This window comes from Ammospiza caudacuta, chromosome 11, assembly GCF_027887145.1.
Source record: "Ammospiza caudacuta isolate bAmmCau1 chromosome 11, bAmmCau1.pri, whole genome shotgun sequence".
NCBI classification, from domain to species: Eukaryota; Metazoa; Chordata; class Aves; order Passeriformes; family Passerellidae; genus Ammospiza; species Ammospiza caudacuta.
Genome location: NC_080603.1, coordinates 2,586,655 through 3,163,370, shown reverse-complemented (window position 1 = coordinate 3,163,370; position 576,716 = coordinate 2,586,655). Strand labels below are relative to the sequence as shown.

Below are 576,716 nucleotides of genomic sequence, written 5' to 3'. Positions count from 1 at the left end.
TTAATCATGCCCTCTGCTCGTTCCTGCAGCAAGTCAGAACACAAACATTAGGTTATGCACTTAAAATCAGTTTTGCTTTGAATTCTAGGTAAAATATGGCACCCAATTCACTAATGTTCCCATGTGGGGATGTTGTAATACAGGATATTGTTTGGCACTTTGGGATGTTGTTTGGGGCAACTGTGAAGGATTTCTTGGTTTATTTTTATTCTATTTAGGACAGAAATATTTCCCAATATGTGCCCTCAAAAGTGACTGTGTGATTTTTAAGGTACTATTTTACGGCGTTGGAAGAAGAACTGGTTTGATCTCTGGTCTGATGGCCGCTTAATATTCTATGATGATCAAAGTCGCCGTGATCTGGAAGATAAAATCCACATGAGAATCCACTGCATCAACCTCAGAGTGGGGAACGAATGTCGAGGTAATAATGGAACCTTCAGGATTTGTGTATCCAGAGATTCTTCACAAGTTCACTGCCTGCCCAGCACACCACACACAGCACTGCTACAGATGTAAACGTGTCCAAAGTGTGTGCAACTTCACTGGTCTTGAATCCCCCATTTCCAAAAAAACTCAACCCCACCAACTCCTAAATTGCTTTGGAGATACCCAGGGTGTGGTATCACCATGTGATAGGTTAGGTTAGGGTTTGATACTTCCTGTTAAAACTCAGGGAGGACGGTGTTCCATGCATGCAGGAGGATGGGATGTTCCAGCAGGGCTGTGTGTCTGATGCAGAGCTTTCCTGGTGTAACCACAGTGCTGGGTGGACAGAGAGGCAGGGCTGGAAATGGGAAACCTCAGCAGGGCTGTGTGTCTGATGCAGAGCTTTCCTGGTGTAACCACAGTGCTGGGTGGATGGAGAGGCACAGCTGGAAATGGGAAACCTCAGCAGATGTTTTTCCTAAGTTCACTTCTGGCATTTGTTAGTGCTGACTTGGTGCTGACACAAGGGAAGGACACAAGTGCTGCACAGTACCATTGCTAAGTGTGGATTGGTTCTGCTGTGAGACACTTGCATTTTGTAGGGAAGGTGTTCAGAGCTGCTTACTTTCAGGACACTGAGGAGTAAGAACAGGTTATTTCCTTCTGGGGCTCTGATGCCATGGAAGGCAGCTACAACTGGCCCTAGTTTATTTTGTCCAGACTTGCTTAAACTGACTCCCTTCTTGTCCATGCGCTCCTGTAGTGCTGTTTATACTCATAACTCATGTCTGTTTCTCTCACTCAGATTTCCAGCCTCCAGAGGGGAAGCACAGAGACTGCTTACTGCAGATTGTTTGCCGTGATGGGAAGACAATCAACCTCTGTGCAGAGAGTGCAGATGACTGCCTGTAAGACAGCTAGAGAAAAATGCTTTTGCTACTTCTCCCTCTTTTATCCCTCTCCCTAGTTATTTTCCTCCCTTCTAACTTTCAGAGATATATTTTAAGAATGTTTTCAAGCAAATGAAAGCAGGTTTTCAGTGACAAAAACCCCAGTATCTCTCCTAGAAGTTTCTGGCTCATGCAAACTAACTGCAAGTTAAGTCACTGAAAACACTGAAGGGTGAGGAGGAGTAGAAGAATCTGATTAATATGATCAATGTCGCAGACATTTCTCCACAGAAATCCTTTCTTTCGGATTTCTGTGTCTTCGGGAGGCCAGAGGCCTCCGAAGACAAGGTAAACAATTATTATCAGCTGCTGGGGAATGCAACAGGGGCACCTATTTTGATTGGTGATTGGTTCATGTTTTATGTTTATAATTAAGGGCCAATCACCAGTGCAAGCCAGGGGACTGAGTCCTTGGCCACAGCTTTGTTGTGGATTCTTTTCTATCTCTTCCTAGCTAGCCTAGCTCCAGATATTACCGAGCCTGAGTGGGCGCGGCTGGTGAGAGAGAGACGGTGAATCTTGTTTCTTGAATCAGAAGGCTGAGCTTATTAATATATGATATAATACATTATAGTTATACTAATAGAATATGGAGAGAGATTTGCAGAGCAGCTAGGCTAGCTAGGAAGAGATAGAAAAGAATCTACAACAAAGCTGTGGCCAAGGACTCAGTCCCCTGGCTTGCACTGGTGATTGGCCCTTAATTATAAACATAAAACATGAACCAATCACCAATCAAAATAGGTGCCCCTGTTGCATTCCCCAGCAGCTGATAATAATTGTTTACCTTGTCTTCGGAGGCCTCTGGCCTCCAGAAGACACAGAAATCCAAAAGAAAGGATTTCTGTGGAGAAATGTCTGCGACAGATCAATACAAGACTTGTTAAACAGATTTTTTTAAACTTTTACCATTCTTCAAGAGCACGTGATGTGGCATTAGCCCAGGGACATCCCAGTAGCAATAGGAGGAATATTCCACTATTGTGAGCTCTCAGCTGAGCTGGGCTGTATAGAATTAGATAACTCATGTAGTCACTGTTTGGCAAGAAGTGTGTTCCATGGAGTGTGCTCCCAGCCCTGTGGCAGGGCAGGAGCTGGGTGAGGTGTTCCTGCCTCCTGGGAACAGCAGCAGCAGCAGCAAGGCCCCTGCTCTAACCAGCACAGATGAGCTGTTCTGCTGGGGTGCATCTCTTCCCATTGACTGCATGACTGCATGTTCCCTACCTGTTGTGCTTGCAGCAAGGACCTCCAAAACTGCATCCATTCCTCCTATTGTTCCTCCTTGTTCTTTCTCAGCTCTGCAAAGAAATTATTTCTTAGTCTTGGTGTGCATTTATTTGAGTGTCTCATCAGGCTTTGATGCATGCAGTACCTAAAACTCTGCTCCTGCAGTACCTCTAGTTGCTAACCTTGTTTGTTTGATTGACCTGAAAGAAAAAGGTGGCATTAATTTTTGTCAGTGTTCCACTAACCAATGGGTTTTTGTTTTTTTTTGCAGGGCATGGAAAATTGCTCTCCAGGATGCCAGAACAAACACAGTGAGTGTCCTACTAGACTTTATAGTGATGGAGAAGCAGCACATCAGTGTTCTGTGTGGTCCAGCAGTTGAGTTCTGAAATCATCTCCCATCCTTCTCTGCTAGAAAAGAACAGGGTCATGAGCACGATCATAAAGCTTGTGGGTGGGGAGAAGAATGATTCTCTGGATCACAAACACATCCTTGCACCCAAGTCCAGGCAAATACATACTGTGTGGAAAATAATTATTTTAAGAAATGATTTCTCTGGGTGGAAGTGAATGTTTGGAAAGCTGGTCTGTGGGCACTGAGGCTGTGGGCAGCAAGCAAATCTTCTGCAACCAGCAAAAATGAACTTTTCACTCCTAGTGTTTGTTGCCTCCCAGGTGGGTGCAGTGCTAAAGGAAGCTCACTACACAGCAGCTGTTTGTTAATATAGATCCATCCCACTGTGGATGCTTCTTGGCAGAGACATGGGGAAGAGTGAGATGCTTGGAGGGGACTGCAGGCATGCTGAGGAGGAGTGTATTATCTCAGCATTTTCTGCAATTTGTTTTTCCTTTAGACTGCCTTCCAGAGTACTCTGCAGCACTAGCTTTCCTTAGATGACTAGGCTGAACCAACCCAGGAGAAATGCTGTGTTTTGTAGAAACTTATCTCAGTTTCTGATGGGTCACATTAACATTGCCACTGTATTGGGGCATCTGTCAGATGCTGTAACTTAGATTTGTAGACACCCAAAGCAAACACTTGTCATGGCAAAAGTACCCCAGACGTGACTGCCTCTGACTGCAGCCATGCTACACTGCCTGTGGCCTTAAATGAGAAGTGAGGGATTTGTCCTCATGCAGAGGACACAACACTCATGGTCTGTCTGCTCTAGTTTTAGAGGATTTATCCCACTGGTGTGTGAGATGGTGGCTCCTGGTTTCAGAAAATGGGAGCTGCTGTTTTCATGCCTCTGACACTGCTGCCAGCCCTGATAGATGGCTCAGAACATGGCAGTGCTGACCTTGGTCAGCCAAGGCAGACCCCAAGGCTACTCAAAGTAGAGCAGGTAGCCCTCTACACAAGAAGATACATAAATTAACATCTTCCAAAGCTATTAAAGGTGTCCAATGAAGACTTGGGTTTGAGTCTGTAGGTGTGTGACACACGTTTCAAAAATTCCAAGCATCCAGCAGTGCCTCCTAATTTCCCTGGAGTAGTGGGGTGATCACCTTAGCTTTGAGAACTGCATCATTTGCAGGTGTTTGCAGCCCTGTGCATGGCTTGTACAGAGATTCCTGTGGCAGGGCAGAACACATTTACTGCTAAGATATGAGCAGATTTCTCAGGTGATGGAAATACCACTTCATATAGTATTTTAACAGTGTTTCAAACAGTCCTTAGAATCTTCACCATGAGTGTGACTTAGGATGTAACCATATTATGTCCTCAAATGCCATTTCATCAGTTCAAGAGATACAACATTTGCTGTTGATTTATTAAAATGTTCCCTTTGAATTAGAGAATGGCAACTGGCCTTTGCCTTGGAAAAGGGAAAAAGAGCATCACTGTAGATTTTGGATATTAGAGGCAAGTATACAAAGGTAGTGTAAGAAATCTTAATTGTCTTTGAGAATGTATTCTAAATGGACTGAAGTGTTACCACCTCTGCCTCAGGTACCACTTTTGGCTACTGCATTTGTTTCTTTTACCTGCGTCTGCAGAACTTGGTGATACAATAACTCTGGGGTGCCAGGAAGCAGCCAGCTTAGTTGTGAAGATTTCTTTATCTGAAGACAGAAAATGAACAGGAGGGTAATTTCTAAATCTGAGGCTCTGGAATGGTGGGAGGAGCCAGGGTGCTTGCATGTGCACATATGTGTGTCTGTGGCACACACACAGGGAAAAATTTGATGGCTCCTTTCTGTGGCTGCTCAGAAATTTGTATTCTCCCAGATCTAGTCTCCAGGTCCTTTCTTTCTGCAGCCTTTACAAGGAACTCACTGCTTTCTTAACATGCAGTGTGGCTAAAGGTTACTTTCTCTTTGGGGTCATTGAGTTTTAATCCTTAGACTGCTCTGTCTGTCTGTCTGTCTGTCTGTAGGAACAGGTGATAACTGCTCTCTGTCCTTGGTGTTTAGGGCTACGTGGGATCTGATGTGATGTATGATGAGACAGCCATTTCCTCAGCCCCTCCTCCCTACACAGCTTATGCCACACCATCACCTGAGGTAAGAGCTGTAGTCAGGAAGCATCAACAGGAGTGAGGCAGCAGGAGCAGCTTCCTTCAAGTACTCACAAAGTGCTGCATGGTACTCTCACACCCAGCTTGAAAGCTTTTACAGCAGCAGAGAGTAAGGCACTATCAGCCTATTGCTGCTCTTATTTGAGATGGATTTCCTTTGAAAAGGATGAGGCACATTTTGTTGGAAGGTGTATAAAAGGGTGGCTGCTCAGTGAACTTGAAAAATAAAGCTTCTGAGAGAGGGCAGAATTTATTTGGCTGATCTTCAAGTACAGTGGTCGTGCAGCTTCTAACATAAGGAGGTGCAACTACACTTTGATGTTGTGCAAGAGCTGGAAAGGTGTAAGATCAGGAGTTTTAGAAATGGGCTGTAGTGACTGGAGCTGCCACTTTTAACACATAAGGATTTTGTTGTGCTGAGATGTCACAGCAGCACAATAACTCTAGTTCCTGGATACACAGTTCTTTTGCAGTGAAGGAGCAGCTTTGGGATCAAACCAGGATATGCTGGGCAATTCTGGATGTGTTTAGTGATGTGCAGTAATATGTGAGGGGATAGTTTGGAGCACTATTGCTTGTTGCACTAGCTGCTCCAGCCTCTCACTCTTGTTAAAAACGAGTTGTGGTACTGGGAGCTTCCCCTGTGTAGCCTCTTCTTTTGGAGAAAATAAATTCTTCTAAAGCATACAGCTCTAGAACTTTTGTCTTTAATCTGACATTTGCTTGCAGTGTACTCTCTTGGAGGGCTGGCTGGAGTTTTTGGGATTGGCTGCTGCCTTCCTGGCACTTCTGAGCTCCCCAGAGAGCTGTTGTTGGCATGAGGGCAGAGAGGAGAAGCTGGCAGGGCTGCTGTGCCTCTGCCTGATGATCCAGGCCCTGCCTCTGCCATTGCCTGTTGAGGAAAGGAAGAGAGCAGATGCTGCTTAGGAGTGCCCTCTTTTTCAAGCAGCTGTTCTGAAACCATTCCAGGGAGTAGATTGGCTGTAGCAGGACAGCCTGGATACTTGAGTGAAAGAAATGAAGGCAAATTGAACAGTGTGCTTGAATGGATCCATAGCAGAGTGTCCCTGTGTAACAGCCCTTTTTAATTTCCCCAGGTTTATGGCTATGATCACTACAATGGTGTGTACCCCCCGGGCCCTCAGATCTTCTATGCCTCCAATGGACAAGCTTATGCTGTGCCCTATCAGTATCCATACCAAGGTAACCAGCACATCCTCACCTTCCCACAGAAGCCACTTGAGTCAATCCTTCTGGCTTTAGCTCTATTAATCACCATCCTTTACCAGCTACCACTCCTGTACACAGAGAAAGAAACCTGACCTGAAACTGGAACCCAATCCACTCATCACCCTTTCACAACAAAGGGACTGCAGTGAAATTGGCATTAAGGGATTTAATCTTCCCAATGTGATCTCTGCATAGTTACATTGCTTTATAAACTCGTTCTGAAGCCTACAGAACTCTAACTACAGCATGTTTCCTAAGGAAAGGTATAAGAGCCAGGAGAAGATGTAATTTTGTGATTCAATACTCCATATTGGGCATTGATGGAGCTTTTCATTCATCTGCTGCTCTTAAACCTAGTTTAATTATTTAAACACACGTTTCAAAGGTAAATCCACTCCCAGAACAAGGTTGTACCTGGTTCCATCCCTGTATGCTGGAATTGCTGTAAGGCAGCATTTCAGCCATGTGAAATCTCAGGTTTGTGTAGCTTTCAATCTCAAAAACAGGAAGCAGGAAGCAAAGAGTAAAATTGTAGGGTGTGCTTTTAATCAGTCACCTTAATTTAGTGTTAGTTTTGCACAAAGCCCCAGTCCTACAGAACTGTGGCTTTAGAGTTGTACGGTAATAAAAATGAGAGAACTAATTGTTCATGATCTGATTCTGCAAACAAGAATCTCTACTGAGAAATTTTTATTTCAGTTTTGAGGGAGATCTTGTTTTCCATTTGACATTTTTCAGATTATTTCACTTGCCTTTCCATTTTTTATTATAAGGGAGGTGCATCAGCCTTTAAAGCTTTTAAAGTTTTCTTCATAGAAGTTACTGAAGTCCTAAGATACAGAGGATACATATTCAAACACAGAGGAATGTGTGTTCTGTTGGTTCTGAAAAGCAGTAGCTTTTCAAAAACCCAAGAACTGTTTTTAAAAACTTCCAGCAGGCCAAACCCAAACAATGCAGCATCAAACTCCCCTGAGCAGTCTGCAAATGTGTTAAGAGGTTACTGGTTGGGCATAGTAACCAAGGTTCAATGTTTTCCTTCATCAGGGTCACTGCAACTAAACTTTGGGGTTCAGATTCACCACAGCACCTCTCTGGCCCCTGTACCTGCAGCTCTGCTGCTCCTACTCTGCAGTGACATAGTCCTGCTCAGGGGGGAGAGTCATGCATTGTTCAGAGTCAGTGAAAGCCTTTCCTGTTGTATTTAGTTGGATTACTTAAGAATCTGTTACAAAACACCATTGTGGGATTTTCAAGGATATTTACTCTCCCTGAAATGTCTGGGAGGGAAACCAGTACTGTTATGTTTGCTTTGCAGCTAGGAGCTGAATCAGAAAAGTGACAGGTGAAGCTGTTACAAGCCTGTTACAGAGCAGGGGTCAGTCAGTGGCTTCTTGAGTCCAAGGGTAATTTCTTGCTACTGGCCAATCTTCATCTGAACAGAAATGTAGCAGCTGTCACCACCCCACAGATCAATCCAGGATGTGAAGGCTGAATTGCAGTAGGCAGTAAATGTACATAACTGATGCACAGTTTCAGACAAACAACTGGCCTGAGACCTGCCAAAGATTTTTTCAGGGGGAGGGGATAAGGGGGAAGAACTAAACTATTTGCCTTAACTTCAAGGCTGAATCAATTTTCAGACCCATTTCTTACATTAAATCCATAAAGTGAATACAATTGCTTGCAGAACAATGTTCACTTTTACATTTGTGATGAGTTTTCCTCACAAATATTAAGCTGTTACAGGGCTAGAAGTGTTTCCAGGATTGCCCTTGGATTTAATTAATGTGGAGGCTGAATCCAAAGCAGAACTGTGTTCTACCTGTGCAGCTGACAAAATATTAGTATTCATTTGAAGGGAGAAGGTGAAAGAACAGCCTGTTTTGAAATTGCAGTGTATGATATTAAGATACACATTTCTTCTGCCCTCCTCCCAACAACCTTTTACTTCCTAGGGCCTTATGGGCAGCCCCCTGCAAACCACGTCATCATCCGAGAGCGTTACCGTGACAGCGATGGAGACCTGGCACTGGGCATGCTGGCTGGAGCAGCAACTGGAATGGCTCTGGGATCACTCTTCTGGGTCTTCTAGATTACCCTTTCCTTATCTCTGTAGTTCCAAACCCCTTTATTGTGTGCAATAATATATTGGCAATGTTGTTTACTGTTAAACTTTGAAAAATGCAATAGTTATTTTTCAGTAGTGACATCTTAATAACTGATTCTTAACTGTCTTAATGAGATTTTTAAGGCACCATTTAGTTAAGTGGTTGGAAATGGCATGTGCTGCTCTTGAATTCTGGTCTGATGTTCAGAATTATAAGGATCAATATGAGCACCAGTGTCATGTGGTAGCAGTCACCTGCTTTATGAACAGACTGTTATTGTAAACAGCATAGGAAAAAAGATTGTTTTTTGGGGGAAGGGTCTAAGATCTAATTCAAATAAGAGGTTAATGGGAGTCCTGCATTAGTGTACATATACTACTGGCTTTTAAACATTCCCTGGAAAAACACAGAGCTCAGCAGAGATTCCTTGGCATTACACAGTCTGCCATGCTTGAGGGGTTTTTTGTTTATTTTCAGACTTGCCTGCAGATGGTAGTGTGCTTTCTTAGGTGCAGCCCTGTACCTGCCTCTCACACCATCCAGGTGAAGCTGTCTCTGAGAATGTTTGAGCAAACCACTAGGAAGCAGCAGCACTCCTCAGTTATTTTATTCTCCCAGAAATGTGAATGACCAGAGGCAAGGAAGAGCAGTGTTTGCTGTTCTAGCTCTCTCTTTATGCTGGATGACTCTTGTGTGGTCAGATGGAAGATCTTCAGCTTTGCAGGTGTCTGCAGAGCAGCAGCCTCAGACACTGCAGCAGCTGCATTGGTAGGAGCCAGCTATTGTCTCTGCTCTTCACTGCCATGGCCCTGCAGAGGCCGCAGGAGGAGAAGGAATTGAGCAGCCCTTGCTCTGTTGTGCCTGCCAGCCCCTCTGCAGCAGGAGGGGAGAGACAAGCAACTGCAGCAGACCTTGCACACAGGCACTGTGATCAGCTGCCTTGCCAGGGCTAGGATAAGATGCCTGCCTCAGCCACCAAGGTTTGCTGAACTAGGTTTCTTATTTGCAACTAATTTTGAGCACAGCTGAGCCTGGGTTTGTTGTATGTGCAATTCTCCCTCACATTCAGCAGGTCTCCTCTTCCCTCCATGACTTGTTGAGAAAAACACTCCAAGGAACCTGTCTGGCTTTGCTTGTATGTGTGGTTTCTCTAGAGTGTGCTGTCCCCTGGAGTGCATCTGTTTTGTGTGTTACATGGCCTGTTCTAATCCATGCTGAGCTGTGCTTGGCAGAGAAAGAAAGCTCTGAAGAAATGCATGGGCTTTCTTGTTCAGGTAAATGAGGCAGAGTGCCTGAGTTGAGTTCTTATAGTAAGAGGACTTATTTTTATACTTCCACTCTTAGATTCCTGTATTTGCATACTGTTTAATGTTAAGTCTTACTTAATGCTTCCATTTAGAAGAAGGTTAATTTCCTTATGGTTCACAGGGTTTCATGTCAGGAAAGATGAAAATAGATGAGAACTTGCACCTATATAAATTTAGCTGAAGTCTCAATCTTCTCCATTCCATCCTAAAATTCTCTTGGCTCTTCCCTACTTATTTAAGCAATAGAGGTCCTGGACAAGTTTGGGTAGCAGCCAGGGGAAGCACTAGGCTTTCATGAGCCTTAGGACTAACTCAAGCAAGTGGAATCACTGGAGTTAACAGACAGATGTCATTGTGGCTGCTTTACCAAGAGTGGCCTAATCCAGGGAAGGTAAACTGCCTTCAGGAGGCTGGCTCTGAGCTGTGCACCAGTGTGCAACATGTCCTTTCACAGTTAACACAAGCTGCACGTGTTCAGCCAGTCAGGTGTATTGAAAGGACATTCTGGAAGTGCAAAAGAGGACTAAAGTGAGAGTTTCCTATTGCTAATTCAAACCAAAAGAAATTGCAGTACACTACTGAAGCTCTCTTAGAGACCTTGAGGTCAGAAAGGGATGGAATGTAAGTGGACAAACATGTCTGCCCTTTTAAAAAGCCCTTTAAGAGGTGAGTTTGATTACAGGTCTGTGCTGCTGTTTGGTTTGTGCTTTGCAATAGTGAGTTCTGCAGAATGCCTCCATCTCCTCTTTCTCTGTGATTCTTAACTTGTAAGGAGTAGGGGAGAATAAAACCACTGGGCATCATATGATTTTCTGAATTTCCTAATGACTGGGAAAGGATAACAAAGAGTGAATCAGCTGGTTTTTTGTTTCAGTTTGAGCTTTTTTTTTCAGAAAGACTGTTAGTCACAGCAGGGGAACATGTCTTTTGTGTTTTCAGGAGATAACTCTGTCTAGGTCCCTAGTTTCTTCCACTGAAGTATATAAAATAAAAATTGTTGATTGCAAAACATTCCTGGGTTGAAATTCAAAAGAAATTATATTTTTAAAAGTTCAATTTGAAGTAATTCTCCATTAAGAAAATAACCTTACACTTCTCAATGGAAAAACACACCTGAAATTGAAGCCAAAGATTGTAGTTTCAGCTTGGAAACAATAGGCTGCTTTTGTACAAAAATCATGAAGTATTTTCTATCTCAGAAGCACGGGCATTTAGAACCAGGAAAGCAAGTGTATGAACTTGTGCTAGAGCATGAAATCACGAGCACAGTTATCTCCTTGCAGGTGCTTGCAGCCTTTCTGATCTCACTGCAGAGACAGAAGTGGCAACATCCTGGTGCACAAAGCAGCAGCAGGGGGATTGCCACCTGAAGTCCCTGGTTGTTGAAGCTCAGACTTGCTTCCTAAAGACATGCCCGTGTCTCCTGTTGCTCAGGACAGAGCAGAGCTTTGGTTAAGATGCACAGGAATGTCTGGCTGGATGCACAGCTGTGACTCAATAGCCTTTCTCTGCACTTCATGTATCTGCTGTGAGCTGAAGGAGATGGGGCTTGGAGGGACAGCCATGCCAGGTTCTGCAGACCACTGATACCACAGCGATGGGAAGAGGCAGCAGGGGTGGCAAGAGAATTTTCCAAGCAGATTGAAATGATTGTTTCTGAATGGTGCTATTCATGACTATAATTCCAGTTATTTTTGCATAGTACTCAAGCACACATTCCTGCTTTGGGCCCAACACTTGAGCCCCCTAAAGCTCTGGGAGGTTCACAGGTACCACGGTGGCACTGTTTTTGTGCAGTGTACACTGCCAGGGAGGGATAAATCTGTTGTACAGCAGTGCCAGTCTGTTCAGAATTGAGGAGGTCATGAGTCCGTATGTTCATCTGGGACTTGGTACTTTTGGGCTCACAGTTATGGACAGCTGGACAGAGCCAGGCTTCCTGAGAGCGGGGTGGGAATGCTCAGCTCTCTGAGAAGTCTGACCACATTAAAGAGGTCAAGCAGGGTTATTCTTAGTTCCATGTGAGAACGTAGCTGTTGGCTCCTTTTGCATGAGTTTGAGGGAGAGCCAGTCTCTTCCAGTGAGTGGTAAAGGTTTATGGACTAGGCAGGAGGTGTGGGCAGAGTTTCTGTACAGAACAACTGCACTGACTGCCAGCAAAGACACACCTCCCCCAGTGCTGAAGCACGTTCTGAGCAGTGTCCAGATGGAGCTACCCTGCATGTCATCCAACCCTGGCTTACTTTGTTCTTCAGTGAAGATTCAGTGGGTGATGGAACCAGCTGTGCAAGTGGAGTGGCGGAGAAAATTCACACCCATGTTCTCAGATGTGTTTGTGCTTTTCCTCCTCAGCATAGGACTGTGTAAGTCATGGAGGGTAGCATGCAACAGGTTTCCCCTCCAGAACCTTTATGTTCTTGTGCCCTCCCTGTCTTTACTGCAGCTTTTACTGTATGTCCTCATTCTCATTATTAATTTATAGCAAAAGAACCATGGCAATAAAAGTCATATTTAGTGTAATTATTTTGTCTTGACATGTTTACTAGCCTTTATTCAACACCTCTCATTTAGTTGGAGTGCAGACAGCTCAGGCTGACATAGCTTGGGCATCTCAGTTACCATTTAATAAGCATGATGTAAGGTCTGGGAAATCAGCAAAGTAACTCCACACTAACACCACTATACCAAGATTAGAATTAAGACCTATTTCTTTCTAATGGAGTTGAAGGCTTTGACTCAGAAATGTTTAATCTTGGATATATGCAACACTGATCCAGATTTACCATTTGACATTGTGTTATCAACAGATTTGTACTGTTTAGTGTTAGACTAAGCTGCTTGGAGCACAGATGTTGCTCTGGGCAAAATGCTACTGGTTGCTGTATTGGTATTTCCTGCTTATGAATTGCTTCACAGCAGTTGGGTACAATCAATAACTTTGCTTTGACAAAGACACTAAATGACCACAGCTAGCTCTGCCTCCTAAAGGCAGACAAGCTTGCATGTTTGCAGGGAATTAAACTTCTAGTTTGAAGGAGCACAGCACATTTTGTAAAACAGTATCCCTGCTTTGTGCACATTTTGTTTTTACTGCTGAGGGGTGGTGGGTTTTTAGCCTCCAAACTGGGGAAGGAATGAAAACAAAACTGCTATTTCAACCCATCAGCTAATGCCAGAGTAGGCAGTGCTTTTCTCCACAGCACGCTATGTTGACTGTGCCTGTTGTGTCAGTCAGCAGTTCCATATGATGGATTTACTAGCACATCATGTATACCTAAACCTACCCACCCAAGCCCACTTGTACTGAAATTCTTTGCACCAGAACAAGTTAGGGAATTAACTGTGCAAGGCTTAGCTCCACACCTTCCTGAGCTTCCAACAGCTTAGAGAATGGGCTTTGCCTCTGCTCCTGCATTCCCTCTCCTCTCTGTGGTTGCAAAAAGCAACTTCCATAATTAACTTGGGTTGTGTTCCTAAAAGTACCTGCATTTGTCCCCCTCTCCTGTTGCAGTTCTATTGCACTGCACTGCAGTGAGCTCAGCGTTCCCTGAATTTCAGTGGAGCTGAGTGTCCCCCAACCCTGTGTGCTGTCAGCAGTCACTACCCACAAACCAGAGCTGGTCCCAGCTGGCTGGCACAGACTCAGCTGGTTTGGAGCCTCCCAGGTGCCACAGAGCATCTCACTGGGTTTCAGCATTTTTGAGGCATCTCTGAAAGACTCCAGGACTCACAGGGCACATAAAAACTCCAGTGTATCTGCATTAATAATTTCAAGTTTAAGAGCCATGTGATGATTTTTAAGGCGCAGGTTGGAAAAGTTTCAGACCAACAATGCTGGGCTTAACCTGACTCAAATCCCTAGCTGCTTATGGTGGATGCAATACTGATTCTACCCAATTCTCCATGTACTTTATGTACTAAGATTAGCCATGCATTTTGCAAAGTATGACAGGTAAAGTCAAAAACAGTGACCCCTGATAAGCCTCCTGATGTTTCTGGGGCCAGGTGCATGGGGGCTGAGGTGAGCTCACCCCAAGCAGCAGCTGCATCTCCTGCCATCCATCAGCTGTGCCCCTGGATGCTGCCAGCTGGGGAGGCCACAGCCACCTCCCAGGCTTGGAGGCCAGCAGAAAGTCCTGTACCTAACTGAGCCCACCCTTCCTGAGCTCATGGGTGACACCAGGCTGGTTGGGACTGTTGATCTGCTGGAGGGCAGGAAGGCTCTGCAGAGGGATCTGGACAGGTTAGATCCATGGACCGAGGCCAGCTGTATGAGGTTCAGTAAGGTGGGGTGCCAAGAATGAGGTTCAGTAAAGTGAAGTGCCAAGTTCTGCTCTTATCCCCTTACCAGCACTACAGGCTAGAGACAGAGAGGCTGGAGAGTGGCCCAGAGGAAAAGGCCCTGGGGTGCTGATCAATAGTGACTGAACATGAGCCCAGGTGTGCCCAGGTGTGCCCAAGAAGGCCAAAGGCACTTGGCCTGTGTCAGCAATGGTGTGGGCACGATTGTCTCCCTGTGCTCAGCAGTGATGAGGCCACACCTCATATGCTGTGTCCCATTCTGGGCCCCTGAATTCAGGAAGGACATTGAGGGGCTGGAACCACTCCAGAGAGGGGAATGGAGCTGGGGAAGGTGCTGGAGCACAAGTCCTGTGAGGAGCAGCTGAAGGAGCTGGGGGTGTTTATCCTGGAGAAATGGGGGCTCAGGTGGGACCTTATGGCTCTTTATGAGGTTGTGGCCAGATGGGGGCTGGCCCTGCTCTCAGGGAACAAGGGACAGGATGAGAGAACATCTCCTTAAGCTGTGCTGGAGGTTCAGACTGGACATTAGGAGGAATGTTTTCCCAGAAATGGTGATTAGCCATTGGAACGGGTTTCGCAGGGAGTGGCGGACGGCCGGTCCCGGGCTGTGTGAGGGCTGCCAGCCTCACAGGCGGCTCCGGCCGCGCTCCCCTCACGCGGCTCCGCCCGTAGATGGCGCCGCGGCCCCGGCGATGGCGGCGCTGGGCCCGGCGAGGCTCCGCAACGGGGACGGGCCCGGGCAGCGCAACGTGCGGGGCTGCGCAGCCTTCCCGAGCCGCCTGCTGATCAAAAGCAGTTTTTCATGGGAATGCTGAGGCACACGAGTGTAATGAAAGGCATTTCCATGCTCAAATCCCTAGCTGCTTCAGCTGAAGAGCTGTTGATGATGAAGTGACGGCGTTTTTATCGTGCTGGATGTGAAGGGGTATTTGGGCTGTCCTGCCTGTTCTGCCAGGCCAGCAGATGACAGCTCCGAGCTTTGGGCAGCCCCCAGGCTCGGAGCCGCCCAGAGCAGCCCCCAAACAGGAGCAGCCCCAAAAAAACAGGAGAACCCCCCACAAAAACCAGGAGCAGCCCCCCAGAACACAGGAGCAGCCCCCCAAAAAGCAGGAGCAGGCCCCAGACAAAGAGGAGCAGCCCCCAAAAAGGAGCATCCCCCAAACAAACAGTAGCAGCCCTCAAGCAAACAGGAGCAGCCCCCCCAAAAACAGGAGCAGCCCCACTAAAAACAGGAGCAGCCCTCAAGCAAACAGGAGCAGCCCCAAACAAACAGGAGCAGCCCTCAGACAAACAGAAGCAGCCCTCAAAGAAACAGGAGCAGCCCCAAACAAACAGGAGCAGTCCCCAAACAAGAGCAGCCCCAAACAGGAGCAGCCCCCAAACAGGAGCAGCCACCAGACAAACAGGAGCAGCCCCCCCCAAACAGGACAGCCCCCAAACAAACAGGAGCAGCCCCCAAAGAGATGCAGCCCCAGACAAACAGGATCAGCCCCAAACACACATCAGCAGCCCCATGGCTCTGGGCAGGTGCTGGCAGGATTGAGCAGCCTGGCAGGGGCTGCGGGCAGAGTGCAGGAGGTGAAGGAAAGCTGGTGATTGATAATCAGGGATCTGGCTTTTCCCTGCCTGTATTTAACATGGGAAGATGGACTAGGAGCCCTGGCCTGGGATTAGGATGCTCTGGGTCAGTTGTCCCAGCTCTGTCACAGGCTGTTTGTGTGATGTTGGGAAGAGCCACTTTATGTTGTCACATCTCACTTCTCACTTCCTCAAAAGAGAGACAGCGACGCAAAAGGAACAGACAAGTTCATGAAAAGCTGTAAAGCTGTTCCACTCTGTGCATGCACTGAGGACACAGCAATATCAGCCTGGGCTCACATTTTCAGAGGCCTTTGATATGATCATAAAGAACAGCAATTAACAATATTTAAATTAGAAACAGCCTAGAATACAGAGGGCAAGGGCTGGCAATTCAATAACAGTGCTGTGGTGGTGTTCACAGGGGTCCCAGGATGAGGGAAGAGACAAGAACGTCGACTCCATGTTTCAGAAGGCTTATTTATTATTTTCTTATATATATATATATATATATATTATATTAAAAGTAAATGATATATTAAAACAATACTAAAAGAATAGAAGAAAGGATTTCATCAGAAGGCTAACAAGCAAGAAGTGGAATGGAATGATAACAAGCTTGTGACTAAGAATCCGAGACAGCTGGACTGTGATTGACCATTAATTAGAAACAATCACATGAGACCAATCCCAGATGCACCTGTTGCATTCCACAGCAGCAGATAACCATTGTTTACATTTTGTTCCTGAGGCCTCCCAGCTTCTCAGGAGAAAAAACCTAAGGAGAGGATTTTTCATGAAACGTGTCTGTGACACATTGCCATGTTTCTTTACACACAGAATTTATGACATGAGAGCTGGAAGAAATTTCAACCCTTCCTGATCTAAAGCAGCCTCAGTTCCATCACTCTGCAGCACATGCAGGAAACTCAGAAGCCCAAGCCCCAGTATGGTCAGTGGTGCACAATCTCCCCCTGATGCAGGCAGACAGGGCCAGGAAGACTGAGCATTATTCCAAAGCAGGGAAGGAAAAGTAAAGAAACATAATTGTCCTTAGGTGGATATTTTTAAAAGGAAATGCTAAATTTCAATCCATGTTTCAAGCTCACTTTGTCTATCTAGATGGGAAAGATCAATTTAGAGAGTGCCTCCCTTCAATTCACAACAGCATAAGCAACATCAGCCTTTCACTTATGTTGGCATCCTTCAAACTGCTGCCAAGCACAGCAGATGGAGATGCAACTGTGTCGTTCACATCAGACCATGCATGACTCTGAGTACATTCATTGATTGTCTGGAACTTGAGTCTTTACAGTACTTTATGTGCTTTTGCAATGACTGGCTGACAAAGAAGGGAAAAGGGAGACACAGTTGTTCTTTAACTACCCTGAAAAATACTGAGGTCGCCATTTCACTACCAGAAATTTCTCTTGATGTGCAAGGTCACTATAATGCCATGGGATGGCACATGGCTTGTACTGAACCTGCATGTGCAGGCTGATAATGTAGGGCCTGAAGAAAACACATCAGGGAAAAAATGCCTCCCACCAGCATAGGACTGTTTGTCTGGATCTAGAACAAATCCTAGTCCTGATTTCTCAATCAGCTGCTCAGCAGCACAAACCACTTGCAATTTCTGTGTGCCTAAATGTGACTTAGCCATCTCACAGTCCCAATAAAGTTCCTGTTCCCAGGAGCATGACGTGTGTATGGTTTTTCCAGACTGGTTCTGGCGCTTTTTCCATCTTCCTCATTAAATCTAGGCAATCAATCTCAGATTTGGATGGCTGAAAAATAATCAGGAAAAGAGCCCTGGCTTCCTTATACTCCTCCATAACTTTTCTGAAATATGTTCAATCAACCCAGCATCACTTTTTTCCCCCCAAACTTTCTTGAAATATTATTCCCAAAGTTCACATCCTGCTGAGTTAAAGCAAAATTGTACATGTACAGACCAGAAGAATCCTCTTGAGTCAATCAATAGCTATATTTCTGACTGTTTTAAAACCAATTGTTTCAGATGTCACTATTCCAAACCAGGTTTTGTCCTGATCAATACCTCTGACAGCTGTTCAGATAACCTACCAGTGGAACTAATTGCTGATAAAGCTATGCACCCATGCTCAGTCAGGCTAAGATGTGTTTTCCTTATGTAATTGCAATAGAAAACCTCAGATTCAGCCCATGCATGCAAAGCACAGGTACTTTCTGTGAGAGGCATATTTGAGTTTAGCAGAAAAATCATACTTTGGTGCTTTCTTTGTCCTCACCACAAAAACAAAATCCAGAAATATTTCCATTATTTCAGCTCTGTCAGTGTGCTGAATGGTAGGCATGGAAATAACTGTATTGACTTGAGTGGTGTGTACTGTGCATCCTGAAATTCTTGTGTTGTTGGACAGGACAACAGTTTTCTAAAAACACAAAGCTCCCAAGAATACATAAGTAATTTGTGGGGGAAGTGGGGGGAACCCTTCAAAATGCTGGGTGTGTTAATAAGTGGTGCAAAAGAGGCCAAAATCTGCCCCAGTATAAATAAGCAGAGCACTAACGAACCCACATACCAGCCCACTCCCTGGTTTTACAGCTAATGAAGGCTCCCAAAGAGCCATTTGAAGTTAAGGAAATGTCTGTGCCATTAGCAAACCAGTCTGCTTTTCCCTTTGTCAGAATTATTACCAAATGCTTCAGAAGTGACCCAGTCCTGTGTTTTGCAGAGGCATCAATATCCTCCTGCATGCACAGAATCCCCCACAGATGTTGCAGCACACTACATCATATTTTAATGGCACAGGGGGAAAGGAGAAAGTTCAGAGCTGTGCTGGATTGTTACAGACACTGTGGGCAGGAGGGAGAGGTCTTGGTTATGATCATATTCCTGATGCCATAGGATTTTAGCTTTTATATTTTTCAAGTGTATAAGTTTAAAACTGTCTAAAACTGTTAACAGTCTTCACATTTGGGTCAGACAAAACAATCCCTCTAGGCCTGAAGCTCAAGGACACCCCACAGCCTCAGGCATCACAAGCACAAACAAAAGTGAATTGTAGGGAGCAAACTGGGGGTAAATGACTTCATTAGCTGAAGCTGTAATTGGAGAATTAAGCCTTGATACTAAATGGACCAAACTTACAATTGTCTGAAAAACTGGTTCCCATTGTCCAGCTTGGGTGTAGCCTCTGAGGCTTCTGACTGCCCAAGGTGAACCTGTCTGAGGCCCTTAATAAATCCCCACTTTATTCTCTGGATCTTGTCCGGCCTCTGCTCTAGGTGGCCACTCCAAGGCATCATCCCAGTAAACCTGAACAAATGAGAGATGGTGGAGCAATTCCAGGGAAGGGAAGTGTCCTGTCCCAGCACTGAAGCATCTGTGAGGTTCCAAATATTGCTTGTATCAGCACTTGCAAGAGCATTTTAGCTGAGATTTCACTGCAGATGAAAGCCTACTTTGTTTACTAAAACTGACCACATCAATATTCAGACCAGAGCAGATTAGTTTTTCTGTGGATAGTTCTCAAAGGACAGCTCTCATGAGGACCTTGCCTGCATTTCCAAGCAGGAGCCTTCACTCTTCTACTCAGAATTTACCACAAATATAGCAATTTCTTTCCTCTCCTCACACCCCAGAACTGGAAACACCACTTTTCAGTACAAAGTAGAAAAAGCTGAGACTTAAATGCACCTATGTGAAATAGCTGAGCACTTCAAGCTGCCAGGGACTACAGCACCTCAGAAGAGGGAGCATTTTAATCTTGCAGAGTCAGTATTAATGAGATTGTTATTTGTATGAAATAGCTCATTTCCCACCCTGAATAAAACAGAGGCAGTAGTAGCCCCAAGGCTTGGTGTTGCTCATTTCTGAGTCAGGTATGACAGAGGTGATCATGTTCAGGGAAACCAGATACTGTCCACAAGCTCTACAACTGGAGCTCAAGTGCCCTGACACATGCACCTTGCAGCCGTGGTTTTACAAAATGTATTAATTAATTTGAAACCTTTCTGCATCCCACTCTCTGCAGAGGTTCTCTTTATAGTGGAATTTTCTACCTGTCCTATATGAAAATGTAGGTAGTTGGGTTAATACTGCAGCAATTGCTGTGTCGGAAAGAAAACCTGTAATTCATGTAGATGATGATGATGATGATAATAATAATATAAATACTATATTCAATTAGCTGTCTATATCAAAAATCTGGTCCTATTTCTGTGACATCTGAGTCTTACACTGACATACCATGAGCAGCACTCCAAGGGCTTTACTTTGCACAGAAGTGACTGCATTGGTATGCTAGCAAGGTCTGCAAAACTGCAATTACATCAGCCTTTAAATCGAGAACAACGCTTTACATTAAGTGGTACCAATTACAGAGTAAGTACCTGATGCTAAGAAAAGTGACTGTTATATTTATGTGCTTATATAACTAACAGATTGAGCGAGCTCTTGCCCTTTGCTTATCTGTTGAGCTCTTATCATTTCAGGAAATGAGAATCTACCTCCACGGGTGATCTCATAAGCCAGGAAATGCAGATTTTAAAGTTAGATTGCTGATAGGCCTCTTGGAATAGGAGCAGAGTGGAGTTCTGTTGTTGTGCTAAAGACAGTGCTCAAACTACTGTGCCCTGGGCTGAACTCCTTTTCAAGGAATCTGAAGGGAATCTGAAGGGCCTCTGAAGGGAATCATGAAGGGCTGAGGTTGGAAGGCATCCCTGGAGATCATCTGGTCCAATGCCCTGCTCAAAGCAGGGTTAATTAAAGCACGTTCCTCAGGACTGTGGCCAGTCAGGTTTTGAGTATTTGAAGCTGGAGGCCCTATAACCTCTCTAGGCAATACTACTTCAGGATTTAATCATCCTCACAGTAAGAAAACTGTGTCTGTGTTTAAAGAGCTCCTAAAATCAGCAACACAAGCACCTGTGCCGTGCCACCACCCTGGAGAAGCCACCTGAGCTACTGTGTTGTGTCAATGACAGTGGCACTTGTCAGTGAGGGTGGCCTTTACCAGTGCAGCAGAATTACAGCCCCAGCACAGACTGAGCTGTTTGTAACCCTGGGCCTGTTTTACTTTGTGCACTGAATGAAAACAAACGGCTTCCAGAGACAAGAAATGCATTCTGGCAATATTTTAGACCAGTGGTAGCTCAGCAGAGCTATAAAGGCCTCCAGACTATACAGAGTTCTCAGATTTTAAGTACTGGTGGTCCACTCTCAAACCACCAGAGCTTCAACCCATCCCTCTTTCCAAAAGATACTGCAGGGGCTGGATTAGTCTCTTGCAGAAGGGATTGAAGCTGTACAGAATGTTGTAAAAGCTCTTTAAGTATAGCTGGGGGGTAGGGACCTTAAAATGCCACTCTGATTAACCCATACCAGCTCAGGGCCACTTTCCCAGGCCCTGCTCCATCACCAGAGTATGACAAGCAACAGCACCCACTCCCTCCCCTCAGCTCTGCTACAAGACAAATCTTGTTTGTTCTGCAGCTCTTTATGACCACTGGGTATATGACTTTGATACTGAGGTTTTAAATCCTTTTTTTCCTGAAGATTATTTGAAGCAGAAAGATGGTTCAAAGAAAGAGGAAACAGAAGCTTATGTGCCGTGTTGGTTGCATGCCAAGAGTTGGGATATTCCTCTGCAGAGGCCAGCCAGTGTTTGTGTTATTGTCAGCAAGTTTTCTGCAAATTGCTGTGCAACTGCTCCAAGTCACAAGGCACTGAAGCACCAGGACCAGCTCGGTGGTCAGGTCTGTGGCCATGGTTATGTCAATTCTTTGGAGATGATGGGCAGGCTTTCAAAACAGAGCAGGAGTCCTGCTCTACAAGTCCCTGCCTCTGTGTCTTAGGTTACAATGGAAGGTGTAACCAAAAGTCTGTATTTGTCACCATCCCCCTAAGCTGTTACAGCCAGGTGGGGCAGTCTCTTCCATGACTCATTGTCTCTTCCATGACTCATTCTTGATATCTCCCTCTGGGGGGATATCTTCTGTTAATGGGCTGTAAAATCTGACTGCATGACTGATAAAATTCCATCATCCCACTGTGAGATGCTCCGCCCAGGGGAAGGAACCAGGCGTTGCTACCTGGATATAATCAGAGGTTTGGAACACCACAGCCAGCCCTCACCTACTGCATTCCCAGGGAGCAAGAGCTACATAACCACCATTGGACCTTCAGAGGAACACCAGACCCTTCTACAGGATCAAGAGAACCACGTCTATCGCTCCAACAGGAGTGCAGCCACCATTGAATGGGGCTGCTGCCACCACCCTGACCAACAAGGTGCCGGGCTGTATCCTGATTCTGACAGTTTAAGTCAGTGTTTTCTGCCTTTATTTTAATTTTCCTATTAAACTGTACCACCTTGGAATCTCGCACTGGTTTGTTTTCAAACTAGTACACTCAGCTACAGCAGGGGTTGAGAGGATCCAGAAACCACCAGGAAAGTTCTGAATATCAGTGTGACACCCACAGATCACCTCCAGTGGCAGGGCATCCTGCAGGAGTGAGCTACCCCTGTTCTGGGAGGGCTGTGCTGGGTGCAGGAGGCATGATGATGACAGGAGATGAGTTGCAAAAGCTGCAGGTGTGCCACTGACACAGGAGGAGCCTCTGGAGCTGCAGAGGCAGGCCAGGCACACACAGGCAGTTTGTGCTGTCCTGGGGGGCTCCTGAGGAAGGGACACTGTTCTCATTGTAGCTGTGACTTCACTGGGCACAGCTTTTCCTCACAAACATGAGGGTTGTGTCAGGCTGTACAGTGATTTGTGTTGGGGTTTCAGTTTCCTGGACTGTGACATGCATCAAAGCCACAACCAGGCATCCTGGGGCCATCAGTCAGAGCACACGGAGTTTAAGATGAGAAATAAGGAGACGGGAAATATCCCTGATGGCCTGTAAAACCAAAATCAAAACAGAATAATAATGAGCCCAGAAGAGCAAGAACAAAAGGAGACTAGAAAACAGAAATCATCAGTGCTCTCAGAAACAAAAGCACCAGGGACAAAGGCAACCAGCCTGGTGTTGGTCTGTTTGGACAGTGGGCAAGGAAATGAGTCAGCCTCACAGCTCTGCATTTCACATGGCTGGGAAAAGCTTTCTTGGGCCCTTGGTAATGTCACTCAGCTTCTTCATGCAGGAAACAATCTAACCATCTCCCTCTCCTAGGTTTTTAATTCTTTTTCTTTGACTTTCCACACATGAAACTCATTAAAAATAAGAAAATATGAGGTTTGACTGTGGTGGGTGAAGGGAACAGCTAGAGTGCATGTGAAATAGCAGGTCTCCTCTGATCCAGAATGCTGCACCACAGGAGAGCAACATAATGGGAGCTACTAATGCAGTACTTTAATGATGAGAGCCCCCGTGCAACATCTGACTGTGTGGATATCCATGCTTTATATACTTTGGCAAGTCTTGCTTAAAATCCCACCTACAGGTGACACTGTGCTGATCCTTTGGTTATAGACTGGAAAAACACAAACCTCATTTGAAATGAAGGGAAGAAAATAGTTAGCAAAATCATTCTACACTGAAGGGGAAATCTGCTTTACTACTGGGTCCCAAATGACAGAAGAATTACTAGACCGGATAGCACTGTGGTAGGTGAGTAATGGTAGAGGTGCTGCTGTCCTGCAGTCACCTGATGCCCAAACTGCTGAGGATCTCAAAGAAGTCAGGATGCTCTGTCCCTAGAAGCCATGTCATTAATGCCAGTTTCAGAAAATAACTACAATCAAGAGATTCTCAAAAGACCAAATCATTTATCCTGTCAAGCAGAGGAACATGGCTGTATCACAAGATAACTAATATAACTAACATAACTAGTATAACCAATATACTTTTAAATTCTGTCTACAAGTCTAGAGGTCCATTTGCAACTGCTAGTTCAACAGTCCATTATAAACAAGCTCAGTGTGTTCAGGGCAACAGCAATGAGGCAGCAGTGTCCAAAGCTGGGGCAGGCAGACCAAAACCAAATCAATACCAGTTCAAACAGTAAAGCCAGAGGAGTGGGACCTGCCCTTTCCCCCCAGGGCTAGCCCATTCCTCATCCTAACAGGATATCAGGAGCAGCAGTGCTCACCCTCTACTCACTCCATCCAATGTGATGTGTGTTACAACACCAAGATTAACATAGAGCTTGCAATAGAAGGCAGTGTTTAGTTGTTTCCTTGTGCAAGAAACTCACTTATCCATTCCTGAGGCTGGCTGGTGGACTTGGCTGTTGTTAGCCTGAAGCTCAAGGCTGCAGATCCTGCATGGGTTAGCTGCAAACAAGATTCTACCAGGGCTACTGTAGGAAATGCAAAACAGCTTTGCACCAGAAGCCAGTGTGGGGAGACTGGATCCCCCTCAGTCTGTGCAGTGGGAAAGCCCTGACTGAGTGCTTGACTAAACTATTGCCTTTCATGAGCAGCAGACACTGCCATATGTTTTCCTGGAATGCTGGCCCAGAAAGCTGTGCTTCCTGGTGCCTCACTCAAAACACAGATTGGTGGATGCTGACATCCCTGCTGGGACCCAGTGGCTGCCTCTGTAGGAGGGATGATAGAGCAAAGCTATTTGGCTTATTTCCCTTGGAAGGGATTTTCTTGAACCTATTACCAGCAGGAATTTCAGCAATGACCCCTGTAAAGTGTATACACATGCATATGACTCATTTTAGCACGATCTATAGGATGAACCAGATTATCTTATTTTTATGCTTTGGTTGATAAGCAAGATGAAGATTTACATCCTCCATTACATTTGCCACATGAAGTTTAAATCACCATGCAGGACTGCGTGCAGACAAACAATAAGTGAAAACTCAAGCATGTCCAAAAAACAGCCCTGTATATTTAGCCCACGTTCTGACACTGCTCCCCTATGAAATAAGTGAAGATCATTCACAGGATCAGTTCTGCCAAACTGCACAGCAAACATTCTCAGCTTGCAGCAGCTCTCACTGTGAGCCAAGGCCAGCCTCATATTCCCTCAGAGGAGGGGAAGTTTGAGTGGGTCCAGCCTGGGTTTGGCAGGCTGCAGACCTTTCCCATAGTTCATACTGTGCTATTCACAGTTCATACTGTGCTTCTCTACTCCCAGAGAAGGCAAGTTAATAAAAGAAAACTTTCTTTATGATCATGGTTTTACTTTTAAAGGTTTTCAGGAAAGCTCTCAATGTCCATTATTTAGCTGCTTTAGAGGCTGCACTGCTGTTGCACAGCTGTCAGCAACAGAATATACTCCAAACCTGCTTTTAGTAATTCCAGTGTCAGTAGCAGCCCAAGGAAGAGTTGGTTCCTAGCCATGATTTGCAATACTCTGGCTTTTATTAGTGACCCTTTGGTGGTCTTACAGTCCCACACCTGTAAGGTGCCATCACCTCCACAGCAGAGTCTGAACTACCTCCATACCATATGGTAGAAATTTACTTTCTTCTTGCTGCCAGGAATTGTGGGGAGAAGTCATGTTACAAAAGAAGTTTTTTCATATATATGTATTTAGAGTAAATCAATACAAGCAATTTCTTCCATGATAATTCAATTCCTGAAAGCTCTTTATTAATCATGTTTCCAGAGCATGTGATTTTGCAATAAAGGCTTTTGCTAAGAATACTTTCCTAGTGAAAGGAAAAAAAAAGGGAACTGTAAAATAAAACAAGGAATACAACAAAACTTATCCAGGATTCAGACATTGATTCCTCCCCCTGCCCCTGCTTCCTCCTTTGAGCTGTGAGCTGTGAGGTAAGAACTTAGGAAAGGCTTTACAGCCAGGGAAGAAGTATCTTTTAGGGGAAAGAAAGAGGGAAAAAAACCTGGAAGGAGTTTTTTTTTTTGTTGGTTTTTTTTTTTTGTTTTTTTTTGTTTTTTTTTTTTTTTTTTTAAAGAAAACCTCAAAAACCCAAAAGAACTGCAAAGAGGAGTCAATTTGTCCAAAAGAAATGTAGTCCTAAGAGCTAAACTAGTATCTTGGAAATGATCCTTAGTTAACATCTGTCTTTTGCCCTTTGGTTTTTCTGCATTTTGGAAAAGATTTAAAAAAAAATGACTATGTTAACACTAGGAGACTGTTACTCTGGTATTTCCAGCACAAATGGAATAAAAAAGGCCCATGAAAGACACCTGATCTCAGAGCAGCACTGAGCTAAGGACTGCAATCCAGCAGAGCAGCCTGTTCAGCCAGGGGAAAACATTTCTTTATTTATACTTCTGAGGCCCTAGCAATTAAAGGTTGAATACAATGCAATTCCCACCTTGTGCTGCAGCACCTTCAGAGGGATTGGTGAGCACAGCAACCACATCTGCACCTTTGGGACAGAGCAGCTCTGCCCATTCCACAGGCAGCAGCAATAATTTTCATTTCAGAGCTGCAATGCTCTGGGAAGTGTGCACAGAACACCGATTTATTTGGATGTAACCCCAATGTTACATCCAAATAAATCAGCATTTAATAAATACTGATTTATATTTAACAAATACTGATTTATAGTTAATAAATAAATCAGCCTCCAGACTTGAGGCTCTTCCCAGCACCAGCTTTACACACCATAGAATGTGTTTTTACTTGGTTTGAGTACAAAGGGAGTTGGCCAATAGGAAGTTGTAGCTACTCTGACACCCAATAAACAGGTATCTACAGCAATACTTTCTCTGAAGTTTAAGGAAGGGTAAATAAGTGTTAAGAACAAGATTAGGAAAATACCACTTTAATCAATACATTGTGTTCAGTAAAGTTCATAGCTCATTAGCAATCCAATACCTCCCACTAAGCCATTTCCCAGCTTCCAAGTCTCAGCTGAGTTTTCCCAGCTTTCATTTAAAAAATAAAATCTTATTTTATATGGAACAATCCCATGATTTGCAGCTCTCCTTCTCCCTCATTGTGAGAGATTTCCAGTCAGTAACAGGCCCTGTTCCAGACACCCTTTCCTGTGTCAGATCAGCTCTATTGTACTCGAGGGCAAATATTTCTCTGAGCATTTCAAAGTTCAGCTGAATGGTGTCACCACACTGAAAGCTCACCAAATGCTCCCTCTCTATCTGAGCTTTATTACCCTTCCTGTAATTCTGCAGAGACTCCTTATTTGCTCAGGTTTACAGTGGGTCAGTGGGCTGAGGTTCGGGTGTGGTCAGTGCTACCTTAATAATACTTCAAATGACTGTCTCAAAAGACAATTTTCCATGCCCTAGCCTGGCATTGCAGTTATTTGGCATACAAAGAAGTTCTGGAGAGGCAGTTTTGACACTTTGCTAATATCTACCAACAGAAAATAATAATAAAATCCCCGTTTTACCGTGGCTCCTTGATGTGAAGGCCAGATTTCTGAACAATAATTTGCAATGTTCATTTACCTTCCTTTTAAATACAAAGCACCACAGCCATTGACTGCTGCTTGATGCCACACAGAGCCAAAAGTTCATCCTACTACAGAGCAGTAGCTTCCCAGGGAGCACTGACCACACATGGCACTTCTTCACCTCCACTCAGTGCAAATATCCTGCACGTTTTCAGAGCAGAAAAGCATTTCTCACATGAAAGAGGCTCGAATCTCTGTGTTAAAACACTTGGAAACACAAAAAGAGAAAGAAAAATTATCTTAGGAACCCATCCAGCAACCAAGGAATACAGTTTGAAAGTAATTCTTAAAACATGTTATTTTCCTCACTGATGAATTTCTAACTGAATCATACAAAAAGTCTCAAGAAACATAAGAGAAAGGGCACAAACACATCAGTAGACTTCAGGAGACATAGATGAAGGGGGGTTTAGCTTGGAGGAACTACTTTTATCAGAACAACTGGCAGAATAAGAACACACAGAGCCTTTCCTACTTTGAGTTGGGTGTGAGACAGCTTGGCCCTGCTGCTTCCTCTGTCCTTGGGTGGAATTTCCTGGTGTTCATATGCAAACCCCAGCAGTGCAGCATTAAATGGGAGGGGGGAGGCCAGGGCAGGCTCCTAAAACAATTCAGGAGCAGGGCCCCAGGGCTGTCAGCCCTGCTGGTTTGTTCCAGCTGAGTGCTCACTCCAGGCTGATGTCCATCTTCCTCTAGGAACAATCTCTTCCTCAAAGATCTGAGTGCAATTACCAAAATCAGCACTTCCCACAGCTTCCTTCTGGAACACGACAACAGCACTGGGAGATAATATGGAACACAGTGTGAAGAATTCCTCTGAATAAAAGCATTCCATCTGACAATGGAGGAGGCATAAAGACACCAATGCTATAATAAATGCAGTCATCAGCATGACTTCCTATGTGCTGCAAGGATTTTCCAGCACCCTGTCCAGAGAGTGGGGTCAAACATGCAGCAACCAAAGCAAGCTGACAGCCCTTAGCCTTTCCAGGCTGGAAATGTACAATTTCCTGGTAGCAATTGATGCCTTGGGATTTCTGCTTTTATATTTTTCATGTATTTATAATCCTGCAGTTCTTTAGTGTATAACTCCAAACTCCACACACAGTGTGAGCTGCTGCTTTCCCATTTTGTGCAGACACAACAATTCCTCTCCAGGCCTGGCAATCAAGGACACCTCACTGCCTCAGGCCTGAGAGATGGAAACAAAAGTTGGGCCAGCAAATTGGGGGTACATGGCTTCATTACCTGGAGCTGGAATTGACAGATTAACCCCCAATGTGCAAATGGCCCAAACTTATAGAAGTGTGCAAACCTGTGAGCCATGGTCCATTTTGGGTGTAGTGTCTGAGGGGCTTCATCTGCCCAAAATGTACCTGAAGGCCCTTCAATAAATAGAACTGCTTTTTATTCCCTATTTATTTTACTCCCTATAAAATTCCATATTTATTCCCTATAAAATTTATTCAGATTTTGTCTGGCCTCTGTTTTTAAGTAGCCCAGAAAGGTTTCACTGACAGCCAGGTGAAGGCAGTCAGAAAACCACAGTCTAATGAATGCCCTGCTCCCACCTGCTGGAGCCTCCTGCTCACTTCATCACCCACCTCTGCCTCAGGTGTGGAGCCCACAGCACACAGGGCACGGATCTGGATGTGTCCCCAGTGCTGAGGCACCTGTGACCCAGCTCAATTCCAGAATTCAGCTTCATGCTGTTCTCACTGCTGGCTACATCCTGAGCAGCCCCCCTCCCCTCAGACCCTGCTCTGCTCCCTCTCTGGGGGTGACAAAGGACTCTGGGCTGCCAGGGGCACAGCTGGATGCTGCCAGGGTGCAGTTGTTGGACACTGTGCCCTGAGGTTCAAGGCCTGAGCAAGGGAAGTGCTCAAACCAAGCAAAGCTGCTGGGCAGGAGCCAGCCACGAGGAAAGGAACTCCTCCCTGCAGTGGCAGCCAGAGGCACAGCTGAGGCTGGGGACAGTGTGGCATGAGCTCCATGGCCAAGGAGTGCCATCTCCAGAAGGGAAAGCTGGGACAGGTGTGCTGTAGCCATCATAAATACAATCACAGCAGCCCTGTGCTGTCCCGAACATGGGCTGGGCACTGAAAGTGGCACTTCTCATTTGGCACTGAGGGGGCTCTTTGCTGTCCTGCACTGGGGCACCAAGGCAGTGTCCAGGGGGTGACAGGGACCTGTTTGCTTGTTGCTTTTCTCTGTGGTGGTGTCCAGGGGTCCCAGGATGAAGGAAGAGATGAGAATGTGACTTCATTTTTCAGAAGGCTGATTTATTATTTTATGATATATATTATATTAAAATAAAATTATATACTAAAACTATACTAAAGAATAGAAGAAAGGATTTCATCAGAAGGCTAGCAAGGAGAGAAAAGGAATGATAACAAAAGCTCATGATTCTCAGAGAGTCTGAGACAGCTGGGCTGTGATTGGCCATTAATTAGAAACAACCAACATGGGCCAATCACAGATGCACCTGTTGCATCCCACAGCAGCAGATAATTATTGTTTTTCTTTTCCTCTGAGGCTTCTCAGCTTTTCAGGAGAAAAATCCTGGCAAAGGGATTTTTCAGAAAATATCATGGTGACAGTTTTCCCAGCTTTTATAGAGACAGGGTAATTGAGAGGTGTTTTAAAAGATTTTATTTCATTATCAGTGTCGATGAAGAGTGAGACATAAGAGATGTAAAACTCAACACCATTTTATCAGGAGCCAGCCCATTTCCTGGTTACAATCCCTTATAAATGCTTTTCAGCTTATTAGCTTTTGCCACACAATGCTACTGTTACTTACAACGCTAATCACTTATATTTTTACCCCACATAATTTTACTACAATACATCTTTCACAATTTTAATATTCTGAAATATTTAGTCTTCCTACAAAGCCGTATTTTAAAACTCATTAAAACTTATTTCTAGTTCAATCTCTCTGTCAACAATATCATCTCTATTCCATAACTTTCCTAAATCAACATAGCTTATCTCAGTATTTACACACAAATATACAAAACTTTGTAAACTTTCTATTAAATTTTAATAATTCTTTACAAATCCATTTCTCACATTTGCTGTCCTGCACCGTGGCACCAAGGTAGTGTCCAAGGGGTGACAGGGGCTGCTGTGCTGCCCTGCTGTGCACCTGGGAGACAAGTGCTGGCTGAAGTGTGGGTGAGGATGGGCAGAGAAAGCCCCAGTTTAAAGTCTGGCATAATAAATTGCCAACCCTCAGGTCAGGATTGCAGAGAAAGAGAGAATTGCATCTCTGATTGTGTCTGATTGGTTTGAAAGTTTCTCTCTGCACATGCTCTTCAAAATAAAGCATTTCTGAACAGGCCTTGTGTATTCTGGGGGTGAGGGGTGGAAGAGAGGAGGGAAACCAGGTGGAAGAGAAAAATGCCTCAGCTGACAATGACTGAGAGGGAGAGAATTGCACAGTAACATGCCATCCATCTACTGGGCAAGATTCATTATTCACAGCTCAGTCATCTGCTTCTAAATTTTAAATGTCATCTAAAGTGCTTTTTGAATTCATCAGTTTAAAAGATATTTACTAAGAAGCAAAACTGTGTTATTGCTCAGAGGCACTGGGGGCTGTGGGACGACAGGCAGTGTTGGGTGGTGGAGAGAGGAGCCAGCTAAGCTGGAAATCTCATCTGCCATCTGAGGTGGCCCTGCAGGCACAGGGCTGGCTGCCCCTGGCTCCATCCCACAAGGTGCTCATCCTTTCTGGAAGCTGTCTCACAGATTTTGTATAGGCAGGAGTGAAGAAGGACCATACACCTCGTTTGCTGCCTCTGCACCATCACAGCCAGAGCCAGCAGTGCCCCCAGGACACCCCACACACCCCCTGCCTCACAGGGCTATGGACTGGTGTGTGGTATTCACATGCCCTCTGAGCAGAGAGAAGCTGTGGGACAAGCAGAGGAGAAGGAAAACACAATTCTGATCTCGCTTGCTGTGCCTGTGTTGTGCCAAAGTAGAATGCAATGTGGAGATGCTTCACCCAAAGTGAGGATGCCTTGTTGCCTTGGCCCATCAGGGCCAGGTGTGTGTGTGGGACTGTCATGGGACAGTCACCAGAGAATGAGAGGTGAGTGCAGGGTGAGCAGCTGTGAGCAAGAGTGAATGCAGGGCAGATTCAGTTTAGATACAATGTACATAGTACAGTATAATACAGTAATTCATTGGCCTTTTATGATGGAGTCAGATGCATCATTCTCTCCCCCCTTCATCAGAGTCACCTTTGATTTACAATACTGATGTGCAGATTTTTACATCTGCAGGGCTCTCTTAGGCAATAATAAAATCTCAGCCACAGAATGTGGTTAGCAATTAGAAATCAGGCCTGAAAGAAGACATGGCACTGTTACCTACCCCCAAATGGTGAGGTCCCCCTTGCTGCCCCTCACACAAGCCTGGCACAGTGCCCTTGGCTACATCACTCCCACTCTAATGTCTTCTACTCTCACAGTCATTTCTTCACTAGCAGACCCGTGCCTGTCCTCAGGATATTCAAGTTATGCATTGTGTGGTAATAGCTTTGTAATGGTGTTCATCTATCACCCGTTTTAAATATCCTTGCTCTGCCCACTGACCCATCTCCAGTGGCTGCACTCCTCTACAAACAAACACTGCTGAGAAGTTTCAGAGGCACGCTTGGGAAGAAAAAGGAATGCAGGGAAAGAAGCAAAATGAAAACTTCCTGCCAGACCTTCACAGCCCATGCTCAGGGCCACATGGCTCAGGTGAAGTTTGATCTGACTCAGAGCTGAGATGCAATGCCTAGCTCAGAGAATAGCATCAGTTCTTTTGTGGGAATTACATTATTCCCTTCCTATGTCCATGGAGATTGTTAGATACAAAATATAGCAAGAAGCATTAAAGAAATCTGGGCATAGAGAACACCATGTTGGAGAATTGGAATTAGCATCCTAGGGATTTCTCCTCCATTTTGTCTGGCTTTCCTCTCTCTACTGAACCCATCTAAAACACACTGGCATAAAGATCCCCACAGACTTTGGATAACTCAAACCACCCAAAATATTCTGTGGTTGAGCTTAATTTCTTCCACTATCTACAGATGCAAAATTTTGGTTCTGCTTTGGCTCTGGGTCAGCATAAAAGATCCTTCCAATTTTACTTGAATCACTTCACTCATGGAATAATAGAATTATAAGGATTATAAAGCAAAAATCCTCAGCACTCCATGAGATCAAAGCAATATTGAAATATTAAACAACACTCACAGAAGATAGGTCAGGTATTATTATCCTCATTTTCCAGAGGAAAGATGGGAAGACATGACTTTAAAGCACAGACTTCTTCCCAGGAGGATTTATGTGAAGGAAGGAGGAATCATGTGCCCCAGGCCAGCTGGAGGAGTTCCTCCCTCCTGAATGCTGAGCTCAGAGCCTCAGCCCTGCCTGCTCCCTCCTCAGCTCCAGGGCACTGCTCCTCAGAGCTCCTCCTTCCCTGCCAGCTGCACATTCACCAGGGCTCCTGCTTGTGACAGACGAGTGATGCTGGCTCTCACAATTAAAAGGCAAATATGCTGTATATATGTTCAGAGAAGTTTTATAGACTTACAGGTGTGTTTTACCCCCTTGTGTTGTTCTCAGGGGTGCCCTGGGTTTGGGACATTTGGGAGGGTGGGATTGTTACTGTGGCAACATCCAATCAAGGTGTCAGGCAGTGACCTCCAGCACTGGACAGTGAAGAAGGAGTCAATGGACAGAACTTTGGGGGAGCTAAAGGGTTAAATGGTAAAACCTTCATTGTGTGGGTGAGCACAAGGTAGGGAAGATCCTCTGCTCCTGGCACTGTAATATTTTCTCTATTCAGTCTGCTGTTGTATTTTTGATAAGGTTTTAATAAAGCTTTTGCATTTTTGGAAGTGAGTAGCATTTCTCCCAAGTCTTTTTCAATAACAAGTGAAATATGAAATCTCAGCATCCCAAAGCCTGCAGTCCCTCTCCCACCCATTCCCCAGCACAAAGCTCTCCCAGCCCTGCCCAGCCCAGCTGAGCTCCGTGTGCCCCTTCCAGGAGCAGATGTGAGCACACACCTGCAGCTGCCAGTGCCACCAGGCAAAGGGGCCCCCAGGCCACACAGTGACCACAAACATGCCCCAGGGTGGGAGTTTGACAAGAAAGTCTCAAGTCTCTTTGACAAGAAAGTCTCTCAAGTTTGACAAGAAAGTCTCTCAAACTCTCTCTCTCAAGAGATATGTGTGCTTAGCAGAAAGATTTTTGAATGTAGAATCTGAAGAAGGAATAGAAATGAAAGCAAGTTTTGATATAGAAGAAAAGAATTGCTGAGCCAGCCTTACTGGATAACCAAGGAGGCAAAGGGTGTGTTAGTTAGAAGGGGTTTTATGGCTTAGAGAAAAGGATGAACCCACCCCAAACAAGATGTTTTTACCAAGCAAGAGGATCCCACAGGCAAACAAGCCTGCTGATGTGGCAAGTAGAAAAAAGGTCTTGGAATTTTCCACTGCAAGAAAACTGAAGAACAACTTGTAGCTTACACTGTAATGTACTAACTTTTAGTGCTTGGAGAACAGTAACATGAATATGGTAATTACAGTAGTTATGATAGGTTATCGATAATAGTTAAGGTATAGATTGGTTCTACTGTGTTAAGGTGCTCAGCAAAGAAAAGTCTACAATGCATTGTAACCAAAGAAAAGTCTATAATGCATTGTAACCAAACCCAAAGGGTCTCCAGGCCTGCCTGCAGCTGGAGCTGACAGCTGTGGGCACAGCTCTGTCACCCATGGCCCTGGGCTGCTGTGACACCTTTGTCACTGGTTTAATGAATTCTGTGTGCCCAGGGCACCTGCACAGGAGCCCCACGCTGCTGCTCAGGGGCCTCAGGTGATGCTGCTGAAGTAAACAAGTGATGATCACAAGGAGAAGCGAGGAAATAGAAGCTGGCCACAGTGCTGCACTGTGTTTACCTAAATAGCACTCTTGAGTAAACAAGTTCCAGGAACCAGAGAGCAAGGACTATCCAATTTTCTGCACTGAAGTGCACAAGATCATATGCATTAAGGAAGATAAAGAAATATAGCCGAAAGCCAAATACAGGTTACAGTGGCTGGAGATCATCTTCAGGAGATGAAATACTCCTTAAATGATGAAGACAATAATTCACAAGAATGAGACTCTCCAGTGAATTATGGGAGTTCTCTTCCAGTAAGTTAGAAGAAATGCAATTCTAAGATTTAAACACACTCATCCATCACTGATTGTGCTTAAATAGATTTATGGAGATATACATATTTTACCATTTTTTATATTTTTATATGTGTAACATTTTAGTTCACCTGTAGGTGATACTGGGTATGAAATGCACCAAAAACTTCCCTCCATCCCTCATGTATTTATAGGCATGGAGAACATTTTTAAGCTCAAGGACCACTAGAGCTGAAAAAACCATAAAACAAACTACAAAGGAAGTTTGAAATTATTGTGTTGCTTTGGTGATGAGAGAAAAGAAAGACACTGGCAGATTAACCTTGGAGCCCTACAAAAACTTTCTGTGATCAAATCCAAGCAGCAGTCTTTTGGAGAAGTTGGCACAATGGACTCCAATTGAGCAAGATGCCTGAAATCAAGTCCCTTTTTAGAAAAGCAGTATCATTTACTTCAGTGGTGAAAATTCACTTGCACAAAGTTACAAGGTCTTACTAAAGCACTTTATTGACTAATGCACTTCTTCTTACACTGGATAAATCCCTGGCCTTAACAGTTTGCTAATACAGATATAAATACACATCAGATGTCCAAATATTCAGTCTTTTGACCCAAATTAAGGGCACCTTCCTGTTTCTTCTAATATTTTCTCTTATTTGCTTTTTTATCTTATCCAGTGATTATATGTAATATTTAGTTTGCAAGGGAAAGGAAGGAAGGCAGCAAACCAAGGCTGGAATTAATGGCAGCCTGGCTCCCAGTGCACAGCCAGCTGTGTTGGCACCTGCACCTGCACAGGGAATAACCCACTGTGCTCCAGTGGCCAGAGATGGTGTTTCACAGGTGAGTGAGAATCTCAGAGCATGGATGTTTCTCTAATTTGAGGCTAGGGAATTGCTGGGGTCGAGAGCCCTTGTCAATGCACAGAAGGCTGCCACCTGACTTTGTGCTCCATTTGGCACCGGAGCTGTGTTCCCTATTTAGGCTACAACTCTGGATTTCACTGCAGCCACTCTAGCTGGCTGAGAAAAGAGGGACTGCTCTCCCTTCTCTCTGCTTTGGCAGCCTCCCTCAGCCCAGGGGCTGAAGTGTGTGGTGCATGATCCATCTCACTGAGCTCACAGAAACCTCACCAAAATTAAAATGGCATTTTCTCCCTGGGCAGGGCAGATGCAGAGCATGGAGTGGGAGGCTCAGACCCCTCTTCCCCCTCGCCTGCTGCAGCCTTCTTCACATCTGATCCACCCAACAAATGCCAAATGCCCCAAAGCACAGAGACCTTTGTCCAGAAGTCACGCTCCTGACACACAAATGTCAAATCTATCAGCCAGTTACAGAGCTCTGAGCACATATTTTAATATCTGAGTGCTTAAGTTCATAACCTTCATAAACTCCTTGGTGTTTCCTTTCCAGTGCAGGTGGTTTACACATGGACTCAATATGAACTCAGCCAGCTGTGGGACTGTGGGCTTGGGCTCACAGGCACTTTTACACCCACACAAACCCCTTAGAAAAAGCTGGCACATCTTCCAGTACCTCCCTCCACTCCTTCTCACCAGAGTTACCCCTAACCCATACAAACTCACAAGCAACTGCCCAAATGTGCCACCAGACACACCAAACCCCTGTATCCATCACTGCTTTCCACTGACAACCTGTATTGCTAGATGCATTCTCAGCTAGAGCTCACAATCACAAAAGGATTTGTTTAGCTGTATCTGTATTGATATTTATGGAGTTTGAGGCACATTCTAAACCAGACCAAATGTATTATTTTATTCTTTATTGAATAGTTACTGGTAATGCAAGTTGTCAGGAGAACACATTGCCAAAAAAATAAAAAAGCTCTCTTAATGTTAAATCAATGATTCATTTACTCACTTCATGATTAATTGCAAAGTATTTGGAACTCTAATGACTTTTGTGGATGCAATATCATTTAATCTAAAGGAAAAAAGATCCAATCTGCATGGCCATACTGATTTTTCTCCTATGTCAGTAAAACAAGGAACTATTTACCTCCACTGCTCCAGGTGCTAGGGAAAGCTGTCAGAATCAAGATGGAAGCCTGGATAGCTCAGTATGGGAAATTCAAAGCTGTTTTTCTTTTGGAAAGGTGGATCTGTGCCCTTGATGCTGTACAGGTTACCCCATGACCAAAACAATGGGCTGATTCACACCAGTGTGCTGGACAGAGCTGCAATCACAGATATTTAGCCAGGTAAAAAACAGATCACAATCCAGCATGTGCCCCCAATAGTTTGCAGACTGACATTGAGTTTAGCACCTTTTAAGCTCAGGCTTAAGCCTAAACTACAGCTGCTGTTGTCCTGCTGTGGATCCTCATTTCCAAGGGCAGGATCAGCCCCAAGCAAAGCACCAGTATGGCCAGATGTGAGCTTCCAGTGCCAGGGAGCCCTTCCAGATGCAGAGAGATTTCGGAAGAAAGCAGCAGGCCATGCTTTAGCTGTCCCCAGGAGCACTCTGACCCCAGCACTGCTCACCCCTCTCACTCTCTGTCCAGCACTGCTTTGCTTTGCTCCAGTGTGTGCTCCCTGTGAGGCCAGCAGGGCTGATCCCCTGGCAGCAGCCAGCTGTGGGATCACACAGCACCCCCATTCCTGCCCATACACAGAGACCCATGCACAGGATTGTTGAGGAATGCACCTGGCTCCCGCCTGGCATCATGTTATCATCAGTGCTATTAATGAAGAAATTTATCCTTGGGCTAAAAATCATTTATTGTTCAGATAAACATCAGTCTCAGAGGCTGTGAGGTTTATGAGATCAAGCTTTCAGCCACAGCTCAAAGTAGCCACAAGTTCTTTGTAACAAGGCAATATAGAACTTTCTGATCCAGTGGATGCCACAAAATTTATTTTGCTTTTCTAACCTATCACCTTTACTTAATTTTAATGCACTGTGGATACTTTCGTCCAATGGGTTTTTGTCATACAGACAAACAGATGCTTCTGTTATAGCTCCTAAACTCTTAGTTTAGAATTTACTCTAGTTTACTGCCACCATCATATTTTCTGAAAAATCTCTTTGCCCAGGATTTTCTCCTAGGAAGTTGAGAAGCCTCAGAGAAAAGGAAAACAATTCTGATCTCATTTGCTTCTCCTGTGTTGTGCTCATGTGGAATGTGTTTGGAGATTGTTTACCCACAGGTGATTGTTCCATTGGATTCTGCTGGGAGTTGTTTTCACTCTTTGGCCAATCAGGGCCAAGCTGTGTTGGGACTCTGGAAAGAGTCAGGAGTTTTCATTATTATCTTTTTAGCATTCAGTAAGTGTCCTTTCTGCATTCTTTAGTGTAGTTAGTATAGTATTCTTTAGTAAAATATAGTATTATAAAATAATAAATTAGCCTTCTGAGAATGTGGAGTCAGATGCATCATTCCTTCCTCTGTCTGGGAACCTCACAAATACAAGAGTTTACTCTATCCAATTACATTGCTATACTATGAAGTCTTCACCATCTTACCCAATTTAGATCCTAACTTACTTAAGGCATATTCTTACTTACAACTATAGAAACATATGTTTATTATTTTTTTGCTTAATGGCTGTGTACTTTATATTTACATCAATCCAAGCTTCCTCCAAGGCTGCAGATCAAACCCTTCAGTGTTTTATCGATTCCCACGGAATTGGAATGGCCGCCAGGGAAGTTTCCTTTACAGCATCCTCACTGCTCTGCTGAGCTGGTGAGGATTGCAGAGGCGAGTGAGGGCAGTGTGCCCGTGGCCCAGCATGGCTGCTGTGGGCAGTGTGGCAGTGCCAGGCCCTGGCAGCCCCACGTTCTGTCCCTGCTGCTCGCCCTGAGCTGCTGGCAGGGCCGGCAGCTCCTCACAGGCAAAGCCCTGGCCATGCTTCAAGGAGAAGAGGGGAAGTCAGGGACTTGAAGGGATGCATAAAGGACATTTAGACTGGCTTTTCATGCCAATTTAACCCTTAACATGTAATTGAGAAACTAATCCATTACAGAATTACAGAATCACAGAATGACCAGGCTGGAAGAGACCTTCAAGATCGCGGAGTCCAACCCAGCCCCAACAGCTCAACTCAGCCCTGGCACCCAGTGCCACATCCAGGCTGTGTTAAACACACCCAGGGATGGGGACTGCACCACCTCCCCGGGCAGCCATTCCAGAACTTTATCACTCTTTCTGTGAAAAACTTTTTCCCAATATCCAGCCTGTATTTCCCTTGGCACAGCCTGAGGCTGTGTGCTCTGGCTGTGTCAGTGCTGCTGCAGACAGAGCCCAGCCCCAGGTGAGCACAGGCACCTTTCAGGAGCTGTGCAGAGTGATGGGGGCAGCCCTGAGTCTTCTTTTCTGCAGGCTGAGCACCCCCAGCTCCCTCAGGGGTTCCTCATAGGGCTGCTGTTCCCAGCCCCTCTCCAGCCCCCTCTGGACACGCTTATTCATGTGCTGTCTGTCCTTCTGCAGTCTGATCACACCACCATGGATGGATCACACACAGAAAGCACCTATGGTGCTTCTCCCAGTTAGCAATGGTTTTATCTCCTGACAGGACCTGGGGTGGTCACAGCTGCTCGCCAGGGCAGAGCTCCATGGTGCTCACCAGCTGTGCATGTGCTCAGCAGCATTTCTGCAGGGAGGGCAGAGCTGGGGGGAGCTTGGAGATTGAGTCCCCTGTCCTGCTCTGGCAGCTGAAAACTTTCTGCCCATCCACCATTTATGTGGCACCACGTGTGTCCAAGAGGAGACCTTTGCTAATGTGACCAAACATGGAATAAAAATGTTGGTAAAAAAAAAGTAACACAGGACAAGAAAAGCTGCTTTCAGCAGCAAGGAGCTTGACTGCCTCAGTCCAGTGCCAACAAGAGTGGAGAGAGGACACCAAAACACCTGGCAAACAGCAAAGCTTGAGACTGGGACAAGAGCTCCAGCCTTGGGTAACACTCCCCTCACATTCAATATTTGGCTTTCTTCCTTCTGGGATTTCCCTCCTGTGTTTCCAGAATGTAAAGCCCTGCTGTGGTGCTGCCCACGGAGCCAAGCAGGGGGAGGCAGCATGCCCAGAGTGCAGGGAGGGAGCTGGAAGAGGGGATGGGGGAGGCTGGGGGCTCTCAGCTGGCCAGGATAGGTACAGCCCACAGCTTTCCTCAGAACTAAAGAACAGCTAAGCCAGATGAGAAACAGAGATCAGATCCATCTCTTGCACACAGAAATCCTGCACACCCATGCCTGTACATACTCCATGCCACTTTACTTCAGGCAGGGCCTGCTGGGACTGCCTGCCCAGCTCTAGCGATGGCTCAGGTTTCAACTTTTATATTTTTCAGATTCTGTGCTGCTTTAGTGTGTGGGTCTGAGCTTCACATGAGGGGATGGTGAGCTCTGTGCACAGAGCAGGGAGACAAAACAATTCCTGCTCCAGCTGGGCACCAAGGACAGCCATACAAATTTCAGGTCTAAGAGCATTAATAACAGTGGACTGAAGAGAGAAAAACAAGCAGGGTGGGACTGCCTGGGCTAAAGCTGGAATGGGACAATGAATTGCAAGGTGCAAATGGAGCAGAACTGATCACAGTGACAGACCCTGTGATCTCATGTCCATTTTGGGGCCATTTTTGTTCATCTTGGGTGCAGCCCTGGCTGGGCTCTTGTGCTGCCCAAGGTGGATCCATTGAGGCCTTTCAATAAATCCCTGCTTTATTCTTTAGCTCTGTCTGATCTCTGTTCTAGGTCAGCCTTCTCAAGGCATCTCCAGGGTGGATGCTGTCCATGAGCTGCAGCAAACACAGCTGGGGGAGGCTGGGGGAGGCTGCCACAGCCTGCACTGAGGTGTCAGACATCCTGCCCAGGGTACCTGAGCATAGGGGACCAGATTCCTCCCCAGGCTTGCGGCCTCCTGAAGCTCTGGGGCCTTCCAGGACACAGCTCAGAACTCTGCCTGCTGTGTTTAAACAGAGCAGTCCCCACACACATTGCAGATTGCTTCCAGGAAGGCATGAAATGAGCAATGTTCTGTTTATAAATAGCTCTGTCCCATGTTTGCCCACTGCCAGCCCAAGCTGGCAGGTGAGAGGAGCAGCGAGTGAGGACTTCATCTGCTGCTGGAGCCCTGAGCTTGGCACTGCACCCTCTGGCAGCGTGGTGCCAATTGCAAAAAGCAACTGAAAAAATGCCAGACATCTGTGCCCTCGCTGTGTGAACTAAAATGGAAAGGAACCAAATACTTTTCTTCACAGTGTGATTTATAAAAAGCCCCTGTGTGATCTAAACTGACACACAAAATGACTGTCTCCTATTGATTATTTTTAACCTAATTTAGCTGACACTAATTGTACTGGACCTCTATAATTGTGCACAGTACTTGGATAGAATTATCATCAGCTTCATGGGGCTGATGTTATGCCAATATCATATTTGACCCATGTTTCCAAGACAGGCATTCACTGAGTATCAGAATATAGTAGAATATAGGCATTTCCTTTTCTTGGGAGCTCATTTTTTCCTTTCCTTTCAGATCTCCTTCCACTTTTGATACACCACACACAACTGAAAGCATCACAGGTTCTCCTTGCCCACCTGGCAGGCAGCTCTTCCCCAGAGCAGAGATCCCATCAGCTTTGGTCAGCTTCTCCCACACTCAGGTTCTGCTTCAGGCAGCCTTGACCAAGCTCACCCCATCCCTTCTCCAGACACATAATAAGGGAAGAAAGTTTTCTTATGCCAGGAGGGTCAAAACACTGAATTTTTTGTTTGGGAGGGGCAGAATCTCTTACTCCTCATAGCAGGTTGACCACAGAGGTCTCAGTAACTTCTGGAATGTGGCACTGTGTGTCATTCACATTCCCTGAACATGATCCATTGGCCCAGGGTTTTTGTCCTGGGAAACTGCGAGGCCTCAGAGAAAAGGAAAACAATTCTGATCTCATTTGCTTCTCCTGTGTTGTGCTCATGTGGAATGTGTTTGGAGATTGTTTACCCACAGGTGATTGTTCCATTGGATTCTGCTGGGAGTTGTTTTCACTCTTTGGCCAATCAGGGCCAAGCTGTGTCAGGGCTCTGGAAAGAGTCAGGAGCTTTCATTATTGTCTTTTTAGCATTCAGTAAGTATCCTTCCTGTATTCTTTAGTATAGTTTAGTACAACATTCTTTAATACAATATAGTATCATAAAATAATAAATTACCCTTCTGATAAGATGGAGTCCTCCTCATCATTCTCTCCCCTTGTTGCGGTTGTCTGAATTTACAATGGCACTGAGGTCTCACGTGCCTCAGGATGGTACCACAAGTCAGGATAGTCAAACATAGCCCAAACATTTAGGGCTTAATGAAGCAGAGTTAAACTCCATCTGGCAAGCACCAGCAGGAGAGCAGAGCCCAGTGAGGCCAAGTGGAAAAGCAGCACTAAATAAATGATGGATGCACTGTGCTGGAGCTGAGGGGTACAGATGGTGGTCCCACGTTGGACTCCTCATTAGGAGCCATGCATTGCTCTGAAAGCATCAAATGCACAGGAACAGTGCTGCCCCTCTGCATATTTGTGCATTTCTAATTAGAAAGGATTATCTTATCTGCACCTGCTGTTTCCACAAATATTTTAGAGCTTAACTGTGGTGTTGTGAGGTCCCCAGGATGAGTTGAGAGATGAGAATTTGACTGCAAGTTTTCAGAAGGCTGATATATTAAATTAAAAGAAAAGATATACTAAAACTATATTAAAGAAAGAGAAAAGATACAGACAGGAGGCTAGATAAGAATGAATAATAAAAACCTGTGACTCCAGAGTCCTGACACAGCTGGACTGGGATTGGTCATTAAATGAAAACAATTCACATGCTGGGTAAACAATTCTCCAAATCACATTCCAGAGGAGCAAAACAGGGAGAAGCTGAGGCTTCTCATCTTGCCAGGAGAAGAAATCCCAGTGAGAGGACTTTTCAGAAAACATCACCTGACATGTGACATCTAACAAATGACACCTAACCTGTATCTGCACTATGGTGAAGTGGAATAATAAACACCAAGGGTTTGCTCTTACCCACAGAGCTGTGTAACCTCCACCACCTCTCCCAGCTGGTTCTCCCAGTTACCAGCACCTCCTCCTCTCCAGGTCCACTTCAAAGAGCTCAGTCTTCTCCTTCCCCCACCAGCCCAGAGTTTCCTGTTACAGCTGTGCTCAACAAGCTGGACTGCAATGGATCTTGAGGCCCTAAACTCAATTTCTTACACTGTGAAGTTAGCAAAATGGGGGGACTGTGAGGAAACACAGGAGGGAAAAGTCTCTATTTCAGTGATTCTTTCAGCCCTGTGTGCTGGGTGCCTTTCCATTCCAGTGTTTTAAATACATCTATCTGTTGCAGGCACCCAGGAATTGCCATTTACAGGCAATGCAGTGAGGGAAACCTGTGACTGCTGCTCAGAGTGAGCCTGGGGAAGCTTTACTTGGGCAGCTTGACCACTTCTCAGTGCCTGGCCTGCCATAGGAGAGCTCCTTTATTCAATATAACTCTGCACCACCAGCGTCTTTCTCTAGGATTCTTGCAAATAGGATCAGTTATATATTTAGAAAAAAAAAAACCAAAAAACACCCCCAAAAAACCCCAAAAACAAAACCAACAAAAAATCAAATCAAATCAAATCACACACACAGAGAAAAAAAAAACCAACCAAAAAACAATGAACGAAAATAAACCCCAAGCCTTTAAATTTACTTAATCTTAAAAATGTGAAGAAGTGAATCTTGTGCTGTGCCAGAACTTGGTGTGGGGGTCCTGAGCAAGGGCTTTGCTGCCCGTGGGCATCACTACCCAAGGGACTGACTGAGGCTCTCCAGGAGCTCTGGAATTCAAAGTCATCACCAGGAGTGACAGAATGTCCAGAAGGGCAGAGCCAGGAAGAGAGAGAGAGAGAGAGAGATGTCCTTTCCCCCATTTACTGTTAATTATTTATTTTCATTAGAGACTGATTTTTAGGACAGCATGTTATGCTTCACAAAACCCAGATTTTAATCCATTTTTTTTGCCATCAGAGCAGGAGATCACCTTGCCAGGGGCTGCAGGGTGAGCTGGGGAGGGGGCACTCACAAATACCCTGGGCTCCCACAAATAGCTGATAATGCACAGTTAATTGCTTGCTGCATTTAATAAACCTAAAATTCTGGATTAGAGGAGCAGTACTTATGCAAAAAGTATTATTAGCCCTCAGAAATCTGAAGTAAGCAACACATCCATGCACATACCCATCCATCTGAGCACTTCTGGACTACCTTAGCACGGTTTATAGGAGTTGTGTGTCTCCTCTTCAGGAGGTTATAGCCATAAAGGATCATTACAAGAAAAAAATAAACCACATCACATCACAAAATGCAGGTTCTCAAAATGCTGCATGAAACCTTGTCAGCCCCTCTGCAGTCTTGGATCAGAGGGGAAGAAGAAAAGCTCTAACAATGAGAGCCTGCCCAGTTCTCCTTTCTGGAAATAAAAGCTGCACTCACATTTTCTTTTAATCATATTTTCTTTTTGTTTGATATTAAAGGATAGATTATGATATAATTTCCATCCTCTGCAAAGCTGTGAAGAACCAATTCACTGACTGTGGAAACCAGCCTGTGAATATGGAATTATTTAATGAAAATGTGACAATCCTTTTGTAAGGACAACTCAGCTGATGCTCCTACACTCTGGTTGGTGGAAGCAATGCCTGCATTTGACTGCAAGAGTGATAGAAAGGAATTTTAAAGAGAGCAAATAAATTAAGTGATATTTATGTTAGTATTTGCTTAAGTCCTGAAGATGACTTACTCAGAATGTATTCACATAAATTTTTTGAGAAGGTAGCAAAGATTAATTGAAATATTAAATCAATTTTATGACTATAGGGAAGAATGCACTTCATCCCCATTTGTCACTGTATTCAATAAAGAACTACAGCTTAAGACTTTGATTTACAAATAGTGGAGCAAAAAACCCGAACACTAGAATACTTCTGGGTGTCTCTAAATTAAAGGATCTGTGTAAAAAAAAGAAGTAATTCTTATCTACTGCTCTTAGACTGGCATTGTATGATATATGTAGAAGCTGTAAATAATAAAAAGGACATACATAATGAGATTTTCAGGAACTTTCAGCCTCAGCCTGACTGTTCCCATCATACTTCCAGCACTAGCAGAGCTAAGTCATGCTCACCAAGTTTCTACAACTCACATTTAATTTTCCTGCAGCTCTCATGGTCTGTCCTGCTCATTTGCTGCCCTCTGGAATCCCCTGCCAGGCTGAGCCCTGGCTGCAGCTCTGTGTCCCCCTTTGTGTGCAGCTCCAGCCTCTGCAGGGAGTGAGGAATCATCTCCAGCATGGAAGGCAAGGCTCACACTGAACTCAGCCTTCACACAGATGGCAGAATGGTTCAAACAATAAACAATAAGCTGTGGGCACACTTGTGTTTTACTGCACTGTGTTCTGTATATCATCTATGTTGATGGTGTCTCGTGTCTCAGTGCCACCCTACAGAGCAATTTGGTGTGAAACCATTTCAAAAATTTTGGTGTGAAACCATTTCTGTTAACCTTCAGCCACTTTGGGGCCAACCTGTGACCCCAGTTTGGTTGCTTTTCCCCTGGGCCTTTCCCTCATCTTTCCCCATTTTGCTAAATGTGTATTTAGCTGCTTTATTTGAGCCTTGGTGCAATCCATGAGTTTTCCTGGCACATAACAAGATTTGGATTGCTATGGATCCCAGCACAGAAATAATGCATTCAACACCAGTGGCAAAAGCACATGAATCAAGGTCAGAGATAAAATCTACCTAATATTACAAATAGCTGTTAACTTTTATTAATTTGGATGCTCTTTAATAAAACACAGCTGTCCAGTGTGTCACTGACTGACCTCACATTCAGTGGAGTTGTTTAAGATGTACTGAACATACTGAAACACAGCCAGGGCTGAAACTTGTGATAAAACAATAAAGTTTCCCAAGACCAACACAGCACAAATGCCTTGGCAGAGAACGCTGAGCTTGAATCTGGATATTTTCCAGGTTTTCAGATGAAATAGAAGCACCCTGATACAGAAATTGATCTTACTTATCAAACACATATTTCCCTGCTCTTGTCACATTTTCCTAATAAATGTTTCTAATTCTGGCCCTGGTGGGCAATGTTCCTTTTGAAGGGTTTGGCAGAGCAATGGGTGCAGTTTTTCAAACCCCTCTGCTTGGTTTAAAGCACCTGGGCTGAGCTGACCTTGCCCCAGTGGGGCAGCCTGCAGCTGGGCTGGATCCACGCAGCTCCATGGGTTCCAGACTCTGTTACAGGAATGGACCTTGGTTGTATCCATGCACTAAGCTCTAAATGCCTGAATGAACTTTCCTGGCAGCACTGAGAAAGTCAGGGGAAATCTTGGGTTTCTGTGCTGGAATGGCTCCTGAGGTGTTAGAAAGTCTCTTTTTCCATCCCCGCAACCAAAGAAGTAAAGATTGCTCAGGTCTGATTTTCAAGGTTGTTTATTTCTCTTATCTGTTCCATTCTTTCTCTGACCTGCTGAGATCTGCCCAGCAGGTTGGGTTGTGGGACAGCCCCTGCCCTTGGGGTGGTGTTGGCTTTTTATACTAAGAGCTACGTGTACTTTATTTACAATAATTTTCCAATACCTATCACCCATGTTAGACAGTCTGTCTCTACCCCAAACCAGTCCAAAAGTGCCACCATCACAGCAGAAGATGGAGGCCAAGAAGAAGAAGAAGAGCAAGAAGGACAGGACATGCCCAGATTCCTCCATCTTGCCTCTTGAACCCACATTCTAAATCCCCAAAATTCCACTTTTTCAGCCTGTGACAAATTCACTATCATTCTACTCAAACTCTTGTGGCTTGTAAATCCTCGCACAAAGTTGGTGATTGTTTCCATGGGCTAAAATCAAAGGCACAGGTGTTTGTGACTCTGTGCCAAGGTCTCTGAGTCCCCTGCCAGGGTCTGGAATCACCCAGGGCAGACAGAGGAATGTCATGGGTCCTGACAGGGAAAAGTCTGTGGTGACAGAAGATTGCTTAATATCACTGCAAACCACTAGACCTAGAAATGCAGTTGAAACAAATAATTCCTGTATTTTGTCTGCCATGTCATGGTGTTATCTACTGCAGGTATGAATTAGGCTGGTGGAGCTGCGTGCTCTCAGAAGATGCTGCTGTTACAGACTGAGCAACTCCTGTGCCAGTGGCTCAATTGTATTTGTGGGGTGCCCCAATGAAGGCAGGAATGATGCAGCTGACTCCACGTTCTCAGAGGCTAATTTATTACTTTATGATACTATATTTTACTAAAGAATACTATACTAAACTATACTAAAGAATACAGAAAGGACACTTACAGAATGCTAAAAAGATAATAATGAAAGCTCCTGACTCTTTCCAGAGCCCTGACACAGCTTGGCCCTGATTGGCCAAAGAGTGAAAACAACTCCCAGCAGAATCCCATGGAACAATCACCTGTGGGTGAACAATCTCCAAACACATTCCACGTGAGCACAACACAGGAGAAGCAAATGAGATCAGAATTGTTTTCCTTTTCTCTGAGGCTTCTCAGCTTCCCAGGAGAAAATTCCTGGGTGAAGGGATCTTATCAGAGAATGTGAATGCCACAGGGCTCAGAGCTTAAACTCATATTTGTTAGCCAGGCTGTGCAGGCAAGTATTATAGATCAAAAACCCCTCTGCAGTGTCAGGAGCTGCCTAGCTGGCCATACACCAGTGATTTTTGCTGAAATGTGGGCTGGGGGGAGGTCTGCCCACCTGAGCAGGCAGCACATGGATTTTGGGCTTTCCTGGCAAGCCAGGAACAGAAGCTTTGGCCATGGTGATGACCAGCTCAGTCTGCAAGCCTGAGGACAGGTTTCCAAGGTTCTCAGTTGGCAATTTCAACACCCGGATGTTGAAGAGTTGATAATATAGGAGAGTATATTTATTTTAGATCTAATCTTCAGCCAGACATCCTGCCACAAACATCTTTCCTTCAGTCATGCACAGATCAGCTTTGAATGGGGGGCAGGCTGACAATTCCATGCACTTGGAAAAGATTCACATTTAATTTCTAGTTACCTGACTGCAAAGGGCCTCTGGCTGGCATTATTTTGCCATCAGAACTTAATGAGCAAACAGAGTTTTGGTCAGTTGTTTTCTCATATCCCAATATATGAGTAGATTATGAGAGGAGAACAGAGAGGTCGCAGTGCTTGTTTCTGTCTTAGCTGGATGAACAGATTCTTAGAATCCTTTTTCTACCTGAGTATGCAGAACTGCAACATTTCATAGTCAATATTCTTCAGCAGACCTCAAGGACACCCCTTGAGTGATTACAAATTTTATATAAAACTGTGTAAACAAAACTATTGTAAAGTCTTGCTTATTTATGCAGCTCACCTGAACATGCAGGTGTAACATGCACATCACTTTGATAAGCTTTTCTATAAACAAAGGGCAACATGCTCAATTTCTGAATGAGCTTTTTGTACATGCCACTGCCTCAAGTCCTTATCACTCCTCATATTTACATATTTATATATTTATATACTTATATACTTATATCCTTCTACATTTTATATTTATATATTTATGTATTTATAAATACATACTTATATTATATTATATTATATTATATTATATTATATTATATTATATTATATTATATTAATATATTAAAAATTAAATATTTATTTATATATGATGGTCTCTTGCATGAGCTGCTGAGTCAATTACTCTTTGTTCAAGCAAGTGCTGTTGTGTTACCTTGGAGCTCTCAGGGAAAGACAGTAGCTTTTATTGCAGGGGATTGTTCTGAAAATCTGAACTCATCAATGGGCCTGGAGTTGAAAGCTTAATGCCTGAATGATTAATTCATAGATAAAATGTGTTCTAGGTGTTTTTATTAAGAAGGAAAAAAAATAGTTGATTAGGGTGAGAGGGCTTAAAACTCCCCTGACTGCATTTAGGTGCAGAACCCCAGTAGTTTCTGTTTCATGGCAATCTCTTTGGCAGAGATGGGGGCCAGTTGCCCCTGCTCTGTCCCAGATGCCTCCTCACACATCAGCTGCATGAGGAGCCACCCCAGCCCCAGCAGGAGCAGGCAGTTCTCTGGGACACTCTGCTCGCCCACAGGAGGGAAAAGACAACCTCAAATCTCTTCAATAAACACAAACAGCTGCCACTCTTCCTGCTGGTGCTCTGTGAGAAAGCTCCAGGTCTCACTCAGGAGAGAGACAGAGCACCATGACCTTGGTGTCCCTGGGCACAAACACAGCCAGAGGGCTGAGCTGCCCAGGGGAGCCCCACTGCGCCCCAGAACAGCTCCAAAGCATCCCAGAACAGCCCTACAGAACCCCAGAACAGCTCTCCTGGCTGTCCTGCTGTCCTGCCCTGCTCTGCCCAGCAGCCCCGTGGGGAGGGCAGGGCACAGGAGATGCCTCCAGGGCTGGGCAGCTCAGGGATATTTCTGATAGCAATGCTGATGCTCAGCTATTACAGAAATCCTGCTTCAAATCTCTTCTGTGCTCCTGCTCTCTGCACTGGCTGTGTAAATCTCTGTGAGGATCTAGTCTACATCTAAGATATTGGAAATCCTTGCTGATTATTCTCCCTTGAGATATTAAGGAAGGTTGAAGCAGACTTGAAAGTGACCATTAATCCTCAGGTTTGGGTTCCAACCCAGCAGTAATGCCACTGTGGTGTTCCTGCAGAACAATCCCCATTCATGCCAGCTGAGAATTCAGTTCAGGACTGTGGTGTTTGTGAGGGTCCCCAGGATGAGGTGAGAGATGAGAATCTGACTCCTTGTTATCAGAAGGTAATATAATATAATATAATATAATATAATATAATATAATATAATATAATATAATATAATATATAAATTATATATTATATATTATTCGTATATCATTATATATATATGATATACTATATCATATCATATTATAGCTATAATATAGCTATATTAAAACTATATTAAAGAGAAAGGATACATCAGGAGGCTTAACAAGAATAATAATAAAAACCCATGACTGACTCCTCAGAGTCTGACACAGCTGGCTGTGATTTGCCATTCAGAAAAAGCAATTCACATGGAACCAATCAAACATGCACCTGTTGGTGAACAATGTCCAAGCCACATTCCAAAGCAGCAAACACAGGAGCAGCAATCAGATAATTATTGTTTTCATTCCTCTCTGAGGCTTCTCAGCTTCCCAGGAGAAAAAACCTGGGCAAAGAGGATTTTTCAGAAAATATCATGGTGACACAGCGCAGCACAGATGTTTATGACACCAACAGAAACCTGTGGGGACACAGCCCACATGTAAACACACACAAGTTTTTTGGTCTTCATGCATCTACATGAAGCACTATTCTATGTTAACAGTATTTAAACTAAAAATGGAGTAGGAATTTTCACTGAGCAGGTCCAGCAGAGTTGGAAAAATGAAAATCTCTTCAGTGTCTTTGGCTTAAAGCAGCTCCAACTACATTTTAAAATAATAGCTTGAGATGTAATGCATGGAGAGTATGAGAAATGCTCCACTGTGAGGTGATCTATCAGAGGGAAACCTTGAATGAAAAGCAGGGAAAACAATAAATCCCCAGAATAAATATTGAAAGGAGAGAAAGAAGGAAAGAGATTTCATTTTATTACATCATTTGATGTCATGAGCATGAACTGGGGAAAAGATTTATTTATTTATGGTTCCCTGAGGGTCTGGTTCTGTAAACAGATGGAAGAAAGGCTGGAAAATCCAAATTCCAAACAGAAAAGGTCAAGGCACAACGGAGCTGTGTTTTCAGATACAGTGATACAGTGGCCACAGCTGACGCTTGACTCCTTATTAGGTTTGCAGTGGTTTATGGATGGGTTATGCAAATCCCCTGGAAATGCGCATGCAAGGGCTCAGGTTTGATGCAAAGTGCTCCCCTGGCCCAGTGGCACAGCTGCAGTTACACTGCAGGTCTGGCACCTGCATTGAAATCCTCGTGTTCAGTCACCTACAGTCCCTCAAGAGAGAGAAGAGTCCAGAATCTGGACTTTTGGATTTAAAGAAAAATATATCTGCTAATCCAACTGCTAATATAATATTATACACAATTCTGTTTCCAGAATTGGGATGCCAGAATGGATCTACCCCTCTTCTTTTAACTCACCCATATTAGCTTTTCAGTTCAGAAATCCACTGCAGCAAAATGTGATTTTGAAATGCAGACTTAGGTTTCCTTGGGTTTTCCCCAGAAGAGATGGGCACAAGGTGTGTTCAGGTAGAGCACCAGACTCTGCTCAGGGCACAGAGCTTTTACAGCTTTTTAAAGCTTTTACAGCTCCTGAATTTGTTGCAGCAGCACCTGGAGAGGCAATCAAGCACCACACACCCTGCTGCAGTGGAATTGTCTCTTCAACACCAGTGACACAGTGACTGCTTTGCCATTTTCCCAGCTTTGCTTTGTTTTTTCCCTGCTTTTAAGCCTGGTTGCCTGCATCTCCTCTGTTTAAATGCTAAATTCCTTTCAGGAATCTCCCAGTTGAGTAAAATGCTAAGCACAGCAGTGCCATGGTGTCAGCCAGCATTAGCCATGATCCTAAGTGGTAAAGAGTGAGCATTCACAGTGCTGGGTTAATGTGGTGTTTGTGAGGGTCCCCGGGAGGAGGTGAGAGATGAGAATCTGACTCCAAGTTCTCAGAAGGCTGATTTATTATTTTGGGATATATTATATTATATTATATTATATTATATTATATTATATTATATTATGATGCTATACTAAAGCTATACTAAAGAAAGAGAAGGATACAGACAGAAGGCTTAACAAGAATAATAAAAACTCCTGACTGACTCAGAGAGTCTGACACAGCTGGACTGTGATTGGCCATTAATTAAAAACAATTCACATGGAACCAATCAAACATTCACCTGTTGGTAAACAATGTCCAAGCCACATTCCAAAGCAGCAAACACAGGAGCAGCAATCAGATAATTATTGTTTTCATTCCTCTCTGAGGCTTCTCAGCTTCCCAGGAGAAAAATCTTGGCCAAAGAGGATTTTTCAGAAAATATCATGGTGACAGGTTAATCCATGGACACTGAACCATCCCATCAGTTTTGAGGATGCTGCATAATCAGAACATAAGTACAAGGGTGCATTAATTCAGTCTGCTGTGGGCATATCTGAAGTTTCACAGTCCAAATCAAAGAGAACCAAACCATAGTGAAAATGTTTATTAGCAGCTGTTTCCTCTGAGCCTCTGTACTGCTATTGTGAAGTGCTTCTATTAATAAAATAGATAATAAAGGACATATTGTACAAGAATATATAATGCCAATAGATAACACTTCCTTTTGTTAGATTTTTAGTTATCCTGGTGTCTCATATCAGAGGCTATATTTGGTCTCTTGGTGAGTTATTACTGAAGCTCATCTTGCAGAATATGCTGGAGTTTAAAAAACCTCTGCTCTCAGAGCTGCCTGTTGAATTTCTGCTATTATTTTTGTACAGAATGCTATGTTAGGGTCCCTCACTCTAATTACACAGCTAATAAAGCAGGCAGTTTCCAATGCTCTGGAAAAGGCTCCCAGGCAATCCATCACCTTCTGCTGGGCTGCCAGGGAGTAGCTGAGTGGGCTCTGCAGGATTGGGAGAGCAGCAGGATGGGGCAGCTGCTCCTCTGTGCAGAGGGAACAGAGCAGAGCACCTGGGAGCAGCCCCAGAAGCACAAAAATATTAAGATGTGTGTATGTAAACATGCTGGAGAAGAGAACATGGATGATGGAGCTTTGTCTGCTGCTCTCTCCTGCAATGAGTGATGGGAACACCAAAATGGTCACAAAATGGACACGAGGTCACGGGGTCTGTCACATTTATCAGTTCTGCTCCATTTGCATCTTGGAGTTCATTGTCCATTTCCAGCTTTAGCCCAGGCAGTCCCACCCTGCTTGTTTTTCTCTCTCCAGCCCACGGTGTTTGTGCTCTTGGGCCTGCACATCTTGGCTCCCAGCTCCCTGCCTGCTCTCACACTTTCAGGTGTTTTTTCAGCCCAAACCTCAACTGCTGGGGCTTCAGGAGATTCAAAGGCCTCCAGACTTGGAGAGCTGCTGCCAGCCTCGTTAAGCCTTATTTATTAGTAGAGAAGTATCCAAGGGCTTGATCCAAATGTGTTCAATGGAAGGCTCTCAATGTGGCTTTCAGCAACTGTGGCTCTCTGTACTAAAAATTGAATAGTAATAAAAGGAGGAAATGGCTTTTGCTATTACTACACCAGTCACATAGACACAGATCATCTTTCACAGTGCTGTCAGGCAAAGTCAAACTACTTCTCTGGGAGATTAGGGATTGATTAAAGTCCTTGCACTCAGGGATATATATCTGTATTAATCCTGGAATTATTTGTCAAACAACCGAGATCTCCACTCTGATTTGTGGAATATATTCTGAAAGTCAACACTCCAAATGAGTCAAGATTTTTGAAATTATTTTTATGTTTTTAAAGCAAATGCAGGAGCTGCTTCCTTGCCCTGAGAGCAAGCACTGCTATTTTTAACATGGTGCTCTTTTTCTGCTTTGAAATGTGTTGCTGATAGTAGAGAATGCAGCCGGGAAGCTGGAAGTGGGAGCTAATACACTCTCAGACAAGTCCATAAAGCAGGAGCCACTGCCTCAAACCATGAGGTTTGAGGTCTGGCAGGTTAGCCCTGACAGATGCTGCTGTCCAGCCAAGAAAGTCAGGGATGATGGTGAAGCCAGCACTAAATCCACTTCTCCAACTTCTCCCACTGCACTGAAACAGTTGATCTGTTTGGAGAGCCTTTTAAAATGCAGCTTTGGGTTGCATCAGAAGCACCAAAATTGGGCTTGCTGTGCCTGGAGTCTGGTATTCAGAAGGTGCTCCACACACCATTCCACAGACCCTGGGGATCGTGTGTGCCCTGGGCTCTGGAACAGGGACTGTTTGTGCCTTTTTGTCCTGGGCTGTAAGATCTGTGTGCATTCTATCCCCATCTGTCAGAGCTGGGGCAGTTCTCTGCTGTCCCTGGGGCAGTTTTTTCTTTCTCTCTCCCCCAGCCAACCCTCCCTGCAGGAGATCTCTGCTGTCCATGGCCACTGAGTGTCCCTGCAGGGCTGATCCAATGCCAGCATCCCATGGGGAGATGCTCCGCCCAGGGGAGGAGCCAAGCATTCCTACCTGGGCACAATCTGAGCCTGGCACAGCACAGCAGCCTTTGCCCCCTGCACTGCCAGAGGAGCAGCTTTCTGCTGCCCTGCATGGCCAGAGGGAGCCCAGGCCCATCTGCAGCAGCCCTGGAGCTGCAGAGGAAAACTCCCCCCTTGTGCAGGATCCCTGCTGCAGCAGAGCCACAGCTGGCACTGCAGGAGGGCTGAGCCCCCATGGCATGGGGCTGGGACACCTCCCTGGCACACAGGGGGCAGGGACTGCTCTGACTCTGGCAGCAGGGTTTTTTTTCTTAATGTTGTTTGTACTATTGCATTTGTATTTTTAGTTTTCCTAGTAAAGAACTGTTATTCTGTCCTGAATTGCCAAGCCAATTGTATCTATTTGCCATCTGTATGGCAGTTGTGTTCTGTTCATTGGGCAGTTTTCCTTATCTCTTCCACATCCACTCCTCCCTCCAGGCAGACATCTGCTGATAACAGCTATTGAATGTCCCTGCATGGCTGATAAGAACTACAGCATCCCACTGGGAGATGGGAGCCCAGAGGGAGGAGCCAAGCATTGCTACCTGGATATAATCTGGAGATTCTGGAACACCAGCACAGCTTCTGCACTGGATTCCCCAGAGGAACAGCAGCTGCCTCTCCTTCCACTGCATCTTCAGAGGAAGAATCCATCCTTCTCTACAGGATCCCTGCTCCAGCAGAACCACCCCTGACACTGCAGGAGGGCTGAGTCCCAGTTCCAATGGGACTGCCACCAACACCCTGACCCACAGGGTGTCAGGTTGGGTTCTGACTCTGTCAGCGTTGGTTTAGTTTACTGCATTGTTTATTCTATCTTTTTATTTTCTTCCCTAAGAAAGAACTGTTACTCCTGCTCCCTTTGTTATAGCCTGAGAGCTCCTTAATTTCAAATTTATAGCAATTGCAAGGGAGAGGGGGTTTACATTTTCCATTTCAGGGGAGGCCCCTGCCTTCCTTAGCAGGCACCTGTCTATTCAAACCAAGACATATTCCTATTCCCAAATCTTTGCCTGAGAGCTCTTTAATTTCAAGGTTATAATAATTCAGAGGGAAGGGGTTTACATTTTTCCATTTCAGGGGAAGCTCCTGCCTTCCTTAGCAGACACTGTTTGTTCAAACCAAGACACCTGTGCATTGCAGCAGGCAGTGAGGAGATGCAGGGGGTGCAGCTGGGCATCCCTGTGCCAGGGGCAGAGCCCCTCAGAAGGAAGCAGAGCTGGAAGGATGTGGAATCACTGCAGTACAGTACAGACCTCTGGAAGCCCTCCCTAATAACAGAGGTCAGATTTAATTTGGCCTCAGCCTCTATCTGAGATGAGATAAAGAACCACACTATGATTATTTTTCCCAACTTGCTGTGCCTGAGGGCAGTCATTCTCTCTCACATATAACAGAAAAATGTTCTGGATAAACTGGCTGCACTTCAGTAAATAAGTTGTGATACATGCTTTCATTTGAGAGATCCAAATTTTCTGGTTTAGCAACCCCTGGCAGAACAATCAATAACTCACACTCAGAGAGTGATGGGAAGAGGGAAACAATGAAGATAACAGACTGTAGCAGTGCATCAGCACCTGCAGGGGCTCTGCTAACTTGCTGGGATAAGGAATGTTCTGGCCTCTTACCATTGGAAAATCAGGGCCCATTGGCAAGGCAGGAGGCATTTGCAGGGAGTTTGACAGAGAAAATCAGCAGCACACAGCTCAGCACAGCTCTCAGTCTGGTCAGGAAAAACCCCAGATCTGGAGCACCAAGTAGTGATGGGGTTCAGCCTGACTCCAGCCCAATCCTGTGCAGGAGTGAAGACAGTGTGAGCCCTTCAGAAATGATAAATTACATCCCAGATGAGAACCACAGACCAGAAAGCCCCATCACAGGGGGAGCTGACTGGAAAAAAAAAAGAAAGGAAAGTTCACAGAGCTTTGTCATCAGCCACAACTGCCCAATTTCCCCCCAGGGTTTGCTCCTTGCTGGATGAATTCGGACAATTGTGTTTAATAAGCAGGGGAAGAAGGCTCCATAACAGCATCCCCAGCTGTTAGGTCTTCTCCAGGCTGTGGGACTGAGGCTGGGAGGGTTCAGGCTCTGCTTGGGGCTGGGGTTATACTGGAGAGACTGCCAGTGAAAAGGCCAGTCAGGGTGGTTTGTTTTTCATTTTGTCTCCTAAACCATAATTCAGAGTAAGTTTGAAAGCAGTTACTTTTAATATCTTTTCTACAATTCCACACTGGCTAATAGCCCACATAGCCTCCCAGCCAAATTCTGTGAGCTGCTGAGACCCTGCCACTCAAGCAGAAGTGATCTGGGGGCATAGACACAGAAGAATTGGTATTTATGATCTTGCCTTGAGGTTCACAGCAGGGCTGAACGTGGCCTACTGACTCAGACTGTACAACTGTAAACTAAAGGAGAGCCTGAGGAGCAATAATGAAAAAGCCAATTAGCTGATACACTAGGTAATGGACTCCCTGGAAATGACTGTTGGAATCAACTTTCCTTAAAAGAAAAAAAGAAATAAATCTGGGGCAAGCTGATGCCTTCTGAAGGCTGACCAAGAACAGAGACCAGACAGAGCTAAAGAATAAAGTAGGGATTTATTAAAAGGATTTCCTCAATGGCTCCACCTTGGGCAGCACAAGAGCCCAGCCAGGGCTGCACCCAAGATGAACCAAAATGGTCCCAAAATGCATGACAGGGCACGGGGTCTGTCACTGTGATCAGTTCTGCTCCATTTGCACCTTGCAGTTCATTGTCCCATTCCAGCTTTAGCCCAGGCAGTCCCACCCTGCTTGTTTTTCTCTCTCCAGCCCACGGTGTTTGTGCTCCTGGGCTGAGATTTGGATCATTTGTCCTTGGTGCCCAGCTGGAGCAGGAATTGTTTTGTCTCCCTGCTCTGTGCACAGAGCTCAGCATGCCCTGATATGAACCCAGACCCACACACTAAAGCAGCACAGAATCTGAAAAATAGAAAAGCTAAAACCTGAGGCATGAAAATCAGAAAGTTCCTAATTTCACCAGTTACAAAGTTTAAACAGTACATATGCAGAGTTTGCTATATAAGACTGTGACCAGCAGCCCTTATGTGAACAGGGGAGGCTGAGCCTGGCTGTGTTTGGGACAAGCCAGTGGAGACCCAACCTTGCCCTGGCCCTGCTCCATCCGTGCCTGCCCACAGGAGTTCTGGGCCTGAAGACATTTCTGTCTGGCTCAAAAGATGAGATCTTCAGGGGGCTTGGCTCCTGTGCATGAGCCACATTTAACCAGGCTGATTTCCCTGGAGTTACAGAATCCTGACAGAAAACAGTGGTTTAAATTGCTGACTTCTTGTTATTTACTCAGATTAGCTACATGGTTGTGTTATGCATCTTGTGCTTTCCAGAAGGGCTGATGGCTGCTACAGAAAACAAGGAATTTTCACAAGATGTTGATAAATTATTAAACCACCAGCAACTCTACTTGGTCTCAGGTTTAGAAGGCTTGAAAAATGTTTCCTTCCTGATCAGTTTAAACTGCAGCAATTGTTTTTAATGAAGTGGTACAACCAGAGGGCCAGAATTTCACTGAGCAGAAGGGGAATCATTCCAGCCCCTCTACACCAGGTGGAAAGCTGCCCTGTCAAGGCTAAGGCTCCTTGTCAGACAAACTTTTTTTTTAGCAAAGGCTTCTCGTGTTTATCCAAGGTGTTAGTTGCCATTGCAGGTTAAAACTGTTGTAAACTCCCTCAATTTGGAAAAATTAAGATGTGTGTATGTAAACATGCTGGGGAAGAGAACCTGGATGGTGGAGCTTTGTCTGCTGCTCCCCCCTGCCATGAGAGATGGGAACCCAGTGCAATTCCACAGCACCACAGTGTAATTCCACAGCTCCCTGGCCTGGTGCTGCTGCACAGAGCACACTGTACAGCCAGGGAAACATCCAAAGCCAAATCAGTTTAGCAGAAAACAGAACAAATCCTTTATTACCAACAGATAACAAGAATCCTATAGACTTGCCTTAGTACCTGTTTGTTCTGGGGGAACTCAAGCCCCAAGTTATGGATGATTCCTTAATTGTAAGGAATTAATTAAAAAATTAATTTAAAAATCGCAATACTTTTTCTTTAATTGCTTGTAAAATTCATGGATATTTTTAAGGAATATAATTTTTCAGACTGCTTTTGGACATTATTTTTACTAGGTGTTATTGTATCATTAGTGCCACCAAAAAACCAGAGGTGTCTTGAAAATGGGCTGGATTCCTCTGGCCAGCAGAAGGCATTCAAGACAAGCTGGACTGCAGAGGAGTTTTCTGCAGTACAGGAGCCTGCCTTCAGTCTCAGACTAATGAGTTTAACTAACAATCCAGTAACTAGATTGCCGGAAAAACATAAATAGTCCTATAATACAATAGCACCTAGGAAAAATAATGTCCAAAAGCAGTCTGAAAAATTATACTCCTTAACAATATCCATGAATTTTTACAAGCAATTAAAGAAAACGTATTGTAATTTTTTAATCATAAATCTTTACAATTAAGAAATCATCCCTAATTTGGGGCTTGAATTCCCCCAGAACAATCAGGCACTAAGCAAGTCTATAGGATTCTTGTTATCTGTTGGTGATAAAGGATTTGTTCTGTTTTCTGCTAAACTGATTTGGCTTTGGATGTTTCCCTGGCTTTACAGTGTGCTCTGTGCAGCAGCACCAGGCCAGGGAGCTGTGGAATTACACTGTGGTGCTGTGGAATTCCACTGGGTTCCCATCTCTCCTGGCAGGGGAGAGCAGCAGACAAAGCTCCACCATCCACGTTCTCTTCTCCAGCATGTTTACATACACACATCTTAATTTTTCCAAATTGAGGGAGTTGCAGGGTGTTTACAACAGTTTTAACATGCAATGGCAACTAACACCTTGGATAAACATGAGAAGCCTTTGCTAAAAAAGGTCCCCAACTATCCTGAGTGAGTTTATACTCTCACATGGTTGGTGTTGTTGAGATTTAAGAAATGGGAGTTTACTGTGCTGGGTGCTGGTATATGGACATGTGGAGCTTGAAGGCATTTTGCTGTGATTTGAAAGGTTATTCAAATCTTTGCTATTCATTGTGTAGCTGCATTTCTGTCCAAAATTGATGCAGTGAGGTGTCCCTGTCCTGTGTGTTAACCATCTGTATGCCACAGAGTGACTCTGTTCTACAAACTATGAACACACACGGGTCATCACAGAGGCAGGAGCCTTCTACACACACACCCTGACAAGTGTTCAGGACTTCTCCCCAGAGTTTGCAGATTGCACAGTGACTTTCCTGGAAATTGAGGGGAAGGATCTCGATGTGTGCCCCGCCAACAATTGCATGGTAAGGTATATTGAATCCTAAGTTTTATTATTTCTTCCCTAGCGGTAAAATTAATGGTACCTTTAACCCCATGCTCTAATACCTACTAGTAGTATATTTTTGTCTTTATTCCTGTGTAGTATCAGTTTGTTTTAAGTCTTATATCTGTTTATTTTGTGTCTATTAAATAAATAATTCATTCTCTAGCAGACTGAATCAGCCTTTGTTGAAGAACTTGTGAACCAGAGTGGGTTTTGGGGTGTTGGCCACCTCAATAAAGCTCCTGCCAGCTGCCAGAGGCTGGGCAAGGGGCAGGGACTTATCTCAACCCCCACATCCATTTGTAAAGGTGAGTCCCAGCTCACCATGCAGCTGGTGCCCCTCTGCCCAGCTGGCACCTGCAAGGGCAGCAAAACCCACCCCAGCCCTGCCCTGCCCTGGCCAGAGGGCACTTCTCTCACCAGGGGCTTTATTTGGGTGCAGGAGTTTTGAATCAGTTTCATTGCCATTCCCTCCCTGAGAAAGCCTTGGCTTCAAAGGAGAGATCCCTCTGCAGTGGGAAATGGCTCCAGGTGTCAGTGCTGGCCCTGGCTGTGCTGCAGGAGCCTGGCAAGGACAGCAGGACAGTGACCAGCTCCTTCCCCCAGCCTTGCTCACTCCCTGCCCACCTGCTGCTGATGAGGAGGTGGGTCTGAGGCCTGGGTCACCTGTTTCCAGCTGCAAGAACCGATCCAAATATGCAGGAATCTCCACATATGCAGGAATTTCCAAACATGCAGGAATTTCCAAACATGCAGGAATCTGTCACCAGTGAGGGGAAGACACTATCTGGACAGCTCTGCAAGGCACAGGAAACCTGATTCTGTGCAGCCTCCTTGCAAGTGTCTCAGTTATAATTGATATTTTATTGTTTGCTTTGCAGGCTTGCGTTTATCAATGACACTTTGCTACAGAAAACAGCTGGAAGGCTTCTACCTCCTTTTCCAAATCCTGGGGCAAACTGTGGTGATAAATGAGCCCTAAACCAGCATGATTTATAGCTCTGTAGCCTCAAGGTGCACTGCAGATCCTTTTGTACAAATTAGATCCTGCTTAAGTCTCCTTAAATTTTTCAGGGTGACCTCTCTTCTTCCCTGTCACAATTCTTGTTATGAATCACTGAAAGTCTACTTTCCTTTTAAAAATGTTATTTTAACTAAGGGTCATATATTTCCATTTATTTTCCCTTCAAGTTGCATTGGGCATCAACCACTGTCAGCTCAAGTGGACAGTCAGTGTCTGGTTAAGGAAAACATGGATTGTAAAGAGGAGAAGGCTGGTGCCCTTGTGGCAAGTGCACTTGCATTTGGGGTTCACTTGGGTTCATTTTGGTTCATCTTGGGTGCAGCCCTGGCTGGGCTCTTGTGCTGCCCAAGGTGGCTCTATTGAGGCCTTTTAATAAATCCCTGCTTTATTCTTTAGCTCTGTCTGGTCTCTGTTCTAGGTCAGCCTGCACAAGGCATCAGTCTGGTCCCAAAATGGTCCCAAAATGCACGAGCGCTCCCAGGGTCTCTCCCTTTGATCAGTTCTGCTCCATTTGCACCTTGCAGTTCATTGTCCCATTCCAGCTTTAGCCCAGGCAGTCCCACCCTGCTTGTTTTTCTCTCGGCAGCCCACGGTGTTTGTGCTCCTGGGCTGAGATTTGGATCATTTGTCCTTGGTGCCCAGCTGGAGCAGGAATTGTTTTGTCTCCCTGCTCTGTGCACAGAGCTCAGCATGCTCTCATATGAAGTTCAGACCCACACACTAAAGCAGCACAGAACCTGAAAAACATAAAAGCTAAAACCTAAGACATCACCAACATAGTAATTCTTTAGTCATAAACAACTGTACCCATAACCAGCAGTTCCACAGACTGTCCCAAGCCCTGAGTGGTGTTTGTTGGCTGCATTGTGCAGGTGGTACAGAGTATATCACAACATGTCCTGACAGCCTCCTCTACTTCCCTGGACCAAAATGTGCCCTCCACCCACATCCAGCTCTTTCTGTGGCCACCATTCTCAGGGGGTCTCTTCCCCAGGCTGAGGAACCTGAGCAGCTTCAGTCTGAATGGGTTTCTGCTCTGGGATTGCCCATCGTGAGTCTGCAGAAACCTTAGGGCTGTTAGGAAGTGCTAAATCTCTCAAAAGTGGAAAATGTGGGGCTACACCACAGACTCCCTGCTGAAATATTCCTGTAGGATTTTCCAGAAGAAAAGGTGGAAAGGGAGATGAAAGACTAGCAAGGTTTCTGAGCCTGCCAGTTCCCAGTTTCTGTGTGAGGCTGAGGATGGCAAATAGAAGTTTGGCTGATACCGTTTGAACAAATTCTGTGCATTTAATGCAAAGCTGGCTCTGCAACTCAGGACCTCTGACCATGGGAGGTGGAAAAAGAAGGTGATGAATGAAACAGCCCAGTGAAATCAGGAGCCACCTTGTCAGCAGGACTTGGAGACTCAGAATAAAGCTGAAGGATGCTGCAATGTTTGTTTTAAAGGAAGATCCACAAGTCTTGGCTGTTGTAAACCTAAAGGATGCTCAGTAATGTCAGGATTTGGCCCATGGGGAAAAAAGTGATGCTTTTAGATCTATCGAAAAATGCAGAGAATCTCAGTTAATGAAAACTAAAAATTCCATAGTGAGAAGCAAAACTGGGAGACTCTTAACTAGAAGAGCATATGGAGCACATGATGGGAACTACAGACTTTAGGAGGAACTCACCAGAGTTCTCATACATTTAAGATACACATGTAACACTCTGAAAACAGCTTTTGAGGTAGAGGGAAAAACTGTTGAAGAGTCATTGACCTTGATGTCCTTATCAAATTGTCCTAGCACTGTATGCTTTGTTTTTCTCACAAGGAGCGTTTGGTTTCTTTTGCATAAGCAAAGTTTATTACTGATGAGTAGCAGAAGTAAAGGGCTTATTCCGAATTTAAATCAAAGCAACCCCATTAGCAGGTGTTTAGCAGGACACTGGTGAGTTATGGGCAGCAGCAGTGCATGACTGTGCTGTGGCACTCCTGAAGAGAAGGTGCTGAACTGCAATACACCACTGCTATTAGAATAATAACGTTATCAGGAAAGATAGATGGGAAGCACTTGGATGCAGTGGCCAAATTTTCATCTAATTTCCACTGGGTACCCATGGTGCAAGTCATGATGAATGCTGCAGGCCCACATCTCCCCAGGGAAGATTCTGGCCCAGCTCTGCAGACAGCTCAGAAGAGTGAATCCTCTGAGAGGAGGAAGGGCATCCTTCTTTCCATGGTGCTGTTCCCATGTCCTTCTCAGGCTAGAAAGTAAAGAGACAAATAAATGATGAACCCTTTCAGTGGATAATAGCTGAAATAAATCATACAGTGTTCTAGGCCATAAATATACAATCAGGGAATTTTGAATATTTAGCATTTTTGCCAGCAGTCCGCAACACATCCTTATGACAGCATAAAATCTTCAACAGAGAGAGAGGAATGGGGTGTTTATAGAAGGATGAGAACAACATCCAAAAATTGCTGCTGCTGAGTCTTACTATGTGGCAAAAAGGCTTTAAAAAAAAATTATTATTATTATTACTACTACTACTACTACTACTACTACTACAACAGTATAAAATCTTCAACAGAAAGAGAAGAATGGGGTATTTATAGAAGGATAAGAACAACATCATCAACAATTGAATTTACCTATTTGGTTAATTAGTTACCTAGTTATTTGTTTTAGAAATAATACCATTTTGATGACTTGGATGACATGGAATGTTTGATGACTTGGAATTAGGGTGGCTTTTCTCCTGGCAGATTCCTGCCAGTGCCATGGTTGCTGGTTGTACAGTGACAGGCAGCTTTAGCCCCTTTGGGAGCTTGGAAGGATGTGCTGTGTCCAATGAGTTCCTGTTCTCTGGAGGGGGCTGAACTCCACCAGTGCCAAGTCAGGCTTTTTTGATAGTACCAAGTGGCTCCTGCAATCTGCCATCCAGAAGTGGGGAAGCTGAGTTTTGTTTGCCAGGGAAAAGGGCCGTGGTTTGTGTCTGGGGGCCTATGGCCGGGAGTGGCCGGCTGGCTCCTGAAAATATACGATACGCAGGATGGTTCCCAGACCCCAGGTGGCACCAGTGCCAAGTCGGGCTGGTTTGATAGTACCAAGTGGCTCCTGCAATCTGCCATCCAGAAGTGGGGCAGCTGAGTTTTGTTTGCCAGGGAAAAGGGCCGAGGTTTGTGTTTGGGGGCCTATGGTTGGGAGTGGCCGGCTGGCCCCTGAAAATCTGCAATACGCAGGATGGTTCCCAGACCCAAGGTGGCACCAGTGCCAAGTGAGGCTTTTTTGATAGTACCAAGTTTCTCCTGCAATCTGCCATCCAGAAGCGGGGCAGCTGAGTTTTGTTTGCCAGAGAAAAGGGCCGTGGTTTGTGTTTGGGGGCCTGTGGCTGGGAGTGGCCGGCTGGTTCCTTAAAATCCACGTTACGCAGGATGGTTCCCAGACCCAGGGTGATCTTGACCCTTCCCATTCCAGTTTTTTATTTTATGCTTTGTGTTCCAGTCCAAGCCAGTTTGCATCCAGATAGAAATTTCTAGAGATCCACAGCACATTGCGCAGTCCTTTTCCATTTAATTCTGCTGTAAAGAGAACACAGTGTGTGTGTGCCAAGTGTAGAGCTGCTCTCCAAAGCCAGCCCTTCCAACCTTGGACTTCACATCCTCTGTGTCCCTCCCCCCATGACACAAAGTCGTGCCTGCAGCCTCACAGAGCCTGCAGGGTTAAAATCTGGTGCACTGTGGTAAATGTTTGGCACCCAGCAGTGACTGCAGGGTGAGTTCTGCCTTAGCTCTGCCCTCCTGGAATAATGCACTGCCATGAAACCTTTCCTGAGATTAATGCCTCGACATGCACCTCAGGGAAGCAGCAGTCAGAATGCAAAAATACAAAGCAGGGAGAGCTCCAAGGTCTCCTTTTGTCTTAGGGTATTTCTGCAAAAAAAAAAAAAAAAAAAAAAAAAGAACTGTCAGAATGAATTTCTTGGGTAGTTACATGCACATCACATGGACATTCACTGCAGCCCAGTGCAATTTGGCATGAGTTAAATGTACCATTAAAGCAAAGCCTTAGCTAAAAAGCTCCTCAGTAACTCTCCACCCTTGAAAAGCATTTACCAAACCCATATTATGTTCTTGATTGCCTTCACTGTGTTTTCTGTGGTGTTTTTTTTTCTTTCAGCTGATTGGAATTCTGAGATATAACAAAACCTTCTTTGGAGTGTGACCTTGAGAGTCGAGCTCTTGTATGCTATAAATAATGGAAAATTAGCTATATAGGCTAAAACAGTGAAGAAAGTATTTTATATGATTTTCAAGGGCTGTAAGCCCAAGAAGAGCTGATGTCTATCAGAGTGTTATATAAATAGTCTTGTAATGAGGAAGAGCATATAAGATCCAAGATAGATTTCTGCTTTTTAATGAGATGGGAGAATATATTACTTCAGAATTTAAAGGCTATTTTTCTTTTTGAAATTCAGATCTGGCTTTATGAATATTTTATTTTAAAAATCCAGATGATGGTAATAAGTTTTCTAATGCTAAGACATTTCTCTTTAACATGTAAGTATATTGTTGACAAGCCTAATTTTTCCAGAAAAATCACTTTAAAGTTACTAATATACATTTTAAAACTAAATTTGATCTCAGCCCTTCCTCCAGTTTTTTCCAGTATTGAAGCTTTCTGCCACTGTGAGGAGTTACAGTAGAAATTAATAATAGCTCTAAAAGAATAATTGTTCCTCACGAGGATAACCTTGCACCAGACCTGTATTTTTGGAATAAGCTTGCATCTGACTTGGCACTGGAGTTTCTGCAAAGAGGAAACACTAATTCATTTAAAAGGTACCCTCAAATCTGTCCATGACTGAGATAACATTTTATTGCATTATCAAGTAAGTTTTGCACTGTAAACTTGCTAAAGCAGTGAGTTTCACTGCTTCATTGGAATTTCATTTCAAAAGGATTTCTCTGGTTAGAGCCTGATCAATAGCTGCATTTTGCAGAATGTGAAGATTTCCTTTTCATTTGGAAATAGGAGAAATTGCCTCAAGATTGATTTCAGCTGCAGTGGAAGGAGGATGTTGGAACGCAGAGGCACAGGATCAGCACCAGCCACTGTTTTGCCAGATGGAAGAAGAAGGAACACATTGAACATATTGAAGATATTTCCCCACTCCACTGATACGCTGTGGGCAGATCACTAAAAATGTTCTCAGCTGAGAGATGCACAGCTCAAAAATGATTGAGGACAGACTCAAGCACAGGGGCACACACATAATCAGCCATTTCTCAGGATGCTCTTCCCCAGGAAGCCAGACTCCAAATCCTGTGATTTTGCTAAAAGCTGGAACATCTTTTCAAAGCAAGTTAGAAATTCCAGCATTCTTTTCAATATGCTGCCTCACCAAGTGCCCACACAAAGTAAATGTGATTTTTTGTTTCAGGCCAAATATATCATAATGGATAATTTGCTTGGTCCCCTTTAGAAATGTCGATGTCTGAAGAGAAAAAGAATAATGAAAATTTATCTGAAAATAATTACCACTTTCCCTAAACAAATAGGAAAAACACCCAGGTGTTCTAATTACTGAGCTGCTATTTTCCAACTCTGGTTCTGGCCAGAGGCATCCTGGGATCAAAACTCAAACCCTATCCCCCATTCATCCACTGATTCATTATTTGCACTTGGAAAATTGCTTTTTTGTAAGCCTCTCTTTCCTCATCTAAGAAAGAGAGATGATGTGATAAATCCTTGTGCAAAGCCTTGTAGGTGCTGTTGATGAGTCTTGCTAAGGGACAAAAAGGCATTATTATTATTATTATTATTATTATTATTATTGTTATTCCCTTATAGTCTTATCTGCTTTTTCAGCCATTCACTAAAACACATGCCATTTTAGGCCATTTACCTACATTCTGGAGAAGCTATAGAGGTCCTCTCTTCAGAAATCTTGGATTTATATGATACAACAACACTGCTGCATTGCATATGAGCACCATCAACAATATGGGAGGGAAGATAAAAAACCCCTATATTTTAAGGTTTTCAGTGTTGCTAACTGGACAAATTGGAGGTATAAATTACATTCTGTATCCCTGAAAATCTTCCCAGAGGAAAATCCCGGATTTTGCCTGTCCCCCATGGAAGCAGGGTGTTTTCCTCTCTGCAGATGTGACACAGGCACTGTGCTCTCCTTCTCGGGGGTGTTTCAGTGCCCCTCAGGAAAATCAGCTTTGTGCCCATCCCTGCAGGGTTGTCTGGCCTCCCTTGCCATGACAGCCTTGCCTAAAGTCAACTCATTAATGCTTCTCATAGTGAAAAAGTGCTCAATAACCTCTGTTCCAAGTCTGCTGTTCTTTCATTTCCACTTGTGCTCCTGGTACTATCATCTGGTAGAAATTACCTACAACAAATTAAGAATTTATGTACTTGAGGAAAACATTGGCTGCAAGATCATTGGGGGAGGCATTTTCATGCCTTTTTGAATGGGGGCTTTTTCATTAAACTTTTTCATTTCACCTAAAGATTGAAAAATGTATGAAGCAGCTTCTCTGGGGAAGGAGAAATTTCTAACTCTTTAATAAGTGCTATTTATCAAAGACAGACAATGTGAACTGCCTGACAGACGTACAGTGCATGGTCTGGAAATCCTTGTGTATGAGCTGCCTCAAGGCTTGGATCCTCATTGCTCTGTGTGCTCTGTGTGTGTGCCACACTCACTGCCCACTGACACCCACTGGGGAGCTGCTCACTCACACAAACACTGCCAAAACCCTGCCCAAAGCAGCCACAGTGTCCCCATTCCATGAGGAGTGGCACTTCCATGAGGAGTGGCAATTCCATGAGCAGTGGCAATTCCATGACCAGTGGCACTTCCACGAGCCCATGGCAGAGGGGAAACCAATGGCACTCAGTGGAAGGACACCACGTGCCAGGTGACTATCGATGCCTTGGGATTTTGGCTTTTCTATTTTCATATATTTGTAATCCTGCTGTTCTTTAGTGTCTAACTCCAAACTCCACACACAGTGTGAGCTGCTGCTTTCCCATTTTGGGCGGACACAACAATTCCTCTCCAGGCCTGGCAATCAAGGGCACCTCACTGCCTCAGGCCCTGAGAGATGGAAACAAAAGTGAGTTGGGGGGAGCAAACTTGGGGTGCATGGCTTCATTACCTGAAGCTGGAATTGGAAGATGAACCCCCTATATGCAAATGGCCCAAACTTATAAAAGTGTGCAAACCTTTGAGCCATGGTCCATTTTTGGATGTAGCCCCTGGGGGCTTTATCTGCCCTAAATGTACCTGAAGGCCCTTCAATAAATAGAACTGCTTTTTATTCTCCTAATTTTGTCTGTCTCTGTTATTAGGTAGCCCCAAAAAGGCACCAGCATGACTAAAAATCACAAACATAAGCACACTGGATTGAGTCAATACTGGTTTTAAATCTAGTTTTCATTTAAATTTTCATTTCTACTGGCTTTGGAAATCTGTTTATATCACTACAGCAGGTCTATTCATGGAGCTGACTTACAGTAGAGGAATGTAACTTTTCAATATCTAGCCATGGTAAATATTTGTATAGCTCACTTATAATTAAATTGATCCATAAAAGTTTCATTATATTTTGAGAGTCAAGGTCTCACTGTAATGGAAAGCTCCTTCCATGACTATTACAGTCTAATCAGATTACTTATCTAATCCCTCTAATTTATCAAGTGCATCAGAATTGATCTGCACCATACAGGAGCTCTTAGTCATTTCTGAATTTTTTGGAGGGAGTTTTTCTGCCTGCTCTCCCCCAGTTCTTTATTTACTGAGACATGGAAAGAGCCCTGGCTCTGTGCAAATCTCTGAAACCCACTGAAAGGGACTGTGAGGCAGAATCACTCTTAAGCATCAGTGTCTTTCTAGACATTAAAGTTGGAAAATGGAACAATTATTTTTGCATTAGCTAGTCACACTGACAAATTCCCTCTGCACCCTCTCCCTGTCATGCCAAAATGAATCATCAGCATCTTATTAAGGTGCCCAGGCTATTCCATAACAGTAATAAAGTGTAAATGTATCCCAATTATTCATTTAATGACTTCATGAATATTCAGTATTAAGAGGCAGTAGCTGAGCACACTACAGTGGGTTATTAAGGACACATGCTGCATATCCCTTATTATTTCTGAGATGTCCTAAGGTTTATTTTACTCAGATCTGTCCAGTGTTCATAAATGATAATTCACTGAGACAGCACCAATTCTGTGACAGGCACCAATCCGTACAGTTTTAGGCTTCTCATTTACATATTCTTGGGAGAAGGTCTAATCTGATAATGAAACCAGATTTCAGGGAAAACCCAATTTCTGTTTAAGCAATGGATCATGGACCAGAACGACACGAAGTTGGATGTTCAGTGTTTTTCACCTGGATACCAAAGCAGCAGGTACCAAACACTTCCTTACACCCACAGGTGGTGCAGGGTCAAGGTTTGAAGAACGAGTTGGCACAAAAATGCTCAGAAATTAAGTTACCACAGAAAACTGCTGCCATGAAAGAGATGCTCCTCTTTAGGAATGCTTGTCAGTGCAGGTGTGCTCAGTGACTGCACACTGATGCATGTGCATGCATTGTTGTGAGCCTGCAGTGCTTGGCAGGGCACTTTGCCCTGTGCCTGGCTGTCCTTGAGAGCAAAACCTTCTCCAGATCTCCACCAGAACCTCTTAGGTCAACCCATTAATGCTTATCATAGTGAAAAAGTGCTTAATAACCTCTGTTCCAAGTCTGCTGTTCTTTCATTTCCACTTGTGCTCCTGCTACTATCATCTGGTAGAAATTATCTACAACAAACTAAGAATTCATGTGTTTGAGGAAAACCCCTCTATCAGTGATATTTTTGCCTGACGTCTGGGAGGAATGATGATGAGGACTCCATCTTATCAGAAAAGCTAATTAATTACTTTATTATACTATATTATTCTATATTATATTACACAGTGTTACATTACATCCAAACTGAATCTGCCAAGCACCCAACTGCCCAGGATCTCGTGGCTGCCAGCCCACAGTCCCCACACACACCTGGATTCAATTGGTCAGTGAATCACAACACTCACACCTGAATCCAATCACCAATTCCCTTCAGGTAAGCAATCTTCCTCAATGCATTCCACTTGTGATCAATAAGAGGCGCAGTAAATGAAATAAGAATTGTTTTTCCTTTCTCTGAGGTTCAGAGAATGTGAACCCCAGAAAATAGTTGGGAAGTTGTGCCTTGCTTCTCCCTGTGAAGGGAAATGTGGCTACAGCCCTGTGGCCAGAGATCCCTGGCAGTGTCAGGAGAGATTCGCCTCCGTGCACAAGGCTCACAGAGCAGGGCTGGACAGCCCTGATAAGCTCTCAGTCCCAAGGACACATTTCTGTTCAAAGAGCTGGCTAGTGCCCAGGGCAAATCCCAGGTAGGCGAGTGAGCAGCTGATCTCCTGACAGAAAATGGAATTGCCAGGCTGGGAGGAGACAGCGAGAGCAGATTTTGACAGAGCAGACCCCTTCTCTTCACGAAAGGGTCCACTGCTATTGTGGAAACCTGAACTCAATCCCAAAACTGCACAGAAAGAAATGGGAGCAGAGAGGACATGTCCTAGTGTGCTTGAAGGATAAGGATCAACCCCTGATGGATCTGAGTAAGGAGGAAACAGAGACAAGTGCTCACTCATAGCACCTGCATTGTTTAAAACACTAAAGGGAACAGCTTCATATGTTCTGCTCAGCCTGTGGCTTATTTTCTCCAAAACAACAAACTTGTGAACATGTGATCTGAAGGTAGGCTTAGGAAGGAAAGGAGCCAGTTTCTGCAAGTTTGGCTAGAGAGCCTGTTTGAACCTAAATTGAACCTAAAATGAAACCTGAAGGCTTCAAGAGCAAGAGTGCCTGTGCGTGGGCAAGTCCTGGAGAGCTGAAAAGCCCAGGGTCTCACAGGTGTAGCAAAGATCAGTTGTTTGCCACCAAACCAGCCACAGCACACAGAATGCAAAGATGAAGAAACATTTATAAGCTGATTTATGGTTATTTATTAGTTTGACTTTGTCAATCCTACAGATACACAAAAAGCAAAGCTTCTGTAATGCTGTAATGCTCCTTCCAAACACATAAGTTGTCATTCTATGAAATTGATGCTGGTTTTGGACGGGTTGTCCTTGGGTTTCTATTTTCTGGTTAACTGGAGAAAATGTTATTTTTACTAGGCATGCTCCCATGAGGATGCCTGAGAGTCTTTGAAAGCAAGGAGCAACAGGCTCTGGATGCATTGTTTGACTGCATTAGCTTTTATGAAATAATCTTGCAACTTGAGGCATGCCAAGGAAGACTTCAAAGAAAATATTTATTTTTAACTTAACTAAATCAGTGAAAAAGGCTTTCCCTACCCCAGCCACATATTCAAAGCACATAAAGTTCCATTTCTACTTTCCTTCTCTTCACGAGAAGTGATTTGCTTTGCTTTAGGCCTCTGTGTTGAGAATTGATCCCAACTAAAGAGTCCCTGCTATGCTCTGGGGGCAATCTAATTCCATCAAGGTTGCATTGACAAGGATTCCATAGTTCACCTCCTTATGCAGACCTCCTGGGGCTCTTTTGTTGAGGGGGGAAATTGTTAATTACACTGTAGGAATCATCACTGAAATGGGTTCACAATGAGAAACGAAAATTTTGGGCCATGCATTTGCAACATGGATGTTTTGTATCCAAAAATGGGGTTTGGTTTTCTAGGATTTATGTTGCACAGAGATCAATGACAGCTTTGGGATGTAAGGAAGCTGGAAAATATGCTGTAGGCATTTAGGTGCTTAACTGCCATTGTCTTGTTATGCAAATCCAGCTCTTAGGAGTGAATCATGCTACCTAAATTTAGCCATGTAAAAGCAAGCACTTAGTCTAAGTAGTTCTTCAGGTTTATGATATTGTCAGAGAAGGATAATTCAAGAATCTGATAGCTCTTCCTGTTGGAAGCATTAGAGTTCCAGTGAAGAAGACATTTTCATGTTAATTCTTTTCTATAAATTCATGAATAAATGTATGTGTGCATATATAGTTTTATATGTTTTAAGCACAAAATCTATGTTTTACTCTTCAGTTTTAATTAGAGATGTGCAAAAAAAAAAAAAAAGGCAGGATTAAAGCTTGAGAAAGTCATCTACTTGCTTGGATACCATGATATACTGGCATTCAAGAGGCTGCTCATTTCTAACAATCCTGTCCGTGACATCTTTCTCTTTTTAAATGATTATGAAGACTGAAAGATTCTGTTCTCTGAGGATGTGCTCTAGTTTTTGGTAGTTGGGATGTTTGTCATGAGCAAGCTTAAAAGTCAAAGGGTTTAGGTTTTACTGAAAATACTTCATGCTCCTATAAGCTTTCCCTGTAATTTATGTGCAAGTGGCTCCAAGCACACAGCTGAGGATGTCATCTGGGAATAGACTGAAATGTTATTTCTGGGATATTGCATCAATGGCTTGAGTCTTGACCTACGGGAAAAGGGATGAAGAAAGAGCATGATAAAAGCTATCACTGTGATCTGTTTGGAGACTCTGCGCCTACCAGAGAGATTTCTCCTCTTTCTATGCCATTGCAACCAAGTCCTATGTGCTGCCTGATATATTTGTGCACAACACCAAGCAACAGCATGAGGAGCATAATTCAAATGAAACATTTCCTAATTATTGTTCCATCCCAGTAATAAATATGTATGGCTGGCTTTTGTGCACACACAGATGCCCTGGGAAAAGGCTGGGATGCAGAAGTCACTAAATTTAGCCCTAAAAATTTACACAAATAGTTTTTCAACCTCATTGCAAACCACAGAAGTGCCTCAAATGAATCCTGTAGGAAATGATGGGGCAGAATTGTTCCAGCAGAACCTCCTGGACCCGGTGCTGATGATAAGAGCAGAGACACAGAATCCATTCTCCTATTTGGCTTCTGTTTGTCCCAGAAAGTTATGAATAGTTTAGATGTATTTATTACTGACCTGTTGTCTTAGGTTGGAAATTGGGGTGTATTTTATCCCCATCTGTCAGAGCTGGGGCAGTCCTCTTCTGCTCTTTGGGCAGTTTTTTCTTTCTCTCTCCCCCAGCCAACCCTCCCTGCAGGAGATCTCTGCTGTCCATGGCCACTGAGTGTCCCTGCAGGGCTGATCCAATGCCAGCATCCCATGGGGAGATGCTCCGCCCAGGGGAGGAGCCAAGCATTCCTGCCTGGATCCAATCTGAGCCTGGCACAGCACAGCAGCCTTTGCCCCCTGCATTGCCAGAGAAGCAGCTTTCTGCTGCCCTGCATGGCCAGAGGGAGCCCAGGCCCATCTGCAGCAGCCCTGGAGCTGCAGAGGAAAACTCCCCCCTTGTGCAGGATCCCTGCTGCAGCAGAGCCACAGCTGGCACTGCAGGAGGGCTGAGCCCCCATGGCATGGGGCTGGGACACCTCCCTGACACACAGGGGGCAGGGACTGCTCTGACTCTGGCAGTGTGTGGTTTTATTTTTGTTTGTACTATTGCATTTGTATTTTTAGTTTTCCTAGTAAAGAACTGTTATTCCTACTCCCATATCTGCCTGACAGCCCCTAATTTCAAAATTATAATAATTTGAAGGGAGGGGGTTTACATTTTCCATTTCAGGGAGGCTCCTGCCTTCCTTAAGCAGACCTCTCTGTTCAAACCAAGACAGCCTTGCAACATGAGAGGGTGCGTGCCACATAACCAGCCCTGCCTGGAGCCGATTCTCTGCACAGAAATTGCTGGGGAGAGGGGGCATCTGCTGGCACAGCCTCTGCCAAGGACAAGAGAAGGAGCTCTCAGCCTTACTGAGTGACAAAGCACTCTGGAATTAACAACCAAGGGAACTTAGCCATGAGAAGAAATCTAGTGCACATTAGTTAGCTCCCCAAAACTCAGTGGAAGTACTCTTGTATTTAATGGGAAACCAAATGAGTTCTTAGGCATTGTGCTGGTTTGAAGGAGTTTCTGGAACTACAATTCAGAGAAGCCTCTAATCTTTCTCAGAGCCTCTTTGCCACAAAATAAAGACAAGCTGCTCTTTGGATTTTCTCTTTTCCCCAGATTTTTTGCCTCTCATATCCATTCCATCACTGCTTGGCTGAGACCTCTGCTGCTGACCCAGAGGGTCTGGAGTTTGGGCAGAGAGTTGGTCTGAGAGCTCCTCCCTCCCACTGAGATCTGTCCCCAGGGGGTTTTTTGTCTCTAGCCTGGGGGAAAACCAGTCTGAATGGGATGGGCAGTTTTGTAAGAACTTATTTCACAAGATTATTTATCTCTCCTTCTGTCTCAGCAGAGCCCTGTGGCTCAACTTCCCCATGAGGAGCTGGAACAAACTATGGAGCACATGTCCTCTGCTGAGGGGCCTGGAACACAGCACAGGGATCAAGGAAATTCCCTCTCTCTAAGACACTCTGATGCTTGGAGGTGCAATATTGAGGCTGCACTACAGAGCTGGCAGAAGAAGAGTCCTACCCAACTAATGCCACAAAAAGATCCCATTTTCTAGGTGAACATGGAATGTTTTGTGTTTCTCCAGTTTTGCTTCCAATTGTGGAAAATGCTGCACTATTGAAAGGTTACACATAAAGGCAGAATGGAATTAATAGTCTTTATTCCCAGGCCAAGCACTGAATGAGCTCAGTGAACATGGATGCTTATAAAGGCAACAACATATGTGACAACAGCCTGAAACTTCAGAGCATTGGTGTTCAGGGGCCTGAGGCCCCAAAATGGCTGGCAGCCTGCTGGAATTCTGCGTTGCACACAATGCCTTCCGGACCCAAGGTGCCACCACTGGTATCTCAGGCTGGTTTGACAGTGCCAAGTGCCACCAGGAATCTGACACCAGGAACCTGGAATAGTGGATTTGTTTGCCAGGGAAAAGGTCCGACGTTGTTACGCAGGGGCCTGTGGGCTGGGGTGGTCGCTGGCTCCTGAAATTCTGCATTGTGCAGGATGTCTCCCAGACCCAAGCTGACGCTGTTGCAGACATCTTTTCATTAAAATCCTTTCATTAGGATTTTTCCTGCTGAAGCTGAGACGTTTCAGCAACAAAATGTAAACAATGGCTATCTGCTGCTGTGGAATGCAACAGGTGCATCTGTGATTGGTCTCATGTGGATGTTTGGATTTACTGACCACTCACAGCGGAGCTGGCTCTCGCTCTCTGCTGAGACACAGATCTTTGTTATCATTCTTTTCTATTCTATTCTTAGCTTAGCCTTCTGAGAAACCTTTTCCTTTCTATTTCCTTTTAGTATAGTTATAATGTAATATATATATATCATAAAATAATAAATCAAGCCTTCTGATCATGGAGTCAACATTTTCACCTCTCTGTCATCCTGAAAACCCCTGTGACCATGGTCACACTGACACCACCGGTATCTTGGGTTGCTTTTTTAGTGCCAAGTGGCTCCTGCAAACTGACACCAGGAACCTGGATTGGTGAGTTCTGTTTCTTGGGGACAAGGCCTGAACAATTGTTCAGGGGCCTGAGGCCCAAAATGGCCGGCTGCCTGCTGGAATTCCACATTGCACAGGATACCTCTGGGACCCCAGCCACCACCAGTGCCAACTGTGGCTGGTTTGGCAGTGCCAAGTGCCTGGTTGGATCCTGACAGAGCTGCAGGGATTTACCAGCTACCCTCACTGAGATCTGCTGATGAAAGAACACGTTGCTTCAAAGCAGGGCTTTTTAATCACTTTCACTATCTTCTGTGTGTTGGCTCCAAGGAACAGTGCAAGCCCTCCTCATAAATAACCCATGCAGGGCGGTTCAAAATACTGTAAATGAAAGATCTTTAGCTATACTAACACCCTTCAGTGCCACAGAACCCTGCCTGGAGCTCACCCAGGAGATTCAAGGTTCTTTGTATCACAACTCCTTATCAAACCTCAGCATTTCCCACTAACCACTTCAGGCAAATATCACCAAATTTAAAACTGGAGATGCTGTAAATGTGATGTGCTTCTCCATATCAGCTTTAGGACACATACTGTGGCCACATGGGTGTCAAGTTTTGGAAGATAGGTCATAGAAAATTAAACAAATCTAATTATTATATAGGGCTAGGAGCACTGTAGTGCACATGAAAGTACAACCCACCTCTGTCTGAGACTCGAGGCACCCAGGCAGGAGTTCCTCCAGGTATTACAGCAAGTTTCAAAAAAATCCATCATCACAAACAGTTTTAATTATTTCCAGCCAAATGCCTGTAACCTTGGCAAAAAACAATTATTGAGCAGGCTATTGATCTAGTCAGTAAATAAATACACTTATGTCATCAGTAAGCTAGAATCCTCCTGGGTATAAAACCAAAATCTTAAGGACGATTAGTTATCTGACATATGATTTTAATTAGAATTTATTGATTAAGGGTTTTTAAAAACAAATGGACTTTCTTGATAAAAGTCCTAGCACAGGATTTTCTGCAAAGTTAAATAATGTCTGACTTGCTTTATAACAATCTGTGACCCACATCCTAATTACTTTACTACAGAAATTTGCTTCTTATTTCAACAGAAGAATGCAGGCAGCATTCATCTAAACACCATGAAAGTTGAATGCAGAGGGAGAAGGCCTCAGCCACCAGAACCACAGAGGGAGTTGTTTTCAGTGCCTGGTTCTTGCCTGCTGACCAGGGGTGTTGTAGTCAGGTGAAAAAGAGTGAAAGGAAAGAGAAGAAAAGCACAAAAAGTTCTTAAATGCTCCTTCTTCCAACGAGCTGAACATGAGATCAACCATAACATCTCCTTGGACCTACCAGAGTTCAGTGCCTGCTTAAGGACTCTCCAGAAATCCCACCATTCCCAGGAGGTGAAGCTGAAGGTCCCAGGTTGTTCATGTCTGTGGGCTGAAGTCAGTCTGGGATTGATTTTCCATGCTCAAGGTCAGCCTGAACCCTTGAGCAAACTCATTTCAGCCCTGGTGTTGCTGTGGATGACAAAAACACCTCTGGGTCCTGCAGGTGGCAAAGACAACTGCCCATGGAGGAGAAGCTCCATCAGAAGAAGTTCAATTATATAATTTAATAATAATATATAATTATTATTAATAATACAATTATAACATCAGCATATTGATATATTAATATATCAGTATATAATATATAATATACAACAATATTTTAATAATAATGATAACAATGATAGTAACAATAATAACAATAAGATAAGAAAATATAACAGGAAAATAATAAAAATATAACAATAGTGATAATAATGATAATGATTATAATGATGATGATGATGATGATGATAATAATAATAATAATAATAATAATAATAATAATAATAATAATAATAATAGTTCCATTTTTTCCCATAAAATAATTGTTCAAATCAAAGTGCTATTCAGTGTAAACTATATGCGGTCACATTCCTCCTACTGTAAACTGTAACCACCACATTTATACAGCCAAGAACTGGGTCCTATTCACGAGCTGAGGCAATTTTCCACACCTCAGGTAAAAGCCACAGCATCCCTCCCCTGCTCTCCCTTCCCCACTCCTGAGCAGCACATAACATGACATAAAAACAGCTCTCCCCATCTCAGAAACAGATTGTTAATTTGTTAGTGTAACATTAAAGTTTTATCCCCTGAGGAGGAGATATTTTCTTTAAAAGTAACCATTTGTGTAATAATCTTTTATCCACCCCAGTCAGGAAGAATCAGCATTTCCTGAGATGCCTGTGGGGAGCCTCGTGACTCTGCCTTCCAGGTAAAACTAATCCTGTTTCTTTGTGTCACACAAAAAGCATATGAACACCCAAATCTCTCTGCAGCTCTATTAGAACCACTTAGTCCAGAAGATGTCATTGACATTTGATTTTTTTGAAGTATTTAAGGAAAGGGGAAAAAAAAAAAAAAAGAACAAAACTCCAAACTCCTCCAGAGGTCTCCTGATGCTTGAGTGACATAAATATTCACTAGACCATAGGAGACTGCAGTCTAGTTTGTTTAAATTCAATTATGTCATTGTCTGCAGCAGAATGACAGGGGACTAATAAAATGCAGGGCATACCTGGCTGAGGGAGCAGAGGAGCTGGCTGGCTCCCTGGCAGTGCTCTGAGCATGAAATGGGCTCTGTGAGGCTGAGTCCTTGCCTGATTACTGTGCCTTCACCAAGTGTAACCCCTCTAAATGTCTAAATGTCACCAGGAGAGAGTGAAAACTTCACTGCTGTCACTTTAATTTCCTTCCCACTGGGTAATTATAAATGAGACTGTAGGCTGGTTTATTGTCTTTTCCTCAGTTCAGCTGAAAGTGTGTGAACATTGCTGACAGGGGTGGCTCCATCCCCCTGCACGGGGGAGCAGAGATGTGGAGCAGCATCAGAGCAGGGCAGTGACCTCAGTGCAGCTCCAGAGAGGATCAGCCAGCTGGCTGAAAGCAGCAATGTCTCTTCAGTGTGAAGTCAAAACTGCCTTAAAGCCAGAAAAATTATTTTCTTTCAGAACAAACAAGAAGCTTTGGTCTCTCCCCCAGCAGAGAAAACCCAATAAATTTCACTTCCAAACCAATTTTTCAATTCTGAAAATGAAAGCACAACCCAAGACTTGTCTGAGACCTGATTTCTGGAGGCCAAAATCTGAGACAAGTCCAGCAGAAGAGCAGCTCCAATGCTTGATGGAAGTCATTCAGTCCGGGGGTGGGTTTGGGATTTCAGAGGCTTGGCCCAGCTGGGAGGGGACAGCCAGCACAGCCCTCCCTGGGGTCACAGAGCCCCCAGAGCACCAGCCCTGGCCCCAGGGGCCAGGCAGGGTGTGGGACCACCAAGGCTCTGTTCCAAGCTGCACAGCCCCCAAGAGATTCCCTGATGGGATGCACACCCAGGGAACTGTGGAGGAGGTTTCACAGTGACTTCTGTGAGCCAGAGAGGAGTTTGATAAAAGGATCCATGTTTAGCCCTGAAAGAATTCTCTACCAAGGTCACTGACATAGAAACCAAGAAAGAAAGAAGGATAAATAAGAGAAACCTGCAGCTGTCTGTTTCAATGAACACTTTGTCTCTCCTGACCAATGAGTAAAGTGTAAATGTCTGAGCTTTGTAAGAATGGATAAAAAGCATGCCTGCTAGAATAAAACCAGTTTGAAACCTTCTGAAAATGGAGTGTGTTGCTCTGCATTGTCTCTGTCTCAACTATGACACAGAAGAAGCCCAGTTTAGACAAACCTGTGCTTTCAAGTTCCAGCTCTGTTTTCATGGAACAGCTCCCATCTCTGGCCCTTCCCACTCCAACCTGCAGGCAGGAAGGGTGCCCCAAAGTCCCAGCAGTGACAATGGGACTCCAAAATAAACAATCTGAGTGCAGCAGTGGCAATTCCCAGCCTGGCCCAGAGCCTGCTGCCTTTCCAGAAGACCACAGTGATGGCTGGCAGCTGCATGGTTTAAAAATTACATTTACCCTGGTCATGTCAATAATAGCTCCTTAACTGCTAGCATCTGGTGTTTGGGTGCCTGGATGCTTTTCTCTCTAAAAGGTTTGCCCCTTTAAACAATTTATATCTGTTTGCTTCAGAGAGATAACAAACAGCAAATGATAATGCTGGGGAATGTTTGCTAATTACCCACACCAATGAAATACACCTTTGGATGGTGTTGCCTTCCAAACCAGTACACAAACCAGCAGCAAACTTATTTATTAGCTCTGAAAAAGAGCTGAGCATCAAAACACAATGATTATCCTATCCATTCCCCAGGGCTGGCTGCTGTGCAGGTGCTGAAAGATATTAAACACACCCCTGAACTAGAAATAGGAATGGGATTGGGAAGGAGTGACCCCAAACCCAGCCTTAACAGACTAAATTTAGCCCCAAAAATTTACACAAATAGTGTTTCAACCTCATAGCAAACCATAGCAGGTGCCTCAAATGTTTCCTGCAGGAAATGATGGGGCAGAATTGTTCCAGCAGAACTTCCTGGACTTGGTGCTGGTGACAAGAGCAGAGACACAGAATCCATTCTCCTATTTGGCTTCTGTTTGCCACAGAAAGTGATGAAAATTATGAAGTTATGATTATCTTGCAAAGAAAACCCAAATGGCATGTGACATCCCAGTTAAAAACCACTCAGCAGTGTGATTTTTGGTTCAACAAGTGGAGAGAAGATGAAGAGGCAAATGAGAGCCATGACAAAATGGAGAGAGGGGCAACAGCCCTGCAGGGGCTGAGACATCCCTGCAGTGATCCTGCTGCTGGGAGAGGAGGAGAAAACCAAACCTTGCTCTGCCTTAAGCTGCCTGTGAGGCTCCTGTCCTGCCTCCTGTCCTGGTGGGCATCCACAGGGTGCAGAGGGGACAACCCCTGCTCCCCCTGCAATCATCACCCTCAGCATCACCTACCCCAAAATGAAGCAGAATGGCGCAGGTGGTCACAGGGAATTGCATTTAAAGCAGAGAACAGGGAAAAAACCCCCAAAAACAAGCAAAATAAAAAAAAGATTTTTTCTTTTTACTTGTTTCTGAATTAAGAAGAGAATAGCTCTTTGATTATTACTAGTGCTAGGATTTCTATTCCAATGATTTCCCACAGCTCTGTTATGGGCAAGAGGCAGGAGATAGAAGAAGGAAAAGAAGATAATAATAATAATAATAATAATAACAAAAAAAGCCAGCACAGGCTGTTCTAGTAATTTCAAAGCACAAAGTAATCAGATGGCCATCTTTCTGAACAGGTGTGATTGGTGAGAGGAAACCAAATGTCTTTACTTTTCCTTTTTAAATGGTAGGATATAAAATTGTATCCTTTGTTGCATACAGGTGCTCCATCCCTCCTGCTTTAAATCACATATTTATGCTTCCTTCCAAATAGCTAAGGGACCAAGCCTTAAAATAAAAATCTGGACAGTCAGAGTGATTAATCCACAGGTTCCACAGGCTCTGGCACAGAACATTTGCATTACAAAAAGCTATAAAAAATAAAAATTTAGTTTTCTCTGAAGTATCAGAGCATCTTTATTGCAAACCTTTCTTTTTTCTCAGCAGTCTTTCTATAAGTTACACATCACCTTTACCACTTTCTCTCCCTGTTAAGTCTCTGGGTTGAACTAGAGGCTCAGACAGAGAGATTTTAATAGGAGTGAGACAGCAGGAAGACACCCATGCAACATCAAGAGGAAGTTTGATGCTGTGTGTAAATAATGAACTTTCTTTTCTTTTAGACAGCAGTAAAGAGAATATTACAGAATGTCTGTTCCCATTTTGAATGGGTAAATGTGAGGATTATGGACACCCATCCCTCCCTGCCCAGGGGAGAGCACAGCCTGTGCCCACGTGCTGTGGATAACATTTAAATCACAGCCCTATGTGAGCTGCAATTCTGTTCAGCCTTTGATTTTTAGATTTACAAGAACGTTGCCAAGTTATAATCAGGCAGTGTGACTGACAGCAGTGCTGGCATTGCCACAAAGGTGTGTTAATGTTCAATTTCCTGAGGAATGGGCTGGGTGGGGGGCACAAGGCTGGTCTGGTCTGTGCCTTCCCCAGTGGATTAACCCAGTGGCTGCAGCCCTGGGCTGTGAGGATGTGTCCCCAGCCCCCAAATGACAGGATTTTACAGAAGAGGTGGGACTAGGTGGGTAAATGATGTCTGAGGACAGAGATGTTCCTGCAGATGTCCCCACAGGAATGGGAGGTGACACAAACCCTCTGTGGCCCTGCTGCTCCCAAGCAGGGCTGATGGACACTGCACAGGCCCTGCAGGAATGTTCAGCCTCAGCTTTTCCCCCACTTTTTTGTTAAAGTACAAATTAAACACCAAACCCCACTTTGATGCTGGGTGAACTTTCCCTTTGTTTAATGATCTGTGAGTTTAACTGCTTGCTAACCAAGAGCAGCACTACTATTTAATTCTACAGCTGCCAACCAAGCTGGCCTTAATAACAACCTGCCATAGGCCTCTCCTCCCTCCCATCAGAGGCTGCTCCTTACCAAGAACACACTTCCATCAGGTTGACTAAAAACAACAGAGTTCAAGCCTGTTTTCTAAAAGCAGACATGAACTTGGAATATATGAAATTTCCGTCTGTCTGCTTTCACCTCCCTCACTTTGTGCATACTTCACATATTTCCTGCTGGCCTCTGGTGGTTGCACCACAGGTGGGAAGGACATGGAGTCCAGTCTATTCCTTAAAAATGGCACAGCCTGGTCAGAATTGCTTCTTGCCAAAGCCAAAGCTGAGTGCTCAGCCTGACCCCCACACACCCAGCCAGACTGTGCATTGAAGTTAATTAAATTCCACCACCACAAAAATCCAGAGTTAAGGTGTATTTCCGTCCCTCTCTGATGTTAACTTAATAGGAATGTGCTTCATTGCAAGAAATTGTGAAAAAAGGGTGAATTCTGAGCTCTGGTTTTCGATGTTACCCACGTTTTTAGTGTTATCAGAATGATTTAAAGAAACCCACAAGGTGCTAGCTGTGCCAACAGGTGCTATAAACACTGCACAAAAGATGTATTTTCAGAGCTGTTGGGAGGTTTGCCATCTTCTAATCAAACTGGTTCTTTATTCCTTTAGAAAAGTTCAGCTTTCCCTAACCTCAAATTACAAAATTGCTGCAGCAACCTGCAGAGGCTTTTAAAATAAAATTGTACATTTGGATAGAGAAGGAGGAGATAGAGGAGGGAACGATTTCCATGGGATAGCTTGGCCTTAAAAACGTATTGAATGTTTTGGTTAAGCCAGAATATTGTTCTTTTGTTGTAAAAAGAACAGGTAAAAGGGTGAAATTCTGGTTTTGTCAAGCTCAGTGAGCAGTTTGCCACCAGGACCTCCTGAAAACCTGAGATGCTACAGAATTGCTGAGTGGGTCAGGCTGGCAGGGACCACAGTGGGTCACCTGGTCCCACCTCCCTCTTTTAACACCTTCTCCAAAGATCTGCCTGCCAGCTGCTTGCAGCCATAATCCTGTCAGTGCACTTGGATAACAGCACAGCTCACTGAAGCCATCCAGCACATCCTTCTCTGCGCTGGATTAAACTCCTGAGGGAACCCTTGGAGTGTTAAAGCTCCTGAGGGACTGGCTCATGTGCAGTCAGAATCCTGCTTATTTTCAGGCTGTTACACATGGACAATAAACCTCTGTTTACCCCAATTTACCCCCTGTTCTGAGCTCAGCACCTGGTGCTCATAAGTGTCACCCTGTTCTTATAAATTCTTCTAAGCCTTCTGATGTTTACATTCTTGTAACAAACTTTCTCACACACTTTCTGTAAATAACTCATTGTTTTGCATTCTTTTCCGGAAGAGGAGAAATTTGATGGACTGTTGGTTTGTCCAGTGTCATTGGAGAGGTGGCACTGCCACCCTCCAATCCACTGTCACTTTGGGAAACCCATAAATGTTGGAGCCGGAAATTAAAGGTCCTTCTTTTTACTTTAAAGATTCCAATGTCTGTGTGGTTTTATTTGGTGTCCTATAGCGACAGAGGCACCACAGGTCAGAGGTGAAGCAGACACAGAACTTAATGTTACAACTGGCATTAAAAGTTTTTTGACCAATCACCCAAAACAAAAGCACATTGACAGGAGTTCTATCCAACCACTATAAGCACAGGTGCCTTTGGTTAAAGAGTGCTTGCTTATTTCAAATACAATACCTGCTTGTAAGCCTTAAAACACAATGCACAGAGCTCCATTATTAAGCTTAAAACTCCCTAATATCTCACTAGATAAACTTTTCTGTAGCTTAGGGAGTTATTCCAGACAAGCATTAATACACAGACCATTGTTCTATTTGTCCTTACTTCTCTACTTTATATATAATTTTTCTGCTGACCAATCTCATGGCTGCTGCTTAGCTCTAATCACAGTTCTGCTGTCTCTGAGGCCTGCCTTTTGCAGCTTTCCCAAAACCCTCTGATTTTATGGATTCCCACAATTCCTCCTCTTGGGTCACCTAAAAAGAAACCTTTGTAACTATGTAATTTATTAACTACTTTGCATTTTGTAGCTTTACTATAATTTTATAAATTCCCACACTTTGCAAGATCAGAGGTCTCATCAGCTCATGGTGTTCTCCCTTGTTTCACCACACAGTGTAATAAAGTCTCTTCTCACTGTTCTGTCTCTCAAGGTAGATGTCACTTCATTTAATCACATTTCAGACTCTTTTCCTATTCCCCTGGCTCCTTTTTATGGGTATAACTGCATCCACATGGGAGATGGTCCTGTGAAAATTACCACAGAAGAGAGCAACCTCTCCCCTTCCCTGCTGATCCATACTAGTCAAAAACTGGAAATAAAATCATTCCACACATAACTCAAATGTGGACTTCCCTCTGACTTTCACTTGAAATTGTAAAGCATTCAGGTATTTTTTGCTTGTTTTTGTCTAGAAAAAAAAAAATAAAAGGACAAGGGTGTCTTTTCACCCAGATGAGCATTCACTTCATAGATTACTTGAGTTCAAAATGAGATTTAAAATGGCTCTCAGTTGTATAACCTATATAAAATTCTCCCATCTTATTCTCAAAGAAGGGAAATATCCTGCTAGAGCAGTTTCACAATTTTATTCAAAAGACTCTAAAATACATTTTTCAGCTTTCCAGAAGTACATTTTGCTGCTGCTGCTTCTGCTTTCCAAGACTCAATGCAATTACTTGTTAATAAAATCATGGTTTAATATGTTGGCAGAGAAATTGATACCACTTCCATTCTCTGCCTTAAAACAAATGAAAAGTAGGAAGGAATTGAGCTGTCTCATTTCTGAAATGGGAAGCAGATATTTTTTAAAGTTCAGATCATTACCAAATGTAATATTCATATAACAAGTTTAACTGACCTTGTGCTATTACTTCTCTGGAGTTAACTTTGTGAGAAATGTATTACAAAACCTAACAAGAGGAATAATGCTTCAAATTCTCCTGCTCTGCTCACCAACCAAAGTGAAAAATATCTCTATGTCTAGTGAGTCATTATGCGTGCAAGCCCAGGGCACACAGGGAATATTCCTGTGTCTGCTCTGGGTGCCCTGACCCCCAGGGCAGCACTGACTCTGACCCTCATCCATGGAGAAAGTTTCCCACACTTCAAGACAGACTGGAACCCACAAAAGTGTGCAATAGATTACAGAGAGCAGTGCAGGTGCGTCACTGGGTGAGAAATTGAGGGTTTGGGGTTTTTAGTGTGTTGTGGATGGCAGCAAGATGGAGGGCACAGGGTGCTGTCCTGGGTTTCTTCTTCAGCTTCTTCTTCCTCCTTCTCCATGGGTTTGGGTGGCATTTTGTAATTGGGCAGAACAGTCTGCACTGTGGGCTCTGTGGGATCAGTTCTTGGGTTAAAAGGGAAAATAATTCAGGTGTCAGTTCTCAATTGGATAAATTAGTCTTAGGAGACCTTGTACCAAGAGATTGTTGGCCATTTTGTGCCTTCTAATGCAAAGCTGCTGAACTCACAGCAGTGAGGCTGTTTTACTGATAAGAAATAATAAACACCTGAGTGCAAACATGAATTACTGTCTCAAGTGCCTTCAATTCAGACCCAGAGAAACCAATAATTCTGGACCCAAGTTGTGTGGCAACAGGAAGCTCTGCCCACTGCAGGAATTCCCACTGTGGAATCAGAAACCTTGGACCACAGGAGCTGACTCCAGCTGGTGCCTTGGAGGGGCTCCTTAGAGCAGAGGCTGGACAAGATCCAGAGAATAAAGTGGGGATTTATTGAAGGCCTCCAACAGCCACACCTTGGGCTGTCACAGCCTCCCAGAGGCTGCACCCAAGCTGGACAATGGGCACCAGTTTTTCAGACAATTGTAAGTTTGGTCCATTCACATATCAGGGGTTAATTCTGCAATTACAGCTTCAGCTAATGAAGTTATTTACTCCACGTTTCCCCCTCAACTCACTTTGTTTATACTTTTTGGGGCCTGAGGCAATAAGGTGTCCTTGAATTTCATGCCTAGAGAGAAATTGTTTTGTCTGAATAAAACAGTAGCTGCCAGGCTATGGAGTTTAGAGTTCTTCACTAAAGCAGAACAGGATCTGAAAATACAAAAGTCAAATCCCAAGGCATCCCAGGCACTGCAGGCCCTGAAGCAACTGCCCTGTCCCTGTCCCTGTCCCCCAGCAGGGATGCTGAGGCTGTGCTCCAGCGCTGTGCACACCCTCTCATCTGCACTCCATGGGATTGGGCAGCAAACCAGCAGAAAGTCCCCTGTCCCCTGTGGCTCTCAGGGGACAGAGAGCCAGGGAAGCAGAGCCGGGCACTCTTCTTTTCTCACCCTTTCAGTCCCCAGTGCAGCAGGCCTAATGACCTGACAAAACCCAGTCCAGGCTGACCTGCGGCTGTTCAGTGCAGCCGCTCAACTGCAGTTATTCTTTATGCCATCAAACTGAGAAAAAGCTCTTCTCTTGGATGCAGCACCTGCCTTTCCCTTGGAATAAGGAGAGCTGAGTTCAGTTCCTGCTTCTGCTACAGGGAGAAGGAGGACACATGTGCCAGAATGTTCCTCAGACAGCTCCAGATTTGTGTCTTGCAGGGGGGAGACTTGAGGCTCTCCTCAGTTATGGGAGCACTGACACAGGGAAGGATAAAGAATGATTTTCCTAGTCCTGTGCTCCAGACTTGGGACAGTGCTATGGGATAGATATTTTTACATTTGAGTTCTTCTACTGAGTGCAACAGAGCCCACAGGTGACTGAAAATATAACCAGGGCAGAATGCCTGATGGCTTGGTGTCTGTTTGGAGTGAAATAACTTCAGATTCATAAGGGAGCTGAAGGGAGTGCCTGGATGAGGTACCACCTGAAACACCATTTCTGATCACCCCACCTGAGCAGTGACTTATTCCACCTGCAAGAGAGGTGGAGAAGGGCTCTCAGCATCCCAAGGGCTGGGGAGAGGTGAGCTGCTAGGAGAGTGTTGTTATAGCGACACTGAGCAATGAATCAAAGGCTTTTTTATTGCTCCATGTTCTCCTTTTTTATACAGTGTTACAGACCTCAAGTGTGGCTCCAATTGGTCAGTAGCTTTCTTGCCAATTACTCTAGTGGTTAATAAAAGGTATTTTTCTTGTCCAGCAAAACTCTGTACTCTTAAATACTTTACATGTTTTCTTCACTTGTTCTCATGGAATGGATTTAATGTTTCTGTAGGTGCTGGTTGTTTTTCACCTAGGAATAAATTATGTTAAGGAACTGCTCACACCAGGATTGTTCTCACATGGGAACTTGCAATGTGCTAGCTTTGCTTAGAAGAAATGAGAGGCCACTGATCTAACAGAGCAGGCTTGATTTTATGAGGCCTTTCTTTTATATTTTTTCTACCTTACTGCAACAGGAGAGTGTGTAAATAAACCTCCTGTAGCCTTGCAAAGGCACAGCTCAGCCTGCTGCCAGCAAATCCAAAGAGGCACTGGGAAAGAGAAGGCACAAGGGAAGGAGACGAATGTGGACTAAAGGACAACACTGGCAGAGAACAAATTCAAGCACCCACAGATTTTTCCTTGAACCACTTCCTTTGACATCACAGAGGGGAGAGAAGCTGGTGACAGCTTTGCCACTCGGGATGAATTCAGTTTTAAGGTGAGGCCAGAAAGGTTTCTGGATGGGGTTGGAGGGGATGGATGGCAGTGGGAGAGGGCTGGACACAGGGACCCAGAAGGTGCTCTGGGCCATGACTCAGAGAGTGCTCTTTCCCATTTCTGGGTCACCACTGCACAGGCTTGAGAGGTGCAGGCTCTGGGATGGGAGTTTTCTTGTTTCCTGCCCTACAGAGAGCCTGGCTGACATTAGATTTGGACCCAGATTTAAAGAAAATCTTTGAATCTAATACCTCCAGTACAATGCCTATTCTCAGACTTTTAAAATGGAGGAATAATTTGAAATTTTGATCCCTTTTTAAGGCCTTTACAGATCTGTAGAATAAAGAAATCAGAATCCTTATGTTTGCTTTCCATCAATTTTCCTAAAATCAGGGACAGAAATTATTCTTTTTCTGTCTTCACAGAATTGTCAGCCCTGTGGGACCATGACTACTTCCTGTTCAATCTACATAGTGGGACCCTGACCTCTCCTGGGTCTGTTATCTCCCACTGTTATTTCAGTATAAAGCAAATATATGTGTAGATATTTAACTATATATACCCTAATAACTATTTCCTTTCCACAGGCATTCCTCTCACAGGGGCAGAGGAAAAAAGTCAGAAAGAAAATTCAGATAAATGGCCATAGAGGGAACTAAAAGGGTTTTCCTCAGCATGGTGAGTCCCCTCATTGCCCTGCAGCTCATCTTCCTACCACATTAGCCTTCACTTAATCTCAGGAAGTAGTTTTATGACAGTCAAAAAAGAATTCTGGACGCTGCAGGTAAAATGTTTTGTCTCATCAATACTTATTTTTTTCTCCCAGTGAGTTCTACCAGGTTTGATTTTTAAAAATTTTTTTTTTTTTTTTTTTGCTTTACCTTGTAGGACCTCAATTATGAATGGCAGAGCTTAAATGAGGAATTGGAAAAACCTCTTGTTATTAAGCATTTCCAGGAAATAATTTATAAAATCCTGCAATGCTCCACATGGATGGTTCAGAAGAGAAATAATCAACCAACTCAGTAAATGTCAAGGGGAAGATTAGCCTTTACTTCTGATGAACACAATTCAGCAGCCACATCAAAAGGTGCCTATGCATGTGGAACTAAAAGGACTATATCCTGCTTTTCCTTTGACTTTCCTGTAGCTGCAAGTTTATCTCATTCACAGAACCAAACCCACCTTGATCTAAAAAGCTGAAACACCTTTGAAGCCCATTTAGCCCCTTGCTGAAGTTGATAGAAGAGTGTTTTGGCTGAGTGTTTCAGATAAGGAATTGCAAAAAGGGGAATTTTACTTTGATTTCCGTTTGGATTACAAGATTAGACCACCAACTTTGAAAAGCCATCCAGGAGGAGTCTGACTCTGAATGTCACTTACCTTGGTGGGGATATTTCTTGCTGTTCAGGAAGGTGAAGGGTGAAAGCAAAGCTTGGTGGCCTTAGATGTTCCACACAACTACAGACAGTGAGCAAACCCTGACAGTCAGAATGATCCATTCCTTGCCACTTGTGCAACCCCAGGGCACACAGGGAATATTCCTGTGTCTGTTCTGGGGTGCCCTGACCCCCAGGGCAGCTCTGACTCTGACCCTCATCCATGGAGAAAGTTTCCCACACTTCAAGACAGACTGGAACCCACAAAAGTGTGCAATAGATTACAGAGAGCAGTGCAGGTGCATCACTGGGTGAGAAATTGAGGGTTTGGGGTTTTTAGTGTGTTGTGGATGGCAGCAAGATGGAGGGCACAGGGTGCTGTCCTGGGTTTCTTCTTCAGCTTCTTCTTCCTTCTTCTCCATGGGTTTGGGTGGCATTTTGGAATTGGGCAGAAGAGTCTGCACTGTGGGCTCTGTGGGATCAGTTATTGGGTTAAAAGGGAAAATAATCCAGGTGTCAGCTCTTAATTGGACAGTTTAGTCTTAGGAGACCTTGTACCAAGAGATTGTTGGCCATTTTGTGCCTTCTAATGCAAAGCTGCTGAACTCACAGTAGTGAGGCTGTTTTACTGACAAGAAATAATAAACCTCTAAACAGGAACTACTGTCTCGAGCGCCTTCAGTCCAGACCCAGAGAAACCAAGAGCTGCTTTTTGACCAAAAGGAACCCACACCTCCCTTTTTGACAAGGGTTTGAGGAGCAGAAGTCCCCCAGAAGCTCCCCTGGAGTCCTGACTTGTTCAAGAGCAGAGCCTGGCAGGGCAGGGCTGAGCCAGGCAGGACCAACGGGGCTCTGGAGCCTGCACAGCTGGCCCTGGGCCACAGCAGCCAGTGCAGAGGCAGAGACAGCAAGAAGCAGGGCAGGCTGAGATGCCTTGGGATTTTAGCTTTTCTATTTTTCATCTATTTGTAATCCTGCAGTTCTTTAGTGTATAATCCAAACTCCACACACAGTGTGAGCTGCTGCTTTCCCATTTTGAGCAGACACAACAATTCCTCTCCAGGCCTGGCAATCAAGGACACCTCACTGCCTCAGGCCCTGAGAGATGGAAACACAAGTGAGTTGGGGGAGCAAACTTGGGGTGCATGGCTTCATTACCTGAAGCTGGAATTGGAAGATGAACCCCCAATATGCAAACGGTACAAACTTAAAAAAGTGTGCAAACCTGTGAGCCATGGTCCATTTTGGGTGTAACCCCTGGGTGGCTTTATCTGCCCTAAATGTACCTGAAGGCCCTTCAATAAATAGAACTGCTTTTTATTCCCTTAACTTTGGCCTCTGCTTTTAGGTAGCCCCAAGAGGCATCACTACCCTGGCATGCACTGACATGTGTGCTGTTGAAAATAAAACATCTCCTTTCTGGGCTGAAATACTTGATTTGCCATTTCTTTCAGAGATGATTTTTATGTACAGAGCAAGATTTAAAAAATACAGAGAATTTATTGGGAAAATACCAATCTATTTGAGTATAATTACACAATCTTACCTGGTGCCAGTGGGCTGATCTGCCAAGATGAGCATCAACAGAGCAGCAGCCTGGCATCCATGGTGGAAATTACCTCTGCTGTAGCAGAAAGGATTGGGTGATCTGGGAAAAAAAACAACAATTGTATAAGATTAAAATAATTTTGCTTCTTTTTCAAAAATAAAAGTATTTTTAAATACCAGTAAAATAATAATACAGCATTTTTTTTCTTTTTCTTTTTCTTTTATTTTTTTTTTGGCATGATGACACTGTTTCTGGCATTTACAGGAAGCAGAGATACAAGAAACAAATTTCTGTTTCCTGTTCATTTGTAAAACCAAAGGAAAGAAAAAATGCAATTATAAGATTGATAAACTACTTGAGAGATATTTCCATGGTAAACTCTTGAAAATCTTTTGTAGCACAGATATTTCAAGGCACTCAAATAGTACTGAGCTCTTTATTTGGCCTATAAACAGTGAGACAGTAATTTCACAATCTGTGAAATGCAGAAGCAAACAAAACCAAACTGTTTGTTGACCCAACAGAGAAATTGACTGTGAACATCACTGATTTTTGCCTCTTTATTCTGTCCTCAAGTGATCCAACACTGTCAGTGTGATCACTGTGATATGCGATCACTTATTGCCCAGCTGGTTTTTAGCAAAACATAAGGAAATGCACATTCCCCTGTCTGGGATAGCAGAAACCTGTGCAGGATTCTGGGGAACAGCAAAAGCGCAGTTTGTGGAGTAAATGAGCACAAATGGGCTCCACACACACAAAACACTCCCAGACAGCTCCAGGGACAGGGGAGCACATCCATGAGCACCTACAGCAGATCTACTGACACCAATTGCTATTTCATTTTTGAAGCATTCCTGACCTGTTGCAGTTTGATAAATGCCTCTCCCTCCAGATCCTCCACCAGGCTTGACCCCTGGGTGGGAAGATTGTTCCTTTTGGCAAATTAGACATGGTGTGTGCTAAGACACCCCCAGTTTTCCCAAGAACTGATTAACCTTTCTACTTACAGCCATTACTGGTTTTGGAACTGGCATTTTGAGCCCTGAAAAGTGAGGGCTGCTTTCCCCTGAAGGCTCCCATGAAATCTCCATTCCTTATTAGCATGAGGAACCATTTTCTCACAAGATAGAGGCTTATCAAAGAAGGGGTTTGTGCCCACAGCTCTCTTCACAGAGAGCAGCAGGCACAACTCTTTTCCAGGTTTTCTGGGGAAGGCAGTGAGAAGCTCAGAGAAGAAGAAAAACAATTCTTATCTCTATTCACTGCTCCTGTTGTTTTGCACATGTGGCGTGTGTTATGGAGATTGTGTACCCGAAGTGATTTGATTATTGGACACTGGTGAAGATCGTTTTGTTCCCTTGACCAGTTGGGTCAAAGCTCTGCCCTGACTGTCTCAGACAGTCATGGGGTTTGTTTTAGTGTATATATATATTCTTTATATTTTTATACATATTTTCTTTAGTATTATTAAGTATTCTTTAGTTTAGTATCTCTTTAGTATGTAATTTAGTATAGTATTAATGTAATATAGTATGGCTTAATAAAGCATTTGTTCAGCCCTCTGAATCATGGAGTCAGAGCACATTGTTCCCTACATTGGGGTCGCCCTGCATCATGCAGTTATTAGTTCTGATTAATTCCCCAGAACTATTTTTGTTTAAAGCAAGTCAGTCAAATGTAGAACTAACCCCTGACAGATTCTGAGGAGATTCACAATGCATGAAATTTAAATAGAGAAATTTTTCTTTGAAAAAAAATTCCCTTGAGCCAAGAGAGGTTGTTGTCAGGAACTGTAAATAATGCAGCAAAAAGTGGGAGAGCATTAGAGGGGGTGGATGGTCCTTGGCAGCTGTTCAATGGTGCTCCTCTGCTGCTGCACTCAGGGCTCACAGCTCTGATTCTGCTCCTGATGTGTCCCTGCCTCTGCTCTGCTGTGACTCAGCCCCTGAGCCCCTTACCCTGAGGCACAGCTAATTGGGATTCACTCACTGATGCCCAGAAAACGGGCTGAAAAATTAAATTTTGTAACAATATTCAGTCTCAGTGTGGAAGAACCTTTGATGTGAGGTTCCTCCTTTGCTGTCCTCTCTTTCCCCCTTTCAAAATGACAGCCACTGAGAAACAGAAGGGTAAGTGTCCTTTGGGACACCCAACTCTAAACATGATTAAATTAACTCTGGAATGAAGCATTTATTTTCTCTGGACTCTGTCTTTTAATTTATACCTTCACAACCCATTCTTAAAGCTTCTAGCCCCTGTGGTTTCTCACCCCAAATCTGATGAGCAGGAGCTGATGTTTTATTCTACATGTGCTGGCTGACCTGCAAGATGTGTGAGTGTTTTCCAGCTCAAGGCTTGCTTTGTTGGAAGAGTTTCCTCCCTGGGTTATAACCACATTTCTTGGATTTTTTAAAAAAATTCATCAGGAGGATGGCTGAAGCATGAGTTCTCTACCCCTGTTCATGAGGTCACAGCCTCCCTTCCCAGCTGGCAACAAACAGTCCCAGAGGGGAACAAACCTGTTTGGAAATGGTAGCAGGAGAGGGAATAGGAGCCTTTTTTAGTCATCACTTCTTTCCTCTGCTGCAAATTTCAGAGCTGATAAACAGGCCAGTAGCCCACCAAGATGAAGGAGCTTTCAGGCTGCCTGGGGTCCAGCAGTTGCTCAGTGGGTTTGGGTTTCTCTGGGGTCTGACATTTCTCAGTGGGTTTGGGTTTCTCTGGGCTCTGGCTGTTTCTCAGTGGCAGGAGCCTGTGCAGGTGGATCCACAGCAGGGGCATGGCCCAGTTTTGTAGGACATTGTCCCCACCACTGCTGTGCTGGAGGGGAGGAAGGTTTGGTGGTGTCAGTCACTTGCAGCTCTCTGATTGAACTTCCCCATGTCCATCCTGGGCCTCAAGCCCACCAATAATCAGTTCAGAACCTTCCTCCTGCCTCAGGACCTCTCCCTTCCTCTGGTGACCTTCACTAGAAGCTGCCTTGCAACAGGAAAGCTTCACCCATCTTGTCACCATGATATTTTCTGAAAAATCCCTGCACCAGGATTTCTTCTCCTGGGAAGCTGGGAAGCTTCAGCTTCTCCCTGTTTTGCTGCTCTGGAATGTGGTCTGGAGATTGTTTATCCAATCGTGTGAATTGTTTTTTTTTTTAATTAATGACCAATCATGGTCCAGCTGTGTCGGACTCTGAGGAGTCAGTCACCAGCTTTCATTATCATTCTTGTTTAGCCTTCTGATGTCTCCTTTTTCTCTTTCTTTAGTATAGTTTTAGCATAATATAATATAATATAATATAATATAATATAATATAATATAATATAATATAAGCCTGCTGAGAACTTGGAGTCAGATTCTCATCTCTCACCTTGTCCTGGGGACCTCACAAACAGCACACATCTCATCTCCTGAAATTACTCCCTGAGGCACCCATCAGAGCAGCTGCAGCAGAGCCCTGATTCAGAGCAGGGGAAGGGCTCTGAGAGGCACTAAGCAGGATGGCAAGGCAGGGCCAGGCTGCAGGGCCAGGCTGCAGCCTCTGTGCTCCCTCACAGCCTGCAGGAACCCTGGGCTCAGCTGTGATCCCCCTGGGGACCCACAGTGACACTGCCCCAAACACACCTCGGGGAGAGTTTAATGCTCCCAGCACAGCACACACCTGCTCCAACCTCTGTGGGTATTTGTGGGAAATGGAAAGGCAGAAACTTCCACAGACACTGAAGGGTTTGATCTGCAGCCTCGGAAGAAGCTTGGGTTGATGTAAAAATACATCATACAGATACTAAGCAGAAAAATCACAAACTTATATTTCTATAGTTGTAAGTAAGATAATGCCTTAAGTAAGTAAAATTGGTATTAATAAGATGGTGAAGGGTTTATAGTGTAGTGTGTATAGAGTAAGCTAAGAGTTTAAATGTTATAGTAAAACATGTTAGTTCTATTAGTATATATTAGTACATAGTAGTAATATAGTATCTATATATTAGTATATATAGTATATATATATATATATATATATATAGTAATACATAACAATTCATATTAGTATCACAAATAGTATTTGTGATAGGAGCCCATTGGATAAAAATATCCACAGTGCAGCAGAAGTGAGTAAAGGTGATAGGTTAGAAAAGAAAAATGAACTTTGTGCCAACTGTCCATTGCATGAGAAGGTTGTATATTGGCTTGTAACAAAGAACGTGTGGCCATTTTGAGCTGTGGCTGAGTGCTTGCTCTCTTAAACCTCACAGCCTCTGAGACTGATGTTTACCTGAGCAATAAATGGTTTTTAACCTGACTGTGGTTCCATCCCCTCAATTAAAGTGGAGATAATAATAATATTAAAACCCACAGTAGTTAATCCTTATTGCCAGAGGATTTTCCTATCAGCACTTTGGGGGTTTAGAAGGGACTCGGTGCCAAAATTCTTCAGGCTGCCTGAAGAGCAGGGTCAGTGTTTTCACCTGGCAGAGCACAGCTCAGAGTCAGAGCCAGGGGCAGTCCTAGAGCCCCGTGGCTTTGCAGGGCTGCCCCCTCCAGCCCTGTTCTGCTCCTGCTCCCACAGAAAAACCCAGCGGAACACGGGGGGTATTGGCAACAAGAGCTGCTTAGGACAGCAAGCTGATTTCCTTGTTAAAAACACAACTGGAGCTCACGATGCCTTAAAGGCCTGCCCCCAAAAAAGTGCCATTTCCCCCCCTCCATCTAATTTTAAAAAGGGAATTCCCATTTGCTACCAAAGTTCCTTTATATCACATAGAACCTGAGGAAATGGGGTGCTTCTGGGTAGCATCTGGTATTACCAAAAATGAAATCAGCCAAAGTGGGCACTGAATCTGCCACCAGGAGCAGAATGGAGGGAATGCAACAGAGTAAGGCAACAGAAAGGGAACATAATGAGGAATAGAGGTGATGAGTTTGAGAGTTTCAGTTTTTTGATGCAATCAAAAAGGAGGAGGCATGAGAGAAATCCCCTGAAAGGTGGTGGGATGACCTTTGGTAGCTGGTGAAAGATGCCAGCAGAGGGGAGGGAGTTGGGACAAGCAGGAGCTCCAGCTTTCAGCAATTCCAGCTTCAGAAAAGACATCAATAGAGAAAAAAGAGATGCAGCAGCTGCCTTGGCACCATATTTCCTTCTCACGATAGAAGAGCAGCCTTCATACTCATTAAACAAACTTATATTCATAAAAATATCATAAGCCTTTCAATTTTTATTTTGCCAGTTGTATTTTTAAATCATGAGATCAAGGATTTTTTTTTTCAATGGCAACAAAGAAAATTATTAAAGAAATATTTAAGGACTGTGAATTAACAACAGAAGACATTTGAAGAAGCTGGCTATGGAAAACAGTCAAATAGGAATCAGAACAGCCTTTCAGCTGAGTTCAGATTATAGCAAGCAATTTCTTACAGCTCCTTTTTGCTCAGCACACTCAAAGTCTGTGAATCAGGCATTTGCCAGCTCAGATCTGGGCTTTGCTCTGCAAAAGAGAGCACAAATTGCCAGCCCCACTTTCACAAGGAGTCTGGCAACTTGCCACAGTGCAGCAGTGTGAGAGCAGAATCACTCCTGGCATACTATAATATTTCAGCTTTTATCACCACTACAAAGGCTATGAGTTTAACTACCCTTTATCAGCAAACACCAGGGTTTGACACCAAGAATGGGACCTGAACAAACAGGCTTGGCCACTCTTATTTTTTGGTACTTTAATTCAAAACTATCCCACTAAATCCCACCCTAGAGGTGTCCCCCAGTTCTTTTGCCTAGTGTAAATATCAGCATGTTGTCCTAAATCACAGACAACTGCCTTTACATATTTTCATAAAATGTGCTTTAAAACCTAAATGCCACAAATTATATTTCTTTTGCTTCATTGCAAACTGATGTTCCATACTTAGAGCATTAGCTCCATTCTTAGCCTTATCTGTCTGAGCAACCTCAAAATTGCCCGTGTGTGTCAGTCTGCTCTGTGCAATGCATTTTTGCTGGACACCTCTCTAGCCTTTTTGTCTGTTTGTAAAGCTCAGTATAGCTCATTAAAAGCACTGGCACCTGATGTTTACTTCAAACACAGTGAGGCAACATGAGGTTTGTTTAGAGGTCTGCAGGAACTGGATTAAAGAGCCTTCCCCTCCCTTTCTCTTTTCCTTTCCTTTTTCCTTTCCCCTTTTCTTTCCTTTCCTTTCCTTTCCTTTCCTTTCCTTTCCTTTCCTTTCCTTTCCTTTCCTTCCTTTTCCTTTCCTTTCCTTTCCTTTCTCCTTTCCTTTCCTTCCTTTCCTTTCCTTTCCTTTCCTTTCCTTTCCTTTCCTTTCCTTTCCTTTCCTTTCCTTCCTTTCCTTTCCTTTCCTTTCCTTTTCCTTTCCTTTCCTTTCCTTTCCTTTCCTTTCCTTTCCTTTCCTTTCCTTTCCTTTCCTTTCCTTTCCACCTTGACTCAGTTCTGGAGATTCAATGTAAAAAAAGGAAGCCTTTTCTTTGCTACCTACAAATCTTGTGGTTTTGATCCCTAAGAAACTTTCCTGAACAAAGCCCTTGTGTGATTTGTTGGCCTCCTAGCACAATGCTGCCACTATGACATGAGGAACACAAAGTGAGACAGCAGAACAAGCTGTTGGTCTCTGCACTCCTGTGTGTCCCAGGCCCCAGTCTCCTTTCCCTTTTTAAATGTTATTTCTACCCACTGAGGACATGAGTTGCATTTCAGTTTGCTCATGCACTCTGGCCTGTTATTGTCATATTTTCTGGAAAAATCCCTTTGCCAGAATTTCTTCTCCTCGGAAGCTGAGAAGCCTTAGAGAAAAAAGAAAACAATATTATCTCATTTGCTTCTCCTGTGTTTTGCTGCTTTGGAATGTGGTTGGAGATTGTTTATCCAACAGGTGCATGTTTCATTGGTTTCATGTGAATTGTTTTTACTTAATGACCAACGACAGTCAGGCTGTGTCAGGACTCTGGAGAGAGTCATGAATTTTTCATTGGTATCTTGTTAAACCTGTTAGTATCCTTTCTCTATTCTTTAGTATAGTTTTAGTATAGCATTCTTTAAAATAATATAATATCATAAAACAATAAATTAGCCTTCTAAGAACATGGAGTCAGAGTCCTCATTTCCCTCCTGCCATGGGGGGCCCTGAAAATCCCACACTGGCCAGCTTGGGAGGCAGGGCAGCTGTAGCCTCAGAGCCACCTCAGGCACACTTTGTTCAGCAAGCATTGGCACTCTGCCCTCATCTCCCAAAATGAGCATAGACTCTGTGTTTTTTTCAAGGATGTGAAATTACAATAAACATAATGTGATGATGAGGGACGTGCCAACAGAGCCTTCTGGGCTGAAGCTGGACACTGAAAAATTAGGTGAATTAGAAGTTCATAAAGGAACATTAATGGAGACAATAGGGGGAAAAAAAGGGCATTTCATTTTCTCTGGCTTGCTGAGCCAGTTCTCTTCAGCAGAGTTTCTGTACCAGAGAGGTGTTTGGTACCAAAGTAATGTTTTAGGATTTTAGATTTTGTATTTTCCATATATTTGTAATCCTGCAGTTCTTTAGTGTATAATCCAAACTCCACACACAGTGTGAGCTGCTGCTTTCCCATTTTGGGCAGACACAACAATTCCTCTCCAGGCCTGGCAATCAAGGACACCTCACTGCCTCAGGCCCTGAGAGATGGAAACAAAAGTGAGTTGGGGGAGCAAACTTGGGGTACATGGCTTCATTACCTGAAGCTGGAATTGGAAGATAAACCAAATTGGAAGATGGATCAAACATATAAAAGTGTGAAAACCTGTGACCTGTGCTCCATTTTGGGTGTAGCCCCTGAGGGGGCTTCATCTGCCCTGAATGTACCTGAGGGCCCTTCAATAAATATAACTGCTTTTTATTGCCTTAATTCTGTCTGGCCTCTGTTTTTAGGTAGCCCATGAAGGCATCAGGAGTGCTGAGCACAGCACAGGCTCTTGGCCAGTGTGGCAGAGTGAAGGTGCCGGTCTGTGGTGTTTGTGAGGGTCCCCAGGATGAGGTGAGAGATGAGAATCTGACTTCAATTTCTCAGAAGGCTGATATATTATATTATATTACATTACATTACATTATATATCATATCATATTATATACTAAAACTATACTAAACTATAGAGAAAGGATACATCAGAAGGCTAGAAAAGAATGAATAATAAAAACTCATGACTGACTCAGAGTCTGACACAGCTGGCTGTGATTTGCCATTAAGAAAAAACAATTGACATGGAACCAATCAAACATTCACCTGTTGGTAAACAATGCCCAAGCCACATTCCAAAGCAGCAAACACAGGAGCAGCAATCAGATAATTATTGTTTTCATTCCTCTCTGAGGCTTCTCAGCTTCCCAGGACAAAATCCTGGGCAAAGAGGATTTTTAAGAAAATGTCATGGTGACAGGTGCCAGGGCTGCTGTGCCCCTGACACAGGGCAGCACCAGCAGCTGCACAGGCTCTGCAGCCCCTTTATAGCACTGCTTTCTCAAGAGTTACAACATGTGAGAAAGCAGAGATTTAACATGTCCAAAAAAGTTCTGACAGAATTTAGCTGAACGTCTCTAACTCTCTGAATCCACTAAAAAGCTGCTATAAAAGCCTTGTAACTCAGGGACAATGTACCATGAGCACAGTGGGTTTTCATGCAAATCCTTAAAACATTACATCTCAGTTTATGCATCATTACAGACAGCTTAAAAAGGTTTTACAGAAATATATTTCCATTTGGAAGTGCTAGTAGCTCTTCCAAATAAGATGAGATAGGAGAACTCTTGGCTGCTTTAGTATCATTTAGGGATGACATAAATGACACTGAACCATAAAGGGGTTTTTTGGGAAGTTAAATAGTTGGCATTAGCAGGATAGGGCAGAAATAGTCTTTATGGTAAGACCAGGCTTTTTTTACTTTATTTATTCAAAAGGAAGTTGTTGCTATTTCAGATTAGTCAAATCTATTTGCACTCTATGCAAAAAAATAGGAAAAACCTATGGGGAAAAAAAAAAGGAAAGGATTTTTTAAAAATATAAATATTGTACAGATTTCTAGGAGATGTCTGATCCAACAGCAGAGCAGGACAGTATTCAGGAGGTTTGACTATTCCTTCTCTCTGGTAATCCATTACCTGTGGTGTTTGTGAGGGTCCCCAGGACGAGGTGAGAGATGAGAATCTGACTCCAAGTTCTCAGAAGGCTGATTTATTATTCTATTCTATTCTATTCTATTCTATTCTATTCTATTCTATTCTATTCTATTCTATTCTATTCTATTCTATTCTATTCTATTCTATTCTGGGAAAGGAGACATCCAAAGGCTTCATAAGAATGAGTAATAAAAACCTGTGACTCCTCAGAGCCTTGACACAACTGGACCATGATTGGTCATTAAATTAAAACAATTCACATGCTGGGTAAAAAAAATCTCCAGATCACATTCCAAAGCAGCAAAACAGGGAGAAGCTGAGGCTTCCCAGGAGAAGAAATCCTGGTGCAGGGATTTTTCAGAAAATTGCATGGTGACACATTACCCACTCCAGACACGAGTGTTACTGGTTCTGCTCTCCCTCCCCAGCAAGGAAAAGCCTCTTTTTTTCATATAATCAACACAGTGGCCCAAGTGCTAATGAAGCTAATGAAGCCTTGGATATGACTGGGGGGATTAATTGTATTTTATTCCCCTCATCACTGCCACTAAAACACTTGTCCACTGTTGCTGGTTTGGAATATGCCTGGTTCACCACTTGCATTTAATTCTAATTGATTAATTCCATTAATTTTAATTCCATGGCTTCTGGAAAAAAAACCCCAACTGATGCAGAACTTTGGTCAACAGAGTTATGAATATACAAAGGTAGATGGCAAGACTGAAAGCCAGTCAGAATTTATCAAAATGGAAGGTGAAACAAAAAGTTCCCAGCAAAATGCTGCTGACATTTATATTAAAGGGGGGAACAAAGCCCAGATCTGACATTTAAATATAATTCCACCTGTTTAAAACCTAAACCACATTTTTTACAGGCAGTGGGAAAGCTTCAAGGCAGCTCCACTTGTCCATTTGTTAACTGTGCAGCCTTTCATCATAAAAGGTTTTACTTTTTCCACCTTTTCACATTCTTTAAAAGGGATATTGAACAGTGACTATGCAAAAGGCAAGGCAGCAAGAATTAAGTGAGTGGAAGAGATCTCAGCACAGGTAGCAGAGCATCACATTTGATTCTTTTCATGCCCATTTTAATAACATTTATCATGATGAACTCTTAAGCCATTATAGAGTATAAAACATGCAGTGCTGTGCTTTGCCATTTAACATATAATTTATCTCCTCATTGCTGTGACGAAGACATTATTACTTTTTGAAAATAACTTCTTATCAGGCAGGCTCAGCCACATACCACTGGTTTTATTTCAAAACTCTGCACAACAGTCATAATCAGCAACTGATGCCCCATTTTTTTTTTCCTTCACTACTAAGAAAAAGCCCCAGGGCACTAGTCAGAGTCACTGATCACCAAAGTTACCTGCAGGTGAAGGGTAGGGAAAGGAGATCTCACTTATCACAGACTTTCTTGCCAGGCTTTTTGGCTGTCCTCATCTGGTTAAATGCTGCACAGATCCACAGGGGGAAGTAGAAGGAACATTTCTTTAGGTCAGAAAGGCTGCTGCTCTGACAGACTGCATACCAGACAAAGAACTGCCCCTATCTGTATCAGACCTATCCATTTGTGCTCAAACCTCAGCTTATTGTCCAGGTGGATGTCTCATCTTGATCTGAAGTGACTGAGCCCTTATTTAATCTCTAAATAATTGACTAATTTCTCTCCCTGTGCAAATACTTTCATTTCTCTTTAATTTCCAGCCACTGGACTTTGCAGGGAGGGAACAAAGAGCCCTGGGTCAGAAATCTCCTGATGTGTACCTGCTGCTTTCTGCCTCCAAGCTCACCTTGGCAAGGGAACAAGGAATGATGTCCTTTAATGTCTCACTGAAAGGTTTGCTTGAAAGTCCTCTGCAGAGGATAGTGGAAGGTACTGCTTAACGTTCCTTAAACCACTGTAATCCCAAGATCTCTGTTTCTTGGTATTGCTTTTAGTGTGACTCGCCCAGGGGGAGCACCAAACATGGTCAGAAAAGCTCTGTACCTCAGCAGGTTCCAATCCACTTCCACAGGGGCAAGCAGTGCTGGCAGCAGGAAACAATCAGACCAGAAAATGAAAGATGAGCAGGAGTCAGAGCTCATCAGCTGCTTTGACTTGAAGCATTTTATGGGCATTTTGAGAGAAGTAAGAGCTGAAAAGCATTACAAACACAGCTTCAGAGTGCTGGTGTCATCATCATCATCATACTTGTTCATAGATTGCCAGATTGCTCCTTTACTAATTTTGATGATCACCTTTTCAACAAGTCCAGGCTGAATGACATGAGCTACACAAGCACACTGCCATGTCCTAAATCCAGGGGCAAGGGCTCAGGAGAGCACAGGTGGCCAGTTCAGCACTGGGCTCAGAGGCATTCCATAAAAACATCCTGTGCACATAAAAAATCAACAGAAAGCTGCAGTGTAAATGGGCACCATGCATTTCACATAATTTACCTGCCTGGCTGCAACTCTGAGCGTCTCAATCCATGATGGAAAGCTGGGAAGTGCCTTGAGGACAAGTAGCCAAAGCAGAGAAGATTAGGATAACTGGGGCTACACTGGACTGAACAGAATGGGGTTCCTCTCTGCATCCTCATGAAGTTTAAGATTTCAAAATAATGAGGAAGAGCTTTTTGATTTCAGCGACACTGATTTTAGCCCCAGGTAGTGTAAAAGCATATAGATTTTGATGACTCAAAGTAGACAATTTGTGAGATAAACTGAAAGGCATCACCTTGCTCTCTACAGATAATTTGATGAAACAGCTGAAAGGTCTCACTTCATACACCAGTTCTGGATTTGCAGCAGAGCTGAATTACAAGACCTCAAGAACTTCATGAATCTATTGGCTTACTCAGCCTGGGAACAGCTCCATAACCTTCTGGGGGTGCAAACTACATTTATTTCTCCTCCTACTTCACACACAACAGGCTCTAAGCACTCCCTGCTGTACCAGCTTTTAACCCCCACACCTGACAGATATTTAAGAAACACAAACTTCAGTTGTATTTCCTTCTATTGGCAACTAAGTGGTTGGGGAAAAGGTCTTCAGTATTAGCTTCCTTTTTGTTCCTTTTTGCACACTGGCTCTCACCCAAAGGTACTTGGGAAACTGTCCTGTTTGTCACAGAACAGTAACCCAGCACTTTGGGAGTCATAATGGATCATTTCATAGCTTTGGTGGATCAATAGCTGTAATTTTCATTAGTCCTTCCTGAACAAGCTTTCCTAGAGTGTGAGGTTTGAACTAAAACCCTTTGACTTTGTTCTGCTAACTATTAAATGATGAAGAAATGACAGAAATTACAAGAAAGCCATCAATACATTACCCTGTGTATGTACACAAATTATATAGAGCAGAGGAAGGGCTTCATTGATAAGAGGTGCTTGTGGGATTTGGTCTCTGCATGCCTGAAAAGAGAGGTCCCACCTTGTGCCTGTGGGGACCCAGCACTGTGGGTCCCACTCTGGAGGGACAGCCTGGCAGTCACAAATTCATGAGAGAAGGAGCGGAACTCTCCTTCCTGTGGATGTGAGTGATGTCCCGGTGTCAGAGGTGCAGTTATGCAAGAAATGAAGCATCAAAAGCTAAGGTGCAGGAAGGAGTAAAATGCTACTCTGTGCTGTGAACACATGCAAACACGCTTCTGACAAGGGTGATCTTTTCTCTAAAACAGTAACAACTGTGAAAAATTCCAGTATCTCAATCACAGGAAACATTTATAATGTCTGCATTTTTTTCATGGAAAGAGTGATGAAGTTCTGGAATGGCTGCCCAGGGAGGTGGTGGAGTCCCCATCCCTGGGTGTGTTTAACACAGCCTGGATGTGGCACTGGGTGCCTGGGTTCAGTTGAGCTGTTGGGGCTGGGTTGCAATCGATGATCTTAGAGATCTCTTCCAACCCAGTCATTCTGTGAATTCATGTGCAATTTTCCTCAATTAAAAAGAAAATTAAAGTACATGGAAATGACATGGAAATGAAACACTGGTGAGATTATAAATTACATTCTAATATGGTTGTTTATTCTCTTAACATGAGTTAGTCCTACTCTCAGGGGGCAGGTGGACCAGGCAAACGAAGTTATTCCATCCCTTTCTGAGCCAGTATTGAAGGTTTACTTGTAAGCATTTTCCTTGGCATCCTGTACTGATCCAGAAAACATCAATTTATGCCCACACTGTGCTGGTAAAACTTATCACCCATCTGCTGCCCCTACACAAAACCACCTTGATGCTAAAGGTAACCCAAAGCCTACAGATACAGCAAATATGGGAAAAAAAAAAAAAAAGTTAAGTAAAGGCATTTTCTTTCCAGACACGTCTGAAAGCACAGAAAATGGATCCTTCCCCAGCTGGAGCAGATTTCATCTCAAGCATTTGTTATCTGATAGAGCACTGTAATTGACAAATTATCATGGAATAATTTTTGCCACTAAATATATCTTTATAGATTTCTCAAGTCTTGCTGTGTTTCTAAGGGAAGTAATGCAATCTCTTAATATCTCAGCTATCCCTAAACAGAAGGCAGAAGCCCTTGATTAAGTAATTACTTATGTCAGTAGAAGAAATCATCAGCAAAATCATACCTTCCTTTGGTATGAAAGAAACAAAAACCCCCTGGAGAATAGATTTGTTGTACAAATGAAAAAAAAAACCTATTTATCATCCATTAATAATTCACCTTGACTGCTTGTGCAGAGGGGGAATGGCTTAGAGCCCCTGGCACAGAGAGGGCTCCCAAAGTGGGGAGAAAGCCCACAACAGATGGCACAGAACACACAGGCACACTGAGACCTCCCTGCTCCTCCTGTGGGAACAGGGGAGGTGTCCTTCCCTCCCTGCACAGAGTGACAATCCAGAAACTCTGCAGGACTGTGTGGTCGTGTTTCCCTAATTAACTTCTCCTGGGCCGGAAGGGAAGATGTGGTCTGGCCTCAGAATCTGTTACAAATGGATTCTCAGCAGGGTAACAAAGCCCTGGGAGGGCACTGATCAGTCAGCCCACACTCACAGACAGGGGGATCACTGAGTGCTTCCCTCTGCTAAGGAGTTCACCACCAAGTTTTGCATTTGCAGGGAATGGCTGCAGGAATTCCTGGCAGGAATGATGCAGCTGACTCCATGTTCTCAGAAGGCTAATTTATTATTTTATGATACTATATTATATTAAAAAATACTAAACTATACTAAAGAGTACAGAAAGGATTCTTACAGAAGGCTAAAAAGATGATAATGAAAACTCCTGACTCTCTCCAGAGTCCCAACACAGCTTGGCCCTGATTGGCCAAAAAGTGAAAACAACTCCCAGCAGAATGCAATGGAACAATCACCTGTGGGTGAACAATCTCCAAACACATTCCACATGAGCACAACACAGGAGAAGCAAATTAGATCAGAATTGTTTTCGTTTTCTCTGAGGCTTCCCAGCTTCCCAGGAGAAAAATCCTGGGTGGAGGAATTTTTCCAGAGACTGAATACTACATGAAGAAATGTAGCTAACCTTGGTGGTTTTCTCCATTTGCTCATGAATAGCCCAATAACCACATCTTAAAGGCTGAATCACTGTGAGAGCAATCTTGAGACCCACTAACATGAAAGGCAGTGTTGATGGGAGTGGGGTGAGAGAACAGCTCTGCAGCTGCTCCTCCTGTAAACACAGGGAGCAGGAAACCTGCTCATTTCCATCTAGGCCAGAAAGGATGCTCAGGGGATACAAACTCCACCAATTCCAAACCCAATCACATTGGTCGAGAATCCTTTTTGCTTTCAGAATGAATACTGCAGCAGTATCACATCACTTATGTAATGTCAGTTTTATTTCCAACCACTTCACATAATAAGTTGATAATTCATTGCATATTATTTTGACTCAGTTCATATGTTCCCACACTGTGAACATGCTGCAGAAGCAGATCTTCGCATTCCCCTCTGCATTGAGCTTTTCTTACTTAGACTTACATAGGCTGTGAGGAGGTTGCTTTCTAAATGCTCTTTCCAATGCAATTTCTAATTATCCAGCTCTTGGCCCTGCACATGGATAAAGAATTTGTGTTTTAACATGGCTACTCCTAAATAAAGCTGTGGTTTGTCCGAGATCAGCTGCATCTGATGATCTGTGCTTGTCAATGCTATTTGGTAGTCTCAGAACACCTGCTTAGTGTCAGGGTGAATACAGCTGAACAATGAAGGTTTATAAATTGGATTGTGTTCCTCACAGCATCATCCAGGAGAAAGTAATATAAAAATAGGCCAAGATGCTGATCTGAACCTCACTGTGTCCCTGAGGTTGCTGGGCTGTGTTCTCAAACTTGGCCTTACTACCATCACCATCTGGTGAGAGGGACAGACCTGACGCCTGCTCAGCCCTGAGCCAGCCTGCCCTGCCCCACAGCCAGCTGAGGAAACTCAGAGCCTCATCAGCTCTGTGGTCTGGGAAACTGTGGGGATACCAGTTGTTGGTTTCTCTGGGTCTGGATTGAAGGCGCTTGAGGCAGTAATTTGTGTTTGGACTCAGGTGTTGATCTCTTATCAGTAAAACAGTCTCACTACTGTGAGTTCAGCAGCTTTGCATTAGAAGGCACAAAATGGCCAGCCATCTCTTGGTACAAGGTCTCCTAAGACTAAACTATCCAATAAAGAACTGACACCTGGATTATTTTCCCTTTTAACCCAATAACTGATCCCACAGAGCCCACAGTGCAGACTCTTCTGCCCAATTCCAAAATGCCACCCAAACCCATGGAGAAGGAGGAAGAAGAAGCTGAAGAAGAAACCCAGGACAGCACCCTGTGCCCTCCATCTTGCTGCCATCCACAACACACTAAAAACCCCAAACCCTCAATTTCTCACCCAGTGACACACCTGCACTGCTCTCTGTAATCTGTTGCACACTTTTGTGGGTTCCAGTCTGTCTTGAAGTGTGGGAAACTTTCTCCATGGATGAGGGTCAGAGTCAGTGCTGCCCTGGGGGTCAGGGCACCCCAGAGCAGACACAGGAATATTCCCTGTGTGCCCTGGGTTTCCACAGGAAACTCTGCTGTTCCCCTTGACAAAGGAATCCCCAGTGAAGCAATAACTATCACCTGGAGGTGCCACAGTTGTAATTAAATGTTACTGACTCCATTTGACTTTAAAACTTTAGATTCTGTGAGTTTCCTTTTCCTTTTTGTCTGGACTAGCACTGCCCAGACGGATGGGCAGCCTTTTACAGAGGTCTCAGTGAGATGGTCAAGAGCACCTCGAGTTCTGCAAAGACCCCTGTTCCTACTGTATAGCAGGAAAGAAAGAGAGAGAACTGAAATTAGTGTTTGTCTAAATTCTGTACATGGGATATTTTCAGTATGGTTGTGAAATGGCTTTAGAATTGGTTTCAAAGGAACATAAAATGGCTTTGTAATTACAAAATAGATTTGAAATTATTGAAGTCAAGTACATGTTCTGAAAAGCATCCTAAAAACTTCTTGGCATTACAGAGCCTTAGATGTCTGTTTTATGTTCTATCTTGGGAGCAGATACAAATCTGGGGTTTTTTTCTAGACATTAATGTTTGCTATAAAGTGTAATGAGAAAATTAGCAGCACATAGCAGAGGAAGTATCATCATGCTCATAAAGAAACATTCTGAGCAGCAGCAGGCTCCCTTCCTGCTTCAAGAGCTGCTGGGCAGGGAGTGCCACAGCACCTGAGGAGGAGCAGGAGCATGGGAATGCAGCCTTAGGACTCAGGGAGGCCAAGAAGCCACCACAGAAGAGGCTGAGTTGGAAAGGACCCACGAGGATCACAGAGTTCCCCCCTGGCCCTGCACAGGACACCCCAGGTCACACCATGTGCCCAGGAGAACTGTCGAAAAAAGAATCATAAAAATAAATCAACAAGTTATTTGTGTCACCTAACTTGTGTGACCTGAGCAGCTCTCAGGTAGTGTTGATCCCTCCACTGACCCCAGAGGGGACATCCTCTTCTTCACCAAGCAGAGTTCAGTTTGATGTCTAAAGGTGATGGTAAAAGCTGTGCTGCTGTTGGAATGCATTCCCTTCCTCACTCCCCCCAAAGCTGCAGATGCACACCTTGGCTTCTCACTAATTAATTCCTGCCCTCATTTGGCCAATGAGTTCCTTTTTCCAGCTTAGGAAGAGTTTGCAATATCCATGCCTTGGTCATTTGAACCTAATTGCTTGGGACAGCTGATGGGAGAACTGGGGAAGCCCAAGCTGCAGGCCAGGAAATATTTCCTTCTGTTTCAGCAGAGAGCCCATTCATTGGATCTTGGTCTCAGTGATTTTGTTAGTCAGACTCTGGGGGGCACTAGGATCTCACGATGAGAGACCTGGGATAGAATGACTGCTGTTTCCCACATTGCATTTGCAGCTATTTGGATTCTGAATGTAAAATCAGGGCCAACAGTGATTAAGTTGCAGATGAGTCTCATCACGCTTCAGAATTCCCCTACTTCCAGTTCCACAAAGTCTCTTTGGACCTCTTCAGCTGGGAAACCAGCACAGACATCTCAGGAGAAAATTGCTTCTCTCCAGTTCTGACACTGAACATGCAGTGTGATTTTGTGACGTGTTGAATTCTTGAGAAGTGCTCCCCGGCCAGCTGGCACAGCAGGAGCAGGGACATGAGGAACTGAATCCCAGAGCTGCTCCCTCTGGATTGCTTTCCCCTTCCCCTGCCCTTCACAGCACATTGGTTTAGCTCTGGATCCCAAACCAACCCAGGAGCACAGGGAATGAGCAGGTTGCTGTTTTTCCCCCATGGCTCCTGCTCAGCAATGACTTCTCTTCCCTCAGAGGCACAGGGTGGGGTTCATGTTCCCTTAAATCCTCATCTTGCTCTTCTCCTTAATCATCTCAGCTTACAGGACAAGCAATATGCAAAACCTTGATTGCCTGCAATGAGAAATTTGCTGCTAAAGAGAAATTCAGAGGATAGGAGCAGAAAAAGCCTGATTTGAGGGGGGTGCAGGGAAGCCTTCAAGGATGTCTGGAACACCCACACAGTCATTTGCCCTGCTCACAACACTAAAAAGGAACCACTACCATGAAAAACAAACAAACAAACAAACAATAATAAGTAGATCCAATTGAAAAATCAATTTTTTAGCCTGCTACTTACATGGATTATGTGATACCATCTCCTCTCCCTGACTGTCTGATATGGTTACCCAAAACAGCAAGAATGGCAAACATTAAAATCAAACATGTGACTTGCAATTTAAGCAATAAAACTGTTTTCATGAAAATTCCTATTATGTAAGGCAAAAATATCCCAGAATTTATGGAATTTGTCTGTATATGGAGGATTTCAAATGACAATTGCCTGTTAGCAGTCTCAAGACCAAACAATTACAGTGAAATATGTTTAAATAAACCATCCTTATGGTTAAATGTATGGATTTTCAAAGAACACTGAAAACCTTGAAAATCTCTTCAAATTCATCACTGCAAATTATTCAGTCAGTTACAAATCCAGTCATCTGTGCTTGGGAGAGTAAAAAGCATGTAATTTATTTGTCCGACTCTCACAAAGTGTCCACCCATTCCTTTGAGATCTGTTTTCACCATGCTTTATGGGGACTGTTAGACAGCTCTACAAAAGCATTTTAACATCAAACTGAGCTTCCCAACATACACTGGGCAGAGACCAGAACTTCCAGGTGAAACCCCCAAGAGGGAATATTATGTGGCATCTTTGGTAATTGCAGTCCCTATTGTCTTTAATTTCCAGATTAAATGCAGAAGGAGGTGGGGAAAGAAAATCCTTTTTCACAGACTGGTATTGTCATCTGAGGATATTATCTAACCATAATTTATGCTTTAAAGCACTTCAGAAGGAACTGATATTTTTATAGATACCTGAACTCTTATGATCTGTAAAGCTGCCAGCTGTTAATACTCTGGAGAAATAGAAATTCAGTTATTTAAAACCACAAAGAAACAAACCAGAAATCCAACCTATGGAGCGTACAAAGAGAATTCTAATTTGATCTTTGTCTTTAATCCAAAGTCAGAAACTGCTCTGCTCAAAATGGGGTAAGTGGTAAAAAAAGGTAAAATGGGCAAGACTCAATTCGAACCCACTGAGAGGCTGAGAAAGCTGATGTGTATGTGAACCTCAGCTAAGTGCAGCCATGCCCAGTGCACAAATACCCACCTTCACAAGCCTTGGAACAATGTCTATCGTGGAAAGGATCCCCAGCCTGTTCAGTCACAGCTGGAGCACATCTGCACTGCCCCTGCCACCACTGAGAGCTCCAGTTGTTCAGTCTCTGCTTTTGATACACAAGAAGAGGCCAAGCTTTTCCTTGCTCCTCTCTAGAACTATTTTGGGTCCTATAATAAAGTCATAATAATCAAGAGCTGGGTTTTTGTGGCATTGACATTCTCTGAAATAATCCCCTCACCCAGGACTTTTCTCCCGGGAAGCTGAGAAGCTCCAGAGAAAAGGAAAACAATTCTGATCTCATTTGCTTCTCCTGTGCTGTGCTCATGTGGAATGTGTTTGGAGATTGTTCACCCACAGGTGATTGTTCCATTGCATTCTGCTGGGAGTTGTTTTCACTTTTTGGCCAATCAGGGCCAAGCTGTGTCAGGGCTCTGGAAAGAGTCAGGAGTTTTCATTATTATCTTTTTAGCATTCAGTAAGTATCCTTTCTGTATTCTTTAGTATAGTTTAGTATTCTTTAATATAATATAGTATAATAAAATAATAAATTAGCCTTCTGAGAGCATGGAGTCAGCTGCATCATTCCTGCCTTTGTTGAGACACTCTCTGTAAATACAATAGGTTTTGCTGCCCTCCACTCCCCTGGGCGGCCCAGCCCAGCACCAATTCTCGTGCCAACCAAAGGGATTTCTCAGCAGATGGGATGTGAGTCAAAATGGGGAAGGGGGACAGTGATCTGCCCACAGAGGGGATCCCACACTGCACCCCGTGGCTGTGGCTGCAGGAAGACTTTATTCCTTGACCTACTTTGCTTTGATGCTGTCCGGATATATCTGATTTTTCCAAGGCTTTGTCTTGAGATTTATCCATCCCTGCTGTCATTTTTGTGGGTGCAGCTGAAACTCAACTGCTCTTGAAAGAACAGCCCACTAAAGGAGCCCAAGCAAGCAAGCTCCTCTGCCTCTGGCCACCACACACCCACCCCATACCTGCTCCCCATTCTTCTGAGCCTTCCTGTTGTTTCTACCCCCAGGGATGATGCAAAAGCCAAGTACCACACCCATCTCAAAACCCCTCAGCTTAATGCCTCTTTTTTCTCTCAAGGATATGAAAATCCCACATTTCTCACACCCAAACAACATCACTCTTCAGTAAGCCCAAGCAGTAATTGCCATGAGAAACAACATTCTCCCAGCAGCTCCCACTCTCCATCCTGCACCCACAGCTCCTGGGTCAGTTTAGCAGGAAGCCTGACAGAAATGAAATTATCCTGCTTTCCCTGTCTAACCTCCTGCTATCCAAAGGCACCTCCCATGAGCCACACAGCTCAGCTCTGCTCCCCCTCACAGCAGTGAAAACAGCAAATCACAAACCTTGCCCTGGCTGCCCACTGATGCCTCACATTTCAGCTTTTATGTTTTTCAGATCCTGTGCTGCTTTAGTGTGTGGGTCTGGGTTCATATCAGGGGATGGTGAGCTCTGTGCACAGAGCAGGGAGACAAAACAATTCCTGCTCCAGCTGGGCACCAAGGACAAATGATCCAAATCTCAGACCCATGTAGCAGTGCTGTGAGGGCCCTGATGAAGGAGGAATGGTGAAGAAGACTCCATTGATATCAGAAGGCTAATTAATTACTTTATTATACCATATTATTGTATACATCTAAAACTGAACCTGCCTAGCACTCAACCCTGCACAAAACTGCTCTGAATCTCATGACTGTCACCCAACAGTCCCCCCACATACACCTGGCCCTGACAGGCCAAGGAAACAAAACATCATCACTGTGGGTAAACAATCTCCATATTGCATTCTGCTTTGGCGCAAACACAGGCACAGCAAATGATAAGAATTGTATTTTCTTTCTCTGATGTTCAGAGAATGTGAAACCCAGAAATAATCTTGGGAAGAACTGTGCCTTGCTTTTCTCTGTGAAGAGAAATGTGGGGCTGCGGCCCCAAGAGCACAAACACCGTGGGCTGGAGAGAGAAAAACAAGCAGGGTGGGAGTGCCTGGGCTAAAGCTGGGATGGGACAATGAACTGCAAGGTGCAAATGGAGCAGAACTGATCACAGTGACAGACCCCGTGCCCAGTTGTGCATTTTGGGACCATTTTGGTTCATCTTGGGTGCAGCCCTGGCTGGGCTCTTGTGCTGCCCAACGTGGATCCATGGAGGCCCTTTAATAAATCCCTGCTTTATTCTTTAGCTCTGTCCAGTCTCTGCTCTAGGTCAGCCTTCACAAGGCATCACCACTGAAGCAGCATCAGTTTGCTCACAACCACGAGGTATTTGAGACAAACTCTGCACCAGCAAACTGCACGCAGGTCCTGCAGGGTCCCATCTGGAGATTCCCTTCTCCCCACCTTCCCCTGCTCCAGCTACTGGAAAACAGCAGCCACAGCATTCCAGCTTTAATCATAGTTTTGTTCACTCTCCACAGAGCAGTAATAAAAAGTTCAACTGGAGGGGGGGAAGAAATACCACAACTAGTCATTCCCACCAGCCATACATCTGGCCCTTAATTACCCCATGGTATTTACATAATCAACAAAATATTCAACTTGTATGACTGATCATGCTGGAGTAGTGGAACGCATTAGCAAATAAATAGCAAAACACACAAATTTGTCAACAGATGGATTACAACCCAACGTAATTAAATGCAAAATAGTTCTGCTTTTAAAGCAATTGCTCATAAATTAGCCTGTCAGCAAATGTATGCAACTAATTGCATGAAAAAAAATTAGGCCATAAGACAATATTATCTGCACATAGTCTTTCCAAACAATGTAAAAATGATTGGGTACATTATTAATTGAAAAGAAGTCAAACTGCATTAGTTTAATTGCTCTTTTTTGTGCAAACCTATTAGAATAATTTATACCATATTTATTCCTCTTTACATTTGATGATAGGTATTTAACTCTTGTTTGTAGACTAGTAATGATGATTTTACCTTTTTCTCAGCTTCATAAAGGCAATAAGAATTCTGTTTGTCCATGTCAATGGTGAATTAAAAATGTGTCCCAGGAGGGTGTCAGGAGAATGGCAGCTCAAGCTGTCTTCAGAGATTCAGCCCTTTTTAAATCAACCAGAGGCTGCTACAGAAATCAAAGGTGGCAAGAAAAGCTTGTTTGCAGAGAGGAAAAACTGAAGAACTGTAAAACACATTCTAAAAAAGGTGAATCCATAATGACATTGACAGCTCTGAGCAAAGCCAATTCAGAGCTGGAAGCTTTCACATCCAGAGCCTGGCTCTGTGACATAATTAAAGGTTTAATCCCATGATTTTCAGCCCAGGATCTACCCAGGTTGGACCAGGATCCATGGGCTACTGATCATGAATCTGTGAAAGGTCATACAGAAAAACAAGCCTGTTCCCTATCAATTGTCTAATGAAGAAATGACATTTCAATTATTCTTACTTTTAACTCAATGACTAACCACCCGTGGCCTGCAATGGGGACTTTTTATCTAATTACACAATATTACTTAAACTCATGAAGAAGGTGAAGAAGAAGAACTACCTTCTGTTTCAAAAATTTTATCTTGCCTTATATATGTTTTTATATTTTGAAACTTTAAGTACAAACTCCAAGTTTTGTACTATGTGATATTACACAGTTCTATTCAAACTACACACTTTAATCTCAGTTCTGTCATTCCATTTTGGAAGTTTCCTCCACAGCCTCAGGTCGATGCAGTGCTCTCCTGGGGGTCAGTGCCTGGCAGCACAGAAAGACTGAAATTCTCAGCAGCCAGGGTTCCAACATTCCCTCACACTTTCTCTGCAGGAATTGTTATCTCTGTTCTCCCTATTTTCTCCCAAATGGCTGAGAATCCCTTGCAGCCCAAGGCTAACAGTCATGAACACAAAGATTGTGTTGATTTTAGGGAGCTTTGCTTAAGTTCTGTAACCAAGAAAGATCTGTACTGAGCTTAATTCAGGTTTAGTGCTGCTGCAGATGGGGAGGGCTTCTGCTGGCATCAGAGGAATGACCCCAAAAGGAAGATCACAATGTGATGCATTTCATGGACCTAATCAAAACACCTGCAATTTGAGCACAGGTGAAATGCTCATAATGAACTGCTCATTAACAGCTGGTGAACTAAGAATCATCCATGTAAATTATTCAGTGACTGATGAATACATTTGAGAAAAAAATTAAAAAAGCTATTTACTTTCCTTCAGCATATTTTCCCCTCTTTCCTCAACATGAGGTAAAGCTGACAGAGAAGTAGGAAGAAACAGGGTTGCATGGAGAAATTACCAGTTTGGAGACAGAAACGCATCTCTCCCAAAAAGTCACAAATGAACAAACTTGTCCGCTGAACCAAAATGGAAACACTGATGATCCAACAGCAATTCCCAGGCTGGACACTTTTCCCAAAGCAATGAATCCAAGGGGCTCCCAGAGGATTTTATTTATCAGTTTGCTCATGACCACGAGGTATTTGAGATAAACTCTGCACAGGCAAACTGCAAGCAGGCCCTGGGCACAAAGCACTGCAGGGTCTCATCTGGAGATTCCCTTCTCCCCACCTTCCCCTGCTCCAGCTGCTGGGAAACAGCAGCCACAGCATTCCAGCTTTAATCATAGTTTTGTTCATGTTTCATCATAAAACCATGATGGCACAGCCAGAGGAAATGGAGAATCTGCCTTCAAATTCAGCACCTTGCTCTCAACAGAGAATGAAGCCTTATTCATTAGGCTACAGAACACTCACAGCAGAGTTGATCATCTATTGTATTTGCAGGGTCCCTCGTGGCAGGGAGGAATGATGAATCTGATTCCATGTTCCCAGAAGGCTAATTTATTATTTTATGATACTATATTATATTAAAGAATACTATACTGAACTATACTAAAGAATACAGAAAGGATACTTACAGAATGCTAAAAAGATAATAATGAAAACTCCTGACTCTCTCCAGAGCCCCAACACAGCTTGGCCCTGATTGGCCAAAGAGTGAAAACAACTCCCAGCAGAATCCAATGGAACAATCACCTGTGGGTGAACAATCTCCAAACACATTCCACATGAGCACAACACAGGAGAAGCAAATGAGATCAGAATTGTTTTCCTTTTCTCTGAGGCTTCCCAGCTTCCCAGGAGAAAAACCCTGGATGAAGGGATTTTTCAGAGAATGTGACTGCCAGAATCATCTCTGATTGATGGCACAGCCAGTGTTGTGTTGTTGGATGAGAAAAGCAGAGGCAGACGGGAGGGTTTGGCTGTAACCTCCAGCACAGCCTCCTGGCACTGGCACCCTGTGCTCTACACACAGGTGTACATTCAATATTGTGGAGTGGAGGAGCTCCCTTAAGCCAGCCCAAGAGCCCTGAGAGCCCCAGCAGTGGGGTTTGTCTTCTTACAGCAGTGTTGTCACCTAAAAGGGCAGAACCACACCTTTCATCTTAATATCTCACCATGAGCAAAGAGAAAATTACCTGTTGGGTCAGTATTTGCAGGTAGCTTCAGAGCACCACAAGCAACATTTTGGGTTAGGAATGAGTCTTCCCAACCTCCAGAGAATAAAATTTGTTTCTTTTCCGAGTGCTTTAGCAGGTGAAGTCCAATGGAGCCTGGCATGGGTTGGCAATGAGAAAGTTTTTTGGCATACATTAAAATGCTGACATTTATGGATATTCCTCCAGAAGAAACTGATAAAATAATCCTGGGGGAAAGAGGCTTGGGTTGGTGATCTGGGAGTGTTCTCTGAGCTGTTCCTGTCCTGAAGGAAGGGGGCACACATGAAGAGGGAGGCTGTTGGTGTCTTTGCTGTGGGGTTTGGAACATGCCAACAAGGGACACTCAGTGGCCAAAGCTGTGGGAGTCACTGAATGTGGCTGCTGAAAATGCAGCTGCTGCTGTGCACAAGTGGGCACCACAGGACCCCTGAAAACACTTTTAAGTTTCCATATTCCCATCCAGAATCCAACAGAAGCAATTTTTGTGCTGCCTATAGCAAATCCAGGGAGATTTGGAGCTATTACAAAACCATTTGCAGCCCAGTCATAAAGAGTCTCAAATCCTGCTGCAGGTTTGTCATAAAAGCGAGGAAATTTCTCCCAAAATCAGCTTTGGACTTCCCAAAGCTGGGAAGTCCAAAGCTAATTTTGGACTGAAGGAAGTTCAGGGTCCAGATTGCCTCCTCCTACTCTGCAGATTTGGAAGATACAGCTTGACAATGATGGATCCAGATAATATTAATAAATACACAAGTACATTTAATCAGTCTTTGGTATTGCAAAGAATGTCTCTGCTTTTCCTACATTAAATTTCCAAAGTAGCTCTGGAAAGATACAAAATCAAGGCTATTAAGAATTCCTTGATTCAGACAATGCAGGGGAAATGGAGAAACAGAGCCAAATGAAAATTGAAAATAAGAGTAGCAAATATAAACTCTTCACTCCTGGGCTTGTAAGCTTAGAGCATTATTGTCAGCACAGGCTTCACCTTAAAAATCTTTATTTCACTCCACTGGAATGATTGCTTGCAGCTTTTCTAAAGTGAGTGCTTTGCTCCTGAGAAATTTACATTACATGAAGCTTGGGAACATGATCAGAAATTTAACTTGGCAACTCAGCTGCTCTTTCAACCTCCTCCAGACCTGCAGGGTTAGGAAGAGCAGAGGTGGACCTGGAGCAGTGTCCATCACCTCTGCCCTCTCACACCACAGGGTGCTGGCTACAGGGCCATCTGTGTGCTGTGCACTGGGGGAATTCCCCAGAAATGCTCTGAATTCACCCATAATGGCAATTCTAAGAGAAGGAAAAAATTGAAATGCATTGAAGGGAGGCTTCTGTGAGCACTTGCAGAAGCACATTGCCTTTCCAAAGCTTTTTGCCTGGGGCATATCCTGTTGTGAACTATTAAGGATTCCTCATGTCCTGAAGGAGGCACTGGGGAACTTCTCAGAAATCTCCCATTAGCTGTCACCATTATATTTTCTGAAAAATTCCTTTGCCAGGATTTCTTCTGCTGGGAAGTTGAGAAGCCTCAGAGAAAATATAAATAATAATTATCTAATTGCTTCTCCTGTATTTGCTGCTTTGGAATGTGGTCTGGACATTGTTTACCAACAGGTGAATGTTTGATTGGTTCCATGTGAATTGTTTTTACTTAATGACCAATCACAGTCCAGCTGTGTCAGACTCTGAGGCATCAGTCACGAGTTTTTATTATTCATTTTTGTTAAGCCTTCTGTCTGTATCCTTCTCTTTCTTTGGTATAGAATAATATAGTATGATACGATATAATATAATATAATATAATATAATATAATATAATAATAAATCAGCCTTCTGAGAACTTGGAGTCAGATTCTCATCCCTCACCTTGTCCTGGGGACCCTCACAAATGCCACAATTACCCACCCAGGTGTGCTGAGCAGAGGAATCTCATTGATCCTGAGTCTTCAGGAAGTCTTTGCAAAGCCAGAACAGAAAGGGGATTTTTATTTTTCCCTTTTCACATTAGATCCAACCAAATGGTTGGACAGAAGCACAAACTTGCTTCACAGCTGGCAACTTCCAATTACTCTGGAAATACCTCAGGATGCCTGTTGATGAGAGAGGCAGGAGCAGAGCTGCAGAGACACCAACACCTGCATCTGAGACAGAGGAATTGCACTGCATACAAGGTGTCTGCTGAGGCAAAGTTAGCCCCTACTTAGAGAATTTTAATGTACTCAGCAAGTGGAAGACAAAAGAACACTCAGTGTGGGACAGTGTTGAATTATTCCTGAATTGATAATCAACTTTTCCCCCCCACCAATTTCAAGCTTTGCTTCACAAGGCTCGCTAAACTTTAACAAGAAATGCCACAAAGCTGACAAGCATTTCCAGATGATGGGGAAAAGATGTGCTGGTAATTATTTGTATTCCTGCACAGCCCAGGAGCTGTGGTGGCAGGCTTGGAACACTTGGAGCTGTGTGCTGCACACAAAGGGCAGGGAAAGGCTCCTCCCTGGGTGCTCACAGAGAGGCAGCCAAGGAAGCAAGGAGAGAACACAGCAGTGGTGCTGGCAGCAGCCAGAAATTGCATTTACAGTGCGGCAAAGCAGGATTTAAACAGGGCATGGCAGAGAGGAGAATGGCACATCCTGTGGGAGGGCCCTTCCAGATGTGTGGGGCTGAGTGAGCACAGCTGCATCCCTGGCTGAGCCCAGGGACACTGCCCTGGCAGCAAGAGAGAAGGGAAAATGGGGACAGAAAAGGGAAAACGGGGCCATGGAGAGATAGGACAGAGCCTTTAAAGGTAAGGCAAGAAGTTAATGCTGGTGTGGTAGGGAAAAAAAAACACCCAAAAAACCACAAAACAAATGGGAGGAGCAGAAGAACACACAGAGAGATCCCACAGCTGGCAAAAGGCACTGGAGGAAGCACTTCAGACAGCTGAGTGCAGGAACCTCTGTGGATGCTGGAGAAACACAGGAACCTCTGTGAATACTAGAGGAAACAATGCTGTAGGAATTCAGGAGAAACCCTGATAAGTCAGAGCTGTAGTGAAAAGAAGCCTCACCAAAGTTGAGTATGAATCAGCTGTAGCATAGACATTAAAATTTAGAGAAAAGTTGGCCAGAGACAGTGTCCAAATAGTGGACACAAGTATGAGGGAGAATGCTGGGACTTCCCATGTCAGCTGCCACAGGAGAGACAGGAGAGTGCTTGTTTTATTCTTGGTGTGACACTTCCTTCTGTGCTTTAAGACATGTAATCTGGATGCATGCACTCAAAAAAAAAAAAATTCAAGATTTGCCAATGTGAGTGGATAAACCTGTCATTATTAAAATGAATCCATTAACTATGATGCTTTATAAACTCCAGATGATCTCTCTTCTATTATCCCATAAGGAGATTAAAATTTTTCATTGTTGCTTTTATGCAATTTCTTTGTAAAGGGAAATAGCTCAAGGTTAAATTGAAAAACCTTTTCCATGCAATAAAGAGGCCATATTAATTTTCCCTCATCTTAGAGAAAATATATGGCCTTGTGAGACACAAAGGCTCTAAGTGTGCCTTTTTCTAGGCTCCTAGCTGATCTGTTTAATAATGGAGCAGTGCGTTGGCCAGCCAGCTGCTTCACTGCACTGCTTTGGCAGGCAGGGAGGCTGCCCCTGTGCCTTCCAATCAGTGCAATTCAATCCAAACAGATAAAAGTTTGCAAAATATATTTTAAATCCCAGGAACAAGCAGTTAAGCCCTCTCTTGCAAATTAGGTGCTCAGTGACCCTGATCTCCCTTTGAATTTACTCCCTCCAAGAAAGGAAATAGAAAATAGGAACAATGTCCCATTCCTGGCAGCAGTTTGGAGTATGAATATTGTACATGGCAGAAAGTTACATTTTGGCCTGTTGTGCACAAACTCAGCATTGGATTTAAGCATAATACATGTGTTTACACACACACACACACACACACACACACACACACACACACACACACACACCCTGCCGCCTGATTTTACAGCTGCAATAGAAATCCTGACCTCTGCACGAGGTAACTGCTGGGCTGTACCCTGATCTGCACGCATGAACTCCAGGTTCTTCAATTATCACTTCCCAAGAGCCAACACAAGGCAGTGTTTCTCAGTGCTGGCACACTCTGCTGTGCAGCCAAGGTGCCATTTGTGCAATCTCAGCATTCTCTGCCTCCTGCTCTCTCAGCATGAGCCCAGCTCTCCTCTGCTGGTCCCTCCCTTCAGAGGCCGCAGCCAGTTCCACTCCCATTGCTGCAAGGCCCGAGCAAACTGATCAGTGTGGAAAAATATATATCTACAATCAGAGATCTGATTTTCATTTTTTGATCTCTATAATCAGGTTATTGATTTTCATGGCAGAAATGCTGGCCAGATATCAGCCTGGAGCACATGCAGCATGTGGGAATCCATAAAATCAGCAGGTTTTGGGAAAGCTGCAAAAGGCAGGCCTCAGAGACAGCAGAACTGTGATTGGAGCTAAGATTGGTCAGCGGAAAAATTAGGTAAGAAGTAGAAAAGTAAGGACAAATAGAACAATGGTCTGTGTATTAATGCTTGTCTAGAATAATTCCCTAAGCTACAGAAAAGTTTATCTAGTGAGATATTAGGAAGTTCTAAGCTTAATAATGGAGCTCTGTGCATTGTGTTTCAAGGCTTACAAGCAGGTATTGTATTTGAAATAAGCAAGCATTGTTTAACCAAAGGTACCTGTGCTTATAGTGGTTGGATAGAACTCCTGTCAATGTGCTTTTGCTTTGTGTGATTGGTCAAAAAACTTTTAAAGTAAATTGTAACATTAAGTTCTTTATGTGCTGCCTGGGATGTGAGCTGCTGGCATCTTCCCATTGTCATAACCATGGAATGAGGCTGATGCTGGAAAATCAAACAGCTCAAGGCACATTCCCAGCAGTCCTGTCCTGTTGGTGATTTGTACACAGCCCCTGGCCAGAGATACAGCACACCCTGGCTGGGCACACCCACAGCCCAGCAGACTCACCCCAGATCCCACTGTAAAACCCATCCTCCCACAGTGGGATGGATTCTTGGAAAAGCTGTTCCTGCCCACCATAGCTGGCACAGTTTTCTCATGGAACACTCACTGTATCCAGGGCAGTCATGGCCCGTGGCTCTCCCTGGGGACAAAGCTTCCCTGCTGCTTCCAGAGGGATCCCTGGAGTTTATTGTAAGAGCCTGAAAGAGGGATGCAGGACTCCAGGCAGCTCTCCAAATGCAGTTTATTCCATCCAAGGTGACACAGCAGCCCAGGGTTGTGGGTGACAGAGCTGTGCCCACAGCTGTCAGCTCCAGCTGCAGGCCTGCAGACCCTTTGGGTTTGGTTACAATGCATTGTAGACTTTTCTTTTGGTTACAATGCATTATAGACTTTTCTTTGCTGAGCATCTTAACACAGTAGAACCAATCTATACCTTAACTATTATCTATAACCTATCGTAACTACTGTAATTATCATATTCATGTTACTGTTCTCCAAGCACTAAAAGTTAGTACATTACAGTTTAAGCTAGAAGTTGTTATTCACTTTTCTTGCAGTGGAAAATTCTGAGAGCTTTTTTCTACTTGCACCATTGGCAGGCTTGTTTGCCTGTGCTGTCTTTGTGCTTGGTAAAAACATCTTCTTGTTTTGGGTGGGTTTATCCTTTGCTCTAAGCCATAAAACCCCTTCTAACTAACACACCCTTTGCCTCCTTGGTTATCCAGTAAGGCTGGCTCAGCAATTCTTTTCTTCTATATCAAAACTTGCCTCCATCTCTATTCCTTCTTCAGATTCTACATTCAAAAATCTTTCTGCTAAGCACACATATCTGTGAAACTTTCTTGTCAAACTTTCATCCTTCCCAACAGTTTATGCTGGAAGGCAGGTTTCCATTAACAGCCAAGGTAAGTGAACATCAGGAAATTATACAAAGCATCGCTTTTATGAGCTGAAAGATTTGTTACTTCCACCCACACAACTGAAGGCATTTTTTTAAGAAAGTGTTAAAATTCTTAAACCTTATTATTCACCTATCAAATGAAAGAATCCACTAGAAACTCCCCCTTTCCCCCAGCTCTTCTATGAACCTCCCTAGGTGCTTTTCAGAGGTTTCTGATGGATAGCTTTACAGCTAATTGTGTCTTCAAAGCCTCTTCTGATTCTAGAATCTGTTGGATTGTCAGAGCTGCAGCCAGGTGTGCTGGGGTCAGGAATGAGTGCCTGTCCCCAGGACTCTCAGTTCACAAAGTCTCCAGGCCAGGCAGACAGAGCAAGGATGGTCCAGCACCCCAGACCAGACATGTTCCACCTGGCCACCAGCTCCCAGGACCTCTGCTCTTGCGTTTGTCCTGATGCCTTAGGGCTTTAGCTTTTCTATTTTCCATGTATTTATAATCCTGCAGTTCTTTAGTGTATAACTCTAAACCCCCCACACAGTGTGAGCTGCTGCTTTCCCATTTTGGGCAGACACAACAATTCCTCTCCAGGCCTGGCAATCAAGGACACCTCATTGATTCAAGCCCCAAGAAATGTAAAATAAAATTAGTTGGGGGAGCAAACTTGGGGTGCATGGCTTCATTACCTGAAGCTGGAATTGGAAGATTAACCCCCAATATGCAAATGGCCCAAACGTATAAAAGTGTGCAAACCTGTGAGCCATGGTCCATTTTGGGTGTAGCCCCTGGGGGGTTTTGTCTGACCTGAATGTACCTGAAGGCCCTTCAATAAATAGAACTCTTTTTATTCCCTTAATTTTGTCTGGCCTCTGTTTATAGGTAGCCCAAAAAGGCAGCAGCCCTCTACCTGATGGGAGCAGGAAGGAGAAGGAGTAGATCAGGTTTTACAGGGCATGGTCACTCCTGATGGGGTGGAGGAACAGACCCAGCAGAACACAAGGGCAAAAATGAACATAAACAAAGCCCTTCCCAATTTTCCTCTCCATCTTTTTCTCCTCCCCATGACACTACTGTAGATTGTTTTAAAACAGGTTTGCCATTCATCCACACAACCACAAATAAACCACTCTTGCTCTGCTCACTTACTAGAAAGTGTTTCCTTCTAAAACACATAAAATCCCAGAACAAAACTGACGAGTGAAATAACACACTTATGTATCAAATAGTTTATAAACATCAGACTCTGAAAAATAAAACTGGTAAAGAGAAGGATTCTGATCCTTACCACAGGTCTCTGGGGGTGTTTTACTGAACTAGGTTTTTGTGAGAGTTTGTGATCTGAAGACAAAGCAGTTTGGGAGACATGAAAGAGTAACCTGCCGTCTGAACTAGTTGGAAAAAAAAATCAATAGGGAAAAATTAAGTTGAAAGACTTTGCATGAATTGCCAAATGTCATAAAAATATTCTTTTTCACCTACAGATTAAATAAATATGGGAATTTTCTGCCTAGATGTATCTTTCAAGAATTCTATCTCTTTCAAGACTTCTATCTCTTCTGCCCAGAAGATTTCAGGGTCCAGCTCCTCCTGCCTACAAATCAAAAAACTGCCCTGGAAGTAGCAGGAATGGAACTTGGGTCAGTCTGAAGAAAATAACCCATTTCTGCAACACAGACATGTCCTTTCCTCTCAGGAACACTCCCACAACTATTCCAGTGTCTGGGGCTTTTTTAATCCCAGACTTTTGTGACATCCTTCTGCAATTTCTTCTCACAGGTGAAGGAGGGCAGTGAAGCTGTGCCCAGCCTGGCAGCTTGGCTGAGCACACAGTTACACATTTGGTGCTTGATGCTTGCCTGCCACAAGTAAAATTAAGTCTTCAATCTTTTTTTCACAACTGGAAGGTGAAATCCCCAATCAATAATAATCCCAGTCTTCCTTGAGCTACGACCAAAGAGCATATGCCAAAATCTCTGCTCCTTATTTTTCTGCCTCTTCCCCATAGCAATCCTTCTAAAAATTCTATCTTGCAGTTCAAGCCTAAATTTCTCACTTTGAGACAATCCAAACCTCTAGGAGCCCTGTCTGACTGAAGGATTTATAGGAACTTTGATGTTTTTTAGCATCAATGCTCAGAGGCACTTTTTCAAAAAATTTATACAGATTCTGTCTCATCATGTATAAGCAACTGGGCATTAATAATCTAGCAGTAAAATGTGAGACATTTGCATAGTTTGAAAAATAATGAGGCTTGTATTTAAGATATCTGTCCCTCTGTAAGTTATTAGAGTACCAGGATACATGCACAAAAATCAATCTTAATTGTGCAGAACCAGCTTTCAGCTGGATTTAAGGATACATCATTCTAATTCATTGCTAGTAACAGACACAGCAAGTGACAAATACCCTGACCAAAAGCACATTTGATGTTCTGCTCCCAAGCTGTTATTTTTTTGGAATCAAACACACTCTTTTAATGAGACGCTCTGCATGTGGGATGTAAGAATGTCTGACCCTAACTCAGTGAAGGACTTGTTCCCAATCCAATTAATGTCTGTGCTTAAGAGTAACCTTGAACTTGGAGGGGATGCAGAATTCCCACTGACTTCAGCAGGCAGGAAAGCTGTGGCAAGATGAAGCAGAAGCATCCCAGAGCCCACAGAGCCTGGTAAGGGAAGCACAGCTCTGCATGAATATTGTATTTGTGGGGTCCCTCGTGGCAGGAGGGAATGATGCAGCTGACTCCATGTGCTCAGAAGGCTAATTTATTATTTTATGATGCTATATTATATTAAAGAATACTACACTAAACTATACTAAAGAATACAGAAAGGATACTTACAGAATGCTAAAAAGATAATAATGAAAACTCCTGACTCTTTCCAGAGTCCCAGCACAGCTTGGCCCTGATTGACCAAAGAGTGAAAACAACTCCCAGCAGAATCCAATGGAACAATCACCTGTGGGTGAACAATCTCCAAACACATTCCACATGAGCACAACACAGGAGAAGCAAATGAGATCAGAATTGTTTTCCTTTTCTCTGAGGCTTCCCAGCTTCCCAGGAGAAAAACCCTGGATGAAGGGGTTTTTCAGAAAATGTGACTGCCACACATGAATCTGCCTCAGATGCCTCCAGTGGGGCTCCATTTGCACCATGCTTTGCCCACTGATGCTGCAATTGTCTTTCTCTCCCCTTGGACACCAATGCCCCAAGTCCCCTCCTGGCCATTCACTTTTGAGGTCGCAATTCCTTTTCTAAGTGTGATTTCTGCAGGGGAGTTTTCACCCCACTTCCTTGTGATGCCATCTTGGTTTTTGCCTTTTTTTCTATGTTCTCTGTATTCTTTGCACATATATTTGGAGCTCTGTAGCCTATTAATTCCAGCTAGTTTTCCCAGTACTTTTGCCATTTCAGGAAGAGAAAACAAATTCCAGAGCTCCAAGCCCATGGGGTACAAGGCCCCTGCCCTAAATTGGTTCTTCCTGCAAAGCAAGGTTGAGAACAGCTCTTCAACATGGACATTTTCATGGACAAAATACAGTTATTACCAAGGAGGGCAGCTCCAGAGAAGGGTCTTGACCTGTAGGGGAATTACATCACCACTTGTCCTCCTAATCAGTGTTTTTTATGAATTATGCTAATTTCCTAAAACCTGTAAATATTGTATTCACCCTATGCGGGTGGACTTTTCTGGACATCCTTCCATAACTATCCCTTCAAATAAAGATCCACTTTTATATTTTTTTCTATTATTAAGTTTCTCTTGAGTTTCATTTCCAGGTTGAAAATGGCAACACTGCGACCCTGCCATGGGCCCTGGCAGTGGGCACCACTGCCCACATCTGCAAAAGGACAAAGGAAACCAAGCCTCACCCACTGCCAAATGTTCAGGACAGAACCACAGGCTCCAAAAAAAGCCTCAGAGTTGTAGCTGGTCCAACAACATCTCTGTTTCCTGAACATCCCAGTGCAGCCAGGTCTCTGGATGATGCTGCAAGGCAATTCCCCTACTTTTATTTCAGTTCAGACCACTGATCTGGGATGGAGTGGGAATTCCAGTGCTGTTACTACTCACCAATGAAAACAAGCTCTGACCTATTTTTTTCCACCGTTCTAGTTTGACAAGTAAGGAATTAATTCCAGGAAAAGACAGGAGTCTTTTTCTATTGGAGGAGCTGCTTCAGGTCCTGGAGAAAAATGTCAATTACTCAACATTTTCTACAGCTGCCTTTATCAAGTCCTCTCTTGTTTTTGTGGCACCAGCAACTTCACTGCCTAGAGAGCCTCAAGTCTAAAGCCAGGACTGGGAATTCCTCTGTGATAGCACAGGATCCTAAGGCAGACCACATAATACTAATACTCTAGAAAAAAAATCTATGTACTCAAAAAGGAAAGTACTCTCAGTTTTGAAAATGCAGTGAATTCCTGTTTCTAATTGACTAATAAAATAAAATGTTTCTGGTTGTTCTCAGGTTAAACATATGCATTAAGTTTCCTGTGGGACAGCTATATTTATTAAGTACAGCAGGTCACTAATAGATGAGATTACTTCATTGTCTGAGGTCCCAGGAATGTGGAATCCTCCCTGATTACTCTTAGCTCAGTCCTGTGAGGTCCTAAATAACTTTGACTTTCATTTCAGTAGTAGCCAAAAGTGTTTTGCCATTCTTAGGAATAAGCAGATGAAAGATCCTTCTCTAAATTAGCTGAAAAACAGTTTAATGCAAAATTTTACATTTGTTTTTAATAAGAAAAGTTAATTCCTTAAGTTAATTCCTTAACTCTGATATCTCCTTTGTGTTTAGCCCAAAGTGTTTTGACAAGGAGAGAACAGCCTTCAACATATGCTTAGAGCCAAGTGCATGCTTCAGTGAGCTACAAATGGAGCTCTTTAAGTTTGAAATAACACATTTTGCAAAGCTCTGCTCCAGAAAACACACTGCAAGGTTTAACACATAAATACTGCACAGATCACCAGTAGCTCTAACATTTCCCATACGCTCCTGTGCACATTTCATTCATTTCCTCTGCTATTGGTCATTTATATTGGGACACTCCTATCTCACAAAATCATGTGCAGAGACTTTTGTTTCCATCATCCCCTGTTTTTGGATTTAGCTGGTTGGGGGGGATATCAGAGACTCAAACTGGTAGATAATGAGAAGCTTCAAGATTATTAATTATTTTTAAATTAAGATCATAAGTTACAAAATCCATGAAAAGAGAGTTCCCTTTTGGAAGACACAAACACAGCTGGTTGCTCTTACCCTGACACAACACCCTATGGAGGACTATTTCTTGCTCTAAAAGATACAATCTTAAATGATTTACACTTTACTTGCTCCTGAAAAGACCTTTTGTATCTGTCTGAATACTTTCCTAGAAAGATCTGCCATTTTACCAATCTCTGCTTTGATGCTGAGATTAAGTGTATCAGCCTTCTTAGGCGAGCACTCAGGTTGATTTCTGAGCATTCTTAATGAAAACTCCTTTTCCTCTGTTCTCCTCATAGTTCATTAATTTTTTATTTTCAAGTCTGAGCCAAGGCTTTGCTGAAATGAGCAGGAGCAATAGTATTTGGAATTGCAGACATGGGTAAAGCCAGAGCCAGCTCACGCTTAACTTCTTTTCATTTTTAACACTCCTTGCCCTGCAGGTATAAAAAGGGAATTAAAGCCATAAGGCACTGCTTCAGATTTGTTCTCTTAATTAGCTCCTGCCATGGTGGATTAATTCCATCTGCAGTGTGTTGCCATCTCTGCAGAAGTTTATTGGTGTGGAATGGGGGATTAATGAGCAGAGTGGGTGCCTCAGCATCCCAGCTGTCTACTGGGCTGGCTGTAATGGGATCAGGGCAGATGGCACCAAGGCTCTCCCTGGGTCTCACTGAAGGTGAGGAATTCATTCCCATAAACCTGCCACATGCATTTACTCATCCACTGCAGAAAACAGAGTGCCAGGGCTGCACATCCAACTTAAAAACAGCGGCAGTGGATCTGATCCTCTCAAGGGACTCTTCCTTTTCTGAAGAAATGGGGAGGGGGGGTTTAGCCTTTGAATTTTATGATGAATTAGAGAGACTAACTGCATTTTCTCCTCTTGTAATTTAAGTAGAGTAACTAAATGTAAATACATTTAAAAATGGGAGTTGTGATTACTTCAAAGCTGAGAAAACTGCTGCTGGGACCCAGGCAGTTCAGCAGTGAGCTCTGCACTGGAGTCTTATCCCTAATGAATGAGTCTCTGGTGTAATGTCTGGGGCAACAGAGAATTTTAATTTAAATTTTAATTTTTAAAATGTTAAATTTAATTTTTTAATTTTAATTTTTTTTAAATTTAAAATTTAATATTTTTAATTTAAAATTTTAGTTTAAAACCCAAATACCTCCAGTAAATCCAGGGAACATCAGAAGCATGAAAGTGGTGAAGGACAAAGAAGTATCTTTAAATTTTAGTTATAGGTTGCACTTCCCCCCATGTTTTAAATGAAAAAATCTTTACTTCCTTCTAAATGTCTGTTCCTGTGAAACCTTCCCATGAAGTTATATCTGAACACATCACCTTTCTGTCTCAATACCTGCATTACTTCATTTTACATCCTGATTACTAAGACATAGACTGTTTCCAAGACAGCAGCAGTTATTCTCTTTAAAAACCAGAGGTGTGCACCTCTCTAGTTAGAGGTTCAATGACTACAACTATTATAGACTGTGTGTAAGTCCAAGAGTCTTCATTTATCCCATGGCCTTACCTATAAATGGAGATAATACAGCTTTTAGTGCCTGTTTTGTCTGTTTTAGACAGGCTGTTACTTGGGGCAGGTGCTGCCATCCTCATGTTCACTTAGTGTCTCATATGATGGAGTTCCCATCTCAGCTGATGCCTCTGTGCGTTATTAAAACACAAAGGATGTCAAACAGAAAAAGACATTTAAGTGCTCAGGTGCCATGGGAACAATGCAGGTGTGCAGGCATTTCTCTTCATCCTTACAAGCCTGCTGCTAAATATAAAAACGCTGTCTGTAGCTGTTCTATTACTAAACATGAACTGGAGGCACATCAGACACAGTCACAATGCTGGATAATGCATGTTGGGCACCTTCCACAAGAGCTGTCCTGAAATGGCAGCAGTAACTCTGATGCCTGGTTGCTAAAAGATAATAATAATTTGAAAATTATTATTATCATTATTACTATTATTATTATGCATAATCTATTATGTTTTCTGAATGCAAAATGCAGTTCCGTTCCACTCCTATGGTGTGGCATTCACATACTTTGAAAAAATCCCTTCACCCAGGATTTTTCTCCTGGGAAGCCTCAGAGGAAAGGAAAACAATTCTGATCTCATTTGCTTCTCCTGTGTTGTGCTCATGTGGAATGTGTTTGGAGATTGTTCACCCACAGGTGATTGTTCCATTGGATTCTGCTGGGAGTTGTTTTCACTCTTTGGTCAATCAGAGCCAAGCTGTGTCAGGACTCTTTCCAGAGTCAGGAGTTTTCATTATTATCATTTTAGCATTCTGTAAGTATCCTTTCTGTATTCTTTAGTATAGTGTAGTATTCTTTAATACAATATAGTATCATAAAATAATAAATTAGCCTTCTGAGCACATGGAGTCAGATTCATCATTCCTTCCTTTGTCAGGGCATCCCTGCAAATACAATACTATGGCTTCACTTCTTATTCCTTAATATCTCTTATTTGAGAACTTTCAGCATTATGTAAAAATCTTTCCTCTAGTACTACAGAAAAGAGGGAAGGAGAGAGGGAACCATGCATTCTGGAATCTTAAGATAAAAACACTTCAAAAGAAAGCTCTATGGTCCCATTACTCCACTGGATTTGTGAAAAAGAGCTGAAGAGACAAAGGAGAAGGAAGAGTTACTATTTCAAGGAGAGTGCCCTAATCTCAGGGGAAGTAGGATGAGCACAAAAAGAAGCAGCACTGGGTCAGAATGAGGACATGAGAAATCCTGGGAGGAAGGTCATTGAGCAAGGGAGACATGGCTGTGGATTTATTTGTGCCACCCAATGCTCTGAGGGAGGGGAGGACAGGAGGAGAAGTCCAGAAGGGTGCAGGGCAACAGCAGCTGAAGCTGCTCTGGCTCTGTGCAAAGCTGGCAGCTCTCCATGCATGGCACTGGGGCAAAAATTGTCACTGTACTCAACTCCAGCATCTCATGGAAGGTCACTCCATTGCCATGGCTTCTGCCCTGCCCCAGCACCCCAGGGGCTCCCAGCAGAGCCACCTTTTATAGGAGCCATTGTTGTAGTTGAGACAGAGACAATGAAAAGCAACACACTCCTTTTTCAGAAGGCTTCTAACTGGTTTTATTCTAGCATGCATGCTTTTTATACATTCTTACAAAACTCATAAGTTTACACTTGACTCATTGGTCAGGAGAGACAAACAAAGTGCTCATTGGAACAGGCAGTTGCAGGTGTCTCTTATTTATCCTTCTCTCTTTCTTGGTTTCTATGTCAGTGACCTTGGTAGAGAATTCTTTCAGGGCTAAACATGGATCCTCTTATCAAACTTCTCTCTGGCTCACAGACATGACTGTAAAACCTCTTCCACAAGCCCTGGGACATGGCTGGGGTGTCCCACTCTGCCTTAGGGACCTCAACAGCAAAGACCTTCCCTCAGGTGCAGCCTCCCAGCACTCCTGTGTCTCACAGTCCAGAGTGGCAGAGAAGGGGTTAAACAGAACACACGGCCCTCTGCACGGCTGCACTCAAAGCTCAGCAGGTAGGAACCCCTGCGGGGTTTTGGAGCAGGGCTCTGGGGTCTGTGCAGGCACAGAGTGACAGCAGATATTCCCATTTTCTGTCGGTGTCAGTAGTTGAGAAGGCCTCTCTGGGCTCTGGTCACATCTGTTTGGTGAGGTCCCTGTCACTCACACACAGGGACATCTCTGCTGGCCCTGTGGCTGACAGGCTCTCAGCTGGGGCTGCCCTGCTGCCAGCCAGGTACCAGACCCATTCCAGCACACAGGGATGTGCCTTCACACAGCCTCTTCTTCCACAGTCAGTCTGTGACAAAGGAGCAGCACTCAGCACAGCAACTCTGCTTTGCTGACAGTGGCCTCTGCCTTTCAAAGGGAAATCTCTCAGATTTTTCTCTTTTTTTTTTTTTTTGGACTTTTTCTGAGAAATTTCACTGGAGTGACGTAAAAAATACCCCAACTCTAAAAGATCCCACAGCCAATGTCAGCCCAACTTCTCTGTATGGACGGACATCCAAATTCAGACAGCCTTGCCCAAGACTTTGAGAAGGGTGAAAATCAGTCCCCAGGTGTCTTGTTCAACATACACATCCTGTCCAATTAGCAATCGGTCATAATTTCCTGGCACCAAATTATCACGTGGAAGCGTTAAGGGTAAAATCCTGCTGGCAGCCTAAACCTGGTCTGATTCCTGTGTGGCTCTCAGCACATTGTGTCCTGCAGCAAAGGTGTTCTTCATCCTGCTCCCACTCCTCCCCACCCCTTTCTGTTGAGTCTGAGCAATTATTTTGGGGCTCAGAGTGAGATCCCAGCCCACACATCCCTCCACAAGTGACTGAACTAATGGCACATTGGGTGAGGAATGAAAACTGGAAGAAACCTCTCATCAGCTTTGAGATGAGTTGAGAGCTTCTTCATACAGCCACACCCTGAAAATTTGTGTCATTTCATTATAGTGAAATTGAGACTTCCATCTTTGTACAGTGAGGTTTTGGGCTGGCTTCTTTTTAACATTTAATCCTTAACTGTAATAACACAGTGAATGAAAAGGAATAGTTTAAATCAAGTCCTGTCATTAAGGTGAAGAATAATGGTTCTCAAGTTGAAAGAGGTGAAATTCAATTTGGTGATTAAGAAAACTAACAGAAAAGTTTGATCAAGAACAGTCTCCCTAATGAGATAGCTGTAGCTAGTTAGTTAGAAAAAAAATGAAGTTGGCAGGAAGGAATCTGCAGTTCTTTGTAACCCTCTTCCATAAGGTTTTGAAAATCCAAGACTGATCTAAAGGTACATTACTTGTCCAATTTTATCCCCTACTCTCTCCCTTAATAAACAAGCTGTTTTAAAGATTAGACAAATTATTTACTCACTTCTAGTCTGCATCTATAACAAGATGTGATTACAGCTTTGGGGGAACCCAAGCCTTCTGCCTTGATCAATAGAGTTCAGAGCTTCTGGTCTGAAGCCTGTGTGAGTATCCCACTCCTCCAGGGAAATTCCAAGAGTTGCTTCAGTGCTTTAATTTATTTACTTTTACTTTATGAAAAAGCAGCCAAACACAACCAAAAGAAAAACCCCGGGCTACAGAACAATAAATTTGTTTGAATGTAATAATCTCTTTTTCACTCAGTTCTACAAATTACATGACACAAGCTCTGAAATAATAAATTGTTTGGCTTGCCATTGTGCATTAATCTTTGCTAGAAATCATAAACAAATTTTAAGTCATCAAGCATAGGTTTAATTAAAAATTTCCAACTCAGTACTATTTTACTAGTCTTTCCTAGCTTGGGTAGTAAACCATGGAGTTTTATATGAAGTAATTTTATCTTTTCCCTTTAAGAGGCTCATGTGAAGGGTAACTTCCTTGAAGCAATTGTGCTTTCCTATTTGTCAGTGTACTGCTTCAGCTGCCTTCTACCCATTAAGTTAAAACAGGAAAAGCTGGATTTGATCAGAGCTGGGAGAGGCAGAAGCAGGTAAAAGTATCCATTACTGCTTGAGGAATTATTTGAACTCTGTTTAGTTCAAATTTATGGTTTTCAGATCCATGGAGAGCCTGTTTCCAGTGGTCTTGCACAGACTCAAAGAGCAGCTGTGCCAATTGTCAGTGGGCCCAAAGCAATTTTTAGAGGTTCTAACAGAACAAGGTAATCCTCCAGTCTGAGCCGTACAAACCAAAATTCACTGAGGAAACTGGAGAGACTAACAGGCCTTGGATCAATTATTACATGATAATAATATCATTGTCACAATAAATGCTCGATGTCAAAGTTGCTCAATATCCTAAAGAAGGGTGAGGGCAGGGAAGGACAGACCTGACTCGCAGGAGCAGCCTGTTAAACACAAACCTGAAGTTCTGGAAAGCAAAATGCGCCAAGTATCTAGCACCAGAACTGGTTTGAAAATATGGATGGTTTCTCAAGCTAAGAAATTGTCTCTGGCAAAACCACATGAAAACATTTCTGCTTTATTCACCTTTATTCACCTATGTCTTGTGGCATTCACATTCTCTGGAAAAATCCCTTCACCCAGGATTTTTCTCCTGGGAAGCTGAGAAGCCTCAGATAAAAGGAAAACAATTCTGATCTCATTTGCTTCTCCTGTGTTGTGCTCATGTGGAATGTGTTTGGAGATTGTTCACCCACAGGTGATTGTCCCATTGGATTCTGCTGGGAGTTGTTTTCACTCTTTGGTCAATCAGGGCCAAGCTGTGTCAGGGCTCTGGAGAGAGTCAGGAGTTTTCATTATTATCTTTTTAGCATTCTGTAAGTATCCTTTCTGTATTCTTTAGTATAGCATAGCATTCTTTAATGCAATATAGTATAATAAAGTAATAAATTAGCCTTCTGAGAACATGGAGTCAGCTGCATCATTTCTCCCTGCCATGAGGGTCCATGCAAATACAATAATGTCTCTCATAACCAGCAGGGCTCATTTTGGTGCAACTTTTACCTTAGCTCAAGCTGTGCCTTCAGCACAGTGTCCCAATGAATTCAGTTTACTCAAAGGGAATTCTGCATTTGCTTTTGAAGGACTGCAACACCAATAGCTCAGTGAGTAGACAGAAAACAGGTAATCTTAAACTGGGCACAGCACAGTGCTCCCAGATGGAGTTCTTGCACATGTGTATTGGAGCAAGGCAACTCCTGTGGCAGGGAGAAATGACAAGGAGGACTCCATCTTTATTATACTCTATATTATCCTATACTATATTACACTATAATACATTACATCTAAACTGAATCTGCCAAGCACCCAGCTCAACTGCCCAGAATCTCGTGGCTGCCAGCCCACAGTCCCCACACACACCTGGATTCAATTGGTCAGTGAATCACAACACTCACACCAGAATCCAATCACCAATTCCCTTCAGGTAAACAATCTTCCTCAATGCATTCCACTTGTGAGCAACACAGGAGCAGTAAATGAGATAAGAATTGTTTTTCCTTTCTCTGAGGTTCAAAGAATGTGAATCCCAGAAATATTCCAGGGAAGTTGTGCCTTGCTTTTCTCTGTGAAGGGAAATGCAGCCATATAAATGCCCTTCTCTTGGGGCACTCCCCAGCTTGGAGGACAGGTTTTCCATCCAGCCTCTCTCAAGTTTTCCCACAGGACTGCCTCAGTTCCTTCCCCCTTGCTCTACACCCCTGTCCTGCCCAGCCCAGGTTGGGGCAGATCTTCTGCAACCTCCAAATAAAAATTCTTGAGGTTTGCAGACAAACTCAGGCACAGAAACAGGTTCTTCACAGGAGCCTTGCAGCAGCTGAGGCTTTGGCTGCTCTAAGTTTAGAGGCACAAGAACAGGAGCTGGCCAGCAGAAAGGGACACAAATCAAAATACGACTGTGATGGCCTTCTGAGAGTTGTGTTTTCTGTGCAGCTGACACTAGAATTTGGCCTTTTCTCTAGGTCCTTTGCTCCTAAAGGACTGTATTTACTTTTAAGGGGAATACAGTGATAACCACTGAAAAAGGATTTTTGTGAAAATTAGTTTTACTTGACTGGTATGTTAGAACACAATGGTTTGGGGTTGTGTTTGATTGACTTACAGGGCATAAAATACACAAATAATAAATTTTACCCGGAGAGAAAGAAATCCTCATCCTTCAGATCTGATGAGCAAAAAGATTTCCTTTCTCTTGCCCTCTTCCCTTCTGTGCTTTAGGTGAGAGAAATCCCAGCAGCCCCGTGGGAAGGCTGCATTTACATTTAAATAGGGATGTTCTCAGGTGAGTCTTCAGAGACAAACTGTAGCTTCTCATGGTCTCTAATGAGAGCGTTAATTTATATAGTTTCTGATGTGTAGCCCTGATAAAGGAACATCCATGAAATCACTTGTAAATGCAAGTTCTCAAAGCAGTCTTGTGGGACTACCCTAAAAAGGAAGAACTCTCCCCAGAGAATCAGTCAAGGCTGAGTGGCACTTTCCTGGGGCACTGCCAGGAACGGCCTTCCTTCTTCTTTACCTTCCTGGAATAGCAAACATCACTCTTCTCATTTATTCTCTTCCCTTTGTTGTGCTCCTCCCCACCCTTTCCCTTGTCCTCCTCCTTCCCATAAAATCAAGAGCTCAAAAACGGAAGACAAAGGCAACAAGGTTTATGACAGTTTTTCAAACACAGCCAAAAAAGTCATCTCCAGAGACATGTGGGTTCTAGTCACACCTGCAGTCTAATAACTGTCATCCTCAAGAGACAAGTGCTGTAATTGAGCAGCATTGAAATGCCAGTGCAACTTAATTATTTTTAATATATGCCTCCCTTCTCTAAACCAACATATCAAAATCATAAGCATTACGAGCAACACTCAATTTCCAAATGAGTCTTCTTTCAACTAAGAGTGCAAAAAGTCAGAGTTGTGTCTCTTGGGCATTTCTGAAATACCATTATGCTCAAATCAGGGTAAAAGCCAGCTGGGAAAAGTCCTCCTAATTTTAATTTTCTTTGTTTTTCTTTAGTTTTCAGTTGTAATTGCACTATATGAACCCACCTCCTATTTCTTGCTCACACTCTCCAAAAGGCAGCAGCAGCAGCACTTCACTCTATTGGCTAATTTTGCTCCTAAGAAAGCAGCAGCCAGCAGATCCCTGCTGCTGACCTTTGCAGAAGGGGCTGCCCCACCTCCCAGGCTCAGCCCACAGCACAACAGAAGCAATGAGAGTTTCCCTTTCCTGTGCTCCAGCCTTGCTCACTCACATGGAATATAATGTGCATTTAACCTGTGCTGCCAAAGTCCCTCTAACTCATACACAAGATTTCCTCAGGCCCTCAAGTCTTTGCTGCAGAGGGTCAAAGCTGTCTGACAGAAGCTGCTGCATTATTTTGGGCTCTCCCTTTGGCAAGCTCTGGTGTGAGATATAACAAAAAAATGCATGGGGATGTCCACTCTCAGATTAGCCTGCAATATTCTGCCCTGGAAGTGTCCATTTGCATATTTCATTAAAGCTGAACATAAGAAAATAGGAAATCAATTCACTCTGCAACATTTATGTTTAAGGAAAAAAAAGGCAGTTCCTTGATCAGCTGGGGTACAAAACAGTTAATTCAAAAAAATAAGGAGGAGAGAAAAAGAATTAATCCTTTAAAATTATAAAGGTTTTGTGTCATGCTTAATTTTAATCAAGTAATTCACGCCATCTAATTTTTTGATAAAATACACTTCAGCCTTTTTCTCTTTTCTTCCTCCCTGGACCTTCCCTGCCCTCCACGCCTGTGTGCATTTCCTCTCCCTGATCTGCAGAAATAAACTCAGTAAATGTGTACCAGCAACACAACAACCAGGAAAATCCTCCCTTGTCAGGCCACTGAGAGAGACAGGACTCCAGAGAGAGGCAGAGGGGCTAAAAGTAATCCTTGAAAAAAGCCAAAGGCCCAGCAGAAGTCAGAGTTGTAGTTGTTTGTTGAAGCCAGAGCACAGAGGTACAGGGTGCTGAAGTCTTTGAAGTCCCAGTATTGTTTTCACACTGCAGTTTTATACTGTCAGTTCCAGCTCTAGCAGTCACATCCACTGTGAGAAACAACTGCTCACTTTTTGAAATTTTATCAAGCTTTAATAAAAACTGCAACAAAAGGACTAAATAAGGAGAAATTGCAGTGCTGGGAGCTCTTGCGGCTACCAGCCACGTGCTCAAAGTGGATGCTCTGCCTTTTATACTTCTAGCTCCTCCTAAAGTCTTGTCAGGGACTCCTTCCTCGCTGTCCAGGGGTGGACATCACTTCCTTGCACCTTGTTTGGAGGTCAGCTGTTACCATAGTAACAAACCAACCCTCCCAAATGCCCTGAGTACCAAGGGCATCCCATGATAACCAGGCAAGGGGGAGGAGGACACATTACAGTAACACAACTGTACATCTACACAACTTCTCTTAACATACATCTAATGTTCACCCCTTGATTGTGAGAGCCAACCATCTCCTCACTCATCTGTAACATCCCCTAGTCACAGAACCATCCTATTGTTTATGTTACTTGTTTCAGGAAGATTAATCCACAAACACCAGAGGTTTACATCTGAAAAGGAGACAGAGGAGTCCTTTTACTTTATTCCAATAAAGGGAGAGGTCATGAGGCATCGCCTGGGATCTCTCAAATTTTTGGAGGACACAGCCTCCTTTTTATCCCAATTTCCCAGACACATTTCCCTTCTCTCTTTCCCCATTTCTGAGGTACTTGAGAGGTTCAGACTTCCCAGAACACCTGATCCCAAAGATTCCCCTCTAATGTATAACCCTTCCTTTTAATTTTTAATTCTTATGGAATTTAGGGGCTTTTCTTCCCCGTTGTTTCTTTCATCTTTCAATGTCTAATTTCATTTATCAGCAAGCCTAAAGTTTATTTGTAAAAGCAAATATCTTTTTCCATTCATCAATCAGTGGAATCCTTCCCATTGTTTCTTTTATCTCCCAGTGCTTGTTTTATCTACCAGCAGACCCACAGCTTGTTTGGAAAGACAAATCTGCCATTCCTCTCCCTTGGCAGCCTTACAAAACCACAGTTTCAAAACCTCTGGTGTGTGCATGTGCTGTGCTTTCTCAGTCTCATGTCTGTAGTCACTCATCTCACAGTCTGTACCCAACCAAGGCTGCAATATCCTGACCTGCTGTGGCCCCTGTTCCATCTCCCATTTGTTTTCCCACACTTCCTGAATAACTGGTGGTTTCAAACCCCTCAGGTCTCTGGCTGTCCCTGTAAAGTACTGGAATTGTGTGGAGGAGGTTTTACAGTGACTTCTGTGAGCCAGAGAGGAGTTTGAGAAGAGGATCCATGTTCACCCCGAAAGAATTTCCTACCATGGTCATTGACATAGAAACCAAGAAAGAGAGAAGAATAAATGAGAGAAACCTGTAACTGCCTGTTCCAATGAGCACTTCGTCTCTTGAGTAAAGTGTAAACTTATGAACTTTGTAAGAATGGATAAAAAGCATGCATGCTAGAACAAAACCAGTTTGAAGTCTTCTGAAAATGGAGTGTGTTGCTCTGCATTGTCTCTGTCTCAGCTATGACAGAACTGAGCATCATGGCACTCACCAGCCAAAAAAGCAAAAGTCACTGAGCAGTGACAGCAGAAGCCTGGGTGGAACAGGCCATGTGTGCAGCACAGAGCAGGCACAGGCTCCTCTCTGCAGGGCGTTCACTTCTGTGGGAGCAGGGATTGTGTCTCACTCACAGCATCAGCCCCACCAGCCCTTTCCTCTGTCACCTCTCAGCTCCTGGGCTGTCCTGCAGCAGCATTTCCCCGCTGTCTCACTAGCCTTATTACAGCCATCATCTCCAAATGCTGTGGGCCTGCCCTCACCCCTGCAGCCTCCCCTGACCTCTGGCAGGGTGCACAAGCCCCAGGTGATCTCAGCCTCCCACAGTGTGCGTTACTGCTGAGAGCAGCAGAGCAGCTCACACAAAAGGCACTGGCAGCTATAAACCCATTTAATGCAGCAGCAGCTGCAAATGGGCTTTTAATTCACACCAGCAAATGGTGTAAATACTAAAAGCAGAATATTAAAAGCACAAACATGCTGTTGAAGAGAGTAAGAGGCAAATTAAAGTCAGAGCAACACCAAATTCTGGGAAGGAAGCCAGTAAGGACAGAGAAGGAAGGAAATTCACTGCATCCTTTGTCATGAGAGGTGATGAAGTTAAAGCTTGTAGAAGAGCCAGGGATGATCCTTTCTTTTGGAAAAATACCTGCAGAGAAGCTCACTCCCATCCCAGCTTTCCATCCTCTCAACACACAAGTTTAACAACCTAAATCTAAATGCTTTAAAGATTGCTGTAACAAATCCAGGCTGGGGAGAGAGTGGATCCAGGGCAGCTCTGAGGGGGAGGATTTGGGGGTGTTGAGTGATGAGATGCTCACCATGGCAGCTCAAAATCCAGCTCTGCCCTGGGCTGCATCAAAAGTAGCAGCACCAGCAGATCCAGGGAAGCGGGAAGGATTTCAGGAAGGAAGGAAGGAAGTGGTGGAAGGAAGTGGCGGAAGGAAGGAAGGAAGTGGCGGAAGGAAGTGGCGGAAGGAAGTGGCGGAAGGAAGTGGCGGAAGGAAGTGGCGGAAGGAAGGAAGGAAGGAAGGAAGGAAGGAAGGAAGGAAGGAAGTGGCGGAAGGAAGGAAGGAAGTGGCGGAAGGAAGTGGCGGAAGGAAGTGGCGGAAGGAAGGAAGGAAGTGGCGGAAGGAAGTGGCGGAAGGAAGGAAGTGGTGGAAGGAAGGAAGGAAGGAAGGAAGGAAGGAAGGAAGGAAGGAAGGAAGGAAGGAAGGAAGGAAGGAAGGAAGGAAGGAAGGAAGGAAGGAAGGAAGGAAGGAAGGAAGTGGCGGAAGGAAGTGGCGGAAGGAAGTGGCGGAAGGAAGTGGCGGAAGGAAGGAAGGAAGGAAGGAAGGAAGGAAGGAAGGAAGGAAGGAAGGAAGGAAGGAAGGAAGGAAGTGGCGGAAGAAAGTGGCGGAAGTGGCGGAAGTGGTGGAAGGAAGGAAGTGGCGGAAGGAAGGAAGGGCGGGCTTTGCATGCAGACAGGCTGAGTCAGGGTGTTCAGGAGCAGAGAAAGCTTTGGGGAGACCTTAGGGTGCCTTCTGGTACCTAAAGGGAGCTGGGGAGGGACTTTTCAAACAGGCATGGAGCAACAGGAGAGTGAGAAAATGGCCTTAAACTGACAGAGGGCAAGGCTAGGTTAGATAATAAGACGAATTTCCTCCCTTTCAGAGTGGTGAGGTGTTGCAGTAAGGTAGAGAAATCATAAAAAAAGCCTCATAAAATCAAGCTTGCTCTCCTAAAATCAGTGTCCAGCCCTTTGCAAGTTCCCATACGAAAGCAATCCTGGTGTGAGCAGTTCATTAACATAACAATCTATTCCTGGGTAAAAAACAACTTGGACCTGTATAAACTGGTTTTACACCATTAGATAGAAAAATGAAAACTATCTTTTACAAACAACGTTTTCTGCACTGGGGGTTTGAGTGACCAGTCAATACAGGATAACAACTTGTTACAAATCAATAAAGTAATTGGCAAGAAAGCTACTGACTAATTAGAATCACACACAAGCTGTAAAAATACTGTATAAATATATAATATTAATATCGAAATATATGAACATTAATATATTAAAATACCATATGAATATAAAATACTAATATATACTGTGTATATATATTATACTGTATAAAATAAAATATATTAAAATATATATATTATACTGTATAAAATATATTATACTGTATAACTATATAATTAATATATAACTATATATTAATATATAATATACTATATAATAGATAATATTTTACACTGTAAAACTGTATAAAAAGGAGTTATGTGAATAAAGAATGGGTTTTTCCCACCATGAAGAAACTGGAGCCTGTGTGATTTATTCCCACAGTGAGGCCCTGGCACAGGTCCCCCCAGAGAAGCTGAAAATGTTCAAGGCCAAGCTGGACAGGCCTTTGAGCGGCCCTGACTAGTGGAAGAAACCATATAATGAGTGTTGCAGCTTTGCCAAAGGTAAACATTCTGGTGCTTGGTGCTAAAGTGTTTGTTTTGGTAAGTGCCATGAACTTCCCAAGCCCTGGACAAACCCCTGGATCTCACCCTGTGATGCAGCACAAGGCAAGGCAGGGCTGTCCCAAATCCCTGGTGTTCCTGTTGGGAAAGGTGTGCTCACAGGGAGTGCATCCCATTCCTCACTGTCCAGTTTCTCACAGCTGCATTTTTTGTCACACTAACAGCCTCCACAGTCTGAAGCTGCAACATTGCTTTAGGGAATTAGCTGCTGGTTTTGCTTTACATTAATAAATTAAATTTACTTTGAAACGTCAGTTTGCTTGTAAACCACAAAATGTAATTCTACTTTTGGTTTCTTTGAAAAATTATTTGGTTTTCCAGAGTCACATCATGGGATGTGCTCTAGCCATTGTTACCTTCAGCCTCCTCAGGAGATAATACTGCCAGGCTCAAGGCTGTTTCCACCTGGCAGCACAGCAGTGTTATTATTTCAGCCCTGCATGGCTTTGTGTATTTCAGAAATTCTATTCAGATAGCAAAATCCATGAAAAGAAAAACCACTGGGGCAGATACCAGCATTATCAGAGATGGTGAAGGTTCTTTGGGAGAAGGGAGAACACTGGGCTCTAGCAACTCTTACCCCTGCTAAGGCCAGGCGCAAAGAAAAACCTCAACTCTTTGTGAATGAGGCTCTGAAAAGGATTTGGGTTCAATTCCTTCCCCCAATATTTTACCAGTGTCAAAGGAAGGGGAATTCTAGGACTTGGATGGGAAGTTGTTATTTTTTGACTTTTTTTTAATCAAAACTTTTTGATGAAAAGCTGGCTCAGTTTTAACTTCTAGATTAAAAAGTAGACTAGCGCTCATAAATGCATAACCTGGAGTAGTTTACCCTATCAAGAAAGGAGAGCTCAGGTTTCACAGCTTAGATTTTCAGTGAAAAACCCAAACCCCCCCCAATATTACAGGGGACACACACCAGAAGAACATGCATTGTTAAGAAGCTATTAACAGCCAGTTTGTAGCCAGTTTTCTCAGTGGATTCTTAATTATAGAGAGACAAACCACACCAAGTAATCCAAGAGTTTGGATTTGTATCAAAAGGAATCCTGCATTAACCCTGAAGAAGGGAGAAAGGAAATGCCCAGCCCCAAAAGGCTCACTGCAGATCCACCCCTTCCAGCTTTGCTGATGAACCTTTTAAGACCAAAGAGAACCTCAGTAAAACCACGGATAAATCTAATTGGTTTTTAAGCATGTGAGCTGGCTAGGCTTTGCCCAGAGGTTGTTAATGAATAATTTGACCTGCTGGAAGCCAAAAGAGAGTTTATTGCTTAACCCTGTAACTACATTAATTGTAATTAAGTGGTAGCCTGGGAAAGTCTCTTCCCAGCAACCTGCTGAGGCAAAGCAGAAACTTAATGTTTAAACAGATAATAACCTTGTCATTACTTCTGCCTTGTGCTCAGAGTACAATTTTAAGCAGTACTCAAGGTATTTTGCCAGCTGATATTGGTTATTGGCACAGCACCATTGCAGTGCACAGCAGTGCATTCTGTGCTGCATTATTGTTTATTTATGCTGTGGAAGCACCTGGTGGCTCTCCTCAAGGTGAGACACTGTACTGTTGTAAATGGAGGGCCACCAAGGAAGAAAGGATGAGGAGGACTCCATGTTATCAGAAGGCTAATTTATTACTTTATGATACTATATTATATTGAAAGAATACTATTATGTTATAGTCATAATACTATTATATATACTTATTATATATACAATAATGTGATAATATATTTTATATTATTATAGACATTAATAGAATATATAGCTATAATTATATATTAATTATATATTATATAATATCATGATGTACATATAATATTATATTATAGAATTGTGTATGCAATAGTATTTTATATATATATATATATATATATATATATATATATATATATTAAAAATACCATTATACATTAAATATACTATAACATATATATTATATTAAATAATACTATACTATACTAAAGAATACAGAAAGGATACTTACAGAATGCTAAAAAATGAAAACTCCCGACTCTCTCCAGAGCCCTGACACAGCTTGGCCCTGATTGGCCAAAGAGTGAAAACAACTCCCAGCAGAATCCAATGGAACAATCACCTGTGGGTGAACAATCTCCAAACACATTCCACATGAGCACAACACAGGAGAAGCAAATGAGATCAGAATTGTTTTCCTTTTCTCTGAGTCTTCTCAGCTTCCCAGGAGAAAAACCCTGGGAGAAGGAATTTTTCAGAGGATGTGAATGCCACACTGCACAAATGCTCAGGTCTGGCAGGTGTGCAGTGTAAAACCCCCAGAGCAGGGGCAGGAGTGTCTCCCTAAGCCCCACAGAACATCCTGGGCAAGCACCCTCCAAGCACAGCTCTTGTTCCAGCCATCACATCCTGCTCTTGCCATGCTGAGCCACAGATACCCAGGTGGAGACACAAATTCCAGTTTCTGTTGTGGTTCCCTTATCAAAAAATCTCAATTTAGAGCACAGTAATCACCACAGGCACAAACAGCCTTTGCTTCCATGGCTTCTTGAAACATTTGAATTAGTTGCTATGACTTGTGAGGATTTGCCACAGAGCATTTCTCTGCTCCTCAAGGCAGGTGCTGGCCTTCACCTGACAAATTCAGCTCCTTGCCTGACCTGGCAGCAGGAATTACCAACCTCACCTCCTGTTAGGAACTAGGAACAGGAAGGAAAAACTGTTTAGTGTAAATTTAAGGTTTGTGCAGCACACTGCTTTTAGGGGTCACAGGGTACCAGATAAGCACTATCTTAAAATGAGCAGCAAGCCCCAGGGTTGCAAGGAGGAGTAGAAATGTGTCCAGACAGTTCACTGGAGTTTGTTTTTAAAATTGCATGCTCTGAGGCTGCCTGTAGCTTCTGGTTGTTTTACAGATGGGCCTTTGTGTCCCAGTCCTAAAAGGAAAAATAGAAATTACACACAGTTCTGGCCACACAGACAAAATTCAGGTATGACTTGGATCCTACTCTGCCACTTGGCATGATTCAGCAAAAACGATGCAGGTAATCAATTAATGCAAAAACAAACCAAACCCACACATCCAAAAACCAGATTATTCATTATTTATGGCTATGTGTGAGGACAATTCCCCAAGCCAGCAAAGCTGCACAGGTATAAACCAACACAAAGGAACAAATGTTTTGGCACAGAAACAATTCCAGTGTTCTTTGTGCCCATCTCTATTAATCACTGTATGCATAAATGGGCTCTGGCTCCCTGTCCTACACACAGCAGGGATGTCCACCTTCAGATTAAACTGCAATATTGTGCCCTGGAAGTGTCCATTGGCATAGCTCTTTAAAGCTGAACATAAACAAATAGGAAATCAATTCACTGTGCAACATTTCTGTTTAAGGAAAAAAAAAGGGCAGCTCGCTGATCAGCCAGGGGTACAAAAGAGTTAATTCAAAAAATAAGGAGGAGAGAAAAAGAACAATCCTTTAAGATTATAAAGGTTTTGTGTCATGCTTAATTTTAATCAATACATAAGGCTAGACAAGGATCATCCTCACAAAGGATGACATAAAAGGATTAGTGACTTCCATCCAGCACAAAACTGCTCAGAGACATGGGTATTACAGTGTGGAATTGTTCCTTCTCCAAATAAGATCTTAAAATTCAAAGGAGATGATAAAGAGAGACACAGGTAGAAAGGGGGTGGCTTTTATTTTTCCTATTTTTCTCAAGATGCAAAGTGAAAATGCAAGAGATTTAAGAACATTAGAGCTATAAGAAATCCCACAAAACTTGCAAGCCAGTTTCACTTGTTCAACATAAATAATTGCGTCATCCTTCATTCAGACAATTTCAAATATGTTTTGTTTTCCTTTCAGGCCTGAATTCTTAGAGTCTACTGCTCAAGTTTCCAACCAGTTTATGCCAGCTAGACTCTTTGAAATGAAAGCTGAGATTCATATCATCATACAGTTCTCTGGATAGGACTTGAAGGAAAAGGGATAAAAATACACCTGGTGTCCAACACACAGGCTGCACAGCAGTGAAGGAGTGAGCAGAGACAGACACTAACAAACTTTGCTAGCTCCTCTTTCATAATCTCTTTCCCTCTGTGGAAAGTGAAATCTCTTTCCTTATGCACAGCCACTTCCCCAGACTTTCTTGTGTGCTGTAATCACTTCTCTTGTTCCGATCTCTCATCTCCACATCTTCTTCCCTCTTCTTAGTTCTTTGATCCTCTCCATTCTCATTCCATCTTTCTGTTTCCCACCATCTCTGTTCCCAAGTTCCACCCCCAGACTCCAGCAGAAGGGTATAATTTCTCAGTTTCCTGTTCTGCTATTAGTTATGCCACTGGTGAATCACCCTAATTGCAAAGAGAAAAACGTGCTCCCCATCATTTGTGAATTTGGTTTACAAATCTGATGGAGTGCTAGGAACAAATATGTCACAGAATGAATGTGTAGAAATTAGCTAGCCACTGTGAACAGCACCAAGGCTGCTCATTCAGACAGAGGTAGGAAATTACAGGGTGAATATCCCAGTGTGGTGTTTCACAGTGCCACTCACAGCCAAAATGGGATCTGGTTAAGTGAAGCTGTCTGCTCTTGCATAAACGCAGATACAAAAGTCTCAACAGATCTGTGGGTGTTTAACAGAATAGCAAACACAACAAAAAGAACTGCTGTGTTCAGGTGAGGTGCTTGGCTAAAAAGAGCAGTTCTCCCATACCCCAACTCAGTTAAACAGCTGAGAAAAGCAACATGTTAGATGATAAATATGAATGGACATCAGACAGGAACGTGTCAAAGTCCCCAGTAAGTTGAATATGGTGGCAGGAGTGGTAAGAATGAATAAATAAGTAAGAATGGAAAGTAAGCATGGAAAGTAAGAATGGAAAGTAATTACGGTGGCAGATGTCAGCATCAGAGCCAGGAGTTCCACATCCCACTGAGCAATCTCCACTCACTCACTGGTAAAATCAGGAAAATGCCATTTGCTCTTCCTTCCAGGGATATTGTTAATGAATTAATTCTTAATTAAGTTTGCAAAATACAAATATCCTCAATTGAAAGAAACTGTACAAGTGAAATTATGGTTAGGAGAATAAGAACTCTAGCCTGGAGAAAACCTTTGGGTGTATTTTCTCATTAAGGCTAATGGAAATTAACAGCTTAATGCAAGCCAAGCTGAAAAGAAGATAATTTACATTTGCATCTTAACTACATTTGGTTCATTACTTATTTAGGATCACTGATGCATGTGGGAAGGTGAGTCTCAGGACTTCAAGCCATGGCTTTGAGTGGTCCTATAGGCACCAGTACATCCCAGTGAAATCTGGGCAGTTGCTGTGACAGTCCTCTCCTTTCAGCAGCATCCAGCAGCATGCAGAACCTTTGCCAAAGGTCACACCAACCCAGCAGAGAACATGGGACAGCCATCACAAGAGGCCAAAGACTCATCCAGAAAATAAACTTGTCCTGTTCAGAAAGGACAAAGGGACAGAGGCACACATGGCGCTTACTTTGAACTCCAGCCCAAAATTGCAATTCTGAGAGCTTCTGCTGCCCCCTGGCCATGTCCAGGTGTGCTGGAGACCCCAGCTTTCCCTGACACAGACAGAAGTTTCCTTCAGTTACATCCAGCTGCCTGTTCAGTGCTGGCAGACACAGAGCTGGCACCTCCTGCCTTATACCCCAGCCCTGGTGGGGAGGCTCTCCCCACACAGGGACACACAAAGCAGCTGTCCCAACACCCCTGAACAAAAGCAGGTTTTGCAGTTTGGAGAAGGCTTCCAAAATGGAACGACAGAACTGAGATTGTGGGTGTGGAGTTTGAATAAAAGTGTGTGATATCACAGAGTGGAAAACTTAGAGTTCAAGGGTTTAGAATATAATAATATATATAAAGAGCAAGATGGAGGTTTTAGGGAGGAGGCTGGTTCTTGCTCTCTCCATGGGTTTGGGTGGTTTTGTGTAATTGGATGAAAAAGTCCCCATTGCAGCCATGGGTGGTTGGTTATTGGGTGAAAATTAAAAATAATTTAGGTGTCATTTCTTAATTGGACAGTTTATCTTCAAAAGGCCTTGTAGAGAGAGAAACAGGGCTGCATTTTTAGTTTGTTAGAGTGAAGTGCTGTAGAACTCAGAGTTTGTGAGACTTTAACATAGATAAGAGTTAATAAACTCTTATCTATGTTAATAAATGTGAGTCTGAACAAGAAATTCCATCTCACACATTTAATCCTGACCTTGGCAGAAAAGAAGAACCCACAGGTGACCACACAGCAGCTCAAAGCCTGAACTCTTCATGCCAGTGTGAGCTCTGTATTTCACACATGAAGTTACTCCTACCCTTAGCCAGCTTGCTTTTGTCCCATTGTCAGGGGCATTCCCTGATTGCCACAGCAATCAGACACAGCTACACCAAGCAGAAGTGTAAAGGAAACCACCTTTACATTTAAAGATACTCATTTCCCCCATCTTGTGATGTTGCTTGTGTTCAGTAAGACAAGGGGCAGCAAAAAAAGGACAAAGTTTGCAGGAACATTGTGCTTAACACAAGGAACAAACCTGAAATTTCAAGGGAAGCCTCCAGAGATTCCCTGCCTCAAATCAGGCACTTTGAGAGAGTTACTTACTTAGTGAAAACATATGAACAGGATTAGGTTTTCAACCACTGAGAGGGGTTTTTATTTTTCCTTCTAAAATGCAGAAATTCAAAGCATATTTTTTGTTATATGTAGCACACTTTCCATTCTGTTTTAATTCCAAAGAATGAGGGGCCAAAATTGTGCACAAGAGGAATCATGGGAATTTAGAAGAATGTGTGCCCTCTTTGCTTAATGACATCTGAGGGTATTCAAGAGTTAATGTCTTCTGCATTTTCAATTATGATAACAGCAAAAGCTGCATGTCAGAGCAGCATATATATTTTACTGAGGTATAATTCCAGGAAAGTCACTTTTTTGTTAGAGTGATATACCACACCAATTTATGCCTTTACCCTTAATTAATCTGTCTAAGAAAGATGTCACCTGTTATGATGAATAAGATAATCACCAGATTTTGCAGACTATGACAGACTGATAATGGCAAAAAGAATTACTTGTGCTGCTTCACCCAAACACAGTCACCTGTCCTTTGCTAAGCAAATACACCTCAAGCAAGGTGTGCGTAAAGCTGTGGAACAGAGAACTGCCAAGCACAAAATTCTTCCATGAACTGTCTTCCAACCCTCCTGAGCCCCTTGCTGGGCACGAGCCCATGGAACCTGTCTTAGGTTGGAAATGTGAATGGGAATTCTATCCCCACCTGTCAGAGCTGGGGCAGTTCTCTGCTGTCCCTGGGGCAGTTTTTTCTTTCTCTCTCCCCCAGCCAACCCTCCCTGCAGGAGATCTCTGCTGTCCATGGCCACTGAGTGTCCCTGCAGGGCTGATCCAATGCCAGCATCCCATGGGGAGATGCTCCGCCCAGGGGAGGAGCCAAGCATTCCTGCCTGGATCCAATCTGAGCCTGGCACAGCACAGCAGCCTTTGCCCCCTGCACTGCCAGAGGAGCAGCTTTCTGCTGCCCTGCATGGCCAGAGGGAGCCCAGGCCCATCTGCAGCAGCCCTGGAGCTGCAGAGGAAAACTCCCCCCTTGTGCAGGATCCCTGCTGCAGCAGAGCCACAGCTGGCACTGCAGGAGGGCTGAGCCCCCATGGCATGGGGCTGGGACACCGCCCTGGCACACAGGGACCAGGGCATGGTCTGACTCTGGCATTGGTTTGTATTACTGCATATTTATTTTTATTTTCTTCCCTAATAAAGAACTGTAATTCCTGCTCCCATACCTTTGCCCCTTAATCTCAAAATTACAATAATTCCTAGGTAGGGGGTTTACATTTTCCATTTCAGGGGAGGCTCCTTTCTTCCTTAGCACACAACTGGCTTTTCAAACCAAGACAAAAGCATCCCTGCAGCATCCTGAGGGCCAGGTGGGCACCTCCAGGAGCAAACACTTCCCTGTGGCACACTGCCATTGATACACTACTTCTGGGCTTTGTCCTTCCCTCAGCACCCTCCTGCAGCAGCAAACAGCTGCACAGCTCTCAGCAGAGTGAAATATCATCTGTCATCACGCTGACCTTTCAGTGCCTGCCCTCCTTCTTGCATTAAATCATGCTCTGCAATTTTGGCCAGATTCTTTTGGGAAACATTTTTGTTTCTAAGCCAGTTCACGAGTTCACTTCCCACACTGGGACAGGGGCTCATATCCTGTGATGACACTGCTGTGAAAGAGAGGAAATTTTCAAACCTCTTTTTTTCTGTGCCCAAACAGGGGAAAACAGCTGTATTGTGCAAACTGATTTCATGGAGCCACACTGGCTCCTGCCACTTGGAAAGTTTGTCTCCTCTCCTTTCTGAGGAGCCCAAGTTTGCAGTATCCAGGTGAGGTTTCCTCCCTCTTGGTTAAATAAGCCAAAGCTCTGTTCAGACATCTCTCACTGCTTGCCTGTTGACACTGTTCTTCATCAGAAATGTGGTTTTAGGACCTGCTGTGCTACAGGTGGGAGAATGTACATTCAAATGGGTATTACCCACTGTCCTAATGCAGAAAATGTACTTGTCCACCATTATGATTTTTAACACTGTAAAGTCTAGGTATATTATGCTTAGAATTGGTCTCAAGGAAGTAATCTGGAGACAAGAAGAAATTTATCATATGAGATGATGGGTGTTGAAAGAGGATTATTTGTACAAAGCCATTCAGTTTGCACTCCATAACATAAAGAATTATGAACAAAGAAATGCCCAAAGGAAGTGCTACATAAATAAAAACTTAGTATTTGATACAGATTTACTTTACCAAGCTACAGATTCATTTTACGTGTTAAACCAACTCTTCTGCTATGTATTAAAGAAACACAACACAACAACCACACAAAGAACCCAAACCCCACAACTCTCCAAGGCCAAGGATAAGCCACCTTCCTACAATCACTCTCAAATCCAGAGCACAAGCTGATTTGGAGAGAATTCTCTCCTGAGGAATCTGCTTTATTGTAAGGGGCTGTCCAAAACCATCTCCTCCTGGACAGCACAGAGCAGAGGTGCTGCATGAGAAGGGACAATTACTTTGGACGTGGTGGGACTGTGCTGGTGGGCACAAGGCTGTTTGTTCTCCAAGACTGCTGCAAAAGGGTTTTCTCTTTGCCAAAAATACAAAAAAATTCAGAGCTAGAGAGATAGTCTGCAATAGCAAGTAGCATTTTAGAAAGAGAAGCACTGAAGGTCCAAAGAGGAAGAAGCCATCCCATTCCATAGAAGCACCTCAAAAATCAATCAAGAAAACACACTCCATTTCCCAAGCCAAAGAAATCACTCAAAAACACAGAGGGGAAAAAAAGAAATCTCAGACAGATTTTTCCTCCCTGGCTCATCACAAGTGGTGCGCTCACAAGGGGGGATGAGCGCAGCAGGGCAGGCACAGGGCAGCATCCTCTCATCCCAGGGCACGGCCCCACAGCCCTCAGCCTGCAGGGAGGACACAGGCTCTGGGTCAAGAAGCCAATTTAGCAGGACAAGGCCAGACTCAGCCAGGTGTGACCACAGACGAGGAGCTGGGCTGGGAGCTGGGCTTACCTGAGCCCCCAGAGACAGAGCCCAGCTCAGTGCCTGCTGCAGCTCTGCACACCTGGCCTTGATTGGGAGCAGCCAGAGCCCAGCCTGGGGAGCGGATTGTGGCTCCTCTCAAACATCCAGAGAGCCATGAAGAGAGCAGGGGGCCTGACACAGAGCTCACTGAGAAAAACAGAAGGGGACACACGCTGGGGGAAGTCCAACATATTTTATGAAAAATCCTTTCCTTAGGATTTCTCCTCCTGAGAAGCTGACAGGCCTCAGGAACAAAATGTAAACAATAATTATCTGCTGCTGCGGAATGCAACAGGTGCATCTGGGATTGGTCTCATGTGGTTGTTTCTAATTAATGGCCAATCACAGTCAGCTGTCTCAGACTCTGGGAGTCACAAGCTTTTGTTATCATTCCATTCCTTTCTATTCTTTGCTAGCCTTCTGATGAAATCCTTTCTTCTATTCTTTTAGTATAGTTTTAATATATAATTTTCTTTTAATATAATATATATAATAAAATAATAAATCAGCCTTCTGAAACACGGAGTCAAGATTCTCATCTCTTCCCTCGCCCTGTGAACACCACCGCACATGGTATCTGCTGAAAACACAGCATTTTACCTAATCAGTAGAGTTCTTCCTGTGCCTCTCTCCCCTGCCAGGACTCCAGAGCCCCTCACTGCCTCTGCACAGCAAACCCACCCCATCCTCAGCCTGTCTCCAGCAGCTGCTCCAGCTGGCAGGAGCCAGGGCAGCATCCAGGAAACAGCAGGTGGGACACATCCCAACCTCACTCTGGAGTTGGTCTGATTTCGTGTGAAGATTCTGCACAGGTTTTGTAAAGGATTCAGAAAAGGAGCAGATGTTAAAAAATGATCAGTTGTTAAGGGTCACACAGCTCATCATAGGTAACCATGTAACATTTTTTCTGATCATCTGATAATGGTCTGTAAACACACACTAGTCATGTTATAAAAATATTAGACATTTCTTCCTCGTTTATTAACTTATTATAAGTGGAAATCTTCCATAAAAGGGACTTTTTACTTATTCAGATCCGCAACCTTGATTTCCACTTTGCTTTTTTAACCACCACTTATTTTAATAAAAGGGACATTAACTATTTTGCTTCATTTCTTTTGCTCATTGAGGAGTGTTCAGCTACATCTTCCTTCCTGTGCAGCAGAGCAGAGCAGGACACAGCACAGCACATCAGGGATGGCACTGACTGAGGGAATTGTTCCTTCTCCCTCCTCTTTGCAGGGAGAAATCAGCTGCTCCCAGAGGTCTGTGTTGGAGACACCTGGAAAGGCAGGCAGGGGGCTGCAGGCAAGGGCAAGAATCTGCTGGAAAGGTAAAATGTCCTTGCAGGCTGCAAAATCTGCACTCTGCTGGGCTTTGGGAGCAGGGGGTGGCAGCTGAATGCCTCCAAGCGAGGAGAGGCACAGGGAGCAGCAGATCAGCATCAGCAATCCCCAGAGCTTCTGTATTTCCTACAGGGCTGGGCAGGCTGGAGCCTCTGCTGTGCCAGGAGAATGGGCAGGGAACACTCTCAGTATTCCTGGTGAAATATCCTCTTTCATCCTATTCACTTAATTTCTACCCTGCTAGCCTGGCACCTGATTAAACAACCTTTTCCCTGCTCAGCCAAGAGAGGGATGTCACACCACGGTGGCTTTCTTTGTCACCATTTACAGTAGGAGGACTGCTATAATAGGGCTCCTCTTCAGAGGCCCTGGATCTGACTGCTCCTGAGTGGAACTTTTGGGCAATAGTTCTTTCAGTCACTTTCATCCCAGCCTTTTTTCGTTCCCTCCCATCTACCTTTTAAAAATCCAATATTTCTGTGTGGCTGCCTTTGAACATTTCCTCCTAAGCACCTCAAACAAATCCAATGGTATAATGACCATTTTCTCTCAGATGAAGGCTCTATCTTTTGTCACTTAGTGTTCATTTCCAGCCACTGCAGCTTCTGATCTTATTGATTGCCTAAGAAAAAGCAGCAAGAAAACAGTCCTGAAATAACCACCAGAAGCATTCATCCTGCCCCAGTCATTCTGTATTTCTTAATCCCAGTCAATAGTGGGGCCATTAAGACCCTCCCATGACGACTGTCCTTGGCTCTTTATGAGCTGCAGAAACTCTGCCTGCCCTGCCCTGCTCTCACTTGTCATCCTGCAGCTCTGTTACAGCCTCTTCCTCATCTCTCCCCATCATTTTTATCCTTCTCCTGCAGTTCTGTTGGAGCAGCCAGGCCTGCTTTCCCTGCACACCCACTCCCAGGCTCACACACTGCTTTCACCCCTCCTTTTCCACAGGCGCTGGTTTGTGGCACTGGGAGTGCAGGATCCTTCCTGTGGGAAATGGATTTGTAGGGAATTCTCAAAGCCTGACAGAAGGCTCACACAGTGTGCTTCTGTGTGCAAACCTTGAGATGAGAAATGCTGACTTAGGAATGCCATGGCATGGGACAGACATTGCTGAGAGAGAAATGGAACCAGGAACAAATTTCAAAGGGTGGCCTTGCAAATAAGACTGGATATTTTAGAGAAATGAAACTATGAAAGATGCATTGTAGTGGGACTCATGAAGGGTAATTTTAGATTATTTGCCTTAAGGCATTTACAGCATGGCAAAAAGCTGATAGGCTAAAACACACCTATAATGTATTGTAATTAGGAAATAGTTGGCTTCTGATTGTGATAGCCTGAATTATAACATCTGTATTGTCTCACCCTTCATATGAGACTGAAAAAAAAACATTAGTCATTTCTTTCTCGTATATTGACTTCTTTAAAATGGAAATCCTCCATAAAAGGGACTTTTAACTTATTCAAACCAGCAACCTTGATTTAGCATTTTAGAAATAATTTAGATTAATTAAATGAATATTACTTTATAATAAAAGTTTTTAAAACACCTCTCAGTTGCCCCATCTGTGGGTCAGAAATTGGCTCAGTCCGACAGGCAGTGTGACCCCCGCACATGGGGTGTGTGTGCAGTGGGAAATGCAGCTGGGCTGGGTTGGTGTCCCCCAGTTCCAAGCACTGAAATCACGGCTGTGATCACAGCAAAGCCTTCAGCACTGGGAGAAGAAAAGGATTTCCACTGCTTCATCTTGCCATTGCTCCCATGATTAAACTTCTGTATGAAATGTGCAGCACTCAGAAGTTTAATCCTGCTCAGAAGGAAGGCTGGCACTTCCACACTGTGCTGGCTCTCACGCAGCACCTCAGGGACATGCTGGGACCTGTTCTCGTGTTTTATTGTTGTTGGTGTTTCTAATGAAGGGATGGGACTATTTTTGGGTTAAGAATGATTTATGGCTTAGATAAACATCTTTCTTAGTACTTGTGAGATTTTAAAGGAGTAAGCTTTTGTTATAGTTCAAGACTAGTCACAGGTTTTTTTGGTACAAGGTGATATATAACTTTCTAAATTAATAGATAACTTTCTAAATAGATAAATAAATTAATATATATTCAACATATAATTGAATATAATATATAATGTTAATATTACTATATAATAGTATTCTTAATATATTTCTAAATTAATAGTTGCTACAGGGTTTATTTTGTTTTCCTAATTTATCACTTTTGCTACACTGTGGATACTTTTGTCTAATAGGCTCTTAACTAATGTATCCACGTATGTTTTATTATAACTTCTAAACACTTAGCTTACTCTATGCAGCTACACTCTTACATTATAAACTCTTCACTATCTTATTAATACAGTTTTTCATTTATTCAAGTAATATTCTTACTTATAACTACAGAAATATAAGTTTATGATTTTTCTGTTTAATGTTTGTGGATTGTATTTTTACATCATTATTACATCAATATTACACCATTATTGTATTTTTACATTGTATTGATCTTAGCTTCTTCTAAGATTGTAGATTAAATCTCTTAGTGTTGTGGAAGTTTCTGGCTTTTTGGTTCTGTTTGGCCAGAGGGAACTCACCATGTTCTCAAGACGGATCAAGCCATTTATATCTGATACCTTTATGCCAATCAAACAATTTCCTTCTTTATATGGAAAAGAATCTCCACTGATATAATGGAGGCTGCATAAAGAGTAAATTGCTACTTCAGGCCATCAATTTTTGCCTCACTGACCAATTCCTGGAAAGGTTGCACTCCTTTTTCTTGTGTTCAAAGTACAACATAAGGAGAATACCAAACCTTCCCTTTGCTCTGTGTTTGCTCTTCATGAGAATGATGTATGTAAATTTGTGATTTTAGGTTAATAATTACAGTTCTTAATTATTTCCTAGTCTAGAAAATCAGACTTTATTTTCTTATCTTCAGAGATTTATTTGAAATTGCTTTAATAACGAAATCCACTTTTCATTTGCATTCTGTTTCTTCTGCACTCTCATTAGTGATTCATAATTTAGGAGTCAGGAGTGATTAATGGCTGCCTACACCTCAGAATGCTGTTAAGGAACAATGCTGTGATTCAGAAGGTTTGGAGGCTCCCATCTCACATGTTAACCTGCATGTGGGTTAACTAATGCAGGTTAGTTAACTAATCTGCTTCATCCAAACTCAGGAGGCACAAGGTCCAAAAACTCCACTGGTAATGAAGTTACTGGTGGAAATGACCAGCAAATATAATGAAAAAAAAAATAAAAAGAGCAGATAAGGTGTTTGGATTTAATGGTAAACTGACAGACAGCCCCTACAACTTTTGTCTTGTTTTTAGGTGTAGCTGAGCTTTTGTCTCTTTGCACAGATACAGACTGGAGGGGAGCAGGGGGTGCTGTCAGACACTGAGGACACACCTGGGGAGCTCCTCACCTGTCAGCCAGAGCAGCCCCACAGCCCAGCACCTGCAGCAGGCAGGAGCAGCCTCCCCAGCAGGATCTGAGATGCACAGAAATGAGCTTTGGTGGTTCTCCAAGTTATTCTGATGACGCCTTATCATCATCTGACCTTGGGATCAAATTATAACGCCCTGAAATGCAATTTCACCATGGAGCATCAGCACATTCAAGTCTGTGCTGCTGAGGAGTTGGTTCCCCCCAATGAATGCTGGGGGAACATTCTGCAAAACGAAATGCAGAAATGTTTCATCTCCTGCAAAAAGAAATGCAGAAATGTTTCACCCCCTGCAAAAAATAATGCATATACAGCTGAGTTTCTTGCAGCTGAAATGCAAGAAATTTCAGCATTTTTGCTGAAAATTTATTTTTCAGCAAATGAAATTAATTTTGCTGCAAAAATTCGGCAATGCTGCAAAAAGCCAAGCATGTTCAGCTTTTCCTGGGGGACTGCCCTACTGCTGCAAAACCAGCGGCAATCCCAAGCCCCCTGAACTTGTACAAGGGGGAGCTGTGCCTCTGAGTGATGAATCTTCTGATGTGACAAATCTGGTTTGATAAAACCTCCTGTTCTGACCAATCTGTGTGACAACACTGAGCGCTGAACCCACCTGGGCAGTCTGGGGGAGGTGAGAGTGGCCAGGCCTGGGTCTGATTTTGCTGCTTTTAATAAAGCTTTTTAATGAAGTACTTTAAATAAAGCTTGGCCCCGAGGAAGGAAGGGCTAGGTTATTTTATTTATTATACCCAGGCAGCCAAACACACTGCAGGTGTCAGGAGCTGCACTGCACACAGCTTTGGGATTCCACTTGTTTTGCTCCTCATTTCTACTGACTGTCATCCCAAGAAAACTTATCTCCTTATTTCCCCACACCAGCAGAAGCACTCTCCTCTCTCCATAATGCCCAGACTGTAAATAAACTTTGCATAAGCAAACAACAATCTCAGGAGTTTTCCAGAGACCCTTCCTGTTAAGAGGCTGCCCACATGGAGGATGGAAGAAGGCAGGACAGAGCTAAATCCAGCTGAAAATGAAATATGCACTGAAGAAGTTAACCTTGATTTGCAAAACACTGGTGGTGATGGCTGGTAAAAATTGGGAGCTGGTATTTTATCTTATTAAGGATTTGCAGAGCCAAGAAGGTTGGTAATGGCTGACAATACTGATCACAGTGGGAGTATTGCCTCACAGTAAGCAATGACTAAGCCCTTTGCTCAGGGGACATTTAATCAAGTTTTTATTAATTTAATAAGTTTAATTTATTTAATTTATTAATTTAATAGGTTTTTATTAATTTAATTTTCTGAAAATTAAGAAAAGGATTAATTTCTTATTTAGTTTTCTATTAGCTCCCATGGGAGTTGGCATTCCACTATTTTTACTGGAGTAGGGAATACATCTGTCCTCAAAATCTGCTGTTGTGTATTAATTGGTGACTTAAAGTGTCCCCATATCACCCCAAAAAAATGAAGAGAAATGATGTGTTGAAGGATTCCTTGGTGCCTCCTTAAAAGTGCAGCTGGGTGGGAGGTGACACCTTGATTAGCATCCCCTGAGGCACAGAGCTCCTCAGACACCCTGATGAGGATGAGCCAGGTTTGAGAGTCATCACTGTGAGAGGCACCCTGCCTCCTAATTCAAGTGGGTGAGGGGGATTCATGGAGATGATTGGCTCATTTACAGCATCTGCCTGTCCTCACTGCTCCCTCCCCAGCTCCTGGGGTGTTTGTGAGGGTCCCCAGGATGAGGTGAGAGATGAGAATCTGACTCCAAGTTCTCAGAAGGCTGATACATTATATTATATTATATTATATTATATTATATTATATTATATTATATTATATTATATTATATTATATTATATTATATTATATTATATTATATATCAATCATATCATATATCATATCATATCATTATGCTATACTAAAACTATACTAAAGAAAGAGAGAAAAGATACATCGGAAGACTTCACAAGAATGATAATGAAAGATTCATGACTCCTCAGAGTCTGACACAGCTGGCTGTGATTGGTCATTAATTAAAAACAATTCACACGGAACCAATCAAACATGCACCTGTTGGTGAACAATGTCCAAATCACATTCCAAAGCAGCAAACGCAGGAGCAGCAATCAGATAATTATTGTTTTCATTCCTCTCTGAGGCTTCTCAGCTTCCCAGGAGAAAATCCTGGGTAAAGAGGATTTCTCAGAAAATATCATGGTGACAATCTCCCATCAGCCAGGAAGCTCTGCTGCAATCTCTGAGATGTTCTCCTGCATAAGACAGGCCTTGGGTTTGCTCAGGCTTTGTCTGGACACTCCATACCTTGGACCACAGCAGGCAGCTTCAGTCTTCAGTGTGCCAGCAGTCTATTAAACGGATTTTTTTCTGGGTATTAGCTATCACTACTGCTAAATGAATACCAGTCATTTTTAACTTAAAAAAAATTAACATGTCCAGCTAAATCCACTGTGTCATTATCACTGCTTTTTATGAAGCGATGGGACCACTCTCAGGCTGAAAACTATTTATTGCTCAGGTAAACATCAGCCTCAGAGGCTGTGAGATCTGAGAGCAAGCACTCAGCCACAGCTCAAAGTGCCCACAAGTTCTTCCTTACAAGACAATATAGAACTTTCTCATCCAATAGACAGATGCCTAAAGTTTATTTGGCTTTTATAACCTATCACCTTTACTCACTTCTGCTGCACTGTGGATACTTTTATCCAAAGAGCTGCTGTCACATGTACACACAGATGCTTCTGTTACAACATCTAAACTTTCAGCTTACTCTGTGCAATTACACCACTACATTATAAACCCTTCACCATCTTATCAATGCAGTTTCTTACCTACTTAAAGCATATTCTTACTGACAACTGTAGAAACAGAAGTTTATGACTTTTCTGCTTAATGTCCGTGTATTTTATTTTCCCATCAATCCAAGCGTCCTTTAAGGCTGCCGATCAAACCCTCCTGTGTCTGTGGAGGTTTCTGTTTTTCTGTTTCCCACACCATTGAATTTGGGGTCATCTTCTACATTTACTGTATGAAGCTGAGTCTGTTAGCAGGACTGGATCCTCACCTGGCCACTCACAAAGGGACATCATGCTCCTTTCCCCTCTTGTTACTAAACCCCTCCATTTCCAGAGCCACACTCTGATGAAGGGATGATTTCCAGTCCCCTCAGCAATGTCTCAGCGCTGTGTCCCCATCCTGCCATCCCTGCCAGAGCAAAGCTCATGGCAGTTGCCCCTGGAACAGTGGGTGCAAATGCCACGCTGGTGGCAGGAGGTGGCACTGGGAGGTGTCCAGAGGGAAGTGAGGCATCCAGCACACCCAGAAGGAGCACTGGCATTCTCACCTGAGGACTTTTTGTTTCTTTTTTGTTAGGGCTGCGATTGAATGTGTGAGATGGAATTTCTTGTTTGGACTCAGATGTTTATTAGTTCTTATCTATGTCACAGTCTCACAAACCCTGAGTTCTGCAGCACTTCACTCTAACAAACTAAAATGGAGCCCCATCTCTCTCTCTTCAAAGCCTTTTAAGGATAAGCTGTCTAATTAAGAAATGACACCTAAATTATTTTCACTTTTAACCCAATAACTAATCACTCATGTGCTGCAATATGAATTTTTTATCCAATTACACAAAACAACCCAAACCCATGGAGAAGGTGAGGAAGGAGCCTCAGTCTTAAAATCTCCCTCTTGCTTTTATATCTATTATTATATTCTAAACCCTTAAACTCTAGTTTTTCCACCCTGTGATATCACACACTTCTATTCAAACTCCACACCCACAATCCCAGTTCTGCCATTCCATTTTGGAAGTTTTCTCCACAGCCCCAGGCCAATGCAGTGTTCTCCTGGGGGTCAGTGCCTGGCAGCACAGAAAGCCCAAAATTTTCAGTAAACAGGTTTCCAACAGGCACCCATTCAGCAGAGGGCCCCCATCTGTGGTTCCTCCCCCATCAGGCCAAGATTTTGGGTTTATCCCCAGTCCTGACTCTTCCTGGGGAAAGTCCTGAGGCTGTCACAGCATCTCCTGCCTGCACAGGCACACAGCCCACCGGGGGCTGGCTCTGGACGCTGTGCCTCCAGCCAAACAAGGAACTCGTGGGACTTGAACAGGAAAAAACCATTGTCTTAGAGTGGGAATCCCAAATATTAAGCAATTATATTCAAGTTTTAAATGTGGAGGGAAAGGAAAACAAACAGAATACCTTGGTTCACATTCAAACTGGTTGCTGCTTTGTTCCTAGGCAAAGAAATTAACATTTTGTCTCTTATCTCTTAAACCTGAAACAGTGATCTTGTCTTTTAATTATTTATAACTTCTGAGCTGCCATGACCATCTGCAGACTTTGTTCAGTGCCTTCAGGTTGTCTCTTGGGTCACTGAAAAAATATTGCAGGACCTCTGTACAAGCACACACCAGCATGGTAATGACTTAGCTGCTCTCAGAGTTCATCACCTATTAGCCAGAAATAAAACTTAATAGGAATGAAGGTCATCTTGTGTTGCTTCTCAAATATGCCAAGGTATCAAGAAAAAGTTGATTATACAAACTACTAATTTAATCAAGTAAGTCTGCAATACTATTAAAAAGCTGGTGTAAGAGGATGTGTTTTTCACAAGCCAATACCAAGCAGCAATTATTAAAGAACTTACATACTTTTAACCATTTATTACAAGAAAACTGTATTTGTCCGCCTTTTGTTTCGTCTAAGTCAGACATCAATTTTTCATTTACCTGAATTTTATTTACATGGATCAATCCATTCCTGCTTCATATTCTTAACAATAACTCCCCTTTCATGCCTTGAAACTCTCTCAGGGTTCTAGGAGTTTTGAAAAACAAAACCAACCAACCTAGCAAACAAAAAAAAACCATCAAGAAAACCCCAAAGAAACAAAAGCATCCCTCACACACACACAAAAAAACCCCAAAAAACCCAAACCTCCCTATAATATCAGTCTTTAGTCAGCTCTCTTACAACTACAGGGTGTGAATTAATCTACATCTGCCAAACTGAAGAAGTGGAATTTCTGTACCTGAGGTTTAACACACTCCTCATTGTGAGCAATGAAACCATCATGCTCACATGTGAAGAGGATACATCGTTTTGCCATTCCTTAACTGGGAGATAGAAATATCTGCTGAAAATTGCCTCTTCCATGATTTCCCTGGCAGGGTTCCCACTTCCTAGGAATGGACTGCTACAACTGCTACATATTTCTAGTTGTGCAAAGTGGATATTATATGATTGGCTCTTTGCAGATATTAAAAGGAAAAACTACATGTGTTATGTTGTATTAATTAGTAGTACTGTTTTTTTAAGTTTTTTTAAGTAGTGTGGAAAATACAGTTTTAGGTTATAACATAATGTTAAAATAGGAACTATGGGATGTAAGATATTTTTAACTAGCTCAAGAAAGCGATGAGATAATCAAGAAATTCTTCACACAGAGATAGCAGCAACAGGACACCTAAAGCCCCAAGAGAAGAATTATTGCCTCCTTATTGGAAAAGACCAAATTTCTTCCACCTCCTTCAAGATGTTGAAGAGCCAACAAGATTAAGGGGGGAAAGTTGACCATAACCAGAGAACACTCTTTGTTTGAAAAGAATTTATGCATCATGTATGAGACATATGAATATGCAACAGGTTAATCCTTTGTCAGTGTGTGTGCATTTTTTAGGAAAGCATCTGAACTTTGGTAATTCTTTGCTTTTTTATTGTCCTTTAGTGTCCTAACTCTGACTGTCCAAATTCTTATTGCTCTAATTTGTATTACTATTTTTATAACCATTTTATTACCATTAAACTTTTAAAATTTTAAAACAGGTGATTGGCATTTTTCACATTGTGGTTTAATACACCTTCCACTCTCCACCCCAGGTCTTACAATTTCTTGCTGAAGACAGATTTCAACTTCTATTACACCTTCTCTCCCTGAATCTCCGGTTAATGACTTACAACTCACCACCTTCCCCTTTCTTCTCTTTGTTATGCATCAGACATTTAAAACCTTTTTCCTTTCTAGCTGATTTCCAGCTCCCTAAATCAGGCTCCAGACTCCTCAGTGAGAGTGGCCCTCTTTCTCACTGGGATGTACCCTTATGTGCTCTGCAATTCTCCTTCAGCTTATAACCACTACACCTCAAAATCCTGTGTAATGCCATGAAACAGGCAACATTAAACCACACAGGGAATATCCTCTGGCTTTGTACTTGCAGATGAGAAATGAGATCCCACCAGAAACAGCATGTGAAAAAAGCCTCCTTTTACCATTGGCTTTTTACAAATATTAAAATGAATATTATATATGTTATGTTAGAAAGTTATGCTGTAATAATTTTCTTAAGTAGTGTGCTAAATATAGTGTTAGGTTATAACATCATGTTAAAATAGAAACTATGCCATGTGAGATACTTTTCTTAAAAGAGAGGAACGAGGTGCTCCCATGGAGACAGCAGCCACAGGACACCTGAATCTTTCAGAGAAAGAGAATTTATTGCTCCATTATCAGAAGAAATGAACTTCGTCCTGCCTTGCTGAGCCATGAAGATGCTGTCAGGATTCAGAGGAAGAAGCTGACACTGCCCAGACAGAATCTTGTGTTTGAATGGAATTTATGCATCATGGATCAGGTGTATGAATATGCAACGGGCTGTTGCTTTTAAGGGTTAATCCTCTGTTAACGTGGGTCCTTTTTCAAGCTTATTTTGCCCAGAAAAAGGTACCCAGACGTCCATAACTGTTTGTTTTTATTGTCTCATATTGTCCTAAATCTTAATTGTCCATTTTTAAAAAAAATCTAATTATATTGCTATTTTTATAACCATTTTATTACTGTTAAACTTTTAAAATTTTACAAACAAGTGATTTGCACGTTTCACATGGCAGTTTTGCAGTGCCCTGGGTTGTGGGAGTGTCTCCTGCTGGATGCCAGCCTTTCTCACTGGCACTGGGGGCTGGCAGGAGCCTCTAACAGCACGAGCAGCACTCAGCTGAATTCTGCCAGGAGTACACAACCTTTTTCACCACTGAAAGGACAGATGGCTGCTTGAGCAGCAGCCAGCCTGCTTTCCAGTGCCAGGGATGGGCTTAGCAGCCAGTAACCAGTGCTCCATCCCCTGCTCCCTCTGTTAGGACACGGATTCATCAGCATTCCTGATAATTTCGTTTGAGTTCTTGATGACTCATTAACAGGTAAGGGTACTTTCCATATTGAGCACCAATCCTCCTTCCCATTGAGAGCTTTCAAAAAAGGAAAGGCTCAGAGCCTCAGCAGCCAAAATCACCGGGGAGGGGGGAATGCGCTCTGTGTACCATTACTGCCTGTGCTGCTGGAGAGGAGGGAACCCAAGTCAGATATTAAACTTGAGCAGGGGAATTTGCACAAAGTCCAGAGGAGCCCAACTGAATTATGCAGGGTGCTCAAGTCACTCAGGCTCTCTGGAAAGTCTCCAGCCTATTGCAGAGTGAAGGAGCACAGCCTCTGCCCCCAAGGGGGAATGTGCACAGAAGGCAAATCCCACTGCAGAGTGGGCACAGGGCCTGCACAGCTACACCTGCTCCCAGTGCCAGTGTCCTGCAAACCCCTGAAAGGGGCTAATGGGGATTAACAGACTCTCCACAGGGATTAACAGACCCTCAACAGGGATTCCTCCTGGTTCCCCTGTGCTGGCCGTGCTCCTTAGGATGCAGACCAACTCTCCTCTCTGTGGACATCACTGATTTTGCCATCAGTTGAAGGTGGGAGAGGCAGATCTGTTTTGGCAGTTCCATTCTGGTGGTATTTCCATGCTGCAAATGGGCTGAGCAGATGTACAGGGGAGAGGGGCAGGAGCTCCCACAGTGATCCTGTGCTACCTCTGTCTTGGACAGCAGGGTTGGCTCATCCTCCTCACAGAACCAGGAATATCTGCTCAGCTCTCAAAGACAAGGCTGGTGGGTGAGGGATGGGTTGTTGGGCTGTTCCCAGTGGGGAAGTCTCATATCCAGTATCCTGCCTCCCATCCTGTGTTACCTTGCATGTTTTTATTCTGGTTATCTTTGGTTTCATGCCCTACAGTCAAATCTTTATACCTGTAATTGAAATGACCATGGGCAACAGAAATCTCCATCACAGCCCCTCCTAACAGTCCCTGCAGCCTCAGGGAAAGATTCACACAATAATCCAGGCTGGAAGAACCTTCTGCTTCAAAGCAGGGTCCACAAGGAGATCAGATCAGGTCACTCTCAGTGCTTTACTCAAACTGGGCTGGGGAGCCTTCAGAAATGGAGCTGGTACCCCCACCCCAGAGCACAGGTTCTGTGCCTGGCTGTCCCTGAGGGGGACAAGGCTCTCCCTAGAGCCAGTCAGACCCGCTCCTGACTGCACTGATGCCTGCTGTCTCTTGCTGCCATGCACAGCTGAGAGCTGAGTGTGTCTGAAGCTCAAAGGCTCAGTGTGACCGTGTTCACAGGGGTTCTTGGATGAGGGAAGAGACGAGGATCTGACTCCATGTTTCAGAAGGCTTGATTTATTATTTTATTATAAATATTACATTAAAACCATACTAAAAGAATAGAAGAAAAGGTTTTATCAGAAGGCTAGCTAAGAATAGAATCAGAAAGAATGAAAATAAAAGCTTCTCTCTCAGACAGAGTCTGAGCCAGCTGACTGTGATTGGCCATTAATTAGATACAACCACATGAGACCAATCACAGATGCACCTGTTGCATTCCACAGCAGCAGATAATCATTGTTTGCATTTTGTTCCTGAGGCCTCCCAGCTTCTCAGGAGGAAAAATCCTAAGGAAAGGATTTTCCATAAAAGATATCTGTGACAACTCAGAGTGGGATGTGGCGTGGAGGAGAGATGGCAGGAGCAGGACAGAAGAGTCAAGGATTCAAGATTATACAATATGGGATTTGCATTCTCTGAACCTGAGAGAAGCAGTGAGAGAAGCAGAGAAAAGAAAAAACAATTCTTATCTCAATTACTGCTCCTCTTGCTGTTCACAAGTGCAATACAATTGTGAAAAACGCCAATCACTTGTTTTTAAAAAGTTAAAAGTCTAATAGTAATAAAATGGTTATAAAAATAGTAATATAATTAGAGCAATAAAAACTTGGACAATTAGGATTTAGGACAATATAAGACAATAAAAACAAAGAGTTACAGATGTAGGAGCAGCAGGAGCCTGGAAAAGGACACACATTAACAGAGGATTAACCCTTAAAAACAATAACCTGTTGCATATTCATACACCTCATAAATGATGCATAAATTCCATTCAAACACAGGATTCTGTCTGGGCAGTGTCAACTTCATCCAGGACTGAACAAGGTGGGAAGAAGTTCATTTCTTCTGATAATGGAGCAATAAATTCTTTTTCTCTGAAAGATTTAGGTGTCCTGTGGCTGCTATCTCAGAATGCTACCTCATTCCTTTCTTTAAAAAATATCCCACATACACAGTTTCTATTTTAACATGATGTTATAACCTAAAACTATATTTGACACACTACTTAAAAGTTAATACACCATAACTTTCTAACATACCCCATATAATATTCATTTTAATATTTGTGAAAAGCCAATCAAAAAAATACACGTTTTTCACACATTGTTGAAGATTGTTTACCTGAAGGGGATTGGTAATTGGATTCTGGTGTATTTTGATTCACTGACCAATTGAATCCAGGTGTGTGTGTCAGGACTGTGGGCTGGCAGCCACGAGATCCTGGGCGGTTGAGTGCTTGGCAGATTCAATGTAATATAGTGTAATACAATATAAAATAATCAATATATAGACTTAAATATAATTGATTATATTTATAATATATAATAGATATTATAATCATTTTGATTATAGTTTGTATAATTAGATATAATTAAAACCAATTAATATAAAATACAGTATAATTAAGTAATTAATTAGCCTTCTGATATAGAGTCCTCCTCAACATTTCCTGCCTTCATTGGAGGTTTCCCTGTTTTTACCATAATGCAAATCCTCCGTCATGGCAAACCCTGCCCAGAGCACCTTTGCTTGCACTCAGAGCCTGCAGAGGTGCTGGGATCACTGCTCTTATGGCAGGGGAAATAGGCACAGCTCTGACAAAACCTGTCTCATAGGGGAAGCACAATCTCACCCTACAAGCTACCTGTTAAACCTACCTGCTTCTGTATTTACTCTGTCCACATTGACAAACACATTTTCACAGCTCCCTCTGAAGAGACGCGAATTTTGATCTCCACAGAAACACTAAGCACCATTTTTAGAGCTATTCCCACTGAGCATCACTGCCCTATAAATGCATTAGCACTACAGATTGCAACTGAGCAGCAGCCACTGGTGATACAAAGGGGTGACAGTGAAAGGGGCTGCTCTCTGCAGAGATGTCCCATTTTTGGGCCATCTGATTTTTTTTGTTTGTTTTTTAACTTCAAAATTCATCTGTCTGATTTTTCACTTCAGCTTGCACTTTATAATATTCTCCAAAAATTACTGTACACATTTATATATATTAAATGTACATATTTATTTATAATTCCATCCATTTATCCCCCCTAACTGGCTGGGAAGCAGTTGTACATGGCCTTTTAGTTAAACCAGGGATGGCTGCAACATGTAACATGACAAAGTGGTGGTGGACAGGCCATTTAAAGCCACATTTAACATTTTAGTTAGCCTTACCCCAAGTGGAAAGCGCTCACTTCAATTATTCACAGCAACGGCCAAACTGAAAGAGGAAGGAGAAAGCTAGGAAGGAAAAGAGGCTTTGTTCTGTAACTACAAAGACAGATTAAAGCATTATTTTTCAGTTGCAGCTGAGAGCCTGGGGGTACAGCTCCAGTGGGAGGAGATGCCCATGGCCTGAGATAACACCACCGGTGGGGAGGGAGCCACTGCCTCTCACCAATGTGCCTTTGGGAAAAACTTTAATCACACAAAGTCTGAAATTATGGTTTAATAGAGAGGAGCTCAAGGAACTTCAGAAACCTTGGAAAACCAGCACATGGCCTGGTGCTGCCGTGGCTGCCGCCGAAACATGGAATCTCCCCTTTCTGTCAGCCAAGGGAGAATTTCAAACCTCGTGTTCAGGATTTCAAACCTTGCGTTCAGAATTTCAAACCTCGTGTTCAGCCTTTCCTTGCCTGTCTCCACTGACTGAGAGCCGTGGTGGGGGTTGGAGCAGGTGGTCCCCAGAGGTCCCTTCCCACCCCAGAGGTTCCATGACTCTGTGTGTGTTTTTCTGTGCCATTTATTCCAGCACACAACTGCCCTGCTCGATGCTTGGTCCCAGATCTCCTCTGTTCTACCCCAGGACATTTTGTCCCTGGCACAGTCGAAGTGCAGGGCATTTATTTATCTTTTGTTTTCAGAGTCAATACATACCTGAAGATTAATGGTTTCCTTCAGTTTCACCTTTCTTGGACTTTCAAACCCCAAATGTGCCCTCATTCCTTTACAGCTTCTTTACATTGTTGGCTCTACCCAAAATTATTTGCATGGTCAGAGGCTGACCTGCAATAGAGGGAAAAGTTCCCTCTCAAACCATCCCATCACTGAGTTCAGCAGAGGCAAATGGTGTTTTCCCCTTCCTCCTGCTGAGCTACACAAATTTCAGAGAAATGAAAGAGGCTGACATATGTAGGCAATGGGAAATTACCCAAAAATTCATTTAGTGCTGTGTGTCACAGCACTTTTTAGACCTGCTGACCAAACAAACACCTCACCAGCAGTGAGGGTGAAATAGATCTGATGATGTGATTCATTGACATTACACTGGGTTTTGGGTCCAGAAATATATTCATCAAATGTCAGTTTATAAGGACAACATCCATCATGAAGATAACCCAGGCCATCTTCATGACCCCTTCCATAATTAGGTTCTCCTGTTTTGTCCCATTGGTGGAATTCTGTGGAATTGTGAGTATAATCTGTAATTAGTAAGATGCACAGCACACACCTGGGGTTTACTCTCCTAAACATTACCTAAGCTATGCCATAAATTTCATTACAGCAGAACAGCAAACATCAGACCTTGCAATGCTTGGGGAAAAAAAAAAGTTAAAGAAGAACAAACAAGATCTAAGAGAACAACACTCTGTAGATTATGAAAATGTGTTTGACTGAACAATCCCAGCTGAAAACTATCAACCACTGCCAACATGCCCAAACCAATTACTGATAAAGCTGCTCTGAAGCATGGATTAGTAAGAACTTGGAGAAACCATCTTGGCACGAAAGCTCTCCTCACTCTTTCTCTTTCAAAGCTTGCCAAGGAAATGAACCCATGGAGATGTAATTAAATGCAACATAAAAAAAACCTTCTAGGAGAAAAACAACCACCCGAACAAACAAGGAGCCATATTTAAATCCGTTTTGTCAAACTTTGTAAAAAGTCATTTTTCCTTCCTCTCTCCTCCAGGCTGGTCTGACAGATAAAAAATTAAAATTAGTGTAGTAATATCAGCAGTTTTTCAGACTTTTATTTCATTTCAGGTTCAAAAGACAAAAGGGTTCACAAGAGTTTCTGTACCAAAAGATCCTCATTTGCCAACTTGCATCCTTGATAAAAAGCTTCTCTGTAACAATTTCCATGCATTGAGAAGCACAGAAAATATAATTCTGCATTAGCAGGTGATGACAGAGAGGATCTTAAAACCTCTGGAGCTTAGAAATCCAGATGTTCCTCTGGCCAAATATAAGTGTAGTGGTTGTTCTCATAATATCTGCTAGGAATACACAACAGTATTTTAGGACATTTGGACTGATGCAAAGGTCTTTCAAAGGAGCAATATAGGATTTACTAGCTGTTGAAATCTTATGCAAATCATATCAGAGCAAAAGGAGAAGAGTAATCATAAAGTTTGGTGATCAGATTTTTTGTCTTTCTTACCTACAAATATAAACAGCTGTAGAAACAGCTACAAATCTGTGCAAAAAATTCAGGGGTGTTGTACCATTTAGCTGCTGGTTCTGAAAGATTTTTCTTTTGGGAGAACTATAATTGCATAGTCAAAATGGATCAATGTAATTATTTAATTGTGATTTTCAGCAAGGAGAGGGGGGGAGAGTAAAAGTTTCTGAGAAACAATTCCAGCTCCTTTTAATCTAAACATGCTGATTATGTGTGTTATGTATCAAAGGATATACCCCACTGAAAGTCTGTGCAACCCAGTGTCTTGACTAGTGGGAGCAAGTTGAGTCCATTAAAAGTATTCCAGAACTGAGGCTTTTCCCTTTACTGAGAAGGACAAACTCAACATATATTGTCATACTGCATTGAGCTTGCCTTGAAATGAGTGAAGCAAATTATCCCTTTCAGAATACACAGGAAAAATAGGAGTTGTGTGTGGCTGGGGTTGCAAAGATTACTGTCTGCAATATTTAGCTGGAACATTGCTCTAAACAGGTAGCAGATTTGTAAGGGCAAGAGGGAAGAGAGAGATGGACAACAAAAGTAAAAGTGTGGTTTCTACACCACCACAACAAGTTCAGTGTAAAGAAGGAGAAGGTCAAGTGAGAGGAAGAACAAATTTAGTACTTGTGATTCTAACTTTTTGTGAGTGCCTAATCTCTCACATCCTTGAATAGCACAACAGACATGCTGAAAAACACAACAAATGACTTAAAAGGCTGCCAGCAATCAGATCAATACAGGCAATCAGACTGTGATAGATGAGTAATGCCATGGTTGACTCTCACAATTAAAAGGCAAATATCATGTATAAATGTTAAGTTTTATAGACTTACAGTTTAGTTTGCATTGTTGCACTGCTTGCATTGTTATTAGGGGGTGCCCTGGGTTATAATTCTCTGAAAAACTGGTGCCCATTGTCCATCCTTGGTGTAGCTTCAGAGGGTTCTGACTGCCCAGGGTGTATCTGTTGAAGGTCTTTAATAAATACCCACTTTATTCTCTTAATTTTGTCTGGCCTGTGCTCCAGGCAGCCTCCCCAAGGCACCATTGGGAGCATCACCCAGAGCAGCACCGTGGATGTGAGCACAGATGGGTGCAGGCTGCACAGGAGGGGCAAAAGGCAAGGGAGTTTTTGTTCTCTGAGAAGTTCCCCTTCACCTACAGGGTTTTATTTTTCCTTTGTTCTCTAAGAAAACAGAAAGGTGAAACTCCACTGCTCGCACCAGCCCGCAGGTTGCTGCCTGAGTCCATCTGAAATGGGATGGCACTCTCTCACTACAGGCAGCTCAGTTCAAATTGTGTCACTGTGATTCTGGGGGGGTCTCTTCAGGCACAAACTGTCATTGTTTTCTGAATTTCCAGCCACAGAATCATTACCCAGAACTCTAAATGAATACTGATCCTTTAAAAAACCACATAATTATATTTGCCTTCTTCCCGTAAATATTTTGTAGCTAGAAATGCTTAAAGCTCTACAATGAATGCCCAAAATGTCACAGGCAAAACTAAATGCAATTGCTTTGTTCCAGTTTTAATACAGTGAATTAAAATAACATTAATTGCCTGCTCTCATTTCAAAACAGATTTGTGATATATCAGCATTAGAGTCAAGTTGACATTTCCCAGTAAATCACTTCTCCAGCTGAAAAATGTTTCAATGAGAATAAGATTTCCAAAGAAAGAAATTAATTTAGACTGTGTGTTGTGATTTGGATTTTTTTAAATGAAATTTAGAGTTCTGATAAAATTAACTTTTAAAATTCAATTTCAATATCTTGACTGAAGTTTACTGTTCATTTTAGATTCTTTTAATAACAGAAACATATTAGAAATCAAATTAAAAATGAATAGCTTTGATGAAAATGTATTAACTGTTCTGACCCCCTGCTATTTTAAATTGTTACTGCTTTAGAAGCCCCGTGAAGACAGAACGTAAAAATTGACATTTTGGCATTTTGTACAAAAAAGAGGCACATGCGGCTGCCGTTGAGGAGACAACATTAGGCAGATAACATTAGCTGAAAGTGGCAATGCTTTGGTCTTTCTTCTGCCAATACTTCAGACAGCTAATCAAATACTGAAATTTGAGGAAGTGCTTATGTGCTTTGTTGAGGAGAGTGATTTGAGCACATTCTGAAGGTTAATCATGTACTCCACATGCTTTACTCAATTTATTCTTGTGGGTCTGATCCAAAGCCCTTGAAGTCAGTGACATTTCTTTCTGACTGAATTTGTGTATCACACTTTAGAAGCAGAAGCTAATTTCTTTCTCTTCAAAACTCTTTTTCTCTGTAAATAATAATTAAAAACAGTCTAGAACAAGCTATTAGTTTAGTAAAAAAATATTAGCATAGTAATTATTATGTTTAAAAAGGAATACAAATCCCTCATATTTTTTATGGTAGGCATCGCTTGACTTTTTTAATTAAACTTATCTGCACACAGAATGTTCATGGAGTATAGGGAGCAATGGAGTCAAAATGATAAGTTATTGAATATAAAGTTTAATTAAAAAAAACCCAAACCACTGTTGACAAGTTTCGCAGATATTTTTGATTGGCAGAAAGCTCTCTGAATGTAGAACCTGAGAATGGAATAGAGATGGAAGCAAGTTTTGATATGGAAGAATAATAGATGTGTAAATTGAGGATTGCTGAACCAGTCTTAGAGGACAACTAAGAAAACAAAGTTATGTTGAGTTGGAAGGAGGTTTTATGACTTAGAGCAGAAGATAAGCTGATCACAAACAAAAGGATGTTTTTACCAAGCACAAAGACACCACAGGCAAATAATGTTGATGTGCAAGTAGAAAAAAAAGGTTTAATAATTTTCCACTACAAGAAAACTAAAATCAACTTCAAGCTTAAACTGTAACATATTTACTTTGTGATTGGATAGTAGTGACCTTAATATGGTAATTTTAGTAGTTATGAAAGGCTTTAGGTAATAGTAAAGGTATTGATTGGTTGCTATGTATTAAGATGCTCAGCAAACAAAAATATATAATGCATTGTAACCAGAATTAAAGGAACTTCAGATGCCTATAAGCTGTAGCTGGTAGCTACAGGACCCATGGCTGCTGTAATATCTCGTGTAGGATTCACATTCTCTGATCAAATCCCTTTGCCTAGGGGTTTTCTCCTGGGAATCTGGGAAGCCTCAGAGAAAAGGAAAACAATTCTGATCTCATTTGCTTCTCCTGTGTTGTGCTCATGTGGAATGTGTTTGGAGATTGTTTACCCACAGGTGATTGTTCCATTGGATTCTGCTGGGAGTTGTTTTCACTCTTTGGCCAATCAGGGCCAAGCTGTGTCGGGGCTCTGGAAAGAGTCAGGAGTTTTCATTATTATCTTTTTAGCCTTCCTGTATTCTTTAGTATAGTTTAGTATAGTATTCTTTAATATAATATAGTATTATAAAGTAGTAAATTAGCCTTCTGAGAACATGGAGTCAGATGCATCATTCCTTCCTGCCTTGGTTGCAACATTTCCCAGGAAATACAATAATCTTGGCTACAATAAACTGCATTTTGAAAAGCTGCCACGAGTCCCATATCTCTCCTCCCAGGCTCTTCCTATACTGAGTGTTTTCCACACTTCATGATGCCATAACAAAAGCCATTTTAATGCAATTCTGGTCTCCTGACTCCCTGTCTGGCCATTCCCCCACAGCCAGCCACGTGAGAAGAAGCTCCCAGCTGCCCTTGGAATATCCAGTACAGCCCAGTTTGAGAGGCTCTAGATAAAGGAGAAGCAGACCACAGGTTGTCTTATGTGTTCCTACCAGATTCTGCCTCAAAGGCAGATGAGCGGCCATCACAGCTGCATTCCAGTGAACTTGTGCTGAAAAAGAAAAATCATTTCAGCAGCAGAAAATCTGCTCCACAGATACTGGAGCAAAGTGTCTCCTGCCCAGACCAATGCTTAGAAGAAATAAAATTAATCTCTGAGTTTGCAGGGAATCACATTGCATATTACCAGAAAGATGTTCCTTGCTTAGATTTCATTCAAACACACCAGCTTAATTCTCATGATTTACAGAACTGCAGAAAACTCCCCAGATTTTTTCCACCCTTTTTAGCCCTCTGGTTTAAATATAACACAGTAAGTAAAGCTGACAAACTGGGAAGGCAATTTACTTTACTAATATTAAATCAAAGGAGAAAAAAACCCCATTTTTTGGTACTCTATAAGGAAAAAGAGAATCAGATTGTTTCTCTGTCTTAAATGCTAAGTGAAACCATCCCTTGCAGGTATAAAATATCAGTAAGATGAGTCTAAGTTTCTCATCTGCCTTTGGCAAAGCAGAATCACTGTCATTCCAAGGCATCCTGGCAGAAATAAAAAACTGCAAAGCACAAAGACATTATAGAAAAAGTCTAACATGTCAGAGTGTTTTACTGAGTAAGTAAAGTCCACAGAAGAAAATCTCTGCAAGGACAAAAGCAGCTGGTTGTGGGGAAGAAAACTCAATGAAGTTCTTAGGGAAGTTCCTGCTGCCTCCCCCATACAGGGCAGGACGAGCGGAGCCAAGGGTTGCCAGAACAAATCCCAGGATTCCATCAGGGCTTACTGTAAACTTCAAAGCAGCACAAGGCACCCAGGATACTCCCTGAGTCACTCCACAGCCACAACTTGGAAAGGTCATTCATTATCAGAGAATCAAACCCAGCACCATAAATTGCCTCTTGCCTTTTATCTGCTGAGTGAGATTTAGTTGTGACTAGACACAACATGACTTAACCATCAGATATGCCAAAGTGCCCTGAAGGCCTGGGGTGCATTGTACACTTGCTGTTGCCATGGAAATAATGATTCTGATTTAAGAAGTGATAGGCAGCAAGCTGTCAGGGCATCATTCCTCAGCCTCCCAGGGGAGCCCTGGCAGGGAATGCTGGGCTGGAATGCCTCCTTGCCATTCCTCTGAAATCTCCATCTCCAGGAAGACTTTGCTGATGCAGTTGTGACTCCACTGTTATGTTTTCTGATGCCTTTTGTACCATCATTCTGTGCAGTTTACTGTAGGATTTATTGACACTGATGGCTGCAAAATCAAATTTCTATTTGACACTTTATACAGCCTTTATACAAATTTCTATTAAATTTCTATTTCACTTTATACAAATTTCTATTTTTACACTTTATACACTTACACTTTATGTAAACCTTGGCCCAGGAGATGCAGCCATGGAATAGCTGTGCTTAGAACAGAGATGGTTCATTTCTGCTTTGAAGTGTAAAGGGTTGCTCAACAGTGACCTTATAGCCAGGACAAGACTCCACAGTTCAACCAAACAGAAACAGAGTGACTGTGCTGGGATTCTTCTGTTTGTCCTGTTTTCAGATGCTCATTTTTCATGGGCCAGGCTCCTACCTTGCTGCATTAAATGTGTCATTGTGACCATAAGGGCCTTGCCATGGTAAAAAAAAAATCAACTTCACCTTCTTTCAAAGCATTGCCCAACTGCATAGGAAGTTTTCCTTACTGTAAAGGCAGTACAAATTGTATGTAAATTCTCTTTGTGAACACACTGTTGCCCCTTCTTGAAAATCTTATTCATTATTTTTGTATTGTTTTGTCCTGGATCCTTGCCAGAATCACAGATTTCCCCCAGGTACTTCTACCATAAAACATTTCACCTCCTCCAAGGCTGAGGTACTGCTGACCACACTACAATGAGAGTAAAAATCTTCTCATTTGGAAAAAACAATCACTGACAGCCCAGAATCTGGGCTACACAGGGGCTGTTCTTCTTTCCCAAGCACATGGCAGGCTAAGGGGAAAACTTCAGGCCCCAGCAGCTGAAGATACAAAATCCTGTTATATCTCTAATAACAACATCACTTCCAACACATGAGAAAATGAGTGAACCACTAAGAATGGTTGTGAAAAATGCATATTTTATGACTGGCTTTTTGTAAATATTAAAATGATTATATGTGTTATGTTAGAAAGTTATGCTGTATTACTTTTCTTAAGTAGTGTGTTAAATATAGTTTTAGGTTATAACAACATGTTAAAATAGAAACTATGCTATGTAAGATACTTTTTAAAGAAAGGACTCAAAGCGAGATAGCAGCCACAGGACCTCTAAATCTTTCAGGGAAAGAGAATTTATTGCTCCATTATCAGAAGAAATTAACTTCTTCCCACCTTGTTCAGTCCTGGATGAAGTTGACACTGCCCAGACAGAATCCTGTGTTTGAAAGGAATTTATGCATCATGGATCAGGTGTATGAATATGCAACAGGTTATTGTTTTTAAGAGTTAATCCTCTGTTAACGTGGGTCCTTTTTCGGGCTCATGCTGCCCAGAAAAAGGTACCCAGACTGTCCATAACTGTTTGTTTTTATTGTCTCATATTGTCCTAATTCAAATTGTCCAAATTTTTATTACTCTAATTATATTACTATTTTTATAACCATTTAATTACTTTTAAACTTGTAAAATTTTACAAACAAGTGATTGGCATTTTTCACAATGGTTATGCTTTTCAGCCCATTTGATTTTTCTCTTTCACTGGACTCTATTTGTCAGTCCTGCTGATGCTGCTGTAGCTGAAACCCCATCAACACTTGCCAGCAATTCATTCTGTAACACCAGGCCAGATTCTCAACTGGCACAAATTCCCATTTCTGCTTCATTCTATTTTACAAAACATTGCTTTAACACCAGGGGAAAGGACAGACAGGCACAGAAGCATTTTCTGGGGCTCAGAACGTTGATCTGATGAGCAGGGCAGTGTCTGACACTGCAGTTTTCAGCGCCTTGCCCCCAGCGGCAAAGGCACCCAATGAGTCCTGGCTGCACCTTCCATCATCACCAGCTTCTGGTTTTCACTCTTTAGGATTTCAGCTTTTATATTTTCAGATCCTGTACTGCATCAGTGCATCACTGCAAACTCCACACAGAGCGTGAGTTACTGTCCTCACATTTTGGTCAGACAAAACAATCCCTCTGGGCCTGGGAACCAAGGACAGCCCACAGCCTCAGGACCCAGAAAGTACAAAAAAGTGAATTGTGAGGGAGCAAACTGGGGGTAAATGACTTCATTACCTGAAGCTGTAATTGGAGAATTAACCCCTGATATGTAAATGGACCAAACTTATAATTGTCTGAAAAACTGGTGCCCATTGTCCAGCTTGGATGTAGCCCCTGAGAGGCTGTGACAGCCCAAGGTGAACCTGTTTGAGGCCTTCAATAAATCCCCACTTTATTCTCTGGATCTTGTCCGGCCTCTGCTCTAGGGAGCCCCTCCAAGGCATCCTGGCCATGGGCTGTGAACCCTCACACTCCTCAGGGTCACACAAACCTCACTGCTGCAGGTATTTGATGGATGAGGAGCATGAGATTCTGTCTTTTAACCCATCATAGACAGCCATAAACTTCATTTTTGCTGATTGCATAGGATATAAATCTTGAAGTAAGAGAGTTTAAATCAGTACTTAAGAGTGGTATTAGGAAGAGGATAAAATGTACTGCCTAAAACTATAAAAGAATGAAGCACTAATTTTAATTTATAATATTTAAGACCATTCTTATTCTTTTCTCAGCCTGAAAAATATCGCATCATTTAGACTATTTTGAAAAAGAAGTTTGCAAGCTTTCTTATAAACAAATAAATGTAAGGTAAGCGCGATTTTGTTTTTTTTACTTTATAGTTATTTAATAATAAAATGCAATGCAATTACTTTGCTTAAATCAGTGACTCAGACGCTTCAGGTTACAAGAGAAAGATGAAGTAAAAATTCAGCACTGGCAATGTAGTCATTGGATTCTTTCCTGAAAGAACCTTTGCAGAATATCTGAGCATTTCAATTTGTCCTGCAAGTCCAAGGACTGTTATGTGTGATACACTGCTGTGAGTCTGTGGTGTCAATACCGCCGAGATGGTTTAGGAGTCAATATAAAATGTGTTTTAATTCTATGAACTCTGGCAGCCCACTGAATTATTTATACCATGTCATTTACTTACTACAATCGAGTTTGACACCTCCAGATTTAGTATCACACATAAACCTTCCTTTCTGAGACAATGCTAACTTCACAGCTTTGCAGCACTGCTAACAACTCCAGGTGCAATAAATTTACTTCACCTTTGGATCTGCAAAGCAGAAGGAGTTGATGCAGCCCCATGATATTGCATTTCCCACTTATTTCCTTTTTTTTCTTAGTTTACTGAAAATCATGTGCGCATTTTAGAAAAATGAAAGAATCTCAGTTGATAAAAGCCTGGTGGTGATTGCAACTTGCACCATTTCCTGATCTTCAGGAATATTTCTTTGTTCTGCTTTTCTCACCCAGCTGGTATGGGAGGCTCTGCTGTGGGCTGGTCTGGGTTGCAGCTGCTCACTGGATCCAGGAGATCTGGACAAAGTTCCAGCCCTGGCCTTGCTGGGTCACACTAGAAATTTTAATAATTTCTTTAGTGAGGGAAAGAGAGTGTGATGAATCTGTCACACAGCAGGTGAGAAAAAGGCCAGTGGAAGGAGTGATAATAAATAATGATATATAAAGCTCTGACTTTAATTCTGCTTGTACTCTCAGACATTGCACTAGGAAAAGAACACATCAACCATTACATTTCAGGCTCAGTCTAACACAGAATTGGAAAGAACATGTTAAAACAGAATGTCAGGCTGGCTGCTGCCTTGTTAAAAATGGTGTCTGCTGCTCTTGTACTAAAAATGGTTCCACTGTTATGGGTGAAGCAGCTCAGTATTTACAGCACTGCTGCAGCTTTAAAAAGCCCTCAGACATTCATTGTCTAGCAGGGCTGAATTGGTACCAGCAAACAGGTGGGCCTTTTGGAAATCTGGGCTCCAAGTACAATATAGCAAACCTAGACATGCTGAATTTAAACATATTTTGCTAAATTTAAACATATTTTTAAAGTGCAGTTCTGAAGTGCTTTTACACTCACGGAACAGTAGCACCAAGGAAGGCCATCAACCTTGGCTCTGTAAAATGCAAGCACCCCCATCACCATCATCCCTGAACTGTCTGCGTTACAAGGAACCCAAAAGCCCATCCAGTGCCACCCCTGCCATGGCAGGGACACTTTCCACTATCCCAGGGTGCTCCAAGCCCTGTCCAGCCTGGCCTCGGGCACTGCCAGGGATCCAGGGGCAGCCTCAGCTGCTCTGGGCACCTGTGCCACAGCCTCAACTCCCTCACAAGGAAGAATTTTTTCCTAATATGTAATAATTCTAAGTTTTTCCTAATATCTAATCTAAACCTACTCCTATTTCAAAGCCATTGTGCCTTGTACTGTCAGTGCATCCCCTCGAAGCCCCTCTCCAGCTCTCCGGTAGGCACCTACTGCCTTATCAGTTATCTTGCACTTGAACAACATCTAAGAAAGTATTTCAGAATTTCTGTAGAGGCAGGAAAAACAACCACTACAAATCCTGAATTAATTTTGCAGAGAGAACACACGGTTCAGAAATATCTCAGCTTAAAAGCTGTATCACGTGTAGTCGCATATGCTGGGTAATAATTAGAATACAATTAAATTGGGCACCAAGGAATCTCTGTAATTTTATTTATGATATTAACTTGGAGAATTTTTTCCCCCAGCTGTGTAAAAGACATTAAGGCTATTTATCATCCTGGTAGCAATATGGTAGTTTTCTACAGGGACATATGGAACTAAAGTGAGCTAGTATTTTCTAGATATGACTTTTAAAAATCAATCTATTCAGATTTGTTTTAATTTCTATCAAAATTTTTCAGCCATCAAATCCATCACTGCTTTCCTAAATGAGCTACAGATCTAAATTCACCCAGAGTGGGAAGCAGTATTTAATTCCCAAGAAGCACAGGTATCTAACAGTTCCAAGATCCAAACTGAGGATAAATACAAGGATGTTTCCCTGACTGCACTCACAGCCTTGAGTCATGAATTTCTGCTATGTTTCCTTCCTTTATCCACCTTATTTTTTTGAAATCAGGCTTTTGCCATTAGCTTTTTAATTTATCTTTTCTGTTTAAAACAAAGAAGAAATTTGTGTTATAGAGTTCTCTTGAAGACATTTTTCTGATCCCAGGTGGATAACACAGTGTGTTTATTGGAGTGACCCAAATAAGACTGAAGTATGCATGAAGATTACACTTTCAAGCCCAAACATTTGCAGGGATCTGCTACAAAACTGCTCCAAATTAACAGAAATATTTTCTCAGCAACAGGGGTTTGGCCTGAAGAATAGATATAAATTAATCAAGTTCAATTATAAACTAGTGACTAGAGGATAATTTTGGTGAATTAGAAACAACCTTATGTAATATTACGGCTCTTAATGTCTTTAGCTTCTTTGTAACTATGCCAAAATCAAGAATCCAATTTTTATGTAGGGTATCTTGAAGATTTAGAATTGAGTTAAAACTTAAAACTCCAACCAATCCAGACCTGCAGGTAACAGTGGCAGGTTGGTGCAGTGATACCCACACCAGCACGAGCTCTGCTGCTCAGCTGATCTGGAGAAAAGCTTTGCCCCTTTTTCTAACACCACAGGGGTTGAAAAAGCAGATTGTTCCACATCCCAGTGTGTAGGACAGCTGGTCAAAATTAGTTAAGTTCACACTTCCTTTAAAGATCATATGGATGAAAGAATGCATGTGTGTACACACAAGGGGAAGGGAAAGAGGTCTAATATTTAAATAAGCTCTCACTACACCTCTTAAGTCACATTTACTGCATTTCCCAGCTGCATGCAGCTTAAAGACAAAATTATTTTCAAGTCTGACAGGCTGTAGCTTTGTTGCTTCTTCCTCAAGCAGCTGCACCAAGATTTCACCACCCAAGCAGTCCACACTGGATTTCTACAAGGTTTAAGCAGTTTTGTTAAATATGTGGCATACATGTGAAACTGCACAAAATGATGTTATTATGTCACATTTCTTTCTGTGATGACTTAATCCTTTCATTTTTATTTACCCTGCCAATGTTTGCACTGTAAACCAGTAGAATGAAGCTGAAAGATGTGCCAAAAGAAAGGGAACTTAATAAACAAGGAACAAATGTGGATGTGCCTTTGAAGACAGAGATTGTGAGATGCTACTTGCAGTTGGGAAGGGAGAGCTGGACTAAAGACAGAAACAATACTTCTTAAACAAGACTGTGATTTTCAGCATCTGTACCAGATGCCCAGGTATATGGGTCTGCAGCATAAACATTTCTAAAAGTGAAGAGGTACCTGGTACAAATAAAAAAGGCACATGAAAAGCTGATACTCTTTTTTTGCACCCCACAGACTTGCAAAACCCACCACTGATTTTAGAAACTGAAGTACATACATAGATTTCTTACAAAGCAGTATTTTTAAGACAAACCTTTTTGGGACATGTAACTCTTGAAGCCAGAAACTTATGATGAAAACAATGTCAGACTCATAACAAAATCACTGTGATTGCTGAAGCTACAAGGAAAAAACAAATCTACATGCACAGCCATGTCTCAAATGGGCTGCTGGTACCTTGTCCTCGCTGGAGCTTCCCTTAGTATAGTTTTTAGTAGCAAATTAATAAACATTGAACTTGTATTGCAATTTCTTTACTGTTTCCAATACCAACATATGAACTGTCTCCTGGAGTCTGTGTTCTTTTCTCCAGGCTGTGGGAGATGTTTTTTGCTTCTTTACTGCAAAAGCTGTGAGAAATGTTTGGAGAAGTGCACAGGGTAAAGCAGGCTCCCTGTCCAGTTTGTCACTGGCATGGTTTCCTCTCCTGTGTGCTGTTTATTTCAGAAACATGGTTCAGCTCACTACCAGATTTTGCAATCTGAGACAGCTGAAAAGGTCAATTAGAAGAACACATCCTACAATCAAATTCCATTCCATAAAATCACTAATCACAAGCACATGAAAGAAGATAATGATTATTATAAATTGTGCATTCAGCTAGGCTTGTGGCTTTGCCAAAAGATCTGTGTAGGAAGAGCTGTAGAGGCGCCAGAAGGCAAAATATGCTTAGAGCAGGAATTCCTGCTTGCCCTTCCTGTTGGGCAGACCAGTGCTTGTTTGCCAAGGCAGGAAGCTCCAAAAACCCTGTCAGAGGGAATTCCTGCTCTGCTGGAGCCCTCAGTCCTGCATCACCCGCGTCTGCCTGGTGAGAGAACCTGCATCAGCTGAGTCCCTGCAATCCCAGCTTGAGGCCATTGAGTAGTTCTGGATATTCCAGGATATTCTTCCAAGGAGTATAACCACCTGCTTGAAGATTCCATTTTAGTACTGCTTCTTTTTTAAGCACTTACCTTAAAAACCCAGCACCTAAAATTCTTCCATCCAAAGGTTTTTGGATGGAAGCTAAAATCAAAACTTGTAATCTTTCAGACTTTTGTACCTGGAACTTCTTGATAGCTTGTCTGAGTTCAGTTCTATTTGTATTCATAAAATAAATTAAATGAAATAAAGCAACAGAAGGATAGAGAGTAAGACATTTTGGAAAGACCCAGAAATAGAAGAGAAGAAGACCCAGAGACAGAGGACAAGTCAGCCAAAACCAAAAAGGAATGGAAAGTTCAGAGCAAGGTGAGAGACTGCCCAAGCCAGCAGTGAGGGTCAGTACAGGGGCTCTACTCAGAAAAGCAGCTCTTTTAAAGCCAGAATATCAACAAGCAGAGGCAATTTATTTTTTCCTAAAAGTTAATTGCTGTAAGAAGGGTGAGTGGTCCCAAGGGCAGCCCCATCCTGGTATGGCATTCACATTCTCTGAAATAATCCCTTCACCCAGGGTTTTCTCCTGGGAAGCTGGGAAGCCTCAGAGAAAAGGAAAACAATTCTGATCTCATTTGCTTCTCCTGTGTTGTGCTCATGTGGAATGTGTTTGGAGATTGTTCACCCACAGGTGATTGTTCCATTGGATTCTGCTGGGAGTTGTTTTCACTCTTTGGCCAATCAGGGCCAAGCTGTGTCAGGGCTCTGGAAAGAGTCAGGAGTTTTCATTATCTTTTTAGCATTCTCTAAGTATCCTTTCTGTATTCTTTAGTACAGTATAGTTTTCTTTAATATAATGTAGTAATATAAAATAATGAATGAGCCTTCTGAGAACATGGAGTCAGCTGCATCATTCCTTCCTTTGTCAGGGCATTCCCAGCAAACACAATAGTCCTGGAAAGTGGATCCTGCCTTTGTGGGAGCCTTGGCAGATCCACAGGGAAAGATCTCTGGTAGATCAGACCACTCGGACAGAAATTAGAAGAGATTCTCTACATGAAAAACAGTCTCAGGTTACTCCAGCATTCATTTAATTGTCTTTCTTCCCAGTATCAAGTGTTTGGGGTATGAATTTCAGTGATTAAATTAATTAAAAGTCACATAATCAGAGAATAAGGTAATTTTTGCTGCATTTGCACTTTATAAATAGTTGGTAATTTGCTAAACTATGAAAACTGTTCAAAATGCTCCCTTACATTTTATTACCTCTTTATTCACCAAGAAACCACTCACATATTGAAATGAGAAACATAATGGTACAGTTAAAATAAGAATTATTATACAGCCTTATGAAATACATCCAACAAATTTTCAGAAGACACTCACCCATACAGAAACAAACCTTGCACACAAATCTCCATCTCACCAGCTCCAATCCATGCCAACAGATGAGCTTCCATTAAAAAGAAACATGTGGGCAACAGGGATGGAGCAGGAGTTTCCCAAGCAAAAAAAAACCAAACAAACCCCTTTAAGCTACAGTTGGAATATATGCAATATATCCTTATTCCAAAGCAAATTTCAGTAAAAGTAAAAGTTGGAGGCTGGAGAACCTTTTTGTAGATTCTTTTATGGCCCAAGTGCCAGCACAGAAGTACTAAGCAGTGTCTCCTCTCTACCTGGCCAAGTGCTGAAATAAAAGGTGTCCAGAAGAATCATTTTGTCACAAAAATCTCAGCAAAAATTGGAAATCTGTTTTCAGCCCATGTTTGCTGTGGAATTCCCATAGATGTTAAAGCTTAAAAATCTAAGAACCCTTTTCCTTTAAAAGCATCTTCACAGAACATTAATGATTTTTGCAGTTTAAAAGACTTATGTTTATTTGACAGCTGTTCAGCTTAGTAACTGATGTTATTAGACTATGCACAAAAAAACCAAAAAAAAAATAAAGAGTGCAAATTTTTCTTTTGGCACAGCCAGAGTTTATTGTATTGCAGTTCATCATTTACAGAGTTTGGAGGAAAATAAAGTATAATGTTCATTCAGGCAGTATCAAGAGATAAAAACTGAAGTTTCAGAATTACTAAGAAGAACTGAATCAGAGTCAGCAGGAACAATGTTTCTTCCCCAAAGACTTCCTAACAGTGCAATTGAATAGCCATTCAGGTGTGAATTTTATAGTTTCTGGCTATTAACTTGCTTTCTTCCATGCCTACACACTTCAAGGAGCAGAAAAGAAAGAAATATTACTGCAGCAAACTCCAGGGGTAAAAAGGAATGGGTCCTTTAAAGAGCATGGATGACAGAATGCATGTGTGTACACACAAGGGGAAGGGAAAGAGGTCTAATATTTAAATGTCAGCTTCCTCACTGCAAAGCTACAGGTTTTTATTTGTCTATTTGTTTCTATTACTAAATACTACTACTACTTAAATTGCTAAAAATATTAAACTTCCCTACTTCTGTATTAAAATGAGCATTCAGTGCAGCCCAACAGTCTTTAATGAGTAACTGGAATAGGTTACTCACAGGCAGCAATTTCCAGCATGTTTATATGTACTTAAATAAAATTAATAGAAAGAAGTGTAAAGTAAATAAAAAGTAGAGTGCATCAGAATACCCAGTTCACTGAAGCTTATCTTGGAGGAAGTGGTTTTGTCCCAGCTTTCTAGAGTGGAAAAACTCATTCAATGATATTTTCTCCCAGCTTCTCCTAACTGCTTTCCTTAAATATTTGTGGCTCTAGAAATTCTCCACCTCTTCAGAGGACATATCCATTCATCTTCCATACATTTTCCTCTCTGTTTGCATGCCAGCATATTAAAGCTGTTGATGACTTTCAAATTGAAAGCCAAACACAGCAGGAAGCAAGAGAAAATTAAGTTGAGTGAGCATCATATGCTGATTTTTGTTCTGCAGGAGAAGTTCAGCCCCAAACAGCCCAGCTAACCTGTCCTCAGCAGCACCTCTGGTTCTGGGTGGTCATGATCAATCACTGCTGAGCCATGAACAAGCCTTTATCTTCCAATTCCTTTAACTTCATTCTATATCCGATGAACTGCAAACAATTTATTATTTTCTTGTTCTTCAAACAACCAGTTTCTGTTAGGCTACCCCTTAGACTTTAAACATGACAAGTTCATTTGTTCTGTTCTCATTTCCTCATTTAGATTTATGAATTATTATCTTTCATAAATCAAATTAACTCTCTACCGAGTTCCTTTAAAAGCAGCCAGTAGTTCAGAAGAGCAGAGCATTAAGGGGTCAGATAATTGCATTTACTTCCAAAACACAATTTGCTGTCTTACGGGACAGTAAGATACACACTGAGTACATAGCAGAAGACTTTGGGACACCCAGACCACAAACTACAAAGGAAAACATCCCTGAGCTATCTTCCCTGAGCTTTGGTAAGAAAAGTTTTGTATTTTTGTGCCAGACCTCTGTTGCTGCTCCAGGATTCAGGCCTGCTCCCATCATTCCCATCTACAGAAAACAGCCTATTTCAGTGCTCAGCTCTGGTACTGAGGCAGAAACCCTGCAGATCAGTTTACCTCTGTATTCCCTGCAAATGGTAACCTGGAAATGACCAGCCAATTCTTCTGAGTGCCAGGAAAACAGCTTCAAGCACAAAAATGGCTCTATTTGCTCAGACAAACTGAATTTGGCAGCAGGCTGCCCTGCTGGTTCCTGTTGGGCTGCACTGTGCTCTTGTTTCAGTTTGTGTGGCACCTGGCCTTCCTTCCTATTTCTGCTCCCTCCGAGTCTACATGGAGAAAATACTTTATATGGCTACTGCTTAACAACCACAAAGGAAAATGAACAGTTTTGTCTGTCTTAACCCCACACTCCAATTTTTGGAAAAGCCCAGGTTCTGCCTATACACCTACACTTGGCTCTTTAAATAACTTTTCCCTAAAACATGCTGGGAATCGACTCCCTGGATGAATAGTAAAATATTTAATTTAATAAATTGAATGGTTAACTAGGAAATTATTGGGAAAACAGTTTTAAAACCATTCTTCTCTAATCAGAGATACAGAGATCTAATAAAAATCTATGGTTACCTCAGCTTGTATACCTTAAAAAATACTGTTGTCATCCAATATTACATAGTAGATATTACTATGTAATGTCTAATTGTCTTTTCTATAGCGGTGACTGAAGTTAATGTTTGCACCTTGACTCCCAGCTCCCCTTCTCTCCTGCCAAACAAGCAAACTGTGGGAAGTTCCCTCCCCAGCTGCACTGAGCTGGAAAGAGCCAGCCTAGGAAAAGGCTGAGATGACAGCAGGGCTCTGCAAAACAAAACCTGGGGTTAAAGCTGACATCTCCTGCCGAAGCAGGAGGCCAAGACCATAAATAGTTGACATCAGCGTCAATGGTTTTCCAGTGCCCTTTCCTGAACCTAGGAGAAACATTCTTGCCTCAAGCAAGCAGAGAGCCACGCCTTTCCTTTTGCTGTGACTGCATCTAATAACAGCTCTCTGGAGAGGACAACACTGCAATTATAACAGTGTTATAATTATAACATTAAACCATTATAACACTCCACTGTGTTGGAGTGGACTGCTGTGTCACTGTCATCTTTTCTGGAAAAATCCCTTTGCCGGCACTGTGCTCCTGGGAAGCTGAGAAGCCTCAGAGAAAAATGAAAGCAATATTATCTCATTTGCTTCTCCTGTGTTTTGCTGATTTGGGATGTGGTTTGGAGACTGTTTATCCAACAGGTGATTTTGTTTTGCCTTAATGACCAGTCATGGTCAGGCTGTGTCAGACTCTGAGGAGAAAATCAGGAGTTTTTCATTAGCATCTTGTTAAGCCTTCTGTCCATATCCTTTCTCTATTCTTTAGTATAGTTTTAGTATAGCATTCTTTAATATAATATAATAAAATAATAAATTAGCATTCTAAGAACATGGAGTCAGATTCATAATTTCCTTCCTGCCACGGGGGACCCTGAAAATACCACACTGCTGCTCTAGCACAATTCAGAGAATGTCTACAGCAGTGGCCATCAAAGGAAATCATCTCCAAAGGATGAGCACTTAGGGGCAAGGTGGTGTGGTAAAAGGAAAGGTCCAGAGAAAGAGCAAACTATGGCTGCACAGCGTGAATGGGACTGACACAGCTCTCATGCACTGCATGGTTCTTTGATGACTTTAAATTTTCACCAAAACATGGACAAAATCAATAAGGTTTTAGAAGATTTCAGGAAAAACATGTCCAAACCTTTCAGACACCTGTTTTGCTTCCTGCAGACCTGAATAGAGAAGAACTGCACAGCATTTCCAGCTTTAATACATGGCATGAATAACATAACAACAATCAAATGTGCATCAGAGAGATTTATGGCAAAGGAATACTTAAAACAGAGAGTTTGGCTGAGAAAATGCAAGCATGATTGGAAGAGAGGATTTAAAAAAAACATTCAGTTAGCTATTTCAGATAACTAACATACAACATTAACATCCAGCAAGGACTGCCAGTGAATCCAGAGAATCTGGAGCAAGTTTTCCACTTCAGAAAGGTCACTCTGACACCTGAAGCTACACATACAGGGCAGTCAGGAAAATGCACCATGCCAAAATTAAGTAAGAGTCCAAGATGTAGAATAAATGAGTGTACAGCTCCTAAAGCCTCCTGAGTAGGGAATTGTATAGTTTCCACAGAAAACAAACCTCCTGCAGCGGTAGTTCAAACAAGCAAAGATTTAAGAAGAAAACTCCCATCTCACAATGCTGGCATCCATCTCCCCATTTTGCAATCTTTGACATAGCCAGCACTAAGTTTTCTTCAGTGTTTTATGTGCAATGCCTATGGCCAACCCAGCTGCTTTATGAAACTGCTCTTCCTGTGGCATGACCTTGGGGGAAGACAGACCTGAGTCTGTTTGCAGACTCCAAGCCATGAATGTATCAGGGTTATACCCAGATATATCAGAGATATCCAGGGTTATACTCAGATATGAGAATTCCCAGGGGCTGTGCCAGGCACCCATGACAGAACAGATCCCCAGGGTGGTCTAAAGGCACTGGAGACTCAGAACAAGCTCATGTTGGGACATCGGTTTTGTGTCATTCTATTTTGCTCATTCCTGCTGGCTGCAAGATCCACATGTGGCTTTTAGAAGTCTCTCACATAATCTCGCCCATAATTCTCTGGACAATTAATTACCAGTGTCCTGGCAGATTGAGACAAAAGAAACTGCACTGAAGCCTCCCCATGCCATCACCGTAAGCAGAGGGAAATTTGAAATCAGTTTGCTTTTCTAGATGGAAAAATGTTGACTCTTTAACTTCTTTTCTGTCTCTGTCAAGGTCAGGATTGAAAGTGCTCAAGATGATATTTCATGTTCAGACTCAGATGTTTATGATTTCCTATCTATATCACAGTCTAACAAGCCATGAGTTCTGCAGTATTTCACTAAAAAGCTACAAAATGACCTCATATCTATCTCCTCAAGGACTTTTAAGGATAAACTATTCAATTGAGAAATGACAACTAAGTTATTTTTACTTTTAACCCAATAACCAACCACCCATGCCCTGCAATGTGGACTTTTTTATCCAATTACACAAAACCACCCAAACCCGTGGAGAAGAAGGTGAAGAACAAGGAGCAGCCTCAGCCGTAAAATCTCCATCCTGCCTTATACATATTACTATATTCTTATTACTAAGAATATAGGGTAATATCTTAAAGTTTTCCACCCTGTGATATCACACACTTCTATTCAAACTCCACACCCACAATCCCAGTTCTATCATTCCACTTTGGAAGTTTCTCCACAACCTCAGGTCAATGCAGTGTTCTCCTGGGAGTCAGTGCCTGGCAGCACAAAAAGCCCAAAATTCTCAGTAACCAGGGTTCCAACAGAAAAAGTAACTGCTTATTCCTATACTGCTTTTAATGCTGAAAACAGTCATCTGCTCTAATTGATGAAAGCAGAGAAATTGGCAATTTTAAGGCCTTGGCAGGCATTCTGTGACAAATGCTTATATCAAAACTCATTAGTGTTAGCATATAATCTATATGAATGGTCTTTGGCAATGATTAATTGGTGCAGGTTCTTTGGAAAGATGGAACTTTGCAAAGTACATTCAAAATATTCCCTGATGAATTTAAATATAGGTGCCCAGTAATCCAAAGCAGAAAGGGAAATCACATAAGAGAAAGGAATCACAGGAAATTGTCGTGGATAAATAAAGCAGGGCTCAGAAAGAGAAAGTCAATGCACAAAGTCTCCCCTTCCCTGCAGCTGGGACTGAGCACTCTGGGGTGTGCTTTGCCCTGCTTTCAGCTTCATTGCTCAGCTGAGAATGTGCTGGCCAAATTTCCCCACTGACATTAACAAATCTCTTCTTTGAGCAGAGGGAATAACTCTGAGCCCCCTTTAAGTACACAACTCCCAGAACAAAACAGAGCAAAATGAAAAAAAAAAACCAAAACCAAAAGACCCAATCCAAACCACCTCCAATGAGCACCAGAGCAGAAGTAACCTGATGAGGTCCAAAATCAGGACCTACCCAAGTTAGTAAATTGTAATGCCACATTCAAGATCAAAGCAGGGTTTCCTTTCTGGTGTGTTATTCATTAGTTGTAGTCCTCCTGAGGAGCAGAATTGATTTTTGAAAATAGGCCTAATAGACCTATTTTATTGGAAGTACATTTACTGAGCAGGTTTGGGGCTGCTTTGGGATCAGTTCCTGGAAGTACACATGTTATTGTAACAGCTTCTCAGTGCCTAGCTGCTAATGGGCTGGATGTTCTCCTGGGAAAGCATGTTGCATAATTATCTTAGAAAAGACAATGCAATGGAAATGTCATTTCAGCCTCCCCCACCCTCAGACTGCAACAGGGAATACGAATTTTCTACAATGACCCCACAGTGAATTTCCCATTTGTGAATTTCCACCCATGCCCCAAATCCATGTGTACTTTGGAATATACTTTTCTCCTTTTTTTAAGATGGCTGAAAAAATTGTATTTAGGAAAATATGACAGGCAGTGAAACTGTCTCCATGGCAAACAGTAATGCAACACTTTCCCAGTACTTCAGTTTGTAGCTTATTAGGTTGTTCCTGTCTTCAGGGATATATTCCAATATAATGATCCTAATCTCCCCACACTGGCTAATTCTCTCCAGGAAGAAGGGAGTTCTTACAATCATTGCCCTGAGAAAATGAGGAATAAGAGGGGGGACAGCAGGGAACAATTGAGCTCTATTCTTTTGCATTATTTTCTCTTCTGAAGTATCTCTTGAAAATCAGCCCAGCTGCCTAAACACTTTGGAATACATGTGTGCATTAAATGCACAGGAAAATCACTGCTGAAGGTGTCCAGAGCCACTTCTGAGCAAAGTGCCACAGGGGCAGGTGGAGGAGGATGACAGGGGGCTGTACCTGTGTGAGAGGGCTTCAAACACACAGAGATGCTTTGTTGGATGGAGAGAGCTCTGCCACGGGCCTGGGGCTGAAAATATGAAAATACACCCAATACCTGGCCTGGATGGTGGCCTGGCACTTGCTCACTCTGCTCTGGCAGTTTGTGTTGCACAGAACATAATGGGAAGGGTTACAGACCTCATCTGCTGTTCAGCCTCTCCCCGAAGCTCACAGCAAACTGCCTAATTACCTCTACAGGCAAACACACAAAAAACCCCCCAAACCCCGCCCCTCCCAAAACAAAACAAAAACCAAAACAAATTTAAAGAATGCTTCCACCTGCAAAGAACTATGTTCTGTCAGAAGGGGATTGTATAAAAATAGTGCTGGTGGGATTTAAAAGACAAATCCATAGCCAGAGGACAATGATAAATAGAATAATTCCATAAAAAGATTAGCGAGTAAATACAACAGTCAGAACTTGGTAATAGGATCAGCACAGGGCAGAACACAAAACCAAAATTAGTCAGCTGGGGGTGTGGGGGGGAGAGACAATGAGAGGAATTTCATCTATGAAAAGGTGATTGAGAAGGGAAGGGAAGGGAAGGGAAGGGAAGGGAAGGGAAGGGAAGGGAAGGGAAGGGAAGGGAAGGGAAGGGAAGGGAAGGGAAGGGAAGGGAAGGGAAGGGAAGGGAAGAAGGAAAGAAAGGAATAAACCCCCAAACCACTCATCAACAGTGTCCCACTCAATGATCCCTCTGGGATATTTGCTCAGCAGCTTTTCTTGGAAAGGAGTTTCTTCATCTCTTCATCATCACAGAATATCTTGGTCTGACTCTTTTTAAGGGTATCTGCAATATCTAGGGTATCTATTTTTAAGCTGCAATGGTCAGAGCTGTGTGACCCAAATTGTGCCAAAGACTGATGCTGTTGAGTCAGGGACAGAAAGACAGACTCCAGTCTTCAGGTGGATCAGAAGGCTCAAGAATAATCTTTATTAGCAAGAAGCTGTGAGCTTTATAGTCTCACTCACTAAGTAGGATCTGATTGGTCTCAAAGTAGAAACATCTCACATTTTTGGTGACTATGAACAGCACACTGGGGACAACCACAACTATAAACAATGGCTACAGAAAGAGAGATAATAATTGTTTCAATTCTTTTGTCTAGGATTCCCAGGCTCAGCCTGGGGGGAATTGTCTCTGTTCTTTCTTCATATGAACTGAGAATATCCACAAGAGACAAAAGTGTGTCCATTTCAACAGCAAAGGCCATGCTCAGGGGGAAGCACTGCCCAGCTGGGATCTCCTGGCATCTGCCAGCAGCGCACCCTCTGTCCTGGCACAAACCTGTCACAGACATCTTTTCATAAAAATCCTTTCTTTAGGATTTTTCTCCCTTCTGAGAAGCTGTGGCCTCAGCAACAAAATGTAAACAATGGCTATCTGCTGCTGTGGAATGCAACAGGTGCATCTGGGATTGGTCTCCTGTGGATGTTTGGATTTACTGACCACTCACGGCAGAGCTGGGTCTCACTCTCTGCTGATACACAGACCTTTGTTATTCATTCCTTTTCTATTCTTAGCTTAGCTAGCTTCTGAGAACTTTCCTTCTATTTCTTTTAGTATAGTCATAATGTAATATATATCATAAAATAATAAATCAAGCCTTCTGAACATGGATTCAACATTCTCGCCTCTCTCTTCATCCTGCAACCTTTGTGACCACTGTCATAGGAACCTGTAAGGGTTTCTCATGAAAACATTCAGAGAGCCCCTCCAGAGAACGGCCACTGCTCGAGCCTTGCAGTGAGGAGCAAAGAGCTCCTTCTCCTAGAACTGGGAAGGGATGGAAGGAAAGACTCCTTTCCCCCTTTTTCGGTGGCCTTTCCTTTTCCCTCCTGCTGCTTCCAGAAACAATTAATCACTGAAAACATGATGATTAAACATGATGCAGGAACAAGCTGACTCACAGCTGCTGCACCAGTGTGACACACAGGGTTTTGCACCATCACACCTCATCACCGAGGAGCTTCACAGACACATGGAAGGGATCTCTCACAGCTGAGATTCTCTCCCCGCTTTTAAATAATTGAGAAAAAATAGCAGTAATTCTAAACTGTCCCAATTTTTAACATGCCTAGATTTCAGTAAGATTTAAGTGGGAGAATGATGATATATCTGAGTTCTATTATATTTGAGAGTAATTTATTCTTAATTTCAGAGCCTGTTTTCAATTGATGCAGAAATTATTTCTTTAATGAAATCCTGATACTCTTGAGGAGATCTTGATACCCTTATGGGTCACTACCTTCAGAACTAAAAGGAGAGTCTTTATTCTTGATGTGGGAAAAAAGCCAAATTTCCCACAAATTACAGAGGCGGTTTTTGCTTTTCAATGTTTCAAGCAACACTTCAGCATTTAATGCTGTCACATAGAGGTGCCTAGGAGGGAAGTGGGTGTCAGAAAATCCTTTCCTACTGCTTTAGAGATTTCTTAGTTTAATTTCTCATTACCTTTCTCTGCTTTGATTGGCAATAAATGATCAGAATTCACAGAATTCACAGAATGACCAGGCTGGAAGAGACCTTCAGGATCACGGAGTCCAACCCAGCCCCAACAGCTCAACTCAGCCCTGGCCCCCAGTGCCACATCCAGGCTTTGTTAAACACACCCAGGGATGGGGACTGCACCACCTCCCTGGGCAGCCATTCCAGAACTTTATCACCCTTTCTGTAAAAACTTTTTCCCAACATCCAACCTATATTTCTCTTGGCACAGCTTGAGATTAAAATTAATAAAATTTAATTAATTAAAATTAATTTCCCCAAGCCAAGCCAGTTTTGCCCATGACAGTCCTCAGTGAGTGATCTTGATCTCTGCCTGCCCTTTTCTCAGCCCAGGTGCCTTTGGCTGCATTTTCTGCCCCTGTCCAGTGGAGGAGGGGAGCAATAGAGGGGCTCAGGTGGGCACCTGGCATCCAGGCAGGGGCAGCTCACCTGTCCTGTCCAAGGAGACCTGCTGGGGTGGGATACTGCACCTGCAGGTGGAAATCAGTGCATCCAGATTGTGGCTGTCCTGTCTTGACTGACACAAGAATGTGTGGCTCAAATGGACTTGATCCAGTGTGCAACCCCAGGGCACACAGGGAATATTCCTGTGTCTGCTCTGGGGTGCCCTGACCCCCAGGGCAGCTCTGACTCTGACCCTCATCCATGGAGAAAGTTTCCCACACTTCAAGACAGACTGGAACCCACAAAAGTGTGCAATAGATTAGAGAGAGCAATGCAGGTGTGTCACTGGGTGAGAAATTGAGGGTTTGGGGTTTTTAGTGTGTTGTGGATGGCAGCAGGATGGAGGGCACAGGGTGCTGTCCTGGGTTTCTTCTTCAGCTTCTTCTTCCTCCTTCTCCATGGGTTTGGGTGGCATTTTGGAATTGGGCAGAAGAGTCTGCACTGTGGGCTCTGTGGGATCAGTTATTGGGTTAAAAGGGAAAATAATCCAGGTGTCAGTTCTTAACTGGATAGTTTAGTCTTAGGAGACCTTGTACCAAGAGATTGTTGGCCATTTTGTGCCTTCTAATGCAAAGCTGCTGAACTCACAGCAGTGAGGCTGTTTTACTGATAAGGAATAATAAACACCTGAGTCCCAACATGAAACCACTGTCTGGAGTGCCTTCAGTCCAGACCCAGAGAAAGGTACAGCTGGGACCCCCACAATCCAGAACACAGCCCCTCATCATTTCTAAATCCCAACTAATGAATAACTGATGCCATATGAATCCTGCTGTGGTGTCTTGTAATGGATTGTTTGTGTTGTCTGAAATATGGTGGATGGGATTATCTGCCTGTTTCTTTCCTGAGTCTCTCACAAAAATGATGTTTCTCAAGAGGCTCTCTCAAATAGTCACATTTCCAATAATTCACAAAGAGGGTGAGGCTACAAGCTTTTTCCTCTCAAATGAGTTTCAGCGCACCCATGCTGCTCCATTGGATAAGAGTGGAAAGGATGCAGGAACAAATTCTGCTTGAGCTGATCCCCCTCCTCAGCTCACTGCAGCCAGGAGAAAGCAGAGAAAAAGTGAAATTTGCACCCTGTTGTAGCCTTCTCTCTGTCCTTCACTGTGGTACTTCACAGCCTCTGCTCTCCACGTGTCCTGCCAGAAAGTTCTGGAATTTGCTCCCAGTTAAAGGGAACAAGGCAGGAACCAGAAGCTTGTAGAAAACCACAGGAACATTTGGCATTTTCCATAGCCAGATGGTGGGGAGGGGAAATGTACCATGGAGTGGCAGCCAAACAACCACTTAAAACTGAGGAGAAGGATATTTCAAATGGAATGGCCCATGCTGCAGTGTAAGAATCATGGGAACAGTGCAAATTACCAAACACCCAGTGCAAACAGGTAAATAACTAATTAGTGCAATACAACACTGCAGGATGTCCCCCTTGCCACCAGAACCCCTCCTAGGTAAGCGACAGCCCAGGCCCAAAAAGCTTTTGTCCATCTGGTGATGGCAAAATGACTTTAAATGGCACCTAGAAACACTCTGTGATTATCGTGGAGAGTCAAATAGCAATGCAATTAACAAAAACCAGCGATCTGTGCTTCAGTGTCCTCGCTGGTGAATAATTTCAGTGTTTTCTGCAATATGGTTCAGGGAGTGCCCAAATACAAAGTGCTCAGGCCCAAAGTGGAGGGCAGGTTTCAGTGGTGAATACAACCCAAATCCAGCCCCAAACTGCAGCTGCAAACGGAAAGGGCTGTCTAGCACTGGTGAAAGGCTTTAATCTCTGATACAGATGATTAACATTCATTACTGTCTATGCATAACTGTGATATAAATGTTCAAAAAGCTAAAGCAAGCAAATAAATACCAATGTGGCCATAACAAAGGCACAAGATGCATTCCTGTTTATTTGGCCTTGGCACATTTCTGTACTGATTTTAGAATCATGGAAACATACTGATTTCGCAGGATGTTTGCACAATAGTCCCCTGCAGACTCTCCTGCCAGTCTCTGAAATTAGTAACAAGTCACTGATGCTAAATTTAGGAGCAAGGATTCATATTTCTGTGACATCTTCTGTCAAAAACCCAGAGAAAAGATGTATTTATAGCCATGTATTTCAGACATGTTCAAAATTTAAAACAAAACTGACAAAAAATGCAGACTAACAACAGAGAACACTAATCAGTCTTGAGTAGGGGACACAGAGGTACAAAGAAAGCCATCTTTATTTAGATATCAGTAGCCACACTGTGTTTCAGTCACAAGAATAGCTGAATCTAAGTATTTGTCCTCAGAACCTTTTTTTTACATTATATTCAGCTCCTATATATACATCATACATAATATATATTATAATATTATCATCTAATATATATTATAATATATATATATGTATGCATATATATATGTGTGTGTGTGTATAAAAATTAAATATAATAATATAAGTTATCCGACCTGATGCACTTTGGAGACCTCCCAGAAGACAAGGCCACACTATTTGTGACAGACTGACAGCACTGACCACGGGCACTCATTAGTTATTCCCACCCAAAAACTCTCCTGGAAAAGGAGACACGACTTTTTCCCACTGTGACCAGAGGGCAAAATCTGATACAGAATTGTGTGCTGCATTTGAAGGTTGGAGGAGAATAAATTTTTACCTATTCAGGTAAACTGTGTGAAAGGGAATTTGGGGAAAAGGGTTGCTGTGTGTAAACACCTATCTTCTATCACTTAAATATGGAGATTTCAGGAAGTACACATATTGTCAGAATTCCAAACAATCTGCTTCTAAAGTCTGGTCGTGAGTGGCAACAATTGATCCACAAGCAGCATTTGTATTTAAGATTATTTTCTTCACAAAATGACCAGGCTGCATGTTAGATCTGACTGTCTAATCTGAGAGTACATGCTTAAATATGTGATGATAAAATAATAAAATTATTGAAAACAATTCTGGGTTGCTGTCACAGACATCTTTTATGAAAATCCTCTCCTTAGGATTTTTCCTCCTGAGAAGCTGACAGGCCTCAGGAACAAAATGTAAACAATGATTATCTGCTGCTGTGGAATGCAACAGGTGCATCTGGGATTGGTCTCATGTGGTTGTTTCTAATTAATGGCCAATCACAGTCAGCTGGCTCAGACTCTCTGTCCCAGACACAAGCCTTTGTTATCATTCTTTCTTTTGCTATTCTTAGCTAGCCTTCTGATGAAATCCTTTCTTCTATTCTTTTAGTATAGTCTTAATGTAATATATATCATAAAATAATAAATCAGCATTCTGAAACATGGAGTCAGATCCTCGTCTCTTCCCTCATCCTCAGACCCCTGTGAACACGGTCACAGGTTGCACTTCTGAAGTTTTTGTTACTTCTGGTAATAAATCTCATTGTCCCTGCAGCATGCACGCATGACAATGAACACAGACTGTTCAGAGAGGTTTGCAGCCCTGAGCTCCCCCCTGCTCACCTCAGGTCCCCGATGTGCTGCCCATTTCCCAGGGGCTGCTGTGGCTGGGGGGGATCAGGGCAGAGCTGCCGGGCAGCGCCTGTGGATGGGCAGCAGTGAGCAGGGCTGAGCTGTGCTCCTCCAGGGCAGCGCTGGGAGCTCTCCTGCCTCTGCAATGCCCATCCCTGGCAGAGCCCCTCTGGCTCCCTCTGGCTGCCCTGCAGGGCTCCAGACCCTGGCAGGGGCTCAGAGACCTTGGCACAAAGCCCAAGATCCCTGTGCCTTTGATTTTAGCCCTTGGAAAAACGATTACCAACCTTATATGAGGATTCACAAGCCATGAAAGTTTAAGTAGAATGATAGTTTGTGACGAGACAGAAAAGTACAATTTTGAGTTTTTAGAATGGTGTTCAGAAGCCAAGATAGAGGGATCTGGATGTGCCTTGTCCTTCTTTCTTCTTCTTGGCCTCCACCTTCTGTGTGATGGTGGCACTTTTGGATTGGTTTAGAGTAGAAACAGACTGTCTAACATAGTTGATAGGTATTGGAAAATTGTAGATTACTAAACATGTAATTTTTAGTATAAAAAGCTAACATCACCTCAGGAACATGCAGTGTGCCACAAACCAACCTGCTGGACAGACCTCAGCAGGCCAGAGAAAGAATGTAATAGATAACAGAAAATAAACAACCTTGAAAAGCAGAACAGAAGAACCCTGACTCCTCCTTTGGTTGCCGGGCTGGGACAAAGAGACTCTGACACCTCTTGGGGTCATCCTGACCACAGAGACTCCTGACACAACACCCCTGTCCCCGGCCTGGGAGAGGGCAGCCTCAGCAGGAATACAGCCCTGGTTTGGGAACTGCTGTCCTTGGGGGCCTGGCACTTGCTGCTGGCACAGAGGGACCTGTGCTGGCTCTGAGGAGCCATTCCATGGCCATCTCTGTCCAACAATGGCCCCAGATTGCAAGGCAATGTGTCTTCCATTGCCATCTGTTAGAGGTGTAGCTGTCACTGTAGGACACGAAACAACACCAGCACACACTGCTGCTCTCAAGGTGAAGAAAAAAGGGGAGTTTATTTTCTGACTCCAACATTTATAGTTTTCCAAAAGTGACAGCGTATTGGAGGGTGACAGTGACACCTCTCCAATGACACTGGACAAACCAACAGCCCATCAAATTTATCCTCCTCCATAAAACAATGCAAAACAATGAGTTATTTACAGAGAGTGTGTGAGAAAGTTTGCTACAAGAATGTAAACATCAGAAGGCTTAGAAAATCTTAAAAAATCAGGGCAACATGGAGCCTAATAATAATAATAATAATAATAATAGTAATAATAATAAAAAATAATGAATAAATATAGCTAGTAAAGCTTTGTCCTGCTACCAGCCTGCTGCAGAAACACAAAGGATGCCTCAAACACAGGAACAGACACTCAGGGTCTGACCGTGGATTTACCTTCCTGCAAACTTTACTCTTCCGTAGGTAACAGTAAATTTTTACCTCTCCTTCTTTGAGAAAAGCTCCTTACAGAATGTTTATTTCCCTGCTGCACTCTCCAGGAATCAGCAGCTGAGGGATTTCCAGAAGCTGTATCCAGACCCTCAGGCTTCCTGTCACTGATGGGAGCTCTCATCCCTGAACCTGTCAGTTGTTTTTCTAAATCCACTTCCAGTCTCCTCTACAGCCTCTGGCAACATTCCAGAGCTGTTGCAATGCAATGTATGACAAAATTCCTCCTCCTAGCTTGTTTCAAACATGTTCATGTCCTTGCACCAGAGGCACTTTCTGACTTCTGAAAGGTAAGAAACTGTATCATGTCCCCACATCCCCTCTCCACAGCACTCATGACAATGGAGATGTTTCTTAGCTTCATCCTCTCACTCCTTCAGCTGTCTCTATTTGCAGCCTCTCCCAAAACAAACCCCATCCCTCATTTCTGACGCACTGCTCTGAGCTGAATCCACTGTTCCTAAACTTGTAATGCTGACCTTGTAGGAGAGACCAAGAATTGCAGTTCTTGGGTTCAAACCAACACCTCAACTTCTCTGAGCTCCCAATATCAAACCACTCCTGACAGCTGAAAGGAGAGAGCCCACCCTCACACTGACCAGCAGAGCAGCACTGACAAACATTTGGGGAGGGGGGGGGGGGAGGGGGATGAAAAAAAAAAGAAAAAAAAAAGAAAAAAAAAAAGAGAGAGAAGGGAAGATGTAGAATGGCTGTGCCACCTTGCTAGAGAATGACGTGATTTTAGAGGAGCTGGACTTCAATTCCACAGCCTATCATCAGTCTGTACCACTATAAAACATCCAAGACAAGATTAAACCAGCTCATTTTAGCAACCTGCAGAAGATCAGCTCCCCTGGAGGCACCAGTCCCTGTTCAGGTGAGAGGCAGTGGAAGGGTTGAGCTGTTGACAGCACTAATATGAAGTAGGATCACTTTCTCTTCTGCCAATAATTGTGTCCTTGGAAACCCTGTACCTGTGCAGCTCTATCTGTCACAGGGAACTCGCTGTGGGACCAGGGAGAGCTTCTGGGAATTACCTAGGAAAAGGAAGAAATGTGGTTTTTAGGAAATTTTTTTTTTTAACTTTCCTTCTAAGTTTGGCATGAGTTGTAGCAGCTGTTCCAAAATTAACCTGTGGTTTCTTTAACAGACTTCTTGCGAGGGCTGTAAGTTTCCAGCAAGGCAGGTTTGTAGGAGCAGTTTAGCAATGGAGTCCCTCATTCAAGCTCAGCATCTCTGTCCCTGATCCCCCTGTCAGGCAGAGCTTAGCCACACATGGGCATCTGACAGGAGAATGGAAAATATTCCAGCTCCATGATTCTGCAAATCATAGGCAGCTTCAGTGAGGAGGGAACTCACTGTGTGCCTGAATGGCACTTTTGGGACTGCACTTCAAGAGCATTGTTTGGGTGGGAACATGTGGTATTTTCTGGGGTCCCCTGTGGCAGGAAGGAATGAATCTGACTCCATGTTCTTAGAAGGCTTATTTATTGTTTTATGATATGATATGATATGGTGCTATCTAAACTACACTAAACTACACTAAAGAATATGGAAAGGATACTTACAGAAGGTTTAACAAGATACTAATTAAAAACTCGTGACTCTCGCCAGAGCCCTGACACAGCATGCTGTGATTGGTCATCAAGTAAAAACAATTCACATGAAACCAATTAAACAATCACCAGTTGGTAAACAATGTCCAAACCACATTCCAAAGCAGCAAAACACAGGAGAAGCAATCAGATAATTCTTGTTTTCATTTTCCTCTGAGGCTTCTCAGCTTCCCAAGAGAAGAAATCCCAGTGAAGGGATTTTTCAGAAAATATGATGGTGACAGGAACATACTTCGTGAGTACTAAGTGTCTGACACATTGCAGGTGTAAAAAATTAGGCACCAGTAATATTCAGTCTAGTTCAGACTGCAAGAAAAACATATTGTTTGCAGAGTGACTGAAAAGACAGAATTTTTACTGGCTTAAAAAATTAGGCCAGTGAGTTAAGCAAAAATATAGAAATGGAAAATGAAGTACAGAGTACAGTAATACTGGAGTGGTAAAGTAGTGACTCAATAGTAATGTAAAACCATAAAATGATTATTCAGATGTAATGGTAGAATTTTTCACATCACAATTCATTGCAGAAAAAGAACAAAAAGAAAAATTGCACCTGGCATCCTAGCTTGGGTTGCAGCACTGATTTAAACAGAAGGCTGTCATGGCTAGCTACAGTTTTATGGAAAACTGACCCAGAATTATTTCTCCAGGAGCAGGATTTTCAAAGGAAGTAACCAATGGCATCATACTCAACTGCAAGAGATCATTCCTCCCCACCAAAAACCACTCAAACAGACAACAACATCAGCTGGCTTGAGATGAATCCATAGTAAGAACCTGGTATATGAACACTGTCTGCATAAGTATACTACAGACTGCATGAAATTTGCATTAATGAATATAATTTTACAAATACAGTTAGATGTTCATATTTACCAGCGCAAATAGCTCAACAAAATTTGGGTGCCTCTGCAAAACAGCTATTTCCTTAAAACAGTGTTTGGAGTTTACATGTTCTTCTCAAACAAAACTTGTTTAACATAACAAGCCTGAACAGAACCCACCTGGAAGCCAACTACTCTTGATAGCATAAAAAAGAGAAACATTTAAATTAATGGTGAAGAGGCTAACTGAATATGGCACAGTAAGATTATGTTTTTAAAAGATCACTTTATAATGTTCAGGTTTCTTATTATGGTTACATCAGTTTCTGATTCTAGTCTCTTTTACTTGATTTTCTCTCCAAATTTATTGTTTTACTGATTTTACTGATTTATTGAGCAATAAACAGCTGTCAGGATATTGGGCTGAACCAAGGAATCCTAAAGTGTTTCCATCAAGGAGATTATAATCCCAGCTCTGGACAGGACACTCTGATTAAATGCCAGGGCAGAAATGGCTTTATTGTGTGAAAACATTTTTCTTAAAACAGCAGCTCTGACCCCTCCTGAAGTGGCCCAATACTATTATCTTTATCTTCCCCATTTTGCATTTAAAGCAGCACAGGCAGCATTTCCAATTTTTTCTGCAGTGCTCACAGGATCAACTGCTACATTTTTGGCACAAATATTTGGAAAAGCCTGTAACAGCACAGGAGAGACCAGCTGCTGCATCAACACCAGCTGATAACAGCAGCACCAAAGAATTCTGTGAATGTGGAGCAGATTTCTGTTTGTAAATATGGATTTACTCTCTCCATTTCAGCTTTGCACTGCTAGGGGCACACACATAATACACACACACACACATCTATATATCTATATCTATCTACACACTGAGAGAACTCTATGTGAATTATTATGCATATATATATATATAGATAGAAACTGAGAGAAATATAGTGCATGCGAATTGTTATACATATATATATATAGATAGAAATTGGGGGAAATATTATAGCTGTGCCTGCAGTAGTATAAGCATAAAAAAGCATGGCTGGATGAATGGCACATGTGCACTGTCCAGCTGACATTCAGGCCATCCTGCACAATTTGGAGACCCTAAAAGCATCCTGGTCCCTAGATGGTGCTATTCACTGCACTAACGAGGCAACCTCAGCTCCTTACTAGCACCTAGGGACAAAAACGGCTTCTTGGTTCAAAATTACAGAAGCTGAGTACATATATGAGTAATGCTCAATGTGGATGTTTGCCACGTGCCTTGAACCCTCAGCCGATGTAATCTCTGTGGGTTACAGGAACATAGAAACCAAGAACGAAAGAAGGGAAAATAAGAGAAACTTGCAACTGCCTATGCTAATAAGCAATTTGTTTGTCTCTCATGACCAATGAGTAAACTTAGGAGCTTTTAAAGAATGTCTAAAAAGCATGCATGCTAGAATAAAACCAGTTTGGAGCCTTCTGAAAATGGAGTGTTGCTCTGCATTGTCTCTGTCTCAACCATGACTGTCTCAGCTACAACACTGGAGGAACTTCCCCTGCCTCCACATGCAGCTGCCACACAGCATTCCCCATCCTTAGTGGGAAGGTGCATTACACACTGGTTTTATAAGTTTAAACCCCATTTTTACTGGTTTCACCCTGTCCTCTATCTACCAGGGCAGCAGTTTGGGCCAGGCATCGTGGCACAGCTCGGAGTTTGTGCCCAACACCACAACCCTGGCCAGAGGCTGCAGCACCAACAGAGTGAGGGGCAGCGCTGGCACCAGCTGGGGCATCTGTCCCACCAGGAATGGTCCCCTGTCACACTGCCCTGTCACACTGATGGGGGGGTCCCAGCTGTGCCTTTCTCTGGCTCTGCACTGAAGGCACTCAAGACAGTAGTTTCACATTGGGACTCGTGTGTTTATTATCTCTTATCAGTAAAACAGTCTCACTGCTGTGAGTTCAGCAGCTTTGCATTAGAAGGCACAAAATGGCCAACAATCTCTTGGTACAAGGTCTCCTAAGACTAAACTATCCAGTTAAGAACTGACACCTGGATTATTTTCCCTTTTAACCCAATAACTGATCCCACAGAGCCCACAGTGCAGACTCTTCTGCCCAATTCCAAAATGCCACCCAAACCCATGGAGAAGGAGGAAGAAGAAGCTGAAGAAGAAACCCAGGACAGCACCCTGTGCCCTCCATCTTGCTGCCATCCACAACACACTAAAAACCCCAAACCCTCAATTTCTCACCCAGTGACACACCTGCACTGCTCTCTGTAATCTATTGCACACTTTTGTGGGTTCCAGTCTGTCTTGAAGTGTGGGAAACTTTCTCCATGGATGAGGGTCAGAGTCAGAGCTGCCCTGGGGGTCAGGGCACCCAGAGCAGACACAGGAATATTCCCTGTGCCCTGGGGTTGCACACACTGCCCTGTCACCCTCAGCCCCAGAAGTGCAAGCTCTCTGCTCTCACCTTGCATCTTTCCCACCACATTTAGGTCAACACACTTTTACAGGTGGTGGAGGAAATGGCAGCCAAGGAGCTGAGCTATGTTACGAACTGGATTTCCTTCTGTCTGCTTCCAACTTCAGGTTTGGGCAACCCATAAAATCTCCCAGGGTGGGATTCATGTGATTTATGGGGGACATTTTGGCTCCTGTTCTTTCCCCATAAGGTGGAAGGTGCCTATGTCTAAATAACAAAGAAAAAAAGTTTTAAAGTTTTTCAGGCAGTGTAATATTGAATAAATAGATACATCTAAAAAAATTACGCATCTATTGTACTCTTTTTCTGATTCCCTGACTGTATAAAAGAGTAGCTATATCTGGCTGATTGCTTAGGCATTTGACTCTCATAAATGTAGTATTTGAGCATCTCATTTCTCAGCCTATGCTGTTGGTGTTTTTTAGGGCTTTTGAAAGTGACTAGATTGACAGCAGGGGCTCAGCACAGACAGATGAACTGCACATATCTCCTCCAATACACCTCACATCAGATGCTCCAGGCATGAGTTTCTTAAATAGAAAACAGCAACTGTGATGATCTGTCTACAAAACCTGATGTGCTGTTGTGGTAAACAATTGCCCTCCATGGCCCAGCTGCCAAGCTGGCAATCCTGTAACCATACAGAAATCCTTTAACCCACTGAACTTTCTAAAGGTGTTCACACACCTCTGTTCTGGACTTTGCTTAGCCATGTCACTTGTCTTTATGAGTTGGTGTTTCCGAACAACCCTGACTGATGTTTGGTCTCCTCCAGCCAGGTCTCATCAGCTCTTGGAGATTTGTATCACACCCAAGATAGCTCAGCTGCCTCAGATGGAATAAAATCAGCAGGATGGCTGCTGTGGCCATGTTGGAAACAGAAAAGTTTTAATAAAAGGCAAAATAACAAAGCCCTTTACAGAGAAAACCTGAGGCTCTTGCTCCTGGTAAAACACCCCCCAAATGTGATTAGTTTCTTTGTTCTCTTCTTTTTCTAGTGAATTGCTCAGGTGGGACTTTTTGGCTCCTGTCGAATTTGGTATCCTTAAGTCTGAGGTGAAGTCCCCCAGTCCTATGAGGTGTCTTTTTACCTAATTGACGAGAGAAACTTCTGAGCTTTGTTCCTTTTCAAGGAGACAAAGGATAATTTTGTCACTCCATCAACAGCAGTCACATTCCTACACCTGACATTTTGGAAACCTCCTGAAGGTTTGTCACTAAAGACACGAGCCCCTGCACTCCTTAAGCAGGTTTGAAAACCCCTGGGTAAAGTTATAAACTTGTCCCAAAATATAAAACTCTCGATGAGAGCTCTTTAAAAGTTTCTCAAATATAAAGAGTGCCAAATGTTAAGTGCAGAAAAATGCCAAGGAACTGAATTAGGTGAGAAAGAGAGGGAGAACCAACCTGGAAGAGAGGGGCTGGGATTATCTTTGCAGGGTAGGGAGTGTTTAATGGGAATTACACACACTTAGTGTGGAGGGAAGATCAGAAGACAGAGATGGCCATGCTCCCTGCAGCTCCCTGTTTGTGGAGGGATTTTGGGTGGAAGGACAGACAGAGGATAACAAAACAGCCATCACCCAGCTGGCACATCGGGCCACAATGATTAAAAATCCCCAAATGGACAGGCTTCCTTTCAATTTCAGGAGGAAATCAAAAGCAATCCCTGGCTCAGTGGCTAATCCCTAGCGCATTTCAATTTCCTGCCTTGGAGAGTCAGGGCATTAGGCTTCTTCAAAGGAGAATTTTAGCAGAAGGGAATGTGTTCTGTCCCAGCTTCTTCTTGACAATGGTGAAGCTTTTCTGGCTCTGTGCTGCAGATTTCAGCCCCTCTTCCCTCCAGAAAAACCCAAACCAAACATCCAATCCCCCAAGCAATGATGCCATTACTCTTTAGGAAACACCTTACCCTGAAAATTTCAGTCTCTTGATGTCCAAAGTTACAGACCAGGGGCAGTGGGACCTTTTCCCAGGAAGGGCCTGGCACCATCCCTGGACAGTGTTGTCACCTGTCCCAGAGTAGCCCCACCCTGAAGCTCCAGGATGCATTGTACATACAGACACACACATGCAACCTACAGCCACTCTTAGCCCTCCAAAAAAAATCAACAACAATAAGTTCTTTGCATGTTGAAGATACTTAATAATATGGTGGCCATTACAAATATCAATTAGACATTAATAGACACCAGTGAGGGAGTGTTTTAAAACATTCAGGTCACTGAGGAGCCTAAGTTTTAAATTGAATCAGGCTGCTTGAAAGGCCACTCCTACATCAGTCAGTCATTTAGCAAGTGGTACTGAAAACAAAAAAACTTCTCATTAAAAGAAGTAACTGGAATCCTTTTCAGTTTTATCTTTGAGAATTAGTTTAGATGTCATTCTCCCTGCCTTTTACTGAAATCCCAGACTTTACAGGAGTACTATGATAATTCCTTGCTAAGTGACATTGGAATTCCTCCATAATTGCACATTACATGCATCCACATTGATACAAGATAATTTGATGATAATTTCATTAGGTCTGTTGCTGCACTGAATACCAAATACAGAATGTGGGGCCAGAGATCATTTTCTTAATCAGAAGTATCAGACCCCTGGAACTTTCAGAGAATAGGGCTATTAAAATGTGAACAGTTCCTTTGAAATTTACTCTGCCATTTTCAAAACCAGATGTTCTTCTTGATCATTCCCTGCAAAGATTTCCAAAAATTCTACTCCTGATGGCTAACTGCAAATCAACTGGATATTAGCCTCAGAAACTCTTCCTACAACAGTTTCATTAGAATACACAGCTACATTTTAGCAGCACCTTCGATGAGATGGTTTAAAACTAATAAATCACAAATTTTATTATAATGCATGCACATTTCTCCCAACCAGCCTAAAACCACCTACTGTGATAGGGCAGAAAAACATCTGGTAGGACCTAAAAGCACTGGAAAAACTGCACAGAAAACTGTGTGTCTGATAATTTAACAGGTCAGCTTTAAAACCAGAGCTGAAAGTGGCACAATATCCACATACTCATCTCTTCAGGGAGATGGGAGAAGTCAGGAGGAGAATTTCCTATTGCCACAGGAGAGGGAGGGCTCCACTTCTGGTTTCTGGGTCTGCAGTAGGTTCTGGCAGCAGAAGAGGCATCAATGTACAAATGGCACCCAGCAGGAATTCTCCTCCAAGCAGGAACTCTCCAGCTGAAGAGGAGGGAGGATGAAAATCCAGCTGATGAAAAAATCCAAGGAGTTTTCTTTTATGAAGTGCCCCAAGACTCTAAAATCTGGCCCAATAATTCTCTAGGTCGCAGTAAGACATGATTCTGCCTCCCTGTTGCTTTTAGGCCATTATGTGTGTTGTTTAATATCATCTGCAGGGCAATAGTTCTTTCAAGTTTTGCTTCTGTCAAGCACTGCTTTTCCTCAGACATTCAGTAATTACAGCCTTTGAAAGCACTTCATCAAGAGTGATTTTTTATTGCTTGGCTTCCCCAGCAGTGGCAGAACTGAGCTCCCAGCGACCTTTGGGCTGATCCTTAGCATTCCAGCTTCCTCCAGCATGGGCACTTCTGCAAATGAGTCTTTGATTGTGCCTGTGCATAATATTTACTTTAAAGGAGAAAGCTTTGATACGGGTCCATAGCCACCAGTTTCCTGAGCCTCAAAAACAACTTGAACCCCAGTCTCCATGGTAACAGACACCACCAGTGAGCCCCAGCAAATCTTGGTTATTTTTGTGGAGAAGATGAACCGAGAAACCAGAAGGTTTCTGTGAAATCTCTCAGTACTGCCAGGGTTTTACTTCTTCTTTAATCCCCAGTTAATGGTGTGCACTAAAGGCTTCTACGTCTACAAAGAGTCATATATAAATAATATTTTCCTTCCTGTACTTTCTTTATAATGCCAGAAAGCCAACAGCAATCCCCTCAAATATTTTATCCCATTAGAAACTGATCAAGACACACATCTGACTCTACTCTGTATATTATAGATGGACTTCACAATGTAGAGTAAAAACCTCTGACTTGTTAGGCTCTATGGCAATTTGCTGTCCCACGAGCTCTTATTTCATGAAAATCATTCAGGAGAAAAATTTTGTCATGCGACAAAGTTTCCTCACGTGTGTCACAGACACCAAGGTTAGCCCATGAAAATGCCATGCAGATGTTTTTTGGTTTTTTAACTGATACTGACCCTCTCATGGCTGAACCAGTGAAGCAGTTGGAGTCTGGCCCCCACATTTTCCTGGGAAGCATTTCTACCACCCCAGCTTTCCAGCTGGAAAAGAAGCAGCATCAAGGCTCCAGGGTGGCTCTCATCACTTTGAGGAGCTGTAGTGCAAGGCCCAGCCTGATCAGGTTTCAGGTAGAGGTTTCTGCAATTCAAACCTTTTTTTTACTCAGCCACACAAAACTCTATAGCAGAATACACTACTGTTTCTTTTTTTTCCAATTTCTTTAGAGCCTTTAAAAATGCAGACACTTTCAGTGCTTTAGAAAACCCTGACTATAAATGAAAGTTTTACTTAGAAGAACATATGTTCCCATTTGCTTTTAACTGTATATACTATCAGTAACTGCAGGGTAAAATTTAATCAAGAATTATATTGCACAGTCTAAAATCTCAGCATCCAGCTCAGCCCCAGCTCAAATGCCAAACAGCCCCTGCAAGCCTTGAAGTCTTGTCCAGCCAGTGGCACATCAGCCATTCCTCCAGAATCATAAATACAGGGTACAGCTCTCTGTTTGCAGAATTTCCTGCTGGTTTTGAAGTACCTGTGTCTTTGAAAACACCTCAGTGTCCCTCAGACATTCAGTTCCCTCTCCCAGGCAGGGATCCTGCAGTACCACTCCTCTTTTGAGGCATCTCCCACAGCACAGGCTGTGGTCACACTGCCAAAGGCAGGAGGAGGCTCAGGATGAATTTACCCATCTGATGTTTGCCCCTGGGAAAAAATACACAATGATCCAAACTCTGCAAAACCATTCATTCCCCGTTTGAGAGCTCCGGCACAAGTTTCACAAAGGCTCTCAGGCTGTGCTACATAATTTATATGGTGTTACAGGTAGAATTCTCTGCAAAAAGTTCTTCCTGGCTTGAAATTTGTTCCTTAGGACCAAATCCTAAGGAAATAAACTCTAAATTGAGAGACACTGGGACTAACTACTGTGGGGGAGCTTTCCAGAGTGCCTGAAGCATTCAGAACTCAGAGATCTCTGAATAGTTATTTAGGAAAGAAAAATTAAAAAAAAAATAAAAGCAGGAGGAAAAAAAGAATGAAAAGAAGACAGAAATCCAGTGATTGGTTTAAAACTTGACTCACTTTGGAAAAAGCAGCAGAAACAAACAGGAACTTACAAACAAAGTTGAAGGACCAACAAGATTTAAGCAGCCTCTCCAATAATTTTCCTGTTGCATTCCTTTAGACTGTAAGTTCTCAAAAGGAAATCCCTTTCCTTACCACACATCTGTGCAGCCCTCAGCCCTGTATGGGCTCCATTCCCTTGGCAGTCACCAGCTTTGGGTGGAACACAATTAAACAATGACAGTCTTCAGCTTGAACTAATGGAAAGAAGCCAAAAATGAGATATTATGTTTGCGTTCTCACTTTCGGAAAACCACAGTTTTCTTCTGCTTCCATGTTAACAAGTAGGTTCTGTTATTTCTGACTTTCTTTTCAAAAAGTTGAAACTCAGCCACCAAGGGTATGAAAGATGCACTGATGAATGTCTCCCAGATTGGCAGCCAGAGAAGAAAAGATACAAAATACATTGCATAAATAAACACTTATTAAAAAAGCCTTCAGTTGGTAAATTGAAATGTTTGGGTAAGGGCTGTCATATCTGCCCCAAGTCCATCTCTGTGATAAGCAACACCAGTATTCCTGATTTGAATGCAGTTAATGATAATCCACAAGGTTTTTAATCTAAGTGTCTCATTCATCATTCCTAGGCTACCTGAAGGTGCAGTCAAAGCAGAGAAGAGATGCCATTAGAGCAGATGTGTTCTATATTGTCCTTTTAATCTACACTCAGCTCATTAACTTTGATTGGTGTCCTAGTGTGGGTCAGCTTCAAAACTATTAACATTGCAACCCTTTTCCTCACATGCACCAGGCCCATCACTCACGTTATGCTGCTTTTCATAAAGCAAAGATCGATGTCTCTGCACCTATTGTTTGTTTTTCAATCCCTCCCTTTCTTTTATTAAGCACACAGAAGGATTTGCCAAGGTCTGGCACAGGAAATAGAGAGGATCCTGCTGTGGTGACCACAAGAAAGAACAAGCATTTATTTCACCTGGTTTTAACAGGGAATTTTTGCTTGGACTTTCCAGAAATATCATAAGAGAAAAGCCACACTGAGAAGTCACCACTTGTTGGATGGACTCTGCTGAGCTGCTTGCAAAGGCCCCACTGCTTCTGAGTCCAGAAATCCTCCCCCACATGTATTTGGACTATCCAGACCACCCATTCTGCTGATTTCTCACAACATTTTTCAAACCATTCCGATACAACCCTTCATCTTCACCCAGTGAAACATGATTCAATCTGTGCCTGCCTGTCAGGTGAGGACTTCTACTGAGTTTCTTTGTGATGGACATTAAAAAATGAAAAATAGAAAGAAATATATAAATAAATAAAAGCTGTGATATTTAGAGACAAGCTGTGCTGCTGTGTTACTGCTACTGTTACTGTACCCAGTACCACAGAACCTTACTGATTTCTACTCGCTGACTTGGACAACTTGATTTTTGCCTTTGCTTTTCCTGTTGCCTTTATGCTTCTGGTATTTATTTCTATGTATTTATCACCTTTAGAGCTCAGACTTCCTTGCACTTTGTCTAATGCCAATGGACTAATTTTTCAGGAAAACACCAAAGCAACTTACCTGAAGAGCTCCTGTTTGTGCAAGCAACGAACAGAAATATGAATGAATGAGGGCCAGGAGCAACATGGTCCCAACTCCTTTGGATAATTAAGGGCCTTCTGTGCTTTTAATTGCATATATTCAGAAGTGGCTGCATGGGGAGCAGTTAAAGACACGTGCACTGTGGGACTGCAAGGGAACTCCTGTTACAAGTACTGAAAAACCTTCTGGGGGACAGTCAAGGCCAGCCAAGGTTAACCAAGGCACAGGATGTGCAGAGGTCACCAGGTGTGAGTGTTGGAGAGCTGTAGTAGGAGTCCTTGTAAAACATACATATTGTATAAGCGGCCTTGCCCTGATCCTAGTTGTTCTAAATGGGCTACAGCTGCGATGTCCTTAATTGGGCAGCAGCTGTGGCTAATGAGGATAACTAGGATAAAAGGGGGTGGTTGAGAGCCTTGGAGGAACCCTGATGAAGTAGCAGGAACAACACTGCTGAGAAGAACTGCTCATAAGGTATCGGACTCTAGAAATAATACAACAGCAAAATGAATACAATAAGTGGTGACCCCGATGTGATAGTTGGCTGAGATAAGACAGCCAAGAACTGTAGAAGAACATAGCCTTTGAGTCAAGGAGCTGTGACAGCCAAGAGCTGTAGAAGAACATTGCCTTTGAGCAAAGAGCTGTGTGTGTTGTACGAGGCCTTTGAGTCTTGGGGTAAAACGTGTATTGTGGGGAAACATATATATTGTATTTGAATCTCTGTGTTGTATTTGAATATCTGTTAGTAAAAGAAAAGGGGGGAATGTAGTAGGAGTTCTTGTAAAATATGTGTATTGTGTAAGTGGCTGTGCCCCAATCCTAGTTGCTCTAAATGAGCTACAGCTGTGATGTACTTAATTGGGCTGCAGCTGTAGCTAATGAAGATAATTGGGATAAAAGGGGCTGGGCTTTCTGGTCAGGGAGAGCCTTGGAGGAGCCCTGATGAAGCAGCAGGAACAACACTGCTGAGAAGAACTGCTCATAAGGTATGGGACTCTAGAAATAATATAACAGCAATATGAATACAATATATAACAGCAATATGAATACAATAGAGAGCTCTGCCTCACTGGATTCTCTCTCAAGTGTGCTCCCACCTCCATGCATAACACTCCCTCAAAGGCTGCAATTTGAACTGCTCAAAATAAAGCACCATTTTTTAACAACACCTTATTTCACGTCCCACTATGTTAAACAATCCCTCCTCATGGCTTGAGCCAAGAATTAGGGACACTAAAGCCAAACATACCCAGTGGCCAATTCTCAACCATATTCTGAGGTATAAATTTTTTTCAATGAAGGTTTTTAAGAAACACTTGGTCATTTAGAGACAGTACAGACCCAATGGCACTTACAAGCAAAGGACTCAGACACTTAGAGTCAGATAATTGCAGGTTCCAGAGGACTTGCAAGGATGTAAGCAGATGGCCATGTCTCAGTCTCCCCCTGGCTACTCCAGTTTTATTCATGCAAAGCTTCACCACACAATTAAAAACACAAATATGAGGTCTTCCACTTGCCAGGTATGCATTTCGCAAGGATAAAGTAAGGTCAATAAGAACAAAGAGATTTTGACAGAGATGACAGGGCAGGTTGAGTGTCTGCTGTGAAAGAAAAGTGACAAAAGCTCCCATATTTCTGGGCTGGGGGGACACACACAATCCTTATTCCCTGATCCTGACAGCACACAGAGGAAAATGGGTCAGGAGGCAGCACACCTTGACAACACCAGCTTCTAATGCCTCAAAGGAGATGGTTCTTCTTTGGTTCCCCTTTTACAGCAGCTGCTGTGCCAAAGACTGACTTCATAATTATCCTGCATGCATGGGTTTTTTCTCCTCTCTGACTACACACAGAAAACTGGCTGTTGATTAGAACTTTATTCAAGCGTCCCTTGGTATCCAGCTCATCTGAACCATGAGAAGGTAATTTAATTTTCACTCTTGTAGTCCCACAGGCTTCACTCTGGGGGACAATAGAAAAGGAAGCAGTCTGTGGGTCTCAGCTATTCTCCTTATTAGCTTAGTGACACAAAAGAAGAGATGAACTATCAATGAATGCTGCCTTTCCCGAGCCAATTCTCTTCAGTTTATGCCTTCTGTACACCCAGGAGACTACCTTCAATTTGTTAGGAGTTTCTCACGTTGAATATGTCACCTTGTAGTGCACAAGTAGCAGTAACACAGCAGAACAGCTTGTCTCTAAAATATCCCAGCCTTTCTTTATCCAACTTTTGGTCAAAGGGGTCATAAACCCCTGTTTTCACCAAAAGAAAAATAGCTCATTTAGTAGGGAGAGGGAGGGAAATGCCACCAAAACCAGACCTTATGAAATGCTAGAGTTAAACTCATTTTCCAGAGAGAGGACATGGCACAAAAAGCCCCAAATTCACACAGAAAACAGACAGCAAATGTCTCAGTTCACTAAACCACAGGAGGCAATGGTGAAATAGGGTAAGGGGCCCCAGCAATGAGGCTACAAAACTTCTGCTTTCATTTATGTCTCAAAGTGAGTGAAGCACATTTTATCTGTCAAGTCATTCAGCAAATGCACTCCTTGTGGATGTAAAAAGGAGAAGTGGCTTTGCTGCCTGCAGATTAAAAGTGGTGTTTGCTGAAAGAGAAGCTCAGAGTTGGGTAAACCAATCTCAGTGTCCATGTTTCCTGCTTCCTACATTTCAGTTCTGTACTTAAAACTTGGTTGTTTTCCGTTCTCAGTAAGTTGGAAAGATGTTTGTTTCAAACCACTGAGCTGAGCCTCTGAGACAATGTGGGGGTTTTGAAATGTTCTTACAGTCTGAGAAAGCTCTCTCAGAAAGGGATCAGGTCACTGCTAGATGATGCAAATTGTGTTAATGCTGCTCTGTAAAATTGCTGCAGTGCCTTCAGAAGGTGCATTTCTGTCAGTGATTGCAGGCACTGAACTCTGGTTTGGTGCTTTCTGGGTTTCAAGTGCTGACTGACAAGACCATGCAGGTAAATATTAATCAGCAGAAAGCAACTGCTGTTGAAGTGCTCTTGACTTAAGATGTAGATAACAACTGAGGAGACAAACCTGATGTTTACTGAAAATTAGAATTGTGCCTGTTTATAAAAGTGCCAGAGACAACTTCATAATAGCACTGCCTTGAAATGGAGCTTATATTTGTTTCATCTTTCAGAAGTCAGGTCAGGAACTTCAGGCAGCACATGGAGGGGAAGTATGAATAAAGACAATAAACTGAGATCTTCTAAAAGTACCTGCAGGATGACCTCATATAACTGCATTATGATTTTTAAGCCACACCTTCAAATGAAAGCTGCCCATCACTAATGAAATCAATGTTGTTATTTTGCTTCACCTTACCTCAAAATTTGTCCCTGCTTTGCAAAATAAACCATGACAAATTCACCAATCTGCATAATAACTGAATAATTAGCTAATTAGCATGAAAGCAGATATCCAGTGATATATGCCTAGATGTTAATCAGCAGCAGGCATTTCCTGATTCAAGTGACTGAAAGAAATCCCAATTTGATAAATAAAATAAAAGCAACTTTCTTTTCCCTTTCAAGAGACTGAACAGGAACAGATTTCAGAAAAAAAAATCAGCAGTGATTAACCTGAAATAAAATGCCTGTTCAAAAAGACCAGGTTAAACATGTGATGATGAGGAAGTTAATTTCCTGAAATTTATAGGTTCTTGTAAAACCTATAGATGCACATCATGAATTAGATTAACTTTATTTTAAAGTGATATTGTGCAGAACGAAGGAGCTGTAGTTCTTTAACACCTTTTGGGCTTGCTGCTTAGTGTTAAACAGGTTTTATGGGCAGAAAAAAGAGCCCACTAATTTAAAGTCTAGTCACTCACCTTGGCTTTGCTGACTGTTTAATGTAAAGTGTATTATTAACATTATTGAAAACATCAAATGACAAAGAAGTGGAGTCCCATGTTTTAATTTCCCTTTCTGGCTGTAAATGATGGCAGCTACCAGCTGGCTGCCTTCCCACAGGCTGCAATCCTCTGCTACTCATCCCTCCTCCCCCAGGAAGTGTACTGCCTAAATCCCCACTTTATCTCCTCCCCACGATGTTTGATGTTGTTTGTAAAACATGCAAAGCACAAATTCCAAATGAGACAGTCCCACCTAGCCCAACCACTCACCCTCTTTTCTGCAGGGACCACTATAGCAATATTTGTGAACTGCAGCACAGTTCTTTACAAATGTACACTTCAGGCATATTTTGTTCTGGTTTTCCTTGCTGAATCTTGCCCTGTACCCAGCTCCGATTCATTTATTGGGCACAAGATGCAAACCTTAGACAGCAGACCCCTGTAAAACCTTAATGAGATAACCCAGAATAGTGAAAGTTGGCAGCTTTTTTTGGATTATGTGTCACTTCTACTTATCCTCTTAGCTGACATGGTTTCTGTAAAGGTGTGACAGGCCAGAAATGAGCTCAGATTCCACGTGTCTGCACTGACATCTGAACAGCAGTGCCTGGCAGAACTGTGGTGCATTCCTGATAAAATCAGCTGACACTTCTGCTTCTGCTTTCAGTGAGATCCAGGTTTCATCCTACTGGTGGCTAAAGTGACTGAAGCTCTGGGAAGGTCCTGGGCTTAGCAAGTTGCTTTGATGTATGGTCACCACAGCAGCTCCTCAGCTGGGGCCAGAGGGATTAAGATTCTCTTTTCCCTTGGGGCAAATCTCAAGGTGCACCAAGGGAAATATAGGTTGGATATTGGGAAAAAGTTTTTCACAGAAAGAGTGATGAAGTTCTGGAATGTTCTGCCCAGGGAGGTGGTGCAGTCCCCATCCCTGGGTGTGTTTAACAAAGCCTGGATGTGGCACTGGGTGCCAGGGCTGAGTTGAGCTGTTGGGGCTGGGTTGGACTCGATGATGTTGAAGGTCTCTCCCAACCTGGTCATTCTGTGAATTCTGTGAATTTGAGAGGCATTTTAACCATGCACTGCTGTTCCTGTGAGCATGGGACAGCCCAAGCAGAGCCAAGAAAGCCTGCAGCCTAAAGCTCCCATCACACCTGCACTTAGAGCACATCCCCCCATTTTGCTGTGCCCAGGAGGATTACATATTTTTGTAAAGTTGGACCAGTGTAAAATTGATATCCTAAGAGGATTCCATATCCCTGTCATTTATGCAAAACCCCTTAAAGTCTGTTCTGCAATTCCCACACTGGAATGCATTTTGTGCTTGGCACCTTTTAAGCACAAACAAAGCCAAGCTTTGGGAATTTTTCAAGCTGGAAAGATGAGACAATGGGCAAGCAAGGAGAGAGCCAGCAAGAGGTAATGGCATTTGTCAAGCTCACCCAATCCCTCAGTGCAAATGTTGAAAGAGAACAGAAATTATGTCAGGCCCACCTGATTCTGATCTTCAGGCTAGCCCAGAGCCATTCAATATTCCAGTGGAGACAAAGTGCTGGGGAGAGCACTCCTTCCATTTCCTAACTTCAGGAATTTAAAAAGTATTACCCTTTATACATAAAATCCTGTAAGATAATTCTCCAAGGTTTAAAAAAAAATCCTATAAGAGGGAAAATTGCAAAGATCTATCACCGCAGCAAACCTTGTCAGATTAATGAGATACCCCTGTCTGTAATGCAGTCAGGGATTTCAGCTGGATCTCATTAATTGCCATTAAATGAAATCATCAGCTGCTCTCTACTGCAGACTGTATGGCAAGCCTGACAATGAATATATTCCCATTGAGGAAAGCAAATGACAATATAAGGACAGAATGGAGCAGAGTAATTTCCATTGCAAAAACTATTTCCCAGCCTGTGAAATCACCAACTCTGCACTAAACAAAGATGATTACCAAGTGCACTGTGTGCTCATTTATATTGGTCTTCCAGGAATTTTCACTGCATACAGATGTGTTAGCAAGAGATTTATGCTCTCTGAACATGACAGCAGCACAGACCCATATTTGGGATGATACTTGGGATAACATGGGTTAAGACCCATATTATTTTAGGATTATTTGTAATTTCATATTTACCTAGATACACCAAATATTAAGTGGAATTTTATGAAGAAAATTTTCAACATTTGGACAGGATATGCAATATTTGGCATCACAGTAAACTGCACATTAGAGATGTAATTTTGCAATAACACTGCTCACCTTTCCAGCCCACATACTTTGCATTCTCACTCAGCCTTTGGTGTGGCATTGGTGCTAACTGAAGGTACCGTGAAATTCTCAGTAGTGACAAATGAGGACAGCTTGTAACTAGAGGGAAAATCTGGGTCGAAACTGGGCCCAAGTCAAATGAGGGCCGTGGAGATTCTGTCTTAAGAACTTTCTTGACAGAAAGAAATCATCTTTCAAATCAGATGTGCCTTGTCTTTGCTGCTGATGGACTTTGGCACATGGCAGCTGACAGCAAGTCACATCAGCCCAGATCTCAGAACCTGAGTATCCAAAAGGAACCTGAGGCAGAGACTCCTGTGCTCCATCTACAATTCCCAAAGTCACATATAAAGTCCAGTCCAAGTCTGCTAGTAAAATACTTTGTACCCCAAATGTCAAATTGTACTTGTGTATCTTTTTAGAAACATTCAGATCTGATCAGATCCCACAGGCCAGATGTATCTCCATGCAGGTTCTAGAGACCCAGTGAATTTCTAACACAAATTACACTATCAGATTTGGTATAAATGTTGACACATACAAATTTTTTTATTTTAGTGAAAAGCAAGCAAAAAAAAAAAAAGTCTTAAAACTATTTATAAAATATGGGTTAGAGCAGTCACAGACACTTCCTATGCTTCCAAAGATTGGGAATTGAAGACAACTGTGCCTGGAGTAAAATGGAGATTCTCTGGACAAAGTGTACACCTGATTCTTCACCCTTGCTGGAAAATATGATTTTCTCACTTGAGCAACCTGCAGTTTCCAGGGATAGAGAATGGACTGAGGCTTGGAGCAGTTGAATGACTGCTAATGGAGACATCATCAATTCATTATTCTTTGATTAGCTGTGCACATTTTTAGAATCCTGCCATTTGTACCTAACACAAAAGAGAAAGAACCAATCTGCTTGAAGAGGAGATGCTTAGCATGTCCAGCTATCTGAAAACACACTGGACTTATCCTATTGATAATAGAAATATTTGATTTGGAAGGAATATATTATATATTCTATATATAGATATAGATATATAAAATAATATAATTGTAATAGTATATAGTAATATAATTTTGCTAACAACAATAACAACAAAACAACAACAAAACAATGAAATAATAATAATAATACCACCAATATGATAATAATAACAACAATAATAATAATATAGGAAGGAATATATACATACATATGACTCTCCAAAGCTCGTGAATGTAATGGAATCTGCTCCATCCACTGTGGGTTCTCTGAAGCACTCCCTTGCTCGACAATATTTCATTAGCACCAGTAAGGCAGCTCACCTAAGGGGAGCTCTGCTCATAAGCTTGCTATCTCTGCTGAGAGACAACTTCCCAACCATTTATGTAGCAATCCTGTTATTCCATGAAAAGCATACCTAGAGAAAACAGCATTGAAGGGATTCTAAGTCAGTGGTCTTTGGTAGGGTAAAATTTTCAACTGCTGAAAGATATGAAGAAACAACAAGGGCTTTGGTTTGCAGTTTACTATTCCATATTTCAGACTTGACAGTCTGGAGACATAAAAAGACAGAAAAGAAAGTAAATGTGAAAAGAAAGCTCAGAGAAAACTTAACTTTCACCTTTCTTTCAATGAGACTAACACCAAATAAGAAGGAAAGTTAAATACCCTTTTCCCAAAAGAAGAATCTGTATCTTGCTGCACTGGGAATGGAATAATTTAGGACATTAGGGATTGTTTGGCTTTAAGGCTTTCTGTGCTTTGTTGGTTTTCTCCTGTGTTGGTCTGCTGACAACACAGAACTCATTCCAAGCCCTTGTGACACAGTTGTTTGTTTGTTTTTATATCTTCTTTTCTGCCATTGTTCACTAACAGTCTCAGCATCAGCAGCACACATAAATAATGTTACAGACTTCCCATTCCCTTGAAATACATGAGCTGTGAGATTTCATATACAATATTTTCATTTAGCTGGTGGCATTCAGTACATCGGCTCCTATGTAAACACAAAGAAGCATTCCAAATACAATCAGAAACTATATTGTAAATGCAAAGCAAATGTAAGCGTCTTTAAGAGCAATTTGCTGCTCATCGTGCTGAGGGGCACCTGGACAGTCAGAATATGCAAGTCACAAAATCATGAGCTCTTCTTTTGGTCTATTTGGACTGTGAAATTCCTGATTTTAAATGAACATTTCTAAAAAATTTTAGGAATCAATGATGTGGACCAAATGCTTTTAACAAAAAGAAAAAATAAAGCCCCTTGTGATATTTGGTAGCTCATCAGAAAAGGTCAAGTGTTCCATGCAAATAAAAAAAATCTATAAACACACCTTCTGCCAGTCCCTAAGCTATTAAAATTTAAAGATAACGAAGCAGGGCAGGTTTTTGCCTTCCTTATCCATGTGCAATTTTGTTAAAACCTTTGTGTTGTCCTGGTTACTGCAACTGTGGGCTTCAATCTGGCTTCTTGCAGCTGTCCCCATTAAAATATTAAAAAAAACCCCATAAAATCCTGCCTGCTTTGATTTATAGCTTGTTCTAAGCTTAGTGAACTAAACTCATCAAGTCTACTATCAGCTGACAAATTCTAGAGGTCTCTTTTTATATTGTCTTTAAGCCCAAGTTAGAAGCTTCATTTTGCTTCAATAGTTGGATTTTCGGCCAGAAAATAATCCATGTACCATGGAGTTTTACACTTTGTAGTCAGTAGAGCTCAGCCTGCTCATCTTTGGCACCCAAACCCAGCTCACTTCACACACCTAAACCAGCAAAGGTTCTGTCCCACCACTGCACCTGACACGAGCCTGGGAAGGATGAGGTTAACTGTGAGCGCTGAGGCATAGGAATCTGAATGGTTTATTCAGAGAAATGAGCTGGTTTTACACACTTCTCAAGGCACAGGATCTCCTTTCATGGCAGTTCTCACTACGTGACCTCTCCCATGTTGCCATGTCACAACATGCTTTGTAAATGTCCTCCCATGGGGTGATCACACCGTGTCCAGGGCTCTGCAGCTCCTGGCAGGCTCCTCTCTGCAGGGCTCTGCCAAGGGACACCTCCTGCACAAAGGGCAGGCTGAGACAAGCTGCTCTGTGCTGCCATGTGCCTCTTTGTCCCTCCATGTGCTCCTCTGTGCCACCATGTGTTCCTTTGTGCCCCCATGTGCCCCTCTGTGCCACCTTGTGCCCTTCTGTGTCACCATGTGCTCCTCTGGGCCACCATGTGCCCCTCTGTGGTGCCATGTACTTCTTTGTGCCACCATGTGCTCCTTTGTGCCCCCATGTGCCCCTCTGTGCCACCTTGTGCCCTTCTGTGTCACCATGTGCTCCTCTGGGCCACCATGTGCTCCTTTGTCCCTCCATGTGCCTCTCTGTGCCACCATGTCCTCCCCTGTGCCACCATGTGCCCCTCTGTGCCACCTTGTGCCCTTCTGTGTCACCACGTGCTCCTCTGGGCCACCATGTGCTCCTTTGTCCCTCCATGTGCCTCTCTGTGCCACCATGTCCTCCCCTGTGCCACCATGTGCCCCTCTGTGCCACGCTGTCCCCGTCAGCCCCCCGTGGCACTGAGTGCCATCTGCAGCCATTCCCTGACCACCTGCAGGGCTGCTGGCTCCACTAGCTCCCTGGGCTCTAATGCCCCACAACAGTTCCCATGAAAGAATTTCTATGCCATGGTGTGGTAGCCCCATAATACATACTCTGCTGCAGATGTTCTCCTCCAGATTCTTCAGGAAGAGGAGAAGGCAGATTTGTGCTGCCTCATCCAGCCCCAGGGAGGGATGGAAGGATGCATGGCACAGGCTGAGGTGTCTCTCAGGCAGCTGGCACACTGTCCTCTCCCTCCAGCCGTGCTTCTCAGCTCATCCAACACCAACACCTCCCTAGGCCTGCATCCAAACCACTCTGGGGCTTTTATTTGTGTTCAAATGCAGGTGTTTGTCACTGCCATATTTTCTGAAAAATCCCTTGCCCAGGACTTTGCTCCTGGGAAGCTGAAAAGTTTCAGAGAAAAATAAAAGCAATAATTAAAACAATGATTATCTGATTTGCTTCTCCTGTGTTTTGCTGCTTTGGAATGTGGTTTGCACATTGTTTACCAACAGGTGAATGTTCATTGGTTTCATGTGAATAATTTTTACTTATTGGCCAATTACAGCCCAGCTGTGTTGGGGCTCTGGAGAGAGTCATGAGTTTTTCATTAGTATCTTTTAGCCTTCTGTCTGTATCCTTTCTGTATTCTTTAGTATAGTATTCTTTATTATAATATAGATCATAAAATAATAAATTAGCCTTCTGAGAACATGGAGTCAGATTCATTCGTTCCTTCCATCCTCAGGGATCCCAGAAAATCCCACAGGTGTTGGAGCCCAGAGCACACAGGGGGATAGCACTGCCCAGCCCCTCCACAAGGAAGGCACCTCCAGAGCTCCTCTGGACACTCAGCAAGGAACTCTGGGCTTGATGTGCAGCAGAAAAAAGGGATTTGATCAGCCTGAGCTGAGTCCATTGCACTGGCATTTCCATGTGCCATAGATACACAAAAAAACCCCTGTAAAATATATGTCAGTGACATTTGCAGTGTTCTGAAGTTTAAGTCACCAATTATTCAGCCAGTCCCTTGTTTATTGCCTCAATAACCCACCAAGGAAAGGTGAAAGGCTAACCAATGAAAATACTGAATAATAAAAAGGTTAAAGTGCCTCAAAAGTTTGTGGTTTTGCTACTGACTACACTGAGGATATAAGTGATGTTGTCTTGTTCTCATGACAATGACAAGAAAGCGGGACTTGTTCTTGTGCTAAAAACTCTACAGGAAATCAAGCGTTGCAAATTTAACTCTTTCTCTTTGCAGTCTGCAGGGTTTCCAAATGTCATAATCTATGTGAGAGGATTCAACAGTCCCTAATTACAATTCAGATGACAGATCTCCATATTGATTGCACTTCTCATAGATGTAGTTTTAATTTTGAACATGGGGTATCTGAATGCCATATTATCTATCCACTGTGAATAATGCATTCCCATTTGACTCTCTTTGATCATTCCACTTTTGTTTCAAAGCTGCCACAGAACAGCTGCTTAAGGTACAGAGCTCAAAAGACACTCTAAATCTAAATGATGGACACTTGATGAGGCACAAAGCCTGCACGATTGGCTCCCTGCAAGGACACACAATGCTCAGACTTCAGATTATTTATTATTATTATTATTATTATTATTATTATTACTACTACTACTACTACTACTACTACTATTAATCACGTAGGAAAGTATATTGAAAGTAATTATCTCAACTATTCCTTAGAAAAACAACCTTAGCGATCTTATCTGCTGAGGTTGTCCTGTGGAACTTTAAAGCAAATGAAACAAATGTAGTGAAGTTTTTGAAGATTTTTGATTCTATTCAGTTGTACTTCTTTCTGTCAAAGAAATCAGAAACAAAATAAGTTCTAATAAAAACATAAGATTGTTACTTACAGTTTAATCATTTCCATTAATTATCTATTTAAGATTAAATATTTAATGACTATTTCATTCATATTCCAAGAAGTAATATCATGTGCTCCTGGTACTAAAAATGGTAAAAACCTATAATCTCAGGCTTTGGTAATGTACTTGAAAGTCACTTAACAGTCAGACTACTCTAACTCTACACCATACCAATGTTAAAGGGATTACAGGTAATGAAAAGAATTAAAGAATTAATTTTTAGTGAGAAATCCTGCTAGGAAGTGAGAGCTGTAATGACAAACTGATGCTAATCAATGTATTTTATTCCATCTTAAAAGGTCAGCAGGTGAAAGACGAATGAAAAGATGTGAATAAAATTATGGGTAATTTTTCAAAGTACTTTCATTGTTAGTATGATAGGTCCAATTAAAGAGATTAATTAGAAAACCAAAATATTTTATCCTAAAATTTATTTTAGCCCTTCTTAATATTTAACAATAGAGAAGGAAATCCATGCACTAGGGAGCTGTGAGCTCATTGTAAAAGCAATGCATTCCCCAGGAGTGAGCAGCAGCTGAATGCATTGCCCCTAAGTGCTGCTGGAGGACCAGCAAGGGCACAGCAGAGATGTTTTTAAGCTACTATACAGCAGTGCTAGAACAACTACCAAAATATTGTGGTCACCCCTCATGCCCACATTTTCCAAAGAAATATTTTAAATATGTGAAAAGATTTCAGAGAAGAAAACTGCATTCAAAGGCTGGGTTAAAGTCTTTGGAGAGAAATGTGATTTTAAAAATATGTGAGATAGATCAGCTTAGGGGAGAAAAAAATCTGCTAGTGAAGAAATCTCTAATTTTGTCAAAGGTGGCATAACAAGAAACTCTAGAAGGAGGTCACGCCTGACAAATGCAAACTGCTTCAACAGTGAGGGTAATTCACTTGTAATAAAAGAAATAAAAATCTGGAAACCACTGCTTGATTCGTGTCTTCTCAGCAGGAGTCTGGAAGCTGGGCAGAGACAGATTATCCAGTGTCATCATGACTAGAAAATGTAATAAACAAAAAGCTTCTTCTGATGTTCAACTCCATGGAAGAGAAAATTCATCGAGTGAAGACAGGGGTTATACAAAGGATTTAATAATTGTAGGAACCACAGGATTTTGGAGAGCAAGTGTGGATTACACACAGCTGCAGCATGCTTTTAGAGCAGAGGCAAGCCTGTACATTTTCGTCTCAAACTGGTCTTGACTAAATTAACACAGTGCATGAAAGGAACAGTTTTTTCTCTATAAAACAGCTTCCAGATCCTGAAATTGCTCAAGCAGAGGAAAACATAGAATTAGGGAGTACAGCTAATATAACACATCCCCAAAGTCAGCCAGGCAGTCTCAGCTCCTGATGGGCACTGTCCTGCCCTTCCAGGGCAGTGTCAGTCAGTCCAGCTGTGTGAGACACCAAACAAGGCTGCAGGGGGAGAGGATGGAGCTTCTGCTTCACCTTTCCCCAGAACAGTGTTCACACGTGGGGAACCCCTGAGGGAGCTGGGGGTGCTCAGCCTGCAGAAAAGGAGACTCAGGGCTGCCCCCATCACTCTGCACAGCTCCTGAAAGGTGCCTGTGCTCACCTGGGGCTGGGCTCTGTCTGCAGCAGCACTGACACAGCCAGAGCACACAGCCTCAGGCTGTGCCAAGGGAAATACAGGCTGGATATCAGGGAAAAGCTTTTCACAGAAAGAGTGATAAAGTTCTGGAATGGCTGCCCAGGGAGGTGGTGCAGTCCCCATCCCTGGGTGTGTTTAACAAAGCCTGGATGTGGCACTGGGTGCCAGGGCTGAGTTGAGCTGTTGGGGCTGGGATGGACTCAATGATCTTGAAGGTCTCTCCCAACCTGGTCATTCTGTGAATTCTGTGGATTCTGTGAAGATGCTGCTATGTTGGGAGCCAGAAGAGATAACCCGACTTCAGCTTCTCAGCCCCCACAATAAAAGCCAGCTAGAGGGGGTCTACTGCTACATGTCTTGGTGTCTTTTTGGGCTACCTAAAAACAGAGACAGACAAAATTAAGGCAATAAAAAGCAGTTCTATTTATTGAAGGGTCTTCAGGTACATTTAGAGCAGAGAAAGCCCTCCAGGGGCTACAGCCAAAAATGAACGGGTCATGGGCTTTCACACTTTATAAGTTTGTACCATTTGCATATTGGGGGTTCATCTTCCAATTACAGCTTCAGGTAATGAAGCCATGTACCCCAAGTTTGCTTCCCCCAACTCACTTGTGTTTCCATCTCTCAGGGCCTGAGGCAGTGAGGTGTCCTTGATTGCCAGGCCTGGAGAGGAATTGTTGTGTCTGCCCAAAATGGGAAAGCAGCAGCTCACACTGTGTGTGGAGTTTGGAGTTAGACACTGAAGAACTGCATGGAGTGTCACTGTCCCTGCCATACAAAGCCCACCCCGTCCCAGAAATTTCAGGAGTTCAGGTCCAGCATTCAAGGGCTACTGAAAGGCTCATTTGCACCAGGTTTGACTGAAGTTACCCCTTTAAAACAGGCATATTTTATCTTCATAACATACAGGACCACAGCCTTACTACTAACTGCACTATTTTACTCAGCACTGAAATCCCTGGTTAATTAGAGATTTGGAAAGCAGATTTAAATTCTCAAACATTATAAAAAATCTGACATAGGCTCCAAAAATCAGTTAAATGTGTCTACGTTAAATGCTGCAGTATCTTTCAATATTGATGACATCATTATTTATACCAAGGCATACCTGCAGAAGGCTGAGAATTTAGGAACACTCCACAAAGCCCTCCATCAGTCTGTCAGAGGTCTGTAGCTGTCTCTCATGCTCTTCTTTACATAAAAAGTGACACATCCTGTAAGGCACCCACTCATCATGGCTGTGCCTGACAGGTGTCTCTGAGGAGCTGATGCAGGCAGGATCCAGGTATAAATTCCCAGGGCAGCAGCACTCCTGCTTTGTCCAGAGGCACAAAGCTGCATGAAAGGCATTAAATGCACGTGGCTGAACTAGAAGAGAAAAGCACAGGAATGATGCAGGCTTACAGTGTCTCAGGAGAAATGTTTCAAGGGTAAAATCACAAGTTTTCCTATCACCAGCACAGCACCTGCTGCTAAATGAGCATTTATTTTTGTGCCCAGTGGTTTGGGGTGTGGTGACTGTGCTGGATGGGCACTCAGCATCAGCGTGGTGAGCTGCTCACTATGGGGAGCTGTCCTGAGCTGTGCTGCACTGCATCACTTTAATCAGTGCCCTGCTGCTTTCTCAAGCATACTGAAGCACCAGCTCTAAGCTTTCCCTGAGCTCTTCCACTCAAGTTACACTGTGCACACAGCACAGGAACAGATATCCAGGTCCAGCTGGTGTGAGGGGAGTGAAGGTATCCCAGGCTCTCCCCAGCAACCCAGAGTGCTGAGTTCTGGATGCTGAGAATTTCAGACTTTCTGTGCTGCCAGACTCTGACACCAGGAGAGCACTGCATTTAACCTGAGACCTTGGGAAAAGCTTCCAAAATTGATTGATAACACTGGGATTACGGGTGTGTAGTTTGATTAGAAGTGTGTAATATCACAGGGTGGAAAACTTAGAGTTTAAAGTTTTAAAATACAGTTAGATATATAGAGCAAGATAGAAGTTTTAAAACCAAAACCCATCACCAGACCAGCAAACCTCAGCTGTAAAACCTCCTTGTTCTTCACTATCACTGAAATCACACAGCTGCAGCTACTGAGAATCCACTGCACAAGTGTCCAGGACAACTCTGGTGGAGACAAAACTCCTCAGGAAATGAAAACTTAAAATAAAAGATACAGCAGATTACACCATTAATTGGAAAACACTGTTTGTGATAGTAGTCTAATTGGTAAAGCTCTAGACTAAGCATCTGCTGGGTTTAATTTCCACTTCTGAAGCTAGTTTGTGTCTCTTAAAAAGGCACCTTAATGTGCAGCTACTGAAGTTTCACACACACATCCTGCTGAGCATGCAGAAACATAAAAAAGGAATTAATCTGACCTAATAGATTTGCAGGAAAGATTTACATGGTAACCCACCAAACCACAGTATTGGTCATCAGTTATTAGAAGTCTTTCTCTGCAGAACACCCAAGACTTTGGGTCCTACAGGGATAATCTGCTCCCCAGTGTTACAGGGCTTTTAACCCTCATGGAGTTCTGCTCACACAGAGCCCAAGGACAGAGCCCGGGCCCCACTCCTGCAATCAGCAGCCAGAGGAAAGCTCTTTAAACCTCTGCTCCTCCTCATCCCTCTTACTTGCCTGGACATAGAGGCTGGAGGCCTCTGAGGAAAGGTCTGTTCTGTAAGATTTTATCCTCCTAACTGCAGTGTCAGGTGCAAAACGTGCTCTTTAAACATAATTTATAAATATACTGTACTAACCTTTCACTTTATTCCTTGGTTTAACCTCAAAGCATAGCATTTCAGTGTGTATATTTGTGTATATTAACTTCAGGTCTCATTCACAAGGTAAACTTTCAACTTACTCTTTGCACAACCCAGCCAAAGGCAGACATGTTTTAGTGAGGGTAAATTGATGAATGACACAAGGTGAAAGGGCTGCTCATGAGCAGGGTCAGTGAAAAATTCACCTCTCAGTGACCCTAAAGTAAGAAAACAATTAATCTATACTTGTGCAAGGTGGACAGTTACTGCACTTGGAAAGCTTTTTGGACAGCACCTAGAGAGCTGATGGCAGGAGGCTGAATAAGGATGTCCTGAGCTGAAATCTGTGCCCAGCTCTGTGCCACGCTCTGGCACTGTGGGATGTCCCTTGGCTCTTGGTGGTCAGAGAAGAATGGATGCTGAAGAGAGAGCAAACAAACAAGAAATCCCATTCGTGTTGCACACCCAACATGTTGGAATTTCTTATTTTTAATATTCTGGACTGCAAACCAGAGTTGTAAGGCAAAAGCATACACTGGGGGGTGAAGTGTATCACGTGTTTTGCAATAAATGCATGGAACCAGTGCCAGCTTCCCATTAATGGACTGCCCCAAAATCCATGTAAAGCAGTGATTTGGAAAGGAAGCTCATTTTCTAAGTATTCTGGACCTGAAGGTTTTGAATTTTATTTTTGGAAGCTAGGTAGATGAGTTGGGTGTGAGCTTTCTCTATTTGTATTGCAAATTGATTTCTCACATATTAAATTTACTACTCTGTTGAAAAGTTGTTAAAAGCAACTGAAGGTAATGAATTCTCCAAGTAATTGCTACCATTGTTACCTATGACATAAAAGAGGGTTTTAAGTGTAATTAACAAGCAGATGTCAAGGCTTTGGGTACATCTGTAACACAACAGAACTGGGAGTGAGGCAGCCCTGGACCACCAAGCTGAGAGAATCAGCCACTGCAGTCACACACTAGAATTTATAACGGTACATGCCCTTGCTCTTACAAACCCCCAAAAATGGAAACATGAACCAGAAGCAATTTGTGTGGCTTTTACAGTGCTGTCAGAAAGCAAACAGTGCTGCACAGTCCCACTCCAGCTACAGCAATGTGAGGATTTCCCTCTCCAAAGACAGGAGTGGTAAGAACTGGGTACACTTTCTTTCACATCAAGATGTGCCTCCAGGGAAGTGTTATCAGAGTTTTATCAGTTTCAGAAGCCTCACCTGGCTGATCCCACCTAGGCATCAGTAAGATGAGTGTGTCAGGAAAAGAGAGAATGGCAAATGAGGATGGAGGCTCTCACTGCCTGCAGCTTTACCAGTGAAGATTCAAGATGTTAGAGGAGAATTTTCAAGAACATTCAAAGCCACAGCAGCTTTGGGAAAAGGTCAGGAAGACTACGCCAAGCAATGACTTCAGCAGAACTGGTGCTCTTGCACATCTGGCTTTCACTTTGAAAAGGGAATTTTCCCAGTGGCAATGATAAATGGAGTTTCAGGTTTGATATTTCTTTCCCAGCAAGTAATTGGGTCTTTCAATGAATACAAGGGACTGGCAAAAGAGATAGGTGTTTTTAAATGATTTTTCTCAAAATTCTTCTCTACCTGGAAGCAATGAACGCCCACCTGGCTACACACTGCACTCTACTTCTAAACCCTCAGCAAATAAAACCAGTGCCATGCTCCATGTTCACTGCATAAACCCCACTTTGAATAGAGCCAGGCTTGCTTGTGCAAAGAGTAAGAGCACAGAACAAAATCAAAAGCCTTCTCATGGCCCAGAAGATGAGGTTCAGAGTATAAAATATAAATATACATAAAAATATACATACATAATATATATTATAATATATAATATAGCAATTATACTATATATAATTAGTACACTACATGTATACTATATATACTATATTAATTATAGTATATAGTATAATTACTATAGTAATTATACTATATACTATAATGATACTCATTCATAATATATATGTATATTATATACAATATAGTATATAAATGTATAAAATTTATATTAAATAGAAATATATATTTTATATATTTATATATATGTATTTGTAAAATATATATTTCTATTTAAGATTAATTTAATATATTTATATAATATAGTGTGTATTATATATTCTTATTGATGAATATATATTCTTATTGATAAATATATAGGATACATAAATATATATTTTAAATATAGATTTTATAAATATAATATAAATTTATATTAAATAGAAATATAAAATATAAAATATAAAATTCTACTGGGAAAAAGGAAGAAGAGAGATTAGAGTAAGAAAATACTAAAATATAACGACACATTTATTGAATTATTTGTCCTCATACAATAAGAAAAGAAAGGAAGTGAAATAATACTGTAGATACCCAAAGTCCCCCTGTGCCCCACAGCATCCCAGCAAGGCCAGCACAAATAACGAGGCATATGCTGATCAATAAGATGCTCTCAGCCTGCTCATTTATGCATTAATGAAATGTGTGCAGCAATTCACTCAGCTGATAAAGGTTCCCACAGGGGACTGTGTCCAGGGGAAAACAAATTATCAAAATGAACGGGAGTGATTAGAGGAAGAAAAGAGCTGATGGAGAGCAGCGAGGGGAGCAGTCAGACCTGAGTGCCCCTCTCATCCCTGTGCATCCCCTGCCTCCCCACAGCTCACAGGGGAGAGAGAGCGGGGAAATGTCCCAACACAGAGCTCAGAGGGGAGAGAGAGCAGGGAAATGTCCCAACACAGAGCTCAGAGGGGAGAGAGAGCAGGGAAATGTCCCAACACAGAGCTGTCTGGACAGAGGAAAACAGCCTGGACTTCATCCAGCCTAACCCCTTTATTGTACCAGTGTGCTACACATGTGTGGTATTTGTGAGGTCCCCAGGACGAAGGAGGAATTGATGAATCTGACTCCATGTTCTTAGAAGGCTCATTTATTATGATAATATATTATAGTATGCTATACTAAAACTATACTAAAGAGTACAGAAAGGACACAGACAGAAATCTTAACAAGAATGATGATAAATAACTTGTGACTCCTCAGAGCCTTGACACAGCTGGCCGTGATTGGCCCTTAAGTAAAAACAATTCACATGCTGGGCAAACAATCTCCAAACCACATTCCAAAGCAGCCAAACAGAAGAAGCTGAGGCTTCTCAGCTTCCCAAGAGTAAAATCCTGGGCAAAGAGGATTTTTCAGAAAATATGACAGTGACACACATGGATACTTCTCTTAAACCCAAAAGAAACATTCCTACCAGTAGCTGCTGACACAGTGCCCACAGCCTGGCCCTGGCTTTAGAAAGCACATTTCCAGGGCACCTTTGGCATTAAGGCCACTTGGGAAGAAGTCAGGCTAGGTCAGTGGCTGATATCATTGTCCATGGCTTCTGCTAACAGCATCCAGTCAAACTCCTGTGTCACAATAGGATACAAAAGAAAACAACACACACGCTGGAACCTCCAAGGTAAAAGTGAAGGGAAGTTTATTCTTGACCTCAATATATATAAAAACTCAAATAGTGACAGTGGATTGGAGGATGACAGTGCCACCTCTCCAATGACACTAGTAAAACCAACAATCCATCAATTTTCTCCTCCTCCAAAAAAGAATGCAAAACAATCATGATTTACGTAAAAGTGCACGAGAAACTCCATTACAAGAATGTAAACATCAGAAGACTTAGAAGAACTTAAAAGAACGGGGCGACACTCCTGAGTGCAGAGAGTCACTGTGCAGAGCCCCAAGCTCACCCAGAACCAGCTGATGCCTCTTGGGGCTACCTAAAAACACAGGCCAGACAGAATCAAGGCAATAAAAAGCAGTTCTATTTATTGAAGGGCCTTCAGGTACATTTAGGGCAGACAAAGCCCCCCAGGGGTTACACCCAAAAATGGACCATGGCTCACAGGTTTGCACACTTTTGTAAGTTTGGTCCATTTGCATATTGGGGGTTCATCTTCCAATTCCAGCTCCAGGTAATGAAGCCATGTACCCCGAGTTTGCTCCCCCAACTCACTTTTGTTTCCATCTCTCAGGGCCTGAGGCAGTGAGGTGTCCTTGATTGCCAGGCCTGGAGAGGAATTGTTGTGTCTGCCCAAAATGGGAAAGCAGCAGCTCACACTGTGTGTGGAGTTTGGAGTTAGACACTAAAGAACAGCAGGATTACAAATACATGGAAAATAAAAGACAAAATCCCAAGGCACCACCAGCATCCCATCCCCAGAGCTCAGGAAGGGCAGCCCCACTCTGCTCCACATTCAGGGCTGCCCAGCTCAGTTTGCTTTTTGTTCTCAGCTCCTCAAAGAGACCCAAGCCCCAAACAAACATCTTACTGCCTCCTCCAGCTTCTGCAGAGAAAATGAGCCTTTGGAGCACTCAGAGGAGCAGAGGATTTTTCAATTAGCAGCACAATATCCTGAATTCATTATGGCACAAATACCTTTGTGCAGCACGTGAGGGAATCACGTTGCTGCTTGTGTAGGGTATGGATTTTTAATACAGTGATTTGGTACGGAGGAAGCTACAATTTGCTATTAGAGATGTCATGGCTTCTCACAAATGAGGTCAAGGTCAGGAATTCTGGTCACTGTCTACATTCCAGCTAGGTTTCTGCCTGTTTCAATTTACCCTGTCATTGCCTGTGACAATTGGGTAACTGTGCTGTGAAATACCATCATTTTACCAAAAAAACAACTGCTCCAGCACTGACTGGAATAATGACATACTGAAATAACCTGTAAAAACCTCATGGCAATGAGAAGCTCTTTAGAAGCAAATGACCTTATTATAACAGAACTTGAATATCAAGTTGGCCTAAACAGCAGTGTAAGGTACATATAAATCTTATGTAATGCAGAGTCAGTTCCAGCTGAGATCAGATATAACAAACCTGCTTGTGTAGGCTGTCCAAATTCATTGCACAGCAAAAAGGGAGAGAAGAGCAATTGTCACTCTGATTTTTTAAGTTTTTCTAAGCCTTCTGATGTTTACATTCTTGTATCAAACTTTCTCACACATTTTATGTAAATAACTTATTGTTTTGCATTCTTTTCTGGAAGAGGAGAAATTTGATGGACTGTTGGTTTGTCCAATGTCACTGGAGAGGTGGCACTGTCACCCTCCAATCCACGGTCACTTTGGGAAATGTATAAATGTCGGAGTCAAAAATTAAAAAATTCTCTTTTTTCCTTGGAAGAGCTGCGTGTCCACCTCGTGTTGTTTCATATCCCACAGTGACAAGCAATGTTCCTATCTCTTTGTGATGGAGCATTTCACAGCACCGTAGGTGTACATATTAATGGTGGAATTGTGGGGCCTGTTGTCCCTTTTAGAGAGCTGTGCTTAGAAACAAAGGGTATTAGATGGAGGGGGGGAGGATTCATTTCTAAGCTGCCTCATGAATGAGTTTTTGTGGCTTCCCAAAGGAGAGAAATGAATCTGAGGACAGAGGAAAGCAGAGCAGCTGAAGTTACCAGGAAGGCACTACTGGGAGCAGCAAAAGGGGAATTTGCTGCAGTTTCCCATCACTGAGTCCTCCCCAATTGACTGCAAGCTAAGGCAGCAGCTCCATTAGTGTTTTATAGAGTGCACAAATCAATGTGAAATTCCATATGCTTTGCTCAGACACCAGCACAAACATCTTTAGGGGTATTTATTCACATCTGCAGGGTGTAAGTAAGTGTACAGGGGGATGGGGGCCCCTCCTCTGCATCCATTTGCATGAAGTCAAACCAAATTGATGTGGTATTTGTCAGGGGAAGTAGGGGGATTCACAGAGCCATGCCACTGAACTTGTCAGCTGGGATATTTCATTCTGTTATTGGAAATCATTATTCTCACTCTCTAGAAATCTCCCTGTATTTTGAGTGGCTTGTGAAGCAAATGGAACTGCACCAGCAAAGCCATTCAGAATATAAAGTGTCACAGCAAAAATGCAATGTGTCTTGAGAATTAAACATTGGTATTGAGCTCCTTGCCAGGTTAATCACTGTTCTGCCAGTAGTTGTATTTCATCTTTCCAAACTCTGTTAACACAGGTACACCTTCCTTCAATAATCAGACATGGAGAACTCAATCTGTTTCAATGTTTCAGAAGGAAGCTCATGACTTCCATGACTCACAAATAACTTGTAGTGACCACAGAGGGGGAAATTCCCTTTGTTTCACTCTCCCTGTGCTGTCCAGTAGTGCCTGCCTGGTTATTTCAGCTGTTCTGGCTTCCACTCTGTTTATTTGAAATACTGCATTAGGATCAGGGGGATACACGGAGCCAGCAAAGATGGGCAGTGAAATGTGGCCAAACTCACAAAACAGCTGTGCACCTTTAGACAGAGACACGAGATGAAAACAAACCTACAAGTTCATACAGAGATGCCTACAACAGACATTTCCTAAAATCTTTTCAGTGCATTCCCATATGAACTCAGAAGATGGGTTCATGTCCTAGAACACATCTGCATTTCCATGAGCCCCACACTGACCTGCAGGGCTTGGACACCCACAGCAGAAGATTTTTCCTTTGTCTTGTCACAGGCAGCATCTGGGTCAGGCTCATGAGTGTTCACCATCCTACCCTGATGAAAGGTGCCGTTCATTAATTATTATTATTATTATTATTAATTATCATCATTCATTATTTTAATCACTGCTGCAAGCAGCACCAGTGCATCTAAAAATAAGCCCTTACACCCAGAAAAAAATTTAAAATTCTGTATTTCTCGTTCTTTTTTTAATAATGCTCAAGCTTGCTAACAATATGCTGCAGCACAATGGAAAAATGTAATTTTTAAAATAATGTAAAATCTAGCTGGTCTGTGGGAATAAGATAAGGTCTGTTTATCAACAGGAATAAAATGACTGAACTTGGAAATAAGATGGTGGGTATCCTTCATTCCAGGCTGCACAGATGCAATTAGCAACACAAAGAAGTTATTCAGCATTTCAAAAATCTTAGAGCACTGATGCATCTTACTAAAACTATCTGCAATGAAAGGCTCTGCCTCTGAATTCTATTAATTTTAAGCACAGAAAATTTAAAATTCACCTAAAGTGATGTACTCTAAACAAAGTTGATCTGTTTAAATGATGTATATATTCTTGGTACTTGCACACAAATATATATGCTTGTACTTCCCTGTGATAAGATTTCAGTCATTTTTATTTTCTATTAAATATCTATGTAATTGACACCAACATTTTTTATCTCATTTTGTTCAGCATGCACAGGCATTTATAGCTCTGTACAAATACCATCTGAAGTGAGAATACAAAATAAAGCCTTTTCTCTTAATGTGAAAATTTAAAAACTCTTTCTATAATTTATTTTCTCATTTCTTTTCTACCAGATTGTACTTGCATTTAGTATCACTTCAGCTGAAGTATAAAGTAAATTTCTCACCCAGAGACTCCATCTTCAGGAGAAATGTCTGTTTCCAGCCTTTGTATAGCCTATTTAACATTTTTCATATTAAATCTCTCCTAGATGAATCCAGTATATTGCTCAGCGGTTATTGAAATTTATGAACATGTTTAAGCTTTTTCATACTGCTGTTAACCATTATGATTGCCTCCTTTAAATCTCTCATTTTATAGCTATCACTTCAGCAGGCTGTGTTGGTGACATTCACGAATTTCTCAGATCACAGCCATGCCTGTATTTCACATTTTGGGGCAGAGTTTTGCTTCCTAAGCCATTCCTACACTCTCTGTTTAAACTCTGCTCTGAAATCCCAAAGTGCTGCAAGAACTGTGTGAAGAAAGGCAAATCTGCCACCAGGATACCTGCACTCACTTCCCACAAATCTGCATTATTTCCTGGCAAACTTGTGAATTCCTGACACACTCCCCTCACCAAACACACAATAAGAGCACAAAGAAGCAGATCATGTAGGAAAAACCAGAGAGGACTTGCCTGCTAGGTGAAAATGCCTCCCTTTCTCTCCCCATTGGGGTTTTTCTACAGCTGGAGCAAGTTAATTCAAATTGCAACAGAAAACAGAAGCTCAGGTGAAAATAATTCTGAAATCAAGTATGAAAATTCAGGCTTGCCCAAATATCAGGGCTGGAAGGAGAGGGCTGACCTTTCCAAAACACAAAATCCTCGTTCTGCCCTCAGTCATGCAGCCTGATGAAGGCACAAACCATCAAGGAACATGAATGCTTCTCCTCTCCCCATCTCCCCCATTCCTATGAGCTGTAGGGCTTCAGGGCAGCAGCCACCTCAGCACACAAAAATATTCTTGTAGCTAATCCTGCAGAGCAAACCCCTGGTCAGCATCTCTCTCTTTTACAGCTCAGGGTTCCCAGCAAGAAAACACAGAATTTCTATGCAAAAGCTACAGAGAAACCAGTAGTGATTGTTGGTGAATTTTATTTTATTTGTTCTGAATGCTAGAGCTGTTTTCCACCAGGGATGTACAGTGTTGATTCCTGCCTGAGGACTTGATTCAGACCTCAGGGCTTGAAGGTTCCTGGTCACTGTCATATTTTCTGAAAAATCCCTTTGCCCTTTACCAGGATTTCTTCTCCTGTGAAGCTGAGAAGCCTCAGAGAAAAAGGAAAACAGTAATTATCTGATTGCTTCTCCTGTGTTTGCTGCTTTGGAATGTGGCTTGGACATTGTTTACCAACAGGTGCATGTTTGATTGGTTCCATGGGAATTGTTTTAGTTTAATGACCAATCACAGTCCAGCCGTGTCAGACTCTGGAAGAGGTCACGACTTTTTTATTATCATTCTTGGTAACCTTCTGTCTGTATCCTTTCTCTATTCTTTAGTATAGCATTCTTTTACATAATAGTAACATAAAATAATAAATCAGCCTTCTTAGAACATGGAGTCTCCACCTTATCCTGGGGACCCTGCAAAAACCACAGCTCCTTATTTGCAGAGTAACACACAGTCCTGCTAAAATGCTAACAACTCTGAACACACTGGATTTAGGCATGATTCATAATCTTCCCAGCCTCACTACCCCTTACTTTAATGCTTAATTTTTCCTGGTTATAAACAGTGGTGAATCAGCACTCAAAGAAAAAATAAGCCTCAAATTTCTTTTTAAAAGTTAAATCACATACTAACAGGTCTGTCCCATTAATTGCTAATGATATTAAAACTGCACTATTTTTCATGAGAACATTTTCCATTTTTTCTTGTTATGTCACACGTACCTGGTAAAAACATTTGGTAGGCACTGATGTTTAATTAAAGCAAGTTTTAATAAGGTAATTTTTTCCAGAGATTCCTTGCAGGAGTGATTACAATTTGCTGCAGCTCATTTAACCATAGCTCAGCAGAAGGAAGCAGCAAAGACCCTGCAGTGAAAGGACAGAGTGCAGCTGCTCTGTTCTGCCCACACTTGGAAGGATGCTCATTTTGTTACCCTTTAAAGTGTATAATTTATTAAAGTGTTTTATTTATTTGCTTTAGGGGCAAATAAACCGGCAGAAGTATTTGCTGAGTTAGGAAGCACCAACATTTTCACTAGTTTCTGTTTTTCTAGATGTGGTCATGTGCTGAGTGACCCTTTCACAAAAGTAAATGATTTACTTAGATGTTAGAAGGTGCAGCTTTTGAGGAACCTTAACTGACTGTAGGACTTCTTCTTTAGGACTTCTCTTTGGCCTTAAAAAGGAAATAAAAAGGTCAGCAAGAGTAGAGAGGTGATATGCTATTTTTAGAAAGCTAGCACCTTGCTTCAACTTCCAGCAACAATCACAATGAAAGAACAAACTTAGTACAATTCCCTACTGTATTTATATCAAGTATGGGATAAGTTAAAGTTGTAATTGTTCTCACTGTTTTGAGAAGTCATCCATTTGGGCTGTTCCCCATGGAAACTGAGGACTGATAAAAATAAATGTGAAAAAAAAAAAAAAATGACCTCTTGGTAATCACTTAAAAAGTTTTCTAATTGTACTTAGTTATGAAAGATTGCTAAATACAATATGCAGACAGGCACTGGACCCTAAATTTACTTTAAATACATATTTAAATCAAACTTTTGCTTAAATAAATTGGTATATCAATGGCCATGGGCTCAATACACTCATTAGAGTAGTCAGATTTCTGAATAGAAAACTTCTTGTAGGAAACCTCTAACCTACTTGTCAGCTAGACAGGAGCTATAAACAACATTTGTGATTCTGCTTCAGAAGAATTTTATGTTTTGCAAGACCCTGGCCACCTCCACTTCCCAATCATCCAGTCCTCATACCCAGCACGAGATCATTGATTGCCAGTGGAGCCTTTCACAATTTTGACAGAAAGTTTCTTTTTGTTGGCAATCACAGATCACAAGGCAGTTCTAGTGTTCATGGGCTCCCCAGCACCATAAATGCCATCTGATTTATTTCTTCCTGTGGGAAATGGATTTGTAGGGAATTCTCAAAGCCTGACAGAAGGCTCACACAGTGTGCATCTGTGTGCAAACCTTGAGATGAGAAATGCTGACTTAAGAATGCCATGGAATAGGACAGACATTGCTGAGAGAGAAATGGAAACAGAAACAAACTTCAAAGGATGGCCTTGCAAATAAGACTGGATACTTTGGAGAAATAGAACTGTGAAAGATGCATTGAGGTAGCACCCACGAAGGGTAATTTTAGATAATTGACTTTAAGGCATTTACAGCATGGTGTGGCAGAAGCTGATAGGTCAAGAAGCCCTTCCAGTGTTTTGTAGTCAGGAAATAGTTGGCTTCTGATTGTGATGGTGTGAATTATAACATCTGTGTTTTCTCACCCTTCTCATGAGGCTGAAAATGGAATAAAAGTTTTTAAAACACCTCTCAGTTGCCCCATCTCTGGGTCAGAAAAGGGCTTAATCTGACATCTTCCCATATTGAATGATCCAGGGTATTTCACTGCCTTCTGGTGATAAAACAGAATCACAACATTTACACACAGGTAAAGACACATAAATTCTTCTCCTCTCCCCATCTACCCCATTATGAGCTTTAGGTCTTCAGGGCAGCAGCCACCTCAGCACACAAAAAATATTCTTGTAGCTAATCCTGCAGAGCAAACCCCTGGTCAGCATCTCTCTTTTTTCACAGCTCAGAGTTCCCAGCAAGAAAACACAGAATTTCTGTGCAAGGGATTGGGTTCAGTCAGGTGCTGCAGCACACTCCTAAATCTGCCAGGGGGATTTTGACAGCTTCAGAGGGCTTGCACTGCCACCAACAGATGCATCACAGCTCAGTGACACCTGTGTGACAGAGGAGGGGAACAGAGGGACTGACTAGTCCCAACAGCCATGGAGTGTGAGTGCTCCACCCCTGGGGACACACGTGGGTGCCAGGCCAGCGCAGCAGGGATGCCAGCCCATCTCCCATGGCCCCCATCCGAGCCAGCAGCCTGTGAGACGCATTCTGTTGTGGTGTTTGTGAGGGTCCCCAGCACGAGGGGAGAGATGAGAATTGACTCCAAGTTCTCAGAAGGCTGATATATTATATATATTATATATATTATATATATTATATATATTATATATATTATATATATTATATATATTATATATATTATATATATTATATTATATTATATTATATTATATTATATTATATTATATTATATTATATTATATTATTATAACTGTATCACATAATATCATGTTATGATATGATATGACATTACATTATATTATATTCTAAAGAGAAAGGAGACATCAGAAAGCTAGAAAGGAGTGAATAATAAAAACCTGTGACAGATTCAGCGAGTCTGACACAGCTGATGGTGATTGGTCATTAATTAAAAACAATTCACATGGAACCAATCAAACATGTACCTGTTGGTAAACAATGTCCAAGCCACATCCCAAAGCAGCAAACACAGGAGAAGCAATCAGATAATTATTGTTTTCTTTTTTCTCTGAGGCTTCTCAGCTTCCCAGGAGAAGAAATCCTGGTGAAGGGATTTTTCAGAAAATATGACAAGGACCTCCAGACCACATTCCAAGCAATCACATATTTATTGTTTACGTTTCTTTTCTGAGGCTTCTCAGCTTCTCAGGAGAGGAATCCTGGCGAAGGGATTTTTCAGAAAATATCATGGTGACAACATTCAGACTCGCCAAACAGACTCCTCTTGCTAAAGGACGCTGCTGATCCATCAGCCATGGAATGAACCCAGTAACTGTGTGAGAATTCTCACATGGTAAACAATGAAAATGGGGTTTATGTATAGTAATAATAACAGAAACACAAAAATCTGTTGAGTCTTTCCAGTTAAAAATAGCTTGTTTTACTAAACATCAGGAAAAGAAGGAGACTTACTTTACCATGTCAATCACAAGCCATAAGTTATTACATGCCTGTTTGATTTTCCAAGTTAGTATAATTACATGCTGTTGCTTCTAAATACAATTTAAGGGAAGGCAGGTATCAAAAAATACCCACACATTCTGATTCATTGGTATGCCATGCAGCCAAAAACTTGTAGAAGCAGTTAATGATACATGAATTATGTATGCTACAGCTCAATATAACATTTGGTGTGATTTAAACAGCATGAACTTTTAGTGAAAGTCATTTTGATTCTGTGATGTATTACACTTCCAAAACCCTTAGCAGGAGGTGGGAATTGAATGATGTTCTCTGAAAGCTTTTATTTGTTAAGCATACACAATGCAGCTGCAGCTAGATCCTAAATAATGGCAAGCAGCAAAATGCAAGACCTGATATGAAATTAGGTTGCTGCACAACTTGATTGTGAGGGTGTCAGTGGGGGAGTGGGAAGCAGGAGAGGGGAAGAAAAGAGACAGGAATCACCTTTCCCCTTTTTTCCTGGAGCAGCTGCACTTCCAGCCAGCCTGGCAATACTTTTTATTTCATCACTGATCACCCCAACATTTCCTCTGCAACACCACCCTGCTCTCAGAGCCATGGCCAGGCTGCCAGCTCAATACCAGAGCCAGAACCTCCAGGGGAAAAAGCCATCCAGGGGCTTACAAGGACTGAAAAAGGGATTTGCCTAAGTACATAACTCATTTTTAAAAATTTAAATGCAGGAAGAAGAGAAAATAAAATGCGGAGGATCATTATTTTTATGTTCACTTTAGGATGCTCAAGATTGTCTGGAAGTGATTTAAATACATCTGGACATGACAGCACCCATTTCTGATGCCCAAGGAAAGCTTTAAGCAATAATCCATTTCTCACATAAGTATCTTCAGCAATCCTTTGGAGGAAACTATTATTAAGATTTACAAAATGTGTCCATGGAGAAAGATGCTTCTTTACAAGCTCTATTACTGCAAACTGTGGGTTTATTGCTGTGATATTATAAAACAGCCTTTTCAGCACATATCCCAAAACAGGGACCCATTTTTTTTAAACTTTAAATGTTTTGAAGTACAGGAGTTTCTCTGTACTTCATTTTGTACGATCATATTTTGTAATTTCTTTTCAACAGCATTTAACATTGACCAATCTAAATTTAGATTGGTCTTTAATGTATTAAAGAGAAACTTGTCACTGACATGGCAGTAGGTACAGGAACAAATCATACTTTGAAGACCTTGCCTTGGAACTAGCAGTCAAGAACAAAAAAAAACAAATTCTGCCCCTGTTTTATGAGTGGGAATATAAGCAGTCTGCCTCAATATCATTTTAAAACCTTGCAATTTAGCAGAGAAAAAAGTGAGATCTCTTTCACGCCACTCACTAGCTTTGACAAATAATCTACCTCACTGTACAAAAGCTTATATTTGCTCATTAAATAGGATCATTGTTTTAGGGTTGAGTTTGAACATACAGAGGGGTTTTCTCACTAAATTAATCCCTCCTCCTGGAGACAGAAGCATAAATGTTATGATTTTCTTGCCAGATACCTATAAACTGCCACAAAGCACGATGGCAAACAATATCAGTTATCTCTCACACCAGCCCCTAACAAGGGCAGCCTCTTTTAATCCTGAAAATAAGCTAAAGTCAGGCAGCTCCTGTGGTTTTTGTGTGAGGGATAACATTGCTTCAGAATAACCTCCCAGGAGCTGACCACTGAGTGCAGTGTGATACAAACAACACCTACCATTATCTGTCTGCTAGAAACATGATTGCAGTCCTGAAAGACAGAATGGCACAGAACCTCACTCAATAAAATGAAGTGCAAAAAATAATTCAGGCCTAAGCTCCTCAGGCCTTTCCACTCCGGTGTGGAAAGGACACTTCTCTTATGCCTTAGGTACACACTCCAGAAAAATCTTCCAAGATTTTTTCCAGGCACACAAAGCATCAATTGAAGGATTAAAATGTGCATACAATTACTTGCTCTACACACAGGAAGAATTACAGAGAAGGTTTATAAAATCAAATCAATATGAGCACACGTAGATGTCAAAGAGAACCAGAGTGGCTGGTTGTACTGTTCAAAGAAAATGGAAATTCATCTGAGTGTGCTTATTCTCACCACACTGGGTAAAGGTTTCAGGCTCCATTTTGTGCAAATGCTTGAGGCATATTTGCAAGGAGTGGTAAAGGCATAAGAGCACCTGGTCTGGAGACACAATTATTTCCCATAGCAGAGTTTCTGTTTTGCCACAATCTAATCATCAGAATATCAAACCAGGGTGGCCCTCACCCAGCGAATAATGTGCCCTGACTCCATGATTTCAGAGGGCTGAACAAATGCTTTATTAAGCTATGTTATATGACACTAATACTACATTAAAACTATACCAAAGAGCTGCTATACTAAAGAGATACCGAAGAAAAACCCGTGACTGTCTGAGACAGTCTGGACACAGCTTTTTCCCAATTAGCCAATCAATCCAAACAATCATCAGCAGAATCCAATTAACAAATCATTCTTGGTAATCAATCTCCATAACACATTCCACATGTGCTAAACAATGGGAGCAGCAAGTAGAGATAAGAACTTTTTTCTCTTCTTCTCTCTGCCTTCCCTAGGAAAAATCCTGGGAGAGAGAACAATGTCTCTCTCTGTTCAGAGAATGTGAATGCCACATCAGAAGATAGAGCTTCTCAGATACAAAGCTCATACCTGCTTCCAGAAAGCAAAAACATACTCCTTCTGGAAGAACTTTCAACATTTCAAAAGCTTTCTGGTGCTGCATCCCCTGTGACACTGTTTATGGACTCTGAACTGAGGAAGCTTCTTCTGTTTCAATGATGAATCACTTCCTAAACTGAACTCATCCAAAGAGAATCAAAATTGTCATTGCTGATATGTTGGTCCTCTCTAAGAGAAAAACAGTATTTTTGGTTTTTTTAATTGAACAGAAATCCTCAATCCACTACAGACTGGTACACTCTACCTGCCGTTCTGAAGGAACATGCCAATTAGGCTCTTGGCTTGTTAAATTAATACACTTCTATTCTGATCATGGAGAGATGAAAAATAATGAAAGTTTCATAGGATGCAAAGGTGACAGTAATAAAATTGATTAGAAATTTCAATGTTTGCCAGGGTGATTCACACAGTGGATGCACCACATATGGAACTTGGAATCTTATTAGAACTGAACCTTGTTCACATTGGCCACACTTGTTCAAAAATTCACTCAAGTTTGTGTTAAAACCCCTGAATTTGAACAAATAGAGATCTCTAGATACATGTATAGTCATAGATATTTAGTCATTACTATATGTAATGACTTCAGCTTTTTCAGGGTAGCTCATTAAAATTAGCATGTTGAGTTAGAGACTCATCATCCTGAAAAACATCAGCCTTATGCTTAATTTTCGAGATCCTGCAATAAAAGGCAAATTAAGGGTGTGATTTTGAAAGGTGTCCTTGTACAGAAAGCATTTTTCTCTCCTGGAGGCAGTGGAGCAGAGGGCACAGACAGAGCAAGAGGAGGTGCTGGTAAGAGATGGGATCCTCCAGACTCTGCAGGGCAAAAATTCCAACCTGTATTCACAAAAGCAAAAGTCCAACACTGTTACCCTAAAAAGAGGAAAAAAATACTCCTTTTGTCCAAGTGTTGATGCTGTCAGTTCACTCCAGACTAGGATGGTGTCTGTCAAATACCCAACACACAGAAAAATTCACACACACAAAAAAAAGAACAGTACTGAGTATGGCACATTCCCAACCAGGCCTCATGAAATGATGGATTTTTTCTTTGTTTTGCTAAGTCACAGCATTCTAAACATAAAATGCTCAGTAACAGGACTTGAGATGCAGTAGAGGAAGAGGCCAAAATCATTAAAAAATAGAGACATCTCATCTGCAGCAGCATACAAATATAACTACTGCCATGGTGGGTTGTTAATGTGACAGCAATCACAACTAGGCAAGAAAAGAGAAAATTATTTTATTGATTTTCCTTCCTCCTAATACAAACCTTTTTTGCAAAAGCAGCTGCTTCAGAAAAAGAAAAGTAAAAGACACTTTCACTTGCTTTTAAAAAAGGAAAAATTGAAGTTTTGACATTTTTCCTCCTGCATTTTCTTCTTCTTTGTCTTAGTGCAATAAAAATTCAGTGGGAACTGTGTTTTCTTCCCATTCTCCTTCCCATTCTCCTCCTTCTGTCTCAGCTTTTCCATTTTCAAAGCTTTGCCAGCTTCAATAAGTTAGTGGCAGAAGGCAGAATTTCATTTCTCTTTTGTCCCTGACTTTTCCAAAGCTGGAGAAGTTTTGCAATGCATGTAGGAGTACAGGGAGAAAAAACTCTTGTCTGAATCCTTTGGTTTGTGTTTTGAAATTCTGTTTCCTTATTATTTATCTAAAACTGAAGTTAAGAAAGATCTGTTAACTCAAAAATTCACGTGTTGAGATTTGGGTGGAGGAGAAACATGATGGAAGCAGCAGAGCATTTGCTACAGTACAAAGCCAGGGAGAAACCTCACCCAAAGATCAGGAAAAGGTATTTTTTCTTGCTCCCATCCCGTCACCAGAGGTACAAATGAATATCACCTGTGCTGTTTGATGCATTGGCAACAGCCTGGAAGAGTTATTAGATGTGAGACAAGAGTCTGAAATGAGAGAGGATGGAAATTCCTGGAAGTCAGCCAGAGCTCTTCCTTCCCCGGCTTCCCCTATGGTCAGTGGGGAAAGACAGGTTTTGTTTTAAGGGTGGTCTCCACTCCCCCAGACATCTGCTTCTCTGTTTTAGCAGAGGATAAATCAGATTTTGAGGATGTCCCTTCTCTCACTGGAAATCAAAGGTGAAAACCTCAGTTGAGATTGTTGAAGTTACGCAGGATAAATCCCACCCAGGGTAAATCCAACCTACCCAGGGTGGCCAAATGAAGAGGACACAACATGGCAGAAGCCTCCCTGCCACTGACAGCCAAGTACTGCCTGCTGGAAATAAAAGCAAAGGCAACTGAGTTTTCCTATAGCTCCTTTCTGCATTTCCCTGCTGGCTGTTAATGGCAGTGCTTTCAGGCAGCATCTCTCCCCACTGGGAGATCATCTCAGGGGAAAGGATGGGGATGTGCTTCTTCCCAGGCTTCAGGAAAAAATGACTGCTAAAAAAAGCAGTTTATTGGATGTATTGGAAATATAAAGACAGTTGGAAAACTCTACTGAAAGCTTTGCTCTCCCTCTTTTCTCTCAACATTCCTTCCACATTGTCCTTCTCTATTTCATCCTTATAGCAGGCCAAAAACTGAAATAAACCCTGTAAGCCCTTAAATACATCTGCTTTTCTTTTTCTTTTTTTTTTTTTTTTTTCCTCTGAAAAAGAAGCGTTATCAGAATTAAATCCATCATTTTCAATGCTGTGGAACATAAAGAAAAAAAGACCAAAAAAACATCTTGCTCTTCCTGCCATTCAAAGCTGGGGCACAACCTGCATTTCAGAGCTGGTGGGTTTGGGCTGGGAGCAGCAGGAAAACGCACTCAAGGAGGAATTCACACACCTTTGTGCTGCCCAGGCCAGGAAAACACACTCAAGGAGGCATTCACACACCTTTGTGCTGCCCAGGCCACTGGAACTGCCCTTGGACTGCTGACCCAGAGCTGCCAAAGAGAGCAGCAGGTCACAGGAAAAGCAAGGATTGAAAGCTGGAGAGGCAAAGCCAGCAACTCTACAGGTGAACACTGCTCTCATGCTGTGCTGGGGCTGAATTATATGGAGAAAGCAGGCTACAAAGTGCCTGGAAAGTGAAAACAAACTCCTCATCCAATTCTAATGGGCTGCGTGTCTGTGCAGCAACATCTCAAAGCTTCTCACACAAAGTGCTCTCCAGAGCAAACAGAGTAATCCCAGAGCCCCTCGTGCTGCAATGCTGGCGTTAATCTGATGAGACCTGAAAACACTGCACCAAATAAAGGTCAGTGTGTCAATAAATGGAGTTTGAGGGGGACCCAGCCAGGTGTCCTGCTTGGTAGAGACTCTCCCAAAGCCAGGGTGGGGAGAGAACCCCTGTCCTGGCAGCCCTGGAGCAGCAGCAAGGCTCAGTCACAGCCAGGTCACCCGGCCTGGTGTCACCAGAGCTGCTCAGTGACCTCCTGCTGAACCTTCCCTTGGGGCTTCCAGGGCTTCCTACAGCTCTCCTCTGTCGCAGACGTCTTTTATGAAAAATCCTTTCCTTGGGATTTTTCCTCCTGAGAAGCTGGGAGGCCTCAGGAACAAAATGTAAACAATGGTTATCTGCTGCTGTGGAATGCAACAGGTGCATCTGGGATTGGGCTCATGTGGTTGTTTCTAATTAATGGCCAATCACAGCCAGCTGGCTCGGACAGCCGAGCCACAAACCTTTGTTATCATTCATTTCTATTCTATTCTTAGCCAGCCTTCTGATGAAATCCTTTCTTCTATTCTTTTAGTATAGTTTTAATGTAATATATATCATAAAATAATAAATCAGCATTCTGAAACATGGAGTCAGATCCTCATCTCTTCCCCATCCAAGAACCCCTGTGAACACGGTCACACTCCTCTAATAACCCATCTGGAAAACCCCAGTGTTTTGCCACTCCCTTTCTTTTCGTATTTACATGGAAAGGCAGACAGCATTATGGGAAGACTAAACACAAACTAGAGCAACATGCTGTGGGAAAGCATTGGGATTCTTCAAAATAATGCCAAAGAATTTGATAGGCCCTGTGTGTTTGGAAAAATGTTACACATCTCCCAAAAGAAAAGATTTTGCCTTCATAGTGACATGGACAGCACTGACCAGTGCTCCATAAAGGTGCAGGGAACTCATAAACTGTTCTGGAGGTGCCAGTATTTGTTCTGGGCTCTGGAGAAAAGCCAGATGTGCATCGCCCCCAGCCAGGGCGATGCCAGGAGTGGCACAGCTCCAGCCCAGGGAGGAGCCTGGCAGCCCCGCACCCATCAGCTCCTCTCCAGGAGGAGCCCAGACCTGCCCAGGGCTCCCAGGGACCCCTCAGCCCCTGCTGCAGGTCACAGCTGCTCAGAAAGAACAGATTTCTGCTTCCTTAAATACAAGTGAGCAACTGTGGCCCCTGCACTTTCAGCAGATGGGCAATTTATGACTCTCCCAAGCAAAGAACAGATAGCCTTTTCCCAAAATATCAGGGAAGTAACAGGCTGCGCAGAGAGTCTCTCATTTATTTGCTTCTTTACTATGAGCACTTTTTAAGCACAACTGCTGCAGAGCTGAGAAAAGAGGGCAAAGAGGAGCATTGTGGCATGTTGCAGCAATTAAATGCTACCAATAACTTTCCTCCTGTGATACACATCCAAAGCGTGGTCAGGCTTTTTTGGAAAGCAAGAAAGCAGCCTCCACTGGTAACAGCTAGCCATGTTTGTTAATGTCAGAAAATCTGCAAACCACAGTTGGTAAAGATTCATCCTTTATTCATATAAAAAGATGCCGACCTTAGATTTGCTGTTTAGGAGGGAAAAGAGAGAAACCTGAAAAAGCCATAAACGTTTTGTTCTCATCTAAACAGGCATAAGCAGCCTAAGCCTCAGATTATGCATCCTAATTAATCTTGAAGTAAATGCTCAAGAAACACAGGAACAAACAGCCTTTAGTGGAGACAAAGTGTTTTGTTTCCCTTTAGCCTTAGAAGAAGCAAGAGACTCTTCTCATTGCCCTCCATGCCCCCCAGTCCTGCCCTGTCCCCACAGCCTGGCAGCCCCACAGCTCAGCTGTCCCCTGCTGGAGCCCTGGATGCTGAGAATTCTAAATGTTCTGTGCTGACCCACAAGAGAACACCTGCATTTGAGCTGTGGCTGTGGAGAAGGTTTGCAAAATGGAATGATGGAACTGGGATTGTGGGTGTGGAGCTGGTTAGAAGTGGGTAATATCACAGGTGAAAAACTTAGAGTCTGGGATTTTAGAATATAGAAATAAATATGAAGCAAGATGGGGGTTTTAGGGTGGAGGCTGGTTGTTCTTTACCTTCTTCTTCTTTGGGTTTGGGTGGCATTTTGTAATTGGGCAGAACAGTCTGCACTGTGGGCTCTGTGGGATCAGTTATTGGGTTAAAAGGGAAAATAATCCAGGTGTCAGCTCTTAATTGGACAGTTTAGTCTTAGGAGACCTTGTAGCAAGAGATTGTTGGCCATTTTGTGCCTTCTAATGAAAAGCTGCTGAACTCATGGCTGTGAAGCTGTTTTACTGATAAGAAATAATAATAAACACCTGAGTCTGAACACGATCTACCATCTCAAGTGCCTTCAATGCACACCCAGAGACACTGATAGCCCCCCACATCTCAGGCTGTCCCCCACAGCCTCCCCTCAATGGGCACAGCAGCCCCACAGGAGCACAAATGGCTCGTGGGGATGGGACCAGCAAATCTGCTCGACTGCCCAAATTACCTCCAAATAGCTGGGGGGACAACACTTTTCAGCAATGACACACAGCACCTTTCTGTGCTGCTCAACAGCACCCCTAAAACCACTCCTTGGAGAGAACACCTGCAAAAATAGCTGTTCTGAACAGTGTTTGTGTGAAAGGGCTGCACCAGCTTCTTTCTTACAGGGAGCACCTTGTTTATAGCTTCATTTTTATTTCCCGTTTAAAGTATGAACATTATACTAAAAAGGCTATGCAAAGCCAGTTCACCAGAAAAGAAAAAAAAAGACACATTGATAATAATAACAATTTTGTTCCTGAAATTAGGTATTTTGTATGGATTTGCAGCATATTTCAGCAGTAACTGATGCTGGATTAGTTTTGCATTGCAGTAATTCTGGGTCACAGCAAGGATACACACAATGTAGACAACTCTCAGCTTGGATTCAAAAAACAAGATTAATATTCCCATCCCCACCCAGCCCAGGATAGGGCTTTACATTTCATGTTTTAATACCATGCCCTCTAAAAGTACAGACAGAGAGCATGGCTTTGTAGAAGCCTGGCAACAAGTTCTGATGATAATGAAAATTGCTCTGAGTTCAAGTTTATTTGGAAATTTGGGAAAGAAACATAGTTGCTACGAGAGTGGAAAATTTAGTATCTATGGAACAGGAGACTTGGCTGTGGGTCACAAGGGATTAACTGAAGTTTGCAAGGGTGGGAGGAATAAGAGAAAGAATTTTCTCATGGCTGAGGCAGCCCCTCTTATGCCAGAGCACACAGATTATAAAACACACACTGACTATAATATGTACACAGATTATAACATACACAGATTATAATACATACACAGATTTTACTATACAGACAGATTATAATACATAGACAAATTTTACTATACACACAGTTTATAAAACACAGAGATTATAATATACACACAGATTATAATATATACACATTATAAATAATATATACTGTACACAATAATAATATATAATATACACATTATAAAACACACACATTATAGTACAGACACAGATTATAACATACAAACAGATTGTAATACATACACAGATTTTACTATACACAGAGATTATAATACACACACAAATTATAATATAAAAACATTATAATACACACACAGAATATAACACACAGAGAGATTACAGTACAGACATAGATTATAATATACACACAGATTATAGTTGCTACTCCAAATTGCTGCAGACCAAGAGCAGAGTTTCCCCAGATTTCCCCCCGATGACCCTGCTCATCCCTGGGCATTCTGAGAGCCCCAATGCTCCCAGCTGCAGCTGGGTCACTGCACTGCAGGCTGGCAGCATCTGAGCTGCCACCACAAGCCAGGGCAGTGTCACATCTAATTAGACAAACAGAAATGAGCTGCCTTTGTTGTTTTTTTACTCAGTCTGAGTCCCAGCTCTTCATCTGGAGAGGGAGCATGGCCACCATCCTGTCCCCTCATGGCCACACTGAGGAGCAATTAGCATTCCTGAAACACTCATCTCAAAATGATGAGTACCACAGGAGAGCCCATGAGGAAATCAATACTTCTCTAATCAGAACAAGGTGTGAATAGCATGCAATAAATAAAGCAGAGCAGGAGCCATCTCACAGAGAGGTTTGAATGAAGGAAGACAGGCCATCCTCTGCATAGGGGCAGCATTTATAGGCAGGAGAGGCAATCAGATGAGGCAGGAAGCACACTTCAGCTCCTGCAAGGGCTGCCCTTTGCACCCCTGGCAATGTTTGTGCGTGGCTGGGACATTTCCTACAAATCCTGTAAAGCAGAGCTGGCAGCAGGATGGCCCAGCCCAGGCAGGACTCTCTGAATGGCACCAGCACTGCCGGGTTTCTGTCAGGGCTTCACTGCTAATGCCAAAGGCTGCAGAGAGCAAAACATTGCAGGAGCTTAAGAGCAGCTGGCAAAGGCTTGGTGTGCAAGGAAGAAAAGGATGTGGTCAGTGAGAGGGGTCCCAGCTTCTGCAGGAGCAGGAGCAGCCTCCAGGGACACCTGCTCTGGGATCAGGATTTGCTCTGGAGCCAGAGGAAGGGCAGGGGTGACAAACTGGGAGGCCACACAAGACTGGTGCCGTGGATTTGGGGCCCCATGGCAGCAGCAGTGTTTCACTGAAGCTCTCCCTGCTGAATGCAGAGCAGAACTGTCACCATGATATTTTATGAAAAATCCCTTTGCCAGGATTTTTTTTCCTGAGAAGCCTCAGAAAAGAAATATAAACAATATTATCTGATCATTTCTCCCTGTGTTCCTGCTTTAGAGTGTGGCAGGTGCATCTTTGATTGGTTCCATGTGAATTGTTTTTACTTAATAACCAATCCCAGTCCAGCTGTGTCAGACTCTCTGCTCAGTCATGGGTTTTTATTAGTCATTCCTTTCTAGCTTTATGATGTATCTTTTCTCTATAGTTTAGTATAGTTTTAGTATATTATTTCTTTTATATGATATCATAAAATAATAAATCATCCTTCTGAGAACTTGGAATCAGATTCTCACCTCTCACCTCATCCTGGGACCCACAACACAGAACCACAGATGCCAAGTGGAAGTTCAAGCCTGATGAAAGATATTTTCACTGAGAATTGGTTTTCAGTACACAAGCACACTCAGAGGCAGCCTGTTCTACTTGTGCTGTGCTGGCAATAAGAGCATTTTGAGAAGATTTATGTGCTTCTAACACTGGTTCCATGGGAGAGCACTGGCCAGGAGCTGCTGTTGATGTCCAGGCTCCCAGAACCCACTCGTTTTGCCAGGTCAGAACATTATTCCAAGTCTATAACTATGACACAGTTCAGCCGGAGTGTTGTGACAGTAGTAACTTCCTTCTGCAGATGCAAGCACTGCTCCAAGGGAAATGCTGAGGGTCTGCAGGCTTTTTAAAAATTATTTCTGATAATCTTAGAAAATAAACAGACACAGGAATGGAACAGCAGAGACACTCCAAGTTACCTCACAGTACACGCATTCTCTTGTTGCTGTTCCTGGTTTCCATTCAGGCCCAAAACCTGCATTTCGTGTTTGCTCAAAACCGGAATACTTGGCTGGTCACATGGTGATCATGTTAAACAAGCCTTGATTTGTTCTACCTTTGGGCTTAGTCTCTCCTGCATCCAAAGCCCAAAAATTACCCCTCCTCAAGCCCATGTGTCTTGTGTTACACATTAAAATCCATATGGAATTCACTAATTAGAAGCATATGCTCCATGGGCACACACAAAGCTAATTATGACACAGAACACATTTCAAAGCATGAAGCTTGAGAACAACCATCCTGGGGTGTGCTTTAAGGGTGTGCTACCTTTAAAAAAGCAAAGCAGGTTTTGAATATTTCTGGTGCAGAACAGGATTAATGCGTGTGCATCCCAGCAAACCCTGCTGCAGATGAGAACAGCATGTTCACAGTCTGAACCTAACCCCTACCACAGAGCAGGCTGAGGGGGAAAATGGGAGGAATAAAACCTCTTTATTTTAATTTTTTCTGCTTCTCAGGCTCCCTGTGTGTGTGTCTGGGCATTTCATAGGAACACTCTCAGAGCAGAAACAGAGAACAGCTTCCACATGTTCCAGGAAAGAGGGAAGAGAGTTACTGTCAGAACCCAGGACATTCCTCTGGCTTCCCTGGAGGACTCCAGACCCTGGCAGGGGGCTCAGAGACCTTGGCATGGAGTCAAGAACACCTGTGCCTTTGATTTTAGCCCATGGAAACAATTACCAACTCTCAGAATCCCTGCTGGTCAGAGTGACTCTGAGATATGTACAGGCTTCTTTTCCCAGCCTGGCAGTTGAAGGAGGAGTCAGGATTCCTTGTTCTCATTCTCAAGGTTGTTTATTGTTTCTTATCTAGAACATTCTTTCTCTGACCCACTGAGATCTGTCTGGCAGGTCAGACAGAGGCACAGTGCCCACCTCAGAGGTGGTGTTGTCTTTTTATACTAAAAACTACATTATTTACCATAACTTCCCAATACCAATCATCTACATTAGACAGTGAGCTTCTACTCTAAACCAATCTAAAAGTGCCAACATCACAGCAGAAGATGGAGGCCAAGAAGAAGAAGGAGAAAGGCTGAACATGCCCAGATTCCTCCATCTTGGGACCTGAACCCCCATTCTAAAAACCCCCAAAATCTACATTTTCACCCTGTGATAAATTCACTATCATTCTACTTAAAATCTTTGCACTTGTAATTCCTCATATAAAGGTGGTAATTTGCTCCATTGGTCAAAATCAAAGGCACAAGGGTCTTGGGCTCTGTGCCAGGGTCTCTGAGCCCCCTGGCCGGGTCTTGAGTCCTCCAGGGCAGTCAGAGGAATTTCTTGGGTTCTGACAATCAACTCTGTGTGAAGAGTTACAAGCCACAAGAGTTTGAGCAGAATGATAGTTAATTCTTCACAGGGTGAAAAAGTAGAATTTTGGGGATTTAGAATGTGGGTTCAAGAGGCAAGATGGAAGAATCGAGTGTGTCCTGTCCTTCTTCTTCTTGGCCTCCATCTTCTGCTGTGATGGTGGCACTTTTAGATTGGTTCAGAGTAGAGACACACTGTCTAACATAGGTGATAGGTACTGGGAAATTATTGTCAATAAAGTACATGTAGATTTTAGTATAAAAAAGCCAACACCACCCCAAGGGCAGTCTCTGCACCACAACCTGACCTGCTGGACAGATCTCAGCAGGTCAGAGAAAGAATGTTATAGATAAGAGAAAATAAACAACCTTGAAACCCAGAGCTGAGGAATCTCAACTTCTTCTTCAGTCACAGGGCTGGGAAAAAGACTTTCTGACACCTGGGGGTCATTCCAGCGCAGAAACCTGAGAAGTTGCATCTGCACAAGATGAAGTTCCTGATCTGTTAGAATCAGCTGTTGGACACTTCAGAGGTCTGTGAGGCTTTGGGGCTGTGTTCTTCCAGCACAATACAACACAGCACTGCTCTGCACAAAACTGGTGGCCTCCGAGTGGCCCAAGGAGTAACCAACCCCTGGGAACACTCTGTCTCTCCAAAAGATGAACGGCTGCACAGCTGGTTCTTAGACAAGCTGGTATTATCTTCACAGATGCTGATTTATGGAGAACAAAATAATTACATTTTGATTTAAAATCTGCAGTACTTCAGGTACTGCAATTCAAGGGGGATGTTTTGGGATGCTGCAGAGCTTGCACCATGGTATGGATTTGTGTGTGTTTGAGAATCAATTACTATTAGCAGAACAACAAGGGCCAAGTGCTGTTCAAGTGTATTTAACTTGAAACTTCTATTTGGGATATTATAAAGGAACTCATCTTCAGAGGACAAACCCTGTAATTCCTGAATTACTTTCCAGTATTTCCAATTTAGTGGCTTTCTGTTGTTGTGGGCTTTTTTGTGGTTTTTGGTTTATTAGTTTGTCTTTAACAAGGAAAAAACACAGAGCCTTGCCAAAAGTAAAAACAACAAAAAACACCCACCCCCCCAAAACAAACCAAACAAAAAAAAAACCACAAAAAAACTCCAACAAAAACAAAAAACCCCAAAAATAAAACAAAAAAACCCCCAAAACAATCAAAAAAACACCCTCACAGGAATGAAAGAATGACAATATACAATATTAGAAAACCAAATCTAATTATCTATTTTTTTCAAAGAAAATTCATGAAACGTGATGATGATTTTTCATCATCAAAAGGGTGAATTTCTTGATCCCCCTGAAGCATTTTAAAATTCTCTGATCTGTGCCTGTGGGCTGTTCCCACATCTACTCAGGCAAAGCTTTATTCATGATTGTGGAAGGGCACGTTCTGTTGGTTGAACATGACACTGAAGCTTGCAGGACCTGGATTCACCTCTCCAGGCTGCTAAAACTCCTGTAGGACACATTTTTTAATTCCTTTTAGGCTACACACTGGAGGAAAAGAAAGCAATATGTTTCTGGCTGAAGTGATCTCACATGAGATGCAGCAAAGTGCACTCAGATCTCTGGTGCTTTCCTGCCAGCCTGAGTCTGCAGCTCCAGCTCAGATTTCCTGATCTCACAACTAACAAGCCATGTTTTATGAAACCAAGGCTCCACTTAACATCTGAAAGTCAAGGCAGATTTGTTTTCATGCCTGGATAAACAATTCTGACCAAGTCACGTCAGGATCAAAGCCAGATCAATCTGTGGGCTGGGACAGTAACGAGACCAGTCTGTACCAGAACCAAAGTTCTTCTGGTACAATTCAATTTCTTTGTGCTGCTTTATAACTTAAAATTAGTCCAAAATAAAGCAGGTATGGCCAAAATAAAAGGAGCACTTCTCAACTTAACAGTGTTTTCTTTAGAGGTAATGTCACTGTGATATTTTCTGGAAAAATCCCTTTGCCAGGATTTCTTCTCCTAGGAAGCTGAGAAGCCTCAGAGAAAAAGGAAAACAATAATTATCTGATAGCTTCTCCTGTGTTTTGCTGCTTTGGAATGTGATTGGAGATTTTGTATCCAACATGTGAATTGTTTTTACTTAATGATCAATCATGGTCCAGCTGTGTTGGGACTCTGGAAGAGGTCACGAGTTTTTCTTTAATATCTTGTTAAGCCTTCTTCTTCTAAGAAGAGGAAGTCAGATTCATCACTTCCTTCTTGCCACGGGAGACCCTGAAAATACCCCCAGAGGTAACTCTGTGCGTCAGCAGCTGGAGGTTCACAAAGGCAGTGCTGGATGCAAAAGCCATTCTGCTTGAGGATAAATGAAATCTGCAGTGCCAACTAGCACTACAAAGGCAGGGCTCCACTAAGGGGGTATTTCTTACTACACAGCAGGGAACAAACTCTTCTTCCACTCATGACAACATCAATCCAAGGAGTGCTGTTTCTGGTATGTGCTCAGACAAAAGGACAGAGCAGCTGGAGCAATTGTATTCTCTGGTTTTTCTCTTGTCTACAGCTGCCACATTTTTATGCATCCTGATGGATGGGGGGCCAGGTGCTGCTATTTGCTGTGGCATTCACATTCTCTGAAAAATCCCTTCACCCAGGATTTTTCTCCTGGGAAGCTGGGAGGCCTCAGAGAAAAGGAAAACAATTCTGATCTCATTTGCTTCTCCTGTGTTGTGCTCATGTGGAATGTGTTTGGAGATTGTTTACCCACAGGTGATTGTTCCATTGGATTCTGCTGGGAGTTGTTTTCACTCTTTGGCCAATCAGGGCCAAGCTGTGTCAGGACGCTGGAAAGAGTCAGGAGTTTTCATTATTATCTTTTTAGCATTCAGTAAGTATCCTTTCTGTATTCTTTAGTATAGTATAGCATTCTTTAATATAATATCATATAATAAAGTAATAAATTAGCCTTCTGAGAACATGGAGTCAGAGGCATCATTCTTTCCTTTGTCAGTACATTTCCCTGCAAATACAATAATGTCCTGTTTCACTGTCACCTTAGGAGATCAGAGTGGCATCAGCAATCAGACTTAATCAGTTAACTTGGTCCTCCCACCATGTTAAATTTAAATTTAAAGTATTTCCTTAGACACCCTGCATCTTTGTTTTAACCAGAAATGTGTATTCCTCCCTTGGTTCTAACCCATCCTGGTTCTGGCTGGGATGGGAGTTAATTTTCTTCCTAGTAGTGGGCACCATGCTGTGTTTTGGATTTATTATGACAATAATGTTGATAAGACACTGATGGTTTTGGTTGTTGCTAAGCTGAGCTTGCCCTGAGTTAAGGATTTCTGTTCTCCATGATCTGCCTGGGAGAAAGTGCAGAAGGAGGGAGGGAGCATGACCAGGACACTGAGCTGAGCTGGCCAAAGGGAGATTCCATCTCACATTCCCAGGGATACACAAACTGGGAGGAGCTGGCCAGGAGGCACTGGGGATAGGCTGGGCATTGGCCAGCAGTTTTCCCTTACTCAGGTTTTATTCCTTTCTCTCTTTTTGTTGTCTCCCTTTTCATTACTATTATTATGACTATTTTAATTATTAAACTGCTCCTATCTCAACCCATGGGGTTTCTTCTTTCTTTTCCAGATTCCTTTCCCCATCCCACTGTAAACCACATCATAATCTTTATTTTTCTTCATGCCAGCCCTGCAGGAGCCAAAAAAGCAAATAAACACCTGCGAAAATACCTTTTTGCTGCTGCTACCCTTGGTGCCAATTCCTCCCTTCTTACCCTTCCACCAAGTGCCCAGCTGGCTCTCCCTCTCAGAGAGCAGCTCACAAGCTGTTTGACAGGGAGGTCATAACATGCAAGTCTGAATTTATGCAGTTCCTGTCCTGAAGGAAATTAAGGATTCCAAGCTGAGAGAAATCCTGCTTATCTCAAGGTGCTGTTCTGACAGCACAAAAAACATGCCCTAGCTGACATCCACTGCTTCAAATTGCCTCTAAAAGTTACAGGCATCTAAAAATAGCCAACTACCTAATCTTTGTGATGTTAACAATCCCCATCAGAAAGCAGTTCCTGAGCAATAGCTGTGCTCTGATGGTTTTACCTTCTCCCACCTCTATTCTGCCTGAAACAGCAGTGAGACAGCTCTCACCTTCATCTTGCCACAAATACAAGTACTGAAATTAATGCTCAGCTGTCCTGTGTACTTACAGGTAATGCTGGGTTACAAAATAGGCCACTGGAGATCCAACTCCCTTTGTCACTTCTGCCAAATGAGGAGGCAATCAGTCTCTGGGCTTCTTAAATGCCATCTGCCCTCCATGTGAAAACAGCTGTCCTAAAGCAGAGAACAACCCTGTGGATGTAACTAAGATCACCTTTCATATTCAGGACAGGGTCTACACCACAGTTAACTCAGAGCTCCAAGAGGCAGCTGTCAAGCTTTTCTTTTTCCAGTTTCTTGGTGCAAAAGAAGAGATACTCACATGAAAAAATTTAGAAATTGAAAATAATTTCAACATCGAGTCAGCCTTCCCCAGAAATGACCTGTTGAGTTCGTGAGGGTCCAGGACAAGGTGAGGGATGAGAATCTGACTCCATGTTCTCAGAGACTGATTTATTATTTATGATATTATATTAAAGAAGCTATACCAAAGAAAGAGAAGGATACAGACAGAAGGCTTAACAAGAATGATGAAAAATAATCCATGACTCCTCAGAGTCTGACACAGCTGGCCATGATTGGCCATTAAGTTAAAACAATTCACATGTTTGGATAAACAACCTCCAGACCACATTCCAGAGCAGCAAGACATGGAGAAGCTGAGGCTTCTCAGCTTCCCAGGAGAAAATCCTGAGTAAAGAGGATTTTTCAGAAAATATGACAGTGACAGGACCTGCTGTAGGACATGGGAATACAGAATATGGGAGAATAACTTTATGGCACTGCAGCATAAGCTATTCCACCATTTAATGGCCAGGTAGTGGTTTGACTGGAGGAACTTTCAAGTTTATTCTCTGCTTAGAATCACCTGCCCTGCAGCAAGCATCCATTACAAGTGCTGAGAATATCTCATGCTGTAAAAGATGAAGCACTCTATTCTGCTTGTATTGTGCCTTCTCTTTGCTGCACTATATCTCATTGCAAATTCCCTGAAAATCTATTCCGGTGTGATATTCTCAGGGCCCTTTATGGCACTACAGTGCTAGCTGCAAATGAAGCCATTCTTTTCTTTTCCTCCCCATCCCCAGCCACTTCAGTCCCAGGAGGAACAGTCTTCACATTTCTTGTCTGGGAGTTTCAACAAAAAATAATTCACTGCATGAATTATAACTCCGTGAAGCTTGGAGTGAATCCTAAGGGCAAAGTCTATCACCAGTAAATGACACATCTGAAAACCTGTCCCAGAAGGATTACAAACTACCCTGTGATTTTAATCACACCTCTGTATAAAAGTTACTTTTTAATTCCCTTTTTCTGCATAACTGATCTTTGCATTTTTATATTCATTCCTAAGGAAGCTTCCAGTGTTTCATTTGCAAAGCTGACAACCACTGCATGTCAAATTGAGAGCTGGCTGCTTTTTAGAATGCGCATGATTACACTTGTATTCCAGGATTTCCTTACTCTTTTATTGGCCCCTCTAATAATATTCTCTCCATACCTGTTCTTGCACTTACCACAGCAGCTAAGCATAGTTCCTGAATTATTGATGAATCACTTTCCATTATGAACATGCATGAAACATTTTTCTAGAAATTATCAGAATACTACAAATTAGTATTTTATACCAAATAGGGAAGATGTCTTGAGAGCGAAGTTACTGCATCAGCCAATTAACATTAGTGAGAGAGCTTAACACAAAAATCCACTGTATAAAACCTCCCACAGCAACACCTTTGCAATACACACATTTGTACTTAATGTCCTTAATACAATATCTAGACTTTGTGAAGAAGATTTCTGTTATGTTTACAGGGCAGCTTCAGCATTTCCCCTCTCCTCATCACCAGAAAAATATCTTCCAAGGAAAGAGACAAGTTTAATACTTCTTTCAAAATAGGGGTCATATTCAGTTTCTGCAAAATCTGCACACTAATGCACATGTGAGAATGGTGAGAATAAGACACCAGAAGAAGCAATATCATCCTCCACCAATGCAGATTAATGTTTTTTATTACACTTCTTTGCTCTTCTGGGCATTGAGAAAAATTTGCTTTTTTCTCTGCTCCATAAAATTGCTAAGAGAGACTAATTGAGCAAGCTTTCCTAAAAACAAAATGCCACCTATGATAAATTTGAAAGTAACAGCCCACTCTTAGGAGTATCTATTTTTACTTCAGTGTAAAAATACACACATATAATGGATCACTGACAAGCAAAAATTTCCTTATCATTAATGAGACGTTGGACAACTTAAAAAAAAATAAATGTAGCCTTAACTGTTCTATACATGGAGTTTCTTTTCCAAATTCTTTCACAAATGAAACCCAGTTAGCCAGATACCCTGGAATGAAATTAAAAAACCCAGAGAAACAGAACATGATCACTCCATTCTCCCTCCACTAAAGCCCCCTCACCTCACAACAATTAAAACAAATAGCTACAAAAAGCATATACAGGAGGAACAACTGAGTATGAAGCTAAAAGATGACAGAAACAGGTAAATGGTAATAGTTTTGGGAAAGCATTGCCTCTCCAAAGAGTATCTTCACACATCTCTCTAACCTCCACAGAGCACAGGCTAAGAACAGCAGCTAAGCACAAGCTATTGGTACAGATATTTCGTTCACAAGAGCTTCCTTTAAATAAAATCCTCCCTTTTCAATGAAATGAGCAACAATAGCACAACACTCAGAAGTACTTCTAACAGAAGAATGAACCAGCATTGGAACCTTAGGATGAATTTTTCATAAGCAGACCCAGATCCAGTTTTGACTGTGCAGCTCTCAGGACAGAGCTGTGAATATGATGGGATAAAAATAAAACCCTTTTCAGGCATCAAACTATCTTGACCTATTTGTTTCTGCAGACAGACGGAAAGAACACTCTAAAGAGTCCTCTGCAAACAGCTGGTGGTGTTTTGCATCTCTATTAAAGTTATAAAAAAAGGAGTCAAGGAATGTAACACTAAGAGAGAGAGAGCTGGTAAATCTGAAGGGAATCCAGTTTGAAGAAACAGTGAGTGTCACTGTCGTATTTTCTGAAAAATCCCTTTGCCCAGGATTTCTTCTTCTGGGAAGTTGAGAAGTCTCAGAGAAAAATGAAAACAATATTATCTCATTTGCTTCTCCTGTGTTTTGCTGCTTTGGAATGTGGTTGGAGATTGTTTATCCAACAGGTGGTTGTTTGATTGGTTTCTTGTCAATTGTTTTAACTTAATGACCAATCATGGTCAGACTGTGTCAGGACTCTGGAGAGTCATGAGTTTTCATTATTATCTGGCTAAACGTTCTGTAAGTATCCTTTCTCTATTCTTTAGTATAGTTCAGTATAGTATTCTTTAATATAATATAATACCATAAGATAATAAATTAGCCTTCTGAGAACAGGGAGTCAGATCCGTTCCTTCCTCCTCCAACAGGGGACCCCGAAAATACCACAAGTGAGTGGCACAGTAAGGAAAGCTCTGCAGTCTGAGTGCAAACGCGCTCATGTTGGCATGGAATTTCACAGAATTCACAGAATGACCAGGTTGGGAGAGACCTTCAAGATTGCGGAGTCCAACCCAGCCCCAACAGCTCAACTCAGCCCTGGCACCCAGTGCCACATCCAGTCTTTGTTAAACACACCCAGGGATGGGGACTGCACCACCTCCCTGGGCAGCCATTCCACAACTTTATCACTCTTTCAGTGAAAAGCTTTTCCCTGATATCCAACCTGTATTTCCCTTGGCACAGCCTGAGGCTGTGTGCTCTGGCTGTGTCAGTGCTGCTGCAGACAGAGCCCAGCCCCAGGTGAGCACAGGCACCTTTCAGGAGCTGTGCAGAGTGATGGGGGCAGCCCTGAGTCTCCTTTTCTGCAGGCTGAGCACCCCCAGCTCCCTCAGGGCTTCCTCTCAGGGTTTGTGCTCCCAGCCCCTCTCCAGCCTTGTTTCTCTGCCCCACTGGAGATCAGAGGGGCTCCATTCCCACAAACCCCTCAGTGTGGTTACAGCTCCAGCAGGACTAAATTGAGCTTTACAGAAAACAGGCAGGTGAAGGTGCTTTTTAAGATGCCAAAAATGAACTGACATCACAATTTGGAATGAGAGTCAATACCCAAATCAATTTTTATCTGACACAGTTTTAAATGTGCCAAGGAGAAAAATGGTGATTTTCTACGAGCCTCTACAGGAAAATTAAACAAATAAACAAACAAAACAAACCAAGAAAACAACAAAAAACCCCAAACCAAGCTGCCATTGAACTGTTTCATAGTGGGCCCAGCAGCCATTCTAACCAAGCCCCTGGCAGCTCTCAGGGCACCTGATTCCCATTCCCATACAGGGTCTGGAGTGTAAGGTCAGGCTGACACACAGAAAGCATCAGAGACCCAAATCTGCAATTTGTACCCTCCAAATAACACTTGTCTACACATAATTTGTATGTATAAGGGCAGATTTGCCACACACAGCTGCATCTAAACATTTTGCTTTTAGCCTGAGTGTTTTTCAGAAGTAAGGATGAGTAATGCCCAAGATGAGATGCTGGCATTTCAACGAAATATTGATTACCTATCACAGTGTTATTTCCAACTAATCAGAAGGTCAATTCTGATGCAGGAAAGAAGATTTGGAGACCCGTTTTGCCTCTGAATAATACATGGTGCATGATGACAGACCAGCACAGTAGTGGTATTAGTAACCACAGAAGGGTAAATGTCCAAGTTAAAATGAGTATATTTGGTCTTGTTTTTGAATATAGAAATATTAGAAAATCTAAAGTCTTCCCTAGTGTCTTGTGAAAGGAAAACTATTCCTAATATTTGTCTTATGGCATTAAAAATTAGTGTTTATTTCTCACCATTCTGGTTACATTAACCTCTCAAGTCCCTTAACAGTCTCAAGGATACTGATTTTTACAAATAAAATCAATCAGCAATATTTATTTCTTAGGCTAAGTAATGCACTGCTCCCACAGCATTCATTGGAGACATAAACCCTCACTGCATGTGCATTAAAAAAATCCCAGTTCATCCAAATCCTGAGTGCTCCCAGCAGCTACAGGTGATGGAGAAATATCTGCAATTATCCACCAGCACACTGAACCTCAACAGACTTCTGGACAAACACAAACAAAATGCACCCAGACTTTTATCCAGCTGGAAACCACCAATATTGAAGTCAAGCTATAACCTTTTATTAGCTCAGAGTCATCTTTGACTCACCAGACACAGACCCCAATTTGAGGTTCATTTCCTGATGATTCACAGGACGAGCAGTTTATCATCCATCTAGAGAAATAAAAAAAAAAAAGTTCATAGCATTTATATCCTTAATAATTCCAATTTTAGTGTTTCTGGTTGATGGGATGGAAAACAGGTATGGAACCTGTATGGTTCCATTTCAAAGCATCTCAGTAAATGAAAAATCAGAGGGCACTTCAAGTCACAAGTCTGGTGGTTCAAGTAGCCACCCACACAGCTTCCACTGTGCCCTGACTTTCAGTGTAGGAGAAGAAGCAGAGGCACAGAGGAGCAGCTTTACCTCAGTCTGTGAAACTCCATGTGAACAGCCCAGTTTCCCTGCTGGGGACAGCTCTGGAAGAAAGCAAAGATGCAAGGCAGCTTCCAGAACTCTGTTTCATCACCACTTCCAAACAGAACAAAGCAACAGGGATTATTTTAATTTATAATATAATTATAATTTATTATAATTTATTATAACTTATAATTTAATTTATATAATTTTAATTTATATATATAAATAATTTAATTATATTTTAATACGTACTATATATTATTTAATTTATAATTAATTATATTTACATTTAATTTATATATTTATGTTATTTATATGTAATTCTATATATAATATATTATATAATTAAGTAAATCTATATTTTATATATTAATTTATATTATTACGTTAATTAAAATAATTATTTTAATTTTATTTGATAATCTACTGCTATCAGCAGAATTTTGATAGGATCAGTACCTGTAAAATATTCTGTGGGTATGTCTGCTTACATGTCCATGCATTTGCATACATCCCTTCTGCACTTTCAGGACACTCAGCCTGGCTTTTCTGTAATTCCCAAGGATTTGGGCTAATTGCAGAAGAGTTCTGCAACATAAAGTACTATCTCTATAATTCTTCTTAGTCAAAATTTATCCTATCATATTGCATGGTATGAAGTTTTGTCACTGACATATTTTCTGAAAAATCCCTTTGCCAGGATTTCCTCTTTTGGGAAGCTGAGAAGCTTCAGCTTCTCCATGTTTTGCTCCTCTGGAATGTGATTTGGAGAAATGTTTACCCAGCATGTGAATTGTTTTTAATGAATGGCCAATCACAGCCAGCTGTGTCAGACTCTCTGGTCAGTCAGGAGGCTTTATTATTCATTCTTTTCTAGCTTTCTGATGTCTCCTTTCTCTTTCTTTAGTATAGTTTTAGTATATAATTTTCTTTTAATATAATATATATCATAAAATAATCAATCAGCCTTCTGAAACATAGAGTCAAGATTCCAGTCTCTTCCCTCATCCTGGGGACCTTCAAAGACCACCCAAAAGTTTCTCCTCTCATACTGCTCATGGATAATGGAGCCATCCTGACTGCCAGGGTAGCTCCAGCCACGTGTGCATCCAGCTACACCCACAGATGGGAGCTCTGTTCCTTGATCCATTTCTGTTTTCTCATCCACTGCACTTATGACAGGCATAAAAAGTGCAGGATGAAGTTTGGATGCTGGGAAGCTGAAGAAAAGCCAGGAATAAAAGCCTTTCAGGAGGCTGCAGCTCACCAGTGCTGCAATAGCTCAGAGGCCAAGCAGGAGCTGGACTTTACACCTAAGCCCTTGGTAGCACTTAAAAATCACATTTTTACATCTGAGGAGTCTGTTGTAAAGCATAAATGTTGTTTTCCTCTCTTGCTAATTGGCAGCCTGGCAACAGGAAGGTTTTTGTCTGGCCAAACCCTAAGGCACAATATTGTCCTAATGTATAAAGAGCAGAGAGTTATCCCAATGGGAAACAGTTTTACTACTTGAAATATTCACAGAGTCAATCTCAATCAGTCAGCTGAAAAGTGGACAATTACCAGAGAAAATTGAGTATATGAATCACCTGTATTTGAGGGTCTTCCTTACCATTTCATCCTAAAAAATGGAAGCTGAACAAAATATTCTTTAAAAAATCCTATTAAACCTGTGAGATTTTTGTGTAAACTGGGATCATCATTCTCACAAATGCAGGATAAATCCCTACAAGCATTTGTGGGTAACTGAGCACAGAGCTAAGCACAAGCACAGACATGATGGCAGGATTTGCATCTGAGTCTGAGGGATTTTCAAAAGCAGAGGTGCAGAGCAGGTGTCCAGATTCACTGGGTTTTGCTCAGCTGGACCCCAGAACTGTAGGGACACAAAGTCACAGCCTGCATCCATCCAGAGGAGCACAAATGAGCACAAATGTCACAGTGAAATAAATCTATGCACACTTTTAAACTGCCTCACTACCTTTTTACATAGTGCTTCCACTGCCTATTTTTATGCTAGATTAAGTTTTTTTTTCTTGGCATTTTGCATTACTATTTAATGAATTTAATCTCCTGTTCTGTTGCTCTAACTGGTAACATCCTGATGATTTTTTTTTTCCAAGTCTCCAGACCACCAAAGCATCTTCAAGATACAGAACAAATTTATTCTGCTTGGGCAGCAAAGGTTAAGAGACTCCCCATTGATCAGAAAGTTTCTTTTATTAATCACCAAAGGATCACCTGATTCAGCAGAGCTCTGTGGTGGCAACACTCAGCACCTTTCCACAGAAAGAAAGAAAGGCTGACAGTCTTGGAAAATTAGGCAAGGCTGATGAGCTCTCTTAAAGAAAAGGAACGTTTATGAATGGCTGCTACACAGCTGTGGCACCTCTACTTGAGAATAATGATGTGGGAAATCACTGCCTTTTTACTGACTCCTCATGACAATCCCATGGATTCAATGATTTTGATTCCACTTGAAAATACCTTACAGGGTCTCAGGTGGGTAAATGGTTCAACACAGAACATTTTCTAATAATAAAGTATCACTCTTCACTTAAAGATATTCTGGAGAAATTATTTTCTTTTTTTTTTTGTTGAACTCAAAACTCAAGGCCTAATTCTGGAAAATCTAAGGATATATTAAATAATTAGTACAGAATGCTGACATTGTGCAACAAATCCTCTGGTAACTTTTAGAAATAAGCTTTCACCAAGAAGGTATTTTTGTGGCTTTTTTTCAAAACCAGTTGCTTTAAAAAATGCCCAGCACATGTCTTGCCAAATGATAAATGAACACCAATAAAGGGAGGAAGAACTGACAGCCAAAACAAGCTGTGCTTTAGGGAAATTACCTGACTGGATACTTATTTTGATTTACCCCATCAGTTAGGCCCTCTGAATACTTTAAAAAATGCCTGTAAAAGGATTAAAGTCTGAATTTCTTATAAAAGACAGCCCTGCAACTGTGTGTAAATGACAGACACACAGATACGTTCTCCATCAGGAATTCCAGAGCTGGATGTAGAAAGAGAACACAAAATGTACACTTGTCATCACATTTTTGATATATCAATAAAAAAGCCCTAAATAACCTCTGCTATGAAATTAGAAGGAAATTATTTTCTATTTTCTGATAGATATTCTCTACTTCTGAAGGCATTCTGGAAAATGACTACAACGTGACAGCAGAAACCTTCCTGTGAAGCTGTGTGCTCCTCCCCATGGATTTAAAATCTCCACTGCTCTTCACACCATTTTACCAGGAAAAAATGGTGTGATCTTTCCATGCAAATGAATATTTGAATTTACTTCCCTTAAGCCTTTCCAGAGGTACACATAAGTTGCATTTATCCAATTCTGTACCTAAAACATCAGATATACTCACTAGTCAAAACTTGTTGTGAACAACTTCAAAACCTAAGAAGTGTTGGCTCATTTTACTTTAACCTCTAAGCTAAAGCTGAAAACAGAAGAAAAAATATCCTAGAAGATATTAAGCTTCCAAATGTCAGTAATTCAAAATTAATATATCGCATCTTCTCAATTTATAATTTAAAGTAAAATATTGTACTACTAAATGCCAGTCAAATTTTAAAACAATTCAGTCTGAAGATAAAGTCCCTTTGGTATGGAAAGGGATGCACAGAGATTTGGCTGAGCTGGGCACTTTTGCTACAGAACTCACTGATTTTTGGGTTCTTCTCCCCTGTTTTTCTGATGTTCCAGGCCAGGTGGAACCCTGGAACCACAGTGCAGGAGAGGCTTCACCCACAGCTTCTGCCAGCAGAGCAGCTCCATCCTCACTGTCCACTCATGTCCTGTCACCCCTGTGCTGTCCTGCCTTAGCATTTCTGCTTTTCTATTTTTCATATATTTGTAATCCTGCTGTTCTTTAGTGTCTAACTCTAAACTCCACACACAGTGTGAGCTGCTGCTTTCCCATTTTGGGCAGACACAACAATTCCCCTCCAGGCCTGGCAATCAAGGACACCTCACTGCCTCAGGCCCTGAGAGATGGAAACAAAAGTGAGTTGGGGAAGCAAACTTGGGGTACATGGCTTCATTGCCTGAAGCTGGAATTGGCAGATGAACCCCCAATATGCAAATGGCCCAAACTTATAAAAGTGTGAAAACGTGTGAGCCATGGTCCATTTTGGGTGAAGCCCCTGAGGGGCTTTGTCTGCCCTGAATGTACCTGAAGGCCCTTCAATAAATAGAACTGCTTTTTATTCCCTTAATTCTGTCTGACCTCTGTTTTTTTGTAGCCCAAAAATGCACCACACTGCCATATAGATAACAACCCCTTCCTTTGCCTTTTCTCCCCAAACCCAAATGCCCACCACACACCAGATGCTCTCTCCCATCCCATCCTCCACCTTCCCTTCTCTCCACCATCCAAGTCCCATTTTTGTTCTGCAGGGATGCTGTGGATGCCCCAGGGACAGAATCCCACATGGCCACAACACTAACACAAAATGAGTTGTGTCACTGAGGCCTCTCCCTTGGAGGGATTTGCAGCCATGAATCAACATTATTGCTCAGCTGGTCTAGGCTGAGAGAAGAGCTGAGACATGAAAATTATGTGGATACCTACAAGCATCCATTGGGATTTGGGCATGAATAATGATGGGCTCGGTACAATAAAATATATCCACAAATAAATTCAGAAGCACCAATTCAGAACAGCCAGCACCTGGCTCCACCTACACAGAATATTCCAGTTACTATTTTTTAATTCAACAGCAAATATTTGAATATAGATATAAATAAATTTATATTACAGATAGTTAAATAATATCATTAATAAATAATAAATAATATAGATATATTAATATAACCATAATTAATATTAGTATATATGATATTGTTATGTACTATCATAGTAATATAACTATAATAATGTAGTTATGTTATATATAGTTAAATAAATTTAACTGACTCACTATGCAGTGGGCTGATATTTTCAAGGGACCTGAAAAACTAAATTGTGCTCCTCACACAGAGGCTGAGAAGTTTTGACAAAAACCTGCCTCACTTTTAATACCACACTCACAGCAAGCCTCCTGCATTTCAAAACGAACAATTTCCAAAGCTCCATATTATCTGTGAGGCTTAGCATATTAACTGTGAGATCCTGAGATAAAAAAAAATGTGAAGCAAGTTTATTGTAAGGGGCCTGTCATGTTTTTGAAGTATATTTAGACCATTGTTGCTTGCACTTGAAAAATGAAATTATTAAAATATATATGTAATTTAATAGTTTTCAATTCACTTACAATATCAAGCACATTTTAAAATCTGTTAATGACTACTTAGTTGGCATGAATAATTTTCATTAAGCACAGAGAATTGAAAAACAAGGATAAATGTTGTTTACAAAACTGCTTTCCATGACATCATCTGTTTTGCTTGGCAGTGAAGAAAAAACATCTATTTATCCCCATGACCAATTCTTTGCCATTCTTAAACAATTGCAGACAACATTTTCCCTTTATCTTTCTGTTCAAGTCAAAGCATTTCATGGTTATTTTGAAGGGCACATGATGACTCACTTGATATTTGAAATAAAATATTATTTCTGAGTATCTCACGTGAATTCCAGCACCTCTGAGGGCCAGCAGTGAGGCACAGCAAGCAGAAACATCAGGAAATGCTCAATTCTGGCCTCTCACCATCCCATTCTCAGCCCAAAACCACATTCCCTGCCTGATGTGCTCCAGGCCATGGTGAATCTCTCCATCATGGCACCCAAAATCCCAAAGAATTGCAATTCATGTAAGGGAGCTGCACTCTAAATCTACAGACAGGGATTTGTAAAAAGCCTGACAGCAATGGGCACACTGAGCTGGAGGTTTTAGTTGTTTTAGCACAAAATTGCTCTTCCCTGTAACTGGGCTGTCACCATGATATTTATGAAAAATCCCTTTGTCGGGATTTTTCTCCTGAGAAGCTGAGAAGCCTCAGAAAAGAGAAGTAAACAATAATTATCTGATTGCTTGGAATGTGGTCTGGAGGTTGCTTACCAGCAGGTGAATGTTTGATTGGTTCCATGTGAATTGTTTTTTTATTAATGACCAATCCCAGTCCAGCTGTGTCAGACTCTCTGGTGAGTCACAAGTTTTTATTATTCATTCTTGTGAAGGCTTCTGATGTCTCCTTTCTCTTTCTCTAGTATAGTTTCAGCATAGCATTTTTTAATATAATATCATAAAATAATAAACCAGCCTTCTGAGAACTTGGAGTCAATTCCTCATCCTGGGGACCCACAACACAGCAACAATTGGTGACCACGCTGGGCTGAAGGAAATAAGAGTGAGCACACACAGGGAAGAGGTCTCTGCTTCTAAAACCTAAATCAAACCCTAAATCATTTCTAAATCAAGTGAGATGGAAGCTGGGATCCATTGCATAAGAAGTCTACACATTTGTGCTTAGATTTCTAATCATAACTTTATTATTAGATTAGGTGTGATTTTATTTCTTAAAATAAGGTATTAGTAGTGCAGGTTATTTAAAGTTAAACTAAACTCTTAAAAGAGCTAATAAGTGTGGCCAGTGATTTTAGTAGCCACCGATCCCTGATAGCCATGACAAAAACATGAAGCACATCTTTGCAGCCATGAGGGGAGGCAGAGCACACAAAACTGATGAATGAAAGTTTTCAACAGCTTTTGAGGATGGATCAGAGAGGCAGCTTGGCAAAAAGTGCACATACCACGCAGCACAAGTACCTATTTAGGATATTTAAAATGCCATCTGCCTTCAAATAAAGCAGATTCAAGTGAAGCTGAGCAGCACAGGATGTCTGTTCCAGCAAAAACTTAATTTAAAGCAGCAGTTTCCAAACCAGATTAGGGCAAAGCTCAGCTGTGCTTCTGCATGATCTAGAACCATGCAGAATTTTTAAGATACCTTAATTAAAAAGCCCTAAATAACTTCTGCTATAAAATTAGAAGGAAGTTTTCTATTTTATGATATAAAATTCTCTATTTTCAAAATTCTCTACTTTTTCTAGCTTTCAAAACGCAGGGACTGGGGATGAGTCAATCTAGAAATACAACAGGATGTCAAGGCAAATTTCTGGGATATTATTTTCTTTCTGGGATATCATTTTCCTTCTCCCAAGCAATGCAAGTAACAGTCCATAGGTTTAATTCAATGATACTCGAGATTCTCTGAATATTCAGTTTATTGGAGAATGAAGCTGTGACTGAACTTTATCAATTTACATCAGGAAAATTATACTTTCTCTAATAAGCCCAGGAAAATGTAGCTACAACCTTTTTAATTGCCAGAACAAACTCTCTGGGACTCTGCTGGTAAGTTGCTAGTAAGAAATTGCTGGGAAGGATGAAAGTTTGAAAAGAAAATCTCACAGATATGTGTGCTTGGCAGAAAGATTTTTGGATGTAGACTCTGAAGAAGGAATAGAGATGGAAGCAAGTTTTGATATAGAAGAAAAGAATTGCTGAGCCAGTCTCACTGGATAACCAAGGAGGCAAAGGGTGTGTTAGTTAGAAGGGGATTTTATGGCTTAGAGCAAAGGATAAACCCACCCCAAACAAGAAGATGTTTCTACCAAGCACAAAGACAGCACAGGCAAACAAGTCAGCAGATGTGCCAAGTAGAAAAAAGGTCTCAGAATTTTCCACTGCAAGAAAAGTGAATAACAACTTCTAGCTTAATGTACTAACTTTGAGTGACTGGAGAACAGTAACATGAATATGGTAATTATAGCAGTTATGACAGGCTATAGATAATAGTTAAGGTATAGATTGGTTCTGCTGTATGAAGATACTCACCAAAGAAAAGTCTACAATGCATTGTAACCAAACCCAAAGGGTCTCCAGGCCTGCAGCTGGAGCTGACAGCTGTGGGCACAGCTCTGTCACCCATGGCCCTGGGCTGCTGTGGCACCTTGGATAAAATAAACTGCATTTGGAGAGCTGCCTGGAGTCCTGCATCCCTCTTTCAGGCTCTTATAAGAAATGATCACTTTTAATACACGACCAGCCCCTTTCATCCCAGCCCAGCCTTTTGCAGCCCTGTCCTGCAGCAGCCTGTGCTCAGCACGGGGCCTGGGTGGTGCCCGACCAGAAAATTGAGGCTGGAAAGTTAAGCTGCAAAGTCACAAAGACAAAACCAGCTGGAGTGGGTGACTCCAAACTGTTCTGCTCTGCTTCCCCCTGTGAGAAGCCCTCTGTAAGCTCACAGTTTGCTAAACTTCCTAAATCATTCCCCTCATGCTTTTTAATCAGTTCTTCTCCACATTTGTAAATATTGCCCACAATTCCTTACAAGTGAAGAATACACACTTGCATATAATTAAGATCTAATCACTCAGAGACATAAACCAGGGCATAATTTCACTGGCATAGGCATTTCAACTGCAACAGGCAGCTCCAAGCAACCTTTGGGATCCCCTGCACTGATCTGTAGGCAAACATGGTCACCAAGGCTTGGCATCCAGAGCAGCAGAACAGATGGGAAACACACCCAGATTAAGTGATTGCAGGGAATACTGAGCTAAGAACTAAGCACAGATCTTGCAAGTCCCAGGTGCACATCTTTTCCACAAGATCATTTATTCTCTGTCAACGGAAACTTCTGTGTGAACCAAACCCAAAACATGGGAGACAGATATCAGCCTGTAACTCAGGTCCTGGATGATAAATAGGTGTGATTTTATTCCTAAAAATAAGATATTAATTACACAGGTTATTTAAAGATAAATCTAACTCTTAAAAGAGCTAAGAAAGCAATTACTGGGTTATAGAAAGAGCCCATTAAGTAATTGTACTGCAAAAACTGTGGTTGAACAACACCCACACAATTTCTCTCTGGAAAATTTTTCTACCCTTTTTTTCACCAGAATTTCCTGAAGTTTTGGAAAGTTGAAATTCAAGCTTCTACAGTATCCTTCTCATAAAATTGACATCTCTCTGTGTTTGCACCCAGATTCCAGGCAACCTTACTCAGTAAATTCAGGCCACCTAGATCTGCCATCTGATTCTGTGGTAAAAAACAGAAGGTGCTACAGGCCAGCCCATTGCTGGTCTTCCCTCCCACTCATCTGCATAAGATGATGAGCAGATTAACATGTTGATAAAAAGAATTTGATCTTGAGACTACTTAACAGGAATTTTTCATTTCTAACATCTCATTCATCTGCTGCAGAGCCTGGCTCTGCCACTCTCAACTCCTACTGAGTTGTTTTTTCTGTAGAACAATCCCATCTATTTCAGTGAGATTGTTTGCAGAATAAAAGATTACTCAGTGGGAGAAAGCCCAAAACACACCTGAACACATAAAGGTTCTCATATCTGTCAGAACATTTTTCAGCAATTCCTTCCTGTGGGTTTGGGAGCAATGTTCACCCAAGGCATGTGAACCACCAGGTAACAAATCATTCCCTGCTGTTCAGGACTAGACACATCTGCTCCCAGAAACAGAAGCACAGTGCCATTACAGAATAAGGCCAGCTCTTTAAACATTTTAAATTTGACTAATTCTTCCACTGAGGTCTTTCTTAAAGCCTTCTTTTCTACTAATGCCTTTCAACCATTAAAAAAAAGAGAATCTAATACAAGGAAAAATCTGTGGATTAATGTTAAGCCCTTTTTTCTGCTATTATGATTAAATCTTCCTTTTCCTCACATATTTTGCAGGCAGTCTTGCAATTTTTTTGCCTGTGCAGTCCTGTTTGAGAGCTTTTTAAATTCTTCCTGTGGCACAGAGCCAGGGCAGTAACAGCACACTGGGGGGAAACAACTGTCTCCTTCATCCACTCCCTGATGTATGTTTGTACACATTTATTGGTGCCATCAATGCTCTGTGCACTCCATCACTGCCTGTGCAGAGGGGCAATGGGGAGAGCAGCAGGACACGTGCAGTTTAGGAGATAAATTACATATATGCAGTAGTTTAAGTACTCCCCTCCCTTAAGATCCTCACTCTCAGCTTGGAGTGATAAGAATGTGTTGAACAATTGCTTTGGTTTCATAGCAGAGCTCAAATGATTTTACACTGTGCATCTACGGCCCCATAAAGTCTTCCTGAAGTTTTTACAATGTTTATATGAATATTTAACATTCAGCAATGGAACACTGTTTTACAACTTTCCTACCTGACTTAGTGCTTGCTGTTTTATTTTGGCTACTATATTGCTGGTAGTTCTTATTTGCATAAAGTTCCTTCACTAAAGAAATAAAGATGTATTTCAACTGAAACAGCATGAAGTAGGAATAATTTTTCTCTTTCTTCTGCCTTGTTTCCTTAAAAAATAATCTTGAATTGCTTGAAAACAGAAACAAAGAAAAAGACAAATTCCTGGTAAGACCAAGCCTTGTTAGAAGCACTTTAGGTAAACATCCTTCAGTGCTACCTTTCATATTGAAAGTTAAAGTAATTATCATGTAATGAATGCATGCAATATAATGAATTATTAGGTATCTAAACTGTTTCTTTAACTTTAGTGACAATTTTCTTCAACTAGGTTGCTAATAATGATCTGTGCAACACCATCCTTATCTGCTGCATCCAGATATCTCCTTGGCAAGGAAAAGGCAGCTACCAGACTTTCCTCTTCCTGAAGGGGCAGGATGTGGACAAAACTGATTTATCAACTTCCAATGGTTTGGACTGATGTAAGACCTCTATTAATGATAGAAATTAAATCCTTCCTAAGTTTAAGACTAATTGTTTGTAGTTTGGGGTTTGGTTTTATTTGAAATTTCTCCACATTTATCTATTTTACTGCACTCACCTTGACCTACTGTTTCCAATAGCATGGAAACCAAGCTTCAACTCACAGTGGCATAACCCCAACATACTGCATAAGCCCAATATGGAAATTTTGACATCTCCAGATAAAAAGAAATCCCCAAATCTGCAGGCTGTCATCCACAAACAGTCTGGTAACCACCACATGCAAAGGCAAACATGCTCTGCCAAGAGGGGTCTAAACTATTATCCCTCTAGCATTGTTGCAAGCAGGAATAACATTAAATGATTCTAAGTGGCTGGTTCTTGTGGTTCTTGGCTTCTTTTCTGCCTCTGTAAGGGTCAGGATTGAAGGATTCGAGATGGTATTTAGTGTTCAGACTCAGATGTTTATTATTTCTTATCAATGTTACAGTCTTAGATGTCTTGAGTTCTACAGCATTCTACTAACAAGCTACAAAATGGCTCACTACCTTTCTCTACAAGGCCTTTTAAGGATAAATTATCCAATTAAGAAATGACACCTAATTTATTTTCACTTTTAACCAAATAACTAATCACTCATGTGCTGCAATGTCAACTTTTTTATCAATTACACAAAACCACCCAAACCCATGGAGAAAAAGGTGAAGAACAAGGAGCAGCCTCTGCCCTAAAACCTCCATCTTGCTTAATATATACTACTGTATTCTAAACCCTTAAACTCTGAGTTTCCCACCCTGTCATACCACACACTTCTATTCAAACTCCACACCCACAATCCCAGTTCTGTCATTCCATTTTGGAAGTTTCTCCACGGCCTCAGGTCAATGCAGTGTTCTCTCTTGGGGGTCAGTGCCTGTCAGCACAGAAAGTTTAAAATTCTCAGCATCCAGGACTCCAACACTAATTCACCTCCACACAGCATCCATGGCCTGGGGTTAAGGAGAAGGAAGACACCTCCACCTTCCTCTCCTCCTCCCCGGCTTTCAGGACATCTGTGTCTGAGGGTGGATAGCTTCTCTGGAGTCAACAACTGACCTAAACATGGAAACAATTTACTTTCACATTCTTCTTGCAGAGGGTTTTCCCGAGTCTAAACATGTTTATTGAAACACAAGCTGGAAAGAAGCACCTCCCCCTCTATTCATTTGTGAATTCATGACAACTTTGGACCCCAATCCTGTCCCTTTCTCTCAGGTAAATGAGCTTTCCCCTCTTCCACCTGTACCACGGTGCCCCTTCCAGAGGCTGCTCTCATCCTGGGAGAGAATTTCTGTTCCATGAGCAGTGCTGAGTTTTTGGAGGGGCTGGCAGATAATAAATCCCATCCTCTCTTTGTTTACCAATAATTTGAAACATTTGAGTCTTCCCAACATCAAATATGCACCACAGAAAGAAGCATAAGGCAGAAACATGGGAAATATAAAACTGCTCTGCAATAATACTTTGAGGAGTGTATCTAAACCCACACACAGCTGTGTCTTGCTGGTGTAACACAAACTCACTTTTTCTCCCTGTTATTTCATCATTTACCTCAGATTAGAGAGGACCTTTCTGAGGGCAGCAATGAGGTGTTCCCAGACTCTCCAATCTCCTTCACCTTGTTTAAATGTCACCAGGTACAAAATCCCCAAGAAAGCTGAATCTGTACAGAAGATGGAGATGGGGAGCTCAGCTTAGCTGCATTACTCTTTTGTATTTTGGAAATGATTACTGGATTTGCTGGAACTGTTTACAGAAATGCTTAACTGTAAGCAAGTATTAAGGTATCTTGAGAAACTTCTAAATTCTAGCTGATCAGAAATCCAAATATTAATCTGCAAGCACAGAAACAATGCTGTGCAATTCAGTGGGTTTAATTTGAACCCAGGGATTTTGAAAGCATGAAAGACACTGCCAGGCAAGAGGATCAAGCACATCACTGTCCTAAGCCAGGGACATTTTTAATTTGCTGTAGCCAGGGATAGGGGAGAGGAAATCAACTTGATCAATGTACCAGGTGATGGAGAGCCCACCCTCCAGGCGTGTTCAGAATAACACATGCTGAACAGTCCCAAATTGCAGCTAAAGACCATCCAGAGCTTTTTGAAGGCAAAGTACAAGCAAAATACAGGTCATTCTAGTAATTGCTGCACGCATTAGGCGATTGGGTAGATAATGCTACTGAGAAACCTCCCTCCTCCTGCTCATAAATGGCAAGATAACCTGAAAAAAAAGAGGTTTGTCACTCTTGTAATATCAATTACACATGAAAAATAGATCCTTGCAACTACTTCTCCTTATGTAATGCATTATTAACACTGCTGGTTTGATCACTAACACTGTGGAGAAATAATTTAATAAGACTCATTGAAGCAAGGAAAAAAAAGAAGTCTATCTTACAAGCAGAAGTTAAAGGTTGCCACTGATTTGCTGCTCAAAATTTTTGAGAGGATGTCAAATGAGTTCTAGTTTTGGCACATGACTGCTATTGCTCTGCAGAACCCAGATACTGATATAAATTTAGCTCCAGGCACAGGTACTTAAAGATCCAGTAGGAGATTGTGATCATCATATAATACAAAATAAAGCTAAATTAAAAGCTGGCCCAATGCATTTTAATGTTGAAATGTAATGATAAAGCACCCATGGGATTTACCAAAGAGCTCCATAGGGAAAGTTCTGGAAGCAATCTGTGCAGTATTTATGAATTAGGACACTCAGCAGCTGATCACCAATGATCACTAAAGGTGTCCTAAAGCCAGCAGGAGCCTCTTGTCCTCCTGCCCTGCAGGAACTCACTCATGCACTGGAGCTCACACTGACAGCGACTAAAAGCAGCGACTTCTACAGCTGACAAAAAACAAAGGAGGCAGAGCAAAGTCAGAAAGGTTTGAAGCAGTGAAGCAGAGCACACTGCACCAGCCTGCTGTGGGGGCACTCCCAGCTGCTGGGAAATACCCAAAGAGCTCCAGTGTGAGTGCTGGGGAGAGGAGGAGGATGGTGTGCACAAGGTCAGCAGGAGGCACTGATGCCTCAGGTTTCAGCTTTTGTATTTTTCAGATTCTGTGCTGCTTTAGTGTGTGGGTCTGGGTTCATATCAGGGGATGGTGAGCTCTGTTCACAGAGCAGGGAGACAAAACAATTCCTGCTCCAGCTGGGCACCAAGGACAAATGATCCAAATCTCAGCCCAGGAGCACAAACACCGTGGGCTGGAGAGAGAAAAACAAGCAGGGTGGGACTGCCTGGGCTAAAGCTGGGATGGGACAATGAACTGCAAGGTGCAAATGGAGCAGAGCTGATCACAGTGACAGACCCAGTGCCCAGTTGTGCATTTTGTGACCATTTTGGTTCATTTTGGGTGCAGCCCTGGCTGGGCTCTTGTGCTGCCCAAGGTGGATCCATTGAAACCTTTTAATAAATCCCTGCTTTATTCTTTAGCTCTGTATGATCTGTGCTCTAGGTCAGCCTGCACAAGGCATCAGCACCACGCCAGCCCTGCCTGCTCTGGGATGGTTCAGCACTCCCACACAGGAGCACCACTCTGCCATTTCCCCACCTCTCAGCCTCTGGAGGACTCAGACATCAGTGGACACTCTTTGTTCTCCTACAGCACTCCCTGTCCTCATCCCCCTCCTCTCCACAGCCCAGCATTTCACAGATGTCTGCCCTGCTCTCCTCTCAGTCTGTCCATGAAGCAGAGGGACCCTGGCATTCCCCTCTCCCCCACCCAGGCTGGGTAACAGTGCTGAGCTGCTCTGCCTGCACTTCCCTGCTCCAAATCACCATGGCAGGAATTCTGGGCCCTCTCCTGTTGAAGCTGTGCATTCCAGGAGTGCATATTGCCTTCTCTACTCTTCCCACAAGTAACTCCTAACCTGCTATTCTCTTGCATGCTACCCAACCACTGAGATGACTGTTTAAGAATTACCCCAAATTTAAAAATCTCTTTCACAAGCAACAATGGCCGATTTAAAACCCATCAACGCATGCAGCTAGCCAGGACATAAGATGAAATTCCAGTTTTGAAAAGATGAAACTCCAGTTTTGAGTTTCATCTGGCATTGTATTTTTCCTTCATGGTGTTTTCTACAATTCTTGACATTCACAGCATCAGTGTCATTTCAACATTCTGGGATAACTCAGTAAATTTTCCAGGTCAGTTATGAGCATGGTGAATGCTGTAACTCTTAGTTCCACTAGTAATGAAATCTGGTCAGTAATAACTGTAACTCTCTGAAGGAGTTAACCTGTTTATTTACAATGGATATCTAGATGACATTATTCTATAAATTCTTATTTTGTAATAGCCTGGATGCTTTAGAAGCCTTCAGTGAAAAAGACTTTTTTCAAGCTTTTGGAAATACAAACACCACATCAAGAAGATCTTTTTTCTCAATGTGCTCTTTCAAAGAGCTCTAACAGAACAACAATACTTCATCTTCCTTTGCAAAGAGGTCGTGTTTTTTTTTTTTTTTCCACTGATATTATATTCATTCATAACCAGGATATGTTATCATCTTCACTATTCATAAAAATATCTATTGGCTTAATAGAAATTGCCAAAGGTGCACCTCTGAGAAAGGATACAATCTCTTCTATCACTGGAATATTGTGATGAAAGCTCTGTGGGAAGCACAGAGTGACTCTCCTATTTGCATAATCTAATAAACAGAGATTGTTCCTTGAAATAAAGTGAAATTTCTTAGAAAAGACAAAGTGTAATGAAGCAGGCTCTCTATACAGCACATGCAGATTTAGCAGTGCAATGAATGAAGTGCTTAGCTCTGAAGGGATGGAGCCCTGCCCAAGGTGCAGGTCACAGTCCCAGGTTTTACCAAGTCCTGTTGAGCTCACTTTGGGCTGGGCAGCAACACTCCCTCTCCAGGCCTTCATCTGCTGGATTTACACAGCCCCAGCTCTGTCAGATCAAAAACACACCTAATCCCAGTCTCAGAAGAATGCATCTAAACCACAGACTCATCATGCAGGAGAATGGCACTCAGCTCCCAGTCACTCGTCACACAACATGCCACCCTGCAGACCCAGGTACCAGATAAACCTGGGCCACAAGGGCTCATGAGCCCTTCCCAGGCACCATCAGTGTTCCCAGCACTTTGACACAGGTGAAATACATCACTGTTGGTGTTGCCATTTATCACAGAAACATTGTCATTTGCCCCCCTGCAAAGAGCTTCCCTGGTTGCCATTTATGCCCAATATCCTGCAGGAAATTCACAATTTAGTGCCTGCACTAGTGGTTCAGCCTAGCCCCCTTTAATCAATGGCTAAAGGAACAGAAGTGTTCCTGCTGATTATTACAGACATGCTTTTAAAGGGCTCACAATACTTCTCTTAAAAAAAAAAAATAAAAAAAATGTTCCAGCCATTTGTTCTTACTCATTTCCAAGAGCAGTCCTAAAATAGGATCTGAGTACGCGTAATTGTGTTCAGGACACTGGCAGGAGGAATGACAATAGTATGATAAAATTAACACACAGCTTAGATCAATCATGACTCAATTTTCTGAGCTGGTGTTCTCCATGTGCTGAGTAACAACTGACTTCATTAACCTAAAATGAACCTTTAGTAAAGCAACTATTTTACAGAGCTATTTTTTCAATCGGTGTTCCTGACACGTGCAGAGGGGGTGATTTTCAGATAACCCTTCCATTCTTCAGCTTCTGTTCCCTCCCAGTATTACCATATCCAAAAAGAACAAAGTGCTACAGAGGATTCTGCAGGATGTCCCTGTGTCTACCATGAAAAATACACCTAAATCCTTTTTTCATCAACTCTTCATGATAGTTAGTTCCCACCCCAGAGAAAGGATATGCAATACCCTCACTCCTCCAGTAATTACAGTCTCTATTTCCAGTATTAATATTTCTTACCCTGTTTGTAGCTTGTTTTTTGGGTTTTTTTTAACCAGGGACTGAAATACATAACATCAGCACAAAGATGATGTAATTAATGTTTTTCTTTCTGCTAAATCAAAGTTCAATCCGATGCTCCTTGAAAAGCAGCAGCTCTTTGCTTCTGTTTTTGATCTCCCTGCAAGAGAGTGACCACTACCAGATTCATTAAACACAGCTTGATGATTGCCCCCTGCTCAGGCTTTTTTAGCACTCTGCATCCACAGTGAGCTCAGGTTAATCCTGCCATTGCTCCCACTGTGCAAACAGCTCTGGCTGCTGGGAATGTGCTAATCAGGCTCCATAGGGCCCACCACACACCATAAACACAACAGCAGGATAATTTGACCAATTTGCTTTCCATCCCTGCTGTTCTCTTCCTCTTCTGTCCTCCAACTCCTGTTTCCATTTGAAACAAAATATTTTTTCTGGCAAGAATGGGTATATCTTAGGTAAAAAAACCCCAAATACTCAAAAACAATTCATTGCTAAGCATTCCCACATTTTAGAAACACCTGGTTTTGAAACTAGCCCCAGCCCAAAAGCACCAGTATCATGTTCCTCCTGTCTATTGAAGCACCAATATTTACAGGACTTTCCAAACCTCAGTGGCAGTGCTTGGCCTCCAGGCCTGTCATTTCCTGGCTCTGGTGATTTTTAGTTGGCACAGGCACACTCGGCTCCTTCACACCCCCGGCCATGCCTGTGCTGAGCACAGACTCAGCCTCTGAAGTCACCACAAACCCCTCAGTCAATCCCAGTCACTCAAGTTTCTGTCAGTGCTCACACTGTATGTGGCACATTCTCTTGTGGCATTCACATTCTCTGAAAAATCCCTTCACCCAGGGTTTTGCTCCTGGGAAGCTGGGAAGACTCAGAGAAAAGGAAAACAATTCTGATCTCATTTGCTTCTCCTGTGTTGTGCTCATGTGGAATGTGTTTGGAGATTGTTCACCCACAGGTGATTGTTCCATTGGATTCTGCTGGGAGTTGTTTTCACTCTTTGGCCAATCAGGGCCAAGCTGTGTCAGGGCTCTGGAAAGAGTCAGGAGTTTTCATTATTATCTTTTTAGCATTCTGTAAGTATCCTTTCTGTATTCTTTAGTATAGTTTAGTGTTGTTTAATATAATATAGTATTATAAAATAATAAATTCGCCTTCTGAGAACACCGAGTCAGACCCATCATTCCTGCCTTTGTTGGGACACTCCCAGCAAACACAATATTCTCTCTCTTTGATAATCATTGGGGGAAAAGGAAGTTAAAGGTTTACCTCAAAGCCAAACAAAATCTTTAAAGGACAGGATCCTATTCTCTCATAAGAGATGAAAAAAGGTTCCAAGTTATCCTTCCCCAAGCACAGGAGACCCTGGTCCTGCAAGCTCATTATAGCCTACAGGATGAGGAGGACATGAAAGCACACCTGTGTGGAATGGCACTCAGCCAGGCATGCCCAAAGTTCACCACCACAAGGAATTCTCTTTTCAAGCTGAAATGCATTAATGGACACAGGGGCAGTTTGGTTTATTTTGAATAACTCCCACATATGACTCCACTGGCGATCTACAGAGCAATACTTGCTTATTGTTAACAAGCATGTGGCAGGGCTTACTGAGAATTCCTCTACCCCAGCCCACAGATAACAATTTTCCCACCCAGAACAGGAGCTGTTAATGCAAAAAAGAACACTTTGTATTTCCTATCCTTTTTATGACATCAACAACCATTTGGGCATCTTCTGCTTTCGGTATTACACTTAACTGAATGCTTTCCTCAGACACACAAGTGGAAAACTGTGGGTTTATTTGTTTTTTCTCCTCGCTAAATGTTGAGTTTTTACTTTCTTGTGATAGGGATGTGAATTAAATGTGCAAGATAGTATTTCTTGTTTGGATTTAGATGTTTATTAATTTTTATTTATGTTATAGTCTCTCACTAAACTGTGAGTTCTACAGCACTTTACTAACAAACCACAAAATGGAGACATATTTTTCTTTCTATAAGGCTTTTTAAAGATAAGCTGCCTAATTAAGAAATGACACTTAAATTATTTTTATTTTTAACTTAATAATTGACTACTTGTGGCTTGTAATGAGGACTTTTTATCAAATTATACAATACTACTTAAACTTATGAAGAAGGTGAAGAAGCTCCTACCTTAAAACTTATTTTGTTACTATATTCTATATATTACTACATTCTAATATTCTATTTATTACTATATTCTAAAACTTCAAACTCAAAGTTTTCCACCCTGTGATATTACACACTTCTATACAAACTATACACTTATAATTTTAGTTCTACCATTCATTTTTGGAAGCTTTCTCTACAGTTTCAGTCAAAATCAGTGTTCTCTTGGGGGGTCAATGCCTGTCAGCACAGAAAGTCTAAAATTCTCAGGAACCAGGGCTCCAATACAAAACAACCCCAAGGTAGTTCCTTAAAATCATCACTGGATTTGCACAGCTTTAAATATTCCATACTCCCACCAAAGAACACAGGCCATCCATGTGTAAAGAAACTCACTAAGCACAGAGCATGATCAAATTCCCACAGTTTACAAGCATATGCTGATAGCTCTCCTACAGTTTGCCAAAAAAAAAAAGTGTTGAGACTGGTAGGGGAGGATTGACAGCAACATCTACAACAGCTACATCCACTGCCAGCATTTCAGTCAGTTTAGTAAGCACTTCAAAAGGTACAACTCTGTTGCACAAATAAATGAGTGACACATTTTCCCTGTAAAAGCTGAGGAGAGAAATGTCAAGACAGAAACACAAATATCTGACTTTTCAAAGGCTGTATGATTTTTAGCAAACTAAACCAAGGATGGATTACCCATTCTGCAAAGAAACATGATGACAGAGATGTTAGCAAGACATTTCAATTATTACAAAGAAGTGCAAGGGTGTTTAAGTTTCTTCCAGCCAGAAATCTGAAACCCCAATGAGCTTTTGTTAAGAACTTTGTTGATTTTCACTGCCTAAGTGAAAAAGGAGATAAAGACAGTTTTCTAGCAACCATGCTCATAAAATTACATACAGCCCTCCTTTATCAACTTCAAATGTACACAGGTAGGTGTTACATGCATAAAATGGAACAGATACAGATTTGTTTCAATAAATAGCATTATTAAGGGATTCAGGGTAAGATTTCAGAGTTCTTCAAAAGCACCAAGTTGGAAACATTCCCCCTCTTTGAAAAACCCCATACCTTGATAAATGGCAGTGTCTTCTAGCCTTGCTGATTCCTATCTCCTTCAGTGAGGACTGCAGCAACTAGGCAGTATGGAAACTAAAACCTTTCCCATGTTTTTTTCTTTTCTAGCTGAATATCATAGTATGGAATCCAAATACAATCCATCTCTGCTAGAAAAATGTAACTGGACTGCCAGCTCACTCCACAAATTAAAAGAGCCTTCTGAAAGGAATTTATTCAGGTCATTCCATCCCTGAGAAATTTGCCCTATTTAAGCAGAAAGTTAATTTATTAGGAATCAGAAATAAGCCTTGATTTGACTACATTTACTTTTCCTTATGTTACAAATCTGGAAGTGTCAAAAGCAAAGGCATTCATAGATAATGTGATGCTAAAGATGAACAATGTCTTTCTCACCACAGTGGGCCTGTTGCAACAGCCACCAGGCTCTGACCCCTCAGACAGAGCCTTGCTCCAACAGCAGAGCTCTCACTCTGATTCCTTAAATTCAGAAAGCTGAGCAAGTTTCACAATGTAGTGTATTAATAGCAAAAGCCTGCCAGCACAGCTGTGCCACAGCTAAAAGTGCAGAAGCTTTAAACTCCATTTCCTTAAATACAACACTCAAGATGCTCTGCTATAATTAATGGCCTCATCTGCTTACAAATGTGTCACAAGTATTTTTGCAACTAATCTCTCAAGTGCAAGGAAAATAGATGTTCTGCACACAGAGATACTCTGGTTGGTATCTTTGGGTCCAAATTCTCACTGTCCCTCCATCATTATCAGTGCAGCTTCAAGTGCCAGATCTGCCTGCTCACCTGTGCAATTTCTCTGTTGCAAATTTCCTCACCAGATGCTGCATAGTTACTGGGATGTAGATAAATTTAACAATAAGGGTGTTTTTATTAAACACCAACTAGGAATCTCCCCAAGGAAGAGGTAAGGTAAGGATGGATCAAAAATAAGCCAGGATCTCTTGAGAACAGACCCTGTGCCTGGGGTCTCTACACAGGACATAAGGCCACAGCATCAAATGAAGCCTGCACAGAGAAAAATCAGGTTTGACCAAGAGACAGGTTTGTTTCAGTTTATTCTGATTCCCACAGGAAAGACCCTGAAGACATGATGAGAGTGACAAGTAGCCCAGAGAACAGAGTCAGGACTGAGCTGTTGCTGGCTGCAGCTTCTCTCAGGGGACCAGCAGTTAGGGACAGAGCACTCAGGGACAGAGCAGGGGACATCCCAGGGCACCACACACCTGTGTGTGGCCTGAGCAGTCACTTGTCCCCTGATGCTGACACTTGCAGGGCAATTTTTTCAGCAATGTAACCCCTGTTCTCCTGTGATTCACACCTGATTCTGCTCTTGATAACCCCACTGTGCTGTCTGGCCCTTTCCTTTCTTGCAAGGCACATTATCCTGTATCCATGCTGCATTTCTGTCTGGGGTGTGATCTCCCCAGGGAAGGTTATGGACGAAAATGTAGCTTAGCAAACAAAGCTTTTGAAACACATGTTAAGAGAGTATTGGAGTTCAGAGGAACGCTAAGACATACCTAGAATATTCCTAATTCAACCTCTCAAATTGTTCTGTGGTCTTGCAAAATGTCCAAGCTACAATCTACTTCAAGCTAGGCCAAGAAGTCTGAAATCCTTACTGGATGGATATTCCATTAGCAAGAGATATCGGAAATGAACGGGAATCTTTCCTTGATAATTCCATGCATTTGTTCTGCAAGATTATCTTTGTTTCAGTAACTCCCCAGTTTAACTGCCTCACAGGAATAATTAAATACTTATTTTTAGCACGTTGAATCAAGGCCATTTGTCTAGCATTCTATATTACTGAACAAAAGCAAGTTAAAAAATTGTGAATATCTCATATTTTGCTCATCTGAGTTGCTGCTTTAGCAAAAAAACAAAAAACAAAAAAAAACCACCCCAAAAACAGCACAAAAACCAGGACAGTATACTGTCACTTTTATATTTTTTGGAAAAGTCTCCTTGCCCAGGATTATTCTCCTGGGAAGCTGAGAAGCCTCAGAGAAAAAAGAAAGCAATTCTTATCTCATTTGCTTCTCCTGTGTTTTGCTGCTTTGGAATGTGGTATGGACATTGTTTATCAAAAGGTTATTGGTTCCATGTGAATTGTTTTTACTTAATGACCAATCACCATCAGCTGTGTCAGACTCTGAGGAGAGAGTCACGAGTTTTTCATGAGCATCTTGTTAAGCCTTCTGTATTCTTTAGTATAGTTTTAGTATAGTATTCTTTATATAATATCATAAAATAATAAATTAGCCTTCTGTGAACATGGAGTCAGGTTCTCAATTCCTCCTCCATCTGGGGAACCCTGAAAATACCACAGCATGCATCCTCAAAAATTACCACAGATACACTTGAATTCCAGGCTGTGTTGTGAGCTACACACATGTTGTTTTGTAGAGACAAGCAGAGGTCCTGGATCTGTTGCAAGTGTTCTGTCACACACAGCAGCTCTGCAGGCTTCAGCCCCTGCCCGTGGTGTTACAATGTGCTGGCAGCAGGACACTGCAAACCCCTGACTCACCTTGTGGCAAAGGGGCCCTGCCCTCTGAGCTTGATCCCTGTGTGCTTCTCATAGGACAGATCTTCCCTCATGCTGCTGGTGCCTCAGGATTGCAGCTTTCATATTTTCAGATCCTGTGCTGCATCAGTGCATCACTGCAAACTCCACACAGAGTGTGAGTTACTGTCCTCACATTTTGGTCAGACAAAACAATCCCTCTGGGCCTGGGAACCAAGGGCAGCCCACAGCCTCAGGACCCAGAAAGTACAAACAAAAGTGAATTGTGAGGGAGCAAACTGGGGGTAAATGACTTCATTGGCTGAAGCTGTAATTGCAGAATTAAACCCTGATATGTGTTCAGACAAACTTACAATTGTCTGAAAAACTGGTGCCCATTGTCCAGCTTGGGTGCAGCCTCTGGGAGGCTGTGACTGCCCAAGGTGTGGCTGTTGGAGGCCTTCAATAAATCCCCACTTTATTCTCTGGATCTTGTCCGGCCTCTTCTCTAGGCAGCCCCTCCAAGGCATCATGGCCAACTGGAAAAGATAATTTTTGCTATACTGAGTAAAACATCTCTGACAAAGAAAGGTAGCACTTGGTATTATTTTGTGTGCACATATGCAAGCATGCAGTCAGGCCTGAGTAAGCACACTCATGGCTGAACATCCCAGAGAAAGCAGATGACCTGTTCAGGGGGGAGACATACAATCCCTAAGAGTGGAGAAATCATCCTCAAAAACTTCTCCTGGTGATCTCATTCTTGGAATGCTCCCTGGGGAGACCAAGTCAGGAGGTGAAATTCCATGTGCTATTTTCAGTAACTGTACAGCTAAATCAGCAGTTCTAGATCCAATTTCTTTGCATTCCTAGGTGTTTATAGAGACTTTGAGAAACTAATATTCACCTACAAAGAAAGCTCAAGGCAAACTTCCCAGCACAGGGACTGGACTTCAGGCTGGTCATGAAATGAGATTGACCCCTCCCTTCCCTCCTTGCCCAGTTCTCTTGTGTTACTTCCATCAGTGTAAGTTAATAAACACATTTTATATTTGTATGAAATACAATATGTAATTGCATACACACAAGTTTAGAACAACACCTCCTGCCCAAAATCCCAAACCAAACCCAGTCATGCCAAGCACACAGCTACACTTCCTTCCCTCAGTGTGGACATAGTCACAGAAATGAAACCAGCTGAGGGATGTTTATAATTACAAATCACATTACTTTATTTATGTAATTGCTCTGCCATAGCTGCAATTTTTACCTATAGCCACTTCAGAATGGGTTTTGTCATTGAAGTCAAACAGTGAAAAAGCTAGACTACAACACTGAAAAAAAAAAAACAACTTAAAAAACCAATTTAAAATTGCAAACTTGCTAACTGGAATCATAATCAGTGGAGTAATTAACACTTTAATTTCATAGAACCATAAAATGGTGTGGCTTGGAAAGAACCTTAAAGCCCATCCTGTTCCAACCCCCCTGCCATGGCAGGGACACCTCCCACTGTCCCAGGTGCTCCCAGCCCCAATGTCCAGCCTGGCCTTGGGCACTGCCAGGGATCCAGGGGCAGCCACAGCTGCTCTGGGCACCCTGTGCCAGGGCCTCAGCACCCCCAGATTATTTTTTTTTCCTTTATGTGGGAGAAGCCCATACAGTCTAACAAACTAAACCAGCAATTACAGTAATACTATTTCTGTTGAAAATTAAAGTTGTTTCCAACAGACTACAGGAACACAAGCAATAATTATAGAAACATACAGCTGAAGAAAAAATAGATTAAACCAAAATAGCATCAGGCAAGCATAAAACCTGCGATGCCTCAAGGAGCTGGAGCAGAGGCTGGAAGGAGTTCAGAGCAATAAAGTGCAGATTTATTGATATTTACTGAGGTGCCTTCAGAGGCCTCACCCTGGCAGTACCAGAGGCACAGTCCTGGCTCTGCCCTGGGGGCTCCAAGGTGGGAGCACAGGAGGGATTGGTCATGAGATCTCACATTTTTATAGGTTTTAGTCCATTTGCATGCAGGAGTTAACTGCCCAATCAACAGCTTCAATGATGAAATTTCACCCTCCTTCCTTGCCTGCCCACCCTCCTCTCTTCACATTGCTCATGCTTTGGGCCTGAAGTTTGAGGAGATTGTCCTTGAGTCCCCAGCTGGAATAGGATTGTTTTGTCTCCAGCACCCTGTGCAAAGATCCCAGTGACACTTAATATAAAACTAAGAGCTGCACACCAACACAGAACAGAAAAACTTAAAACCCAAGATATCTGCTGTAGAAGCAAAATCTTCAGATGGAGTCACACTTAGAGCAAGAGGCAAAGCAGAACCAGGGAGTGATCATGATTCAACCCTCAAATGATGTTTGAAATGTGATGGAAACAGTCTCCAGCTGGACACAGGGAAGCCCCAAGCTCCCAGCAGAGCTCTAAGCTGCTCTTTCCAGGGAGATGGAGGTGCTAAATCAGCAGCTCTGTGACACCCCAGCAGCATTCCTCACCCCAGCCCTGGAGAGCTGTGCCAATGCCAGACCCAAAGCTGGAAACAAACAAAAATATGCACACCTGCAGCCAGACAGAACCACAATTAGGGGTAACAAAGTGAAGAAAGAAATAGCACCTAACACGTGCAAAACACACATAAAATAATTTGGATATAACCCAGTGCTGTGGGTGGGTGAAGGAAGAGAAAGGTTTAACAGTATCTTGGCAAACAAATAAAACCCATACAGAATGTATCCTAGAGGGAGAATGAAAGAAAAACCAAGCAACACAAAATGAGTTTTTAGTCCTCCTGGCAAGGGATTCCAGCACTGCTATGGCTCTAGATGAGCCAGGGAAACACAGCACCCAGAAAAAGAGCCAGGGACAGGCAGGTGTGTGCATCACAGTTTTAACTGCAAGGTTACTTTTTCGGCAGCAGTTAGATCCACACTAACAATTTGACTCAAGATTTCACTTACAGTAACAAAATTCCTTGCTTTTACGTGGAAGGTGGGGATTTCTCTGGGCCCATAAGCAAGATTTTAAGTATTTGAGATAGAAACAGTGGAAGTCTTTGGTAGGAACACAGTAAAAGAACAAACCAAATCACTCCCTCTTTGCAACTATTGTGGAACTTCCACTATGAAGCCAGAGTTGCTCATAGCATTTGCTTCTTTGCAGAGGTGTCATTGAGAGCAACTGTGCTATCCTCTCTTGCCTCACGTTATCCTAAACCAATGTGGACAAATCTTTCCTAAGCTCCTTCCCATTTGTTAAGGGAAAATTAGAAAAATTTTCTTAGAAAGCAGGATGAATATATATAGCTTTGTCAAATGGAAAGATGGTAAAATATCAGTGAAGAATATAAACAATAAAGAAACTTAGGCTGGCCCAAAGGTACAGCAAGGAGGGAGAAAGGAGGATGGATAGCAAGCAAAGCTTTTCAATAAATGGAAAGCATTTGGCACTCTCAAGAAAACGGCTGTGATCTCTGTTCCTCGAGAGTTTTGAAATTAGACTCATTAAAAGAGAACCCTCTTGCATTGGCAGAGAAACAAATTACATGGTTTATCCTCTCCAGTCCTGACTTCTCTTCCTCTGAAGTATTGCATTGAGACGTTGAACTAATATAGTGTGTGTTCACTGAGGGCTGGAAATTTTCTGCTGTGCTGCTGCACTGCTTGCAGCTTCAACATAAATTCTACCTCTGCTGTAGTCACAGGCAGGAGAGCTGGGACCTGCTCCACACTGGCATGAGGAATTCCTGCACCATCCTGGCCCCTACACAGAGCGCTGTGCTGTCACCACTTGACTGGCCAGAGTTCAGCAGCCACGAGCTGTAAATTTACAGCTCAAGTTTAGACTTCAGGCATTTGCTTTAGTTTACCTGATGCCTCAGGTTCCAGCTTTTACATTTTTCAGATTCTGTGCTGCTTTAGTGTGTGGGTCTGGGTTCATGTTAGGGGATGGTGAGCTCTGTTCACAGAGCAGGGAGACAAAACAATTCCTGCTCCAGCTGGGCACCAAGGACAAATGATCCAAATCTCAGCCCAGGAGCACAAACCCCGTGGGCTGGAGAGAGAAAAACAAGCAGGGTGGGACTGCCTGGGCTAAAGCTGGAATGGGACAATGAACTGCAAGGTGCAAATGGAGCAGAACTGATCACAGTGACAGACCCCGTGCCTAGTTGTGCATTTTGGGACCATTTTGGTTCATCTTGGGTGCAGCCCTGGCTGGGCTCTTGTGCTGCCCAAGGTGGATCTATGGAGGCCTTTTAATAAATCCCTGCTTTATTCTTTAGCTCTGTCTGGTCTCTGTTCTAGAGAAGAGCCTTCACAAGGCATCATACTGTCACTGTCATATTTTCTGAAAAATCCCTTCAGCAGGATTTTTCTCCTGAGAAGACTCAGAAAAGAAATGTAAACAATAATTATCTGATTGCTTGGAATGTGGTTTGGAGGTTGCTTACCAACAGGTGAATGTTTCATTGGTTCCATGTGAATGGTTTTAACTTAATGACGAATCAAAGCCAGCTGTGTTGGGACTCTGATCAGTCATGGGCTTTTCATTATCATTCTTTTCTAGCCTTCTGATGTCTGCTTTCTCTTTCTTTGGTGTAGTTTTAGCATATAATTTTCTTTTAATATAATGCAGTATCATAAAATAATAAATCAACCTTCTGAGAACTTGGAGTCAATTCTCATCTCTCACTTCATCCTGGGAACCACAACAACACCACAACGATTAATAATCACATCATATTTGTGTAAATCTAATCCTTTTGCTACAGATTCAAGGTGTCCAAGGACTCATGCTCAGCAGAGACAGCAGCAACTGTTCCACTGACCAAAGTCCCAGTAAAAATGTCATTGCTCAGTTTCAGCAAGAGGTCTGTACAAATAAACTTAGATTTTTAAGCAGCAAAGAGCCTCACCAAGATGATCAAGTGGTTTATAGAACAGAAGTAAGTCCTGGACCTTTGCAGGGGTGGCACAGACCTATGTCCCTTTTGCCAGGGGTGAGGAATTAAGCAGTGGTGTAGAGTGCCAGCTTTATTCCCATCTGCCCAGCACAGCTGCCCCACTGGATGCTCCCCACCCCACCCAGTTACCTGTCAAACCCCAGAGCTGCCCCTGAAGGTTCCTGTGCCAGCCTGTTAGCATTCAGGAACACAATCACAGAATGATTATATGCAGGTGTTTTTATTAAAGAGCTCTGGGCATCAGGAGACACAGACCCAAACTTGACTCTGACAGTTTCAAGCCAAACATGTTTTATATTTTATCATTATATAACTTACATACTAATTATTAAACTTACATTGTTCTATTGTATAAATTGATTTCATCCAAGCATGGATTTCTCATGATCCTCCTCAAAACCCTAACATAGTTTCTCATGATTCTTTAAACAATAATTATATCTAATCATATCTAACAATTATAACATTTATCATATGCTGGTTACACAGGTGCAGTTTCACATGATCTAGCAAATACAAGGCCCAGCATTTCCCAGGGGCTACCTTTAACATTTTCCCAGGGCCTACTAAGCCTTTCTTTCTAGCTCCCCAAATTTTCTGTGATTTTAAAACCTTCTGCTCTCAAGCCCTGCTCACATTTAGCTCCAGCCCATGCCCATTGCTGCTGTGTGTTGTGCCAGCAGATTCAGCACTCCTAGAAAACCAGCTGGAATCACAGAGCTGGCTCCACTTTGATGCACTGGCATATTTCAGCATCCTCTCTTGTGTGTTCCTCAACCTCTCTGCCTGAGCCTGTGTGATAACAGATTTTCTGCAAAGTGTAATAGTCAGTGCCAGCTGAAATTAACCCTATTGTTCCATTATACAGCAGCTATAGCCATTCATCAGACAAGAAACTGTAATTTAAGTTTTCTCTACAGAAATCTTATCTCACAGACCATACACTGGCATTGGAGGAACATCATTAAGTAACCAAAAAAAAGAAGGTCCAAATTAAAATAAAATCATGAGCTACATTCTCTGCTTAAGTGATCATTAACTAAGTTATCATCTGCTAATTCATGCAGCTAATTCAGACCTCTCTGCTAAACATGTAAAATGGCACTTTGTTGGAGAAGGATAAAGGAGCACTGACATGGCAAAGAACTTCACAACTGAAAATGATTCAAAGCTCCTCAGAGTATCTCTTAACTGTAGTTTCCTCCTTTAATAGCTACAGGATCTGGTTTTGTTTAAGAACAAAAACAAGCATTTTTTGAGGAAATTTGAGGTAGCAGCTGAGATACATTAGGCCAAATTTAATAAGTCATAACAATTAAAGACTTTCATTCATTTGATAAATGGATACATTTCATCTTAATAAAAAAATTCCATTTTAATAAAATCCACTTTATTAATGGAAATTAATAAAATTCCATTTTAATAAAATCACATTTCTTTGGAATAAGTATAAGTCTTCATATTCTATATGCTTGGGAAAAAATATTGTAAAAATTGTGGCAGATGTATCAACCCAAAAGGTTAACACTAATGAATCTATTGAAAAGGCAGTTTAGCCCCATTTACTGCCACCATGACAAATATGACAGATCTACAAATGAGCACGTTGGATACCTAATGTTAACATCCATGTTCTGTCAGGTCCTCCTGTGGCTGATCAAAATGTAGCTCTGATTGCTGTGACTAATAAATAATCCAGGCTAATAAAACTGCTGTATCCTGTAATGATGACAGTGTGAACACTGTCTTAATTAAAACTGTTCCAGAGCCTCATCCATCAGGCAGTGACAAGCAGCCCTTCAAAAGGTTCACAGGAGGAGCAGACCCAGTGCCCAGCCAAAAACTTGCAGCGATGATCAGCAGCCCTCAGGAATGATCCCCTTTGCTTCATGGCATGTAGAAACATGGTCACAAATCTATCGCAAATTTTTGAGTGCAAAATGTGCTCAGATTTGGCCTCCAGTTGTCCACAGTGTGAGCTACAGTGCCACACTTGTTGGGATTAACACAGCAACCTTCCATGGTTATTTGGAAAGACAGAAAACAGTTACTGGGACACACAGCTTGTCACAGTGAGGGGAGACTCAGGACGCTCAATATGAGAATCAGCAAGCTTCGTTTATTGAAGAGAGCATCAGACATTTATGCACAACAAGTAATAAGCTCATACATATTCTGTAAGCCAAGCAGTCTATTGGTTATACTAAAATATCAGCTGTTCTTCATTCTTTAGGACTTATATCTCCTTTTTCTCACATCTCTCTCTCTCAATTACAGCATCTATCTGTTATCAGACCACAGCTATGCCCAAGGACACAGTGTCCTTGCAGCTGCTAGCTGGGTCTGGTATTTTTGCAATTCTTGGTTAGTTGTTTAGAGTATGTTTCCATGGCTTTTGTCAGGTAGCTATTCCTCCAACACAACTGGTATTTCAATTTGAGACTTTCAGCACTGGAAATGCAACTGTAAGGCTGTGTATGATCCTGCTTGCAGAGACATTGCACCCTGAGATGTCACTGACCCAGACCTGACACCTCAACACCCTAAAGCCCAATCCTGTTTCCACATGTGAAAGGGTCAGCCCTAGACCTGCTCTGTCAGCCACATAAATCCAGTGAAAACTACAGTATTCAGGCTTTGGAAGGTTTCTCAGAAAACAGAATGAATGGTACCAACAATCACCTCCTCCAGGTTCTATCCCAAATAAATGGATTCATGGCATCACAGAATAATGAGGTTGGAAGAGACCTCTAAGATCATCCAGTCCAACTATACCCTAACACCTCAACCAGACTATAGCACCCAGTCCATGTCCAAGTGTTTTATTAAACACATACAGAGATGGTGATTCTACCACCTCCCTGGGAAGAGCATTCCAGTACTTTATTATTCTCTCAGTGAATTTTTTTTCCCTAATATCCAGCCTATACCTTCCCTGACGTAGCTTGAGACTGTGTCCTCATTGTGCTGGAGTTTCTCATTTTGAGCTGGAAAAATCTCCCAACATATTAAGAAGTTAACTGTGAGGTCAAGGGAGAGTTTTCCATGCAATTGTTCTGAAATCTCAAGCTTACCTGCAGTGTTTTCCACCAATTCTAATGCTCTTGGAATGTTCACAGCTGAGACAGCCACGACACACAGAGTGTCACCATGCAATTCCAGAAGGATTTACGGAAAATAACACCTTATTAGTTCAGAGGGCTGCAAGGGGCCCTTCTTGTTCTTTAGCCCCACCTTTTATGCCCTGCTGTTGATGCCCTGCCCCTGTGTGCCCTCTGCTCCCTTTGGTGGTTGCTCAGTGCCCCTGGGCACTCCATGGCTCATTGCTGTCACTGCTGCTCACAGCTGTGCCCATTGAGGCTCTGCCCCATCCCAATCACCACAAACTGTGTGCCTACGCTGGAATTTAGTGAAAGTTTTATGTTGTTGGAATAGCAGTTACAAGAAAATGAACTGTCCCTTCTCAGTGTGGGATGTACCAACTAAACAGCAGCTCTTGTCCTCTATTTCTGTGCCAAGCACGATCCTTAAGTCACAATTCTTAACAGTGCAAATGCAGCAGCAGCAGCAAAGTTCAGGCACTGTTCACTTCAGGAAGAGCTGGAGGAGAGGAAAGGTGTCTCTCCCCCTTTCCTGGCCCTGCACAGGTGACTGGGTGTTGATCAGATCAGTGGCACCACTGCACTTAATTGGTAGTTTTGAAAGTACTGCTACTCCAGAGCTAATATTATGTATTCCTCCAGAATATTGAACAACATTTCAAACAACAAAATGACGAAAAGGGAGTCTCTACTTCTGCAATAGAGCACAGACTGCAGGAACTGTCAACATCTGAAGTTCTAAAACCCAGGTGTCGTGGTTTGCATGGTTTGATGCTGGTGCAATGCCAGTGCCCCCATATATAAAATATATTATACTCTCCCTGGTGTCTGCTGTGAGATGTGACCAGGAATAGAGCAAAGCAGGCTCCAGCTTAGGAATAAAGGAAAGAACTTTATTAACTTACAATTTGAAAAAAGGAACACACAGAAGTCAGAATGAAAACCTTCCAAAAACATTCCTCCTCCTCCTCCCCTCCAATTTCCAACACAACACAGTGAGACAAAACCTTGGATTCCCAATCCAGCTACCGCCCCTCAGATAATGATTGGTTTGACCACAAACTCCCAAAAAACTCACTTCCTTTTCAAACCAGGACACCAGGGTAGCATTTCCATGCACACCCAATGCACAGCACAAGCTCCTGAGCGTGAGGGCAATACAAAAACCAAAATTACTTCATTACCTGCTTGTCAAAGCCAGAAGCCAGGACAAAAAAATGGAGATTTGAAGACACAGGGACACTGACCTCAGCAGGAGGCTGAATGGCAGGAAGGCACCAAAACTGTGCAGAACTAAGGCTGGACAGGCAAACTGCTTCACTTTCATTATCATCCAAGGAGGAAAAGCAGAAAAAACAAAATGAAAAATTGTAGTGCACTCCAGCAGGGTAGTGAAGGTCAAACTCAGCAAGAGACAATGCATTCTAATGAATATTTTTCCCAACTCTTGGAAGATTAGATTCAACACATCTTTAAATCCCACCAATATATTAAACTGCTCCAAAAAAAGAATTTCTCAAACCTACAAACTATGGAAATAAGTTATTTTGTCCTGGCAGAGCTTCTCAAGTGCACATATCAAAAGAAGTCTTAGGACAGGTAGCTATAACCAGAAAAAAAAAATAGTTATCTCATGGAACAGGATCTGCAAGGAAACAGAGTTAACAGTCAATACTATTCCCAGAAGAAAAATAGATATTTCTAATTTGTGTTGACACATGAGTGCAAAATCACTGAAAATGACCAAACCTGCTGATTTAAAATCTAGCACAGCTGGGGGGATGGAACAGACCCCTGTGCCAGGGGATCAGAGCCCTCTGAAGCTCAGGTGGGTGAGGGCTTCCAGACATTTGTCCACTCCACGTGCTTGGGTTCAGAGCAGCACAGCTGCTCCCACTGTCCACTGTCCAAGGGCAGTGCAAGGCCAGCCCCAGGGCAAATCCAGAGAGCTACATGCACAAAAAATGAACAATAAAGAGCTAAAAGCAGTGTTGAGCAATGATGCAATACAGAAAAAGAAAAAAAAAAACCAAAAAAAAAAACCACCACCCCCTCACAAATAAAAACAAACAAAAACCCCAAACCAAACAAAAAACAACATAAGAACCAACCCCCTCCCCAAAAAAACACACCAAAAAAAAAACCACACAAAAAAAAAAAAACCAAAACAAAACAAAACAAGAAAAAACCACGAAAAACCCCCATAGCCCCAGAGACACAAAAATGAATTCCCATATTTTTACTCTTATTGCTTTGCTCCATCAGACATGGGGCAGAGGCAGGAATTCTGGGCAGGCAAGAGCTGTGATTAGGTCTCAGTCCTGGCCCTGGGACAGGTGTCCCCTGCACTGCTGGGACACAGATCCAGCTGCAAGGACACAAAACACCTGAGAATGGGAGGGCAAAGGGCTCAGGGCACTGAGACTGCCCCTTTTCCAATGTTCCTGAGGGAAACGTGCAGACTGAAGATCTTCCAGGCCTTAGGACACTGCAGGAGGCAAGGACTGAGTCTCAGATTGTGAAGTTATTTTATTAAGTCAATTAACATTCAAATAGTTCCTTTTTATTGCACTAGAACAGACAGGAATCTGGTGCAGGAAAATTCTCCTGTTTATTTCAGCTGCCAGTTTTCCCTCCTTGAATGCACTAAGGCATATTTTACCTTCAGATACCACAGTTAACAACACAGTGTAACTAAAGAAGAGAATTTCAAGAACTTGTGAAACCAACATTTCTACTCCTTAAACAAAACCTGAAAAAATTTCCAGATTATGCTCCAGTAAAATTGATGTCTTCCAAGGATAGGTCTAAGGGCATAAAGGATAAAGCATAAGAGGGCATAAAAATGATTAGTGGATGGGAACACACTGTGAGCACAAGATCTGATAATGCCACTCCCTAACAAAAAACCCCAAAACCTTTCAGTCACATGCAGTACACATAGTATTCCCAGCTGTTATCCTGCCTATAAAATATGCTGTCGGGCTTCCAAGCCACAGATTGTGAAGATGGACAGAAAGAAAAAGAAGGAAAGGGTGAGGTAACAATGCAAATGACCACAGTATATAGTTTATTTTATTTCTGTGTGACTATGCCCACAGAACTTGAACCTAGAGTGACTTGTGTAGACGAAACAGCACTCTGAAATTCCCAGGCACTCAGCTCTCTCCTTACCCCCTCACTACGCATATTCTGCCATTTCAGCTTTTAGTTATTTTAATCTTTTTGTAGTCTTTCAGCCTTTCCCACAATCTGCCTTCAGGGTGGGACCATGTTCAGAGCAGCTGTGAAATAAACTATTATTATTATTGAACTGTTTTAATCTCTTTCAATTTTTCCTCCTTCACTACAGCATAGCTCTTCAGCTGTTAGTTCTCCATTTAAAAGCAGGGAGCCACGTCAGATAATTAGAAAAAGGTTTACCTGAGGGCTTTCCTGGGTAATTTACAGCTTGACTAACCTATAAAAAATTATAGGGAAGTAAGGCTGTGGTACCTAAAAGTAATGGTTGTTTGTTCAGTTCAGCACTACTTAATTACTCTTCCTTTAGTTCAAAGCAAAAAGGAAATAATTTATTCTTCAAAACATTTCATGAGCTAATTTAAAATAATTGACTTTGAAAGAAACTGTGAGGACAAAAAAAGTGAAATCCTTAGTATATTAAAAAGCAATACTAACATTAAAAAACCAACCCTCTTCTGTTTTATAGACATAGGATAGTTTCCCCTCTAAGTAGGGTACAGGAGTCTACTAAGTACATGAGGTGAAAGAAAAATAAATGGCATTTTGGCTTAAAAATACTGATAGGTTTGTACTTAACATGTGGTTATTTGGGACAGCCATCCTCACAGGAACCCACTGTGTAATTACTGACAGCCATGAAGGGAGCCTCAAACTGATTCAAGATATCACATACTTCTACAAACATGTTTTTGAATGAATTTCAAACCTCAGAGATTTTAAAAACCTGAAAATATTTTAAATCTAAAAAGCACCTTTCCCCAATTAGCAACTAAAGTAATATATAATAAAGGAACTATATACTGGCATTTGCATTAAAAATCCATCTTTCTGTGCTGCAGCTCCTGAACGTTAAGAGGCCACACAGAGGAGAGGGTTTACAGTGAGATATTGAGCACTGCCCAGTTTCTGGTGCTCTTTTCCTCTTTTATTGTTGGCCAAGAGACACTGTTTGATACAGAATAAAACTGCAGCTGCACTGGAAACAGATGCACATACACACGTGTGCATGTGTATATATGTATGTATATAATTTATATCTCTCTATATATATTAAATTTACATATAGTAATATATTAATATATAAATATATAATAATATAATCGTTATTATAATTAAATTAATATTAAAATATCTTATTGGTATTAAAATATATTAATAAATTATATATAGTAAATTATATTATATTATCAACAATTCTATAATATGCTATTGAAAATGTTACATTATATTATTACATTTATATTAGTATTATATTACTAATTATTATATGATATGATATTATATGATATCATATAATATCGTATGATATTACATTATATTATAGTAACATAATACTATTATATTAATATAATTATATTAATATACTACTAATAATTATACAATAAGATTAATAGTATGTATTAATGTATATTAATATATATTATTTAATATATATTATACATACATTTTTAAAATATATATGTATATTTATACATATATATAATTGTATATATACATCAGCCTGGTGAGGTGAACTCAAAATGAAAATTTAAAATGTAAATTCAAAAGTAAGAAATTGGAATACAGGCTTCTTTGGCCCATAATAAAATTGTGATCATTTTATTGCAAAGAAATACATTCCATAAAGGCATTTGGTATCATTCCAGAGTGTTGTAAATGCTGCATCTGACCCCATATTCGCCATTCTACACAGCATCTCTGAGCTCAGACTGTGCAGAAAAGGGACAGTAATACAATATATAGCAAATGCAAGAGAAGTAGGTGCCCACCAGAAACAACATTTAGTTTTTAACTTGCAAGCTGTACTAATTCCACAGTCACTCTGGTTTTAAAACCTACTTTATGTCCCCAAAAGCAAAGCACTCATGGTTTATACTAGGGAAACAAAAATTCTGTTATTCAAGCTGAATTTTTGACTTGAGACACCATCTGGACAGAGATGCTCTGTCCAGACCTAATTTCCTAACAGATTAATTTTGCCCATTTGGCCAACATGCTTCTCCCTTTTCTTGCCATTTGAATAAGCTAGTTCACCCCAGAAACATTTTTTCGAAGTGAATTTCCAAGTGAAAATAATCTGCCCAGAGAATATTTGTGTGCTTTTCCAAAAGAGGCAGAAAAAAAATCTTCATAGCGCAGCTTTTGGATTCCCTGCTACAGCACAGAATGCAGAGTTTGCCAGCAGCCTACAGAAAGGTATTTACTGAATACAATGAGGAGAAGAAAAGAGAGCTACAAAGCTCATTGTTATTCCTCAGAGAGAAAGAGGATTAATTTAATTAATAGATTGCTGAGTTACCAGTTCACACCTGATGCCTCTTTCCTTCTCTGTGCAAGCCCAGGGCACACAGGGAATATTCCTGTGTCTGCTCTGGGTGCCCTGACCCCCAGGGCAGCTCTGACTCTGACCCTCATCCATGGAGAAAGTTTCCCACACTTCAAGACAGACTGGAACCCACAAAAGTGTGCAATAGATTACAGAGAGCAGTGCAGGTGCGTCACTGGGTGAGAAATCGAGGGTTTGGGGTTTTTAGTGTGTTGTGGATGGCAGCAAGATGGAGGGCACAGGGTGCTGTCCTGGGTTTCTTCTTCAGCTTCTTCTTCCTCCTTCTCCATGGGTTTGGGTGGCATTTTGGAATTGGGCAGAACAGTCTGCACTGTGGGCTCTGTGGGATCAGTTATTGGGTTAAAAGGGAAAATAATCCAGGTGTCAGCTCTTAACTGGATAGTTTAGTCTTAAAAGACCTTGTACCAAGAGATTGTTGGTCATTTTGTGCCTTCTAATGCAAATCTGCTGAACTCACAGCAGTGAGGCTGTTTTACTGATAAGAAATAATAAACACCTGAGTCCCAACATGAAACCACTGTCTGGAGTGCCTTCAATGCAAACCCAGAGAAACCCAAAACTGGGATTCCAACATTTCTCCAGCTCCTGTTCAGATGAAACACTGCTTCTGCCTCTTAATCTAGCTGCAATCTGTTTTTTGTTTGTGCTGGGGGGTTTTTTACAGGTCTTCTCTAGAGGTAATTTTTGCCTTCTCAGTGCAAATTCTGCAGTTGTGAAGAAGGAACAGAGTGTGGAGGGGACAGCAGCCAGCTTCAGACCATGGATCAGATCTGTACAGATGTTTTTTGGCTTTCTGTATTAAGAAACTTATGCAATGACTGTGCCCCCTCTGCCTCTTGAGTCTACCCTCTAGTTTTTCTGTATCTTTTTGAACAGCACCAGAGGAATTTAAGATTTCTTGGTTCCTGTGAGTTTTATCAGGAGTGAAAGACGGGGGGAAAAAAAGTCTGTAAGTGTTCAGCCTGGAAAAAACTTCCCAATGCACCTTCCATGAGACACCCAGAAAAAACACTTGAGCTGTGGAGGAAGCAGCATAAAAGGCATCAGAACCAGTAGCTGTCAAACCCGTGACACATCTTTAAGAAAAATGGTTTTCAGGTACTTCTGCAAGCACAAGAACATAATTTTTTCTCTCTTATTATAGCTCTTCCCAACTGCACATCACTTCAAAAGGATCTATAACACTTGCACATCTGAGCTATTTCCATGGAAGAATGGCATCTAAAAGATGCTGAAGTGATGATTTCACACAAATCTTGAACACAGGAACAGTGTGCAAGCACAGCAGAGTCACAAGCACCCTGCAGATATTCCTCAGACTTCTGCTCAAAAAACAACTGTAATTAGCAGAGATTTGTGAAAACAAGGGCACAGAACTGAAAAGGTTGAAGAAAAGGTTGAAGCCAGTCCCTCCCTTCACACTGGGGAAGACTGAAGCTGTCAGAATACATGAAAACTAAAACTGTTCAAATCCAGGAATCAGGAGCAATATTAAAAATAAATAAATGGGTCAAATAAATAAATATAAAATAATAAATAAAATGGTTAAATAAAAAATAAATAAATGGGTCAATGAGTCAAATTGACATGCTAATTTGAAGTTTCACCTCAAGACAAGCCTGAGGAACACGGCACATTGTGATGGCAGATCATATTTATTTTGGAACAGGTTTGGCCATCCTCCTACCCCTCTTGCACCAAGGGAAAGAAGGCAGTCAGTTAAATGCCAGGAAGCTCAGTCTGACCCAACCCTGATCTCCTGCCACTCCACAGCCTACCAAGGCAATCCTAACCATTGGGAATTAAACTGCTTTCTTGGCAGAAAGAAAACCTGACAAGTAGAGAGCTCATGGAAGTAAATTTATTTTCCCGTCCTACTCAGCAAACATGTTCCTGGTGATCAGAGGGGGAGTACATTGGTGCTTACAATCAGCTCCTGGAATGATCTCAGGCATTCCTGGGGATTATCAAGCTCCTGGATGTAAAACTATGGGTACATTTAGTCTGGTACTTGAGCAATTAACAGTTCCATTCATTACTGCTCTGAGTCAATGACCTTACACACATAATCAATGGCTAAACTGATAAATAGGAAGACTTCTTAAAAATCTATTTCTTGAGTGCTGGAACTAAATGTTTTGCTCTCGACGTCTGCAATTTATAATTTAGTGACAAGAACATTTGTTCCAGCTGTTCAGACCTATTTCACTCAGGAAAGAAGGGAGCATACTGTATTTCCAAAGCCAGACACTCCATTTGGATTGGGAACTGCTTGATTTATTTATCATATCAAGTTATTACCTAACTCAAAACAATCAGAAAGCATTTTTAATGTTCATTATTAGAACACTCATCATGGGAGCTATGAGGCTGGAGTTTGTCACCAACATATTTTCTGGAAAAATCCCCTTGCCCAGGATTCTTCTCCTGGGAAGCTGGGAAGCCTCAGACAAAAGGAAAACAATTCTGATCTCATTTATTTCTCCTGTGTTTTGCTGCTTTAGAATGTATTTGGAGATTGTTCACCAACAGGTGATTGTTTCATTGGTTTCATGTGAATTGTTTTGACTTAATGACCAATCAGGGCCAAGCTGTGTCGGGGCTCTGGAGAGAGTCAGGAGTTTTCATTATTATCTTTTTAGCCTTCTGTAAGTATTCTTTCTGTATTCTTTAGTATAGTTTAGTATTCTTTAATATAATGTAGTATCATAGAATAATATATTAGCCTTCTGAGAACATGGAGTCAGATTCATCATTCCTATGTTTGTCTGGGAATCCCACAAGTACAAGAGGAGTTCTTTAAACCTTCTGAAATAATAAAGTGCCAGAAAAGAAGTAAAACAAACTAGTAGCTTTGAATATCAGGGCATAATTTTTTCACATGGCTTAGTAAATTCCTGCATTTAATTGTCTTAGCATTCAGTTCACATGTTATTGAATCTGATCTTCCTGGGTCTATTAGCATTTCTAGTGTTTCTTATTTTCTTTTCCACTTACAGCTAGTGGGGACTACCTGCCTAGGTGTCCCAGCAGTTCTAGAGGTCAGGCACACAGCAGCACACTCATCTTCTGAATTCAGTAATCTCAACCCAGGTAAAGAGTAAGAACCTTCTTTAGCTATGTGAAATTAGCTTGAGGGGTTTGACAGAGACATTTGGCCTTAAGCCTTCAGTTTGTGTGGAAAGGTTACAAATCAACAGCAAGGTTGTTCCTGTTTGAGGAAGCCTACTGTCCTGTTCTGAAGAATCTGCAGGATATTTTAATGGCTATTGGGGCTTTGTCCCATTTCCATCCTCTCATCCTCCAGCTGTGCATGTGGGAGACAGGCTGAGCCCACTGCTTCACTGAGCATCTTTGCTCCCAGGGCTGTGAGGTGTTTTACATTCTGTCCTGGGAAAGACAGCTTGTTGCATTTGCATGTGGATGCCTGGAGGCCAGGAGAACCAACACCAAGTGTTTCAAATTGATTTGGGTACTTGATAAAGCTGGAAGGGTTCATGCCTGGTTGATGGTGCAGCATTGAATAGCCAGGGTTTGACCTGAATGGTCAAGTGTCCATCTCCTGGTGGTGAACAATTCAATTGGGAACACACTCAACTAATTGGTACTGCACTTGTGGAAATCTTAAATTCCACTTGACACGACATTTCTCAGTGTAACTTTGTAAGAAGATCAGTCCTGTGTCCTAACCAGAGACCACATCACCCACCTTACCTGAGAATCTTTAAGTGAAGGGAACATCAGTAAGGTACTGAAGATGTACAATACTTCAGCCATGTATCCTAAAAAAAATGAACTTGCATCTGCACTGCTGGCTGTGAGGCACTCAGAAATGGAAAACTTGTGAAGGTTTTCAGTATAAATAAAACTTACTGATTCCACAAAACACTGTCCCCTAAATCACTCTGAGAGTGAGATTCCCAACACTCCTGCCTTCAGATAGGCACCTTCCTAGCAACTTCCATGTGTGGACATGAACTCTCCACTACTCCCTTAACCTCTTTAGTCTCTATCCATACCATGCTCTTACATTTCATCTCTGAAAGTAACATGAAAAGACTCTTCAAAGAAAAATTGCAATGCTTTCTGAGATTTCTCTTCGCCTCTACAGTTGCATATAAAGGGTCAGTATGTTCTTTGTAATTTAGGCTTTTGTTGCTTGAAATGCAAAAGCACAGACTTTATCAAGAGGCTGGCCATGACCCAGCCTTAGCTGAGTTGTTTTAATATTGTAAAACATCTGGGACACTCTCACTTTTATCTTTTGGTTTCTGTAGTCTTTTAGAATTACTCACAACGTTTTGATTTTCACAATACTGCTGAAACTGGAACACAATCACTGCAAACCCAAACACGCTATTCCCGTTTCATTGCCTGGGGCTACAATTTCCTGCCTCTCTGCCTGTGCCCCAGTGAGAGGCAGCCTGGATCCCTGCCTTGGGCTCCAGCTGATGCTCAGCCTGGCTGTGGAGGTGCTGTGCAGACCTTCCCCACTGTCCCACACACACGCAGCAGCTCTTGTTGGAACCCAGGACATCCCTCTGGCTGCCCTGCAGGGCTCCAGCCCCTGGCAGGGGCTCAGAGACCTTGCATGAAGCCAAAGACACACCTGTGCTTTGATTTTGGCCCATGGAAACAATTACCAACTTTGTGTGAGGATTCACAAGCCACGAGAGTTTAAATAGAATGATAGTTAGTTTGTCATTCAATAGAATTCTAGGGTTTTTAGAATGGGGGTTCAGAAGCCAGGATGGAGGGATTTGGGTGAGCCTTTTCCTTCTTTCTTCTTCTTGGCCTCCATCTTCTGCTGTGATGGTGGCACTTTTGGATTTGGATTGGTTTAGAGTAGAAACAGAGTGTCTAACATAGGTGATAGGCATTGGGAAATTATTGTCAATAATGTACACACAGTTTTTAGTATAAAAAGATAACACCACCCGAAGGGTGGTCAGTGTGCCATGAACTGACCTGCTGGACAGACTTAGTGGGTCAGGAAAAAATGTTACAGATAACAGAAAATAAACAACCTTTAAAACCAGAGCCAAAGAATCCTGACTCCTTCTTCAATCTCAGGGCTGGGAAAAGAGACTTTCTAACACCTCGGGGTCATCTCAACCACAGAGACACCGACAACTCTGAGCTAATGACAAAACAAATTTACTGCAGGACTCTTAAAAAAACCAAGTTTCTTGGTCAGGATAAGCAGCTGTCAGCCCAACTGCCTGATTTCTGACTTGGAATAGCTCTAGAGAGGAGAGAGAGATCCTGATGGGAGGCCAGTGCTGCTGTGAACCCCTGCAGCAGTGGTTTCCCAAATTACCTCAAGCAAACATGAGGCAAGCACAGAGGAGGCAGAAGGGCCCACACAGCCCATGGTGCTGCCTCTGGCAGTGGCCAAACCAGGAGCTAGGAGGGCACGGAGGAACAGGTCACACAAATAGCAACACGTACCCTGAACCTCATGGCTTAATTTCATGTCCCCCTGGTCTTGTTCTGAATTAGAGACATCCAACTCTACCTACCCATTCCATGCCCCATGACTTCATAGCCTTTATTACCACTTTCCTCAAGAGTCTCTTTTGTATGCTGAAGGGCCTCAGCCTCACTGCTCATTTCTATTACAGGGCCCATCCCAAGATTTCAAAGAGCCTTGCTGTCTTCTCACTGCTTCATCCAGTTTTGGTGCATTTGGGACTGGATTGGCAGCAAAGGAACCACGACTGCATACAGTACTCAGGAGGCAGAAGTTCTGTGCATTGATATTAGCACATAAAGCAATTAATGCCTCCTCAAGTTGCTCTCTCTTGTTGTCCTAACAACTCCAAGATTTGAGATACCTGTTGGATCTTTCCTGAGCCCTGAGATGGCATTTCTGTCATGTTGGAACTCAGGCCACAGGGAATATTTTCCTGCCTGCCCTGAGGGGTCCTGACTCACAGGGAAGCACTGCCTTGAACCTTTGCCCATGGAGAGGGCTGCCAAGACTTTGGGATGGGTTGGAGTCCACAAGAGTGTGAAATACATAATACAGAATAGTGTAGTTTGTCACAGGGCGAGAAATTTTGGGGATTTTAGTATAGAGGTAGATAGGAGACAAGATGGTGGATCTTGGGTGTTGTCTGAGCTTCTTCTTCATCATGTACTCCATTTCTGCAGTGTTGGTGGCACAGGGTGAGTGGGTGAGGGAAGCACAGTGCAGGGGTTACATGGAGAGACAAGGGATGAGTTATTGGCAGAAAGGTTGAAATAAAGGATGTTTTAAGAGTTGATTGGATAAAACAACTTTAAAAGACTTTGAAACTGTACATCTTGGGACCATTTTTGCTGTACTTTCTTGTGCGCTAAGTCTGGTGCAGACAGCGTGCCGGACTTCTGATAAGATAACAACAAACAACAATTTGGAGACCAAAAAAAGTCCCGTGTGTCTCTCAATCCTGGTACAGAACTGTTAAAAAGAGGCTTTCCCCCATCAGGGGAGCCTCAGGGGCCCCGAGGGGCTGCACACTCCCACAACTCAAGTTCTTACCCAAGAAACAGCACAGAGCACACCCAGTTCTTCCCCACTCTGATTTCCTACTCCCCATGTCCAAAGGGATGTATCATTCTGCTTATCTACACAGTCAGTCTGTAATTCACTGCCCACTCACTCAGGGTCACTGGGTTCCTACAAAATGTTTTCATCATCATCAATAATTCAAAGCTCTTGAGGACAGCAGTGAACAACAAGTACTCAATTCTTCCCAAATCATTTGTGCATGTGCTGGCTACCATGGATCCTGGAACAGATGCATTTGCTATTTCATTAGAAAAGCTCTGACATTTTGCACAGACTGACTACTCATTACAAAAACCAGGCTGACTCTTGCCTGTGTAGCCTGTAATTCCATTCTCAGTCCACCACTGTATAGCAATTTCTTCTTGTGCACACGCCAAGGCCAGCAGCCTGTGCATTTCTGGAAAGCCATATCCCATTTGCCATCTTCCAGCCCTCAAGTACCAGAGTACTTCTATGGAACACCACAGTTAGTCTTGCTATCTTGTTCTTGAATTCTTGGGTTAGTAAATTACTTGGCAACTTCTATTAGATTCATAAATTCCTCTACCAATTTGTCAATTTGAAAGAGACTTCCTGATGAATTCTTTTTGAAGAAGTGCACCAGCGCAGGAAACTGCCATTTCTTCAGCACAGGAAACTGCCATTTCTTCACAATGAGCAACAGATGCAAAGAATTCGTTTGTCATTTCTGAGCATCTACCAGCCCTAGAGGTTTTTCTGGCAGGCTCCCTCATCCTGATGTTTTTGAAGATTTATTTTTTGCTAGTTTTGATATCTTTTCCAAATGCTCCCCTAACTCCTTTTCTCCAGTCTGCCTTGTTGCATTTCTACATTTAAGCTGTCATTTTTTTTAAAATCCTGTGTATTTTGCTCATTTAGATAAAGCTTTTGGCTTTTAGAGGACTCTCTCCTGCTTTCAACCATCATGCTGCTAATAAGCAATGACTCTTCCTTTCTGAAGTGTTTCTCAGTAGGTGGGAAACATTTGTTCTCTGCCTCCAGTATCACATCCCTGCAATCTGTAACTTCCAGCCTCCTGTCTAACAAGCTGGCATGAGCTATTTCCCCATCTCCACATACCTCTTCAACCGGAGCATGGCTGCAACAGATTATTTGGCTTCAGTTTCTCCTCCACAGACCCTGGAACTAATTAAACTATTTCTGCTTTTGGACTGATGCTCTGAACCAGGTTTGGGTATTATTAAGCACTAACAGGAACCCTTTTTGGTTAGAAAAGTAGAACTTAGGGCATTATGATGGGGCCAAAAGCGAGAAGAGTTTTCACATTGCAATAGGGCAGCTCCAAAGGTTGATGGCACAGACAGTGGCTCCCTGAAACTCCACAGGGCAGACTGTACATCCTGACTGCTGTGAGCATGGCAGGCTCAGCTCTGCACAAGCAGGGTGACCCATTAGTTAATTATGGTGACCCATTATTTAATTATGGTGACCCATATTCACCCATCAGGAAGGGTGGTTATATTGGAGGTAGAGGGGGTAGGCATCCAACACTTTGCTCACATAAAAAACCAGATAACTTTCCAGCCGCTGTATTACCGCGCCTGAGTGGGTCGCAGCTGGTGAGAGAGAGACGGTGAATCTTGTTTCTTGAATCAGAAGGCTGTATTTATTAAGATATTATATATAATGCATTATTACAATACTAAATAGAATATAGAGAGAGGTTTGCAGAGCAGCAAGGCTAGCTAAGAATAGATAGAAAGAATCTATAACAAAGTTGTGTTCAAGGACTCAGTCCCCTGGCTTGCACTGGTGATTGGCCCTTAATTATAAACATAGAACATGAACCAATCACCAATCAAAATAGGTGCCCCTGTTGCATTCCCCAGCAGCTGATAATAATTGTTTACCTTGTCTTCGGAGGCCTCTGGCCTCCAGAAGACACAGAAATCCAAAAGAAAGGATTTCTGTGGAGAAATGTCTGCGACACCACTGTTTCTGTAGATTTTTGTGTCATGTTAATTTGACTGAAGTTAACATAGCTGAGGCAATTTTGAAGATGCAAAAGTAAGTTTTTAAACCCGGCATGCAGAGCTAAGCTCACTTCCTTCACAGCCTGAGGCAATGCCACATCATGCAGCATAACAATGTCTGTAAGAGGAAGCCCAGGAATATGAGACTGTCCTGACTCTCAAGATGCAATTTCTATTTCTGTCTCTGCCACAAACTTGCTCTGTGACCTTGAGCAAGTCATCAGATCTCCCCGACTCACAGGAATATCTCTAAAAAGGGTACTGCAAAGCTTTAATATCTGCAGGTGATTATTACACACATAAATCCTCATTGTCGCTTTCATCACTATTTTCATCGCTTGCTGTTTCACTTTCATTCCACAGATGAAGCACAAAGCCCTGTGGAAATACACAAATTACTGTTTCAGAGGGAAAAACAGGGACTACATTTGCTGTGCCCCAGGTTCTGGCAGACAAGGGTGGCTCCTCCCAGGTCACTGTGAATGTTTGACACTCCACTGCAACCATCAGAGCACCTGAACCCACTGAGGACACAGCTCCTTGTGCTCACCACAATTCTGGGCCACATAAAATACGGAAGAGACTGGAGATGAAGGATACTGCAAAGCTTTGATATCCACAGAAGGATTCAAAACACCTGCTACTGTGAGGAGAGCACAGCTCAGGTAATAGGCATGGAGGAGATAATTGTGGCATGGCCAATCATGCCTGTTGGCCCCAATTAGCTACAGAGCACACAGCTTCTTGAGACAGCACCTTCCTACCTACTGTGCCAAACTCCTTCCTGCCGTCATTTCACTTTCTCAATTTAAATTCCAAATAGACTTTTTTTTTTTTTTTTAAATAATCTACATTTCTCAGAAATAATAACTAGCAGTTGTAACACTTTTGAGTTTATATTTTCCAGGTCACATTTATTTCATGCTAGCAAGCAGAGGACAAAGCAAAGGGAAGGCAGAGGATGCTCTGCTCAGGAAAGGATTCTGGGAGCTGCAAGTGAACTGCCTTACAAATAATAATGTGATAATGTAAGAAACAGCCCCAGCCATGGCTAATGTCAACATTACCTGCCTCACAAACAGCCAAGCACAAATTCTGCTTCTGGTTATTGAAGGGCTAAGCTGCTGATGCCAAGGCTTGTTGTACACAGCCTTAATTGCCCACAACATCCCTAGCCAGAGGGACCACTGAGAGAACTGGATATTTGAGATAGCTCAGCGACCAAAATACAAGCAGGAGCTCCATGCAGCATCATCAGCTGTTACAGTGAGAACAAAGATCAAAATCCCTGTGACCTCACGCTTCCTGCACTCATAAATCACTAATGAGAGGCAGCACACTGATCCCTGATGAGCTCAATCCCAGCTGGGGGAGGGGGGACAGAAGGACCAGAAGGAGACTTTGCCCACTCTGAAATTCTTGTGCAGAAATCTAACAGCATCTCTGTGGCCAGCAGTGCCAGAAACCGTTCTCCAGTCCTGTGTAGTACACAAAGGCTCACAGTGGAAAGAGATTCTGCCTTTGGTTGTCTTTCAAGGCTTCCCTGTCTGAACACAGATCATATTTTTACTTCCTCATTCACTGCTGTGATCTCCACCCTCTCTGTTTGCTGAGACTGAATAAATCAAAATGAAAGTTCACATTCCTAAGCCCCCAATATATTATAAATTCCCCATGCTGCTCAGCAGCCTGCTCTTCCAATCAGTGACTTTGCTGATCTCTCCTGACTCCACATATATGTAAGAAGATTAGAGGCAAATATAAAATAATCTTTAATAATAGATTTTGTATGGTAAGTAGGCATCTTTAAACATATTATAGGACTGAGAAAATATCGCTCTTCTACTACTCAAATATTTATGCACACAGAGCCCTGGAGTTCTGCCCTACTTTACCCCACACATTTCAGCAACATGCTTTTGTCAAATCTACTTATTTTGGCCATATTTACCCATACAGGCTCCACACACCTCCTCTGGCATTCATAACAAACCAAGCATTTCACACTGTAATGATGTAAGAAACAGCTCTAGCCGTGGCTAATGTCAACATTACCCGAGAGCCACCAGATGGTGCTGTTAAAGATGGTACATAAAGTCATTTCAAATGGATCATTCAATGAAAATTTAAAAAATAAGATTTTTTTAATGGTCTTAAAATTCCATGTTTATTAAACCAGCAAGACTCCTACTGTGACATTGTTTCTAGAAGGGAGAAAAGTCAGTGCTGAGGGCAAAAGAGCCTTTAAAAGCAGGAAATCTTCAGTTCAAGTCTGAGGAGTTAGACTGTGCCTCAGCTTTCATCCATCTGACCACAGAACAGAAATCACCACCAGCCTGAGACAGGCACTCCAAACAGCCTGGGCAGAGAAGGTGCAGCCTGCTCCGAGCCCCAGGGCAGGGCTGGCTGGCATCAGCATATTGATATTCACTGCCTTCAGCTCAGAGAACACGAAAACGTCCAGAGTGTGTTTGACCCTCTGCACTGGGAGCCCATGGCCCAGCTGTCCCTGGTGCTTTCCTTGCTCCTTTACAAACAGGAGCAAGGAGGTTCCAGACCTCATGTGCTCCTCCTGGATGGGAGCTTGAGGAACTCTGGGTCTCTGGAGATCAGGGGATGATGATAACAAGGATTTTAACAAAATCATTTCAGAGAATATATAGGCCAGTTCTTTTGCTTCTTTTTTTCTGCCAGGGTTGGGATTTAATGGGTGAGATGGAATTTCTCGTTGGGACTCACATGTTTATTAGTTTTTATCTATGTCACAGTCTCACAAACCCTGAGTTCTATGGCACTTCACTCTAACAAACTAAAAACGGAGCCCCATCTCTCTCTACAAGGCCTTTTAAGGACAAACTGTCCAATTAAGAAATGACACCTAAATTATTTTCACTTTTAACCCAATAACTAATCCCTTGTGCCCTGCAATGTGGAATTTCTATCCAGTTACACAAACCCACCCAAACCCATGAAGAAAAAGGTGGAGAATAAGGTGGAGCAGCCTCCACCCTAAAACCTCCATCTTGTCTTATATATATTACTGTATTCTAAACCCCTAAACTTTAAGTTTGCCACCCTGTGGTATCACACACTTCTATTCAAACTCCACAGCCACAATCCCAGTTCTGCCATTCCATTTTGGAAGCTTCTCCATGGCCTCAGGTCAATGCAGTGTTCTCTCGGGGGTCAGTGCCTGGCAGCACAGAAAGTCCGAAATTCTCAGCAGCCAGTGTTCCAACATCCATACATTACCCTGAATTGATTCCTGGAGCCCACATTCCTAACCTTCCAGGCATCTTCTCCCCTTCTTTTCACACACTCAGACCACTGAGGAGTGGTCAGTTCCCAAACCCCTCACTGAGGAGATATGGGCATGCCCCCTGCCCAGACTGCCCGCTGCTGCCCCATGGGATGCCAGCACCCTGCAGCACCACAGGGATATGAATCCACACTCAGGCAGGTGAATTCAGCAAATTGTAGAAGCAGGAGCCAAGGAAGGCTGGGAGTGGCCTCCATCCAGCAGCCCAGCTCTTCCCCCCTGAGCTGCACAGGGCAGGGATGGGGACAGACACTCAGAGTCTCCACTCTGAGGGATTTGGGTGCAGCTGCCAAGGGACCAGCACAATTCCAGGTACCCAAGATTCTTATATTTAATTCCTTTCGACAGCAGCTATGTAGATTTCTTCAGAACAGCAATTTAAGCACCTAAATTCCAGCCAGATTTCATGTCATTATTTCAGGTTGTGTTTTTGTCACTTCAGAATATAAAGCTCTATATTAAAATACATCATCTTCCAAAGCCTGGAATTTATTGTCCCTCACCCAGTTATTTCAAACTGACTAAATTTCTACCTTTTTGCCCCCTTTACTAACAAAATAACAGATGTGATTATTTCATGAAAAACAGCTAGGTCATCCCCTCTTGCACCAGCATTATCAAATGACTACAGGCCGAATCAGACAACTGCAAGCTGTGCATGTGAACAGAGCTATTAGCAACCCCTGTGCCAAGGAAACCTAAAGTGCATGGATACAAAATAAACACAAGATTGGGAAACTGCTTTTGCTAGATTTTAAAATTATGTAGGAGATGTAATGGTCTGGGTTTCCAAACAGATGACGTGAGATACAAAGTTATGCAGGAATTTAGCCACGAAACCAGCATTCATGGTGGTCATGAGGACTGGCCAGGCCAGGTCAGCCAGTGCACCAAGAACCCTGTGAGAGTTTGCTCTGAATCCCCTCTAATTTGTGATGGGAAGGTTTCCAGCAGCTCATGGCTGCGTGTTCAGGGGGTGTGTGCACTGTAACTCATGTTCTTCCCCAGCTGCAAGGCTCTACTGGCTGTGAGGTGTGATGTACTGGAATGGATTCCATCCCTGGCTATTAACAGTTCAATAATGGATCTGTGAATTAGCATTAAATTACAGGGAATCTTACTGAAGGGTTCTAATATTTACATTAATGCCTAATGAGTTCCCCATAATTAATATAATTGTAGTGAGCCACAGAAATTAATATTCAACCAATTATTTTAAAGAGCCATCCAATCTATGTTGAGATTTTTTGAAGACGCCTTCCCAATAACAAGTTTTTTAAAAGCACAGGTCCTAATGCTGCTGAAAGCTCTTCAGGGGTAAATTACATTGCAGGATCAAGGCCTAGGTCCTCCCTGGAACCTTAAAATAAATTAATTTACCCAATTTAAAAGCATTCTCATTATGTTTACTCCTAAAATATTGTAACATAAAGCAGAGAAGATGTGAAGTTCTATGCTCACCCTTAAGTATGACTGAGATAAACTCACCAGGGACAGGTGACACAGGTCCACAAACAGCTTCTAGTGGCAACTAAAAAGATCCCACCAGAAGCAGTAAAAAACACTGCTTGAAGCTCCAGACAGTTTTATTTTAAAAGGCAGGAAGATTTAAAAAAAAAAAAAAAACCAAAACCAGACAATAAAAACCCTAAACCAAACCAACAAAAAAACCCTAATTAACCAAATCTCAGAAAAAAACCGACACCTAAATCCAATCCAGAAAAGTAAGCAAACAAAAAAGCCCACAAAAAGTTGTTTTTACCTGAAGGAATCTGGAACATTTCTTCATGCTAATTTCTGTAAGCAGATCTTGGGGAGGTTCACAGACCTGGAGCCCCTTTGTGAGACAGGACACTGTACCTTGAGCAGCCATATTCCAACAGCAGCTTCAGGCCTTTCTCCCCATCTTTCCAAATATTTGGAGACAGCTGACTGGGTTTTCTACTGTTTCTCTAGAAGCTCCATCTTCAATCACAAGACAGACAACCTCCTTTACTCCCTTACTGCATTGTGTCCCTACCTGCACTGCTGTTCCATTTCCCATAGCCTACATGTCATGGTTTGATGCTGGCACAATGCCAGTGCCCCCATGAAAAATACACGCTCTTTGGTGTCTGCTGTGAGATGGGACCAGGAATAGAGCAAAGCAGGCTCCAGCTTAGGAAGAAAGAAAAAAACTTTATTAACCTACAACTATATATAAAGAGTAACACACACAGAACTCGGAATGAAAACCTTCCAAAGGACATTCCTCCTCTCCCCACCAAATTCCCAATACATCCACACCTCAGATCACCAACTCTCAGTCCATCACCACCCAATCAATTTTCAGTTCATCAAGGAGAGAGGAGTCCCTCTTGTGCCATAGGCTTCCCCAGGAAACACAGTTGAGACCTCGTGTGTTTCCTGTCACACGTGGCACCGCCCAGAGATCCTTTGCCATCGTGACATCTTCCTTCCATGCCCAGTGCTCTCACCACTGCGCATGGACCAGAGCTGCTTCTAGGGTTCCCCTTTTAAGGATGCTTTGTCCCATTCCAAAAAGAGCACAGTCTATCACTTTTGGGACAACTGTCCCCCCAAATTCACCCCCTGGGGCCAAGGGGGTCTCAAGAACAGAGATCTTTTCTTCCACTGAAGATTGAGGGCACCACCACCCTCCTCACCCGTCATCTCTGTTCATGCACTTTCTCACATAACATCACTGCACTCTTGGCTCCAAGTCATTGCCTGTCCCTAAATGCAGTCTCTGTGTCCCAGGAAAAATGGTTCTGTCCATGGCTATACAAGAGCAGCCAAAGGCCACTCCATCATCTTTTCTACTTAAGATTCTTCTCCACTTCTCTTGTGGCCCATTTCTCCTTATCTCATTTCTATCTCTCTTCTCATTCAACTCCAGGAGGATCAGCATTTGTAAGGTTTCCATCATCCAAGAAAAGGGCTAAAAATCTCAGTCTCTGCCTGTCCAGAGCTCCCATGGCTGCCTCTCACCACACCCTCTCCTTCTCGGCCGGCTGCGCTATCCAGGGCGGCACAGTCTCTCTCTCTCTCTGGGGTGGCTGCCCAATGTCTCTCAGTGCTCCTCCACCCTTCCATCCTGCAGGGGCCTTCACCTCCCCTCTCTGTCCAAGGCCCCGGCCTACCTCACCCAGCCCATGGCTTCCCCTGCCAGGCCCAGCCCGCAGCCGGCAGGGCAGCTCTGACCTCCTTCAGGGACAGAACCAAGAGAGCTTCCCTGAGAGTTCTCTGCTTTTAACCCCCTGAGCTGGGCAGGGCAGCTCTGACCTCCTTCAGGGACAGAACCAAGAGAGCTTCCCCTGAGAGTTCTCTGCTTTTAACCCCCTGAGCTGGGCAGGGCAGCTCTGACCTCCTTCATGGATGGAACCAAGAGAGCTTCCCCTGAGAGTTCTCTGCTTTTAACCCCCTGAGCTGGGCAGGGCAGCTCTGACCTCCTTCAGGGACAGAACCAAGAGAGCTTCCCTTGGGAGTTCTCTGCTTTTAACCCCCTGTGTTCTCAGAAGTGTATCCATGTCCTCAGGGGCCACACCAGGTGCCAATATTCAAATCTGAGCACCCATTGGTTTGACTGCAGCATCTCAAAAAACTCACTTCCTCTCAAACCAGGACACTACACTGGAAATTCTAAGACATAAATTTTCAGAGGAACTGAGAGCACAAAGATGAAAAGTTTACCAAAGCCAGTCTTATGAGTTAAAGGATAATTAATCTCACATCCTGAGCCATCTCTGCTGTGTCTTCTGACGTTGGACCCAGCTCTGCTCACACCACAGAGCAACTGAACATTTTGAATAGTGCTAGAGAAGGCCAGCAGAGAACCATCTCTCTTCGTCCCCACAAAACCCATTGAGAGCAAATAAAATTTGTCAGCAGCCCACCCAGGAGCACACTGCAGTTTGAGACAGCCTGCCCCATGGAAGAGCAGGCATAAAGGCAGCAGGAGAAGCTCTGAACTTCTCAGACACTTCCACCACATTGACCAAATGCTGCCCCTGTGGCACAAAGCTAAAAATGAACTTTGTGAGAGGCACCAACCTCCTAAAGCTGGACTGGGCTGCTCTCCCCTCCCACAGGCTCAGCACAGCTCTGCAGCACTGCTCACAAACACACTCCCAAGGGAAAAAAACCTTCAAAAACCTCCCCTTTTTAATCAGGGAAAGAAAAGCCTTTTTGGCTTCAAAGCCAAAGGGTCCTTTGCCACCCACTTCCCTTAAATCTGCAATCAAATACTTCCCTGCTGGAGGCAGAGAGTGCAGCAGGAGTTTGGGAAGTGTTTGTCAGAGAAAGGAGTGCCAAAAACATCTCCTGATATTGATTGTAATTTCTTTACATTATCACTTCCTCCCACCCCATAAAAGTGTCTTATTCCTCCCAGTTCTTCTCCATCAAACTGCTGGGATGGCAGTCTAGCTGGAAAGGAGAAATAGAGGAGAAAAGTAGCTGGAACATGTAGGGAACATGATCCTTCTCATCTTACCATGTCAAACAAATAGTTTTTACCTTTTATTTCTTGCCAATTTCCATTTACAAGCACAAAACCTAAATTAACCACCCTAAACTACTCAATGACCAGTTCTGTGTCAGCATTCTCTGCACATTTGATTTGCCTGCTGCAGCCAGAAATGTTAGATTATTCTGCTGCTATTGCTCTCTAAGACATTGAGCCCACACTTCGCCTTAATGATTTCCCAGGACTGAACAAGCTCCACAACACTTATCTGTCATCAAAACTGCTTCCGAAAGTCTTTTTGAGCATGTTCCTTCTCATCAGTGAGCATTTCTTTACTCTTGTGCTGTAAGACAAGTTGAATATGAGAAGAGGATTTTTTTATGTGCCTCTGTTATGATTTCTTCTGCTCAGGTGTGTACAAAAGACAGGCAAAGCATTCACAAAAAATAAAAATCCAGGAGATGCTTGCAAAAGTTGGTAATTTAAGACTTTGTTTCAACCCTGGTGTTTTAAAAATGGGTTTAACAGCATTCAAAACAGCAGTTAGGCTAATAAATCATTAAAAGCTCATAAAATAATGATAAAAATTGTTAGCATTAGAAGACCATAAAGTCATCCCACAGTTTACACTTGAGTGTAGCCACGGTCTGGAGGAGAAATTGGGCAGGAAATCCACTCTCTTGGGGCAGTGGCTGAGGTCAGAATTGTGGGTGGGTGGGTGAACAGGGACCTTGATTGTAAAAAGCCCCAAAAGCAGCTTGTTCTACCTCAGACAGGGTCCAAAACAAAGCAGTGGGCATGAGGTGCATTAGGGAATAAAAACTGGTATGAGCACAGGTGTACAGCTGTGACCCAACCACACAGCAGTAGTGCACCAGCTTACACCTCTAAATACAGGAACAAAATACACAAAATTTGCCCCAAAACCCCTGGCACACTGACCTGTCACCACATTTCTCTTTACAGAGAAAAGCAAGGCACAACTGCCCAAGGATTTTCTGGGATTTACATTCCCTGAACCTCAGAGAAAAAAAAAATACAATTCTTATCTCATTTACTGCCCCTGTGTTTGTGTTGTTCACAAGTGGAATGCGTTGAGGAAGATTGTTTAGCTGAAGGGAATTGGTGATTGGATTCAGGTGTGAGTGTTGTGATTCACTGACCAATTGAATCCAGGTGTGTGTGGGGACTGTGGGCTGGCAGCCACGAGATCCTGGGCAGTTGAGTTGGGTGCTTGTACAGATTCAGTTTGGATGTAATGTAATATAGTGTAATATAGTATACAATAATATAGAGTGTAATAAAGTAACTAATTAGCCTTCTGACAAGATGGAGTTCTCGTCATTTCTCCCAGACTTTGGGCAAAAATATCACTGATACTGAGCAGCAGAACTCCTGGCCATACTGAGGTCACAAGCACAAGTTTAGGTACAGCAAAAGTACCTAAGTACCTTCAATTAAAAGAAATCCCTTAAGCCCAAAGCTCTGTCAGTGTCTTTTAGCACTGACCAAGAACAAAGTCTCTGTGCTTTTTCTTCAGCACAAGCACACAGTTCGGCAAGCGCTGGGAATTACAGAAACAGCTTTACTCTCTCCAGCTCCAGTATCACTCATATTTAGAGTATGGAAGATAAATTTCTTTCTTTGTAAATTCATTAAGTTCCCCAGCAAATGTTCAACGTACTCTGCAGACTAAGTTTATAAAGGTATAAAGTAGAATTTCATCTTCATCAAGACAGGAACTTGCACAAAAACTGCAGGAAGCTAATTATCTTTTAGGACCTCTACCTCTGTCACATTTGATTTATGTCATCCAACAGTTGAAAATTACTAGGGAGATGGACAGACAGCAGAGAAGCATGGAACTGTTTCCATAGTGAAGTGCATTAAAAATAGAAAGAACGTGACACTGATGTTTCTTTCCAGATATTGCCAGAGGGATTCTTCAGGACACTGTATCCTGAAGCTCTAACTCCTAGTGAAATCTATTTAAAAAGCACTAGTAGGATCCTTCATAATTCTTATGCTGGAAAAATTAATTGGACCAAACTCCTCTGCATATTGAGGAGAGAGGAGAGGAGATGGGAAAAATCTCCCACTGGATGCTTGAAGATTTAATGTAGTTTAATATACAGCTGCAATACCATCTGTGAATGGTCCACATGCATGCATTGTTACGATACAGCTTGACTGTCAAACTGAAGTATTGGGCTGGCTGCAGTTTGCTTCTTACATATTTGATATCCTGGTGAAGGTAATACCTTCATATTCTGCTTTACTGCTACTTCACAAGACTTTATTAAAAGTTGGACAATAAAATATTGCCTAGAGAAAGACTATTCAGGAAAAGAAGTGTTAGAATGCTCGTTTTTGGGTTGCCAAGGGACTTCTGTGTACATTCACACCAATCTAATCCATCACTGTCTGTGAGAACAGAGGGCTGGATTTCCAGCTCCCACTTCTGCAAACAAGCAGAAAATGCCACTCACTGCAGCAGCTGTCTGTCCCCAGGGGCAGCAGCCCAAAATCAGCCTCCTCAGAGACCCCTCACACCCACAACAAGCACTGGGTCTGCAATGAGAGCAGCAAACACCCTCAGGGTGGCTGGGACAGCTCCACAGAGCAGCCTTTGTGGGGAAAGGGACTCTGTCCAGCTGAATGGAGCAGGGAGGAGCACACAAAAATGGGCACAGACCACTCTTGAGGGCCTGCACAGATTTTTTCCAAACAATTTGATCCAGCCATGCAGCAACAAAGGTGAAGTTGCTCTTTGCAATGCACTTTACAGAACCAGTATCAAATGCTTCTCAATGCTCCACTCTCTAAACCAGCCTGTAAAAAAATCTTAAATATTTAAAATCCTTTCCTTTCCCTACAAAGGCAGTAATTTTGTCTGTAAAAGTAAGACTGTTTGGCCCACGCCTGTTACTTAAAAGTATGAATTCCACTGCTTCTTTATTTGTGTGTAGGAGTTCAGAAAAAGATGAAATACCTTCATTAAAGGGTCCAGGCAGAAGAGCAGAGCCTCAGAAGACCCCTTTCACAGCAATCAACAGAAAAGCTCTTGGAATGATGAGCTCAGTGGGAGTAATAAGCAGAAACATGTCTATAAAAGGTCACTCTCTGCTTAAGTTTTAATCTTCTAATGTGAAAAATTTTGGTAAATGTGGGAGACATGATGGCCAATGCTAAGGCAGAGGCAATCATTTTAAGCTGCACTTTGTCTGAAGTGGGCTTTTGCTACTTTCAGTAAAGCAGCACTTTGTCTGGCTGGTTCACGAAGCATTGAACATACCAAATATTAGAATTGAAAGCAACAACATGTATTTTTAGCTTTAGTGAATATAGATAATAGGAGAAAGATGGCAATCTGCCTGCAACACCTCTGTTCTTTCAATCTCAGCTTCTTACAGCAAATAGCCTGCACTCATCCACTGACAAACAGGCACAGACAAGCTGTTCACTTCATTCAAGTCCTGAAGCACCATCTGAGTCACCAGGTATCATTAGCTGAAATTGTTTTATAAATAAAGGCCTTGTTGTAAGGAAATGCAGTGCAGAGAGCATACATTCCAGATCCTTTTTTAACTGCAATCCAGACTTTGTACCAAGTACCAGCCTAGTTACCTAGGTAGTTATCACTGAAGAGCTTGTGTGTTTTTCAGATGTTTTTCAGGTGTAGCCATAGCAGCACTTGCATCTTGGCCAGACTTTCTGCCTCTTGCCCAGACTTTCTGCCTCTTGCAACTTCCTGTCCCCAGGACTAGTGCCCACATCATTGTTGGCTTGGAAACAATCCCAGCCAAAAAAATGAACTGCCACCATGATATTTTCTGAAAAATCCCTTCACCAAGATTTCTTCTCCTGGCAAGATGAGAAGCCTCAGCTTCTCCCTGTTTTGCTGCTCTGGAATGTGGTCTGGAGATTATTTATCCAAACATGTGAATTGTTTTTAATTAATGACCAATCACAGCCAGCTGTGTCAGACTCTGAGGAGTCAATCACAAACTTTCATTATCGTTCTTGTGAAGCCTTCTGATGTATCCTTTCTTTCTTTAGTATAGTTTTAATATATCATTTCATATAATAAATATAATAAAATAAATGTAATAAATGTATGATATGATATGATATGATATGATATGATATATGAGATTATATGAGCTATGAGATATGGTATGAGATATGGTATGAGATAATGATAAATGAGCCTTCTGAGAACATGGAGTCAATTCCTCATCTCTCACCTCGTCCTGGGGACCTCACAACACCACCAGATGTACCAGCCAGCAGGGACTTGGGTTTTGGGAAATTTGGCACTTACCACCTTTCACAGTTACTACCATTGTTCACTAACACATCAGGGCTTTTCTCCAGCTCATTGAGGCAGAGTCAGTAAAGGGATGACACTGGCAACAACCCAATAGAAGCATCCCACTTGTGCTGAATGGATGCTGCTGCACAGACACAGATATGACTACTTGCTGAAATAATTATTTGATTGGTGTGGTTTGTGTTGAGTAATGCTTCTTTAGAGACTGAAACGTCTTGAACGGGATGGTCAGCTGCTGTCCAGGAACTGATGGGTGCCTCCACTGCAAATCTCCTTGCAAAGATGCCCTCAGGCAGATGAGATGAGGCTCCCTGAAGCATTCTGGAGAACTCTTACATCCCACTAGCACACCTACATGACTACTACAGCACAGGCACAATCCATATCCTCTCATTACCCTAAATTATGTACAAACCACCTCATACCTATCTTGACCATGAACAAAGACTGTTCTACAAGACCACTCCTACTGAGCAATTTTGTCTGAATATTTAAAGTTACCTCTGTACAGTTTGGTCAACATCTCTGTCTACAGCAGGTGCCAAAAGGGAAAAGAGCCTTGAAGAGCTCCTGGATTTTCTGCCCAGGAAGCTATCCCAGCATACAAGCAGCAGGTCCCAGGCTGTGCACAGCAGCAACCCACTGGGAGAGTCCCCAGGGCTGCCCCAAAGCCCTGCCTGCAGAGCTCCTGTGTGTGTGCTGCTCTGCCTGGGAGGTTGGTCAATCACTCTCTATGGACAGACCAGCACAGATTAGCACAGGTTAGCTCCAGAATTCCCAGGCCACCCAGGGCACCCACCATCATTGAGCATGCTGGTATCCCAAAAGGCACAACCCAGACATTCAGCTACATCAAAACTGCAGCAGGGTAAATTCCAGTTTTTCCCTTATCCCCCAGTTATATTCCACACATAACTCTCCAAAGGCTGTCACCACAGCATCCGCTCAGCTGCTTTAACAGCAGGCCCTTAGTCATCATTTTGATGGAGACCAAGATCCATTCCTAAGGCAGTCACATTGACCTCATGAGGCATCCTCCTGATCCCTGCCACTTGTGCATATGGAAATGGGAACTCAGGGGGCAGGAGTATGAAATTCAAATGGGTTTGAATTTCATAGCACTCAGGTTGAGTGGCTAGAGCAAGGTCAGGCACTCAGCTCCTCCTCCTCACTCTGACTCAAGCTGCCCAAAAATCTTTACAAATCCCTTTGTCTCTTCCCAAACCATCTAAGTGGTACACCAGAAAGCTAATGTGTTTTCTGAAAAAAGTAGGGTTTCTGAACCTCCTGTGGGAGTAATGAGCCTCTCCTTTTATGAAGGGACAAGTCAGCTGAAAGAAGCAATAAGAGAACCAATGCCATTTGCCAAGATGGATTGCTGTTATTTGAGCTGTCCATCCACACGTATTTGTCCTGAGTGTATTTTCAGTACTGGAAGCAATGTAGTTACAGATCACAGAACAGCCAAACTGTCAGAAAACATGGACTGACTTATCTTCATCAAAATAAATCACAGCAGGTTTTGGGACTCCCATAACTCAGAAGCCAAGAGTGACCTTGAGGGAGAAGTTGATTAAAAGTGTCACACCAAGCCCAGCGTTGTACTTTATGGTTAATGATGCCAGGTTGCAACTGAGACATGCTGCTGTGCTGCAGGGGAGTTTCAGAGCTGAGGTGTTCCTCCTAAATAACACCAGAGATTGGGAAATTCAGCAGTCTGACCTGCTGCCAGAGTCACAGCCCTTCAGATGAGTCTGGTAAACCAGTGCTGTGTTATGTGCCTCCAACAGGAATCGGAAGAAACCCAATGGGCAAGATTAAAAAGGAAACAAAACCCCACAAAAGTCCAGACCCCAATCCAGTTTGCTTTCTCCTCCATCAGTTTACTTGATCATGTACACCAGAAAACATACTGAACTGTGGGTCCTGAAGACCAAATTCTCACCTGGGGCAGACATCCATAGACATCCATGTAACTTTACCTTCAGCAGAGCAGCTCTGCATGTGCCCCAGGGTCAGCTCACAGGGGTTTTGTTTCCCTAGGGCCACACCTGTTTGTGAGGCTTTTGCTATGGGGAATACTGATAACTCATACATACAAAAAACCAAAACAAAACCAAAACAAAAACAAACAAACAAACAAAACAAAACGAAAAAAAAAACCCAAAAAGCACAGAGTTTCTGATTTTGTTGGCATGTTCTAAAAATTTTGCAGCAAGTGCTGCAAGTGTGTGATCCAAAAACAGGAGATGGAAAAATATATTTAATATTTCCTACAGTTTTGTTCCTAATGGTTTAGTGGCCATAAGAACAGTCCTTTCTCTAGTCCAGTGAGACTGCACAAAATCCAGGAATCCAGGATCTTTGGAGGCAAATGGTGAATGAGTCCTTGTCTCAGAAACGCAAGGATGACTAGATTCATCCCACCGAGGTAAGACATCCAATTTCAACCACAATTGCCTGCACTTCCAAAGCAGCCATTCAAATTTTTGGTGATTGTCCCTTCCCTCAAAGGCAAATACAATTTTTTTAGGCATTTCAGCTTATCATGGAGGAGAATGAATTAAGACTACAAACTCTAGCTGCCCTGCTGTGACATTACCCTGCTTCTGAAATATCTAAAATGTTCAGGGAAAAAGAAAAAAGTTAGGAAAAGAGAAAACAAAGAGACACTGGTCAGAGGGCAGAGTGACAGACACAACCTCCAGACCACTCTCTCTCTCAATTCAAACAGCAACAAGATCAAAACACTGCAATTAGCAATTCCTTGTATTTTGTTTACAAGCATTGAAGAAATATTATGTCACTACCTCAAAAAAGCACATAGGCCAGCTTTTGATGGCAGAGCGCAGAAATTTCTGGATCAGGACTTGTTTTAAAATAAAGTCTAAATTATAAATAAAAGATAAATCCAATATTTTAAATCAAAGGAGCAAAAGAAGCAGAGCTGGCCGCAGCACAGGCCTGATGCCCACCTGTGAGGCTCTGCAGGTCCCTGGGACAGGAGAGCAGCTGCTCCTCACACTGAGGGGGCCCTGAGCCCCACACTGAGCCTGGGGATGCCCAGTGGGGCTGCTTGGGGCAGGCAAAGCCTGACAGCTCAGTTACAGCCCTGGCAGCTCCTGTCTGGGCACATTCCATGAGGAAAATGGGAAACCCAAAAGCCAGGAAGGCAGCCAATGCAGGGAGCAGGCGGTGCCCAGGATCCCCCTGTCTGCCACTCTGATTGGAAAGGTGGGGCCAGAGGAGGAGCTGCCATTGGGTGTCCCTGGGAGAAATGCTGTTCACTTCCAAAACATGGAAAAGGTTTATTAAAGCCTTATCAAAAATACAACAGAAGATTGAATAGAGAAAATATTACAGCGCCAGAAGCAGAGGATTTTTTCCCTCTATGTGCTCACCCACACAATAGAGGTTTTACCTTTTAGCCCTTTAGCTCCCCCAAAGTTCTGTCCATTGACTCCTTCCCTGCCCAGTGGTGGAAATCACTTCCTTAAATCTTGACTGGAGATCAGGTGTTGCCACAGTAACAATCCCACTCTCCCAAATGTCCCAAACCCAGGGCACCCCTGAGAACAACACAAGAGGTGGGGAGTAAAACAAAACTGTAAGTCTATAAAACTTCTCTTAACATATCCATAAGATTTGCCTTTTAATTGTGAGGGTCAACCATCACATTACTCATCTGTCACATCCCCAGTCTGAGCTGTGCCCAAGGGATAAATAGGTAAAAAGCTTAATCCCAGCAGCTGAGCAGTGTGAGATCCTGATCCAGTCACATTCACTTAGGGAGAAAACTGGAAAATGCAGAACCTGGATCCTGTAAGGCAGTAAACCTGCAGAGACAGGTGCTCCAGTTCAGGGAGTTTAGCATACTCCCTGTCTGCTTGAGAAAACAAGGAATTCTGCAGCAGGAATTCACACAGCATGGCACAGCAGCTGGTGTGAACAGCAGGCAGCATCTTGGGGCACCATCCCCATCACCAACAGCACAGGAGTCTGCAACAGCTGCAGCATCCTTCCCAAATCTGAGCAAGAATGGAGGTAAGCTCACACCTCTGTGGTTAGAAAGTCCCTCTTGTCTATTTGAAAGATGTCTTCACACCTAACTAGTTGTCTATCCACGGCTCCAGCACCTGAAGCTCCCCTGATCAGGGTGAAAATGAAATTTGGATTTCAAACTGCTCTGCTAAACACATGAGAATCATCTGCCATTAGCTGCAGATAATTTAACACCCAGAGCCAGAACATCTAGTGCTGAAGGAACAGCAGTTAATAGGAATCTTCATCTTAGAGGGAAGTGAACAATGCTCAGGGTCTGCCAGCCCATGGAAGGGAAAGCTCCCTGTCTGTGCAAGGGAGGGAAAAAGATCATTCTTGAGTGCAAGTCCAGCAGGGCAAATGCCATGAATTACCTGCAGGGCTCAGTCTCATGCAGCACACTCTGTGGCAGGATAGCTACCCAGGCAAGAGAGGCACTGCCTTGGAGGTTAACTGCTCTTCCCAAAGGTACTCTGCTCATAAAAAGAAAAAAAAATCTTGCTAATGCATTAATCAGAGATAAAAGAAAGTCAGAGGTAACTTTAGTAGAGATGAATTTAACTCAGCTCCAGCAATTTGCATCAGTTAAATATGCAATTGATCCTGTTTACAGACTGCCATGTATCTGGCATTTTTAATGAATCATTTTCTGTTCCTTCCACCGAATTGCCCTAACTGTGCTAACAAAATTAGGAGAAGAGCCTAACCAAAGATAACTGAGTTATTCTGAAAGCAAAGCCAGCAGCCCCAGGTCCTGTGGCATGTGGCTGAGAGGGAGCAGGTGGCCCCAGGTGGCTGTGAGCCCCAGAGGCAGTGCCTGCCCACGTGCTGTGCCGCGGGGCTTGCCTGCACTCGGATGGAACGCTCTGTCTGCAAGCTGGCACCTCCACATTTGTTTTCAGAGCAATTAAAATCTACAGTAGATCAGAAAACTCCATTTTTATGGCAACCCCCAGCAAGATCAGACTTTACAGGCCGTACAGGATTTTGTCCTTTGGGATAAATCCCCGTTGTTTTTCATCCCATCTTTTGGATTTGTTTTTTCCCCCTTGCAAAAAGAGGTGTACAAATTAAGTACCACTACTCAGTTGCATCTAACAATCTGCTCCTGGCAGGGACAGGAGCTCTGGAGGTGTTATCATCTATTAGTGAAGGAGTTAATACCTGATTTTCAAGGCACAGATTGTCCTGTGAGCTGTGCTTGTGCAGCTAACCAGTTTCTGGTGAGCCACTGCCTCAGAGTGAACAATTCATTAATTGAAGATGAAGTTATTCAGAATTGAATACTGAAGTTGAATTCATTAATTAAGATGGAGTTAAGCCTTATCTAGGGCACAAAGATACACTGAGACAAATTAAAATATCATGTCTGTAAAGTTTACTGATCAATAATAAAATTCTTCATTTGGGAAAGAACTCAACTTCCAAATTAATCTGCATGACTTGTCAAATACTCTATGGCTCATTTTCTAGGCATTTTAGACATTTTTCTAGAATCCAGGGAAATGGTGTTTCAGTCTCCCCACAGATCTTGCCATTTTCCTGCAGCAGAACAATTTTTTGTAGTACTGCAGTATCTCATCCATATTTTCCACTACAATGTTTTAAAAAACCCAATGCCTTCCTGCTTGCAGGTTTATAGTTTACATCATTCCAACAGCCCTTTCCCTCTGGGATTCCTCTGCTGCAGGAAAAACTTTCCTTTTTACCCTTTGAAAACTCCAAAAGAACCAAGATAGGCAAACCCAGGCTGCTCTGTTTTATCAGATTCCTCAAAAGATACTTCTTTACAAACCTCCTGGGTGCTATACCCTGGTGCTAAACACCTCATCCCATTTCTTTCCAAAGACACTGCAAAAGTTATAGTTGGGCCACAGCTCTCAAGAGCCTTGGCAGCTTCCTGCCTTTCTCCCTGCCTTGCTACCCCTCTTTATTCCTCTTTTTCTACACCTGCCACCCCTGGATTTTTGTTATGCTCACCAATACTCTTAGGGAAAATTATAATTTTAGCTAACCATTTTAAACTGCTCTGTTGAGAGGCAGAGGTGTAACAAGAGCATCTTCCACTGTAACAGAAGGCATGGTCAAGCTCTAGAAATAGCTATAAGGGGGAAAAATCCAATTAATTTCTTGAAGGTCACTCTCCACCTCCCCTAAACCAGAAATATTTAAACATAAGTATTTACATAAAGAACACGAAAGTGTTATGCAAAACCAAAAGCAAAATTTGTTGACAACTGGGAAAAGCAACTTGGTTGTATTTGGAGCCTAACAAGGAGCAACTGAGGCAGGTTCTGTATCTTTACCCAGTCCCTCTGGCAAACAGGAAAATAAACATCTCTAACTCCATTCCATCAGAATATTAAGCATTTTCTTATGGTGCACCTCTATAAGAAAAGTGCTGTGCCAGTTAATTTTTTGTCAGAAGTCCCCTTGCTTTGCATCCAAGGGATGTTACAACACACCAGGCCTTCTTTCACACAGCTCAACCTTTTCCCTTTTCCTTAGAGCATCTGAAGCAGAGCTGAGTTCTGTTCCCCAGCAGGGTCTCCCCTCCACCACTGCTCCCCTCACAGCCCTGAATTTCCCTTTGCTCTGCCTACAAACTCCTGCCCTTATCTCGCTTCAGCCCTGGCCTCTCTCCCACTGTGCAAGAACTTTAATCCTAATGCCTCAGCCAGCAGTCCCTGCAGCTACAGCTCACACCCCGGGGCATATTCTGGGCAGGAAAAGCTCCCTGTCCCTCTGGCCAGCATTTCCAGGGTACCTCTGGCCCTCCTGGCCAGCCCTGAGGGGCACACAGGGCCCCTTTGATCCCTGATTCTGGGCCCCTAATTTTTACTGCAGTCACCCAATGACTGGCATCACAGAGTCACTGATCATTCCCTGCACAACTTTGGAGAACTGATAAGACTGAAATATTCCTCTGGCTCAGTAAAATGCTGGTATTAATGCCATGGTCCCTGCAGAGCACATCGTGGCCTCACACAGCAGGAGGCAGGGAGGCATTGCCTCTCCTAAGCCTGGCTGTGCACACACACAGGGTGCTAAGCATTTCAGTTTAAAAGATGCCCATCCCCTCCCACCTCCTCTGAAATCAGTTTGGGCTCTAGCAGAAAGCAGGGGCTAAGGGTGTTTTTATTTTTTCTATTACAAGGAGTCTTTAGGAAGTACTAGGAGCATTCACAGAAGAGGCAGAGAAAATCAGAGTGTTGGTGCCCTGCATTTCATAGAATCACAGAATGAATTAGGCTGGAAAAGACCTTTGAGATCATTGAATCCAACCTGTGACCTGTGTCTTGGTTTGAACAGACAGATGTCTGCTAAGGAAGGCAAGGGCCTCCCCTGAAATGAAGAATGTAAACCCCCCCTCCAAATTACTATAAATTTGAAATTAAGGGGCTCTCAAGCAAAAATATGGGAGCAGGAGTAACAGTTCTTTCTTAGGGAGGAAAATAAAAAGATAGAATAAACAATGCAGTAAACTAAACCAACACTGCCAGAGTCAGAACCCAACCTGACACCCTGTGGGTCAGGCTGTTGGCAGCAGTCCCATTGGAATTGTGGCTCAGCCCTCTTGCAGTGTCAGGAGTGGTTCTGCTGGAGCAGGGATCCTGTAGAAAGGTGCAGTCTCTTCCTCTGAAGATGCAGTGGAAGAGGCAGCTGCTGTTCCTCTGGGGAATCCAGTGGAGAAAGCCGTGCTGGTGTTCCAGAATCTCCAGATTATATCCAGGTAAGAATGCTTGGCTGGTATTCCAGAATCTCCAGATTATATCCAGGTAGGAATGCTTGGCTCCTCCCCCTGGGCTCACATCTCCCAATGGGATGCTGTAGTTCTTATCAGCCATGCAGGGACATTCAATAGCTGTTATCAGCAGGTGTCTCCCAGAGGGATGAGTGCGTGTGGAAGAAATAAGGCAAAAACTGCCCAATGAACAGAAGAAAACTGCCATACAGATGGCAAATAGATACAATTGGCTTGGCAATTCAGGACAGCCTGACACCACCTTGTCAGCCAGGCCAGTGCCACATCCAGGCTTTTCCTAAACACCTCCAGGGACAGTGACTCCACCACCTCCCTGTGATATTCCTGTACCACGTGAAAGCACAAAGAGCACAAAGATTCCCCCCTGTATTTCTGACCTTTCAGAAGGACATGGAACTTATGAACAGAATGTTTGGCCCCAGTCTGAACCTTCTATTCTGTATATATATGTGTGCGAAGTGTGTTCTTTCCTACTGGAGCTTCAGTAGCATCACAGATGGAGACAGTGCTCCTCAATTATGTTCACACAGAAACAGCAAGGGTGGACTTCCCGACTTGGGTAAAAAGAGGTGAAATCCGAGCACTTGAAAAGAATAAGCTCAAAGAATACAGTTGGCAAAGTCAAAGATCAGCAATATTACTAGCATTTTCTCTTAATTGTGCATTTAAGAGCATTTACTGGTATTTTCTCTTATATGCTTTTATTCTTATTCTATGGATCCAGGTCAAATAGCCATGTACTATCATTTTACCTGCTCTGAAGATGGAATTGCAACTGCTTTTAGAAATGGCTTTGAAAAGCAATTTAATCCTACTACAACACCCTTTAAACCCCTGCTTACATTTAATCACAGTGTTTTACAGAAGTTTCTTCAAAAAAGTTTCACTCTACCCTAACTGCACACTATTTTTTTAACACTGGTAACCAAATTTGCTTCTTACCTCAATGCTGGCAAAAAGACACCTGAATAGGTGGCCAGATTTCAAGAAGCACTGGAAACATAAAGCACCAAGGACTCAGTGCTTCTCCAATGCATGCTGCTCCGTGCCATCAGCCTCTTGGTAAAGGAGTCTGTACCAATTAAGAAGCAGATGTTCTTAGTTTAGAGAACTGACAAAAACTCATGTGTTTCAAGCAAGAAAATCCAGTATGACCTAAAGCAAGTCCAGCTTCTCCATTGCTCCAGTTCCTTTAGCATGTTACTTTTGTAAAACTGAAACTGGAGGCCCTAATTCCAGCAAAGCACTTTGTCATGAACTGAAGTTCCTCTAGAACTTCATTATATTAAAAGACTTCACTAAATCAGAGCCTCTGATGTTAATGATTTCTGCACCAGTGAAAGATGGACAAAATGGTTATTTTTCAGAGTCAGGCAGATATTTAAACATAGATCAACAGAAAAGCAGCCGTGCAGAGCAAGATCTCACACTAAAAAGCATTATCACTAGCCTGAAATCAATCTGACAACCTTTAAATCAGACTTCCACTGATCTGCAGACCATAAAGAAATACTCTTTCCTCCATTCAATTCATGTACAGCAATAAAAGACCAGCAGCCCAGAGATTTTACTTGGCCTGGTAGTCAACAACAGAGCTGAGGTCAAGCAGTGACACCAGTGTGTCTTCATTGCCTTTGACTGAAGTTCAATAAACTCGTGTAGACACAACTGCCAAAGGCAGGGATGCTGCTCCCGCTGTGGTGAAGGCAGAGCACTCAGGGAGATGAAAGGCAGCACCACCACAAACAATGAGCAGAGACAGAGCATCCATCAGTGCTGCCATCCTGCTGGGCTGCCTGAGCCCAGCACAGCCCAGGAGCTTCACACAGCAGAGTGCAGCAAGAGGCAACCTGCTCCTCTCCTGCCCTGCTCCATCCAGCTCACAGTTAAATTTAACTGAATGCTCAGAGGAAGCTTACTGTATTTGCTGGGAATGTCCCAACGAAGGCAGGAATGATGGATCTGACTCCATGTTCTCAGAAGTCTAATTTATTACTTTATGACACTATATTATATTAAAGAATACTATACTATAATAAAGAATACAGAAAGGACACTTACAGAATGCAAAAAGATAATAATGAAAACTCCTGACTCTTTCCAGAGCCCCGACTTAGCTTGGCCCTGATTGGCCAAAGAGCGAAAACAACTCCCAGCAGAATCCAATGGAACAATCACCTGTGGGTGAACAATCTCCAAACACATTCCACATGAGCACAACACAGGAGAAGCAAATGAGATCAGAATTGTTTTCCTTTTATCTGAGGCTTCCCAGCTTCCCAGGAGAAAAATCCTGGGCAGAGGGATTTTTTTAGGGAATGTGAATACCACAGAAGCTTAGGCATCTCAGACGCAGTTTTCTATAATTTAACTATGTGAAATGTGTGCTATTTGATCCATGCTGTTCATTGTGAGAGTCAGTTGCATAAAATAACTTGCTTGGGGATGAAACCTGGCCCTGTCCTCCAGCAATGCTACCTCTGTCCACACCCATGGACACCTTCTTAAGTCATGTTCAGAGCTGCTTTAAATAACAGAATAACGTCTACCAGGAAATCATGGAAGCCCTCATACAGCACAACTGGATTTGCCTATGGCAGACCCTCTGCAGGATCTCATTGCCAGACACTAACTAGCTTCCATGCAAAGGCAAGTAAAGCTGGAATTCAGAACAAGTTCTTGCTGGTTAAAATATTCAAAAGCTGTTCTTGACTTTTCCAGATCCAACCCTTGCCCCTGCAGCAAGGCCAGCCATCAGCAATTCCAGCATTAGCCAGCTTCATGTCTCCTGCAGAAAAGTCACAGTGCTGTGAGCAATTAACCACCAGTGTAAGTGGATTTATCCCAGGAAGGAGGAAGGACAGCTCAGCAGCATAATACAGACATGTCTGGATAATTAATAGCAACCAGTTAGTGGGGGAAGATAACTGTAAGCTATGGAGAACGTTGTAGTTGGGATTCATTTTTACTCTGCTAAGAGTAATGCTGGGGCAATAGATTTTATTTTATATCCAGTAGGAAAACCACTATGATTATTTACTGTAATTTCAAACACAAGCAAACAACTGCCACAGTGATATGTACCATCATCTGAGGAAAACTCATAATGTTTAATCAGCTGTTTGCTATAAAAGGACATTTGCCTGTTGGATTGCTTTTAATGGGCACTAACAGAATTAAAAAGGAACATATTCTGAAATGGAGAGAGCATTAGTTGTGCCATTAAAGTCGTTCTCTCTCATGCCTGAGATTTTGTGAATGCAGTCACATCTGATGTGCTTAAGGGCCCATCCCAATTTTTTTCCCTGTCAGTGGGAGACTTTGCTTCAAGGATACTGGATCAGATTGGAACTGGAGGAGCTTTTGATATTTTTTTTCCTTTGGAAGTTCAGCACGTGGTCACAGTTGGCCCTGTTGTAGGTGGCACCACACACTATTCCATCATTAATTGTCTGTATGTCTTCTATCCTTCACTTTTGGAGCTTTTCAATTTAAGAGCAATGCCAAAAATGTAAAGGGATACTTGCTCTCCCCAGCTTAAAATTTATGTACTTTTCATTTTAAAAAAGCCAGATTTAAATTAGACAAAAGTAAAATACCTTAAAATATTTTCAAGGGTTGATGTTGAATATTTTCAGACTTGTTAAAACATTGTGGGAAAGTTGGCAGATTTCTCTATGTCCAAAAAAGTGTGCAAGAGATGAAAGAACACTATTGCTAACATTCAAGAGAGGAACCAAACAAGGAAATGTTCAGACATAAGTAGGTGACCCCCCCTTTATTTGTTCTGATAGCTCATGCTCTGGCTCTCCTGACAACCCAAACTTATGCATTGACACACAAGTGGTTTAATGCCATTAAAAAAAATTTACGAAGTCTTCCATTCTTTTCTGTACCCACAAAAAAAAATCTCAGTGATAAACCAGAGTGGTGAATAGGCACACAAGTCTGATGGTGTGGGGTTTTACTCAGTCGTAACCTACTACATTATTCACAAAATCTATCTCGCTGAGTTATTATTTAAAAAAAGCCCCAAAGCCACAACCAAATTTAAACACACCAGAATTAGCGTGAACTGAACAGTACAAGGGCTCTGCAGCCCCTGGCCAAGACCCTGTCCTGCAGCTGCTCTCCCACCCTGGTTCAGCTGATTTCCTTTGCCTCCCTGCCTCAGCACAGTGGAAAAATGAGCATTCACTTCCTCTGAAAAGTTCTGGTTAGAAATGTACACTGAGCAAAGACAGATCACCTATTAGTGCCTGCTACAACAGAACTGCATGTGTCCCAAAACCACAATGAAAATTGACTTCCTATATGATTCACCCTCTTCTATGTCTCATTGCCCAAAACTGCATGTTTACCCATAAAAAATATCTGTGGGTTCCTAGAGAATTCTTGCAAAAGGATTTTTAAAGCATTACATATTCAGGTCCTTTATGTACAGTCCTTGCATATGTCTATAGCTATTTAATCCAATTGAAAAGCTGTCAATGCTTCCTGTGCTTGTAAGAATCTCTGCACTGGATCTTTGTTTCACTAGCCACATGTTATTAAAATACAAGCATTCTTGAGAAAAGTTCATCTGGGACTATCTTCACATGTATCTAACTATGAGTGGAAACAGCATTTCTTCCATTTATTGCCATGAGAGACTTCTTGTACTGCAGATTTCGCAGCGTGCAGGTTTATGTATTTCACATATGCAACCCCACATCTTCATTGCACTCACCCTTACATTACTCCAAGTTATATAAAGAAGAATCTAAGTAATATCAGAGCCCAAAGTAGAAAATTATTTCCTTATCTACAGTAATATATAGCTTAACTAACTTTATACAGCCTTTTGGCAGCAGCATATCTACTGAATTTGTATTTCAGTTCACATGCCACTTCCAAGGCTCCAATATTTCAGCACAATTACAAATTAATGAGATAGGTAGTCTCCATTGCAGAGATAGCAGCAATCTGTAAAAGGGTATTAAGAGAAGGAGTAATTTACTGGCTCATGAAGGTTCCAAGTGTGCAGTCACATTAGCATGACAGTGGGAGGTCAAGAGACTCATTAGCCAGCAGTTACAAGATATGCAACTCAGTATTTCACAGGGCAGGAGCTACATGCAACACACACTTCAGGAAGCACTTATGGGGTGCTCAATTTGGCATTGCCTTTGCCCCTGGCTCCCAACACACCCAGGGGCTGTGGGCACCCAGTGTGGGGGGTCACTGCTGTGTGCCCACCACAGGAAACCCCACCCAGATTTGTTTCTGCTGTGTCACCAAAAAATCCTGTCCAGTAACACTGGAGCAGCAGAGAGCAGGAAACCTGCAATGCTCTATCCCTGGGTGAGGGATGCACATCCCTGCTCCAGCACAGCACCCACCTCTCCCTGCTGCTGGGATGCCTTGAGAAGGCTGACCTGGGACAGAGGCAGGACAGAGCTACACAATAAAGCAGGGATTTATTCAAAGGTTCTCCTCAATGGATGCACCTTGGGCAGCACAAGAGCCCAGCCAGGGCTGCACCCAAGATGAACCAAAATGGCCCCAAAATGCACAACTGGGCACAGGGTCTGTCACTGTGATCAGTTCTGCTCCATTTGCACCTTGCAGTTCATTGTCCCATTCCAGCTTTAGCCCAGGCAGTCCCACCCTGCTTGTTTTTCTCTCTCCAGCCCACGGTGTTTGTGCTCCTGGGCTGAGATTTGGATCATTTGTCCTTGGTGCCCAGCTGGAGCAGGAATTGTTTTGTCTCCCTGCTCTGTGCACAGAGCTCACCATCCCCTGATATGAACCCAGACCCACACACTAAAGCAGCACAGAATCTGAAATATATAAAACCTAAAACCTGAGGCATCATTTCCCCCGGCACAGATGGGTTTTGTTAGTACCCAAGCTCAGGTTTGCAGCTTGAACAACAAAGGAAGCATGGCCTGGGTTTGAAATTTGGGAGTGGGAACAGAGGCAAGGGGAAACAGATGGTGGATGGAAAGAGGAAGAAATGTTTGTGGGGCTTGAGGTGAGATAGGCAGCAAGGCAGCACTACCAAATGCTTGCTCTCAAACTGAGGAGAAGGAGTGTGGAAAGCCTTCACCTTGGATTAAACACTAAATGTGTGACAAGGTGTAAAACTGAATAAATTACCAAAAATGAAGGTGTTACATGCTGATAAAATGAAGTGCCTGTCTCCACTGACCACAGTGGTACTCTGATGTTTGATACCCACTGAGATGGTTTCAGCTCAGTTTGAAGCCCCGTACTTTAAGGCAATAAAATCTGCAAACAATCTGAAGCTTCTCACTGCAATTAATTCATATGGGAGGAAAAAAGACTAAAATAACCTTGCAGAAGACAGTTGTTGCATGAAACCCCAATGCCAGTGATGCCTTGTGAGCTACCTAAAAACAGAGACAGATAAAATCAAGGGAATAAAAGACAGTTATATTTAATGAAGGGCCTTCTGGTACATTTAGGGCAGACAAAGCCCCACAGGGGCTACACCCAAAAGTGGACCATGGCTCACAGGTTTTCACACTTTTATAAGTTTGGTCCATTTGCATATTGGGGGCTCATCTTCCAATTACAGCTCCAGGTAATGAAGCCATGTACCCCAAGTTTGCTCCCCCAACTCACTTTTGTTTCCATCTCTGGGGCCTGAGGCAGTGAGGTGCCCTTGATTGCCAGGCCTGGAGAGGAATTGTTGTGTCTGCCCAAAATGGGAAAGCAGCAGCTCACACTGTGTGTGGAGTTTAGAGTTATACACCATAGAACTGCAGGATTACAAATACATGACAAATATAAAAGCTAAAATGCTAAGGTATCACCAACAGGGCAGCCAGGTGCTGTGTTTAAATTTGCATAAGGTTGGGCTGGTATTTCTTGTCTCCCACCCCTCCCTCTCTGGTCAGACACCCCACATTCCTTTGTCTATAGAACAAGGGATTAAAGCAGAGACATACACTTGTTTTTGTCTGAATCAAATATGTGGAATGCAATAATTGCCTCTGAATGTGCTGCATGACTGATATCAGCAAACACCTTTATTATTAATTAAATTTCTTTAAACTAACAGTATCAAAGCCTATTACATCAATTCTTATCACAACTGCAGCACTCCAAGACTTCAATGCTATTCCTAATTAAACACATGGGTACCTATATGAGAGGGAAATAACACAAGCTTGACTGTTTTCATAGATTTCAGATGTTCCTTAAATTTTACAAGAAGCCATCTCTCTTAAGCATTGGGTTATTTCTCATTAAGAGCAGATTTGAGTAGGTTTGTTTTTGTTTTTTTTTTTTTTTTTAATTAGAAACAGATATTGCCTTCCCTTAGAAGCATTTTGGCCTAATTTTGATCTTACCTAAAAATGGCAGTGCCAGACCAGCATAAAAATCAGAGTGAGAGCAGAATTGTGATCAAATCTGGAGTCAAACAAGCAGATCTTCAAAGGTTTCATACAGCTGATACCTGCATTATTCAGGCTTTTTATCAATTCCAGCTTCTGATGCTTCTTCCCCTTGGTCATGGTTTTTTGCACATAACACATCATTATGCTGTGGAGTTAATTGCCACAGGATGTTTGGAGGCCAGGAGCAAACACGGGTCAACAGAGAGATTACTAAATAGATTAACATAAACCAGATTCTTTGGGGAATTCTGTCAGGAGTTCAATGCCATCTCTAAGTCAAGGTCCTTTCACTGCAGGTCTGTTGTATTTGTGTTCCCCCCAAAGGAAGGCAGGAATGATGAATCTGGCTCCATATTCTCAGAAGGACAATTTATTACTGTATTATACGATATTATATTAAAGAATGTTATACTATACTAAAGAATACAGAAAGGATACTTAGAGAAGGCTAAAAAGATAATAATGAAAACTCCTGACTCTTTCCAGAGCCCCAACACAGCTTGGCCCTGATTGGCCAAAGAGTGAAAACAACTCCCAGCAGAATCCAATGGAACAATCACCTGTGGATAAACAATCTCCAAACACATTCCACATGAGCACAACACAGGAGAAGCAAATGAGATCAGAATTGTTTTCCTTTTCTCTGAGTCTTCCCAGCTTCCCAGGAGAAAAATCCTTGGCGAAGGGATTTTTCAGAGAATGTGAATGCCACACAGGTCAGTGGAAAAACCTGCATTTCCTTGTGGTCTGGCTCCTTCCACAGACAAATCTCAGCTCCTTCCTCCTGTGCAAGGACACTGTTTGATCAAGGACTGTGCTGCACAGCCCTCTGGTGTGGCCTCACACAGCTGCACCAGGTTCTTCACCTTTGTGAGGGATCCTGCTGCTTCTTCCTTTCATCAGTGTATGGGGCTGGAGGGACAGATATGCAACAGCTGTACTGTATAGGGACGACGTGTAAATGGTGGGGTGGGAAAACTAACCAGGGAAGTTATATTAAAAAAAAAAAAAAAAGGAAAAAGAAAGGGAAATACCTACACAGTAACAGTAAAAAGAAGTAATTCAGTTCTCTACTGAAATCCTAGTGAAAAATAGCTAAATAAAATGGAATTTAAAATAAAATGGAATAAAAGTCAATTTAAATTAGTCAATGGAAGGCAACATCCAGACCTAGGGCAAGCATTTCCTCTGAGCAAAACCCCCAAGTCTACATAGCTCAAATGCAGACCTTCCCTGATGTGAGGCATTTCATCAGACTGGAAATTGTAAAAATATCTTGACGCTACTGTTTCCAACCCCCTCTGTTTTGAGAGGAGAGCAAGTCTGTTGTCCATTTGGTTAAATGGCAAAGACAGCTGAGATTTCGTTCTGCTCCAGATCTCAGCACCATGGCACAAAGGACTCTGCCCTGGGGATAGAAGGTTTTTGACAACCAGCAAAAATGCCATAAACCTGGCTTCTACTGCACAGTGCCCACTGGGTCTGGAGCAGCTGCTTCATCTGCTCCTAAAAGCTTCATTCACACTGGCAGCACTGCACAACCTATGGTGTTTGAAAAGCCAAAGAAATAAAAACTATCTCTTATCAAGGCAGATGCTGCCCAAAAGGTTGGGAGCCTCCGCCAGAACAGCTGGCTTAGCATCCTGAATTAGAAAACAGCCTCTGCATAAAGAATTTTTAATGAACTGATCAGGCTCTAAAAGCATTCATGGCACATACCTCTCTCTTCTCATTCCGTTATAAAAGAGAAATATTCATCAATTCACATTTATAAACATAGCCTACAAATGTAACAAGCTTTAGTAAATTCAGCCTATAAGGATAAGGAGCATTTCACGCTCCCTTTGCAATGTGCAGCCCTTCACCATCACCCCTCTTGCTTCTCTTTCAGGCCAGCACTGGAGTTCAGTGTTTGAGGAGCCCTTTTACTGGTGTTCTTCACCAGTCCAGTGAATCCCCAAATCAGTAATTACTTGAAGCCAGCAGAACTGTGTCTAATTATTCCAAAGTAGTTGTATGTATTAACCTACATATTAGGATATTCATAAAACAAAAAGGAAACATGGACTCACCATCATTCCACAAGTACCCAGGTGACCATTTGTGAATATCAACAGGAAACACTTCTACTCTTTTTTGGTTTACATTTTCCTCTCTTCATTCTTCATTAGCAGTACAAGTTATGTTTTTTAATGACTGCAGTACTAACAATTAATAAATTACTCTTGTTATAAATAATCAAATTGGTAGCCAAATTTATGAAAAATTTAAGAAGAATTTATTAGATCAATAACAAAAATAGAAATTTTGAAAAAAAACCACAAACAAAATCACCCCAGCCAAGACAGCGTCAGCACCGGGTGCAGGCGCTGGGTGACCCTGGGGTTCCGGCTGGCAGAGAGACAGCGTTCTCCCAGAGGTTCACCAAGAGTGCTCCCAGCAGTCAGCTTATACACAGTTTATTCTGCCTGAGGCAGGGATGACCACATATTTCTTTGTGTCTCTTCACATGTAGAGTTGGATCCATACATGTGTAGATACAGACAAAGACGGGCTCAGGGACTCAGAGGAATGTCTGAGTACCCAGGCAGAAGATGTATTCACATTTAGTAGGGTGATGCCAGCTCCTGAGTACCACAGATTTAATCATGTCCAGGTGGAAGCCTTGTGAGCTTCTTTGAGACATTCCATTAATCATGTCCAGGAAGGTGCAGATGTTATCTTCCAGGTGCAGATTCCAGAGGAAATCCTCTCTGATGGCCCAGGACTGTCCCTGTATCCATACAGTAACAGATCTGGTAGTGTCTCAATGCTGTCCAGGAACTGGTTACAATGTGCATAACTCTGTCCCTGGCCAGAGTGGTCACAGACATAGTTCATGGCCCAGGACTGTCCCATTCATACGGTAACAGGTCTGATATTATCTTACCAATGTCCGAGAACTGGTTATAATGTGAATAGAGCTCTGTTCCCGGCCAGAGTGGCTACAGGCATAGTTTTGGATTTCATTAATATTTTATACTTACATATATCTATTTCTACAGCATGAATTATCTCTACCATATATAGCACTCCTATGTTACACACTGACCTGTGTATGCCCTCAGGTTCGTATCCCGCCAGCTCAATTGCTGCTTCCAGGTGAGATCCTGCCCCGAGCCTGAAAACAGCCAACACTAGAAATGAGCTTCCCCTGGCCTTTTGTTAGGAAAAATAACCCACAAACAGCAGAGGTTTATGTTCAAAAAGGAGACAGAGGAGTCCTTTCACTTTATTCCAATAAAGGGAGAGGCCATGGGGCATCCCCTGGGAACTCTCACATTTTTGGAGGATGCAGCCTTCTTTTTATCCCAATTTCCCAGACACATTTCCCTTCTCTCTTTCCCCATTTCTGAGGTACTTGAGAGGTTCAGACTTCCCAGAATGCCTGATACCAAAGATTTCCCTCTAATGTATAAACCTCCCTTTTAATTTTTAATTCTTATGGAATTTAGGGGCTTTTCTTTCCCATTGTTTCTTTCATCTTTCAATGTCTAATTTCATTTATCAGCAAACCTAAAGTTTATTTGTAAAAGCAAATATCTTTTTCCATTCATCAATCAGTGGAATCCTTCCCATTGTTTCTCTTATCTTCCAGTGCTGGTTTTATCAACTAGCAGACCCACAGCTTGTTTGGAAAGACAAATCCACTATTCCTCTCCCTTTGAACAGAGCCATGATGCAAACTTGGGGAAAAAAAATAATCTAAGTGACATAGACACTGCCATGTGGTGGATTTCTTATGTTTGTTTCCATTTGCTTCCAGGATTGCACCATAAAAACTGCATTTCCATGTTGAGCTTTCCCATGCAACTGGACTAGGAAGGGCTCTTTGGTGTCATCCTTACAGGTACAGACCCCAACCTTTGCCAGAATTTACTGAAGCATCAGCAGGGAGTGTTCACACCTCTACACAGTCACTTTGGATCCCTCCAACCTTTTGTTTAAAACAAGAAGTGACAAAATGGTCTTAATCAACCAAAATGGTCTTAATATGTGCACATATGATATCTACATACATACACAGCCACAAAAACCTGCACCCATCATAACCCAAACACATCCACCATGCCAGGAACACCAACACACAGAATAATTTTAAGGTTGTGTCTTAATAATCACCCAAATTAAGACAGTGATATAATAAGGCAGATCAATTTTAACTGCAATCCCTTCAGTTATATGTCACCATGATATTTTCTGAAAAATCCCTTCACCAGGATTTTTTCTCCTGGTAAGATGAGAAGCCTCAGCTTCTCCCTGTTTTGCTCCTCTAGAATGTGGTCCGGAAATTGTTTATCCAAACATGTGAATTGTTTTTAATTAATGACCAATCACCATCAGCTGTGTGAGACTCTGAGGAGTCAGCCATGAGTTTTTATTATTCATTCTTTTCTAGACTTCTGACGTATCCTTTCTCTATAGTTTAGTATGATTTTAGTATTTAAGTTCTTAGAATAGAATAGAATATCATATATCATATTGTAATAAATCAGCCTTCTGAGAACCTGAAGTCAGGTTCTCATCTCTCACCTCGTCTTGGGGACCACACAACACCACAGTTATAAGCTACTGATGGGTGGATTTCAAATACTTAGACATATAAAAACACAATTCCTGGCCAATGCAGGAGTCTCTTCCCCAGCCCTCACATCCTCTCTTTTTTCTCCTCCTCCCGTACTGACATGCACTCCTCTCTCTGACTTTGTCATCATGTCACCTAAACTTTCTTTCATCTTCTTTGTACCATGTTCCCCTTCGGGCACATCTTGAGAGAGGGATAGCTCTCAGCTATCTGGAAGGGATGCATGAAAAAAACCCTTTCTTAAGGGACTATGCCAAATTATCCCAAATTACACTACAAGGCTGTCCCTTTTACAATGTTCACAGAACCAGACCTGGAGCCTAGCAAATGAACTGAATATCCTTCTCCTGGAGAGAACACTCCTCCTAGAGGACTCCACTAGGTCCCTCTGCATTTATCCTAGAATCAGAACAGACAGATTGATGCTGGCCTGGGCTCCTCACCAAAATAAAGCCGAAGGTGACCTGCAGAAGAGCTCAGGCTTTGCATCCAACACACTTGGCTCACGTGGTGCTTTTGAAAGCCACTGGAATACAAATGGGCACAAAATCTCAGAGTGCTTCTGGCAAGCCCTAGTCACTCAGGGTGTTAAGTCCTGACCCTAAAGGCTGGCTGTGAAAAATGTGTATTTTATCATTGGCTTTTCACAAATATTCAAATGAATATTATATGTGTTGTGTGAGAAAGGTGGGCTGTATTAATTCCCTTAAGTACTGTGTTAAATATAGTTTTAGGTTATAACAAAATGTTAAAATAGAAACTATGCTATGTAGGATACTTTTTTCCTAAAGAAAGGACTCACACCAAGATAGCAGCCACAGGACACCTGAATCTTTCAGTGAAAGAGAATTTATTGCTCCATTATCAGAAGAAACTAATTTCTTCCTGCCTTGCTCAGTTAGGATGATGCTTTTAGGATTCAGAGTAAGAAGTTGACACTGACCATACAGAATTCTGTGTTTGACTGAAATTTATGAATCATGCATGAGGTGTATGAATATGCAACAGGCTACTGTTTTTAAGGGTTAATCCTCTGTTAACATGGGTCCTTTTTCTGGCTTGTGCTGCCCAGGAAAGGTACCCGGACTGTCCTTAACTCTTTGTTTTTATTGTCTCGTATTGTCCTAATTCAAATTGTCCAAATTATTCTTATTCTAATTATGTTACTATTTTTATAACCATTTTATTATTACTAAACTTTTAAAATTTTAAAAACAAGTGATTGGCGTTTTTCACACTGGCCAAATACCTCTGAGGTACAAATTGCTTTCTCACTCAGCTGTTGTCATCTGAAGGTTGAAAAAAGGACAGAGTGCTGAAGGACTCCCCTGTGATAAACCCCCTTTCTCCCTCATATTTATTCATCACTGCACCTGAAATGAGTAAATCGAATCTCAAACTGTGGCTGCACGCACATGAACATTTCAGCAGAGCAAAAAAGCCTTCTGCATGCCTTGATATTTTGTGCTATTTAGAGATTGCCAGGTATAGTAGGAGTCTAGTAAAATATCTGTATTGTATTTGAATATTTGTATGTAGGCCTTGCCCTGATAAGCTCCAGTTGTTCTTGATGGGCTGCAGCTGCGATGGCCTTAATTGGGCTGCAGCTGTAGCTAATGAAGATAACTGGGATAAAAGGGGGTGTGCTTGGCCAGTCAGGGAGAGCCTGGAAGGAGCCCTGACTAACAAGCAGAAGAAGTCTGTTCTGTGAAGAACTGTCCCCAAGAAATACCACCGAGAAGGTACGGGACTCTAGAAATATGAAATACAACAAGATAACAACCACTGGCGACCCCGACGTGATGAAAATATGCAGCCTGAGACCTGTGGAAGATACAAGAGCCAAGAGCTGTGGCAGCCTGAGAGCTGGGGAGGTTAAGACAGCCATGAGAAAGCTTCAAGGAGATATGGGACTTTAGAAATATAGTAACAACAGCCAGGTAAACCAGAACTCCCTGTCCTACCAGCCATGCAAGCACACAGAGATGCTGCCCCAGCCCTGGCAGGCAGCTGTGTCCAGGCAGCTCTCCTGCTGCACACAAAGCCTGCCCCTGCTGCAGCTCCCTCCACTCACAGACCTGTACGGGCTCGGGTTTATCGCATTTTTATGGAAATTCCCTTCAGTGCTCAATTTACCCTTATTTAAATGCTAATTTCAGTGAAGTGGTTTAACAAAGCAATTATGAAAAAAAGGCTCTAATCTTCCACTGACTGAGTAGGGAGAAACTCAGAATGTGGTAGACAGATTAACCATGTAAATGCAACATAAGTGATCTGTTTCCTACTTAATGCACTCGGTGATAAGCTATTTGGTTACAAAGGTGACAGTTCAGCCTCCTTTTCTAAATATATAACACCAAAGAATCAACATAACACTAACACCTCATGCAGGGTGTTGCATATAATTATTATCCTTAGCAATCTCTCTTGCTTTCTGTACTTAACGCTCACTCTTGTTTTGCTTCTTAATGTATGTTTATCCATTTTATTTGGAACTTCTGACTGTAAGATATAATCAGACACTTTAGAAGGCATTTTACCATAATTGTAGTTAGTCGAGTTAAGTGCCACGATTTGAAATGGTTTAATGCTAATCCCACCTCCCCCCTCTGCCAGAGCTGCAACTGCATTTGACAATGCTAAGCAGTTCAAGAGGTCTCCATCTGCCAGAATCAAAACCCACCAGTTCCACCAGCTCTCCAAAGCCTCTTTGGGTAGAAACCAGTCATGAATATCCTACCTGCAACAGGATATTTCTCAGAGAGAAGTGCAACATGGGAGTTTTAGGCCCTATATCCACTTCTTGGATAATCTACAGTGCCATTGAAATTTGCAGCATCTGTCTGCTCTTGAGAACAGGTAACATGGCTGACAGAAATCTCTGAGATAGTGTCAATAACTCCATCTTTTGCTTCTGAATCTGTGGAATTTTATTTAAGTTGAATACACAAAGGATTCAATGTCACTGTTGATTTATGAGTTTCAAATACCAAAGTACATTTTCTAAAGTTGAATCATTGCACTTCTTTTTCCTCCAGAAGTCTGTTACCTCTCTTTGAGAGCTTTCTCTCTGACTTTCTGTCATTGTTTCAATTTTTCCCAGTGCTTTCCTGGTTTCTCCCATCCCTTCCTGAGAGTGTTGCCTTAAGGTTGTACAATCTGTAGGGACAGGGCTGTGAGGGAGGAGGAAAAAGAAGCAAAGGCAGCTTCTCACCACAGACAGAATCCAAGGGCTGAAGAAGCAGGGAAGAGTCCATGACAAGCAGTCAGGAAAGACTTCTTGCTATAAAGTTAAGGCATTTGTCTTTTGGACTTATTTTTTCATCTGAAGAGAGTCCATTAGTAACAAAGAATAAAAGAAACTATAAGAGAGGATGTGTAATTTTCATGAAATCAGCATCACAAGAGCAAATCAACTGATGACAATTTCTAAAGCTCAGCCTGTCTTGTGCTAGTTGCTGCCCAGGGCACCGGGAGATACGTGCCTTGTGGTGTAGCTGTGCTGCACAGCTGAGAGATGCTGCAGCACAGAGAAGTGAGATCCTTGAGAAGCCAGGAAAATGACTCCTGGTTAAGCTGAAGCAAGCTCCATGTGTAACTGCAGGAGCTGTTTAACACTGGAGGGGCAGTGGGATGCAAGGAAAACAGCAGCATGCAAGGAGATACAAGCTTTTTTCCTTAGATAAAAGAATAATTCTTCACTGACCAGTGTAACTGGTTATCCTGTACTGCTGTCCAGCCATCACTTGAGTGGCACAGTCAAGAGGGAATAAATAAATTTCCATCACCCAGCCCATGCAAATAGCACAGCATTCAACTAAAATGCATCTTTCTTCCTTCTCTAAAATGGTGAGGAGCTTGGTGGGACTGTCCTGCTATAAAATACACAAGTGAGTGCAGCTCACTGGACCAGGAGGGTAACATCTGGGTAGGATAGGTGATGCACTGCAATTCCCAGAATACAGGGGAAAACTGCAACTCCATGATCCAGAACACTTCTTGTGCTGCCTAGGGTTTTATCTTAAGGAAAAAGATCTATGATGTAAAGTTCAGAGTCTGAAATATACTCAGTAATTCTGGTTACTGGGCATTTCTTAACAAGACTTGTAACTCCCTATCCCAGAATTCACCCGAGGTTTTAAACAAAAAAACAAACAACCCTTCTCTTCTGTAACAACAGAATGATGCAATGTGGGAAAGGAAGTGCATTTGAGAGAGAAAATGATAGCAATTCAGTGTGAACACAGCCACACATCTTTGACCAATATAACCTCACTTTGCTCTTTGCTGTCAACTCTTCTGGACTGGACTGGCTTTCAAAGCACAATGCAGTGAAAAACCAGAGCATGCCTGCAAACTAGCAAGAGCTTGGATCTCTAAAGCCAGAAGGGAATTTGCTGTGGTGTGAGAGAAACTTTGATTATTTCCATTCTCCTTACAGTCTAGTGCAACCTCCCAGAGATCATGGAGCCTGGACTTGTGCATTCCTTTGTGAGCATGGGTAAAGAATGAAGGAGAAGGGCAGGGAGGACAGAGCAGGTGAAGGATGAGCTGATGCCAAAAGACAGATTTTCTAGATTTAAAATTCCATATTTGAAATTGGAAATAGCCAGGGAAAGGGTTAGGGTCAGGGAAAGTGCTCATTTTCATTATGCTAAGGGTGAGCACTGGAGCTCCACCTCATCCTCAGAGAAGTGCCCTGCTCAGTGCTCAGGCCACAGCGGGGTTGAGATGTGAATATTCCAAATATCATCCCTAGCTAAAAAGCTCATGGATACTTACTCACCTGTAAACATTCATTTTGATAGTCACAGAATTCACAGAATCACTGGGTTGGAGGAGACCTTCAAGATCTTGGAGTCCAAGCCAGCCCCATCACCCCCAACTCACCCCTGGCACCCAGTGCCACATCCAGGCTTTGTTAAACACACCCAGGGATGGTGACTCCGTCACCTCCCTGGGCAGAACATTCCAGAACGTCATCACTCTTTCCATGAAAAACTTTTTCCTAACATCCAACCTGTATTTGCCTTGGTGCAGCTTGAGACTGTGACCTCTGGTCAGCAGTGCTCCTCAGAGATTACCCTCTATCACTGCTGCTGCCTGAGAGCACCAGAAATCCCCAAACCTCAGCAGTTCCAGCAAGCCCCAAAGGCACTGCCTGAGTTCCCCCTGCCCTGGGGTACAGCCCTGAGCACGGGGGCACTGTGCCAAAGATGAGCTACACCAAACAAATTCACACTGAGCAGAGCTGGCTGATGAGGAGAGTTCTTCGTTCTCTCAGCTAACACAGCCCAGCTGGAGGAAACCCTGCACCCCCACAAATGCAGCCAAAATTGTGAGTGTTCACAGCTGATCTCTTGTCTGCAGCATGCCACGAGCAGTGTATGGCCCTGGCAGGACCAGCAAGGACCACTTGGTAAATGTGTCCTGTTTGTGAGCTGGCAGCCACTGTCACTCACAGCCAGGAGAAGATTCCCTTATGGAACTTAATGCAAGCCTTGATCAGGAGATCACACTTGGGAATGAACCCAGAACATTCATTGCAGACTGCAAAATATGACAACGGAGCAAGTGGCCAGTACTGGCCTGGTCTTGACTAACACCTACTAATGAACTACCAGGTACCTGTTGGAAAACAACCAAACACCTGTCCTGGGTTGATAATAAGGGAGCATTTTATTTGCCATCTGTCAGAGGCGGGTCAGTTCTCTGCTGTCCACGGGGCAATTTTTTCTTTCTCTCTCCCACAGCCAACCCTCCCTGCAGGAGATCTCTGCTGTCCATGGCCACTGAGTGTCCCTGCAGGGCTGATCCAATCCCAGCATCCCATGGGGAGATGCTCCGCCCAGGGGAGGAGCCAAGCATTCCTGCCTGGATCCAATCTGAGCCTGGCACAGCACAGCAGCCTTTGCCCCCTGCACTGCCAGAGGAGCAGCTTTCTGCTGCCCTGCATGGCCAGAGGGAGCCCAGGCCCATCTGCAGCAGCCCTGGAGCTGCAGAGGAAAACTCCCCCCTTGTGCAGGATCCCTGCTGCAGCAGAGCCACAGCTGGCACTGCAGGAGGGCTGAGCCCCCCTGGCATGGGGCTGGGACACCTCCCTGGCACACAGGGGGCAGGGACTGCTCTCACTCTGGCAGCAGGGTTTTTTTTGTTTGTACTAGTGCCGCCGTATTTTTAGTTTTCTTAGTAAAGCACTAAGGGGCACTTTGCCTGAGAGCCCCTTAATTTCCAAATCATAATAATTCAGAGTGAGAGTGTTTACATTTTCCATTTCAAGGGAGGCTCCTACATTCCTTAGCAGACATCTGTCTGTTCAAACCAAGGCAACACCATTAGTGAAAAGTGGTCAAGAAAGAAAAGAGCAATGGCAGCAAGAGCTCACCCGGCTTTCCAGTGTATGCACAGAGGATGAGGATATTTATTGAAAAATAAAGATTTTCAATACCACTCACTTAAGGCAGGTAGGGAAGTGAACCAAAAGGCCAACATTTTCAATTCCTGGTCTCAGCTCAGATCCATTGTTCTTCATAAGTTGTTGCACACTAAATAGCAGGTTACAATTTTGGAGAGGGAACATTTAATTCTGATTTACCTCAAAAATCCATTTTTCTGGTGTTGATTTTCATAGATTTTAAAGCAATAAAATTTGACTGTTCCAACTGTAAGTTTGACCAGCGTCTTTCTCCTGCACAATTTTCATTAAAACAAGGCTGATATTTTTTTGTTTAAAGAGAACATGACAGTTACAGCTATCCCTCCCTGGGTTTTCATACATCAGAGGTTTCATTCAATATCTTGACCTTTTATAATCCTGCCCTTGATTTCAATAGTAATATCTAAACATAAGAAGCAGGAAAAGAGGAGCTGAATTAATACACAAACCATCAAATTCTAGAATACAAATCTTACTGAAATGCACAAGGCTTTCAATGAATCAGAACAAAAGTTTCACCAGAAATATAAGAAAAAACATGCTAAATTTTATCTGAGGGAAATAATACTAAATCACATGAAACTGAAATTCAGTCTTCCATCAAAGTGCCTTTTACAGAAAAAAAATTAATTGTTATTCACTTTATAATATAGTCAGTTTGCATTTGAGTTCTCAGTTCAGATCAGGTGACAGCAATTGTGCAAAACCAAAGCTGGTGAGCAGTTTTCTTGGGTTGGATGCACAATTCTCCCAGGTAAACAGTTCAGGTCCTGAAGTTCTTTAACAACCTGAGCAAAATTTCACTGACAAACACTGAAAGAGTATGCACACTCCAATGAAATGAGGTTTAATACTTTGGAGGGTAAATGAAAATAAAAGCTTGTTGAGGTGAGGCTGGTGGCAGGGACCTGTGTAAGGGGAGAGGTCTCAGAAAAGAAAAACTGAACTCCCAGCACTACAATATTCAGTCCTATTTGAATCAATGGTTACCCACAAAGAGATTTCACACAATACATGGAATAAATTTAAGTTAAAAATCCATATCCATTTGATTTAAACTAAGTACTTAGGGAGAGTAAAGCAGCCTCCCCTGACAGAATTTGTTTCATTAAGGTTTTCCTAAACTTTACACAGCACAGTAGGCACAGTAATTTTATTTCCTAATGAGTTAAAACAGCTTCTGATCTGGTAGAGTCACTTAATTATGATCAGAAGGGCAAGAAACTAAAATATACGTAAGTATGTTGGGCAATTCATGTCATTTCAGCATAATTATTCCACCTCAGGGTCAGCTCAAGTTGCTCCCACAAAAGTTAACTTCCTCTGAAGGGCTATTTGTCATGGATGCTTGATTTTTAATCACCTCATCAGATCAGCTGCTGCTCTGCCTGTCCCTGTGACCATTGGGAAGGTTTCAGGCCCCTTCCACCAAAGTCAGTTGTTAGCCAGCTCCATTCCAGCTGAGAGGCTGAAAACTTCCTAAAAAGCAAACACATTTAACAGTGTTTCAGCTCATGCAGCAGAGTACTTTCAAGTACTTGCAAAAAAAAGCCCCACCAAATAATACTAAAGAGCAAACACCCGTTTGATGTGACACCTAAATCCTTTGGCACTGAGAGATTTTGGCCCTGAGCTCTGCAGCTGCCAGCTGAGGACACCAATTCTGTTGTATTTTCCTACACTGTAAATCCCAGTAAGGCTCCTGGGCCAAGGAAATGCTGCAAGATAAATTCCCATCCAGATACCTCACAAGGGGCAGACTGATAAAAAAGCCTTTGGACAAGACTCCTGAAAGTGATTTTGCACATCCTGGGACATCCACCATTGGACTGTACTAGTTTCCAGTGGGAATTGGCTCACTGGGGACTGGACACTGACACCCTTAGGGCAGTGCCTGCATTCTCAAATGTTTTAAATGACCATATTTCTAACCCATTTCCAAACAGCAGGGCAGACAGAAACCTAAACCCCAGGGTCCTCTGTAGGCAGCCTGTCAAAACAGCCCAAAGCTCAAAGTGAGGGTGCTGCCTATGCTTGGAATTGCCCTGGATGGGCTGGAGTGTCACTGCAGAAACACTGCACTGAGGCACCACGTGGCAGTCACATTTTCTGAAAAATCCCTTTGCCCAGGATTTTTCTCCTGGGAAGCTGAGAAGACTCAGAGAGAAGGAAAACAATTCTGATCTCATTTGCTTCTCCTGTGTTGTGCTCATGTGGAATGTGTTTGGAGATTGTTCACCCACAGGTGATTGTTCCATTGGATTCTGCTGGGAGTTGTTTTCACTCTTTGGCCAATCAGGGCCAAGCTGTGTTGGGGCTCTGGAAAGAGTCAGGAGTTTCCATTAGTATCTTTTTAGCATTCAGTAAGTATCCTTTCTGTATTCTTTAGTATAGTATAGTATTCTTTAATATAATACAACATTATAAAGTAATAAATTGGCCTTCTGAGAATATGGAGTCAGGGTCCATGCAAATACAATAGTACCCAACCTCAGTAATATCATACAGCTGTATTTCAGCTTTCCAGGTAGATCATAATTTTTATTTACAGTATTTGTATGTAAGCTCTTCACACAACAAATAAATTTCAGCTTCCCATTATGTGCAGGACTACCTCTCAGTAGCTTTGGAAAAAAAAAAAAAAAAAAAAGAAGAAAACAGCCATTTGCCTGTGTCTTTCCAGGAACAAGGAAACATCTATCAAGCTTTGGCACAAACAATTCTTATTTCTATTTTATCTGTTTATTCTCCTAAAAGCATCACTGAAACAATTCACAAGATTCATAATCCTCAAGAAAAGCGATTTAAGCCCACATCTGCAGAAAAATATTAATTTATAGAAAACAGTAATCTACCTAAAACCTCCTTAGGAAAACAATTCTGCAAATTCATGTCATAAGAGTGTGCCTGAAAAGAACTGAAAAATGTATTATTCAGTTGTTTGTGCTCTGTAGGTGTAGAACTGCATGTGTAAAAGAAGAACACGGGCACAAAGCCAGCAGAAAACATTATTATAGGAACTGTCCCTCAGGGGCAAATCTCAAATAGAAAAATCATTCATAGGAAGGAGGAAGAAAATACAGCCCCAGGCGCTCAGGTACAGCCTGTGCTTTCACACTGCCCTGCCCTTACAGGCAAAGCACAGCAGAGGAGCCAAACACCAGCATCGTTCAGCAAGCCCAAGAGTGAACAACTGCCATGGAAACAAACCAAAAATAAACCATTTCAGGCCAAAGGCTGGAGGCAGCAGCCACTGGCCACAGCAGAGCCTCCCTTCAGCCTGATGCCACAGGCAAACACACAGAGAGGGCCACACAAAGGTAGAGAGGGCACAGAGGTGCCAGGGAAGAGCACAGGCACCATCCAGCACAAAGTGTTAGTTTTGTGCTGTATTTATCTTTATTTCTTCCTCTTTTCAGATTAACAGGTTGTAATTTATCTTGCATGCTTCTGCAGATAGTTTTCAAGAAGTTTTAGCACTGAAATAATTTAAAGCACTAATACTATACTATACGGACATAAAAACAGTCTTTAAATAATCTGTTAATGTTGAATTAAACTTCCTTTATGGTAAGAGGAAGTTAAATGACATGAATGAAACTACAGGAATTAGGCTAGTTAAGCCATGAACAGAAAAATGGAAGCTGACAGGATATCAAGGAACATCCAGGCCTCAATATGAAAGACTCCTGTGCTCCACCCATCACAAAAGGCTACTCAGGTTATTTCAAACCATTTTAATCTGGTCTTGTATAAAAATACTCTCCAACAGAAGAAAGAGAAAAGCACTGCTTTGGGCTGCCTTCTCCCTTTGCAGGCTGTCATTTTCCATACCTTGTAAAGTATTTTCTTTACCAATGATGCTCATGTCCTCCTCAGATCTTTGTCTCTAGAAATCCCTTTAACTGCCAAAGCTTTGCTTTAGTAAATTTTCGTTCTAGGAAATAAACCCCAAGTTTTTCTCTTAAAATGTTCCTAGAAAACCTGTTCAGGTATCTAGACTAGGATACCTTTTTGTCATTATAGGAATGACAGTTCACTGTTATCACCAAAGGGGTACTGGGGACAGCCAAAGGTGATACAGAGACTCCATCATCAGAGGGCAGGAAAAGACACTTTATTATTAGAAATCTACAGTTCTTATAGAAACAATGGTGGACCTAAGACCTGATTGGCCTTTAGGAATCTTCTCTCACACTAATGGTGAACTGTGAATAGCACACTCTGGAGAACCATATCTATAAACAGAAAGAGAGACAATAATTGTTTGACTCCTTTCCTCTGGGTTTCCCACAGCTTCCCAGGATTTTCCTGGGAGAAACATGTCTCTCTCTGTTCAGAGGATATGGGATTCCACACACTGTTCCCCACCTGTGCCTTTGAGCATTTCCTGAAATGCAGCATAAAGTCAATCTGCCCACATCTGGATATTCTACCAAGAGTCTTTGGGGTTAAAGAATGTTTTTCTCCATGCTTCCTGAACAGGACTTTCATACTTCCCATTGCTGTCATTACCCATTCACTGGGCAGTAGTACTGCTGCCCATATTTCCCTTTCTCTGTCCAAAAAGGGCATTGCAGCCACCTCTCTAATTAGATGCACACGCACTGAGCCATCCATCTCCCTTATTAACTTCACCAGTTATGGGCAGCAGGACTCTGCCCATCTCTGTCATTCATGAAGTGTCAACACATGAAACACAGACACAGGCATGAACTCTGGCAAATGCCTGCTTTCAGCCATCTTTCATAGCACTCTACTCTTTAATCTTTTATGTGATCATCTTTTCCATAATTACATCCATTATAATTATATCCGTCCTCCTACCCTCAACCCCTTGAACTGCAGCCTACAACATCTGTGAGGAAAATGACAAGTCTTTCAGGAAAAGAGAAGAAGACAAGGAGATTGTCAGGAAGCCTGGAATAGCACAAACATGCAGCCAGAATCAATGCACCAACATCCCACTCAGTATTAGCAAATCCCTTAAAGGTGAGGATTCCCCTCCAACCTGTGTCACTGGAAAGCTTCCTCTCATACTGCTGATTTTAGGAGCTTGTGTTTCCTCCTGCTTTCTCCCACTTCCTAGCACATTCAGACCTTGTGGTCTCTGCTGTTCTCTCAATACCAGAAATCCTTTCAGGGACAGAGTTTCCTCACCTAAAAATCATTAGCAGAGTCTCTGAAATTCAGACTGTTATAAATAAAAAAATCTGCCAATTTTTTTTTTGGAAAAAAAAAAGAGTTGCAAAACTCGTTAATCCAGTTGCTGCTAAAGTGATGTTCTACCAGTTTGTTATTGTAATCACTGGTCCTTGTAGTTAATTGCTCCTTTTGTATCAGTAAGGCCCTGCCTGGGGCTAAATTGTGCTTCTCCCCGGACAGTGAGGGGAGGGGACATGGGAGGGCATCAGAGAGAATGCAAAATAGCTTCGAGACCAGCATGCCACGGGAAGGAACCTCATCAAACTTACCTAAAAAGACCCCAAAAACAACAAGCCAATACAGAATTAAGAGATTAGAGTGATGTCTGGACGTGAGGAACAGAGTGCTGAGCCTGCAGAGATGCTGAGAACCTTTGTGGCCCATCACCCTGAGCAAAGACCTCATCTGGAACCAAGACCATGAGCATAGAGCCACTCAAAAGTAGGGGAAAGCAGGTGGCACCCTCGCTGAGCTCGTGAGGATGGGATCCCCAGCTCTGCCCTTTAGAGGACAAAGCTGCACATTCCTCCTCCTCCTCCAAGTCAGAGTCAGTCAGAGTCACCCTGGGAGCATTGGCGGAGAAGCTGTGGACCCGTCATGCTTCCCAACATTGAGCTGATCACTTTTAATAAAGGCATTAAAAGGAGAAAAAGTCTCCTGCCCTGTTTATTTCACAGACTAACCTCCAACTCAAATTAACTGCAACAGGTTCCTGTCCCAGCCCCACTGAAACCCAGATCAGTGTTCTTTGAGACAGACTTCTCTCAAACCTGGCTTTATGTGGCCACATTTTCCTTCACAGAGAAAAACAAGGCACAACTTCCCAAGGATATTTCTGGGAATTGCAGCGAGGAACCTCAGAGAAAGAAAAAACAATTCTTACTCAATTGCTGCTCCTCTTGCTGCTCACAAGTGGAATGCCTTGTGGAAGATCGTTTACCTGAAGGGAATTGGTGATTGGATTCTGGTGTGAGTGTTGTGATTCACTGACCAATTGAATCCAGGTGTGTGTGGGGACTGTGGGCTGGCAGCCACGAGATCCTGGGCAGTTGAGTTGGGTGCTTGGCAGATTCAGTTTGCATGTAATGTAATGTAATATAGAATAATATAGTAAAATAATTAGTGGAGTCAGATGCATCATTTTCTCCCTTCATCAGGGTTGCCCTGCTTTTACAATAGCTTTATTAATCTCGATTTGGCTATGGGATGCTATTTACACCCTGCAGTGTCTCAAACCCTGTTAAATCAGGGACAATGGATACAGCTGCTCTCCCACTGCTTCCACCAGGGAAGAGAAAAGAATCCTCCATGGGTCACTGGGCTCCCATCTCATCTCCTCTGAGAGGCTTGAGTCAGTGAGTGCCCTCTGCACCTTCCCAGTGACCCCCAACACTCCTCAAGCCCCTTCCCAGAGCCTTGGCTTTGGTGTGACACCCAAAACCTCTCTGCTGCCATCCTGATTTGCAAAGTTCTGTGCTGCAGTTGAGCTCTCTGGGCTTCTCTCCTGCCCAACTGCAGTCTATGCCTTTGCTTGCTTTGCTCACACAGGGGCCATAAATCACCACCCACCACAGGCTGCTCAGATCAGTCATAAGGCAGCTACATCACAAGGGCTAATTGGTCCAATTAGCTCTCCTCAGATGAGACCATTATCTGGAAAATCTTTGCTTGTTCTTATCTGTTTATGAGTTTGCAATGAACCAGCACATCTATTCCACAAAACAGTTTTTTTGTCCTTGCTGATTCTCTACTCCCAAAGCATCTAGAGCAACTTACATTAAAAGAATCTGCAGATTTTCCCATTTCTGTAGTTTTCCAGGAGCTGCCTCACAGTGAAATTTCACGGAATGGACCTTGACCTTGTTTATATTTAAACTGGAAACAGACACCAATTCCTAGCTTGTACTTTATACTAAAATAACTTACTCCATTAGGAAAGGAAAACTGTTCTTTTTATCTCAAATCTGGGATGTATCATGTGCTCAGCAACATGCCTGAAACTAAACAGAAATGACAGTGCTATAACTGTGCAACACACAGTTTTCTTTTTATCTCCAACCACAGAAATATTTCACTAGAGTCAATATGTGAAAACAACAATGTATGGCCAGAACCATCATTTATGATCGGAGCTGTGCATTATCCGAATAAAGAGCTCAAATGCTTGACTCCACTGATTGAATTCAACGTCCTCAAATCACATCTGGGCTGCCACAGCACCCTGGTACTCCTGTTGTGCCTCCCATCCCACCCTTGCCATGTGGCTGCAAGGGATATTTGGGCCTTCCATCAGTAATTTCATCCCTGTTCCAGCACACTGGTGCTTCACATGGGCAAGGCAATGGGAAATAATGTCACTGTCATCTTTTCTGGAAAAATCCCTTCACCAGGATTTCTTCTCCTGGGAAGCTGAGAAGCCTCAGAGAAAACTGAAAACAATAATTATCTGATTACTTCTCCTATGTTTTGCTGCTTTGGAATGTGGTTGGAGATTGTTTATCCAACATGTGAATTGTTTTCACCTAATGACCAATCACCACCCAGCTGTGTCTGGACTCTAGAGAGAGTCAGGAGGTTTTCATTAGTATCTTGTTAAACCTTCTGTAAGTATCCTTTCTCTATTCTTTAGCATAATTTTAGTATAGTACTCTTTAATATAATATCATAAAATAATAAATTAGCCTTCTAAGAACATGAAGTCAGATTCATTCTTTCCTGCCACAGGGGACCCCAGAAAATACCACAGAAATGACATGGCTGTCTGTGGCAAAGTCAAGTGCAATACAGAAGCCCCTTTTATCCTGCTGGGTACTTATGGGAGGCTTCAAAGGATGCTTTTAATTTCCTACCCAAGTTTTGTGGAAGACAACCTGAGACAGAGCCTTCCTGAAGGCTTGATGGCACTCCAGACCTGCACAAGGGCACCTCTGTGCCAGGAACCCAAAAAGACAATGAGGAAAGAGGGTTTACATGTGCAGGGTGAAGACACCAAGACTTCACCTGTGTTTTGATCCCATCTCTGATGCAAATATCAGGCCCACAGCAACGTTCTTGTATCTATTGCCACCAGGCACCATGAACTTCATTTGCTTTAGCGTCGGGTAGCTGCCCAGATCCATTTGAGTGCAAATGGAGACAGAGCAAGAGCTTCAGAAGCATTCCATATTCAGGGATACTCTTAGGATTACAAGAAGACACCCAGGGCTTCAGAAGAAAAGCTGTGGGACTTGGACTGAAGCAGAGCTGTAAAAACACATCACAAATCAACTCCGGGTCCCTAACTGGTCTCCTTCCCGAGCCAGTCTCATTCACATCCCTTCCTGAGATGGACAGGTATTGTATTTGCGGGGACTCTTGTGGCAAGAAGGAATGATGAGGAGGACTCCACATTCTCAGAAGGCTAATTTATTACTTTATGATACTATATTATATTGAAGAATATTATACTGAACTATACTAAAGAATAAAGAAAGGATACTTAGAGAATGCTAAAAAGATAATAATGAAAACTCCTGACTCTTTCCAGAGCCCCAACACAGCTTGGCCCTGATTGGCCAAAGAGTGAAAACAACTCACAGCAGAATCCAATGGAACAATCACCTGTGGGTGAACAATCTCCAAACACATTCCACATGTGAGCACAACACAGGAGAAGCAAATGAGATCAGAATTGTTTTCCTTTTCTCTGAGGCTTCCCAGCTTCCCAGGAGCAAAACCCTGGGTGAAGGGATTTTTCAGAGAATATGACTGCCACAGCCAGGGTCCAGTTGAAGCTCAACAGCCACACAACCAGAAACTTTTTCACCCACCAGACGAAGTCTCCCTCACCATAAGGCTTGAGATCTAAACACTGCAATTCCTTGACTTGGGTGCATGTACCTGCCAGTTTGGGAGGCAAAGCCTTGACTCAGAACTACCAGCTCCGCACATTCCACATTTTCAGATAAAACACTGCAAGCTTTCTGCCAGTTGCCACTTATATGGGCAAGGAGTTTCCCCCAAAAGCTCCCCAATCTCCTCTGTGCCCTCAGTGATGTCCTGTGTGCCCTCTGCCCACACCAAAGGGCAGGGGGAGGTCTCCATTGCCCTGCATATAAATGCCAGACAGCAGGGGCACCTCTGAGGCTCAGGCACCTGCACAGGGCAAACCCACCTCTCTTCTGGGTGGTACAAACCTTCTGATGCACACTGGAAAAATCCCTTCACCCAGGATTTTCTCCTGGGAAGCTGGGAAGCCTCAGAGAAAAGGAAAACAATTCTGATCTCATTTGCTTCTCCTGTGTTGTGCTCACATGTGGAATGTGTTTGGAGATTGTTCACCCACAGGTGATTGTTCCATTGGATTCTGCTGGGAGTTGTTTTCACTCTTTGGCCAATCAGGGCCAAGCTGTGTTGGGACTCTGGAAATAGTCAGGAGTTTTCATTATTATCTTTTTAGCATTCTGTAAGTATCCTTTCTGTATTCTTCAGTATAGTTTACTATTCTTCAATATAATATAGTATCATAAAGTAATAAATTTGCCTTCTGATAAGATGGAGTCCTCCTCATCATTCCTGCCTTTGTCAGTGGCCCTGCATTTACAAAAAAATCCCAGAGAGAAGAGAGGCAAAAATAAAGCAAGGAAACTGTTAGAATCCCCCAACAAACAGAACTAATTATTCCATGGAGAGCTTCCCAAGGATGTCAGCATGTACACTCAGAGGACAAGGCATTGATCAGTGGAAACGATCAAAAAGGAAGGAAAGTAAAGCTGTGCACTGGAAAGCCAGAAGGGATAAAGCCTGGGACAGCAAGCAAGCACTAACAACATGGCCTGAGGAAAAGCCAAAGAGGACAGCTTTTAAGTGAGCTTTCTTAAGTCCTGCTGTGCTCAGGGACACAGGCCTTTATAAATTCTACATAAATACATAGGACTGCATCAAAATCATGCTCAACTCACCAATTTCTCAACTTAAGTGGAACAACTGACAGAAAATGTCTCTCCCCAGACTTTTTTATTAGGTTCTGGAGTCAAGAGAGGCTACAATAATTGCAGCCTCATCAAGGAGATGATGTCTTGTGTTAGAAGACATGTTATTTGAGTCAGGATTGAAGGGACAATGCTTTTCTAGCAGCAGCTAGACATAGGAGGAATTGATTTTTCTCTTATTAAATAGAATTAATATTACTAATAATTATTATTAATAATCCTATTAAATATATTATAATTATTATAATAGTTATTTTTTCTCTTATAAAATACATTTCATCCTCTTTTGCTGTTAACAGATTGATACATGTTCTGGTCCTGCATTTGTAATAATCTGTAGTCTGACAGAGTCATGGGTGGGAGGGAGCCCTCTAAACTTAACCTGACTAGCAAATCTGGAAAAAGACATTAAACTGGGAACAGAACCTTTCTCATGCTTTTTGTTTAAAAAAAAAATGAAACTATTTGAAGATCCAGAGCCAAAAGTCTTTATTTTTAAATACACAGTTTAGATACCAACACTATAAAGAGGATGGGAGTGTAACTGTGAGCTCTGACCATTTTCAGAGCTTTCCCCACTTAAAAAAAAGGGAAAAGATTCACTTGGAATTTTGTTTAACTTTGAATAGAAGAATCTACACTATGCAAAACAGATACACCATACTCTGATGGATGGGGCACACACAGAGATGAGACAATCCATTTAGCAAGAGAATTGAAACAATAATAAATGCTGCTGAGTGGAAGGAGAGAACATCACACACCCATAAAGAACCTAAAAGAACTGCAGATACAGTGTTGAACTAAACTGACCACAGGGAACACCACAGCACTATTAACACTGCCTTGGTTTAGAGCTCACCAGCTGTGCCACCCTGGAAAAGCCTCTGATGGATGTGTTCTGTTTAGAGTGAGATTTTTGGTACTCCTGGTGCATTTGACCTTCCTCACCTAGCTGCTCTAGATAGCCTGGATTTTGTGATTTTTACTCAGGATAAATATTAATGAAGTACCCAAAAAGTAAAGCATTGGGCCCTTCCACTCATTCCGACCCCAGAGAAGCATTTCACTCTGCAAAAGTCATGCAGAGCAAAAAAAAAAAGAAAAGGCTGATTCATCTGCAATGCAGCTCACACCAGATTGCTTATACTTGCACTGTCACGCTCTGTGCTGGCACTGCTGACTTGCTGTTTGCTATTTTGGCTAATTATATAACTTTCAAAGGAAAGAACACTCTTTACAAAGCACTGAAAGAAGAGTGGGAGGCATTATATCAGTCTCCTACACATCTCACTGTGTGTAATGAACCTCCAAACTCTGAGATGTCTGAGGAGATGATATCTCCTCATGGCAAGGCTGAATCTGCCCCAGAATGTGAGATTTGCTTTCTGCCCTGTGTTGTTAGTGTCCAAATGAAAGCTAGCAAAGCAACACTACCTATTGGCAGGACTGAAAAGTCCACATTTTCAAACCGTCCAACATTATTAAGTGCATGAATAAAATCATTTGAGATAGAATCAAATTCCCTGCTGGCAGAAAGGCTATTCATAGGCAACTGGAGGGAACTGCACTGTAACTCCAGATTCATGCAGCTTCAAATTGTCTCATTTGAGATGTTTAGATAACAGAGCCCCCTGAGCTTTTCTATTCAGCTCAGCGTGCTGCAGAATGATGGCCAAAGGAAAACTCAACACACAGAGGATTGAGAGATGAATTTCTTCACAATGCAGGGGAAGATGGAAAATGCTGTAAGGTGGGAATGGCTTAGAATGGCTTGCCCTTGTCTTTACAGCTTGTGAGCAATCAGCAGGGCTGTTAGTATTCAATACTAAGTTTCATCAAAAGCACAAAGTATGATTAAGCCACTAAAAAAAGCTGGAGAGTATCCAGGGTTTAATTACCATCATATCAGAGTTTTAAATGCTGATGAGAGCAAGTGTCAAGCAAGAAGAATGGTGTGCAATACAGTACACCTTGGGGACTGCCTGTGCATGAGGCTGATGAGTGCCTGGCACACCAGCTATGAGAGGGAATTACAGAGGTTTAATATACTGAAGAGAAATGGAGCCATTAATTTACATGGATCCCACACAACAAGGCTAATAAAATAAGAATTTAACCCCAAAAAATCACTTGGATTAAGTATAACCAGGATACTTCCTTTCATTTGAAGGAAAATATCTGCCAGACACCTTTTAGTTAATGCTCCCCCAGTTACACTGGCACTTAGCTCTGCCTAATTGATCTAACCAAATCCCAGTCCACACGGTTTTCACATCCACATGTACAGAAAGAGTCTCTGGTCTGAAAGGGACTGAGAAGGACAGGACAGTGCAGGATGTGTGATCATCCTTGGTTTTGGTACATGGGGACAGCTGGGGATACAGTGCATGTCTTTGTCCAGATCATAGCTGGGCCTTGCTGTGGGCTCTGCCAAAAAATGTGTCTTTGTCCCAGGCACAAAGCCTTAAACTTTGCCTCTTCCTACACCTTGCAGGGACATCATATACAGGATGTCACAAACAAATACAATAAATATATATAGGTGTTCCTAAGAGCAAACCAAATATCTTTAACTGCAGATATTATCATAGACAATTCACAAGTTTAATGTTATACAACTCTTTATCATTTAAGTAATTTTGCTTAAAATATAATTGTCAAACTGTCACTGCCCATTCAAAGGGACATTGCTCAACACAGCAGTCAAACAGATAAGGCTTGGAAGATAATTTGGATTAATTTTTGGAAGAACATCATTACTTCAAACCTTCAGTCTGATATTATTTGTTTCACTCTCCACTGCCACAAGCCACTTAGGAATACTGCACACAACAGCCCAAAGCAAACAGACTTGATGGGGAAGAGGAATAAATTTCTTCAAGGTGTGCAGGATGCAGGATTGGCCATTCAAACAAGGGGCCCATAAATCTGCAGAACCAGAGGAGATTACTCTTGGATATTTCAATAGCAGTGCAGAAGTTGCAAACAGCACTTTCCTCCTGTGTGCATGAAATCATCCAAACCCCTGGAACACAGAATCCATATGGGAATAACTGCACCAGAGTGATTTGGGTCAGACACAGCTTCAAAATCTGATTTCTGTTTAACCAGCCCGAGTGTTTCCTGGAGGAAACTTTGCAATACCTCTGCAATATCCTCATCTAGAGTGACTCAGTGCCTGTCCCAAAGTGCCACTGTCACTCTGGTGATTTCTCACAGGAGGAGCACCCCTAGACCAGCATCTCTTCATGGCACAGCACCACAGACAAAAGGTGCCATGGATCAACACACCCTCCCTGCACAACTCCTGCCCTTCATCTCCCAGACTGGGTAAGGCCTCACCAGACACAAACACCAAACAGCACCAAGGATAAATAATTGCCAAAGATACAGAAAACTGAGCAGGAACCAGTTATTTTTTGCAGCAGGGACATCACCAGGAGTTCTCCAAAAGGACCAAACACCTCACATCACCAAACATCTACAGCCAGGGCCCTGAACTCCTCAGAGATCCTAAACCCTGCCCCCGGGGAAAATGTTTTATTCAACATTTCATCCAAATTTTACTTCCTCTAGATTGAACAACTGAGGAATTCTTCTGACTTTAAATGGGTCAGGGAAGTCAAGAGAGCTCCTGGCTCTCCCCATGGGCAGGGGGTTTAGCACAGCACCATTTATCTCTTGTCAAGGTGATTTATTTTCCTGCTGTGAAGTGCTGACACCAGTACTCATGGATGAAATGCAGGAAGGGATCCCATACTCCTCTTTAGCACCTTTGTAGAGGTATTTTTCATCTCCCATTCTCTATGCAGAGGAGCATAAGGAACATTTTGCCTCCTAATCCATGCTCTGCTGACACAGCATCTCCTGCCCTGCAAGCACCCCAGCAAAGCTGCTCCTTGTACCTGGGGCAGATAAATCACTTCCTATCACAGTGGTTAAAACCCCAAGAGCTGGACCCTTAAAACCCCAAAAGTTGGGCCCTTAAAACCCCAAGAGTTTGGCCCTTAAAACCCCAATCTCCTGTTCTGATGGCACAAATTTTGGTCATGTCTCTTCATACTTTAAAAGTGTCATTCTAGAATAGCTGAGAGCAGAGGAAAGAGGGAAACCCCTCATCTCAGTAGGTGCAGTTACTTCTCCCCTGTTAAGAAATAAATAAAAAGTATGAAGAGCTCCATGTTCATAGAAGAATGCTCACCAAAACCTCCCTAAAAGATGCTTCTTTTAGTGGAGTCAATTAAACACATCTCCTCCTTGTGTTTATTTAATACTTTCCCCTCTACCCCTTTCATTAGATCACAGAAAACTTCCCCCATCCTGTTTGCTTCTTCCTTTGGTACTGGTAACAGGACTCTCAGGACTCAGTTTCTCCTGTGTAATTTTTTATGGGCATGGCATGATTGTGCCTCCCCACCTGCCTTTTTTGGTAATTATAAAGGAGGAATATGTCATCCTTCTCTTCTGTGCACTGGTGATCCCCATCCAGGAATGTTCTCCTTCCCCATATGCCAGAAAGCCAGCAATTTGTCATGTCACAGTGCTCAGGGAATTCTTCCTCAGCTGCTAAGAAATTATCAGTCTGTTTTCATTTCCCTTGAGCCTTTAGGAAGAGATAACTTAAACTTTTAACTTCTGATTAATGTTGCTTCATTCAACAGAAGGTACAAAAACATGGAAAAAATAGTAAGTCCACAACAAAGGATAGGATTTATCAATTATTTAAAGTGTCCACACATGAAAGATTCCACACATGAAAGATTCAATGACAATATCATTTTGTCCCAATGGAATATCCTGTTATGAAAACACCAGAGATGTAAATTAAGTCTCTACCTGCTCCATGAAGTGATTTGATTTTGGTGAGCTTTTCACTCACCTGAAGTCATGCCTTCAAACATGATCTTGGCTGCCACAGGTTACAACTAATAGATCATCAAAGGCTGAGCTGTTTATTCTGAGCATCTGCTCACACGAGGGGAGCTCCTACCCCTGCCCCTCTCACACCTGCAGAAAGGTGTGCACATATTCCTTTTATTCAATGCAGCATTTGCAGAGGGCTTGGACCAAGTGTGGGTCAGAGGGGAGCAGCTCACTGGGATGACTCTCAGCTTCCAAGGCCAGGATTAGGTTTTAGGCTGTCTCAGGATTGCTCCAAGATTGAATTGTGAGTAAAAGATGAAAGCAAAGCCAACAAGTCACTGGAGAAGAGGATTTAAGGCAGGAATCCTAAAGAACTAAGAATAAAAGGTTTCTGACTCTCAGTTGTGATATGCAGCCTCTTAATCAAAACCACCCTGGTGCTTGAAGTGGAGATATGAATCCTGGAAAAATCAAGGAAACTAGGGACAAGTAAACTCAATGGCTCTCCAAGGCAAATAGATACAAAATAAAGAAATCATTTTGTGATAGACAAACAAATGTAGCATTTGGGAAAAAACAAATTTGGGGAAAAAACAAATATCCTTCATAGACGGCAGTCAAGCTTTGCAGTCTTACTGAAATTCCCTGAACAGGTCACTAAGAAAAGTGGAATTAAGTTCCTACAGTACACTTGGAATTTCCAAAAGCACTCAGCGAGGTCCATGTAGCAGCAGCTTTTAAGGAAATTAAGCAGCCATATATTCACAAACAAGGGTTTCACAAGGATAAATAATTGCCAAAGAGACAAAAAACTGAGCAGGAACCAGTTATTTTTTGCAGCAGGGAAATCACCAGGAGTTCTCCAAAAGCACAGAGACTGATATGTCCAGGTCCTTCAAAACTTTATAGAAGTTCTACAAAGGAAAATGAATAACAGTTTGCTCAAACTAAGTTGCTCCAGGTGGTAAATAAGACATCATCTTGCACAATTGTGGAATAACATTGCAGAGCAGACTTGACAGGGCTAGGAAAACTGACAGATGAAATTCAATGTAATAAATGTGAAATTCATGGTAATAAATGAAAAATTCACTGAATGCAGGTTATAGCCTTCCTCCAGCAAGCAGGATAAGATGACTCTAACTTTGGCTTAGTCTTCCTGTGAGAAATCAGAGTGGCATAAAACCCCAGAGCTGGGGTTGTCACCTTCCCCTAAAAGTCATCTTCCAGAAAAACTGACACTGCTGAATACTGGGAAACTGCTGGAAACAGCCCTTGGATACCCCTGTACTGCCAGAACCGGAGATCCACACTGCCTGTTGGACAACAGGCACAGAAGGACAGAAAATGGGCATGGCTCCTTCCTGCACTTCATCAGCAGTTTGGGAAGTGAGAACCATCTGGGGAACCAAACTTGGCTCAAGGGTTGGGTTCAAAGTCATGCTCAGGCACTTCAGGCAGGTCCAAAAGAATAGTTGTTGACTCAAATCTCAAGCTGTGCCAAGGGAAATACAGGTTGGATATTGGAAAAAAGTTTTTCATGGAAAGGGTGATAAAGTTGTGGAATGGCTGCCCAGGGAGGTGGTGCAGTCCCCATCCCTGGGTGTGTTTAACAAAGCCTGGATGTGGCACTGGGGGCCAGGGGTGAGTTGAGCTGTTGGGACTCCATGATCTTGAAGGCCTCTCCCAACCTGGTGGTTCTGTGATTCTGTGATGTTTGACTCACAACACACCATCTCCTCCTCAGGTGAGTAAAGAGCTGCAGGATTAAAATCTAGAGGAAAAACAGAACTCAGAAATTGGCCTGTCATTACCCCCGATTCTCCACATTAACTCTCCCAGCCCCCAAGGGTCAGTCCCCTCCCTGAGGCACAGTTGCTGCTTTCACACAGCCAAGCTCTGTGTGACTGACCAGAGTTTGACCCTGAATTACTCTTCCTCATTTGCAGTCTCAATTTCAAACACATGGCAAGCATCCACTTTTGCTTTTAATTAGTTGGTTTCTCACTTCTTGGAGGCCATTTGTGTGTTCTTCAACTGGAATACTGTGCATATCTGTGCCTCTGAGGGTGGCCTGGAATGAATTTTGGTGATATATTAGATCTAAGGCCTGCAAGAGAATAAGAGAGTTCCACATGTAGCAGTGCTTTCAGAGATAGAAATCTGCTGAGCAGAGTGCGCATGTGCATCTGATGGTACCTTCTCATGAAAAACTAATTTTTTCCTCCTTTCCATCACCTATGTAACTGCTACAATTAAAGCAAGAGAAGCGCAAGACTTCAGGAGGGCAGCTATGGTTGTTTGTGTTCAATTGCATCATCTCCCTGCTCTCAGCGCAGCCTGTGTGTGCTCATGGCACGGAAAGCTCCTCTGCAGGGGGAAGCAGGTTTCCTTGGCATCTGTCTGGCTGCCAGCCAGGCATGAGATGGAGCAGCCTTCCCCTGGAACTCGGTAAGAGCTGAAGTGCAAGTTTCTACAGACAGTTCATCAGTGGTAGAACTTCAGGAGAAACCCTGCTGCATGAGAATTTCCAGTGGGTTGAAAATGCACTTTGTAGGAGGAGCAGCCTGCTAAGGTGAATAATCCCTGACTGCCTACATCAGGATGTCAGGCAGCCTAGCTGGGATGCCGAGCTACCCTCAGGTCTTGCTCCTTCACCACAGAGGGATGAACTCTTTCAGGCTCCAAGGCTGGAGGCTCAGACTGAGCTGTCTGGGCCAGAGTTTGGTGCTGTGACACAGAAAGCCCCTGTTCCCATGGCCAGTCCTTGGGGTGGACAGGGCATGGTGGGGAGATGGGGGTTCAGAGAGCCCAAGGCTGCTTCTCACCAGCTTTTTCTTTTTCTCTATATTTGCCTTTTCCATTCTCTGAGCAAACATTGCTGATGATTCTTTTCACATTGGCCTTTGTTCCAGGGTGAGGATGGATGGAATGAGCTGCCCAGAAATGGATGTTCCATCTCAGGCTCCCCATTGTGTCTGACAACTGAGCCAGAGAGGAACCAAAGCTGAGGGGCATTCCAACAGAAAGGTACTTCAGCAATCCTTAGAGAACACCAGGACATAACAAGATTCCTACATCCCTTTAGACTCATACCAATACCAAACCCACACGTAGGGCTGTTAGTGGAGTTGCTAATCGCCAAATGAGCCAGTGCTGTAAGAAAATTCCAACATAAAACCCCCACCCAAACCACTGTACTTTATGTAAATGCATAATGGCCTATAATGGCCTTGAAGGCACCCTGTAAAGTGTCCCCCTTTTCCAGGATTAGAAAATAGCTCTCAGGACACCTTTGTCAAAGGTTTAGCCTTGAATTTCAAAGCCTTATTTTTTCCTTCCCTAGGAAATTACCCAGAGTAAATACATCAAATAAATATATAAATACACTGAGTTCAACAGCAGACCCTAAATTCAGATGCCTACAATGTGCACAAAGGCTCAGCCTCCGCAGTGTGTGCTCCTTACACCTGGATACACTGCTCCTCTGTATTTGAGGTCCAGACCAGGTGTGCCCCCTCAGCCAACACCTCTGCTCAGCTCTGCCCTCACCTTGCACAGCCCTGGGCTCTCCTCTCACAACTCGCTCATTTTGTGACCAACAACACTCCCACAAGAACTGTGGTATATTACAGCTAAGCCAGGCAATGGAATAAGACAGAGAAGGAAATGGACCTGGCATACCCAGGGAGAGTATTTAAACTAAAAATAATTAGACTTAAAGCATGTTGGCAGCCAGAGCTGTTGTAATTAAAATAAGGTTTATTTTGCCCATTAAGCAACCTGCTCTTTACTTTTATTGCAGGAAACCACCTACTCTGAACATTAATAAAGCCTTTCAGCTACTGGTCTGGCTGGAGACCAACATCCAGCCACTCTCCACGAGTACTGAGCACTTGGTTAAACATTTTTTAAATTCAGATTTGCTCAGACAGAGAACCTGAAGACAGACTGGGCATTATCATAGAAAGCAGGACCTCTAAACAAGTGTTTGATTCTGGAAACTTATAAGAAGCTGTGGCTGTACAATCCTGAATGCATTCCTTGGACAGTGCTGTTGCATACAGGAAATACCTAAAGAAAAACCACTCAATAATGCCAATAATCTTTTACAACCAGGAGGAGCTAGAGAAGACAACAAATTTTGACTTGAAATGCTTGCAAGACATCCAGATTCTGTGTGGCTCAGACATGCAGATCTGCTGACAGAAAGAACAGGTCTGGTTATGCAGTTCTGTTGTTCAGGTACCCACAACAAATAGCAAAATAAAGAAAAAAAGGAAAACCAAACCCAAAATGTATAAGTGTTATGTCAGGCTTATTTTGAAGCATTCAAAAATAAGCAGCCAAAAAGATGCTGTGCCCTTATTTCAGACAAAGTTGTCCATGTTTGTATCAGCACCGCGCAGCTACATCTCTAGAAACATCATCCAGAAACAGGTTTGCTTCCCAAGCCAGTTTTTAGGATGTCATTTCAGCAGTTAAACCACTGTTGTACGTTCTGTCCATTTCCCAAAGAGGGATGTGAGCAGGCCTGTGCCCTGTTTGTGATGGCTTTGGGACAGCTGGCACCAAAGGGTACGAGAGGAGCTCCAGGGGCAGGGGTTTCCCTCCAGGTTGTGCCTTCTGCTGCTCCTGTGTGCCCCTGGGACTCCTCACACCCAGAGCCCACCATCTGCCTTCCTCTGCAGCTCTGTGCCCAAATCCTCACCAAACATCTATTCAGAAAACTGTGTTTTTAGTGCTGTTTATTTTAGTTATAGTTATTGTAGTTGTTAGCATTGTTTTTGGACTAATCAAATGCATGGTTCTCAAGTTAATTTCAAGCTCATCTCCCCCTCCTGAGGTCTACCATTTGGAAGCCTTCAGTGCTCCAATGGATGACCTAGAAGCCTCAGTGGAAAACACTGACCATCCTGTAGAGGAAGAACCGATTTACCAACCATGGTTTGGCAATCATTCTGCACCACAAACACAGTCCTCTTCTTTTTAAACAAAACTAGGGGTAGATGTTGCAGTGTGTTATAATAGCCTGTTTTAAACTTCCGGCTCCCTTCCCAGGTGTGCCTATACCTCTCTCCCTTCCCCTTGGAAAAGCAGACACCCAGCCCTGCACCAGAGCTGCAGACCTGAGCAGCAATGGCACCAACCCCCCAAAGGCAGAGCTGGAGGCACTGGGCAGGCAGTTCAGGGTGCAGGACTATTACTGCGCCTGAGTGGGCGCAGCTGGTGAGAGAGAGACGGTGAATCTTGTTTCTTGAATCAGAAGGCTTGATTTATTAATATATGATATATTATTACTATACTAATAGAATATAGAGAGAGGTTTTGCAGAGCAGCTAGGTTTAGCTAAAAAGAGATAGAAAAGAATCCACAACAAAGTTGTGGCCAAGGACTCAGTCCCCTGGCTTGCACTGGTGATTGGCCCTTAATTATAAACATAGAAAATGAGCCAATCAAGGTGTTCCTGTTGCATTCCCCAGCAGCTGATAATAATTGTTTACCTTCTCTTCGGGGGCCTCTGGCCTCCCGAAGACGCAGAAATCTGAAAGAAAGGATTTCTGTGGAGAAATGTCTGCGACACAGGACTGCTGCAGGAAGGTGGAAATATTATAGAGAAACGCCTCCTAAAATCAGGCCTGCTCAGTTAAATGGATGGCTGGCCTTGTCAAGCTAGCACTCTGTAAGTTCCCATGTGAGAACGATCCTGGTGTGAACAGTTTGTTAACATAAAAATCCATTCCTGGGTGAAAAACTACCAGCACCTACAGAAACATGAAATCTATCCCATGAGAACCAGTGAAGAAAACATGTAAAGTATTTAAGAGTAGAGAGATTTGATGGACAAGTAAAATACCTTTTACTAACCAATAAAGTAATAAACAGGAAAGCTACTGACCAATTGGAGTCACACACAAGGTCTGTAACACTGTATAAAAAGGAGTGAATATGTGAATAAAGAATGGGCTTTCTCCACCATGAAGAAAATGGAGTCCTGTGAGATTTATCTCAATAGATGACTTCCCACCAGCCTTGGAAATGCAACTGCAAGGCTGTGTATGATCCTGCTTGCAGAGACATTGCACCCTGGGATGTCACTGACCCAGACCTGACACCTCAACACCCTAAAGCCCAATCCTGTTTCCACATGTGAAAGGGGCAGCCCTAGATCTGCTCTGTCAGCCATGTAAATCCAGTGAAAACCACAGTATTCAGGCTTTGGAAGGTTTCTCCAAAAACAGAATGAAAGGTACCAGGTTCTATGCCAAATACATGGATTCATGGCATCGTGCTGGAGTACCTCATTTTGAGCGGGAAAAATCTCCCAACATATTAAGGGGGAGGTCAAGGGAGAGTTTTCCATGCAGTTCTTCTGAAAGCTCAAGCTTACCTGCAGTGTTTTCCACCAATTCTCATGCTCTTGGAATGTCACAGTGGAGACAGTCAACACCACATCACTTCAGAGGGCTGCAAGGGGCCGTTTTTGTTCTGTAGCCCAGCATTTTACCCCCTCATGCTGACGCAGTGTGCCCTCTGCTCCCTTTGGGGGTTCTCAGTGCCCTGGGCACTCCATGGCTGTTGCCTTTAGCGGCGCTCACTGTCTGGCACAGCTGAGCCCATTGAGGCTCTGCCCGCCCCAATCGCTGCAAACCGCACCTGCACATCCCCACTGCTCACCCGGGGGTTGGCAGCCCTGGGGCTCTGCACCCCTCCCTGGCACCAGCCCTGCCTCCCCTGCTGCCCCCACACCCTGGCAGGGATGGGCACTGCGAAACCCACAAACCCTGAAGGGATCAAAACAGCCATATCTGCCTGAGCCTAGCAAACAGCATTCTGATTCACTTCCATCAGATAAGAATTGTGCCCTATAAACAACTTTTCAACACAGAGAAAGCAGTTTCTCTGAACACTGTGCAGTGCTACAGATAACTAACATAAAAAATGTCCTGCAACGCAGGCACTGAATAACAAAATAATCAGTTTTTCCACTCAGATGCTTTCTAATATTGCTTCTGCTATTTTTTCTTTTTTTTTTCTTTTTTTTTTTTTGGTGAGATGTGGTGTTCATAATAAATAATTTCAAGACTTAATGTTCACTGACTCCTTTGTCACCGGCAACTCTCGAACTGCCAAATGAAAAATATCTCATTTTTTGGTATTCTGTAGAAGGACCGTATATTTGTCAACAATTTTATAGCTCTTAGTAGTACTCCATGAATATCATCAGCATTGGATCCTCTCTCAAAGGCCTACTATATATAAAAAAAATAATTTAAGCAGCAAGTCTGATGATTCCCTTTTTCTCTTTATTACAGCAGCACTACTGTGCTGTTATCATTATGGCTCTGGCAGCATTTTTATTAGAAACTGCTACTCCAGGGGTTTATAACTCTGCAGTAAAAATTCACTCCAGAATGAAACTTGTCATGCAAGAGAGCTCTTATTTAAGCCCAAACATCAGAAAATTATATTTATACATTTTTTAAGTTATTTTAAAGCACATTCAATTGTTCAGACAATTGGACTACAACAATGGCTGGTAATTTGAGCCCCAGCACTGCAAAAAGAGCTTGCTGAATGTGACATTCAGAAATCATTTCCTAAAGCTTGTGGGCACGAAGCTAAAATCTATGCATGTCCCTTTATAAGGAGCGCCTTAAGACAGGCACTGTGTTATCAACAGCACTTAAATCTCTCACCAAGCTCAGTTTCTGTCTGCTCAGAGGTAAAGCCAATCCTTCATATCACTCTGGCTGTATCAAAACCAGCATTTAACACAGTTCCACACTGTTCAGGGTTCCAGAGCCCCTTGGGGACATCAGCACTCAGCCCTTAGTGCATTCCAGGGCAGGCTTCAGCAGGTGCCCAACTCTCAAACTCCTCTACAACTCCTAGCCAAAGAAATCCAAATCAGTATTTTCAGAGTGCTACAGAAAGCAGGGACAAATCTTCCATTGCCTTGAATCATTCCAGGCTTTCTTTCTTCTTTATAAAGAGGGAATGAAGGCAGCTAATTGCAAAAAATACAATGGGCTATACTTCTTTGAGTGCTCAAGTGGTCATATTATAATGATATAAATGCTTAAGGTATGACCAGCAATAAAATCCCACTGCCAGAGGCACCTGCAATACAGCAGGAGATGAGACAAGACCTGGGGTGATTTTTGGCTGTGCTATACAGAGATGTATCCTGGAGATTCAGTACTAAACATCCGTTCAATCCAAATTTTGGGGGTTCAAGGGTAATAGGAGAATTTGCCTCTTAAAAGGTGCCTGGTTCTGAAATGTGGTTAATGAAATTATTTCCCCTAGACCCTCCAGAAAAGAGTTTTGCTCTTTTCAAAAGCATCAATTAATAGAGTAACAAAATTTGTAAATTCATTCTCTTTATTGCTCATTAGACTAAATTCTGGCAATTTTAAGTGGAAGGGAGCTTTGAGCAAATGATCATTTTTTCAGAGCAATTCCTGATTTGCCTTTACAAGACTATTTCCTATGCAGCTGTAACCTACAGTAACTGTTGTCTGACAAGAGCCTTTTAACTGAAATTGCCCCATTACAGCTGTAATAAAATCAGATTAGAAGATTAAGGGGCTGACTTTATGGTTCATCCTTCACTCCCCCCTTTTTAGGTGAGATTTCTATCATTTACTGCACTTTGTAACACATTAAAATACTCAAAATCAGAGGTTTTCATGCTGGCTCCCACAGAATCAGGCAAAACCTCTGCAAGCAGCCAAGGTGAGCGAAGGAGCAGCCTTGCTGCCACAGAACAAAAAAGGCTCGGGGATAAAAATGCAGCACCCAGAACATGAAAGGCAGGAAGGCTGAAGGCAGCATTTATCTCAGGGAACGCTGATAAAGTGAAACATTCATTTTTAAAATTCAGGACAGCAAATAATTCAGGAGAAGGCTGAATTTCAACAGCTTTGCTAACACAACTAAAACACAGACTTGAAGGGCGGCATTTGAGAGCTCAGCGGGTTCCTTTGAGCCACATTCAGGGGGGAATCCAGAGCACTACTGGGATGGTCAGCAGCTGCATTTCTGGCTGAATTTCTAGGTCACTACATATAAGTTAAGTAATTTGCATTAATTTTATTGGCAATTGGATGGGCCTCCTGCCACAGGTTACAATTCTTGTGGCACCTCTGTTATTGCCTTGCAGTTTAGAATTTCAGTGGCTGGAACAAGGCTGCTCATGGGATGCTCAAGCAGATAATTAAAGCCCTCCCATTTCTTCTCAGGCCCAGCTTTGTGGCTTTCTGGTTTCAGCATTTATGCCAAACAAAGCCCTGATGTGGTTTCCTGACCTCTGGAGCACTTGGATGCAGAAGTAGATCAGAACACCTCTGCTGGGAGGATGGACAGTATTCCTGAGAGGCTGGAACAGCATTTGGAGGAGACCAAACATGTCCAGATAAAATAATGCAGCTCTTGAGTCACATGAAAACTTTAAAGAACAAAGCACTTCTCTCACAAAGAAGGTAAAGGCATGTTTTAGCTTTCAGGGTGTGCTCAAAACTCACTGGTATTGAATTAATTGCTGGATTTAACAGGATTGACTTCAGTATGTACTTCAATATTTTACAGAACTGGGAATTTTACAGATCTCATTTAACACAAAAAGGTTTTAGCAATGAGCCAGGTGCACAGTACTTATGATCTTCTGAAACTTTTACCTACTGATGGGGAATTAACAAAAATGAGCTTCAGATTACTACAAGCCTGAATCCCCTTTGACTTCTGCTGAAAATTCAACTCTTAATGAACTCACAGCTCCCCACTTTGATAATGATTTCCATAATTCAGAGTTTGGCAACTGGAAACATATTCTGGAGATCTTCTACATCCCCACAGCTCTGCAAAGCTTATTAATGCATGGGTGGTATCCTAACAGATGTTACAAAGAAGCACTGTCTTAAAACACTTTAAAAATCCAAACTGATTTGCTGCAAATGCTACAGATTAGAAACAAGTCTCAGAGAAACGTTCAAACCCACAGTTGTCCTCACTGAAACAATTGTCTCCTCAAAATTACCCAGACTAGGTGGTCTGCAGACAAACTGTCAAGTGCCTGACTATTTCTGCATGTTCTGGGGGATTTGCCTTTTAATCCATGAAGCAGCTCTGTGCTCTTAGGATGCTCAGGTGTAATGGTTGTTCCTGTCCTGTAAACTGAACAAACACTTTTCAGGTAACCAGTGGAAGTTTCCCTTCAGTAAATGCTTTTGATGCCTCAGGTTCAGCTTTTCTATTTTTCAGATTCTGTGCTGCTTTAGTGTGTGGGTCTGGGTTCCTATCAGGGGATGCTGAGCTCTGTGCACAGAGCAGGGAGACAAAACAATTCCTGCTCCAGCTGGGCACCAAGGACAAATGATCCAAATCTCAGCCCAGGAGCACAAACCCCGTGGGCTGGAGAGAGAAAAACAAGCAGGGTGGGACTGCCTGGGCTAAAGCTGGAATGGGACAATGAACTGCAAGGTGCAAATGGAGCAGAACTGATCACAGTGACAGACCCCGTGCCCAGTTGTGCATTTTGGGGCCATTTTGGTTCATCTTGGGTGCAGCCCTGGCTGGGCTCTTGTGCTGCCCAAGGTGGAGCCATTGAGGCCTTTTAACAAATCCCTGCTTTATTGTTTAGCTCTGTCTGGTCTCTGCTCTAGGTCAGCCTGCACAAGGCATCACTTTCACTGCATCACCTCAACCCCTGCCCATCCACAGCTGCTGTTGCTGCTTTGCCATTTCAGGTACCTTAAGACATTGCAATAAAAAGGAGAAAGCCGTGCCAGCTTGCCTCAGTCCCAGGATGGGTGGGCACTCACACCTCTCTGTAACTCTTCAGCAGCACACACTGGTTTCCACTGGCACTTTCACCCTGCAATGGCTGGGGCACTGCCAGCACTACCATTGCCTCTGGTTCAGGTATATATTCTGTGGTTCTGCCTCCACAAAGGAAAGGTTACCTGCTTTCTTTGCTCTAAGACAGTGATAGCAAAAAGTGAGCTAAAAAGAAATTCCAAAGGCAGTGTCATTAAATATCAGTGGTGTTGGCAATGCGCTCCTAAACATTCTATTCCTTCAGCCCTTCCTAACTCAGATTAGTGTTTTGGAAGAAAATAAAATGTAAATCAGGCAGCCAATACAGAGCAATTTGAACAGCCCCACAAAATGTTCTTGGCTGGAGCAGAGAGAAATCCCCCAGTGCTCAGCAGCCCTAAATCAGACAAAACTCCCTCTCACATCACTGGGAAGAGGGCCAGAGAAGGGTGAGCACTGAAATCCACTCCTGGGGTGGGTGATGTGCCAGAGGAGCTGTCAGTGATCTCCCTGGGCTCTGGATTGGACCCTGACTGTGGGCAAAGCTCTGCAGTTGCACACACCCAGCACCAGTTCCTCTCACAGCAAGCAGGGACAAGAAACCTGAGCTGAGCTGACAACGAGCCAAAGCCCCTCAGCTTCAGCCACAGCCCCTCCTGGGCTCCAGAGCTGTAGTCATTCAGAAAACCCATTTTCTTTACTCTGGCTACAGATTATTTCAGTTTTGGAAAGATGCTTCATGTTAATTTTTAGATATGAAACCTATATATATATATATATATATATATATATATATATATATATATATATATGTTTCATATCTAAAAATTAACATGAAGCATCTTTTTATATGTACATATAAGATACTTCATCTATATATATATAAAATTATATTTATGTAAATTTTATATATATATGTAAATTATATATATATATACACACTGTATTGTTAGCTACAATGTATAAAAATGGTTAAAGAAAACCTCTGATCATACCTAATATACAAAGCTATCCAATGACAAGCTTTTTTTTTGCCCTCAAAAAATATTAAAATTTTAAAAAATACATTTTAAAAATATCACCAATCAATTTTTTCCTACTTATTGGTAGAGCTAGCCACTCTATATGATTTTTTTAATGTTAGCAAATAGCTCACAAGGTAGTTTTATTTTAAGTATAGTTTTAAACACTGGTAGAGGCCCCAGCAGATCCTCACCTACATAATTTCCTGGTGCTTCCCTGTTATCAATTAGAAGCATTTTTCAAGTGCAGATGATAATTCTAAGTATTAGCATTTTATTAAAATTAAAATGTTGAAGTTATTTTTAAAACTGGGTGAAAACTGTCACTGACCAGTTATTTCACATCTTCCCAAACCACTGGAAATGTGGCCAAAATGGGCAAATATCTGCACAACAAAGGTAGGGAATCATCTTTGCATTTGCTTGCCCTACAACAACAGTGCTGGAATGCCTGCACATGTGTTGTCCTGTTCCAACACAATGTCACCGGCAGTGGCTCAAGGAGGACTTTGATCAAATATAAGTTAGAAATTCAAAATTCACAAGCTCAGCTCAGGTAAAACACCAGCTTTTTCCCATGACATTATTGTAATGTCAATTATTGTAATGTCAATTATTCGGTAAAACAGTAAATAATCACCTGTGTCAGTTTGGCTTTGTCTGACCCAAAGTGGATGGAGAGAGTTTGATGAAATTGGGATTGTGCCCTTTAGACCAGGCTGAGGCCACGTTGGGCAGCAAAATGTGAGTGGCTGAACTCTGCCTTTCTGGTAGGAAAGGAGGGGATTGTGACCCTCCTGCTCATCTGCCTTTGATTTCAGCCTGTCCTTACCCACTAGATATGGTGACAAAGAGAGGAGAATAAACAGAATCCTGACAGGAGTTGCAAGTAGAAAGGCCAAAATTCTCATACCAGGCCAGTTCCCACACTGAATGCTTAATTGTAATTGGATTTCCCTGAGATTGGGAGCTCCATGAATTTTATTACTATTTCTTATGGGGTAACAGATACAAAATCTGCTACACCAGGTATTGGGACGCTTATTTAGAATATAATATCTCATGATCAGTTTGAATGCACCATAGAAAGCCCCATATTAAGCACATATTCCTGCAGTCAGGTGCACAGTCAGTCTGTCCCTCCTCTTTCCTGCACATCTCTTGGAGTGATATGTCTATTGACAGTGTGCCCAGCACTCAGCCATCCCCACACAGGCACAGCAGCACCCCCAGTCCACACTTGGGATTTGGAGGGGAAGCACATTTGCTTTGTGTTTTATGTTTTCCAATTATTAATTTTTCCTAGCTGCTCTCTCTTTTTAGAATATCCCAAACAGTGTCAGGAAAATTCACTGCTCTCATAGTTCATGGTAACAAGCAGATGGAACAGCAGTGAGCTAAAACTTCAACATTAAAACTATGGAAAGAAATACATCTGTTATTATTTCTTGCTCCTATAAAAGATGAGGGGAATGGGAAGAATTTGGGGGATGAGAACCAGAGTCATATGGTATCTATCAAAATGCATATGGTTCCTCTCTTATCTTTGTCTCTACAGCACATAAATAAATGAAATTCTGCCCAGAACTGCTGCACATAAATAACTGTAGGATAACATTATTAGGCCAATTACTATGGCCAGTTAGAGACTAAAAGAAGATGACATTTTTCTTCTTCTGTCCCTCAGCTCTCCACTAATAATCCTGGCTCACATCCACCCTTTTTCAGCACAGTTACAGCCCCATACAAAATGCTGGGTGGTTTGTGCTACCACATCATCCTTCCCATATTGTATTTGCAGGGTGTCCCAACAAAGGCAGGAATGATGAATCTGACTCCATGTTCTCAGAAGGCTAATTTATTATTTTATGATACTATATTATATTAAAGAATACTATACTAACCTCTACTGAAGAATACAGAAAAGATACTTACAGAATGCTAAAAAGATAATAATGAAAACTCCTGACTCTCTCCAGAGCCCTGACAGAGCTTGGCCCTGATTGGCCAAAGAGTGAAAACAACTCCCAGCAGAATCCAATGGAACAATCACCTGTGGGTGAACAATCTCCAAACACATTCCACAAGAAGGAGTTTCCCTTCACTGGGTTTTTTTAAGTCAGTCTCCAAACTGCTTAGCAAGAGAGGAATTTATTGGAATCTTTCAGCTGGAGTGCTGATTTCAAGGTGCTCACCCTGCCACAAGGGCAGGTTTCTGGGATGAAAATCCTTCCATCTTTGCCCTGGTGGCAGTTCCAGGGAGCACTGATTATATCAGCTCATCTGTTGGTTGAGTAGAGTGAGACAAACAGAGAGCTCTGCTCCAAAACTGAGTTGTTTGCTGGATTTGCCAGGTTTCAACTAGTGTTCCCACAAGGATATGCTGGAATAAATTAAGAGGGAACTTCTGGAATAAATTAAATGTATTGTGTTTGAGGTTGGATGAGGGCAAAGAATACGGCTTAAGAGTTCAATAATCTTTTTCCTTTATCCCTGAAGGCTTGCTCCACTGTTGAGGATTCCTTGGAGGCCACTGAAAAATGTGCAAGAAAAATGTTCTTTAGAGTGGTGGTGGAGAATGAGAGGATCATGGACAGGAAAGCAAAGATCAGAAGTGGAATCTACTTTTTTAAACCTTGTAAATTCCCTGCAGTGGGATGGGATGTGCTCATTAACATGTGTCCTTGTGATGCTGAGTGGGTGATGGACTCTCAGGTTTCCTCTATCAGTTCCAATATACACTTTCTGTATACTGAGATTTCTTAGCAGCTCTTCCCTGACACTCTAGAATTTGGACATTTTTCTTTTAGTGACAGTATTTTTAGAGACTTGGTGGTTTTAGGGTGATTGGCTTTTGGTACAAATCAGGACTCAATTTTGAAACTTAGGTAATTGAGTTATTCTTAGTAACTAACTGAAAACTAAACCAAATTTTGGCTATGGAAGCAATTGCAAGAGGAGGGCAAAGGCATGGGCTGTAGAGCAAAGCAAGTGGTGAGTCCTGGTCCAGTAAAGGATTGCCCAGAGGTATGCAGAAATCCTTTGCACCATCCTGCACTCCTATCTAAGGACATTGGACTACATTTGAGGAAAAAATTGAGTTTACATTCAACTCATTTCCAACTTTGGGGAAAAGAAAGGAGGGATGTATTGAGATAATGTAATATTTTGTTATCCCTCTGATTTTGACATTTCCTAGAGCTGAGTGAAGTAAAGCACAAGGATGGTAAACGAATTCCTAACATTTCCAAAAGAAACTCAGTGCAGTGTAACTCAGTGTAGGAACCCAGACCCTCTCCCTGTTTTCCTTTTCTCTGAGGCTTCTCATCTTCCCAGGAGAGAAATCCTGGGCAAAGAGGATTTTTCAGAAAGTATGATGGTGACAAACATGCAGGAGATCTTTCACACATTCAGCATCAAAACCTCTCCTAATCCACTCACAGCAACTGTGCCCAGAGTGCCACAGCAGCTTCTACCAAAATATCACTGAGAAGGCACAAGGTCCCAAAAGTGCTTTTACCACCCTGGGTGTGAGACAGCAGTCAAGTGCTCTGCATCAGGAGCATCATTCCAACACGACACCTGAGGTTTATTTCATCAGCACTACAGAATATGGAGACAGTTCTCTACAAGCAGGCACACAGAGCTGTCATTTAATGCCACAAACTAAAAGCAAAATCAAAAGAAGATTATTTAGAAAATTTGAAGGGTTTAGACCCCCTCCCCAGTCTTTTAACCTGTTCTTAAGCCAAAGGCCTTAGTTTGAAACCAGCACTGAAAGCCCACCAGAAGCAAAGACCAATTTGTCCTGGGCTGATCAAAAGCAGCATGGGCAGCAGGGAGGGGGATCTAACTCTCCTCTGCTACCCCACCTTCACGAGATCCCACCTGGAATTCTGTCTCTGTGCTTCTAGGGAATATATTTTACAGGCAGCCCATCTCCCCTGAACGTGCTCCATCCGAGCTGGATGGTCAGGGCCCCGTCACACCTGAGGGACACCAGAAATGGGCGCACTCCAGATCTGCAACCAAGCCCCTGCCCAGGAGAGCACAGTGAGCTGTGAACCACCAACTGTGACCTCATTACCTGCTTTGGGGCAAATCTGGGAGAAAACAGGGCTAAACACACCAATGGGGATAGAATTCAGCATCCTGAAGTCACCCAGGACACCCAGTGAAAGAAATCCTTCAGTGGATGTCATTGGGATCAGGGGGCCTCAGGAAGAAAGCATCACCTAAACAAGCCCTACACAGCACTCCAGCAGACCTAGTAATGGGTAGCTTTGTCCAAACAAATGTTCCCAAGGAACTGGAAATATACTTATCTGCAGGAAAAACAGAAAAGGTCAAATTCAGAAAAACCTTGCACTCAGGCTTAATCATGAGACTGCAGCAGGTTTTCACTGAGGCCCTGGTGTTAGTGGAACTCAGGCAGAAAAGCAGTGTTCATCCTTGCAATTGGGATTATTAGGGTTTTGGAGGTAAAATGAGACAACAGGATTTTGCATAGAAAGCCACTGGTTTAGATCTCCTGATGAGAATTGCATTTTGTGTGTATAGGGCATCTTAGTTCAGATGCTCTGGTCAAGAAAATACTCTGTTTTTTTACAGACAATCTGCAGGGTTACCAAAGAGTTCTTTGACAAATAGATTTTTACTTATAAAGTAGTATGGAAAATATACAAAAGTGAGTGAAACCAGGAAAAGTCTGCAATTCCATGACAACACTTTTACAGTAATTCAAACTACAGCTGCAGTGATTAATATTTATGATCAGGTTGTCTTTCCCCTCCAAAACAGTCCATTTTGTAATAATTCTTGAAGACAATATGCAGATACCATATGGTCCCAGAACATCTGGAGCCCAAAGCCATCTTTGTCAGAAGCACAGAATGTCACTCTGAGATTGCCCAGGAGTTTCCATATGATCTGCTGCCTCAGGGACTGAAGGAGCAATAACAATAAAGGGAACTGTGAGTGTTGACTAATGTTTTCCAATGGATTGTGCACATTAGGAACAGCAATTAATGATTTGGTTTACAATGCTGCAGGGAATTACTGTCCAGCAAAATAATTAAATTTAAATTTCCAATAAAGTTTAAGTGTGCAGGCATTTCATGGAAGCACACAGCAGTGATTTGCCAGAGGAAAACAACACTGTTATTGCAGCCACATCCAGATAATCCACAGAAAAAGCCATATCAACCCTTAAGTGATTTGATTATACTCTCTTACTGTTCAAGAGTCCTCAAAGGCAAATTCAAAAGCAAATACACCTCACTAAAAGACCACAGGAGCAAAAACCCAGCACAGAGTTACAGAACTCACTTTTAGTCTTTAAAGGTACTGCTGCAGTCCTCTCCTCTAAATATACTCCGCAAAATATACTTGCAATTATCATTATTCTATTTTTTAAAATGCCTGTATCCCTTAGCACCTGGCACCATGAGAAATGAAAAATCAGACCCATGAAATAACCTATCTAAGAATTAGCTGCATTTGGCCAAACTTCCTTTGGCCATTTCTTCTATGAGTAAGAATATTTGGGAGCAGCAAGTAAAAAAATTCAGATTAGTACCTCCCTGTCTGCAGCCCTAATATCTGAACTTTCCCTCCTAAAAATGCTCACAAATATAATGCTGTACACTATGTCCTGCAGTCAATACATCCAAAGCCAGAGAGGAAATTCATTCTGTAGGAAAAAAAAACCCTCTGAAACAGAGCTTTTCTACTAAGGCAGAGCTAAGCTTTTCACACCAAGGGGATGTTGTAAAGTTCGGCTGTACACATGAAATGACATTTAAAATACCTTTCCAAGCACAAAACACAAGCACTTGAACTGAACATCTCAAACTTAATCTCGCCCATTTCTACTCCACATTCATGCTGCTTTTTTTTTTTCCAGTGTATTTATTTTGACCTGATCAGGAAAATCCTTTAATGAAGCTGTATAGAGACTGGGAAGGATAACTGGAAATATTTCCAAGGAAATCTAAATATGCTTTGATAATGTGTAAGAATATTATTGAAATGTGTTTATGCAAGCTTGGTTGAGTTATTGTTAATGGGTAAATATTAATTATTATTTTACAGAAAAATAATTTTAATGAATAGTTTTTATGAAAACTTTAAAACTTCTGCAGAAAATTGTTGAGCACCTTAAATGGGCTGACATTTATTAACAACAGAAGTGACATGCTCAGACTTGCTTTCTTCCAATAGTACACTGGAAGAAAGTCAACATATCTCTGAATAAAGTTGCCCTAGTGTCTCCAAAATCTGACAAAAATGCACTGATGGATTAAAACATCCTAAATATTTCTCACAGAATAATCACGGGGAGGTTATTCTTCCCAGCATGCCTCACCTGCAGCAAAAGAGCTTTCATCTTTTTTTTTTTTTTTTCCAGAAGAGTCCTCATCATCCTGCAATGCAAAGTCATTCCCATATTTCATGTGCTGCCTTTCCTGTCTCAGCAGTTTGCTCCGAGTGGATTCATCACACAACACTGCTTCAGGGACAGCTCTCTTGGCAGCTGGGCCTGCATGCCAAGAGGTACCACACACTCCTGCGGGGCCTCATCCTCCCAGTGGCCACCATCCCTCTGTCCAACAGCCCCAGGCAGAACATGGCCACGCTCCCCCGACCGGACACATCTGCCCCATGCCTAATACCACACCCAAATGAAAAAGGATGCATAATTAGGAAACCCTCCTGGCAAAAATTAAACTGGTTTGGCCTTGTCTGCTACGGCAAGCAGGATTGAGAAGGAAAGAGAATGACTGTGCCGTCCACAGTCCATCCCCTGGAGCAGGAATGCTTTCCATTGCCATAGTTAATTACTAATCACAGGAGGTGAAGTGAAATCAAGCAAACAAGTCATTAACTTCTGGCCTTTCTGAAAAATCAGTATGGAATTTTGTTGTGGTGTTGTGAGGGGGGGATCCCCAGGATGAGGTGAGAGACTTCAAATTGAAGTCTGTACATCCAAATCCTCAAATGGCTGATTATTATATTATATTATATTATATTATATTATATTACTATACTAAAGAAAAAGAAAGGAGACATCAGAAGGCTAGACAAGAATGAATAATAAAAACCTGTGACAGACCAGAGAGTCTGACACAGCTGGACTGGGATTGGTCATTAAGTAAAAACAATTCACATGGAACCAATCAAACATTCACCTGCTGGTAAGCAACCTCCAGACCACATTCCAAGCAGTCAGATAATTATTGTTTACATTTCTTTCCTGAGGCTTGTCAGGAGAAAAATCCTGGAGAAGGGATTTTTCAGAAAATATCATGAGAGTTTGATGCATAAATTTAACCGCAGGACCCAGGGTGAATTCACTTTACCTAAGTCCCTCATTGCAATGGCAGTGACTCACACCCTCCCCAGAGCAGCAGAAGTTGAGCTCCATCAACACACCCGAGCTGTGCATGTACCTGTGGCCTTCTTCACTCAACTCTCCAGTTCCTTCTGGGATGGACATCAAGGTACCCACCTGATCCCACACATTTTACAGCTCAAGTCCCACCAGGAGAGCAGAATCTACACCAACTTCAAATGCAGTGAAAGGCAATTTTCTCAGCTCTGTAGGACAACAGCTCTGACAGCAGTGACATGATGGGGGCTGTTGGTCTGTTTTACACCACAGAAACTCAGCCATGTGTGAGCAGGACATTACTATTGTATACAACACACACTTGGGAACAGAGATAAAGCATATTTTAATGTTTAATGGCACAAGGATGTTTAGTCAAAAACCCCTCAAAGGGCTATATTAATACAGCAATGTGCCAAAGGACCCTTAGTGGCCAAGTCCCTGTTATAAAATATCTGTGCTGCTGGAGCTGGGAGGGTAGGATGTGCCCCTCCTTGACTCTTGACAGAGAATGACTCATCACAAATCAAGAATTCCCTGGAGATCCCTGTTTTAGTGCCCAGAGGAAGTGTCTCTCCATGTTATCCCTTATATTTAATATCTTCTTCCCACACTGGCTTAGCAAACCAGAGAGCAGCAGCTTGCCCTGAGTGCAGCCAAGGGTTGAGCTTGGCTGCCTCATGTGAATCTTGCTGTGCCTATAAATCTGATGTCACAGGAGATGTGGTTCTGGGCACTTCCTGCAAACCACTGCAGAGGATCCTGTTCCTCATTTGTGTCAATGAATACTCGTGAACATTCATCAACAATTAAATAGTATGGAGCTAATCAAGCATTACTATCAGCAAATCATAGCAATTCCTATTTGTTTCAAAAATCTATGCTTTACAGAAGAATGGATATTTTTGTGCTTTATGTCTGCAACCAATATGCACATGAATTATTAATGTGCTATAAAATTAGTATATTTTGGGGGGGTTGGGGGGAAACGAGTTACCTAAGGCATTTTCATATAAATGACTGCAATTTAACTTTCAAAAAGCATTTCATTTTTCACCACTCTGCTCACTTCAAATTGAAGTCTGTACATTAGATTTGGCCAAGCATGTCACAGGAAACTTCACGCTTGTAAATGATTAACCCATGAAGACCCAGCATGGATTGAACACAGAAGCAGCAGCCGTGTAACACCAGGCAGTCAGCACTCACCCTCTGGAGTCCTTAACAAGTTTCTGCATGAGCAGCTCCAGAAAGCTGAAGCCCGTTCCCATGATGCTTGGATGCTCTGTTTAGCAGGAGCACATCACTGCTCTTCCACACCACTGCTCTAAGCTGTGCACCAGGAACAGCTCCCAGACAGCCCTGCCCACGAGCTGGCACCAGGGGAGGTGAGGGTGGCTGAGCTGGGCTGGCCACTGCAGCTCCCTCTCCTCTGTCACACTCAGCTCCAGCTGAACTGCATGGGGAGGCAAGGATTGATAGCCAAGAATCCTTACATTGTGGCATTCACATTCTCTGAGAAATTCTTTCACTCAGGGTTTTTCTCCTGGGAAGCTGAAAAGCAGCAAGAGAGGCCTCAGAGAAAAGGAAAACAATTCTGATCTCATTTGCTTCTCCTGTGTTGTGCTCATGTGGAAGGTGTTTGGAGATTGTTCACCCACAGGTGATTGTTCCATTGGATTCTGCTGGGAGTTGTTTTCACTCTTTGGCCAATCAGGGCCAAGCTGTGTCGGGGCTCTGGAAAGAGTCAGGAGTTTTCATTATTATCTTTTTAGCATTCATTAAGTATCCTTTCTGCATTCTTTAGTATAGTTTAGTATTCTTTAACATAATATAGTATCATAAAGCAATAAATTAACCTTCTGAGAACATAGAGTCAGATTCATCATTCCTGCCTTCGTCAGGGTTCTTTGATTACAACATTACATGCCTGAGATACTGTTGTAGGCAACGTTCTTCTCCCACTCCTCCTCATGTCCATCTGAGTTCAGCAATCCCATGACTCTCTCAGAAAGAGAAGTCTCATCTTCCCTCAAAAAAAGCCCCAAATCATCATCATAATAAAAGACGAGTGCATGTGTAATAAGAAGGCTTTTGCTAGACACCAGGTAAATTAATTCTTTTCCTCATCTTGTTTCTTTCCTTTGAAGGCTGAACTTGGTGTCTAATACACAACTATTAAATCCTGCTAAAATAAAGCAAGCACAAGAAAAAAAGCAAATTGTCAAATAAGGAATTGTGGATTTGTCTACAGAAAAGTAACGAAAATGGATTAAAGTAGTTGAAGGAAAATTCACACACTAACTTGCAGGTGAATGCTTTAATTCCAAATTGAATAAACCCAAAGTAAAATTCTGCCTGCAACAGCAGAAGGCGCTTGTTCAGCCTCAGAGATTCTTCCAGCAAATGGTTTGAAACAGAATATACAGCAGTGATCCAAACACCCCCACCTGACCCAGGACTTCCTGCAGATGCTTCTGCTCAGTTCCCACAAGAGGCTTCCTCATTTAGTGGTCTGTAATTCCTGAGGATGCCATTCCCAGGAGGTGAGATGTGATGTACATCTGGCCACAGCTGTGCCACATGGAAACCACCTCTTTGGAATCTTTAAAATGCTCCTCCTGTCAAAGAAACATGCAAAAAAAAAATTGGCAAGATTTTTTTTCAAGCAGGTTCCTGCCACTAGAATGAGCATTCAAGACATGGGAAGCCTTGTGGCTCCCACAGAGCATGTGGGTGGGGGAAGAAAGGGGAAAAAGAGGAAAGTTCATTTGCAAAGTTAGAAAGTTCATTGAAGGCAATTTAGTGATTAAAAAAGAAAATCACTAAATAAAACCTACACTTGAAGTGATGATTCTGTAATAACGGCAACATAAAAGTTTTATAGCCAGCTTCAGCTGCCAGAAGAGCTCCTACATTTTTACATCAATGTTCAGCAGATAACTCTTCTATCTATAGGGAAAGCTTTGTCCAGTTTAATTTTTAAACCAGTTCAGTGTATGTCTCTCACTGTGTTTCTTCCTCACCCTCTTGCTTCCAACACAGAACTACTGTGTTCAGACAAATGATCTTGCCCTCAAAACAAAATTATTGCTTCCAACAGCCTCTGCATAGGCTTTTAAAGCATTACAGCTCCTGATTCCTGAAGAAGAATGTATCATAAAGTCAGGCCATGAATTTGGAAGATTAAGCAAAGCCAAAGAAAATGTGGGTCTGTAATTTAAAAAATATGCAAAGCTAACAATCTCCACTCTGCTGATTTTTACACATTCTACAAATCAGGGAACGATAAAATGTGAGCTGCTTCTGCCTGAAGTTCACTGCCAAATACAAAAATGCACCAATGTGAACTGTGGTTAATTCCTCATTAGAAAAAGGGACCCTCAATGCAGTTGGGAGCATGCCAGCCAGCACCCTGTTTGTCCAGAAAATGAAGTACTCCCAAGTCAAAAGAACTAATTCCAGAGGATGAAGAAAACATTTTATCTGTTTTCATGCTCCTTTTTCTCCATGCAGTGAAAGAAGATTTTTCTTTTGCTGTTTGACCTTCACAGGCACAAAGCCAGGAATTGTTTTACAGGTATGCACAGCAGTCAGTCATAATTGTAGCAAAAAAGGAAAAAAATGCAACATGAGTTATCATAGGTGAAATATTTCAATTTTTTTCTAGGGGTAAAAAAATCAAAGGCAAGCTAGAGGACAATTCACTATTGCAATTCATCTTCTCAGGAAAAAGGAAAAAAGGAAAATCTGGCTTTGATGATTTTCTCTCCTGGGGCAACTGGGGACACCAGAGGAGTCATATTGGCATTTCCCCACAAAAGATAGTGGTTGTCTAATTTACTGCTGCACAGCACAGCCAAGCACAGAGCCAAAGCTGTCTGTGCTCCTGGCAAGAGGCTGGTGATCACTCATCTAATCCTCAAAGGGTGACAAATCTGTAGATTTCCACTTGAAAAGGCAACAAACTGTTCTGAAGAGTAACTGCTAAGTGATAGGTGTGGGAATACTTTGATTTCTGCAGGTGAGAAAAAGGGAAATCAAGCATTGTCGGAGTGAAATAACCTTGTGGCTCACCAGTAAACCAAGCCCCTGTCGGTGTGGAGGGCTGGAAGAGCTGCAACACCATCTGCTGAGGAGAGGCAAAGCCAGCCAGAAGGGGTGTGCTGAAAGCATCCACATCTCCCGGGGTCACGGAGGAGCCAAACGCTCCCTGCTTTGTGTGCTGAGCCATTTCCAACGCTTTGACGCTCCTAAAGGCTGCTGTCTTATCAACAAAGCTTCCTCCTTTGAATTGTCAGGCATGACCTTCTCAAGGGAACCCGCACTTCTGACTGCAAATCAGCGGTGCTGAGGAGCCAGGGGCATCTGTGCTGCTTTCCCACCCTGGGTGATCCAAAGCCAGGGGCTCTTGCTGTTTGCAGCATGGGTCTGGGAGAGCCCATGGTGGGTCAGTGACGCTCTTCCTTGTCACCCTTGAGTCAGGAATGGGTGAAAAGTGACACATAGACTCTGGGTCTCCAGAAGGCCAATAATCCAATTTATTAGAAACCCATTGCTTTTTATACACTATTGTTATAGATGGATAATGAGATGATTGGCTCTCACAATTAAAAGAAAACTATTGTGTATATTAATAAATGTGTATATATTAATATTGTGAATATTAATAAAAGCTTTAGTGATGTACAGTTATGTTATTGTAGTTTAGATGCCCTCTGCTCTCCCCACAGTTCCCTTTCCCCCTGCATTGTTGCCATCACACAGCCTGGGCTGTCTGGGACAGGTACAAAGAAGCTGCACAGGTGTCCCTTGCATGGGGCAGTGGGAATGGAAAAGCTTGGGGGTGCTCAGGGGGTGGGCAGGGCAACACCTGAGCTCCAATGCAGTGACAAGAAAGCAGTTTGCACTGATAAATGGCAAAGGAGAGCTGCCTGACAGACTCTGGGAGGGGCCAGGGCTGGCTGATGCAACCCCAGGGTACAAAACACTGAGCATCCATCTTGAAGGGAACTGGCCATTGGTGTGCATGAGGGGCAGCTCCCAGTGCTGCAGCTTTTTCCTTATGCAGTCCTTTGCTGTATTTTTGTTAAGGTTTAATAAACCCTTTTATATTTTCAAAATGAGCAGTTGTTTCTCACACTGGGAATGTTTATCTGGCTTTCTCTCTCTGACCAGGCTGTCTCAACCACACTTCCTCAAAGAAGGGAACTCCTCTTCCTGTCACCATGGGCAGGTGAGATGAGGTGCACACTCAGCAGGTGATTGCCCTCCTCCAGCCCTGAGCAAGGCTGCCGGGATCAGCAATGTGTGTGTGCAGAGGGCACCCAGCCAGCTCCTGCTGTGAGCAGGATGGTTCAATGGATGCATTACCAGTGTGAAGTTTTCCTTTGGGTGACATTCACCACGAGCATGGCATGCTTGGTCGCCCCCAGTGAGTTGGATTTAATTTCATTCAATTACTTCTCATTTTAATTGAATGCAGCAGGCTATGATCAGTAAAGGGAAGCGTTATCCTAACCGTTGATCACTAACTCATAAAGATGCCAGGCTTCTCCCAATAACACTGATGGGCTGCTTTGCCTGATTGTTTTTAATGTATGCTAAAAAATGGAAATTGAACTAAGCTCTTTCTCCATACCTTGCAATGGGCTGTTAGATGGCTTCCATTTGTATCACAGCATCACTCTATATCCAGATCTATTTGAAGATTGTGCAGCTGTGTGAGGAGTTTCCACAGAGAGACACAGGAGGAAAGGTGTGATACAACATTTCATAGCTCCATATAAGATCTTCATCCAGCAGTCTCTGTGTTTGAGTCAGAAACCAAAGCCTGATAGGATCTAGAGACCTCAGTATCAAATTGTCATTCTAGCAGGGGGTAAATGCAGTTACAGATAATTGCTATGAAATCAAAAAGCACAGTAGGCAGAGAAGCAAAGCAGTGAGTTGGTATGGTTCACTTCTGCCAACTCACACACAAAAAGAAAATAAAGGGTGATTTTATGCCAACTTTATATCCAGTCCAGGACAACATAATTTAGCATAAACTTTGTCAGAAGAAACACTATAAACTGCTTTGAATCACCCCACAGAAATATGATAATATACCCTAACCCTACACACAACTGCCACCACACAAATACAGTAAAAGCAGAATTATAGGTTCAGAAAAGCAAAACAAGGTGATCACTGCTAACTCTGCTGTGCAGGGATTAGCAGGCACAGGGCACAGGAGACTCAGGTTGCAATGAAGGTGCAGAGCAATATCCAAGACAGCTCCTAACCAGCTCCTTCTCCATCCCCAGGGCCACAGCAGGGAGGCTGATGGCCCATGGAGCTCAGTCCTACCCAGAGCTCCAGCAGAGCAAACCCCAGCAAGACAGACATGCTCTGAATCTTGCATTGCTGGAGGTTGGATTTCACATGCACCACCTCAGAGATCAGCCAAGTGTGTTTTCTCTCAGCTATCCTCTGAGGCTCTTCAACTTGTGTGTGGTTCAGAGAAAGCTTTCTGGTTAGCTTTTTTTTTGATTAGAAGAGTATTTACAAATACAGGACAGAAGCCACCTCTAAACAAAGTCAAAATTTTTCAGTAAGCACCAGATTTACCTTGGCAACAATACTTCCTATCCCTTTTTCCTCATTTGTTACAAATATCAGTTCATGGTATATACTGTAAATGGAAAGATTTGGAAAGAAGAAGATGAAATAAAATACCATCTTTTAAATATGCAATACTGAGTTTATAGCTCTTTTCCCTCTGGCATCTTGTCAGCATAAAATAAAAAGGCTCAGGAAATCTAAATGAGAAAAGCCTCACTCCCATACTTTATCAGTGAAGAATTTCCATGGCAATACTGCTTTGAAGCTAAATGGTTTTATTTATAGATGAAGCAGTTTTCATAGTTCATTTGCCTTTTCTCCAGATTACCATAACCATACATGATCAGTTGTTAAGATCTACAGATATTATCTGTGCAGTGCCAGCAGTTCACTTAATTATTTGAAATATGAAATGATAAATAAATTAAGTGCTCATGCAACTTGCCAGGCTCACACAGCAGGCTGCTGGGGATGCAGGGATACAGAGTGGGGTGTAATGGTACAGAATGAAAACTCCTATGGCCACTTTGCAGAAATATCTAATAACAACGTGGAGAGTGGCATGGATGGGGAGCAAAGGGAAGGCTTGGGTGTGGTGCAACAGCAGAAGGAACAGCAGGAGCAGGGGTAAAAAGGGTGTCAGGTGCTGACAGCAGGTCAGGATCCAACGCAACCCAGATAAGGACAATGCAGGATATTGAAACACAGACTAAACCCATGAAGAGACAGTGGTGGGAGACACAGAGTAGGGGGAGAGACAAGTCAACACCTAAATAAGAAAATAAATAAATCCTACCAATGGAGAGAAGAGAGGTACAATATACAAGAGGGATACAACTACTGTGGCCTCCTGAAGGACACAATCCAGGCACATTCAACACCAGCACATATTTAATTAACCTTAGGAAGGTTTCAGGGTGCATAATAAGAACTAGGGAGCCAGCATTGCTTGGTCCTCTTCTTTGTTTTGAGGAATCCACATGGGAAACCTGCCTTAGTGCCTGTGAATGCTGGCCTGTCCACATGCATCTTGGTGCTCATGAGTGAAATAGCATTTGTTTTAAAATAAAGTAATCTTCTTCCCTATTGATGATGATCATATTATTTCAACATTAATTGCTCCTCCTTTCCTTGGAAAATTATAAAAGATAGTTCCATCTTCTTCCCTCAACTTCGACATGGGGGAAGGCAGAAAAGAAGGAAGAACAGCCCACAAGTACTCCAAAACATTGAAAACAAAAGTAATAAAGGTGGGGAAATCTAGCAAGATATATGCTTTTGGTATTTATTTCCTGGTAGAACCACTGTCAGTTCCTCTAGTAAAGGCAGAGAACATGTAGTGTTTTATTTGCAGAAACCTGTGATTTAGCTCAAATATTTGAGTGCTGCCTGCAGCTTTTCATTCAAATTTTTTTTGCTTGTGCTCCTAATAGACATTCCCACACAGTTAATCTCTGAACAAGATAACTCTGTCACCAAAGCCGATGAAGTATTTTTTTTTTTTTTTTTTACTCAGGAACGCTATGCCCAAAGAAATGGAGAAGACACAAAGCTCCTGACCTCCACTGAGCTGGAGCCCAGGCTGGGCCACCCAGGAGAGGGAGAAGTGCAGCATACTCTGGCCTTGATTCCATAAAAGTCAGGACTTTGAACTATTGTATTTGCTGGGAATGTCTCGATGAAGGCAGGAATGACGAATGTGACTCCATGTTCTCAGAAGGCTTATTTATTGTTTTATAACACTATATTATATTAAAGAATACTATACTATACTATACTAGGGAATGCAGAAAGGATACTTACTGAATGCTAAAAGATAATAATGAAAACTCCTGACTCTTTCCAGAGTCCTGACACAGCTTGGCCCTGATTGGCCAAAGAGTGAAAACAACTCCCAGCAGAATCCAATGGAACAATCACCTGTGGGTGAACAATCTCCAAACACATTCCACATGAGCACAACACAGGAGAAGCAAATGAGATCAGAATTGTTTTCCTTTTCTCTGAGTCTTCTCAGCTTCCCAGGAGAAAAATCCTGGGCAAAGGGGTTTTTCAGAGAATGTGAATGTGACAGTCAAACCGTGCCAGCCAGAATGGAAAGGCAATTTTCACCAGGAATCTGTCCCCCAACCAGGAATAGCAGTAAGGACACAGCCTCACTGCCTGAGGCACAGATGCCACAGCCAGCACACAGGTGGGGGAAAGGCTGCTGCTGGTGGTTTCAATCAATTCCTCCCCCAGTGGCACTACACCTCAGGAAAGGGACCTTTACCTGCCTCTTGATGGACACAACAAACACAAGCACCTTTCCTACAGAGGGAATGCTCAGGGTATTGACAGCTGCTTTGTTTACCATGGTGAAAAAAATGTCCAAGAACTAAAAGGTGCTTTCAGTTTTACCAAAGAGCCCAGCACATACACCTAAAGATTAAATGAAAGCCATCAACTGCGTCATTCTTGCAATAATTTAATGCACACTACACGGCCATCCAAAAATCTCATGAAAACAACACATTCTCTTTAGCTCCAGTAACCATATTACTGGAAATAGATTTTGCACAATCCTCCTTCAAACAGCCATTTAAACCCCAGGCTTAAAGGAGATTATGCTGTTTGCTGATTTAAGCTGAAAGGGAAGCTTGTTCCAGTCATCTGGAGGCTCCAGAGGCAAAAGCTCATCTGCCAAATTCCCTCTTTATCCTACTACAATGTACAGCATCTAAATTGTGATGATAATCTTGAAGCAAAACGACTTTGCTTTCAAAGATAGTGTTAAAGTCAGTTTCTAAAGCTTTTCTGGCTTTCCTAGGGATTGTTTCAACTGTGGTCTAACGGTGATATGATGTTGCCTGATCTGCTTCATCTGTGAAAGCTGATTTACTTCAATATCCGTAAAGATAACCCTTGTGGAACCCTCCATCTTAGACCCAAAACACAGAGGCCAGTCAGCTTCTTACAGGTACAAGCTGCAAAAAGGGGAAAAATTTAAAGTCCAGTCTAATGAGGGGTTAGATAAATGCAGCATTTCTGTCCAGTCCTGCTGCCCACCCCTGACACTTCCCTGGTCACAGGCAGCCCCCCTCTTCCAGAGCAGGGGCTGCCCCAGCATGGATCCAGAGCTGGGGCCCCCAGCACAGCAAGGACAGGCTCCTTTGGAGCCAGCCCAGAGGAGGCACCAGCATGATCAGAGGGATGGAGCAACTCTGAGGAAAGGCTGGGAGACTTGGGATTGCTCAGTCTGGAGAGGAGACATTGGGTGACCTAAATGTGGCCTTGCAGTACCTGAAGGAGCTGACAAAAAACATGGAGAGAGTGTTTACAAGGACATGTCGTGATAGGGCAAGGGAGAATGTCTTCACATTGATGGAGAGAAGGTTTAGATTGGGTTTTAGCAAGAAATCCTTCCCTGGGAGGGTGCTGAGGCCCTGGCACAGGGTGCCCAGAGCAGCTGTGGCTGCCCCTGGATCCCTGGCAGTGCCCAAGGCCAGGGCTGGGAGCACCCTGGGATAGTGGAAGGTGTCCCTGCCATGGCAGGGGAGTGGAACAAGATGCTATTTAAGGTCCTTTCCAACTCCTGATTCCATGATTTTGGTACTTATTCAGGCCCTGTGGTACAGTTGCTGCCTTCACCCCAGAAAAGCTGAGGAAACAGCCACGCTCTTGTGTAGCAGCAGTGGCCAAGGCAGATGGAGCCATCCTGCTCATGCCTCCACAAACACCAGGCCAGTGACACAGGCCACAGGACTTCCTTTCTCCACCACACTCCATTAATTACACAGACCAATCCTTCTTCCTCCAAGCAAAGTATTTACACTCCTGAGGATAGCGGAGTCCAGGCCTCACAAAGGTTCTCCTCCTGCTCTTATCACAGCAAGGAAATGGGACAAATCCCATCCAAAACTTCAGGGTTAATGGGCACTGAGAGATGTTCATAGAGACTAAAGTAGGAACTACTGCCATTGTCCCTCACACCACTTCTTTACAAATCCCCCTGTTCTTTTTGCTATTTCATACTGAAAAATGAAATCCTACCAGTGGAGAGAAGGGGGGGCACAATACAAAATTAAAATGAAAAAGTCCACTTTGCTGAGTATTTCAGATACCCTATTCTCCTCAGCCACCACCCTACCAACTGTGGTCTCCAGTGACACACATTTTTTTTCCAGTTATCACAGTCAGGATACTTCCCTTTCCAGACTCTAACATATATTTTCCATTATTATTAACACTTGATGAAAAGGCAACAAGAATGCACTACATAAGAATTTAAAAGGCAATGCAGTGGAAAACTGTTAATGGTTAAATGCATCATTATGTCCAGTAACATTACACAATTAACAAACTTAATCATTTAACATTCTAGCAATGAAAACTTCCATTAAATGTGTAATTTTGTATATGAAATAATTATTCATTTATCAATAGGAGATGACTCTACTTCAGTTCAAAAGTAAAAAATACAATTAGATGCAGCAGGGCAGAACAAATTTCTGGTAGTAAGACAGACGTGCTGGAGCTGTGTGTGCAGCGATTCTGTGAGGCCTCACAGTGAAACTCATAATTCTCACAGGACAATGCCTCTAAATATCTCGGGTCATTAGCAAAATTACACAGCTAATGAAGGGCAAATTGATGGAGCTCTGGAACATTTTATAAGCCTGTAAGAACAGCTACTTGTTATACATCACCAAGAAATAATTGCAGCAGAGTCAATGGCGTGAACTCATTACGTTTGAACAATACGAGTCGGGCAGGCTGTTCCCCAAGGAGAATCCTCTCCAACCTCACGGCTGATACGCCCCAGGGAGGTGATCCCAGGGGGGGTGAGGAAGAGGATGCATTACAGGCCAGCTTTGGGCTAGCAATTCCCATCTCCCAGGGCAGGGAACTAGAGAAACCCAAGCTGCCTGACCTGGGGCAAGCCACGTCTGCAGCCTGTCAGGCAACTCCGCACAAATACTGAGCAAGGTCTCAGGAAATCAATCGTGTTCTTCTGAAAACATGCGGGGGAATAATGGGGGAATGACACCAATGCATTAACTGGAGATATTTGTGAGGCTGTGACACATCCCCCACCAGGTCAGCACTGGCAAGGCTGTCATAGCAAAGCTCCACGACCACTGTCACCATCATATTTTCTGAAAAATCCTCTTTGCCCAGGATTTTCTCCTGGGAAGCTGAGAAGCCTCAGAGAGGAATGAAAACAATTGTCTTATTGCTTCTCCTGTGTTTGCTGATTTGGAATGTGGCTTGGACATTGTTCACCAACAGGTGAATGTTTGATTGGTTCCATGTGAATTGTTTTTAATTAATGGCCAATCCCAGTCCATCTGTGTCAGACTCTGAATCAGTCATGAGCTTTTATTATTCATTCTTTTCTAGCTTTCTGATGTATCCTTTCTTTATAGTTTAGTATAGTTTTAGCAGAGCATTTCTTATATAATACATCATATCATATCAGCCTTCTGAGAACTTGGAGTCAGATTGTCATCTCTCACCTCGTCCTGGGGACCCTCACAAACAGCACAGATCATGCTGCAGGAAACTCAGATGTGGTGCCCACTGCATTGAAACACGACTGCAAGAGCAAACAGTCGTGAGCCAGAGGCATTCAGAAAAAGAGACTTCAGTAGAAGGAGTAGCACATCTTAAAGCAAATTAAAATTAGTTTTTCCAATACCAGGAACTGAGGGTTGCTGCTCTCAAATTGGTCCCAAAATGAGCGCTTTCAGTATCACATCACAGAGCTGCATACAAGCTGAAAGGACAAAGATGCTGAAGGCAGAACTGCCGTGAAAAGGCTTTCACAGTTTATATGGTTTTGCTGGACCACCCAAGCACCACCCTCAGTCTGCTTCACTACAGATAATTATAGGGGGCCTCAGATTTCCACACAGTTCTCACTGGCATGGGGCAATCACCACTGAAGTGGGAATTTTTATGATTTTAAACTCATTTAGGCACCTAAAAGAGCAGATCGCCACCTGACAGACTCCACTCTGAGCACATTGTAGAGACCTGTAAAAGCAGAGTTCAATGCCCTCATGCACTGCTTTGAATGCAAAACAAAAGCCAGAAACTTGAAAGAGGATCCATAAAATCTGAACCACTAAGATCCACCCAAAATGTATTTGGATTATAGATGTAGTGAAGAAGAAGCATAATTGCCAAATTCAAACTTTATACAGTATCAGGCTTTCTCATTACTCCAACATCCAAGCTCCATCGTTCCTATCCTTACAAATATCTGGTCAAGGCACCCTCACTAACAAAGAAAAATGTATTCTAAAGTATTTTTAAGTGACTTCTGCAAGTTTTTTTCACATGTGGCCCCTGCAAAAATATTCTCCCGAGTACCTGTTAAACCTATTGGTTCTCTCTTAAAAACATATGAGTTTTTACCATTTCCAAAAACCAAAGGCAGGAGCCACTGCAAGTAACAACACACTCTGGCAAACACAATTGTCTTAGGGACACTTAATGTTTTGCTCCTGAAGAAATACAGACTGTCAGGACAAACCATTAAAGTGATCATTAAAGCTGATCCAATTTTCCCCTGACTTTGAGATGCAGTAATGTTTCTGAATGGGAAAAAAGGAAAAAAATAATTAACTTATACCATTGAATCTAGTGGGATGTTGGAACAAATTGTTGGCTTGCACTCTCAGCTCCCAAACCCAATCCTTACAGACACTGGAAAAAGTATACTTCATGTTCAGTGCCTTGGGATAGTCCAGTGAAACTGCAGTAGGCTGTCAATAAAGTTGAAAAAAATCAGGTTAAATGAACAAATGTGGGTGTTCTCAGAGAGAAACAGAATGTTTCCCAGGCATCGTTCTGGGAAAACTGTGAAAAGCTCGGAGAAAAGAATATAAAAATTCTTATCTTAACTTTCTGCACCTGGTATTTTGAACAGTTGTTTTCTCATAAGATGTTTACCAAAGAGTGTCTTCTTAATTAGACAGTGATGTAAAATGTGTTAATTAAATGACCAGTCATGTCCACCTGGATCAGAACAGTGTATAAAAGGAGGCGTTCTAATAAATTCAGGGCCTTTTGTCTTCTGATAATCTTGGCATCTGTGTTGCCTTTCTATTCTATTCCTGACTCAACAGTGACAAAAATAGTCTTAAATTTTCAGCAAAAATAAGAACTTCTCATAGGACAAATATATAATGTAGCATGAATTTCAGATACAGCACTGCCCAGCTAGATTAGACCTAAAGGTTTCAGAGGCCTTGTTGGAATCCTCTGAAGAAAATGTAAGAAATTTCATCTGGAAGATGAGGAATCTTTTGCTTTCACTGAATCACATATATCTATTAAAATCCCAGGACTATAGCTTAACAGCCTTCTGGAAAAAATTAACACTACAATAGTGAGTGCATTCCACAATCCACATCAATGGCTGCTCTCCAGAGCTCCCAACTTCTACAAATCCCTGGGCAACAAGTTTCAGAGGCTAATTCAATACTGTGTTGTCTTTGCTAATTTCATTAAAGCTCCTTCTTGTGTTCATACCAAACTGCCACCTCCTGCTCGCAGCACTCCCAAATCTCATGCAGTTTTTAAACTTCAGACATTGCATAACTTCATCTTAGCCATCTAATGAACTGTAAAATGACTCCTTTAAAAAACAGCCCTTTGTGCCTAAGAAAAGACTCCATATAGGACAATAAAACAGGAACCATGGAAAATAATGATTCATTTTTCAGCTTCCAGGAACATTGCTGGTTTCCATGCAGCCCACAGAGGACTCATAGAGGCTGCTTTGCTGAATTCCTGACTGACTGCAGTCATATATATCACCCTGGGCAAAGGTGGACTCTGGCAGCATCACTGGATGCCTTTGCCTCACACACCATCATTTCCAGCTGCAACTTGCTGGGGTTTCTGCCAGCCCATCCCTGCACACTGTGCTGTGCATGATTAGCAGCAATGGAAAAGAATTTCCTTCATACACAATGACAAAGGGTTACAGAGAACGAGCCAATAATTTTCTTGCTGGGCCAGTATCAGTACATCTCAACTCAGTTTGGGCTCTCAGCATCCACGGAGAGTGCAACATCTACTGCTCATATGCTGTGCTAAGAAGGTCAATGCCTGGTGAGCAGGTTTTATGCTTTCTCTACAAAACATTGGAATTCCTAGTGCATTTCTCTTGGTCCCATTATGTGCTGACTGCTTTTGTTGCTCACATATATTATAGAACACAACAGATAGGTGTTAGCCAGAAGTCCATGAGCTGTTCCCAAGGTTTGCCATACTATCTATTGTATAGAGCACTCTGTCACCTTAGAGGATAGCTTGGTGAATGAAGGCATTACATGGAGCTATGTTTAGGCTCAGTCCTTGCATGTGGAAAGCTTTCCAAATTCCTGGAGAAACCAGAGCCGAAGCGACCACTCAAGTTATGAACCTGAACCAGGTTCTTTAAAAAGCCTGTACATTTCTGTCTATTCCTTTTTATGCTGTATCCATTTTATGTTTCCTACCACATGTTCTCTGACAGAGACAATTCACATGGTACAGCTTAGAACATCAGCCCTGAAGAAAGGAGTTCAGTGCCTGGTCTCTGTATAAAGGATGAAGGACATCAAGCTGCTCCAGGGGTAAATTTGGTTTTGACCAGGAAATGGTTTCTTTATCTCTGTCTCCACATATCACATTTGTTCAAATGAAGAGTCAGATTTTCATTGAGACTGAATTACAAATTGAAATTTGCTTTTTTATTAATAAGGGCAGTGCAAGATTAAGTTAAATTAGCTGGTTTGTTGAATATGTTGAATACTTATGCTATCCAATTAATTTTTTTTAGAAATATATTAAGAGAAGATCACAATCAAAGCTGAATTAATTTCAAAGATGAATGCCACTTTTTATGCATCGAGTATGAATCTATTAGTAGCTCCTGTGAAATCAATTGGGCTTCTTGTAAGGTACAGCAATACTTTGCAGAAGAGGGTAAAGGATAGCTGCATCCCTTGAAACTCACTACATACTTGTGAAGAGTATTTTGTGATGCCATAGAGTTAAGTTAAATTATTTACACAATTACTACGAGACCCTGTCACAGTCATATTTTCTGAAAAATCCCTTCACCAGGATCTCTTCTCCCGGGAAGCTGAGAAGCCTTAGAGAAAAAGGAAAAGAATAATTATCTGATTCACTTCTCCTGTGTTTTGCTGCTTTGGAATGTGGTTTGGACATTGTTTACCAACAGGTGGTTGATTGATTGGTTTCATGTGAATTGTTTTGACTTAATGACCAATCACGATCCAGCTGTGTCGAGCCTCTGGAGAGTCATGAGTTTTTCATTGTTATCTTTTAGCCTTCTGTAAGTATCCTTTCTCTATACTTTAGTGTAGTTTAGTATCATATCTTATCAGCCTTCCAAGAACATGGAGTCAGATTCATCTTTCCTCCCCACGACGGGGGACCCTGAAAATACCAGAAGATTCTCTGGGAGATTATTTAATCCCCTACCCACAGGATATTGAGGAACCTTCCAAATGTAAATATAAGAACCAGGCTCATCAATAAAAGCCCAACCCAACCACTGATTGTGCATGCTGTTTGTTACATACACTGATGTCTCAGCAGTGTTTCCTTTAGCCAGAGTGCAGCAGCTACTGCAAACACAATTAGCAAACTAAAATTTATTTCACTGTGCAATAAAAATCTCCCAAACCAGCTGACATGTGGGGGTCAGAAACAGCTCCCCAGAGTACCTCAGCTATAAGTGCTCCAAGGTCTCTGTTTCAGTACAGTTTCTCTGGCAAGTGTCCCTCCACCCCTGATGCGCCTTACAAGGTTAACAGCTTCTGTATTTTGCCTGGTCTTTTCAATCCCTGCAGCTGCCACCCCTAAAAAGAAGAAATAACAGGTGGAGCAGAATCCTGACCCAGTATAAATCCAAAGAAGTGAATTCAGAAAAGTTAAGAACAAGACTGGGAAGCACAAACCTCCTTCCTGGTGGAGGCTGTATTCCCTTTGCTGAAGGAACCCCAGCAGCACAGAAATGCCAAGGGCAGATGAGAAGCAGCTCCTACATTTCCAAATCTCTGCCCCTCCACACACAGCTCCCAGCACACAAGCAGAAGCAGCTGCCCTGCAGACTAGGCCTCCATGGTCATTATGAAAGCTCTGGCCCAACAAGATGAAACTCTTCTATTACCGCGCCTGAGTGGGCGCAGCTGGTGAGAGAGAGACGGTGAATCTTGTTTCTTGAATCAGAAGGCTTGATTTATTAAGATATGATATAATTCATTAGAGTTATACTAATAGAATATAGAGAGAGATTTGCAGAGCAGCTAGGCTAGCTAGGAAGACATAGAAAAAAAAATCCACAACAAGGCTGTGGCCAAGGACTCAGTCCCCTGGCTTGCACTGGTGATTGGCTCTTAATTATAAACATAAAACATGAACCAATCACCAATCAAAATAGGTGCCCCTGTTGCATTCCCCAGCAGCTGATAATAATTGTTTACCTTGTTTTCGGAGGCCTCTGGCCTCCCAAAGACACAGAAATCCGAAAGAAAGGATTTCTGTGGAGAAATGTCTGCGACACTCTTCCCTCATATATTTTTCACTATATCATGATCTTCAAAGGCATTTTAAAAACCTACCCAGAGCTCGCAGCAGCCGTCTGTAAAGAATGGTTGGAAAAACCCCAAAACTGCCACAAATACCAAAAAGAACAAAAGAATATAATGAGATGAAGTGACTCAGATCCCCAAGAGGTTTATTGCAAGGTTGCCAGTACAACTGGAAACCTCTGATTCAGGAAGGATATACCCATACACACATACCTCTGTATCAGAAGCTATTTTGACCTGAACATAGAAGGTGTATTCACTGCCTGAGCTTCCACCTCTCTCCTACCCATCCCTTCACAGGGAGAACACCTTTCACACAGGAGAACCAAGCTTTCAGAGGAAAAACCCAAACAAATAAACCCAGATCCACTGTCAAGGCCTGAAATCAAGCAGCAAGCCTCAATCCGTGCCCATTAGGAGAACTCTGGTTCCAGGGACTGTTTCCCTGGTTGGAGAACAAGGCAGACTGAGCACATAAAGGGTTATGCACAGCACACTCCCTCTGTGGACACAACCTGCAGACACAAGAGCCAGAGCAGGAACTGGGCTTTTGATAAAAATTGTATTATGGAAACCTAGAGAACAGAGCTGTTTCTTAGACAGTGAGCTATAAGAGGCAGTTTTTTCCAGTTCTGCCACAGAATACACATCTGGCTGTCTTGTACTGTGTACAGAAAATACCCTTCTATTTTAAAAATATCTTTATCTGGTCTATAAAAATCATCAAGGCATGATATGATCTAAAATGTGTCTGGGCATGTCACTCTCCTTCCTGTGCCCCAGGTAACCAGGTAACCTTGGAGCTTGGAATGCTTGCTATCACACAGTTATCCCCACTGGCAGGGCTCTGACTTGAGATAAGTACTCATAATGTGTTCTTCTGATGTACAGGCTGTTCTGAATGGTCAGCAGAATGCTGTGCTGATACACAGCTTTTCCACAATGGCACTAGGCATCAAAATGCTGGTGCAGGAAATGTGAGCACGAGTTCAATTTTAGAAAGCAGCTCTAAAAACAGTGCCTCCTTATACAACACGTCTGTCAATGAGTTCCAGAGTTATTTTTTTGACAAGGATAAACTGGGGGGCCTATCTTCTGCTCCTGTCAGTGCTGTGAAAAGCTTCGGGAGAGAGTCAAATGTCACCTTCTGCCAAACAGTTTGCAAATGTGTAGCTCTGTCACAGGAGATATTAAGGGAATCACCCGGGATATCACAACAACTTAGAAAGCCATCTGGGAGACAATTTAACTCCCTGAGATGTGGCAATAGCTTTCTGCAGAGTAGCTGTGCTGTCACCATGGGATAGTTGTGGTTCTTCCACAGGGGATGCAGCTTCTCTGCTGAAAACAAACCCCCAGATTCTGCCAGCCCCAGCCACACCTTGTCCTGCCCCCTGCCTGGGCTGCCTTGGCAGCTCAAATGCTGCTCCGTACAGCAGTGATCAGACCTGGACTCAGCAGCTTGTACCTTGCTGCATGTGAAAAATGCCTATTTTATGACTGGCTTTTTGCAAATATTAAAATGAATATTATATGTGTTGTGTTAGAAAGTTATGCTGTATTAATTCTCTTAAGTAGTGTGTTAGTTTTAGGTTAAAGCAAAATGTTGAAGTAGAAACTATGCTATGATACTTTTTTCCTAAAGAAAGGACTGGCAGTGAGATAGCAGCCACAGAACACCTAAATCTTTCAGGGAAAGAGAATTTATTGCTCCATTATCAGAAGAAATTAATTTCTTCCTGCCTTGCTCAGCCCTGAAGATGCTGTCAGGATTCAGAGGAAGAAGCTGACACTGACCAGACAGAATCCTGTGTTTGAATGGAATTTATGCATCATATATGAGGTGTATGAATATGCAACAGGCTACTGTTTTTAAGGGTTAATCCTCTGTTAACGTGGGGCCTTTTTCCACCTTATTTTGCCCAGAAAAGGTACCCAGACATCCAGAACTCTTTGTTTTTATTGTCTCATATTGTCCTAATCCTAATTGTCAAAAATTTTTATTACTTTATTATATTGCTATTTTTATAACCATTTTATTACTATTAAACTTTTAAAATGTTAAAAACAAGTGATTGGCGTTTTTCACACTGCAGGATCTCTGAGCTACAGCAGCAAGGAGCCCCTTTGGGAGCCTCTCTTGTGCAAGTCAGCCCTGTCAGAAAGGTGAGAAAAGTGAGAAAACATCCACCCAAGGCACACCACGAGGTGCAGCAGACAGGACTCAGCCAAAAATCTTGTGTTGTGATTATAGATTCAGGTGTTTTCCTCAGAATTGGTGTTCACTGTGGCATCACTGCAGTGTTTCCTCTCTGGAATTGATGAGGTTTTTACCTCATGACTTCAGTTCCGATGTTTGGGGAAGCAGAAACCATTTGGCTGATATTTTTAAATTATTTTGGTATCTGAAGAGTGTTTGTGTGAATCCACACAAATATATACACCTAATATATAGGAAAAGCAGCATTTGGATGGAGTACTAAGCATCTGTTGTGCTTCAAATTAAATTAGCAACTCAACATCTTAATAAAAAACAGCCAAGACTGTTCACAGGTAATGAGTATTTAATTTTATTTAAGGTGCACACTTGGGGGGTGTGTGAATCCAAAACACACTTGGAGTTTGCTAATTGTACACTACTCATACTGCATTAAAAATCAGTGATTTTGGTATTTCTCTGTACTGTGCACCATGACTTTGGCATTTCTGAGGTGTTAATTTTGGCAATTAGTGCTGGTTTTTTGATAATTTTTTTCTGTATTTGAACTGGCACGTAGGAGGAGTAAACAATCCCAACTATTTAAAACTACAGTTATGATTTGTTTTGTAAGATTGCATCAAAATCAGCTTAAACCTCCTTTGTGCCAACACTGGAACAGCAAGTAAGAAAATCATTTCAATTTTTAAAAAGTGACTATGAAGTATCTGCAAGTGACTTGTTTTGATTAATTGGTACCCCCTTGAGCTAACGGGACTTTATATTAATGGGACTTTATACTATTTTAGGGAAAAGATTTTTCCTTGACAGGTGTTATTGTAGTTGTAGTAGTGCGCTTGCTTTAGAAAATTGTCAGTTTTGTTGTTTTTCATGATCTCTGTAATATCCCAGCATAATTTAGTGTTAATCCACCTGGATTTTTTCTAATTTTCTTGCTCTGTAAGAAAAGACGGAGCAACTGGAAGGGTGATAAACACAGACGTGATGGGAGCTGGGAGCAGGAAGCTGGAGCAGGACAGGCAGAGCCCGTGGGGTTGATGGCTCCTCAGGGAGGTCCCTGGTGATAAAAATTCTGGAGGAGTGGAGCTGTGCAGCCCTTCAGAGGGACCTGGACAGGTGGGACAGATGGGCAGAGAGGAACCTTCGGAAATCCAACAAAGGCAAAAGCAGGTCCTGCACCTGGGAAGGAACAAGTAGGTGCAAATGAGACCATAGGAGGATAACAGAGGGATTTCATTGGATGTGGATTATATTGAAGAAGGAATGGGAGGGAGAGAGACAGAAATAGGAAAGAGGTCTCAGAGAGTAAAGAGATTTTGCTGGAAATAGATGATATGTACAGTTCTTCCTTGAATTCTGGGATTCAAGTGGATGTGTGGATGGATATTTTAATTTGATATAATTATTCTTCTTATTACTATTTTCCTTTCTTCACTTCTTACTATTCTTATTCTTTCCATTCCTCTTCTTTTTAGTTATGATTTCTCTTTCTTCTTCACCTTATTCTTATTCTTCTTATTTCTAGTTGGTTTTTTTTTAAATTCTTATTTACTACTACTATTATAATCTCTGCATCTTCCTCATAATATTCTTCTTATTTGTGTACTAATTATTCTTATTCACTTTTATGCCTATAGTCATTCTTATTCTTTTCTGTATTTTTCTATGTACTACTAATTTTTCTCCTTCCTATTTGTCTTCTTAGGCCTATTCTCATTTTCCTTATTCTCATTCAATTTATTATTTCTATTATCATCCTGTTCCTTTTTCTTATTCCTCTTCTTTGTTACTACTGTTTCTTCTTCATCATCATCATCATAATCTTTTTATTCTTCTTCTTCTTCTTATCCTTATTTGTATTTTTTTCATTGTTTGGATTTTTCAGGGTTTTTTTCTGTGAGGGGGGTTTTGTATACTGTTTTTCCTACTACTATTTCTTAAACTAAACTTCTATTTGTTTTGGAAGAATGCTGTGCATCACAGTCCTGCAGTCACATCCTTGGAGCAACATCTCCCTTCTGTGCCCATTCCTCACAGATATAATCCCAAAGGTCCTGCATGGAATCCTTTCAGCATGGGCAGAAATGATCCTTGATGAGAACAGGGGAGGATCAGAGTGAGTATTAGAAACGATGATTCCCTGACAGAAACCTCGGGCATTGGATGAAGTTGCCCAGGGAGGTAGTGGAGTCACCGTCTCTGAAATATTGAAGAGTTGTGCACAGGCTGCCAGTGGCACTGGGTGACCGTCAGGGTCTATTGCCACCTTGCTGACTGTGGGATTCGCTGCTGAGTGCCCTGCACACCGTGTGTGCCCCATGGGTGCTGTTTGGGGCTGGCCGCAGCGGTGCCTGTGGGTGCTGGGGAGATGCCCCTGGCAGTGCAGAGCAGCTGTCTCGGAGTCTCTGTGGTCGAGATGACCCCGAGGTGTCAGAAAGTCTCTTTTTCCCAGCCCCGCAATCAAAGAAGGAGTCAGGATTCTTTGGTTCTAGTTTTCAAGGCTGTTTATTCTTTGTTATCTATAACATTCTTATTCTGGCCTGCTGAGGTCTATCTAGCAGGGTGGCACACTGACCACCCCAGAGGCGGTGTAAACTTTTTAGTATAAAAACTCTCTCTACATTATTTACCATAACTTTCCAGTACCTATCACCTATGTTAGACAGTCTGTTCCAACTCTCAACAAATGCAAAAGTGCCACCATCACACAGAAGATGGAGGCTAAGAAGGACAAGGCATGCCCAAATCCCTCCATCTTGGCTTTTGAACTCCCGTTCTAAAAACCCTAAAATTATACATTTCCACCCTGTGACAAACTAACTATCATTCTACTTAAACTCTCATGCTTTGTAAATCTTCACACAAAGTTGGTAATTGTTTCCATGCATTAAAATCAAAGGCACAGGTGTCTTTGGCTCCATGCCAAGGTCTCTGAGCCCCTGTCAGGAGCTCAAGCCCTCCAGGGCAGCCAGAGAGACATCCTGTGTTCTGACATAGCCATGGCAGCCCAGGCTGTGGGGCCATGGCCAGGCCAAGGCCGCCCCTGTGACTCCCTGGGCCCTGTGCACGCTCCAGCCCAGCCGCCATCTGCAAGCCCCACACCAGCCACCATCTGCAGGCCTGGCCCAACCTCCATCTGCAGGCCCCACACCAGCCACCATCTGCAGGCCTGGCCCAGCCGCCATCTGCAGGTCCCACACCAGCCACCATCTGCAGGCCTGGCCCAACCTCCATCTGCAGGCCCCACACCAGCCACCATCTGCAGGCCTGAGTCAGCCACCATTGGCAGGCCTGAGTCAGCTGCCATCCGCAGGCCAGGCCCAGCTGCCATCTGCAGGCCCGAGTCAGCCACCATCTGCAGGCCTGAGTCAGCCACCATCTGCAGGTCCAAGTCCAGCTGCCATCTGCAGGGCCAGCCCAGCCGCCATCTGTAGGCCCGAGTCAGCCACCATCTGCAGGCCCAAGCCCAGCCACCATCTGCAGGCCCAAGTCCAGCTGCCATCTGCAGGGCCAGCCCAGCCACTATCTGCAGGCCCAAGTCAGCCACCATCTGCAGGCCCAAGCCCAGCCACCATCTGCAGGCCCAAGTCCAGCTGCCATCTGCAGGCTCAAGACCAGCCGCCATCTGCAGGCCCAAGTCCAGCTGCCATCTGCAGGGCCAGCCCAGCCACCATCTGCAGGCCCAAGTCAGCCACCATCTGCAGGCCAAAGTCCAGCTGCCATCTGCAGGGCCAGCCCAGCCGCCATCTGCAGGCCCGAGTCAGCCACCATCTTTAGGCGCCACACCAGCCACCATCTGCAGGCCTGGCCCAACCACCATCTGCAGGCCCCACACCAGCCACCATCTCCAGGCCTGGCCCAACCACCATCTGCAGGCCCCACACCAGCCACCATCTGCAGGCCTGGCCCAACCTCCATCTGCAGGCCCCACACCAGCCACCATCTGCAGGCCTGGCCCAGCCGCCATCTGCAGGCCCCACACCAGCCACCATCTGCAGGCCTGGCCCAGCTGCCCTCTGCAAGCCCCACACCAGCCACCATCTGCAGGCCTGAGTCAGCCACCATTGGCAGGCCTGAGTCAGCTGCCATTCGCAGGCCAGGCCCAGCTGCCATCTGCAGGCCCGAGTCAGCCACCATCTGCAGGCCTGAGTCAGCCACCATCTGCAGGTCCAAGTCCAGCTGCCATCTGCAGGGCCAGCCCAGCCGCCATCTGTAGGCCCGAGTCAGCCACCATCTGCAGGCCCAAGCCCAGCCACCATCTGCAGGCCCAAGTCCAGCTGCCATCTGCAGGGCCAGCCCAGCCACTATCTGCAGGCCCAAGTCAGCCACCATCTGCAGGCCCAAGCCCAGCCACCATCTGCAGGCCCAAGTCCAGCTGCCATCTGCAGGCTCAAGACCAGCCGCCATCTGCAGGCCCAAGTCCAGCTGCCATCTGCAGGGCCAGCCCAGCCACCATCTGCAGGCCCAAGTCAGCCACCATCTGCAGGCCAAAGTCCAGCTGCCATCTGCAGGGCCAGCTCAGCCGCCATCTGCAGGCCCGAGTCAGCCACCATCTTTAGGCCCCACACCAGCCACCATCTGCAGGCCCAAGCCTGGGCTACTCCTTAGCAGTAAATTCACTTATTGATTCACTTAACACCTATTCAGTGCATGACTCCCACCACATTACCACGCTTTTAGTTATTTGTTGCCAAGATATTGCAATTTTGTTAAAATGAAAAAGAAATAAAACCAACAGGAATTAGTTAAAAGCTACAACTGGCTTAGAAAGGGAATCTCACCAGACAATGGAGGTATCAGAAAGCATTTAGATGTTTTCAAGTAGGCTTTTATCCTTTTAACATTTACATCTTTCTGCATCTCATTGTTAATTCAGTAACTCACACTGTGAGGCTGCTGTTTACAATTGCAATTTATTTTATTAGCATATTAAATAAAGTTCTGAAATAAGCTTCTAAATTAGTTTCGATAGAGTAGTTTTTATGTTATCAATATATTTCAGCATATTCCATAGCACAAAATTTGCTTGCTATTTTGACTATTATCCCTAAGATAATTTGCAAAAGATACAGAGGTGTGATTTGATTAAACACATTCAAATGGCTAAGATTTATTTGCACTTTATTTCATTAAAGAAAATAGCTGTTAGATATCAATTACCATATCTACTACATGCTATTGTTTGATTCAGACAATCCTTTATCTAAAGCCATTTGCTTTCAGCATCAAAGCACAAATCCCACAGAGTAACTTAAATTCCAATCATAGCACAGATGAACTACAATGCTGTCCTTGCAGCTGTAAATTTGCAACATCCAGCAGAAATATAAAAGTAAAAAAACAATTACTCCTTCCTACAGAATGGGGAGTGCAACAGGTCTGCTGGGAGAGAACACAAGTTGGGAAATCCCTGAAAGAGCTGAATCAAATGGGTTCTGAAAGGTTTCCTCCTCTGTAAGAATTTACAGGCACCTCTGGGAACAACTTTTCTAGAGGTGGATCACCATTCAGGCATGCACAAACTCTTCATTTCTACAGTTACAGAGCAGCAGTGTATGGAGAGAAGGGAAACCTGCTTCTGAACTGGTATCCTGCCTCTACCCAAGGGTCTGGATAGAGGCAGTATAGCAGTTCAGAAGCAGGTCTCTGGAGAGTTAATTCAACCCCAAATCCTCACAAAAATCCCTGGTTTTTGTACTGTCACTCTCACAATAGGGCCCTTATTTCTACAGCTTTCTATCTCTATTCCTATTTACTTCACCTCCGACACAGGGAGCAAAACTATTTATGAACAAAGTGAGGATGTGCAGCTCCAGGCCTCTCTCACAAGTTCCATCAATAGTAGAAAACTGCGTTGATCTCTGAACAAAGCACTGCAGGGATATCAAGAGTTGTACTACAGAACAGACAGCCACAACACCCACAGCAGCTGCAATCAAATCCCACATGCCAGAATTCCCAGCTCAGTCTGCACACATCCAGCTGAAGAAGTGTCAGTAGGGCTGGCACAGACACTGAGCCCCCCTTGTCGTATACAATCATTAAATGGAAGGAGTTAAACCAGGGTTTGACCAGGCCAGGAGTCATGGCTGTTCCAGTAAGGCAGAAAAATTATAAAGAAAAGCTTTATAAAATCAGGCCTGCTCTGGCTGACCTGTCATTTCTTCTAAGTCAAGCTGGCCCTTTGCATGTTGCCATGTGAAAGCAATCCTGGTGTGAGCAGTTTGTTAACATAACAATCTATTCCTGGGTAAAAAACAACTCACACCTGTATAAATTTGTTTTACACTATTAGAAAGAAAAATGAAAACTATCTCTTACAAACAACTTTCCCTGCATGTACACACTGAGAGTTTGAGTGACCAATTAATACAGAATAACAACTTGTTACTGACCAATAAAGTAATTGGCAAGAAAACTACTGACCAATTGGAATCTCACATGAGGTCTGTAACACTATATAAAAAGGAGCTTTGTGAACAAAGAACGTCCTTTTTCCACCATGAAGAAACTGGAGTCCTGTGTGATTTATTCCCATGTGACCAGCTAGGTGCAATACACAGTTCAGGTGACCTGGCACCTGCTTGAAGGTCACTAGATTGTTTCAGCTGCTGCATGGCCAGAAGTGACAATAACAACATGCAGCTGGGAGGCAGCAGTACCTAGCAGGATGAGGGCTAAACTGGAGGCTTGCGCAGGAATGCTGGCTACTGACCCCGATTTTTCCAATGGAGGGAAGCTTTTAACAAGTCACTTCCTCTGGGCTAGAGACAAATAACTTCCAAGCTACTGCAGGAGGTCTTCACAGATCCTATGAGCTCTCCTTGCTATCTGTAATGTGTCATTTTGACCTCAACTCCTTCCCTCTGTGCATCTCAGTTATCTCCTCCCCATCATGGAAGAAACAGGACCAAGACAGCCTGTCCATACCACACCACTACTGATCCCCATTCCCACCCCAGGCAGAGATAAAGCCAAACCTTTTGGCCCTGCACTGACCCTCTCCAATGTGTGTGGTATTTTCGGGGTCCCCCGTGGCAGGAAGGAAATGATGAATCTGACTCCATGGTCTTAGAAGGCATATTATATTATATTATATTATATTATATTATATTATATTATATTATATTATATTATATTATATTATATTATATTATATTATATTATATTATATTATATTATATTATATTATATTATATTATGCTATTCTAAAGCTATACTAAAGAACAGAGAAAGGATACTTACAGAAAGCTTAACAAGAATGATAATGAAAACTCATGATCCTCGCCACAGTCTCAACACAGCTGGACCATGGTTGGTCATTAAGTAAAAACAATTCAAATGAATCCAATCAAACAATCACTTGTTGGATAAACAATCTCCAACCACATTCCAAAGCAGCAAAATAGGAGGAAAAAAAATGGAATGACATTATTTTCATTCTTCTCTGAGGCTTCTCAGCTTCCCAGAAGAAAAATCCTGGGCAAAGCGGATTTTTCAGAAAACATCACAGTGACACCTAATGAATACACTCTGACTGCACCTTTTTCTTGTTGCCCAATAATTTGCTAGAGTGGTTAAGATCCAGTAAAAATTTAGTGTCCAAAATTCCCATCAACATCAGCATGAGAAGGGACCCAGCCCACTGCTGGACCATCTTCTTGGTAAAACCTTAACATCACAAACCACATCAAACCTGACTCACACCCAGTGGCAATGCTGCCAACTCTAACCCAAATTATGATTATAAAATAATTCCCTCTATAGTAATTAATATGGTAGAACCGATGAGGGGGTGATCAAACCCCTCCTCTGCCCAGACTTAACCATCCCATGGAATAATGCACACAGTTTAGCAAAGAATCAGATTGAGCTGGTATTTTCACAGATAATTTCACAGCAATAAGAAAATCACATTGATTAGAGCCCTATACCATTTCCTAGACAATAATATTCACATTTGCTTAATACAAACTGTGCTACTTAATTGTCAGGGAGCATAATTTTATACAGCTAAACTGTAACAATCACAAGGCATCCACAGCATCCAGCAACCTGGCAGCACCTTCTGCTGCTCCCTGATGGTGGAAGCAGGGCCAGGTTACTCACACCATCTGCTGCAGAGGGGAGCCAGGCACTGGGGCCTGCTGGGTGAAAGCCCCATTAGACAGAGCATGTGCAATTTAGATAGAAGTAAACAAATTAAAAAATAATCAGAGTGCAAAATAGAAGTCAAGGGAAATCTTCCTTTCAAGTTCAAGATCTTTCAAGTCCCACAGAACAATCCCTGGGTTATTAACAAAGAATTATTTTTAGGTACTTGTGGTCATTTTTACTCTGCTAGGAATTGCCAATAATAGTTGCCAACACTGAGAAAACCAGCTTTGACTAGAGCTGACTGCGAATCCAGAACTGGTTTTGGTTTCACATCAGATTAAAACTAAAGTAAGAAGAAGAAGAAACCAAACAGCCTGAAGCCTTGGATTTTCAGTCAGACTGGATCCTCAGCTTGCACTATCATGCAGAGGACACCTAAATCAGCAGTTGCTCTCTCCATCTCTCCTGTTATCCCCATCTCTTCTCCCAAGCAACTCTCCTGTGAAGGTTAGCCCTGTGCCAGTTAGCCTTTCCCTAATGTCAGGAGCAAAGCACTTGTTTTCCATGGGGCCAGCAAGTCAAGCTTCACCATCTTCTGCAGCAACAAAATTCTATTGCTCTACATCAAAAAGTAAATTCACTCAGAGCCACTTTACCCCAGCTGGTGCTCAGAAAGGTTCATCTCCTACAGCCACAGCTCCAAAACAGGTTGGAGCTGTGCTTGCCCATGAACTGAACGGGAGCCTCTCCAGGAGCATCATCTGCTCATGCCCATGCAGCCTCTCTCAAGCCCTTCTAATCAGAACAAGATAACAGGCATTTTAATTTGGGCCTAAGAAACTTGGCTGCTGCCTTCATTTAGAGTCTCTAGCAAATATACCAATAGCACATATAATGCAACTTATTTGTTTGCCTGTCTTCCATGCCAGCTCTCAGCACAGAATTAATGTTTTGATGGAATAATAAACCTCTCGAAATCTGAGCTGATAATGGACAGTCACGTTAGATGCTTAAATTATAGCAGCATGAACAGCCTTGCAATAATCAACCCTGCAACTGCCAAAATGTTTTCATTGTTCATTAACTGGAACCTTTTTTGCATTGCTAATCCTAATGAGCTGCCATTCTCATTACCATTCCAAGCACTGTCTGTAGCACATCTCTAGATTTCTTTTCCACCCAAACATACAATCTTATTCAACTGGCAGCCTGTTAATGCATTAAAATCACAGAAATGGCTGCTTTAATGTAACTGTAATAAATCTACAGTGCAAGCACCTTGACGGGAAAGTTCAGTTCAGTCTTCAAGAACTTTTGCTCAAGTAGAAAAACAGAAGGTCTTTTATTGAAGAGACTATATAATAGAGTTTATGTTCCAAATCCAAAATTCATTGAAGTTAATGTGAATCTTTCCATTGATTGCTGTATACAGTGAACTGTTTTAACTCCCTCCCTTCCTCTTCTGCTCCTCCCCAAGCATGAAGAAGTGAATCCATGCCGAGATAGTGAATTTTCTTGCAGGGAACACAACTGATGTCTGTGTAGGAGAGGCTCAATACTCCAATGTACTGTGTTACCAATGCCTCTTCCTCTACTCTGATGCCACAGTGGCAGAGCTCAAAGAGCTCAAAGCATCCAGCAGTCCTTCTCAGTCCTCAAGACAGCTCCTTTCTTTGCTACATTTATTTAAATTTTGCACAAAGTTTACCCCGAACTCTGAAAAGTTGCAATTCACTGCTCCATCTGCACCTTGTTTGCAAGAAGGAGCAGCCCAGAGCCACTGGCCTACGTAGCATCCATTTTCTGTGGAGGAAAATATGCAGAAAGCATCTTCTGTAGCAGCAGGCCCCAGTTCCAGATGTAAGCAGCTTATTCATTGAGGGAGAGCAGAAAATCAAGACTGTCACTTCATACTCAGTTGAGCATATTAAAACAAAAAGTCAGCAACTTGTTAATGGTGGGCAGTTCACTCACATAACCATAGAGAGGTTTTTTGAAGGAAAAGCCAGATGTGGAGCCTGGTTTATTTTCAGTGTGACCCTCTTGTTTTTAAGTATAAGAGCCCCAAAACAGAGGATGTTAACAGAGTATTAGGCATCACCTTCAAGCAATTTCAGTCTTGAACCACTGTTTTGTTCCAGACAGTTGTTTCCTTCAGCTGGGAAGCAGGGAATAAATTTCTCTCCCCTTCTCAAAAGAGACCACATCTGCAGAGAATATCACATGTGAAGACACAGTATGAATTGTTCAGAGGGAGCATTTTCTAAGTTGCTCTTATGACAAAAAAATTCAACATTAAAAGAACTCCAAATGGATGTAAGAGCTCTGAGTTCCCAAAGAAGCTGAAGCAAACACATAGATATAACATTGCAGTTTCTCTTCTTCAATATAAATTCATAACCAACTAAATACTTATTCCACATTGACAAAGTATTTCCACACTGACAAAGTCTCAGAACACATTAATTAAAGAGGAGTTTTGTATTTGAAGACAGCTAAGCCGTCTTTCATGAAAGCCCACATAATTTAATTTATTCCATCTGATTACTTAAAGCAGCAAGAGATGTTTTACACAGGCACAGAGTAATTTCTAGTTCTTGTCCTTATTTCTCTCATCTCCATGGATCAACTAAAGTGTTTCTTTATGGTTTCCAATATAAAATTCTTGAAGCAATGTACACACTGAGTATCATACACTGCCTGGAGACACTGCCCCTGGAAAATCAAATAGCAGGCCCCAGAAGGGTGAAAGGCAGGGGTAGAATATAGCTTTTCAAAAAAAAAAAAACAAACCTGAAAAACATTCATTTTAGGCTGTGACACAAGCCACTAGCTTATGAAATAACTATTTTCAAGAAATGAGTGGCCTGAACTTGGAACCAAAATTTCAGTTACAAGAATTGTCACCTGAAAGCAGCTTAGGAAGAGCAACACTAGGGAATTCTTCCACACAGGCCACCTCCAACCTCTATGAATCTCTTGAGTACCAAGACTCAAAATAAATCTTTCTTAAAGAGAACTGTGCTTCTAAGTTGGATAAAGAGAAAATAATTCCCATATGTAAGTCAGTATTACAAAACCAGAAGTCTCACAGAAAGTCCCATAAAAACTCACCCCAAATTCTCACCAAAGCCCAGAGCGTTGTATCAGACATTTTGGCACTGAAACTAGCTCAAAATTCTAAAACCTCATCCACCTAATTTTAGTACTTCTCTAATATCATGGTATGAGGAAACAGCAGAAGATATTTTTCTAGAAAATTCTCTGTTGCTACCAAGGTTCAAAGGACTGCTGGTAACCCAGCCTCTTACACTTTTGAAACATCCCAGGCTTTGTGCCACAATTTTAAGTTCCTTAGCACAGACTTTAAAACCTTAAATCTAATGGATTTTCCCTCACCTCACTGTAAAACCTCAAAAAAGCAGCAAAGCTGGTTTTGAACTAGTCAGAAGGCAGACCCTTGAGACGAGGCTAAAACTTGCATCAAAGAGAATTTTCAAGCAGCCTCAAAAGCACATGCAGAGAGTGGTTTATATTCTCTTCCCCAGAGATCTTTTAGGTTAAACAGGCAAGACTAGGGTCTGACTTTGATTTGGCCAAGGCCAGACAGACATTAAACACAACTTTCAAGAATTAATGCTTATGAAATTCATTACTAGAATGTATGGAATTCTCCAAGGCCTCAAGATATTCAGAGTATGGTTGGATTTCATAGTAGCTTCCATGCAGGCACAACTAATTTTATTATGCAGACTTGATAACAAGTTTGTAACAGGACTAATATAATCTTGACAGAAGAATATTGCCAGAAGTACACTTAAAAATCTTAGACATAAATTCAAAATGGTGCCATATCCAGGCTGCACTACACTCCTGTAGTGTAGATTGAAATTTAAGTGAGGACATGTCCTGGGCTGTGAGATAAGCGTATATTCCATTGTCACTTGTCAGAGGCGGGCCAGTTCTCTGCTGTCCCTGGGGCAGTTTTTTCTTTCTCTCTCCCCCAGCCAACCCTCCCTGCAGGAGATCTCTGCTGTCCATGGCCACTGAGTGTCCCTGCAGGGCTGATCCAATGCCAGCATCCCATGGGGAGATGCTCCGCCCAGGGGAGGAGCCAAGCATTCCTGCCTGGATCCAATCTGAGCCTGGCACAGCACAGCAGCCTTTGCCCCCTGCATTGCCAGAGGAGCAGCTTTCTGCTGCCCTGCATGGCCAGAGGGAGCCCAGGCCCATCTGCAGCAGCCCTGGAGCTGCAGAGGAAAACTCCCCCCTTGTGCAGGATCCCTGCTGCAGCAGAGCCACAGCTGGCACTGCAGGAGGGCTGAGCCCCCATGGCATGGGGCTGGGACACCTCCCTGGCACACAGGGACCAGGGCATGGTCTAACTATGGGGTTTTATTGGGTTTTTTTTGTACTATTACTTTTATATTTTTAATTTTTCATAATAAAGCACTGTTATTCCTGCTCCCATATCATTGCCTGAGAGTCTTTTAATTTCAAAATTATAACAATTCAGAGGGAATGGGTTTACCTTTTCCATTTCAGAGGAGGCTCCTGCCTTCCTTAGCAGACACCTGTCTGTTCAAACCAAGACAAGACAAAACTCATCCTTAGCCATGCACTCATTGACAGTTGCCTCATAGAACGGCTTGGGACGGAAGGGACCTTAAAGATCACCTTGTTCCAGCTGCCTGCTGTGGCTGGCGTGAATCCCCTCCCCTGACCTGCTGGTCACACTTGTCTTGATGCAGCTCAGGATGACTTTGTGAGCTGCAGGCACACTCTGCTGCCTCATGTCCCGCTTGTCACCCACCAACACCCCCATGCCATTCTCCTCAGGGCTGTTCTCAGCCCATTCTCCACCCAGCTTGCAGACGTGAGTGGGAATGTGTTTAAAAATGTTGTCTTAACCCCTTCAAAGACTTGCTGGAAGTTAATATTGCAGCTGGAGTACTTCTGTACTAGGATTGCCCTGACCCAGGTGCACTTGGCCTTGTTGAACTTCATGAGGTTTGTACAGACAAACCTCTGCAGCCTGTCCAGGTTCCTCTGGATGCCATCTCTCCCCTCCACCATGTCTGCACCACACAGCTTTTCCTTTCTTTCCTTAAACCAGCTTCCTAAATGAAAACTCAAAGAACTAAGAATACCATGGGTGCAGAACAGAACATCTGTGGACATTTCATCTCTCCTGTCAAGGGTAGACAAAGCGTGACCACACTGCCACAAAAAAATCTGCTCAGTGAAGCAGATGGTTCCATCTCAGTGAAACTCAGCTGATTATAGGCTTGAATAAACCCTGTAATAACAGAGTTGTATGACAAGCTCAGGGTAGGCCAGGCAGAGACTACCTTGACCTTCCCTAACCAGAATCCAATAGGCAATTATCCATCCTTTTCTGCTCATCCAATGCAATCACTTAGGGAAGAGCTGGCACAAGCACTGATGAGATATCTCTTACAAAATTTGACCATCAAACTCCAGGAGAGCACCTACAGGCGAAGGAGGTAAAAATTACTCCAAATTGAAGCTGAGACAATGTGTTTGAAATAGCATTATACCACCAAAAAAAAAAAAAAATCATAGGTGTAAAGCCTTCTACTAGCTCCAAGATAAGTGATATGCCTGACAGACAAATGAGAGTTGAAAAGATTGCCTGAAGTGCAGCAGGCTGAGAAGGAAAAAATCAAAACCACTGTTTAACAGAAGTCAGACTGATCCTTGGGTGCTCCTGTGAAAGAAATCAGAGCACTTCATCACCATATTTCTCCCCTTCCCTTCCATGTGCCAGCTACAAGCTGCACTCAGAAAAAATACTTGGCAAGAGAATAGTTTTTAAAAGCAGTAATTTAAATTCCATATTAGAAGGCTATTTTTTTGTGTTTCACAATATGAAATTCCATACGTTAGAGTATAATGAACCCCAAGGTAACTAATGACTGTGGAACGCATCCTTTCTTGGACTTGACTTTGGCTCACATGGACACTAGTGAGCTGCACAGTGCTTCAGGAGGATCCATGGATAAAAGTTTTCCTGCCTGACTTCAGGTAAAGAGAAGAGCACCAAAAGGCACCAGCAGTGCTTTCCCTGCTTTCCCAGGAGAGAGGATCCAGGCAGTTTCTGCTGGAACTCTGCACTCTGGGTTTCCCCACGGGAAAGCATTCTGAGTTGTTAATGTGTGTTTCCATACAGCCCTTGGCATATTCCTTGTTTGTAAGAAACTGCTTGGAGCAACCTTTATATCCATTAAGACAACAGAGGCATTAATTTTCAACTCTTGTTCTTACCTACATCCCTTGAAAGAGAGTGGGAAATTCAATTTGTGTTACATATTTCTGTCTAAACCTGAAAAATCTGTAGATTACATTACACTCAAGTATCACCAGGTATTATGGGAATAAATCACACAGGACTCCGTTTTCTTCATGGTGGGAAAAAGCCATTCTTTATTCACATAACTCCTTTTATACAGTGTTACAGACCTCATGTGGGACTCCAATTGGTCAGGAGATTTCTTGACAATTACTTTATTGGTCGGTAACAAGTTTTTATTCTGTATTGATTGGTCACTCAAACTCTCAGAAAAGTTGTTTGTAAAGATAGTTTTCAATTTTCTATCTAATGGTGCAAAAACAAGTTTTACAGGTGCAAGTTGGTTTTTTACCTAGGAATAGATTGTTATGTTAATGAACTGCTCACACCAGGATTGCTTTGACATGGGAACTTGCAAATGCTGGCTTTGACAAGGGCAGGCAGTGATTCCAGGAGAGCAGGTCTGGTTCTATGAAGCCTCTCTCTGTGATTTCTCTACCTTACTGCAACAACCAGGAATGCTGCTTCCATATCAAGATACAGTTTTAGGTTGCCACAGAGCAAAGCCTGATGCTGGAGGAGCCACTCTCTAACCAGTCAGAAGCAGTACATGTAGCAATACTGTCAGTGTTTGTCCTAAGTTTCCCAGAGACTTTTCCAAGTAATTTCCTGTCAATAAGCCTGACATTAAAAAAACCCTTCCAAGCAATTAAATCCAGGTTTTGGATGGCCAGGTTTAAGCATGTAGCCAGTACAGGAAATGGACCCTTTCTGCACTTGAACCAGCTGTCAGAAGTGGGGAGCGTTCCAGGATGTGCAGTCCCAGACATCTGATTCAAACACCAACTTCACTGCTGTTAATCTGCTGTGTCTGGCTCTTGCAAGCAGGCTGCACTTGGCTTCCTCAGAAAAATGCTTCAACTCCCAACCATACTGGAAATCCAGCCATTTTCTATGGCATAGCAGCACTAGCAAAATTGGCAATTACACTAATGTCCTGTTCATTATACAAATATAGCCCCTAAGACCTGCAGTTGAAATGAGCATTTGGTTTCCCATGTGAAGTTGGTGAGCATATCATTAGACAATTTACTGCTATTGACAGATACTCTATGTATTAATCTTCTGCTAAAAACGCTGAAATACACACTGTAAAAATAAAGGAGAAATCCTGCCAGTTCTTGAAATAGGTGTTTCATCCACATTATTTAGACAATAATTCAGATCACAGTTGGAGAGTACACACTTATTTGTGAATTTAAACATACATTTCCCTTGTTATTTTATTCAGCAAAATGTTTTGTTATTGGAACATTAACAGAGGGAGAGAAAGAAAGAAAAAAGAAAAAATCAAATAAAATCAGGGCAGAGCATGTAATATGGGAATGCTTAAATGCAACACGTTATCAGCTTCTTTCTGACGTGTTTTGAGGCTTCTTTCTTAACAGTACTTTAATTAGAATGGGATAACCTCATTAAAAGGGTAAACTGGGGAGATGTGACTTTTTCTGAATATGAGAGCAATGTAAGTAAAACCTGCACACAGTTTTTTTTTAATAAAATTTATAAACTCTCCTATCCCATACATGGAATTTCAAAGAAGAAACACAGTAAAACACAATGTGATACTTACTAAAGAGTATTGGCAAAGGATATCTTTGGTGTCTTCATGAGCACTCAGCATCCACTGAGATCACACAAATCTCTGCAGAAATACAGAAGCCAGAATCCAAAATATTTGCCTTCTATAAAACTTGAAAGCAAAACTCTCGCTTGTTGTTCACCAGAGGAAATGGCTTCTCAAGATGAAATCCTCACTCAAAAAGCAAGAAGCTGATGCAGGCGAAGGCAGGTTTCAGTCAGTCAGTTCAAACTCACCCTTGGGTTAGGCTGCTCAGAAGGCACCAGCTTGGGAAGATCATGAAACAGCCAGATGTTCTATCCAAGAAAGTGTTTTATCCTTTACCATCTGTATTATATTGGTGTCTAACGTGGGCAAAGAAGAAGGATAATGTTAGAGGAGGAATAATAAGTTATTCAAAATTATATAAGACAGTCACACATGGAAATAGCAAATATCTCCTCTCCCCACAGGGAAAAATTGGTTGGTTCTTTTCCCTCTTTTAAAATGCTAACCTTTAACTAACAGGTAACATAGCTGTATCTTTCACAGATTTCTTTTTGAGGATATAAATTACTATACATAACCTTCCATAATGTAAAAAAATGATAATTTAACTTGCAATAAAAATCTTACAAGTACAAATGAAGAAGTTATTCTTTCTCATTCCACTGAGAGAACTGAGAGGTCTTGCGGGCCAGTGATGAGAAACTTGAACTTTGATTTGAAATTCCTCTTTATTTTTGGCTCATCTGGTTCAAGTTACTTGCCCTTTACCACTCTGATTCCTTTTTTTTTTAATTTATGCAGAAGTAGATTCATCTGCACACTACCAGAAAATCTTTTTGAATTCCTACAAACTCTTTATGAGAAAACCATTACATCTACTGTCCAGACTTTTCATGTAAGTGCTAATAGCATCAGGTGATGGTTGTATAAACAGCTTCTGGGCCCACATACCCATTCTCTCCAGGTTTGAGTGAATGCTAAAGTGAGTTTATAGTCTGCACAGTGAGATTCAAGCCTTTCTGCATTGCCCTCAGTTTGATACAGAACCAAACAAACAAAAAAAAATCCAAGCAAAAAATGCTGTAACTAAAAATCGTACAAAGGTTAAGAGTCCTCTTCTCACTTTCATCATTTAAGCCTAGAAGATGCCAAATTTTTCACAGTGGAAGAAACCACATTCGTGTTACTGGATTAGGTTCATCTTCCAGCACCTTGAAAATGCCTTGAAAACTTTATGCCTATGGAAAACGTAGAGTGGTAAATATAAATCTTCAGGGCAATACAGACACCAGAAAGGAGAGCAGAGCTCCCATCCCAGCAGCCACATGTGACTGTGATGGTACAGAGAACAGAACAGAATCCACAAATCAAATTGAACTGCTTCTCATGTTTACGGCCCTGGGCACCAAGATAGAACTGAAAGCAATTGTGCTCCTCTTAGCAAGTTGTTTGACTTTGGAGGACTTGAGAAAGCCTCAAATTCTAATGCACAAGGATAAAGAACAAGCATTAGCTTTAGAAAGTCATATTGCAGGGCAAAAGCAGCTTGCACTGACCTAAACATTTAAGATGGTAACATATATCTGAAAATAAATCAACATCAATCCAATTTACATCAAAGTTATGATGAACTCTCTCAATATCAGCCAGGTGAGCAAGAATCCTTTCAAGAACCAGGGAAGCCATACAACTCCTTGAGCACAATTTCCTCACAAGCATTGCAAACACAAAACATCAGAGGTGGACAAAGAACAAGCTTGGAGGAAAAAAGATGCAAATAAATTCTGTCCATCAGTCTGGAGATACTAGATTATCTGGAACAGAGAAAAGTTGTGTTCTACATAGCAATTCCTTAAAATCACCATGGAATAGGCTCATACCTGGATATGGCTCAAAGTAAGAATTTCAAATAGCAGAGGCTAAATGAGACTGAGAAAGTTGCTTGCAGTCAATGCAGTTTTCTTCCATTAAAATCACAGTAGATTCAGATTCCTATGGAAATGTGCTAATTGGCACAGCATGGAGAACTGCAACTTCAAACACCACTGAGTAAAACGCTCCACAATTTTGGTTTGCCTTTATTCTTACTTCCAAATGCACCTATCACAAAGCAAGCTTTGGTCACCACACTACGCAGTAATACCCACAGAAACAGGAACTCCCACTGATGAAATCCTGCTGGAGAAACATGAGCAGAATGGGGAAAGGGGATTTGAAAGCAAGAAGCAATTTCAACTGTATCAGCAGCAGAGTGCTGTTCTACCATAGCCTCAGTGGCACAGCTGAATCACCTGTAGCACCAAGCCTGGGCAGAGCTCATGTTGCTGCCCACAGAAAGTGGATCTTCCCCAGCCAAAGGGGATGTGCACCTTGGTTTTACTGTGCTGGGATGTGGGGCTTTTTGGGTTTGCATTGAAGGCACTCCAGACAGCAGTTTCACGTTGGGACTCAGGTGTTTATTATTCCTTATCAGTAAAACAGTCTCACTGCTGTGAGTTCAGCAGCTTTTCAGTAGAAGGCACAAAATGACCAACAACCTCTTGGTACAAAGTCTTTTAAGACTAAACTATCCAATTAAGAGCTGGTACCTGGATTATTTTCCCTTTTAACCCAAGAACTGATCCCACAGAGCCCACAGTGCAGACTGTTCTGCCCAATTCCAAAATGCCACCCAAACCCATGGAGAAGGAGGAAGAAGAAGCTGAAGAAGAGACCCAGGACAGCACCCTGTGCCCTCCATCTTGCTGCCATCCACAACACACTAAAAACCCCAAACCCTCAATTTCTCACCCAGTGACGCACCTGCACTGCTCTCTGTAATCTATTGCACACTTTTGTGGGTTCCAGTCTGTCTTGAACTGTAGGAAACTTTCTCCATGGATGAGGGTCAGAGTCAGAGCTGCCCTGGGGGTCAGGGCACCCAGAGCAGACACAGGAATATTGCCAGTGCTTTGGGTTTCTACATGGGAGGGGAGGGAAAAGGGATGGGAAAAGAAATGCTGCCACTCATCTGTAACACTAAGAATGAACACAACAACGCTCTGGTAGGTAAAATTACTTCCACAGCAGTAGCCCACATAACCAAATTCTCCTATTTCAGCCTGATCTAGCAGCCTAAGACTCAAAAATCTGTTGGTGGAATACCTCCTCGAGGGTGGATGAGGCCTTAGCAGGGAGCTCTCCCCATAATCCATGGCATTCAAAGTATTAGAAGATAATGCAGCATATATTCTTCCCATCCATTGCTGGATAGAAAAAGTGTACAGATGCATAGTTAGGAGCCTCCAGCAAGTAGGGATGTGGAACTCAGGATGAAGAGGTGGATCACAGGTTTTCAAAGAAGTAAAAATCTTTCACACCACCAGCCTGTAATTATCTTTCTAACTTAATACAAAGCTCACTCATCCATGCTTTTTACCTCTTGGAAAAGTTCAAATTTGAAAAAAAAAATTGTCTTTGTAATTGCGTAATACTTATATAGAAAGATTTATGTCCTTCATTAGCAGGAAGATATTAGGGCACACTAGGAACTGGTTATTTTTAAGAAAAATGAAGACAAAACTACACATTTAGGACCTCAATTAGTGTTTTGCAGGAGTTTTATAAGGCAGTGCACCTCCAATATTTGATATCAAAATCAGGGAATCCCACCTATTATCTGCCATACTAGAAATACAGTCCATTAGAAGCACAACAGCAATGGTTTTATCCTGCTTGAGATGAAATAACTTTGCAAGTAAAGTTCTAGAGAGCTGACAAATTAAATAACTCTAAGAGCAGCTGTATTTTTGAGCTACTGTTAGTTCTGGCCTAATCCCAGTGAAATGAGGCACTGGCACAACAGCCAATCGTGACAGAAGGTCTCACACAGCAAACATTGTTCAGAGACACCCTCAAATGCCTTTTCCCTGACTTAAAACACTGTGCTGCCCCAGTCAAACAGGATTAATAAAATAAAGAGCAATAACACACCTGTGACGCAGCCCAGGGCTCAGAGCTCCCTGTGGAGGCAAGCCCAGCTGGAGGAGACAACTCTAAACACTCTCCCAAAATATAAAGATCTTCACACCTGCCAGGAGAGCACTTGTCTTTACCGAGTGCCAAGTGAATGCACAACCCAGGCCTTGTGCACAGCTGTGAACATGCCCATGACTGACAGCCCAAACAGACCCCACCAAAGGGCACAGTCAGAAAACCTTCAGGCCAGCTTCTGACCACTGATGCCACCATTCAGTGACAGTGAACAGTGGCTGAGGTCTAAAAGCTTTGCTGGAGAGAAGGTATGTGCTGATGCACTTGAACTGAAAGTGATGACAGCAGAGCACCTCAAACCTTATCTCCAGTTCAGGAGCTGGAGATTCAGGCTGAAGTGGGCATGGAACACTCTCCTTTTCACAATAGTTCCAGCTGGCCCCAAGGCAAGCAAGCTGTACAGGATTTCTGTTAAAGAGATGATAATTGAATTCATTTGACGTTTGGAGCAAACTCTGGTCAGAGTTAGGCACCATGCAGATTTTCCCCTCTTCCCCAGCCAAGGTTTTCATTGCTTCTGTTCTCAAGTTTACACTCTCACCCATCTCTATCCGCTCCAGTGAGTGTCCCTTTAAACAATCCAGGAGGTTAAAAGGACATTTTGCTAAAAATCTGCGTTCTCAGATGTCAAGATAAGGCCTGACTGCACAGTGTTGCTGGTGATGGTTGCAAGCAGGGCCTGAAAGCCCAGCTCTGTGCAACAGTAAGGACAGCCAAGGAACAGGAGACCTGGAATCCTGACTGCATTTAGGGCTTACCTAATCCCATATTCCATGAATGGTCAGGACCAGGCACTTCACAGGATCTGCTCCACCAACAGAACTCTAAACATGGTTTGCATCTGTCAAATAATGTGATGTTAGAAAATGATACTCTAGGCAGGGAAGTCTGTACTTCATTAATTACCAATAGTAATTACTTAGCAAGAATGGAATTCTTTCCCCTCTAACATATGGTTTTAGATAAGAGAATTACTACTTCCACAATCATTGGAAAAGTAGACTTCATTATCTGGAGCATAGAATTGGAGGGTTTGCTTTAATGTAAGCCATATGCTGGGATGCCAAGCCATGGATACTGTGTTTGGGAAATTCTTGTCACAGTTACCCTACATTTACCCTCTAGCGAGGGTAAACTATTTAACTTCTCATTTATGTTGGCTTTGTTTCCCATTTTGTAAGCACACTTAAAACTTTCTAACATTTACATACATCTCTTCCTTGAAACAAACTCCCGATGCTTCCAAAAAAACCCAGTACTTAAAAGAAAATTAAAAACCACTTCCATTTACCACAGAATACTTAGGTTCAATTGCAGCATCTGTTTTTTAAACAGAGTTCCTGATTTCTGACTGAGTTTGCCAGCTGGGCTAAATCAAGCCACAGGAGTCAGCTACCCCCTCGTTTTCAGAGCACATCTCAAGTGACCCTGCATGTCAAAAATTAACAGTGTGTGCAAGTTAAAAGGAAAAATTATTCAAGTAACAAATGCCACATGGTGTAAGCATTCCATTTCCAGACTTACTACCAGACTGTTCCCAGGCCACCACAGCAAGGAAGCTGCAAGGCACCAAGAGCCCCACGGGGAGCTCAGATTGCCAAGGGAATGCCAGGGACCACATGCTCCAGCAGCAGCCTTGCAGGGCCTTCAGGTGTGCTCTGTCTGCCACCCTGGAGCAGGGATACTGCTGGAATTTCCCTTAAGGAGCCCAGAGGTTCCTGGTTTCCTCCCCACTCTGCTGTTCAGTCCCCTGCAAGGAGCTCCTTTCACCACAGGGATGCAGTGACACCCCTCATCTCACACAGCGGTCAGTGACTTCTTTATTTCAAACTCTGAGGGGAAAATCAGAGTCCTTTTAATGCTTGAGCAAACAGTGGCAAGGCTGGAGGTCATGAATGTGTCCATTTCCCCAAGTAAAATGGATGACAGCTCAGGATTCCTCAATTCATTTTTAGAACAGGGACAATTGATTTAATGTAGTGGCAAGCACCATAGGCAAAATAATTCATAAAAAATCCAATTATGGAAGCCTTGATTAGGATATTTATGTAACTGTCTTGTAAACTAAGCCTCTCCCTCCCTTAACCACTGATTCTGGGCTGCAACCTGTTGCCTTTGCTATTCAGATCAGAGATTACTTTGAGCCAGGTGTGCTGTCCTGGAGCAGGATGTCTCTGTCACTGCCAAGCAAAGCTGCTCTCCAGAGTGTCCCTGCAAACCACAGCACCCAGTCTGGAGCTTCTCAAATGAGCCCTGAGGGACACAGCCGGAGGACTGGTGTCTCCAGAGCCCCAGGCAGAGCTGCTGAGCTCGCTCTGGGCAGGGGCTGGTTCAGAGCCAGCTGTGTGTCTCTGGCACTCCTCTGTGCCAGTCTGCTCAGGCTGGGCTGGATGGCCACTGCAGGTCCCTTCCAGCTGAAATTATCTCTTCTACATCCACCAGCCTCCTCTGAGCCTCTACTCAAACCCTGCAACTTATTCAACTTCTCTGGCTGAGCTTGAAAACCGAGGTGTTTGGAAAAGAAAGAGTAATTCTGTTGCACTTGTAGCTTTGACAAAAGAACATTTTGTTTTCAACCTATCTCAAAGTAAACTGACAGGTAAGTGAAAGTGTGACATTGTACAGATCCTGATGGCCACATCCATTCAGACCACCTGACAGTTCTGTGAGGTAATTAGCTTGATTTGCATAATACCTGCTCTGCAATAAACCCTTGGACCTTTACCAGCTCATTGACTTTCTTCTGTCCCTCCAATGCTGCAGTTGCAGAATTCACTCGGAGAGGAGAGGAGAGGAGAGGAGAGGAGAGGAGAGGAGAGGAGAGGAGAGGAGAGGAGAGGAGAGGAGAGGAGAGGAGAGGAGAGGAGAGGAGAGGAGAGGAGAGGAGAGGAGAGGAGAGGAGAGGAGAGGAGAGGAGAGGAGAGGAGAGGAGAGGAGAGGAGAGGAGAGGAGAGGAGAGGAGAGGAGAGGAGAGGTTGTCTCTACTCAGGGGAGTCTGAAGAGGGATGTTTGGCTTACCTACCATACTTCACCACTCAAAGCCAACCTGGCATTCCATACAGAATATAACACAGCACTCTTGCCTCAGGTTTTTGATCACCTTGTTCCATGGACATGCTTTAAAGGACTTCTTTTGGAGGCCTTGCTCACCTTAAGTGGCCAAAGGATTCACCCTAAACCACACATTGTATCATGCCCAGATCCACTCCAGAAAAGTGCTGAGTACTGAGTAGCAGCACCCTCAGAGAAGAGAAGAAGATGCTTTCACCACAGCTGAAAACAGACTGAACCCTTGCCCTACAGCCAAACATCCACAAACATCTCAGTGTTTCTAAATGAGCAACGTTGAGCTAGCTGGCATATCTGGCACAGTTGCCAAAACCCACTCCTGTTAGCTCTCCTTTGAAAAAATGGTGAGCTCCAGATCTATTTTGGTGGGAAGGACAATTTGCCTTCCTCACTTCAGCAGGTAGGAAGCAACAATGTCAACTTTCCAAACATTGTTCAAAGTGGAAATTTAACAGTCAACATGCTTCTGCTTCCTCAGGCTGTATCTCTAGACTTTGAAGTGGTGATTACTTTTGCAAAACCTCATTTTATAGGCATGCCAACAGATCTCCACATAGATTGCAAATTAACTAGCACGGAAAGCTGCAACTGGGGTCCTCATTAGCACACAGTCATTTCCAGTGCTTCTCTCCAGCTTCCTAGATCATTACTTGAGCTCTGAACTAAATCCAGCATCATAATTAAACTACCTCTTTTAACTTGAGACCCTATAAAATTGCAGTCGAGTTTATTCTGCAATCTGTTTGTGCTTTGTGTTCTGACTGAAACACAGGTTTACTTTTTCTGAGACTTTGGTGTTTGAATTTTATTTTTACAACCCAAACAAAACAGTGAAAAGTGTTTGATTTAATTTTTTCCTGGGCAGAGCTTAGCTTTATGCTTTCTTTGATTTTCAATGTCAAATATGGCAAGACTTCCCTTCAGGATTTGCAGACCCAACCTGACAGATATTTACTAGAGTAAGAAGAAGGAAGAGAAAGATGAAAGTGCAAATACCAAATTCAGCACCTTTCTCTATGTAGGGAACCTTGATCTATATCTCCCATTTTTTAGTAAAGGACCACTCAAGGTTTTGACTCTTTAATCAGTCTGGAACCAAACTTCAAATTATATCACTGGAGAGAAAAAGAACAATCAAAAAAGAGTAAATATTTTATCAAACCCACATTTTCAGCAGCTGAACTGGAACTTGCCACTCTCCCACAGTGCCACAAACTCCTCTAACTGGAGTTTCAGGTTCTGATCATCAAAGCCCTAAACAAGGTTCAAACAGCTGCCAAGCCAGGGCATTGCTGAGTCTGGGGCAGCCGTCCCAAAGGTCCCACCCAAGCTCGTAGGTGCCTTTAGATTTCAAATTCCTCACTCCTGACAACCCACAAGGGAGCAACATTTACCCTAAAAAACAAACAAAAAACCCCCAACCGCACACACACACACAAAAAAAAAAACCCAAACCAAAACAAACAAACCAAAAAACCCCTAAACCAAAGAAAAAACTGGGCTTTGATTAATATTGAAATGATGCTTCCAGTAATTCAGTGAAAATCTCTAACTTTTGAATCTTGCTAGGTGTAAACCAACATGTTGAGTAGTTAGAAGATAAAAAGGAGGAGGTTTTTAGAAAAAGCAATTTTGGCCACATGCAGAGAAATCGTTTTGGACACTTCTGCGGGGGCAAACAAAGGCTTGGCTTCTACATTGAATTATTTTTGCTGCTTCCCATACTGTAGGTGGCAGATGGAAATTGAGCCAGGCATTAAAATGCTACCTAAGTCAGGATTTTATGCTTTCATGCAGTGTCTCAATTAATCAAAGTTTTGCTATAAAATTTGAGCAGCAACGCTCAAAGCCAAGTCAAGTCATAAAATACAAGCTGATTAATTTCTCTCTAATTTGTATGATAATTAAAATTCCAACTTTTAATTCTGTTAATTGTCCTCCCACAAGGAGGTTGATTGGGCTTTGCTAATACATGCTGTGAAAATGCATTTCCCACAGGTCTGTCTTTGTTTCTTTTAAAATGCAATGCTTTTTACATAATTATCCCTTAACTTCCATAGATAAATGCAAGCTTATCTCTGGCCTGTTCTGACACAAGTCCCCATGTAACTTAAGCTGTGTCCATAAATCACATGCTCAAAGTCATTAGGTGTTTCATCAAAATATGGTGCCAGTGTGTGCTTCTCTGTGACTTTTTAATGAGCAATTAAACTTGCAAAAGACAGAGGGGGGGAAAATCTAGAGTAAAAAAATACACACACATTCTCTCCTGGAAGTCAAATATCTCTGAACTGGAATCAGACAAAATATGTGACACAGCAGACATCCTGCTTTCCTCTCAGCTCCTGCTTTCCATAATCCCAACAAACTGCATGTGAGAGCAGTCAGAGGAGAGCTGAGCAGAGCTGGCACCTGCACACCTGGAAAAGAAAGTTAAACTGATAAAGATGCTGTCAACCTCCAGCTTGTGCATCTCTGGCTGACTATAAAATAAACTTGTCCTTTATCTGATAGACCTGAATGGAAATTCTTACCAGTCCCTTCCTTGGGGTACAACAGTTATTTGGGGTACACACACAATACCTGCCATGCTGTCTGCCATACATTTTGGCCATTGCATAGAATGAACAAAAAAAGTTTTCTGTGTGTACTTTGTCTCTGGACACATGCAAAAGTTTTGCATAAGCAAGGATTGAGATGAGGCTGGTGAATCCATCACCATTTACACTCAGTCTTGCCTGGTTATCAGTGTCCATGCAGACTATTTATGTTCCTCAGAGTATGAAATGACCACTTGCCTTCTGCCCTTTCATTTGCCTTGAATATCCTTTCTTTACACTCTCCTAGCTTATACTTTTTTTCTGTATAAATGGGTATCATATCATGAGGACACAACATAAAATACCCTCCTGTCTTAGGTTACAAGATGTGGCTGGGAATGTGAATTCCATCCCCACCTGTCAGAGCTGGGGCAGTTCTCTGCTGCTCATGGAGCAGTTTTTCCTTTCTCTCTCCCCCAGCCAACCCTCCCTGCAGGAGATCTCTGCTGTCCATGGCCACTGAGTGTCCCTGCAGGGCTGATCCAATGCCAGCATCCCATGGGGAGATGCTCCGCCCAGGGGAGGAGCCAAGCATTCCTGCCTGGATCCAATCTGAGCCTGGCGCAGCACAGCAGCCTTTGCCCCCTGCACTGCCAGAGGAGCAGCTTTCTGCTGCCCTGCATGGCCAGAGGGAGCCCAGGCCCATCTGCAGCAGCCCTGGAGCTGCAGAGGAAAACTCCCCCCTTGTGCAGGATCCCTGCTGCAGCAGAGCCACAGCTGGCACTGCAGGAGGGCTGAGCCCCCCTGGCATGGGGCTGGGACACCTCCCTGGCACACAGGGACCAGGGCATGGTCTGACTCTGGCACTGGTTTGTATTACTGCAGTTTTATTTTTATTTTTCCTAATAAAGAACTATTATTCCTATTCCCATATCTTTGCCTGAGAGCCCCTTAATTTCAAAATCATAATAATTCAGAGGGAGGGGGTTTGGATTTTCCATCTCAAGGGAGGCTCCTGCCTTCCTTAGCAGATGCTGTCTGTTCAAACCAAGACTCCTCCCAAAGCTGTCTGGATTTCCACTGCAGGGATAGGTGAATACACTTCTGTTCACAATGGGGGCACTGCCATGTTCCCACTATTCAACCACTTCCTAAAGCATCCAGGTTACAACTTTTAAATTCCAACGGCACCAGCAGTGAAGGTGGGGCTCAGGTGATGGATGACAGACATGGAAAGCAGAGTCTCAGCCCTCACTCCCCTCAGGAGCAGCAGGTGGCCCAGAGCTCTCCCCTGTTTTTGAACCTCAGCAGCAGCAGACCATCATCCTGTGTGAGAAAGCAAACCTGTTTCAGGCCTGAACCCCTTATCTGGGACTTTTCCCATCTTCCAGAGCTATTCCTTTGACAATGCAAAAGATATTAAATCTTATTTTCCATGGAGAATGACACTTTCTTGTGTCACTAATTTACCCTTGTGTAGGTCTCCAATATATTAAAAAAAAAAAAAAAAGCCAAATGTAAAAGGGACACGGAAGCTCTGGCATAGATCACCCTCTGACTCAAACCTATGCAGGAATATGCTGAGTGTATTACACTAATCATGTGGCCAAAATCTTGGCAGATAAGACAAGAAAATCAATTGTAATTTCTTTGGCTGTTTTCTCATATATTCTCAACTTGTTAGCAGACATTTTTTTAAGAGAGCGGTCAATGAATATTTAATGTTGGGACGCACTGCCAATTTTATCTGCCAGCTAATAAAGAAGCTGCTTGGTCATGGGTGTAAGAGAAGAGGTCTATTTTAGCCTCTGTGGCTGGCTGGCTGTAATAAGAGGGATGACAATTTTAAATTGGGAGATTAATGGATAATTTGGAATCACTGTCATTCTGACACAGCCAGTGACCTTTTCAAATTGACAGATAGCTCCATTTCACCCCAACCAGCTAGAACAAGAGATTGTTTTGAACAATTGGACCTAAATTCCAGGCTTAAAGGAGGCCAGGCATAGGAATGTGGCAGGGCAGATTATAAGTAAAATAGGCCTCCCACAGATTAATGGAATAGTTAGGAGGGCCATCCATCCAGCAGTTCCAATTCTCAGGTTTTAGCTACTGCAGCATTAGCAAGGTAAAAGGCACTGATGTCAGAAAGCAGAATGCTCAGTATTATCTTTTCCAGCAAGGAAAATAGTCCAGCTGAAGCATTGGACCTTCTAGGGTCTCTCCAAAATTATATTGTGAAAAGATATGAAATAGGTGAAAGGAAACTTCTGCAGACATCTGTACCCATCCTGTGATATTGGGCAGCATTGCTTCAGCTGTAATACACAGAGCCATAAATCACTTGTGAGAAAAATAAAATGAAAAAGAAACAGAAAAACTCATTTCCCGCTAGAGCCAAGTTTTGCTCAAGAGTGCTGAATAATGGACCTTAAAAGTAAGTTATTGCTAACCACAGAGAAACTATTTTATGCAAAGCTGTGAGAGCTATCTCTTTGTATGTTCTCTCCAGGAATCTTTCACATTTTGATTCCCAGTGTTCAAGTCCAGTTTCACGACTTTGAAAGTGAAGTCATGTTTACAAACAAGGAAGTGAGTTGTCTCTTGACAAACTTGACATGCCATTATGCAGTTAAATACACAACATGAGAAGAAATTGATTTAAAGGTTACTCTCACATTAATTTAGAATTCTGTTTTTAAAACTATTCCTGTACAAAAGGCGTTGTTTTACTTGCAGGTGTTTGCTAGATGTAGATTAGCATTTCCTTCCAGTGACAGATCAGTTGTCACACACTGTCATATACTCTTTTTTTAGGAAGATGAATGGGGTAGCACTTCAGGCCAGCAGCTCACCTTCCCAGTGATCACTGCTGGGAGAACCACATTCCCAAATGTCTTCACACTCTTACCCTTATTGTCACAAACTGTTTCTGAGCAGTTATTTTAAAACACTGACAACTACTGGGACATTTTCTAAATGCAGAAAATGTCACCAAGCACTGCTCATGGGGCAAACTGAAAGCCTGTGCTGGAAAAAAGATGGGGATGTAGCAGAGAAATGCACTGAGTTTCCAGGAGATGGAAAAGCCCGTGTGAGGCAGATGCATGTCACCAGCCATACTAATGAAAGGTCGCCATGAACTCCAAAGTCAGCAGTGGTCATCATCTGTTACAGGTAATTTCAGCTCATGTCCCCACATCAGGGCCCAAGTCCCAAATATAGCACAAGATACAGCTCAGGATGCCATGCAGATGGCTGTGCACTCCAATAATCCTTGTTTGGTTCAGTAGCATGGCTAAGCTGAGATCTTGAAACTAGGAGCATATTTTAGATTCTCTGGGAATTAAGCAAGACAGAGTTCTTGAGAGATTCTGCTTGCTCCTGCTGGGCACTAAGAGTGCCAGACACTGTAACTCACTCCAAGTGTTGAAATGGAACAGAATATTCCTTTTGGAAGGGACTGGTGATGCCTCAAGTTTCAGCTTTTATATTTTTCAGACTCTATTCTGCTTTAGTGTGTGGATCTGGGTTCATATTAGGGAATGGTGAGCTCTGTGCACAGAGCAGGGAGACAAAACAATTCCTGCTCCAGCTGGGCACCAAGGACAAATGATCCAAATCTCAGCCCAAGAGCACAAACCCCGTGGGCTGGAGAGAGAAAAACAAGCAGGGTGGGACTGCCTGGGCTAAAGCTGGAATGGGACAATGAACTGCAAGGTACAAATGGAGCAGAACTGATCACAGTGACAGACCCCGTGCCCAGTTGTGCATTTTGGGACCATTTTGGGTTGTGCTGTCCAAGGGAGATCTATTTGAGACCTCTTAATCCCTAATTTTTTCTTTAGCTCCATCTAGTCTTTGTTCTAGGTCAGCCTTCACAAGGCATCACTGGCAATGATCACACCTTGTCCAACTGCCTGATCACTTCGGGGCTGACCAAAAGTTGCAGCTTTTTATTAAAAGCACTGTGCAAATGCCTCCTGAACACTGACAGGCGTGGGGCACTGACCACTTTTGTATTTGTGGAGTGCCCCATTACAGAAAGGATGAATCTGACTCTCAGAAGGCCAATTTAGTATTTTATGATAATATATTATATTAAAGAATACTATACTAAAGAATACAGGAAGGATACTTACAGAACGCTAAAAAGATAATAATGAAAACTCCTGACTCTCTCCAGAGCCCTGACACAGCTTGGCCCTGATTGGCCAAAGAGTGAAAACAACTCCCTGCAGAATCCAATGGAACAATCACCTGTGGGTGAACAATCTCCAAACACATTCCACATGAGCACAACACAGGAGAAGCAAATGAGATCAGAATTGTTTTCCTTTTCTCTGAGGCTTCCCAGCTTCCCAGGAGAAAAATCATGGCAAAGAGATTTTTCAGAAAATGTGACTGTGACAGACCACTTCTCCAGGAATCCTGTTCCAGGCTCTGACCCCAGTCTCAGTAAAGAAATGCTTCCTGTGCCCAGCTGGAGCCATTCCCTCACCTTCTGTCACTGGGTTTCAGGAGGAAGAGCTCAACACCTCCCTCTCCACTTCCTCAGGAACCTCAGAGGGCTGTGAGGTTTCCTCCTTCCCCTCACAGCCCCAGCCTGCATCTGTGGCCAGCATTACTCTGCCTTGCACAGGAAATAAGCTAAATGATCATGAGAAGGCAAAGCTGCCATAAATCACCCAAACCTTCCTGACAGGAGAAAAAAAAAAGCCAGCAAACCTGCAATGAGATCAGTACCTACTTTTTCCCAAAAATCTTCAAAACCTGAAAATGTGCTTATGAAATACACACAGCAGATTCTTAACTAGCTATGTAACATTTCACCTGGCTCAAGTGTAATACATTTAGTCAAAGTGATGCACAATAAATTCTGCTATTAAACATAATAATTCCACTTCCATTATCCATTATTTGTGAGCACACTGAGAAATACCAGCTAACAGACTAAAATTCTTGTATTTTTTGTGAATTATCACAGTACTTTCAAATTTTCAGCATGATTTCAGCATGTAGGAGATGTTTCATAGACAAATAGGTGTGCATGGGGTAAATTCATCACCACACTGTGATGAATGTGTTACACATTCAATATGCACTTAATCTCTTAGGTAAGCTAGGGATGAGTAAGTGCAGTGATTGTTATGGGTAACAGAAATCAGGAGATTCCAAATGTTTGATAAAGTGACACAGAGGAGTGATCAGAAAGTTACACTGGAACTGAATCATGCTAGGTGTCAGAAAAGGAAAAAACATCTTAGAGAGGAACAACCACAGAAAAGATTTTGGCATTGCTACTGCCAGAACTAAAGAGAAATTTCTGTTTTCTGTCAGAGCCCATCCTGCCTGTACACCTAAAAACAGAGTGCACACAATAAAGGGCTGGAGCAGAGCAACCAAGTTGATCATTTCAATATTTCATTACAAGTTTTAAAATGACACTTTTCAGCAAATGCAAGCCAGATAATTCTAAAATTGGAAGCAGTTGAAACTTACGATTTTCTTTTTACCCCAAAACTAAAAGCAGGAAATTATCTTCAAATTTATAGTGCAAAACCAAAGAGGTGCTTTTGTGACACTCCAATGCTGTGCCACTAATAGCATTTATTCAAAGTCATACAACTAGAAAATGGCCCACTGCAGCCAAATTGCTTATTTTAGAAATAGAGTGGTTTGAAGATAGTTGGCTGCTAGTAGATTACAGAAGTACAACTTTGATTTTATATTAGCAAGACTGGCAAGTCTGCACTTTGCTGTTGCTGTAACACATTAGAGCATTTGGGCAATTTCAGCTGAACTAATCTGGCACCCCATTTACATCAAAACTTTGCAGGAGAGCTCTACAGCATAAAAAGACCTGTTTGTGATGATTCTTTCATTTGATGGCCTCTGAAAATAATCCTGTCTCAAGTAGACAGGATTACTTTGCTAGTTTCATTTTCTTGTGTTATCAAAATACCAAAACAGATTTTGAAGAGGAAAAACTGGAATTAATCCTCCAGGTTGAATATGTTCCACTTTATTTACAAAAGAAAAATGCAAAAGTAAAAAAGAACAAACAAACAAACAAACAAAAAAACCCAAACAACCAAAACACCAACCAAATCCACACAAACAGAAGAAAGCAAAGCAAATAAAGCAAACCACCCCAAATAAAAATGCTGTTAATGTCACCAGGCTTCATCCCTGCCCAGTGCTAAAGCAATTGTGCAATTGAGGGCAACTGCTCACAAACTCAAATGCCTGCCCACAGCCTTCAAACCCTGAGCTTTTAAAGGTCACAGAATTGTTGTTAGAGAATTATTTGGTCTTGCTTTTGGAAGGTCTTATCATAAATTCAACATTTGTTCCATATGATTTCTTTTTCCCCTCCTACTTTGCCATGAACCTCACAGATCAGTTGGGCTGAGGGGTGAAACAAACTCATGCCTTTCAAATCAGGATAATTCCCTTCACTTTCCCATTGCCACACCTTAGTGACCAAAAGCTATCATACATTTTGCAAAACCACTACTTAGAATTTGAAATTGGGCATCCAAAAATTAGAGGAAGCTTGAATATTTTGGATTTTGCCTAATTCTGTCTGTCACCGGGATAGAGGAAAACCAGCACATAATAAAATTAGTCCTGCCAAATTTAACTGCTCCTATGAAAGCAGCACTACATAAACTCACCTAACAGTGGTGAGTTTAATTCTGTGCTAAATCTCCCCAAGTGACACAAACAGGACTCTGTGGTGTGACAATTTTACTTCAAGAGCTGTGTTAGTGTGCAACATGTCCTCTCCAGAAGTCCACAGATAAAAGACATCATCTTTTCCATTCTTGATATAAAAAAAATTACAGGTGGAATTTATTATGCTGTTAATCAAGCAGAGGCTCCCATACCCTTGACACACCTTTGCTATGTGAACACAATTCCTGAGACAGTAAAAAACTGGTTTAATACCATATTAAAGTAATGGAGTTAGATACAAAATTAATTCCAATGAAAAAGCACCTAAGGAAATTCTAGATATGTATTGAACTACAGCAGCATTTTGAAAAAATATGAAACAAGAAAATAAGAATTAATTAATTTTTTTTTTTTTGGCTTTTTGGTAGTTTTTGAAGGCAGGGAAAAATGAGAATAGTTTCAGATCTCCCTTTTCATAGAACATTACTGCATTATAACTGAACCCAATCAGTTACCACCCCAAAGGAAGGCACTCCAGGATTTACTCACTTTTAATGAAAGTTCAGTAGTGAAGTATAGCAAAACACCTTCATCAGTAGAAGAGCAACTCACTAAGTCTTAAAAGCATAATAAAATGCTGTACTAGGGAATTTAAAAAAAACCCTATACAATTTTATTGTCAAGAAAGAACAAAAAAACCATGCAAAATATTAAAGGTGTTTCAAAACATATTTTTCCTTTTGATATTTAATAGATGTTTTTATTGCCATGCTGAATATAAACTCTCCAGATACATCTAACTGCATGGTCAGTTATGTGTTAATCAAAGACAAAATTACTTACCTAGAAATCACAAAAAGGAAAGGTTTTCACCACTTCTGTGTGGTATTTTAGCATTATATTCCAACATAAGCCCTTTTTCTACATTAAAAAAAATCACTGTCTATTTAGGATTAAATATAAGCATGAAATTAATGACAAGGGCTTAACTGCTTCAGACATTCTAATATTTGGTGTAAACTTTGGCCCTGAGACACAGCAAGCAAGGACAAAGTTCTGGAAAGCAACTGAAAATCTCCCTGTCACTTTGAAAGGTGAATTAGGCAGTAATAAACTGCCATAAAACTTTCACGAGGTTCCCTGGCCATTTTCCAGAGGGAAGCTAAGGTAATATCCTTACTAGAACAGTGCAGTAAAATGGAGAAGTCCAAGGAAAAGGAATTCTTTTCAAATGCTACAACTCCATCTGTAGTCTTAAATATTAGCCAGGCCAGTGCACCTTTTTCTTGCTGAAAACCCAGGTCTGACAGTGAGCCCAGCAACAAAATTTATGTCCACAAGTGGCCCAGTGACAGTATTTTTCCTCTTGTACAGAAACTTCTCATTTGCCTCCTGAATAAACCCAGAACACAGCAGTATGCTAAATGCAGCCCACCCTGATGAGGGGAGAGAATGATGAATCTGACTCCATCTTATCAGAAGGCTAATTTATTATTTTATGATACTATATTATATTAAAGAATACTATACTATACTAAAGAATACAGAAAGGATACTTACAGAATACTAAAAAGATAATAATAAAAACTCCTGACTCTTTCCAGAGCCCTGACACAGCTTGGCCCTGATTGGCCAAAGAGTGAAAACAACTCCCAGCAGAATCCAATGGAACAATCACCTGTGGGTGAACAATCTCCAAACACATTCCACATGAGCACAACACAGGAGAAGCAAATGAGATCAGAATTGTTTTCCTTTTCTCTGAGGCCTCTCTTTCTGCCTTTCAGCTTCCCAGGAGAAAAGTCCTGGGCCAAGGGATCATGTTCAGGGATTGTGCATGACACACAGCAGCTCAAACCCAGAAATTTCCTCTAATCCCAGAGCAGTGCCCCTGTGCTTGGAGGGAACAAATCACTCTCCTAAAGGCTTTTTTTCCCTGGGAGAGGAGGAACATGTCCTGCTTGGGACAGGCTGCTTTATTGGGAGGGCAATAATGAGAATCCAGCTGAGAATTCATACTCACTTCCCCAGATCATTACAGGCTCCATGTAACAGCTCTGCTTTATCAACAAAACCTTGCAGAGATGGTAAGAAATTAGAATTTTACAAGAACTGTTCATTAAGAACATGCAACGCCTTCCTGTCCCTCTCTAAATGAGCTATGATTCCATGTCCCTGCCAAATTTATCCAGGAAAATTTATGCAGGAAAAAAAAATCCAGAAAAACAGGGAAATCTCTCAGCATTTTCAACTGCAATCCTCAAGTGCTCAGCCAATTCCTCCAGGGTCACCTCCCAGCCTGGCTAAGCTGCTTTGTGTTCCAGTGGCTGGAGTAGCAACCTGCATCAGGCCAGAAGCACATCAGATCTTAATTCCAGCTGGCATTCTGCAAGACTTTGATAAATCATTTGACCTCTTCATGCCTCAGAGCATGGCTTGAAAGATCCGTGGGAAGTCAACACATCCATGGAAATGAGCACCTCACAAACTGAGTGTTTCTAGTGAAATTAATTAATATTCATAAAAAAGTTAATATTACAAAACTGACTGTTGGTCAAATTCTGACTAAGAGCAACATGGTACAATATAATTAGGATTTGCTGAATTCCCTAAGAGCCCACACTGCTGGGAATGGGGCTGTGGAGACACGAAAATCAAGGTACAGGATTTCACATTCTACCACAGTCATTTTTTAAAAAAATCCCTCAGACTGGATAGATTTATTGGCTGCAATTAAATTAATTACGATCACATCAGTTTTGCACAACAGCCATTACATATGCAAAATAAATTCAGAGTTTTGAACCAAAACTATGCCCATGCCATCACACAACACAATTCCTGCTAAAGTGAACAGGTTATACTCCCAAAATCCACCTCACTTTGTCCATATAATATTTTGTTCATGAGACAGGCATTTTGGTAGTCCTAGGATGCTTTAGTCTCTCTTTATTCTCCAGTGCAACTCCTCCTTAGGCAATTCCAGAAATATTCATCTTCTTGACCATTAGGGAGAATGCATCTAGCAAAAAGGGACAGAAAGATGTCAAAATTATGTTGAGGGGAATAAACTACAACCATTTTGAGTTTTATTACATATAAAAGTTCTTCAGCTACATGGAAAATGAATTGAGAGAGAAATAAGGCAGTCTACTAGGAATCAAGGACGAAGTTAGTAAAGGCCAAACCAAATTGGGCTCAATTGCTGTGTGCCCTTTTGCAATGGATAATAATAGTCTTGGTGTATGTGGGAACCCACATTTAACATTTCCTGCTAAAAGGCTTCCCACAACTCATGGAAACAAAGGAGACAGGCAGTTTTATGGTCTTTATTGAAATGGAGTTGGCAGCACAAAATTCCTCCCTGGATGGAATGGAAGCAGGGTGGGTATATCCCCCATTTAGCTGGAACAGGCACCAAATCTGACCTCTAGAAATGTAACCAAGGGCCAGTTTGGAAATTTGAATATAGGAAGGTAAGAAAACCCACAAAACAAACAAACCAACCAGCAAAAAAAAAGCAAAACCAAGACACCAAACAGCCATCAACCCAAAGATCCCAAGAGGTGGCACCTTCATGGCTTTGTGATTTGGGCTTTACATTCCTGCCTGAGCTGCTGATTTCTTTCACTGCCTGCCCCAGAGGCACCAACAGAGCCACCTGACTGTGCTGCAGGGTGAGATCACCACAAAATCTGAGCTTACTAATCAAAAGCTAATGCTTGGCAAAGCAGGCAGCTCTTCACAGCACAGATTAGTCTGCTTTAGCAGCACCGTCTGTAAAATCAAGGTGGGTATGCTTAATCAAATATATAAATACATTTAGAGTATAGTGTCACCTTGTAATTTAACATTAAGAGAACCAAACAATTAATAAACTCCATTAAGAAACTCTAACAATATACAGAAGAAAACGGAATGTTTCAGCTTCTAATGAAATATACCTCCAAGTTTCTGTTGTCAGATCTAGTTGCAGCAGATATCATGTTCATTAGAAAAGGAGCAAATCAAACAGAAATCACAGTCATCCCAGTTATTTTAAAAATATTTTTACTATAGGACTTCCAGCTTATTGGAGGAGGTGATGAATTATATTACCTCTGACAAGGTACTCCCTGCTTCCTCCCTGCCTTAGTTCTCATTATCAGCTGAAGAATTTGGGCTAAATTTATTATAACTATGCCCACTAGAGAATTCTCTCCTGTGACTCATGAGAGATGCCTGCACTCATTCCACTCTTCTTGCAAACATAAGTCCAAAAATAGACCAAAATACACTGAGACTTTTGCCCCAGGAGCCTCATGCCAGGCTAATGAAATCAATGGGAAATTCACCACTAACTTCAAACAAATGTAAGATCAAGCACAAAATTATCTTCTAAGATTTCATACTCATTTAGAACCCTGCAGAAGATCTGAAATTGTTTTAAGACATTTAATAAATTAAGTTCTACATAATTTTGTGAACTTGGGCATACCCCATCTGAGCAACAAGCAAGCAAAAGGATTTTAAAAGTGGTTTTCAAATGCTAAATCTGCACCTGACTGATCACTGACCAACATGAACTTAATTTTTAGCAGTACTACAAGATGCCTGGGACAAAGTGGCTTTCCAAAAGATCAGGCCCCAGTTTTCCAAACTGTGGCCTCTATAACTTCATGCCAACACAGAAAAAAATAATCAATAGTCACACTTGGAAATGCTTTTGTTTTCAACTTTACCAAACTCTGCCCAAAAATGTTTATGGCAGAGGTCAGTCTTGGCAGTGATTGTATTCTCTGTACAGTTCCTTTTTCCTTCTGCTACAATGGAATTCTTTCTTGTTGCTTTTCATTATGGCACAGTCAGGACTCCTTGGTTTTAAGGGGTTTTTCCTCCCCTTTCTGTTCTTGACCCAGCTTTCATGGCACTGTTCTGGTTAGGGGTCTTTCTGTACATTCTCTTGCTAACAAGATTCAGTTCATTGTCTCATGAAATAGCATTTTGACTATTTTGATCACTTTCCTAAGCCCAAACCAGAACATTTAGTAGCAGATATTAAACATGATGTCCTGTTTTACCTCTTGTTAACTATTGCCCCCAATAATCTAGTGGAAAAGTCATGGAAAATTACAGAACTCAAGATGCTTGCTAAAATAGACCATGATCCAATTCCTTCAACTAAGATAAAAGTTTTCCACCTAATCTCTACAGCATTTGTAGAGATCTTGTAGCCAAGAATTAAGGCAGAAATCAGAGGCGAAGTGCAGTAAATGTTTCACCACGAAGCTGAGGCAATGGACACAGAGAGATTTGCTAAGGTTCCAGACTCTGAGGACAGATGTTGGAGTCTGTGACATAAATTATAGGGCTAATACAAAAAAGGTATTTACTGAGCTGCTGCTTGCTCCCAATTTACTTTTTCATAGCTCAATGACAGATTGCTCATTTTCAGAGCAAAGATACCTGCATGTTACTAATGCCTATAATGCCAATATCAAATTTGGTCTTTACATTTTTATTCAACACTTTGCAACACTTAGAAGACTTAGATAAAACCCTTCCAGAGCACTTTGAGGAATAAACCTTTAGCGGTTAGGCCCTAAAAATACAAGGCATCTATTGTATTTGCATGGACCTCGTGGCAGGGAGGAATGATGAATCTGACTCCATGTTCTCAGAAGGCTAATTTATTATTCTATGATACTATATAATAATAAAGAATAGTATACTATACTAAAGAATACAGAAAGGACACTTACAGAATGCTAAAAAGACAATAATGAAAACTCCTGACTCTCTCCAGAGCCCTGACACAGCTTGGCCCTGATTGGCCAAAGAGTGAAAACAACTCCCAGCAGAATCCAATGGAACAATCACCTGTGGGTAAACAATCTCCAAACACATTCCACATGAGCACAACACAGGAGATGCCTGTGCAGAAGAGTGCATGCTCTAGTGGCCAGAGCCTGAACAACTATTACCTGATAACCCAAAATACAAACTATTACTGTATTTGGATAAACAGACAAAAATTCAATGTCACAATCTTAAATTAAACATGTGCATCAGACTGACATATGAATATGATTAAACAGAGCTAGAGTGTAGAGAGTGAACTTATGGCAGCTCAAGAAATAATCAGGTCCACTACAGTTATACAACACAGTTATCATCTACTAGAAATAAACCTGCATAATTTAGCAGCTGTGTATTTTGAAGGCCTCCCTTCCTACACCATTTATGCAACTACAGATTCAAGTAAACATTCTGAACATGTACACTACAATGGGAATATAGGAGGAACAGCAGAATCAAATTCAAAACAAATAAACCCCAAGTAAAGCAAGCTTAGTGTGCCTGTTAACTTGAACATCTCAGTTCATCAGAGCAAACAGTGTGATCAGCTTTCACTCCAAGAGATGTCCACAATGGTTTAGGTCAAAAAAGAGCTGGGGCAGTTAAGACTCACTAGAAATACTCAACTGCCTATTAATTCAGGGGGTGAGAATAGCCAGACTTAGGTTAAAGTATTTTTGCTGCAGGGTAGGGGAAAGGATGTGCTCATTCCATAGGCAGAAACATTGCTGTCCTGTTCTGTAGGGCCTTTTATCCTTTTATTGATAGGGAACATTAGCAATACTGAAAGACCTGGCCTTTTTGCCTTCTATGCACAGCTAATCCTAGACCTCTGCTTTGGATCAACTTGTCTGAGCACACACAGGACAGCCCACAGGACTTACACAAATTGCTTTTTGTTTAAACTTACACAAATAGGTAGGTTCTGCACTTGAGAGCTGCCAGAAATTAAATACTATGTCAAAAATTTTAAGACCTATTAATTGACTAGGATTCTTTTAAAAATTGTATGTAAAAGAAGTCTCAGCCTAACTGCAATTCATGATAATATGAATTAGCTGAAAGCAGCACTGCTGATGAAGCTTCAAGGTACTTACTAGAGGAGAAGCAAACTTCTGGTTTTTGTGAAAAGCTCTTTTTTCAACTGATCCCTGCCAGCTTTTGTAACATTTCAGGTCATTTGCCAGCAGGGAGGACAGATTGAGGAAAACAGCAGTCCTGCGTCTGGGGAGGTCTGGGTAAATCAGTAAGAATTGAAAAAACCCCACACAGTTAACAGCAAAATGCATTGGATAGCTGTGGCATTCACAATCTCTGAAAAAATCCCTTCACCCAGGTTTTTTCTCCTGGGAAGCTGAGAACCCTCAGAGAAAAGGAAAACAATTCTGATCTCATTTGCTTCTCCTGTGTTGTGCTCATGTGGAATGTGTTTGGAGATTGTTTACCCAGTCACTTGAGTTACTTTCCAGCTCTTTACAGCAGGTAAAGTGTGTGCCAAGTTATCACCAGCTGCCCAGCAGGCAGCACCAAGCAGTTCATCCAGTGTGTCCTTAGCAGAATGCTGGGGCCCTTTGTTGCACTTGTACACTTAACTTTCCATTTTCAGTGTCAAATGGTGATGGGAATTTCAGGTTACTGAATAATGGGATCTGTGGGATATATCCTTGAAATAGCTCTCACGTTGATTTCTCAGCAGAGCAAATATCTTTCAGTTCAAGAAAAGTCCCAGCAGATAAGAAGACAGCTCCCCACTTCTCCCAGCACCATGCTTTGAGAATAACATATAAAAATTCATCATTGCAAGTTTCCTCTGATTCTTTCACTCCAGAGGCAAAGCCTGAATCAGGCACTGAAGTCAGCCTTGTCCTTTCAGTCTTCCTGCAAGGATTTACTGAATTGCTTTTTTCATTCTGTTCCACTCCTGTCAGTATACCAAAATTCAGCAGAATAGTGCATCTGACAAATCAAACTGTCTCTCTCCAGTTAAGGATGAGATGTCCTTGAAGTCCTGTATTTTTTACAGCTGGACATATATCACATTCCAGTTGTGCCCCATGAAATTCTAGATGAACATATGGAAGATTGATTGAGATCCAACACTAAAAAAGTGCAAAAGAAAAAAAAAATTATCTCTGTATTTGGATGGAAACGAATTCTAGGGACTTGGACTGTCCTTCCTGGTTAAGCTCAGGTATCTCATATTTCCTTAACAAATATATAAGGGAATTTGTTATTCCCTTTACATGTATTTTAGCCCACTTAATCACACACCAGGGTAATAACCTCATCTCAAGCTTTTTTGCATAGGAAATTCAAGTGTTCTTCATGTCAGAAGAATGCTTTTGCCTCTCTAATTAATGTCCTAATTGGCAAGGATCATGCTCACCAGAGCAACTTCCCAATAATTTTGAAGCCTCAAGATATCTTGAGGATTCTCACTACTTCAAACAGTAGGTTCAGAGAATCACATGGACATAAAATTAAAAAAAATCATATTCCAGAACTGACTGTTGGTCAAACTCTGACTAATAGCAACATGGCACAATATAATTTAACCCAGGAAACCTGTTATAATTCCAGTGTTCACCTGTATTTGTGCAGGTGAACACTGGAATTATAACAGGTTTCCTGGGTTAAATTATATTTATTGAAATATAACTAAGCTTTCTGCATTTCTCTGAACTGAGTTACCTCCAGAACCTTTGCTTTCACATTTTTGCAGCTGGCAAAAATCTCTCTCCTATTGTATTTGATGGGAAATGCCCCATGGCAGGGAGGAATGATGAATCTGGCTCCATGTTCTCAGAAGGCTAATTTATTACTTTATGATCCTATATTATATTAAAGAATACTGTACTAAACTATACTAAAGAATACAGAAAGGATACTTACAGAATGCTAAAAAGACAATAATGAAAACTCCTGACTCTCTCCAGAGCCCTGACACAGCTTGGCCCTGATTGGCCAAAGAGTGAAAACAACTCCCAGCAGAATCCAATGGAACAATCACCTGTGGGTGAACAATCTCCAAACACATTCCACATGAGCACAACACAGGAGAAGCAAATGAGATCAGAATTGTTTTCCTTTTCTCTGAGGGTTCTCAGCTTCCCAGGAGAAAAATGCTGGGTTTAGGGATTTTTCCAGAGAATGTGAATGCCACACTCTCCCATTTGCAAACTGAAAGCTGAGCCTGCAGCATTTCAGCTCACCCTCTGCCATATGTTTCAGTTTCACAACTCTGAGCTTCTATTTGCAGAGTCTGAGTGTGGGACTTGCTATTCTTAGCATTTCTGCCTGATTAAAAGCTCAGTTTCTGGTGACTTGTAGCAGAGAGATCACAAAAGCTCCAAGACTCAGGTTCCAAGCTCTGCAGCATGCACTTCTCCTCTGATGGTTTTAGCTTTTACTGCTCCAAAGCACATGCTGTGCTGGCCCACAGCTTCCCAATGCACTCAAATGGGCTTTCTTCTCCTCGGCAACAATAAATAATCTAATAAAAAAGACACTGCATCTTATAAACAGATTGTCATTCCTTTGCAGATCTCTCCAAGGGCCTGCAATCTTTGACCCAGCAGACTGACATCTCCAGGGAGATCAGATTTAAAAAGAAAATACCCAGCACTTCTATGAAAATATCTATGCCATGCTTACACAGGCCACACGCCACCTCAGCTGTTTGAGAGCACTCTGAACCTCAAGTTCCAAATCCAAACGAGGATCTATGTGTTCTGAGGTGGCCAGTGCAGGGTGCAAGGGGCAGCTTTAACTGAGGTCACACTGTGGCTGCAAACAGGGAAACAGAATGTATTTACACATTTTAAAGCAGCCACAACAGATTTAATTGATCCCACAAAGGAATCGATTGCTCACCATCCTTCTCAGTGCAAGGGAAGGGGGGCATCAAATAAAGCTGCATAAAACAACCAAGTGAAGAGGAAATTCAGGCAGCATGCAATTGATCTTAGATAAAAATTACATTAGTCCATCCTGTCTCAAGCATTCATTTCTGGGCTCTCATCTAACTGCACTCCTGCAAGGCCATTAAGTTAATTAAGTTTAGAAGACCAAAAGCATCTCAGTTCCAGATGAATCTGATGAATCCACATGGAAATATCTTTGGGAACCAGTCTTTTATTCATGGGGATGATTCTTCTTGGCCAGTGCAGGATTGTTCTTCAAAGTATTAAGACTATCTCTATCTGCTTTTCAATATTCCCTTCTTTCATAAAAGGAAATATTCCTGGACTGCACTTGGGTACTGTAACTCATGACCCTGTGATGTTAGTTACTTTTCCAGCTTCTGAGAGTTTCTAAGGCAGTAATTTCCAGCTTCCTCATCCCATTTGCTTGGATTAGTTAGGCCTGGAATTTGGGAACAGAGCTCAGAGAGGTCTGATACCTTCCTGTCATGTGGCACTATGCCCCTTTAAAACAAAACTGCTCAGAACTGCCAAGTTCCCTTTTCACACAACAAATTCAGCTCCAAAATTCTGTCCTCCATCAGACCCAGCTCTAATATTACTGATTATAGGTTTCTCTCCTCTCCTCCCTCCTGGTATTGAAAGTATGTTTCAGATTAATTTCCCTACACAGGTATTTGCTGTAGAATTAAAAACAAATTAAACATTTCATTCCAGATTTCTAAATCCTAGAGACATTTCCAAACAATTTGGTAGGAAAGTACATTTGGAATAAGAAAGAGGCTGCTTGCATTTCACTTCAGATTACCATTTGCCACTTTGGCTTCATTTTACAGTCCACTTCATCAGCATGCTCTGCAGTTGCCAAACATACTCATGCAATTGTTACTCTATAGAATGAAAACCCAGCTGTACACACAAGGGCCCAGGTGCCAAGACATATTTAGAAGGATAAAAACTATTGGAACTGATGGAGTCCCACACTTAAATACTGCAGTGGAACTGGGGTCAAATTTTAGGCACAAATAAGGACAATGCAGAAGCTAAAACCACTCAAGAGGAAAGTTCTTCATGGTCCTGGCTCCACTGCCAGTGTGTGACCCCTTGGATGTTGTCAGTGCTTGAGAATGTCAGATACGACTCATTACAGAGCAACCTGCATGAAATTCAGTGACCTCTGACACCAAGTGGATCAGACTAGACAATCTGATTATGCCTTCTGTGAACCCCCTAAGAGCCATGGATTAGATCCCCTGATGAAAAAGGCTGGGCAGGGCCCCCCACTGCTCTTAGAGCAGAGGTCTTGCCATCAGCATTTCCAAACAGAAATCAAAGTCAACCTCTCAGTCACCTCCCTTAAAGTTGACAATGTTTTGGTTTTGTTTTTTTTTTTCTCAAACAGTAAGAACCAGAAAGCAGCTTGGAATTTCTGCTTTTTAAAATTATTCTGCTGGAAACACTGAGTGGAGAAGCTGGGAATTTGTGACTTGGAGTTTAGACATGAATCAGCAAAGATGGGATACTCCACTTGGCAGAGTGCCCTTGAATTAGAGGAAACTGTAAAAGGAGCAATTCTCATGGTTCAGGCTCTTGAGGTTTGTGCCCTAATTCTGCACAGATACACACACATGGTGCTTCTCAATGAAGAGATGGTGCTAGGGATTCTTGTCTCTCCCATCATTAAGTTTTATCCATTAAAAACACAAGTTTCTCCATGCAGACCTGTTTTTATTGTAAGTAATATAAAAGTAACTTAGCAAAGAAAAAAGGAGGATTGAAATTAATATATTTAGCAAAGGACTACATAGATATGATTTAAAGTACATGAAAAGCAGAAGGATGGGTCAGTGTTGTAATCTTCACAGCAGTGTTATTGTTGCTTCTCATCCCTTTTCTTTTACACATTTTTCAATTACAATAATTACAACACACACATCTGTCCCAGCTCTCTGGCTGCCACAGCTCTCGGCTGTCTTGAACACACACAAATCCCTAGATGTTCCCAGGCGCCTTTCCTCAAAGGCCATATTCTTACAGCTCTCTGCTGTTACAGCTCCTTGATTCAAAGGCCATATTATATTCTAAAGTCCCAGCTCTCAGGCTGCCACAGCTCTTGGCTGTCCTATCTCCTGTCATGTCGGGGGGTCCCATACCTTCCCTCACTGTTTTCTTATGTGTTCTTCATCACGTCAGGGTCACCAGATGTTGTAATCTTGTTGTTGTATTTTTAAAGTCCCATACTAGGACTCCTACTATATTTCCCTCTTTTTGTTTAGTTACAGATATTCAAGATACAATACAGATATTTTACTAAGACTCCTACTATAGGTCAGTGCATGAAAATGCCCAAAGGACAAACAAGTATGAAAGACCCACAGAGCAGAAGCTGTGAATTGTGACAACTACTTGGTTTTAAAGATACATATAAAAGAATTGCCTGCATTTTCCTAGCATTCTCTAAAAATTAAAGTTCAGCAAGACAAAACCTGTATATATGCAAGACAAAGAAGGAGTCCTGTTCCACATAGATTTACTCTTTCTTAGAAAAGAAAAAAAAAAAGAGAAAAAGAAAGAAAACCACACACACACACAAAAGAGGAAACTGGTAAAGTCAGGCTTCTTGACAACCACAAATCCAGCTGTGCACATGGACTGGTCACTGCCAGGGATGGAGACCTTCCCACTGGGCACTGAGCCTCAGCAGGAGCAATCACTACTCCAGGCAGAGGAGAGAGGCTGCTGCTACAGGAAGATAAAACCTACAGTGTGTCACAAGGAAGCCCACAACCAAGGGTGACAGAAGAAATTCTTACTGCAGCCCAGATTGCAGCTGTACACACCTGACCTGACTGGGGAGCTGCCCCAAAATCTGCTCCTGCAAACAATCTGGGTGGATCCCACCACTTTGAACAGAGCAGGTCGGAGCTGACAGGTCACTTTGTCTGGATACAACTTCAGTGAAGGAATCAAGAATAGTTTTACACACAACAGCTGATACCAGGGTCCTTTAGATGCCATTTTAGCCTGCTTGCAAGGATTTGTGGTCAAATAACCTTGGGCAATTCTAAGAGTGGGTATCCAGCTAACAGTGCAAATAAACATAATGAGGCATTTCATTGCATGGCAGGGCAGGTAAAATGCTACATTCCTCCTCTGGGGCCAATCTAAATGTACATGAATAGACATTTGATTTTGGGAGCAAAAGAGAAAAGGGAAAATTGTCCTAAGCAGATGGATAAGCCTGGCTGGCTGTGGCTGTGCTGGTACACTTTGCCCAGTGCTACCAGGTGCCAGCCACACTGATGCTCTCAGTGGGTCACCACAAGCCAGACATTCTCCAGAAGAAGTTGGCCTGTGACCAACAGCAGAATTTATCCAAGGATTTATACAAGTCCAGCTTTGACCCCAAGTTCTTGCTTTGGAAGCTCAGACTACACATCCTAGCCGTTGCAATACCAATGCCAGGAATCCCACCAGGCCTCTGAACACAGAGGCACAACAAAACTGCTTTGATTTGCTGCTCAAAGTCTCCATCTGCACTGAGATTGTTGTTCTGAGAGATGCTTCCATCCATCCCTGACTCCTGAGCAGCACTGGGCTACTCAGTGCTCACAGACAGAGTGTGTGTGTGTGTGTGTGTGTGTGTGTGTGTGTTCCAGCTGTGGTGCAAGCCTGAACAAGGAGTTGGCAGCCAGGCCAAGAAAGTGAGTGAGCAAACAGAGAAAGGCAAACACTGATTGCAAAAGTCTATTTCTGATATTCTGAATGTGCTCAGTGGCTTGTCCATCACAGCCAGATGTTTGAGATTTGAACAAATTAAAGCCCAAATTAAAGTTGAACAAATTAAAAGCCCTGCTTTTTGCCCTCGGCATATTTTGGTTTGTGGTGCATCTCATTAGTGTGGTTTTGTTTAATGGCTCATTTAGTTTTTGGACTGAAAATTAGAAACCAAGCAAATGCTAATTTAAGCAAACATTTTTTTGTACAGCCACTTGCTGGCATGTCAGAACTTAGGGGGCTTGGGAAGGATAAGGAAAAAAGGGCTTTCTGTTTATCCACTTCACTACAAGTTTTTTTGATGCTAAAATATTCAGGTTCTAAATACTGCAAAGAGAATATTTGTTTTCTTAAAAAACACTTCCATGAGAATTTAGAGGTCTGAAGTTGATATATCTACCCTCAGTGGCTAATTTTAATTGGCAATATCCCTTTAAAAACAAAGGGACTTAGCTGCAAAGAGGTGCTTTGAATGAGAAAACAAATTTGGTTTTGAGGAGTTCAGATGCCTGGAACCTGACATCTTTAAAGCAGAAAGAGCTTTCCTCAAGAGATTCAGCTTCCCACGAAACTGAACTAAAGGCCAACAGCATTTGGAGAGGGAATCTTAAGACCTGAACAGAAACCTTCCAAGATCTGTCCACGTGAAAGAATCAGGTCTTTAAAGTTTGAAATAATAGCATTATATAAAGAAAATGAAACTCTTCTCTGGGAAGCTAATCACACGTTAAACTGCAGATGCAGAAAATGCTGAAGGTTTGTGCTAAGCAATGAACCACACGAAGCCCTCACCCTTGTGGCCTTATTAAATATCAAGCAGACATTCACAATTGTATTCTATATACTTCACTGTTTTGTATAAATGACACATGATCTGACATGCCAAAGGTGCTCCATGGATTTCGGTGTTTAATGCTGCTGGGCTGCTCTCCTCGCACTGTCATTGCAGAAACATTTACCTCAACAGCATGAGGCCAGCAGCACCTCTAGAGGTGGGCACCAAATAATGATCCCCTTAAACACAAGTTACACATGTTGTTCCAAGTCCCTCAGGCTATCCAGTAAATTCCATGATGCCATGGAAATACTACTCAGGTCTGATGCTCTGGGGCATCAACAAAAACAAAACAGCAAATTGCACAAAGAGCTGATGTTTTCCAACCCACAGCTTCCTTAAATAAGTAAAATTGTTGGAACTCCTCCCTGCAGAAAGTCGCCTGGCAAGCAATGTTTTTGCAGTGCTTTTGCAAAGTTCTGGAGAATCTCTCACAGAGGATAGTGCTCATTTGGGTGTGCATTACAACCCTTTCAATCTGCATTAATTTATCTTGTAAGTGATCCCAGCTATCAGCTCCCTTCCTCTGTCTCACAAATATATCTTGATAAAAGGCAGTTACCCATTTCATAAACAAAACCCCTGCCACTAGATACTCCTGCAGTTGAAATCACCCTGGCCCAGTCTCCCCATTGAGAAAAGGCTCAAACACTTGTCAGGTTCTAAGTCACATGGAGGAGCAGAAAAGATGAAGTCAGAAGTCTTTCCCTGCAACGCAGAGGGATGACAGGTACAGCAGGACACTCACTTGCAGAGGCTTTTCCAGTGTCAGTGTGGCATTGCTGGAACATCCTCCCCACGCCAAGGATGCCCCAGATTATTGTGTCCCAGGTTGAAAGGATGCTCTCAGATTTCAGAGCCGTCAGTCACTCCCGAGTTGCTCTCTCAGAAGATGAACCTCGAGCTGGCACTGATGCCATGATGGGGTTTTTGCCTTTCCTTTTTATATACATTTATAATATATTCTTAGCATATATAGTTATAATTCTTTAAGCCTAGTATGTTACCATAGTCCTGGTGTTCTGCTAGAGGAGAAGAGCAAACATCCTAAAGGCCTCACAGCTGGAGGCCTAAAAGTCTCACTCTGTCTTGAGCCACCAAGATTCTCTCTAGAACATACTTTAAACTAGGATTGAGCCCATCTGGGGAGAAATACTTTAAAATAAGATGTTACACCATTCATTTAAGCCTCTCATGGGGAAATCTTTGTCAAATATGCTAATTTGCAAAGTCTAAAAAGTTGTTTACATTATGCACCATGTCTGTGTGTGTTTTGGTGTATTCCACCTTCACAAATTGTTGCATGTAAGAACCTTATTAAATACCAAAGTACAAACCCTTTTTTGTCCCTTAACCATGTTTGACTCATAATTCTAAGACCAGGGAAAAGGCATTGGCAGAAAGCTGTGTAATTTCCACAAGGACAGAGGAACATGAGCAGCCCCTGAGGAGGAGCTGGGCCTGGTCCTCACATGCTGAACATGAGAACTGATCTACAACAGAAATTGTCTTGAATTTTTTAAGAGATTGCTCTTCGATTGTAAATTCAGGCAACCCCAACGAGGGGAGAGAATGATGCATCTGTCTCCATGTTCTCAGAAGGCTAATTTATTACTATATGTTACTATATTATGTTAAAGAATACTATATTATACTGAAGAATACAGAAAGGACACTTACAGAATGCTAAAAAGACAATAATGAAAACTCCTGACTCTCTCCATAGCCCTGACACAGCTTGGCCCTGATTGGCCAAAGAGTGAAAACAACTCCCAGCAGAATCCAATGGAACAATCACCTGTGGGTGAACAATCTCCAAACACATTCCACATGAGCACAACACAGGAGAAGCAAATGAGATCAGAATTGTTTTCCTTTTCTCTGAGTCTTCTCAGCTTCCCAGGAGAAAAATCCTGGGTGAAGGAATTTTTTCAGAAAATGTGAATGCCACGCTCTTTCAAGCCACACAGAGGTAGCACGGATCACACTCTGCAAGGTTGTCCCAAAACTCCATCTGAAGCTGTATGCACAGCCTGAGAAGGTCAGGAGGCACAGGCTGTATTGAAATGAACAAAATAAGTTTAGCTTGCTTTTTATCCAAATTTTCTCTGCTATGCTCAAAGGAAAATGAGATGAGTAGAGCTTGCCAAGATTTTTTCCTTATTATGTTTGCTTTAAAAATCCATAACTTGATATCTAAATTATTTTTGTATTTGGACTAAACACAAAGAGTTTGAAGAAAAACACAGTTCAAAAGTTGGTTCTTTTTTTTTTTCTTTCATATTCTCAATGAAACATTTTGGATACTTTTCCCAAAGCTGTTTATACCTTAAGAATTAAAGGAAATGTTTTAAATTAAAATATTTCTTTAATGTCTGAATGTTTTGGATTAACTAGAAAGGATTATCCAGCAGTTTCATAGCAAAATAAGAAGAACAAAAAATCCTGTTATTTCAATAGCTCTAAAGAATTTGGATTAGAAAGACATCGTGTACAGCACTTTATAACTTTTGGAAGCATGTTGTGAGAAAAGCTGTAGGAGAGCTACCTACAAGGAAAGCCATAAATAGAACTGGAAATTCATCCCTCACCCCTGCTGCTGTTTCACAGGTCCCCATGAATATCACTGTATTTTGAATATCACACAAATCTTGAGCAGGTGAAGTCACTGCACTGCAGCAGCTTCAGAGGAACTTTCTGGACTTTTTGTGCAACAAATCTCCCATGACATAAGGATTATTTCCTTTGTTTTAGTGGCTCAGTGCCCCATTTTGGTAACTTTCTAGAGATACTGCCAGACAAATTGAAAAGGCTAAAAGTAAATAAGTAATGAAATTAGAGTCTGAGAACTGATTCAGAAGGAGTCTTGTTGGTTTTGTGGTTTGGAAATGTGTTTTAGAGGTTTTGGGCAGAGAGCCCATTGACTGAAACTTGCAAGTTAAAGGCTGTAAACCCAGAGCTTGTGGTGAATACACAAATCCTCTCTGAAACAAACTCCTGTAACTGGAATAGTCCTTAGGCAGTGTGTGCTCCCCAAAAACTGTTGGAATTCTTATGACTCTATCAGCTGCACAAAAAGATGCTGTTCCTAGAACAATTTATCATCTGAAAGCCTGGGGCAAGCCTCAAGGAATCTCTCTGAGGACAAGAAGAAAATAAATATTTACTTCAGATTCTTCACAAGTTTGAATTAAATTCAGTGCAGTGTTTGCCATGGGATTTATGCATTAAGTTCCCATTACCAGCAATGTGAGCTATGGGGAGAGCACATCACGGAGGAAATTCATCCACTGCTGTATCAGCAGAGATACTGGAACTCATGGGTGTGCAGACATCCCAGATTGAGCCAGAACCCAAAATCTGCCATTGCCAAGCAATTCCATGGATGACATTACAAAAAGCAGTTTGGCTGTGTCAAATGCAGGGTCAGCCTTGTGCTATGCTTCAAAGCCAGAGCCACACAGATCCTTAGCATGGTTTTCCCTACATGTTTGAGTCTTCTCCATGAATGCATTTGTTGTCAATAATGCCACACAACTTAGAATGTTTATTTCCAGCAAGTTGCATGGAGCAGAAACAAATTATTGGCAACAGGCAATAATCTGACTTTTATTTATAGTGGTGAAAAATAGAGGTGAAGTTTGAGTTTGGAACAGATACAACTAAGAGTACCATTACAACCAGTGCCCAAATCCTCCAGGGTAGCGTCATACATGCTGAACTGTTTGACATAAAATTGTGGGAAGGCAACTTTATAGAAATAGCAGTACTTTGAAAAGGGTTTCTAATACCTGGTTTTTGAAAGGGTCTTTTCAAAGGATTTTTGGTCTGTATCTTAGAAATCTGCATTTACCCATAGAGCTATTTAAAACTCAAACAGGCCTTTAATCTTAATTCCACTGAACAGAAGGGAGGCAACAACTTCATGTTAAATCAAGGATACAGACTTACAAGCAGTAAGCAGCTGAGTTTATTTTTTAGAAAGATCTCTTCTGTTCTCTGCTCACAGACTGCCCTAAAAACATATCCCTGCTCAATTCCCAGTCTGACTGACTTCTAAAGCCAGCTACTTTAAAGGTTCAGGCTTAGCTAATCAGGCAGACAGCACCACTGGCCCTGTAGCTCTTCTAACTCCTAATCAAAACCATTCCACAGTTCTTCATTTAGATACAGAAATATATCACATTTCTACAGAAGCACAGAGACCTCAGCAGCTGTTAGTTTCCAGATTAGTAAACTGTAATTGGAGGGTAGGTGCTGATCCTAAGTCATTAGCAGAACGTCCCCAAATGCTGTGGATGGCTGCCTGCTGTGCTCCTCAGAGCAAGGCACCAGCAAAGAAACACTTTCTGAAGAGCAGAGATAACAGAGGTCACCAGCATTAGGATCAAGGTTCCAGATAATCTCCAAATTAAAGGCCTTCAGGTGCAATGAAGCCCAGCTGGCCCACATCAGGGTGATAATCTAAACATAATCCACAACCTGCCAAACTGAAGAATGAATTAATTGTAACACTGAGGGGCTATGTAAAAAAACAGATTACTGAGCTCCTATTGACTGAATTTGATTACCCTGGAAACAACATGGCAATTCATTGAATTTTATCACCTTCAGTTCTGCTTTGGACAGAAACAGATTTGTTAAACTGTTGCTGTATTTCAAATTAAGCCTCTGCAAGATCTGGCATGCAGTAGCAACCTTGGCTGAAAAGCCTGAAAATTTGACAGCTAGGTAAGCTATCCAAATCTTTGAGTTCTTTTCTTCAGAATATCAAGTTCTCAGAACAGGCTGCCTCACAAGTATCCTGCCATGCTTCATGAGGTGCTACATAACCCAAGAACAGTCACATTCTTGCACCACTTCGGCTTTTTATTAACTCCACCTTAGTGGACAGTACTAAAAGTAAGTAACAAATAAAAATCCAGGAAGATTCATGTTTAATTAAGTTCAGTTCTAGATTTATCACAACTGGTTTACTGAGGCCTAATAGACTGTTACTCTATTATAAAATAACTCAGTTCCCTGACAGTGAAATTCTCTATATCTGTAAATAAAAAGCCTGTTCTTCATGCATTCCAGGAACTGAGATGCACACTGCTTAAAGAGGAATGATCCAAAAATACAGCAGAAAAAATGCTCTGTTCATTTTCATTAATTTTTTGCAAAAGCCTTGTAATAAACTCTTGTAATAAACTCTTGTAATATTATTTTAAATAATATATTTTAAACATTTTAATAAACATTTGATTCATGTCATTTATGACTTAAAGCACAAAACTGCAGAAAAAAGTTTATTAACACAGTGATTCACTTATCTTCTTTCTTCCACCTGAAATGGAGGTGGAACTGTCCATTTAGAATTTCTCATTGCTCACTGAATTGAGCATTTCTGTTCTGCTCACACCCTCCTCTTCCAACAGAGCATTTTCAAAACAAAATATTTGCTCTCCAAAGCCCACCACCACACCATAGTGTGTCCAAGTCCTTTGAGAAAACACATCATCATCTTGTCTCCAGAACCCAAATCATCTCCTTCCAAGTTTGACACTGAACAATGGTGGAAATTTGCCTCAGTTTGCTCTGCAAATTTGCACTTTTATAGCAACACATCTTCATTTGGAGCACAAGGTGAGCAACATTAAAACACTGACCTCACTATTCCAACTCAATCTCTGTTCCTATGGATTTAAAGCACCTTCTTCACAGACAGCATGAAACACTGTCAGAAAAAGCACACTGAAAGAGCTGGAGGATGAAGAAGAAACTTTACCATCAGGTCCTAGGGAGGACAAGTACTAGGTTCAAATGCAAGAGATCAGGACTCAGGCTTTGGTGGAGCTGCTATTGCAGTTCTTCTTCCCTTGTGTTTTAAGAAAAGTAGTAGCATAGTTGATATTAAGCATCATCTTTACATTATGAACAAGAGAGACTTTGCCCCCACTTGTATGTTTGTTCTGCTTTGAACAGCACCACTTTCACCTGGAAGAGGAAATCTGAAAGTTTTGTCTGAAGTCACCCATTTCCAAAATTCCATTCAAGGCAGAATCTGACAAGTGCATTAAGCATCACAAAGTCCTCCTCTCCAAAGCTTACTAATTTTTATAAAAAAGATAAATTAGCTACAGTTTTGTAGAAATCTACAATTATTCTTTCCACAGGCAAGGAATATGAGCATGAACGAACCAGGATTTGTTTGAGGCTATGAGACGTTGTAGAAAAGGGCCGAGGAAAGCAGTTTCCTGAGACCTAATTCACAAGTGAATTCCCAGGAAACATGTTGGTAATAGATACAAACAGATATTTTTAAAAATACTTCAGAAGACTTCTAGGGCTGCTCCCTTCAAAAGAAAAAAACACAATGAAGATGCTCCCTGACATGCCCCTTCCTCCTCTCTTTTTTCCTTGCACTGTTTCTTAAATGCTGGAATTATCTAATTTGAACATTAGTCATTATTTAAAAAGAAAAAACAAAAAACCCCAAACTTTGGCACAGCAAGTATTCTCAGAAGAAATCTCACATATTTTTAGACTAGCTCACAGTTTGTAAAGTCCCCAGGGCATAAACATGGAAATAAAAAGTACTTTAAACAATCAAACTACAAATATGCTGTAAAATGAGCATGGATGTTGCAGTGATCATGCTCATAATTTTAAAAAATCTTAAATATTATTTTTTTTATTATTTTAATTTTTTTTTTTACAATATTCAGCCTTTTACTTTGATAAAATCCTCCACAGGTCTGAACTACCAGTCAAAAATTCACATCCCATCTCCAAATCCCATGTTGATCCCTTCAACTCCAACTTAGCTTCCTGAGGTTAAATGCCTTTGACATCAACCACAAGGCTGGTGGTGAAACATTGGAAACATTGCCCTACCCTCCTAAGCAAGGGCAATCATGCAATTTTTGCATGCCAGGCCCACGTCAGCCTGGCACAGCCCCAGGTGGGAATGAGGAGAGGAGGTTTGTTTGTTCTCATCGTTTTTCCTGTGGTTTTCCCTGTACGAGCCCAGGCAAGTGCCAGGGCTCCCCAGGGAGCAGCCCCAGGGAGGATCAGGCAGTGCCTGGGACCCTCTGGCTCCAACCCTGCTCCTTTCTGCACCAGCCCTGGGGGTTCTGATGCCTTGGGAGGATGCCCAGAACAGAGCTAGACAGGGTTAAAGGAATAAGTAGAGATTTACTAAAAGGCCTTCAAAGGATACACCATGGGCAGTACAAGGCCGTGGCTCTGCCCAAGATGGATGAGGGCAGGAGTTTTCACACTTTTTAAAGTTTTGGTACATTTCCATATTGTGGTTAATTGTCCAATTCCAGCTCCAGGTTATGCAGTCCCATCCTCCCAGTTTGCTCTCCTCAATTCCCTGTTGTTTGCAATTTTGGGCCTGAAGCTGTAATCTTGTCCTTAGTTCTCAGGCCAGAAAAGTATTATTTTGTGTGACTGAGTTGTGAGGAGAACTGCCAACACTTCAAGTTCAGAGGTTACACACTAAGGCAGGACAGAATCTGGAAAATAGGAAAGCTGAAACTTAAGGGATCAGTTCTGGTGGAGATCAGGTGGAACATGAGCCAGCAGTGGGGGCCAAAGGGTGCTGATGGTCTCCTAAGCAGAGCAGCACCCTCACACTGAGGGAGGGGATCCCTCCCCTCTGCTGAGGCCACACCTGGAGTGCTGAGCCCAGGAACGTGCTGGAGGCACATCTTAGTTGGAAATGCAAGACGTGGCTTTGGGTGTGCATTCTATCCCCACCTGTCAGAGCTGGGCCAGTTCTCTGCTGTCCCTGGGGCAGTTTTTTCTTTCCCTCTCCCCCAGCCAACCCTCCCTGCAGGAGATCTCTGCTGTCCATGGCCACTGAGTGTCCCTGCAGGGCTGATCCAATGCCAGCATCCCATGGGGAGATGCTCCGCCCAGGGGAGGAGCCAAGCATTCCTGCCTGGATCCAATCTGAGCCTGGCACAGCACAGCAGCCTTTGCCCCCTGCACTGCCAGAGGAGCAGCTTTCTGCTGCCCTGCATGGCCAGAGGGAGCCCAGGCCCATCTGCAGCAGCCCTGGAGCTGCAGAGGAAAACTCCCCCCTTGTGCAGGATCCCTGCTGCAGCAGAGCCACAGCTGGCACTGCAGGAGGGCTGAGCCCCCATGGCATGGGGCTGGGACACCCCCTGACACACAGGGGGACAGGTTCTATTTTTTTTTTTTTATACTATTACATTTTTATTTTTCTTTTAGTTTTCCTAGTGAAGCACTGTTATTCCTGCTCCCATATCTTTGCCTGAGAGCCCCTTAATTTCAAAATCATAATAATTCAGAGGGAGGGGATTTTCCCTATTCCATTTCAGGGGAGGGTCCTGCCTTCCTTAGCAGACACCTGTCTGTTCAAACAGAGACAAGGCAGCACAGGGTCACCAGACAAATGACATCCAGTAGCTCCTTCCCACCCCAACCATTCTGTATTGCATCTGTGATCCAGTATCCTTGCTCATTCCAAAGCTGAAAAAAGGAAATCACCTCCTCAGCCACTTCACTTTTGATTTACTTAGGAAAAAACTTTGGTGCCTGATCCTGAGGTACAATGCACGTATTCAGAGCAGAACAAAAGGTTATGTGGGGGAACAGCCCCCCACCACAGACCTGCACTTGAGGTCTCACCCACACAAGTGCTCTCAGGAGCTGCACGGCAGCAAGGGAGAACAAACAGGACCTCTTGCACCACCACGCTGGGCCTCACAAGGGGAAAGCCAAGGCACGCAGCTGAGCGTGACACAGGGAGCTGCTCACTGCCTGAGGATGCTGTGGTGAGCCAGCAGGATCACAATGGGAAAGAGAACCAGCCAGGCTGCAGAAATGCATCTTTTCAGCCTCCTCTGACCTAAGGAATAAAGCACCTTTCCCATTCCAGGGAACTTACATGCAGTCATGTATAACTTACAGAGAGCATTGCCCTTTACCATTGGACTTTACAAATACCAAGTGTCAAAATGTTTATATGTTCCAGAATCAGTGTAAGGTGTAAGAAGCTGAATTTACCATTGCCTTGAATCTCCAACAACCACTTAAACCACAGCAAAATGGAAGTATCTGCAGTAATTTTATGTATATGAACACACATTGAAAATCACATCTAGTAAGGACTGTAAAACAGTAATGATTAGTCTTTTTTGTGCTTAATGCTTATTTTGTCCCCATTTGTCATTTAATTGCTAATGTAGCTGGTGACAGCAACAAAACAGAGTCCTCACAAAATGGGAAATTCTACAAACCTGAGCGAGACAAAAAGTCAACAGGCCAGTGGAGGTCACAAAGAACCACACCCCTCCACACACACAGACCATACCCCTAGCCACTGGGCAAAAGGAGATTTTAAAATGGAAATTAGATACCAACACAGTAACAAATCATTGTAAGTAGGAAACCTTTCAGCCCAGTACTTTAATTTCAAGATGACATATAGTTTAATGTTGGTGCTATAAAACCTCAGTGCTGTTTTTAACTTGCTGTTCTGCTCTCCCCTCAGATTTACTGCAACTGAATTGAACCAGGGTTATAAAGAGCATGTGTAGTTAAAGAAATTCTATTTGATCCTGGAAATAGTTTCAGAATGGGCAATTAAATCCATTTTTCCAGCAACTTAGATAGTCTCAGCAGTCAGTGTTGTAATTTGTTGTAAAGCCTACCACATATGAAATATCGTGGCTATCAGCTTCTGGCTTTTTAATGGTGTGATGCCAACCGCAAGAGCTATTTAATACAGTGAAGCTTAAAAAGACCAGAAAATGAACATTTTTTCATCTTCATTTTTCAAAACTGAAAAACTCTCTGACTCTTGAGATGAAAGGCACCACAGAAAGACTTTTATATTAATTGTCTATGATATGCAATTCAAATATTCCTACAGGAAATTGCTAATCTTAGAGTGATATTAATATAAGCCTGACTTAAGACACCAAGTAGGACTGCACATGGATCAAACGAGACATTCAAGAAGTTGTCTTCTGTGGCTTGGGCACGAGGACGGGCAGAAACATCTGACATTTGTTTGTATTTGTTTAAAATCTGGACAGAGCATTTGGTTCCTCCCTGACATAACCTCTGCTCTCCTAACACAGGGTTATCGTTCTTTCACTGCATTCTTTCTCTCACCTGAACTCAAGACATACTGTGGGTTTCTGCAAAGGACCAAAGCAGACAGCTCCTCATCTCAGTTGACATATCTGTACACTATGACACTGCAAAACAGAAAGAAATATTCCAAAAGGGAAACACTGTTGAGTATATGAGGAAGCAAATCTCATTATTTTATACATATGTATACATATATATACACGCACACATACAGAACCCTTCAGGTTGGAGAAGACCATTAAGTTCATCAAGTCAAATTGTTCCCTCAGCACAGCTAAGCTCACCACTAACCACATCCCCAAGTGTCACATTGCAAATCTTTTCAATCCCTCCAGGGGTAGTGACTCCACCCCTGCCCTGGGCAGCCTGTTCCAATGCTTAGAAACTGTTTCCATGAAGACATTTTTTTCTAATTTCCAATCTAAACCCTGGTGTGACTTGAAGCTGTTTCCTCTTCTCCTGTCACTCATTCTTGGGAGAAGACACTGACCCTCAACTCATTACAATCTGCTTTCAGGTAGTTGTAGAAAGGAGAAAAGGAGGCTCAGGGAGCACCTTTCTCCAGATTAAACCCTTCCCAACACCAAGTTGTTCCTGTAGTTCCCAGATTCTGTTCCTTATCATAGATAAGGATCACAGCTGCTCACCTCAGGTCAGCTGGGAGCTCCCCACAGCCAAGAGTGCTGGTGAATGATGGACAGTGAGCACTTGCGCCAGGTCTCAGCCCCCCTGGGAGAATCCCACCCAGCCCCACAGACCTGTCTGTATCTAAGGGCTGTGGCAAGTTGTGGCATTCACATTCTCTGAACGGAGAGTGACATAATTCTCTCTCTCCCAGGATTTTTCCTGGGAAGGCAGTGAGAAGCTTAGAGAAGAAGACAAAAAACTCATCTCTTTCACTGCTCCTGTTGCTTTGCACACGTGGAATGTGTTATGGAGATTGTTTACCAAGAGTGATTTGTTAGTTGGACACTGGTGAAGATTGTTTTGTTTCCTTGGCCAATTGGGTCAAAGCTGTGTCCTGACTGTCTCAGACAGTCATGGGTTTTCTTTAGTATCTCTTTAGTATAGTGTAGTATAGTATAGTATTCCTGGGATCTCTGCTGGTCAGAGTGACTTTGAGATACATACAAGTCTCTTTTCTTAGCTCAGCAGCTGAAGAAGGAGTCAGGATTTTTCTGTTTTCATTCTTAAGGTTGCTTATTATTTCTCACCTATAACATTCTTTCTTTAGCTTGCTGAGGTCTGTCTGTCAGGTAGGACAGAGGCACACTGCCCACCCTCAGAGGCAGTGTTGTCTTTTATAGTAAAACTACATGAACATTATTTACAATAACTTCTTAATACTTATCACTTCTGTTAGACAGTAAGTTTCTACTTTAATCTAAAAGTGATAGCATCACTCAGAACACGGAGGTTAGGAAGAAGAAAGAAGGACAGGGTACGCTTAAATTCTTTTATCTTGGGTATTCGAGCCCCCATTCTAAAAACCTTAAAAATCTATTTTTTCACTCCATGATGAACTAACTGTTATTTTACTTAAACTTTTTTGACTTGTAATTTTTTATATAAAGGGGGTAACTTGGGTCAAAAATCAAAGTCACAGGTATCTTGGGCTCTGTGCCAAGGTCTCCGAGCCCCCTAGCAGGGGCTCAAGCCATCTAGGACAGCCAGAGGCTGTCCTTGAGTTCTGACATAGTACAGTATCTCTGCAGTATAGTTTTAATATACTATTAGTGTAATATAGTACAGTTTTAATAGAGCAATTGTTCAGCATTCTGAATCAATGGAGTCAGATGCCAGTCATTCCCAGACATTGGGGTCAGCCTGCATTCAATAGCAAGTCACTATTGTTATCTTATTGCAAAGCTCCTATACCTTCTCAGTGATTGCCTCATGATCAGCTCCTCACAGCATGGCCAACAAACTCCAACTCTCTCCTCACCCAGCTAACCCACCCTTTATAGCACTCATCCTCATTGGACACAGCTGTGGCCTGTTCCTAATCTTTGCTAATTAGTACAGCTGCAACTCTTCAGAGGTGAGACTACCTTCTGCACTATCTTTATTTTCTTACATTCTGTCGCCCCACAAGTCAGCAGGCACTCCTCCCTGGTTGTGGTGCTCCATTCTGCTCCCTATCCCTGTTTTCCCTCTCAGGGAGTTGTGTACCTGGACAACAACTGCTGTTACTGTTAAAGGCTGGGGGAAAGAAGGTTTTAAATGTCAGCCTTTTCCTCATCCTTTGCCACTATATTTTCTTCTGCATCCAGTAAAGATGGGAGATTATCCTTAGCCCTTCTGTTGCTGCTATTTATTTACTTTTTACTGCCATTTGTGGCACTGGGATGATTGAGCTCCAGCTGGATTTTGCATATATAGGGGGGTGTGTGTATAATTCCAGAGGCAGAATGAACCCTCATTCTCCCTGTTCCATTTTTCCAAGTCTGAAACTCTTAGTAGCAACAGATAAAGAAGCTTACCAGAAGTAAACAAAAGAGTCAATATGAGCCAGACAGAATTGCTGTGGGCAGCCATGCCATGCATTGGTGTCACCTGAGGGTCACACTAAATCCTCACCCTGAAGGGTTCCTCACCTTCCCAAGGCATCTCTCAAACCTCAAGGATTGGAGATCCTTGGCTCTCCAAAAATGCCCTTTTGTTCCAAATTTAATTATACTGAGAAAAATCAAGCTTAAGTTACAGATGTTTCTCCTTGTCATGCTACATATAAAAATCAGACCTTTGGTGTAATCATATTTCTTTAGTTTAGTCTGCATTTAATATCTCTTTTCAATTACCACAGGGGATGTTTTTCATTTGTGGAGATGGAGTTTGTCTTGCTATCCCAGCACACATCATAGGTGGACCATGGATCATTGGGAAACTTACTCTGCTAACGTCCAGTGCAAAAATGAAACATAAATGTAAAAGATCTATCAGTCAATATGAGCCACACTGAAAAGATGATTTTGAACCTTGAACTTTTACCAAGGATATCCAATTCTTGAGGTTCAAAAGATGCCTTGGGAAGGTGAGGAACTTTCCAATCCCACACATCTACTGGGGACCGAATATCCTGTGCGGATGATCCTGCAAATGTACCTTGCATGGCTTCATCAATTTCTTTTGGAATTGGCCAAGCATCCACTGGCAAACAAACTAGACAGGTGGAAAATGGTTTTTTCTGGGGTTGTGTTGGACAGAGATATAGTATCCAAACCCGATACATTAGTGAAAGTCACCCAAACATTTTCTCACTGGCAAATCTGTATTACTAAAAGCAAGCAAAGCAAAAAAGTAGAAGCATAAGACACTGCAAAAGATATTGGAAGGAGACTGATCAAAAAGGTTTGAATTGCAACTGACAAGCTGTTTGAATCAGATGATAGCAGATACTGCTTTAAAAATATTTACCAAATATACCTCAAACCCCATGAAATTAGGAAAGCCGAGAAAGATGTTTGCAAGAATTTAATTTTAGGAAAAATTCCAACTCACACCAGATTAACAGATCAAGATCTGACCTTTTATAACTGACAAGGTCAGCAACTTGCTTAGTGTCATGCCTGACCCACAGGATTTCTGACAGAGCCCAGCCTCTCTCCTTCTGTTGTGCTTTCCAGCTGAAAGATCACAGAGAAGTGCCTCAGCTGAACTTTACCCAGAGATGGCCAGGTGGCCTGCCAAGCTCCCTCTGCTTACTGAAGGAAAATGCCATCAAATGCTGGTTTTTTTCCAGCTAGGTTAGAAAGTTGTTTGTTGTCAAGCACTACAATGGTGAGGCATGATGCTGAAAACTGAAATAGCTGTAACCTGTGCACAGTGGGAAGAAATAAAATACAGCTGTCATTTTCAGGGCTTTAGTTCTCTATCCCTCTGATGCCTCAGGTTTCAGCTTTTGTATTTTTCAGATTCTGTGCTACTTTAGTGTGTGGGTCTGAGCTTCATATCAGGGCATGCTGAGTTTTGTGCATGGAGCAGGGAGACAAAACAATTCCTGCTCCAGCTGGGCACCAAGAACAAATGATCCAAATCTCAGCCCAGGAGCACAAACACCGTGGGCTGGAGAGAGAAAAACAAGCAGGGTGGGACTGCCTGGGCTAAAGCTGGAATGGGACAATGAACTGCAAGGTGCAAATGGAGCAGAACTGATCACAGTGACAGACCCCGTGCCCAGTTGTGAATTTTGGGGTCATTTTGGTTCATCTTGGGTGCAGGCCTGGCTGGGCTCTGGTGCTGCCCCTTATTAGGAGGATCTATTGACTCCTCCTAATAAATCCCTACTTTATTATTTAACTCTATCTAGTCTCTGTTCTATATCAGCCTTCTTGAGGCATCACCACCTTTAGTTCAGGAGTTTACATTTTTTTAAGTGAAGCATCTTAGACTGCCCTGAATTTCATCTCATGTCTGGATGGGCTTAACTATTCAAAGGGCACATTATCAATTCCTGATGTCCAGGAAGAGAACTGTGCCTGGAGAATTTTTAATCTCTATCTCAGTACAAAAAAAAGCACAGTCAGAAATGTCCTGAGAGAAAAAATATTACATAGCAATCCCCATGTATGGACTAAAGGCCCTGACTCCTTGGTGTCTCCAGCTATGTATTACAGAATTTAAATTTGTCATTAAAAGCCATAACCTTTAGCTAAAGAAAATCTAAGTAACAAAAGAGCAAAGCAAAGGGATGATAAATTCAATAGGATCTCCTGTATAATATCAGACAGGAATTTTGCACTGCACCACCTGCCTCCAGCGAGCTGTCTGAAAATGAGACAGATTCTACAAGACTAACTCTCAAAAACATGCTTTGTTTCAATGTTTCCACATTCAGTGCTCAGAACAGTTCTGTGCTGTTTAGGAAAGGCAGTAAATCTTGAATACAGCCATAACATTTCCTCAAATAACATCACACCCCTGCTTACAGCACAAGCCCAACGCCAGCACAACCATGCTGGGCTCTGCCTGCGTCCACAGGCTGGGAAAAGCTCATTCCATGGCAGCACCAGCCAATGGGAAAGCTTTAACTGCTCAAGAATTACTGTCCAGCTACCATGTTCACTCCTCAGAACTCTTCTCTCTTTGATGGTTGGTCCATTATTCATGGGTCAAAGGCCCCAGCTTAACCCAAGAGAGAGCAAAATAAAATCTGTCTACAGAAAACATAACTGGTCAAACTAATTCACTCTCCTATTGCAGAATATCGAAACATTTCTTTTTAAAACAGAAATTATTCAAATCCTCTATTTTATTGGGACATACAAATGCCAGGATACTCAGCCTTAGATTCCTGTGTTCTGTAGACCACACCAACACTGGCCAGAGTATCAACAAATGTGGGCAAACACCACGATGAGGAGCAATCAGTGAGGAAGAGAAACTATAGCAGTGTCGGGAGTTTAGTTCAAGCATGGCTTAAAGAAAAAGGCCATGAAGCCATGCAACTGAGAGAAAAGTAACAGGTAGCTGTGAAGCAGTTTCAAAGCAGTTTCCAGCCTGACTTCTATAAACAATTAGTCTCTCTCAGGCATCCTTGTATAAACAATAAAGTTCTCAGGCAGTCTTCCCATAACAAAGGTAACATCCTCTCTGGGAAAAGATGGCACCCTGGGAACAGTTATGGAAGTTTTGAGAACCGTTCGTATCACAGTGAGAACACTGATTTTGTTTGATGTAAACAATCAACGGTATTGTAAAACAAAAGGAGTGGTTAGAGTTTTCTCTGTTAGCCTATCATAAAGCTGTATTTTGGAATATGCATGAAGTTCGTTAATACTGTTATTTAAAGTGACTGATTGATCAATAAATTCGGAGTTCGATGCACAATGGTCGTTCTCCCCCTCACTTCAACATAGCAGCCAGTCTGACACTTGCCAAAGCAGCTGTCAACAAAATTTTTCAGGAATCGAGGCAAAGTTTTTCAAGGTTGGACGTCAGAATGTGGCTAAACCAAGTCACATTTGAATGAGTTACATTTGAACATTAGAGAAAACATATAGCAGAGAATTTTCAAGGAACGCTCTTGACGAGTGAATTGCCTTGCCACATGTTGCAGTGATGACTGTATGCCTTTAGTGCTGCTCACACTTCTGCTGGGGAAGCTGAGGCTTTACTAATTTACACACTGAGTCTTTGCAAGGTTCTGCCATTCAGAATATTTGTTCTTGACACGTGTGGATAAAGATTTTTGTCAAAGCCTTATTTTGTTCTTTAAGTAATAAAACACTGGCTGCCTTGTATCATGTACAGTAAAAATATGCACTTAATATTCTGAAGCATGAGAGAATTTCCAGCAGTTGTGCCTCATCTTATTAGACAGAGCAGACATGCCTAACAGTCCTCTGTTTGATGCTTCATTGTGTTCCATAAGTGAATTCCCCTTCCTCCCACTTCACATTCACTGCTCATTTTCTTTCTAAGCTGATCACACTAATGGTTTCACCTTTGTCTATTTGTGTAGGTTTGAAATTGGACAAAGAATCCCTCATACCTACTTTCAGAACATTTTATTTCTCTTGATAACATGCATTAGGAGTGTGATGGACTGGTCTCTTATCAGCACTTTCCTCTGTATTTGGATGAGATAATTTTGAAAAGCAAGGCAGCAGCAGAACTTCCAGATGAGATCATTAAAAACAATGCTGTTGAATGCCAGGGAAATCCAATCTGAGCAGGTCTCATTATCACTCAGGCTACAGACTATCGTGAGCAAGTCTAAACTATATACATTATCAGCTTTCCTTTTAATAGTGTAAATATTGGGTCTCCTTTGCTCATCCTTTCCTCCCAAAGTGCTCTATTTTCCAACAAATCTTACCTGATTCCAGAATTTGGCCCATCTCTGACCTCAATCCACTATTACGAGGAAGGCTACCAAGATGATTAGAGGGATGGAACACCCTGCTTTCCTGCCATGAGCAAAGATTGAGAAAATTGGGATTGCTCAGTCCGGGGAGCTTCATGGCGACATTAATGTGGCCTAAGGCACTTGAAGGGAAAAAAGGTGGAGAGGGGCTTACTGCAAGAGCATGTAGAGACAGGGCAAGGAGAATGCCTTCAAACTGAAATACAGAAGGGTTAGGTTGGATATCTGGAAGAAATTCTTGACTGAGAGGGTGGTGAGATCCTGGCACAGGTTTCCCAGTGTCAGGGGATGGAATGAGATCTTCAAGTCCCTTCCAACCCAACCCATTCTATGACTCTATGACTATTTCTAGGGAGTTTAGCAACCTGAAATGTGTTAGAGGGAAGGCCTGGAGAATCAGCCTAACACACCATTATTAAGGTGCATGTTAAATAAACAATCATTTATAGTCAGGTTCAGCCTCAGTTATATTCTGAAATGTTAAATTCCGGGATAGGTTCACTCTAAATATTCTGTTCAATAGCTTCTCAGGAACTCCTGAAAACAAAGTAAGCACAGTAAAAGAAAAACACAATGCAGAAAATGTGCATTCCAAAATGCAAATAATGTAAAATAATGTAACTACTGTAATATGTTCAATATAAATTGAAATAAAAAGCTCCAAAGCTTGTAGGGCAGGGCACTGACCCATACACATGTGCAAAGCATCCAGCAGACATCCTGTGCCAGCACCAGAGCTGAAGGATAGGGTTACTCTGGATGATGGGAGGAAGGATGAGGTGACCTTGGGATGATTTTTCTCACAGACTGTGAAAAAGTTTAATACAGCAGGGACCAATACAGAGATTTCATATTCAGCCTTACCTTTGTCACTTCCACAGTGCTTTTGACAGCCCTTAAAATAGCAGTATTTGGTGGAAAGTGTAAGTCTTCACCTCTGCAGGAAGAAAAGCATTGATGTTTTGTTACTGATGTGCTTTCCCACAAAAGGTGAAAGAATGTCATGGCAGATCGAAATAAATTCTGCTTGTGACAATGGTTGCACAATTGTACATTTTATAACTTAAAGAACAGTTTAAAAATTACATCTCAGCTATTCCATTTTTCTTTATAAGGAAAGAACTGCAAACCCTCTCCCTGCCCTTACCAAAGTGTAACTGATAACAGATAGTGTATACAGAAAAGAATTTGTTGGAAACACTTTTAAAAACATCTAAAAATATAAATGCTGCTAAAGTATGACCCTTGGTCTTACTTTGTAGTGGTATGATTGTGTCAGAGCAAATAAATTCCTTTCCAATGTATTTATTTACTAGTACCTTAGCAGATTTTAATTTTGTTGACACCTGCCCCTAAAAATGATAAAAGCGCACCCATTCAGCCTCTCCCACTGCCTTATTGTAATGCACACGAGGGCAATTACTACTTGTCAGCTCTCTGATGAATAACTCTGCTCTTTGCTAAGCTTGTCACATTGATCACTGGCCAGCAATATAATTAATAAAGTATTGTTGCCCACATAGCCCATTAATAACTAGCCTGAACTAGAGGTGGCAAGTCTGGTAGATCCAGAGCATTTTAATCTTTCATACCCTGCCAGCTTGGAAGATTAAAGGAAATCTCCAAGACAGTCTCCACATGCCTGCACTGGGCTCCATGAGACCCAGCCAGGGTTACAAGCTCGAGACCTGATATCTCATTAATGCAACTCAGTCGGACATTTCAAGCTTCATTTCCAAGTGCTGCACTGCCTTGTGGTCAAAACATTATTTATTTCTTTCTCCTTCCTATTTGTATTTCTGAAAGGTAGAATTAATTAAAGTTGTCAGTTCAACCAGAATTCATTATAAAATAATGGCCATAAATTTAGTGCACTCTCAAACATTGCTTAATAATTCCATAACATTTAGAATGGGAAAAATCAATCTAGGAAAGGTCCCACTTCTTTAATACAGAAAAGGATGAATTAAAACTCAGTCATGAGCAGCAAGTCTGGAGTTTTCCCACAACATTTAGGAGTCATTTTAATTTCTGCTTCTTAGAGTTTTGCTGACAAACAAACTTAAAGAAGATTTATTATTATTATTATTATTATTATTATTATTATTATTATTATTTCTAGGATATATTATGATCTGTTCATTTAGTCAAGTCCACAGAGGACAGAAAGCTCACTTAGCAGAAAAATATTTTCAAGAACCCCAGCAAGACACTCTCTCATCCTTGGAAATATCAGTGCCTCCATTTCACATTGTGAGAAAATTCCAATTGCATCTCCGGCCTCAGACTAACAAAATCCACATCAGGATCTCTGCTGTTGTCTGTTCTCAGCTTTGCCCAGCTTCCAGCTTCTTGAGTCTGACAGCCACAAGGAAATTTGGCATAGCAGAGATTCTCCACTAGAATCATATAATCACCCTTTAATTGCACTAGCTTTATTAAGCAGAAACAACACAGAGGAGGTAAAACATTCTAAGAATAAAAAAGGAATGTGATATTCTCCCTTCTTTGAGAGATATGAAAGGCAGGAAGAATGCTTGAAAGGACTTCACTAATCCTAATCACTCATCATCTGCCAAGGATAGTGAAATGGGATGAAAAAGAGTCCATGTTTCCAGCAGAGCCCACCACGTGGAAGGGAACTGATTTTTGTGCTCCCAAATACCAAGGAGCAGGGTGTCCCACCACCAAGACTATTCCCCCTTGATGGGCACTTCAAATCTTTTGCATTTTATTTCCAACTTTAGAGACTGTGTAATTCCCACACCTAGCACAGAACAGTTCTTTTCCACACAGTTCTAGAGAGAAACAAACAGATCTTTATAGCTTGTGTGGATTTGACCTACACTGTCCTGTGTCACAAATATTCTCTTATTTTTTCTCCCATTTCTAAGTGTTCTGCCTGACATATCCATTCCAGCTTTCCCTCAAGTGTTTCCTAAGAGCACCAGGAGTGTTCAGCACGCCATCTGAGGCAATCACCAGATCACCACTCAACTATCTGCTCCAGCAGATAAGCAGAGTCCCACTGAAATACCTGCTCCTCTTTAGGTTATCTAAGCACAAAAAGCCTTAGGATAAAGCTTCCTGGGCAACCTGGAGTGCTGCAGTTCTGTCCCAAGGTTCTGGCTGACAGCAGCCTGCTCAGCTGTGGAGGGAGATTTGCTGGTAGCTGATCTCTCAGAATTCACAGAATTCACAGAATGACCAGGTTGGGAGAGACCTTCAAGATCATGGAGTCCAACCCAGCCCCAAGAGCTCAACTCAGCCCTGGCCCCCAGTGCCACATCCAGCACCCAGTGCACACCCAGTGACTCCACCACCTCCCTGGGCATCCATTCTAGAACTGTATCACCCTTTGTGTGAAAACCTTCTTCCTGATATCCAACCTAAATTTCCCTTGGCACAGCTTGAGACTCATTGGGAGCTCAGCCCAGCCCAGGGACCAGGAGTGGATCCCACCCACAGGCAGCGTGCTGAGGATGTTCTCAGCCTCCCAAAATCCTCCGGTTCTCAATACCTTGCTTCACAGGGCCAAGAAGCTGTGCCATCAGTCTTGCTAAGCTATTTTTTTATTATGCTTTATTTTGCCTTTGGTTTCAAGGTCATGTTTAACACCCGTAGGCAAACACAATGGGATATCTAATTTGTCTATGTACATTACATTATTATAGAAGTGACATAGCAGAAGCAGTGTGGACTTTGGAAGCTTCTCCTCACTCTGTTTTAATAGAAAAGTTTAATAAGAGAATCTTGACTTCTAGTAATGAAATTTAAGTTTATTGAAGTGGCATAATACACTGGCAGTGGATGGAATCACAGTTTGCACTTAATTACAAAGATGGCTTTCATAAGATTACCCATGCAAATTAGTTGCCTCTTTTCTATGTGTTTAAGGGTTGCAGAACCAAAAGACATTTGCATTGTAAATTGTAAATAAAAGAAAGATGGCAGCAGCCAGTTATAACACCAGTTAAAGTCATCTCCTAGGAGTGCATTTTCCTCATACACTCCACTTTGCCAGCTCAATGCACCAGTTCAGCTGCAGAGATCCATTCCACCATGAAATTTTGCATACAGACTTTTGGAGAAAATAATATGCATGTGAAATGTCACTAGAAAGGATTATCATGGGAAACAAACTTATAGCAGCCACTGAGGATGCATAGATGAGACCTGTCAGAGGGAATAACACAAATGACAATCCTCAAAGATGGCAGGAGCCTCTGGAAAAAGGTATAGCAATAAATTCCAGATATTTCTATCAAATGTGGGGTTTTTAGCACAGGCAAAAAAAAAAAAAAAAAAAAAAAACCAAAACAACATGCAGTAGGAAGAGATAGCTCAATGCCCAATGCTGGGGTTCAGAAGGAAGAAACTGTTGCTACAACCCATTTATCCATTGGCCTGGAAGTCCTGCCATCAAATGAGAAGTGGAAAAGTCTCATATCCAGTTTTATATACAAAAAAACTTTTTTATATTTATATTCAGTCTGTTCTCCTTAGCTGGCCAATTTTGTTTCTGAGAGAAAAGAAGAATTTGAATTAAACACTAGAAGTAACATTTACAGCCATTTCAAAGGAAGCAGTTAAAACAAGCTCTTTTCAAATGCATTTGCTCCTTTGGTTCTGCGAAAGGGCTGTTGAAGGGAGTTGTCACAGCAGGAGAGTCTCAAAATGCTCTCTAGCAGTCACCATTGCAAAAGTCAGAGGAAGAATTGTTCCAAGGAAGTCTTCAGAGTGAGAGCAGGTAAAATTCAGTGATGACAAGTGAGACTGAACTAAAAGGTGGTGGTGTTGGACCTTCTGTCAGCTTGTGTGTGCTCCCTGCAAGGCCCAGCAAAAATGGGTCCTGTCAGCTCACAAGGAGTTTGGTGCACTGTCCCACCCCAGAGTTTCTCTATTTTTATTTTTAGGGACTGATTTTTAGTCAGTGAAATGTACTCACAGAAACCGAAACCAACCCACTAGTGGAAGATACAGTGTTGAAAAGACTTTCTAGGCATTTTCCAGAATGCTTGGGACCAACTTTTGTTAAGTCAGGCAATGAAGGAGTAGGAATATATGTTTTGAGTTATTTAGCTCTGCACTGTAATCAGCTACCATTTGTTTCAGACTGGAATACTGGTGGCAACAGGATATTTTAATAACAGAACCTTTGTCAGAGATTCTCTGTCTGCAGGAAATAACAGAGCAAAGGACCAGCAGTGATTCTCACTGAGACACTTGTCATGATCGTTCTGTGCCTGAGGCGCCCCTGAGCCTGAGGTGGTTTAGAAAGCATTAAGCATTCTGGTGCAGTGTGTATGGAGTGCTTTTCACTAACAGGACATATCCCAGACACTGCTGGGTTTCATTCCTTGAGCTTTCTATTGCAGCACCAGCCTCATTACAGGGTTGAGACAACTGGAAAATGGCAAAAGCTCACGTCCTGCCAGCAGCAGCCAAAGATTTCTTTGTTACAGAGCATTTAAAAATCGTCCTAGCCAATAGCACATTGCTAAAGCTTACAGACAGTTGTTCCAGCCAATCGCTAAAAGCACACACACCCCTGCTTCACACAATGCTTGCTTGTTTGCCTTCTGTTAGCAATATACAACATTATTAAAACCTTCTGCTATCATGCTAAGCAGATTTTCTGCAGTCTTAAGGTCTATCTTAGCTAAGCCTAAGACTCAAGCTATTGTTTAATGTCCTTGCTTGCTGTACTATTGTAACTTTTCTACTTCCAGACTTTGCAGTTGCAGCTAGCTCTCAGTTTTCTATTTTTCCTGTTCCAAGGCCTGCTTTTATACCTTTCTGGAAATCCTCTTACCTTTGCTATTTCCCACAGTCCAGCTACGTTCATGGCTGCTGCCATGTGCAAGGCACTGAGAGGCAGAAAGTTCCCCTCCTCACTGGGACTCGCAGGCACACAGGTTCACAGCAAATATTCAAATACAAAACAAAGCCCAGCATCTTTACTGCCGTGGGATCTGCTCCCCAGCAGCCAGACTGGTCACAGTTTTGGGCGGGCTTTGAGAGGGAGGACTGGCATGACCAGAGGCACTCTCCACTGACATGGAAGTGTCTGGATGCAGCCAGCAGGAGAACATGTGGAAGCAAAGCACAGTTTGGAAACAACACCATTTTAATCGTCAGCTGAAGTAAATTAAAAGGTACTAACCTTTAGGGATTCATTCAAATGATTTTTGGTGAGCAAATGCCCTCACAGGCAGCAGGAATCCTTGCCTCTGGAAGAATTCCACTTTGGAGAGATCGCTGGAAAGAAGTCTTCAGGAGTCGGTTTTAACTCCTACTGTGAGACACCCTGGTGATATCCTGAGCAGCCAGACATGTTAGTTCAGCACCCAGAATGTGACCAGATGAGAAAGATCCCCAGGGTCAGGGAGGTATTCAGTCAGGTAGATGCTGCTCAAGATCTTTGCCTCAGTGTCCTGGGAAGAGGGAGGATGGGCAGCACAAGGAGCAGGAAACATTTCTGAAAGGGAGAGAGAAGAGTGGGGGTGGCCAGGCTGTGTTTCTCGGGCTGTGATGTGCAGTATTCCCTGAACCTCCGACAATAACTGGGCAATGAGGAAAACTAACCAAAGACAACACGAAAGCCACAGTTTGCAAGCAAAAAGGGGCATGTGGCAGTTCAGATACCCAAAAAAAATCACTACACCTATGGTAAGAACGGGAATTGCTTATTCTGTCTTTCAAATTTAGCTCAGCATCAGCCAGAAGCAATGAAATAAGTGCTCTGTACTTCAAGCCAGTGACTCACTATAAATGGGGATAGTTTTGGTTGCATATGCTGCTTCCTGTTGTGAAGAGCTGCCCTGAAAGCTGCCCCTACACAAAGGCATCTCTGCAGAAACTCTCCCTAAGTTAAAGGAAAATTATATAAGATCTGCTCCATGTTCTCAAGAATTTCTGTCCGGCCTTGGTCTTTGTGGAAGGGGTCGAGTGATGAAGAAGCCCTGGGCTGTACTGGGAACTCTGGAGTGGCTGAGGTAGGAGAAGCACTGAGTGTTCCAGAACTGCCTGGGGAGAGTGGAACAGTCAGTCACACCCTGGAACGTTCCTCACCTGAACTCTAACCTGAATGGCATGAAAACGTGTTGGAGCTCTGCAAACCCTAGAAATTGCCAACCTGGACTGTGGCCAGGGTGGAATTTCAATTTGTGGCCAGAGTGGGATTTCAGTTTTTGTGACTAAAGCCAACCATCTTTGTGACCCTATAAACAGTGGTCCCATGTCATCCCAGAGTCTGCAGCCAGGTAATAATTAGCATTTACCCCATGATTTCAGAAGGCTGATTGTTGTGTTAGCGTTCAAAAACACATAATCACGGAGCGATTATATGCGGTGCTTTTTATTAAGAGCTCTGGGAATCAGGGTATATTCAACCCAAATCTGACTCCGACCATACATCCGAAATGATCACGTTTTATACTCTATCCTTACATAACTTTTATGTTAATTATTAAACTTATATTGTTCTATTGTATACATAAATTTAGCCCCTCTCTGAATTTCCAACATAGTTTCTCACTATTCTTCTTATGGTTATATAATAATTACATTTAATTACTAAACAATCATCACATCTAACAATTATATAATTTATCATACTGCTTACGCAAGTGCAGTTGATCTGGGACAGCACAAAGCCTAACATTTTAGATTCTATCTTTAACTTTTTCCAGGGTTCCACTATCAGTTGGAACCCAGGAAATTCCTCTGACTGCCCTGGAGGACTCGAGACCCTGCCTGGGGGTCTCAGAGACCCTGGCACAGAGCCCAAGACCCCTGTGATTTTGACCTTGACCCATGGAAAAGCAATTACCAACCTTTATATGAAGAATTACAAGTCAAGAGAGTTTAAGTAGAATGAAAATGTAGATTTTCATCTACGTTATTACTTGGTGAAAATGTAGATTTTTTGGTGTTTTTAGAATGGAGCTTCAGCAGGCAAGATGGAGGAATCTGGGCGTGTCCAGGCTTTGTCCTTCTTCTTCTTGGCCTCCATCTTCTGCTGTGATGGTGGCACTTTTAGATTGGTTTAGAGTAGAAGCTCGCTGTCTAACATAGGTGACAGGTATCAGGAAGTTATGGTAAATAATGTAGTTTTTAGTATAAAGAGACAACACCACCTCTGAGGTGGGCACTGTGCCTCTGTCTGACCTGCCAGACAGATCTCAGTGGGTCAGAGAAAAAATGTTCTAGATAAGAAACAATAAACAACTTTGAGAATGAGAACAAGGAATCCTGACTCCTCCTTCAACTGCCAGGCTGGGAAAAGAAGCCTGTACATATCTCAGAGTCACTCTGAGCAGCAGAGACTCCGAGAGCTGATCAGTCCCTGTGTTCTACTATATTATACTGTGCTTCTTGAGAAACTCATCACCCTTACAGCCAGTTCCATACAGGCAGATCCAATTGGTCAATCAATCCAAACACCATCACCAGTGGGCAATTCAGAAACCACTCTTGGGCAAACAAATCTCCATAACACATTCCACATGTGCACAACAACAGGTGCAGCAAGCGGAGATAAGAATTGTTCCTCATTCTTTTGTCTGAGCTTCCTCACAGCTTCCCAGAAAAACCCTGGGAGAGAGCTGTGTCAGGTGATATGTGATTACCACAGTCCTGCATGAGGCACTGCACACTCCTGGACTGCAGATGGCTGCAGACAGCATCTCCCTCTGAGAAGATGCTCTCAGAGCTCACAAAAAACCCTGGAAATACATACTGCATATATATTTTCATTGTATATGGTATATGATACATGATATATGATATATAATATTATATTATATATATTATATATATATTATATTATATATAGTATATATATAATATTAAATATTATATATTATATATATAAAGATATGAAGTATATATAGTATATATATAAAGTATCAATATATAGCATATATAGTACAAATATACTATATACATTAGATATATAAATATATAATATGTATATAAAGTATAAATTTATGTATTGTGTGCGTATATATATATATATATATATAAATAGATAATATATTTATTGTTTTTAACAACTCACCAGCTGCAAGTTCACTGCAGGCAGACCATTTCTTTGTGTCCCCAGAGTCAAAATGGAAAAATCTTACATAAATAAGAATCTTAAAATAATTCTAAAAGCTCCTTTGAGAGTCTGGACAGCTACCTGAGCATCCTATTAGAGTGAGAGGATGTACAAGTGTCCATATAAGTGCACTAAGTCTGCACAATTCTTAGAACTCAGCAGTCAAACACAACATTTAAAGGCTAGTAGGTAGATCATGAGCATGGATAATTATATTGTTGAGTAGGATAAGTACAGTCTAAAAAAAACCCACAGGAATATAAGGTGCCTACACTAGGAAGCTGCAATGGAAAGCATCCACTTGACTTTTAGAGCCTGTGGTGTTTGTCCAGGCTGTTGAAGCAGCTGTGCTGCCTGGCACTGCGGGTTTGCAGCTGGGACAGCAGGGTCCTTCCTGCTGAGCTATTACTGCGACCTGTGTGGGTCACAGTTGGTGATAGAGAGACGGTGAATCTTGTTTCTTGATCAGAAGGCTTGATTTATTAATATATGATATAATACATTATTACTATACTAAATAGAATATAGAGAGAGGTTTGCAGAGCTGCTAGCTAAGCTAAGAAGAGATAGAAAAGAACCCACAACAAAGTTGTGCCCAAGGACTCAGTCCCCTGGCTTGAACTGATGATTGGCCCTTAATTATAAACATAGAAAATGAGCCAATCAAGGTGAATCCTATTGCATTCCACAGCAGCTGGTAATAATTGTTTACCTTCTCTTCGGGGGCCTGTGGCCTCCCGAAGATGCAGAAATCTGAAAGGAAGGATTTCTGTGGAGAAATGTCTGCGACACCGAGCTTCAGCTTCACAGCATCTGTTGGTGCAGGGCTGGGCACTGCATCCGTGCACATCCACGTGGAGAGGGCTGTGAGGATGATGGTTGCACTGCAAGACAATGTCCTTGAAAAAGAAGAATAAATATCCGTTATTTCAGTGAAAACATTGGATTTAATTCACAGGCTTCTTATAAACCAGCATCACTGACGCATGTTTTAACCTAAAAATATTATTCTTGCTCTTCACAAATTTTAGATATTTGCATTTTGGAAGGGGCCATTTTTCTGAGACAATAATATTTAAGTAATTAATATGAAGTTGCAGGTCTCTTTTGGTTTATAAAATACTTATTAATATGAAATGAGTGAAACAAAAACACAATGAGGAGTCAAACAAGTCAGTACCAACTACTGATGGCTGTACTATTAATCATATAATTAATGGCTATTTAGTCCTTGGAATAACTGGAATCACCTTTATTTGCCAGTGCACCATGGTCCAGCAATCCCCAAATATGAACACCCAGCCCAGAGTCACAGATTGCTGCAGCTCAGCCCACAGGTAAGGACTGTAAGGACAGCATGTGCCATGGATGGAGCCTTTGTTCCTGCTCCAAACAGTGCCCACAATCCACTATCAGCTTAGAGATTTTGTTTTTAATCACTGTTTCTAAGTCTGATTCTTCATAAATACATTCACAGGCACCCTTTAAAAGTCACTTCTTTGTTCCAAAGAAATGCAACACACCAGCAGGAAGATATTATGCAGTAACACACCAGGACAAGCTATACTCAAAGGAAACCTGCCAAAATGAGTTTTTCCTCCTTTTCTGCAAGGCAGCAGTTTTTTTTTTTTTCCTTAAGCTGTCTCACTTGAGGGCTGTGTATACAGTAAAGAGGCAAAAATCCATTTCATTTTCCTCTCTTTCAGGCTGTCATCAGCTTCATTGCCATGACACCAAACCTCCTTTTAGGTTGCTGTGTCCCACCCTTCAGGCTGACCTGGCACAGCATTCCATCAGCATTTCCATGGCTCCGAGCATGGCTCCAACCATTGCCTTTCACCCCTAAATTCTGAGTGAGGAATGGAGACCTGACTGCAGAAAACACTTTCCCTCTTCTTTCCCAGGGCTGTACCCTTCAGAATCCACAAGTTTTGTGTTTCTTCCACATGAGGCTTTCCTCTCCAATTTCTCATTCGCATGAAAAGCATGCCCTTAATCCAAATATCTCAAGTCAGGTAAGGTAAAAATACAACACAGATGCAAGTTGTCTGTATCTTCCCAGGGCCACACAACTTCTAGAAAGTGTTTATAGCTCCAGATGCCTATATTATTGAATTTAAAATAAAAGCTACGTTATTTGTAGCTTCACTGGACAGCTGACTTGATGTGATTTATCCTCACAAAAAAACCTCTGCTTCTCAAAAAGAAAATTCTCACTTTGGTCTTAAAGGGAAAAAAAAAAAAAACCAAAGAAGCAGTTAGATAAAAATCTGTTTTGAGGCCCTACAACATAAATTAAGTTAGCACAGCAGGGCTTTCACTGTAATAATTTAACTTGTCAGTTCACATCATGGACTAACTTGAAGAATTCATGGGGCTTAACTGATCAATATAATAAACAGTTTGGATGGCTCTGCAGGAATAGCCCAGTCTTAATTTGAGGTCAGTTCTTATTCCTTTTAAGTCTCATTAGCAGAAGCCAACGTAAATCCAGAGATGTGAGGACAAAAGCAGAAAGCTTTGCATCAACAGCAAGGCCAGCCCAGTGTCCAGTTGAATTGGATGCATCCCAGCTGCAATCTCTTCCACGTCTCTGGCATGGAACAAAAAGCCTGTGTGATCACTGGCAGCAAAGGGGGGCAGTCCTGGCTGCTAGGAACCATATATTTTCTCTAGTTTCAAGTTGAAAATCCACCATGGGTGTACCAGGCCAGATTTGCAGCTGGCACAGAAAGGTTTCAGTCTAATAAACTCTGCAGAGAAAGCCAATCCCCAGCTGATACCTTGGGTTTTAAGTTTTTCTGCTCTGTTTTGGTGTGCAGCTCTTAGCTTTATATTAAGTTGTGGGGATCCCAGTTTTGGGGTTTCTCTGGCTCTGGACTGAAGGCACTCCAGACAGTGGTTTCATGTTGGGACTCAGGTGTTTATTATTCCTTATCAGTAAAACAGTCTCACTGCTGTGAGTTCAGCAGCTTTTCAGTAGAAGGCACAAAATGGCCAACAACCTCTTGGTACAAGGTCTCCTAAGACTAAACTATCCAGTTAAGAGCTGACACCTGGATTATTTTCCCTTTTAACCCAGTAACTGATCCCACAGAGCCCACAGTGCAGACTGTTCTGCCCAATTCCAAAATGCCACCCGAACCCATGGAGAAGGAAGAAGAAGAAGCTGAAGAAGAAACCCAGGACAGCACCCTGTGCCCTCCATCTTGCTGCCATCTACAACACACTAAAAACCCCAAACCCTCAATTTCTCACCCAGTGATGCACCTGCACTGCTCTCTATAATCTATTGCACACTTTTGTGGGTTCCAGTCTGTCTTGAACTGTAGGAAACTTTCTCCATGGATGAGGGTCAGAGTCAGTGCTGCCCTGGGGGTCAGGGCACCCAGAGCAGACACAGGAATATTCCCTGTGTGCCCTGGGTTTCCACATCAAGTGTCACTGGGATCTTTGCACAGCATGGTGAAGACAAAACAATCCTGTTCCAGCTGGAGACTCAAGGAGAATCTCCTCAAACTTCAAGCATGAACAAAGCATGAAGAGAGGAGGGTGGGCAGGCAAGCAAGGAGGATGAAACTTCATCATTTGAAGCTGTTAATTGGGCAGTTAACTCCTGCATGCAAATGGACTAAAACCTATAAAAATGTGAGATCTCATGACCAATCCCTCCTTTGCTGCCACCTTGGAGCCCCCAGGGCAGAGCCAGGACTGTGCCTCTGGTACTGCCAGGGTGAGGCCTCTGAAGGCACCTCAGTAAATATCAATAAATCTGCACTTTATTGCTCTGAACTCCTTCCAGCCTCTGCTCCAGCTCCTTGAGGCATCTCAGCAGCCAGGTTGTTTGAACAGCACACTTAAGCAACCATTGCCTTTCACCCCTAAATTCTAAAGCAATTCCCTGAAGGCCTGTCCCAGCCTTTGTACACCCTGCTGTGGGGCCCAGGCCAATTCTGCAGGAGCTGAGCAGCACCAGGGGCAGCACAGCAGCTCCAGGGAGCCCCCCAGCCCTGTGTCAAACCCAGCCCAGCTGACAGGGGAGGCAGAGCTGTGTGAGCTGGGACCCACTGCCCCACCATCAGCTTCAAATTTGCCTTCAGAACAGGCAGAGCTGCCCCTTTGGAGAAGTCCCTCTGAATACTTATTATTATTACTGAATATTTATTATTATTACTCTGAATATTATTTTTAATAAATAATTGTTATTACTAAATAATAATAATTATTACAATTATAATTATTATTGTTATTGTTATTATTATTACTATCCTTTTAACTGAAGGGGTGGTCCCACCTCTTCAATTAAAATAATAATAATAATAATAATAATAATAATAATAATAATAATAATAATAATAATAATAATAATAATAATATTTTAACCCAGTCAGGTTAAATACAATTTATTGCTCAAGTAAACATCAGTCTCAGAGGCCTTGAGGTTTAAGAGAGCAAGCATTCAGCCACAGCTCAAGAGTGGCCACAAGTTCTTTGTTATAAGATAATAAATAATTTCTAATGTATAATTTCTAATGTATAATATAGATATAAACAATATATTATATACAATATTAAATATACTATACATGCTATCTATCTTATATATATATATTATATATATATATTATAAGAATATATGTATAATATATCTAGTATATAATTTCTTTCTAGTATACTGGACAGTTGCCATAAAGTTCATTTTGCTTTTCTAACTTGTCATCTTTACTCACTTCTGCTGCACTGTGGATACTTTTATCCAAAGAGCTGCTATCACACCTACACACAGATGCTTCTATTATAACCTCTAAATTCTCAGCTTACTCTGTGCAATTACACCCCTCCATTATAATCCCTCCACCATCTTATCACTGCAGTTTCTTACTTACTTAAGGCATATTCTTACTTACAACTATAGAAACATAAGTTTATGATTTTCTGCCTAATGTCTGTGTATTTTATTTTTACATCAATCCAAGCTTCTTCCGAGGCTGCAGATCAAACCCTTCAGTGTCTGTGGAAGTTTCTGCCTTTCCATTTCCCACAAATACTGTTCTGTTTGCCCAGTGTGCCAAAGACTGAAGAGTGCTGCTTTAGTCTTTCCAAGCAGCCACATTTAATCACTCCCAAAGGAAAGGAACTTCCCAGGCCAAAGCCTCTGACTGAGCAGAGTGGCAGTATGTGAACTCCACTACAATGAGTGAGAAAACTGAAGCTGTCAGGTGATTAGTGAATGTTCTTTTTCCTCAGCCTAAGATTTCAGAAGTTTCTTCAGCTAGAAAAACTCTTAGAGCTAGAACTTATGGCCTGTTACCTTTACCCACACCATGCCATCATCCCTAAATGAAGTCCAAGGAAACCAATTAATTAACTTGTGCTGAATCATAGGGAAAACCTATCCTGCAGCCAGGTGAAGCAGCCCTCCATGTGCCCAGGAATGAAGTTCAAGTAAGGTCATCAGCCTGAGGACAGATGCTTCTGCAGCAGAGTGAAAATGGAAGAAACATGCAAATGAAATCAGTTCTATTTGAAGAGCCAGTTGAAGGCCGAGTCTGTAGGCTGAGAATCTGTAAAGGAAGAATTGAACTCCATAAATTCAAGGACTAATCCCATTTTTATCTCAAGAGGGAGGCAGCAAAAAGCAATAGAGCATGGTAGTGACAGTGTTAGAAAACCAACAATCCTTCCATTTTCCCTATTTACTTGTTTTGTTGTTCTGTGTGGAACAAAACATCTGCTTCACAGCTGAGACATTCAGCTCCTCAGAAAAAATACCTGAGCCTGATTAAAACCCAGCTGAACAGGATGGAAAGATGACGTCCATGCACTGTTATTCAGGTGCATAGAAAATATTAATGGATGGTTATAAAAGTGGCAGAGCTTGAAAGGAAGACAGACTCCTTAAAAACATATCAGGACATCAGCTGCAGCAAAATTCCCAGAACTGTGTAACTATTGTTGCATCCAAGCTCTGTACTCCCCAGTGCCCCAGACTGAGTTTACATTTTAACAGGAAGGCCACAGAAACATTAAAAAAACCAAAACTGTTCTCTCATTATTCCATATGGAACAGAAGCACATTCAAGATATGCTTCAAGGTGCCTGCTTCCAATTTAGAATATGAAAGAGTTTTTACCCTGTTTCATGTGCTGCAGACCAACTGTCAAGCCACAGGAAGATTGCTGAAATATCAATTTGCCCAGGTAAGTCAAACATCACCTGTTTTCCCAAGCGAGGCTGGTGAAATCCTTGCGCTGATTGGAGTGGCCAGTGCTGTAAACGGGAGCAGTTTCAGTCCCTGGCATTCCATATGTGGCTTTTCCCCACAGCAGGCTTCACAGCTCAGGGAGTGGGGCATTTGAATTGATAGGAGCATTTTTAATGGGGCATTTTTAACCCCACAAAGACAAAAAAGCAAAGCATACGCCTTGCAAGTGATGCAGAAAGAACATTCTGAGAGAACATTCTTCACAACATTCAGATTGGTGCCACTTTCACTCTGGTAAAAATCAGTGCTTTGTAACTAACTTTAGTTACATTCATATACATAAAAATGCCAAATCTTCTAAACACTTTTCCTTATTAACACAATGTCCATGTCTAGTGATCTATTTCCTCCATGTTTTTCACCATGAAGGCCATCCCAGTCACTGCTTTTCCACATTGTGCTCCCAGCCTCTGCTGACATCTGCACACAAACTCCTTTTTTGGTACAGAAAATTTACAAAAAGCATTTTCCCTGCCAAGTGTTAAGACACTTGCTCCAAATGTCAGCAAGGTATACTAAACCCTGTGCCTGAGCTCTGCTCCTATCAGCTCACACAACACAGGTGTTACATTAAATGGAACATCACTTAATCTGTCAGCAATGCTTGCAATGAGAAAAGCACATGGGGACCTTGCCATAAATTTCTCGTGTTTAAATGGAGAAAAAGGCATAGAGTAATGTCATATGCCTCAACTTTTCAAGTGAAACAATTCTGTGATATACAGACTGCTAATCTTGCGTGTAAATATTAGCCAGTATAAAGTGTCTAAGTGAAAGATCAAATGAAAGCACATTTTTAAGGTGCTTTGCTCCTGAGGAATAAGGCTTCTCCCAGTAAATGGTGCTTCCCTCTGAAATCTATTTTCCCTGAGCTGAACATTGCACTCAGAAAAAAAAATCAAAGTGAGATATCTAGGAGGAAGTTTTAGCTTCTCATCATGAAAGCCCCTAGATACAGAATTTAAGACAACCATGACTCCTCAGGTATCTTTACAGAAACAACAACAACTTTCACATGGCCAGTTCCCACTGGCTGACTCGGATCAGAACTCCATTGTGGAAAGCCCCATTGGCAGGTCCCTGCCCTGAAGGCTTTTGTAATGGGGGGGGGAGGGGGGTTTATTTCTTTTTCACCAGAAATAAACCCGTTCCCATAATTTCCACTCTGGTTTTTATTGCATCAATGCTAAAGAGTTACTCAAAGGAGACATGTGGCTAGCTGAGTGTCTCTGGTGAATAGCCCCAAAATGAGAGGACAGCTCTGATGTTGTCACCCTGTTCTTCTAAGTTCTTCTGAGCCTTCTGGTGTTTACCTTCTTGTAACAAACTTTCTCACACACTTTTATGTAAATAATTATTTTTTTACATTCTTCTCTGAATGAGGAGAAATTTGATGGGCTGTTGGTTTGTCTAGTGTCATTGGAGAGGTGGCACTGTCACCCTCCAATCCACTGTCACTTTTGAAAGTCTATAAATGTTGGAGTCAGAAAGTAAACTTCCATTCTTTTTACCTTAGAGTAAAAAAGTTCCAGCGTCCGTGTTGTTTTATTTGCAACATGATGTGAAGTCTGCTCACCGGTTAAAAGCTGTGTGATTTTATGTCATCCAACCCCCAGCAGGGCTTTTTTTGGTCCCTCCTGCAATTTTCCTCCTGAACCACTTGAACCCCAGACACCGCTTCTCCTTCCAGGCACTGTGTTATCCATCAGGTTCTTCCTTTCCTACGGCTGGCACCAGCACGTTCCTAAACCACCAGCCCATGTGGCAGTCCTAAACCACCACGTGTGGAAGGACTCATTCCTGCAGGAGTTAACATTTACCCTGTCACCACCTAATGGTGCTGAGATAGAGTTTTAGCATTAGCTTCATTCACCATCAATTCTGTTTACATGAATTCCTTTTCCAGGAGCAATATATCTATTGCAAGTTCCTGTTCAGCACGTTATCCTGAAAGTCATAAAACAGAAGGAGACAAATCAATAGCATCTAATCTGAGTATGGCTCAGTCCTGTGCTTTTGGTTAAAGGAAAAATAGGAAAATTAACTAATTAGCTGCCATCTAGTTTTAGATACAGTATCAAACATTGCCAAATGGACTTTATCTTTCAATACACTAGTCCAGATCCAATAAAACACTTAAAAATACAATATCCCAAAAAAAAGTCCATTCATTAATTTCTGTGGTATAATTTGAAAATAAAGTAGTTCTCGGATAATTGCCAAATTTCCATATTTATAAGAAGATGGCACATATGGGGATAATAGCAAAAATGGAAGTACCACTTTTCTATTAATATGGAAATTCAGAAATTATTGGAGTTATCTGTTATAAATCAACTTTCTCATTCTTTTGCTGATGGAAAAGCCATTTATCCACTACAATAAATTCCAAAACTACTAATGCAACTCCCCTTTCACTCTGATAAATCAGTGTAATGGTTGTCATGCTTATCCTCAAATTTGGCAGGAGTTCTGCTCTTATACTAAAATGGGTCAAGCCAACCCTAGTGGTGCAGTACCACTACAGGTTTGGAAGTTAGAGGGAGGAGGGATTTGCTCACACAATTTTGTTATTTTCTGAGTTCATCTGCCCCAAACAAATACTGCAGAGCCACAAGGCAGCTGCATTATTCACTTAAACTGACCAAAGCAGACTGTGTGATTCCAAGGCGGTATTTCATGGAATCACGAACAATTTAGTGGAAACTGGCAAGAACAAGAGATTTTTCAAGGATTTCGGTTTTTATTCCAAGAATTTCATGTTGCTTGATGTGAAGGTAGCCTATCATCTTCCACAGAGTGCAGCAGTGCATGCCTGTCACCCTGTTCTTCTAAGTTCTTCTAAGCCTTCTGATGTTTACATTTTTGTAATGGAGTTTCTCATATGCACTTTCATGTGAATCATGATTGTTTTGCATTCTTTTCTGGAGGAGGAGAAAATTGATGGACTGTTGGTTTGACCAGTGTCATTGGAGAGGTGGCAATTTCATCCTCTAATCCAGGTTCCAATTCTATACATATCAAGGTCGAGGATAAACTTCCTTTCTTTTTTGCCTTGGAAGTTCCAGAATGTGTGTCATTTTATTTCATGTCCTATTGTGACAGATCCCTTCTTGTGGAGCAGAAAGTCATCTGTCTTGATCTAGAAACCAGTCAGATGCTGAAACTGCAATGTGTTTTCAAGTGTTGGTCCCCTGAAGACATTGGTTCCTCTCTCCCAAAGGTGGTTTCACAGTTCTGTAACACCTCTAAATGAGGCAGTTGATGTGAGATAATAGCTTATACCAGGGGCTCTCTCTTAATGCAAACATTCTACAGAGCACAAAGGGCAATCATGGACACTTGGGATTGTTCCCCCATGCACAGAACTTCTCCTATCTCAAAATGAACATCCAAACCTCTGTTAATTATTTGCTGCTTTAAATTAAGGTGGGTGTTCAGCCTGTTGATGCTTTGCCTTCCCAAGGTGAGCCCAGGAGCTCCCAGCAGACTTCCAAGCAGGGTTTCATACATGAAATAAAACATCTCCCAAGATGATGCTACTGCAATCAAACCTTGGAAACGAATCCTGCCAGGCCTTTTAGCCCCTGCTTCTGCACAGCTTGTAGGGCAGTTGGCTGGACCAGCATTGCACTGTTGGAAGCAGCAGCAACCAAATGAGAGCAGCAATGCCCTTCCTTGTTTTACCACAGCACTAATTCGCACATAAAGCATGAAATGCTGAAGTTGCATCCATTGACATCAGCTTCACAAAACTGTCTCCACAGGGGACCTTTTCAACCTGAAAAAGTCAAACAACTGGCTGCATCACTACTTAACAGTAGGGTCATTGTAAGGATGAATGAGGAAGGATGGTTCTCACCTAGACATCTAGAAGAAAATTTTACTTTTATCCTATTTGTTATTACGTTCTAAGTGGATCCCAAAATCTTCACAGAGTCCTCAGTCTATCTATTCAGAAATAAAAAGCTCTTCCATCAATATTTCTATCTCCTGCCAGACTCTACAACTTATTCTGCATAGCTCACACAGCACACAGCTGGGACAGAGGGCCAGGGCTTGACACAGCATTGGACATAGGACTTTGTCCCAACTAAACCAGTTCCACAGGCAAGGCTGCAAATGGTACCAAAGCCCAACCAGCCTGTCCCCACTCCACACCCAGGGTCAATAAGCCCATGAGCATCCTTTAGTTATTTCACCCTGCACAAATACAGGTGAACACTGGAATTATATCAGGTTTCCTGGGTTAAATTGTATTGTGCCGTGTTGCTCTTAGTCAGAATTTGACCAACAGTCAGTTCTGGAATATTAATTTTTTTTGAGTTTTATGTCCATGTGATTCTCTGAACCTACTGTTTGAAGTAGTGAGAATCCTCAAAATTAAAGGCTTCAAAATTAATGGGAAGTTGCTCTTCCCATGTTACACTTCCTTGTCACTATGTTTTGCGGAGAAAAGAAGAAAACTCCACAACTTTGTGAAAGTTGTAAAGCTTGGTATGTTTATTACAGCACTGGACACATGCGGAGATTGCTCTCCTCAAAAAAAAGCATGCGTACCTCTGAGAACTTCAGGTCTCTTTTTATCTCTCTCTCAAATACATATGCATACAGTTTCACAATAGGTTCATACATATTCATTTTTATGGGTTTCATGTGACATTTACCACTAGTTCCTTTTTATCAGAAAGAATTCCGAGGTCAGGCTGACTTGCCTTTACTGCAGTCCCTGTCACTCTCTATCATTTTCTGTCTTTCCCTGAAGTAACTTCCCTGAGCTTAGGCCTTGCAGTCTGGCTAAATAACTATGGTTTCTAACCACAGACTCAACTCAAAAATGTACATTTCACCTAAATTAAAATGGATTTCTATCCTGGAAATTTTTCACTTTGCCTCAACTAGAGTTTTTTAAACGAGCGTGGCTTCGAGCTGAACGGTGACCTTCCCCCAAAATCACTCCAAATGCTTTTAAAGCACTGTTCACATGGGGAGGATGGAAGATCACACATGCATAGGTTAGTGAGGAGCCATGAGCCCTGCTGATGCCTCCTGCCCACTGTGCTGCAGTGTTTTGGGACAATCCAAAATAACCTTCTGCCATGATCACCGTGGCTTCCCCTCCCACCACAGCTCTCTACACCCACAGCTTATTCCAGAGTTTAAAGGTCAAACAGAAAAAATTGCAGCATGAAGACATGAATAATTTGTTTCAGTAATTTAGCAGCATGGGTTTGTTGTGATTATTGCTACAAACTCCTTTCGTATTTACAACTGTGATCCTTTTAACATCTGAATAATTTATATCCAGTGATCAGTGATGCATGTGGCAGAGAATCATGAAAATTAGCTCCTCTAGTGCTCCCTGACTCTAAGAGGACATATTTTCCCAGCCAATTGTATTGTTTCTCTGTTGTTTACATTTTGGATACAGAGAAGCACCATGCTAAGAGGTTCTGAATGGGAGCCACAAGATGATCTGCACTTAAGATGTAGCCATACAGAAACACCCATTAGACATGCCAATAAATTTCACCTTCCCCACAAGAATCCAGTGAGGATCAAGAAGATGGGAATAATTGTATTTTTCACCAATTCACACTGTGCTGCAATTTAAAATGAAAACCAAACAACTCCAAAGTATACACTTCTCTCTCCAGCACTTTACAGAATAAACTGAACAAAGAGAAGGAGCTGCGGAAAAAAAAGTTACACATTGTGACACTTGCTTTAAGCGTATGCAGACCTTCTGGGCAACAGGGATCCTGAAGGACACTGAGGGAAATCCTGTAACCTCAAAGACCCAGAATAGGAGGTGTTCCACAAATACTGAAGACAGATGAGAGATCAGTAGCACTAAAGCTGAAAAAATATGGAAAATGTGGGAAGGAAACTTTTATTTTGGGGCTTTAAAGCCTGGGGCAAGCACCAAAGCTGTAGCTTCCAGTAGCCATCCCATGGGCTGAGATCCTACTACAAACACTCCTGGGCAGAGATAACTGTGCCCAACACCTCAACAAGACAAATCAGCATGACAAATACAGATAAGACAACATGAGGCATGCCTGACAGGAAAGTTGTGTAGGAAAGTTGATCTACCAAAAAAGGGGCTGATAGAATCAAGGTGCAGCCGTGGCAAGTGAGGCTGGAAGGGAACTTCCCTTAAGAGATGGCAATATCTGGAACAAGTTTGGAAGTCACAGGCTTAAGGGGCTCATCAAGCACATCTGTTCCAGCCTGGAGCTGCAGTTCCACCAAACAGCTCAAACACAGAGTGTCCACTGCATTGCAGTTCAGCTCCAGCAAGATCCCTGCCTTCAAGGCACCATTCTTCCCAAGAATATTTCTGGGATACACATTCTCTGAACCTCAGAAAAAGGAAAACAATTCTTATCATTAGCTGTGCCTATGTTTGTGCAAAAGTAGAATGCAATATGGAGATTGTTAACCCACAGTGATCTTGTTTTGTTTCCTTGGCCTGTCAGGGCCAAGTGTGTAGCCCCACATTTCTCTTCACAGAGAAAAGCAAGGCGCAATCTTCCCAAGAATATTCTTATGTGCTGTGCCTGTGTTTGTGCCAGAGCAGAATGCAATGTGGAGATTGTTTACCCACAGTGATGGGGTTTTGTTTCCTTGGCCTGTCAGGGCCAGGTGTGTGTGTGTGTGTGTGTGTGCGTGTCAGGGCTGTTGGGTGACAATCATGAGATTCTGTGCAGTGTGTGCAGGGCTGAGTGCTTGGCAGGTTCAGTTTTAGATGGATAGAATAATATAGTATAATAAAGTAATTATTAGCCTTCTGTTATCAATGGAGTCAGATGTATCATTCTCTCCCCTTCTCAGGGCCCTCACAGCGTTGCTGTACTCCTGCAGGCAAAGTGCCTCAGACAAAGCAGAATTTCCCAAGATCCATCAAGGTGTTTAAAAAAGAAGAAAAAAAGGCCGATAAAAAAATCCCAGGTCTGCTTCCCTGCCTACCCACAACAAACACAAGCACAAAATTTATGAATCCCCCCACTTCAGCAAAAAGGCTGCACAATTCTAGAAGTTACTTGCCTACTGAGCACTGGCTTGCTCTGTAACAGCAATGCGCAATTTGATTTTAAATTGCAGCAATGCATTTCTGAGGTGCTCTCAAAAATTTCTTACACAGAGATAATCAAGGAAGCATTAAGGTATGAGCCTGCTGCATCTGCAAAGCATGAGAGATTTAGCACATGGAAAAAATGAAAATCAGATTAAGAGGCTTATGCTTAACAGATGAAAATCAGGAAAAAATATGCTGATTGTACACATTCTCCAATATAACAAATAGAAGACCAAAATACAAAATGTGTGGCCCAACAGCTGCATTACTTTGAGCAGCCAGAGCCAAAACTTATAGAATATTCCTTTTGCTGATTGGAATCTGTAAGACACTTCAACATCTGTTAGAACAAGATGTTTGTTTACCACATTCCCCTACGAAATGGAGTGATGTTTCTTACCTAATGTACTGAAGAATTTTTAGATGAAAGAGGGATGTTTATGAGATCCATGCAGGGTGTAATTGAAAGAATATTTCTGGATAAAAATACCATATGTTTTGTATTTCCATCCAACCTATAAATATCTCTCTAATACTTTGGGCCCATAAATACCGTGATTGGGAAGAGTTTTATGCATTTGCTTAAGTCTTTTATTACTTTCAATTATCAGTTTGCTAACTGCATCTCATTTCCCTCCTGCTACATCACCGCATTCCCAGGGATTAATTCAGAGATGTCAATAACGTCACTGGGATGGGCACAGAGCTGAACAGTTGGAACAACCTGGCCTGCACAGGGCACACACAGCAATTCCTCCCCCACCACAAATGCTCTCTACAGTTTGTGACCTGCAAGATTTATTTGCTGCCCTGGTTGCAGGGTATGATGGGGAAAACCTTAAAAATGCAAACCTCCAGCAAGTCCCAGCTGCAGAGCTCTGTAATGTAATTCTTCCTGCACAGCACATTAGCAGGAACAGTGGAATGTGAGCATGGAGAAAGAAATCTAAGCTCCTAGAGAGACAGAAATTACAATACGTTACTCCTGACCACATAAGAAATTCTTACTCTCTTTATAAAAAAACTAATAAATTAAAAAACATCATTGTTTTCTAAATCCTACCACTGAAAGAATCCTTTCAGGGAAAACTGCCAGTATTTTAGGGAAAGATGCCATTTTCACCCTTTTTTTTTTTCCACTGTATTTTGGTAGTATGAGAGCACTGTTTGCCCTTGTTTCAAGAAAAACTATTTTATTATCAGTCTTGCTAAAATCTGATTTCTGCACTACTTTTCTACTCCCTCAGAAATATATTCTCCTAAGAAAAATTAACCTTTGCTTATTTCACTTTCAGCTTAACTTACACAATGTTTTTATTCCTCTGATGTTTCATGTAAAATAAAAATAAATAGAGAAGGTCTCTGCATGGTTAATACAAGCCTTGCAATTCCATGTGCACTGCTCTGTGGTGCCAATAACATTATTCAGAAGCATGAAGATTAAAACAGAGTTTAAAAGTTGAAGAATTCAACAATATGCATCCACCAGCACAGAAGCTGGTGAAGTCACCTGGAAGAACACACAGTTTTTCCACTGAAATTTTTCAGTGTCACTGCAATTCCAGATTACAGTGCTTGGAGTGTTTGGAGTGTTTGGGGTTCCATGGGTCTCCATTTTGCACACAGGTCACCCTGTGCCCTTTTCACCTTCACCAGGTCAATGACAAAAGAATTCTGTGGCACTCCAGCATCTGAGAGCTTTGAGGGACATCCCCCTCCACCAGTCAGGAACACAATATGTTGTACTCAACCATGATCAGACTTACACAGCTTTCTTTAAGCTAGAAAAAAGGGGGGAAAAAAGGAGGAAAATATTATCTCTGGAATTGGAGACTAAAATCAAATTCTGCGGCCAGATTCAATGTCAAGTAAGGAATTTAAATAGGATTTGTTGTTTAATAACAAAGTTTTCTGTGTCTCACAGTATCAGTTTAAGTCATCAGAAACTGAACACTAAATACACAAGTTCATTTCCCAGACAGTGCAAAACAAATGCAATTTTTTAATTTTTTTACTTTTTCCAGTACTGCATTCATTTCTGGTTAATAGGACTACAAGAGAGATAAAACAATTTATACATGTGTGTGTTCCTGATATAACAGTTTTTCAACAACTACTTGTTTAAGACAAGTGCTACCACCATTTTTTAGGCAAAACAGCAGCTTGTAAGTAGCTCCCAATTTCCTGCTGACCACGGTATTTCCACCTCACCATTTTAATTATTTATCAAGTGTTTAGGCCCCATTGGAGCAGAGCTCCCATGAGTTTTGTAGGGTGATGATGCCAGTCACCAGCAACAACCTGTATCCTGGCCTGGGGTGTTCTCTCTCTGGAGTCCACAGGACCTATCAGATCAGACAAATGTCAGCAGACTGCTTTGGAAAGTACACATAAGGAAGAAATAACATCTGCTTTAGGGCAGAGTTCTGCTCACCGATTTCCAAGTGATTTACAATTACCGCAGGGAAAGCCCTTTGGAATAGTGATTTTTCCATGGCAGTCAAAAATTCCTATGGAAAAAATAAAAATTAAAAAAAAAAAGAAAACAAACCAAAAAGAACCCCACAAAAACCAAACCAAACTACAAAAAAAAAACCAAACAAAAAACAAACAAACAAACAAACAAATAAACACATCCAAAAAAAAAAAAAAAAAAACCAGAAAAAGACTGATTAAAGGGACCTAATGTAGTGATGTAGTGCATCAGAATTCAACCAAGAGCCCAAGAGCTCACTGGGACATGGCAGCAGCTGAGTTCCTGTGTCTTCACAGTTCCTGGGGATGAGGAGATCCACAAGGTCTGGGAAAGCCTGCCATGACCAGAGCAGTGTGAGATAATCCCCCAGCAGGGCAGAGCTGCAGCCAGGAGCCCAAATCCCCTGGTCTGTGTCAGGCACACCTGCAGCACAAAGCAGGCAGGGCAGAGAGCACAGGGCTGGTCAGAGAGCACAGGGCAGGGCAGAGAGCACAGGGCAGAGAGCACAGGGCTGGTCAGAGAGCACAGGGCAGGTCAGAGTGCACAGGGCTGGTCAGAGAGCACAGGGCTGGTCAGAGCCAGGCAGGGCAGAGTGCACAGGGCTGGTCAGAGAGCACAGGGCTGGTCAGAGAGCACAGGGCAGAGAGCACAGGGCTGGTCAGAGAGCACAGGGCAGGCCAGAGAGCACAGGGCAGAGAGCACAGGGCTGGTCAGAGAGCACAGGGCTGGTCAGAGAGCACAGGGCAGAGAGCACAGGGCTGGTCAGAGAGCACAGGGCTGGTCAGACAGCCAGGTCAGAGTGCACAGGGCTGGTCAGAGTGCACAGGGCTGGTCAGAGAGCCAGGCCAGAGAGCACAGGGCAGGCCAGAGAGCACAGGGCAGAGAGCACAGGGCTGGTCAGAGAGCACAGGGCAGGCCAGAGAGCACAGGGCAGAGAGCACAGGGCTGGTCAGAGAGCACAGGGCTGGTCAGAGCCAGGCAGGGCAGAGTGCCCAGGGCTGGTCAGAGAGCACAGGGCAGGGCAGAGCCAGGCCAGAGAGCACAGGGCTGGTCAGAGCCAGGCAGGGCAGAGTGCACAGGGCTGGTCAGAGAGCACAGGGCTGGTCAGAGCCAGGCAGGGCAGAGTGCCCAGGGCTGGTCAGAGAGCACAGGGCTGGTCAGAGCCAGGCAGGGCAGAGTGCACAGGGCTGGTCAGAGAGCACAGGGCTGGTCAGAGCCAGGCAGGGCAGAGTGCACAGGGCTGGTCAGAGAGCACAGGGCTGGTCAGAGCCAGGCAGGGCAGAGTGCCCAGGGCTGTGCTCTGTGCTGTCGGAGCCAAGCTGGGATGCTGCAGGCCCAGGACTGGCTCAATGGGAAAACTCCAGGAGACCAAAGTCGGCACGGATGGCTGGACAGGCTCTGCACAGCCCTTGGCCTCAAATGTGCTGCTTCTCTTGGACTCTTTGCACAGGCTGCAGACATTCCTGCAGCAGCAGAGCAATGGCTTTCCCCATTCTCTGGCTGCTCACTTCCTGTGCCCACTGCAGCAACACCACCTGGAGATGATTGCTCTGACAGCAATGAATGGCATCAGCACAGAGACACTCCCCAAATGAGGTGTTCCAGACATTTTCCCAGAGGTCTGGACACAACTGCAGAGTTGTGAGCACCACAAGTGACAGCTCTGGAGCCTCACAAATGGATTTTGGGAACCACCAACACCAGCTAGACACGTTCTGGCCATGTGTGCAGCAGCTGTCCTGGCTGAACAGCATTCCACTCAACACCTCCCTGCACAAGCTTGCATACAGGCTAAAACTAGCAGGATCTCCTCAATTTACAGACAATTATGAAGAGAAAATGTGTCCTGAACACCTACAGCTAGGCAGAGCTCACACAAAGGGCAAAGTCTAAGGCAGCTCTGAGCCACTGATCTGATTTCCTGTAATTTGGTTTCCCAGACATAACATTAAAGAACAGTTTTACACTGTGTCATATAAAGCCAAACTCAAGGGATTAGTCTTTTGAAGTGGGCTGTTCCAGTGCAGTATTTCTCTCAATGTTAGACCTACTTTATGTTACTCCTCTGCCCTATTTTCTTTGGGCATATGTTCCATGCATTTTTCCCCATCAGTTGCTGTAAGTCAGAGCTTTAGGACAGCCTGAGCTTTGGGACAGCACTGCTGGCTTAGTCTGACTAGTTAGCATTGGTGTTCTACCACGAATCTAGGGCAGAACTAGCTAGGCTGAAAATGAATTGTAGAGTACTTAAATATTAACTCCCAAAAGTAGTTTGGAGGAGGAGGAGGACTCATTGGGAAGGCTTTAGATTGCCAACCGAAAAATCTGGGCATTTGGAACTCAGAACAAGGAGCCTCCATGTACAGCATCCATTCAGGAAAGAGTTTTTCAGTGCTGCTTGCCAGGAGAGTGGATAGAACACTTCCCATGCCTTGTTTTATTAAGAGGATTGATTTACTGAGAGTGCTTGGCATGGTGTGGTTACAGCCCACTGGAATAGTTACCCCTTCATCTGAACTGACTCCCTCACATCCCTCCTTAGAAATAACACTGGAGGGGAGCCAAGCAGGAAATAGCAATTCTGGATCTGCCAAAACATCATTTCATTCAATGGGATATTGAGAAAAACCACTTGTGTTGTTTTCCTTGCTTGAAGTCACCCAGCTCAAACACTTTTATACCCTTGGAAACTGGTGCAGACTGCCAGCAGCAGAAGAATGGCTGTCCCCAGACACACTCTTTGTGCTAAATCCAAAGTGCACACATTTTTCAGACCATTATTTCTATTCATCACCTTGCCAAACTTGGCAAAACGACTCAGTGTTGCAATTGCCTTGGATGTGCCCTAGTGCCCATTTTTGTCACGTTCTTCCCTTTCTAGGTCCAACACAAGCCTTAGAGAATTCCTAACCAAACTCTAGGAACAAAGATTACTATCAAGCGCCTCCTAAATTACAATTTTTACAGGTTTCCAGTTGCACGAAAGCATTTTGCTAGAAATCTTTTACAGGTTATTTGGGGTTTAAGGTGATACCAAGAAATGGTTATAAATGTAACCAAGAAATATATAAATATAACCAAGAAATGGTTATAAATACAACTAAGAAATATTTAATATAACCAAGAAATGGTTATAAATGTCAGCATTCTTCTTACTCTGTGGATGGAAACACAGCTCCATGTGCTTCAAACCAGCAGAAGGATGTCAGTAAATGTGGGCTTTGGGGTTTTGTCACATCTGTCATGTGTGTGCTCCAGGGGAGTGAATCCCATTTTTGTCTGCTGATCCATTGGGCCAGGTTAATAATCTGGAAGAAGCTTGTTCAGGTAAAAAAGTCACGATAAAGATCCAACTCTAATCGTTATTTTCTGCAATTAGACTGCAGGTGAAGAAGGCTTGGAAAATTCTGAGGCCTGAGATAGAAAAGTGGGGTTGAGGATTGTTTTGAATCCATGTTGGACAGCAATTGTGGCTTCAGTGAGCATAGCTTCAAAAAGTTCCCCTTTGTTAGCAGTTGTTATGGAAGTTAAAAAAGCACTACAGCTTCCAAGTACTTCACTGAGTCCCATGCAAGAGTTTTGCAGAACCAATTTACTGTGGTAAAGAGCTTGATGAAATTACTCTTAATAGGTGAAAAAAATTGAGCTTAAAACTTAAAACATAAAATTAATTTAGAATTTCTGCTTCTCTACTTTTTGTCTACAAGATGCTTTGTGGCAGCAGAGAGGATTTTTTAATAGAATTTATTTTCCTTCCAACTATTATCCTGGAATGACAGTCAGTTGTACTCTATATCATACTAATTACTCTATCATACTAATTATCATACTAATTACACTGAGAGCACAATGGCCAATAGGTGGGCAGGAAGGTAAAAGCAGCAGAAGTTCTGCAACTGTTTGAAAAAAATTGCTTTCCATAACTGCAGTGCTGTAAGGAAAAAAGGAAGCTCATCTACTCCCGTATAAATCAGGGGCTCCTCATTCAGCCTTTTCTAGAGCAGTGAAATGTTACTTTTTAATGGCCAATACCTTTTCCTGCCTCTAGTGAAGATCCTGTTCCAGTACTGAATATAAATCTTGGATGGCATATGAGAGACAGTACCTGACTCAGCTTATGCTGTAAAAATTTGGATCAACTGAGAAGTGAATCTTAATATTAAATTTATAATTTTAATTTTATAAATTAAATTTTAATTAATTTTAAATTTTAATTTTATAAATTTATAATCTTAATTTTATTATCTTAAGACTCTTACTAATTTTAATCTCCCTTGAAGATTGCAATGCAATGCCTGAGAAATAATGAGGTGAATGAAGAGAAAACTTGAAATATAAAAGTCAGAGAACAGACAAATGAAAGTTCCACCCTGAAAATAAAACTCAGCCACACAGAAGCACTGAGCAAGGAAATGAGTGAGGGTTTGATTGCCAGTCCTTACAATAACTTGAAGTCCTGTATGAAGTGCAGTACCAAAATTGAGCGTGACCATGTCACGTTCTTCCCTTTCTAGGTCCAACACAAGCCTTAGAGAATTCCTAAACAAACTCTAGGAAAAAAGATTAGTATCAAGTACCTTCTAAATTACTTTTTTTACAGCTTTCCAGGTGCATGAAAGCATTTTGCTAGAACTCTTTTACAGGTTATTTGGGGTTTAAGGTGAAACCAATAAATGTTTATAAATGTAAGCAAGAAATATATAAAAATAACCAAGAAATGGTTATAAATGCAACCAAGAAATATTTAAATATGACCTATAAATATATAAATATAACCAATAAATGGTTATATTTATATAGGAACAAAGATTAGCATCAAGCACCTCCTAAATTACATTTTTTACAGGTTTCCAGTTGCATGAAAGCATTTTCCTAGAACTCTTTTACAGGTTATTTGGGGGTTAAGGTGATACCAAGAAATGGTTATAAATGTAACCAAGAAATATATAAATACAACCAAGAAATGGTTACAAATGAAGCCAAGAAATATATAAATATAACCAAGAAATGGTTATAAATGCAACCAAGAAATATATAAATATAACCAATAAATATTTAATATAACCAAGAAATGGTTATAAATGTCAGCATTCTTCTTACTCTATAGATGGAAACACAGCTCCATGTGCTTCAAACCAACTGAAGGATGTCAGTAAATGTGGGGTTTGGGGTTTTTTCACATTTATCACGTGGGTGTTCCAGGGGAGTGAAGCCCTGTATCAACACCACAGTGATTGATGTAGTGGAACATGAAGAGCTGAGGATGTTTGCCTTGCTTTGCAACACACCAATGTATCTAAAAACAATATTTAACTTCCTAAGCAGCTGGCTGGGGTGCAAAGGAGAAGAGTTTCTCTTTTCTTGGATGACACTGTACCTCCCACATCAATGATTCATTCCTCTTAGCCTTGGGAGAAGCAGCTTTCTTTCCTGGCTTATAAACACATTTGTGGAGTATCTGGCAGCTCTGGTGGTTTCTGCTCAGAATCCCTTCCCTTATGCTGCTTCCCCCTCAATTCAAACAGGCTCTGATAAATTTCAGTAGACAGCCATAAATAATTTTATTATTGTTGATAATTTCGTTGGAGGGAAAAAAAAAATCAATCTTAAAAGGTTTGTGAAGAGGTCACACATTTAAACTGCATCTGTTCAAGAGCTAAATATGTTTCCTGTGATTCCCACATTTACTGCCAGTCCAGGAATTCACTGCTACAAACATCTCCCTAATGTCCATGAAAAAAACTCAGTCACAAGATTTTCACCACAAATTACAGGAAAGTAGGATTTTTAAGCTCTATTTCTGGAAATTCAAATGCTAGACTGAAAGTGTTTCTTAATGGCATATTTACATGCTTGATGCTAAAATCAGAACTAGCCCAAATGTCTACATTTTTAATGAAAAAACATGATTGACCCAGTTTTTAATTACACAATCTGGTTAAAACCTTCGTGCTTTTCAAAGAATATTGTGTGTTCTAAACTTATTTCTATAAATTCACATCCAGTTTGGTTTGTTATTTTTTCTCTCCTTTTTTGACGTCTTTCTTCCCACTGTTTTCCTGCACAAGGAACTGGATGATGTGATAAATGCAAACACCTGAACAGAATTTCAATCTGAAATTCACTTCTAAAGTTTTATCAAAGATTTTCGAAAAAAAACTTTTCCTAACTAATTTTATAAGTTAATTTAAAAATTTTCTTCCCTATATATTTATATACATACACACACATGCTATACCTAGTAAAGAACAATAAATATACTCTCATCCTGATGATCTGAATAATTGAAAGATTTCCACTCTGTACCTATCAGTTAATTTGCTCTGAAGGAAATTTCTCATGTTAAAGAGCTTTGCAGAGGTGACTTCAAGGTTCTGCTTTGTTTTGGATGACACCCTTACCTTTCTCTGCAAAAAGCAGCATTAACACCAACGACAGCAATACAAATGGCACAGGTTTTCCTTGAACCATATAAAGGGAGTATCTGGAGAAGCTGATAAAGGCACAAATTGCACTATCAGGGACTAGATTTCAGCAGCTTTAAGAGGCCTCATTTCTACCTTCTTCATAGGAAGCAATATTTTTCAAATGCTAAAGCCTCTTTTGACAGGTTCAGCTTTGTCACAGGTTGGTTGGTAGTCACAGCATTTTCAGCCTATAAAAAACTGATCCAGAGTACAGGGCCTGTAGAGAGTTGGCTGAAATTACCTCAAACTGATTTCATCAGGCAGGACACTAAAAGATTACGACTGAAAGAGGAAAAATCAGAAACAGGGACCAGCAGAAAACAATGAGATAGTTCTCCTAGGAAAGCAATTTCAACAAGAGATTATAATTCCTGAGAGATAGGGATTGCAAAGTGCAGGTGTCTTTCCAGGTCCCTCAGGATTAACAGCATTATTAGAAGGAACAGTCACTCTGTAATGATAGATTAGATTCTCACCTTAGTACTGTCAACATTAAGATAAGTGTGCTTTGCTTCCAAGCCAACTGAAATGACAGGCTCTGTGTATCCCTAATCAAACTCAGCTCCAGCCCTGATCTTGGTGAGGTGAGGATGCTCTGCTTGCTGTTCAACCCCTGCACTACATTTAGTCCTAAACAGACTCATGGAAGTACTGCAAGCCTGCTGTTCTGAGAGAACAAACCCATCTGAACAGGACAGATCCTGCCTCAAGTGGCATTTACAGCCAACCTTTACACACCTACAGCACACAGGCAGGAAGCAAAGCCAAACACATGGTGCAAACATGCACTTTGAATGTTTCATTTGTACAGCTTTGGTGTTCCTGCCCCAGATGCCAGTGTCAGGAGGCAATTTGGAGCACATGGCTGAGCAGGAAGTGCAGCCCATACTGACAGAGATGCTGCTTGCAGTCTCATGATGTTCCAGAGGGTGGAGGAGGTTTTACAGCCACTTCTGGGAGCCAGAGAGAAGTTTGGTAAGAGGATCCAAGTTTACCCCTGAAAGAATTCTCTACCAAGGTCATTGACATGGAAACCAAGAAAGAGAGAAGGATAAATAAGAGAAACCTGCAACTGCCTGTTCCAAGGAGCACTTTGTTTGTCTCTCCTGACCAATGAGTAAAGTGTAAATTTATGAGTTTTGTAAGAATGTATAAAAAGCATGCATGCTAGAATAAAAACAGTTTGATGCCTTCTGAAAATGGAGTTGCTCTGTATTATCTCCATCTCAACTATGACACTATAGTAGGAGTCCTAGTAAAATATATGTATTGTATGTGGCCTTGCCCCAATCCTAGTTGTTCTAAATGATCTGCAGCTGTGATGGCCTTAATTGGATGGCAGCTGTGGCTAATGAGGATAACTGGGATAAAAGGGGGTGGGCTGGCCTATCAGGGAGAGCTTTGGAGGAGCCCTGATGAAGAAGCAGGAGCAACACTGCTGTGAAGAGCTGCTGTGGGAAAACCAGCAAGGAGGTATGGGGTTCTAGAAATATGATAACAACAATATGAATTTAACAAGTGGTAACCCCGATGTGATAGAAGATAGGACAGCCAAGAGCTGTAGAAGAACATAGCCTTTGAGTTGAGGAGCTTTGACAGCCAGGAGCTGTGAGAATATGGCCTTTGAGCAAGGAGCTGTGTGTGTTGTAAATGGCCTTTGAGTCATGGGGAAATGTATGTATTGTACTTGAATATCTATATTGTATTTGAATATATGTAAGTAAAAGAAAAGGGGGAAATATAGTAGGAGTCCTAGTAAAATATATGTATTTTATAAGTGGCCTTGCCCCAATCCTCATTGTTCTAAATGGGCTGCAGCTGTGGTGTCCTTAATTGGGTGGCAGCTGTGGCCAATGAAGATAACTGGGATAAAAGGGGGTGGGTTGGCTGGTCAGGGAGAGCCTTGGAGGAGCCCCGATGAAGAAGCAGGAGCAACACTGCTGTGAAGAGCTGCTTGTAAGAAAATCACCCAGAAGGTACAGGACTCTAGAAATATGATAACAACAATATGAATACAATATGACACCAGAGCAGAGGAAAATAGGGGGAGCCATTTCTAGAGCATGGAGGTAAAACACAGAGGAGCCACATCCAATCATCACCAGCAGAGCTGGCTAACTGGTGAGATCCCAGCTGACTGGAGGGTCCAAATGTGATGCCCCCCTACAAGAAGTGTGGGAAGGACAATCCCAGGAACTTCAGGCCTGTCAGTCTGATGTTGGTGCAGATCACTTCGGGTGCCATCAGACAGCACCTGCAGGACAACAAGGGGATCAGGCCCACACAGAAAGGATTAATGATGGGCAGGTTGGGCTTGAGCAGCCTAATCTCCTCCTCTGAGAGGAAGATGCACTAAATGGACAAGGGAAAGGCTGTGGATATTGCCCTGGAGTTCAGCAGTACCTTTGATAGTGACTCCCACAGCATCCTCCTGGAAAAGCTGGCAGCCTTTGGCCTGGACAGCAGCACTTCTGCTGGTTAAACCTGGCAGGACGGCAGAGCCCAGAGGGGTATGGTGACACCCAGCTGGGGCTGGTCACAAGGGAGGCTCCCCAGAGCTCACTGTTGGGGTCAGCTGTGTGAAAACTCTTTATCCACGATGCAGACAGGATCCAGCCGTCAGTCAGGGTGCAGATGACTCCAAGCTGGCTCAGTGTCCATCTCTGGAGGGCAGGACAGCCCTGCAGAGGGATTTGCACAGCCTGGACCCAGCCCAATGGCATGCAGTTCAATAGGCTGCAGTGCCAGGGGCTGCCCTTGGGTCACAACAAACCTCTGCAGAGCTACAGCTGGGGCCAGAGTGGCTTTTCCAACCGAAACAATTCCATAATTGTCCTTCCTTTATCTGGAAATCTTCTCAGCTGCTGGAAAAACTATAGAGCCAAAGCTGTGTCATGGCATGGTCTGCTTTGACTTGCTAAATTTTAAATACAAATACATTTAAACTATTTGCTGCAATCATGAAGGATTTCCCTGTCCTGACAGTTGCTTGCTATGATTCAAATGACCATTTATCTTCTGCTGTTCTTGGGGTTGTGGGGTTTTTTAATTGCATGTCATGTGCTTTACTGGAGCCACATCCCAAAGAAAAAAAGTCTCTTTTTGGTTTTGCCACCTTTGCACAGGCAGTGTTTGAGGTGTAATGCAATGGGGTTTGCTGGGATGGAGTTGACATCCAGTAAAGGATTGGTTGAATTGGACATGCAACTTAACAATGAATGGAAATCAAAACAGTCACAGCTGGGTTTCAGTTCATGCCTCATTCAGCACTAGTCAAGCACAAACTGCAGTAGGTTTTTGTGCAGGCCATAAAAAATTCAGAAGATTTTTGTACTGTGACCTCATCATGCTGAATTTTTAATATTTATAGGCAAACTTTAGGTAAACAATAATAGAAGACACTTAAATTTTCTATGACTGTTCACAAATAGAAGTTTTTACCACCACAGTGATATGTTTCTGAAAAATTAATGTATTTGTGGCTAAAGTAACCTTGAATTGAATATATTTATCGATATTATGGTTGCAAGATGGTGATGCACTTCATTTAAAACATTAAAAGCTGAATTATTGGTCTTGGAAAATATTGCATTTTAGGTTTCCAGTTTTAATATTTCCATTTGCCTTTATGCTATAGAAGAGCAAAAGGACTCCTCTGGCTTTCTACAAAGGGTGCTCACTGTGACCAAATATAATGGTTAAATAAACAGTAGCTCTTATTTTAAATATTTGACTTAAACTTTCTGATTTCCAAGATCCAAAAAGACATACCATCGCTGGCCTGGATATAATATACCTAATTTTTCTGTTTTCACCATGTTAAAGTCATAGCATCTCCCAATTTTCAGGTTCAAGGACATAAGGTTTTCACCTGCACTGGAAATATCAGTGCTGCAATATTTTTCCATTCAACAGATTATAAAGTTTCTAAGATTAACTACTGGCACTCATAATAAACTTTGTTATCAGTGTATGACAAATTAAACTTTTAAATTAAATAATTTGCAATTAAATCACCTCAAGTTTTTCTGCAGAACAGAGGAAGCTGTTGAGATATTCAGGCATCACCAGAATTCACCTCTTTGCAGTTGTCTCCTGGTACTAGAGAATGAATCCTGCCTTTTGGATAGGCAGCTTTCTAGAATACAAAGTTTTGCACTGCCCATTAAACAGGAGGCTGCATTATAAAAAGCACTTTTTCAATCCACATCAAGCAGAAAAAGAAATTGTTTCAGGCTGTAATTATTCCCTAGCATCTTCAAGAAAAAAATGTGAAAAGCTGCTCAAAACTCTCAGTTTGCATCTATTTCTCCCTCCTACCATCTGGGGTGGCAGAGGGTGCCTGATGCAAGGCTCCAATCAGGTTCTCTGTGCTCATTTCAGCTCGCTTTGAATCGTGCTCTAAAGGAGGGATGGTACTTGCCTTTGGAAAGCACTCAGTCACAGTGATGCCTTGTTGGGCTGCCTATACACGGAGGCCAGGCAGAATTAAGGCAATAAAAGCAGTTCTATTTATTGAAGGGCCTTCAGGTACATTCAGGGCAGATGAAACCCCCCAGGGGCTACACCCAAAATGGACCATGGCTCACAGGTTTGCACACTTTTATAAGTTTGGACCATTTGCATATTGGGGGTTCATCTGCCAATTACAGCTTCAGGTAATGAAGCCATGTACCCTAAGTTTGCTCCCCCAATTCATTTTTTTTTCATCTCTGGGGCCTGAGGCAGTGAGGTGTCCTTGATTGCCAGGCCTGGAGAGGAATTGTTGTGCCTGCCCAAAATGGGAAAGCAGCAGCTCACACTGTGTGTGGAGTTTGGAGTTAGACACTAAAGAGCTGCGGGATTACAAATACATGGAAAATATAAAAGCTAAAATCCAAAGGCATCAACAATACCCTACAAAGATGTTTCAGCAGCAATCTAAGAGCTGCATGGTGGACTGGCTGTCAGCTCTCACAAAACTTACCAAACGACAAAACAGGAGTTTTGCTGCGAAGAGGATGAGGAGAGGTTTCTAAATCTTAAATTACACTTGTCTTGTAAGTAAATAACAACAGACTGTTGGTGCACAAGCAGCTGGGGAACTCATCAGCTCTTCAGGAGCTCTGACCTGCGAGGCGTGTGCATCTGGTAGGGAAGCTGATACTCAGTTTAAATCCCAAAATGATCTCCTACTGTAGTAAATATTTACTTACTTCTGAGTGCTCTACTGCAGGTTTAATTTGGAGCACACTTTACCTGAGAAATTCAGTCTGCAGTCACCTCACCTTTTATATTATATATTATTTAATATATATTATATTTATATACCCTTTTATATTGATGATGTGAGTTTGCCTTGCATATGTTGCTATTAAATCTATGCTTGTTGCTATAATCTGACAAACTCTGGATTTAATGGAGCACCTCATATCAAGCTAGGCTAGGCCAGAACCAGAACTTTGAAGCACACAGCTGATTTCAGGCACTAAGCACAATTCAGACATTGCTTCTTCAGCTCATTCTCAGGCTCTTCTTGGTGTAGGAGTGTGCTTTTTGTTGACAGAGTGACAAAACTATCTTTTGTCTCTTTAAAAGGAAAGAAGCTCAGAAGTTTCTTTCTTTGATTAAGTGAAAAACACCTCATAGGATTTGGGGGACTTTACCTCACATTTAAGGATAGGTAACTGAATAGAAGCCAAAAAGCCTTGCTTAGGCAATTTAGTAAAAAAAGAAGAGAATAAAGCAAGTAATTGTTTCTGTAAAGTGTTTTACTAGGAGCAAGATCATTTAGCTTCTAGCTTGGATTTTTTTGTTTGCTACTCTGCTTTTTATTAAACTTTTTTGTTTTCAACACTGCAACAGAAGCCATTTTGCTAATTTTTATGCTTCTAAAGGTAGCTGAGCTATCTTAGGTGTGTTGTAGGCCTCTGAGAGCTCATTAGACTTGGCTCGAGGAAGTTCCTATAGCATCTTGGAGGAGTCTGCAGTGAGTGGCACCCTGTGACCGTGGTCACGGGGGTTTTCAGGTGAAGAGAGAGACGAGAATGTTGACCTCATGATCACAAGACTTGATTTATTATTTTATTATATATATATATTACATTATGACTATACTAAAAGGAATAGAAAGAGAAGTTCTCAGAAGACTAGCTAAGCTAAGAATAGAAAAGAATGATAACAAAGATCTGTGTCTCGGCAGACAGCGAGAGCAGCTCTGCCATGAGCGGTCAGTAAATCCAAACATCCACATGAGACCCATCACAGATGCACCTGTTGCATTCCACAGCAGCAGATAACCATTGTTTACATTTGTCTCTGAGGCCACAGCTTCTCAGAAGGAAGGTAAATCCCAAGAAAGGATTTTTCACAAAAGATGTCTGCGACAGCACCCCAGTAATACATTGCACCCATAAATAGCATTATGCTTTCTTGGGTGTTATGGGTCTTGATTGCCACCTCGCTGCCACTGGACATATCTGCTACAGGCCAAGCCAAGTGTGCTGCAAGTGTTCATGGCTTACAAAGATATTTGCCTTGCACAGATCTGCAAAAATAACTCTCTCCTAAAGTCCTTTCAAGCTCCTCAGGCCCTCCATGTCTGTTAGCATGCTTAGCATGAGATTTTTCTGCTCCTAAAGCACTTTTGTCCCAGTATGTGAACACAGCATCTAAATCAAAGTACCGGTTCCTTGAGCTGTCTCAACCTTGTCCTGGCAAAAATTAGCTCCTGCTAGGCCACCCCATTCAGTCTTCTTTGGACAAGGAATTTAATTCAGTAGAGAGTTTTAGCATATTCATATTTGTGAATATAAATGCTCAATTGATGCCTGCTTGGATTGTCCTTTAGCTGCCTCCAAAAATGGAGTGTGACAAGGCTTCTGTCAGCTTACAGCTGATTGAGAACACAGAACTGTTCCTGGTAGTTGGCTTATAAAAAAAATCAGCATTCACAGTTTGCACAAGGATTTCATTAAGCATCACAGCAGGGTGATGAAGTTCAGGCAGCACAAAAGAAAGGAGCATCTCTCCTTGTGAACTAACTTTTTTGGCATCCTGGAGTCTGATTCACATATTAGGTATTTGAAACAAGATACCTTCAAATTGCTATTGGCACAATATCATGCAGCCATGTAAGGCTGAGAAGCAGAATTTTATTATTATAATACACTGAGAGTGATTTGCAGCTTGCAGGAATGGGCAGTCTGAGCACTGCCTTGCACTTTTTCTTGGCCATCGCCCTGAACAGAGGCTGACCTGGAGCACTCATAGCCCAGAAGTTTATTGTTGGCAGCCTTGCCCAGAAGGTCTCTCAAAGGAAGCACCATTATCATAACAGGTCAGCCAAAAAAAGGGTAAAAAACCCCATTTGCTTTAAAATGCTCTGAAGTCTCCTTATACAGTCAATTTCTCATAAAATACTTCCATTTTAGTAGGTGGTAATAGCTGTTTAAGGCTGAGTTGATTATATAATCAAAAATTCAATTCTGCTTGAACATTACCCAGAGAAAGCATTTGCTCTTATGCAAGATCTCAATATACCTCTAGAAGACAAAAGATTTTGACTTTAAATAGCTAATCCCTGTTCTTGTTATTTTATTTTGTGGTGTTATTTTCATACCAGTCATGTTATTACAAACACTGAAACACAAATGAATTTCCGCACAGCAGGTCTGCATTGTTTGTAGGGGTGGTAGGAAGTTCTCAGGCCATCAAGTGAGCTTGATATTAATCCCAGTTCATGCCACAAAGCTCTGTGACATGGGCTTCAAACACTTTGACAGACAGTACTCATTTTTGTAATTAAGCACAGTCTTGGTGCCCTCTTGCTTCAAGGCTGAAAACTTGAGTAAGCCAAATTTTTTTCATTACGCTGTATATCCTACAGCTCTTCCAACCTCCTATCAATTACTTCAATCGCTGATCTGCCACGTGTGATATTTGATGCCTGCGGCAGGCAAGGTAAATTTTACATGCACAGCACATCAATTTTTTTGTGCTTGGGGTTTAAAGCCCTACATAGAGTGGTGCAGTAGAAATGCTGTGCTTGCCTCTACAGAAAACTTGAGAAGCTGGAGTAGGTTGCTTTGTAAGGCAGCAGTTCATGAGATCATCATGGGGTCACCAAGCTGGAAGGGTTTAGGAGGGATGTGTAGCACCCCTTAGAAAGCAGGTAAATTAGTCCCTGTGCCAAACCCTAAAGTGTTTACATATAAGCCAAGGGATCCAAATTCCTACATTTTCTTTTCCAGAAAGGCATTTTCAACTGGCACTACCGGGGGAATGTTTGCTAGCTGGGTTCAAGACAAAGAGTAGACAGGTGGCTGTGGCAAATCCCCTGATGTGGCACCTCCAGCACACAAAGCCAGCATCTGACAGCACACCTGCTCCACACTGTGCTCCAAGAGCCACCCAGCTTCAGGTGAAATAGGCTGGAACAGCTGGAACTCCTGGGGTTTTGTGCACTTGAGGCAGTTTCCAAACCAGGATGAAAGTTCACTCGCGTTGGAATGCCTTAGCAAAAGCTGCCTTGGATTTAGCTCTGCAGGAAGGAGTTACTCATGGCATTAGTATCTTAATCTTTTCAGGTATAACATTATGTCCCTACATTTGCACTGACTTTTTCTGCTCAGTTGTGCCAGAAGCCCTGGAAACCAGACCTTTAGTGGAGCAGATAATTCCCTTGCATAATCCAGTATCCATCCCACTTCACACTCTGCAAGGCTGCTGTTCCACATGGCAACTCTGCTCAGCAATCAGCTGAGGAGAAAGGCAGCTGATGAATAATGGATGGCTGTTAGAGCTCCTGAGTAACAGTGCTGCTTAAGGGAGATAATAAATGTGCACTCCTGCACATCCTTTCAGATCCCGTGTGTTTAGCACTTTGTTCCATGCAGTTTTCTTAGCCCATAAATAGGTATTCAGGGGGAATGCATGGAATGGCAGGGGAGAGGGGGTGTCTTTCAGTCTGACAGTCACTTCATGTACCTGGAGGTCACTTGAGATGTCAGCTTTGAAGAAACCAACCGAAGCTCTTCCTTACCTTCAGAAAAGGGGAGGTACCACATTTTCTTCCCACATGAGAAGTAGTTGTAAGCCAGCTAGCTCAGGCTCCTCAACACAGCTCATTTTCAGAACTATAAATAATTTTCAGATTCAAGGATCCAACCAACAGGTCTTCTTTAATCTTTTAGCTTATTTAGAATGTGCTCAAAGTGACTTTCAATAGAGGGTTTAATATGGTTAACATGGATCAGTTTTGGTGTGTAGTGACCTTAATCACTTGCAGTCTTTTGAACATCAGACACATGCTACTTCTGAGGCTTGGAAAGCAACTGCTGCCCAGACCTGACATCTACCCTCATTTCCAGGCACTCTTCTTCATAGCTCACCTTGTCCATTATTCCTCTAAATCCACTTACATATTGCAAATCTCAATTTCCTATCTCTTCCTAACCTCCAATTTTCTCTGTGATGTATGCGTTTCTTCCTTCCCTCTAACAGTCCTTATCTCATCCCCTCCCAAGGCACATCAAGTTTTTCCTAATCTTCTATCATTACGCTCAGTCACATGTTTATTCTTTCCTAAAAACTCCTTCCAATGAAAGCAATATAACAGAGCTCAGTCTTCACACTGCCTCTCTGAAACACATCTGTTCCCATTTTGTTCTAATGATGTGTTTTCTATTAATTGGTTTGACATAGATTTGAAGGGGAAGAGCACGCCTGCCAGGAAAACAGTGATTTCTCTGGATAGTCAAATAATATAAATAATCAAATAACTTCCCAGAAAAAGCATTAATAATCACAAGCATATATAGCTGTGTTTAGGCATGGAAAAAAGAAATGGACAATTAAGGTTCCGAAACATGACTTTTTTTGTCTTGAAGCGTGTCCTTTCTTGAATGCAACCATTTGTTCTCAGATCAGCACTTCTGAACAAAAATTTGGGTTCCATCCCAACACGTATTTGTACACATTGTACTTGAAGCTCCTTTTAACACAAGCTCAGCAGTGAGCTGGGATCATGTAGCTGGTTCTGAGCAGCTAAGTAGAGTCCACTTTTTCAGGGAATATAACCTGGGAATAGAATGCAGCACTAAGGTACTAAGATGAAATCCAAGGCAAAGCTACTGCTGTTCAGAGATGCATCATATCTCACTGTCTGTGAAGCTGTTCTAGTTCAGAGTTTTTCTGTTTAAAATCCTGTTAGGGTCTTGAGTGTTTATTTGGCTTCAGCAACACTCTGCTCAAGAAAATCCAATCTCAGACTGTTGTTCTCCTTTTTTTGGTTTTAATCAGAAAAGGCAAGGCTGAAGTGTCTCCATTGCTCCCATAGTGCTTCATGAATTGCTGTGTATTTACAAAGGCTGACAAGAACACTGCACAGTCTATGAACTTAAAAGGGATTCAACAGCAATGACAGAAAAACCACTCAAATTCAGGTTTTGGGAAAGTTGCTTCACTTGCTAAAAAAGGCATTGTCCTCCATTTGCAAGTACCTTCTGACGCCTTGTGAAGGCTGACCTGGAACAGAGCCTGGACAGAGCTACACAATAAAGCAGGGATTTATTAAAAGGCCTCAATGGCTCCACCTTGGGCAGCACAAGAGCCCAGCCAGGGCTGCACCCAAGATGAACCAAAATGACCCCAAAATGCACAACTGGGCACAGGGTCTGTCACTGTGATCAGTTCTGCTCCATTTGCACCTTGCAGTTCATTGTCCCATTCCAGCTTTAGCCCAGGCAGTCCCACCCTGCTTGTTTTTCTCTCTCCAGCCCACGGGGTTTGTGCTCCTGGGCTGAGATTTGGATCATTTGTCCTTGGTGCCCAGCTGGAGCAGGAATTGTTTTGTCTCCCTGCTCTGTGCACAGGGCTCACCATCCCCTGATATGAACCCAGATCCACACACTAAAGCAGCACAGAATCTGAAAAATATAAAAGCTGAAACCTGAGGCATCACTTCCATAAATGTCTACTTACATCTTTGAGCAAAGACCCAGATACTCTGACAGTTTCCTTCTCCAAGTTCTCTTCAGCTCACACTGTCCAAGCCAGCCTCTGTCTCCCTTCCCCTCCTGACCCCATGGCTTGATGAGCCTGAGCTCTCCTGGCAGTGTTACAGGTTCAGCCTCACTGTGTTTGCTGCTCACAGATGATTTTCTCCACCCTGCAACAGGAACATGCTAGGAGTTTCAGAAAGTCAAGCCAGGCTCTCCCAGGCTCTGGTAGGACTCCAGAAGCAGCCTGGTAATTGAACAGAAGCCAGCCTGAGACTGCCATTTGTGCATGGAGTTTGTTTGTAGAAATCCTTCCCTGTACTGCCCTCCCAGAGAGCAGCCTTATTCATTTTGAGGTCTTCAGGGATGTCTATCAGGCAGAATGATCTACCTGGAAAATAACATTAGTGTTGGTGCAGACTCACTTGACAAGGAGTATCATTTTTAAGGTTATGGTTGGGTCCTCTTTGGAGTTAACTCCTCCCTGTGAGTAGGATCAGCCCTCACCTTCCCATGGATTACAAATAAATTGCTTTTTACAGGTCAGTGCAAGGTGTCCCACCACCACAGGTAAGCCTCACACTTAGATCCTCATGGGAGGATTCATTTTTCCAGCACGAGTAGGTTTCGCATTTGTGAAGATAAATGGATAGAGATCCCTCCAGGAAAGCAACTCAAATTCACAGCAGAGAAACACCACACTCTGCCAACAGGGATCTCTCAGAGGAATTCATAAGCTCATACCAATGCAGCATCCTACAGTAATTCCACACAAGGGGAACCTTTCAGCAAAACCTCCTTGTTACTGACTGAGTAGTGAATTAGCCTAAGACAAGGCACACAGGAGAGCCCCAGCTGTTGGAAGCTGTTTTAAGATTGCTTCAATGCTACTCTTAAGTTATTGCACATGCAAAACCAAATATTCGAGGTATTTGCTCATTCTGGGGTGCATCTTTCAAAGGACATTCCATTTAATTTCCCTTCTCACTGAGACCAGCATTTAAGGTCTTTCTGTGGGCAAATAGCTGCAATATCGCAGAGTACTTCCAGAGGAATCCAGAGGCTGCCAACACAGCTATCACAAATGTAATTTGATTCTTTGGTGGGAACATTTCAATTTTCTGTGCTTTTCAGTTTTTCTGTTTGTTTGTATGGTGTGGTCTGGCCAAGCAATGCCTGTTCCCTCTGGAGTTTGCAAGTGGAAGTTGGTATGGAAATGGAAATAGGAGCACAGCTGCTTTTACAATGTGTATGAGAAGCAAATAGGTGTCATTAATAGTTGGCTTTGTCCTGGCTGATTTGGAATCTATTACTATTAGCAGTCACTCATTTTTTTATCATTTAGCCACTACTGACTTGCTTGAAGGCCAGTGACCAAAAACTGAGTTTTCATCCCTTACCCCTTACCCCCAAGCTGCCTGGCTCTGTGTTACAAAGGCAGATGAAATGACCAGTCACACTGACACGTTTCTGTGTGGTGTTCCTCAGCCTGAGGTGTGTTTTCATGCATCACTCTTTGCTTTGACTGTGCTGTTCCTGCACGCGCCTCATTTTATCACAAAGTAAATACTGTTACTTTTCTTTTTAGTTGCCTGATTTGGGGAAATTGTCTTTCTTGCCATCAGATGAACTAATTTCTTCTTTTTCTCCCCAGTGGCTAATTTTTAATTTGCTCTTTCTTCTTACAGTTGTTTTAATGTAATTATATACTATTTTATATATATATATATATATATATATATATAACAAGTATAAAATTACTTTTTTTGGAAATAGTTATATGCTATCACCTGTTATACATATATAAAACAAGTATAAAATTGCTTTTTTTTGATGCAGTTATATGCTATCACCTGTTTTATATATATATATATATATATATATATACACACACATATATAAAACGATTGTAAAATTACTTTTTTCTGTGCTATTTCATCTCCAAAACACAATTTTATTTTTTTGCAGAAAATGAAAAAATGAGTGACCAGTAACAGCAATAGATTCTAAAACAGACCAGTAATAGACCCCTAGTAGATTCTAAAACAGCCAGGGCAAAGCCAACTGAACACAACTATTAATGACACCTATTTGCTTCTCATACACATTGCAAAGGCATCTGTGCTCCTATTTCCATACCAACTTCCACTTGCAAACTCCAGGGGAAACAGGCATTGCTCGGCCATACCATACCATGCAAAAAAACCAGAAAAACTGAAAAGCACAGAAAATTGAAACGTTCCCACCAAAGAAACAAATTACATTGGAAAAGCCTCAACCAACCCAGTGTTAACCCTTATCAAGACACACAAACCTTAATTCTGTGAACAGATCATGCAGCAGTTTTCCACATTCATTATCAGCCATGTAAAGGCACCTGGCCAGGCCTGAGAGATAAGTGCCAGAGCAAAGGGCCACTGCAAACAGCCCCAAATGGGAAATCTGATCTTTGCCATCTTAGCACACAGAGCTACTCCAGCAGGGCTATCAGCAGCTCACAGCACCCAGTCTGAAGGATTCCAGGTGACAGCTGAGCAATCTGCTAAACACACATTCGATGTAATTAAACATTAAGGGATAACCTAAAGCCTCCCACCCAGTGGGGTATAAAAGCTGTCACCATGATATTTTCTGCAAAATGCCTTCACCAAGACTTCTTCTCCTGGGAAGCCTCAGCTTCTCCCTATTTTGCTGCTTTGGAATGGGATTTGGGGATTGTTTACCCAGCATGTGAATTGTTTTAATTTAATGACCAATCATGGTCCAGCGGTGTCGAGGCTCTGAGGAGTCACAGGTTTTTCTTATTCATCCTTGTGGAGCCTTCTGATGTCTCCTTTCTCTTTCTTTAGTATAGTTTTAGTATAGCAGAATAGAATAGAATAGAATAGAATAGAATAGAATAGAATAGAATAGAATAGGATAGGATAATAGAATAGAATAGAATAGAAGAATAGAATAGAATAGAATAGAATAGAATAGAATAGAATAGAATAGAATAGAATATCAGCCTTCTGAGACCATGGAGTCAGATTCTCACCTCTCACCTCATCCTGGGGACCCTCACAAAAAGCCATTAAAGCCTGCCTCTTACAGAGTGTGGCCAGAACACATTTTAAATGCAAATGCACACCCAAGCCCCCTGTAACCACTATGCATGCAAAATTACTTGGACTTCTGCTTTCTGAAATACTCCTTTTTTTCCTCATTTTTTTGTGTATTTTACAGCAATATACTCTACCTGAATCAGAATTATGTACAGCACCCTGTGCCTGTGGACACTCCACACACAGGAAGGTGCTTGCACCATGCACTGCCAACATTCCCATGCCATCCATTCAACTCAAGGCGCAGCATTCAGCATGGAAACAGAATTAACTGGCATGTGTACAAAGTTCAGCATTACGGGTGTTATAATAAAAATAGAAATAAAGTCTTATACACTAAAAGGAGTTTTAGAGATGACTTTTAAAATACCAGGTAAGCTGACTTCAAGGAATCAGGGTCACAATTTAAAAATGCCTTTATCAAAGCTTATTAAATTCCAATAAAATTAAAAGCAGTTTTAAGCATATTATAAATACAAGTAGCATAAGTTAGGGGTGGAGGGCAGAGCAGGACTAAGAGATGATGAACTATGATTAAACTACTCTCTCCAAAAAAGCTGTTTTACATGTAAGTAATAAGTGCATTTTTTAATCCATTCTAGTTAAGGTCATTAACATCAGTGTCCATAAATCATAAAATGTGCCTTGTTGGGTGATGTGGAAACTGATTCCCCAGAGGTGCTGTGATTTCAGTGACATGGCCCAGGACAGGCTGTGCTACAGCAATCTGAACTTGGGATTCTTACTCCTAAAAAATGAGAATGGGGGAACGAACTTTTCTTTTGAGCATGTGAATAGACTAGAGAACTCCTGGAAAAGACTGCTAATTTGAGTAATGGGACAAAAGAAAAAGTCTCTAAGAAAGGATCCTGTAACTCCCAACTGCAGGATCACACCTGGCAATGGAGAGAGACAGGGAGACTGACTTGGTGATCAGAAGCTGATTTTATTGTGGGATACAAACACTTATATACTATTTCGGGGAGACTAGTAATGTGTACTGCAATGATTACGTTAAAATCACATACACAAACATGCATATAACATCTCTTGCTTGCAGAGTTTAAGGGGATTTTCTTTTACTGGTAAATTAATTTGATTTAATCTTCTTGCAATCCAGGTCCAATTTTCAAAGTTCCCTTTGCTTTTGCCAAGGCATCCTGTTATCAAATCTCTTATGTTAACCAGGTCCAAAGTGCATCATCTGTCTTGTGTGTCCCCCAACATTGCAACACACACCTGAGTCAGCAAGGGCTCAGTTCACTGCATCCCTGATTCCCTCAGGTTCATGGGCAGCACCTCCCACAGCTTCAGTCTGCAAAGACACAGAGAGCAATCCACACACAGGGAGCAATCTCTGGCTGCAGCTCCCCTGAGACAGCTCTTACAGACCCAGGAGCACGGTGTTTGTTTGAACAAACAAATACTTTAATGGAGCCCTGATTACACAAACTGAGGATTAGGAAGACTCTGGTCATGCTTGAGCTGGTCCCTGGGATTCAGCAAGGGTTCCTTTGATCCTTGGGACGGTGCATTTGCTTTTCAGTCAGACCTTTGACATCTCCCAACAGCCAGCAGCTCCTGGAGGGGGAATGTGAGAAGCTTCAGGACTCATTAGCAAAGTTCCATGCCTGCTCAGCCAGCCTAAGTGCAGCCTCAGGGGATGTCTGCTGCAGCCACAGATAGGGGGAATATAAAGATATCAAAGGTAAATTTAGACCACATTTGGTACCAGGCTGCTCAGTTTAGCCACAAGAGCGCAGGGCTCGCCTAGCAGGGTCAGGCTTTTATTGGCAGGGCTTAGGCTCTCCTCAAATACACTGCCTCAATTCTTCCAATATTCTGTGTGGGAAGAATATTCCTCACAGAAACTCAACTGTTAAATGCATTTGTATGCATACCTCCCACACAACTTGAACATGCAGGGGATTTCTCACCACACCCTGTCCTAGATATATACAGATTGGGGCATAAGCTAAATTACTGTTTCAGAGTTTCCTCTTTCTCTGAGACTGTTGTGAATTCGGGTTACACAGTGCTATCCCCTCACCCCCTACACTGACCAAGAGAAGGGAATTGATTCCATGGTGGTGTCATGAGAAATCCAATACTAAAACAGTGGCTTTGAAATCCTCTACAAGTCAGCCAAGGTTAAATGGCACAAAGAATGCTGTAAAGCAACTGGAATACTCAAGTCATGGGAAAATAACTTAAATGTCACCAAGGCAGACCAGCTAGGTCAACTGAATTGCCCAACTGCTGTGGCTCATGCACCTGTGAAAATGGCTTTCTTGAGACCCACGTTTACAGCAAGTCATTGTTTTGTTCTTTAAATATAAACAATGCATTTATTTAGCAAACTAATTTACATGATTAGATAGTAGGTTGCAAAGGTTTTCTCAGTTTGCAGCACTGGGATTACTACTACAGTTCTGGATCCTTGTTTTTTGTAGCATGTGTGCTGCCAACACACATCTGGCATATAAACTGCAGATGAACATACACAGATGGCAGAAAATACCTCAGCAAATGTTTTGCCCAGATATAGATGTGGATGAAATTACTCAGTGCAATGCTGGCAAAGTTTTGCAAGTATGTGAAGCTGTACATGTAATTTCTCTGGAAATAACTGCGAGGCTAATGCCTTTACCCAATGCTTAAAGAAACCTGCCTGGATTAAATCTGTATGACTTGAAATTTCATAATGTGTCTTGTCAATTCTTTGACTTCTTTTCTGCCTCTGTCAAGGCTGAGGTTGAAGTGCTCAAGATGATATTTCATGTTCAAACTCAGATGTTTATTATTTCTTATCTATATCACAGTCTTACAAGTTGTGAGCTCTACACCATTCTGCTAACAAGCTACAAAATGGCTGACTATCTTTCTTTACAAGGTCTTTTAAGGCTAAAATATCCATTTAAGAAATGATACCTAAATTATTTTCATTTTTAACCCAACAACTAATCCCTCATGTCCCACAATGTGAACTTTTTTATCCAATTACAAAATACTACCCAAACCCATGGAGAAGAAGATGAAGAACAAGGACCAGCCTCCACCCTAAAACCTCCATCTTGCTTTATATATATTATTGTATTCTAAACCCTTAAACTCTAAGTTTTCCACCCTGTGATATCACACACTTCTATTCAAATTCCACACCCACAATATCAGTTCTGTCATTCCATTTTGGAAGCTTCTCCACAGCCTCAGGTCAATGCAGTGTTCTCTTGAGGGTCATTGCCTGGCAGCACAGAAAGCCCAAAACTCTCAGTATCCAGAGCTCCAACAATGTCTAGATGTTAGACTGGCACAGACAGAGCCCTGAAGGAGGTGCCCATGACTTGGGAGCATTTCCTGGCCACTGCACACACACACACACCCCTGATCACAGGGAGGAGCTGAGGGAACAGCTCTGTCCAGATGCCCAAAGGTGGCTCTGCATTCCTCTACTCCATACACATTATAATGCAGTGTGAACAGTGGGCCCCAAATGTCTAACCACATTTAAAACTATTGTAACACTTATTAAATATTTTCACCTGTGCTAACATGTGTAATGGATGAGAAAAGCTGAAAGCACGTGGCTAAAACAAAATGTAAACATCAGTATCTTTATCAGAGAATAATGTTTGAGTTTACTGTTCACCATATGCTATATACCCTTGATTTCTTCTTTCTTCTACCCTGTTCCTTCTCTTCTTGCGAGAATAAAATAATGTTATTTCTCCTATTAAATTAACTCTCCACCCTGCAGTGTCTCTAATCAAAATATATTTGACAGACAACAAAACCCAAAAAAAAAGACCTAAAACTCAAACAAACAGAAAATAAAACCCCCCAAAAAACCCAAAAAAACCCCAAAATCAACAACAGCAAAGAGCTGTGCCTGAGGTTCCAGGATTTTGTCCTTAATGAAAAGCCTTCCTCAAAGGGTGTTTGGTTCTTGAGGAGAAATGGCATCACTCCCATCTGGTTGCCATGCTGCAGCAGTTTGGCAGAAGGCATAACAGATGCTGAGACTCCAAACTGCTCCCACACTCTTTTCCCTGTCTCTGAAGGGAGTTGCATGGAGTCATCACTGAGCTGTTAATGGGTGCAAGATGTGTATTTCTGCAACGCTGAAGGCTGGGAGCATGTGCAGGAAGTGAGGGGTGGTGAGGCTTTTACAGCTAAAGGAACCACTTAAAACTCCGTTAGTATTCAACTAATGTGTATTTTCCCCCTTCTCTCACTAGTAAGGCATCTGCCTTCCCTCTCATCCTCTCAATGTGGCCATGAAATGGCTTGAAACTCAAAACAGACCAGGAAAGGCCTGCGGAGTGAACCAGAATTGTTCCTGTACACTACTGGTCCCCTGGGAAAGGCTCCAGCACAACATCCCAACAACAAAACTGGCTAAATCACAGCTCGGAGCAACCAGGCAGCCTCATCACACAGCAACAGACAACAAATGTGTGTGAGCTGAGACAGGTGTGTGGATTTCTCAGCCAACCAGATCTTCATTAGGCATCCTAATCTAGGCTGGATCTTCTTCACAGCACTCTCTCACCCCTGCCCAGCCCTCAGCTAAGGTCACAGTGAAGACACAGACTGGTAGCTCACAGAAAGCTCAGAGATTTCCAACACCAGCGAAAAAGATGCAGAAGTGCTGGGGAAGGAGCACAGCAGATCTTAACTTGTGCCTGCTGGGGAACAACTAGAACATTTGGGTTATACAAGGTGTTGTTATCTGGATTTATGCAGGTAAAGCAAGTTAAAATCATCAATCCATCCATCCACAAAGAACTTTCAGAGGATATTCCATGAGCTAGTGTCCAATTATGTTTTGCAAGAAAGAAAAACATTCAGGTATGTACTTGGCAAATCTCATGCAGATAAGAATTGCATTTAACTCAAAATGAACAATTTTAAGGAGATCTAAGGAGACATCAAAATATCAAATTAATTTCAGAATGGAGAAACTTGCTGGAGTCCTTCAAGGCATAGACTATTTAAAGCTAAATTCATCTGGCACAAAATTAAGCGTTTCCTATGCAGAGCAATCCCATAGGAATTCCTGATGCATTTTGGGGTTAGGTACAACACAAATAGCAGCAGTTCACTGAGGAGTTCATAAACTCCTGCTTCCAGTAATAACAACTTCTCCAAATCACAGTCTGTAGGCCCTAGAATAAGGTTATCTATAGCACTTTCTCCAAGTAGTATTAAAAATCCAGTAAATTTAGTTGTTATTTCTGGGTTCAAGAAGAAAAAAACCTCAGCTGATTATGCACATGAATAATTACATGAGTATGGGAAATTTTAGCATTAATCTAGTTTATTTGCTTATAGCAAATTAGAAATTAATATTGGATAGAAAAACCCCAGGTTTTTCACTCACTATGCCAAATATTCTGCAAAAGCTGATATGAGGTTCAAGTTGATTTGACCATATGCAGCATCTTTTGGACTAACTTGACCCATTTAGCTGCTTCCCTCTGGGTGGTAAGAGACAAGAATAAATGAAGTTTTGTGCTGAAAACAGTGACAAGCTGTGCTCAAAAAATAGTGGCAAGCTCAAAAAATAGTGGCAAGCTGCACTGAAACCCAACTCTCCTTGGTGATAAAATTAACGGTGGATTTCTTCTATATTTTCCCTGGGATTTCTCTGTGATGCTACTAGTGCTAGAACAGGAAAAAGAGTGATCTCAACCTGAGTCATGCCTGGTGCACCCAAGGGTTCCTGGAGCTGCAAGCAGACAGTGAGAGGTTAAAGCATCCCCAGTGCATGCCATGCAGCTGCTCACCCATGTTTGCTCCTCCCCAGCCTGACACTGTGCTGCATAATTTAGGCTCTGCTGTGTTCCCAGCAAACAGATGTTGGCAAAGAATCCTGCAGGATTTGCTGCTGCTTCAGTCTGGGGAATTGCATTTTTATTCCATGAACTCTCCTTCCTTGGCTCCAGGCAGGCCCTTCTGGCTCTCTCGCGCCTTCCAGCGCAGAGCACTTTGCGTGACCCCCTCGGAGCCCGAGCTGCCGGACTGAGCCCCAGCTGCTGGAGTGCTCTGCTCAGGAGAACGTGCTGGGAGAGACCTGCTCCGCTGCGTTTGTGGTGTCTGCCATGAGGCTGCCAGGGCCAGCCTTCCCCAGGCACCACCTTGGCAAGTGACAAAGCTCTGCACATCCCAGGGGCTGGAGCTGAGACAGAGACAATGCAGAGCAACACACTCCATTTTCAGAAGGCTTCAAACTGGTTTTATTCTAGCGTTCATGCTTTTCATACATTCTTACAAAACTCATAAATTTACACTTTACTCATTGGTCAGGAGAGACAAAGTGCTCCTTGGAACAGGCAGTTGCAGGTTTCTCTTATTTATCCTTCTCTTTTTCTTGGTTTCTATCTCAGTGACCTTGGTAGAGAATTCTTTCAGCGGTAACCATGGATCCTCTTATCAAACTTCTCTCTGGCTCACAGAAGTGGCTGTAACACCTCTTCCACACTCAGGAACCATCTCAGTATCCCATGGGAAAGTTCCAGTTTATCCCCAGTTCCATGGGAATAAATCACACAGGACTCCACTTTCTTCATGGTGGAAAAGGCCATTCTTTAGTCACATAACTCCTTTTATACAGTGTTACAGACCTTGTGTGGGACTCCAACTGGTCAGGAGATTTCTTGGCAATTACTTTATTGGTCAGAAACAAGTTGTTATCATGTGTTGATTGGTCACTCAAACTCTTGGTGTGAGCATGCAGGGACAGTTTTCTGTGAGAGATCATTTTCATTTTTCTAATGGTGAAAAAACAGTTCATACAGGTGCAAGTTGTTTTTACCCAGGAATAGATGTAATGTTAATGAGTTGTTCAAAAAGAAAAGAAAAAAAGAAAACCTCTATTCCCAAAAATAAAAATAATTTTAAAAATAAATAATAAAACCCTTTACCTTTAAACGACTCATCTTTTAAACTATAACCCATAAAATAACATAACCCATAAACACAACTGTTAGAAAAGCTTATAAAAAATAAAAATAACTTCACAAGTAAAAATTTCCCCAAACAAATACTATTCATTAAAAAAAAAAAAAAAAAAAAACACAAAAAACCTACTTTTTCTTATAAAAAAAGAAACAGGAACTTGCAAAATGCTAGCTTTGGCAAGGCCAGCCACTGATTCCAGGAGAGCAGGCCTGGTTTTATGAAGCCTTTCTCTATGATTCTTCTACCTTACTGCAACACAGTTCAACCAGGACTCCGACTTTCTGTGAGGCCAGCTCTGGGAAGAGGCTCAGCATCTGAGCAGGGATGTGCTGCAGTTTCTGTGCCAAAACACCTCTTGCCACCCCCCACCAGCATTTCTAATAATACAGTATTCTTCTGCAGACACCACTCAGTCACCAACATTTCCAATAAACATGTGATATTACAGCCAAACCTACCACATCAATGACTTTCTTCATTTCTGTGAGCACGCGCTCACTTTGCAAGGCTCCAGTAATTTGAAGAAGAGCAAGAATTTTGTGAGTGCAGAAATTAACATTCATCCTCTGAGATGGGGGACAACCACAGTGTATTTCTACTGTGCAACTCTTCTCAATTCTTGCATTACAAGCTGATTATAAAGCCACTACTTCAGCAGGTGACAAACTCTTTCAAAACAGCAGATGTCATCTTGTCAGCCAGAAGTCCATCTTCAGATTTTTAATATTTTACGGAATTATTGGAAAACTCCTCATATATATGTACAGTAACATTTCCCAGTGCTTGCATGCTTCTTACACACTTTGAACTTCAGAAACACTTAGCATATAAAGAAGAAATCCAGTCCTATTCCCCAGCTACCCTAGGCTGTCTGAAAATCTCAGTCACAGAAAAGGCTTTCTGTCCCGGAGCGAATGACGTATCGCATTTCTTTGAAAGTAGCACATAATCAAATTCTCCTCAGCAGCTGCAAATCCATTTCTGCTGAAACAACCAACTTTCCCTCTAGATTTTTTCACTATAAATTTCCCAAGAGATGAGTAGATAACTGATACTCTGGCTCTTTGTAAAACAGCAGGAAAAATTTGACCAATTAATTACATTGGCTGCTCTGCACTGCTGTAATCTATTCCAAATGAAGAGATGCAGTCAGATTTCCCAGGAGTCAAAAGTATCCATGTTCAGGTTAATTCCTCATAATCCTCCAAGTATTACTCTCTGGCTTGCCCAAGCTTCTCCTTGTAAATATGTGCCAGAAGCAGAGAAGCTCACAAATGCTGCCCACTACCTCCACCAAATCACATCGACAGATTGACCCACTGACACCTACCAGTACCATGGTTTAAGTTCAAATATTAAGCCTGAAATGAAGAAACTTTACAAAAAGGTGTTAATGGACACTGCAAAGGGATTTATCCCATTAGGTCACTCTTTCCAGTGCAATACTCCTGCAAAAGAACATTTAGCAATTCAGTCCTAGAGAATTCCTTCAACACTGAAAAAGCCCTGCAAGAAATACCATGCAATGTAGCACATGGAAAAGACATCCTGTCAGGGAAGACAGCCCTGGTGATGTGACTTGGCACTGGTTTTGGAGCAGTCATGAACAGTGAGAATGAGGGACTGGGATGGAGCCAAACCAGTCGTTCCCAGCTATTCCCAGGAAGGCTTTTGGCCAGGAGACACCCAGGAGACCCTGAGTGTGAGCACTGAGGTCCAGGGGGAGGGTGGAGATGTCCACAGCGCTTGCAGAGACCCACGTTTGGGAGGGTTGGCAGAAGTGAGTTTCACTTTCAGTGAGTGAACTCCTTCTCAAAGGTGAAAGAAAGGGATTCCTGAAGAATTCCACAGTCCAGGACATCTCCCAGGGAGGTAAATATTATCCTTTCCCTGTGCTAATGTGATGTGGGAGCCTGGCCATGTTGAACCATACACACCATGTATGTACATATATCCATGTACAGTCCAAAAAGCACAAGATATTTTGTATACTAAGCTTTCCAGCACTGTTGGTGTATTTACATGCATCAGTTAAAAATAAAACATTCTGATTTAATTGTTTAGCAGGTAAGATTCCAGTGTCTTAGCCACTTACTGCAGTTTATTAACTGCACCTTTTCTTCCCCTTTCCTGAAAATCGGTATAATTATGGGTTTTCATTCCACTATCAATACTATTTCCTCAACCTGTAGGTCTTGCCATGAAACACTTTCCATCAATCTTCTTACCTCTTCATTATAGTATCATTTCAAAAATCAAAATTAGGAGTAGAAGCTCAGATTTATACAATTTTATTTTTAGGTGGCAAAAAATGAGTGTTTGGAAAATACAAAGGGAAGCAAGCAGATGGAGAAAAAACAAAAAATGAGTTCAAAATGCATCATTTTCCAAAGTATGTATTATATTTGTTCTGCAAACAATCTTAGGTTTGCCTTATGTACATTATTATGTTACTATTACACCAAGAGCATTCAAATCCCTTTTATGAAATATTCAGGGAAAATCATATTGCTGCAGTCTCCAACTGAAAGCTATAAAACTTCCTAATGCAGCAAGGAATATTGCAGTTTGTCTTGATAATTGCAACCTCAATTAGCACATTAATACAGCTAACAGTAAACCCAAAACTTGTTCAGACTGAAGGAACTGCGAACAAACTGTTTTGCAGCACAGCCTGAAGGTCAAGCAACAGGGAAGAGCTACAGAATCATGAGGCAACTGCAGCTTCCTGCAGCCCTGTTATGAAAATGCTCCACCAAAATGTTACTGCTCACAGTTGTATTTGTTTTGTTTGCTTCCTGTTTTGGTACCTGACATCACTGTATTAATTTTCAACCCACAACTCCAGGAAACATCTCCAAGTTCCCATTTTTCACAGAAATAGAATTATCTCTCTTTTTTGTTCAAAAAGCTGTGTGGTGCCAGTGCTGAAGAGAGATTTGGGATGTAAGAAACCTCTAAAAGCTCCAAATACATAAGACCTTTACACTCAGCTACTAATTGAAAAAAACCAAAGTGTGAATGCAGATTTAACTTTTTTGCTTTTCACAAATTTTGACATGGGGCTAAGCTGGTTTAGCAAGTACTCCTCAATATTCTGAATTTAGATTCCAAGGACAAGAAGGCATCACCCACAGCAGGTGCAATCTGCCCACCTGAATCTTCCTATGCTGCCAGCTGGCTCTGGCATTTTTTACCATCTCTGGACTTGGAGCTATCACAATGTATTTTTACTCCTGAGGATAGCAGAGATTAATAGGGCTCAGTCTTTTCTTTCATCACTTCATCTGTGTCCTCACAGCTTTGAGATCATTGTTGAAACTCTAACAAAATTACTGTAATTTTGCTCAGAAAAATCTTTAGGTAGAATAAATATCCAACCCTGAAAAAGCACCATTTGATCTTATGGCATGCTGCTCGTATGCATGGAAGCTTTATGTCCATGAACTTTTCCCAAAACTCCCCCTTAGCAGTGCCAGTTTTAAAAAAGGAAGTTGGGGCAGTTAATTTTGGAATGGGCATGCAGAGAGATCCAGCAGTGGCAGAAATCCTGCCATGACCACCTGTATCTCAGCTCCCTGCCTTCGCCCCAACACTGCAGCAAGATCTCTGCACAGGACTCCAGCTGTGGGCAGCACATTTGAGGAACAATGTTGGCTGAATCTGTACCAAGTGGCATGGCCAGCCAGCAAGGCTCTGGCACTCAGCAATACCTTGGCTTTGTCAGCAGCCCGGTTCATTTCAGCACTGAGCTTGTAAAATAAGAGAATAAGCACAGGATTCACCATCTGGCCCTCTGTGGATATCCAAAAAGCCATAAAGCTGCTGTTTCTGAGGAAAATTTTATTTTATGACTTGTTAAGACATCACATCTCCAGCACACCATTTGCACTAATGCTCATTAAATTTAATATTTAACCTGGCTGGCTAGTTATGATGCCACTACTTTTTCTTGTCAGAAATCCAATCCCCTTTTTAGCTTGCTCAGTCCTCATCCCCCAGGCTAAATATTCTCACTTGCAGGCATTATTACCTTAGAGGAGAACAAGCATGCACAACAAAACCTGACTATGGAAACATTTCAGAAAACAGCCCTACAAAAGCCATGAGGGGAGCAGCTTTAATGCAAGGGGCCAGGGAGGCAGTGAACTTTCTGTATAAACATCTGATAACAGAGTTTGCAAGTTCAACACCTGCAGCATACCTGGGCTTTAATCTGGTTTCAGCTGACTAGGCAATTAAGAACTTGGAAACACCTTTATAGAAGTGGCTGAAACAAAGCCACTTGAATGGCTGCACCTCCCACATCTCTTTTTAAACTACCTATTCCTTAGAGACTGGCAATTAATTGTTCTTTTCATCCATCCAGTCTATCCTGGCCACCTGCCTTGACAGGCTGCTGCAGCAGAGGCAGCATTTTTTATGTTCCCACTCACTTGCCCCATTTCCACTTTGAATGGCCTTGTCTGCAGCTACCACATCCATCTGCAGCTTCCATTTCCACTGAATAAGGGATGGCTAAGACAGGAAGATGCTTGTTTCTTCCCTTTCTTACCTCTCCTTTGAGTACAGACTCTATCTCCAGCTGTAAAGCCATTATCTTTATCTGCACCAGGCATGTTGTGCCAGAGCCCCTTTTTGAAGGAAGTAGGTGACTGATTTCCTGCTCCATGAAATCTCAAGAAAGGTCAGGATGAAAGTTTTTTCAGGAAAATAACCCTAAGAATGTTCATTAATCATTCAATAATTTCCATTTAGTAAGAGCTCTTTCAGAACTGAGTATACAAGCAACAGGGGCTTTTCCATCTCCCACTACAGTTGACACACACAAGTGTAGAGCCATACTTTTCTGCTCAGAAAAAGCTTAGAAAAGGCTAATTCCTTGCTCCTTCCCAAGGATAGGCACTGTCCTATGGAACAGCACCAAAACCAAACTGAACCTACCTGTCATGGTTTGACCCTGGCACAAAGCCAGTCCCCCCATGAGAATACCCTCTCCCTGGTGTCTGCTGTGAGATTGTGACCAGGAATAAGCAAAGCAGGATCCTGCTTAGAAATAAAGAAAACTTTATTAACTAAACTACAAGAAAAGAAAAAAAAAAAAAAAAAAAAAGGAAAATGAAAACCTTACAAAAGCCTTTTCCTCCTCCCCCCCCACCAAATTTCCCAATGCAATACATTCCCCCAAATCACCAACTCTCAGTCTGGCACCACCCTTTAGAATACTCAATCTTCAGTTCATGAAGAGGAGAGGAGTCCTTCTTGCACCAAAGGCTTCCCCTGGAAACACGCTGAAACCTCGTGTGCTTCCATGCCACTCAGCACCGCCTGGAAAGTCCTTTTGCCATTGTGACATCTTTCCTTCCATGCCCAGTGCTCTCACCACTGTGCATGGAGCAGACCTTGTTCTAGGGTTGTCTTTCAAGGATGCCTTGTCTCACTCCAAAAAAGGCACAGTCTCTCTTTCAGGACATCTGTCCCCCCCATTTTTTTTCCATCCCCTGGGGCCGAGGGGTGCCCACACTGAACCCTCCTGGTTCTGAGGCACTGCCTCCCCCTAAATGCAGTCTCTGTGTCACAGGAAAAAAAAAATGGTTCTGTCTATGGCCACACAAGAAAAGTCCAGCCAAAAGGCCACTCCATCATCTCTCCCCCACTCAAGAGTCTTCTGCACTTCCCTCGTGGCCCATCCCCTCTTATCTCATCTCTTATCTCTCATCTCTCTTCTCATTCAGCTCCAGGAGGATCAGCATTTTGCAAGGTCTCAATCATGCAAGAAAAGGGTTAAAAATTTCAGTCTCTGCCTGTCCCAGAGGTCCGGAACTCCCACGCTGCCCTGCCGGGCACCTTCTCGCCGCACTCCCCCCTTCTCCTCCTGGGCCAGCCGCTATCGAATTCAGATGCCGGCTCTCCCTCTCCCGGGTGGGTGGGAGGTGGCTGCCCGATGTCTCTTGGTGCTCCTCCACCCATCCATCCTTGGGCTGGGCCTCCCTCACTCCCGCGTGGCTTTTCCCCTCCCCCCGCCCAGCCGGCAGCCGGGACAGGGGGAGAGACCCAAAGCCTTTCCCGCCAAAGTCCCAAGAGAGCTTGCCAGGAGAACAGCTTTGCTTTTAACCCCTGTGTGTTCTCAGAGGCGTGTCCGAACTTCGCTGGCTACACCAGGTGCCAATATTAAAATCTGAGCACCCATTGGTTTGACCGCAGCATATCCCAAACAAAACCCAGCTACTTCCTGTCAATGTCTCAAACCACAACACTTCCTAAACCTTCACCCAATTTCGGTGTCCTTTGAGCTGGAAGTGGAAATAAAACATACTGTCATATGATTTTCCAGCTCCACGAGCTCAACTCAACCTTCTCTTCACTTTCTTTCAAGTCTGTCAGTTTTGTACAACATCCTGTTGTCCAGTTTAGTAGCAGTAAGAAATGAATCCTTCTCATCTGGTTTTCTAAGTACTTGGTCTAAATCTCCGGCAGCCAGTGATTAGAAATGGCTCAATACAGTTACCGGGATCTAGTGCAGATTCCAGAGTCCATGAGAAGGGAAACATCAGATAATCAAAATATCAACTTCAATTTCATCACTAGTTTCTTCCTATCACCATAGGCATAATAAGAATGTGAGAATCAAATTTTTGGGCAAGGGTACCATGGAGAAAATCAGCAAGGCTGAACCCCATAGAGAGCTCAAGAAAGCAAAAGATTTTAACTTTATTGTAATGCTTGATATGCTCTGTCATACATCTTCAACTGCTCAAAAATTGCTATTTAGCAGTAGTCAGTGAGATTGTTCTTAAAATGTTGTCAGGGTCTGAGAAGAAAAGGCTGGTGACAGCAGAAGGAATGTCTGTGTAACATAACATTGTGAAGCATTGCCTGGGGAGTTACAGTCTAAAAATATGAAAGGCCCAAAGGCCAGACTCCTTCACTATTTATTTTTAAAACTCAGTTTCTGCCCCAATCCTTCAGCTTCCACTGTACAACTGGAGTCATTCAAAAATTAGTAATTTGAGCAACTCCCACAGGAACATTAGAAATACTGAGATTTGTTCCCTCTGTCTGACATGAACACAAACCAGAGCTGTGACCTAACCTGGCCTTCTTGCTTCAGGAAGTCCAAACAGACTCACTAAAAACACAAATTTTCTCTCCATCACTTTCTCACAGAGGACGCAGTCCATTGGAGAGGATGAGTTAATTTTGTTAGGTCTTCATGACAAAAGAGTCAAGGTCACTTCATCCCACACAGATGCTGCAGAAAATATCTGGCAGCCCATGATTTCTGATATTTGAAACAGCACTCTTATTCTGCCCATGTGGACAGTTGCACTGCATTTTTTGCCAAGGCCTGAATTTGGCTGTGCACAGACCAAAAAGCAGCAGCCAACACGGGAGGTACAGCAGCAGAGTTCCTGCCATCAATATCTGCTTTACCCACTCTGAGCAGACATTCCCCACATCATCCCCTGCCTGGAAACATTCTCCATTTGTTCAAGATGTCCTCATGTTAAAGCACCACTCCTTCTCTGGATTGAGGGATGCAGGACTCCAGGCAGCTCTCCAAATGCAGTTTATTTTATCCAAGGTGTCACAGCAGCCCAGGGCCATGGGTGACAGAGCTGTGCCCACAGCTGTCAGCTCCAGCTGCAGGCCTGGAGACCCTTTGGGTTTGGTTACAATGCATTGTAGACTTTTCTTTGGTGAGCATCTTAATACAGTAGAACCAATCTATACCTTAACTATTATCTATAACCTATCATAAATACTGTAATTACCATATTCATGTTACTGTTCTCCAGTCACTAAAAGTCAGTACATTACAGTTTAAGCTAGAAGTTGTTTTTCAGTTTTATTGCAGAGGAAAATTCTGAGACAGTTTTTCTACTCGCCACATTTGCTGACTTGTTTGCCTGTGCTGTCTTTCTGCTTGGTAGAAACATCTTCTTGTTTGGGGTGGTTTCTCCTTTGCTGCAAGTCATAAAAACTCCTTCTAACTAACACACCCTTTGCCTCCTTGGTTATCCAGTGAGACTGGCTCAGCAATTCTTTTCTTCTATATCAAAACTTGCTCCCATCTCTATTCCTTGTGGTGGTGTTCTCAGGGGTCCCAGGATGAGGGAAGAGATGAGAATCTTGACTCCATGTTTCAGAAGGCTGTTTTATTATTTTATGATATATATTTTATTAAAAGAAAATTATATACTAAAACTCTACTAAAAGAATAGAAGAAAGTATTTCATCAGAAGGCTAGCAAGGAATAGAAAGGAATGGAATGATAATAAAATCTTGTGACTGACCAGAGAGTCCAAGACAGCTGGGCTGTGATTGGCCATTAATTAAAAACAACCACATGAGACCAATCAAAGATGCACCTGTTGCATTCCACAGCAGTAGATAATCATTGTTTACATTTTGTTCCTGACGTCTCTCAGCTTCTCAAGAGAAAAAATCCTAACAAAAGGATTTTTTATAAAATATGTCTGTGACAATTCCTTCTTCAGATTCTGCATTCAAAAATCTTTCTGCTATGCATACATATCTGTGAGACTTTCTTGTCAAACTTTCATCCTCCCCAACACTGGATAACTGGCTGAGCTGAGGCAAGGAAAGGCCACCAGAGCCAAAAGAAAGTCACTGATTTTACAGCTCTGCTCCCCACTGCAAACCACTCTGCCACTGAATTCTGAGTGCCTTCTTTAAATCAACTTGCTTATATCAACCTTTCACTCTACATTAAACTTATACAGAAATCTCCATCCATACCCCACAAATCATTAAATGGAAAAGCAAAGGACAAATTATCTGTTTACAATTCACAAACAATTAAATGTATTCAGCATTGGGCATCATGTTTTACTGCAAGGTGGCAACTGAACTTTCAGTTCAAATGCTGAGTTTTCTGTTATTAAGAATACAGCCAGTGGAAAAAGGTAATTATGTAATCCTGGGAGCAGCAGAAGCCTTTATGTTGAACTGAGAGCAGTGACACACAAGAAGGTAAAATGTTGTCTATACTGGTAACACAGTGGAGTCATTTTTTGCTGATATATCCAAGTCTACACAAACTGTTTTAATTTCTAACTGCAACTTGATGGTAAGCTCATACCTGATTTAAAATAGATCTAATTTTAAAAAGTAAAAGCACTCAAATGAAGCCTGAAGTCAAGGAATGTTGCATTTTAAACCTTCAGTACCATTAAAAAATATGCAAGGCCAGCTTTTATTGCAGTAAATGTCAATTTGTAGCTCACATTTCTTCTTCTATCAAATGGAAACAATCTCAGAGGAACAAGACTATTTAAAAGATGGGAAATATTATTTTGGTAAGTGCTTCCATGGAGTCATGTCATAGAGGTTTCTATACAGCCTTTCTATTTCCAGAACTAGTTTGGAAGTAAGAAAACTACACTGCATATTTTGATAGCAATTTTAAATGGATAACTAATTCAATAAGCAACCTTTGACTGAAGAAAAGGCTTCCAAAGGCCTTTTTTTACTCCAGCCTTCTCTTTAGAATAATATTGGTTTCTGAAAACTGAGCCCTTGTACATCACAAGCATCCTCTGCTCTCATCCCAGTGTTAACCCCAAAATGAGCCTATGGCAACCTGTCAGGCTCCTTTACAGAACAGAAGGCTCATTTCTATTTAGCTGCTCTTCGATCCTCACCAAGCAAGAACACAGAATTCCCCTTCTACATAAGCTTGTATTAAATGCCCTTTTTGTTCTTTCCATTCCTGAATAGCATCAAAATGCAGTGTAGGGCAATGCAATTAATTATACTAATACAAAAAAAATCAAAACAACAACAACAAAAAGTTTAAAAAAAGGTAGCAAGAGACATGCCTTCATTTTATCAGTCAACCACATTTGCTGGAAGACATAAAGCATTTTCTCTCTAAAAGCCTCTCTCTGGGTGGCCTCTGCCCTAAGAAATAAAGGGACATTGACTCTATGTAATAGTTTGCCCAGGTACCTATCAAATCCAAGGATGGACACTAAATGGTTCCCTTAGCAACAACTCTTATCAGCATGCTTTGAATAAAAGACTTTTTTATCCTGTAAAAAATTTCCTTCTGCTTAACAACAGCAGACAGAATCATGCTCTGAAATTCCTGTTTTACACAGCATTCTCTTTTCTTTTTATTGCAGGTTAATTACGTTGGGAAAGTAATGGTACAGTTCAAGTACTCTGCAAGCAAAGATGAAAACTCAGCTACAGGACCCGTGCAGGACTACAGGTCCCATTTGTGGGGATGTGTCAGGCCACAGCATTCCAGTCCCCACAGTACAGCACAGCCCCACAGCAGCCTGCCAGGGGCACCCACCCAGGTAAAGAACACAAGAGTAGAGGCAGGAATTACTGTGTGGAAGGAGGGAACCTTCCATGCTGGCTTGTTGGAGACACTACAGTGTCAATCTGCACTTTAATTATTTCTGCCTGGTGTAGAAAATCTTTGCATCAGAGTGAAAGGCCAGAATTCACATCAAAGAGAATTGTAGATTTCAAATCAAGGCAGCATGCATCCTTTCAGCATCAGGTTGGCTTCTGTGAGTTGACTCAGTTCCCCTCTACACACACGTGCAGGACAGCAATCAGGCACAGACGTCCAGATATCCAGAGCTCAAAGAGCAGTTCCAGTCTCTTAGCTGTATAAATGGGCTGGTTTTGGCAAAAGGCATCAAAAAGAAGGTCTTGTAGTGTGGGAAAAGGATTTGTAGAGAATTCTCAAGGACAGAAAGTTGATTGGTTTCACCAATTTGTAGGACAATGCCCTTTTCTGACCCAGAGATGGGGCAACTGAGAGGTGCTTTAAACATTTTTATTCTGTTTTCAGTCTTATGTGAAGGGTGAGACAATACAGATGTTATAATTCACACCATCACAATCAGAAGCCAGCTATTTCTTAATTGCAATACAAGTGTTTCTTAGCGTATCAACTTTAACCACACCATGCTGCAAATACTTTAAAGCCAATCATCTAAAATTACCTCTCATGAGTCTTACTACAATGCATCTTCCATAGTTCTATTTCTCTGAATTACCTAGCCCTATTTATAAAGCCATCCTTTAAAACTTGTTTCTAGTTCTATTTCTCTCTCGACAATATATGCCTTATTCTATAGTATTTCCAAAACAACATTTCTTATCTCAAAGTTTACATATAAATACATACTATGTAAACCTTCTATTGAGATTTTAGAATTCTCTACAAATCCAGTTCCCACACTGTAGTACAGCAGAGCTCCTCAGAAGTGGGAATTCAAGCACAGGCAAGTACCAAAGCAGTTTTTCCTGCCAGCTCAAGCAGGATTGAGTGCTCATAAACACGGGCAGCCAGTCGTTTCATTCCATCACATAACCACTAGAATTAGGTCATTCCTGATGGAGACTTGTCTAACCTGTCCTCAAAAATACCCATGAGAGATCCTACAGCTTCCTTGAGCAAGACACTTCCTTGTGTCTTTCTTCTAGCATGAGGGATCATCTTCCATAAAGTTTTAAGCTCCCCTTAAATAAATCCTGTACAGGATGACTACTTGACCTAGCTACCCCAAAATTGACTTCTTCATAAATTTTGTAGCATATATCACTTATCTAGTTTCAGAACCTGGCCTTTTCCACATTAAAAAAAGGTCAAACATACTTAATTAAACTAATCTGAAAATATGCTCACTGCAAACATGACAGAGAACAACATCCCTAATTTCCCAACCTCAGCTGCTTCCAAAACCACAAGCATGCCCCAAAACTTGGCAAAGAATCCTGGCATTTCCAGTGCCTTAGGGGGGAATATTCACTGGCTGAAAATAGAAAAGAAAATGCCCAGAGTGACCTACTGAGCATTTAAGAGATCTGGTCGCTTTGCTCCAGCTATTGGCATGTTTTCCTTCACACAAGCCTTGAAAACACAATCTGAAAGTCTCTGTGCACATATTTAGACTTCTTCACATTTAAAGAAGTGAGCATTTAAACCAAAAATCTGAGCTAAAATCTGACTTGATGCTGGTGACAACCAGAGGACTCTGCACCTGAAGAACACAAAGAAGGTGTAAGTGTAAGGTACTTACAGTCACTTTTCCTTTTTTTTTTTTTTTTTGTTAAGAAAAGTGAGGCAAATTTGCATCTGGAAACACCTGGAATTTCTCCTGACCATGCAGTGAAAGAGCTGCTTAAAGCTTTGCCCTGAACAACAGATATAGATCTAAGAGATGCAGATGGAAATTAACATTTAATTGTAAAGGTATTTTGCCACTTTCTTTTTTAGGCAGCCTTTCACCAAGTGCAGAGCTTAACAAGTTTATCTATAGAAAAGGTGCCAAACTCACTCAGGTGTTGCAGCAATTATTTATCTTTCAATTGATGTAAAATAAACCAATTAACTTAGGCCTTGTTTGATTATTGTATTTGCATAAAAATCCAATGGGTTTTAGGGAAGTCTGTGTTATATTTATCATTTCCAAAGAAAAAATTCTTGGAGTACAGTCTGATTTTAAGACAAATTCCTTGCAGGATGCTGAATAAGGCACATTATTGGTGTTTATCAAGTTTCCATTGAAGTTCAATTAGAATAGTGTGGATAAATATGTCCACTCACCAACTATTCGTCCACGTGCAAAACAAATGCAATTATAAAATATTAAATCCTTATATAAATCTAATCCAAAATATCTGCTTTAGGAATTCTATTTTTCATTAGGAAAACATAACACTAGAAAAGATGTTATTTCTGCAAGGGTATGTAATGAAAACAAAATTCCCTACAAAACTTCATGCTTCTTTACATGCATTGATTTTATTAGACCCCTTGGCTTTAAGAAAAATGCATTAGTAGGAATTAAATTTGCTTCACTTACAGTACAATTGATTTCAGAAAGCTATTGAATTTTGTTTTATATGCTCTGACTTGTAGATAAATTAATGAAACTTCCAAAAAATGTTCAAATCACCACTCTGGCAGTAGTGGGAGCTCAGCAGAGCACAGGTAGTGCCAGGTCAGTACTGAACTGCACTATTTACATGAAAATCAAAACCTATAGTAGGAGTCCCAGTAAAATATCTGTATTATATTTGAATATCTGTATATAGGCCTTGCCCTGATAAGCCCCGGTTGTTCTAAATGGGCTGCAGCTGCAATGGCCCTAATTGGGCTGCAGCTGTAGCTAGTGAAGATAACTCGGATAAAAGGGGGTGGGCTTTGCTAGTCTGGGAGAGCCTGGAAGGAGTCCTGATGAAGAAGCAACAACAAGCAGGAAGAAGAAGAAGAAGAAGACGAAGAAGAAGAAGAAGACGAAGAAGAGGAAGAAGAAGAAGAGGAAGAAGAAGAAGACGAAGACGAAGAAGAAGAAGAAGACGAAGAAGAAGAAGATGAAGAAGAAGAAGAAGAAAAAGACGAAGAAGAAGACGAAGAAGAAGACGAAGAAGAAGAAGAAGAAGAAGACGAAGAAGAAGACGAAGAAGAAGACGAAGAAGACGAAGAAGAAGACGAAGACGAAGAAGAAGAAGAAGAAGACGAAGAAGAAGACGAAGAAGAAGACGAAGAAGACGAAGAAGAAGAAGAAGACGAAGAAAAAGAAGAAGAAGACGAAGAAGAAGACGAAGAAGAAGAAGACGAAGAAGAAGAAGACGAAGAAGAAGACGAAGAAGACGAAGACGACGAAGAAGAAGAGGAAGAAGAGGAAGAAGAAGTCTGTGCTGTGAAGAACTGCCCCCAAGAAATATCACCAAGAAGGTATGGGACCTCAGAAATATGATCGTGACAGTATGGGACTCTAGAAATATGAAATACAACAAGAACCCATGAAGCCCTGTTTCATTCACATCTCAGCAGAGTAGATTTCTTTATAAGTTAGATATACCTTCCTAAATGCAAGTTGAAAACTTTCTCTCCCTGGCCAAGCCTAATGGTTCTAAAACTTAGCAAATGGCTTGGACAAAGAGCACCTTGTTTCCTCAGGATGAGGAGCACAGAACAAGCCCCTCTAGGAAACCTGTCAGTCTATTTCACTGTGAAGGTTAAACTAACCCTTCATGGGCACCTCAAAAATAAGCTACACGTGTAGTCTGCCTTGCGCACTCTTGCACATTTTGCGTATATTTTAATTACCTCTTAATTTGCTCCAAATATTAAAGGCTGGTAACTTACTGTAAAAAAAAAAATCACTGCAAATATGAATTTTCAACTCTAATTTACCCTATTATTTAATAGCAATGGAAAACAGAAATTAAAATGTTCAATTTGCTACAATATTTCAGCTGTAGTATATAAATAGACAAGAAAAACCACTCAGATTTCCATAACTACTTGCCAGTTCAGTAATCTTATATTCTAACTGAATAGGAGATACAAAACGCCCATAAGTGAATACATGCACTCCATATCTTGCAGGCAGATATTTAATGTCTTTACTGTGAAATTTGGAACCCACACCTAACAGTGGTTGTCATTCAGTGATAATTTCTTAAACAAAAAACACATCCCACTCAGTCACACAAACATTTCAAGTTTTCTTTTAAACTAAGCCCCTTTCTGATTCCTAATAAAAGTCTCCCAGCACAAGTCCTGCATGTCTCAATTTCTGGGAAACATTCAAAAAATGTATGAGTGATCTACACTGTGGTGTTCACCATCAGCTAATTGTTTTCTAATTATCTTTTCTTGCTTTCTTTCAAGACCTGCAACCCAGAGAAATTATTTTTTTCAGCTTATATAACATGCCCAGCAAATAATTCTCATTCCTTATATACTCAATTTTCAGTCAAAATCGACCTATTTCAGTTAATCAGTTCTTAGTATGGGCTGAAAATGAAATTTTAACCAAATTTTTCTTTGTCTTCATGCATTTTTTCCCATACGCTGTTGCTGAAAATCCTGAGATACATTAACATCTTGTCTACATGCAAAAATCACTCTTAGCCTTAGAATTAGTATTTATTCTAAAGAATTGAAAAGCTACAGCCACTCATCAGAAGCCTTCTGTTTAAATTCTTCAATTTAGTGGCAGTAAATTTGAGATACAGAGGCATCATTGTGCTTTCCTGGAAAGCACTACACTCAATTTATTTGCAGATACATGAAAACACTTCAGGAAGAAAAAAAGAAAAGAAAAAAAAATTTAAAAATCACAGAGAAAAACACTCCGACCCTCAACACTTAGAGAGAAATGGGATGTCTGTTTTCCTGATTTTCACATGATAATTGAATTATTAGCTCTGTCCCCATGCAGGGACACCACAGGACCCAAGCAGGGTAGTCTGTGCCTCTGGGAGCTCACCAGTGGGAAGATGCCACTCCAACAAACGTGTTCCTACACTGCTTTTACAAGGAATTTATCACAGGGAGTTTACAGCATTCATTTTAATGTCCTCTGGTTAGCAGCAGCAGGACATCACTGCAATCATGGCTATTCCATTTCTCCAGATATTTCACTCTCACTGAGATTTACATGCATTGGAAAACAATAGCTTCATTGAGCAAACTCCATTTCTGTTGCAGGCAATATGCAGTGTGTTCCAGCCATCATATTTATATGGAAATTAGGCTTTGTTTCAAAAAGGCATGTTTCCATAAGCTCCAGTTGCTCTCCACTGAGCCTAGGCATTTCCATCAAAATCAATGCATTTAAATTCCAGATAATATTTTTGTCTTTTGCTTTTCCTCACAAGTTGTCTGACAAAAGCAGGGGGTGGTTAGGGGTTCCAGACTGACCTTTTCCCTGGAAACAAATGGAAGCAAATGGAGTATATTTTGGTTTTGCATGGGCCAACATTCAGTGTCAATGAAATTTGATAAATAATAGATATACTGATCAGAGTGTGAGTGGCAGTGTCACAGCAGCTGCCTGGCAGAGACTTTCAGCCAAGTGTCTCAGTAGGAGGGAACATAAACTCTTGTTCTGGACAACAGCATCCTGTTTTGGGGACCTGCATGAGGTCATGGGGAGGATTCTGACATTCACTACAGCAAGAAAAAACCCAAGAAAGCACTTACATGAACAGTATTTTATAATTACAAACTATTTTGTGTATCACAGTCAGGGAAATTTTAATTCAAGTAGAAATTATATTGTGCTTTGAGCCTCACTGAAATGATTTCCAGGATCCCTGCCATCTTTCTTTGTCATCCCTTCCATAAAGCCCCAAATTGTCAGCATTTTCTACATAGATGGAGGAACCACCCACACTGGAGAGAAGTTTTAAAATTCATTTTTTATGTTTTCCAACATGCTAAACTTCCCAGTATATGTACTGGACATAGCAGTGCCGTGTGGCTTGAGTCAACAAAAGACTCAACACACTTGCCACAATGCATATGCAAATTAAAATAATGACATTTATGTAATTAGGCTGGAGAGAAACAATGGAAGAATATTCTAGCAGGCAGATTTATAGCAGATTTAAATTATAGCAAGAGGCACAAGCTAAAAATGCATACGCAGCAGTGATAAAGGCTCTTAAGCAGTGGGACAGCCCTTCCCTGTGCTGACCCACAAATTCCATTCCAGTGAGTCCCTGTGCAGCAGGAATCTCCAGAAAAGGAGAAAATTTGCTCACCCAGGAAAATGGAAATCAAAGGGAAGAACAACAATTGAAGGAACCAGAATTCAGGAGATGTGCACCCAGAAAAAGTCTGAAGTCAATTAACTGCAAGAGAGGCTCTGGCAGGATAACATGGCAAGATACTCAAGGCCAAGACAGAAAACTGAGTTTCTAGAAAAAGCTGAAAAGGTAGGAAAAATCCTGGCATAAAGCCAAAGAAACCATTGAGTGGGGCTGAGAGCAGATGTCTAGAATTGGGATGGAGTATAAGGCATGAGACTAGGTTAAGACTCAAAACAGCATGTGGGATGACTGAATGCAAAAATAAAGGTCCTGGCCAGACAGAAATAGGAGTTAACCTTGAGATGTATCACCACTGCTCAGTGGTAGCTGCTCCAAAATTCAGCTTTTCCACCAAGGAAGGTTTAAGTCAGGGCACACAGCTATTCTCCACGTGTGGACCTTGCCCAGCCACTCTGAAAACAGCAGGCTCATCTGCTGTAATTTTCAACCACTGACTTCTTGTGACAGCAGGGGGCAAGGAGCAGCAGGGAGAGAAATCAATGAACAGTTTTTCTTGTGATAATCGCCAGGTCTTTGGTGTCTTCACACAGCTCAGCTACCAGCTGGAGCATGCGCTGCAGCTACTACTTGAGTTTCTTGTTAAACTTCTCAGAGAAACCATTCAACTACTTTGCACCAAATTACCCCAAAATCTTGATTTTATGAAGGGCTGCATAAAACCCAGCTAAAGCAATCTTGTACTTCTTTAGAACAGGGAGATTATTTTGTTCTCAGGTCAGTGCCATTAGTCTGCTGGCTCTAACAAGAAAACACACTTCAAATCACAAGCAAACCACTGGAGAATAACCAGATGGTGGGGAACAGAACACCTTTATATTTCTACCATTTTCATATGCTTTTCATTCTGCCTAAGTCCTTTTGGTGACACTGACTTTCAGTGGCTTTTCCAGAAGACAGCAGCCACTGGCCAGTGACCCAACACTATCAAGCATTTAAATATTAACATTCAGCTAATTCTACTTTTCAGGAAGACACTTTATCTTCTTAGAAGCAAAAAGCTCATAACTACCAGAACACAAACCCTTCATTATTCCAGAAATTGATGCTTCATTACAGCAAACTTGTTTAATGCTTTGATCCTTTAAAGAAATACATTATGAAAGGGCAAGAAAGTATGCACATCATAATTTAAAACACTTCAACAGGCCTAATCCATCGGGTGGAAGCAATGAATTTTTCTTCAGAGTGACTCAGGTTTTTAAGAGAAAGAGATGAATCTTGCTGATGAGAGCATGGCTGGACAATCAGCTGCAAGGGGAGTGCATTGGGCACACCCTGACACTCAAGGGCTCACCGCCCCCAAAACCCTCCCCTGAGGCAGTCTTGTTTCCAAAATGAGTAACTTGAAAGCAGTAACTCTTGGAAATGCCTTCCTCCTAGCAAGGCATCATGACACCTCTCCTCAAGTGGAGCTGCTTGGGTATTTAGAGCTGAATTTGCAGGTTGGTTCTGCTATTGCAGAGCTCAGTATTTTTATACATTACACAAGCCCTCAGGCTAGTTCCTCAGCCTGTTTTGCTGAAACCTATGCCCTCTTTCACGCAAAGAAAAATTCTTTCTTTAAGCTAAGAGGAAATGCATGTATTTTCTGCACTTTGGCAATAGCACCAATAAACAGTGAAGTCTTTGAAGAAGCTAACTGAATTAGGAGGAAAAAGTGTTACAAAAACCCTGAGCCTTACATAAACACTTAAGAAATCACTATTTTTATTCAGTGTCAAAGTAGTCACCTAAATCCCCCCTCCTGTTTCAGTCACTGGAGGACATTTTACAGAACAAAACAGGGAATAAAATATCTTTCCAATGTCAAGACTACCTTGATGCACACCCAGAAGAATGGGTCCAAAATACCTCCTGTGAATCAGTACTGCTTTAATGTTTAAGAATTCAAAGAAAGAACTCTTGAGTCTTGTATCCCTTGGTAAATCATTGGTATTAAATGAGGTAGCAGTAACTCTAGACAGAAACAATTCATTTTTATATTACTTGTACCAATGTTAATAGTACCCACAACTGAGGTTGTCAGAGATCTTATTTCCATCTGAAAAGTCACTATGAAGATAGGTCAAATAACCCACAAGGGATAATGATCCCAAACAAAATCAAGGATTCATCCCATAAAAATCAATGATCTCCATATACAGACCCTAGATAAACAATTCATGTTGTCTGAAAAGTACAGAATTCTGTGCTGGCAGCTGAGCTATGGCCAAACATCAGGGTTCTGCACAGTTACTTGCATTCAAACAAGAAATGCACAATATGCACACTTAGATAAAACAAAGATAGTATTAATGATTGCATGTTTTTCCTGTTTCATGTGTGAGCTGTGGAGCTTTCAGAGTAACACCATCAAATCCCTTTTGTGTTTAGAGGGCAGATGTGCTACAATTCAGATTTCAGACAAGGTGTCAAGTTTCAGTAGCAAGCAGAGCTATTTCTTTCCACTATCCCCATCCAAAACCTGGCTGCAATTCTGCTCACTTCTTCCCAATCAATTTAGGCTGCCTGACTTATGAAAATAAACCAGTTATAAGTCACATAAAGACATTTTTTTGTTGTTGTCCCTAGTATTTCTCTTGTCTTTCCAGTGTTTATTACTTTCAAGCACCTGACAACAGCTACTACCAATACTGATTTGAAAAAATTACTTTTCTTTGGCAGCTTTTGAGAGGATTGAAATTGCCATTATGATATATCAAAGCTTTGATGTGGGTCCTGAGGTTGAACGGAACTCAAGCTGCGATCATAATAGACCTTAAACCTTCTGTTACCTGAGCTGTAATGTTCATTATAAGGTGGCATTTATATATAATGTTCATTATAAGGTGGCATTGTTCTGCAATAATTTTTTTTTCTTTTTTTTTCTCTTGTTTTTGGATAGGGTAGTGTCCTGGTTTGAAAGGGAAGTGAGTTTTTTGGGATGCTGCAGTCAAACCAGTAGGTGCCCAGATTTGAATATTGGCACCTGGTGTGGCCCCTGAGGACATGGATACACCTCTGAGAACACAGGGGGTTAAAAGCAGAGAACTCTCAGGGGAAGCTCTCTTGGTTCCATCCATGAAGGAGGTCAGAGCTGCCCTGCCCAGCTCAGGGGGTTAAAAGCAGAGAACTCTCAGGGGAAGCTCTCTTGGTTCTGTCCCTGAAGGAGGTCAGAGCTGCCCTGCCCAGCTCAGGGGGTTAAAAGCAGAGAACTCTCAGGGGAAGCTCTCTTGGTTCTGTCCCTGAAGGAGGTCAGAGCTGCCCTGCCGGCTGCGGGCTGGGCCTGGCAGGGGAAGCCATGGGCTGGGTGAGGTAGGCCGGGGCCTTGGACAGAGAGGGGAGGTGAAGGCCCCTGCAGGATGGAAGGGTGGAGGAGCACTGAGAGACATTGGGCAGCCACCCCAGAGAGAGAGAGAGAGCCTGTGCCTGTGCCGCCTTGAAATTTGATAGCACAGCCAGCCAAGAAGGAGAAGGGAGGGGTGCAGTGAGAAGGTGTCCAGCAGGGCAGCCATGGGAGCTCTGGACAGGCAGAGACTGAAATTTTTAGCCTTTTTCTTGGATGATGGAAACCTTACAAATGCTGATCCTCCTGGAGTTGAATGAGAAGAGAGATAGAGATGAGATAAGGAGAAATGGGCCATGAGAGAAGTTGAGAAGAATCTTAAGCAGAAGAGATGATGGAGTGGCCTTTGGCTGGACTTCTCTTGTACAGCCAGGGACAGAACCATTTTTCCTGTGACACAGAGACTGCATTTAGGGACAGGCAATGACTTGGAGCCAAGAGTGCAGTGATGTTATATGAAGGAGTGAATGAACAGAGACGATGGATGAGGAGGGTGGTGGTGCCCTCTGTCTTCAGGGAAGAAGAAAAATATCTCTGTTCTTGAGACCCCCTCAGCCCCAGGGGGTGAATTTGGGGGGGACAGGTGTCCCAAAAGTGATAGACTGTGCTCTTTTTGAAACTGGACAAAGCACCCTTAAAAAGGGAACCCTAGAAGCATCTCTGGTCCATGAGCAGTGGTGAGAGCACTGGGCATGGAAGGAAGATGTCACGATTGCAAAGGATCCCCGGGCGGTGCCAAGTGCGACATGGAAACACAAGAGGTCTCAACTGTGTTTCCAGGGGAAGCCTATGGCACAAGAGGGACTCCTCTCTCCTTGATGAACTGAAAATTGATCATCTAAAGGGGGGTAATGGACTGAAAGCTGATGATCTGAGGGGTGGATGTATTGGAAATTTAGTGAGGGGAGGAGGAATGTTTTTAGAAAGTTTTCATTCTGAATTCTGTGTGTGTTTCTTTTTATATAGAGTTGTAGGTTAATAAAGTTTTTCCTCTTTATTCCTGAGTTAGAGCCTGCTTTGCTCTATTCCTGGTCCCATCTCACAGCAGACACCAAAGAGCGTGTATTTTCATGGGGGCACTGGCATTGTGCCAGCATCAAACCATGACAGGTAGACATTGGTAGAGGATGGGGAGGGTGGTTTGCTTGTTTTGACAAAACCTGTATGATTCCAGAAAATGTTTGCCTTCAACCTAACACTATTTTTCTTTCATCATATCCATTGGATATGTCTGTTAATTCACCATCTTAACATCATATTATCAGTGCTCCCTTTGGACATCTACAAACCATTCTTCAATATTCTAGTTTGTATCCTAGCAATGACATCTCCTAATCAGGGCTTCAGAACTCTTCTGAGACCATGGAAGGACAGAACAAGAGTTGGACCAGAAGGGAACATTGCACTGACCTTTGCAACATAGAGTACAGCATTTCCCTTCTTCATTTCCTTCCTCTGACATTTTGATTGCAAGTTCTTCCAAACAAGCACCAAACCTTGACAAAATTCCTATATTATTGTCAGCTAAGGCTTCTAGAACTGTAGGAAACACCACTTGTCTGAAATCTCCCTCTTCTGCAGCTGACATGGACATGAAACACCAGATATTAAAGAAATTAGGTGTTTGATCATTATTAAAGCCAAAACATCTCTTGATGGAGATAATTAGGACAGTGTTAAAGGCCAATCAACCAGTGACCAGCTGCTGAATTTACAGTGGAAGGAAAAAATATATCTTACAGGATAGTTGGGTATAAACCAACCAAGTCAACAGCTGAAGTCTTTCACAGCAGAACAGGATTACATCATGGCTCAGTATAGAAGGGGCAGTTTCACCAACAACCTGATAAGGACAATAAAGAACATCACATCTCAGCATATCTCCAGGAAGCCCTTATCTCTCTGCTCAGAACTTAGAAACATTAATTTTCTGCACTCCCAGTAATCAGCTTAAAGCTCTCTCTTTCCATCTAGTAGCTCAAATGTCCCAGTGATTAGTCAGCTCTGGCGTAAATGAAGTAGCAGGGACTGCATTTTGCCTGAAATATCTTTATACAGCCAACTCCACTCAAAAAAACAATTAAAAGAAAAACAATAGTGGCTGGTTTATCATCAGAGCAATAATTGAATGCAAGCTGGATTTAGCACTACAGCTGAGAAATCAATTAGATCTTCTTGTTTTCTCTCAATTTACTTTATTACATGAGTGTTCCTGACTCCAGGACTTCAAGGGGAAGAATCAAAGGGAAATAAGCCTTCATTACAGTGGTTTAGGTTGAATTTTTACTTCTAACATAAAAGAAAGAAAAATCAGCCATGAGGCTGCCATTCCATCTCACCTCATAGGGACACAGTATAACAAAGAGAATAACAAGGCAGACACGATGAGTACCCCTCACAACTGTTTCATTTTAAACTGTAAGAGAAGACAAGCAAAGATGTTAGAGATACTTCCAGAATATCCCAGTCTATTTGGCCTTGGTGTAGCATTTACCTCTCTTCCCCCCTTTCAGGAGGAATTGACAATTTTGGGACATTTTAGGGCACTTCCATGTCACAGCAACACAAAAAATAATTTGAGACATCAACACAAAGCTTGATAAGAAGATGGCAGTAAAAAAGGGAGCAACAGCAATCCCAGTGCTTGGGTAAGAATGTCTGCCTGCATCCCAGCTCTTGGAGCATGGGAAGGGCACAAAGGTGGAAAGGAGAAAAACACTCCCCCAGCTCTGCTGCCTTACAGTCCTTAATTCCTCCTGAGTATTGTAAATGCAGGGCCACCAATGAAGGAAGCAATAATGAGGAGGACTCCATCTTATCAGAGGGCTAATTTATTACTTTATGATACTGTATTATATTAAAGAATACTAAACTATACAGAAAGGATACTTACAGAATGCTAAAAAGACAATAATGAAAACTCCTGACTCTCTCCAGAGCCCTGACACAGCTTGGCCCTGATTGGCCAAAGAGTGAAAACAACTCCCAGCAGAATCCAATGGAACAATCACCTGTGGGTGAACAATCTCCAAACACATTCCACATGAGCACAACACAGGAGAAGCAAATGAGATCAGAATTGTTTTCCTTTTCTCTGAGGCCTCTCACTACCTTTTAGCTTCCCAGGAGAAAAATCCTGGGCAAAGCAATTTTTTCAGAGAGTATGAATGCCACACCTGAGCTTCAACACTCTATCATTCCATAGCCACTCATTTCCTTGTTCCTACTCTCCTGATTTTGACCACTAGATCTGCTGCTTTTCTTCCTTCTCTCAGAGCTGTGAAAATTCCAACCTGCAGATCCTCCAAATATTCGCTGTTCCTTACAGCCAGCTAAGCTCAGCTTGTCTGTTCTCTCCAAAAAAACTGACATTGCTTTTGGGGAAGAACTGAAAAATCTCCACTCTGGCAGCCCCTGCCAAAAAATCTGCCCAGTAGAGCAGTGGCACAAGGAAGCAGATGTGATAGCTTTTAGAGCCTTTTCAAACACCTCTTCCTCTCCTTGAGTCAGATCAAAGCTGTAATGAAAAAGAAAGCTTTATTTTTAAGGAAAGAATGACTTTTATGCAGATGCAAACTAGATTCAATGGAGTTTTGAACAAAAATATTTATACTGAATGCATAAAACTTCAATTCTCCTCCTTTCAGGTCATGCTGTGTTAACAGAAGCATCTAAATGTTCATCTCAGACGGCCAGTTTCTATTTGCCTGAGCAATATCTTCAAGCTTTTTTTTGGTTGAAATTTTACACTATTTGCATTGTGTTACTCAAAATCAGCTTTATTTTCCCCTCTAACCTTAGATTTTGCTGCTTTTCCATCTTCCAGTGTTGAGAAAGAAACTTGATTTCCTATGGGAACAAAAATTTCCTGTAGTTTTTTGCATACTTACACAAAGGTTGATTTCAGAAACTATATAGGACAGGTCTCCAGAGAGAAAAATCTTGTCCTTGGAACCATGCATGGCTCTGTCTCTATGTGGAGACATGAGAATTCTCACACAGGCAAAACCTGGCATGCATTTCATGTGAATTTTCTTTATCAAGGTTGGGAAATTAATCCATTTCTAGCTGAGGAAAAAGGAAGGCAGGAAAAAATCTGATTCCTCTAACACAGCATGGCCTTTCAGCAGAGTTAACAGGCTGAACAAAAAGAGCTGCAGAATACCCAACTCATGGAATTCAAGCTGAAAAATAGACCCAAATTCCAAAAAGGGCTTCTTACACTAAAGAAGATCCTGTGCCTGCACAGAGCAGTTGGATAAGCTTTGTCCAGGTTGGCGATTATATTTGGGCTAGGAAACCTGAATGAATTTTTCTGGGGAAGAAAATCATGCTAAACAAAGGAGGAAAGTGTCTCCACTAACAGAGGCATGAGATGTCCTCTGTGGGGTCATGACCAGGCACCCAATGCTCTGGAGGCATCCTGCTGCTGCACAAAGCTTAAGAAAACAATTATTTCATTAAGATTAGATAAAACGGGGCTGAAATGCACTCTGCTGCCTGTGTTGTGCTTCATCTTGAGGAGCTGTCACATGAAACCATGGCATGAACTTCAGCTGCTGCACCCCATCACCTGTTAGAATGTATTTATTTATTATGAGTATCTCTTATTTATTTATTATGGGATGTCTCTTAATACTGCTGCAGAAGGATTTCCAGCCCAGTTCCAACTGCAAGCTGAAAGGTACCAAACTAATCCTGTTGCAGATAAGACTGATAGAGACACACACCAAACCTAGAGCACCTTGACACTTTTCAACTAGCTAAAGCAATGGGAGGTAGTTCATCTCCTCTTCCTGGAAATGACAAATATTTTCACAACTAAATGGGACATTCAGCTCACTCATTCTCTGATCACAAGTGATCATGGACAGTGTCCTAGAAAAATCATTGAGTTAAAAAAATAAAATAAAATTACTGGGATTAATTGACTTGCGAGCCCTTACAGTACATCTGAGCTGTGAATGATGGACACTTAAGGACTCCAATAAAATGTATTTTAAATTCACCATGAGATGCAGAATTCTTTAGTGGTTAGCATGATGCACAAGTGAAATCCTACCTGAGTGTCCCCAGCATGTTCAGACAGCACTGCAGAGTTACACAACTCCCAGGGCAATTACCACACAGGGCAGGGATGAGGCTGATAAATCGGTGATGCCTTTGCATGTTTGGTAAAGCTGCACTGAAAACAAAAGCTCTGATTCCTGAGGTCTTTGTCCCTGCTTCATTTTAGCTAGGGCTGGGGGAGTTATTTCATGCCTCAGCAGTTGCACTAATAGAGCTGCTCTGTGTGCCTGAATGAGATTTTCCTGGTTGTGAACACCAATGGCTTGAACAGTTGGGCTAATCTGAATTAACCTATACAGCATAAATACACTTGAGTCCGCAAATACAAGATGACATTAGCATAGATTCCTAGGGAGCTAACTCAAATTTAGACACTGTAAAAGCCTGGGGGGAATAGGGAAGAGAGCAAATTCAAAAATTCAAACGGGAAAACCACCAAACCTACATTTATATTGAGAGACAGCTGTAATTTGTGTGCATGAATGCTAGCTAATTCTCTGGTAAAATTCTCACAGGAAAATAAAAACCCAAACCAAGGAAAAAAAGTTATCAACATAAGGATGTCAGCCTTCGTAAGGTGTAATTCTAGGTGAGAACTAAAATTTGCCAGAAGGAATTGAACCAAGTTTGCAGTAGGGTCTAAATTGGTTCATGTAATTGCTCAATATCCTAAGCTTGAACCTGAGGCAGAAACAAGAAAGACACTGCACTTGCTGAAAAGAACAAGCAACAAACCCTTTACTCACAGTGAATGAGAAAAACAACAAAATTCTGCTTTTACAATGGCTTCAGGAGCAGTCCATTATTGTTTCACAATGTATAAAACAAGGTAGATGGTGGTGATGTAATTAACTACCTTCTCAAAAAAACACCCTAAAAACACCAACTGTGAGCAAGCAACAATAAGAAATATTCTTTGCTTCTTCCTTCAGAGCCTGTCTCAGATTTGTGAGACACATTACTGCTTCCAAAGCTACACCTCTCTGGAAAAGTGCAGGAGTGCAAGCACTTCTCTGAGCCATATTTTTTGAACAAAAGCAGCTCCTTCTTTAAACTGAGACCTTTTTCCTCCTCTTAAGAAGAAATCCATTGTTTGCTGCTCTGTGATGACCAAAATAAGAGTCTAGGATCACCAGGGTGGCATCCTACCAAAAATCTGCACACTGATCTCCTAACCCCTTAAAGAGCCTTCCCTTCCATCCTCTCATCCTCCCTCTGAGGAATGAACATTAATTTCCTCAGCCCTCAGGTGACCTCTCTCCTTAGAACTGCACTCAAAATAATCTCAACCACAACTTTGGTAATTCTATGCCTTTAAATCAAATTGATCTTTGAAAGATGCTTTTGTGCTGAAAAAGGAAGCACAGCGTTCCTCTTGCACAAGGGGAAGGTTTGGACACCCAGCTCTAAGTTTTCACTTAAGTTTTCACAGCAGAGAACTTCACAGAAACCGAATTTGTTACTACCTACAGCCCTGTTATTAATGCATATTTACAGCCTCATTAGCAGAGCCAAGCACCTTGTGTATGGAACACTTCACAAAAACTCCTTTAAATGGGTGCCCATATGAGGGGTGCTCCATGCGGGTAATTCAGGCTATGATTGTTTATCTTTCAGCTGCAACTGTTTCTATTGCCATCTATGACCTGTAGGGCTTTTTTAAAAATTCTGCATTACTTTATATACAATAATTTTAGCCCTCCTGGCTGACTCCTGAATTTTCTAGGATGATTCTTAAACTGTGCTAACACAGTTCAGCATAAATCCTTGTAAACACAGTTGTAGAAACGCTGTGTTTATTTCAGCTGGTATGAAAACGGGGTTTCTTTGCTTCAGGGCAGCAGCTAGCAGCTTTTAGAGCCTGAGTGATAACAACGCCCAGAAACTTGATCACACCCCTAATATTAACCACACAAGTGGAACCAAAGAGGAAGGATTAAAGTAGCAGAGCTGCTGCCATGCTCTTTAGACACCTTTTAATAATAAAATGAATTTACACAGATGACATGACCTTGGAAGCTTTACTGCAAGGAAGAACCTATGTGTGCATTTTTTTTCTCTTGCTTTAAATTCAGGTCAGATCATCTGGTAAACATTATGTAAATGGAAAAGTTTAGATACCCATAAGTTGGAAACAAGCAACAAGGAAGGGTTACAAGAGGCACCATTTATCAATTTTAAAAATGTGTGCTTTTAAGTAAAGAGATTTTCTGAAAAGGAAAAACTTGATCTAATTTAAGATACAAAATTGGAAACTGATTAAGATTTGACATTTACTTCCTTAGCCCAAGGTCACCAATTAGATTAAACAACAATGAAGAAAAGAACAAAGGGAAATTAAACCAAGATACAAAAGAGCAAAAAGTTATAAAATGTAGAAATATGCAAATAGGCTACTGAAAAATGTGTTTGGATAAGATTAAATCTATGCTACAGTGTTAGAATTTAAACCAAGAATTCAGAAGTCTGAAAAAATATATACACTGAGTTACAACTACAAATTGTAGTTTGTCTGTTTGTACTCAACAAGCTGGTCCTTAATTTAATAATTTAATAAAGTTTAGGAGTTTTCCCCTAACTAAGAACAGATATGAGTCTTCGATACTGTTCCACCCTAGATTTCCATGACTTTGGTCTTACTCAACAATAACTACACTCAGCTCCATCCCTTTCAAAACACAAATTCTCCCTCCTTTAGCACTTCCCTAATCAGGGGGGATGTCTTGGTTTTTTTGGTAGACTGGGCAATATTTTGCTGTAAAGACAACACAAACTGCAACCCAACTTATGCAATAGGCAGTCAGAAAACCCCACAACTTCTGTGTTCATAATCAGCAGAAACTGAATTCAGGATTTTCGCCTGCTGTGCTGAACAGGGAATTAAACTCCAGGCAGTGCAGGGGGGTCTCCCATTCCCTTCCAGTAAGGAATACTTTGAAGAAGGGAACATTTACCCAGTGTGCCAGGGAAGGATGAACCTCAAGGTCATTTCAACCATCCTGCACATTAGAAATTAGATATTCAGCTTCTTCCAGAAGGAAGATTTCTAATATTAGTTACACAGGTGAGAGAACAGAAGAGATAAACTTGTTTCTGTCCATAAATTGATCCACTATCAGCAGAAAAGCCTTCAAATACACAGGAGTAGAGCATTTATCACCCAAAAAAGAATACTACTGCTCTATTTTGTTGCAAACCAATTTGCCTTAAATTTCCATCTGCACTTTTAAGAAAGATTAGAACTTATGAGAAGACTGGACAGAGGTACAGTTGGAAATGTGATTATGCATGGATGGAGAGGTGCAGTTTTCACACTGATACTGTAAGGCCTCCCAGATTTCTGCACAATGACAATTGTCCTCTACTTAAAGAGCACTCTAAACAAAGAGCACTCACCACAATTTATTTACCTTGTTCTGATAGACCTTGTTCAAACTACAACTCTTCAAAGCAAAGGCTGTAATGCATCTCTGCAACACTGAAATTTGAGCTGTAATTCAGTTTGAAGTCAAGGTAGTATAGCCCAGCCAGTTAATGTCTCCTGCCTTGCACAGATGGAATACCACAGTAAATCTCACTCTTATTTGCATGAGAAAGAAGGGAAACAAGAAAGATGGCAAAACTCTGGCTCATTAAAAAGATGTTGAGAAGGGAACTAATAAAACCTTGTCAGGACATTCAACAATATGGAAGTAAGAACAGTTTTAATAGCTAACAGACAGAGTGTTCAGGAAAACTGCCAGCACAGGTATTTCTTCTTTTCTATAACAGTTTTACTAAATTACTGAGTAATCATGTGAGCCTTACCTCGCCAATTAGGGCCATTTATAGAAAAGGAAGAAATAATGAAATAAAAGCAGATAACTTCTGATTCCTGCTCTCTTGATTCTCCACACACCTCGTGACTGACATCTTCAGCAATGCCTGGATCATGAGGCCATGGATCAGTCTCAGAGTAATTAAAGGATTTACATTTCCTTCATGACCATACACATCCATCAGATTCCACACAGAATTTTCAATACTGTATGAATTTGATATGGGCTCTTTACAAGCAGTTGATTAATTCTGTATAAATCAGGGGGGCCCAAAGATAAAATTCCTGATCAGCATTTTTCAGGAGAGTTAAAAGAATTCTAAGCCAAAGTAAGTTTCCTGGCAACTGAGTCAAAATCCTTCTTCCAAACAGATTGTCTAGAAAGCTTAGGACAACACATTTCCCAGATGAAAATGTGTCACCTAATAAGTAAATGAAAAGGAGCCACTTTCCTTCAATAAAATATACATTTCAATTATGTGAGAAATTTTCATTACATTTGATACCAGAATACAGAAGCTCCTGCTATCAAAAGAACATTCCTTTTCTTTCTTGCAAAGTACAGTACACACCAAAAAATTTACTTCTAAGAAGACTGCATACAGAAATAACTCCTGAAGTACTTGCCATCTCAGGTATGAGCTGGCAATTGTGAGGTACATGTGTGTTCAAGAAATGAGACATCCAACCCTGGTTTATATTCCAAAAGGGCAATGTTCAAGTGCCACCATTTATCTCCCCAAGCTTTTCACACAGGCCCTTTTTGAGCCTTGACTTGCACAACATCAAGTGTTTTATACTCACAGGTACAGTGTTCAAGCCTTGATTTATAACTCAGTATCTGAAACTCCCTAGTGCACTACTGAAGCCTTGATTTATTGCTGGGTTGAGGGAATCAATTCAAATAAAATAGTGTTCAGCCAAACCTTCACCCTTTTGGTGAGCCAGTACAAAGAGTAACCTTTTCTATATCACCTCAGAGGGCTGTGCCCAACTTTTTGCTCCACCTTTGTGGAAGCTATTTTGTTCGCCAAAATCCCAGTTTTTCTCTAGTCTCCTCTCAAGAACCTACACAAAAGAGTTGATTCATCTCCTTAAAGTTTCAGCAAGTTCATTGAACACAGGTTGTTTGCTTTCTTTGTCTCACAGAAAGATCAGCAACAAAAGTGTCATCTCTGCAATTCCCTATTTCTTTGGGCTGTCTTAAGAAACATAATTAATGGCAATGTCTTCCAACAACAATTGTTACACCTATCTTATGGTAAGACCATCTGGGTTTGCAAGAAAAGCTCAAAGCTTTGGAACATTATGATATTTAAATTTTAAAAATACTGAATGAAAAGGTTAATTATCCTCATCATTCAGCCTTTCAATCAGAAATTTTAATCTTAGCCAAAACTAGAGAATCAGGTGAAAACACAAAGAGTTGTGACTCACATTTATTGCATTTGTCTAACTTTGAAACCTTAACCATATAACCATGAGACCTAGAAGGAATTAATTTGATTACCAGGAGAGCATTGGCACAAGTACCAAACCCTCATAGCCCCATGGGCACACACACAACTTCCCAAACTCAGGTAAGGCAGGATTCTAAGGCTGTGCAGCAGGTACCTGAAAACCTAAAATTGTCAAGAATTGAGTTTTACCAGACACTACTTTGTACTTATAGAAACTGCTAATCTGAAGCCTCAAAATGTTTATTTTAAATGATGGAGTACTGAGGGGAGTGGTGTTAACCAACAGGTCCAATTGTTTTGTCATTTTTTAAGCCATTCTTCTCCAGATAGAGATCCTTATCTTAAAAGATTCTCTCTGCAGTAAGATGATTACAACATCCTGAAACATTGACACTACATTTGCCCTTTTTGGTGCTTTAGGTAAAAAATGTAGTTCCATATCCTGAGCACAGCCTCATACAAAGAAATGAGGATAAAGAAAACAAACTCCTGAAAAAATAAAAAGGAACTTGAGTCTGAAAAGAGGGAGGTCTAGCACAAACTTCCCTAGCTCTAAAATACAGCATAAAACCATCCCAGAAATCCTGAAACAGAATTGCAGAAATGCCTCTTTGACCTTTTCAGGAGCACTTGTCTTACACAACCATAGCATGTCAGCTCCTCTTCTTCACGCTGACTTCTATCCCCATGGGGCAATTTCAGTTTGACACAAGAGGAATGGTCACCAAGAGATGATGCTCCTGCAAGCCTCAAGCCTCACGTACATAAGCAGCAATAGGGCAGATATCCCTGCTGAAGGGAAATCTGCAGCCTCAGCCAGCTCTTCACTCTGCACCAAATGCCCGCTTCAGGACAAAAAACCAAGCAGGTTTTTCATTAAGCAGGATACAGGCATGAGAACAAAGCCACAGGAAAGATTTCACTTCTCTTCAGAGAAGTGCTAAACACAAAACAGGTCTTACATGAGCTCCACAAGGCTGGGCAGTGAGGATCAAAGGTGCCCACCAGGAAGTCAGAGGAATTTTCTTCCAAGTACTATTTCCACACAAAGCACTGAGTTGACTCAACCTTGGTACACCTGAGAGGCTAGAATCTAGAAAACACACTGAAATCTCACACTAATTTACCCTGAAATCTCACACTAGCTGGCCCCTGTACTAAAACAGACATTTTATCTCAGAGCTGCTTTCAAAGCCTTCCCTCCCTGGTCATTCCCATGCATTACACACCAAAACAGAATTGCACTCCTGTGTGCCAGAAAAGGAAGAACACCAGCACAGACACTGACTGTGCTGCCTAAGCCACAAGAGATTGATAGCCTGGGACATGAACAGTGCCCTCATAAATCCCAACACAAAATTTTAACTGTAAGGCCAGTTTATTGCTGTTCTGATTCCTCTCTAGGAGCTTAGCTCCCCAATTATTAAAGCATCTTTTATGTTACAGCCTCCTCATCATTTTCTCCTCAAAGTGCTTCTGAATTTATTTAAGTCCATATTCCATAAGAAACCCCTGAATGAAATCCAGGTTATCACCATAGAATAGCACTCCACTCAGATGGCACTGTTTCCTCCAAGGTAATTTTCAGACTTTAATTATCTCATTGCTTGAATCATCTTCCATAAAAAGCCAACAACAGAAGCACAGCTCAGAGTGGTGCCCTTAAATAAAATAGAGAATAACACAAACTGTATTTGCAAGAGTGTCCTTCACAAAATCTTACTTACACAGACTCAGAGGAAGAAAAAACCTAATTTTTACCCCTGTTCTTCCTGTTAATGTTACCTCTTTTTAGACATAAACTATTCATAATAACACATTTGCAAGATTCCTGCAGGCTATTTTGTCTCAGTTTAAACATTTTAAAATACTTTCGCTCACCAAAGTTCTCAAGGTTGCACCTTGTTGGGGCCAATTGTTGCAAAACATGTGGTCTGGTGTGCTTGCACATTCTTCCTCTTCTTGGAGCATACATTAGCATGGCCAGAGAAGGACACCACATACTAAGAATACAAGCCAGCAGTTAGACAGTCTACACAGGGAAATAAAAATTAAAATGCTTGAAAATCTGCTTTTAAGTAGTTGGCTGTCACTGACTGAAGGTAACTTGCAAGTTATTGATGCAGAGCTGCAACAGCAAATGGAATGGAAACAAGTGCATAAATTCCAACTTGTCTGTTTCAACTGCCACGTAATTAAAAAGGAAAATAAAAATATAAGCCTAATCCCCACTTGTCATGGGGATGGTTTATATTCCATACACACTTTTGGTTTGTGTCCAGAATTGCCAGTACAAGTGATATGGCGCTGTGGCATTCACATTCTCTGAAAAATGCCTTCACCCAGGATTTTTCTCCTGGGAAGCTGAGAACCCTCAGAGAAAAGGAAAACAATTCTGATCTCATTTGCTTCTCCTGTGTTGTGCTCATGTGGAATGTGTTTGGAGATTGTTTACCCACAGGTGATTGTTCCATTGGATTCTGCTGGGAGTTGTTTTCACTCTTTGGCCAATCAGGGCCAAGCTGTGTCAGGGCTCTGGAAAGAGTCAGGAGTTTTCATTATTATCTTTTTAGCATTCAGTAAGTATCCTTTCTGTATTCTTTAGTATAGTTTAGTATAGTATTCTTTAATATAATATGGTATCATAAAATAATAAATTGGCCTTCTGAGAGTCAGATTCAGCATTCCTGCCTTTGTCAGGGGACCCTGCAAATACAATATGGTGGCTTCCAGGCCAGTACTGGGGGAGTGCAACTGGGAATCTGGGAATTCAGGAGCCTGATTTACTACAGCATTTGCAAAGATCTAACTGAGCACCAAGGTGTAAAGTGGAACTGCCAAGCTGCTCTGTGTCTGGGGTGCAGTGGGGCCTTCTGCAGCCTCAACATCCCAGCTGGGAAACTGGTTAGCTACAGAGACCTGCAAAATATTTCTAAATGTTTGCTAAGCCCAATGCTCCTCCTCCCTAGAGGCAGATGTGCAGCTGCTGGAAATGCCCAGCTGTCACTGTCACTGCCCCCAGCAGCGCTCCCACACCACAGCAGCTGCTGCACATCTGCCCCAGGGAGCAGCAGGGGGACAAAGGACCAAGGTGACACCCACAGGGAGCCTGGATCGTTCTCCCACTCACACAAGTGTGTTTCAAAGCTCCTTGGACATAGGGCTGTCTCCAAGAGCTTGTTTAACTGCTCCAAGTAAGAGTGCCACAAGTGATCTCAGTATTTGACAGGTAATTATGGGAATAAATCACTCAAGACTCCATTTTCTTCATGGTGTAAAAAGGCCATTCTTTATTCACAGAATTCCTTTTATGCAGTGTTACAGACCTCGTGTGAGATTCCAATTGGTCAGTAATTTTCTTGCCAATTACTTTATTGGTTAGTAAACAACAAGTTGTCATTCTGTACTGATTGGTCACTCAAACTCTCAGTGTGTACATGCAGGGAAAGTTGTTTGTGAGAGACGGTTTTCATTTTTCTAACGGTAAAAATAGTTTATGCATGTAGGTGCAAGTTGTTTTTTACCCAGGAATAGCATGTTCTGTTAACTAAATGCTCCCAAAAAGATTGCTTTCACATGGGAACTTGCAAAGGGCTACCTTCTCTTAGAGAAAATGACAGGCTAGCTACTGATCTAATAGAGCAGGCCTGATTTTGAGGCCTTTCTTTATAATTTTTCTACCTTACTGCAGCAGGTAACTACAGCACATTTCCCTTTAATGCTGCAGTTTACCACCAGGTAGAAAAAAAACCTTTACCACCAAAGGCTTCAGTGTCTCTGCCAATGCAATGCACCCAAGGGCTGGAACCTGGCAGCTTTTCATACAAAAGTATGAGCAGCAATCATGTTTGTTTCAGAATTGCACAGAACTCCTGGATTTTCTAGATTCCAGGTGTTTTGAGATATTTTTGCTACAGATCATTTCAAAATTCCAGAGACCAGGCAGTCAACAAGTCATAAGATCAACAGAAAGGGCTGGACCTTGCTGACACCAATTTTAATGTTGGGAAATTGTCCTCAGCTTCTCTTCCACATAAGTAGAAATATTTACCATGTGGTATTCTATACAATATTTTAGCTGGAACAACTCATTATCTAAGCCCTCAATAGAAGCAGAGGCATTAAAGAATACATAGAATTCAATATCAAGAAAATTATTGACCTAATTTTGTCTTTTTACTTTGATGTTAGCAAACAGACCATTTATACTTTGCTTTGCACATAGATCTCTGAGAACAATGATTTTCATGACAATGAATAAACACATCTGCAGAACAAACTGAAAACTGAAGATAAACAAAAACATAGCATCAGAGAAATAAAATGCTGCAATGCATTATTTAATAGCAGGAAACTATTTCACCCTGTGGCTTATCATTAGTTTTTTTTCTGTATAAATTGACCAGATACTAAAACATCAGAAAGCAAGCCCCAGGGCCAAAAACTTCCAGATCAAAGATGCAATGGAATACTCCAGGGATCCCTTCTTGCTAAGAACAATGGACTTTGAAAGGGCAGCTAATAGCATGGGTTTAAGGAGGCTGATAGCTGAATTTTTACCTTTATGAACGCATGAAGTGAAGCAACTTTGGCTGCAGCCTGTTTGTACAATGCCAGAAGTGCAAGGCAATAGTGAAAACCTCTTTACAAATCTGAACCCAAGAAAAAGTTTAGCCTGCTTGGCATATTTAGGTTGTTTACTGGAAATCAGATTAGGCATGGTGCGATTGACAGAAGCTAAACGTGTGTGCAGGGGGAAAAATATTGTACAAACTGGTCCAACACTGAAAAAAACAGGGCATGTGTGCATTCACATCCATATATTCTCCCCACCTGCATCAAATTTCACCCTGAAACTTTCTGCTCCTCTTCTAGTCTAGGGGAGAGGCCAGGAAGAGCACACAGGTGCCACCATGAAGAACTCACATGTTTGAACTTCAATCTTAGGGTCCCTCTGCTGTCTTAGACCTGCCCTAGGTCATGCCCCACATTTCAACAGCAGATTCTTCTTCTCATACATTCACTAGAGCCCCTTCCAAAACAATCCCCATGAACACTATTCAAACTATTGTTCAGTAGAACTATAATTAACAATTACTTAATAACAATTATAACAATTAATTAATTAACAATAATTAATAATTAGTTATAATTAACCTTCATCAAGCTAAGGAGGCATTTTGTCTGGAACAGAGCCCAGCCTCCCTGGTGTCTCTGTGCCCTGGGGGCCCAGTTACCACCTGGTTCATCTCTATATCTTTTCCTGCTGCAGGAACCTCTCACACAAAAAGGCAGAGTAGAATGTAACGGCAAATTCAGCCTCACTGGTTTTTTAAGTCTTTCTTTAGAAGACTCCCTCTAATACACAGCTGGTGCAATGCAGGGATTGGGAGCCAGGAATGCAAGGCACAGCCAAAGCTGGTTGGCAAATCACATTTGGCAGCCTGCACAAGGAGATGCAAGTCCTTGCCATGCCAGGTTCCCTGTGCTCTGTGCCTGTCACAGCCCAAAGTGCCAGCACTAATAGCTAAAGCCACCCAACATTTTCTGTTTAAAACCTCATTTAATCACTTTTGCCTGTCCCAAGTAGTTTTGGATGACATTTCCCACAAAGATTGTCTCCGACTTGGGATTTTTCTTCCAGCCACGCAGGAAGAGTTTATTTGCTCAATGCAAAAACACTGTTTTGTCAACATTTTTAAACAACTGTTAAGTCTAAAAGCTTTTATATCCATCTGCTTTTGAGCACAGACTGAAAATTATCAAGCTGTCAGGAATGTTTCTTATTTAGCCCTATAAAATCTCTCAAATTTGGCAGTGTTAAACCTCTATAAAGCTGCAGCTTGCCCATGCTCTGAACTGACAGGTTAGAATCTGGCAGCTCAGCCTCCTGAAGTTGCCATCTGCCCTGATCATTCTACAATCCAAGACTGAGTAGCACTTCCTTCACAGTTGCTGCTTTCAGTGCCTATCAAGCTGGACAAAGGAAAGCAGATAGGATTCATGTATTTTTATTCTCATATCAAAGTTCTGGCTCTTTCTGCACGGGAAAAAAGTGCAAGTCCTTTCAAAAACAGACTTCATGAACCATAAATAAGAGTACAAAGCTAACTTTCGCAACTGCATCTTCCTATTCCTTTGTACATTCAAATTGCTTGAAATTCCTCCAAGGACCCGCTGTTACTTGCAATTTTGCTGTTCCTTGTTCTCCTGCCCTTATGGAATGGAGACTGACTCACAAGGCTGTAAGTCAGCAAGTAAATTCTAAAATATCTATTTTAAGTGGCCTTGGTACACAGACACCAGAGCTTTGAAAGCATGAGAGAGTTCCACATCAAAAAGAGCAATAGTCAGTCTTTTTGTTTCAATGCATGCAGTTAAACCCAATTACATGCACACACACTTTCATGCACAGAATTACTGATGAAAATAACATACATTCCTAATTATATAATTATTTTAGTTGACTCTTTCACCTCATGTTTGCATTGTTCAGCAGGTTTGATGTCTTAGTACCACTTTAGAATAACATTCTGTATCATTTGTAACTACCTTTATTGAGGAGAAAAGGAAATTATAGGCCAGATATTCAAATTCCTGTACTTAACAGGAGTTACAAAAACATTACTTGCTAGTTATTCACCTGACCTCCTTTCTCCCAGAGCTGTTTAGCGTCCAAGACTTATTAAACTCTGATGTGACCAGATAACTTCACTTCTAGGCTCTGTAAACTCAATAATAGCCTGGAGATTTTTCCCCTGCAAACTTTCAACAGGGTGTTTAGGATGAATAATTTGCAAGTTCCTTCTTGTTTGATCACATATACTGACAAAATTAGCAAGGTCTCATTGTGTAAAATGGAATACAGCACTTCATCATTTTGGAGCAAGCCTTCAGAAAATGCAGTATTTTAAAAGATTATTTTATTTTAGCTCAAGTCTCAAATGTGTCTTCTTCACACCCTTAATATGGCTAGTCACATCCTGTCCTCACACACCTCTGAGAACATGGTTTTCAGTTTCAGAAAGAAAAAACAGCAGAGGTGAATAATAAAAAGTACATCCTAATCTACCAGAAAGAAAGGACAAAACCTAAACTGAAAGCCTGGGTTTCAGATATAGAATTTATTGATTTTTTAGTTGAGATTATAAGTGAGTGCCCTCATCTCTTCTTACTGCTATAGCATTTGTCTATAGTTAATAGTGAATACAGGCAGAATACACAAAAAAAAAAAAAAAAAAACAAAAAAGTAGTTTTTCCAGTCAGCTGTTCTTTGTGCCTTTGCTGCTAGAACCCATGCCTTCAACTCCTTAGGAATGAGAGCCCACTGGTTCCACATCAGCCCCCTCCAGGCAGCAGTGATCTGCCACCATGAAAACATAACTGAGCAGAGTTTGAGGAACATCTGCTCATGAAAGAAACATCTATCCCAGCTAATCCAAATGCTTCAATGAAATGTTTCAAGGTTATCATCTTTTGGCTGTGAATAAATTGGATTTTCTGTCACACATCTTCTCTCTCCCACAAGGATTCAGGAACACAAAATGCAAGTGAAATCTATCCAAAGTACATCATCATCCAGAACTGAAAGGTTCTCTGCATCATTCTGTGTGTACTATTAAATATGTATTTCTGCCTTGACAAAATATCTAGAGCTTTTAACAGCTCATATCTGCTCAGAACAGGAAAGAACCCAGGGAATGTGTGAGGTTTAACAATCAGCATGAATCAATTTTTGGCCTCTGCTTATGACCAGGCCAGGGAATAGTTTGAATTCAGTGCTGTCCACTGAAGGCAAATTCCCTGTTGTTCTTTTGAACTCAGAAACTAAACCCACGATCCCATATCCATATTATTTAAAGTTAATCTAAGACCCCTTCTTTTCTTCCCCATGATAATTTATCCAAAGTGGAATCAGCAAGTGCAGATTAAATGCTCCTCTATCACTAAGAGCCATGGTAAATTATTGATGTTTGTTTTGTGCTGGGCCCTTCCGGGGGCTCCCCAAGTGGGGGAAACCATCTTGTAGCAGTTCTGTGCCAGGAAAAAGGAGACACAGGGTACTTTTTCAGTCTTCAGCTTCTTGTTTATTGTTATCTTACCTAAAGATTTGCAGGCTGTCCACACCAGGCTCAGTGCACTGGAAAAGCACGACAAAATGGCCCCAAATGTACATTGTCAAGGTCTTTTCAAGTTATCCCATTCAATTAACTCTTAAAATGTACTTTATTTCTACTTATCTGCCAATAACTCATCCCTTGAAGGTCCATGTAACCTCTGCACTGTGCTTCCCTCACCCAATCACCCTGTGCCACCAACACTGCTGGAAATGGAGTAGATGAAGAAGAAGAAGACCGGAACTACACCCAAATTGCTCCATCTTGTTTGCTATCTACATTTTATTAAAATCCCAAAACCTAAATTTCTCACCCAAGTGACATTCACATTCTCTGAAAAAATCCCTTCACCCTGGATTTTTCTCCTGGGAAGCTGAGAACCCTCAGAGAAAAGGAAAACAATTCTGATCTCATTTGCTTCTCCTGTGTTGTGCTCACATGTGGAATGTGTTTGGAGATTGTTCACCCACAGGTGATTGTTCCATTGGATTCTGCTGGGAGTTGTTTTCACTCTTTGGCCAATCAGGGCCAAGCTGTGTCTTGGCTCTGGAGTGAGTCAGGAGTTTTCATTACTATCTTTCTAGCACTGAGTAAGTATCCTTTCTGTATTCTTTAGTATAGTATAGTATAGTATTCTTTAATATAATATAGTATTAGAAAGTAAAAATTTGGCCTTCTGAGAACATGGAGTCAATTCATCATCCCTGCCTTCATCAGGGCATTCCCTGCAAATACAATAACTCTCTATTATTTATTTCACACTTTGATAGATTCTAGTATCTCTCGAAGTCTTGGAAGCCCTTTCCATGGGCAAAGATTAAAGGCAGTGTTTCTCTGGGGGTCAGAACCCCTCCAGAGCAGACAGAGAAATATTCCCTGTGCTCTGGGTTCCCACAGTAAATCTTCTTGGAAGCTGCAGAAGAATAAACACAAATGCAAGCACAGATTCCTGCAGCATGCCTGGCTGCAGTGCTAGCACTGGTGGTAAGAGCAGTTTGGTGACCCATACATATGGAGAAGCTTCACGCTTCTGATTTGTCTTTTCTGAAAATAAAAAAAAAAAAAAGTGATGAAAGGCCAAACCCCTGAAATTTTCAGAATATATCTCAGCTTGATCATTTCTGGATTGGAGCTCATGGAATGCCAAGTTTGGCATGGCAACTGACAAGTTCTGTGACCTTTGACAAGTCAATCTACTTTTACAGCTTTGTCTCACTCACAGCCCTTTTTTTAACTGTTGTGTTCTTCAGACTGAACTTGTCTTTTAATATGCCTGTATACAATGTCCCAGTAAAGTAAAGTCAGGCCATCATCATGCTCTAACACAAGCTGGAGCCTTAAGGCATTCTGACACTATTTTTATTGAGACGAATTCATTTTTACTTTGAGAGTACTGGAAGACTGCTGAGACTCATTGAGCTGCAACAAAATGCAAACTTGCTTTAGTGAGAAACACCTGAAGTTTTATGAGCTGAGTATAGAGTGGTTAGAAATCCCCCAGCTACAGTGAGTTGTAAAATTAAATGTTTCTTTCATTTGTACATATGCTTAAGTGTGTTGTCTGTTGGCTGTTGCAGTTTAAACTGTTCCATAAAATAACAAATTATTTTATCATCCCTTTGGAATGCTTCGTAATTATTCTATATAGGCAAAAGCATTTATCAATCCTATGTAATTACTTTTAGTGCAAAGATGTATTGGTGAAAATTGAGATATAACTATTCAGAGAACATATTTCTCTTATTCTCTTACTATCACACTTACAGATCAACCATATGCAGAATAAACAAATACATTTGAAGAATGGGTACTTGGATACATTATCACAGGTAACTCATGTTTTCATGTCAAAAATCCTTAAGCTTTTATTGGATCTCTGCCCTAAATTTTCTTGAAAGGAAAGTCCTGTTTTGTCAGTTTTAGAGGTCAGAATTTGAGGCAAATAAACTAAATTAGCACGTCCTACCCTGGCCATCCCAGTCTGATGCCCTGAACAGTATGGGAAATCCCCTTCTGCTTTTCAGCCAGTACATTTGCACAGAACACTAAGTCTGCTTGCCAACTTTCATTTGCAAATCAGTGCCTTCAGCTGACAAAATGAAAAAACGTAATATATTTAGAATATATGTATACTTTTATATATATACATATATGTATATGTATATGTATATAAATATGTATATAAATATACAAAATATATATATATGCACATACGCTCATCCCTGCAGTGGTAATTTCTAACTCCTGGTTTGAGTGAACACCCAAACATCAAAATTCCATCACAGCCTTTCTCTGGGTTTTCAATTAATTATTTTATTACTTCATAAGTTCAGGGTGAACCTTGAGAATGTTTGAGATGAAGGAAGAAAGCACACAGCAAGAATATTGGGGAGATACACCACACAAATTCCTGGTAGCATCTCTTCACCAAAAAATCTGGAGCAAGCATGACTTTTACCAAGGCACCTACTGCTGACACCACACTATGTCCCCAACAGCTCTTTATGAAATTTCAAAGAGCTCACTGTCCATTAACTTCACTATTTGCAGCATAAGGCAACACGTGGAGGACTGGCCTTAAGATTCCTAACTGAAGGATTTCTGAGAAGTCAGCTCAGATCTCCTCTGACCCCAGGATCACAGGTCTTGGCCTTAAGATGGCACTTCTAGAAAATTTGGTGGTCAAGGAATATCTTCTCAGCAGTTAGGAAGGCATCCAATTAAAACCCCTGAAATATTTTAGAAACACCATGGGCAAGGAGCCTTTGCACCACAACCCAGACCTCATGCAGTCAGGAGAAAAAAGACTGCAGAGAACTAATTCATGTGTTGAAAACCATTCTCTGAAGAATCTCTCACTGAGGTTTACAGACATGCCAGGGCAGCAGTCTCATTGTCTCATTCCAGCTATCCCTCCCTGCAGCTAGGAGAATGAGGGCACAGAGAAAGTCTGCAGCAAATACAGGGGGAACAAGCAGCATAATCAGTCCCACAATTTCAGTGCCAGGAATATTCAATTTCATTTTGCTTAACTGGCAAAATCAGCTCTGACTCAAAAGAGTAGATTTGAGCATTAAGTTTGATTTCCACTGAAAGGGGTAAGGTGATATAGAATGAAAAAGCTGAGATGGAAAATCAGATGGAAAACACAAATAGAGAAGTATTTTGTTTCTGTGTCTACCCACTACCTTCAAATAACACAGTGCAGAGCACCTCAAAGTGTTAGTCATGGTCACACAAGTGAGGAAATTTCATCAGGCACTACTGATCTTCTTTCTTTTCCCCTAAGGCTTAGAACTCGTGGGCATCCTCATCATTTGCTCTGCTCCTTCCTTCTCTTCCTTTGGGGGCATGAGCAGCAATGCAAAAATTCCTGTGCCTCTCTGCCAGTGCAATGCTGTTCTTGCTTTTTATAAAAAAACAGCCCATAAATGTCAGCATAAGAGAGCAAGTCCTCGGTGAATTGGTGACTTTTAGTAAATGCTTGTGTTGTATAGATTCGTGTATCTCATTTCAGCTTCGTGCCTCACTGGGAGAGTATTACCTGTAGAAGACAAAGCAAAAAAAGTCTCACTCTCCACATACTGATACCTTAAATTTTGGCTGTTTTATTTTCCAGATTCTGTACTGTATTGGTGTGTAACTCTGAACTTCATATGAAGTGTTAGAAAGTTTGACTCATAGCTCAGTCACACAAAACAATCCTTTTCCACCCCCAGAACCAAGGACACCATTGCAGCTTCAGGCCCAAAAAGTGGGGAAACACAAACAACAGGGAATGGAGGAGAGCAAACTGAGAGGATGGGATTGCATCACCTGCAGCTGGAATTGGACAATTGACCCCAATATGGAAATGGACCAAAATTTATGAAAGTGTGACAACTCGTGACCTATAAAAGTGTGAAAACGTGTGATCCATCATCTGTCTTGGGTGTAGGCCTGGCTGGGCTCTTGCACTGCCCAATGTGTATCCTTTGAAGGCCTTTTAATAAATCCCTACTTTATTCCTCTAGCTCTGTCTAGCTCTGTTCTCAAGGCATCAGTACCAAAGTTGAGATTCCAGCTCCAAATCCAAAGCCAAGCCACAGTTCCTGCAGACACCAGAGAGCAGCACCTTGGCACCTGCACCTGCCCCAGCACCTGGAGCACCCCACAGACACGAGCCCCTGTCTGCTGGCTGGCAAACATCCCCTGGCACGGTCAGCACCCTGCTCTGCTCACTATTCCTGTACCAGCTCTGTCACTGCCATACCTCCTGAGAAATCCTCTTTGCCCAGGATTCTTCTCCTGGGAAGATGAGAAGCCTCAGAGAGGAATGAAAACAATAATTATCTGATTGCTGCTCCTGTGTTTGTTGCTTTGGAATGTGGCTTGGACATTTTTTACCAACAGGTGAATGTTTGATTTGTTTCATGTGAATTGTTTTTAATTAATGGCCAATCACAGCCAGCTGTGTCAGACTCTGAGGAGTCAGTCACGAGTTTTTCATGATCATTCTTTGTAGCCTTCTGTCTGTATCCTTTCTCTGTTCTTTAGTATAGCTTTAGCATTTAGTATTCTTTAATATCATAAAATAATAAATTAGCCTTCTAAGAACATGGAGTCAGGTTCTCCATTCCTCCTTTTTCCTGGGGACCCTGAAAATACCACACCAGCTCAGCGTTTTTGAGCTTTTCTTTGATCAGTTATAAAACAAGCAAAACCCCTCAGCTGCAGCAGGAGTTCCCAGACCACTTTACAGAACAAGTCTGAAGAGTTTCACTCGATATTTTCACCAGCCTAGTCTATATAATTTGAAGAGTGAAAGCCTGAAGCTGTTTCAGAGCTTGAGTTGGAGTTAACTAGTAAAGTTAATTCAACAAGATACCGCAATCTGGTTATCATTTTGACCAGAATAGTTTTATAGCTTAATTGTTTTCTATCAATTTATTATTTCTTCTCTTCCTAGCAATAGCAGCAAGGATGATTTTTAGTTTTTGATAAGCAATAGGCATATTTCAGTGACCTCTATTTTCTCATTAGTGAACAAATGATTCACCCTCTTCAGAAATTCAAATACTATTAGAAGCACCATTTAGTATTTAGACCAAAATCTAAACATTTTTAAAAAGCAGCTAGAATCAGTAGGCTTATAGCAAAAGTCCCTTTCCCATGGTTTTGAAAAGGCATTCAAGGGGAATAAAAAGCCCAATATACATTAGAACTAGCAAAAGATGTATCTTCAGCAATAGTTTTTCAGAGGTTGATTTAGCCAAAGTCAGTGTTCTTTCATTTCTAAAATAGAATGTAAATGTGAGTTACCAAATGGTACTCTGCCATTAGTACAGTATTAATGAAATTGCACTTTTTAAAATGGTAGCTAGGAAAGGCATTGGAGAAAAGTGATAAAATCCAAACCACGACTTAGTTTTTCAATTGCTTAGAGATATATAGGTTAGAAACAACCAACACTTTCAGAACTTCCTCAAAAGTCGAGAGGTAGGATCCACTTCACACATCCTTCCCCTCATTTAAAAGTTTCATATTAGTTTCATACCATCACAATGAGAAGTCCAACTTATATTATCTGATTCTTTTAGTCAGAACATCATTCTCTTCCAGCTTTGAGACTGCTAAAAAGGCAAGAACACTAAGAACAGACTCCACCACCTAGAACATTTTGCAATTTTAATGATTAACATACTTGTGCATAAATACTTTATTCTTAGCTTTAGTCCAACAAGTTTATTAAGATGGTACATTAAATGATTTTGTTTTTATGTATAGTTAAAAGTCAGAGGACCATTGCTACAAACTGAAAAACATTCAACCACTTTGTTCTTCATTTACTTGTGCTTTAAATGATGCCTTTGAATCTCCATGCCAACAATCACAGATCCCTTGGAGGCAGGAGGGGTGTGAATTGTTAGGAGCAGAGTAAAGTGAGGACTAAACCTGCTTGTCTCAGTAGCTCCAGCAGCTTCTGTTTGCCTGCTGAGCCAGAAACTCCAGACCTGACTTTTCTCTCTCCAAGGTGATGTTTATAAACAGCCTGCCCCTTGCAGTGCAATCAGCTTCCCATATGCTGGTTTTGACTTTACCATTCTTATCTTCAAATTTCTACTAAACTTTGGGGTAGCAGGAGTTTCACACATCAGACATCATCCTGTTTTACATCTTTCCTTCCTCCCCTGGTACTGTGGGATAACCTGGATGCCAGGGCTATTGACTTGTTTTGGAATCTATTGGTGTCAAAATGAGAGGAAACGAAACAATATAAATAATATAAAAAAACCAGCAAAGAATATATTTTTTTCTTATACATATAGATATAAGAATATATGTATTTTATATATATATATATATATATATTCTTTTTTATATGTATTCTGAGGTGCTCTAAGAAGGGTTTATACCAGAACTTACCACTGCTCCCCATCCTTTTGGTTAGAAGAAAAAGGACCTGCACCACAGGCACAGTTCTGTCTTCTCAGGAAGGCTGAAAACAGCTTGTCAACATTAACCTGAAATAATGCCACATGGTGTTAAGCATTAAGGCAGGGAGCTCCCAAAGATAAATTTTAAAACAAAGCTATGGATGAATGGTCACAGATTGTACTAGATGGTTTTCCTTCACAGTAAAACTTTCCAGCTTATCCTCCCTTCTCAAGCCCTCCTTTTCAACAGCTCTGTCAGATGTCATGCATCTTATCTCAGACAGTTGGAGCAATCCTTTGTAGCCCTATATTGCAAACACTTGTCAAGTGCTGCCCAGTCATCACTAACAAACTCTCTTTTCTTCAGACAGGAAGCAAAGATAAGGGTAGTTTATATCTACCCACAGGGCTGGGACTTCTGTCATCCTGGGACAGAGAGCCTGGATTCCACACGTTGTAAACCACTTACCAAATTTATTTAAAAAAACCAATCACAACTATCAAATTTATTTCACAAAACCAATCACAAGTATTTGGAATCTTGGTGCTGTCCCTCTGATGCATTACAATGCTGTAGAAACTGTCAAATCAAAATCTCCACACCCCCAGATCCTCAGCATTTTGCCATTGTGCTGTACAAGCCCCAGCGGGGCACCAGGCACAAACAGGAGGCTCAGGCCCCCTCCCTTGCTGCTCCTTCCACATGACTGGCCGCTCTGACTGGCTCTGGGTGAAGAACTTTCACAGCAGTGAGTAGCACCACGCTGCTGCTCACCAAGGGCTGCCCAAGTGTTGGAAGCATTTTCATTCCAGGACAAAGCCCTACAGTTTTGGATTTCTGTGGGAAATCTCCTATTTGTTTCCCTTGGAACTGTACACAAAATAAAGCAATAGATACTGAAATCTAGCGAGAGATCAAACTCCAGTTTTTATCCCATTGCCACCACTTTCCTAGAAAATCAGAAAGAAATCTTAAACTCCACACTAATCAAATTAGTTGAAAAGCATGAAAAACCACTTCTTTGCCTGCAAAGATCAGTTTTTAACTGGTTTTGATCCTAATTCTCATGGGAGCAGAAGGCTAAAGACAGGATTAAGCTCAAGAATGTGTCACCTTCCTTTGGCACCAAAACTCTGCAATCCTACAGGCTACTCTCAGAACAATATTGTTTCCTTGGAGGAGTCAGGATCAGCAGATTCAGCAGCAGCCAAATTCCACGTTTAAACCACTATCCCTCCCAGCTCCTGTCTAGCTACAGAAAGAACTACTGCCTTGAGAAGACTTTTCCATAAAGGAATAACCTATTTTAATACACAGGTAAATTATCCTAAAATTGGCATTACAGTGGCCGAACCATGTCAGGTTCCAGATCACTCAGCTGGTTGTTTATTGATGCCAGTGTATATCAAGTTACAGCCTTACTAGGTCAGCACAGGAGACTGGGCTCCACTCAAAATTACATTCTTATGTACAAAGAATGACCTGAGAATCTATGAGACTCTCTGTCTAGTTGCTAGGAGGAAGTTGATAAAGGTTTAATATCACAAGGATATTCTGAAATTGTAAACTACACCGCCTATCACCCAGCAAATGGAAGGGGTGACATTTCAGAGCTGTGTAAGCTCTGTCCCCAGGCCTTCTCCACTTCTAAGCTGAAACAATGGTTTGGCTTCACACATATGAGAATGAACAAATTTCCTCTGCAAGCACACACAATAATCACAGTTTTAATGGTAATCACAGCAGAAAGTGGAGCTGTAAACCCCTGACTTAGAGGAGCAGTCCCAGTAGAAACCTTCAGCAGAGCTCAAAAAAACTCCACAGGATTTTACAAGAGCTTCCTTTAAGTACACAGGCATGGTGGCTCAGGTCAGGCCTGAGAACTGCAAAAGCCAAGGCCCAGAATCACTATGGGCTACTATCCTAAGCAATACCTCACTTTACAGAATCATCATTAAATAAAAGCCTGTAAATTCCAAGATCATAAAAATTATCTTGTCAAAATAACCTATCCTTAAAATATTATATATTTATATATTCATTATATATTATTATATTATTAATATAGTATATTCTAGATATATGCTTTTATATATATTATTAATATGTTGTATAAAATAATAATAAATAATATTATATTAGATATTATATATTAGATATTATATATTAGATATTATAAGAATTAATATAATGTATACAAATAAAAATATATATTGTGTTTATATATTCTATATTTTTATATAGTTATATCCTCTCTTCACTGTACAGCAAGACCTAACTCTACTTTCTGTAGCATAGAATTCCTAACTCAGCACAATTACATGTCACATACATAAAGAATAACACTCTTGATGCAGGTAGGTTTTTACAAGATTCTTCATTTTTTCAAGGCTGATTAGGTCTGCATCCAAAACAGTTTGCCATACACAATCACCACAGTATAGCATGCTTCTCAAATCATCCCTCAAGACAAAAATATTTTCTGAAAAACAAAGTTTGGCCCCAGTCCTGTGAAGCCAGCCTAATTCAGCTCATCAGAAGTAGCACTGTAAATCTGCTTTTTGATTTACCACAGAACTGTTTCTAGTAATTTGACAGCTAATAACAGAATCCTGCACATGCTTGTACACAATTTCAGCTTTGCTCCAACTGCTGCCAAAAATGAAGTTGACATATCTGAATCCAGCTGATGTAGCTGTTGGGGTTTTTCACAAACAGGACAAGACTAGAGGGATTTGCTCCTTGAGCTTTATTGCAGCACCAGCCTCATTACAGGGTTGAGACAATTGGAAAATTGCAAAAGCTCACGTCCTGCCAGCAGCAGCCAAAGATTTCTTTGTCACAGAGCATTTAAAAATCGTCCTAGCCAATAGCACATTGCTAAAGCTTACAGACAGTTGTTCCAGCCAATCGCTAAAAGCACACACACCCCTGCTTCACACAATGCTTGTTTGCCTTCTATTAACAACATACAATACAACATTATTAAGCTTAAAACCTTCTACTATCATGCTAAGCAGATTTTTCTGCAGTCTTGAGGTCGATCTCAGCCGAGCTTAAAACTCAAGCTGTTGTTTCATGTCCTTGCTTGCTGTACTATTGTAACTTCTCCACTTTCAGACTTTGCAGATGCAGCTAGCACTGAGTTTTCTTTCTTTCTGTTTCCAAGGCCTGCTTGTATACCTTTCTGGAAATCCTCTTACCTTTGCTATTTCCCATAGTAGCAGCAGCACAGAGGGAGCTGGGAAGTTTCAGGAGCCCCTGTACAGCCCAGGCTGTTGTGAATAACGCCCTGCCTGGATATCTGCTGAAGATTTGATCTGCAGGCCTGGGAGAGAACCAAGGGCTTGGAGCAGCAAGCATTGTACTTATGAATCACAGCATATTTCAAGGGTTCAGATTTTACACAGGCTTTCATATAACCTGTGTGCAAACAGGGAAGCACACCTGGTCACTGCGCTACAGCTCAGCTTTTCAAGGGGAAGGGTAGAAATAGCCTGGACCTTAAAAATATTTCCTAAAGTTGCATAATACTACAAAGTCCGGTGTAAAAGTGAGAGCCTTCCATTCACTTGGGATGTAATCCTCATTCCTGGATTATTTTTTGCTGTAGTTCATCTATCATCTACTAACTATGCACTTCCCAGCTCATCTCATTACAGCAAAACCACAGCAGATTAATCAGCTTCAGAGCTCTGTCATTTGACACAGAACACAAGCATCATGTACATATTATAGGAACAATGACTGATTTTTGGATGTGGTATCTGCTTACTTAGAGCTAGCTATTTAGATTTCTCCTTGAAGCTGAGCATTCAGTGCAAGCATCTCCAGCTTTCAGCTAGACCCATCCTGTTGTCCCTTTCTAAAAGGGAAGAATTCAGAAATACTTCCAAGGAAAACAAAACACCAAAAGAAACCCAAAAAACAAAACAAAACAAAACAAAAACTAAACAAGCAAACAAACAAAAATAACAAACAAAAAAAAAACCCAAAAATGGACAAAGGACAGAAGAACAAGGTCTTCAAAACAACAGCATGGTCTAATCAGCTTGTTCTCACCTATGCAAATTTCTAAGCACTTTTCCACATGGTCAAAATGCATTATTTTGGAAACAGACCTAAACTATAGTACACAAAAAAAAGTTGCTGACTAAACCAAAGCCAAATAATTTAATCAAGTTTTTTGAATTTATATAGTAGAGATCAAAGTAGATGAGTTAATGCTTTCCCTGGCTTTGATCCAGGTAAGATCTTAATTAAGATGCTCCACTCCTTCAGTCCAATAAATCAGTGACAGACCAGTTTATCTAGAAAACAGGTGGCAAGGCTAATACTGGATTTCATAGGATCGCAACTACTGAACCCAATAGAGATCTTATTTCAATAGTCATGAAGTTCTGCACCTGTAGCCACCTAAACAGTCTGATTGAGGGCACAGGAGGGAAGATGCATTGAAGGTTTAATAATCATGACAGTTTAAGAATGGTGTCAGGGTATAAGCAGAGGATGTTGATATACATCTAAAGACAGTTTGACCTGGATGTTGGAACAGAGCTTAAGGTGATGTGGGCATCTCAGTTCAAATGCTGAAATTTTGACCTCCTCCACAGATGTTGGTTGCTCTGCAGCCAACTTTGTCACAGCTGTCAGAGTGTACAGACTAAAAAGTTGTTTAAGAAAAATATCCTTGGCAGATGGATAAAGAGTGTTTATAGTGTAGTTGTATTTGAAATAGCAAGGCAAATACAGGTTAACTACAAAAGTTAATGAAGGAAGATAATCTGTCAGTAAAAGGAATAAAGTCTGCAAGATATTTACAACAGATCGTTGAAATATTTCAACATGATCTGTGCAGGGAAAAAGTGGCAAAATCCCAGCGAATCCCACACAATCTGAGTGGACAAGGGAGCCCAAACCCACTTTTACATGCACAGAATAAGCACAAAGTGCTGTGGTTGCTGGGTCTGAAGGATGAGCAGTCAAACCCAGAAGGTGGTGGACAAGCCAGGCTTAGCCAAGCACACCTTTCATTGCTGCATCAGCACAGCCCAAGAATCCAGCAGACCCCACAGTGAGGAGAGGATGAGCTGCTGCATGAGCTGAGTTTCTACTGGGCTTCAACTCCTCCTGCTCACATAAGTAGATCAATGTAACACCAGGTAAGTGCCCAGTATTCATATCAGACCACCCTTCCACCTATTTCCTATACTTCAGTACATGTTTCTGCAAATAAAAAGGTGAATTAGACATGCTGAAGCCAGAAAAGGCCACCCACACATATATCTGTTATTGGGAAAAGGACACTTTGAGTCCATCAGAAGGCAGTTTTAAATTTTCTAGTTAGAGTTCCAAGAAATTGAGGAGGAGGCAGAACACTAACTAGAACATTAGTATTTGAATACAATTTCCTAAGTAAACACAGATATTTACTACCTTGTGTAAGCAGCTTCCACAGTATCCAGCCTGGTTGGTAGCAAGTGTGCAGCACTTGGTAAACAGTGACAAAGGAGCCTATTCCCACTGTATATATCCACTTTCTGCAAGAGCATCAGAAGCAGCTTCAAGCTCTTCTCTCAGTCTGGATGCCAGGGTTTTGATAGCCCACAACATCCATGCATCCAGTTCAAGGCAATTTGGATTGCCCACAACATCCATGCATTCAATTCAAGTTAATTTGGATTGCCCACAACATCCATGCATTCAATTCAAGTTAATTTTGATAGCCCACAACATCCATGCATTCAATTCAATTTTGATAGCCCAAAACATACATGCATTCAATTCAAGTTAATTTTGATAGCCCACAACATCCATGCATCCAGTTCAAGGTAATTTGGATTGCCCACAACATCCATGCATTCAATTCAATTTTGATAGCCCAAAACATACATGCATTCAGTTCAAGTTAATTTTGATAGCCCACAACATCCATGCATTCAGTTCAAGTTAATGCTGGAAGTAAAGACAACTATTGAATGCAAATGAAATAGCACCCACTTCACACAGGGAAGACTCAAAGCATGGTATCTTAGAAATTAACTATCAGCCACTTCAGAACGTGTTTCCTCAAAAACAAGCTCTAAACAGCTTTATATGGTCTAATCTGGGTCGGTAGGACTTTCAGGTCAAACTGGTTTAAAATCCACTGTAATGAATTTACAAAAATATTAAAGGTCTGGTCATATTTCACAAGCATAGCTGTAATGTCTGTAAAGACAAAATTGCTCCATCCCTCTGAAGTTTTTATACAAGCAGTTTGGAGTAAAATATTTCTGCACAGATGTCTGTTAATCATTTGGTGAAGATCCCAGCTGGTGCAAAGTAGAGGGACACCAAAGAAGCAAGCTGCAGACACTGCTCATTTGCCACTTGGTGTGTCAAGTGAAACTCTAAAATCCAAGAATTTTACTAAACAGTTCTAAACTTTAACAGGAGGCAGGTTTCTCTTCTAAATTTGCAGGAACACTCTCTCAACAAAGCAGCAGCAAATATAGTTTAGGAGATACAGTGAATAATTGACTTCTCACAGACTGACTAGCTGTTCACTCCTGCAAGTGCAGACTCTGCTTTGGTACTGATCCAGACAGGAAGAGACCAGGATGGAATGACTTTGACAAATATAAACTATTCAACATATGTTGGCAGGAAATATTTACATCAGTCAACCACAATTCTGCCAGGATCACTAAACATCTTGTCAGTCTACACCACGAATGCAGTGAACACAAGGCAAAACAGAATACTGAGGAACAAATTTGAATAGATGGCTCTAATTGGAAGAGTATTTTCAAAACCGGGGCAACAAATGCTCAGGCAGTTGACATTCCCTGACTGCTCACACCTTCCTGTCTGTACCACCACCTTCTCTCATAGTGAGTCAGCAATGTGGATGACAGCTCCTAAGCGAATCTTTCTAGACCTAAGCTTTGCTACCTTGAAAACTATCCAACCAGTTATATTAGCCTATGATCCTCACACAGCAGGACATAAGGTCTCAACATTAATCTTGCATATGATGCCTTGTGCAGGCTGGCCTAGAACAGAGGCTGGACAGAACTAAAGCAGGGATTTATTAAAAGGCCTTAATGGATGCACCTTGGGCAGCACAAGAGCCCAGCCAGGGCTGCACCCAAGATGAACCAAAATGGTCCCAAAATGCACAACTGGGCACGGGGTCTGTCACTGTGATCAGTTCTGCTCCATTTGCACCTTGCAGTTCATTGTCCCGTTCCAGCTTTAGCCCAGGCAGTCCCACCCTGCTTGTTTTTCTCTCTCCAGCCCACGGTGTTTGTGCTCCTGGGCTGAGATTTGGATCATTTGTCCTTGGTGCCCAGCTGGAGCAGGAATTGTTTTGTCTCCCTGCTCTGTGCACAGAGCTCACCATCCCCTAATATGAAGCCCAGACCCACACACTAAAGCAACACAGAACCTGAAAAATGTAAAAGCTAAAACCTGAGGCATCGCCTAACCTGAAGAGATGATTATGCTGTGAGAGTAGTTCCATTGTCCAGTGGCAAATACACCACATTAGTCAGGAGCACTGTGACCTCTCTGCCAAAGCCACTCTGCCTGAGGGGTGCAAATCTATTCCCAACACCTCGATCTACTGCTTTTTGTACAAATCCCTTCTTTCTATCCTTGTTCCTCAAAAAGGCAGTATTGAAACCACTCACTGCAGCACTGAGAACAGGAAGATTCTGTTTCACTGAAACTGTCCTGGTTTCATCACAGTTGCCAAGGGCGAGTAGCCTAGAGCCACGTGAGGGTGGCTGGGTCACTATCCCACATCACCACTTGAGGTGTGACTTCAGGGAAGGGAAAAATTGAACACACACCAGAAGAGGTACCATTCATTCCTGTTTTTCTTCAGGGATGTTGGCAGTGGCCAGTGCCATGGCCTCTGCCTCTCTCACACCGCTGCCCATCGCTTCCCATTCCTCGTGGGAGCTTCTCCATCATTGTTCTTCACTGGCTTAGGGAAGGGGAGCATCAGCTGTAGGAACATGCTCATCTAGTCTTTATCCTAGGAATAACTGCGTGCCACCACCAGACTGAGGACACCATCTTGTCTTTGTCATGGGAATAACCATGTGTAACCACCAGATTGAGGGAACCATCTTGTCTTTATCCCAGGAATTACTATGTGTCACAGCCAGACGGTGGAAACAGCCACGTCTTGTCTTTATCCCTGGAATTACCAGGTGCCACCACCAGGCTGAGGGAACCATCTTGTCTTTATCCGAGGAATTACCACGTGTCACTGGCAGGCTGAAGGAACCATCTTGTCTTTATCCCAGGAATAACTGCAGGTCACCACGAGGCTGTGGGAACATCCATGTCTTGTCTTTATCCCAGGAATTACCGCATGTCACTGAGGGAACCACCTTGCCTTTGTCTCATCAGCCAGGCTGAACTGGGTTGAGGTGCTGAGCACCTCCTTGTAAATTGCCCTGTCTTTTCTATACTTTCATTATTAATATTGTTGCTGTTGTTGCTTGTTCTTGTGCCTTCACTGTTTGTTTTCATTAAGTTGTTATCTCAGCCTGTAGTCTCTGCCTTTGTCCCTCTCTCATCAGAGAGTGTGGGGATAAAGGGGAGCAGTTTTTGTAGAGTTTAATTCCCAGCTGATTTTACACCAACACCAGAGTGACCAAAGCAGATTCCAGACATATGGAACTGTAATCTCCCAAACAGGACAGGATGCAAAATGCTGATAATGCCATTTCAGGATCAGGTCTCTGCCATCCTCAGCAAGTGACCTAAGGCCTCTGTCCCACACAATTGAATGAACTGACTACAGGTGCTATCTTTAAATAGGAAGTACTTGAGGTTAATGGCTGGCTGTATCTGCTGACAGCATTTTTTATAAAAACATGCATAATGCATGATAAGCAGTGTTCAGAGGAAGACAAAAATAGCTCTGTATCAAATAGGCTGGTTCCTTATTTCCCTCCAAGGGCAAAGGAACATGCTGGTCTTGCATGTAAGCAAGCCACTTTTTCTTCTGAAAAGATGTTTCATCAGGTCTCCTACAGATAAAACATCTGCCAACATCAATTTTCACTGCAAAACAAGAAAACCTGCTAAACCAGAAGGTATAATATAACTTACTTCTGATTAAAGGTCTCTCTTCAAAATAATAATGTGTTTCCTGGGCAGATGTTACTATTTGCTGAGACTCCAAAAGACCTTTAAGATTGACATCCAGCTGTTCTATATTTGATGAAGTGTATGTGACAAGATGATGCCACAGGGTGATGTGTCCTCATGAGATGGGTGAGGGAAGTCACCAGAGCTCTGGCCAGTTAAATGACAGAAAATTCAAGAAATACAGCAAGCAGGTAAGCTCAGTCCTCTGACCATTGTCTCTTAGGGAAGAATGATCAGACTCAGGATCTGAAGGTGGTTTGGAAATTAAGATAAACACCAGTAAGAATCTGACCAGAAAACATGACTTGTCCAACCCAAAGCAGACAAGGACAGAGCCAACTTTTGGTGTCTCCAGAGAAATGGTGCATTACGCCAAAAATAAAAAGGCATTACCTGTGTGGCAAGTCTGAAAAGGAACTAGATACTCCTAGGCCAGTACTACCAGGAAGTGATGAACTGAGGGATAAAAATCCACAGAGTAATAAATCTGAGTTAGAACCATTTGAAAATGAGCCTCAAGCACCTTGCTTTCTGCATCCAGTTGTCTTACCCAGACATTTAGACTGAATTTCAGCTTCCAGCTGGAGGCTGATGCTGTTGAGGGTCAGATCCAGTTTAAAATGACAAGCTATAATGGGTTAGGTACACAAGTAGGTACTGCTTCTAAGGGTGGCAAGGTTTCAGGTCTTGTGATTCTGTTGGTATAGCAAATCGAGTATGTCACTCAATAAAGGGAGTGATTTTTGTTAAGGCTAAGTGTAACCACTGCCCATGGTGTCTCATTCTGGTGACAGAGCCCAAGACAAGACTTCCTCTGATACCTTTGAATTAACTCTGGTTTTTTATTCAGTTTGCACAGCACATACCACTCTGAGAGTAGGTGTTCCTTTAGCATTACAGTGCTCCTTGAAAGCTCTTTGGGGGCTCCCCAGGAATATTACAGCAAGGCAGCTGGAAGGTGACAAGAACTTGGGTAACTGTAGAGAAGCCCACAAAGAAACCTGTTCCTTGAATGGCTCAGCTGCCTCACAGATGGAAGGGAAAAGCACATGACATGACTAGCAAGATGTCCCAAGTAAAGGTGCTAGCAGAACCAAAGCTGCAAATCACAGTGGTAAGAGGTAAAAGGAAAGTGGATCAGTTGTATTCTGGTTGCTTTTGTACTGGTGTTTAGCAGATATATATGTAATTCTGAGGGTAACACTCCCCACCCTGTCACCTATGCCAAACAGTGACATAACACTATAAACCTTTATGTAGTCATTCTGCATTATGTCAGATATCTTGGCTAAAACTGTGGAAAAAAAAGGCATAACTCTGCCAAAGGAAGAAAACAAACTTTATTGGGATTTTTTTAGGGAGTAGGACAGCTGTGGACAGGGGTGAAAGGAAACTCAACTTTTCAAAGAGCTTTGTCAAGATATCTTAAAGAAGTATACTGTTAGAAATAAAAGGCAGCAGCCTTCAAGCATTAATAACCCACTAAAAGTAAACAACAAAGTAGGAAGGAAAGCATCTTTTCATGATAAAAGATGTTCACTGGTGTGGTACCAGATGGACCTGTGTTGGAACATGCATTATTCAAAGTATTCAGAAGTGATCTGAGAAATGCTGCGAGGAATAAAGAGCTACTAAGAATAGTGTGTTATATTTTCTGTATAAATTCATGGAGCAAATCTTATCTTGAGCCTCTCCAGTTCTCCTTGTTACAAAATGAGTGTAATGGAACTAAGCCAGCACAGGAAAGGCAACAAGAATGAAAGATATGTATCAATTCCTGTATGAGGCTAGATTATAGACTAGAAACATATCATCCAGAGAGAAAAGGATATGAGAATTTTACACCATCAACAGCTTTGACACGGCACAACTAGTTTTTTCTAATTTTACTCTGTGCATTTTATCTATTATCACAGAAGGCTTGAAATTCAGAAAGTGCTTTTTGATACTATTTATAACTTCACTAAAATGTGTTGTCATAAAAGGTTGTGAATATCAAAGACTTACACTTTTTTCCCTCTTCCATGACTACCTAAGTTTCATCTCTGCATATTGCATCCTGACAAGCAGATTAAAGAAATCAGTCTTTTACCGTGGTCCTATGCAGCTTGTTCTAAATCACCAAAATCACCAGAATTAACATCCATGAACTGATATTGCTGGAAGGTTTCTGCATTAAATCAAGCGGGGAAAACTGAGGTTCACAAAGAACCTCCCTGAGATGACAAATACACCAGAGCCTTCCCTTTGTGTGTTCCTGCAGGAGGTGGATGTGGGTGGCTGCTTGCAAAGTCACCTGGGCTCTGACTTGGACACTACACACAATTTTCAAAGGCTCACTGAACAATAGAGAGGCCTACCTCTAACAGTTATTTCTCTTTTTTTTTCCCCTAATCTTTAGCAAGTACTTCAGCATCTAGCTGCAATTAGATGAGAGATTATTTGAGGAGGAATTGTGGGTGATTACTATGGAAAAGAATGTACTTAGCCTCACAACAACTTCACCTGAAATCCTGCAGGAACTCTACACAGTTCCAAGATGCACTTGCTTCTGCTGCTGTAAATATTAATAAACTAGGAATCAAATGTATTGTCTCTCCTTCATTCATGGAGAATGGTAGAGGTGTGATAAATGGAACAGGAAGAATAGTGCTTTTATCTTTTTCAGCTGAGCAGGATACAGTATTTCTATTCAGCCTAATAGGAAACCCATGGGATTGATGCAGATTAGGCTCTTATCTCAAGAGCTTTTCTCCAGAAGTGGGATAGCCCAAGCAGAAAAGACTCCTCTATTCTGTTCTCAAAGACAGAAGGAAAGAGGTAAAAAAGTCACAGTGTCTAGGTCAACAACAAGATACTTGAATATCACCACTTACCTCTCAAATGAGAAATATTAAACATTATGATTTTTTAACTTTTTTCACTGCCCAAGTGGTTTGACACAAATATCTAGAAATATTTCAGTCCACTTGGGGACCACCTCTGCCCTTGACTCTTTATTGTTCAGTTTATGTGAATATTTCCTCTTTCTTCAGCAATAAATCCACTGGCCTTGGTGCAATGTAGAGCTTGGTAAAACATTGCATAGTCCCATATCCTTTTCAGCAGAAAGTGTGTTGAGAAAACTTTACAAATTTGACCTGCTACCTTCAGAACACTGCCAGCCAGCCTTTGAGGGTTAGTATATCTAGTTCCTTAACAGACTTGCCACACAAATAATATCTTTATATTTTTGGCATAATGCACCATTTCTCTGGAGATTCCAAAAGTTTACTCTGTCCTTGTCTGCTTTCAGTTGGATAAGTCTTGTTTTCTGGTCAGATTCTTAGTGGTGTTTATCCTAATTTCCACACCACCTTCAGATCCTGAGTCTGATCATTCTTCCCTAAGAGCCAGCCACTAACACAGCTAAATTCTGTTAGCAAATGTAATTTCTATAGTGGGTAAGAAGTCACTTGTCTAGAATTTGTCATTCTTCTCACTGCCATTTTTCAAGCTGCTTTTCTCCAAGTTTCTTTTTTATATGTACACACACTGCAGTCTTTCACCCAATTTCAAACAAGCTCCATGGGTTATTTGTGCAGAATTCCAAGAGGTATGTTTTGCCTCATTTCCAGGGTCCTTCCTGTACAGTCAGAGAAAGCTTGTTCACAGATTTGTTACTAAATTATAGTAGGATAAATTTGTTGGATTAAGTTCTTTTTTGACTTAGAGATGGGGTAACTGAGAAGTGTTTTTAAAACTTTTATTTTATTCTTAGTTTATGTGAAGGGTGAGACAATACAGATGTTATAATTCATGCTATCACAATCAGAAGCCAACTATTTCCTAATTACAATGAATTATAAATGTTTTTAGCCTATCAGTTTTTTGTCACACCATGCTGTAAATGCCTTAAAGCCAATCATCTAAAATTACCCCTGTTGGGTCCCACTACAATGCATCTTTCACAGTCCTATTTCTCCAAATTATCCAGTATTATTTGCAAGGCCATCCTTCGAAACTTGTTCCTGTTCCATTTCTCTCTCAGCAATGTCTGTCCTATGCCATGGCATTTCTAAATCAGCATTTCCTATCTCAAGGTTTGAATACAGATGCAAAATATATGAATCTTCTTTCAAGTTCTGAGAGTTTTCTACAGTTTATTCCCCAAGGTTTATTTTGCTTTTCTGACCTATTAGTTTTACTTAATTTTGCTGCACTGTGGATACTTTTATTCAATGGGCTTCTAACTCACATGCACACATTTGTTTTTATTATAACTTCTAAAATCAGCTTCCTCCATACTATTACATTACCACACTATAAACCCTTCACCATCTTATCAATACAGTTTCTCACTTAAGGCATATTCTTTCTTGCAACTGTAGAAACATAAGTTTATTATTTTTCTGCCTAATGCCTGTGTATTTTATTTTTACATCAATCCAAGCGTCTTCTAAGACTGTAAATCAAACTCTTCAGTGTTGTGGAAGTTTCTGTTTTTCCAATTCCCACAAAGACTGTCTCCTGTTGAGTTATGGGCTACATGACCACTCTGAACAGTCTTTTATCTACTGTGATGCAAAAGGTACATCACACCTTCCCTCCTTGAGCTGAAAGCATCAATTTCTACACCTAAGGCTGTGTTGGTATTCTCTACAGCACTCTCACAATTGTAAACACCACAAAATATAACTTCAGGAAAAGACCATTAATTTTAAAGCCTTTTTTTTCAACTGAATAAAGGTGCTTTCCTTTTAAATAAATAAAGAAAATCAGGAATGATGCAAGAGAAATTTTATACTACATTCTGTATAGTATAACAGCAACTTACCCATCTAGTTAACAGTATTGTACCAACAAGAAATTGAACAGCACGGTCACCTCTGGAGCTTAGAGCTGTGCTGCCAGCAAATCTAGCTGTAAGCCTGCCTTCATATCATTATTTCATTGAATGACTAACCCAGGAATTTCTATAGGATTTATCTGCAATCAGCCATCTAATAGCAACAACGAAAAAAATTCTTAATTTTTGCTTCTTACATCTAATACAGTATCAGAAAAGCCTGTAACCCCAGCAAAATAGCAGAATCTTTCTAATTGCCTTGAGTAGCTCTTCAAGTTATAAACATAACCTTAGGAAATGCATCTTTTCCTTGCCTGAATTTGCCCCTGCTCCAGGCTGGACAGAGCCCCCTCACAGCTCCCCTTTAATCAAGAGGGGAGCACAAGCTCTTTTACCAAATAATCAAAACAAAGTTTCTAACTCACCAGTTACTCTCTTTCCTGCCCCAATCAGTGTTTCATGCGTCTGACACTTGGGAAGACGGTTCTTCCCTCTGTAAATACCTTCCTGTGGCCTCTAAAGGGACGAAAGGAGCCCTGCAGAAACGTGTCACGAAGTGCTGGCTCCTAATTCCTGCCACCAGCTCAGCACAATTAACTCTTGGCAGCTGATATGATTCATTGCCTTGCTCTTTCAAACACCACAGTTTCAGGTTGAAGCCATGAAATCATGTTTTCAAATTACAGCAGCAGCCACTCATGCTATGGAAACTATAAAATTTCCACTCAATGCATGTTAATTGGATTATTATTTTAAAGTCGTGCTCGCCTTCCCCAGATTAATAACAAATGAGCTCCCTCTAATTATTATTAGAATAACTCACATGCAAATTAATGATTAGGCCATTAACACCATGCAGATGAATTGCCATTAATGCTCACATTTGTGCAAATCAGCTAATAAAGTGACAATAAAAAAGGGAAATTCCTTTATGCATTACTGAATTCCTTCATTCACACCAAAGGCATACAACAAAGGACTCTTAAGCACTTTTTTCTTTTATGAAATGTTAACCTGAATTTATTCATCATTATCTGGTAAAAAAATTACTACAAAAAGCTGCATTTGTAAGTCTTGTATGTTTATAGGTAGTGCTAAAGTGCAATCTTTTAACCACTGCTCATAGGGTACAGTGTAACACAGGCAGTTCCAGACATAACATAATCAGAATAACTCAACATTTTAGAAATAGTTGTTCTACAAGCAACAGCACCAAATAATAGCTGTCACCTGATAACCACTGCAGGATTTTTACATGTGTAGGACAATCTATGCTTTTCAAAGGGATGTCAGCTAATCACTCCTTATGAAAACTGATACTATACTACTGCACATCTATGAGCAGAGGAATTGAGTTTCTAAAATTGTATGAATACATTATAATAAAAGTAGAGAACCTCTTCCTAGCTAGGCTCCCCCAACCTTTCTGACACATTTACCAATCATTTACCCATTCTGTAGTCATTCAGTAATTCAATAAAACCAAAGCATAGCGCATAGCCATCTTATAAATCTTTGAGCTTCTCAGACTTGCTTTGGGCTGAGCTTTTCTGCCTTCCAAATCACAGTCAAAAATCTAATGCACTCTTAGATAAGGGAGACCTTTCCGTCCACCCTCACCTTCAACCCATTTTTTTCTAATCTCAGGTTTAGGTCATAATTTTTGTATTCTGAATATAGTTGCTTTCATTACAGAACACACAATATTATGAAAATTGGAATTTGCTGGAAAATGCAAGTGGCACTGCAGAAACCAATATCCATTAGTTTCCAAGGCAGAATACCCATGAACAAGAACATATAAAAGATGCATAGCTCTGGATAAGATTATGATGCTCTTTGGTGCAGAAGGAATAAAAGAGCTCCCTGACTAACTTAAATGATCATATTGCTCACAGTAGCAAAACTGCATCATTTGATATTGGTACCCTTGATGCTGATATTAAAATCACCCAACTGATGTAACTGGAAATGTTCAGGACCTCCCTCAGGAATGATGAGTAGCAGTGGTCAACATTTGCCACAGATTTGCTAAGAGCTGTGTTTCTGTGTGGATTAGCCAGTTCTGCAATTTCTGTTCAGCACTCTACAAATGCACACAGAACCGTGGCCAGATGGGTAAATCAGTGAACTCTGCTCATGCTTTATTAGATTCAGCATTCTCAGCAGTTTGCAAGAGCAGGAATAAAACATGAACACCAGCTTCCTAACTAGTCACCACACCAGCAGATTAATAGACATGCTCTCCATCTGGGTACAAAAAAAACAAAAATAGCATGAAAACTACCCCCACAACATTATAAATGTCTTATTTGTGTGACAGACTGGAATACATTCAAACCATACAGTTGCAACTGTGGTTTGGCCCATTTATCCCATGTTCAATAAAGGCATTTCAGAAGACTGTCCAGCTTACCTTCAGCCCTCAAGAGGTTTAGAGTGGTGCCAAATAAAAACCTCCTTGTTATCTGGTTTATGTGTAATTGCCCATCTAAGCTTTTATTTCTTCCCTTTCCAGAGGGTATTGCCTGAAATACACTGCAAGTACCACAACCTTTTAATCACACAGCTGCAACAGTGTCTTCTGCTCTTCTTCATTATCTGAGCAAAACAAACTTAGGGACTTTGGTCCAAACACAGCTTGAATGCTCAGACCGGCAAATCAATCAGGACAACGGCAGCTTTTCATTTTTGTAACCCCCTTTTTCCACCTGGGAAGAAGTTACAGTCACTTTGACATTGTCTTCTGGGAAGAAGAAGCTGTGGGGCAAAGAAGGGCTCAAAGCTACTCTAAGGAAAACTTTTTGGTTTTCCATTCATTAAAAAGGAAACTGAGGAAGATTATCTTGTCTTCTTAAGCCTGAAATCTAATTTAGTACCAAGAGTTTAAGATCACTCTTTCATAATCACTTCTTCAATTGAGGCTTGTATTTTGTATACTTGTTATATATTTGTGGTAAATTGTTCATTTCCTTCTCACCCCCACCAAATCAAAGTCAGCATCCAGTTACAACACAGCTGAGGAAATAATCAAAAGCTTCTGTAAGTCAGGAAGAATTGGGCCCCTGCTACTAAAATCTGCAACAAGAACTTTTGCAGTATTTCTTCTGGTTGTCTTGATAGAGAATTTGATAATCTGATGGTATTTTTTCTATCTCTTGTATTACCATGCCTCAGGTGCCCCTAAAAGAAGGAAAACCGAAAAACCCATCAGTGAGGACAGAAGTGAAAGACTTCAAGAAGTAAATAGTTCTGTAAAAAACAGTAAATATACTTTATTTTGGATTTATTTTGGGTTTCAGAAATCCAGCATGGTGGGGCCATAGCAAGGAGAGCTAGAGGTTTATGCCTCACCCAGAATGTTTCCCCAAAGCTTTGGAATTCAGAGTAGAAGGCTGAATGGAGTGGTCCCACTAAAAGACAGAAGCTTGATGTACTCTACCCCAATGCTACTTTTTCCAAAGCTTAAATTTCCACCTGTTTTGCTGATAAATTAAGTGATTCATAAGTCTGTAGAAAAAAAAAATAGAACAGGAAACAACATCAAAAAAACCTGATTTCATCTTTTGATAGGTAGATCTAGCTTGAAAATTCATTGCTATTGAAACATTAATTCAGCTGAAACTACAGCATTTTAGAATGAGCTTGTCTTAAGTAAATGCTTTGCTTTGTTAAGGTATTTTTCAAAAGGAATTCTCTAGGACTTTTTAAAAAGGCTAAAAATGGGTTTGGTGACTCCATACTTAGCTGCATTTCATCTTTTTTAAAACAGTTGTCTCAGTTAAAGAACATGTCTTTTACTGTGCTAACATGTGGTATGATTATTTTAAACTCAGACAAAAAGTATTAGGAATAGGAGCCTGATTTCTTATCCCTAATGGGATCTGAATTTCTGAATCACTTTTCTTCAGACTGCACTTTCCCTAGTGTATAACCCAGTGAGCATTTCATCTTCCTTGTAAAACCTCTAGATAGTGTAAAACACACCTCTTGTTTAACTTGTCTTACTAAGAACGTTTCATGCTTGAAAAGACGTGTAAGGCCTTGTTTTTAACCATTTACATGGGAAAGTTCAAGGAAAAATATCCCATATTTTGGAAGTAGCATGGTCTTAATAGTGATTTTTCCATAATAGATTCATGGGAGGAGGTTTTAGTACAGCAGTCTAATATAGAAACCTTGTATTAAGGACAAATAAAATCGTTGATAGTTGACAGTTATCAATAATCAAGGCAAATTTTTACTTCAGCTCTTGTCCAAATCCAATCAGCTTCACAGTCAAATGGTTATCTGTGGCTAGAAAAGTCAAACAGATGCTGAAGCAGCTTTGTGGATGGATGCTGCCTTCTCTGGGCTTTGGCTTACAGAAACCTTGGCCAAATTTTAAGCCTTATAATAGAGATTGTGTGGAGGCTGGGGTGTGGCAGAGCTAGGTTCAGTGCTCCCAAACTGAATACAATAAAACCCCTTTTAAATATATTTCTTAACTGCTCATTAAATATTGGGCAAGGGTGTTTGTACTTAGTATAAATAAGATGTAACTTGACTGGCACCTTTATTTGCAAGTATCATGTAAGTATTACCAAACCTATTTTTCTGGTCCAAAAGTAAAAAATTAAAAATAAATTATAAAAAAAATTTGCAAGAAGCAGACATCTTAAAGAATGGTACAATTGAAAAATAGGGGAATGGGGTTATTTTGAGCTGAGGAGTAGAACATGAAATATGAGCTGCCTTTAATCTGAGAACTGCATTAAAACCTGGTCTGCCTTTGCATCCAATCCCCCTCAGCTCCTGCACTCCTGGAATTTTTCATAGATCAGAATTTTCAAGTAGTCTTATGCTCCTTGCATGCCTTTGTTATATTGGTGAGAAAAGAAGATGATTCTGGAGAAAGGAGTGTTCAGGAGGTTCATTTGCAACAGTATTAACTGAGCCTTTGCCAGTGCCAGAGCACAAATTAAAAATAAATTCTGTTAAACTGCCTTGTAGTGTTCTGGATTATAAAAGTCATAGCTTTATTCTAAGTGTACCAGCAAATGTTTTATTTAAGACAGGTGTTTCTGTAAAGAGAGCTTTTTTGAGAAACAAGGGATAGCATTGTTTGGGGGGAAAAAAGGTCAGCTAAAAAGACTTCAGAATGCCAGGAATGGGATACTGGGTTGTTTTTTTTCCTATGTAAAATCAGTCCTAATGTGTTCCTTCCAACCACTGATCACTGTCTGAAGAAAATGAATGTGAGGCTACCAAAAATCTGTAATATGGAAAAAAATTCTTCCTTCAGGGAAGAAAAGGTTTTGATTGTGGTTAAAGGTGCTTTTACTGACTGACTGTTCAAGTAGGTGTAATTTCTAATTAATTATCTCATCAGTGTTATAAAGCTGGAGCTATTTTAATTATGTGTATAACTGTTAAAATTATTTTTAAGATTCATTATTAAGCTTATATTCAGAAGTATAAACCTATAGTTCTTCTTTAGAACTATGTATTTAGTGATCTTTTTGACATTAAACTTCATTGACTCTGTAAGGAACACTGAAAACACAAGCTCATCAGGTGAGGAAGTCTTTTGGATTTTTCTTTTTTTTTACTTTATGTGTGTGATTTATGGTCCTTTAAGGCCATAATAAACCATTCTCATTTTGCTATCACAGTGCTGCCATTCCCCCAGTGCCTCCTGACCCAAACAAGCACTATCTGATCGTGGGCTTTGCAGCAATTTGGGTTAATTATTTTAAAAATCTACAGCCAGGATCGAGCCTTTATGTAACTGAGAACATTCCACTCATACTGGATGTTCTCTAGGAGAACACAGACTATTTATGTGCATAATTAAAGGATTCATCATGATTAACAACACTGCCATGAAGAGCAGCCAGTTCCATGGGTTAGACCAAGCCACTCTTGGGCTGCAAGAGTAATTATTGGGGTTTTGCCACAACTGAATAGGTCTGGAGCACCCTGACGAAGGAAAACATGAATCCCCATTTTCATGGAATCCATTGTATGTCTGGAAGCTGCCAGAACCTCGAGGAATTATGTTTGCAAGGAGAGAAAGTGAATGAAATTCACTGAGAATGTTCTATTGATTCCAGGGCTGGCACATAGAATCTATACAACTTCTCAGGAGGTAGGGAAATCCACACGGCAAATGAAGGTTTAATAATTTTTATGGAGCTATCCAAGTGAATTAAGCTGCTCCTAAAAAGCTTTTAATTCTCAATTGATTTCTGCTTTCTCCATAGCAGGGCTCATGCTATATAGTACTCCAAATACCAATTTATGTCCCCCCCTTATTACAGATGCTTCATATCCATTAGAAATTTGCCAAATATTTCTTTAAATTGTTTTCATGAATACCTGTGGCTTTGGGAAGGAAAGAAATTTAAAATTACTTGATAAAACAAAGGCAAATAGTTAAATATCCACTGTAAACTGATGTTTTGAAATGACCACAAAACTTGAACAGTCAGTGCTTCTCTAGATTTCTGTAGCCACACTGTGGCTTCTTGAAACAATCAGATAAAATCTTAAAACAGAAATGGAAAAAGTATACTCAAAAAAATGTGGAAGTGGTTGATGGAGCATAAATAGATATTGGAAGCCATTCCTTGTATGACCTTCGAGACAATGGGATCTTTCTACACCATTCTTTCTTGCAAATTAAACAGAGGTAGGATTATTCATTGGTTTCTTACATTTGATCTTTAGAGGTGAAATATCAAGAGATGCAGAATTTTTTATGCTGACAGGGTCGTGCGGTTTGAACCTGAATCACATTTGTTATGTAATATGAATGATATTAAAGGTTTAGGTGAACCAGCTGGAAGATGCCAATAACACCCAAAAACCATTTCTTTCTAAGGGTAGCAGAGTAGAGTCTTCTGTGCCTTTGTAAATATACATTTTTCTGTATCTTATTTTGGTACTAAATAAGATTTATTCCAGTAAATATAAATACTATGCTTAATACTGTGCATTCTACTAATTATAATGTCAGAGAATTACTCATTTTTTCAAATCTGCTGATTTCCTCTTTCTACTTTGTCACTCTTTCATAACAGAAGCCCTCTAACTGTGCATGTTTATAGACTGCATATTTTAGTCAATAAATGTTTTTATTGACTTGCAGGGAGTTCAATATTTGGTTAACATTAAAATGACTGGCTTGTGGGAGAGCTCTGAGAAGTGATTGAACCCTATAAAATGGGCAGATAAATGTTTACAAAGCCAGAAATGTTGAGAGAACAACACAGTAAAAAGTTCAGTCTGCTATGTCCTGACTCTCCTTGTGTAAGACATCTCCCTACCCTGCTCTTTTATCAAATGGAGGATTTCCAATTCAGTATTTTCCTGTCCTTTACTCCTCTGCAGTGACTTTAGGTGTGACAGTTTGTGTAGTTCAAGCATTAAGCTGTACAGGTGTTCATCTGGGTTGCTGTGGGAAGCTGCAATATGAGCTCTCTCAAATGAGGCTTCTCTAGGAACAGCAGTGGTTGGGAATTAAGCTCAGGGCCAACTACTGAAGCAACTGAGACAGCAGTGAAAACTTTTTCAAGTTCTTCCTGCAGAGTATGGTATTTTCAGAAAGCACAAGAAACTCAACTAGAATTTCCAGTGCCATGATAATTTTCCAGCTTAAATTTCTGAAGATAACTGTCAGGTTAAAAAACAGTTTAGGAAAATGTAGAGCAGATTTGGAAAACAAATTTTTTTTTTTTTCCCTATCTTGCTTTTGTTCAGTATGGTGGCATGGTCAAAAATATCCTGTTAAATATTTGCATTTGGAACCCATGAAGAAAAACATGCTACTTCATGGAATTCATGCCCTGAAATGCTTGAGTTGGCTTTCAATTTAC

General features: G+C 42.1%; 1 protein-coding gene across 2 annotated transcripts in view; it reads left to right on the top strand.

Annotated features, from left to right (window-relative positions):
• PLEKHB2 (pleckstrin homology domain containing B2) overlaps window positions 1-12,296 on the top strand; it is a 15,922-nt gene extending 3,626 nt beyond the window's left edge. For both annotated transcript variants that reach the window (XM_058811882.1, XM_058811883.1), the window contains exons 3-8: window positions 272-424; window positions 1,235-1,337; window positions 2,878-2,917; window positions 5,025-5,114; window positions 6,226-6,331; window positions 8,317-12,296. In XM_058811882.1, the coding sequence (XP_058667865.1) occupies window positions 272-424; window positions 1,235-1,337; window positions 2,878-2,917; window positions 5,025-5,114; window positions 6,226-6,331; window positions 8,317-8,453 (629 nt within the window). In that variant the 3' untranslated portion in view covers window positions 8,454-12,296. The remainder of the gene's footprint in view (window positions 1-271; window positions 425-1,234; window positions 1,338-2,877; window positions 2,918-5,024; window positions 5,115-6,225; window positions 6,332-8,316) is intronic.
• Window positions 12,297-576,716: the final 564,420 nt, after the last annotated feature.